The sequence below is a fragment of the Rhyacophila brunnea genome, unplaced genomic scaffold (genome assembly GCF_057557595.1).
Source record: "Rhyacophila brunnea isolate RB1 unplaced genomic scaffold, BYU_Rbru_1.0 scaffold_9, whole genome shotgun sequence".
NCBI lineage: Eukaryota > Metazoa > Arthropoda > Insecta > Trichoptera > Rhyacophilidae > Rhyacophila > Rhyacophila brunnea.
The window spans coordinates 14725969-15257721 of record NW_028233361.1 but is presented as its reverse complement, the minus strand read 5'-3'; the positions used below and the strand labels follow the sequence as shown (position 1 = coordinate 15257721).

Here is a 531753-nt window from a genome sequence, read left to right as displayed (position 1 = left end):
ATTATGAATGGGAAAATATAATATCAGCAATTTTGATAAATATAGTAATTCATATGACCGACAGAAATTCAAACAACTTAGAGAGGCCTTCATCCACCGGTGGATTGATTCAGGTTCATAATGATAATGGAAATATAAATAGATATAATATATTATCACCGATTTTGATAAATACAGCAATTCAAATGACAGAAAGGAGTAGAATCAGGCATGGGAGGCCTTTATCCAGCAATAGATGGGTTCAGGTCAATGATGATAAGGACGATAGAAATAGGTATAATATAGTAGTAGAATCAGGTTGCGGAACTCTTCATCCAGCAGTGAATTGATCCTGGTTGATGATGATGACGATATGAATATGTAGATAAATGTAATATCACCGATTTTGATAAATACAGAAATTCATATCACAGAAAGGAGTAGAATCAGGCTAAGAAGGTCTTTAAGTAGTGGATTGGTTTAGGTCGATGATGATGATGATGACGATATGAATATGTAAATAAATATAATATCACCGATTTTGATAAATACAGAAATTCATATGACAGAAAAGAGTAGAATCAGGTTAGCGAGGTCTTTATTAAGCAGTGGATTGGTTCAGGTCGATGATGATGATGATGATAATGACGATATGAATATGTAAATAAATATAATACCACCGATTTTGATAAATACAGCAATTCATATGACAGAAAGGAGTAGAATCAAGCTAGGGAGGTCTTTATTAGGCAGTGGATTGGTTTAGGTCGATGATGATGATGATGACGATATGAATATGTAGATAAATATAATATCACCGATTTTGATAAATACAGCAATTCATATGACAAAAAGGAGTAGAATCTGGCTAGGGAGGTCTGTATTAAGCAGTGGATTGGTTCAGGTCAATGATGATGATAATGATAATGATCATATGAATATGTAGATAAATATAATATCACCGATTTTGATAAATACAGCAATGCATATGACAGAAAGGAGTAGAATCAGGCTAAGGAGGTCTTTAAGTAGTGGATTGGTTCAGGTCAATGATGATGATGATGACGATATGAATATGTAAATAAATATAATATCACCGATTTTGATAAATACAGAAATTCATATGACAGAAAGGAGTAGAATCTGGCTAGGGAGGTCTTTATTAAGCAGTGGATTGGTTCAGGTCGATGATGATGATGATGATGATGACGATATGAAAATGTAGATAAATATAATATCACCGATTTTGATAAATACAGAAATTCATATGACAGAAAGGAGGAGAATTAGGCTAAGGGGGTCTTTATTAAGCAGTGGATTGGTTCAGGTATATGATAATGATGATGATGATGATGACGATATGAATGTGTAGATACATATAATATCACAGATTTTGATAAATACATACATTCATATGACAAAAGGAGTAGAATCAGGCTAGGGAGGTCTTTATTAAGCAGTGGATGGATCCTGGTTGATGATGATGATGACGATATGAATATGTTTTTAAATATAATATCACCGATTTTGATAAATACAGCAATTCATATGACAGAAAGGAGTAGAACCGGGCTAGGGAGGCCATTATCCAGCAGTGGATTGGTTCAGGTCGATGATATAAGAATGATAGAAATAGGTATAATATCACAAATTCGTTAAACCGGTAGTAGTAGAATCAGGTTGCGGAACCCTTCATCCAGTAGGGGGATTGATCCTAGTTGATGATGATGATGATGATTATGATGACGATATGAATATGTAGATAAATAACATTAGAAATTCAATACTGTCAAGAATACAATCAACGTAGAGAGGCCTTCATCCAGCAGTGGATTTATTGAGGCTCGTGATAATAATGGCATTATATATAGATAGGTAGATAATAATATTATATCACTGATTTTGATAAATATAACAATTCATGTGTAAGTAAGGAGTAGAATAAGGCTGAGGAGGCCTTCATCCAGCAGTGTATAGGTCAAGATTGATGATGATAGGGACGAAAAAAATAGGTAGATACGAGGGTGGGTCAATAATTCCTTAGAAAAAAGCATTAAAACAGTTTTTATTTTTGTAATTTTTTTTTATTTCTCAACATAATCTCCTTGGAGCTCAATACACTTGGTTAGACGTTTCTGAATTTTTTTTAAACCGTCAGAAAAATAAGTTTTCGGAAGGTCCTCAAAATAAGCATTTGTCCGATCGATGACTTCTTCATTTGAAAAAAAACGTTGTCCACTTAGCCATTTTTTTAAGTTTGGGAAAGGAAAAAGTCACTGGGGGCTAAATCTGGCGAATATGGTGGGTGGTCGACCAATTTGAACTTCAATTCTTCAATTTTAGCCATTGATCGTAAACATGTGTGAACACGGGCACTGTCCTGATGAAAGAGGATTTTTTTTCCTGTTTAAATGAGGCCGTTTTTCTTCAATTTTGTTTTTTAGCTGGTCCAATAAAGATGCATAATAATCCCCTGTTATTGTTTTTCCTTTTTCCAAATAGTCAACGAAAATAATTCCACGTGCATCCCAAAATACAGTAGCCATAACCTTACCAGCTGATTTTACGGTTTTCGCCTTCTTTGGACATGGTTTGCCTTCGCAATCCACTGCTTTGACTGTTCTTTCGTCTCGGGAGTATAGTGGTGTATCCATGTTTCATCTACAGTCACAAAGCGACGAAAAAATTCATCCGGATTGCGTTGCATGAGCGACAACAGGGCTTTAGAGGCCACCACCCTATTGCGTTTATTGTCGACTGTGAGCAAACGCGGCACCCATCTTGCAGAAATTTTTTTCATGCCCAATTTGTCATGTAAAATAGAAATGACGCTACCTTTTGAGATCCCTGTAACCTCAATTATCTCACTCAACTTTAATCTTCGGTCACTTAACACCATATCGTGGATTTTATTGATCATTTCTGGTGTAGTCACCTCTACAGGACGTCCTGAGCGTGGTTCATCCTTTGTTGATGTACGACCACGTTTAAATTCATTTAACCAGTTATAAATAGTTGCAAGTGAAGGAGCAGATGTGCCGTGAACTAAATCCAACTCATTTTTTATTTCCTTTGCTGTTAACCCTTTTATATTAAAATGTTTAATAACAGCTCTAAACTCAATTTTCTCCATTTTTGTAAACAAGCAAATTTTTTTTAAATGTACGAGAAACACACAACAACCCGACCAATCTGATTGAAACTTCGCAGCATACTGAATCGGTAGTGCCGTTGCATGAAAACAAACCGCTTACAGTACTAGTCGCGCCACCTGTCGGCTTTTCTAAGGACTTATTGACCCACCCTCGTATTATACAATATCACACATTCTGATAACTATAACAATTCGTATTAATTTCTTTCATTGTTTGCAATGGCAACTTTTTTAGTATGGGAATTAGTAGCCTAGGTAATTATTCATTAACAAAAATAGTGTGTGAACAGCCACAAAGAAGTATTTAAAAAAATCAAATTTGGAATATCACGTTATCTATGAAATGGCCGTCAGTGGCGTACCCCGCTGTCAAAAGATATTATACGTAGTAAATTGTACCAAAATTATGGTTTTTTCACCGGAAAAAAGTGCGCCAATGCCTACATTACGATATTTGAATAAAAATAATCGAATTTGTTTGTCAAATAAAGGATTAGAAGGTCTTAAGCGACGAAGACGTCATTCTGCTGTACGTTAAATGAAATATGGCGTATCGTATACGGTATGTAAGAAAATATCGGATATAAACGTCAAGTACCTGTAAAATCATTGAAAATTTGTGAAATATGGTCAATTCAAACGGTAGATGAATCGGTAGCGCACATTTTGAAGTGAAGATGTAAAAATAACAATAAAATGTCGCTTAAATGAGCTGTTAGTGAATTTCCCAAAACCTCTTAGGATAATAATATATAGGAGACTAGCTGAGCCAGCTGGCTCTCGCCAGTCTGTCTCGCTAGGTCTTGCAGACAGCTTTTCGTCATAGTCACTTGGTGTTGGATTTTAATATAATAATTGTAAAGTGTGTATAGACGGCGCCATAGTTTTCTCTTCGGGATGGATTTTCATTCACGTCAGACAGTTGAAAATTTAGCTGATTTGTCAGTTTTACGATCTGCATGTCGTCACTGCCAATACAAATTTGGAGTCATGTGCGTGTTCTATTCTGGAGTCTATCCTTCTCAATATCGTCTGACACAATTTCAGGCTGCTAGGTTTAGCAGAACAGCTGGCAATCGCCGATTGCTGCCACTGTTATTTTAATTTTAATACAATATATGTGTAGGTATGTGCATTTAAATATGATAAATAATTATACATCTCAATTGTGATTATCATAAATAGCGATCCAATATAACGCGAATATTAATCTCTTACGGGTCCCATGTACATAATAGAAAAAGGTTAGCAGCATAAAAAATAAATTTAAACATTATTTTGTTTCATTGTCTATAAAAAATAAATGCTTAGAGTCATAGAATAATATTTTAATAATCATATTTTGATTTTAAAATGAACCTTAAACAATATAGTTTCCCGGTGCGGGACATTCATATCGACACAAATGTTTATAAATAATGAAGCAATACATATTATATCTGATAAGAATAGGAATTTATAAGAGCTAAAGATGTGGAATCAGCTTAAAGAGGCCTTCATCCAGCAGTGGATTGATACAGGTTGATGACGATAATGACGATATAAATGGGTAGGTATATAAAATCACAAATTTAAAAAAATATTGCAGTTTATATGACCAAGAAGAGTAGAATTAGGTTGGGATAACCTTCATCCAGCAGTGGATTAATCTCGGTTGATGATGATAATGACGATATTATGAATGGGTAAATATAATATCAGCAATTTTGATAAATATAGCAATTCATATGACCGAAGAAATTTAAACAACTTAAGAGAGGCCTTCATCCACAGGTGGATTGATTCAGGCTCATAATGATAATAGAAATATAAATAGATATAATATAATATCACCGATTTTGATAAATACAGCAATTCAAATGACAGAAAGGAGTAGAATCAGGCATGGGAGGCCTTTATCCAGCAGTAGATGGGTTCAGGTCAATGATGATAAGGAAGATAGAAATAGGTATAATATAGTAGTAGAATCAGGTTGCGGAACCCTCCATCCAGCAGTGGATTGATTCTGGTTGACGATGATGACGATATGAATATGTAGATAAATGTAATATCACCGATTTTGATAAATACAGAAATTCATATCACAGAAAGGAGTAGAATCAGGCTAGCGAGATCTTAATTAAGCAGTGAATTGGTTTAGGTCGATGATGATGATGATGACGTTATGAATATGTAGATAAATATAATATCTCCGATTTTGATAAACACAGCAATTCATATGACAGAAAGGAGTAGAATCAAGCTAGGGAGGTCTTTATTAAGCAGTGGATTGGTTCAGGTCGATGATGGTGATGATGACGATATGAATATGTAGATAAATATAATATCACCGATTTTGAGAAATACAGCAATTCATTTGACAGAAAAGAGTAGAATCAGGCTAGGGAGGTCTTTATTAAGTAGTGGATTAATCCTGGTTGATGATATGAATATGCTCATAAATATAGTATCACCGATTTTTATAAATACAGGGATTCATATGACAGAACGGAGTAAAATCAGGCTAGGGAGGTCTTTATTAAGCAGTGTATTGGTTCAGGTCGGTGTGATGATGATGATGATGACGATATGAATATGTAGATAAATATAATATCACCGGTGGTCAACGGCTGGTCGGCCCCAAGTGGACACATTGACGCCAGTAGATGTGTTCATAGCAAAAGTTGGGAAATGCCAAACTGCCAGCAAGTCCCATCTGCTGGCCTCCCCGTGGCGACCTCCGGGCAATGCAGCGTACGCTGTAGCTAACAGCAGGGGGCGAAGGGCGAGTGACCGGCGCCATAAAACTGGCCTTCTGGCTAAGGGAAGGAAATCCCCGACAGAAAAACCTGGTCGAGCCGACCTTCAGGGCCCTCGTCGCTCAGGCCTCGGGAGCGCTGGGCTAATCACCTTGCCTCCTTAAACGAAACAGATTAACAAAACACCTACACAGCAGCCTCGGACGACAACCGGCTCTGTAAAACGACGACCTTGCATGGAAATGGACAATGAAACAGGTAGAGTAATCCTCTCTAACAACTCGAGTATGCGCATTGGGACATATAATGTTCGCACCCTGCGTACCCCCGGAAAGGACCTGCACGCCACACGCATCATGCACACCTATGGTGTGGACATCCTAGGGCTGAGCGAAGTGCGCTGGAAAGGAGCCGGGAGAAAGTTGATTGAGGGTTACTCTATTGTCTACTCAGGTCAGGAGCAATACCATCGCCAGGGAGTGGCAGTGTTGATGTCAAAGAGAGCGGCCCGTTGCCTCGTGAAATGGGAACCAATCTCGGAGAGACTGATACGTGCCTCCTTCAAGACGCCTGGTAGCTCCTTGACCGTCTTTCAGTGCTACGCCCCCACTGAGGATGCCGACGCGCAGACAAAGGATGCTTTTTACGATTCTCTCCACGCGGCAGTCTCCGCCATCCCCCGAAGAGACCGCGTGATTGTAATGGGGGATTATAATGCGAGAGTAGGAGCAGACCCGGTGCTTGGCCCCACGGTGATGGGACGACACGGCCTCGGTGACCCCAACGATAATGGTGAGTGGCTCGTAGAATTCGCCACTCTGAACGAGCTTGCAATCGGAGGCACTGTTTTTCCCCACAAAGACATTCACAAATATACGTGGACGTCTCCTGATGGACGCACGAGGACGCAGATTGACCACTTCTTATACAGCTTGAAGCACCGAAAGGAACTTCTCGACGTGCGTACTTACAGAGGCGCCGATATCCATAGCGATCATGAGTTACTTATTGGAAACATCCGAGTAAAACTCAGTCGCCAGGTGAGGCCTCCAAAGTGCGAACGAATTGACGTTGAGAAGCTCCGACGCCGAAGAATTCGGACCGACTTCGAAACTGCTGTACGAGATAGTGTAGATCGTATCTACGAGCGGCACAAATCTGAATCCGACCTCATTGAGGCGGACTGGAGCCTCATAAAGAGTGCGATTGTGTCGTCGGCTCGTACCGTCCTTGGTACTAGAAGGAGTGAGCAGCCAAAGTGGATGTCTGACGAAACGTGGGTTGAAATTGGTGAACGAGCCAGGCTGAAAGCCCTGAGAGACGAGGAGAGAGACCCCGACCGAACCGAGGACCGCCGGACTGACTACCAGACCCAAGACAGGGTAGTCAAACGATCCGTGCGGTTGGACAAGCGCAATTTTATGAACCGGCAAATTGAAGCGGCAGAGGAGGCAGCAAGCAGAAATGACACCAGGAAACTCTTCCGAATCACCCGTGAAGTCTGCGGCAGGCGACCACCGACTCCCGGAGCCATTCGTGGTCCCAGTGGAGCAATAGAGTCTGACGCAGAATGCGTCAAGAAGATTTGGAAGAATCATTTCTGCGGAGTGCTGAACCGCCCACCCCCTTGGATCCCTTTGACATATCTGCGGAAGCTTTACTTTTGGACATTCCCCGAGCGACCGACATTTCCGATTGCCCGCCCACGCACACCGAGATAAAATCGGCTGTGAAAAGGCTCAAGAACGGAAAGGCACCGGGGGGAGACGGGATTCATCCTGAATTCCTCAAGTACAGCTTGAGCGCAATCCTGCACCCTATGTTTCATCTGATGACAAAGCTGTGGGAAGAAGAGCGCTGCCCAAGGGACTGGGTGAACGGTGAAATCATCACACTTCTTAAAAAAGGTGACCCTCTAAGCTGCGACAATTACCGAGGCATTACGCTACTCAGTGTTCCGGGAAAGATTTTGGCAAACATCATTTTGATGAGAATAAGGGACCCAATAATGCACGTCCTCAGGAAAAACCAAGCCGGGTTTCTACCTGGTCGAGCGTGTGCAGACCAAATCCACAACCTTCGATGTCTTCTCCAGCAGAGCCATGAGTTGAACAGTCCGATGGCCTGCTGTTTTGTGGATTATGAGAAGGCTTTCGACAGTCCGCACCGCCCCTCCCTCTGGATGATACTGGGAGCATACGGGATCCCTCCCAAGATCATTGCCATAATCAAAAGCCTGCACGAGAATAGCGAATGCTGTGTCAGAATTGGAGACACTGTCACGGAATGGTTCGGGGTCACGACCGGAGTCAGACAGGGTTGTGTCCTTGCACCGTTTCTCTTTATCATTCTCTTTGACTTCATACTACGGAAGTCAATACCACCCGACCGAGGCATACCTGTTACCCCCACGGTGAAGCTATGCGACCTGGAATACGCCGATGATGCTGTCCTATTCGACAACTCAATCGAGGGCATTCAAGAGACAATCGACAGGTTGCATAACAACTCCTCTCGCGTTGGTTTGAAAATCAACGCGAAGAAAACCAACGTCTTGTGCAATAGCACCTGTCCTGATCCAGATTTCCCTCTGATTAGCGATGGACAGAGCATCGAGAGCGTCGACAGCTTCAAGTACCTGGGGGTACACATCACGGGAGATGGCATTTTGCAGAAAGAGCTCGCTATCCGAATGGGAATGGCTGGAGCAACATTCAACTCGATGCGAAATGTCTGGGACTCACGATTGTACTCGGTCAAAACCAAATGCCGCCTATTCGACGCTTGCATTCTGACGGTGCTGCTTTACGGTAGCGAATCATGGCACCTTACGAAGGCTCAGAGCAACCGTATACTGAGCTTCGAAAACAGATGTTTGCGACGAATACTGGGTGTGCGGTGGTATGACTTTAGGAGCAACGAGGAGATAAGAGAACGTACCAAGCAGCCTCTCATCACGCTGAAAGTGAAGAGGCGACGTTGGACCTGGCTCGGCCACGTGCTGCGGATGCCAGAAGAGAACTTTAACCTGGCTTGCCTGTTCTTCAAGCCGACCGGATTCCGGCGTCCTGGAAGGCCGCTAAATACAATCTACAGAGTGTATACGGCGGAGCTACGGGATGCTGGTTTGACCTGGAACGAAGCAAGAAGACTGGCGAGCGACAGGGATTCTTGGAGGCGCCGCGTGGTGTCCATATGCTCCAGTTAAGGGGCGGATATGGGCAAAGAAGAAGAAAAAGATTTTGAGAAATACAGCAATTCATTTGACAGAAAGGAGTAGAATCAGGCTAGGGAGGTCTTTATTAAGTAGTGGATTAATCCTGGTTGATGATGATGATGATGATGATGATGATATGAATATGCTGATAAATATAATATCACTGATTTTTATAAATACAGGGATTCATATGACAGAACGGAGTAAAATCAGGCTAGGGAGGTCTTTATTAAGCAGTGTATTGGTTCAGGTCGGTGTGATGATGATGATGATGACGTTATGAATATGTAGATAAATATAATATCTCCGATTTTGATAAATACAGCAATTCATATGACAGAAAGGAGTAGAATCAAGCTAGGGAGGTCTTTATTAAGCAGTGGATTGGTTCAGGTCGATGATGGTGATGATGACGATATGAATATGTAGATAAATATAATATCACCGATTTTGAGAAATACAGCAATTCATATGACAGAAAGGAGTAGAATCAAGCTAGGGAGGTCTTTATTAAGCAGTGGATTGGTTCAGGTCGATGATGATGATAATGATAATGACGATATGAATATGTAGATAAATATAATATCACCGATTTTGAGAAATACAGCAATTCATTTGACAGAAAGGAGTAGAATCAGGCTAGGGAGGTCTTTATTAAGTAGTGGATTAATCCTGGTTGATGATGATGATGATGATGATGATGATATGAATATGCTGATAAATATAATATCACCGATTTTTATAAATACAGAAATTCATATGACAAAAAGGAGTAGAATCAGTCTATGGAGGTCTTTATTAAGCAGAGGATTGATCCTGGTTGATGATGATGATGATAACAATATGAATTTGTAGATAAATATAGTATCACTGATTTTGATAAATACAGCAATTCATATGACAGAAAGGAGTAGATTCGGGGTAGGGAGGCCATTATCCAGCAGTGGATTGGTTCAAGTCGATGATGATAAGATGGATAGAAATATGTATAATATCACAAATTCGTTAAACCAATAGTAGTGGAAGTTGCGGAACTCTTCATCCAGCAGTGGATTGATCCTGGTTGATGATGATGATGACGATATGATATGTAGATAAATAGCATTAGAAATTCAATACTGTCAAGAATACAATCAACGTAGAGAGGCCATCAACCAGCAGTGGATTTATTGAGGCTCGTGATAATAATGGCATTATATATAGATAGGTAGATAATAATACAATATCACTGATTTTGATAAATATAACAATTCATGTGTAAGTAAGGAGCAGAATAAGGCTGAGGAGGCCTTCATCCAGCAATAGATAGGTCAAGATTGATGATGATAGGGACGATAAAAATAGGTAGATATTATACAATATCACACATTTTGATGACTATAACAATTCGTATTAATTTCCTTTATTGTTTGCAATGGCAACTTTGTTAGTTTAATATGACTATCTGATCTATGGAAATTAGTAGCCTAGGTAATTATTTAATAAAAAAGGATTGAGTGAACAGCCACAAAGTATTTAAAAAAAATCAAATTTGGAATATCACGTTATCTATGAAATGGCCGTCAGTGGCGTACCCCGCTGTCAAAAGATATTATACGTAGTAAATTGTACCAGGATTATGGTTTTTTCACCGGAAAAAGTGCGCCAATGCCTACATTACGATATTTGAATAAAAATAATCGAATCCGTTTGTCAAATAAAGGATTAGAAGGTCTTAAGCGACGAAGACGTCATTCTGACAGGCGTGGACAGTAAATATGGCGATCGTATACGGTGTGTAAGAAAATATCGGATATAAACGTCAAGTACCTGTAAAATCATTGAAAATTTGTGAAATGTGGTCAATTCAAACGGTAGATGAATCGGTAGCGCACATTTTGAAGTGAAGATGTAAAAATAACAATATAATGTCGCTTAAATGAGCCGTTAGTGCGTTTTCCAAAATCTCTTAGGATAATAATAATGAAAGACTAGCTGAGCCAGCTGGCTCTCGCCAGTCTGTCTCGCTAGGTCTTGCAGACGGCTTGGCGGTATTGTATATTAATATAATTGTGAAGTATGCATAAACGGCGCCATAGTTTTCCCTTCGGGATGGATTTTCATTTACGTCAGACATTTTGACACTTCGCTGATTTGTCAGTTTTACAATTTGCATCTCGTCACTGCCAATACAAATTTGGAGTCATATGCGTAGTCTATTCTGGAGTCAGGCCTTCACAATATCACCTGACACCACTTCAGGCTGCTAGGCCTGCTATAGCAGTGGATTGATCCTGGTTGATAATGATTTAAATAATATGTATAACACCAATTATTGTTGAATACCTTTTAAATATTTTTGGGTTATATGAGCCAATTGAATGTATATAAGTTTCATTGGTTTAAAAAAATTATCATTTAACAGCCATAAAAAAATGTTACTTTATTAAATTTTGAAATAATATTCTATGGTTGATCCAGTATTGCCATGTCTACTGAAATTTCAGTAGATCAACTGATATTTTTTGCCAATATACTGAAATTTTGATTTTTTTTCGAAATTCAAGAAATCTACTGATATTTGTGTTTCTCCACAATTGTAAATTAACTGTTGATTCTTTCAATAATAAACTTGAAATGATTTACGTACGCATGACCTTTTTTGATGTTATACACTTCTAAATTGACATAAAAAGCATTGTAACTCTACCCAAGAGCGCTATTTTACCCATTAATATCATCATTGTTTACAGTAAATTAACATTATTAGTTATTGTTATTCTTATTAGTTTTAAATCATATCTAATAAACCACATTTTTCAAAATCTACTGATATTTTATGAAATCTACTGAATATTTTGTCAAAATCTACTGAAATTTTAAATTTTGACTTGGCAACACTGGGTTGATCGCATAGTCAGTGTCGCCATGTCTATCTACTGATTTTTTTTAAATTTTGGCTTGGCAACACTGGGTTGATCGCATAGTCAGTGTCGCCATGTCTATCTACTGATTTTTTTAAATTTTGACTTGGCAACACTGGGTTGATCGCATAGTCAGTGTTGCCATGTCTATCTACTGATTTTTTTTTAAATTTTGACTTGGCAACACTGGGTTGATCGCATTAGTCAGTGTTGCCATGTCTATCTACTGAATTTTTAAATTTCAGAAGATTTTGAAAAATGTGGTTTATTAGATATGATTTAAAACTAATAAGAATAACAATAACTAATTATATTAATTTACTGTAAACAATGATGATATTAATGGGTAAAATGGCGCTCTTGGGTAGAGTTACAATGCTTTTTATGTCAATTTAGAAGTGTATAACATCAAAAAAGGTCATGCGTACGTAAATCATTTCAAGTTTATTATTGAAAGAATCATCAGTTAATTTACAATTATGGAGAAACACAAATATCAGTAGATTTCTTGAATTTCGAAAAAAAAATCAAAAATTCAGTATATTGGCAAATTTCAGTAGACATGGCAACACTGCTGGGTTGATCGCATAGTCAGTGTTGCCATGTCTATCTACTGAATTTTTAAATTTTGACTTGGCAACACTGGGTTGATCGCATAGTCAGTGTTGCCATGTATACTGGAATTTCATTAGATCTACTGAAATTTTTGTCAGGAAAAGAAGAAATTATGATATTTGTGATGAACAAAAGTCACTTTTTACATGATTTTTTAAAAGACACTTGTGAGATTATGTCAATATGCACACTTTCACCAAACACAATCGTTGAATTTCATACATTTTTGTCAATCAATGGTATTTTGAAGAAAAAATCAAAAAATCTACTGAACTTTGAAAATGATAGTTGGCAACACTGGTTGATACCTTTTAAAAAATTTTGGGTTATAATGAGCTAATTAAATGTATATAAGTTTCATTGGTTCAAAATAAAAATTGATTCAACAGCCTTACAAAAAAAAAAAAGTGACATCATATTTTAAAATTTTCCTTGGTATCGTAAAACGCCGATATGTAGTACGCCCGCGTTTCAATGAAATGATCAGTTTTAATCGGAATTCGTATAAATGTTATTGTTTATTTGAATATTTATAGTTATCTATGGGTGCTTGTTATAAATGTGAGTTATTATATAGTGCTGTGCATTTTTAAATCATTAGGAGACGTAAATAATATCACCTGTCGTTTTTTACATAAACAACAAATAATGACAGATGTTACCTTGTTTTTAAAAGTGATTTTTTTGTGACTGTGTTAAGTTATATAAAATTGTGCCACTTCAACTTACAGTCACTCGAATGCATCTCATAAGTAAATATGTGGTCAGTCAATTGAAATACCGTATGTTAGTATACATAGCGTAATAAATTTATAGTGTCAAAAGACTTGATTTCCGTTAGAGGTGTAGAAACTTAACTTAAACAGAGAACTTAATTCATAAAAATTTAAATAAATCAGTTCTAATATGTTTATCGATCAATCTTATTATGATTAGTTTGTGAAAATTGATTGTATATATCGGTTAAAACGCATTTTAAATTTAAAGCGGCCATCTTTGTTTAGTCGGTTCGAGTGTTGCAAACATTGTGAAAAAATAAATTCCCATATTGTCAATAATGTGACGTATGTGCCGGAAAGCTTTAGAGAAACATCAATATTATATCGCAAGATAACTTAAATTCGGAAAACCCTTCCTTTCATACTCTATATGACCTATTTGAATTTCGCACGTTCCATAAGTGTGTTTGGCGTTTTAACCCATCGGACGTGACGAATAAGGCACACAATCGCTCGCAAAAACGGGCAAATCTGTAGGATAATAATAATGAAAGATTATAATGATCACTAATAAATTCCTTGTCGAGAGTAAGGTAAAAAAATATGGGTATCATCGATCTATTTTTTGAGATAATAAAACTTAAATAATGCATTAGTACATCTTTGGCAATGATGTCTGGTGGGAATGGCAGGTCATGCGTTGCATAGAGGCGGCACATTATAAATGGTGGCGAATGAAAGAACGAATACAAATATTACAACTTTTGAAAGCAGCGGCAGTTTCCCATGAAGCAATTAACGCTGTCATTTCGTTATAAAGAACCTATCTAGCTTAGTCTAAATTATAATTGGAGCATAAAAAATCCAGATAACAGAACTATTAATGTAATGGTGGTTTATCGCACTGACAAAATGTTCACAAGGGTGTTTCCAAACCTATCAGCGCCTCAGACATCCACATCCGTAAGTTTCGTGGAATGTATTAGAGTAGAATAGAGTAGAAAGACCTTAGAATTATTTTTTAATACATGGTGTGTCAATTTAAAGATTTTTGGTATACCTATTTGTCTAATTAAGGTAGGTCTATTAAACAGACAAATACACCAAATTTGAAGGAGGAGGAGTATTCAATATTAATTTAATTTTGTACAATATATCGACCGCCGCATTCGATTAAGTGTGATTCGTTGTACTTATATGCATCATGTAAATGCAATTTCTTCTAAACCTAACCTAACCTAACGAATTTGCAGACAATTTGAGACTAAAATAATTATAAGATAAAAAGAACTTTTTATATACCACGTTTTTAAATTTTCTGTTGAATCTTGATTATCTCTTGAGTAAGAATCTTGAGTACTTGATAGAAATACTGAATAAATATTATAGAATACAGATGTGTCATTTTGACATTTCATATTGATTTCCATAGTAACGCACGTATATATTAATAATTTAGTTGCTAGGACCCTTTTAGCAACCAATAATAATAACTTTTTATACAAAACAGAATTAACTGCAAATGAATTCAATTCTGCTTAAAAATGGCTAAAAGTATTAAAAGAATGCATTGTCGTCGTGTTCTGATATATTGTAAAAGTTTCAAATGTCTAGCTAGTCGGGAAGTTAGTTAAAAATCTTCAATCGTCCAATATAAATCTTGGACAAACAAAAAAAAACTGTACCGGACAAACAAGAATACGAGCTAATAAAAACGTGGTAAAAATGAAAGGGGATGACATTCTAAGTCTGCTTATTCATGAAGTTACCAAATCATGACGTGTAGTTTTATCTTTAAATGACATAATATGATGATGCAGTGATGATGAATAAACATCAGTAGCATGCTATCCTGAAATGATTGGGTAACAGATGAACCGACAAATGGCTGCTCAATAATCAATTAAAATCTTAATCGTTCACCTGTTACACTAGTTCACAGAACATTTGCATATATTACCTACCAAGATATTTAGAAAATATTTGGATTAACAGCCATAAATATATCCAATGAATACTTACTGATGTAATTCGCATCGAAAATTTTAAATATAAATAGCGTAAACTATGTTAATGTAATTTTTAAAACAGTAGATGATTTAAGTATTGTTTGATTGGCAACCCTATTGCTAAGGTTGGGGTGTAGTTTTTACACGGTGTCTTCCCAAACGAAGAACGTGCTATGGAAGTGAAAATTGATACGGGGAATGGTAAAACGGCTTAAGTGACTTAGGCCGTTTTGGCAGTGCGGTCAACGGAACCTTTAAGAGGGCAAATCGCTCCATAAGATAACAATGTGACACGGAGTCTTCAGATTGGTCTGGTCTTAGAGAAAGGGATTTATGTTTGCAGAAATGTGGTGGAGCTATGAAGATCTAGTAGATAGGCAAGCATTAGGTTGTCGAACCAGTAGATAAGAAGTGTTTTATTTAGTTTTATTATATTATTTACAAAACCCTAGCAACAAACCTAAGTACATGACAAAATAAAGAAGTATGCTTTTTATAAACATCCGACGATTAGTTTAGTAATTTTCTCTCTATTATTGTGTTGTATCTATTATATCTTCGTCGCTGAGGATCGTGGCAACTTTTAATTGCGGCCATCTTCTGTTCGACCATAACTCTCCACCCTTTCTCATGCCAGGATAAAAGCTGCGCCCCAGTTGACTCCTTAACTCTAGTGACTCTGAAGTAGTGACATCCCGTGGGGATAGGCAGATTGAGCGTCGCTTGGGGGCGGCAGTTACTCGAATGGCGGCAAATCAAGGAAAATCATTTGGAATATATACTATATAGAAATAGCTACCGAAACTTAGTAATAACGAAAATAACTTTAGAAAAATCAGCTCACTAGTTTTGTCGGGTTCGCGATATCTAGTTTACTCCCGTTGCCCTTCGATGTCCTTGGTGACCAGAAACGACACGTGCAGATTTGAGAATAAGTATTCTGATATTTTGTTGGTAATTTATCCAACCAACACATTTTTTAGATATTGGACGCATGAAAGGATGATAAAAATAATGTATAAAATAAGGCGGCATTTTGGCGCTGCCTAGGGGCGGCATTGTATCTAGGGACGTCACTGTAGTCTGTAGACATTCCAAAACTACCAGTCTCTCCTGATTTTAGTAGTGATTTATTACTGATTTTTAAAGAAGCGAAAGTGGGCAAAATCTAGCAACTGCCACTGACCTAACCCTCCCGCACTTTTCCAACCAGGTTCCCCATTCCAATACGCTCCGCACTTTCCATCTAATGATGACAACCTTACAGCAAGGTTGTCATCATGCTATAAATATTCTTATCCACGAGTTATCACCTACTCACCTGAAAAATATTGCATCCATTAATGGTTTTTGAAATCGCGTAGCATAACGGTCGTAATTATTAGGAATCGTTTGTGTCGTGTACGCATTTTTGTCTTTAAAGCCGTGTCCATATTGGCAACAAGTTGCTGGAAACCTCATTAAATTTCGATTAAAATATTTTTTTGTCAAACAAATTTTGATAATCATCGTGAAATTTAATAAGGTTGCCAGCAACTTGTTGCCAGTGTGGACACGGCATTAGACATGCCGTGGTCGAATATTGAAGCATACTCTCAGGTGGATGTACCAATAGATGTCACTACTGACACATGCCTTGCGTGTCGTCGAATACTGATAGGAGAGGGGTCAACCTGTTGAAAACACTATCCGACAACTAAAGCATCCGGGTCACGATCCTTAGCCAGCTCGCACATCACAACTCGCCTCGTGTGCCTGACCGCCATAAATCAAAACTTCCGAGAACGGGCAGCCGGTGTTCCATGATACAACCTCGCACATCTGCCTAGCGATATCGACATTCCACCGCGGCGACAGTCTGGAGAGAAATGGCCGATTGTGCGGCTGTGAGCATGCGCGGAGTCGATATTGGCCGATGTCGACACGCAGGCTCTGGCCAACGCAACTCGACGCGAATCTGCGAAGCTCCATTTGATAACGTTTGTTTCTTGGTTTACGATGACGTCACATCGACGAATTCGTCGTAAGACGCATGCGGCGAGTTCTGATGTGCGAGCCCCTTAAGTTCCTGACGAAGAAGAAGTAATATGACTTTCATTTAAATAATTTGTATTTTTGTTCATGGTGGGGTCCGGACCCGAAACCATCCCCTTGTGTGCGCGCTTGGCCCAGTAACCATATGATAAATCCAGGCATATCCAGTTACTATGACGATTTGTTCGAGAATACTTTTATTGAGAACACATTTATTTATTTTGTTTATTTATTTATTTAAAAAAGACACAATGAGCACATAACAAATCATTAATTCAAGACATTTAGAATAAAAATAAAATAGAAATAAAACATGATAGAGAAAAAAAACAAAGTACAAAATAAAGATGTCGAAGAATTTTTTTCTGAACACGCTTTAAACATCGAATCATAGATGCAATTTAATAATATTTTTGTCTATGAATTTAATTTGAAGATCCACAAAACGAATTCAAAATTTCTTCCATTCACCCCATTTCATAACATTCCATAACACCATTCGAAATTTAAATAAAGCCATCCCAGTTAACAAAACACATATTTTTTATTACGTGGGCTGATGTCTTAAATCTAAAAGAGTCAAAGAAGATTCATTAACAGAATAATTAAAAAGCATTCCGCTCACGCCTGTTTCAATTAATTATGTGATTGGAATTCAAATTCAAATTCAAAAATACCTACACGGGCATTTAAATTAACATCAGCGAAGGATTAATATTATTCTGTGAACTTTTGAATTTATTATGACGATTCAAATATTTTAAGATCTAAATATTTTCGTCAGAGCTGAGATACAGAACCGGAACTAAACCCTGGAACCTCTCGTAATTATGTTGGAATCTGAACCCTTGATTTCGAATTATGAGAATCCCTAACAAGAAAGTATGTTCTACTCGTCTAAAGAATTCTCGAGAAATTAATAATATATAACCGAATCTTGATTCTCAAAAAATTGATTTTCTCAAATTTCAAGAATTCTCATTTCTCGAGAAAGGATTAATGAGATTCTCGAAAGCCGAGAAATTGTTAGTAGGCAAAAATAACAAAGAAAGCTGCCGATCGCAACCGGATTTTTTAAAAATCATCGAAAAAAGTTCTCGAGTAAAGGGAATTAGGTAGGTACTAGGCTATTTAAATTTCCAGATGAAAATTGTTTTGCCCGACAGAGCTAAAAAAATCGACTTTAATTCTGAAAACAAATGTTTTTCGAATCTCGAGGAGTTTAAAAAGTCACATTCCTTAATTTGTTCTATTATTTTTGATTATCAACCACTCATGCGGGAGCCACATATTCGTTTTTTACAATATTGCAGTTACTGTTGAATATAAATGACTTCCATATACTCCACATGACAAGGATATCTTAATAATTAAAATGGTACCTATAGAAACCTACATTTTGTGTTTTCAAATTAAAATTAAACATCTATAATATAGTTATGAGTATAAGTACCTTTTAGTTTTTTAAAGAACCGGAACCGGGTTTCTGATTTTTCATTTTTTTGTTTCGAACCCGGGAATAAATAAAACTACATTATTTTTTTTAGTAGCAACAGAATCCTGAACCGAATTTTCAAAAATACGGGATTCTAACAGCTTTGGTTTTCATGTTCTGACAATATATTGATATAATAAAATAACACGTAGTAAATGTACAATACAATGTTGTAGAAACCTTCTACCTTCCAAAGAGTAAATTATTACAGATATAGTATAACTAGAAGGTGTCATAATATACTTATTATGATTTTTTTTATATATTTCACTTACATTGGCACCCGCACATTGGACCGCTCAATTCAACAATGCGACAAAATTTTCATTAGTATCGGTAATTATCTCGTCTAATTTCGATGACAACTAGAGTAGAATCGTGTGTAGAGTAGATAATGTCCTCAATAATAATGTAAGAAAAATGTTTTTGACCAAGAACTGTTGACAATAATTACCCAACACAGGCAACGTCACAAAGAAATATTCAATGTCCCATACGTTGTGAAAATGTTAAGAGCGTACCTCAGTGAAACGGCAAATAATTTTCAACAGCAAGTGCGACGAAATTTCTCACTAGTTGCCAATCGGAGACCGACAGTCGAGGTGTCCGCTCGTCGATTTGTTTGGTCATGGCGTCGGATGAAAATATTATTAAATCGTGTAAAAATTACTAAAAAACTTTAAGTATGTACTTAAAAAAGAAAACATGCCAATGAATATAAGTACTATTATTATTAGTAATATAACACTAAACATAACATTAAATGGACGCATTTTGGATTTTTATGACAAATTATATTTCGTTCGGCACGCGACATTTGCACAATCCGCGCATCGCCTAGCCACGATCTTTTTAGACCATGCCTCAACTGAAGTATAGCCTTAAGTGTTGGTCTAAAGTTCATTTGGGCACTCATCGTCAAACTATTATCATACTTCCATGATATTAGTGCGCTACGGTAACGATAACTACGCCTCAGTCTAAAGCACGGGGATTCACATATTCTCCTTCCTTCACTCATCCGGTATGCTGTGAGTGATGCAATATGGAACAAGTGATACGACAAGGTCCCGAAGGCTTACGCATGTTTAATTTGAATCTCTTCAGAATATGGTGTGCGAGGAAGTCAAGGAAATAATCGAGGAGATAGTGTAATTGTTCATTGAAATTTTGAAAGAAAGAATATAAAAAAACTAGGTAGATAGTTCCTGATCCCGAATGCTTCCCTTTCAAAATCCATCCGGCAATCGATGCATTGAACAAGTCTGACCTAACCTATAATAGCATTTAGACGAATTGATACTAGAATAGCCACGGTATATTGCTAGTTGAAGAGACAAGACATTCTCGCCAACAAGGAGACCGAAAAGTAAAAAGATCGTACCCACGGCCAACGGTCGACATACAAGTCTCAAGAAGAATAAAGTATTTAAACGAAACCTCAGAACCCCAAACATGGACCCCGATAATTTTGGACGGGACTCAAGTGGGTGTTTTACCGTCAAGCCGCAGCGGACGACAATCGATTTCCTTCTCTTTGTTTAGTCGCAATTAGGTATTGTAAAAGGCAATTATTTCTCCTACATAGGTTTTATTTGTGTGCGTCCAAAAGACAGTGCAGTCGCCATATCTTTCGGCGGAGAGGGCTAATTTGAATAAATCGTATATAAATTATCGGCTCAGTCGACAAAGCAATCAGGAGATGGGGTCGTTTTGCTTTACCTCTTAATAATCAAATCTTGCAATTTCCACAATCGAACATAATTAATTAAATATATTGGTACAGTTCGGTTATGAGGAATACAGCGGCAAACACATTTTGAAAATAGCCGATATACTGGATTATTAGTTAGTTTAACCTAACCAAACCAAACCTAACCTAAACTAACCTAACCCGACCTAACCCGACCTAACCTAACCTAAACCAACCCAAACTAACAAATAATCCAGTATATCGGTTATTTTCAAAATGTGTTTTCCGCTGTATTCCTCATAACCGAACTGTATCAATATATTATATACAATACATACCTACATAACATATATTATATTCTTTGAACTAACTACGGCATTGTGCTTATAAAAATAAAAATTCTACAGTAAGAAGAAACACATAATAAATTAAATAAAAGTTTTCAAAAAATACCATGTTCACTCCTTAGAGCGCCTCTCCGAAAATTCTAATCAGATTTGGAATTGGAAGCATTTGGAATCAAGTAATACCTGAGTTGACGCATGCCAACTGCAGTGTCGAGTGTCCCTGGAAACGTGCATTCAATGTTGGTAATATTTGAACACCACATAAATTCCGGACTGGACTACGAGGACCGCCTTTGTGTTTTATGTGTTGATGGCGCGACCTTCATAAAATAATAAAACGGATCCGGTTTCAACGCCTTGGTCCATGGCAACTGACTTTCACATTTCTGCGTTAATAATCCAAAGTTAATAATACATGATCGCCATTATATATGACAATGGTTACTTTACTATTAAATTTGTAGATGTATACAGTAATACGGTGCTTCTGTATTATATGTTATTTCCGCTGTAAAAATGTGTGGGTATAATATACTATATATAGAATATCCAATTAAATTATACGTACATAGTTTTTTAAAGCTTCATTGAAAAATTCCTAATTAGTTTAATTCTATTCAATAAAAATTATTACAAGATAAAAAGAACTTTTTATATACTTACCACGTTTTTAAATTTTCTGTTGAATCAATTATAAACTTGACAATTCTATGTATTAATAATTTAGGACAAATAAGGGAATTGTCAACAAATCATTTTTTTGCTATTGTGCAACAAACAAATATAGCAACCTGAAATGTCATTTTGATTTCCATAGTAACGCACGTATATATTATTAATACTTTAGTTGCTACGATCACCCCCTTAGCAACCAATAATAGTGGATTGGATTACGGATTTCTTCCGAAATAACTTTTCATACAAAACAGAATTATTAATTGAAAATGAATTCAATTCTACCTAAAGATGGCTAAAAGTATTAAAATAATGCATTGGCATCGTGTTCTGATATATTCCAAAAGTTTAGAATTTCTAGCTAGTCGGCAAGTTCATTAAAAGTTAGTTAAAAATCGATTGCAAGATTTGTACTGGATAAACAGCCACCGGACAAACAAGAATACGAGCTAAGAAAAACGTGGTAAAATTACTATTTTATAAAAAATACGCGATCGAATGTTTTGATGACGTAACGTTGTTTTTTTCGTACAAAAGGTAGATGAGGCATTCGGGAGGCAGGACAACCGACGAGGGAAGGCAAACACCGGACCTAATCATTTTGTATTAAAGAAAATTACGTGTTTTTTCAAACGGCCGCTATGCTAATCTAAATCACACGTCTCCCCCTACGCGAGTATAATTTGTGGTGTGTATGCATACGAACATTTAAAAATGTATAATCTAAAATACATACGAACATGTGAGTGTGTTTTATAAGGTAGATACCTATTTGAAGTTGTGTGAATTAATTGCACGTGTCCACATCGGCCTTAAATTAAAACGCCGAGTCTGTATCTTTTTACCTGTACCTATCTCTTTGTTTGGTACGTGAATATTTGAAAGTTTCGTGTAAACTTGAAGAGTTATTGGCTGGTTTAGAGATATTACACATTATTTATATTACAAGCAAAATATTACTTCATTATAATAGCAGTACATATACTGTTCAGTCAGGGTTTGGTGTGCAGTTGCTGCTTTGTGGATTATGAGAAAGCTTTCGACATTTCGTTCCGCCTTTGCCTCTGGAGGATACTGGGAGTATGCGTGATCTCTCCCAAGATTGCTCTCCCGAGAACAGTAAATGGTACAGGGTCACGACCTGAGAGAGACAATGTTGTATCCTTGCTCCGTTTCTATTCATCATCATCTTTGACTTCATACTACGAAGTAGGGATTGCAATTAATACCGGTATCCCAGTATTTTTTGATACCGAAATACCGATATATTCGGTATTGACAGTGGAAACAAAATGTATTAATTAACATAAAAAGCTTAACAGGACTATTTTTTTTGTCAGGTTACGCGATTTCAGGTTTACTTCCATGGCCCTTCATCGTCATTGGTGACTAGCAATGGCACATGCTATAAAATATTAATATTTTAAAGAGACTCAAAATAAAATACGAATGTTGTAGGTAGGTACCTAGCGCTCGATAATTTTCTGAAAATATAAGTGTGGTCATTTTTTTGTTATAATATAACCTACGTGCCTTAGACGAACCAATGCAATGACAATCTTTGAGCTACTGATATACATACTAATTATTGAAGATATGGGTAGGAAACACTTTTAAAAAAATCAAATGTCTACAAAATACAGTATCAAAAATAGATATATTATATTTTCTTCCTTTATCTGCCGCCCATAAAGCAGTGGACGGTTTGTTTACTCCAACTGGACATAACTACTTTGCATTGGCGAAGGGTGGATGTAGGCTGTTAAGATCCGTCATAAATAGTGCACATTAAACTTTGTCTGTCATGCGTATTTGTTTTTATTGAACTAAGGCTACAATTTACAAATAAAGTTGGTTAATTTTTAAAAATCAATTAAACCCTGCCTAAACCAAGCCATAATAGTTTTGGTATGCTTTGGGCGATTTGACAAAATAGTGCACACTTTTTCATTCATAATTATTTGTTTTCGTTAAATTAAATATTCATATTATTACACACATGTTGTTGGTCAGTTTTTTTAAAATTCATTAAGCCCTATCCATATAAAAATATTATTCTATCTATAACATATCCAAAATTACGTATGATTTAATGTCATAATTATAGATATTTTTTTTATACAAAGACGACTATTTTTTGACTATTATCTATAATGCCTTGGTTTTCGCAGGGTTTTATTGAATAATAGAAACTAACCAACACCATCTATAAATTGTAGTCTTGAAAACAAATACGTATAACTTCAAAGTTTAGTATGTACTATTTATATCAGATCTTAACAGCCTACCTCCACCCTTCGCCACTGCTGCTTTATATTATATAATATAATCGTTGAATTAGTTAAATTAGTAATAAAATACAATATATTCACATACATTTTTTTGTTGTAAGGCGATCTGGATTAATAAACCCAAATCCTATGTAATGTTATGAAACTCTTATTAATTAATTTTTTTTATTATAATTAATTAGGTAAAGGAACTAAGCTGTCGTACATTCGTATGTTTGTCAATAAAAGTAGAAAACACTTTGATTTTAAATTAATGTTATTATTTTACAACGTTTTTCTTAGCTCGTATTCTTATTTGTCCGGTGGTTCTTTGTCTTAAAATTACTTTTAGCCATCTCTAAGTAGAATTGAATTCATTTTCAGTTAATTCTGTTTTGTATGAAATTCGACACCATTATCGGTTGCTAGGGTTCTGGGGTTCTAGCAACTAAATTATTAATATATACGTGCGTTACTATGGAAATCAATATGACATGTCAAGTACAAATTTTTTGATCATTTAAGCTAGTCAAGTCAAGTTTATATGGTTCAACAGATTTTAAAAATGTTGTATATAAAAAGTTCTTTTTATCTTGTAATTATTTATAATTATACCTGAACCGGAACTCTAGTCTCGAGGGTTTTAAGCTCCGGTGCGCTTAGATCCATTTCAAGCGCTGATAGCTGCTGTAAACAGTATTTTCCCGTGATAAAATAATATAATGATCTCATAAAGTACCTAAAGAAAACGATGCACGCAATTCACACAGCTCGCGAGATTTATAAGTCCACTCTAGATGAAGTACGAACGTGTTCATGAACTCGTCGGCAATCTATTTAAATATTAATTTACCATCTTCATAACACTCACAAAACAGTACAGTAATAAGTAGGTACATAGTATAAAGTTGCATGTAGATACAACCAGACAAAGAGTTTACTTGAAAAATGACTAAAGACTTCACTTCCCCTTTGCATGGGAAATAGGGAACCCATACGTTCGTCTGCGGCGACATTTACAAAATGTTAAAAAGTCAGCTGAAGTATTCAAAATAATTATCTCGTTGAGAGCTGATGCTAGATGGCAACGGTGTTTGAATATTAAATTATACAATAATTGGTTACAAATTGTACATAAAACATTTCACCGTGGCACAGAGGTGACCGTAACTACACGGTCTTCAATTTTATTAGATTCAATATGAACATTAATTCAATTTTCATAGCTGATTTTCGCAAAATTCGTGAAATCAAAAATGAAAACCTAACCTAACCTAACCTTACCTAACATAAATAATCCAGTATATTGGCTATTTTCAATATTTGTTTGCTGCTGGCTTCTTGTAAAGTGTAAACCGACAAGAACCGTGTTTTATTTAGACATGAATTTTATGTCAATACTATACGACCCAAAGAGGTTGGCTGGTCTTTAATACTTTGGACGTTGAAGACGCACCTGGCGCGTAATGACCAGGCGGCCGATCGATGTAAATAACGTGCATTTTAAAGATGGTAATTAAAAAGTCATTATCTAGTCACAAGCGAATGAGTTAATATACGGCCATATATTTCCGATACAACATTTCACGGTGAAGTGTGATATGGTAAACTGCATACGTACAAGTTTCCGGACACGACAATAATTAGGTAAGTATCATCAGGCCCGGCTTAAGACTCTGTAGGCAATAATTAAATTATCGAATATTAAATTTGCTTTATATATTTACTATGTAAATAATTAGGTTCTTAAGAACATCTTTTTAATTGATACAAGAGCAAGTCTGCAAATGAATCGTTTTTGTGCTACTGTCAAATAATGTAAAATACACCATTTTTAAAAACCTAATTTAAAGCATGGTGAGATTATAATCGCGGATAATGATGTACTGGTGATATCTATGTAATCGAGAGATTGATTATATTAATGAACTGAACTGAGAGACTGGACTCGAGTGGAATGACGGTTGACTATGTCGAGTTTCACTTTATGAATTAAGAGAATTCACTTTATTTTTATTATTAAAAGTATAATTTAAAAAAAATCAGGATTTCAACCAATGCGTTTTTTATCAATTTAGCCGCCTGCACCATACCTAGTCATCACGAAATACACACGACTATTAATTACCATATACATATAGACGCACAGTTATTATTAAGGTAAGTACATATTATGATTAATACCTTGTTTCAAACCACAAACGCCGATCGCTAATGTCAACGAAATTTGATAACGCTTCAGTCGCATAGCTATTGATAGGTATGAATGGTACATATTACTAAATTGGTAAATTATATTGTTTTGAATCCATTGGATGCGGACTGGACCATACCCCGGTACATTTTTTTTCAAAATATATTTTGTAATAGGTAGGGTATCCTCCACCTAACCTTGCCATTTGGAATAGATTTTTTTGAATTAAAACGTGAGTAAACCAATCAAGTGCTTGGAATTTACTAATACAATTATACGGCTTACGTGAGTAAACCAATCAAGTGTCAGGCTTTTACTAATACTAATATAAACTAATACAATTATACGGTTGCGTATACACACAAATTATTGTCACTGTGTACAATGGCAAGGTTATCTGTAGGATACTCTACCTACTATAGTGTCTGAGGTTTCTGTATTGTGTAATGCAGGGTATCCCAAACTATGTTCCGCCGAATCTGAATAGGTGTTCCGTGACCATTTGGAGAGGTTTTGTACACTGCAACACATTTAAAGATCTTCTACCAAGTACCTAGAAGTAAAATAAGTAAATCTAAAATAATTAAAGAGTCTACTTCATATTGAAAGGCGAGTGATGATCAATCTCCACTGATGTTTATGACGTCAAGTATCTAGATAGGTCATGGCTCCCACAGGGGGGGGCTGACAGGCCTCTAGCCTGGGGGCCTGGGCTTACGGGGGGCCCGGCGTGAGAGATCGACCAGCCAAGTGAGATAAACACACATCACAAACTTGCAGTAATAGTAAAAAAATGTTCAGGCATACTAACATTTAATAATATGTGGTTTTGCCATACTTACAATTTTTGATTATTGTCGATATTTGACATGTCCATAATATTGTGCATATCAACATAAAAGTGGGTATATTAAAAATACAAAAAATCGCTAAAAATACCCTTAATTTTACCTCGAACACATTTGGAATATGCAAATGTAGATCGTCATATTGCCTTTAACCTTAGCGATAAGTAGGGGCCAGCCAAAGATCCTAGCCTGGGGGCCCGCTTCGGGATGTGGGGGCCATGATCTAGGTACAGGCGGAGGACCATCTTTTCTCACACCGTGCGTATGAAAAAGATGGGGTATATTGTTTTTAACTGACCGGCTGACAAGTCTTGTCAGTTTAACGACAGTTGCCAAAATTAGCAGAACGGTTAGCTGCGCTAATAAATAACCTACAAAATAAGCTAAGTGTTCCGTTAAAATTTCCGGGTTTGCGAAGTGTTCCATTCCAGAAAAAGTTTGGGAAACCCTGGTGTAATGCAAAACAATAAAATATTTAGATATTTCGTCTTGAAGAAACTCCCCCCTGCAGTCATATTAGTTATCATTAAGCGGAAGCAAATCCGTAATGTTATTATCACCAAGGGGGTGGGGTTCCAAGATATAGAGTCTGACATACGTAATGAAGCAATATCGAGTCACTTTATGTTGGTAAAAGGGGGGATCTTCATTATTTTTGTAATATTTTGAGCTCTAGTCTTTGACAGTTGATTCATATACTATTTATGTTCACAAACATCGGGGGAAATGTATCAATATACAATTATTAAACCCCCGGCTGGCGGAGGCCCTTGGGCTTGAGCCCGCGTGCATTAATACGGCCCTGCCCCTAGACTGCTCTCGTAAGAGATATGAATGTGAATTATGGATGCAGAAAGGATCCATGTGTCCTGCTAGAGTGAACCAGATTTAGATCGAGATTTCTGGAGGAAGGTTGTGTAGTCAATAGTCACTATGGCGCCATATAACGCTCACGGCGCAGCCATACGCTGTAATATATGGTCAGTGGCGGTTTTAATTGCGTGGAAGCCCGAGGCACTGACTGATTTTAAGATCCCCCGTAATAAAAAATAAAATAAGCACAAATTCTAAATACCAAAGTACCTAGTGAAAATATCAATATAGGTATCTCTTTCCTAGAATTACAAAATGTAACAAAAAATAAATATTAGAGGTAAATAATAAATATTAGAAGATTATTTTTTTGTGTAAAAGTAGGTACGTATCTGTTTTAAATGGTTATGCCATTGGCCCCTTTTATAGCAGTCGCAGAGATTTTGTATGCTTTGCGTAATATTTTATGCAGCAATTTGTGAGAAAGTTAAGAGAAATTAAGTTAATAATTGGTATAATTTAAAAAAATTATAAGTAACTGATTTGAACTATTTCGAGGCCCCTTTTTAAATCTTCTGATGAATCGATTGCATCATCTACGTCAAAGAAAATCGCCGCTGTAACTGGTAGGTACCTGTATAATAAATCATACCTACTTATCTTAATATGTAGTAGGTATATTGTCATCTTATATATTGAGTCTGTATTTTTATGACGTATGTACCTACTTTTATTAAATCTGTCACAATGAATTATTGTTAAATTGATGAAATTATTGATTTTTTTAGAAATCAAAACCTTAAAAAGCTTTCAACTTTTACTTCAAGTTTTGAAATAGTTTTTTTTGGCAAAACTTTTAAGGAAGGCTACACACGACTTTCGTAGTGCAGCGATGACATCCTAATTTAATTTGACGGCGTGAACATAAAGTAGTAATTTGGGGCCAAGCCAGGGTCCAGGAATATGGTGAATGACAAACCAATTATTCAACACGCAAGTCAGACGACTTTTTTTCGCGTGTAGAACCCGACTTTGAAATCTGCAGACCAGTATCGTTGGATTTCAAACACGTTTGATATTTTACTCTCCGTGTTGCCAGAATTCGTCCGTCAATCACTACGTAAATTCGATTTGACATTAATAAGCAATCACTTGAACCGAAAAAAGCATGTAATTGTTCTAAATATTTTTATTGATTATTTTGTTAATTTACACATTATAAAATGAGAGATTTATCAATTTTTCGGACGGTTTATTGTCCTCGGACTTTTGGCTCACCAACTGAGCACCTGCATAAGGCCGATTTTTTAAATCAATATCCTTAATTTTAGTTTTTAAGAATGGCATCCCTACATCTGCGTGAACCGTACAAAGGCGTATACATAATTACTTGCTCAGGTATTATATATTTCATTAGCCTAAGTAATATGAGGTAATTAATTATCCGTGCCAACTCCATGCAAATTATTATGGATAAATGCGAGTGTTTATACACGTTTATCTTTTTACTTGGAGCGGAGTTAAGTTTCCATTCGTAATTTATTTGAGTTCGGTGGAACTCTTGAGACTTTGGAGTTAGTACCTATTAAGTAAGAGATGTTAGACTTCAGAGTTAGGTACTATTTATTTCTGAACTCGTTTGCGGTGAGTACGGAAAATATAATGTGTTTTATTGTTTTCTTCGTCATTAATTAGAAAAGATGACAGACATTGATTTTTAAGTGAAAATATCTGTCTTCACTTATTATATTTGGCGGAGGTGTATTTATATACTTAATCACAGATGTCGCTACTTTCCTTTGCCTTGCTACCAACTACAATATACCTATCTATAACTCTATTATTATTTGCCTTGATTTAGCTGTCTATCTATTCTGTCTATATGTAACGTATGAGAGAAAACATGTAAGTATGTAAATCTTTAGGAGAGAGTAATATAAAATAGGTGGCGAGATAAAAACGGTAACCAGACAAAACAGAACATGAAGAAACAGAACAGCCAGTGGAAAAATAAAACGTTCATTTTTGTCGTATCTATTTATTACTTAAATACTTATTAAACTTAAGTTTATAAAAGAAATATATACATATATAACTATGTTTTATATATTACTAGCTGACCCGGCAAACTTCGTACCGCCTCAGAATCAATAATCTTGTGTTAACTTATTAGCTGAATTAAATTCAGTTTTTTATTAAGTTAAAATGAATACTCAAAATGAATAAGTTCAATAAATGTGCAAAAATCAAATCAAAATGAAAAGTATTTTAATTATATTGAACTGTACACACTGTACACACACGATGACCGCGTGGATTAAGCGCCGGTCTATAGTGTCGAGGGTCCCATGTTCGAATCCTGGGTCTGGTAAGTTCACATATTGTAATTCAATTTCAATTCAATGATGACTACCGAGCCAACCTTCAGTCGTAAATTGTGCGGTGGCAAGCCAAGCAGATCCAATGAGTTTAAAAAGATAGTTGGTTGCTTCGTCTTCGTTTGTTACACAGTCGATAGATTTGAAGGAATGCAGTGGACCAACGATTTGATTTTGAATTGTGAAGCTTAAGTGATCCACATCTTTGGTCTTTACCGCAAGAATGCTCGTTCACTCAACCAATTGTCATGTTTGTGATTAGCAATGATGTTCGGTAACACTTTGTTGATGAGTTCGTCCTTAGTTGAGAAGAAATTGGAAAAATTCAGCGGAAACGAAATCAATCCGCTCGATTCATCGACAGGAACACGGCCGTTACCGATAGTCAGCAATTGCTTAGAGAAATCTTCGGCAGATGGATCGTTTAGCAATGCAACTCGCATGTTTGTCGTCAGCTGAAGTGTCTTCACATAGTACCACAGAGTCGATGATTTGAGGCAAGCATTTAATTCATCAGCAGCGGTCGATCCTGGAAGTGGAGTGTTTGGCAAAAATCGCCAGATAGTAGAATCATTGCGCCTCCAAAACTTCTTTGAGCGCAGATCTTTCATAGTTCGATTGAGTGCTGTCAATGCGCGGTTGTGCGCCATTGTGCATCCATCCCAGGTGATGATTTTACTTGCTAACAAAACTTTGACCATTGTTGAGTATTTCGCAATGTTGCATGTCAGTTTTTCAGTCGGCAATTCCAACGTTGAATGAGGCGTTCGGCATCCTTCTAACAACGTGGCCGCTATCCCAGAAGAAGCAACTGCTACAGCATTTTCGGATCTCGCACGAACAGTAGCCAAAATCAATGACATGAGGAATGTCTTCCCCGTTCCATCGGGCGCGTCGAGGAAAAATAAGCCACCATTTCCACCATCAATTGCCTTCATTAACGTATCGTACACTTCTTTCTGTTGATGGTTCAACAGTGGTACATTCGTTCGAACTGATTGGTTCAATGCATCTCGATCATATTCACGATCACGTTCCAATTCTCGATTGAAAGCGTCGTTCATTCCACGATGTGGCGTTGGCATTCCTAACTTGACTAAAAAACTGCCGCACACGAGGTAACACATGTATTCGATCAAAAGCAAAGCCTGGTTATGTATCTCCTCATTCACCTCGAGATCGGGATTCCCTGAACTGACACAAATTCGATGTAAAATGTCTTCTGACATGTCATCCTTTCACTTGTTCCACAGTTCAGGTGGATTCGATGGGAAGCATGTCGAAATAATGATATCAAATAATGTGCGTATCTGACTTGGAGATTGAATCTGAATTGAGCTGTTGACATGAAGCACGAAATGTTGGGCACACTACACCATTGATAGTTAGACATTTCCACTATCATTCTTTCTTTTGTTTGTTTGTTTCTTCTTTATTGTTTCTGTCATGTATCAGAGATGGCGTTGTATACGGATTTAATTTTTTGCGATTTTCTTTTATTTTCGAATGCGCGAGGTTTTCATCGTTCAAATTTATCGATGTCAGTCAAAAGCCTTTCCATACAAAATGTATGAGAAAATTAATTTTCTTCATAATTTATTTTTTCCGTGATTTATCCAATGTTTTAATAGTTATTCTGCTATTCGGAGCGAAGACAAATCCAACAAATCAAAGATTATAAAAATCGGTCCAGCCGTTCTTGAGTTATAAATGGTGTAACTAACCCGACTTTGTTTTATATATATAGATGACCACTGCACGTTGGCCATTTGGCGTAAAAACCTCAATGTATCTGCTTGATTCTGATAATCATGCACAACCTATTGCCACTAAACTTGATTACTAAGGATTTCATAGCTTTTCTTCAGGGTGTCCTATATGGGCATTGACTAATAATAATCGCTGGCAAGCTCGCCTTCATCCATCTAATAGATTGCAAATGCTTGGGTGACTACAATGAAACAATGAGTTTAAGTTTAAGGCGTTGTGAAAACATTCACAACAATTTGTTGTCTTAGGACATCTCTCAGCAGCAGCCTCAATTATTGGAATGAGAGGTAACCTTCCGGTTTTTTTTATCTCCACAGAATTATTAAACTCATTGTTTCAATTTCAATTTCAATTTATTTATTTTACATATTGTGGACATTACAAATTATAAGTTTAAGACGTTCACAGCATGACATTTAGAAACAAAAAAATATTATTAAAACAGTTTTATGTACATAACACAAGAAAGATCAGTATTAAGTTATTCTACAGTATAAATGTGTAAATACAAAAAATATTAAGTATATAGGTACAAGGAAGTACACCGGATGAGTTAAGCAGACCCTATTTTAAGAATTTAAAAAACAACGTCCACCTAAATTCACCGTCACGTAAGTGGAATATATCAATATCCGAAGCGATTTCATTAAACATGGTTATTGCCCTCCCAATTAGCATTACTAATGGCAGGTTAGTTCTGCACCGTGGGATAACAAACAACGGATGCCCTCGATTCCTAAGGTAATTATCAGAGACACACAAGCCAACACCACCAAGAATGACAGAGTTCACATTTACGCAGCGTATAAGTCTGAAAAAATATGTAGCTAAATAAAGATCCCTTCTAAATTTTAAGCTACAGTATGTAAGCATCCCTAAGAGAAAATCAGTCGGATAGAGCCACGGATAATATCCATACAGCCGAAAGTAAAGGAGTCTTAAAAAATTCTTTTGGACTATCTCCACTATAAGGCCGTACTTCAACTGATGCGGGGCCCAAACGACAGACCCACTCTCAAATCTGCTTCTAACTAAGGAGTTATAGAGAATTTTTAGTACCGTAACATCCGAAAAGACCCGGGAAGTACGCAAGACAAAGCCCAACATCTTTAGCGCCTTTTTACAAATGGTATCTATATGACCACTAAACGTCAGTTTACCGTCAAACGTAATTCCAAGATCTCTTACAGATGATATTCGCGAGAGAACTCTGCCATGCATCGAGTACTGGAAAAACAATACTCATGAGACTTTAGTAAACGATAAAACATTGCATTTATCAATATTGAAGTCCAGTTTGTTACGCCTGCCCCAATCTAATATATTATCTATATCAAGTTGGAGTTGACGACAATCGTCCAAAGTGACAACTTCCATGAAGAGTTTCAAGTCGTCAGCAAACAACAAAAACATAGCATTTTTAATTACCAATGCTATGCCATTTATGAAAATCGTGAACAGCAATGGCCCTAAGATTGAGCCCTGGGGGACACCAGAAAATGTGTAAAAGGTCTGTGACTGATAAAGGCCGTACGAAACGTATTGTTGACGGTTCCTAAAATAACTCCCGAATAGCTTCAAAAATCGACCCGACAATCCAATAAGTTGGAGCTTTTCCATTAGAATACCGTGATCGACTTTGTCAAATGCCTTCGAGAAATCATTGTAAGAACAGTCAACCTGGCTGCCTCTATCTAGTACTGACGACACATAATCAGTGAATACCATCAGGTTGGTTTCCGTTGATCGGCCTAGTCTAAATCCATGCTGTTCATTCATTATAAATGACTCAATTTTTGGAGAAATCATGCTGTGCATGATCATCTCCAGAACTTTTGCTGGTGCAGAGAGAATAGCTACCGGCCTGTAGTTTTCTACTGAGGACTCTGTACCACTCTTATAAATTGGAGTCACCTTCGACATCTTCCATATTTCCGGAAAGATACCTGTCTCCATTGTGAGATTATATATATATGCAAGTGGGCCTTTGACAAAATCAACACACCCCTTTAAAAAAAATGTAGGGACGTTATCCGGTCCCAAAGAGCGCGTATTCTTAAGTTTTTTTAATAAATCTTAACACGTCACCTTCATCAATTGGGAAGATGTCAACGGATTGGGCACCGCACGATCGTTTTCTTGACGTTGAGGCGACATCCAGATTCGGAGTACTACTTGCGTAGACGGACCTGAAATGACCAGCAAATGCTTCTGCCATTCTATGTCCAGTCACCTCTTCGCCCTTCCAAGTCATCGAATTGGCAAATCCACCATCCTTTCTTAATGATTTTATATAATCCCAAAACGATTTAGGATTTTCGCGAATGCAATCCTTTACCGATTCCATATATGTTCGATAGGCCAGCCGAACAGCTTGTCTCACTCTCATACGATAAAGGCCAAACATTTCATAGTCATGCTGACCATGCTTAGCCTTCCAGGCTGTATGATAGTAGTGTTTGACTCTAATGTCTCTAATAATCTCCCGAGAAAACCACTTCGGATATCGTCTTCCACCTCGACATAGTGACTTCCTTGAAAAACATTTCTTAAACACATTATATACAACATTATAAAAGTATTGTACCGCCTCATTCACATAAAAAAATCTCACGCAACTCACTCCAATCTACTTCACTCATTAAAGAGTAAAGCAGCTTGAAATTTCCATCATCAAACTTCCATCCCCCACACCAATTAGCTTCATGTGAGGGAATTTCTGTTCGCAGCGGGCGAATCGCATTAAATACGTGTAAAAAAACCAATGTATGGTGGTACACATCCTCTCGTATCAAAGGTAATGTACATCGCGAAATTGATAAAATAGCGTTACTAAAAATCCTATCCAGAAGTCCACCTTTAGAGTTAAGAATATCATTGTACTGGGAAAATCCAAAAACAGCACACAGAAATTCCAGTTCACTCTTGACCCTTTCACCGCTGCGTGCTGAGTTTAGGTTAAAATCTCCCATCACAATAACCCTCTTATCCCCAAATACGACGCTACTAGATAACATTTTTTCAACTAAAAGTTTATACGCCTCCACTTCACTTGCTGGAGGAAAATACACTACACAAACGTAGACAATTTCTCCGTTACAGGTTAGTTTAACCCAAAAGTCCTCGTTAGAAGTCTCCAAAATACGAAAACGTTCGGCCTGCAACCCTTCCATATTTCTAACTCCCAGGAGGCAGCCTCCTCCCTGCCTGAGGCCTGTTCCGGAGTCTCGATCCCTTCTAAAGACAGCATCTGATCACCCAAGCATTTTGAACATTAGATTGATTAAGACGAGATTAGTTTGCCAGAAACACCGATTTGAGTATTGTTTAATTTAGGCTTTCCAGCGATTAGGAATGTATAGAAATATTATATTTTTTTTTTCTTTAAGCGTATTGAAAACCAGTTCCTGAAAATGTCATAGTTTTGTTTTTCGCTGTTCTGTTTTGCCACCGTTCTGTTTCTTCATATATTCTGTTTATTTATGTTCTGTTTATTCACGGAACCAGAGAAAACATACCCATAAACGCAAATTCTAAATTTGAAAAACAAATTGACAATTGACACGCAAATAAAGGAATCGTTTATTTTAATCTATATATAACCCATAAGTGTAGACACAATTTTGACGACAATGAATATCTTGTAGAATATTCACATTATGACTTGTCAATAATCTTTGATTTCATTCAATAATCAAGCCAGAATAATATAATAATAGTCTTTTACATGTCTCATTGTGATTGAGTCCGATTGAAAAGTGTCAGATGTATGTCCAATAAAATGTGATTGTATTCAAATGAGTCGGCACACTACGAGTCATTCTCTTGTCATTTTGAGTCTTCAGATCAAATATTTAAGATCGCAGCATCGTGATAATCTTAGAATCATGCAGGCCCGGTTCGTTCATACGCGCAAAATGTGTATTTTCACCTTAATTCATATATTTTTCTTTGTTGTTTCAAAATTCATCAGGAATAGCGAGCGGCATTACAATGATATCCTCATAGTCCTCATCCTCATAGACCAAAAATGAATAAGCACTGTCATTAACTATGCATATAAATATTATAATAAATGAATACACCGAACGTAAAATATCCTATAACTTGACACTACTAAATATAACATTACTTAGACATTTAAAACTAATATTTTTAGATACCTACCCAGTGATGTCCCTACGCAGTGACTTCCTGTGAGGGTAGGCAGGTCATATTGCGTTGATAAAAAAGTCCAATTGGAGATTTCAATCGGAAGCATTTTGGAATCAAGTAAGACGCAGTGCGGTGTGTTAAAAATAATGAATTATTATTGTAGATAATCACCATGTTTATGGAAAATTTCTCCGAGTGATATCCGTATTATTTTGGGCCAACAAAAATAATGGAAACGTGATACCGTTTAAAATAGTCCTGCAGAGATGACGAATCTTTTTACGTTTTCCGTCTCATCCGGTTACTCCAAAAATAAGCCTTCCAGAATCCAAGCTGAGAATTTTTTTTAGCTTTTCTATAATTTTTTTCAGTTTTCCTCGCAAACAAAAATCCGTTCAAAATCTGACTCGTTACATATTTCCCACATATACCGGGTACTGCACGTGTATCATCGTGAGCTTATGTGTATCTATAAAAATACGAGATATTTTGCATTCTTGATGAGGTCACCAGTGGTGAAGTAGAGTGAAGGAGGTAGACTGTTAAGAAACGACATAAATAGTGTACACTTTGTCAGTCAATGGCAATAGTTTTCACTGAACTAAGATAACAATGTGTATAAGTAAAAATTCAATTAAAACCTGCCTTATCCGAGCCGTGGTAGCTAATAGTCAAAAAATATTCGTTTATCTATAAAATATCTAAAAGTATGCTATTAAACCATACATAATTTTAGATATGTATAGATAAAAGAATACTTTTTATAGATTATTGTTTGGTTTGGGCAGGGCTTATTGAATTAAAAAAAAAAAAACCAACACCATCTGTAATATGTATTATTGATTCAAAGCCAATAAGTATGACTGACAAAGTTTACTGTCCACTATCTATGGCGAATCTTAATAGCCTGCCTCCAACCCTCACCATTGATGGTCACTGATTCGCCTTCACTGCCTTAGAGTAAATTCCTTTTATTGCAAATAAATATAGCCAGCGACGACACTTTTATATGACCTCAGTATAGATAGCAATGAAAATGTAATAGTTTTAGCAACAATTTTGGTACCAACGTCATAACTTTCAACCGAATATGAGAACTGATTTCAAAACAACGTAGGTAATAATTATTTGTCGATGACTATTCGTGGAAGTTTACTCGAAAACCAACTTCAGGAAAACACTAGTAATGTCCGCATATTTTATGATAATTCTTGCCATTTTCGAGCGTACGAACATAATTGCAGCCATAAAACGGCTTGTAGACTAAACAAGTCATCTTTATTACAGAGATTGAGATCGCTACATGACAAGAACAAGATATTTTGAATTTCTAATTCGGATACAAACTTGAATTTGGAACATAAACAAATAATACAGAAATAATTCGTCAAGGGTTCATCTTTTATCAAGCTATTCACAATAATTCAAATGTTGAAAGGAAAAAGAACGTAACCCTCAGTTTTTTCAAAGTAGGTTTTGTTGGATAACAACGTTGTACGCGACTAAATACATATTAATTGTGTCCAAAAGATGTAAGCTGCAAATGTCGATTTATTAGCTTAGTTTAGCTGACCAATTAAAAAAAAGAAGGAGTGAAGTGGGAAAAACGACTTAACCATCATATTTGTTGGTTTTTCTTTAATTAACTCAATAATATTATAAGATTAGGAATATAAAACCAAATTAATAATTATCGTGCACTTCAAGGTTATGTCTATTTTGCATTTTAACTTTGGCCGAAAACCATAATAAAAACGTTTTTGTGCCTCCTGTAAAATTTGATTAGTGTGGATTATGTCCTTTTTCCTTTCTACAGTCGATATCATTTTTCTACCTGTATATTACGGGTTCCTAGGTAAAAATATAATTTAAATGCCAATCTGGAAGCTATTTAAACAGAAGAATAATGCCGAACTTTTATTTGCGCCTGCGGTGGCCTAAATGTTAAACCGTCTGCCTTTGAAGCCGTGGGACGTCGCTCGATCCTGCGACGGAGAAAAAATGCGTGTTATTTTTACAAATTAATTGTGTTTGATCCAGTATGAAAGTATGAACAAATAAATGATTTGTAAGAAAGGCATACAACATACAACCATTCCTCCTAAAAAATACTGTGTAGGCCCATATTATAAGGGACGTTTTAACTTCAAAATGATAATACCTATCCTTTTTAAAGCGTTTATGTAGTTTATTTTCCCAGCCTTATAATATTAATACCTACTTACCTTATTATTGGTCTGCATCCGCTTTGGCCTAGTCGCCCTAGTTCGTAGAGCGACCATCTTTGTATAAATACGAAGCCGTATTGGGGTCGAACCTGCAGCTTAGTCGTCAAAAATAATATTCCTGTCTCGCGCTCTCCTACTCATTTACAAATGGTTTCGCTCATGCGTTACAGATAAGTTAAGACAAATATAATACTGTAATTACAATATTATTCATATATTTTTATTTAACCATACACCTTCTCGGTTACATATAAATTGTACGTATTACATTTCACCGTAGCACAGTTCGCCGTGAGCTTTTTTATCGGAAAGAGATGACCGTATGCTATACGGTCATTTCTATACCACCGAGATGAAAAAATTACGCGTTGTTCGTGGAGCATTGCAGACGATAATGTTCATATTTTATTAGATTCAATATGAACATTAATTTTATATTGATTGGTTTCAAATATCTGATAATACCGCTATCATTATTTGAATTCAAGAATGAAAACCGAACCGAACCTAACCTAACCTAACTTAACCTAAAAAATACTCCAGTATATCGACTATTTCAAAAATTGTTTGCCGCTGACTTCCTTGCCTAAGCCGACAAGAGCCGTGTTTATTTAGACATGAATTTTATCTCAGTACTATACGACCCAAAGAGTTTGGACGGTCTTTAATATACGACCATATTATATTTCTGTTACAACATTGCACGATGAAGTCTGATACGGCGAACTGCATACGTACAAATTTCCGGACATGCACTTTGTCAAGTCTAGTCTATCACATAAATCAAAAATATTGGAATACAAGTTTAAAACAAAGAACGAGTAGATAGACATCTAGGAATACTATTTTACATATCCTGGAAACGATGTAAATCCTTGAAATTCTTGACACTTTGAGTCTTGATTCATCTTTATTTTTTTGATTCATACATTCATACAAAGTGACTACATATATTATATTGCTTTGTGAAATATCTAACTAGGTAGGTACCTACTTACTATGTTACAGAACCGATTTTCTTTGAAATTAAATTCGTTCGTGAAGCGATCGTAATACTATATTAGTAATGGAGTGGAAAATGACGCGATATTGGTCCAGTGGAAGTAATAACTACCTACTAATCTCTTACACTGAATACCATGCACGTATCACGTATCTACAACCAGGTGTGCGACCTAACTCATAATACGAGGCATTAAATCCCGACATATTATTATTATTACAGCGCTTTTCAAGCTTTCGTAGAATGCGGACCTGGGACTATTATAATATTAAAATTAAACACAATGATTTTGGTTAAGTAGGTAACTACATATCCTTATCTGAAAGAGTTTGATAACTTGAAAAATTCAATGTGTTCTCCGCTTGTTATAAAATGGTAGAGTCACATGGCTAAGAAACGTACTCGTCCCTAGGCAAAGTTTCGCCCTTAGGGTAGGCAGATACACGGGAACGCTAAAACCGTTAGGTCGACGTAGGTCTTACTTGATTCCAAATGTATTCAATTGGAATCATTCCAATTGCAAACAAAAATTTCAATTGGTACCTAATAACGCAATGGCTTCTGCGCTGCCATGTGTCGTGGCTGAGTCAGACTTAGAATGCCGTCACCTTTTGTTTTTAGACTCAAACTGTATGCAATTCTTTTAGATACATACTATTTTATAATCTACCTACCTTTTATTTTGGGCTATAGGTAAAAAAGGCGAATGCAACAAAAATGTTGAAAACATTATTTCTGAGTTCCCTGTTGAAAACATTTCAATATAGGTCCATCATCTTCTGAGGTTTAGAGCATTTCCACGAAACCTACTCTCAAACAGCGGTAGTTTTAAGTACCTACCTACGCAGAGGTCTGAGGCTCTGGGAAACCGCCTTGTGATTTAAAAAAAAAACTTAAGATGTCGGTTCTTTCTAAAGAAGCGACTGCATCGGCCGCTTGATGGAAAACTGCCACATCTTTCAAATGTTGTAGTGCTCGTATTCGTCTCTTCACTCACCGCATTTTATAATGTGCCGCCCCTATGCAGCGCATGACCTGCCTACCCCCACGGGATGTCACTGTACAGCAGTGGCGAAGGGTGGAGGTAGGCTCGATCCGCCATAAACAGTGCACACTAAACTTTATCAGTCATACGTATTTGTTTTCATTTAACTAAGACGACAATTTATAGATGGTGTTGATTGGTTTTTAAAATTTAAATAAACCCTGCGTTGTCCCGCTTGACTGTCCCGATAAAAATTGTCGGGATGAATAATTTTGTATTGAAAAACGAATTTCAACTGAAGAAGACAGCGTAATATTACGGTTTTTGAATTCCTAATTCCACATTTTAAAATCACCAATTTTTTGGTGTGCACTTTGCAACAGATTTTTTAAAATCCTGATTCCACAATATTATAATAAAATAATAAATCTTGTGCTATGACAAAAACAACATCCCTAATAAACATACCTATTGGGTTCCGTTTTATTTTAAAAAAATCGCGTCCGCTAAGTTTTTTTCTTGTTAAGATCATTTCAACAATTTACTCAAATCATGTTATCTGTATTTTTCAACTATCTGTCATATTTTCATGCTACGACCAGTGACGTCCCGTGGGGGTGGGCAGATTGAGAGTCGCTTGGGGGCGGCAGTTACCCAAACGGCGGCAAATCGAGGAGAATCATTAGGTATACATAGAAAGCTACCTAAACTTAGTAATAACGGAAATACCTTTCCATTAAAAAATTCAGCGGACTGGTTGGGAAAAAAATATTAATTAGGTAGATACTTACTATAAAAGTTTTAACAGGGCTATATTTTTTGTCGCGTTTGCGATGTATAGCTTACTCCCGTTGTCCTTGGACGTCACGTTCTTGGTGAACAGCAATGACACGTGCATACCTAATTTAAAATTTTCCAAATATGTTTGCCAGTCACTCGCGAGTTTTGGAAGTTCTTTCTGAAACCGTAGACTCGCAATATTGTCTATTGAAGCAGAGATGGCATTTAAATTATATTTAGTGGTATACCGATATGTTGTTAGTAATGTATCCATACAACATATTTCTTGGTTATTGGAGTCATGAAAGGATGATAAAAAGAACTGTATAAAAAAATGTGGCGGCATTTTGTCTAGGGACGTCACTGGCTATGACCACACTATTACGTATATTATTTTTTTATTATACAACATCAAGAAATGATGAGATAGAGGAATAGATAGTCGATCCTTAGGACTTCACGAATTATTTGTATAAATAATATTTTTCTTCTTCTTTTATTTTGTTAACTTTACTGTCAATTCATGGTGGAACTGCATTGTATTGTTGTTTGATTTAATAAAACGCATTTTTTTTTGTAGTAATTATTCCACTTTAATAAATAAATTTGGACCGGTTTCGTCCGCCTCAGAGGGACATTTTCATTGAGTTGAGTTTTATTAAATCAAACAACAATAATAAATTATTGTTTTATTGCTACTGATATATTTGATAATATAAACAAAAGATAGGTAGTCATTACGGTAATTGTGACACATTTACCAGTGAAGTTGAAATGCTAATAAGTAATAAAATATTTCTTAGATGTTTTTGAACAAAGCAAACCTAAGTACTTACCAATTATGTTGAAAAAAATAAAATATGTATGTACGTCTTGAAATCCTTTTTATTTATATCGAATCTTATTTCGATAAAGTAACCATATTATTGAAGCTCGATTTGGTATAAATAAAAAGGATTTCAAGTTATACCTACTTACATATTTTTTTTTATACAACTTAAATAGAATATACTTAGGTACCTATTTTTTCAACATAAATCTACTTAAAAATAAAATACATTAAAACTATAAATTAGTCAAAGAAGTAGTTTTATATTAGTGAAACTTAATAAACCAAATTTTAAAAATAAACACGATCTTAATGTTATGTCATAATAAGATGGGAGTCACATTTTATAACGTTTTTTATCTTTGACTTTAAATAAATATTTTTTTAATGTTTTTATTATTCATTCATTAAAAATGTACATTATCAAAATATGTGTATGCAAATTTGAGACGACAGAGCTTCGTATCTTTCCATTAGGTTTCCTAGGCGGAGCAACTGTTTCTACATATTAGAATAATTAATGTTCTGATACAGTAATAATATCCATGTTTTTTTATTCCGTCGCAGATGCAAAACAATATTCACGTACTATGTACCTAACTACAATAATATTATTATTATTATAATTTATTTCCATATACCGACATCTAACGTTTTCAGGTCTACAAAATAATATACCACAAACCGCAATAAACAGAACCATATTACTATTATTTTTATCACAGAAAGTTGTTCGTTTGTATTATTTATAATTTAGTTTATTATAAATTCTATGTTTTTATCGTCATTTTGATACATAACTGAATTGCTGTAAACCATCGCACATATTTTTACATCCGAAAAATAAAATTAACTCGAAGACAATTTATTTCTTGAAGACAACGCTCAAAATATATTTATTGTCTATTATATTATTTTATCTATGATATTATTAGTCTATGTTGTCTATGGACCGAGCTGTCAAAAGAAAAAAATGATAGTTGCTCAGGTTATGATTTTCTGAGATTATTCAAAAAATAGAAAAATGGCAGTGTCATTTTGCGGAAAACGTCTGTTACTCAAAAGAAATAATTTTCTTTTAAACAAAAGACAATATGGATACATCGTTCTGTAAGTTGAAAATCTATTTTACAAAAAATCAACATCGAATTGCCGGAACTAAACACACGTAATTTTTATAACTGGACAGGCGTAAAGACAACATTTTTGACGGGTTGTTTATCCCGTTGATTTCATACAAAAAAAAATCGTTACGCTTTTCTCATTTATCACTAATAATTAATATGTACCTATATCCTTTAAAATGGGTACTTACGTATATCATTTTCTAGTTCGTCAGCATACTTGATGAAAATTCGACTGTATTCATCAATAGCTCATAATATACCATTGATAAATAAATATAGTGTATGTAATGATTATTTAAATGATAATTGTTATGTATAATTAATATCGTCCAGCAGAAACATTCATCATAATCTATTTCTCTGAATTAAAAGCGTTTGATACATTAACAAGCATTTGTTATTCTAATATTCTCCGAGTAACTGCTGGTTCAAAATTGATAATCATTCTGAAGGTGACCGACAATTTTTTGTTTTTTTATTTCGTCACAAATCACAAGCCAAAAACAAAAATCTGTTGATACAAACCTCCACTCTGTGGAGGCCAATATGATCTTATTAAGATCAGACATGGTTTAATGAATGAATGTATGTGGCAGGTCCCTCATGTATTTCGATTTTGATTTGTAAAAAATGTCCTTCAGTTGCAAATATAATTTCGTTGATACCTATTTCGGAAAAAATACAGTTTTAATTGAGGACGTCTTACTTCAAGCTCTTCTAGTCGAGTGACACGTAACTAAATAGGGCAGTTTCCTCTTAATGTTTAAAAAAATCAATCGAATGTCATTACCGATTATAATATTTTTTTCAGAGTTCCTGAAATAGGCGAAGATTTACCGGCGAAGAATCCACTTCTCGGAGCTGATGGCCTTCCTGTCTTTAATAACCGGACCATTGAAACATGCATGGGAGCGATTAGCAATCAGTCAATACAATATGAAACCACTGTGAAAAACCTTGAGGAAACAATTCTCAAATCTCAAAATGTCATCGCTGATCTATTTACTCCACTCGAACACCTCGATTCGTCGCTAGAATTGACATGGGGGCTGGCAAAAACTCTCTATTTGGGAAACAGTGCCTTGATGCCCACGAAATCTTACATGCATATTCACGAACGAGCTTATAGAGCCCGGACAAGTAAATTCCGAAGCGTTCCTATTTATGCGGCAGTCACTAAAGCAAAACTCGATGAAAAGTCTTTGACGGAAGAAGAGTCCAGATTACTGTCCAAATATTCTCTAGAGAGCCATCTCAATGGGCTGAATTTAGAAGAACGTAAAACCGAGCGCTTCAGTAGTGTTTTATTCGATCTACAAAATGAACGCAAAATATTCCAAGAGAAAAATGATCTCTGCTTAAAGCAATTCAGTCACACCATCAAAAACCCAACTATAGTGCAAGGTTTTCCTGATAGTTTATTGAAAGCCATGTCGTCCGATCCTAATGAACCTTCGAGGGGTCCGTGGAAAGTTACTCTGCAATCTCCTATGTACGAATCGTTCATGGAATACTGCCCTGATAAAGTGTTGAGATGGAATGCCTGGCAGGCTCACATTCGTCGTGCTTCGGGTTACGGGGACAAGTCATTAGAGACCAGCATTAATTTGGAAACCATCAGAAGACTGCGACATGAACAGGCTCAAATTTTAGGCTACGAAACGTTCGCACACATGAGTATGGAAACAAAAATGGCCGGCTCGGTCGACAATGTTAAAAATATGCTATCTAATTTACTGCAAAGAGCTAGACCCTTCCAGGACCTTCAATTAGAACAGCTGGAAAGTTTTGCTCGAGAGAGAGGTTTCGATAGTAATATCGAGCAAGCGGATGTCGCTTACTGGAAAAGAAAGCAACAAAAATCGTTATTCGATTTCGACGAAGAAAGAATTCGAGACTATTTCCCTCTTCCTGTCGTTCTTGAAGGTCTCTTTGATTTATGCAGTAAGCTTTTTGATATTAAAATAGTCGAGAGGCCCAAGGTCAGCACATGGCACGAAGATGTAAAGTTCTACGACATATTCGATTCTGACAGCCGATCACCGATTGCAGGATTCTATTTGGATCCGTATGCTAGAGAAAATGAAAAAATTCGAGTTCAAGATGACGCCGGTTGGATGGTGGGAATCCAAAACCGCAGCACCATTGCTGAAACGCAACCACTAGCAGCTATCATTTTCAATTTCCAAGTCCCTATCTATGGTAAACCCTCTCTTCTCACTTTCAATGATGTCAAAATTCTTTTCCATAAATTTGGACATTCACTACGACATCTCTTGACTGAAGCCAACTATTCGGACGTCGCCGGCTTGTCCAATATCGAATGGGATGCGGCGGAAGTATGTGGACATGTGATGACTCACTGGCTCTACGAACCGTCGACGATGAAATCGATCAGCAAGCATTACGCCACGCAGGAAGTTCTTCCAGACGATGTCATTAAAAATCTGCAAAGCGTAAGGCAGCACATGTCAGCATACGAACTGTGCAATGAGTTATATCTTTCGTCACTAGATCTGCAATTGCACACGACGAAAACATTCTGGCGAGATATTATCAGAGAACTATGGCCTAAATACCACACGCTTCCATTTGAAAAATATGACTCGCTTCCGTGTCACTTCACCAAAATTATCTCTGGCGACTGGGCTGCGGCCTATTATTCCAACATTTGGTCAAGAATTATAGCTGCCGATATCTTCAGTGCTTTTTACGAAGCTAGACATGACGAAAAAGATATATTAGATATAGGTCAGCGATACAGAGATACGTTTTTAGCGTCCGGTGGTAGCTGCCATCCCAGTGAAACATTTAGAAGATTCCGAGGTAGGGATCCGTCACACAAAGCTCTTCTTTACACTTTGGGATTGAAGAAGTCTACTAACACTGAGACGACACAATAATGATAATAAAGAATTCATAAACCTAATACATATTTACCATGCAATTCTAATTTGAATTTGTCATATTAATATTTTTTATTAAATAAATACATTATGTTATGATCATTATATTTGTATTAAACACTGCTTATATGTTAAAATATTATATTCAAGTTTGGGTTGTATGGTAAATGTATAATTCGGCATAATTGTGGTATTTTGATTGAATAACATAGTTAAAATGTTTGAATGTCTCTTAGACCGTGTCTCATTTATACAGAAGCATTTCTATGAAGAATTTGCAGAGCCAGCTCGTTATACTAATTATATAGTCTGTTATTTTATTTTGATACTGTACGGGCTGACCCTGATAAAAAAAATATTTAAAAGATAAATATTGTTTGTTCTACAGATTATTTAAAAAACATTGTAGATGTAACACATAGTAAGGATGTAGGTATTTCTTGTAAATAAATTTTTTGAAAAATATAATATATAACATTATTTTCATTTTCTTTCCTAATCAATTACAATTTTTCTTCTGTGATCCTTCCTATCAAATGGTTATATCGGTGCAAGTATTTCATCAAGGTTTCTTTGGTCACATATCTCGGGAATGTTCTCATATGACCCTATCTAGATCTGGCTTAAATCCTTTCTCTTTACCTTACAGATTACAAATTTTTGTTGTCTAGAACATTTGATTGTAATAAATAATACAACTGCTGTCGAATCCCGCGAAAGATATCTGGAATTTATTAATTTGTCACCATTAACACCACTTTTAGTAATCAGCGCATCTATTCTATACACAAGACTGCTATCGAGGGTGGTTTAGCATATTTATGTATTGAGGTATTATTATCTTTACAATAAGTTAGCCGTATAAACAGTCAAAACTGTCTGTCTCGCTCTAAAAGTTAGCACAGCCAAGAGAGGTGCTGTTAAAACATAACACTTATTGTAACAATTTTAATATTTCAATACAAAAATATGAAAAAACCACAAAGCTGATAGATAGCAGTCTTGTGTATAGAATAGCTGTGGACGTCAACTAGAATAAAGACATTGATCACTGATCACTGATGTATTTTTGTGGCGCTACAGTCCACGGTGGGCCATAGCCACCTCATCCATTCCGTTCTACTTGGAGCGATTTCAAAATTGTGATGCTTCTGTGGTCAGTAGTGCATGGTGATATTAGATGTTATCAGACTTTAAATAGAAACATACTTACGAGTAATAAGACCGTTTTGTTCGATAAGAAAATCTCTCTGTTGCTTTGTAGTTTCTAGTTCACATTGCGTGTTGATCAACTCAGTTTGGGTCATGGATAATTTTTCTCGAAGCTTCTCATACATTTGTACAATTATTTCCAATTGCTGCTGGATTGAATCATTTAAGTATTCACTATCATCGGTGAAATAATCATCACTCGAATTGGTCTTCACAATTTGTAAATCTACCACCTAGAAAAGATAGAATTATCACCAAAATCCAAAGATAACATCACTATAGTGCCTCTCAAAAGATCCGAATGACCTCCAAAATTTGCTGAAAGTACTAGTAGAAAAAAGTCACCAACTAGGTTTGATGATAAATGTCTCTTATGCGCCGACTAACCTAGTATAGCGACTAGCCTGTGCGGTATGGTTTGTGCAAAAAATACAGAACACTTTTACAGCGCTTTTCGGCTTGCGCGAGCTACAGTTTTCTCGTCCATACACACGGGCTTCTCGATACAAACCAGTTTGTGTAGGTAAGCTTGTGGTAAAGCATGAGCGTCTAGCTGGCGCTATAGACAAAAGTCACGATGAACCATCATCATTCATCGAAAAACTATATTATTGCAATCAATGGTGTCAAGTACATAGAAGCAAATCTACAAATACATATCTATCGCAGATGACAGGTATCTATTAGATGGTGATATGCATGACAACATGTTGGCATAGAGTACATTCAGACGTCTGAACCCTCAAGCACAGTGTTTTACCAATGTATGGTATCACCGGCCTTCTGCGCGCTCTGAAGCGGAGATAGCAGGCCGTGATAACGTCAAGGCCAAAGCGGGGGTGGGAGACAGAAACGCACGGTGTATGGTGTTGAGACTGGTATATTTTATATTGTCGCAGATACAGAGTATTGTCGTTGGCGGTCGGTTGGTAATTGGCGCTTTGGCGGGCTGCAAACGTGGTGTCGCGGCTGGGCTGCTGATGCTTGGCATCCGAGGCGAGAGTCAGTGCTTGCTGGTCGACATCTGATAGGAGAGAGAGCTTTTGCGGTCGATGCTGTTGGTTCGGCGTCTGATGTAAGAGAGAGAGATTTTTTGCGCGCGTCCAACTGTCAGGCGGCGTCATGTTCGTCCGTCGGTCGGGAACCTCCCTGTTTTACCGACGGATTGACTAGTGGCGGCGCGAGCGGCCGTTTTCGATAGACCGCGTCTGTTTTGGCGGGAGCGCTGATGAATTTGAATTTCCGGTTCTTTGAGGCGGGCTTCGCTCGGCCGAGGGTTGCGAGAACCGCGAAGAGTGGACGTAGGCTGTGGGGTATGGGAAAGTTGATGGTTCGGTCCGTCCTTTGAGGTGGTCTCCTGTGGGAGACTTCCATATGGTATCAATGGTTCCAGTGCTCATGTAAGCATGCGAAAGTTGGTCTCTTAATAACAGAAATCCTGAAATTAAGAGTTGCACAACTTATCATGGAGACGACAAATAGGATCGAATGGACAAAAGAGCATATTACGTAAGTATTGTAAAATTGGTAACCTCCATGTTCCACCATTTTGACATAAACGCAAAAAACTATCAAGCATATTTAGGACTACAAATAGAATATTTTCTTTTCGCAAACATATTAGTAAATAATTATAAAAAACAAATACTTAGTGAAATAAAATGTCATTAAAACCAATCAAAAATCATGTTTCAAGTCAGTCGTAGAATATAGAAAATGGCGGCTGATAAATATAATCAACATTGCAATCAACCTCCGGTTACTCTCTATTTAACTGATAACAGAGCTGGATTTGATATTTTATGAATATATACACGATTGAGAAGTACTTACAGAATTGGATTCAAGAAAAATATCAAAAAAAGTGGAAATGGAGGTTATATACTGACATTGAAAATCATAGCCACCAATGGAGATGGGCCAGACACATAGCTAGTACACAGGATGGCCACTGCACGAACGCAATAATCCAGCTGCCGGTCATGATGATAATAAGCCCATTGTAAACAAACAAATATATACATACCCATGAGAGTGGGGTGGGGTCAAAAAAATGTTTAGCCAAGTCGCCAATGAGTCATGGGCCAACCTCGCTCAATGCATGATCATAGTGAGTTTATCTACGAACTTACTCTTACCTCAATGGAAGAATGATTTTGTACACTATCAGTAATTTGTAGAGAAGTCGATGAAAACTTGACTAGTTTGTATTTCGATTCATTGATATTTTGCATATTGTCCTAAAACAAATTCATTAAATTAATGATACAGAGATCAGCAATATTACGAAATTGGTTTGCAGCTAATTTAATAATTAGTAACCGTTTTTCAGTTTCACAGCTTCATCTATTCACGGGTTTATCAGCACTTTTGAGTGCGCGAATACAGAAGTAGGGCAAGGGTGACAGAAGCACCCAAATTCAAAATTATCAAGCAAAAGTATCATTCCATAAAATTTCTTTCTTAACTTAACTCATTGAAAGGCTACATAATTCAACGTAGCAAGGACATAGAGAAAGGATGAATTATTAGAAAAAAATCTACCAGTTTCTTACATTAAGTTATATTTTGAATAGTATTTTTTATTTATGCATGTAGTTAATCATTGTTTAAAATATACAATTATATTTTTTTCTATGGGAGGAACCAATTACTGCTGTGAGTAGAACACCCAATGACATTTCACTAATTGTGGACGTGTAAGGTGACAACTACTATAACTTGAGGATAGTTGTGATTTAAATATTAAATTTTTAAATCATCGCATCTCAATTTATAATCGTTAGCACGACTAATTCGTTAAGAAACATTACCTACTTTTGACAGTTCATATCTCAAGACACCTAGTTAACTCACTATTAGAATAGGTACGTCATAGCATTTTTATGACGTTTTTATTGATTTTGTGGCTACTTGTTATGTTGGAATAGTGTTACTGGTATTTACAATAGAAGGTGTTCTTCAATGGCATTGTAGGTACCTATTCAATATTATAACTAGCTCACAACTGTCATTTTTTAGCATGCAGAATCTATAGAATAAAAGACATATTAACCAATCCATTCCTTGTAAATTTTATAAGTAAATCTTCACATAGTGATAATGATAACCCTGTATCACTAATTTTCTCACATTTGCTCACAGTACCTGAAACAGCTTCAGAACATTTTTGCTTATTATTCAGAATGAAACAATGATAATTTATTATTATGATGGTAGTATTTGAATTTGAATGGTAATAAATACCTATTACTACCATAATATATTATGTAGTTAATAATAAGATACTTTTTATTTAAGTATATACCTATATTTATTTTACAATTAATTCACAATTCAGTAATCACCAACTTAAAATATCTTCTGTCTTGTCGTCTGAAACCCAAGACGTTGATGCATCATTCATATGATTCTGACATTCAGATGATAAAGTTTTTTCACCACATTTCAGATCCGTGCAGTTGTTATTTGAATCAACAATATTTTCCTTAAATTTTTTTTGAAATAGGATTTTGAGATCCCCGGGGTTCCAGCGGCTAGCTCGGGTGTACATCGAACCCCGGATTCACAAAAAACAGAATTCAAACGGTTGGAGTATAAATAAAACACGGTCTTTCGTGCTCGTAACGTGGTCTTCTTATATTTTACATTTTCTTTAAACGTTTACATATTTTGTTTTAACAATAAGTTTCGCAGGTCCTATCCTATCGGAAAGGGGACGCTTACTAATTACTTTTTTCTTTTTCAAACTTCGCGTACCCACGCCATTCCAGCAAAAAGGACTCTCGTGATTGGCCAAATTTTATCGCGTGATCTTTGATTCGGCGAATCACGAGCCTGACCCTGGCGCAGGCGCGTCGAAATTTGGACGTTGCCGACAAGCGCGGCAAAATTTATTATATTTAAATACTTATTTTTAGTCTTAAAATTAGCGCTTTCATCCATCATCATTTATACTTTTTAAATTAAATTAAGTTTATCTTAATTACACCTCCGCCCAATATGCGATTTTCACACACCGGACGAAGGCCTTTACTTATGATTAAAAAATACTTACGTGGTTGAGCAAGGAATCAGATTAGATGTTTTATGAAGCCGTTTCTAGAGGTCAGGGTTACGTTTCGACTTGAGCTACTAAATGATTATTTTACACCGGGAGAAGCCCGCCTGTAACAGGGGTGTATCAATTTATTATTAATATTTTATATTGAACTAATGGAAAAGTGTGTCAAATACTAATATTTTTCAAAAAAACATGTTTAAGACTTTTTCAATTCAATCATTTTTTAAAAGCAGTATATTTGTACATTTACTCTCCAATTTGTCATACAAGGAAAGAATAGATCAACGATAAGCGTTGCAGAGGTCAACACCGCATTTCGGGGCTTAAGAACATCCATGATTAGTACTAATGCAGCTCAACTAAACTATACTGGGTAACAGATGGTAATGCAAAGATAACCCTGACGGTGGCCGATCTCCACTACGGGATGGTATGATAAAAAGAATTAGCAGGTAATTGTGCCGCAGAGGTGGCCATGAGCTTTTATTTTTTACGAATTTTCCATGTAGACAATTATAATAAATACCTTTTTCTGTCGGTGCATAGGCTTTTCGATCCAATAATCGTTAATTGAAAATTTAAAATTTTCATACATTTTTTTACCATTATCACAAACTAAGATTATATGAGGTAATATTAGGTTGAGGTAGGTTAGATTAGGTTAGGTTAGGTTTGGTTTGGTCTAAAAAGAAAGTTGTAAAATCTCATGGCCACCTCTGCGGCATATTTATACCTTTAAATGCTACTCATCCAATTTTTAAAGGTTTTTTTTTCAATTTTAGTGATATTTTGTATTGATAACTAAATTCATCCAGCAGCACTGTCAATATATTAGTCTATGGTCTCTGTTGTCATTCACCATCAATCGAAATGAATAATCGTTTAAAGGCATTGTAGCTATAATTTTGGCACTACCAATTTCGAATAAACTAATTAATCGTAGAAAATGGGTGAAAAGCAGGCATCTTAAAATGAGAAAATTATTATCATTTCAAATAACATTCAAATATTCATCAATTTATTCCACCCAGTATGTATACGATCAATATTTTATGCTAAATAGTTTATTCTTGTGTATGGGTAGCTTTAGATGAGCGTTCTATGCTATTGAAACAATGTACAATTTGGAGTGGAATAGCGCCAAAAGTGAACACAGTAAATATTAAATAGTCTGCAGAAGGTTATTACCAAGCTCTTTTCTTTCTTTAATGGTTGCCATTCATTTTGAATATTTAATATTTTTTTAATTTTGTCCCAAATATTAATATATCCATAATAATAAAACTTGTCACTTGTAACCACGTCATGAAGATAGTTACTCCGTACATCATCGTCTAACGACCAAGCTCTTACATCTGTACACGATTCATAAGATGCTATATTACCATTATTAAATGAAACTATACAACAACTTTTTGGGTAACTTAACAATTGCTTTTGTGACAGCAGCATTTTATCTGTATAGGTATCTACGGAGTAACTAAAATTTACAAAACAATCTTCAATTTTATATTACTCAACATTATATTTTTGACATCTAAATAATTTTAGAAAGAAAACAAAAGAATGTTTTAAAAGCATAGATAATGAAGAATAATTTTATTAAATAAAAGTATGGTTGAGTAGAGCATGGTAAAACATTTTTTTATCGGCAATGTCTATGGTACTTCTTGTTCCTTCACAATGGCCCAGCGAAGGCGATTGTACACGCTCACCATTGTGAAGAGCAACATTTCCGTTGTCGTGCCCAGCAAATGGTTGCCGTACTTCATCACAGTGTCGGTGATTCAACATGTATCAAAAAATTCACCTTGCTCGGATCATTGTGAAGGGGAGCATTAGAATAGTTTTACAAATGCTTTGTTACATAAAATTTTATTTATAGAAAGATTACAGAGAATGCTCTTGTATTTAATTTTACATTTTCCAATAAATAAAGCCTTAAATGCGAACTAGTCTATTGTGCAGTTCCAATTTTAAAAACATTATTTTAAAATTAATGACAAATAAACAAAATAAACAAAATAAACGAAAATATCATTATTTACTGTCATTTTCACTACTGACCTACTAACTGAAAAAAATAGTTTTTAATTCAATGTTGTTTGCATATTATGAGGCATGTAATTACAGAAACCGATAAGTCCGCAATTATTCAATTGGTATTAATGGTAAATGACATTTTTGTAACTAGTTGATTTAAATGTTAGTTTCTTTTTCCTATTGTCGATATTTTATTTTCAATATAGAACAATCTACCATTTGCAATAAACATAATATGAAAAATAAAATTAAACATTTCTGGTTTTTGTAAAACATTAGATTTTCAAACATTTTTTGTGTATGATTTTGGCGCATTTAAAAGTAATTAGATGCCTCATATTATTATACATTGTGTTTGTGGTGGTTCCTTTAAATAATGTGGAACATTTTCCAAAACATGAAATAGATTTATTAGAAGTCATTTTCCTTCGCAGTGGTAAAAAAATAATCATGGGATTATGTCCCAACTTTAAAGGAGGATTTTAAACAACCCTTTTCTATTATTTTACATGAGGCATGTTTCTAAATTATAGATGCCATCATCAGCGGCGGCTCCTCTAATACCATCCAAGTGCTACGCACCGCCTGCATCTTTGAAGACATCGCTCAACTTTTCATTGTTATTCATACGTGTATCACTCACTTCGCGAACTATGAACAATACTCCGTTCGTGCGCAAAGCGATTACGATCCAAACAGATTTTCAGTTTGCACAGGATTACAATGAGGTCATTATATACTTCTTAAACCGTGGTCGAATGTTCCCGTAATGACGTTTGTGTAGAATTTTTTACACACTTTTAGATCGGCGCACGAAATTAGGACTCTAGAAACAAAAACGCCAGTTTCTGTTTTATAACAATGTTGGCGAGTTAATTTTTAACAATTTCACATTTAAGATTTAATGAATCGCCAAACTTTTATGAAAATACAAACTACCGCATTTATTTCTAAACCACTCAAATACATTCAATAAACAAAAAAACACATCAGCGGTTATTTGTTTGGCTGAAGCATTGTTTGCCCAGAGCGTAAAGTCGTAAACCGTGACATTTATTTTTCTTTATTGATATTAAATCATTTGAACTGTTTAAAAACTCTTTTTAAGAAATATAATAAATAAACAAAGACATATTTAATTTACCTTCTGAGAAGTTCAACGTTTCGGTCTTTTTACACTAAGATATTATCTTAGCTTATTGACACGGCAGCCTTCGGTGATTAAGGTAATCATGGAGAGACGCTTTACGACCTTAACGTGGCTAGGAAAAGTGTTCCTGATGCCGCCAAAGAGTGTGACACTGTGTACCCTCACCCTGCAGCGGTGCTACAAAAGCGACCTACGTGCTGCAGGTCTGACATGGCGGGAGGCGCAAGAGTTGGCGTTGAACCGAGGGAAGTGGCGTGAACTTGTGCTTGCCCTATGCTCCAATGCTGGGTATAGAAGGTAAACCATTGCGCACTACCAGAAAATGCTATTCTGAAGACCACCGGCCGCCACTGGCCATCATAAAGTTCCTAATGATTAAAAAGAATTTAGTTAATTTTTGATCCTTGGACGAGTATCCACCTAAAAATATTATTATCTAATAAGAAATGGGTGTCTACTCCTTCTTTTAGTACTTATAACCTACAGGAGGTTCTCGTTATCCAAGGGTAATTGGGACTGAAAAAATACCTCTTAAAACGAATCTGCTTAAAACGGGGACCAAAATTACTTAGTAAGTGGGTTTAATTGGGGCACGTTTAGAAAAGAAAAAGACATGTGAGCAAGACAGGAATAGCGTAGGAGTGTGGAATTGAAGGATTGAAAGTGATAGTAAGTTAATGACTGTGAGCTATTGCGCTTGTGTTTCTTATTTGTTTTTATATGTTTTTTGCATTTTTGCGCCTGCAAATTTGTAGCAGCGGTGACTCGGATAACGAATACTCGGATAATGAGGACACCTGTATTTACATAATATAACTTGTGTATGAGTAGTGATTTTTCAAAAGGGCTAATATCCATGTTGAAAATATTTTTAATAATCACAAAAATGTGGAATGCATAATTTTTATTAGTTTTTTTTTATATTTCAAGTAAAAATCTTATCTGATAAAGACATGACAATAAGAATGAAGAATATTTTGTAATGTTTTGTCCACAGGGATATGCTTTTCAATATATCATATATCCGACGCCATCAAAATATGTCTCAAGGTTAAAAATTGAAATAAACCCTTTTGAAAAATGACAATACTTAATATATAGTTACATAATTGCAACATAATCAAAATCAATGTATTTCTCAAAATGCACATTGACTCAAATATAAACTCAATCTGAATCTGGATTTTGCTCCCACGCCCTCTCCATGTCGTATAAATCCTGTTTTAACATTTCGTTATCTGGCTGCAGCTTGATGGCAGCCTTCATTTCCTGGATAGCTTTACTCAGCATTCCAATCCTGGTGAGGGCCGCCGCCCTCCGCGTAATACATTTTACTCGACTACCTAAATTTCCTTCACAGGCAGGTTTCATCAGCTCCAAGGCTTCGGAACAGTCTTCCACCTGCAATGACAGAAAACAAAGTTACTTTGTAGATAATAGATGAAAACTTCCTTATTAGTAGTGATATCTCACCTCCCCAGCACTCTTTGAAGAGGTCGGAAGAGTACACAATTACCAGGAAGGTAAGCACATGTTGAAGATGAGATGTTTAGAACATGTCAGGAAAGTCAAAACACAGTATTTGAAAACGCCACCTTGGCTTATTCAGACATATTGTATTACAAATTCAAATTCGACAAACAATTTTACTACAATATAGTCCAAACCACAGTACGGGGTACATTCCAATGACGGAAAAGTGAAAGTCCTTATATAATTTACACTTCTTACACACAAAATAGGTATTATGTCTCAGGAAAGATACAGGTGGGTCATTATAATAAAGAGGGAAAGTACGTCAAAGTCATGACCTCAGTTAGGCACTTTTAAACTGGATAAGACTTAATTTTTTCAGTGGCGGTAAACTGTTCTGGTTACATTAGGTGGAAAAACATAGATTTGACATTTCGTTACTAAAGCAAGAATGAAGAATTTAACTGAATTTATAGAATTATATAAATAATAAATTGACTCAATGTTAATATGAACACTTCTAATAAAATCTTTTACTCTCTCGTAACTTTGATGTTACTCACACATTTGTTAAAATTCCCCATGGCAAATTGTGCTGCAGCTCGATTGGAAAAAAGACTGGGCAGCTTATTGGAAAGCTTGATGCCGTGTGAGTATGCGCTGACTGCTCCCAGGTAGTTTCCGATCCGGAAGAATTCATCTCCTTTATCTTTACACCATTGAGGATCTTGTTCTTCCGGCCGTAAGTCTTCAGATACAAATCCTGAAAATTAAAAAAATATACCTATATAACTTATCGAAAACAACTTTTGCCTGCTGAGCGAGTATGATCTTGCTTCCTGCCATCAATAGACAGCAGCCATCTTTGTAATTTAAATCAAAACAATAATGTTATTAAATTTGATTCATAGATGGCATCTGGATTGTTATAAAGCACTCACAGTGAAGATGTAAAATTCCACTTGTTCCAAGATTTTTCGTGTGATTTTTTTAACAGTTATTTGCCTTTACAAGTTAATAAGGAATGTCTCATTCTTAAATATTAATATACTCAGTAGTGAACAAAAAAATAGGAAAGTATTCAAATTTAAATAATTATAGTTCTAACAATTAATAAGTTTAGTACCTATGACATACTGTCAAACTGTTAAGAAAAGGTTTGAAATGTCGACCTCCACATTAAAACGAAGACGTGTAAAGAAGGTAAATACCTCGGTTGTCATTTACATGAAAACTGGAGCCATAACTAAGAGATCCAAGATTAGAATTGAGATGAAAAAGAAGCATTTTTGAAGTAAATGCTCAGGCCAATAAAACACACTAAGTAAATGATATATCTCTTCAACAATCAAAACATAGGTCTCGGTATTAGATAGAGGGTGCAACATCATAACTGGTCTACAGTTGAACCCCAAACGTTAAAGAAACAGACCATAAGAAGACTGGAAGCTTTCGTAATGTGACTGCATCAGCACCTACGATGAAGATTTCCTGGGCTGATCACATTACTAATGCGAATGTTTTAACTGGAGCCAATAAGCCAAAAGAAGTTATAGGTACCTAATTACTATCAAGTGCAGAAAATATGCATACTTCACCATATTTTCCACAGAAGTAGTTTTACTCCAGTTCAAAATGGAGGGAAAAGTAGAGGGCACCAGAAGCGTAAATTTAATAGAAAGACATAGGTCCAATGTCCAATGTGTAATCTAATACAACTTGCCCAAGATAGTGAAATTTAGTGCAATGATGAAATAAGTTTTTAAAGTTACGGTGAAATACTAGTTATTAATGAAGAATTAATATGTGATGCCACGATAGCCGGGCGGCTAACGCATTGGCTTATAATGTCATGGGTCCCAGGTCAAAACACTACCTACGTATTGGTTTTTAATGTGGTGTTTGAAGTCAAAGTTTCGACCTAATGAGATGTGTTATTTTGCATACACTGTTAATAATATACACATAAAAATATGTTTGAATCTTTGCATAAAATAGTCAAATACATGTAAAAAATGATCTATAGATCGAAATAAATTGTTAAAATATTTATTAATTTTCCTCACCAGATGCCCTTCTGGCTTCATTTACTTTTTTCAGCCATATTTCCTCATCATGTGCTGATGATTCTCTGCTTGGAGTAGGAAATATTCTTTCCGTGAATGATACATTCAAAACCCCGGACTCCCTAAGCGGAGGAATTATCCTTTTATCAATATCCAATGTGACTTTTTGATAGAACTGAGATTTTTTGGAGACCAACGGCTTATGGGGCTCACTTTTTACATGGACATTATTTTTTTGATTTATTCCCTTCTTTTTATCGACATTATTTTTGTATTCTAAAATCTCAGATTCTTCATTAGATATTTCTCGTATCTGAACTTTACTTTCTTTTTTGTAATAATTATAATCGTCACATCTCATTTTATTTTGATCATTGACAGATTTGGTTTGTCTCCATTCCTCAAAGTCTTGCATAGCCTTTGTTCTTTCTGTTTCTCGAAGACTGTCAATTTTTTCTCTACGTTTCGTGTCAAACACAATGGCTTGATTTATAGAAAATTTATTCAGGTCTGACCTGTGTTGAATTTTTTCATCTAGTTGTTTTCTGGTTTTTACTTGCATTTCTGCAATAATTTTCTCTCTCATTTTTATTTTATCTCCTCTACTAATATCGGCTTCAAGATTGTCCCAATGCACATTTTCTACCTTTACTAAATCAATCAATGCTTCCTTATCAGTAAAGCTGCAGACTCCTTCGGAATCTTTTATGGAATAACACAAGAAAACTTCAAACAAAAATGGTGGGTAGTGTAACTTTATAAAGTTTTCAGACAAGAAAACATCCACTTTACTATTGTGCACTCCATTTAATGGTACGCGAATAGAAATAAGTTCAGCTGACTGTCTCCAAGTATAATTTTTCACCTGGATTGGCATTTTGATGAAAGTAATGTCTGTCCTCAGAAAATTATTACATTTATTTTAGATTCAAATTATCTCTGCTTATGCACTATATTATGTTTATTAGTAAGTATTCGGTATATAATTAGTTTCCGTAATGGTAAACACCTAGTACCTATGACAATCACAATAATTATTATATTGTTTGTTCGTTTCCATAGAAATCAAACTTGGCGCATATTATCTTTTTGACATCTGTAGCCAGAGACAATAATGATTCAAAGTACGTCAATTTCCGTCGTGAAAATAATAAATATATTCCAAATAAAATAATTCAATTATATTTTTTTGCATTTCGCGTTTATTGGTTGTTTTCTTCTTTTCTGTCGTTATAAAATATCTATTTTTATTAAATCTCTGATATAGTTTTATAATAAAATATTTAGAACGCTAAATAACTGGCAACTTCAATTTTTTTTTGTGTCAAATTAATAGTCAAATCGCCGCGTGCATTTGTTTTATTGATTTCGTTGGTTCTGTCATTATCGGGAAAACGTAATAAATCTTCAACATGTATCTACGCTACTATATTAACGAAAAAGGCGAAAGAGTCTACACTCTACAGGTACAAAATTAATCATTGGCTCGGTATAATTTAAATGATTCAATTTTGTTTAGTATACATACAATTAACCTATAAATTTATCTTGGTTAAGTTGTTTCAAGCATTGTTTTCATTTTGTAGATGATTAAAATGCTGGGCCTGTTTACAAATTGTGATCCATGCACTAATTCTATTCTCGTTAAAGCGGCAGTTTACGTAAAATATGCTGATTTTTCTTTTATCCATGCCATGCGATTCACTTCAAGTATGTTGTATTTGTTTTAGTAAAAATGTTTCAATTATATTTTTCAGCGTGTGGACCCATCCAACAACCCAACATTATCAGCACATCCAGGTACTTGTCCTGTTTATACCTACTTTATAATATAATTATGGCCGATCACTATTTATGAAGAGGAAGTGACAACTGGGCGCCAGGACAATTAAGTGCCGCACTGTCAGATTAAATAAATATACATTCGTTACTATTTTATACAGAAAGAAGACGATGAGTAGTTTTAATTCATTTTGCTCTTAACATAATGTTTTTATTGCGGGTTGAAAATTTTCATACCTGAGGCTTTATATAAAAATAAAAGAACTCTCTTCTTGTTGGCACATAAACATATGCACCATCAACTCATTATTTAAATGTGCATATTTGAGTTCTCACCAAGTGTTAAATAATAATTTTAATGTAAATAATATTAAATTTATACATTTATATTATAAATTAATATATTTGCGGCTCTCGTGGTGCAGTGCGCAAGGCGCTGGCCTTCCATCACATAATTCTGGGTTCGATTCCCAATGAGGTCAACATTTATTTACATAATCTAATATGTAAATTCCTCAAGCCTGGGAGTTTTACCACTATTATTGGGCTTCACAGCCTGTTGTGGTGTTTAATGAAGAATGAAATAAAAAAAGTAAGGTAAGTCTGGGCAAGATCGTCAACGGGTCTAGTTCGTCCAGTGCCTTTATTTTCTTATTGCAGCGATGTGGGTGAGTGCCGCTTAGTATCCGTTTTACCAACATTTATACTCAACGTCCTCTACATTTGCAATGAAGTTAGCTTAAGTCTAGCTTAAGTTGTGTCGTGATTCAGCTTTTATATTGTAAATGGGGTTAGATCGTCAAATGGTAAAATATCTCGATAATCCAATGCTCAAATCAACTGATTTTTGGTATGTACCTAATTTGCCTACACCGCTTTCTATTTTTTATTTTTACATGTGCCTTCAATTATTTTTGACTGCTGACGGACTAACCCCACTAGCTTGGTTAACAGCAGATAAGTTCGTCACAAGTATGATGATTGATACCCGTATTTTTTTTAATATGGGGTTAGTTCGTATGAGTATACCTACTTAGATGAAATATATTTATTTTTACCAATAAAAACTCAGTTTTAAAAACCTAATAACAATGTCTGGTTTGTTACAGATAAAAAAGCCGTGATAATGCCTCGAACCTACAAAAGAAAGTCAAACAGAGCCACGTCTTACACAAAAGAGCAATTGAATCATGCTGTTGATGAAGTGTTATCAAAAAGAATGAGTGGATATCAAGCATCCAAACTATTTAAAATTCCACGAATGACACTCATGGACCACATCAATGGAACACATGGGCATATATCCTCATCGATGGGCAAACCAAAACTGCTTTATCCTTTGATCTAGAACGGAATTTGGCAGAAAATCTACACGTAATGGAGCGAAATGGTTCTGGATTATCGAGGAAGGAAGTTATGGAGTTAGTTGGGCATTATGTTCAAATAAATAAAATAAAAACTGCATTTAAAAATGGCATTCCAAAGAGTGATTGGTTTACAGCCTTTGCCAAGCGAAACCGTTTATCTAATAAGAAACCGCAAGCAGTAGAACTTGCAAGAAAACAGGCGTGCAATCCATTTGTAATCAAAGGATATTTCAAACTTCTAAAATCAACGCTGGACCATCTTAATTTAACAGACAAACCAGCACAGATTTGGAATTTGGACGAGTCAAGTTTTTCTGAAGACTCATCTAAAACAAAAATTGTTGGCCGCCTAGGCTACCAGTGCACTCGTACAACAAGCTCTTCTGGAAGACAGAACACAACAGTATTGGTAGCCTGTAATGCTGCAACTGGAAAAATACCTCCGTTAATTATTATTAAGGGTAAAAACGTTTGGGACCAGTGGACAACAAATATATCTGGTGACAAGACCGCATATGCAGCCACAAAGAATGGTTGGATGGAGAAGGAAGTTTTTAAAAACTCTTGAATTTCAACATTTGATAACTACAGTATAACCCCTATTTTACGTTTTTTAAGGGACTGAAGAAAAAAAACCTAATTGGAGGGAAAATGTAAAAAGGGGGTATTGAAAAAAAGAACATTTAAATTTTATGTTTCTAAAAAAATAATGTTTTATTAAAAAACAACATTCAATTAAAATTTTTATTGAAAAATCATTCGAATGTCACGACCCAATCATTGTCAAGTGCGCGTAACTCGCATATTTTGAATATTTCCGACGTAAATCGCGGGAAAGAAAAACGTAAATGCGGGTATTAAATGTACTGAAATACATCGGGACTGAAAAAAATACACGCAATTGCCGGGAAAACGTGAATTCCGGGCACGTAAAAACGAGGTACGAACAAATGATTGATGATATTGAAAAGGATAATCTTGACCGATTTGAACCAAACTTCGACACTAATGAACAAGATATATTTTCGTCTATACATGAAATAGTCCCGATATTTACTCTATCACCGCCTGAAATCAAGTTAACCAATAATGAAATTCCTCCTCCTGTAGGTGATGAACAAAATAATTTGTTTGATGATTCGAGATCTATGGATGTCATGGAAGAGGTCAGTCCAATACCATCATCAGAAATCGTCTCATTCAATTCCTCCTGTCAGCATGCTTCAATTTCTACCGATAACATCCAATATGTTCAACAAAACGTTTCAACTCTAGATATTGGTCTCTCATCTGTGGAAAACTTCCCTCAAACATTTGAACAAATTTTATTGAGAGGTAATAATCAGATTGGCGCTCCCAAGGTTAAAAAAATAAGAATTGCAAATGGTGCTGAAGTGATCACACATGATGATGTGGTAAAACGTTTGACTGAAATTGAGAAATAGGAAAATATAAAAAAAAAGAAAGACAATATCAACTCATCGTAAAAAATACAAATCAGACAAAGTGAAAAAAAATAATTCAGAAGCAAAATTGAACGTAGTTATGCAGTATGTAGCCAGTCCACAATAATGTCGAGCTGAGATAATGGCACTTTAGTAACAACATGATTATCAAAAATGTATGTAAAATTGTAAATAGTATTTTATTTCAAGAATAATTTTTTTGCAGCTTCCCTATTTTCATCAGAACGTAGAGGAAACCTTCTCGCATCTGATCTATATCATATCTCATTTTTTATTTTTTGTGGACTGGCTACTTTCTGCATAACTATGTCCAATTAAGCCTATAAAGGCAAAAAAAAACCATATTCAACGTCAAGCTCTGAAGATGACGAATACTTCACTTCAGCATCATCTGATACTGGAAATATATCTGACTTGTTGCCAGACACCAATGAAGAGAATTTTAATGACCCTTTAGAAATAGAGGATGCAATTGTGGTACAAGTTGTAAATGATCCTCAAGAAAAAAAAAATATTGAAGACTAGATTTTAGTCGTTTGAAACCAAAAAGACCATCAAACACTTTGTTGGTAAAATTTTGAGTTTCAATGAAGAAGACAAACCCGTGGTCAAGTTTACCAAGAGAAAGATTTTATTAAAAAATATGGTCTCGAAAAAGCAAACAGTTTTTATATTTCCAGTTATTGACGACATTTCTGATGTTCTCAATGAAGACATAATTTGTACTTTTCCGCAACCTTTAATTTTAAGGAGCGGTGAAATTATGTTTAATTTTAATCATCAACAATTCAATTTTCAATAAAAATTCCATTTACTTATTCATTTATCGAAAATAATATTTTTATATATATGTACTTTGCTTTCTTAATTAATTTTCTACGTAGTATATGATGAGAATAATAAACATTATATTTTAAACAATCTTTTAATACTAGATCCGTTTACTATGCCTAAACATTTGTGATGGGGTTACATCGGCATACATTTAATATGCCGAAATAACCCCATGGTTGTGAAATATGATCATAAATGACTTTTCTCTACCAATAACCATATTTTGACAGTCTAAACCTGTGTGGTTCTCAAGCGTGTTATAATGAAAATAATTCTTCCTGACGAACTAGCCCCCCCCCGGTGAAGGGGTAAGATCGTAATAAGGGTCGTTTTTACGTTTTTTGTCAAAATAATGTCATTTAAGCCATACGATACTTTTGTAACAAACACTACTATTATCAAATAGTATGTTTCATTCAACAAATGTAACAACGTATGCCGATCTTGCCCCGACTGACCTTACCTATAATTCACAAAATGTCTATTTTCGAATATCATTCGATTGCGTGGCGCCCACTTGTCCTGGCGCTGAATCGTCCAAGACCCTTATGAAGTTAACGGTTTATATATACTTGATGTCATCTTTTCTTTTAACGATTTAAACACCCATAATTATTATTTGATATCAAACTTTAATTAGTAGTAATGCAATGATGGATTAACCACAGATCACTACTTTTTAACTAAAATAATAAAATTTGAATGTAAAAATACAGTAAGTACTCCATATCGTCGTAAAAAACACTTGAAAAACGGTGCGTAATTCATATTTTTAAATATAGAAATCGCAATGAATGTAGGTATACCAGTTTATCTAATGTAAAATCGTTAAAATATGTTTAATTACGTACCAACATTATAAACACGATTCAATTCAATCTATCTGTTGACATCTTCTAATCGAGATCTAAAACCTAACGTAACCCAAAAAGAAATGAAAACCCACGGCGCAAAGCCTACTGCAAGTGCTCCCCTACGTGTTGTGTTAACTGTTAAGCCCCTACAAATCGTAAAATTGGGGTCTTTGTACATTATTACATCTAGGTACATTAAAAAGTAACATTATGAAAAAGTATTGGTTTCAACTTTATTAAGGGCAACAAGTTCAATGAAACAGTCAATTTTTAGTAAGTTGGTCAATTATTTATCCTACTGAATTTTAAACTCATGTTTTATTTTATTTTCTTCCAGCACGATTCTCCCCTCAAGACGCTTATTCAAAACAAAGAATAATCATTAAGAAGAGATTTGGATTGCTGATCACCCAAACACCAGAACCTATTTGTTAATTTTATAATTCCACTTCAATTAACTTTATTTTTCTTCGTCTAATTTTTATGTAATAAACTACAACTAAATCACTTTGCTGTGTTTGACTACTGACTACCTACATACATATTTACCCATACCGTGTGATCCTCGTGATATGGCGAAGAATGCCTGTTTAATGTTTCGTCTACATATTAGATCACTTCATCTTCACTTCACTTCAACTTTTTAATTCTGATTTTAACATCGAAAGGCGCATGCTTTAGGTTAAAAGTTATCTTCTGCACTGCATTAACTATTTACACTTGATCGTCAAATAGTTTTAAATTTTTGACGGGAAGCAGTGTCGTCATCTTTTTATTATACTGACTTTAATACAAAGATGCAAAAATTATAGTATTTTGAAAAAACTAAAGTACACAGAACATTCTTTAACGTTATCTCTGCGTCACGATGTTACTATGGCTGTATCTGACAGGCCGCAAATTTTTAGAAACACTGAATGTAGAGCAAAGCTCTTACTAAAATCGCTGTAATATCAATAGTTTATGGCTTAGTATTTCATAATTATTCGAACAGATGTCACAGTGTGTTTCATTTTTTAGATTATGCAAATCAATCGACAGTGGCTAGTAATTTGAGTTTAAAGTCGGACGAGATAACTCTCATAGAGAACCGGTTAAACTTTATATGAATAAACATTAAGATGCAGTAACAAATGTATGTACGTTTGTTTATGTACCTACCTATCTATAATTCAACCCACAGGACGTAGTAAAGGAACATGTTATAGATAAAATGATGTATATACCAGGGAAGGAAAAGCAGAGGAAGATCGTTGGTGCACCGGAGCGCCCAAGTGAAGGAGCTAATTGGGGGTAGCATTCACTCTGCCCTGAGAGAAGAAGAGGATCAAGCGGGATGGAAAGTCTTGGTCACTCAAAAGATGAAAAAAGACAAAGGTGGTTACGATCCTCAGTCATGAGGAAGCGATACACAAGCATTTGAAGAAATTTTGATCCGCAGGCGAATTTTTTTAATCTCCACGAAATCTACTCTCAAAAGTTTTATCGTTCACATTCCTTCCTCAATTTAGTGTCGCCTTATAATGTGCAGCTTTACAATAAAGCATAAATTATTACCATAATTAGTACCTGCTCTGAATGTCTTGGGTAGCAGCGCTCGAAATACAAAAGTTTATGAACCGGAGCATTCGATAATTTTCCGAAAATATTAGTATGCGAGTTATTTTGTTATATATCTTTTATATCTATACCTACCTACTTTAGATGGACAAAAATGCAATAGCAGTCTTTAGACATCTAATATGCACTAACAACTACTAAAAATTTGGGACGGTGACATTTTTCAGCGCTGCTGATGAAAAAAAAACTATTTTTTACGAAAATCACTACCATATTGTTTATTATAGTTTTATAAAATGTGTAAAATTTTGGAAACGTTTTTGCTGAAATTAAAATGCATTTTGTGTGTTTATTTAGAAAATATAGTAAATATCACTACGAACAACACGTGGGACATGTGCCTATAAAGTTGCGTATCCACAATTATTAGCGTTCAGCAAATCTGTAACCGCTTAAAAGGAGACGTGCTTTGCGAACACGGTCGCTCCGTAGTGTATATCTGAATATTAAGCGAACATGTCGTCCGAATTAGTGGCAAGTGCTGCTTTCATATTCATTCAATATTTGATAGAAGATAAATGGCCTTGTTTTTGGGGAGCCGATTTCCACAAAAACTGGAATAAAGATCAGAGATGAGTTGCGCGCGCCGCTCAACGTTCCGCTGGACGGGGCCTAAGAACAATCGCGGAGCGCTGCTGCTCGAGAACATACCTAGTGGATACACAGCTTATCAGTTTTTTTCCCAAAATGTTTTATTTTTTGAGTTACGGCCAACGGCAGAGCACAGATTTTAGCATGGATACATGCATTTGTCTTGACCTCCCGGGTGAATTCGTTATGAAAAATTGCACAGACGTAACGAAAAATAAAGTTACAAAAGTAGTGCGGCCGCGAGCGGTGCTTTGGGAATGATGTGTAAGCCCGCGTTCTGCCATTTATTTTATTTTCTTTCGAGTTTGGACAACCAGCATTCAGTGAATCAGTAGGCAAAGCATGTTCCATGTTTAATTATTGTAGCTGTCAGGGTTTAAGTATTGAGTTATCTCGACAGGCGCTAATATAAGGTGTACTATCCAGTGGCGCACCCAGGGGGGGGGGGCAAGGGGCCCTGGCATCCCCAAACATGAAAATTATCAGAATGATTTTCAACATTGAAACTGAAAGCCAATAAACTCTACCTTTGGGCTTAGACGAATAAAAACACGGCAAAAAAATGATTTGTAATTCTCCAGCACCCTTTTTAGAAAAATTTCTTAGGTTTTAATTTCTAACACAAAAATTTCGGAACACTAATGTCAAGTTTTTTTAGAAACCCAATCCCTAATGGAACTGTCAAAAAATTCTTGGTGTCCACCCGAATTCCGGAGTGGCGTAGGTCATGGCTGGGGAGGGCTGACAGGGCTCGGCGTGTCGGGTTGACCAGATAAGTGAGATAAACACACATCATAAATTAGTTTGAATAGTGAAAAAAGTCGCCTGCGGCGCTATTATACTTCATGACCATGAAAATTTTCAATTTTATAATTGTGCAATATATTTTTTGATTATTATGTGTCGATACTCGACAGCTCCATTATGAAAGTAGATGTATTAAAAATCGCCAATAATTCACTGTATAAGTACCCTTAATTTGAACTAAAACTAAACTAAGTGTTTCACACTGCCTTAGCGGTAGGTAGGGGGCCCGCCAAATATCCTAGCCTGTGGGCCCGTTTCAGGATGTGGGGACCATGGTGTTGGTACACCGAGTGCAACAGACAAAAGACCGATAAACGAGAAATTAGGCTGTGAAGAAGAATAAGAGCGTATGGGACTAACTTATATTCTCCTCCTTGGGCCCCCCCCCCAATACTAAATCCTGGGTGCGCCACTGGTACTATCAATAAGAGCTAACAGTTTTATATTGTGTAGGTACTCTTGAATGAATTTGTTGGTGGTCCAATCTCTGTATTCAGTTAATAGTGATGTAAAGAAGCCTCTGTAAATAACTAATGAATCGTCACGTGATAACACACTTTATTACATTCTTCACAGCAAGATAAGTCGAAAATTCCAACAGATTTTATAAATAAACGTCACTCGAATAACGACTTCCAGTTTCGGTAGAAAGATTTAGGTCACAGCAAAGCCGACATCTTTAAATAGAGTAAGCTGTGCATTTTATGGCGACAAGAATTTGCTCCAGAAAGAGAAGTTTTCACATACATATCTTATAATATTTTAATTTTTCCATATTCCATCTAACAAGATATTATAGACTACTCCCATTTTCTTTGACCAGCGTTTGCAATGGAAAATTTTACGAACTAAAGTTCGAACCGAACAGTATCGAAAATATTAAACCATTTATGTAATTTTATGTAGCCTATATTAATTTCTTTTATTGCGTCACTGTCAACAGTGACTTCCCTAGACAAAATGCCGCCCCATATTTTGTATCATCATTTCATGACTCAAATATCTAAGAAATGTGTTGTGTCGATACATTACTAACAAAATATATACCTACCACTAAAACATATACTTAAAATTAAATTTAGAAGTAAAAAGCGAATAAATAGGTATAATATCGGTAATTAAGTTAGACTCCCAAATCACCAGTCTGAGGCCTTATTTGGCTGATATTTCTGACACATTTTGTTTGCACCATTTATCAATACACAGAGTTATTATTTTCATACCATTTTTACTATTCTATTATTGTACAAGGTAAACAAAATAATTTTAGCTATTTCTATATAAGTATCATATTTCTATGTATTCCAAATGATTCTTCTCGATTTACCGCCCTTCAAGTAACTGCCGCCCCCATGCGACGCTCAATCTGCCTACCCCCACGGGACATCACTGACTGTCAATTATTCATGGTGGAACTGCATTGTATTGTTGTTTGATTTAATAAAACGCATTTTTTTATTATGTGTTTTATTAAATCAAACAACAATAGCCTATATTATATAAAATAAGTGTGTTAGATATATAGGTACATATATTATACCAGGGATGGGCATAAATGAGGTCAACAATAGCCTGATTCTGGTTTTTCATATTATTATAAAGAGCCACACCATCGTCAAATTTAGAAAGGAAAACTCGCGAAAATACACGTATAATGGGGAAAGAAAATACCTATATTTTTATCAAGAGATATTGGGAGCCGCACTTAACACAACAAAGTACATGGCCCTCGCATCTTGACATGGTCCCCTCTGTCTTCTGTTTATAACACGTAGCAGGCCCGCCTGCCATGCCGGACCCCCAGGCAGTCTTGCCATGTCTACTGAAATTTCAGTAGATCTACTGAAATTTTGGTCAGGAAAAGAAGAAATTATGATATTTGTGATGAATAAAAGTCACTTTTATATGATATTTTAAAAGTCACTTGTGAGATTATGTCAATATGCACGCTTTCACCAAACACAATCGTTGCATTTCATACATTTTTGTAAATATACTGATATTTTGAAGAAAAAATCAAAAAATCTACTGAATTTTGAAAATTTTAGTTGGCAACACTGCCCCCAGGACCCAGGCTAAAGCCCTGTTAGCTGGAAAATGGCGGCATTAGATCGTCCAGGATGGAGAAATGTTTTCTAAAAACCCACTACCCACCAAGGGTTGATTAGATAATGAATAACAATGAAGCAATATCTAATCTTTTCATGGTTTATTAATTTGTGGTAATAAAATTCGTGATAATAAATTTATAAACACTTGGCCATTACTCATTACGTCATTACACATAAAATTTGTTTACGCATTTCGTTTGCATAGTGAGGTTTTAATTAAAGCTATCTAAAACATAATTTTATGTGGTAAATGCCAAATGTGTGTAATACACCACTATTAAATGAGCGTCAAGGCATAAAAACCAAGAGCAGTTGTCAGTATTCTACGTATGACGTATTCTTGACACGTGTTTAAATTGATCCCGTATTCTTCCTTACTCGGGATCGGTTGCCTGCGTCTCCTTACCCGTTAGGTATTTCAGTTCCTATTATTTCTGAGTTCCCTGAGTGTTGTCGATTTAAAATCGTCTAATGTGAAAGTGTGTATTAGATCAGGTCACGTACAACACTGAGTCATCGGTGGCCGTCCGAGCATCGTGAATACAGTGGAAATGGACGGCTGCTATACGGCCCGTTTCGGTTTTTAACCGTCGCCGTGTAATGTGAAAAGCCAATCGCCCTAAAACCGGGTCTGCTGGCAGTGATCTCCCACTGACACTATGAAACTAGAACAGACGTGTTATATTAAACAAATTAAACAACAACATTAATACTAGTGTTTTCACAGTCATAATGAAATACTCAATTTCCCATTCGTCGTGAAAATGATAAGTTTTGATCTTTTTTGTGCTCTCATTGGAATCATCGTCAGACTATTCTCATACTGTGCAAAAGTCTACTGCGTGGCGGTAAGAGTAAACCACGTCTCAGTTTAAAGCGTGGGGATTCGCATCTTCGTTTTCTCTCACTCCTGCAGAAGGTATAGGAATATGGTGCGATCGACCAAAATTCATCCCAAGATCAACCAGCGCGATGGCCATGCCTGCTCTAATAATCCTTATAATGTAATAATATTACAATCAATTATTTAGTCTAAAATAGATAGCTACACACGTGGCCTACTGTAAGGTTATCAGTATCATACTCAATTACTAAGTGTAAATAATGCGTGGTTCATATTCGTAGGACACTCGCACATTCAAAACCCTGCGTCAAAATTTACTGTATTGGTAAATACCCTATCGGAATTCTCTTCATTATTTGTTCTGTGACGACAATCAACCACAAACTGAGCTTGTGACGGGGAAAAACTGTGCATAAACCGTATAGTGTGACATAACGGTAACTCTTCAGTACAAAAATAAACAAAAAATAATTACAAGATAAAAAGAACTTTGTATATAAGTACAACGTTTTTAAATTTTCTATTGAATCATATAAACTTGACTTGACTAGCTTAAACGATCAAAAAAAATGTAGGTAATTGATAGAAATAATACTGAAATGTCATTTTGACATGTCATATTGATTTCCATAGTAACGCACGTATATATTAATAATTTAATTGCTAGGACCCCAGACCCCTCCCCTAGCAACCAATAATGGTGTCGAAATAACTTTTCATACAAAACAGAATTAACTGAAAATGTATTCAATTCTACTTAAAGATGGATAAAAGTATTAAAAAATGCATTGGCATCGTGTTCTGGTATATTCTAAAAGTTTCAAATGTCTAACTAGTCGGGAAGTTAAAAAAAGTTAAAAATCGATTGCATGGTTTGTACCGGACAAATAAGAATACGAGCTAAGAAAAAAGTTGTAAAAAAAACGTTGTAAAAAATATAAAGTAACAAAGTTAATGTTGGTTTTTCATTGCTACAAAATATTTGAATAAGTATTTAAAACGCGAGGCCCTTATGCAATAGAATCATAGAGTTATTGGGAAAAATCATGTACGACGTATTGTCATGTAGTGTTATTCCATTCTAATGTATTTTCTAATTCAGTTGCTGAGTAACGCCATAATCGTAATTTATTTTTCGACGAAGAATTTTCCAAGTGGATGAAAACGAGAAGGAAAAACTACCAGTGACTCATTCCACACCACGCTCTTGACTGAGTTAACTTACCTGACTCACGGAAGTATACCAACTAACTTGCGTAGCCAGTGATGTCCCGGGGTAAAATGCCGCCCTTAATCAGATTTAAAATAGGTACCGCCCCTTTCATTTATAGTTGAAAATTTTCTGACAATTCGTTAGGTACCTATTTACCTATTTTACAACGTTTTTATTAGGTCGTATTCTTATTTGTCCGGTAGTTGTTTATCCAGTACAAATCTTGCAATCGATTTTTAACTAACTTCCCGACTAGCTGGAAATTTGAAACTTTTATCAGAACACGATACCAATGCATTTTTTAATACTTTTAGCCATATTTAAGTAGAATTCAATTGAATTTATTTTCAGTTAATTTTGTTTTGTATGAAAAGTTATTTCGGAAGAAATCCGTAAAAAGTAAAATACAATTATTGGTTGCTAAGGAGATGGTCCTAGCAACTAAATTATTAATATCTACGTGCGTAACTATGGAAATCAATATGAAATGTCAAAATGACATTTCAGTATTCTATAATATTTATTCAGTACCTATTTCTATCAAGTACAAAAAAAAGTATTTATTAATACATAGAATTGTCAAGTTTACATGATTCAACAGAAAATTTAAAAACGTGGTATATAAAAAGTTCTTTTTATCTTGTAATTATTAATATTTATTTTCGGCTATCTTAAACAGACAAATAACATACAAAAAAAATGACGAACACACCATGTACTGAAAATTAGAGCATTTTCACGAAACCTAAACTCAAAAAGCGGTGGTTTTGTGTATATGGAAGTCTCTGGTGCTGACAGGTTTGGAGGCACCCTTTTTGAAAATATTGTATGTGCTACTAACAGTGATTACAATACAATAACAGTTATCAGGACTTTTTATACTTTGATTATTTTTTAAACTAAGATGTCTAATGAACCAATCGCATTCATTGAAAACTACCGTGTTTCTCATATCTCTATATGATTTGATGGGGTCCTTTTCAAAAAAAAAATATCGATAATTCTATTATCGATTTTAAAGGCGGTTCGAGGGGAGTGTAAAATCTTACAGGTGCCACTGATTTCCGCATTTACCCCGACTATTTCTTAGCACAGTCGCACATTGAAAATTGTCTCGACTGGGATAATAGTCATAAATCAAAACTGAACTTAACATGCAACTTTCTATGTGCGTATAGCCAGGCCGTGCGAGGACAGTGACGTCACTAATCTCGCCAAAATGAATGATGAAGTGCGGCATTTCGGGATTATACCTGCGCTGCATGTCAGTTGAAAATAGTTGCATTTGCCTCTAGATGTTTTTTTTTCAAATTAAAATGTTTTATTCCAGTAGTGTGCGAAGGTCTATCAAATAACGTGGTTTTTTTTAAAACGATGACGTCACATCGACGTATTCGACACGTTGCAGACGAGACGAATTTAGATGTGAGAACCGGCTTATAGTTTCACCCTCCGTACTTTTCCGGACTCACTCCCTATAACCAGACACTCCACACCTTAAGTCGAACGATGAACATCTGGCCTGCATCTATAACTACGTAAGCTCACCTACAAGTTATCACATACTCATCTGCGACCTGTCGCATCCACAAGTGAGTATCGAATACGTTATGGCCAAACGATATTAGGATCGTTAGTGTATGTTTGGCGCTGTTTTGCCTGGTGTGACATGTCGCATCAAAATGTAAAAGCAAACATTGGATGCAGTGGCGATTTTCTTTGACGCAGACGACGCACTCGATTCGTCAGAAGATATATAACGATGCCTCGAAACAGTTCAAACCACTCGTGCAATTATTAAATTATTCTAAAATCTTAAGAGGTTTTCACAAATCGAGACTAAAATATTTGCCAAAATATTATTATTTTATTTTATATCGTGGGGGCCCTCAAAATCAGACATTGCATCACGCTTCCACGTCATCCTGCCACTGAATGGATGCCACAGATGGTTGCATCAGTTCATGAGTGGCTCGGGTCATCCAGTAGTTCTTGCGTACCGTATAATGCTGAGAGGAGTGGCGAAATCTGCTGAGAAGGCTGTTGCGTTACATTTAACTAAATAATTTATACTTATTTTCGTTCCTCGGACCCCCCCCCACCGTGTGCGCACCTGTACTTAGGGCCCTATACATAGTCATACGTAATGTAAATAAGTATGCGTGTGCGTAACATATTTTTATAAGAATGCGTCTCGTTACCCAGTATTTTTTAAGCACAAGTATTTACGTAAGTGTGATTAGATTATGCATAAGGCCCTTAACCGATAAGGAAGTAGTTAAGACGTTCCTACCTCCTTTTTTCAGGAATACAAAATATCCACACCTCTTTAAATCCGTATATAATTATTATATTATACCTATTCTATTTTATCTATATAATACATAATACGTATACTTGTTTTAAAAAACACTGTAGGCCACCGATTTCCAAACTGGGAGGCGCGGACTGTGGCAAATGGAGGCGCGAAAAGTTTAACACAATTAATGTAGCCACAGGTTCGCAGTTTGCAAATGCATAGTTTATAAAATGGTCGCTAGTTATAAAATACACAAAAAACAGTCCTATAAAAGGTTGTTTGCAAATTTGTCTGAAACTATGGAGACTAATTTTATAATACCCCACTTTTATACTATAATGAAGCGCGCTGGCTATCTCGTGAAAAAATGAAATAAAAGGGTCAAATCATAATGTTGAAATTTGAGGCAAATTTGTTTAGGAACGATTATTTTGTTGTTAAACTTGTCTATTTGGTTGAACTTAAAAAAAAATAATGAATAAATCAATGCAAGGGCTACTGATGCATTCACTAATTTAAAAAGACAAATTGAAGGCATTCATGAAAAATTGGAGCTTTGAAAATCAACATTACAAAAAAAAAATTTCGCCATGTTCCCACTTTTAAATGATTTCTACTCCAGATATTATATTGAATCAAACAAAAATCTATTCACTGAGTCCTTAGTTAGTTTGCTAATGCACTTTTTATATTATTTTATTAATAGTAAAAAAAAAGTCGCTGCTTTGTTTCAGGGCTATTAAATATTTGAAATATGTGGTTGTGTGTTGCAATTTGATGTAATACCTATAATGATGATATACTTAAATGATAACTCCTGTGTATAATTTAGGAAACCACATTAGAGCACCACAGTGCCCTTAACCTCAGCGATAGGTAGGTGGGCCCGCCAAAAATCCTGGCCTGGGAGCCTGTTTCAGGATGTGGGGCCCATGATAGAATCCATTTGTCAATGAACGATGATGAATTTGGATTGACTACTATTGAAATTGATTGTGCTAATAAACAAGCACATTCGTCGCATGAAAAACAAATTAATTAAAAAATGAATATACTATATATATATATTTAAGTAAGTAGGTACTAAAGCATTGTTTATTTTTATATTTTTTTTGTCATTTTTGTATTAGTACATTATTGAGTATTTAAAAAGGTGTCTGTATTAGTTTATTATATTGAAATATAGGGAGGGAGGCGCCAAGATTAGATTTTTTTTAAAGGGAGGCGTAGTAACATAAAGTTTGGAAACCACTGCTGTAGGCATAGCAACCTTATAATATCGTCACCTCGATACTACAACTAGATAACTTAATTGTCACTGTTTTTGAGATAGCTATTGAATATGATTCTACATTTTTCTTTCTCTACGAAATGATAAAAATAGGTAAGTCAGAAGTTAATGGGAACTGTATTAAATTTGTGTTTGAAAATATTAAATAACTTTAAAACCATAAATGCTTAAATAAAAAGTATCTACAATATTTTTTCATACATTTGAACATTATTTAATTGTTCCCAATTAAACAAGCACAATTTTCCATTTTTATTTAAATAATAATTTTAGCCTATATTTATGTTAAGTAAAGTTTAAATTTCATTTTCCCAACAATGACCAAATTAGAGTTATCAAGTTGTAGTATTGATGTGACAATATAGAAAAGAGCACTTTAAATAACCACATATAAATAATAATAATAAAATTCCATCGAATGATTATTTATTGCTAGTGGAAAAGATACATAAGTAAAACGTAACTTATCATATTATTATTCGTTCCTTAGCAGACTATAATATTATGGACCCCTACAGAGTGGAAGGTATATTTTATACAGTTTTTTTACGAGAAACTGTTGTTAGCTATTCGCCCAACCCACAGGGTCCTAGCACTGGCGTAAACAAACATTGAAACGCTACATATTTTTTTAACCAGCAGCGAGATCAAATCGGCGCTCCCACGGTTTCAGGAACGGCCGCTTTACTAACCGGGCCACCGCGGGAGCAGTGTGTTATATTACAATATTTTTTATCGAAGATTGTATATAAATTGGAGCTGATTTGGAGGTTATCAAAACTAATGATTAAATTAGATTGTAGATTCATTTGTAGCAAAAACACATTTGGTACAAGTCAGTAAACAGACAGGAAGCCAGGCAGCAATTTCCATAGCCGATTTCGGATCTTACCTAACATAACCTAACCTAACAAATATTCCACTAACTAGACAGGCAATAACCACACATTTTTGTGGTGTGTGGAGACTTTTTTTGCTAGCCTTGCCATTATATCTTGGCTACGGACGTCGTAACGATGATCTCGGTAACTACGAACCCCCCGCACTTTCAGGTATTAATCCACACCCTCGACCCCTGCTCCTGCTATAGTTCGTAACTCAGCATACAGCGTTATACAACCGTAGCCAAGATCGCTCGATTGACGAATCGTATCCTTTTATGAAGTTGTCGAACCAGAGCACATACAAATCTGTTGAGAAACCTCTTATAAATCAAAAATGTGGTACAATACTGCAAAATATTCTTTAACCAAACAATCAAAGTATGAAGATTATATGAAAAAGTACAGTAAATTACAAATATCACTACCCATGTATCTACGTGGGTCGTAATTTTCTTTTTTATTTACAACCAATGCTGCTAACGCATAGAATATTACTTATGTATAATTTCCAATTTAAACATACTAAAAACGTTTTTCGTTATGTAGTGTTGACAATTCATGACCCCCACATCCTGAAGCGGGCCCTTAGGCTAGAATTTTTAGCGGGCCCCCCTACCTATCGCTAAAGTTAAAGGCAGTGTGACTATCTACAATTGTGTTTTCCAAATAGTGTTCGAGCTAAAATTTTCGGTATTTTTAGCGGATTTTTTTGTATTTCTAATACACCCACTTGAATTATGGAGTTTTATCGAATATTGACAGACAATAATTAAAAATTGCATCGTACAACCATTTGATTTTAATTTTGCTTTAAGTGAAGTAGCGCCGCAGGCGACATTTTTTTACTATTAGTGCAATTTTTGATGTGTGTTTATCTCATTTGGCTGGTCAATTTGCCAGGCCGGGCTCCCCTTAGCTAGAACCCCAAGGCTAGAGTCCTGTCAGTGGGGGCCATGGTTGACATACAAAAGTTCATAATATTACTCTCATCAAATTCCTTTGGTTAGTTTCACACATTTAGTAGGTAGGTGGTACCTACAATAAATTACACAATTTTCCAGACAGCAATCTATTTTCAATTAAGTACCTAGCTAACATTGCTAGAAGAAGGTAAAAAATAACAAGATTAATAATATTCAATATTAAAATATATTATTATATTTTTTTTTCTCATTAGCATCTTACGTCGATACAATTATTATTATCCCCATAAAACTTTTGTCATCACATAAGACGCATGCGTCGTATCCATGACAACCGTTCAAAGTGCATTTCGATTTTGAACGCACATGGCGCGATTTTATTGTGTGAATCATAAAAAATATATCTCGCTAGTTGGTTCATTCAAGTCCGATCGTCCGAGCGAGCGCGACCTCGCATCGAACGCTAACTTTGAAAAATAACCACAAAACGCGAACCGGCGAAACATTGGATGGATCTAATAATAAAACCAACTTGTTTACTAGTCGAAGTCGATTTTACGAAAGCTCGTAGCGTCGCGCTCTTCTATTCGCAGTCTATTTCAGTAAAACAGACACTTTGCGCGAAGCTTTTTCGTACTAAATTTATACACAAAAAGACTACATAGCTTCCCTCCATTAAAACTCTTTTTAAAATATACAAAATGAACCCTAAAATCATGGAGAAAGTATTACTTAAATATTATATTATACGAGTTAACAATAATCGTATTAGAAATGTGGATACTTCTTTGTATTGCTGTGATTTTAAGAAGCAGTGATTGAAAGTTCGCGCTGGAAAAACACCATCTGTGAATTTTATTCGTGAGAGTGGATTATTTTCCAAGAGAAATTTTCCCATTACATGCAGGTTCTTGTGCGCAGAATCCAAAGGCGCGCCCGATCGTTCTATCGACTCACTCTTCGGTAAGTCAAAATATTTTGATTTTATTAAAACAATCACAATTTTCATATTGTAATGTCACCTTAAAATGTCCACTATAATCGCTTTGTATGATTCGTGTAAATATCTTTGGAATGCTATCTTTTGGGATGGCTGTTCGCCGTATGCTACTTTTTGGCTAAACCATTTTTAATATTTTCCGCGACGTGATATTTATTTACATACAATCTTCTATCAATTCGTGCAACGAAGTCTGATTCATTTGTTTGTTGAAAAAGCTCTTTCTTCGAAAAAGCTTTTGAAATTTTCAATACGTGTTTTTAAATAACAGCTTTACGCTTGTCTCGTTCAGATTACCGTAACTGTCATAGCATAATGTTATTATTTTCCTTATCAGCTGATTCATTTCACGCAGTAGCTGAAAATAACAATCATTCAAATTGTGATACACTAATATACATATTAATTCATAATTAATGGGTATCTCTTTAAATAACATGATTCAAACGCGTAACTGTTTTATAATATGAAAAGATGTAAGTAACAATTTTCATGGCCAGTTTTCCGTTAGATATGGGGTGAGAATATTATTTTCCTGTTCTAAAATTGTTGACGAGATGATGGTGGGGGTTGATTAAGCATCATTATCTGAAAAAAACTGTTTTTTCAATCTTTATTATTATAACATGCTGAAGTAGTAGTAAATGGGTACTGAATGTATTTATTAGAATAAGTCAAAGATGTGCTTGAATTAAGGGAGTTGAATTTTCTCATTGTATGATTCTCGTATGTATTACAATTAAATAACGTTAAAATACCGTTTGTCAAAACCAGGTAACACAAAATGAGCGGGAACTGGCTTACCCTACCGGGTGTGGAAGCAGTTTTGAAGTAGGGTTCGTTTTATTTAATAGGCCATAAAATCAAGAAACAGAAAGCGCGCCGATTGTCTTAAAATATTGAATGAGCACTATATTTACATGAGAAACTTTCCTAATTTTATTAAATTATATGTGGCGACACTACTATGATAAAAATTGTCTTTTATTTTAATTATCATTCTGCTTTATTCATTAAAAATCTTTTTTTGACATTCGGAGGTAATGGACAAGTGGTATAGTTTATGACAGACGGAAAAAATACGACAGTGTAAATCTGTAGGTATTTGTTGAACTAACGATTGCCACGACTTCGTTCGTGTGAAATACGGAGAGAAAAGGGTACTTACGTAAAAAAGTAAAATATATATACGCAGTGACGTCCCGTGGGGGTAGGCAGATTGAGCGTCGCTTGGGGGCGGCAGTTACCCGAAGGGTGGCAAATCAAGTAGAATCATTAGGTATATGTAGAAATAGCCATCTAAACTAAGTAATAACGGAAATATCTTTCCATTAAAAAGTTCATCTCACTTGTTGGAAACAAAATGTATTAATTACTATAAAAGTTGTAATAGGACAATAATGTTTCGTTGGGTTCGCGATGTCTAGTTTACTTCCGTTTTCCTTGGACCTCATGTAATTGGTGAACAGCAATACCACGTGCAGATTTGCGAATTATATTTGAATTATAGGCAGGTACATAATTACTCAATTTTGTGTAAAATGTTTGCTAGTCACTCGCGAGTTTTGGAAGTTGCCAGGCGTATTTTTAAATGTATCGAAAATCGTGGACTCGCAATACCTATTAATTGTATATTGAAGAAAGGATGGCATTTAGTGGTATACATCTTGTTAGTACCTAATGTATTCATACAACACATTTTTTAGATATTGGAGTCATGAAAGGATGATAAAAATATTATATAAAGAAATGTGGCGGCATTTTGGCGCTGCCTAGGGGCGCCATTTTGTCTAGGGACGTCACTGGATATACGTAATGAAGAATTATTATACTGATTGGTTTTCAATTTAGACATTCGTTCAATACCTACACCATAATTACTATTGCTGTATTTTTACACAGTGGGTAAAATTTCCGGCAAACCTATCAATGCACCTGGCACCGCCGCTGGTAACGCAGATTTAATACAATGTAGCAGGCGATATATTTACATACAATTTCATACTAAAAATGCTAAAGGGTTGCATTTTAGTCTGGTTAAATGCGGCACATTGCCTAGTTAGGTTACTACAATTATAATGTTTTATTTGTCTATTCTTTAATATACCTACTCCTCCGGTGCATCTCAGTGCCAAGTAGGGTTCCCTGAGGTTTTTTTTAATGTTTCAAGTAATCACTGACCTAGATACATGGATGCGTGGGCACTTGTGATTATTACACACATCTACTACATTAACTTTGTAAATAATATGTAATCTAGTGTTATTATATAAAAGGTCGTTAGTTACGTTATAGCGAAAAATAGTTATTTATACTCTTAACTTATTTACAACGCCATTTTCAGCGTACCAAAACATTGTCAGCAAAAGTTTTTCCGTGACGAAATTAGGTTTCGTAGCCAAGTAAATCTCTTTCTATCTACGCTTCTGCTGCTCTTCACATTTCCTTGCATTATGAGCTGGAGTAAATTATAGTTATTATTGCCGAAAGTATGCAGTTTTTCTGCGCTTGATAGTAAGTTATTTTGGCTTATTGGGTCGACTTAAAACCTTACTGGTTATGTGATCAGCCCAGTATATCTATATGGTATAACGCTTCATTCACATCTCGAAAGCCTCCAGTTTTCTAACGGTCCGTTTTCCAGGCTTCGGCTCTGTATCCTGTAACGTTACAAATTATCTCTAACGCCGTTTTGACTCAAGTTAACCTCAAGTTATGTTTTTTTATTAAATAAAAGTAAAACATTAATCAATTCTTATAAATACTACGAATAGATAAAATTACGGCCATTTTATTTATATTGAAATATAAGCTCTGCAAGATATTAAAAATATTGTTTATATTTTACATCAGGCTCGTGTTTGTTAATCAAGTGATGATACTTTTATAATGTGTTTGCTACTAAACCAACTTCCGTTGAATATGAACTTGTTTTGTTGCCAGCGAATTTGATTGGTTGTTTTGATTATGATTGCAATGCTTTATTTTAGGAACATTACTCGGACTTTGCAGAAACCTATTGGCAGTGTTTTGAGAATATTCCGAAAAAAATAATTAAAATTCGTCTAGGTTGTACAATGTCAATGTTGACTCACTTATTGATTTACTTTCTAGCTTTCTATAGTCTATTCCAACTTTCATTTCAACATTCAAGTTCTATAGTCTATTATTATTATAACAAATAATATTTTAAGAGCATACATAATTTTTAAAACAATTCTGAGACAATATATTAAAACCAATAGAAAAAAATCTTTTTTTGAAAAAAGTAAGACACCCCGCAGGAATCGGACCTGCATCTCTCGGGTTTCGCCCTCACGCACATAGACCACTATGCTAAAGGTACCATGCTTAATTACGACAAAATTTTAACTAATGGCTCTTAATACTCTCTGAAGCGTTTTCTAAATTGATTTACTATTGGCTATCGGCTATTGTATTTTAAATCAAAGTAGATATTATGTACTTTAATTACTAACCAACATCACGGATCACTCCGTACAAAATCCGAGAGATGCAGGTTCGATTCCTGCGGGGTATTTTAATTTTTTCAATAAAAGATTTTTTAATATTAAATTAATATATTTTCTCAGAGGTGTTTTCAAAAAGTATGTATGTTCAATGATTAGAATGATACATTCTTAAATCTTGCGAATTATTCGTTGAATAAAAAAAGTGATTAATTATTTAATATTGTAAGACTTGTAACCGTGGCCCCCATGATGTTTGGTGCCCCCCCCCCTACCTATCGCTACGGTGAAAAGCAGTGCGATTTTTTACATTAGGGTTCCCCAAATGGTATTCCGCGGAACCCCAGGGTTTTTTGTCGCCAAATTGAGAGGGTTTCGTGTATTTTTAGGTATTTTTGTATTTTTAAATAAATCCAGTTGATTTATTGAGTTATCGGCACTCAGCTAGTCATATATTATTACGAAGCATTAATCTCGATACCCTTTGTGATGGCCAATAGCATGCGACCCTTTGACATATTGGATAAATAGCCATTTTCATAGTCAGGAAACACACTAAACATAATTATAATAATTACATTTTTTTTGATCGTTTAAGCTAGTCAAATCAAGTTTATATGATTCAACAGAAAATTTAAAAACGTTGTATATAAACAGTTCTTTTTATCTTGTAATTATTTTATTTATATTTCAAATATTGAGTAACAGGATTTTTCACAATACAACAGGAGTAGGTATTAAATATAATATAATAGGCAGATAAGCGTAAATAATATTATAATTAAAAGAGATTTTTTCATCGTCTTCATTCGATCGATTGCTTATATTCGCTTATTATTAATTTCCCTTCTTCGATTTACCCCTTGCTTTCTTTACGCGTTGATTAATTCTTTAACGCGGATCCTGATCCTGAAATACCTGGTCCACCCCTTTCTCCTTTCTTCTTTTTTCCGCCCGTCTTTGCCTGCATGATTTTTCTTCCTATCTTTTCAATCACCTGATTTTCCTCGGTTCTGGTTTCTGATATAGCCTCATTCGGTCCATATTTTTGGTTGTTCACATCGCGAAATTCCCGTTCCACCATTGTCTTTGATATAATTATAATTTCATATAACAGATTGATAAATATAATTATTGTAAAAGCTATCGCCATGGATCAAAGTTCTGAAGCAGGGTAGTTTATGGCCTGACCGCCATAAAACCCAAGTAAAAAAAAACCGCGTCGACTTTTCTCAATGATTGAAAGCACGTGACAAACTAAAATGCATATTATGATACATTACTATGTAACTATTGAAAATAGCATATTCTTTAACACGTCGTGTTTAAGTTTATCTCATATTTTTCAACACTCGAGATCTCTAGCCTGTTATACCACCCATTAATGTTGGGTTCCCTGTATAATTCATTTAGTTTGTAATAATTTCTCATTTATACTATTAAAAATCACAATTATTTTTTATCCAAATAACCGTTTCGTGCTCAAGAGATGATTATGATTGAGATATTTACTTAATATAAAATATGCCAAATAAACAATATAAAATATGGCAACAGATTAAATTAATGTTTGGATTAAAGTTATTGGCTCTTTGACGAATTTATAACCATTTGCACAAATATTTGCCAAACATAATAATTCGGAACAGTTGACGTGATGAATATAATATGTATGTATACATTTTTTTAATATTTGACGATGCGATATCTGAGTGAAGCTTGTCTCACAAATATTATTGATTCGAAGTGTAAGTTGCTACAAATAAACGGAATTCAATATCACATTGACACATTCCCGTAATTACGAAAAAATAACAAATCAAATTCCAATTAATTTATAATATAATACCTAGATCATACTCATGTTCCCCACAAGTTGGGCTGACATGTCTCTATCCTGGGGGTCCAGGCTTAGAAGGTGCCCAGCATGGTGGGTAGACCAGTTAAGTGAGATAAAGACACACCACAAATTGACTATACTAAAAAAAATACTTAAAAAATATATCATTTAAAATAATATGTGGTTTTGCGATACAATTCACTTGTAGAATTTTATTTTATAATTATTTTTCCTGACTAAAAATGTTTATTTATCCAATATGGCGGAGGTTCTTATGTTACTTGGCTGCCGCAAAAGAGTTGCAACGAGTAATTCATTATAATTATTATGATACTGAGAAACTGAGTGCCGACAACTGAACAAAAAATCTCTAATAATATACGGAATATTCTTAAGTTTACTTCGCGGAACCCTGGTGATCCTGGCCTGGGGTTCTGCTTTAGATGTGTGGACCATGATCATACTATTTAGTTATATGATCTCTAAAATACAGGTTCCCAACTCGTGGCTAGCAACTAGTTGTCGCCAATAAATTCCTCTTAATTCTGAAGAAAACAAACATTTTCATACACTTTTCTTGAAAAATTTATTCCATGAACAGTGAATATCAAATTTTAATACGTTTTGTTTTTTATTATTATGTGTTAATAGTTAATCAATTTAAAATAAATAAATACCGCATGCAGTCGTGATTCTTGTGGTGATATATGCGGTGATTTGTCAGATAGATAATATTGATAAATGTATCATGTACGAATTTTCTTTTCCAACAATTTTCTTAATCGCGTTTATTATTTATATTGCACCTTAGTTTTTGCTTTTTGTTATTTAAATCGCGCATTTAATAATTTAAAGTCAAAAATAAATAAACAATAGTATTTGTTCATTTATCTTGGATTGGATTAAATTAACAGTCATTTCTCTGATTTAATTTCATTTTATGACACCAATATCTTTTCGTCTATGGTTGTCATAAACCCATTCCATAAGATTCCTACCTACTAAATATACTGAATATTTACATCCATCGACACGCTATAAATAAAAGACAACGATATTATTACTTATCAGTTCCATTGTTTATGGAAAAATACAAATAAAATATTGATGCGCGAAAATATTAAGATAAAATTTTTATAATGTAAACAGAAAAATCTCTCTTGGTGAGTCATGAATATATACATTATACAACGATTAAAAAATACTTATCGCAAGAAGGTCAGTCGTTTGATATTTTGGCACGTTTACATATTACTTTATAAGGAAACTTTCGATGAGTTCCAAATTTAAAATGAGGAATCTGATTCAGTGTTACGATTAGTAAAAATATAAAAATTGTTTCTTACTCATGTTAAACAACGCAAAATCAATAAATATTATATATTATAGGTAGGTATAATAGTCTGGTAAAACAGCCCAGTCATGGCATTATTCACCATTATCGTGTGATAATTAAATTAAATTGCTAATTGTTAGAAAGGAATTGTGGTAGGAATATCGAGCGCTAATATTTTATGGATTGTTTGTATTTATAATACTATTAATGAATCAGACCAGACTGCGATACATATGTTCGCATACAACTTATACGACACCCGTAAACTTTTATAGCTGCACAAAATGAATGTCGGCTGTCGTGGTCCAGATTCTACTGCGTGCCTAATGCGCTAGCCTCTCATCCGGGGGCTCCGGGTTCGCCCAGTGAAGTCACAATATATTTATGTGATTTTTTTTAAATCTGTTGATTTTGATTTTAATTGTCTCACTTATATTATTTACTACACCACTGTCATTTTTTAAAACGTAAATTTTAAAGTTGAAAAATAAACTGTCATGCAAATAAAGGAATTTGTTTTTTTTAATCGGGTCGTGAAAGAAAACAAATGATATCATACTTTCATAATAGTTTGACAGATGCTTACAGTGCAGTACTAGCTTATCAAGTATATAAAGTATTAAACGACATTACAATTCATTTGTGGGAGATTGACGAAAAGGTATAAAAAAGTATGATGTCGGATAAGAAACACGATTTTTAAAATGACACGTTTATCTCTGAAAATGTAAATTTTATTTTATTTTCAATTAACATTGAAGAGATTTCGGAAAAGGATAAATCAAAGTGAATGTGTTAAAAAATCAACAAATTGGCGTTTATTTAAGAAATTAGTGTGTTATCCAATACACAATCAATAAAAAATAGAAACATTACGGATAAGGAAGAACCATCGTCTACTTGTCGTCGACATTAACGATGGCATGCTCGGCATCAGAGACTTCACAAAGAATCCTCCAAGCTGCTCACAGACAAAATTATCTAACAAATAATATGGCACTACCTCCTGGTATTTTTCCAGTTTATAATAAACATAATATATTATAATACACACACATTGAATTTACCATGTTATTTTGATACTTGGATTTTGTGTTAAATTCTCGTAATTAGTACGTATGTATTTACACCCACGATAGCTGCGCGGCTTAAGAGCGTACTTCAGTGAAATGGCAAATAATTTTCAACTATAGGTGCGACGAAATTTCGGACTGGCTGCCAATCGGAGAGCGAAAGTCGAGGTGTGAACAAGTCAATTTGTTTTGTGATGGCGTCGGGGAATTAATTCTTAAATCGTGTAAAGATTACTAAAAAACGTTATCCATTTACTTAACGAAAACATGTCAATGAATATATTATTATTTTGATTACAAATAGAACAATAAACATAACACTAAGAGGACGCACGTTGAATTTGTATGACAAATTATGTTTTGTTCTGCACGCGTCGTTTGCACATTATTCGCGTCGCGCAGTCACGATCGTTTTAGACCGTGCACCAGCTGAAGTATAGCCTTAAGCGTCGACCTATAACGTCGTGGGTCCCAGGTTCGAATTCTGGGTCTGGCAAGTATAATAATCAACACAGTCAATTTGTTTATGAGTCAGAGTATGAACCTAATAGGTTGACCAAGTGGCTAACAGCTATTTCGCGTAAAAACAAAACCCGTTAATACAAACCTCCACTCTATGGAGGGCCCATATGATCTTAGGGACGGACATGGTCAAAAAAATAGTACTATTTATTTTTCAAATGGGTGATCATTTAGGTGATATTCACCACTGATAAAATAGTGTATACTATACCTAATAAGATTACTGTCATAAGGTGAATTAGAAATTATTGTAATCCTATTAGTAGAGAAAAATGCGCACGTGAGTTAAAAATCAATATGTCATTCGCCTCGTTCTAATGTCAAGGATCTTTGTAAAAAAAATGCAATTATAAATTCAACCACAATAATAATATTATGTACTATTCATCAAAAATCTTATGATTTCCTGTCATCCACATCCTAGCCATTCTTTTAATTAATAATTGACCTGATAGAAAAAAGAGTACCTACAAAATATATTATGGCGATAGGGAAACAATAACAATTAATAAACATTTTGTTCAAAACGAAGAATACCTACATTGTAAAACAAAATCACATAACTAGTAATTTAGATTACGTCATGTAAATTGTACGTAAAATATTTCACCGTGGCACAGTTCGCCGTGAGCTTTCTTATCGGAAAGAGATGATCGTATACTATACGGTTCCAATTTTATTAGATTCAATATGAACTTTAATTTAATTTTCATAGCTGATTTTGGCAAAATTGACTAATGCAAGAATGAAAACCTAAACTAAAAATATATCGAGTAAGTATATCGGTTATTCTTGAAATTTGTTTGCTACTGGCTTCCTGTAAAGTATAAACCGACAAGATTCGTGTTTTATTTAGACATGAATTTTATGTCAGTACTAAACGATCTTTAATATACGGCCATTTATTTCCGATAAAACATTTCACGGTGAAGGGTGATACTTCGAACTGCATACGTACCTACAAGTTTCCGGATATGTACAAAAATATGATAAATTACCGTTGATAACCGCCGATAGCAGTCTTGTGTATAGAATAGATGCGCTGGAATGACCACACTGGTTTGGGAGAATTAAAGAAGAAAAAAATGTGATATATACAGGGGCGCACCAAACAGGGGTGTTAGGGATGCGAAATACCTGATCGGCAAAAGTCAGAAAAACCTTTTTAATGATGTTATTAAAATATAAATTATATTGTTATCTATTCAATTAAGTACATAAAATTATTATTATGTTGGAAAAAATCAACTGCGGCGTAATTTTTTTACGTGTGATGAAATATTCTTGCACAAATTGTTCTTTCATGCTCCGTTGATACAAATCTGTTGATTTAAAACGCTTAATATTATAATTCAGAATATTTATAAGTATTATTTAATGGTAGGTAAAATGTGTCGTTTCAACTTTTCTTTGACTTCTGTCATATTTTGACTAGAAATATATGTTTTTATTTGGGGGGGGGCGGCAATTTTGGGCTGGCACCCGGGCGGGAACTATTCTTGGCGCGTCACTGGATATATAAAGGTTAAAAAAAGGAGATAAGAGCAGTTTTCACAGCATCACATAGGTATGCGTGAAGGATTCAAATAACTTTGTATGAATAATTATAAGAATTCTATTCTCTAAACACTACATATAATATGGATTTGAACCAGTGACGTCCTGTGGGGGTAGGCAGATTGAGTGTCGCTTGGGGGCGGCAGTTACTCGAAGGGCGGGAAATCGAGGAGAATTATTTGGTATATATAGAAATAACTACCTAAACTTAGTAATAACGAAATTATCTTTCCATTAAAAAACATATCACTGGTTGGAAACAAAATGTATTAATTAAACATACAAAGTTTAACAGGACCGTATTTTTTTTGTCGATTTCGCAATGTCTAGTTTACTTCCGTTCCCTTTCGACGTCCATGGTGACGAAAAATGACACGTACACGGATGATAAAAAAATACTGTATAAAAAAAATGGGGCAGCTTTTTGGCGCTGCCCAGGGGCGGCATTTTGTCTAGGGACGTCACTGATTTGAACATACAATGACCGCTTTACATGTTAAAAAAAACAGTGATCTAAACTGCAAAAAATCATATATTGCACCATAGGTTGGGGCAGGGTGACCCGGCGGGACACCAAAAAACATCCCAATAGGCCGACAAACCCAAAAAATGCAAAACGTGTTTGCTGTTTGCAAAATTTTCATTTGCAATTCGTAACAGTTTCCAAATACGATATCACATACATTTTATACTTTTAAATGAGATCATAAGCAAAAATTATTTACGTATTTTCGTTTTGTATAGTTATCACATTTATATGACAGTCAGAATATGCCATCTTTAGAAGACAAGAAAATTGATCAACTTTAAAAAAAAAATCGGTAAAAACAAAATACTTGTAGGTATCTTATTATGTATATTCTGGCTGATTCAAATAACGTAGTTTCTACTAATGGACTTTGTTGCTTTCAATGTAATGTTGCCGTAATTATGATTTCAGGAACAATAATTATTTCTCTACTTCACTGGCTCCCAATCTTTTTCGTATCGCGACCCCCTTTTGTAGTAGCTAAATAACCTGGGATCCCCTAGTGACCCTACAATATATGTATATTAAATTATGTATTATCGGTAAAATAGGGTAATTTTTTGTCTGTGATAAAATATTATTGCATTATCGAAGGTCGATCCACTGGCTAATGACTCCATAGTCCTTTTCAATGAAAATAATCAGTTTGCTGATCGAGTTGCTTCAACGGCGGCTATACCGTGGAAGGATCACATGTGAAATCAATTATCAAGGAAGCATACAATGTAATAAAATAAGTATATTAAAATACTAGATGTGAAATTAGTTTTTTTTAGATAAGATTAATTACAGAATTGCCCACAGAACGACCTAAAATGTCCCGCTTAGATCGAAAATTACAGTAATTAACAATAACGTGCTTTTTCAGCATAAAATATTACCGTTGATACAAAATTAAAAAATCGTATTACCTATTGCGTAGCCAAGTTCGCGTCTTTAAATATTTATAAATGTGAAACAATCTAGTTGTTTCTATTCACGAAACAGAATTAGTGGGCGATCCCCGGGAGGGTACTGTTGTATAAATTCTCCCTTTTTTGTATACCTATAAATAACCATGTCCTTGCTTTTTCGTACAAGGTGGTTAGGAGGGTTAGTTGCATTGATATGTAGTTAATTATGTTCCTCCATTTGTATCTTTAATTTTCTTTATGGCCAGAATTAAATATTTTATGTCGTGTTCTTGTGTTGTTTTGTTGTTTAGTATTTCGTGAGGTTTTTGGAGGTCAATTTCGTGGTGATGCTGTCTACATAGAGACGTGAGAGTCCATCGCTCCTTTTTTAGTATGGGGTAGTCGTTGATGACGTGCCACACAGTTTGAGATGTGTAGCCTATTAACAATCGTATTGTCAGGCAACACAGAATTTGTTTTGTGTATTATGGTATTTGTTGCACCTAACTCACGTATAAATAATTAAAAGAAACATTTTTCTACTTTGCACTTTCTGCAGTACGATGACTCAGACAATGGTGGTATTATGATAATGTATGTCAAAATAAGTGCACTTTATTAAATAATATCTAATATATATGTAACTGAATATTCATAAACTGTTATTTTACGGCCAAGTGTTGTCCTCACCTTGAAACAATTTCCTCTTCCTTTCGTAAAACAAAGACCTCCGAAGAACGAGCGCTGGGTAGGTAAGTAATTTTTCGCCTCGCACCTTACCGTATTCACGGAGCCACCACTCTGGCCGATAATTATTTCCTTTCGCATGTCAATACGGCTAGTTTCGCTAAGGAAATATTAATAAATGAAATATTGATAAGCGATGGCCAACATTTGACATGCTTTCCGCCTCAGAAAACTGCCATTAAATTTGTTATTGTGTTGACATTGCATTCTTACACCATTTCATAGAAACCAAGCACTTATTCCAAATTCAATTTTATTTCTCTATATATCTCTATATATATAAAAATCTCGTTATATTATAAAAATCTCGTGTCACGATGTTTGTGGTCGAACTCCTCTGAAATGGCTCAACCGATTTTTATGAATTATTTTATGTATATTTTTTAGGTATGAGAATAGGTCAACAAGTATATTTCATACCGCTAGGTGATTAGGGTATCTCTATCCAGAAAAATTTTCTTTTATTTTTTTGACAATTTTTTTTGTATTTTTTATTATTATTTGGCATAAAAAATATCTATAACCCCAAATTTTCACCCTCCTACCCCCACCCTCCCATTTTTAATCGCGATTTTATTATTTTTGTATGAACAAATTTAACCGTCGTTCGTATTTCAAACAGAACGAAATTATTTATGTTATTGAATGACAGATGGCGCTACGTCCGAGAAGAATTCAAGAGAAGCGTCGCGTCATTTTGACATTTCATTCGGCATATCACAACGCAGTGCGTGCAAAATTTTGTACGATTTATTTTAATTTATCTATTTTTTTTATGTGCGTGTAACAAAGTCACAATGCCAGCAAGACGCAAGGGGGGCCATTTGGGCCGTCGAACGAATAAAGCAACAAACATGCAAAATAGTAGAGCAGAAAGAACAGACGAACAAATCCAACAAGATAACAAAAATGTGCGTGTAAGCATGTCGCAATTGCGTGCATCTCAATCACAAGAGGCACGAGCTGAACGAAATCAACAACGACAATTGGAACGGAGCCAAGCGCGCCGGTTCGTAGTTAACACACGCAGAGCAAATGACCGACAACGCCAACAAGTACATAGAACATTTACATCCGCTTCGTTCCTTCGTCTCGCATTCGAGTACGAGCCAGATATTGAATATTCCGCTCATCCGAAGGTGCTGATTGGTGCTATGGACAAAGAATGTCCCCATTGTCATGCGCTCAAATTCAAATATGAGTCAGCCGGGATATGTTGCGCATCAGGAAAAGTGCAACTACCAGAAATTGAGATACCACCAGAACCATTGAACGGCTTGCTCATCGGCACGGTTTCAGATTCAAACCTGTTCCTGAAGTCCATTCGCATATTCAATTCATGCTTCCAAATGACTTCGTTCGGAGCAACAGAAATAGTTCACAATACTGCGGCAAATGGTCAACAATTCCATTCTACGTTCAAAATCAAAGGCCAAGTATACCACAAAGTAGGCTCATTGCTGCCAATGCCAAACGAACCACATCCATTTTTACAAATCTACTTCATGGGCGGTGAGGACATCAATCATGTGGATGCACGTTGCGGCTACAATAGCCTCAATTCGCCTAATGCCAGGCGCATCGTCGGCAAACTAGACGCCCTTTTGAATGAGCACAATGAATTATTGAAATTCTTCAAAGCACACATGCACGGATTGCAAAGTGACAATCACGCTATTGTCATCAATAATGATAAAACACCAGCTGGAGAGCACGTGCGTTGATTCAATGTGCCTGTTGTTGACGACATTGCTGGAATCATGGTTGCACATCGACGCGAGAAATCGTGATTCGAAGAAGAAACAATAATCTGGAGTTCATCGCTGACACACACCATTCATACGACGCTCTCAAATATCCGCTAATTTTCTGGAAGGGACAAGACGGATATTGCATAAACATTAAACAACGAGATCCTGTCACAGGTAATTCATTCATTATGAACATCATTACTCATTTTGAATTGAGAAAATGAATGGTTGATGTTTTTTTGTTTTTATCGGCGGTCATCGTCTACAGCGCTCTATTCCTCTTTCTGTCATAGATCCCATCCCCACACACTTACGATACATTCGTTATTTTTTATTTAACAACCAAAATATTCACTAGAAATAATTTATATGGCAGAACAACGTTTGCCGGGTCAGCTAGTAATTATATAAGTAATAAATTAGCTGAAATTGAAATTACCTACCCAGCTTCGCATGAAGTCGCTTTATTAATCGATCCTACATTTATCTTACTTATTATTCTTTTATTCTTGGTCGTTTCCTCGTGGCTGAAGATCGTGACCACCTTGAAATCTTCAAGTCAACACATTTAGTACTGATAACGCGACTGGCTCGTTTGCATTATATGGCCATTAGATATAATTAACATGATATTTAAATGTGGTAATTAAATATTAATTAACAGGTCAGCTGTGATTGTGATCCGTGATAAAGTCACAAAATCTAAATTGCGAACAGATTTTTACGGAAAAGTAGATGTAATATTTTTGTCACGGAAACTCTTAACCGGCTCGCGCATTGAAAATCGTCCCGATTGTGATATGGTCATAACTTAAAACCAGGCGTAATGTTGCAAAACTCTCTTTGGTGCGCACATGCAAGGCCATTCCGGGATATTGACGTCACGCGGCTAGCCGAAACACAGCTTCTACACATCCGTCGATGGCCCTATATTAAATGAAATTTGTTACACGCGACAAGCAGATATTTTTTCCATCAAAAATATCATGCCGACGCTATGCGCTGCTGTACATTAAGTTACATGTGTTTTGTGAATGACAACAAAATCGACGTATTAGAGTCGAAATGAGTTATTCTGTGTGACTGAGCTTACTTTTCGGACGCTGGAGATAGCCTACTCCTCGTGAAAACTCATTTTCACCAAAACGTTCTTTAACTCCTAAGGGGCTTGGAAACATCTATGAACATGTTATTTAAATCGCAATATTATTATATCATTGATTTGGCAATACGGTTCTTTACGGGTTTCACATCGCTGATGAATGGATGCACATAGGAATTGAGTTGATTTTAATCAGACATTTTTACAAGAACGCTTGTTTTTAATTGGCGGATAACGCACGATAAAACTCATAGTGTTATTTTACTAATATCTATTTTGAGATGCATAATATATAGTATTTTAATTAATTGATGCTTTTTTGCTTATTATTATTGTTGCAAAAATGTAATGTGGTCATTATATTGTGAGATGAAATCGCATAATTCTAATCCAGATAAAATGCATCCTAAAACTAATTGCACTATTATACAAAATCATGTCTCTCTATAGATAAATCAATAGAATGCGCGAAATTGATAGTATTTTAAGAATTTATAGAACAGCGTACATCTAAACTCACCTACGCAAGTGGAATAAATCGATATCATAATCAATATAATTGATTTGAGAGTTATTACCCAATGTTCTCCCAATTAGTATCACCAATAGTAGATTGTTGTGCACCATGGATTAAGAAACAATTATTGATTGTATTGATTTCTTAAATAATTATCAGTTTCTTTTAGGTTTATAACATAAATTTAAGATTTGTTTATCTCAATGCCGTCCTGGAAAATAAGTCTCAACGCATCTATTCTATACACAAGGTTGCTATCGGCCGATATCGGCGGTTATCAAGGGTAGTTTATCATGTATGTATTGAGGTATTATAATTGAGTGTTTCACAAGCATAGTGAACCAAGTCCATTCTGGTTATTTTTGAGTAAGCTAGGTTCAAGCATAGTATTTGAGTATTTCTTATTATGTAAGGGTATGCTTTCATTTAAATAATAACTTAAATGTACTCAAAATAACACTTCAGAATTGCAATCATACCCTTACAGAATTATAAATACTCAAATATTATGTTTGAACCTAGCTTACTCAAAAATAACCAGAATGGACTAGGTTCACTATGATTGTGAAACACTCAATTGTTACAATAAGTCAATTGTAATTGTTACAATAAGTTCTATGTTTTAACAGCACCTCTCTTGACTTTGTTAACTTTTAGAGCGAGATAAACAGTTTAGACGGCTAACTTATTGTAGCAATGTTAATAACTCAATACATAAATATGATAAGCCACCCTCGATAGCCGCCGACAGCGGCTGATAGTAGTCTTTTGTATAAAATAGATGCGCAGGAGTACTTTTGACCTTTTGACTAATGTCATGTAAGCTCAAATTGTCGCGAATTTTGTGATTATGGATAATATACACTGTTGAACACTGCATTAGTATTATAATTGTTCCAATAAGTTAGCCGTAAATACTGTCAAAACTGTCTATCTCGCTGTAAAAGTTAACACAGCCAAGAGAGGTGCTGTTAAAACATAGCACTTATTGTAACAATTACAACTAACTTATTGTAACAATTATAAAACCTCAATACATAAATATGATAAGCTACCCTCGATAGCCGCCGATAGCATCCTTATGTATATAATAGATGCCCAAAGTGATACAAATGGACCGGAAATACGAAATCACTTGCAGTTAATTGAACATTGCATTAACCTTGATAACATTTTCAGCCTCACTTAGATAATATTTAAAACTGTTGTCACGATGCACGAGTGGTAATGTAGATTCTGAATGGAATTTTAAATTTTGGTATTTGAATGAGGTAAAAAAGATATACCTACGCCCACGGTGGCCGCGCGGCTTAAACTTTGGACTATCACGCCGTGGGTCCCAGGTTCGAATCCTGGGTCTGGCAAGTACACATATTGTTTTTCAATTTGTGTGTGAGTCAGGGTATGGACCTAATAGATTGAGCAAGTGGCTGACATCCATTTCTAGTAAAAAAAAAACAGAATCTGTTAATATAACCTCTACTCTGTGGAGGCCCATATGATCCTATTAGGATCGGACATGGTCGAAAAAAAAGCACTGGGTTTGAATTTTAGACGGAAAACAATTTGACAGGAAATGCTTAAATTTACTACTATTTTTCCAGCAGAGCCAAAATGTTGAAGACCAATGGTTTAAAAAATATTGTATATTGTAGAATTATTAAAAAAAAAAAAATGTCTCACCAAATTGGATCCATTTATAAAAAAAATCCAGTCATTTCATGTATATTTTAATTCATATTGTAATACGTATTGTGTGATAATTTAGTAGTTACAATATTAATTTGCAAATAAAAACATAATCCAACCTTGAGAACGGTTAATTGAATAAATTAAGTTAATTTTTTGAACTTATTACAGTCAAAATTACGATTTACGAGTGTTTAACTAGGAAAATGATTTTGGGCCAGACGTATCATTATTTTTATCACGGAATAATAAATTTAACAAGCTACTTGTTATTTTATCGTTAATGCACATTTAATAAACCACAAATCAAATCGTCGGACACTATGTCACCGTTTAGTTGAGGTTATCCATATTATATCATATACCAAAGTTTTCAAATGAATTTTAGTCACGGGGTTATATCTAAATTATATGTATGGTATGGAGTTCACCGCAAGCTATCGTACCGGAAACAGATTATCATAAATACCATTAAGATCATAAAATAACGCACTAGTCGTGGAGCATTTCACATGAACTTAATAGTTGCTCCCCCACTTTTGAATTACCAATTTTCATCTGTCTTTCCCTTATATTCTGGTGATTTTTGTTACATATTAGTGTTTTATTTAGATTTGATGTCAATGCTATACGGCTATCTTTCCGATACAACATCTAACGACTAGCTAGTCTAGTTTAATATTGCGGTTTTTTTATTTTATTTCTTTTGCTATGAAATTTTACTAAACTAAACTAAAGCTAAACTACTTTTTATTCTAAATGTCATGTTGTCAACATCTTGAATTAATAATTTAATTGAAGACGTTCACATTTATTTAATTAATGATTATTAGAATTAATAATATTTGAATTAATAAAATTAGAATTAATAATAACTCAATGCGTCTTTTTTAGATAAATAAATAAATATTTTATTCCGAAACTTACATTCAAACAACCTTCGCGGAACCTCTAATTTTAGTTCGCGGAAACCATTTTGAGAAATGCTTTCTTGTAGGGTACCTATGAGAAACTAATTATATTTTTTTAAATTACCAGTGACTGGCTTTCAAATTCGGAAGTAAAAAACACAGCTTTTAATTATTAATCTCTCAATAATCTTTCAAAAAAACTGTTAGGTATGAGAAAAGTATTAAAACCCTGCAATTTTCTGCGTTTAACTGAAGCCTCCACTTAATAGCAAAGCTTTGTTTTTCTATATTTTACACTATCATTCTAGTCATAATCTTTATTCTAGTTATAAGGAATGTAAATTAATTACAAGTCTTTAAAGCTTAAGGATGCGTGACCTACACAGAGGGTGGCCGCAATATTGTCGACATTCCCCCTTAAAATACTAAAAAAGAGTAAGCAATCAATTATATTATTTAGTTTGTGACTCATTCTTACAGAGGGGAGTTAAACTAGGGATTTCAATACCGAATGAATATATCAACACCGGTATGTCGGTATTTCTTATTGAATACCGGTTTTAATACCGGTACTCGTCAAAACATGTCATACAAAAAGAAGTAAATATTAATAGATATAACTATTAAAATGTATTTAAAACACTATTTGTAGCAACCTAAATTACCTACCTACATTTACTATGTTGACTTTTATCAACATGTAGGTATAGATCATAATATTTTAAAACTGCTAATTTTTACAAAATACTATAAGTCTGGGTACAGGAAAATCTCGCTCAAATTCAACTTTTTTTGGATTATATTATCAAGTTGGATCAATAGTAAAGTTAAAGAATTATTGAAAAAAATTACCACGAATGTTTTCTTCTTCGTTATGTTAATTCATCGCGACAATTCTATAAGTACATCATATGAGGGATTTTGTTTTAATATTATTTAACTTTTATTGGTTTCAGTCAATATTATATTAACTGTGTTTTGGCGGGATAAAACTTATACACTAAATTTAATATACAATAGGGTTAATAGTAAGTAATGAAAAAAAATGAAATTAAATTCATTTTTGAAAAACATAAATGTGTATGCTTCCTTAATACCGAGAATACCGGTATTTTTTTATTTTTGAAACGGGTATTTCGGTATCGATTAATAATTGAATACCGGTATTGCAATCCCTGATTTAAACACACATACTAGAGCAATTTAAAGCATTGTATGAACAAATTATACAAGTTGGTGCTTTCAATATTCAAAATGTCATTAAACCTTTTATTATTTCAATAGATTGTAATTCTCAATTACTTCTTTGCCAATTTGATAGTCGAGTAGCCCCTATGTCTGAGTTTTTATTAAATTAATTTATTGCACGTTTTTTGTAGCCCGTTTTATTAAACGCCGCTGGAAAGATGTAATTAAAAATATAATAGATCGTATTAGTATGAAAATAAAGCGAATATTAATATATAATATTGATAATTTAAATTTATCGTAATGCCCAATAAAAGCATTGATAGGCTTTTTAACATAATGGTGTAGATATTTCAATGTATGGTTTACCTCATCCAGAGCTGAACCTAGGAAATGCGAGGCCGGATTGGAGTATATTTACGACTTGCCCTATAAAATAAAAAAAAACTCTTTTTTAACGAACTTTTTTGCGATTAACTGTAGAATTTCATATAATCTGTAATATCATTTTGTTAAATGGAATCTGACTGTGTACATTTAATACTAACGTAATTAATTATTCATTCTAGTCAGGAAAAGGTGATTAATTCAACACGATTGGTCGCAAAAATCAATATAAGATTATTTGTGTTATCAACGTCAGCTGTCTTTTCATTTCGTTTCTGTTTGTTTCCTTATCAGGCGCGAAGCCTGATCGTCTCATAAAACCCGCAAAGCCTAGATTTGACATCGACGTTAGCGAAGGATGCAATAATGTATAGGTAAATCGTTTTACAGTGGCACCATGGGTACGGCAAATGCGGCTTGCAGTTGTAGTGGTATTGTTTGCTAGCATTGAAACAGGCATTGTCGCAAGCAATTCAATACATGCGCGAATCGCCTATGGTGCCACTGCAGAATGATTTACCTATATTATATTATCAAGAATAATAGATTCGATAAATTGAATGTGAATATTCTAATAAGTAGAGAAAATATCCATAATATGTGATTTTATCAACGTGTGTTCCACTATTCAGAGCTTTACGCGGTGGGTTAAAAATTATTCCTCATTCGTTAATATACATCCACTCTATGGAAGTCTGTTTTCTCTGCTTGGAGTGGAAATGATAATAATGTATGTTCTTTTACACAAGGGAAAACTTGTAAGTAAAATTATTGTGATATATCGATATAGATAAGTAGAGGTCTTCAGGTTTAAACTCCCAATTCGTAGGTAGTTCAAAAAATGATTTTTTGGCAGATAAAAAAACAAATACTAATAAAAGATAAGTACCTACTTCATTCCGTGTTAAAATTAACAACATAGTCAACTAAATATATCTACCATGATTTCTGTTTTTAAAGGGTAAACCAGAGAGAAAAATTAAAAGTGTGTTCCCTGTGCTGGACTTTTAATTTTAAGCAAAGAACGCAAAGATGTGAAACATATTATAAGAGAAACAAGTTTATAATATTTGAAAATGGAAAGCCTCTATGGAACGAACATTACACGATTTTAGAATAGACATGCATAGAGAAAATATATATTGTACCTACATTACAATTTAATGTAATTTCATTATGCCGACTTACTGGCACGCATATAGGGTAAATAATTGACTTTTTTCATAAGTGGGTCATCCCTTGCCGACTCATTCATGACAGTGTGCACTATCGTGTCATCAATTTCATAATCTTTTATTAAAATTGCAGTATTAATAATGAGTAAACTTTATTGACATATCTAATATTATTTATTACTTACATTACATTATTATATCTATAGAAATAGATAATAATATAATACCAATCAGACTATAGATAAATAAATTCATTCATTTGCGAACGCCATTCTGCCATTTTGTATTTTTGGCGGAATAGACATGTGGTTTTGTAATATTTATTATAAATTTGAAAAATAAATATATTGCTAGAAAGATCACGTGGATAACACCGAATAATAAACGAATAAACAGTCATTTAACTTCATCTATCTGGATTCTCTCTTTACAGCCAAAAGATGATAATAATATGATTAATAGAATTTTTTCGATTCTCCAGATTTGAGATTTACGAAATATTTAATTCTCGAGTTATCTGAGGATGGTTTAATGGTTTATCGAGTTTCCCAATAATTCGATTTTGATATCTGTGAGATTTTGTTGATATATTTGGAAAACAGAAAATTTAAAAGAATACCTACTGAGAAAAATTATAACGTCTGATAATAGACAAATAATAGAAGAGCTAATAAAAAGCTGTCGAACCTGATTCTGAAGAAAATATTAGAATTTGCTGATCAGAAGATTATTTATGAAGATAGTACAAAATAACCTGGTAACACTAAAGTGGGTTGCCTTCTTTGTAATGTTTGTGGAAAATTATATGATATTAATAGTTAATAAGTAAGTCTTTATCATAATATGCATTATAGTTGTTTATTACGTTGGGAAATGAAACGCTATTCGATATTGGTAATATTCAAGGATACTCGACGCCCTTTGTATTTCTTAAGTGTTATGGTCTGACCGTCATTAAGTATTAACAGAAGCCGTCTTCAAAGCTTTGGTCTATGTTGACTGGTTTTCACATTTCAATCTTATTAATCCGTTCTGTGAAAGTAACATTTAATTTGACGCAGAGAAAAAGCCGGAAAACGGTCTGCTGATGTTAAATTTGAAAGAAAATTTTTGACAGCAATATTTGGAGCCAAAAATGAAGAGTGTGGTCCATACAACATACGAGGGTGGGTCAATAATTCCTTAGAAAAAAGCATTAAAACAGTTTTTATTTTTGTATTTTTTTTTATTTCTCAACATAATCTCCTTGGAGCTCAATACACTTGGTTAGACGTTTCTCAATTTTTTTTAAACCGTCAGAAAAATAAGTTTTCGGAAGGTCCTCAAAATAAGCATTTGTCCGATCGATGACTTCTTCATTTGAAAAAAAACGTTGTCCACTTAGCCATTTTTTTAAGTTTGGGAAAAGGAAAAAGTCACTGGGGGCTAAATCTGGCGAATACGGTGGGTGGTCGACCAATTCGAACTTCAATTCTTCAATTTTAGCCATTGATCGTAAACATGTGTGAACACGGGCATTGTCCTGATGAAAGAGGATTTTTTTCCTGTTTAAATGAGGCCGTTTTTCTTCAATTTCGTTTTTTAGCTGGTCCAATAAAGATGCATAATAATCCCCTGTTATTGTTTTTCCTTTTTCCAAATAGTCAACGAAAATAATTCCACGTGCATCCCAAAATACAGTAGCCATAACCTTACCAGCTGATTTTACGGTTTTCGCCTTCTTTGGACATGGTTCGCCTTTCGCAATCCACTGCTTTGACTGTTCTTTCGTCTCGGGAGTATAGTGGTGTATCCATGTTTCATCTACAGTCACAAAGCGACGAAAAAATTCATCCAGATTGCGTTGCATGAGCGACAACAGGGCTTTAGAGGCCACCACCTTATTGCGTTTATTGTCGACTGTGAGCAAACGCGGCACCCATCTTGCAGAAACTTTTTTCATGCCCAATTTGTCATGTAAAATAGAAATGACGCTACCTTTTGAGATCCCTGTAACCTCAATTATCTCACTCAACTTTAATCTTCGGTCACTTAACACCATATCGTGGATTTTATTGATCATTTCTGGTGTAGTCACCTCTACAGGACGTCCTGACCGTGGTTCATCCTTTGTTGATGTACGACCACGTTTAAATTCATTTAACCAGTTATAAATAGTTGCAAGTGAAGGAACAGATATGCCGTGAACTAAATCCAACTCATTTTTTATTTCCTTTGCTGTTAACCCTTTTATATTAAAATGTTTAATAACAGCTCTAACCTCAATTTTCTCCATTTTCCATTTTTCCATTTTCCACAAGCAAATTTTTTTTTTAAATGTACGAGAAACACACAACAACCCGACCAATCTGATTGAAACTTCGCAGCATACTGAATCGGTAGTGCCACTGCATGAAAACAAACCGCTTACAGTACTAGTCGCGCCACCTGTCGGCTTTTTTAAGGACTTATTGACCCACCCTCGTACATAAACAAACGAACATACATTTGTTACTGCATCTTAATGTTTATTCATATAAAGTTTAACCGGTTCTCTATGAGAGTTATCTCGTCCGACTTTAAACTCAAATTACTAGCCACTGTCGATTGATTTGCATAATTTAAAAAATGAAACACACTGTGACATCTGTTCGAATAATTATGAAATACTAAGCCATAAACTATCGATATTACAGCGATTTTAGTAACACCATATCGTGGATTTTATTGATCATTTCTGGTGTAGTCACCTCTACAGGACGTCCTGAGCGTGGTTCATCCTTTGTTGATGTACGACCACGGTTAAATTCATTTAACCAGTTATAAATAGTTGCAAGTGAAGGAGCAGATATGCCGTGAACTAAATCCAACTCATTATTATTTCCTTTGCTGTTAACCCTTTTATATTAAAATGTTTAATAACAGCTCTAAACTCAATTCTCTCCATTTTTGTAAACAAGCAATTTTTTTTTTAAATGTACGAAAATAAAAAACAACAACCCGACCAATCTGATTGAAACTTCGCAGCATACTGAATCGGTAGTGCCGCTGCATGAAAACAAACCGCTTACAGTACTAGTCGCGCCACCTGTCGGCTTTTCTAAGGACTTATTGACCCACCCTCGTAACCCAAGGTATCAATTCCACGACAAAGATGGACTGGTCATGTCCAACGAATGGACCTGTATCGACCAACCCGAAAAGTTTTTTATGCGAAATCGTCTGATGTTGGGCAACAATTAAGTATGACTGAAAAAATGTACACTATCTTTATCGGATCTCCACAGCATGCCTCCACTATGTTTTTTTTTCCCCCGACCATGTCCGATCCTAATAAGATCATATTATGGGCCTCCACATAGTGGAGATTTGTATTAACAGATTTTGCTTTTACGATAAATGGATGTCAGCCACTTGCTCAACCGATTAGGTCCATACTCTGACTCATACACAAATTGAAAAATATTACTATGTGTATTTGCCAGTTTAATTGAATTTTAAAAACTAACCAGCACTATCTGCGATTTGTAGTCTGATTTTAATGACATCAAATACGTATGACTGACTATCGGATCTGATCTTAACAGTCTAGGAATCTGCGGTAGGTAAAACTCTATGTTTATGAATGAATGGGATAGATCTTAGTAGTACCTATTTTTTTGATGAGTTACAAAAGTGTCCTGCCATTATTAATAATTAATTCGTTGCTAATTTGATAATATGAATGACATAAAACGTCGCATTAGAAATGTGGTTTATGATAAGCTGTGATAAAATTAAACACACTTGACATAAGTAATAAATACTTTCACCAAAAGAACCGAGTGAATCATTTTGATTAATAAACAATAATGGTATATTTTTATTTGTTTATAATTAATTAATTTAAATGATTAGCAACGGATACACTTACGACTAAGCCATAGCAGTATTTTAATAATAAAAAATAGCTGTATTTCAAGGTCTGAACAAAAACGACACATAAGTGCAAGTGAGAAAGCATTAGGCACGTTTATATCTTTACAATATGCGTTAGAGTAAGATAGAATTTCTACGGCTGAATTAAATATTGTTGTACACGTCGCCGGTAAATATTAATTTGAATGACTACATTCATTCAAAAACTGCGAGCACGCATTGCTAAAATTTATTGTTTTTGTGTTAAATATAAAGTGAGTGGTAATTATATTTAGTTGATTTAGTAGAAAATATAGTTAACTATATTGTGTTTAAGTTTTGTAGCCGTACTGAGAAGCAACATGATGGTATAACGTTTCATAGCTAAGTGAATAATAATAAAATTGAGGTTATACTATGCGTTATACCACTGCCATCTTAAGATTAATAAAGCCTGAGCATAACTTTTTGCACAAGCAACGAGTGGTCCAATGCCATACTATTTATTGATAACGTACTTGCAAGCGGAGTTTGGTATTCTATAATGACTGAAGAGTATAAATAAGTTATTAGTTATTGTCGTTTAGAATCGACTGTCACATTGACAAACGTCCTAGTGTATTATGATATTATTATACACAGAAGAAGTTTACTTACTTTGATCGTCACTTCCAATTATCAATAACACATAACCACTAAATTAGATGAACTCCAAGGTCTTCAAGATACGTTAAAATAATCTGAAATTAAGAAGACTCCGACAAGTGAACACGACAGACGCGTCAGTATGAGCACTCTATAGACAATAACAGGTCAACCATAGACAACGGGAGGGGCGAAAAGTGGAACCAGTCGTGTAATATATCGGCTTTCTTCTTCAGTGGGCAATGGTTATACGCAAGAAACACGGCTTCATATAGCTGAACAATACACACTGTCTTTATATTATTACTCTAAGGGTCCAACCCCCGTATGTTGTGCGACAAATGGTGTAATAATTTAAATTACTCCTGCTTTCATATTAATTAGTGTCTGTATAAATTCTTCCAATATTTAAGCAATATCAATGTTGTATTATCGTCGTAACTAAAACAAGATACGTATTAGATTAGGTAAAATAATTAGATACTACGCGATAAGTAAATTTTGCAAATGTCTTTATCAATTTACATAATTTAGTAATCTATGCGTTCGTTGTGTAATTAACAGATAATGTTTTTTGTTGAAAGGAAGCGCTATTGTGATAACGATAAAAGATTACAGATCAATAAAAAAATAGTATAATATTAATTAGTATTTATGCGAAAATGTTAGTTGCGAATAGCTTAACAGACGATTTAGTGGTAACGCGGGCTTTCCATAGACAATATAAATAATTGTGAAATATATCATTTTCTTCGGCGTGCTTATATATTTGTGTTTTTCAGTGCTTTTGTGCATTAAAATTTTATAAAAATAATAGTGTCACAAAAAATTATCATAGCATCTCATGCAAAAGTGAATCAATAAACAGATAATTTTATAAAAATATTATGATGAGGCCAGAGCTTGGAAGTGGATTGTTCAACCGGATTATAAAGAAGATTCATTATTCGACGTCACATATTTGAAAGTGGTAAATATTATAATCATTAAGAGCGTACATAAGTGAAACGGCAAATAATTTTCAACACTATGTGGAACGAAATTTTGGCCGCGTTGCCATTCGGAGAGGGATAGTCGACCTGTTCGCACGTCAATTTCTTTTGTGATGGAGTCGGATGAATATATTCTTAAATCGTATAAAGATAACTAAAAAACGTTCCGCATGTATTTAAAAAAGAAAACATGTCAATGAATATACTATTATTATTACGAATATAATAATAAACATAACATTAAAAGGACGCATGTTGAATTTTTATGACAAATTATATTTCATTCGGCTCGCGTCATTTGCACCCGCGACCCGCAATCTGCGCATCGCCTAGTCATGATCTTTTTAGACCATGCCTCAGCTGAGGTATAGCCTTAATATATATTAAAATTCGTTTATATATATTTTACAATAAACTGGAGTGATTATAAACAAGTAAGTGTTTCGTTTCATTTTAAAAAAAAAATACTTTTAATAGTATACATGTTTAATTCAGCTGAGTAAAAAATGCATATATTATCCAGGACATATTAGAAGGCCGTGAGCAAGAGTGGCAGTTTTCCCGAGCCTCAATTCTGCTTTTATTGAGCTTCAGTACATCGGTAATCCATGTGAAACGATGAAACAGAGCTAATATTATTTTTTTTAATTCGCGCCATTTTTATAGGCGCGTCCGAATTCGTACACCTGAGAATATCGGTTGACCGTCGCCATTGCTAACACGAATAAGACTACATACCGTCAATAACTGAAATTCATGTATATAACCGCGAATAATTACAATATAAATATGCTTTGATATATAATATAAATGTCTGTTTGGTCAGACCCATAAATGAAGTACCTATTCTACCACATAAGCAAAAAGGCAGCTAAAGACCGATAAGTTTAACGTGAGGCTCCGCTGAATAGCTGCCACGTTGCCGCTGGGCCTCACGTTCGGTCTCTATTTGCCAGTATAATAAAACATTCACGTTTTTTTAACTTTTCATGTGTTTTTGCTTATGAATCTCGTTATACTGTCTGCTTGTTTAGAATAACTACCGTTTTCATGAAAAAAAACGAAAAATAATATGTCGATTTTTATACTGCATTTGACTTTATGTCAAATGGTTCAGAATTTCACATAGAGCAGTATCTGTACACTCACTCAATTTGTGATGTATGTCGAAAAGCTGCTTTTTCCGTACGGGGGGCAGTATTCTTAATTACCTATCCCTCAAATTGAAATCATAAGCATAGTGTCACAATAGGTAAGTAATGTAAAGTTTTGGTCGAGTTCATAATCTTTCAGCACGCAAATAACAGTGGTTAAATTAAAAGGAAAATTGGTTAAAAGTATTTTTTGCTGAATAATACGCACACGTGAATTTTATAAAGGATTTCCCCACATCAAGCAATAATTAATTTTAACAGTCCTTATTGTCCTTATGCTTATATTATTATTATCATTATTACAGTAGTTGAATTATGATTATTAGTTAGATTAGTAAATGGAGTGCAAAATAAGTTCAAGTTTTACGTATATGATTTGCTAATAACGCAAGTGCAAACTTGTGAGTGAAAAAACGTCATTTCCTCTTGACCATATTAATAAAAATAGTAGTAGAAATGTAGCAGTACGTATGAATATAATATAATGATGGCTAATCATTCCACGTGACTATTTCGAGACAGTAAAATAATTAATACCATATTTTAAAATATTATGTTTTTATAAATAATTATAAATGTGGCTTAGATCGGACGTCGCTTGACTGATATATCAGACGGGTGCCATTCAACTGAGTGCCTACCTGAGACATCAAATAATCATAAATATCCAAAGAGGTAATGCAGTCGCTGTTTTAGTTACTGTTGAGGTATCCAAGGAACTGCAGTGGCGCACCCAGGATTTAATATTGGGGGGGCCAAGGAGGAGATTGTAAATTAGTCCCATAGGCTCTTTTTCTTTTTTACAGCCTAATTTCTCGTTGTATATTGCACTCGGTGTACCTACACCATGGTCCCCACATCCTGAAATGGGCCCTCAGGCTAGGATATTTGGCGGTCCCCCTAACTACCGCTAAGATTAAAGGCAGTGTGAAACACTACATTAACGTTTTTCAAATTGTGTTTTAGTTCTAATTAAGGGTACTTATACAGTGAATTATTGGCGATTTTCAATACATCCACGTTAATAATGGAGCTGTCGAGTATCGACACATAATACTCAGAAAATATATTGCACACTTATATAAGTAATTGAAAATGTTCATGGCCATGAAGTATAATAGCACCGCAGGCGACTTTTTTACTATTAAAGCTAATTTATGATGTTATGATGTGTGTTTATCTCACTTATCTCGTCAACCCGACATGCCGGGCCCCCCACAGCCCGGGCCCCCAGGCTAGAGCCCTGTCAGCCCTCCCCAGTTATGACCTACACCACTCCGGGATTCGGGTGGACACCGAGAATTTTTTGATAGTTCCATTAGGGATTGGGTTTCTAAAAAACCTGACATTGGTGTTTCGAAATTTTTTTGTTAGAAATTAAAATCTAAGAAATTGTTCTAAAAAGGGTGCTGGAGAATTACAAATCATTTTTTTGCCAGTGTTTTTATTTGTCTAAGCCCAAAGGTTTATTGGCTTTCAATTTCAATGGTTAAAATCATTCTGATAATTTTCATGTTTGGGGGGTGTCAGGGCCCCTTGTAGTATAGCGCCACATGCGATTTTTTTTATAATATAACAAATTTCTGGTATGTGTTTATCTCACAATTAGACGAGCCGCCACGCCGGGCCCACTTAAGCCCGGGCCCCCAGGCTGTAGCCCTGTCAGCCCATGGTGGTGGGTGTAGTCGTACTTTTGCCGAATTTTTATCGTCGATTTTGGGTTTTTTAACCAAAATATTAATTGAAAATGGAAAAAAAGTATTATCGCATTTAACTTATAGGTACACAAACCTACCTAACAGAACCTAGCCTAATTTCTCGTTTTTCGGACTTTTTTCTATTGCACTCGGTGTACACCACTCCGGAATTCGGGTGGACACCGAGAATTTTTTGACATTTCCATTAAGATTGAGTTTCTAAAAAAACCCGAAATTTTTGTGTTAGAAATTAAAATCTAAGAAATTTTTCTAGAGGGTGCATTTTTTTGCCGTGTTTTTATTTGTCTAATCTATTGGCTTTCAATTTCAATGTTTTGGGGGGGGCAAGGCCCCTTGCCCCCCCCCCCCCCTGGGTGCGCCACTGAGGAACTGTATGAAGTATTTTACATAATTAAGTACTATGTACAACTTGGTACATATTATAATAGTCTTAGAGTAAAATCCTATGAAAATATCGCAGTTTGGTGGAAAACAAATATGCCAATCGATTCCTAATCGTGCATACTTAACTCGTATTCGTCATTTTTGGAAATAGTCCTTTTTCATTAAAGCCCCACAATTATTATATTATAATATATACTGATATCGTTTAATTTTACACCTTTTTTAAGTTATTTTGTTGTACTATTTTATTATTATTATTTTTTCTCTGTATAATTTATTAATTTTCTATAGAATTCTCAATGTAATTATATATTATGTAACTGAGTTTAATAAATTCCCGTATTTATTATAAAATAAATGGTTGATATATTTCAAAGCTTTGTCTAATAATCATTATCTTCAGCCGGTGTCGACCGACCATCGGTTTAATTAAGTTTAAAATCGTCGTAATTAAGTAGGATGCCCGTTGCCTAATTGGAAAAGCGAAGAGTTTTTATAGTTTATTTATGCATGGGATGTATAAAAACTACGTATGTTCAATATAATATAGATTACATTCTCAAATTTTGTGAATTATTCGTTGAATAAAAAGAAAATAGTTTATTAAACAGTTGGGATATTCTGAAATATATATTTATATCATCTTCATGTGACTACGACTGCCTGTTGGATGATGTTAATGATTTATAAATAATAAACAAAAAGAATAACAATACACACTTAGCCAGTGATTAATGTGTGTTGATAAAATTAATATTATGCTTGTAGAATATTGTAAAGCCAAGTAACGCGGGGCAATTTTTATTCGTTTGGTAGGCAAACAATCATATTCAACGTAAACATATTCAACCAGATTTTTTATATTTTCTTTTTTTGTGTCTTTCGTATGTTATCTTATAAGATATAAATGTATGGTATGATTCAGATCTCGCTTTTTGCACTTCGTAATTTCATTTTTTTTACATACGGTTGGGAGTTGCAATGATAATAATTCAATTCGCACTATTCGTAGAAATGTATTGGCTTAGCTAGAGTTAGAGTATGGAACCTAATAGGTTGAGCAAGTGGCTGACATCCATTTCTCATAAACACAAAATCTGTCAATACAAACCTTCACTCTGTGGAGGTTCATATGATCCTATTAGGATCGGACATGGTCGGAAGAAGAGTATCAAATGCAGTGATCGACCGGTTAGAGATGTGGCTTGCTATGATAGGTCAGAACAAGCTAATTATTGGAGTTTTAATTAAATAAATATTGTTTTAGTATTTTAAAATCATATACCTACTTTTATTATTTCCTTTGTATTCAGCGCTCGAAATAGAAAATTTAAGAACCGGAACGCTCGATAATTTCCCGATAATATTAGTGTGCAAGTTTTTTTGTCATATACCTACCTAATTACGATAGACAAATGCAACGATAAATTGACGACAAAAGATTTGGTTACGAAATGATTTTCAGCGCAACAGCAACAGAAAACGACTTTTTTTTACGAAATATGGTGTCAAAAATGGCAGGTATCATTATTTATATAAACAGTGCATGGTTTGTTTTCTCCCACGGGATTACTTTGTACTTATAAATAATTTCTTATATTCCATCGTTCAATTATTAGTAATATCATCCAGTATCCATAGACAAAGACTGAACTCAAATCCTACGGAATGGTACAAAACTGTCATTATTCAGAATTTTTGTCATATTAAGATGGCATATAATGTTTGTAAGAAAACTTCACAAATTCTCTTCAATAAACTTTATTAAAAAATGTGAATTATACAATGTAATGATTGTCATAATAATTTCTAAACCGGAGCGCCATTTTTTTTACGAAACGGAGCGGAAAGAAATCAACTTTACCAAATAAATCACTGCTGCATTTCTGTGAGATTAAAAAGGGTCACCACAGATTCACCACTGAAACATTTTCATTAAATGAACAACAGATGATTCCGCATTAAATGCTATATTTTCTTCGTAATATACCTAAAGAAAAAAAACCACATATTAAAAAATACAAATGTGAAGCCTGTCGCCATAGTAGACCAAGAATTTGAAGCGAGATTTACGTAAAACAAAGCCACCGGAATGTCCACAAATATAAATGCCAAAATCAATATTGAATGCGCGCTTTACGTGAAACATTTTAATTCAATTTGGTATGATACAAAAAACGTAACTATCGAGACGTAACTCGAGAATTAAACTCTGTTTCTACCTTACCCAGAGGGTTACCCACTTTCCATATCATTTATTTATATTATATGAATATTTTTATGATAATAAAATAATCATTTCTAATTTTCTTTAATTTCTTTCACATTTTCACAAACCCCAATTCGGCGGCCTTCCTTGGTACTGGTCCTAGCCTGTAGAGCCAAAAATATGATTGTGCTATCTGAATAATACTACATCTAATAAAAATAACCTATTTCTAATAAATAAATAAAAAATATTGGTACAAAAACGTCACAATTAATGAGCAAATAACATTTGCACCGGAAATATTCTGATAGCGGATTTGCACTGCGGTTTTGGCAACACAGATAACGCTCGAAGTCGAGAAATAATATTTTAATTATTCGGCTCGTTCGGCTAAATGTCGGCCATCATGTGACTTTCAATGACGGAAAATAGAAACTTACGCACAATTTCTTGTTGTCGTATTGTTGTTTTGTTATCCTTATGTAAACCTTATGTAGGTATTTGTTAAATGTCAAAATTCATGGCTCACTATATTCAGGACACGACAATAAACGGGGAATTTCTATCGTAGTGTTAGTTATTGCTTATTATTCAGATGCAGTATGATAAACTATTTGTACAAAATGGTGATAGTTGTATAATGGGAATAGATTAATTAATTTAACGAAATATTCATTCGAAAATCTTTTTTTACTGCATTGTAAAAGTGGCAATACGTTAATTAATACTAGGCAGGTCATCCACTCCTTAGGGGAGGCATATTTCACCCCAGTCAGAAAATAACTGAAGGAGATTGAATAATACAACATTTATGAGAGTAAATTTTGTGAATAAGAGATACCTGCCTACTAGGGAATCCAATCCCAAGTCAAAATTCTGATTCCGGGATTTCGGGATTACAATTTGACAATCCCGGGACTGACAATTTTTCCATAGTTAATATTATTTTTTTTATATTTTCAAATAACATTGATAAAATCGGTCAAAAATAAATCTAGTATAATTTATACTATTTAAGACATTTTTATTGTTAATATTGCGTACGTTCAATCTTGAAAATACATAAGTTTAATGGAGTAAATAATATTGTAATATAAATAATAATGTGACTTTAATATGAGATTGCTGTTTCTGATACTAAAGATTAATGCATGGGTTAGCGAGATTTAAAATAGTAAAGCAAATCGTGGTGTATGGCCTTTCCGCTTCATATATCTAATTAGTCAGCCAAATATGAAACTGCTGTAAAACGTATGAGATCATGGTGGAATTACTTTGTTAAAAGTGCAAAGCATTGTTTTTTCCAATCTTTCTCATTTTTATTAATTTATGTGAAAAAATAAAATGTATCGGCAACTTACATATGGGTATAAATCAAACTTCATTCAAACTCAGTGTATTTCTAATTTAGTAATTTGTTATTAAAAGTATTTTTTTCTGATATATTTTTGTTTTTATTTTATTTTTCATAAAAATTGATAAAAAATCAATCCCGAAATCTTCGGGATTATGTTTACCAATCCCGGGATTCATAGGTATCGAAAATAGCTCGGGTTCCCGGGATTGTAATCCCTACTGCCTACTAACAATAAACGTCAACGCATAATACGCATATCAGCAGATCTATTCCCTACGTAACTCCATAACACCCAATAATACAGTTAGAGTGTATATTATTATAGTATGTATACAGGGAACTCTTTTCTGTGTATGTATATAACGATAGCCCGCCAATATTATATCGATTGCTCGGGCCGATACGTCTTTGGTAGGTACTGGTTATTTTAATATAGCTATTAGGAATCCGGAAGATACTACGAATGTTTGTGTGAAAAAAGAAATAATACAGATGCTTAGATTATAGATTACATATGTTATTCTACTATGTAAATGACACTTCATTAAATTGCACCGAAACAGTACTGAAATGGACAATTCAGAATATTATTTTTAGAAACGGTTTGTTTATGATTATGTTGCTAAAACAGTTAATAATGTAATAAGTTTCAACTCAACGGCCATTCTACAATAGTGGTTCTCACGTGAAATTTAACTGTGGCCGCACAATTGAAATTGACAGTAATCTATAGAAACGTCTGGTGGCCGCACTAAATTTCACTTTTGTTATGATAGAAGAAATCAAATCTAAATTTTATTTACTAAAAAATGGATCGATTTATTTATAGATAAGTCCATTAAATGAAAGACATTTGAACATTTTAGTACATACCTATCTATTTATTTAAAAATAATGCAAATAGAAATTCCTCAATACTTACTTCTTTTTCCAATGCAAGCCGCATGGCTGTTTCTAAGTTTACATCTGTCAACTGGCTTCGATATTTGTTTTTTATGAAGTGCATTACACTGAATGATTTTTCAAAGTATACAATAGTAGGAAAAATCGTCAATATTAGTAAAGCAATTGTTTCATATTCTTTGAATTGACTTCTTCTTCTACTTCTTGGTCAACGTATAACTTCGACAAAAAAAATTTTGCCGTGGTATTATTAAAATGGTTTTTAATTACTTGGCCACGACTCATTTTCAATAACGCATATTTAACGTTAGCCCAGTTAATTAAATTAAATACTGAAAATGAAGTTAATGTCGTTTGTAGTCCTATGAAATTTTCATTTGTCATCATCTGAAAAGGCGAAGTTACGAAAGAAAGAGTTTAAAAAAATTCAATTCTCTGTTCATTTCAAGTTCCAGATTTAGAGATTGAAGACACTCTATTATTTTAAGCTTTAATTTAAATTTATAAGTTGTGTTCGTAATTTTATCTATTAAATAAATAAATGAAGATAAAATAGAAAAATTGTTATTTTCAACTTCTGACACGAGAATAAATAATAAATATTTTTTTGAAATATTATTCTGTAAAGCGCTGGTGGGCGCACATGAGAACCACTGCTCTACAATGTAAGCCAAGTAGAACTCGGTTGAGGAAAGCTATGAATCACTAGGAGGTACATACAAGCTAATAATAACTGCGGATACAGGCTTTTCTGAAAGATAAACAACATTATTATTTTGTACGTAAACTCACTTTGAGCTCTATAATTATGTACACAGAAGGAGTAGGTACATAAATTGAAACCTGTCGTACGTAGACCACTGCTTATATTTTAAATTTATTACAATTAATAAGACCATTGTCAGATACGGAAATATAATCCACTGAAAAGCACACAATCCTTTTAATTAAGGATAATATACTTACAAAAGTAAAAAATTAATAATTCTTACAAATGTATACGTATGTAGAGATTTATAAATAAAATAATAAATTAAATTAGTCAATTTTCATATTATTGCTCTGATATCTGACAGTTAGTAATAATATCAATTGATATGAAATATTTCCAATGAAACACAAAAAAGGTTACAATATACACCAACAGAAAAGTGTCATTTGCCATTGCTTTTTCGTAAAAGGTGGTGGGGGGGGGGGGGTTAGAATTATTAATAACCATGTCCTTGCTTTTTCGTACAAGGTGGTTGTTAGTAATTTTGAACAATCACAAACACCCAGGCTTTGAGAAAAACACATAAATGTTTTTGTCATGACCGGGAATCGAAGCCAGGAACTCTCGGGTGGAAGGCGAGCGCCTTACCCACTGCACCACGAGAGCCGCCGGGGGGGGAGGGGTTAGTTACATTGATGTTCAGATAATTATGTTCCTCTATATATCTTTAATTTTCTTTATGGCCAGAATTAAATATTTTGAGTTACATTGATGTTCAGATAATTATGTTCCTCTATATATCTTTAATTTTCTTTATGGCCAGAATTAAATATTTTGTGTAGGTAGTATTCTTGTGTTGTTTTGTTGTTTAGTATTTCGTAAGGTTTTTGGAGGTAAATTTCATGGTTATGTTGTCTACATAGCGTTCTGAGATTTAATCACTCCTTTTCTAGTATAAGGCAGTCGTTGATAACATGCCACACAGTTTGAGATGTGTAGCGATCACAAAGATACAAGTCATCGTCCCTCAATTTAAATCTTTTTAGATAGGCTCGCACTGCACCGTGGCCTGTTAGTATCTGTGTGAGTTCGTGTGATATTTGTATGTTCCTGATGAAAAATAATCGTAAATAATACATTATGTTATATTGGGATTTGTGCAGTTGTGGTAGTATTGGATAGGTATAGGTCGACAGGTTCTGAAAATTTTCAGTTTAGTTACGTAAAACTTACCATATGATAGCACAATAGATAAAGATGTAACGTCATTTGATAGTATTTTATCGATTATTTCTTGGGATGGTCTTCGTTTAATTTATAGCACGTAAATACGTACTGTACGCCGCGTCATTTAGAGTATCCTCCACGTAACCTTGCCATTGTACATAGTGACAAGAATTTGTGTGTATACGTAACCGTATAATTGTATTAGTAAAAGCCAGGCACTTGATTGGTTTATTCACGTTTGCCGTATAATTGCAGACACAAGTGGATGAAGGTGTTATGTACCCATCTTTCATATGAATGTATCAAACATCTTAAAATGTTCATTGGTCTGGCAAGGGATGAAGGGACTATGTTACTTTATTTTTTTTTAGTTTTAGTTTTATTTTGTTATTTTTTTTAGTGGATGTAGGTGTCGTGAACACGTTTTTATAAATAAATTACACATTTGTAGATTTTAACAAACTATTTCTGACGTTAGTAAAATTGTGTGATCTTTAGTTACCACTTGAATACCCTTATACCTCTTAAATTATCCTCAAATGAAAAAAAATCAAAAAAACTTTGACCTCAATTTACTCAAAACTTTGATTTTGTAACATAACTCTTTCATCCACTTGTGTCTTCAATTGTATTAGTAAATTTCAAGCACTCGATTGGTTTACTCACGTTTTAATTTAAAAAAAATATATTTGTAATGGTAAGGTTAGGTGGCGGCCACTCTACGAGTATATCTGCGTATAATAATGTTTCTTTAATAGCAAAAAAAATATTGGACGCCACTGCTGCCTTAAGATTTTGATTAAAATTTCTAAATGACTTTACAAAGTTGTTTTCAAAGGATCGAACTGTATAGAAAAACCGTTTATTTAAATGCAGTAAGTATATGATATTCTATGTAAAGCTCATACAAAAATGTTAAAATGGGAAACAGTCCACAAATTGGTCTTTACGCGTGAAAGTAGAATGCGTAATTTTTTTAGCGTACTAGTAATATTCGCTATAAATTATTAAATGTATCAAAAAGTTATATCATAGTAGGTGTAGCCAGTGGCAGATTAAAATGGCGGTTGTTCATATCGAGTTATTTCATTAATAAAATAACTGTTACTGTCGTGAACACACCTTACTTTCGCATTTTTATATCCAGAGCCACTCCTCGCTAATAAACTGTCCTTTGTCTGGGTCACCTCATGCGTTCATTTCTCTTTCCCTCTGACATATCTGTAGTTACGATCATAATCGACAAACCATTATAGGGGACTTACTGCATTTTGAGAAATTAATATTACCAATATTACTTTACCATTTTACTGTCCAAAAAGAAATTCTCGTCAACGAATATCTCAAACAAACTTGTGAATAATTACACACCTGGAATAACAAATGTCTACAGATTGATGAAGTGACTTCTCTAGGTAATGTCTCACCCGTGAGTTGAATTAAAATGCCGCCCCTTTCGATTACAGAGTCAAAATTCAATTCAACAAATAAGACGCAAGATTTGAGAATGTAACATTCTATATATTGAACATACAAAATTTAAAAACATCTCATGCATATACCCACTAGAAAAAAATACGACACCCGACCTGTAACCGCTTGATTCGCGCCAGTGTGCTTTTACAATTAAACTACGAGCATCCTACTTAATTACGACAATTTTAACTAGGTAGTAGTTCTTATATGAAATGCTTATCAAATCGCATTGCATTGTTGGCTATGTTTTCTATCTTAACATACTATTCAAAAACCGAATGAAATTTGTTAAGCATTTCATATAAGAACTACTAGTTATTTTTTTCGTAATTAAGTAGGAGCACACTGGTGCGAATTCAACGGTTACAGGTCCTGTCGGGTGTCGTATTTTTACCACGTTTTTCTTAGCTCGTATTCTTGTTTGTCCGGTGGTTGTATATCCAGTACAAATCTTGCAATCGATCTTAAGCAGAATTGAATTCATTTTCAGTTAATTCTGTTTTGTAGGAAAAGTTATTTCGAAAGAAATCCGTAATCCAATTTACTATTATTGGTTGCTAAGGGGGTGGTCCTAGCAACTAAATTATTAATATATACGTCCGTTACTTTGGAAATCAAAAGGACATTTCAGTATTCTATGTTTGTTGCATAATAGCAAAAAATGATGGTTGACAATTGCCTTATTTGTCCTAAATTATTAATACATAGAATTGTCAAGTTTATATGATTCAAACAGAAAATTTAAAAACGTGGTATATAAAAAGTTCTTTTTATCTTGTAATTATTTACAAAATATTTTTGAGATGTTTTCAAATTATGTATGTAAATTATAATATTTTTTATTGTAAGTAAATAAATATGACTCAATAAGTGTAAAATCAATGTTTAATTATGAAAAATATTAGCACTTCTACAACCTTTAACGGTATTAATTATCTTAATTCCTTTTACCTTACAATATAATGCGAATAGTGTTATCAGTATATTTTTACGATCGTAAGAGCATTTTTCTAAATCTATTGCTAATCGAATTCAATGGAAACGTACTATAACATAACCAACCATTCTACTAGGTAAATGGTTGTTACTGACCAACAATAATAAAATTGGTACATAGGTATTTTTATACATACGACGCAGACGTGGTAAATAAACTTTAACCAGAGAACTCAGAAATAATGGTAACTGGAATACCCAACGGGTGTGGAAGAGTATGGGATAAAACACGTGTAAAGAATACGCGTATTGTTCGTTCTGACAACTGCTCTCGGTTTATGCATTGACGCTGATTCAATATTGATGTATTTAAAGGTTGCAATACACACACTATTAATTGAATGTCTATTTAATTTTCACGCCGATTTTCGTAGGACACTCACACATTCAAAATACTGTCAAAATGTAGTGTATTGGGGAATAGCCTATCGGAATTATATTTCTTAATATGATCTGTGGCCTTAACTTATGTTGGATAATCCATGTTGTATTAAATAGTCTTGTTTACATTCGGGCATTTTTTCAGATGCTAGATGAACGCATCGCAGTGCATGCACAGCCTGTGCATTACCTGCCTAAAACCGGTTTCGTAATGAAAGTGCTAGGGTACGTAGATCTATCGCCCATGGACATTTTTTCAACATCACGTCAGTGTTACCAACTGAATGCAAAAAATATATAATTATTGTATATTAGATATACTATAATTTTACGCCAAATAAGCCAAAAATAAAATAATATGGAAGGATTCAAAAGTGTACTAAATCTCGCGAAACCCCTTCTCGGATGACACATATTAAGCTCATACTATTCTAACATATCGCTTTACTCAAAAATCAATAAAAATTTGATAAATATGATATATCGTATGCAGGCAGTTAATTAACCCGGGAAGTTAACGTGAGCGTGATGTTTTTTTAACACACCCGGTTTTAACGCAGCCTTGTTAACGGTGAGCTGTCAAATGTCGTTGATTACCACAGTTAACACGTTTCACTTAATTACAAATGCATCCGATTAGAATCAAGTAAGACGTGTTAACTGTGCTAATAATTAATGTAGATAACCGCCTTGTCTATGGAATTGCTCCGAGTGATATCCGTGTTATTTTTGAGCAATAAAATAACGGAAACGTGTTACCGTGTTAACTATTTAGAATAACCCTGCAATACAGATAAATATTACAAGCAGGTGAAAATTTTGTAATCTACTAACAATAGTTATATTCTAATGGATTTAAGTTTTGTACTATTCCATTTGAGTCGTTATTGCGACCCGGTTTTCGCCATTCGGCAGCTTCAAGCACTGTGTAGACTGGAAGATGCCGAAAGGCGAAACCTGGGTCGCAAAAAATGACTCAAAAGAAATAGTACAAAACTTAAATCCATTAGATTTTAAATTCAAATTCCATGCAGTACCTTCGGTCGATAGTGTTTATAGTTCTATTATTCGTATTCCTTATTTAATCTACCGTCCTCTAGAATGTGTTGCTAGTAAAAAAAAAAAACATATATTATTATAAACTATAACAGTTTCTCAATTTCTGTTTTTTCATAATACAGCTGTTAGAAAAATACTCTTCCCAAGTAGAATTCGCAATGGTTTTAATAAGCTCTATTTATTAGGGGCTATGCGAGAATTCGGAAAAGCTCATTTATTCATTCACAGTTAAATAATTCAAAGTAAAATAACTATACTTAATGTGATATCTGAATCTAAATAAGCTCAACTTTCCAAATAAGCACTCCACTGCTTAAAAGCAGGTCTAGCCTTTCCCACCTTTTGGGTGAGCTCTTCCGAATTTCCGCTTGGGAATCACATATGACACATAGGTAGTAGGTAATATAGATAGTATATGATTATTATTATATGTCGATCCGGGGGGCATGTGTTTCTGCGATGCAAGATAAAATCTTCTGATGGTGTTTGTTGATGATCGTAATATATTGCAATGTTGTACGCTTTTAAACATTCATTCCGGATGAAAATAATTGACTCCTGACCTCTTCAACTCGAAGAGTTAAAAGTCAAGTGTCATGGCGGCCGCGAAACGCTAAAATAATTAATTATATATATGAAATATTATCACAAATTATAATATCGCTACATTTACGTCATTTATATTGTCTGAACTTTCATCGTTACGTATTAAAAAAATTAATACGTCATAATAATATTATCATTTATCGTGCATTTTTGTGTTAACTTTCATTAGCTACTCGTACATAAATAAATCAACTCTTTAAATAGATTTTGTAAATTCTTTAAATAGAATTCTCGCACGTAATAGTTTATGACAAGATGTCCTATCTACTTGCTTATCTACGTCACTAAATTTGTGATTATTAAGGGGCCGGATAAACGTCATGTTGAACTGTTTAAAACAGACGCCGTTTGATGTCATAACAAACTCACTTTCAATAAAAAATAAATTGTAGCAGTTCTTCGCTTTTTGGTTCCTTATGCCGGGTCCACATTGGCAACATGTCGCGCGACAACCTCGTTAAATTTTACGATAAGTATTATAATTATCATAAAATTTCTTAAGCAATTATGATAATTATCGTAAAATTTAACGAGGTTGTCGCGCGACATGTTGCCAATGTGGACCCGGCATTACGTACCTAATACTCACCAGAGTGACATTTGGCTATGTGAACGAGCAGTGGCGGCGCACTCAGGATTTAATATTGGGGGGAGTCCAAGGAGGAGAATGTAAATTAGTCCCATAGGCTCTTTTTTTCTTCATATATTTTTTATATATTTTTATAAATTTTTATATATTTTCACAATACACGGCGGCATATTTGTACAGTTTCTCCTAGTTTTTATTAAATTGGAGACATAGTGGCGGTAACCGTTGAGCGTGTCATCAGCGACTGGCGGATTGGAGGTGACTACCAGCGACCATGCTAGACATGTGCGCCTAGTAGGCTAAAACATTACTCAAATAATATCGGCTGTGCCACCTGCTTGGTCTAGAGAGCTACAATATGTATGCCGAATTCCACTGAAAAAAATGTTCTTTTGATTTTTGGTTTTTTAATGTTGAGGTTCCAAAATATCAATTGAAAATGGACAAAAAAGGATTATTGCATTTAACTTATATACATACCAAAACTTATATACATTAACGTTATTCAAAATGTGTTTTAGTCCAAATTAAGGGTACTTATACAGTGAATTATTAGCGATTTTTAATACATCTACTTAAATAATGGAGCTGTCGAGTATCGACACATAATAACCAGAAAATATATTACACAACTATATAATTTAAAATGTTTATGGCTATGAAGTATAATAGCGCCTTTTTTATTATTAAAGCTAATTTATGATGTATGTTTATTTTACTTATCAGTGGGTCTATTCTATACTTATCGAACACTAAAGTGATAAATAGTATCAAACTTAGGGTAGGTTTGTATCAAAATATTAGCACTTATTGTAACAATTACACGAAGCTGGATTTTATTGTTGCAATAAGTGCTATATTTTAACAGCACCTGTCTTGCTGCTGTTAAAATATCGCACTTATTGCAACAATAAAAACCAGCTTCGTGTAATTGTTACAATAAGTGCTAATATTTTGATACAAACCTACCCTAAGTTTGATAATATTTATCACTTTATCACTTTAGCGGTCGATAAGTGTAGAATAGACCCACAGGTCAACCCAACACGCCGGGGCCCCCACAGCCCGGGCCCCTAGTCCTGTCAGTCTTCCCCAGCCATGACCTACACCACTCCGGAATTCGGGTGGACACCGAGATTTTTTTGACAGTTCCATTAGGGATTGGGTTTCTAAAAAAACCTGACATTAGTGTTTCGAAATTTTTGTGTTAGAAATTAAAATCTAAGAAATTTTTCTAAAAAGGGTGCTGGAGAATATTACAAATAATTTTTTTCAGGGTTTTTATTTGTTTAAGCCCAAGGTATAGTTTATTAGCTTTCAATTTCAATGTTTAAAATCATTCTGATAATTTTTATGTTTGGGGGGGTGCCAGGGCCCCTTAACCCCCCCCCCCCCTGGGTACGTCACTGTAGAATTAGGTGCTCGTTACATCAGAAAGTTCCAGAATCGTAAATGAATAGGTTGCGATGTCTTTAGAGATCGGACATGCTCTTCAAAAGGCAAAACACATAGGTTGAAATCATATGGGTATTTCGAGATTTTTTGTCATGGCTAATTTTCCAACTTTTAATATAGTATTTCTACCAAAGACTCCATAACAGGTTTTCAAAACAAATTCATGTACGTATTGTTGCAGGCTATTAATTTGGCCAAAGCATAAAATTTTCTCATGTTTTTGTTATAGGGGTTTAACACATACATTGTAGCACTAAAACTAGTATAAGACCAAAGAGATCCTTATTATAAAATGAGTTAGGTACCGTTGTAGTAAAGTAATTTTTATCCTACCAACAAGATAAACAATAGACCCTAACATATTTTGAAACGAAATCTTATAAATCAATTTGATGTTGTAAGGATAACTAAATTAGTCTGGTCTAGGATAGTTGTACGAAAAAAAAATTCTTGCAAACGTTTGGTTTATTTTAATGAGGATGTATTTTGCCAGAATGATGCGCTGAGAATTACGTGCAGTGCGCAATAATACTTAATTGAGAGAGCACCCAATTGAATGTCTATGTAATTGGCAAAAATGCAGGAAAATCATCTACTCATTTTTTTTGTATTTTTAGTCCAAAGAGAAAAACAAGCTTGAACAGTATTCTTTAAATAGTTTAAACACTTTTCATTAGGTACCTACATACTATCAGGGCTCGAAATGGACCGGAGTTCACCGAAGCACAACTCCAGTTCATGGAATCCCCGAGATTATCGCTCCATCTCGTGGAAAAAATAATATGATCGCCTAAGTACTCTAAGTTAGGTAGAATATATAACAAAACCTCTAACACACTTATTTTTATAAAATACACATAAAATTAATGTTTTTTTTTTCCATTTCGAGCGCTACCTGAATTATCTTTTGGTCGTTTAAACCTTCTATGTGACAATTATGTCAAAATATTTATTAAATATTTTTTATGTTTATTTATATTATAGGCACTGCATAGTTCCCCTCAATGTTTTACATAACACAAACGTTTGAACATACATAATTTTGAAAAACACTTTTGAGAAAATATATTATAACCAATAAAAAAAATCTTTTTTTTTTTTTAAGTAAGCCACCCGGCTGGAATCGAACCAGCATCTCTTGGGTTTACGCCCCGTCCGCACATTATCACAGCATACTACAAGGTGAAGTACTAATTGCGACAAATTTTAACTATTGTCCTTTTTAATACCTACTCATCAGCGCTCTTCGAAATCAAGATCAATCGGTTTTTGTTTATTAAATCAAAGCAGGACCTACTACTTCAATTATCAACCGACGTCACGGATTTCACAAACGTTTGAATCTATTTTAGCATGTCTAATTTTGATAAGACTGTTACATGACGTATCTCATGTAGTCATCACATCAGAGCTATCAGGCTATCACAAATACTCAATGATAACAAGCCCGTCACTACCTATTTTATATAAAAAAATATTGTGCTAATAAATTTTAATTTTGTCACATCGGAGGTTTAAACAGATAAACGGAGATGTAAAATTTCGGTATTTAATATAAAGCTACTGCAATTAGGGGGGAAATAATTAGTCAAGATTTATTCCACCTTGCGCGTTTGACCAAGAGAATAATATTATATAATAATTCGTGAAATGTAAGTCAATGGGTAAAAATGCCATTATCGCACTGCTGTATCGGTCACGGTTGGAGAACTCTATAGGTAGGTACTTCCTCTATCAACATTGCATGATCTTAGATTATATTTTTCCATATACTAAATTGGAAAAATCGGAAATAACTATTATAAATTTTAATCTTATTGTCGATTCAATCAGGTCACATGAATAATATATTGATGGAAAAATATATTATTTTTATTTGTAGTACCTACACAGGTATATTATATATCCTACCTGTATGTCATTACTTAAAATTAAATGTTTTTATGCGGCTAGAAATATTTAATAAGAATTATTACTTCGATACTATACATTACGTATATTATCCTAGGGATTGCAATACTACCGGTATTTAATTATTATTCGATACCGAAATATCTGTTTCAAAAATCTCAAATACCGGTTTTTTCGGTATTAAGAAAACATACACGATTATGTTTTTCGAAAATGAATTAAATGTAATTTTTTCATCACTTACTGTCATATCAATTTAGTGTATAAGTTTTATGCTGCCAAAACGCAAATAATATATTGACTGAAACCAACAAAACTTAAATAATATTAAAACAAAATCCCTCAAATATATAAAATTGTCGCGATGAATTAAAACATTTCAAAATAGAAAACATTCTTGGCAAGTATTCCCAATTATTCTATAACTATTGATCCAACGTTGATAGTACATACTGCAAACGTTGAATTTGAGAGAGATTTCCTATACCCGGGACTCATAGTATTAATTGTAAAAATGAGCAGTATTAAAATATTATAATCTATACATATTAATAAAGGTTAACATAATAAATATTGGTAGGTACTTTAGATTGCTATTAAATAGTGATTTAAATACATTTGAATAGTTATATTGATTAATATGTACTTTCCTACTTCTTTTTTCTATACTTAATATTTAGTTTCTGTAATTTAATTTAATTACCGGTATTGATACCGGTATTCAATAATAAATACCGAGATACCGGTATTGATATATTCATTCGGTATTGCAATCCCTAAATGGTCCCATAGACACTAAAAGACAAACCCCGCGACGAAATACTCTTTTCTACGTTGATTATGATTATTCTCTATTAATTAGAATAAAATATTGACGGCAATGAAAGGGCGGATGATCTGGCAAAGGAAGCTGGCCAATCAGGGATGACATATCAGTGGGTACCAGAACACCTGGACTGGAATGGGGCCATAAAGAAAATGTGCCAAAGCATGTGGAAAGATTTTCACCATGGGGCATCCCTAGAAAAGGGGAAATGGAGTAAGTCCATTTTACCATCCCCACGTTCGGTGCTCTGGTTTGTAGAGTCTCATTTGAAGAGAAATGAGCTTAAGCTGGTACTGAGGCTAAGAACAGGACACACAATGGGTAAAAGATTTGATGTCCTCATGGAAAAAAGCGATTCACAGCTCTGCGGTGAATGTGATGTTTTGGAAGACGTTGTACGTATAGCAGTACAATGCCCTAAATATGAACGACACAGAGTACAGCTGCGAATTGTGGATTTCTTTGAGAATATCGACGAATTGAAGGAACTGAAATTACCTAACGGGTGTGGAGTAATAAGCAACTGATCTCGAGTGTGGAAAAATATGCGATTAACTTAAACACGTGTCAAGAATACGTCATTATAAGCATGTCCTTCGTTTTGACAACTGCTCTCGGTTTATGAACTGACGCTCATTCAATATTGGCGTATTTGAAGGTTGCAATACACAACATTGCACGTCTACATTGTGTGTTTAAGTTTCGTGGGACACTCACACATTCAAAACTCTGCTTCAAAATGTAGTGTATTGAGATATAGCCTGTCTGAATTATATTTATTAATCTGGTCTGTGGATGTCATCGTTAAACAGCCGTTAGGTATATTTATTTTATGCATCAATAACACAATATGAATTGTTATTTCTAATATATCATATTATGACGAAAAAAAAATTAATGAAGCCAGATGAATAAAATCGATTTATATAATATGTAAATTAAATAAATTGGTTCGGCGAATTTTGACAAAACGAATTTATCCTTGCCCTTAATCTGAAATAATTGTATTTTTGGTTTTATCAAAAGAGATTGCTCGATCGAGAAGTCAATTTACAGATAGCCTTTCAAATTTTTAAAAAAATCCTCCAATAGTATTGTGCACAATGAAGTTGTTTATAATAATTCAAAATGGTAATAATTGAAATCGTACGATCGTGCCTCATCAGCGTTACAATAGTGGTAATAATTTATGTCTTTACCCCAGGTAACTCACTTTCCAAGGATTTCCAACCAATATTCGATTAGGTGAATCGTAAATGTTTTGAAGCAATATTGTTTTACTTAAAATAGAGTATTTTAGAATGTTTACCAATGACACATTTTAATTCTATTCACATATTTTATTTTCGATCAAAATCAACGTAGGGAATTCATTTTTTATATGCGTTATAAACAGTGATTGAAGACAGTGACGTCCCGTGGGGGTACTGGGGGGGGCTTGGGGGCGGCAGTCACTCACTTAAGTACTTAGTAATAACGAGAATATCTTTCCATTAAAAATTTCAGCTCACTGGTTGGAAGCAAAATGTATTAATTGGCATAAAAGGTTTATATCTAGTTTACTTCGGTTGCTTTTCGGCTTTTAGTGCGCACGAAAGTTGCGTTATCGAAGAGTCGCTCCGTCATTATGTCGATTATCGATTTAATAATGGCTAAACCTCTTAGATCTCAGGCTAAAAATATCATTACAAATATTGCCGAGTATGAAGATGGCAGCCATTGTATTACCAATAACGTCAAAAAAATCCTTACACTTGGGGAAAAAAATATTTATAAATTTAATTTTGTATATTTTTTTGTGGTAAGTATATATTTTGTTAGTAATGTATCCATAAAACACATTTCTTAGATATTGGAATACTGAAAGTATAAAACAATGGGGCGGCATTTAGTCTCTGCCTAGGGGCGGCATTTTGTCTAGGGACGTCACTGATTGAAGAAATTGATAATAATGCAAACCGGAAGAACATCTAATCGTATAATAATTAATAATATGTGGGTTTATTTTTTTCAATTTTAATTTCGTCATACAGAGAAAATAAAATATGGAAGTGCAGTGACATTATAATCAGTGATGTAGTAGTGCCCCAGCACTTCTTCAAAGAATTCTAATCAGTGACGGATTTAGGGACAGCTCGAGTCAGATTTTGAGGCCCCTATGATAATGAACATAAGTTTAAACTACCAACGTACCTAGCTAAAATTACAATGTAGGTACCTCTAGCTAGATTCACATCTGTACCTAACTGAAAATAATAATTATTGAAGGATGATCAATGAGAAAAATATTAGCGATTTATTTTATTGTGTACAAATACGTATTTGTTTCAGTGGTTATGTTATAGGGCGGTTTGATGTTAGTTGTAGGGATTTTGTTATGCTTTGGGTAATATCAAATGTGTGGGAAATACTTACGCATCTTTTGAAGATTTTGGTACAATTGGATTATTGCATGACTGGTTTGAGCTGTATCGAGGCCCCCTTTTATTTTTTTCCGACGAAATGATTGCATTATCTGCGTCAAAGAAAATCGCCGCTGGTTCTAATAATTAATATTATGTTGATATACTTAACAGTGTTTTAAAAATCCTAAAACACAACATTTTAACATAATCTCCACGTCTCGCACCTCCCGCCATGTGAGACATGTAGCGCGTAGATCGCTTTTGTAGCACCGCTGCAGGGTGAGAGAGGATTGGACACGGCTACAGAAGCCTTGAGGTTGTGAAAAAGGATAGGTACGGTGTGTCGCAATCTCTAGCCGCATCCGGAACACGTCGTGTCCCAGCCACGTGAAGCGTCCCTTCGTGACTACTTTACCGAGGGCTGCTCATGAGCTCGAGTGTTTGTAACGCGGTCGTATTAAATTCCTCCTAAAATTCGGCGGCGACATCGATTTTCATAGCTCAAAACAAGTGTACCGATAATAATTTTGCAAGTGAAATATTCGTGCTTAGGTCATGGAATTATTCGCCGTCCTCTGATTTGCGACAACGTTTAACAAAGTTGAAACAAAATAGTTGTTCCGTTATAAGCAGTGTATAATTATGTACAATTTTACAATACCCACTTACATTTACTGGTTACTATAATGCATACATCGTAGTATTTTAAATAGTAATTTTAATTTAGGTTACTATGTTCCAGTTTTCTTTATTTTTTCTGTTATTCATGGTTCACCGCCTCTTAATTATTTTAAACCCTTCCAAAGCCACCAAATATACGCTTTTATTGAGATAGAAAGAGAGAGAGAGAATATAAAAAAACGTGTGAGAATGTCTCTTTACTCAGTAGACCGAGTTTTAATACTTGAACAAGAGATAAATTTAACTTTTCACATTCCGAGCGACAACGCAATACATTTTGGGTGGGCCTGAGTGATGCGAATTTTATCACAGTTTATCGATATAATCGCAACATTGTTAGACATACAGTAGTTAGCAATGAAAAATAATATATCACAAGGCTACTATATTTTTTGTATAATCGTGAGTGCTTGTTAAACTTAGGTTCGCGAGGTCATTATAAAATGAAAATATAAATCCTACTATAGGGTAAATATATATCAATAGACAAATAATAATGTCTTATCATTTCTCGACTATTTTCGATTCTTGAATTGAAGAATATTTTGATTCTCGATATTGGTTTACTTATTGATTTCTCAAGATCTCGAGAATCCTCGAGATAATTTCAATAAAGAGTATTTTTGTGAAAGGATTTTTAGTTCCATATATCACTATTCTCTGCTACGCTTACCGTTGATCTTTCCTTGGATGACAAGGATGATGTATGTATGCCCTCCCATAATATGGCCAGGGTACTTACTACACCGCATTTCATGGCTTAAGAACCTCTGTGATTAATACGACTGCAGTTTCACCGAACAGTTTCGGGTAGAGACCGATAAGTTTAACGTGAGGCTCCGCGGCGTAGCTGCCGCGCAATAGATAATCCTGTCGGTCTCTAGCAGATAATAATTCAAAGATCTCCCTGATGATGGCCAAGCGGCGACCTCCATTAAACGATGGCACGATAAGAAGAATATCACTGATAATATGTATTCTGTATCATGTCATAATTATTGGTAAACAGATCAATACAATGGTCAAAAATCCAATATCAGAGACTACTCCATCATTTAGATTGATTTAAAATAATAATAATAATATATTCTTTTTAGAACTACAACATGTTACGAGGCCGAATGACAGAAGTGTAGCAAAACAGTAGTGTTGTAGTAGAAATGAAACAATCACATAATCTATTTAGTCTAATATATATTTCTTTATGACCATGAAATGAAGATACTTAGATGATATTTTTTGATTAACAATTGGCCGGTTCAAAATTATTTATGGATCAAGTCCATCAAAATGAATCCTGAGATATTTGGACCTAAAATTAAAACTCCTTTTGTAAAATTCAGGAATGTTTTCCGCTGTATATTCTTACCATATTTTGACAGTACATGGATCAATTAAAATAAAATAGTCGAAACATAAAGTATAGTCAGACTTTATTAATATTATCAAATTCGTGTTAGCAAATTTATACTGCTGAAGGAACTGTCAAAATGGACACGATTCACATTCAATTTGATGTCTTATCAATACTAGTATGTATGCGGAAAATTGTACAGCTACAATTATTGTGATATTAACACACAATATAGAAATCTGTTTTATCTAGTCACTGAAACAAAAAAAAACGAATTTTATGAAAATTGGACTTGATCCATAATTGTTGTGAACCACCCAATTCGTACTTGGTGTCGTAAATGAACCCCCTCATGTTTAATACTATCTTTATGTATTTGGTAGTCAACTTAGAAATAATATAATATATCATTGAAGGTACCCAATAACAATACAATAATTAGGTACCTACGTAATGATTTATGGATGCTTTTAGAATATAATATATACCTACAAAATAATATAAGTCAGCCAACCTAAACATTTTATATTTTAAAAATATTCAAGGATCAAAAATGAGTCGAAATAAAATAAATATTCTAAGCAAAATAAATATCGATGCATGCCTAAAAGTTTGAGAACCATTACTTGGATTTGGTTTGCATTGTAAATTATTTACAAATTCTTATAAGATCGTTGCTGTGATGAATCATTTAATAGATATAAAATTATTTACGTGACAATATTTGATTGATATTTATTTAAAATTTAAACTAAACTATTTACTAATTTGCACATAAATTAAAGGTTTTACGTGATATGATGCACGCATAACATGTAAGACAAGGCAAAAATACATTTCAAACGATTTTTATTCAGACACTGACTTTTTAATTGGCTCTACAATCCGATGTAGGCAGACGCGCACACAAAGGGTGGGTTTTCCGGTCCAAGCCCCCCGAAAATATACTAATTCGTCAAGACCTCATGACTGAGGATCGTAACCTGATTGGCTGTTAAACAGCTTATGAACGGATCGGCCCCACTCTTAGACTATAGATACATCTAGACGCCACCCGTTGCATTGCTAAATGAAGCCGCGTGCCTTGCTTTGGTTTGTGAGCGAGCGAACGCATTCGTCTACAAATGTTCGAGACCATAGACCATTTCGCTAGTGCTCGCCCAAAGTGCTCGCACTAGACGCTCAGAATTAAAATATAATTTTCTATTTTTTTTACGTTATATAGTATTTTTAAGCGGTCAAAATGCAACCATTAGATAAAGATATCCATAATTTAAGTTATTTTAAAGAAACACTAGGTCACTGATATTAAAATATATAATAAAATACAAATAAATTATCACGAACATGTATCAACTTACTTATGAAACGTAAACCATCTTCTTGCTTATCAGTACGGCTACCACATTTTAAGACAAGACACAGAACCATCTTTTCTACTTAATTAACCAAAAATATTTACCACTGACTTTATGTTTAACACAAAAAATATCAATTTTAGCAACACGAGCTCGCAAGTTATCGACGCTATGTGAAGCGTTTCGCCCCAATTTGATGGCGATACTTTTGGAAACTGGCTTGTAGCTAGTAGACCTTTTATCTTACTCTAGCGCGTGTCGCAGAGATTGTAAGGGTGCCGAATACTTTCTCACTCGCACTCATGCATCGTTTTTGTTCAGGCCTTGGCCCCACTCCTTTCGGCATTCTTTTACACGCAAGACCCGTGGAACCTACTCATAAAATTGGTGCATATTAGGGGCATCCAATGTTAGCTTTAATATTCTAATGCGGCATGTCTCAAAGACAAGACAGCGCGGACGACACAAACGGACACTAATTATTATTATGGCCTTTAAGCCAGGCACATTCGGATGTGACAACCAGCAATAACTCCTAGATAACACCATTAGTTATGATCTGCAGGCCAGGTGTGTATCGCTAGACTCCCAGTGCTGAGTGTCCGGACATGGGGAATGTAGCTGGCAAAGTGCGGTATTCCGCGGATACTGCGGATGATGAGAATCTTGGTCGCCTCACGAAAAATATACCATAAACCGCCATTGACTGTTAAAAACGGCAGAAGTTATGTTGCCAGGATTTTTTAATACTTCGATTGTATTTTTGCAATCAGATTGCGAAAAATACGCGTCTTTTTAAGGTAATAAATACTTCTTGGCGAAACAACTACATCATCTACTTTACTGGCAATCATAGACAATATTCAGTAGATACGACGTGCTAGTAATGACCTATAGTCTAATCGTTGTACATAGAGTCGACACGGTGACGACTTTCTTTGTCGCACATGACGTAAACAATTCGTCAGAAGTTTTAAAACGGTCCTCGAAACGGTTCAAACGTGTCATGTAATTATTATATTTTCAGATATAATATATAATATTATCTACTTACTATAAATTCTTAGTTATTAAACATTCTAATTATTGTACATCCATAATTTTGAAAACACTTCTGAGAAAATAATATATTATAACCAAAAAAAAAATCTTTTTGAAAAAAGCAAGACTCAGACTAAGGAAGGAATCGAACCTGCATCTTTCGGGTATCGCGCCCATGCACATAGAACCACTATGCTAAATGAGTCAAACTTAATTGTGACAAATTTTAGCTGATGGCTTTTAATACTCACTGAAGCGCTTTCCAAATTGAGCTACTATTGGCGATCGGCTTTTGTATTTTTTGAAATCAAAGTAGTTATTACTTTAATTATTAACCGACGTCACGGATCACTCCAATGTGTTATCATGGTCATCTTCAATAGTTGTTATTTTTAATTATGTACAGTATGTGTTTCTAGGGAAGAGAGACATTGATAATCATTTTACTAAATACCTACCCGCCTAATACGTTTATGTTCATAGTAGTGAAGGTAGCTCAAAATCAGTCAGTGTCTCGGGCTTACACTTCCCTAAGCCCAACACCGAGTCTGGAGATGTAAAATACGAAATTAGAGTCACTAAAAACAATTTTCTTTAAAAAAAAAAAAAAAAAAAAAACAATTAATAATAGAACAAGTATGCAATCAATAAGAATTCGCCCACATTCGAATCCTGGGTCTGGCAAGTACCCAGCTACACACAGTGGCGCACCCAGGAATTATTATTGGGGGGGGCCCAAGAAGTAGAATGTAAATTAGTCCCATAGGCTCTTTTTCTTCTTCATATAAATATTTTTACATATTTTCACAATACATGGCGATATACATAGGGACATTTTCAACTAGTTGAAAATGTCCCTCTGAGGCGGACGAAACCGGTCCTAATCTATTTAATAAAAGTAGAATAAGTACTAAAAAAAAAATTACGTTTTATTAAATTAAAACAACAATACAATATTTATTCCGAATTTCACCGAAAAAAATGTTCTTTTGATTTACACCACCACCGTAGTGGGTGTAGTCGTTCTTTTCGCAGAATGTTGCAGATTTTTGGTATTTTAATATTTAGGTTCCAACATATTAATTGAAAATGGACAAAAAAGTATTATTGCCTTTAAATTATACACAACCTACTCAATACAACACAGCCTTATATCTCGTTTATCGGTCTTTTGTCTATTGCACTCGGTGTACCTACACCATGGCCCCCACATCCTGAAACGGGCCCTCAGGCTAAGGCAGTGGTCGGCAAACTGCGACTCTTTGGCCCTTTGAGTGCGGCTCTGCCACAGATGCTCTCTGTCAAAGAAAATGGAAGAGGATAACCATAAATGTAATGTTGAGTAGACCGAGACTTCGCGTTTATTCAAAACTTAAATGGCTTCCCGACCTGTATTTATGTGTAGGGAAAAATTGACGCATTCAAATTTAGAGAGATACTACAACTAAAAACTAGTAATTTTGCGCTAAATATTCTGTCGATGATGCAAGGAAGAAAGCAGCTGAGGAGAAGAGTCAAGAAAAATAAAGTTCTGTATTTAATTAGGTACTGAATAAAATCTTTCAACAATGTTAATATTGCAAGTTTTGTGGTTAGTAAAAAGATTTCCAAGAGAGGAAATCAAGAGTAAATTGAGAAATCGATTTATTGATGAGAACCTGGAATCGTGCTTAAAATTAAATCAACAACATACGAACCTGACTTACCCAAACTTTACAAGGAGATGCAAGGCCATTATTCATATTGAAATTGTCAGTCATTGTCATGATTCAATTGTATGGATACCTTACTTACAATTTAATTTTTATTAATAAATAAGATCATTATTACGTATGATATTCAGTTTTATTCAGTGTACCTACCTATAATTTAATTAGGACTTTAACTAAACTACCTACGTATATAATTTAAGTTTAAGAAATTTGGCTCTCAAAAGAAATGTCAATCGTTGTACTGTTGATATTTGGCTCTATTGACTAATGAGTTTGCCGACCACTGGGCTAGGGTATTTGACGGGCCCCCTATCCACCGCTTAGATTAAAGGCAGTGTGAAACACTACATTAACGTTTTTCAAATTGTGTTTTAGTTCAAATTGAGGGTACTTATACAGTGAATTATTGGCGATTTTCAGTACGTCATCTACTTTAATAATGGAGCTGTCAACACATAATAATCAGAAAATATATTGGATATTTATGTAAATTAAAATGTTCATAGTCATGAAGTATATTAGCGCCGCAGGCGACATTTTTTACTATTAAAGCTAATTTATGATATGTGTTTATCTCACTTATCTGGTCAACCCGACACGCCGGGCCCCCCACAGCCCGGGCCCCCAGGCTAGACCTGTCAACCCTCCCCAGCCATGACATATACCACTCCGGAATTCGGGTGGACACCGAGAATTTCATTAGGGAGCGGGTTTCTAAAAAAACCTGATATTAGTGTTTCAAAATTTTTGTATTAGAAATTAAAATCTAAGAAATATTACTAAAAAGGGTGCTGGAGAATTACAAAACATTTTTTGCAGTGTTGTTTGTCTAAGCCCAAGGTATAGTTTATTGGCTTTCGATTTCAATATGTAAAATCATTCTGATGATTTTCATATTTTGGGGGGGGCCAAGGCCCCCTGCCCCCCCCCCCCTGGGTGCGCTACTGGCTACACATATTGTTTTTCAATTTGTACATGAGTTAGAGTATGGACCTAATAGGTTGAGCAAGTGGCTAACATCAATTTCTCGTAAAAACGAAATCTAGGCAAATCGAAGCCCATATCATCATATTAGGATCGTACATCATAAAAAAAATACATTTACTAACTAACAGTGTTAAGTACAGTATGACGCCATTTCCCAAGCGTCCTTCCATGCCACTGCAGTGCGTAGATAAATCTTTTTTTAGCATCTTTGTAGAAACAGTGTACCTACACTACGTCATAATATTATATGAATATATCGGTAAAAAAATACTGACACATCGCTCTGTTTGTGTATATGGTGTATCGAAGTCATCAGTGTTTACACAATAATAAAAAAATCTATCTGTAACACCATTATCTGTTAGTAAGTAAGTATACAATTCATAATCGGAATCTGTGTTAACTGTATTGCAAACAATGAAAATAGATCGTTGTTATGTCGTTCTCATTTAGTTAGCAGGCAGGGTCAGTTTAATAATATTTTTAATTTAATGACATAATAATACAATATGGATAATAGTGACTTTTTTGAAATCGCAAATTTATATTATGAAAAGAATAAAATAATAAGAATATCTCAGATTTAACAAGATATTTAAAAGGAATCAATCATTATATTATATTCCAAAAGCTTCTCGTCTTACATTGCCTGGCAAAACTGATGAGATATCGTGGGTCTACGACGATTCAGCGACGGGACAACTGGGCGCTACGCAATCGAATGAAATTCAAAAATAATTACAAGATAAAATGAACTTTTTATATACCACGTTTTTAAATTTTATGTTGAATCATATAAACTTGACAATTCTATGTATTAATAATTACTTTTTTTGTACTTGATAGAAGTACTGAATAAATATAGAATACTGAAATGTCATTTTGAAATTTCATATTGATTTCCATAGTAACGCACGTATATATTAATAATTTAGTTGCTAGGACCCCATTAGCAACCAATAATAGTGTTTTACTTTTTACGATTTTTTTCCGAAATAACTTTCCATACAAAACAGAATTAATTGAAAATGAATTCAATTCTGCTTAAAGATGACTAAAAGTATTAAAAGAATGCATTGTCATCGTGTTCTGATATATTCTAAAAGTTTCAAATGTCTAGCTAGTCGGGAAGTTAGTTAAAAATCAATCGATTGCCAGATTTGAATTGGACAAACAAGAAAAATATTGTACTGGACAAACAAAAATACGAGCTAATAAAAACGTGGTAATAAATAGACGTTCGTGAACTATGTATAGGTGCTTTTAAAATATATATTTAATACTTGGTGAGAATTTAAATTTGCACACGTAAATTATGATTTCAATTGTCCAATGTTTAAGTTCCAACGAGAGGAGAGCAAATTTATTTATTAACAAACCAGTTAAGACAAAAATGAGCTTCATAAGCTGGACGCAATATTACAATATAATATTATGACAGTTCGACGACTGATTTTCAAGGTAAATTTGGATAATCTGGTAGCGTTGTTCAAGCGTTGCTCTGTTCATGATGATTTTCCAGACTATACAGATCACAGCTTGGTTTGACAACACAAACATAGACCACACTCGATATTGATCGTGTGAAGCATCAGTGGTTTTTGACGCTTGGGAATGTATCAGGAGAAGATACCCAAGACTGAGGTCACCACACATTTAAGTATGATTTGACTGATTTTACTGAGTTTCTTATAAAAAAGTGCTCGTGGGAGAGAGAAGCACGATGAACTAACAAAAAAGAATGATTCTAGTTAATAAATTTATTAAGTAGGTACCTATACAAAACAAAGCTAAAACAATACTGACATACAAAACTATGTGAAGAGATTATTACGTCCGCAACGTCTCGGTTTGACAGTTTAACCTTTCGAAAGTTCTATCTAAGCAAAAATAAAAATTCATTCTATGGATAGCCACCCAATATGTCTCCAATTTATTCCGCCTACTTCTCAAAATACGGACGGCGCTCTATGATGGACTTACAGCTAGTCAACCGTCTGCTGCTGGAATGATGCGATGGGCCGCGATAGTTTTAGGAACGGTTCTGTTGGGAAAAATACATCTTTTCCCATTACAGATTAAGTCAATCCGCAAACAGAAGTAGATTCAAAACCAATTTACACAATGTATGTATTGTGATAAGAAGACAATCTACTCGCTAATCAAACAACTAAGTAGCTCTGCATAGTCAATGGAACGTAGTATTAGACCTTGTTATAATAATCAACTCTGCCTAAATCAGGAGATATTACTATATTCGGTTCTATTTTGCCGGCAAAATCACTGGATAATTATAATATTAATTCAAGACACCGCCGCGCCGTACAACATTATTGTTTGACGCACCACATTATAGTGGAATAATTACATTTATATAATATAATATATTATATTAGTAACGAAGGGTAGAGCTAGGCTGTTAAGATCAGACATAAATGTGTACACTAAACTTTGTCACTCATGCGTATTTATTTTCACTGAACTAAGACTACAAAGTCCAAATAGTGTTGGTTAGTATTTTTTAACACTGCCTAAAAAATATTCTTCTATCTACAAAATATCTAAAATTATGCTATTAAAATAAATTAAATCATACGAGTATAATAATTTTAGATATTTAATAGATAGAAGAATATTTTTTTATCGATTATGGTTCGGTTAGGCAGAGTTTAATGAATTTTAAAACACTAACCAACACCATATCTGTAATATGTGTTCTTAATTCAGCGAAAACAAATAAGTATGACTAGAAAAAATAAGACTATTTTTGTTGGATCTCCACAGCTTACCTCCATAATGGTGGTTTGGTTAGGCAGGGTTTAATTGAAATTTAAAAACTAATAAGCACTATCTGCAATAATTTGTAGTCTAATTTCAATGACAACAAATACGTATGACTGTATCTTAACAGTCTAGGAATCTGTTATTCGACCCAGTTTTAATGAATGAACGGGATAGATCTTAGTAGTATTTTGTTGTAGAGTTACACAAGTTTCTTACCATTGTTAATAATTGATTCGTTGCTAATTTTGATAACATGAATGACATAAAACGTGACCTTAGAAATGTGGTTTATGATAAGCTGTGATAAAATCAAACACACTTGACATAATAAATACTTTCACCAAAACACACGAGTGAATCATTTTTATTAATAAACAATATTTTTATTTGTTTATAATTAATTAATTTAAATAATGATTAGCAGCGGACACACTTACGACTGAACCATAGCATTATTTTAATAATAAAAAATAGCTGTATATCAAGGCCTGAACAAGACTACAAGTACAATGTGTAGATAGTGTTTAATTACTTCTTAAAATTCAATTAAACCCTGCATAATCTAAACCATAGTAGATAATAGAAAATTATGCCATTAAACTTTACATAATTTTAGATATTTTATAGATAGAATAATTAGTAATGTTTTTTTATCGATTATGGTTTGGTTGGGCAGGGCTTAATGAAATTTATAAATTTTAAAAATTTACAAGCACCATCTGTAATAATATGTATTCATATATTCTTAATTCAACGAAAATAAATAAGTATGACTGCTGAAAAAGTGTGCACTAGTTTTGTCGAATCGCCCATAGCATACCTACCTAAACTATTGTGGTTTGGTTAGGCAGGATTTAATTGATTTTAAAAAAAACTAACCAACACTATATTATGCAATTTATAGTCTTAGTTCAGTGCAGTGACGTCCCGTGGGGGTAGGCAGATTGAGCGTCGCTTGAGGGCGGCAGTTACTCAAAGGGCGGCAAATCGAGGAGAATCATTAGGTATATATAGAAAGCTACCTAAAATTAGTAATAACGGAAATATCTTCCCATTAAAAAAATCAGCTCACTGGTTGGAAACAATTAATTAATTAGGTAAGTACTATATAATTTTCAACAGGACTTTATTTTTTTGTCAGGTTCGCAATGTCTAGTTTACTTCCGTTGTCCTTGAACGTCACGTTCTTCACAGTCACTCGCGAGTTATGGAAGTTGTCAGGTGTATTTTTAAATGTACATATCTGAAACCGTAGACTCGCAATATTGTCTATTGAAGCAGATATGGCATTTAAGTTAGATTTAGTAGTATAGGTAGATACCTATATCTTGTTAGTTATGTATCCATACAACACAATTCTTAGATATTGGAGTCATGACAGAATGATAAAAAGTACTGTATAAAAAAATGTGGCGGCATTTTGGCACTGCCTAGGGGCGGCATTTTGTCTAGGGACGTCACTGGTTCAGTGACAACAAATATGTATTATGTACTGCCAAAGTTTAGTGTACGTCGTGCACGTACACTATTTATGATTGGTTGATCTTGATTTTTAAAAATAACCAGCACTATCTCCTAATTGTATTCTTAGTTCAATTAAAACAAATAAATACGACTGACAATGTTTGGTTTGCATTATTTATGTCGAATCTTAATAGGTACTTTACCTCCATCTCTCGCTACTGCTCTATAATAGGTATGTCGAATCTCCACAGTCTACCTCCACCCTTCGCCACTATTGTTTAGCTAAGAGCAAATGTTGCTAAGATTAAAAGGGGGTAATAGTGTAACTGTACTGTATCAGCTGATCAGAGATACCAGATGGAATATATAAGTTATGACGTTTTTAAACGTAGCCCATTTAAAATTTTCACATTTACTCGAATCAAAACATAACCCTTGTTCCGGCTCAATACCTTGGTGTCAAGTAAAGATTTTGTTTTAAAAAAGTCTAATTCATTTTAAAATATATTTTATTTTGTCAAATATTTTTTTGTTGTGTCTATGAAAATTGTAGGTTTTTAAAAGTAAAGGGTATTTTAAATATGGGGCTGATGACGGGTGGGTCTTGTCCTGTTACCATATATGTATAGGTTCCATCAGATTTTACAGAATATGTCAACGGTGGATCGTTTGTTTAAAAAAATGGTTGGGATTTACAACACTAAAGATTCATTTTCAATCTGGTGAAAAGTTTATGCACCTGACTTCAAATTTGTCGGAAAATTAGGAATGTTAAATACTTCAACACGCGCCATCTTGCCATTTACTGAATATTTGTTTCTTTTTTGTTTTCAGCTGTCGAGATTGGGCAAGGCGCCAGAATACTGGAAACACTGGAATCCGGCAAAATACAACGCATCAACGGATAACCAATCTCTAAATAAACCTGTTGTAGCCAATATTTCAAATATTTTTCAAATACAACTTATCTTAATCAAAATTAAACTATGGAACAAACATAAAAAAAAATAACTAATTTATAAATATATAAATCCTTAATTTTTCATAAACTTTCATATTTAAAATGTGAAAAAGTGAATAATGCCGTAATTGGCTAAAAATCGATCTTACTTTTACCAAATCCTAAATTAATCGACTATAAAATAGTTACCTACTGCCTTTTTTTAAATCTACTTTATTTACAAAAGTTTTTAATAATTTTATTTTATTATAAATAATACGCATAACGAAATAATTTTATTTAAATTACATTGTTTTAAACAAAATATTGTCTTTTAGATAAATAATTTAAATATTATATAATTACTTAGTTCAAAAAAATAGTAGAATTTAAATTGTGTTGATTGTTAAAAAAATGTGAGTGCATTGAGAGAAACTCTTTCTTTAGTAATTTATTAGGCTGAATCAATAAAATCTTTGATCAGAGCTGGGATGAAAATCGGTATTATCAACGGTACGTGAAAGCTCCTCGACTGAAGCTTCCAAAGCTGTGCAGATCACCTCTGCACCATTCGATTCGTGATAAAGCTTTTGGGGCTGATCAATGTGCAAAGATACGGCGATGGCAATCGTCAGTACGCCCCTATCCGAGGATCAAGAGACGCTGTACGAGAGTGAGCAGAATAGTGATGTTACATTCGTGGCTGGATTGGGGTGCGATACATGGCGGTTTCCCGGGCACAGGTCTGTCCTGGCCTCGGCTAACCAAGTCTTCTATGCTATGCTGTATGGGCCAATTGCGCATAGTGAGGATGTCATATACATCAAGGACGTTGACAAAAGGGCATTCGAGCAGTTATTGAGGTAGGTAATTAATTATTTATGTTTGTGTATTAATACATATATGAATAGGTGCTACGCCACTGTTGTGGACGAGAAGAAAATTAGATATTAACAAAATTCTACTCTCTCGCTCTACTGTGACTGTCTTCTTGACGTCTGAATCTCAAATATCAGTTATCTTTGAAGATGGTTTTTAAGCCTGAAACTGCTCGTCAGTTTAATGAAGAACTATTTTAACTCGCATTTGAAATATTTTACAGAAGTAATTTTTGAAACAGCCTTCTTAAGTTATTTATTACTTATATTATTATTATTTATTTCTTTTATATTATCATTTTTTTCAGCAAATCTACTAACTTCTGATATATATTGTATACATTTATTTATATAAATAATAAATAATAGAAGTAGGTTGTTTCAAAGACCCTTCTTCTAAAAAAATCAAATGTGAGTTAGAGTTTTGCATTCATCTGACGAGCTGTCAATATAAATGATTCAAATTTAGAATTTAAAAAAATATATATTCTAAACTCTCTCTCCCCTTTCACTGTCATATCCCAGCATTGGGGCATAGGCCAAGCACAAGTTCGCGCCACTTCCCTCGGCCCACTGCCAACTCTTTGTTTAAAAAATATTCATAAGACAAAAATGATGTTCTCAAAAGTAAATTAAGTACCTGCATACGTACATACGTATTGTTTTCACTATAATCTCACTTTTAAACTAAAAATAATATCTGATATTTTAAGTTTTATATTTTTTTCCAGGTATTTGTACGGGCAACGAGTAGAATTTAAATCCGTGGCCACAGCTCGTGCGACCCTGGATGTGGCGCACAAGTACATCTGTCCTGGGCTGGTGAAGGAGTGCGTGTCCTACTTAGACTTACACCTCACCCCCTCCACCGTGCTGGAGGTCTTCCAGGACCTACGCCTCTTCTGCTCTCACGTACCGCCACCGGGAACAGCGCCGTGCGCCCCCACCCTCAACTCTATCACGTCGACCCCCATGACGGAATTCTGCGACTCCCTAATGCACAATTGCCTACTATTCATCGACGAAAACGCCGATGAAGTCCTGGAACAAGAGATCATAGAAGAATTAGGATACGAAGACGTGGCGATAATTGCACCAAGAGACAGCTTAAAAGTCAACTGCGAAATGAAACTATTTCTTGCTTTGAGTAAATGGTGCAACAGTGAATGTAAAAAGCGACAGAAAGTACTTACTTCAGAAAATCGACGCCAGGTTTTGGGAGCTCTTAGTTATTCTGTACGATACTTATTAATGACAGAACAAGAATTTACAACAGGACCACAGGCTAGCGAGTTATTAAAACTGGACGAATGCAATTTAATCATCAACCATATGAGAGGCAATCAAAATTTTCAACTTACATATAAGCAACAGGAAATGCTAGACAGATTTGGAACTTCTCGTGTGGGTAATTCTCAAATTAAGCCAGTACATCTGAGTGAAAGATCAATTTCGAAGGAACCAGTTGAGGTCGACAGTGGAGCAGTTTCTGATGGAAAATCAAAAAAGAAGAAAACTAAAAAGAAGAAAGAATCTAAGAAAGGAAAAAAAATTGAGGCAGAGTCTGACGTAAACTCTGGTGGTTGCAGTTGTGCTTGTTTTGGAAACGGTTTAGTGCGAGCACTTCTTTGTGTCTTTGATTAAATTCGTATTAATAATATATTATAAATGTAAATAAATATAACTATGCCCAAATATTTAAAAAAATATTAGAAAGTTGATAGTCATAATATTTAAGTGTGCACTTTTATTCCGTTCCAAATTATCGAATTATTGAATTCTGATATATGTATGACAAGAGCTTTCGCGCTTAACTTTTCAATCAAATTGGCTTTTCAGAAAATTATTCAAAATTAAATTTATTGTCTCCGAGAGCTATTTTGTCGCGAAGACGTTAAACGGTTAATTTATTAAAACTTTTTGCACTGTGTTGAATTTATTAGATTAATTATTTAATCAAATTGTAGTTATCAAAAATCGGAAACCGGTCGTTGGCACCTATATAATATGTATTGTATTAGTATATTATATACTTTAAGACTTACTAGCTATAAACACTTTTGATTGTTATTACTTACTCCATAATTATCAAAAATGATAAAAAAAAAACACTTTATTATAGATCTTACAGACCCAAATCGGCGTTTATCTTGCCAGATTTAGTATGTTTTTAATAGCATCTAGCTTGAAAAAAATATTCATTTGATGTAAGGCGGTAAATCTATTGTTTTCCGATACCTACCGAAAATAGTTTACAACCTAGTACGCCAAATTTGCTTGTAAATCAACATCCTGGCCTTTTTGTTTTAAGTTTGTTCAACCAGCTGTTCGGACTATCCAACCTGGTCGCCACAAATGCTAATTGTGTGGCATTTAGAAAATTTGCGGCGTCATACTGCCAAGATGAAGATCTCTTCACTTGTATTAGATTTTGTTACATACTACAATTTTTAAATATTGCCTCTACGTGGTCATTTCTCCCACATAAACTCAGTCAAAGCACATTTGAGTGCATGACGACCCCACTCTTAGGTCCTGAGACATTCCTAGTCATAAAAAAATGGTTCACATTCTAACATAGGATCCCGTGATACGCCCGATTAAAACCGGGTGTAGTGCGGGGCGGTGTGGTTTAGTGGGGACATTAACTTCAATGCTGACATTTTTTCCCTTATAATATAAGCGATGACCAAATTCCATACACAAAATTTTATTTGATAATAATTGTAAATTATTCTTCAATCTTTCACGTGAAAGCAAAGTTCAAAAAAACAGCTTATTTAAAAAAAAACTGGTTTCAAAAATCTTATTTTCTTGTAATCGTCAGTGATATTGTAATCACATAGTTTCATTGATATTTATTTTAATTTCAAACCTTCCAAAAATATGTACATAATGTTATTGGTCTAAACCAGCTACAAAGGCTGTCTTTTAAATCCACAATAGCGAACAAATCCCGTACCTACCCATTCAATTTCACAACGATGTGAGTTACGATGTATCTATAGTCTAAGGAGTTACGCTTTTTAATTTAGACATGGATGGCACATAAAAAGCATGTAGGACTTACTGACAATATTTTAAAGAATATTTTAACGTTTATCTCCATATATTATGTATTAATAATATAATGAATTTTATTGTGAATATAACAAAATAATATTGCTTTGCAGTATAATCAGTGATTTCTCGGGTATAATATTATTATGTATGAAGGTCCCTGGATTAGTGTTACTCATATTTCCCTCTGAGCCCAGTACGATATCCTTTAATCCGACGGCTCCGGGTTCGACCCGGTGAGGTCACAGTACATTTATGTGATTTTCTTAGCCTAGGTGTTTATAATTGTTTCACTTCAATTACTAACTACACTACCTACTCTCATTGGACAGCATGGCCTGTTGTAGTGTTAAAAAGAATATAATATGTAGAATATATTTTATGTTTTCTTTTATCTTTGATTTTTAATATCGTAATCAGGTTTAATCAAAACATATAAAATTCGATTAGGTATAATATAAAAATAATCTTTTTGTCGAAATTTAATCGCCTGTACTCATTATCAACGATTGTTTCGTCTGTTTACATTATTATGTTTAAATAATATTTCCCCTCAAGTTATTTATCGAAATATTTTCAATTCAAACCATTTGAACACACATTTTTATCGTTATACCTACATACGTTGTAATCTGCTAATCATTATTTAAATTATTAAGTTAACAAAAAAAATTAAAAAATATTTATAACTGTGGAAATCACTGATTATATGATTAAGTATACATGACTATACCCTGTAGTAAAAAAATAGGCATTCAATTATAATCGTTGTTAGGTTGTTAATTAATGTAAATGAGTCATTAATATATAAAATGGACTGATAGTTCATTGTAAAAATAATAAAGGCTTGAATCATAAAATCAGTCGCACAAAAAAATATGTGTGATACATTTTGTCAAGAAAAATGTAGAATGTTCATTAGGCGTAAGTACTTAGTGCATAAATTAATACATGTTGTATGCATATTTGAACTGTCATGTTTGATGTAGATATTATACCTATAATTATAACCATTCGGTACTCTAAAGTCTAGATAAAGGATGCATTTATAAATATATGCAACTATGTTTTCACACACACGTAAGGTTAATTACTTACGGTTTTAATTTTAAAGTTAAGATCCTATTAAAATTTTCATTTTCACATTCCCTATTGGAATACCACCAGAGGCGCACAGAAAAAATGTTTATTTTTATTGATTTTTAAAACGACTAGAAGGGACGGGTTAACAAATTCAAACGGGACTGCCACTGACTTCCACATCTTCTATTAGATTCTAGTCGCTTCAACCGCGGAATACCTCACTTTTCTATGTCCATTCTCCATACCCAGACACTCCGCACTAGATTGAAACAATAACTACCTGGTCTGGAGATATACTTAACTAAGTGTTTTCACCTGCGAGTTATTACGAGCTGTCGCATCCATAATTGATAAATAGATTGCGCGTGGCTTAATGGTCATAATTATTAGTATCGTTAGTGTCCGTTTGTGTCGTACGCACTGTTTTGGATGGCTCAGATAGTTGCACCAATTTATGAGTGCCGCGAGTCTTGCGTAATCGTCAGTCATGATGTCCTGACGAAGAAGTAATATTCCATGGTACCTACTTTTTACTACCTAATTTTTATTTTTCCGTTTCTCCCCCCTATCTTGTGTGCGCGCCTGCATACTATGCATAGGTACATAAAACAATAACAATACAGTAAAACACTCATTCGTTTTATGTTATTTTGTTTAGTTTTTACCCTTTTTTCTATCAGATATTACGTAATTTTGATTCCTTTATCTAGACTAGCCGAAATGTTAATTGTTAACCTGACAAATGATAAACACTTTCACTAACCATTTTCAATGTTTTATAAATACGCATTAGGCTATAATATATTCCAAGCACAATAGTAATTATATATTACCTACCTACTAAGAAAATATTTTTATAACGGAAAAATATACTCTTATATCTGTTTTAAAAATAGCAATTTTCAATATAATATGCGATTGACATAACTGTATATTACCCGCTTAGCGTCAAGACAAGGATCTCCAATTGAAATCCTGTTGGCTGGATGAAAAACAGTTATTTTTCAATCAATATTTTCAGATTCATTATTCTCAATTCATTCTAGTAAAATTTGTAATATTTAAATCATTCTTATCAATTCAAATCATACAACCAGCTCTTATGAATTATAACCCAGTGATTAGCTATGTCTGTGACCACGTCTTCATCTTCCACTTCACTTCAATTTTTAAAATTCTGGTTTTAACACGAGTACATTTGCGCGAGCTTTAGGTGGAAAGCGTGTTACGTATCGCGTCAACTGTCTACAAATTGTGCGTTAAATATTTTTCACCGGAAGCAGTGTTGTCATATTTTAAACTACACAGAACAAATTTGTTTTGAATTCTCCAAAATTATAGTATGTTTGGCTTATTTGACGTAAAATTATAGTGTAATAATATACTATTATACATTCGGTTAGCAATACAGACGTGATGTTGAAAAGATGTCGATGGGTGATGGATTTACGTGCACCGAAAAACGGCCATTTTGCCAGACAAGCGCAAACTACGCATATATTATTGCGAGGTTGCATGTAAATTGTACGTACCTATTACATTAAATTTCACCGAAGCACAGTTCACAGAGAGCTTTCTTATCGGAAATAGATGACCGTATACTATACGCTCATCTCTATAGCACCGAGATGAAAAAATACGCGTTGTTCATGGAGCATTGCAGACAATAATGTTCCAATTTTACCCAACCTAACCTCTTTTATTTTGTTAACTGTCAATTCATGGTGGAACTGCATTGTAGGTATTGTTGCTTTAATTTAATAAAACGCAAATTGTTTTAAAAAAAATGTATTCAGTTGAAAATGTCCCTCTGAGGCGGACGAAACCGGTCCTAATATATTGATTAAAAGTGGAATAAGTAATACAAAAAAATGCGTTTTATTAAATTAAAACAACAATACCAACCTAACCTAACAAAAAATCCAGTGTATCGGCTATTTTCAAAATTTGTTGTCGCTGGATTCCTGTAACCGACAAGAATCGTGTTTTATTTAGACATGAATTTTATCTTAGTACTATACGACCCAAAAAGGTTTGACGGTCTTTAATATACGACCATATATTTCCGATACAACATTTCACGGTGAAGTGTGATACGGCGAACTGCATACGTACACATTTCCAGACACGGTATTGCGATGCCGTGTCCGAATGTGGAAAGGGCCAATGCGTTACTTTGAATATTGAATGAATATGTTATATAACTTCAACAATTTTATTTATTAGAACAGTTGAGTGCTTTATCTAGCGAAATATTATTTTTATTAAAAATCTCAAAAAGGTGAATTATTGTAAAACTTTTCTTGACTTATGTACCAACTGATTACTAAACATTTGCATATTATATTATATAAATCCGACTTATTTCACAGCACTATACCAAACTCATTATTGTTTTTTTTTATACAATACCTATCAATATTTGATACTTAACAAAGACTTAGCTTATTTATATAATTTTTAATGAATTTTCAATGTTATAATATTAAGTTTATTTTCTAGGCACTACTATGTTATTATAGAATATTGAATTATTATTCATACTAGTCGTTCGTGTTAATTATTTGGTCTAACCAAAATATCTCATAGAATTAAACCAATGATGTTATGTTACCTTTACCTGCCTGCCTATTATTATTATTAATAATAGGTATAGGTATAAACATGATCCTTAAAGATTGTTTTATTATTATATTTGCATTGTGATAAAGTTATGTTTTGCCATAATAGTATGTTACCGCATTAGTAATAATTATTATCTATTAGGGTTCGGATATATAGATATTTTTAAATATAATACAACCTGTTGAGAATTTTCGAAAACATTTTTGTTAATTTATACACTGACATTACAAATATCTTGAAATTTCTTGAAAACATATTGCGTCAATATTATTAAAGGCCCTTTTTATATTTTCTCGTCAATTAATTTTCTTGACAGAGAAAAGTTTCTATATTAGAATCAGATGTAAGGAATTTTCCGGTACAATATATAATACTTTTCAATGAATAAATAATTACAAGATAAAAAGAACTTTTTATATACCTACCACGTTTTTAAATTTTCTGTTGAATCATATAAACTTGACAATTATATGTATTAATAATTAAGGACAAATAAGGCAATTGTCAACAAATCATTTGTTTGCTATTTTGCAACAAACAAACAAATATAGAATTCTGAAATGTCATTTTGATTTCCATAGTAACGCGCGTATATATTAATAATTTAGTTGCTTGGACCACCTCCTTAGCGACCAATAATAGTGGATTGGATTACGGATTTCTTCCAAAATAACTTTTCATACAAAACAGAATTAACTGAAAATGAATTCAATTCTACCTAAAGATGGCTAAAAGTATTAAAAGAATGCATTGGCATCGTGTTCTGATATATTCTGAAAGTTTAAAATGTGTAGCTAGTCGGGAAGTTAGTTAAAAATCGATTGCAAGAAAAAACATAGTACTGAAATAACAGACTGTTCTTTAAAATAAGACGGATAATCACCTATAGGAAGTCAGTTAAATTTGTATGACATTTTACAATTCATATATTAATTTGTATATAATTTATTCATCACTTAGCTATAATTAAATTATTTTCATAATTTTTTCCATTAAATTCACTTGCATTGAAACTTTGATTGGCGTTGTATGAACGATTTATGATGAACTGATAATGTTCTGAACCCTAACTATTATTATTATCAATTTATGTAGGTACCCTTAATCATAAACATTAAGTGTGCTTCATTTATTATACCCAACTATTTATTTTATGTGAGACTTAATAAAAAATCATTATTAACTGACATATTTTTTTATTTCCTACTTTATATTATAGTAAATGTTTTAAATTATGTAGGTAATGTAGGTATACGCAGGGAACACAAATTTGTACTGTGAATATACGTATGTATATAAGCAGTGCTCGAAATGCACCGGAACCCACCGGAGTGCAGCTCCGCTTCGTAGAATCCTCAAAACTACCGTAATCTTCTGAAAAAAATGCCATCCAGTTTGCGAATTATTATTAAAATAATTACACTAATTTACATTTTTTAATAAAATTTAATAAGAAACTTGACATATCGTACGCCCATATTTCTACAAACAATAATAAGACTTTGTGTTGTTTTGCAAGTAAAGATTTTTAGGCGATCTTCGTAATTTATTTATCTATTCAATTTCGGCCTGCAAATAAACTTTTTGTATTCCACATAAAAATAAATTCTGTTAAAGCAACACGTAGGTGCTAACCAAAGTATTACCCACACTAATAATAATATTCAATGGTTGAAATACATACACACGAATGCATCTTTAGTTGCCTCAAAATGGTTCACGAAATCTCCGCGATTACCGCGCTCCGTCTAGTGGAAAAATTAAGTTAACCATTAGAACCAAGTAGGCCATTTGATAAAAAAATCTAACTGACTTATTTTTATAAAATATACATCAAATTATTGGAAAAACATTGTTAATATTTTCGGAAAATTATCGGGTGCTCCGGTTCGTAAAAAATCCATTACGAGCGCTGGCTATAGCTTAACTAATTAATCATATAAATTCTGATTGACGTGAGTTTTGTACCATTCCATAGGATTTGGGGTTAGTATTCTCGGATTCGCCTTCCGACATCTTCAATGTATGTGGATATTGTATGATAAAATTAATTTAACTAATTAAACGATTGTAAATAATACGTCATTATTTTATAAGTACACGGCGGTGACATCCCGTGGGGGCAGACAAACCACGCTAGCTACCAACTTATGTATAAGGGTTTGAGAGTTTTTAGGTAATAACTGGGTTCTGTCGCTGGATACCGAGAAGAGTGGTGTAATGCCGTGGAGAAGTTTGCCAGACCGCCAAATCATCTCAACCCTGTCACGAGGACATGGGGTCTCAACGAAGATGGGAGAATTGAGTTCTATGCGCAAAACTATGGGCATTTAAATTGTTAGCGATATGACGTCATAACCTGTAGGTGTAAGTACATAGCTGCGCAATCTCGTCCAACAACAGTGTACCGCCACATTCGTATTAGATTCTGATGGGTGGACTATGCAATCAGAATTGAAAGCACGCTTCCTAGTGGCAGGTCAGACAGTCGAAAGTCGACTCTTAACTTTAAGGCCCATTCATACTTCGACAGTTGGATGGTGTCAGGTATGCCAAAGCAACCGGTACAGATACTTGCGTCTGTATTCCATTGTAACCACCGCGGTTGCACTGTATCGCGATGGGATTATTTAGTTGTTTTTACCTCTATTAGGTACCTACTCTAGGCAATAGCGATACATTCCAATCGCGGTGGGTACAATGGAATATAAGCGCTACAGAATATTGGTCCAGGATAGGGAGATATGGAGGAAGGAGGAAGTTCTTGGAGGACACTAGGACACTGGGACACGATGAAGAAAAACACTGATACATAAACATAATACAAGTCAACATCAGGTTAGGGACTAATAATATTACTATTATTAAACATACCTAGCTCAATTTTCTCAAATCTTAAGTGTTGCCAACTGTACTATAGGTTTTAGTACCAAACTATGTATCTGTACTATAATTTTAGTCCACGCAGTGATAGGCATGGCCCCCACAAGGGGGGCTGACGGGCTCTAGCCTGGGGGCCCGGACTCAACGGGGTCCCGACGTGACGGGTTGACTAGATAACTGAGATAAACACACACCACAAATTTACTCCAATAGTAAAGAAAAAATCGCCTGTGGCGCTATTTTATTGCATCTTGACGTGATTGTACGATGCAACTTTTGATTATTGTGTGTCAATACTCAATAACTCTTTAATTCAATTATCCACTTTTTATTAGATCTGTATTGAAAAAATACAATAAAATCGTTAAAATAAATTGAATACCTACCCTTCATTTTATATCGAACACCATGTTGGAAAACGCTACAATAGAGCGTAACACTGTCTTTAATCTTAGTGATAGGTAGAGAATAGGGAATCCAATCCCGGGATCCCGAGCTATTTTCGATACCTATGAATCCCGGGATTGGTAAACATAATCCCGGGATTTCGGGATTGATTTTTTATCAATTTTTATGGAAAATAAAATAAAAACTAAAATAACAGAAAAAATACTTTTAATAACAAATAACTAAATTAGAAATAAACTGAGTTTGATAAAGTTGTATTTATACCCATATGTAAGTTGCCGATTCATTTTATTTTTTCACATAAATCAATAAAAATGAGAAAGATTGGAGTAAAACAATTCTTCGCACTTTTAACAAAGTAATTCCACCATGATCTTATAAGTTTTACAGCAGTTTCATATTTGGCTGATTAATTAGATTTATGAAGCAGAAAGGCCATACACCAACCACGATATGCTTTACTATTTTAAATGTAGCTAACTTAATTAATGAGTTTTTACTACCAGAAACAGCAATCTCATATTAAATTCACATTATTATTTATATCACAATATTATTTCAAGATTTAACAATTAACATAATTAACAATAATAATTACAAGATAAAAAAAAATTTATATACAACGTTTTTAAATTTTCTGTTGAATTATTATACTGAATATGCTCAAACTTGTACTTGTATGAATTAAATAAAAAACAAACAAACAAACAAATATAAAATACTGAAATGTCATTTTGACATTTCATTTTGATTTCCATAGTAACGCACGTATATATTAATAATTTAGTTGCTAGGACCACCGCCTTAGTAACCAATAATAGTCTTTAACTTTTTACGGATTTTTCTGAAATAACTTTCTATACAAAACAGAATTAATTGAAAATGAATTCGATTCTGCTTAAAAGATGGCTAAAGGTATTAAATGTATGCATTGGCATCGTGTTCTGGTATATTCTAAAAGTTTCAAATACACTAGCTAGCCGGGAAGTTAGTTAAAAATCGATTATAAGATTTGTACCGGACAAACAACCACCGGACAAATAAGAATACGAGCTAATGAAAACATTGTATAAAAATGTCTTAAATAGTATAAATTATACTAGATTTATTTTTGACCGATTTTATTAATGTTATTTGTAAATATAAAAAAAAATGTATTACCATGGAAAAAATGCCATGAAATGAAAAAATGAAATGAAAAAATTATCAAATTGTAATCCCGAAATCCCGGGATCAGAATTTTGGCTCGGGATTGGATTCCCTAGTAGAGAAGTCCGCTTCAAGATGTGGGGGCCATGGTGATAGGTATTGGTAATAATATGTACAACATAAAAATATATGGTACGACAGTGGTACCTATTCAAACTGTGCGCCGCGGCACTCTGGCACTGGTAGAGCGCCGCAAACTGTTTAATAATTGAATAAACCATAATGAGTTAAAAATTATTCTGAACGGAATTCGACCGGATTAATTTTGATAGGAAAACAAAAATATGTTTTCCAAAAAATAGTAAGTTTACCGAAGATAATGCGCACTTTATTTTTTGCAGAAATTTAACGTTTTAAAAAATATCCTGTTGAGTGACAAAATCATGGCAGTACTGCACAGCCATAAAAAGAAAAAGAAGACTCTGATAGGATATGTCAAATTAAAATTGAACGTCAGACGTTCTGTCGGATACTCCTTTATGTATATTATTTTCTAAACAAAATATAAATAAAAGCGGTTCTCATTTACCGGTTTGTTCGATTGAATAGTTCATAAACGTCAGAGCTCATGCTGACAATGACAACCTTCGAAGATAGACAGAAGGCATTATTCAATAAATTGAATGCAGCAGAAAAGGAAGCCAATTTCGTTGGAAAATTGAGCAGTAGCATAATTGCTTACGACGATGGTCCAACGGCAAACAGGCAAGTCATTCGCAAAACGAAATCAGAGTTAAAACAATTCAGAGGAAAAGAGAGTATTTTCAAACGACCCGAAGCACCGCTGTCGGATTGCTTGAGAGCACGAAATGTACCCGGGTATAAAAAGAATCCAAACAAATGGACCTGTTACAGTTTGCAAAACGTTCCAGACATGACGGACAGAAATAACGCTGAGGCTGCTGCCATTTTCCATAAAGAAACAATAATTTCGTACGAAAAGACAAACAATGAAGATATGAAACTTGACACACCAAAAAAATTAATTTATCGAACACCTGTAAAAGACACTCAAGGAAATATTCTTGCGATAGAAAGTCAACCAGAAAGCAATAGCATCAAAGAAATAACCTACAAAGATTCCAAAATCATTTTACCACAGTATGTTGTCGGGAAATCAGAAAAATCATCCAGACCGATTAAGAAACAAAAAACTACAAACGATGATGCAAAGACTACCCAATTAAAACTTCAGCATTTACATGACGACGATGATGATGAAGTTGATTGATTGCACGTATTATGTGAAAAGTTTTTAACACTAGATCAACATCTCAAATCAGTTTATTGGAACTGAATGAAAACACAAACAAATGTATTTGCCACCTGTCTACTTTTTATGTATCCAAATCTAAATACATATTACTTAATTCAAAAACCTTTCTACTTTATTTTGAATCCTAAATATGTTTTTTGTGACAATAATAATTATTTAAATCAGTCACATGGAATAGAAACTCACAATCTTTAATATAGCAAAAAATCAAGTTAAATAATATACATCTATCGATTAAGAATAAATTCCTTATAGGTATGCACATAAAGATCGGACCCCTCCCAGGAACAGAAAAAATACCAATAATTTAGGTAAATGGAATATTACTTCTTATTCTTTGTTACAAACTCATGGCTTGGATGATTTAGCTATCAAACAGCCTATGAAGGGGTTGGCTCCACTCTAGGCATTCTACGACACGAAAGATGTGTGGCCACTAGAAGGTTCGTAGCACTCATAAATTGATGCAACGATCTGAGTCATCTAATATTTGCTTTAATATGCCGGAACACGCGCAGACGACACAAATAGACACTAACGACCCTAATAGTTAAGACCGTTACACCACACATTCGATAATTATGAGTGTAACGGGTCTTCAAGTGATCACAGGTCTTGCATGTCATCGAATGCTGAAATGAGTGGGGCCAACCCATTAAAAAGCTGTTCCACAGCCAATCCGTGTCACGATACTCAGTCATGAGGTACTGATGAAGATTAAGAAGAAATAATATTCCTTTTACGTACATATTTTGTATTTTTTCCGGTTCTGGGGGGTCTGGACCAGAAGCCACCTCCCTAATTACTAAGATAAGACATTAAATTTATACACTTCTTATTATATTAGTACCTACCTGCTTATATTTTATTTATTTGTTAAATAAGATAACCAAGTACCTATTTTAATATTTAAAATAATTCTTTTGTTAACAAAAACCATTATTCTATTCTAACTATAATGAAGTTCTGCCACTTAAACACTAGGTTTCTTAGAAAATAAATTATATATTTCCTTCTTTCATAACAACATAAGTAATATTATTATAAAGACCAACGTGTGTGTTTTATTCATGTAAATTTAAAATTCGTAGAAAAAGATTTAAATTTTTGATAGAGTTTTCATTGAAACCTGGTTTTCAATGTATTTTTCGTTTGGCAACATCACTTGCATGTGAATTTCGGCTGGATTTCTATCTACATGTAGATATTTTCTACATGAATCTATTCGTTGACTTAACATAATCACAGAAGTTAATCAGTAAATACATCACATTGTAACTGTGCCAACAAATATTTTTTAAGTCATTAGAAGACATAAAATTCTTTCAAAAGGTGAGTCAATTTAAGAGGTTATCTCCGGAGCCCTTTGCCCCTTGCGTCTCCAATATGGCGTAGACACACTTGGCAGCGGATTTGATTGTGATTATTTAGCAAGTCCATGCCAAAGCTACGCTAGTGCTATGCAGTACGCGATGAGAACATCCGCAGAAGTTACACGTATATATTAATAAGAAAATGCAAGAACTCGTACTGACTGTGTTCTCCATAATTTCGTTCCTGTTTGTGTTGATTTTGCTAGTGTCACTCGGTAGGTCAATAGGCAGCGTTTAGTTTGATAAGATCGATTTACCGTAAAAAAATATATATTGTTGTAGTTCTTTTAATAAACGTTCTATTCTTACTTCCGTATTTTAGGTTGGTTTCTGGTTTGGAAGTGTTTTCTGTCCCGATTTCGCTTTGTCCGCGAACTTTTGGGCGGTTCGTCAGAATCTCAAACTGTCACTGACTTGAAAGACGGCAGAAATCGTGTGAAAAAAGTTCGCCGGGAGTAACCTGCGAAGGAAATGTCATTAGAATAAATTAAGCTAAATGTAAGTATAACGATATCCGTTAAAAATACATTCATTCTACGTTCTTTCAGATTGTATTTTGGTACCTACATCAAAGTAGCATTCTGCCAAACTGTCATAATATAATATGAAGTGCACGTATCAATATCTTTCATTTGCAAGCCAAAGAGTTGCAGTGCATACCTACATACTGTAATGTAATTTATTATAAAAATACAATAAATATAAAAACAGTATGGTTTCCACATTATACTAATAACAAAGTCAGGATTAATTATTAGTACCTAATTGTATTGCATAGACTTATAGCATTTATACACGTGCATAGATTTACTTACACCAATAGTGTGTATTTAAAACTATTAGCGCCTGTACACATGCATGGAATTACTGTCGGAAATAGTGCTTTTTTAAACTATCGTGACAATAACTGTTTACATGTAAAAGTGCTGACTGTCTCTCCAATCTCATTCTTCAAGAGTAAGCGAGATGCGATGTTGTCATTTTATACTACTATTTGACAGGACGTATTGAAAATCGGTTAACATCAAAATGAGTAGTTCGTTTTTTTACCGGCAGGTTCGCCATTATCGTTCTACTACGTAGGCTCAGATCTTACATGCGCATAAAAAATCAGCACAGTTGAAAAGCTTCCAAACTTGTTTGATTCATGCACGCAATCTTGCCAACTTCAGGATAATACATGTTTCCCCATACAATTTCTTACTGTACACAGTAAATCCATGCCTGGTAAACGGGGTATATTGCTATATTAACTGTCTACACGTAGGTAAAAGTTCTGACTGTCTCCCCAATCTCATTCTTCATGAGTAAGATGAAGAATGAGAAGACACAATATTGTCATTGTGGTACTATTTGACAGTTCATCGATGGCCGCGCAGCTTAAGCGTTGGATTATAGCGTCGTGGGTTCCAGGTTCGAATCTTGGTCTGGCAAGTATACATATTGTTTTTCAATTTGTGTATGAGTCAGAGTATGGACCTAATAGGTTGAGCAAGTGGCTGACATCCATTTCTTGTAAAAACAAAAATCTGTCAATACAAACCTCCACTCTGTGGAGGCCCATATGAGCTTATTCAGATCGGACATAGTAAAAAAAAAAAAAAATGACAGGTCATGAAAATCGGTTAACCTCAAAGTGAGTGCGCGATGTAGTTCATTTTTTTACCGGCAGGTTCACCACTATCGTCCAGTCCAATTGTCGTGTGAAAATTCAAAAGCCTCTGAACTTTTTTGGTTCATTCTTGCAATTTACATGATAATATGTGTACACGTGCATTTATCTGTTATGGCCGCGATAATAATATGTAATGTCAGCAGTAAATCCATGCACGTGTAAACGGGGTATTAAACTCAGTCACACTACCCATGCGGCGTGCACCTATGGTATCCATTAGCATACCGAGGATGGTGCGTCTGTTTGATATTTTTAAACGGTATTAGAATTCCCACGAAGCTCAATCGGAATCACATATTAACATATTATGAAACCCAACTTTTTGAAGGAAGTATGAGATATCGTCAATAGGATTGATTAACCTAAACACTACTAAACTGACATGAGGCGTCTGCATTTCAATTTTATCTTGTATGACACTACATCTAAAATATAAGTCATCATTATCATCACCAGCATTTCAACCTGGTATGTGCCCCCACAGCCTAGATCTCCCGACTATCTTTTTTCCTTCCAGTCTACTGAAATGAGGCCTCTTAGATGATTGAGTTCTTATTATCCTTGAGATATTCTTCTCTCTTTCAATTCTAAAGCATCAGAGGGTTGTACAGCACATAAATCATGTCTTCCTCGCCATGTGTCGTGTATATAATGGCTCCATAGACCATTCTTAATTCCGTCCTATTAAAGATATATAATTGCCTCTCATGATCCGTATGTCAATGTGGGCACGGTGAGGATTTTGTAAAGCTTTATTTTAGTATTCTTTAAGATAAGTTTTGATCTGAAGTGTATGAAAACAGAGTAGTGGTAGAGGCGCGACTTGAAGACGTCTTTGAGAACGTTGAGAAACTGAAATATACCCTGGCATTGGAGAATACAGATGGGCTCAGTAAAATAGTAAAGTTTTTCAACAGAATTGGACAATGGGTCTTCCCTCATAGAAGAAATGGCGATATAACAGTGGTTGCGGTCGCTTCAATAATATTATTTTTAACAGTTTTAAGACAATAATTGTCTTGAATTATTCAAATAATATTGTATTCATTTATATAAACATTCCAGTGAGTGAACGTAAAATACTTTAAACTAAATGTCCAACCTATTGTATTTTGGATTGGTTACGTAAGATTATTGTAAACAGACAGATGTCTGCAGGACAACTTTGGAACTTCATTTTCCAATAGCAACAAAATGAGTTAGCTGGTGTTTATTCAATACTAATTTTTGGTTGCAACTACCACGTAATTTTGTGAAAATCTCCGCAAAGCAATATTATTTATTTATCGATGACCCTTATTTGACGATAATGTATTGGCTATAATATCAAATTTAAATTATTAACATAATTATTACTATTCAAACAGATCGACTCATTTAATTTTATATATTTTAATGACACGGCCAATACTTGCATTGTAAAAATGTATGAATTTTCAACCTCTTTCGAATCGAGATTAATTTTTACAAGCAATGAGTTGTTCAAGTCTATCACTATAATACTAACATGGGAATATCTAAATCTTTGCAAACTATAGGGTAGGGTAGTTTAATCTGATACTGCCATTGAAAATGTTGAGGTTTTCATGAGATTTGAGATTCGTTATTATACTGATTTTCAGTTTTCTAGACTTAAGAACTATTGGACCGAGACATCTGAGCAGACACGAATTTTGTATTATAAAAGAGGTTATTTTATTCCAGATAACGAAAATATATAAACATGAATATCCGGTGTGCGCGTCCGGGTGACCTGATGAATATGCAACATTGCAATCTTCTCTGCCTTCCCGAAAACTATCAGATGAAATATTATTTCTACCATGGACTGTCGTGGCCGCAGCTAAGTTATGTAGCAGAGGACGAAAAGGGACACATCGTTGGTAAGAGTCTACAATAACTGATTCTACTCCAATGGTTGTGTACACAGTGAATCGAAACAAGCTACAATGATCGAACGCCAAGGTTCATATTGAAATATAACATTTATGAACAAGAGGGAAAACCATTATTTTTACGCGTTGTTATTTGAGTTCGACTTTTAATCTTACGCAGTGGAGTAAACATATTTAGGTACAGTACGGAAATGAGGAATACACCCGGGATGTAGCCGTCAACTTCTCAAGAAAGCCAGCAATGGGCGGTGCGTGTCGTTGGCGTAGTGACAAAATCATTGAACTCGGTTATTGAGAATACAGCGCCAAACACATTTTGAAAATAGCCGTTATACTGGATTATTTGTTAGGCTAACCTAACTTAAACTAACCCAAATAATCCAGTATATTGCCGCTGTATTCCCAATAACCGAGTTAAATGATTTTGTCACTACGCCAACGAAACGCCCCGCCCACGACATGCCCTGCCCTTTGCTGGTTTTCTTGAGAAGTTGAGGGCTACATCCCGCGTGTATTACACCTACTGTCTTTATTTTTTATTGGCTCTGCAATCCGGTGTGGATCTTGGCTGTCTCACGACGAGGTTTCGTAGCAGATATCAGCCACATGTTCTCTAAACTCTTTCTTTAAGCACCAAGGTGCATGGTTGTTACATCAGTCCCGTGCAGCTTCGTTTCGGGACAAGGAAGTGTGAATCTTGCGTAAATCTTTTAATTCTGATACGTTTATAGCATCATGGAAGGCGGCCGCGCACAAATCGCGGCTGCACATACATGACCGGTGGAGATGGAGTAACTGAAATCGTTGTTCAACCTATTAGATTTTTGCTATAGATCCAAAACTATTAAAAACGTATTAAGTATTGCACCTTGAGAAATCATTGAAAATTGCAACCATATCATCTAACAAGCCTTACATTATTAATTAAATTAGTTTCACAAAAACAAGGTTAAATATCGCACTAGTTTTATGTGCTCTCCAAGACGATTGCTTTTCACTCAATTTTGGCCTAAAGAAACCGAAAGGTTTGATACACATATTTTAATTGAATCTGATTTTTGTGGCCATAAAATAGAAGATGCTATATTTAAAAAAGTAACAGAGGACTCAATAATATGTACTTATTACATATACATACAAAAAATTATTTTACATTTACTGTGATTAAAAAAAATAATAACGTTGCCGTGCATGTGTCTTCCATGCTCGCCTCGCCTAATGTTTGCGGTGTGTATGGGGCACAATGGTAACAATTTTACCAAAAGCAACGTAATACACTGCACCCTATCAATTTGTAAGGCATCGCACAAATAAAAACTTACAATGTTATGTTGAATCTCAGTACAATATATAATTAACGGAAATAAAAGTAAATAATACATAAATGTGACAGATGAGGTTATATTATATAACATTTATATTATTGTCATTTTTCAGGTTACGTCCTAGCAAAAATGGAAGAGGATGGTGAGGACAATAAACACGGTCATATCACATCTTTAGCCGTAAAGCGGTCACACCGTAGGCTTGGTCTTGCGCAAAAACTCATGAACCAAGCTTCTCAGGCTATGGTCGAGTGCTTTCAGGTCAGTACTCTAATTTTACTTAGCTACCCTCGTTTCCTATAACCCATCTCGAAGATGTTGGATAAAACATTCTCCGACTGATGGAGCCAAAATATACATTTGAAGAGCTGCTAGAGGGATTCATGGACTCACATCCATATGTGCTTGTGTGTATAATGCATATGTAAAGAGTGATATCATGTCCGTTTCTGAAGTAATTGGTCTCGGGGTTCAAATGCTGGGTCTAGGAAATTCATATTTTGGTTTTTAATATTTGTTTGGGTACCTAATGTTTTGAGCAAGTGGCTAACATTTCTTGTAAAAAAAATATGTAAAGCAACCTTCATGAAATGACTAAGATCAATATAGGATTGTAGTCGATGATAAAAAAATTATTCAAGAAGACATTTAAATTAGTTAATTAAGTCATTTCGTATTGTGTATAATATGTAGCAAATTTCTAAACTAATATCGCCATCGACTGTGGAAAGGAAAAAGGACGTAATCCACACAAATCAAACGTTTTTGTTATGGTTTTGGTCAAAGTTAAAATACAAAATAGACGTAACTTTGAAGTGCATGATAATTAATTAATAGTTTGGTTTTTATATCCCTAATCTGATATTAATCATTGAATTAATTCAAAAAAATACCCACAAAAATGATGGTTAGTCGTTTTTCCCACGTCATTTCCTCCCTTTTTTAATATTACTAGCTAAATTTAGATAATAAATCGACATTTGCATCTTACATCCTTTGAATACAACGTGTATATAGCCGTGTACAACATTATTATACAATAAAACCTATTTTATAATAATAAAAGTGTAAGTGTTAAGTTAAGCAGAAAATCAGAAATCTAATGCCCCCCCCCCCCATTTGGATGTTATTTTTATTCCATTGCAAACGTTTTCCAATAGGTGTATTAATAAAGATATGTAGGCAATTTTACTGAACTTCCTATGGTGGCATGCCAAGTGATTAAGGACACGATTAAACAACTTGGTAAATTCAAACGTAATTATTAATTACGTTTTATACTAAGCTCAATAGAATAATTCTATAAAGTAAAACTTTTCTTACTAAAAAGTTTTTTTATTTATATTTATTTTATGTTTTTGTCTCCTGAACATTTTGATGAATGTACTTACGAGATACTGCATTTTCGACGTTTCAATATATATAATATGTCCATTTCAACAAAGTTTTAGATTCACTTAAGTGTTATTCCAGTATTATGATACATACATACTATTTTATTGTTATATGTCTAATTTATTTTTGAACACCTTTCATTTCCAGGCTAGGTATGTGTCTCTTCACGTAAGGAAAAGCAACAGGGCAGCTTTAAATCTATACACAAATTCATTACATTTTAAGATCTTAGACATCGAACCGAAATATTACGCGGACGGCGAGGATGCCTACTCCATGCAGAGGGACCTCACCACGTTTGATGACACCAGCGACGACGAACAGCTCATGGAAATCAAATCCCAATCGGCTATTATTTCGCAGTGTTGAATATTCACAATAGAATAACGATTCATTAAAATTACACATTATGAATATTACGTCTGTTTTACATTAATAAAAAAATATTTATACCAAATTTTTGAAATTATTTTCCCATTTAAACCCTGTGATTAAGTGGACAATAGACCAGCCATCTCTAAGTCCGCACAGATTTAAATCCTGCTTCTGCCAATGTTATTTCAATGAGTTTGATCAAAAATGTCGGAATTGCATTTTTTACTATTTTCACTTAATTGCATGTAAAATGATGAAATCGAAAAAAAAAACAAAAACTCAATCAATATTATATTAAATAAGGCGTAACTAAAAGAATATGATTCCAGCATTTAAATTAATGTGTCATTAAATTTTATTGAAATTGTACTATCGTAAAACCCCCTAACTTCGCCAAGTGTCCCTAACTTCACGTAAATCAATTAAACACTAGAAACTCGTGTTTTTACTATTGTACCACTTTAAGCCATTTAGGCGGTTTTAAAGATAATATTCGTCCTGTCACCACAAAATTTTCAAACCACCATTATTTTCGTAGTGTTTGTGTTAGTACCGTTTTTTCGAGTCCAGTTTGAAGAGATTTTTTCGGAATACCTCTGAACTTTTGCTGATTTCTATAAATCTTGTAGAGGTAGGTTCTTCATATTTTTAATATAATTATAGTGATATAGTCTGCTTGCCAAATGTAACGTGTGATTTCCGATATTTATAATAAAACATCAATCATTTGAGTATGCAATATCAGGTATTTTTATGGTTTTTAGACTAAAAACTATTCATCACCAGTTAACAATTTTTCTCATATTTCCTTTACTAAAAATTTACTATCTAAATCAATACATAAAAATGATTCTATAATGCTTTGGGTTTTGGCAGCCCTAGCGTAAATTGGTAGGTTGTATGAAACAGTCATTGAAGTGATTCCTATATTCGCCAAAGTAGATATTTTTCTTTAAAAAATGTCAAATTGTCTCTACCATAAGACCTAAATTTGCATAACGTCATTTTCTAATATATTTCGTGAATATCCATAGACAATAATTTTGTACTGGACCTACTAAAACACATTAGGCGAAGTTAGGGAATCGCATCTATACAAAAAATTGTGATTTATTGTATTATTTAGTATGAAAAGAGTGTTACTTCAATAAAAATAAACACTATCATTGTGCATTACATAAGGTCTATAAAACTTCATATTGGTGGCAAAACGACTTTCTGTTAAAAAACCGGGCAAAGTTAGGGGGTTTGACGGTACTGAAAATTTACCATTTTGCAGTTCCGACTAGGAGGTGTAATGGTGTAATCTCAATAACAAACTCTAAATGTGGGATTGTAGAAATCAGGTATGTTTGTACGGCTGACAATTTAGTCAAAAGTTGATTGAAATTTGAATTGTTTTTCATGGGAATTATTTTTTGTTAGTCATTTTCAAAACATGCTATTTTCTCAATGTGCTTACGTGCCAGTTTATAATGTCGAGTCTCAGGTCTGGCAAATACACATTTTGTTTTTAAATTTGCCTTTGGTGTCAAGAGTATGGACCTGTTCTAAAAATAATAATTTGTTAATACAAACCTCCACTCTGCTGAGGCCCATATCATTCCTATTAGGATTGGACATGGTCAAAAAAAAAAGGAGTTTGGGTCCATAGCATGGACCTAATAGAATGAGCAAGTGGCTGACATTCGTTTGTTGTAAAAATACTTAACTTACTTAAATACAATACTTTCTTTAGCTACGATATCAGGTACATATAGATATTTTTCCTTTCGATATGATGGCTCTACAATCAAGACTGCATGTTCCCAACCCCCCTACTAATGAATAGATTTTGTATAGATACTTTTCTTTTGATATTTCATGATTATTTTTCTGACTGATTTCTTTTCCAGCTTTCATGGTGGGCGGTAGGTGTTTTCAAAACATTTTCATTATGTTTTCATAAAATTCCCCGTGACATTTCCAACAAATATATTCAACAAATATACAGCATCTGCCTCAGGGATCTCATTAATAATTTATTTAATTAATTAAATGTAATTTCATCAGACTTCATGCTTTTATGTATGCAAAGTATAAATAAAAAGATGATTTAACTATAGTAAGATGTTTTATAAAGATTTATTCTGCCAAAAGTCTGACATTAAATATTTGGTAAGTAATTATTATTATATACTCTAACTACTTTATAAAGTAAAGTTCCTTCCCTACATTATAAATCACCATTACAGTGGAACCGGTGGGCGGTTAGAAAATTTTACTACTAACAGAGATACAAAAATGGGCAGTAGGTATAAAAAGGTTGACTACCCCTGCTAAGCTATACAAGCACTTTCCTCCAATTTTGCATGATAAATTTTATTTCTGCTTCAATTCATATAACTCCATGTAAGAGCCGCGGAGGTTTTTGATTTCCACACTTCTCCGGTAGAGGCGCTAGTTTATCGAAAGATCGAAAATAAATTGGGTCTTACTTTGTTTCAAAATGAATATGTTGCTGTTTTAGAGACAAATAAATAATTATTGAATTAATTTTACCTACTGGCAACACTAACAATTAACTTCTCAAAAATCGTATACTGCAAAATTTCTGTAAAAAACAGGAAACAATCCGATCATCATCATAACGAACTAAGTTGAATGATTGGACCAGTTCGGTTGGAAATCATGGAACGAACATTTAGGCTACATCTATTATCTAGAAAAAGGTTTTTCACAATATCTTTGGGAATAAGGGCTAAATAATCGGAAAAGACAGGCTATATTCATATAAGTAATTTAATAAGCTCAATCATTCATTATAGCTAAAATAAATACATTCATTTTGTATTGATTAATTATTGAGAAACAAAAATTAGCACTCTTCATAATAATAAAATGTCGTACAATATTGATTGATTAATGGATTACGCACACATAAATAAAGATAATTAACATGTCACACTGGTAAATAATCTCAGCTACCCAAGATTTAAAGTAAAGTTCCACAGTATTCAAAACAACTATCTACTTTCTATTCTCCCTGTTGCATAATTAAATCTATATCATAGACATCGGAATCACTGAAGAATATAATATTAAATACATTAGATGGACATTTAATTAAAATTACTGAGAAGCTCCGGTCAGACAGTATGATACTTTTATTATATGTCTACCAAAACATAAGAATAACAATATAAAACAAAGCATGAAGGAAAGGTATTATAAATGTCTTACTAAAAAACAAAGCGAAGGAATATGTAATATAAAATCATACAAAAATGTAATCTAAAATCTAAAATATAATTACATAAAAAGAATGATTATGATACATATCTCAATTTTTTTAGAATAAATAATTATAATTTATGTGGGTAGGTTCAGCTAAGGATTGCAATACCGAATGAAAATACTAATACCAGTATTTCGATATTTCCTATTGAAATATATGGAGAAAAACAGAATATCCACATTAATTAAATATTTTTTTTTTATTCAAACGAATCATTCACAAGATTTAAGAATGTAACATTCTTTTTATTGAACATACATAATTTGAAAACAACCAATAGAAAAAATCTTTTTTTGAAAAAAAATCCAAACCCAACAGGATTTAATATATCTATTATATTATAAAAAGCTTTTTCAAATATTAATATTTTATAGTATGTGGTATTGCTGGTCTCCAAGGGCCTTGAAGGGTAACGGAAGTAAACCAGACATCGCGTAACGCAACAAAGTCATGTTAAACCTTTTATGTTAGTTAATACACTTTCACTACCGAATATATCGGTATTGTCCAATTTATAAAACCGGTATGTCGGTATCGAAAAATACTGGGATACCGGTATTGCAACCCCTAGGTTTAGCCACTGTATTATAATGAAAACTTAATTACTATTAATGCAGTCTGTAAAATAATCATTTCACCAATTTGAAATGACACTAAATGGTCTTTGCACTCATAGAATTTGTTCTATGTGACGTCATACAGATGTCAAACAATAATAAATTGTACAAATCATACAAATCTGGCAGATAACAGGAAAATGTCGAACTGTGGAAAGTAAAATACATAGTCACCGCAAACAAATCATACTTTTGACAAAACTGTAAATCGAGAAGTGTCAAAATTCAGCTCTAGGACACACCTAATTAATACACAATATGGACCCATGAATGCGGTGAGGTTATAGTGAATAGTGAGTTATAACAGGAAACTGGTAAAAGTTAATTTTTCTCAATATGACTTTAGCCGAGCTATGGCATGAAACTAGTGCTAGTTATTGCTCATACTTGGAATGCAATATGGTAAACTGTTTGAAGAGAATGATGATTGTTGCATATAATATCAATATAAATATTAAAATAAATATTATTCATTCACTGCTGACCAGCTATTTACCACAACTTGGTCAGTGCTAAAGACACGCCTGGCGTGTAGAAATTAGCAAGATAATTAAATGTGGTAATTAACTGGTCAGCAGTGAAAGTATATATATCTAATGGCCACACGCCAGGCGTGTTTTGAGCACTGACTGTGTTAAATAAATAGTAATGCATAATTTGAACGAAATATGCAATCGAAAATCTTTATTTATAAGAACAGGTTACAGCATTGCAGATAATCAATAACTAGCCCTACTAACGTAATTCGCAATTCAGTGCCACGGTCTGTATATAGCAGTGGCGAAGGGTGGAGGTAGGCTGTTAAGATCCGCTATAAAAATTGCACATTAAACTTTTTCAGACATACATATTTGTTTTCATTGAAATAAGACTACAATTTACAGATAGTGTTGGTTAGTTTTTAAAATTCAATTAAACCCTGATAAACCAAGCCATAATAGATAATAGTCAAAAAATACATGCCTATCTATAAAATATCTAAAACTTTGCAATTAAATCATACATAACTTTCAATATTTTATAAATAGAATATTTTTTTTTATTTATTATAGTTTGTTTTAGTCAGGGCTTAATGAATTAAAAAAAATAACCAACAATATGTGTTATATGTATATTTAATCCAACGAAAACAAATAACTATCAATGAAAAAGTGTGCACAATTTTGTCGTATTGCCCAAATTAGACCAAAGCTATTATGGTTTCGTTTAGGCATGGTTTAATTGATTTTTAAAAACTAACTAACACCATCTGTAAATTGTAGTCGTAGTTCAATAAAAACAAATACATATGACTAAAAAAGTTTAGTGTGCACTATTTATAGCGAATCTTAACAGCTTACCTCCACCCTTCGCCACTGGTATATAGTCAGCTTCGGCTGGAGGTCACGTCTTGACCGGAGTTGTAGCACTATTGTCGAAAAAGTGAACAATACAAAACAATAAATTGGCACTCGATTTTGAAAAGATATTGATAAAATAAAGCATACAAGAAAAATAACAATATTCATTCTTAAATGAAACACACTTAATACTAAAGGGTTTCATATATTTTTATAGACGATCATACATATTTTAATATAATAAATATGTTAGTTGATAATTATTGGAATCACTCGGAAAATTCAAAGTCTCACTTGTTTGGTATACCTATTGAGACGCACCTGACAAGTCACACATTTTTCTTTTTATTTATCCTATATTATGAATAAACTGCTTTGTGGCAACGCAGTATCTATGATGACAACTAAACTTAATTGAAACCCTCTTTTTGTTTCGCTCTGGTCTCTATGCACTTTGGACTGTATGAATCCCTAGCTGCTCTCACTTATCATAAACCTCGCTTATTGAAGTTTAAAAGCAAAAACTATCACATATTAAATAAATATTGACTAATCATAAATACATACTTAAATACTACAGTTATGAGATATTTTGTCGCATCATTACTTTGAGCCAATGAAATTATACAACATTTAGGAACACAACTAATAAAAAACTCATAACACATTATATACTGTGATTTCTCAAATTGAAAAAAGATGTACATGTTTTTGTTTTATCTCAAGATTTTAAATTCAGTCCATGCCAAATACATTATTAAAGTTGTGTAACCTTTCGTTAGCTGTTTTGCATATCGCGTGTACTCATAAATCCGGAATATGTCTGTACGCAAAACTCATGCTATTATGAATAACGATCGAAGCGGAAGTGAACAAACAGCTTTTCAACCCTAGACGCCAGTTGATAATTTTTAATAGCTACAAACTAAGGAGGCCAGATATCTTGTGATTACGGGACATGTTTAATTTTTTTAAACATTTTGTCCCAATATTACAAACGTACGCGATTATCAACAAAAATCTATATTTAATATTTTTCAACATTGCAACACTGTTGCATTTAATAAATGTTTGTGGAATCTATTACTGAGTTAGGAATAGAAATAGATACGAGACAAATTACCTCTTCTGTTCTAAACAAATAGAAATATAAATTCGGTAGCCACTTACTCGCATTATCTATGCATATTTCTTTTGTTGTTTATGGTAAATTCACAATAGACAAATGGTCGGAAAAGACCTGATATTATTAAAATGGAAAAAAAAAATATTTATATTGCACGTACATAACTAGATCAATGTAATATACATAATTTTCAAACCACCAGAAACATACCTATTACAAAAAAAATATATTAATGTAAACATATTCAATAAACTACTATTACTGCAACATTTTAAAAACATGTGTATTATTTGAATTTAAAAAAAATAGGAATGTAAATCGTGAAACAAAAGAAATTATAAATCAGATCTGTTTTATTTATGAATGTGAAAATTTTCCGTGTTCACATATCCTAAATCTGGCCACCTTATCCATACACATCATCACATTTCATTTAAGTTTGTTCAGAGTTCAGGCCACATGTAGATCTACTAATATTAGACCATTTAATGGACACATGACAAGGAGTATTATCGTGATGGTCCTAGAATAGACAGCAAATTAAATAACCACCTTCGCCTACAGTGATCGATCAAGTATTCATTTCAAATTACCCCATGACAGTATAACCATCACAGAGGAATACTGATAGAACAGCTCGTGCTTTCGCAGTTTTTCCACCCGAGGTCTCTTGGGTGTTTTCTTTGTGGGCGTGTCGACTTTTGTCTCTTCATCGGGTTCATTGGATGAAATAGGGCACGGCAGATGATCGACTCCGATTTCCCCCAAGCCGAAGCAGCCGATAGTTTTGGTGTGCGGAAAGTATTTAGTGAATGAGGTTTCTTCGTAACTGTGTGAACCACTGCGACCGACACACGACAACTTGAGTGCTACGCTGTATTCCCTTCGTGGAATTAACTCGGACATCTTAAAAAAATATATATTTACATTATAATCTACGATGGGTTATGTAAAAGCAGAGCTGTGGAAACGTGGAACGCTGATAACCCAATAATTATTTTAGAGCCCCAAACTGGAACCGTAACCCCTAAAAAATAAGAAATAGAAGTTCTATTGTTTTAATAAAAATCTAGTATTTTTGGGGATTTGTCCAGTACCGAGTTGTTCCGAGAAAAAATATTAATATGCTACATTCCAACATAAATGATGTTTTATAAAAGTTTTTTTACTAATTGTGGGATTCATAATTTGCTTCACCTGCTAAGGATATCTAAAAAAAAATAGAATAAACAAACTTTTCAAGTTTTTAAAATTGTAAAAAAATATTTGTATTATACTACTGCCCCACCCTGCTTTGTTGGCACCCATGTCAGACGATTTAGTCTTTAGACTTTTTTTTTATGCGGTGTACCCCAAATCTGCAGACTTTAAGTGTTATGTATTTTACTTGTCGAATTGCCAGAATTCATCCATCAACCACTACACGAGTTTAATCTGACATTAATATGCAATCAATCAAACCGAAAAAACCTATTGTTGTTCTAAGCTTTTTTATTTATTAATTTGTTATTTTACCCATTAGAAAATGAAATATTTAGTAATAATTTTATTTGAATTTATAAAATTCTTAAAAAAAAAATGTTTAATGTTTGTTGTTTTCACCCCAATATTATTTTATGTAAATCTAAATATGTAACATGAAAATTCAGAATCATCGGAAAACGATGGAAGAATATATTTATAACCATCACAACTGTCAAAGCTCGACTTTTTCACCCCTTCGTTGATCGTCCGTTGGTCAGTAGCAGAGCATAGACAAATTGGACAACTTACTGTCCTCGGACTTTTGGCTCGTCAATGGGGAGCGCCTGTACGAAGTGGGTAGTTAAGTGAGTTTGTATAAGATTTTTTTTAAAAACCAGAATCGAACCCGAGAAACAGAATTCAGATTTTTGACTTTCGACCTTTAAAAAACTGGGACTTCCAACAGTTCTGTGTACAAGGCGACCATTTTTTACATCCTTAGGTATTCTGAGGTGGTAAGTAGAAATTGTTTTAACATCTTGTGTAAAGTAAACTGGTAAAGGGCTTGTAAATTACTACTTTACTTTTTGAGGATCAGAAGAGCCTTCCGGAAGAGGTTTGGACGATGCTTTTATATCATTGAAAAACAGCTTTAAATTTTTAAGGTTTTCAAGTGACCTATTATAGTCAAATTTTTATAGCATGTCACTTACCGAAATGAACCGTTCACAATGAGAGCATCAATAAATAATAAAACACTATAGGTGCTTTCAAATAATATAATAGCCTATTTTGTATGTCCATAAAATGTAATGTCGAACAATCCGTGCAGGTCAGCGACAATGATATTCATGTTCGCGTAGTGACAAGCTATGTTGTGGGTACTATGATGAAATGATGAAGAATTTCAAAAACACATCTTCATCAGAAACAACAAAACCCATTAAAAATCACAAAGTATGTTTGTATTCAAGTAAGCCAGATGTAAAATGAATATAAATTTTTATTACTCTTAAACCTAAAAATATGTATGTGTTAGGTAGGTGGGCATTCTTCGAGATTCTAAAAAACGGTTTCTCAAAACAAAAAATGTTAGGAATCATTCCGCTGGTTTCAAACACTTACCTATTGATAAAATGGTACATATTTTATAATACAAATTACAACATACCTGAACAATATTGGCGAGTATCTTTTCTTTGCTGTCTTTCTTTAGAGCGATAATTTTCGAGAAGGCATCAAAGTTGATAAGATTCTCAGGAATAGACCTTTCGGTTGTTATAACAATAAAGTTTAAATATCCCCTGTCTGGTACACTGTCGAATTCATCAAATTGAGTACCGTACACCATACATCCTCCAATGGCGAACGGACACTGCTTCCCTTGTCTAAAATAAATATGAAACACTTACAATTCAATTTCAATTGTCGTAATGCAGAAATCATACAAGGTATTGTTTATTCTGCACATAGAGAATCTTTTTCTTCTTTGCGCTACTACTCTGCGTGAAACCGATGAAAGTGTCACTTGTTCTGTTCTGTCCAGCCCTCTGCATACAACTGTACATTAGGTTTTTTCTACATTAACAATGTGTTTACTGTACTGACATTTTCCTCAAGGTCGACAACTATTTTTCGAACAGTTCCCTACTATGATACAGTATGGTGGAAGAGAACTGGATAAAATTCAATCTTTATAATATGTAGCCGGATAATTGCATGGGCACACGGTTATTGCTACGAAAAGCTATCGGTAGTAGGCGGGCTAAATGTGGAAGTGAGTGACACCTGCTACATTTTATTAGCCCCGCCCACTTCCGTCGCCTTAAAAATCGATGATAAATTATTACGGATAATTTTTTCAAAACGGTCTGATTAGTACTGACTATATAAGAAGTACTCATTGGAGGAACAAACGGAATCTAAAAATTTCTAAACTCATTGCACATGCTTTCTTCCTGAAGGACTAAGATGAAGTAATGTATTTTGGCATGCAAACAACAAACTTACGTGAGTTCGATCACCCCTATAATATCATCGATTAGGGCGTTATATAGATGGCAAAATGTTGCAGAGGGAAAAATCAGGAGACATTTGACATATTCCGATTCCATTAATGTTAAAATCTTTTCCCTCACAAAGTCACCGCGGGATCCGCACGTCCGTATAGTTTGCTGACGGAACTTGTGCACTTTTACACCAGCAACTTGCGGGATGTAAAGACCTCCGACTACACTTTCTTTGCCTGCAAAAAAAGGTTTACTATTGACATAACTGTGAAAGAGTTATTTCATTGCAACAATCTATGTTTATCCCATTCTCTTTGATTGAAATGTTGAATGAAACAACAATGTTTGGTTGCCATGGACACTATATACTAAATATCGTTACTACTTTGTTAATGAATTAAAAAAAAAAAAACTAACCAACGCCATCTGTAATATTATGTATTCTTAATTTAACAAAAACAAATAGGTATGATTGAAATTGTGTGCACTATTTTTTCCAGATCGCTCATAGCATACCTAAACTATTATGGTTGTTTGGCTTAGGCAGGGTTTAACCGAGTTTTAAAGCTAACCAGCACCATCTGCAAATTGTATTCTTAGTTCAATGAAAACAATTAAGTAAGTATGACTGAAAAAGTTTGGTGTGCACTGTTTATGTTGAATCTTAACACCCTACCTCCAACCCTCGCCGCTGACATAATATAAAAGATAAATAAGACATTTTTATTGATTGGCCAATATTTAAAAAAAATGGAAACTGCCGTTTTTGTTTCTAGATCCCTCATATTATTTTTTTTCTTTTTCTTTCGACCATTCTCTCGCTTTTTGTTGAGCGAGCATAAGAATTTCGCTAGAGTGGGGGAAGAACAAACATTCGCTCGCCTGGTCTAAATGCGGCTTAAGCTGCTGTCGTTTCAGTTGAGAAGGTTGGTAAACTTACTCATTGCGGGAAGACATGCTTTGCTCGCAGGAAAAATAGGCTCATCGCACGTCACTCCTACCAAGACATTTGAAGGATGAGATAGTTTGACGTGAAGGTAATTCAGCACTGGAAATAAAAACATACTCATGTAAAAGTGGATTGGTTAGGTTAGTAGATACAGGTTAAAGTCCTGTCAGGTGTCGTATTTTTTTCTAGTTCATATGCATGAGATGTTTTCAAAATATCGTCACCGTTTTAGCAAAACCATCTATGTGCACTTTCTCAAATTGTGCAGGAGAAGGATAAAACTGAATAAAAAAATAATGTTACATTTAAACATTAAAATTATGAAGAATGCTTTATTATAATCAGAAAATGGTCTAACATTATTATTTTGTTTACAAAAATCTTTTATTTTTAATACAAAAATAATAAAAATACAGTTTGTGATGTCACATAAGTTGTTTTGACCGTTTTGTAAATACACATAGTTTAATTTATTCATCAAAATGTGAATAATAATAAATTCATGAAAAACTGTTACATAAATAATAGTTGAAATATACATAGTGCGTTAGTGATAAATTGCAATATCATTTTATTAATTATTAATGCAATAGTGAGATGATATTATATTTATAAGTTCGTTTACTTTCTATTAGCAGGTTTAAATGTTAGGTTATCGTAGAAATAGTGGTGATCTTTCTCTATTACACTTTTTAATTCCTGAAGATGTATGTATTTCGACTGCGATATTGGCAATGATTCATTATATATATTACAAAGGCAGTCAAACGGTTGCACTGATAAAGTTGAGTTTGTAAAAGATTGTTCCATCTGGTAGATACTGTAACATTTTAATATCATATACAACAGGATCTCCGATTCGTTTTCCTGGTCTGATTGAACTTAATCCAGATTTAATCTTATCCATAATTCTTAAAAATTAAAAATCAATGACATTAATTTTAAAGGTTGTGTTGGTCTTGCTAGCCGCATACGTGCTATATAATCAGATGGTGAATATATTGGAGGTTTAAAATACTTTTCTTAGGTGGCATGTGCACTATCGGCCTCTATCATGGTGTGGCCTTTTTCCAGAAAAAGCTGTTGAATCTCGATGTTTTTTCTCTCTAATGATATAACTTAGAGCAGTAGCGAATAATTTATTTCGGTTTTGATATCTACACCCATCCGATTTTAGAATTATTTCATTGTATTGTCCTGCTTTCGATGAGATGAGACAAATTCATTAGAAGATACATTATGAAGAATGTATATGGTGAAATTGTGTAGTTGCAGCTTTTGTTTATAATACATTTGTGCCTGTGTTTTGGACATAGCAGCACACTTTGGAGATCCATTGTGATTACTAACCGTCCACGTTCTGGTACTCTCCTTCATTTCATTTTTGGTCTTCTAGCATCTTTTTTTTTTTTTTTAAATAATGTGGCTATTGTATTCCATTTCTGAAACATTCTTCATTTTATAACTACAGCAGATGGCAGTGATGGCACACTGATCATTACGTGGTTGGTGGATACTTTTTTTTTGGTGGTAAATATACTGGAGTATATTCTGCTGCTTTATGACCATTTTACAGAGACCATTTTTTATATTCATCATGCATTTGTATTTTGGATCGGAAACACGATTCCACATACACCCTGGAGGTATTTTCTCTGCAATAATGGCTGGGAACTTTGGAATTAGATCCAACCATAATGTAACATTTTTTCCACAAATCTCTCCGTTTTGATTTTTGGTTGCACTACCAATTATTTATCTTCAGTCAGATTCTTATTACCTGTCATTGTTGCTTTCAATTGGCCACTGTCATCGAGACGTTTGTAGTTGTTTATCCAACTTTTAAATTAATTCTCGCCTATACCCTATTGACCATGTAGGCATCTTCCAGAAATTATTGAATATTTCCTGTCTCTCTTTTTGAGAAAGCATCTTTCAAACCGTCGTGCAAGACCATAATGCATAGCATATAACATAGAAACAAACTGTAAAAAAACATTACACTCTCGATATCAAAATACCATCTATATGTTACTATAATATACACATAGTTGTTTTTGTGAACCGTGGTTTTTGAACCTTACACATAGCTGTTTTTTATTTTTTGAAATAACTTCGGAGCGAGTTTACCCAACACATAGATCATTTTACTGGCCTATAGAGAAAAAAATAAGGAATGACTTGGTATTTAAAAGTCATTTTTGATAAAAGTGACACATAGATGGTTTTGCTAAAACGGTGACGATATGTAATAACGAGTTCTCAAGTTTCAGGAATCAGTTCCATTTTCAACTCTGGCAAATATGATATGAAGTATGGAGCCCTCGTTGTCCAGTAAAGGCGCTGACCTTTCATCCGGGAGTTCCAGGTTCGAACCCGGTGGTGTCACAATATATTTATGTGATTTTCTGAAAGTCAGGGTGTTTGTGATTGTCATTGGGCCTCATGGCCTGTATAAGAATATATCATATTACCTATACCTATAAATTCCATCACGCTTAATCTTAACAAGAAAATTTTTTTTTAATGTACATAATATAAACTCATTTAGTGCTAACACCGACTGCGACTGGCGCGTTTGAAGTCGTTGGCCATTAGATATAATTAACGTGTTATTTAACTCTGGTAATTAAAAGGTTAGCAGTGATTGTGTTAACTTACTTTTATATTTTTGAGAACATGTTTCGTCACACCGATATCCCGAATAACAGTGACATGGCAAAAATTTTAACATAGCCTTCTTTTCAAGAAAGGTCAATATTAGCATAGGCTCACTTTTAGGTTCTTTATCAATCTTGTATGAGATGGTTTTATTAGCAGATGGATTTATCAAACAGAAATGTTGAGGATCCAAATTCAGTTTATTAATATTTGTTGCAACCTCGTGCCATAATTTGCAGACTGACGATGTCGTTCTGATGCCTTGCCAATTTAGATTCTCCATTATTTTTTTTACTATAATGTAGTTTGACATCACGGACCTGACTGTTTCGTCATTTTTGTTATCCAAATTTACTTGTGATGTTTCCGATGTCGGACAGGTTTCATTTGAATGGCACAGATATATTTTTCGCGTTTTTTCTTTTTCCGAAATCGAATCTTTTCCTCTGGCCCTCGTATTAACGTGGTGTTCCATTTTCAAAATAAAAGTAATGGACTTATCCTTGGGTAAAATTTTAATTAAAAAATCAGTATTTGCAGTATGTTGGAGTCTCTCTTATAATTCAGTGATGATCGTGTCCTCGTGATGTCTCTGGATCGGATCACCTTTGAGCAATGCAATTATCAAGCAGTATAAATAAACAAAAAAGAATAACAGATAATATCCCAAATAAATCAAAACATCCCTGAGATGTTTCCACAACTGATCTCGGTTATGTATTTCGGTTGGATCGTAGACGCCCAAGTTTCCCTTTGGCACACTGAAGTATTCGTAAAGCAACCAGATTAATAGAGGTAATGATAGTAAAGTGAGCAGCCACTGTCCGTCAATTAAGAGTAAAAGTGACAGCAACGCATGAGCACTTATCTTCGCTATTACCCAAAAGTTCAATTTGGAACAACACTCGAGAGCATTTAAATAATCGCACTCCAAATCGGAGAGAGTGACCACAAAGTACACTAACAGAAACAATAAAGCACCACTATCAACGAGGGCAAAAGAGAATAAGAATCCCTCCGACAGCATACTGTACGGTTGACCGGTGGTTTAATCCTCCGCCGAATGATTCTTCATTTACCGGTGTAATTTAACGAACGATAAGTAATTACAGCTTTCGTCTACCAGCGGAACATTCCAAATACGTTATTACGATTATGCCGACTTGACAAAATGATTTTTAGGAAGCAAAATAATAAGTTTACAAAATCTTAATCTCATAAAAAAGTTGTATTCTGTCTACTGACAAAAGAGTTGCCAGCTCTTCTGTCCATAGACATTTTTTTTGAAATTATCGCACATTGCAATACTTAATCAAAATTCACAAAAAAACTTTTTTTCTACATTTTCACATACCTACCTACCTATATTAGATGATTTCACAGATAAATATCTAAATGAAATCACATTAAAAACCTGGTATGTTTCACACATAGAGGTATTAAATTATTTATTAGGCCTACCGCGCATGGACGATTACATAACCGGCCGGTAGCATTCGGACAATCGTTGGCTTGTTCGCGCATGATCCAATTTATTACCGGCCAGTATGTTTGAGCGCGCATGGCGTGATATACATCGGAGGCAATGCGAGCGCACTGAAGAAATGCTTATGCGCGCGTATTGAAGATGGCGCACGCGATATGATAAGAAACGTTAAAATGGATTTTGTAGAGCTTATATAACATATATTGATGATTGAAAAACATCAATTTAGATCTTCTGGTGAACACAGAGGTGGAATATGCTATAATGTGCATGAAGAGTGGGAAAGCCCCAGGAGAACCTGGGCTGACAATCGATGTTCTCAAACGGGCCGGGAGGACGGCGAGCGAAGTGCTCGCACGTCTGTTCACGGCTTGTCTGCACGAAGAGAACATCCCAGAGTCATGAAAAAATGCCTCCATTATTATTCTCCATAAGAAAGGAGACACTGAAGATCTGAAAAACTATCGACCAATTAGTCTACTGCCAATTATGTATAAGGTTTTCACGAAAATATTCTCAGACCGTCTCGAAACAGTTCTAGACGAGAACCAACCAAGAGAGCAAGCCAGATTCAGAAGAGGCTACAGTACTATGGATCATATACAGGTCGTCAGGGAAATCATAGAGCGCTACCAGGAATACAAACTGCCATTATATATTGGTTTTATAGACTATGAAAAGGCGTTTGGTTCCATCAAAAAAATCTCAATTATAGACGCCCTTAGCAACCAAGGAATTTCCAGACGCTACATAAACATATTGAACAGTATATACAGTGATGCCACAGCTTGCGTGAAACTCCACAAACGGTCGTGTAAATTTCCCATAAACAAAGGTGTCCGGCAAGGTGATACCATTTCACCTAAACTATTCACCGCTACTCTTGAGGACTTATTTAGGAAACTTGATTGGGAGGAAAAGGTGTTCCAATTAATGGGGAGCACCTCAGTCACCTGCGCTTTGCAGATGATATTGTTATACTCTCACAAGACCCGAAAGACCTCCAAGGTAGAATGCAAGAACTTGCGGATGTCAGTCAAACGGTCGGCCTAAAGATAAACGTCTCAAAGACAAAGGTGATGAGGAACTGTTTTTCGGACCCTGCGATTATCTGTATTAATGGCACCCAACTCAAGCAAGTCAGCAGCTACGTCTATCTTGTACAGCAGGTGTCCATAGACGGAAGCATGCACGATGAAATTGCTCGAATAACAAAGCTGGGATGGAGTGCTTTCGGACGTCTGAATAGTATCTTCAAGAGTGACCTACCATTATGTCTTAAGCGTAGGGTGTTCAACCAATGTATGCTACCCGTGCTCACATATGGCTGCGATACGTGGACCCTCAACACGAGAGATGTCCAAAGGCTAAGAGTCACACAGCGAGGCATGGAGAGGTGTATGTTGGGCATCACGCGAAAGGACCGTAAGAGAAATGAATGGGTTAGGAAGCAGACAGGAGTACGCGATGTAATAGACGTTGCCAAACAGCTGAAATGGAGATGGGCGGGGCACATTGCTCGCCGAAGGGACGGCCGCTGGACAAATCCAGTGGTACCCAAGGGGCACGAAACGGCCACAGGGTCGCCCTAAAAGCTGCTGAATTGACGAACTGGTAAAGTTTGGCAGAAATACGCCGCAGCGAACGACACAGGACCGAGAGAGTTGGGGAAAGCTTGGGGAGGCCTTCATCCAGCAGTGGATTGACCCCGGCTGATGATGATGATATAATATATATAGAGGTTTTGTATAGATTATCAAACTGTTTTAAAACGTGGGTGTATATATTATTTATTTATAAAGAAAGAAACTGTAAAAATGGGACGGGTACGCGCATGCAAAACCAAATGGTACGCATCGATGAACTGTCAAATGTGGATCTCGTAACGGTTCGATGTATGCGTGCGCTCCATACGATCGCGTCACTTGTGCAGTTGTGCATGCTTGTGTGCACTCTCGGCCGGCTATGACGTGTCATACGCGGGCTCTCATTTAAAAGCATTGCCAATGGGGCCCCGGCCGGTTCGAATCGATGTAAAATTTTGTGTCTGAAGACAGATTTTCAACTCGGCCGTTCGCTCGATCGTCCATGCGCAGGGTTGCATTGCAATACGATGGTTACAACTCCTCGATTGTTGACCGCACGATAGTAAATCGTTCATGCGCGGTAGGCCTTAGTGTATTAAATGTTAGTTGTTATTAGTGTATTAAATTATGTATTAGGTTTCACAGAACAAAAACCATACATCACTCATTGTAAAATATAAGCATACATATTAGTAAAAATGTTTTCACCGATAAATTTAATATTAAGGTAGGTAGGTAGGTATATCGCACAATGAAAAGGTATAAATTCACAAATGACAAAGTAATAATTGTACTAATTGTACCATTTATATACTGGCAACAATGATAACGTTACTAATTTCATGGCGTATTCTACTGTCATTTTTTTGTTGATTATTCGTGTTTACGTACATTATCTATGGATTCGTGTTCCAACTTCCAACCTCGTTCCGCATTCGGCATTCGGCTCATTCATAACATAACATAACATCATGAATACTCCGCCGTCACTTCTTTATTCTAAATAAAGCGTCGTACAAAACGTCTGAATGGGGTAAGGAATGCTATCGCTGCACAGCCGGTTTATACCGAAAAGAAGAATGTCCTGCTGGAATTCAGCTATTATTTCATGCGGAAAGTCTAAAAACATGTCAATGCATAAAACAATAAGTGAGCATGACAACCACGCGGACGTTCCTCGAGGTCTTACAGCGTCAACCTAAAATATTGTACGGCAGTTATTTGATGACGGTGCTAGGAAACCGAATGCTATTTTGAGTCAGAAATAACCAAATTGAAGTTCATTTTGACGAAGAAAAGTTTGGCCCGCCAACTATATCATTAGCGGAATTAGTTGAATGGTGTGCCAGTAAAAAAGGTTTTCCTGATGACTATGACACGCCATTTATGATAAGTGAAAATATTGAGGTGGATGAGGTTGATTATACGAAACAAGACCTCTAAATTGTCTTATCAAAAAAACGGTTACTTCGACTTGCCCTAGACAGTGAAGGTGTACAAGCAGACGCAAGATACAAATTGGTTTGGTAGGGTAATCCTGTACTGATTATAGGAACGCCAGATTGCAACCGAGTATTCCACCCATTTGCCATTGCTGTTTGTAGTAATGCATGTGAAGCTGATTTCACATTCATATTTCAAACTATAAGGGAAACTTTGTTTCTCATTTTTAAAACCACATGAAAGCCAAAAATTTTATTGGTTGATGCCAGTGATGCCTTACAAATGGATACAAAAATGTTTTTGGCCCAACGGAACGACCGTTAATGTGCTACTTCCATGTCATTAAAAACATTGGTGCATTAACTGTCTAATGTCATTTTTTAAGAGTATTCAACGCAAGCTGTCTTCATGTTAATACGATTTGCTGTGATTTAAGTATGAACATTTTTACGGAACTTTTAACATCGTCTGCACCTAATTGCCCCACGTACAGTACGACTACCACGTGGGTATGTGCGTCACATAAAATGTACTACTGGAGATGTCCCTCGCACCAAGGGTTCCTAATGTCTCCCAAGAAGTGTACATTTTGGGAACATTCGAACCTTCCGTTCACGAAATTGTGGTATTGCGCGTCTAACAAATTTTCATCGCAGGTTACGATTACAATGGCCGAGTTATCCAGGCGAGTTGCCATTCAGTGCTTCGCATATTTTAGAGATTTGTGCTCACATCATCTCCTCACTCATCCTTACCTGATTGGTGGGCCTGATGAAATCGTTAAAATAAACGAATACTTATTTGGAAAGCGGAAGAATCACTGCGGACGGCAAGTGAAACAGAGATGAGTCTTCGGTGGTGTTTGCCGGTCCACCAATGTTGGTTTCCTTACGAGGGTCCCCAACCGGCAGAAACTCTGCTGCCGTTGATTAAATTAAATATTGCACCAGGCTCCATCATTTATTCTCATGAATGGCGGGCTTATGCCCTTGTCATCACCATATCAGCACCTGATTGTCAACTACAGTCAGAATTTCGTAAACCCTGAAAATGGTGTATGTACTGATCGAATCGAGGATTATTGGAGAATTACCAAACTGAAAATCCATGCCATATATGCAGCGCTCGGAATGGACCAGAACGCACCGGAGCGCCGCTGCGGTTCATGAAATTAAAAATACCGTTCCGGCTTGTGGATTTATTTAAAATTGCAACCCGTTTCGTTACATTTACATATTTATGCATGAATGTTTCTTTAAAAGTTTTTGTCAAAATTAAATATTAACGAAGTTACGTTGTGCCGAGCGCACAAGGGTTAAAAATAAAATTTATGGCATCCCTAAATTTCTTTCAATCTTCTTATTTTGTGTCGATATGTCCATGCCTAAATGCATTGTCTAAATAATAAGAAACAACCAGCTGCAAGCGTAAATTACTTTCTTACCCAAAAAAATGTGCCTTGCTGACATTTGAAAACTCTTAAAAAATAAACTATATTTTCTTTAATAATTTCTAAAGGATGAAACATTTCAAATCTCAATATAGTCTTGCCTTTGACTATTACGCATTGTTAATTTACTTACCTACTAATTCATTATATTATTTTATTTTATTCGGAGTGACAAAAATTATTACCTAAAAAATTGTTCTCTTAAAAGTTGGTTAAAAATCTCATCATCACCGAAACTATTGAAAAATATTTTGTCGCTGGTAACATAACGCTGGCCACATACCTACACAATTTGATCATTTTAAAAATGATATTGAGTGGTTATTTATAAAAATAATGAAGGTATAATAAAGTAGTAGGTACTCTACAAATCTGTTAAAACCACGTTACATTAGGAATTCACTCCAATAACCATTTAAGTGGCAACAGATGATATTCATCTCATGACTTGTGTTAAAAAAAGTTTATATTGTGTCATAACCCCTATTTTTACAATGTTTACATTTGTTTACGTTTACGTTTATTGTTGAATTGCGAATTGTTGGTTAAAATTCTCAGCAGGCGATACGAATACCTTTATATCGTCGGTGTTTTGTAAAAAGGGCAAATTAACCAAAATACTATTTTATAGGAGGATTTTTAACTTTTGACATATATTTATTTATTACCTGTGGATGATTATAAATGTCTAACAAGTTTATAATAAAGCTTAGCAAGAATACTGTTCTTATAATATGATATTTTAAAAAGCCTATTATGTTAAATTCGCTTTTTACTCATAACACTAAGTGGATATTCACCCTTCCAATTTATCATTTCTAAGTACTTTCCTGTGGAGATACAAATTCGCCGTTACATAATTATATTAATACATATATATATATAATATATATACACCCCGCTATCATTACTGCGTCATCTAATAGGACACTTTAATTCAATCTTGTGTCCAACTGTAATTCGGCGTCCGGTATACGGACGCAGAATTGAATTCATGTAATTTTACGTTTTCTCATCTCCCAACCGCTCATAGAGTCTAAAAACGAAAATAGCCCAGACGCAGTTTTGTTACCTCAGGAATAAAATATGTATTTGTAGTTTGCAGTTTTGTCGCTGACGGCACTACTAGCCATGATTGAATATTTGTGCACGTATCTTTTGTTTACAATGTGTCCCGTGTCGTACGTCCCGTGGATTGCAACGCTGTATTCCAGTGTTTTAATCTCCACCAGAACAGATGATGCAATAATACATATTCATTGACAATTATTCATTAGTATAACGTGACCTTCAGGACAGTCGCGACGTATCGTAAAGTAGGTACCTAAAAGTTAACGAAGGACTACTTTGGGAACAAAATGAAGAAAAGTTTAAGAAACCGGAAGTGTTTTGATACGTATGATTATTTTGAATATCATTTGATATAATTTAGTAATAAAATCGAACTAATATCAATATCAATATGATTAAATAGAATTCTTTATTTATTGTATAAACGCAATAAATAATAAATTGCGTAACACAAGTGTGGTAAGTATTCTACATAATATGCGAAAATAAAACTTGAGACAGAAAAAATTATATTTGAAAAAAGATCTATTATTTACCTTTAAGATTTATTTATTATTTTTTACTCATATTTTTTCAATCATTTCTTTACAGGCGAAGATACTATATCAAATATAATAAACCCTGAAGTGCCAGTGATAGAATCTGATCAGGTATATTTGCAATAGATTATTTTATTAGTATTCTTATCGAACAATAACTAATAATTAACCACTACTACTTTATTAAAATAAATTCGGTAATCTTCATTTGTCCGCAAATTACATTTAGTTTTTTGTCAAGTCTATTTTCGGAAAGACTGTAATTCGTATGATGCTAGTGTTCATTTTTTTTACCATATCAATCGTCTTAAAAACTATTATATTGTTAGGCTACATACCTCTCACATATTAAAACAGAAATGTGCCGCATTTTATATCTATTTCCTCCGGAATTGCGGCAATATACTATTATAATGAAGTCAAAACCCATTGGAGACAATTATTGGTGCAAATTCAATGCTGAAATAATCGATCGCAGTAAATAGTAAAAAAAATACTGTATAATATGTATTAACTAAAGATGTCTCTTGAAATTGCAATTAATAATTGTATCTATCATTTAAAAGTATTGGTAATATAGGGATCGATTTATTTTTTGACTTATATTTAATTTATTTCTCTATTGACTTACATCAGTTGTAATAAAATAGTGCCCTTTTTGTCAGGTTCAAGTGTCAACAAATTGTTTCGTAAAAACATCTGAAAGTCATTTACAATAAACAAAGTTTTACATATTTGGAATATTGAGGAAAATTCACACCAAATTGCATTGCTACTAATAGTAATAATATAATTTTCGTCTTTTGATTTACTTAAAATTAATTTTGGAACTTCTTTGTCACATTGTTTTGAAAACTTTTTGTGACGTTTAAAATAGGTAATTTAATTTTACATGCTTCACAAAACGATATCTTCTAATATATAAAAATCAATGTTTGTTTGTTTGTTCGTATGTTATGCGCTGCCATACCGTTCATCCGATTGCGATAAAACTTTGTCAACTTATTGCTTGCACTTGCGCGAAGAGTATAGGCCATATCTTATATATAAAAATGAATGTCTATCTTTCTGTCCCGTATGCGTTCCTAAACCATTCATCCGATTGCGATGAAATTTTGGTAAATAGTTGTATGCACTCCCGCGAAGGTTTCTGAATAAGAAAAATCATCATCTTCTTCTTCATTCTATTTTCTTTTATTCGTATGGTACCTATACCATTAATCCGATTGCGACGAAACTTTCGTCAGTTATTGTACGCACACCCGCAAAGGTTTCTAAATTAGAAAAACCATCTTCTTCTTCTTCCATATATCTTCTTTTATTCGTATGGTTCCTATACCATTCATCCGATTGCGATGAAACCTTCGTCAGTTGTTGTGGTAACACCCGCAAAGGTTTCTGAATTAGTACAACCATCTTCTTCTTCATTCCATCTTATTTTATTCGTATGGTCCCTATACCATTCATCCGATTGCGATGAAACTTTCGTCAGTGGTTGTGCGAACACCCGCGAAAGTTTCTGAATTAGTACAACCATCTTCTTCTCTTTCATTAAATCTTCTTTTATTCGTATGGTTTCTATACCATTCATCTAATTGCGATGAAACCTTCGTCAGTTGTTGTGGTAACACCCGCAAAGGTTTCTGAATTAGTACAACCATCTTCTTCTATTCGTATACGTTCCTATACTATTCATCCAATTGCAATGAAACTTTTGTCAGTTGTTGTGCGCACACATGCGAAGGTTTCTAAATTAGTATTATATAAAATACAAAGTTTGTTGTTTGTTTTTTCTATCCAATTTTTTTTTTTTTTACTATATAGGTATTAATAACAATAATAACGTTTGCATATTTTGGATTCGATTTTAATTTAGTGTTCTTTTGTTTGAGCTTTACTCCTATTAGAATTATTTTCATATTGCCATATTGTATTTATATTATATTAATATTAAAAAAATAATAACCTCTTATTATTTTTTAAATATCTAAGATAAATATAACCACGAAGCGACCCTGTGCGAAGCCGGGTACTTCAGCTAGTTTTATATAAATTCTTATTTAAAATGCAATCACAGTATTGAATGATTAAACAATATTTGAAAATTATGAATTAGACTCCGGCAACTCAGAACAAAATTAACTTACACGTAAAATTTATTTTTAAGATTTCAGGAAATGAGTCTAATAATGACAAAATGATATTATTGAACGCATCTTCGTCGCTTGTATGTCTTCGCAATTCTGAGCCCATAGTTTCATCAGCCAAGACAGAAATCAGCATTTCAAATGATACAATTATACGAAGCCATCCATCTAAAAATGCGTCTCAGAGTCTGCATTCCGTCAATGCGGTTAGTAGTTTATTATAAATATGAAATTATGCGTAGGTACATTATTAATACTTTTATACCAATATATTTTTTTTTCAGAATAAAATGAAAGCTGCACCAAAAAGAAAAAGATAGAATTACTTCTGTAATCGACCTTTGTCACCAGTATTACCCATAAACCCTAATATGGATTTTGAAATGAGTACGATGATTTTGAAGCTGAAATCAGGGACGATTCCATACATAATCCCAGACAACACAGAACTACCCACTACACAGAAAACCGTAACGGAAACAAAGGGACCAATACCAGACGATACGGAAGGACCGAGCTATTTTTCTCACGATGAGAAATTAATGCTTCCTCGTATTAAAATAACATTATTATATAACTCGTTTTTTGTTTTAGATGGTTCAATCTTCCACATCATTTATTGGTGGCTCAGATGTCGATTCAGAGTATTTTCCAGATATCAATGAAACAGATGTAAGAATTTATTATAATACTTTAACTGTGACAGATCTGCATAGGCTAGGTGCTTCCCACCTTCTTCTTTTCAATCACTTTTCTCTCACCAAAAATTCTTTTAGCCTCACAATATTTCCCAAATTGAGAGTGCCATACTTATGGAAGTCCTGTATGATACTACATAATTTAAAAAAATACTTTCAAAAATTCTTATCTGTATATGAGAAAACCGGAAAAACAGTGGAACGGTCTGGTTCAGTTCCCCATAATTTCCAAGTTATATTTTTAAATGAATCACTGTCTAATAGAGTAACAATATTTTTTGAATGAGCCACTGCTTCCAGAAGATGAACATTGCAGTAATGACAGCATGGTGGGAATTGCTACACACTACAATCAGAGATCACCACAAGAAATGTCGAGTACGGAGCTTTCTGTATTTATGGCGACACCACCAGACCACAACATTGCTTCTTCTTCTGTGTCCAAAAAATCAACAGCATTTTGCCAAAAAGATTTTTGCTACTTTTGCGAAAATTTTGTGCTAAATTTTGCAAGGCACCTTAATAGAAACCACTCCTCAGAAACAGAAGTAATGAAAATTTCTTCAAAACCTGTAAAAAGCAAAGAAAGGAAAGAACTCATAACATTACTAAGGAAAAAGGGAAACTACTTCACAAATTTTGAAAATTGCATTAAGCCTATGAAAAAAGCAAATATACCAGTGTCTCCGGATAAATATTTACCTTGTATTCACTGCCTTGGCTTCTATTCTTCCAAACAACTATGGAGGCACAGAAAAATATGTACATCAAACCCCAATACTACATCATCTAAATCTCAAAGTGATGCCCATAATTTCTTGGTCCGACACTTGAAAATCGACCAACAATTAAAAGAAAAGGTATTTCCTCACATGGGCGCCGATAAAATTTCTATGGTGGCTAAAAAAGACACACTTATCTGTGCTTTTGGTGCACGTTACTTAAAAATCCACCGGGAAAAACACTACATAAATGTTACATCAAGGAAAATGCGCGAATTATCAAATTTATTGATACAGATTAAAACAATGGATCCAAGTATAAAAAATCTGTTTCAAGCACTGACTCCTAAAAATTTTGATTTATTTGTCGAAGCGACAAAAGTTGTCGCCCAATATGACTCTAATAAAGACGCATTTTTAAGTCCAACATATGCGATGAATATCGCAACATCGCTAAAACAATGTTGTGATATCGCCATTGTTTATGCGTTAAAAAAAAAAAATTATTTTGCTGATATTCAATCTGCCGATGCTGAAAGTAATCTGAAAACCATGATTTTACTTTTTACATCAAATTGGAGATTTGAAATTTCGAGCCAGGCGGCAGATGATTTAAATGTACAGAAGTGGAATAAAGTAACTCTGGTACCACTTGCAAGTGATTTAAAATTGTTAAAAGACTATTTAATAAACAGAGCAAGTAATGCTGCCTCTAGGCTTATTTCCAATAATAACGACGAAATCGCCTATACCGATTTACTAGAAGTGGTGTTTTGCCAAGTTCTTCTGCTAAACCGAAAACGCCCAGGAGAACTTCAGAGACTACCGTTACATATTTATGAAATGTCAGAGTTAGACTACCAAAAAAACTACGATGAATTCGGAGATGTTATAACACCAACCGAAAAAATACTAATGCAAAAATTTAAACGCGTGGTGATCAGAAGGAAAAGAAGCCGAGGTGTCCCTGTTTTGTTTAGACGTCCAAGAAAATCTTAAATTGCTCTTGAAAGTCAGAAATAATTACATGGGAATTGAAAACCGTTATTTATTCGGACGACCACATCTAAATACCCCAATATGTGGATACAAAATTTTACAAAAGCATGCAAAAGCATGTAATGCTAAAAACCCTCACTCCATTACATCGACCAAGCTAAGAAAACACTTAGCTACGATATCTCAGCTACTCAACATGACAGAAAATGATATTGAGCAGTTGGCCAATTTTATGGGCCATAGCGGACGTTAGCCATATCGGATTATGGGTCATAGCGGACAGCGGAGTTCATAGACAATCGTATAGGCTACCTGACGACGTCTATCAAACTACAAAAATATCGAAAATATTATTGTTGATGGAGAAGGGCACGGCTGCGCAATACAAAGGGAAAAGTTTGAAAGAAATTGAGATTGATTTAGATTGATATAGATTTATTAATTGAGAGCCCTAATGACCTTCAACTTTATGAAGACAGAGTTGATAATTGCGAAAACGAAATTAATGATGAAATTAATGAAAACCTGGCAAGTAATTGTACTCCGTCTACTTCTAAAAATATTAATAGCATCGATATTGAAAATCCAACAAAAAAAAAAGAGTTCTCGTACCATGGACGGAGTCACAGAAAAATGTGGTAATATCGTTTTTCAAAACTCACATTGCCAAAAATAAACCCCCAAAACGCAATGAGTGTGAAACACTCATTGCAAAACACCCACAGTTACTTAGTAATAAATCGTGGTAGAAAATAAAGGTTTTTGTCCAAAATAAATAAAATGTTCACCAGTGGATCCATTCTATACTTATCGACCGCTAATGCGTCAATTACATTGAGCTTCTTTACGAGCTGTTTGTTGGCGAATTTAAAAGCGGGCGATTCAGCTACTGCGATTTGAAGATTACACACAAAACTTTCCATTCGCTGAGAAGCCACAAGCCAGCGACTATTTTGACAGAACGTAGTTCGTTTTTTTACCGGGAGGTTGCTACTGCGCAGATGCAGTAGGCCCACTTCTTTCCGGGAAGAGAAATAGTTGTTGATGAATCTGTCGTGAATTTTAAAGGGAAAATTTGTTTCATGACGTATAACCCAAATAAGCCGACTAAATGAGGTTTTCGTTTATATGTATTGGCTGATTCGAGTTGTGGTTATATTTATTCTTTTATTCCATATTACGGGTCACTTACAACGGAGAAACTAATTAGACCTGATCTTCAATTTACATCCAGAATAGTTTTACAATTGTATACAAATCTATTGGAAACTATTCCGGAAGCAGAAGGCTATCACATGTATACCGATCGGTTTTATACCAGCCTACCGCTTTCAGATGAACTATTAAAGTTGAAAACACATTTAACAGGGACGATAATGACGAATAGGAAAAATTTGCCGACAGCCATAAAAAAACCAAAATTAAAACAAAGTATGTTAATGTTAAAACATGATAATGGCCTCTGCAATGAGCCCGAAACGTCGAGTAAAGAAGGAAGAAGGAGACACGGTGAAAACCCAAGAATATACTACGATAAAAAACAACCATGAAAGCCTCAAACATCAAATTTACATTGGTTTAAAGTTTAACATATAAAAAATTAATACAAGACGACATCTTGAATATTACAGCCAATTAATAGTTTGCATGCGTAAGAAATCGCAATGAGTCACAGGATGATTAAAAAGAAACTGCTGCAAGAATTTAAGTAGCATTTACGGTTATATTACTTGTGTTCTGAACTATTCACATAATATATTGATAATTAATATATGACTATACAACATATTAAAAGCATATGTATTACTTTTAGTAAATTTAAGTCCCATAAAGCATTTTTTTTTTGCAAACCGTAGCAAAAACCAATAGCATCGGTAATGGTCATATGAATCGTCAAACACGGTGTCCTAAATCTGATGAAGTTTTTTTTTTAAATATCAAATTTAGAAAAAATAGTTTTTCTTGTATATTCAGGTACTACAGACAAATTTATTGACATTTTTCACTCGCTGGATCAGTATTAAGTTATTATTTAATATAAACATACTTTAAACTTCTACAAGAAAGTCCCGAATTTAGATCAGAGTAGCTAATACGTTTTGAAAAAAAATGATCAGAGTGGAAAAGGTTAATGTCATGCCTTCATGTTAATTTTTTAGATCATACATATTTTGTGTAGTTCATATTATATGTTTCATGAGATTGTCGGAATTTTTATTATTTTTAAACTTATTTGTAAGATTTTGTTTTAAGCGTTTATATTTTAATGTACAGTGAATTTGGCGAATCTTACCAATATTATTTTAAAAGTGTTATATTAAATTTATTAATTATATAATATGTTGGATTAAGAATTTATTTTTAATTTCATTTGAAATAATAATCGTTTGTTTTTAGTATTATTTATCGTATACACGGACAGGTCCGTTCATCAACGAATTTTGTTTTACCATCGCATTCCAGTTACTGTTTCGGATACTGTTTTTGTAAGTTTTTATAACCTACTAGTATTAGGTTTTGTACAGTATTCTATATCTTTATTTTTATTGTTGGTAGAAAAAGTCACTTTATTGAGTTTAGGATTTTTTTGTCAAAGTTTATTACCAACTATTATATTGATACCTACTCGTATGTTTTTATCAACCACCTTAACTTTATTTTGGTATAGGTAATTTTTGTTAAACTATTTTCCATTATACTTTGGGTAACTTTTTTCTTATGCAATGTCAAAATTGTGTTTCTATGAAAAACCTAACTTTATTTAGGTATAGTTCGTGTTTTTTTTTAAATTATTAATTGTGTAACTATTCAGAAGTACGTATTGTTTGCCTATTATTTTTATCCACTAATGTTTCTACTAAATACCTAACTTTATTTAGGTATAGTTCTTTTTTATTATTAATTTGTATAATTGTAAGATTTTATCAACACCCTAATTTTATTAAGATATTACATCCCAATTAAATGAAAATACTTTTTATGTGTATCGCTCCACCCAATTATTATTGATGAAAAATAAATAATATTTCATTAAAATAACTGTGTTTTTTTTTGTTTCATTACATTTTATGCCTTCCCTTTAAGATAAGGTAGTGGCGTAGCTAGGGCGTTTGCCATCCAAGACAATCCTTGAATTTGCCACCCTCTAATTTTCTCTTAAAAATTATAATTTAAAAGCTAAAATAGTAGACAGTAGACTGGGATATTTTATTAAATACCCACTAATTCTATTTTTAACTAATTTTGTATCTTATACTTTCACAAAGTTTAAAGGGGTTATTAATAGACAATAACATGCCACAGAAACATTGTTTTGATATATAAGCATTTTAATGTTTACAAAAATTATAAGAAGTAACTATAATACTATAGCCGTTTTGCGTCCCATGTTGATTTGTGTATACTATTGTTATTCTACACATCACACGGAAAAAAACATATAATTTATCCATTGGCTATTAAAAATCAATGTATTAAAATTAATTTTGTGGCTTATGACTATTTTTCTTTCACCCAGCATCGGATAGATCCTGGAAATTGATAATGACATTATATAAACTAAATAAATATCTAATTTTTTGTGTCCATTCGAATGTACCTATATAAGTATTATACCGCAAAGTATAGTTTCACTTATCACAGTAAACAATATCACAGGGTTACATCTTTTTATTACATTATATTTTATGGTCATATTTATTATGAAAATTTAGTTTATTAAGTTTTCATATTTTTTATATTTATTTTAAAAAACATCGATTTTTACAAACAATATAAATGTGTAAAACTTGAAATCTTTTTTATTTATATGAAATCTTATTTAGGTATGGTCCCAATATTGAAGCTCGATTCAGTTTGTGTCCCAGACACACAAACTGAAGCTTTCGGTCATAGGGAAAGCCAGGAATACTATGCCATTCAAGAATATCTGCCTCACTGAACAATTGGTTGTGTTAATTGATTTACTGTTTAAAATTTAGTTAATAAACTTGGTTTATAAATATGTATAATATAGTAAATACTTGATTTTTATTATAAATAAAACTGTAATTTGCTAGTACAAATTTCTCAAAAAAAAATAAATATTTTTACGAAATACCTGTTTTAATTTTTACCATATTTTGTATGTATACCTACACTATAATCCGCCGCTTTCACTAATTGGACACTTGTCTGGTTTTTGGGGTGGCGGATTACGGAGAGAGTACTGTATGTGGATAATTATTTTTAAAAAGAAATAGGCGATAAATGATCTTGTAATATTGTTTTATCTCAAACTAAGAGTAATATAGTAAAAAATAAACAATTTGTAATTGTGGAATATTAATAGAAGAAATGGAAAAATTATTCATAATACGGATAGAAGATAATATGCAGCAACAACAAATTTCAATACCTACGCCTTATGCTAATACAGGAGACAGCCCTTGGTCTTTTTGAAGACCCGAAGTGTAAATAATTACAAGATAAAAAGAACTTTTTAAATACAATGTTTTAAAATTTTCTGTTGAATCATATAAACTTGACTTGACACTTCATATTGATTTCCATAGTAACGCATGTATATATTAATAATTTAGTTGCTAGAACTATCTGCTTAGCAACCAATAATAGTTTTACTTTTTACGGATTTCTTCTGAAATAACTTTTCATACAAAACAGAATTAACTGAAAATGAAATCAATTCTACTTAAAGATGGCTAAAAGTATTAAAAAAATGCATTGGCATCGTGTTCTGATATATTCTAAAAGTTTCAAATGTCTAGCTAGTCAGTTAGTTAAAAATCGATTGCAAGATTTGTACCGGACAAACAACCACCGGACAAATAAGAATATGACCTAAAAAAAACCTTGTAAAATGGTGATTGTCTTACATACATTCACTCCAAGCCACGGATGGTTTCAAAAAGGCCATAATAAACAACACAACATCAAAGTAACAGGTGAGGCTATCAGTGCAGATACAGAGGTAGCTATGAATTTTTGTCAAGTCTAACAGGAATCAAGAAAAATGAGAATAGTTTTCAGATAGAGGATAATGTGTAAGTATATAGTATAAACGAACACGATCAGATGCTTATAATATTATACTTTGTGAACATATATTTCCATGAATAGAAATCATATGTTTAGTGCACACGGCTCTAAACCGCATACGGTTTCAGTCTGTGGATGGCCTCATAAATGTATGTACTTATGTAGATCCGTTTTATTTTCACCTATCCATTTAAACCATCACATATTTTTTAAAAATTGTATTTTATGTTTTATTTGACTTATGTGATTTTTCGACATACATGAAAATTTTCAGAACGAATTAATCACGTAAATCAAGGACTTATTGTCGAACAAGAACTTGTCCACATGTTAAAATTGTGAACTCACAATCCTTTCCAGTACAGATAATCGCACTTCCGTTTCCAAATGAATAACGCCCCATATTTATCATTTCACTTTACGCTCCCATGATATACGGATCTGTAAATTCACGAAATTTTAAGCTTTTTTTAATAAAATTATGTCTACAACAATCAGGAGTGATGTCAAAATTATTATTAGTAAACTTTTTGTTTATTGCGAAGAAGAAAAGAAGTCGCATCTAAAGAGAGCCGATACATTATTTAAACATCTCTTCTTGCCGAAGTCTTCTATATGTGACTGCAGTGACTTCCTATTATCAGCAATTTCTTGTTATTGGACTATATTGTATAAAAATTTTCAGTCAAACTAGGTCGCTGAATTCGACATCGTAAGTTAGACATCTATCATTTGTTTTTGCATTTCGCTCTTATTAAATTTTCTACAGGGAGGGTAAAAATTCTACCAAAATAAAACATGTTATTTGATTACTAACACATAATAATATAAAACTTTATTGGGTAAAACTCCATTCTCCATCATAGCATAATTCAACAATATGATAACCAAGTGTATAAACATTACCTATTTACATCTATATAAATCTAGCACATCATATACCTATGTTACACTTTAAATCTAGTAGGTAGATACTATGTTATAATATTTTCAGTACGGAATAAGCATTTTATTACAATATATCAATAAACAGATATTTCATACATAATATATTATTTTATTTTCCAAGGAACAATTACTTTGTGTTCATTTATAAATACATTCTATGAATTATTTTGAATGCAAAATAAGGCAAAACTAAAATTCATAAGTACATAATATTATGTAGTACAATATTATTATTAATTTTTGTATAAAAAAATTTTAGCTCATTCTTGTTCATTTAATATTTTTATGTACATAATTATCATCATTGAACTGTTAAAACCTCTTAAAGTGTCAAAATTTAAATTTTACAGAAAAGACAAATAATTGCTACACAGGGGGTCCTCATTATCGGAGGGTAATTGGGACTGAAAACATACGAATTAAAGTGAATCCGCTTAAATCGTTGACCAAAATTACTTAGTAAATGGGTTTAATTGGGATATGTTTAGAAAAGAAAAAGACACGTGAGCAAGACAGAAGTAGCGTAGGAGTGTGGGATTGAAAGATTAAAGTGACAGTTGACGACTGTCAGCTATTGCACTTGTGTTTTTATATTTTTTTTGCATGTTCCTACAAATTCCGATAATGAGGATCCCCTGTACATATAAACACAAAAATGAAGGTATGTATCATTAAATGTTTGTGATAACTCCGATGTAATGATTATGTACATTGGAGGTATTAAAGTCTTATTAAAATGGGTCAAATAGTACACTGATATATAGAATATTGAGAGTTTCACTTTATATACGGAGGATAATGATCACTGAAATGACAGGCATTGCCAATAATCTACTTCTGTCTAGAGTGTTCCTGCGCTGATCTTCTTGTTTCAGTTATTGTAGATTCAGTCGCTTTCTAAGTAACCTCGTCCCTTTACTAAACTATCAGGACTATTATTATAAATGAAGAGGAAATATAAAAAAAACCATTTTGACAAAATTGTCACATCCGAGGTTTTAATAGCTCGACGACAACAAGTAGACTATAAAACGGTTTTCAACATTTAGTGCTTACTATTTTCATTGAGGTATTAATGTAATTATGTTATAATTTGACATATCTGAGAAGAATGCATATAAGACAATTTTAATCGGATAGCTACGAGTATACTAATACCAATCAGTAACATGATCTTGTTATAAATGCACCACGTTGTAAATAAGGTTATCGGGCAATTAACTAGAAAATGTGGGAAAGGGAACCGAGAGAGACTAAACCCTGTATAACAAGAGTGGCGATGTAAAAACTGTCAACGACAGCGACTGTAGGCAATATTAAAATTATCCCCGCTTGAGCATGGGAAGTAATGATATCTACATACCTCATTATTATTATCTTCTATGGTGAAGCTTCATGAAAATATTTCACCAGTCAGTGTTCAATTATTACAGTTTTCACTTAGACACACATCGGCGAAAAAAATATTATGAACAATGAGGTATGTTTGACAACAAGAATAGGAGTCGGTTTTGTGAAATACTGCTCAAAGATTGTCATTTACAATTAATGAAAAGTGTCCATCAAAGAAGTCCACATTTTCAGTGTAATAAATCAACAAAATTTTCTTTTGCTGAGTTCTCACATGTCAATTTTGGTTGATCAACTATCTGTTGAATAATATAATAATCGCACAATTGAATAGCAATTTTTCTAAAATAATATCAGCTTAGACTGAATGGATAGTCTTAAACAAGATGGCGTCAAGTGACTTTGTTATTTCGTACATCTCCATTATTTCTATTCCCATGTGTCAATGCATCATCGACTTAATACGAATAATGCCTCTCAATGGAATCGATCAAAGAAGAAAGGATCTTAACTTCACTCAATTCAATTTACAGTGCAACCTCGGTTATCCGGTACTCGATTATCTGGATTTATTGTTATCCGAACTTCATTCTTGATTTGAAGTTGACCAACTTTGTTGAAGTGTGTTTTAACTATAATTCAATAGACAGTTGTTCAACAAAAATTGAGATGCACAACGAGGCTTTAAGCTCATATCTTCAGAGTATGTTAGCCACTCATTTAATATATTAGATCAATGCTGTAGGTGCAAACACACACAAAAAAAATATATGTAAATTAATCTAAACCATTGGTCATTGCAGACTAATCCAGGTTATGTTAAGTTTAAAAGAAACATTCCCAGTTTTTGATTTTAGAGATAAATAATAATCAATAATAATACTTGTCAAAACTCTTCTTTTAGCCCACATCTAATCATTAAGAAATATTATTCTAAAATCATCAATGTTTGGAAGAGTGCTTTTAAGATCTAGGATTACAGTAGAACCTTGATATAACGGACAAAATATCTGGTCAAATGTGAAAATTGTAACATCCTCTTAATGTTATACATGTTAAAATCCAAGTGTCATCACTTGTAAACAATGTTCTGAGCATGATAAATACGCATACCTCACGCACTTGAATTCGAGTCATAATGCCGTTCCGCTCGTAGACTGAACGTAGCAATGACGTTTGCAATGCTGGCTGCTAATCCACATAGCTGCACAGTAGTTTAATTTGTTTACTCAAAGTGAATGTATGCATTTATTATTCTATTCAATAAGTTTACAATGGTTAGAAGTAGATGAAGGTGACCCTGAGTATCACATGACTGGAAAGTGAAATTGCAGCTGATGAAGTTATGATCTTGGAAAATGAGAATGGAAGTGAAGATAGCGAGGAAGAAGAAACAACATGTCCAAAAACATAGTTAACAGTGATAAGATCGCATCTCGACGATCTAATATCATTTATTGACTAACTATATTACACACATTTTTGTAATTTTTTTGGAGTTGATTATTAAAAAAAAACAGCAGGCTTCAAAAGTGTAGACAAAACTTGATTCTTTTTTCAAAGCAGGATTACCGGAAGCAAGTGCGTCGATATCGAACATTAACGTCACTCCACAGCGGGTGTGTCTGGATATATTATCCGAAGACGATAAACAGGATATTGTTTGTGTTTTTATATAACGGACTTTCAGATTTAAAGGACACCTCCTCACCCGCATTAGTCCGTTATATCTAGATTCTACTATACTTGTCAATTAGGTTCATTGTATTGTTTGTGGAACATGAAGATGTATTAAAAATTGTGATTTTACATACATGTTATCGCAAAACTATATATAAAAAAGATTATAAGATTTCGAGTTATCAATGTATCGCTGTTACACATGGGAATAATGATGCAATTCAAATAATAAACAAGCACACGGAGAATGGTTGATTAAATTAATATAAATGGTATCTGGAACTAATAACAGTAGCATACCATACAAATTACATAATATTATATTGATAAGTACCTACTTACATAATATTTAAATTAAAAATACATTCTTTACAATAATATGTATGATTATTTCATAATGCTTTGTGTCGAACTAACTCCTATAAATGTATAAGAATCTATTATGTATACTAATTCATTACAATCAATATTGATTTAAAGCATTTATTTAAATTTAATATGGTGTTTTCATAAATTTCAATTTCACAATTCGTTGTTTGCAAATAATTAAATAAAATATTTGAATGCTGATATTTGATTGAAGATTGTTCGTTTAAATAATAAAAAAATGAATATTAGATCACCACAGGACCTCCATTTAAAGGTTCAAATACATTATAATGCACGTCGCGTACTGTCATGCTGTCACGGTGACAAATTTAGTCTATGGTTTTGTCATTCTGCAGAATATTTTGATTGATCACTATCTCTATAAATTCAATGATGGAGAGTGCCAGCTCTAATGTATTAGTATTTTGAATTATTATTCATTATTCATGCTAATTTCAATTAATTTTAACAGTTTCTACTTGTGCGTAAGTTAAAATTACTTGCGATATTGCATCCATATAGATAATATTTTGAACAGAACCCAACCTACAGACCATAGACTATAGACAACATTCTTATAGAAAATACATTGTGCCAACTGCTAAAAACAAAAAACACGCGATTTTGACATGAGTTGAAATTGTATAGGCATGTAGAAAATGATAAAAAACCTTCGTAGAGTCATGCGGGTGTCAATGCAGTGCGGTACGTGTGAGGTGACCTCATTGTTGTTCTGGTGATTTCGGCACATTTTGCTAACTGACAATGTTCATTTAAATGTTCTAAATGTGTAAACACCAAGAAAAATGGCATTACACACTTTTTCCCGTAGCGGCAGCTTACTGTGACAGTATACTACGTGCATCATAATGTAATCACAGCATAAGTAACACTATTCTACATGGTATACAAGTGTCATTAATTTTAATATTGATTTAAAGAATGTTCACAAGCTGCCAAATGAAATAATTTATGAACACATTTTGAAAGAAACTGCCTAGGTATATGATCTGATTTTTTTCAATATAGATACCGTATACCTAATTAACTAAAAATAAATAAAATATCATTTTATTTACATAATAAAAACATGCTAAATATAAGCTTTGGCATTCCGGTCAGAACTTTTTTCATAATATGGCGGTTATGTTAATATTTTTGAACGTAAATCATGGCAGATTATTGACTTTTGCATGTCAAGTAAAAGACGATTTTAAAACCAAATTGCTGTATCTGGTTATTTTATGACTCATGACTTAAAACTACATAAAACATAATTATTATGCCTTTATAAGTAGTGTTTAGAGCAAAAGTTACATACAGTTTTTCTAGTCATAAAAACATTAAATACGTAATAGACTCGATATACCCATTTTATTTTGAGGAATACTTTTCATTTTATTTATTTTGAATTATCAACATTGCTTACCAAATTGATGTATAATTAAAACACTCTTTAGTTCATGAACATTGTAAAGCAGGAGATTACGGTATCATGAGAGCTTCGTCACTCCATACCGTATGAAATCATTTCGAATGATATACGTTTATTGAAATTTTGTCTAGATGTTGCATTAATTCACCATGTGTCATGCCAGGATGTCAAGAGGTATTCCTGTTTCTGATATAGAGTTTACGTTAAAACAAATGGTGCCTTTCCAAATAATTATGTAAGTTATAAAAAACCTTCTACCTTAGAGATGGAGCCGAAATTTATGAAATTGAAGCAAAAAAAGGATCACTGCTCCACTGATTAAGTTAGCTATAAGTGAATTCGCATTGCTGGTTCATTTGCACAGAACTTCACACTGCTGCTATGACATTTATTTGACAATTTGTAGGGCATGTAAAAAGACAATCTGTCACGATGAATAGGTAAGCAACTAATCTACACATCGACATTATCATTTAGTTGAAGTAATCTGTCAAATGTGTGTAAAACCGTTCATAACTACAGTTGTGTAAGTAATCATAATGAATATAAAAAATAACAGCCATTGCGTGTGTCATAAAATTGGAGAAAAATCAGACAACTTAGCGATATTAATATTTGTGGAGCTTAGCATGCCTCATGCGTTTGCTAAATAATTTTAAATGTCATAACAGATAATAAGGTTCCTTCAATTTATAATCCAAGTTTTTTGTGCCTTTCACACAGAGACACTACCACAATACGACATTGTCATACATAATTTGAGTCACTTAAGAACTTCTGCCACCTGAAAGTATCAGGTATTCGGAAGGTGGACCAAACACAGCAAGCAATCGCGCTATTTACACAGGAGATAACTTCTATGAGACACTGTTTATCTTCCAATAATACCAGCTGTTGACAACAAATTTATTTGTGGCGTGCAAAATTAAATGTAGGCTTCACTGAATGTAAATTTGGCTTAGTCAGCTTATAAATACGGCGAGTCTATTACGTAAATAACATATTATAATATTAATAATATAAATCAAAGCTAAGATTTACTGGCAACTTCAATTATATAACGCTTTAAATCTCTCGCCAGATGTGAGACATCGACGACGGAGTCTACCATATCTTGAACTTCCCCTACACTGGGATAATGCAAAGCCGCATTCTTGGTTTTGGCCACGGTCGCAGCTAATCCGTCAGATAAAACATTGGAACAGCCGAGAATCCTGGCCTTCACTTCTGTATTGTCAATATTTCTGTGAACCGAGTCGCCTATATAAACTAATCTATGAGCACTTAACACTAAAAACTTTCCGTGGGCCAAGAACACGGCCGGCGGTTGGTTGCATTCCACTGTCTTCAAAAATGCGTCTATGGCGTTCGTCAAGTACGTAAAATACGTAACCGTCTGCGCAGCATAGAACGTGATGAGTTGTTTATCGTTAGGGGCCATGTTGTAAGATTGCAAAGTCGTCGGGCAGTAATCAGCATCTTTTATAACATTGTCAAAAGACTTCTTCATGTCTTTCGGTAACGATTCTCGTATTTCAGCATGCTTCTTATTCACGGATTCCCTCGACTCTAGCTTGACGTAATCGTATTCTTCAACCCATTCCCCGACTCCAGTCGTCTCTTTGATTTGGAGAGAGACGGTCTTCTTGAATAGTAATGTAGAATTTCCTTGAATGAATGATGCGGTCTGTCTGACGTCTTCGGTCAGTGCCCTAGCGCACGCAATCAACTGGTCTAAGTTATCCGGCGGCAGGTGGGTGGATGTACTCTTTCCGTGTTCTTCTGACCGGGACAATATCTCGACGGACCAATTCAAAGAGTCTAAGTTCGCAATTACTTCATTCACGAGTCTATCGGCGTCTCTTAATGCTTTCACCAGAGGTCGAAGTTTCACAGTCAGACCTGAAACAGAATTGATAATAAAAGATCAATTTTCATATTAGGTAATGTATTTTACAACCTTCAAACAATCAGGCAAGATCGTACATTAAACCACTACTGCCCGCACCACATTTAATATAGGGGAATGTATAAGACATAATAAGATGAACTGGGTTGATGAACCACAAGTGATTCTCATTAATGGCACTCAAATTGAATGAGTCAACAACTATGTCAGCATTGCCAGACGTCCAGCAAAGTAAGCAGAAATAGATTGTCTTAACCTAACTGTAAACAATAAGAAAGTAAAGGTCATTGATAATGATCGACAAGTACGGTTTACATAACTGCAATAAAGACAATAATATCAAATTTAATATAAAAACAAGTGAGATATATAACCCGAGGCTTAGGTGACTGTTACATAATCAAGATAAAAGCGCAGTGAGATATTCATTCAACCATTTATTGAACCCCTCATGATTGAATAATGCTAACGCTGAGTATCCCATGCCTTCAGTGAGAAATGCATTTTAATATAATAAATATTAATACATATTACTGAAGTAAAAGTTCTTATTTACAATTGGTAATCAGATATGTATGAAATTTGTATGCTAAAAATGTACATACTAAACAGTCTTATTTTCATCACATTTCTCACCTACCGATACGCTGACAGCCTGTGAAAAAAATGTATATAAAAATAATTAAATAATATTTCGATCGATTTGTATGTCACGGATTTTGCTGACAATATTTATTCTTACAGGACTTGTTGATCGCTACAATTTTTTAAGGTGGTTTAATTTAATATACCTTTGTCATGTGCACTGGCAGCATTTCCTAAAGTGCCTTCAGTAAATTCTGTAAGCTCATGGAGGGAGGCTCGCAAACGAAGAGCTCCCAATCTCACATCCAGGATCTGTATTGACAGAGAAGCGTGTGTGCGCCAATCGGGCCGAACGAAACCTGAAAGAAAATGAAATAAATTATTGTAATAATCCAAAGATGTTGAAAAAGACCTTCTATACAGGTCGATCCTAAATATATGAAAATGAAGCTGAAACAAAGGTTACAAAAGCCAAGAATTAAATTACTTTCAAGTCATATCATATTACAAGTTCATCAGTAAAAAATTTCATCGCTTGCTTCTGTCATAAACCACAGGAATTTTAATAGAATTTTAGATTAACTCAAACACTCAATTTCATAAATTATTAGCCGATTCGCACATCTAAACTTGCCTCGTCTGCCGCAAAGTCATAAATCAAACCTTCTAGGAATGTTGCACCGATATTGCATAGGCGCCTAGCAACAGTCACGTGTAACCTCTTACAACATGGATATGTATAGGATGCGGCAACCGGTGAGCTGGTATAGGAATGACCAATTTGCAGCGCGTATGCATACTCACGGCTTTGACTCGCAGCCCAAGACGCATGCAATTTGTTGCTAGCAGCATTAGATGTTTTTTTCAAACTAAAAAGTCGCATTCCACCAATATGCAGAGCTCCATTTGGCAACGTGTGTTTTGTGAATAACGATGACGTCACATCGACGTATTCATCACGTTGCAGACGAGACAAGTTTAGATGTGCAAGCCCGCTTAAGTATCCTGTCTGCCAAAAAATACATTATTTTTTCAGTGGCTAATAACCATTGTTAGTGAAAAGTCTGTTAATATAACCTCCACTCTGTAGTCGGTAAGTTATATTGGAAACTTACCCAATAGTCTTGCAATGGCAGACGTGGCTTCGTTCTGTAGCCTTTCAAGCATATCCAGGGCTTCACTCCATTCCAGTGGGAGCTCCTTGGGTTGTGGGTTGGATGGTGGTACATCATAAGTCTGGTTCTGCTGCTCTTGGAGAGAATGCAGTAGAAGGTTTGGCCCCCTCGTCTTGGGTATATCATAGTCTTGCATATTCGCAAGTGAAGACCTGGGGTATCAAAGTAATAGTAAATAAACATTTAGGTTCAAATTTTTCCACAACAGTAGGTACCTACGTACAAAGTCTTTATATAAAGTAAAGATGTTAAAGAAAAACCGTCCACCATTGGAGGTGGGGCTTTTACAAATGATGGTGAAGCTGATAATAAGGCTACTAAGGTGAATGATTAAATTAGCTGCAAGTCATCTCGCATTGCAGGTTTTGTAGCAGAGTTCACCCTTGCTCTGAGGTTTATTTTCCAGGTTCTGAATTTAATTAAAATCTCGATTTTTTAATGATAATATTATATTATGTACATTACTAGAATTCAAGTAGGTAGGTACTGATACCACTCGTCCCCGGTATTCCTTGAAGAAGGCAGATGGGGGCAACGTGACAGCACCTCTTTGTCAAGACAGTAGGTAGGTACACGTTAGAAGACTTTTTGGAGATACGAGTTATTATAAAGAAAATACGGTATTTAGCAGTGCATGGGGTATTATGATAAAATGAGAAAGCACGTCAAGACCTCAGCGTTATGCACCTTTTTGGATATATTCGAAATACGTTAAAAAAGATCACTGTTTAAACAAGAGGTTGGAGAGGACCCTTTTTTGAGTTGTTCTGCTCCAGCTGCACTCCGGGACCGAATACTTGCTCCAGGGTCTGCTCCGCTCGGGGTAAAATGTTTTAATAGGTAGGTATTATTTAATTTTTTTTTTTTTTTTTTAACATATTGTGGACATTACAAATTATAAGTTTAAGACGTATATTATTATATGTATCACTCGACAGTGTTGCCGTATTTCAAATAATTCCAATTTTGCAATGTGTCATGTTTGCATTAGGACGAAAATTTAATAACAATAAAAAAAAACATCCGGAGCAATGGAGCACTACAAATTTTCGGTGCTCAGAGTAAAGCCCCATTGCTCTGTGTTCCTACTCCGAACTCCGCTCTAATGCTCTGGTTTAAACTGGGTAAAATTGAAATATTGTCCCGTGGCAGTAAAATGATATTTATCTTCATCCGGTGATCGGGTGATGGAAATCTCTACTTACTAGTATGGTGGCTAGGCTATACAAGACTTTTAACTATCAAGTCAATCGAATCAAATAAATTTGTGATCTCACCTATTACTGGAAGAAACAGATTCCGCAGTGAGAGAACTGGCGCTACTCGACGGTGTCAAAAGATGACGGTTCATAAAAGCGACATGGGGCGGTGCGATCGCTCGGGGGACATCATACCACTCTCCGGGCTGGTCGGGCCTCCTCGCTGGAGACACCGGACAAACCGGCGTCAGCTGCGCGGAGACCGGAGAAGATCTGGTCCAGGAACGCGGAGAGTCGTAAGTGAGGGAGGCTGCGGAGGCGACGGACGTGGCAGACCTCGGCACGTCGTACGTTGACTGCTGGTGGAGCATGGGGCTGGAACAGGGAGCGCACGACGGCTGCTCGTACAGGTACACGTCTCCGACGCGCTGCGGGACTACCACCTGGAAAAGTGGAAAAATAACATTACATTTAAAGCGTAAAAACATTATTAGTATTGAATTTGTGTGATATGATTAAACTGTAAAAAGGAAGAGAGAAAAAAAGCGACAAGAGCCATTTGAAATATTGTGCTGGAGGCGTATTTTGTGACACTTGTCTTATGTGTGGATAAATTAGTCCTAGATATTCTAGACAGCCTCACACCGGTTAACGATAACGGTTTTTGGAAACATAGGAAAAACTTTGTTTTGGCAAATTAATGATCGGGAAGAATAAGAAAAAGCTCTCTCAAAGTCTAGATCAGTGTTTCCCAAACCTTCGACATCTGTCTACCCCTTCTATAATTTTCGTAACACTGAGTTACCCCTCGTCAAAAAAAATTGCATATACCTAGGTACTTTAATAACAATCAAAATATATTTATTTTTTGCTTTTTAGTACATAAACAAAATAATAATAAACGAAAAATAAAATTCATTCATAATAAAATATAAATAAAAGTAATATTATAAATAACATTCATTATAATCAATGAGAAGAATGAAATTGTTTATGTTGAGACAGATCATCATAATTTGGTTCCCTGGTTGTTAATTTTGATCTGAGATGCGGTTCCACATCCAAAAGCCTATTCCTTTTAATGACTTAATGGCTGAAAAAAAATTGCAGCTTCACATATGCAGATATGAAGTTGGAAAAGGGAAGATGTATTTCACGACTTTCGCTGTTAAAACTGGATACACATGTTGCATTTGCAACCAGAATGATGTTAAAGTACATTCCTTATATTTATTTTTCAAGAATCCGTTTAAAGCTAATTCCAACAATTGCTCTTCTTCCGCATGCGATAAACTTTCTAGAATGGATGTTGTAGTGATGTCATATTAATGCTTGTTGCACCAGGCGTAGCCAAAGCCCAGTGCAGCGCGTTCCCTCACCAAACTCTCCCCGTACCCCAGGGGGTATGCGTACCACACTTTGGAAAACACTGCTAGATGAACGGCTCTAATCTATAGCGCCTTTGTGTGGTTGGAGACGAGCAGTGGAGAACGAACGCTGATGAGGTGGAACTATCGATGAATTAATTAACTCATAGCATCCGCCAAGACTTGTGGAAAATATTGAAAGATAAAGAAAACTGATTCAGAATTCACCAGCATTGCAGAGTAATCAGTCATGAGCGTAACAACACGAGAATAAGATGTATGTGTGTACCTTATTCTCACTGTGGTATCAATATATATAAAAAAAATCTATGGGGGAACTTTGAAGCATTTTATAAAATCTAGGGGAACCCCTACCTAACTGAAGAAATATTAAGATGGGGTAAGTTACAAAAGAAATACGTGAACGTAGTGACATGTTATGATTCTCGCGGATTCCGGTTGGGAATCTCTGAACTAGCATAATAAAGGTGGTGACGTATTAAATTATTATGAATTATAAACTTATCATTATACATGGGACTACATATATTTACCGGGGACATGTGAATTAATAATAACGACTGAACTAAAAATAAAATAAAATTCATTATAAAACCACAAAATTACTGTGTAAAGTGCGTGTCATGGAAAATACAATATTATACAACTCAAGAGTTTGAAAGAAAACAGTAAAATTTCATTAGTCATTCATAGGCTACAATGCGTATTGAACAGATATAATATGTACCTCTGATATTATACAGTGTTGCATTTTAGTACTACGAATACTACACGGCTTATAGAAAGGTATCTAGTTACTGTTGAAAGTGCTCCGGAATAGGGTTGCACTCACACTGTGGCATATGAAAACAGCAGGCTCTACAAACAGTCGAGATTTCATAGCCTATTCAGAATTATGTTTTAATAAACTATTGTTAAACATCTATACGTCATAGTATGAAAAATTAAATAGAGCAGTTAAAAAACTAAACATAGCTGTATCAAGACAATTTTCAATACAATTTATTTAGCCCCGTGTACTATCAAAGATCTAATACGGTTTTAATATGTTATTTAAAAAAACACAGTTTTTTGTACTGAATCCACTTTTTTTATATTAAATAATTGTACGGGTTTCGTCCACCTCAGAGGAACGTCAGTTGAAAATTTTCAAAACAATGCATTTCTCACAATGAATTGACAGTTAACACAATTAAAGAGATCAGCGCATCTATTCTATACACAATACTGCTATAGGCCGCTATCGGCAGCTATCGAGGATAGTTTCACAATTACAATAAGTTAGCCGACTAAACAGTGAAAACTGTCTATCTCGTTCTAAACTTTAACACAGCCAAGAGGTGCTGTTAAAACATAGCACTCATTGTAACAATTACAACTAACTTATTGTAATTGTGACAATGATTAGTGCTAATACTTCGATACAAAAAAAAATGAAAAACTACCCTCGATAGCTGCCGATAGCAGTCGTGTTTATAAAATAGATGCGCTGATACAGATTAAGATACAAGAGCTGTCTGAAAATTTCGTGACCTCCAAAAAAACACATTGGGCAAGACATAATATATCTATCTCCATATCATTAATTCGGCTATCTTGTGAGATCAAGCCGATGATGTGTGACCAAGTGATGTCTCGTGGGGGTAGGCAGGTCATGTGTTGCATAAGGGCGGAAAATGAAACAAGCGATGCGGTCGCTTCATTAAAAAATATCGACACCTTAGTTTAAAAATGATCGAAGCATACAATATCCAGACGATATATTATAATAGACATAGGCGGTTAATCGCACAGGTAACATTAATCAATACAAGAATACATCCAAACCTGGATTTTTACGAACGAATTTTCAGGTTGACCGATTTTTACTACCTGTCAAATAGTACGAAATAGTACCATACAATGACAACATTGCGTCTCGCTCATTCTTACGAATGAATTATTCGAGAGACAGTCAGCACTTTTACATATAAACAGTTATTGTCACGATTTCGTAAAAACGCGACTTAACAATTTTTACCTGCAACGACAGTATTATGTCGGATTCAGATAATTTTACGATATACCTTCAAAGATCTGTTTTGATGCAAAACTTTAATAAAATGTATATTGCGATGGTATAGAAAGGTATAAAATGTGAATTGATTTGATGTCAGTTTTGCTTTGATGATGACGTATTATTTATCCGTTAAAGATGCTTTAGTAGTGAATTATGGACGACATGTTGTACAACGTATGATTGAAAATGATTGATGGTTGCCAAGCCGTATCTTCACAGACATGTCAAAGCAGTGGCGGTATTAGGGAGTTTGAGACTCGAAGCACTGACTGATTTTGAGGCATCCATGATATAAAAAAAAACAAATAAAAACCATAAATTCCAAATACCAACGTACCTAGTAGGTAAATAACAATGTAGGTACTTATATCTTTCCTATCCAATGAATTGAAGATGGCACATAATATTATTAGTGGTATTATAGTACAAGTATGTATATTCTGTTATTGAGTGATCATGTTATAGGTTTGCGTAATATTGTGAAAAATACGGATTTTTTTAAAAATATTTTGGGGTAATTTTATAATTATTGTATGACTAGTTTGATCTGTTTCGAGGCACCCTTTTGAATTTTCTGATGAGCAGGCTGCGTCATCTTGCGTCAAAGACAGTCGCCTCTGTGTCAAATTATCTTTCCAAATAGCTTCCTATTACAGTGCACTGTCAGTGACCCTAAACCACGATACATTATTGACAATCAGGGAATCTAAAAAGAATGTTTGATGTCCTCATGGGGAGAAACGATTCGCAGCTCTGCAGTGAATGTGGTATTCAAAAGAACATTGCACACAATATAGTGGTAGGTACAATACCCTAATTTTGAACGACACAAAGTAGAATTGCGACTAGCAGATGAGACGGTCAGAGCAGAAGTAGCGTAACCCACAAAAATGTCTAGATTGGAAGAAGTTCCCTATTACCTCTGGAACCTCTTCCAATGGTTAAGTCCGTTTAGACATTTTTGTGGGTTATGCCACTTCTGCTCTGACCGTCTCAGATGTTCTGGAGTAGGTACTTCGAGGAATACAAACGTGCCTTGAGATTGAGGAAAACGGAAGAGCTCGGTAAGATTATAGTAAATTTTTAAATAGAATAGAGGGGGCCAGAATAACGGCTTCTCATTCAGAGGAGAAGTGACGATTAATTGACAGCGGGTCGCTATCAAAACCTTGGTAACATTATAAAAAAATGTCTTAAGATCATAATTGCGATAATATCGGTAATGGCCTCGCAATGGTGTTGTGAAGCCAATTTTCGCTTCCAATTTATTTGTTTCATAAGTAAAATTACGTGAGAAAACGCACTCTACAACTGAATAGAGTAGTGTAGGCGTGGCGAATGAGTACCGCAGTCAGATGAGTGAAAAACGTGGAGTATCTACAGACTACAAGTAGGTGCGCATCTCGATTCAGAAACTGGGCTCTACGGTGCTACGCTTCTACGGCTTACGCTGCCTTACTACGGATCGATGCCACCGCCGGGTGCCGTGTCTGATATAATAGTAGTCCGCAATATAAATATCTACGTTTCGTGCCGTTCAGTATGCGTATAGAACGTTTATGGTTAAGGGAAATTGCACGTTTTGCTGTATCTAGTTCTGAAACAGAAAGTTATTGCGCTTGAAGGGTTTCAGTTTATTGTCTATCGTTCGAAAATGGAATTGTAATATAATACGTTCATATAAATTGTAAACGAGAGGGAATATTCAGTTTGAATTTAAAATTAGTGTTCCATTTGTACAAGAATTTATCACTATGGCAACCATAGAGAAAAATAAATTAATAGGTTTAATTTACTTCGAATTTATAGGTAGGTAGGTAGGAACTACAATTAAATAATGCCGTGTTTTATAAATAGGCGAAGATTATACAACTTATATTTGAATATTTTGTTCAGTGTAAAACCATTGTTAAGAGACAAATAACCTACTTAACATACTTTCAATTATTGAATCCCCTTTTAGATGACAACCTATAGTCCTATGCCTAACAAATATAATATATACAGTCGAACTTGGTTATTACGATCACGAAAATAGCGAGATCTCTGATGTGTAATGACGAAACATTCATTGACATTTAAAGTTTATGATTTTCTCCTTGGTTTTATTCACTTTTATAACGAGCTACTTCTCGGGTATAGCGAGCAAAACTGTTAATGTGTCGATCGTTTAAAAACAACATCAGCAATAAAATCCGACCGAGCAGTTAGCTAGACTGATGCCGCCGGGATCGGATTACGTTTATGACACTAGTTAAGTGTCTAAGTACCTAATTGGTTTTTTCGCCGACAACATTGAAAAAGTATCCACGCATATGGTTGAAATTGCATGTAAAAAATCCAACCTTTGTGAAGTCAGTACGTACCTACCAGCGCTGGCGGCACAGCACTTCATTACAATAAACAACTTCTTTTGTAGTTTATGAATGCCATGCTTGTTTCGGGGATTTTTACGATGGTTTTCAGATTTTTTTAATGTTCTATGCTTAAATAGAACGTGGCGCCAAAAATGTTAAAAACTATATTACGAGTAATGCTTATAACGAGCAAATTCAGACGGTCCCATCTTCCTTGTAAAAACCATGTTCGACTGTAGGTACTTATATTAATTTTATTGGACATAGATAATTATTTCACACTTCAAAACCATTAATATGTGTGATATATTACTTATTATTATATTAATTATAACTTTCCTGGGAAGACTAAATACTGCGTGGAGAAAATTCTAGAACAGGAAAAAAATGTCTGAAAAAGTATAAAACTACCCGCTTTAAACATCGCTACGAAACGGAAACATAAAGATTTTTATATTCTACTTTTTCAAATATAATGCGGTACTTACATAGTCTTTGCTCCGTGCGAAGTCATGCTGAAAAATTTTCTTATATGTATTTGGCGAAGCATCAACAAGACTGTTCGAGAAAGCTCCCGTTTTTTTTCACGCGCAGGGGTGAGAAATAATGTTATTCATCAATCAGCGGATTTCGCGGGCAGGCTTATTTAGAGTATACATACGACAGGTCTAATATACGAATTTATGCCTGAGACGCTGAACAAATGGATGGAATAATTTGTGAGACTTTGAAGCAATGTTGTTTGTACACTTAGGTATGTATTCCCAGCCGAAAACGGAATGATTTTACCGCTAAAAAGCATAATTGAAATAAGTTTTAACAAAATACTGTTACGGAGTGTTTAACCAGTGTATGTTTTCAGCGCGGACGTACGGATGTGAATCTTGCTCTCAGTAATATAACGTGGCATGTAGAGAATAATGTATGTTGGAAACCACGTGTAAAGGCAGAGGATCAAATAGAGAAGGGAACAAACGAAATTATACGACGTAATTAAGTATGTCACAAGTCTTAAATGAGAGATGGGCTGGATAAATGCTCGTAGACGGAATTGTTACTGGACGAATACTGAGATAATACAGTGATACCCAACTCCAAGGGATATAAAACGACCGAATACGCTGGTTTGACGAAATATGAATGTTCAAAGGAATTGCGTGACAAGAAACCGGCTCTCGTGGTGCAGTGCTAAGACGTTGACTTTTCTTCGGGCTCGATCCCGGTGAGGATACAATATTTATGTGATTTTCTCAAAGCCTGGGTGTTTGTGATTGTTTCACATTACTAAATACACTACAGTTAAACTACACTACTGTATTTGGGCCTCTAGGTCTGTTGTAGTGTTAAGAATATATGATGAAACTTTAAAAAAAAGGCGGAGATAGCTTTATGAGGCCTTCATCCAGCAGAGGATTTAAACAGATTAATTATGAACGAAATCAAAGCCTGGACGTTAAAAGTACAAACCATCAGAAGACTGGAGGCTTTCGATATGTGGCTGTATCGGTGTACGATAAGGATTTCTTGGACTGACAAGTCACTGATGAAAAGGTTTAAGCCTGGCCATTATTAAATTATGTGGACTAAGAATACCTAAGTAGGTACTTATAGATTTTGTTGAAAGTTAATTAATATAATGTCATGATAATAATTTATAGGTATATTAGCACACAGTGGGGAAGGGTGGAGGTAGGCTGTTAAGATCCTACATAAATAGTGCACATAAAACTATGTCAGTCATACGTATTTGTTTTTATTGAACCAAGACTACAATTTACAAGATGGTGTTGGTTAGTTTTTAAAAATCAATTAAACCCTGCCTAACCAAACCATAATAGTTTTGGTATGTTATGGGCGAACCGACAAGATAGTGCACATTTTTTCATTCATACTTGCCTATACCAAACCATAATCGATAACAAATATTCTTCGATCTATAAAATATCCAAAATGATGTATGATTCAATGGCATAATTTAAAATATTTTATAGTTGGACAAGTATTTTTTGACTATTATCTATTATAACTTGGCTTTTGCAGGGTTTGATTGATTTTTAAAAACTAACCAACAGCATCCGTCAATTGTAGTTTAATTCAATGAAAACAATAATACGTATGACTGACAAAGTGTAGTGTGCACTATTTATCTCGGATCTTATCAGCCTACCTCCACCCTTCGCCACCGTAAAATGGTACATGCCTACCATTGTTATTATAAAGACGAGGGGGAAGTAAGCAAATTTAATTTTCAACTGCTCCAGCGTATCTAGAAAACCCAAGAAGCGAGTGATGCGTTGATCCGATAATAATATAATTTGAGGGAGGCTAAACAAGCGTCTCTGGATTCTCCAAAAATGCAAATGATATGTAAATACAGGATTTGGAAAACTAAACCATTACGAAAGGCCTTCTAAAGAAGATCCTGGCAAAAGCAGGGAAGACGAAAAGTTCTATAATGCATTCATACCACTGTGTTCCCTAATTCGTACCTAATATTAAATAATGAATAGTTAGTTGGGTTAGGTTAGGTTTGGCTTAATATCTTATATGTATATATTGCAGGATTGCCAACTTTGTAATATTTGAGATAATATGTATATGCAAACGTCAGATACGTATAACAATGTTTGCTGAGTAAACTCATTATACTGTTCCGCGACCATAAGCAATAAAAGTGAATAATTAATAGTACCAACCTACCCCTCCAAATTTAGCTTCGTGTCCAACCGACGACCCCTCCACGGTCGTGACTCGCAATAATAATTTAACCCCTTAATCGCTCCCCGCAGGAGTCGTAACGGATGATATTTCACCAGAAAAGAATGGCATGAGGAGTGTGAAAAGTAATTAAAAATCCAACGACCGGCGGATGTGTCCGGAATACGGATTTAATACCAGCGCTTGAAAATCGCCATTTTATTAATTACAACAGCTGCCCGACTATGTACCTATGCATGTTTACTTAATAAAGTATGATTATTATTTATACCACACGACACACACTGCTGACAGCATTTCGCCTATTATTTGTATGGGATACTTGTACACAACACGGATAATGTACGGATACGACTCGATGTGGAGTGCAGAAAGTCCACCTATCGTACACTACCTTGATGCGATTTGTCGCTTTCATTTCCCTTAGTAGATACATTCCCTTCGCATTTTGACAATGAACACGTGGCGCTAAGAACCGTGAAACGTTGTATCGGAAATATATGGCCGTATATTAAATACCAACCAACCTCTTTGGGTCGTATAGTACTGACATAAAATTCATGTCTAAATAAAGTACGGTTCTCGTCGGTTTACACTATACAAGAAGCCAGCAGCAAGTTTTTTTTGAAAATAGCCGATATACTAGATTATTTGTTAGGCTAGGTTAGGTTTTCATTCTTGAATTCATGAACTTTGCCAAAATCAGCTATGAAAATTGAATTAATGTTCATATTCAACCAAATAAAATTGGAGACCGAATAGTATACGGTCATCTCTTTCCGACAAGACAGCTCACGGCGAACTGTGCCACGGTGAAATGTTGGATTACATGCAAATTTTACGTTTCGCCGTGAGCTTTCTATCGGAAAGAGATGACCTATAATATACGGTCTACAATTTTATTAGATTATATGAACATTAATTCAATTTTATTTCCATTAGCTGATTTTGGCAAAATTCAAGAATGACAACCTAACCTAAACTAAAAAATACTCCAGTATATCGGCTATTTTCAAAATTTGTTTGCTGCTGGCTTCCTGTAAACCAACAAAAACCGTGTTTTATTTAGACACTACTATACGACCCAAAGAGGTTGGACGGTGTTTAATTTACGGCCATATATTTCCAATACAACATTTACGGTGAAGTATAATACGACGAACTGCATACGTACAAGTTTCCGGACACGTAAATGTTGTATGTACTATTTAACCACTAAGTGCGTGTAATTTACAACTACAGTCTTGAAAAGTTCTCCCTGCACAACTTCGAAGAGAGCTTCTTATTCTTTACACTAACGCATACGACCGAAAGAATGTGCACCGTGCTTAGAGTTGGGTTTCGGGATTTTCCCGACGGGAATTCTCGAGAAATTTTCGAGATTTTCCATCCCGAATCTCGAGAATTGAAATTTTTAACATTTTGGGAAATCCCGGATGTCGAGAATCTTTTCTCGGGATTTCTTTATTATCAAATATTAAGTGAAGATTTTCTATATGAAAAAAGTGGATAGAAAACACAAAACGTTCAAAGACTGATCGGGGCATTTAACACAATTAAGCCAACGGCGACTCAAAATGAGCGCAATTTTTGCAACATCAGGGAATTTTGTATCTCAAAAGCGTACGCGATTGACAGTCTGTGTTTTTTGAAATTCTATTTTAATAAGAAATTTTTTGAATTATTTTTGTTTTCCTACTTCTATTTTGTTTCTCTTCTTACAAAAAATAAAAAAAATCATATTCTTTTGGAATTTGTCTGTTTTTACACTGATTTTAGGATTTTTAGTTTTTTTTTTAATTTCCCGATATCTCGAGAATTCTTTTCTCGAAATCACGAATCTCGAGAATTCAAAATTTCATAATTTAGGGAAATCCCGAATCTCGGGGTTGAGATTTTCTCGGGAATTTCCCAACTCTAACCGTGCTGACGTGGAAATTTGTGGATGAAAAGCAAAAATATTTAAAAATGTATAGGTATATGAGATAGTGCATATAGATAATAAAAGTAGTGCACCTTCATAACGTTCACATAATCTAAAATATGATATAAACAAAGATAATATCACGTACATTCAGAGACTTGAAACTCATCAGTCACACATATTGGGCTAAGCGCAGTTACAATTAATTTTATTAAAAATTGGCGGCGGTCCCATAGTCCAAGCATGGCGACCAGACGTTAAAGCCTCCTATTATTTTAATCCACTATGACTAGGTTATAACATAATATAAACATACTAATATTATAAGTAAGCACTAAAAAAATGCACTTTGAATGTTTGAAATGAAGTTTGATTACAATATAACAGTTGCTGCTTTGGCGTCCAATACAAGGGTGGGTGATTTGGGCAGATGTACACGTCTGGTTCTGATAGATAAAGATCCAATCACTTCCTTCTGGCGAAAGTCGATAGTGTGATATGAACAAAATAATTTCGACTGCTTCCTGCCGGTGAGAATCAAAGATTAATTGATAAGCTATTCACTTGACAATGGTAGTATGTACGTAACAAATAAAAGTTTAAATTAACTATGTAGGTACCTACCATATATTTTCTCATTTTATTGTTATGGTATGGTAGGTATTAGTGGCGAAGGGTGGAAGTAGGCTGTTAAGATCTGACATAAATAGTGCACTCTTAGCATTGTCAGTCAAACGTAGTTATTTGTTTTCATTGAACAAAGACTACAATGTGTAGTATAATGTTTGTTAGTTTTTTTTTAAATTAAACTAAGCCCTGCTTAATCCAAGCCATAATATATACCTAATAGACAAAAAATATTTCTTTATAAGTATATAAAATATTTAAAATTATGCCATTAACCAATCGACAATTTTAGATATTTTTTTAGAAGAATATTTTTTATCGATCATGGTTTGATTCGATAATAATATGTATTCTTAATTCAACGAAAACAAATAAGTATGACTGAAAAAGTGTGCACTATTTTTGCCGGATCGCTCATAGCATGCAATTAATTATTAAGGTTTGGGTTAGGCAGGGTTTATTTGAATTTAAAAACTAACCAGCATCGTTTGCAAATTGTAGTCTTAGTTCAATGAAAAGAATTAAGTATGACTGCCAAAGTTTAGTGTACACTATTTATATCGAATTAAGAGCCTACCGCCACCCCTCGCCGATGGTAGGTATAGTATAGTTATATTATATAGAAACAGTCTAAATTTAAAAATACTGCCGGTCAATATGACATCTTCATAAAACAAGATTGCCATAAAAAAGTTTTACGTACGTACGTCTCGCGCTAAAATTGGCACTAAAACTTCTGCTACATTCGTACCTTCAATTATTCTTTATTGCTCCGAGTAAAACTTTCACAATTTATTTACTTATGTGCCCCTTTCCCCGCGACTCGCGCGTATTTCAGGCCGCTCTGTTGGCCCGATAAAAAGCTTTCGAAAGGTAAAATAAAAGATAGGTAGGTAACTTACCAGAGAAGAGTTTGAGAACTTTAGCCCCGGGAAATAAAGTGGCTCCATACAATGGTAATAAAACAATTTTTTTAACATCATGTCTATAAAATTATATGAAAAGTACTCGCCCGGGTGAATTTTGTCAGGTAAGTCAGTCTAGGGATTGCAATACCGGTATTTCATAACCGGTATTCAATTATTTATCGATACCGAAATATCGGTTTCAAAAAGCTATAATACCGATATTTTCGATATTAAAAAAGCACACACGTTCAGTGGCGCACCCAGGATTTAATATTGGGGGGGCCCAAGGAGGAAAATGTAAATTAGTCCCATAGGCTCTTTTTCTTCTTCACAGCCTAACTTCTCGTTTATCGGCCTTTTGTCTATTGCACTTGGTGTACCTAAACCATGGTCCCCACATCCTGAAACGGGCCCTCAGGCTAGGGTATTTGGTGGGCCCCCTACCTACCGCTAAGATTAAAGGCAGTGTGAAACACTACATTAACGTTTTTCAAATTGTCTTTTAGTTCAAATTAAGGATACTTATACAGTGAATTATTGGCGATTTTTAATATATCTACTTTAATAATGGATCTGTCGAGTATCGACACATAATAATCAAAAAGTATATTGCACAATTATATAATTAAAAATGTTCATGGCCATGAAGTATAATAGCGATAGATTTTTTTTTACTATTAAAGCTAATTTATGATGGGTGTTTATTTCACTTATCTGGTCAACCCGACACGCCGGGCCCCCTCCCGCCAGCCCTCCCCAGCCATAACCTACACCACTATTTTATTTGTCTAAGCCCAAAGGTATAGTTTATTGGCTTTCAATTTCAATGTTTAAAATCATTCTGATAATTTTCATGTTTGGGGGGTGCCAGGGCCCCTTGTACATCCAACAAACGTTGATTGTGAGAGAGATTTTCGTGTACCTAGACTTATAGTATTTTTGTAAAAATTAGCAGTTCTAAAATATTATGATCTATACATATTTATAACTGTCAACATAATAAATGCAGGTAGGTAGGTAGTTTAGGTTCCTATAAAATAGTGTTTTAAATAGATTATACTAGTTATATTTATTGATAAGTAATTCTTTTTTTCTATAATATATTTTGATGTAGATATATCCGTAGTAATACCGGTATGTATATATATATTCGGTATTGCAATTCCTACGTCAGTCATGTCATGCTACATCTAGCTAAGAGGTTCAAAATGTTATGTTGTTGTGCGTTTGATTTAAACTGTACATATCCCGACCCTAAAACTCTCCAACCCCTTGTATGCAAGCCTGGTTTGATTAACTAAAATTACATAAAATGGTTTTAATTAAACGAGTTTATTCAAAAAGTAAAATAATAACAAGGTCAAGTCAGGAAGCTGCGATTAGTTTGAATTTGGTGGACGAAACATTATAACGAAGGAACAATATGATATCGTGCTTTTTTTACATTCTTACATTTGCGTCGCAAGGGGATTACGTATTATTTCATATTCAACATAATGTATCCGGAAAGTTGTTTATAAGTTTCCGTCGAGATGTGAATCGAGTACCTAGGGCAGACGAGACGAGTTGAGTATGTAGCAACTACTTTAAGTTCCATTTTAAGAAAATGTACTTGAACAAAATACAGTACACTCTAGCCCTATAAGGCGAAATTTCTTGAACCGGTGCCCTCTGCAGTGACGTGCAATAAAAATCTTACAAATAGGTCTAGATAGGTACATACCTACTAAGGAAGACGACAAATATAATATTATAAACTATTATTTTTTTTTTCAACGAATAATTCACAAGGTATGAGAATTTAATATCCTTTATTAGACACACATATATTTTTAAAACACCTCAGAAACATACATACTAAGGAAAAAAAGTAGCTGTGGACATGAATTTTAATTTGTGTCTCTATTAGTACCTACATACTATTTACGGGTGTCGTGGTTCTGTACTTAAGGCGCTGACCTTTCATCCGAGAGTTCCGGGTTCGATCCGGTGAAGTCACAATATATTTATGTGATTTTCTCAAAGTCTGGGTACCTATTTGTGATTATTTCACTTCTTTTACTAAATACTACTACAGCTGTCATTGGGCATCTTGGCTTGTTGTAGTGTTTGTTGTAAAGAATATTTATATACGTACCTATATATATTTTTGAAGTTATACTTTTGGCGCGTTTGGGAAATCAGATCAGAGTGTATTTTTGCCGTGTGACATGTAACACATAATTTATTTTTTCACACGAAAAAAAACGCACTCGATTGGATTCGAACCACCGATTGTTCGGTTATCAGCCGAACGCACTACCTTTACGCCACATTATGATACTGCACTCGTGACGATTACACAGTATAATATTATAGTTTAGAATTGTTCCGTTGCCTAGGCAGCGAATTTATTATTGTCGGCCATTTGCAATTCCTTACGTAAACAAACTACTAAATGACAGGTTGACATTTGGTACTTTAAAAATAAAAACAACGAGAAACCATTATATAATTTAGTAAAATAAGTTAAAGTGTATAGATATAAACCAACGGCCTTCTCCAATAAGCGGTCCTTTTTCTTGAGTGTGTTATTTTTTAACAAGATAATTAAGAGCTAGTCAAATAATCTAGTTTATCACAAGTTTTGTTTTTGTTTTGTTATGCCAAGAAGTATAACTTCTAACGCGGGTACATAAGTACTCATACCGATTTTTTTAAAATTTATTATTAGTTACTAAAAACTAGAATTGAAATTGCAAGGAGTGCCATTCTTAAAATCAGACGCCTCCTTAGCAATCGAAACCTTAACCTAGGTTTGAGACTGCGCATGGTTCGTGGTTATGTTCTCTGAATTATTTTCCATGGTATGGAGCCATGGAGGTTTTCAAGGCTGAATGAATGAATTAAGGACTGACCAGGTGATTAATGTTTAAGTTTTCAATCGGATAGGAAAGGACCAAGAAGTTCTGCGTAGTGTCAAAATCAGAAAACTACAGTACCTACCTCAGCCACATTGTGAGAGGACAGATATACAGCATTCTCCAACTTAATCCAGTAGCAGAGGACGACACCACATTTCATGACTTAAAAACCTCCGAAGTGTTCCTGGTAGTAGATGATAAAATAAAAATTACGAAGATGTTGCCAATCTCTTAATAGGAGATGGCACGATACAAAGAAGACAAATTATTTATAAATGCTTATAAATATTATTTCTGGTGAATTTCAGCTATCTTATAGTGCCTTTAAATTACCATCCATTGATTATTGTTACTTGGCTCTGAGTGGAAAACGCATGGCAACATGCTATATTTAGTTTTATAATTATTACCAGTGTTAATCACAGAAAACTCCTGCATTGTCTGTGCATAAAATACGGCGCTACTGAATCTCGTAGAAGCCAAATACCTCTGCGCTGCGCTAAGGAGGCCAAGAGTAATGCCAATAATTCTGACAAATATAATATAATGAAATTTTTAAATATATATTACAATATGCATTACATTCAAATGCAATCTCTCTGTGTCAGTTGTGCACACATTAATGATAATCTTGACTAATCCGAAATACATCCATATTCTGACCGATGGAGACTATCCACTCCTCGCGGTCTTAACAACAAAGTGAACGCTCTCCAGTAAGCTCCTTAACTCGACTACCGAAATCCACCGAAGTGGCGAAGAGTGACTTTTGGAAAGAGGTAGGCTGTGGAGAAAGCACAATTGTCAGGTATACTTACGGGAAATAAGAAGATAATCCGATATTACTACTGATGAATATGTACCATGGCCCCCACATCCTGAAGCGGGCCCCCAGGGTAGGATGTTTGGTGGGCCCCCATACATATCGTATTGACAACGTGATGTTCTACACTAGTGTTCCCTAAATGGTAGTCTCCAATGGAACCCCAGGGTTCCGAAAGGTAAAATTACGGGCGTTGCGTGTATTTTTAGCGATTTTTAGTATTCTTAAATACATCTACTTGAATTATCGAATTGTTGGCACTCGGCATTCTATTATAAAGCACTGATCGCGATCCCTTTTTGTGGTAGTCAAGTAACATGCGACCCTTCAATATATTCGATAAATAGCAATTTTTATTAATCTGGAAACACACTAAAAATACTTAAAATAAATTTCTGCGCATGATTTATCATTTAATTATATCAATCATCATATCACATAGATACATATTTGTAAATATTTATAGTTGTCACGTAAAATAGCGCCGCAGGCGACTTTTTTCCTATTGGAGAAAATTTGTGATGTGTGTTTATGTCACTTAACTAAGCAGCCACACCGGGCCCCTCTTAGCCCGGGCCCCTAGGCTAGAGCCTTATCAGCCCCCCCCCCCCTTGTGGGGGCCATTATATGTACACACTAATGATAACGACACACTATGAAATGAAAAATTATTTTTCTTAAGAAGGTAGGCTTAAAAATTTTAAATAATCGCCTAGTATGGAGTCTTCGCCACTGTCCACCAGTCACCACCGTATAGAGCAGAGGGGGGCAAACTGCGGCCCGCGGGCCGCATGTGGCCCGCCGGGTATTTTTTTGCGGCCCGATATCATTAATTGTACTTCTGATAACGAATAACTTTTTTTATATATTTTTTAAAAAATATTGACAATAGATTAAAATTTGTTTAGCAATAGTACGTGATCCATTTTCAATAGATATTGATAGTGTACCAACAGAGATACAACTTCAGATTATTGATCTGCAGTGTGACACTGATTTAAGAGAATTGCATCGTCGTGAAGAAATCTCCAAATTTTACAATGCTCTTAATTCAGACAAATTCGACCAACTTAAAGATTATGCAAGAAAAATGTTCGTTATTTTTGGATCAATCTATATATGTGAACAAACATTTTCGATCATGAACCTCAATAAAAATTCTTTACGATCAAATATCTCCGATGCCCATTTACAAGCAGTTTTGATAATTTCTACAAAATTAACACCTGAATTTGAAAAAAATATTCAAAAATGTACAACAGTTTCATTCTTCTCATTATTTTTTTTATAATGTTTATTTTTCATGATAATAAATAGTGTATATCTAAAAATGGTATTTTACTTGCGGCCCGCCACTCATTTTGAATTCTTGAATTTGGCCCTTTAGCCAAAAACTTTGCCCTCCCCTGGTATAGAGCGTACTGCTCCTAATTATACCTCGACCTCCAAATGCAATCTTCTTTAGCAGACCCCAAAGATTCTTCCCGGGACTCTAAAATATATCCATATCTCTCTCACCCTGTTTCAATACTGGGTGTAGCAGGAGAATTTTACAGATAATTGTTTTTGCATCCTTTGGATAGTGAGCACACTAAACACGCTTCAATAAAAAAACATGTCACAAAATATGAACAGTACTACCTACCTAATCATGAATTCCTAAAAAAATAATCACAAGTGGTTCAATTATTCCCTTTATTATTTCGTAATAAATCTCAACGAAAGATTCTCAATCTCAATTCTAGTATAATTTTCTCTAGAGCAAATTGTAATACCCCGTGTAAGTAAATACATATTCTACTGAAAGAGAAATGCATGCACCAAGAGAACAATTTTCCCACAAACTCTTTTAAAGCTAGAATAGCTCCTCCAATTTCCCCGGAGGCTCCGTCGCTTATCCATCCCTCAAACCCCTCGTCATTTTCCCTTGTCGTTCATCTTTGTAGACCGGCATAATATTTTCATTTCATTTTTATTGTGATACGAAAAATAAAACATCTCCATTCTTTGAGATCGTCTGCTCATTCTATCTAGCAAAATTCTAGCCAGACTGTTTTATTTGAAATTTGCATAGAAAGATGCCTCCGTTTAGTTATATAAACCGAATCTGTGGTTTAATGACAATTGTATTTTTTTCGCTCTGCAATCTGGTGTAGATCTCCCCTTCACTGTACAGTTTTTGTATTTATAAGTATGCCAGGAAAAATTACTATTTTATGTAGGAACATATTATGTTTCTCTACATTTTCTCGTTTTTTTATTGGAGTACGTAAGAAGCAAAAGGGTTTTTATCCATTTTTGAAATGCAAAACTCAGTCACTCTTTCAAATTTTAAAATTAGACCAAATAACTTCATTATTTTATATTTAAACATTTTAAGCAATAGTAATAGTAGCAGAAGGCGAAGCATATGAAGAGCGTCTGCGCGCTGGAGCGACCAAGTGAAAGAGCTGACTGGGGGCACCATCCATTCTGCCCTGAGAGAAGCGGAAGATCGAGAAGGATGGAAAGTCTTGGTCGCTTAAAGGATGGCGAAATTCAAATGTGGTCACGATCCTCAGCCATGAGTGCACGACCAAGAAGAAGAGAATAGTAGCAAAATGACTCCATTTTTTATATCGTGTAAGTACTATAAGTCAGCGATTTCCAAACTGGGAGGCGCAGACTATTGCAAAGGGAGGTGCGAACAGGATGATGAATTTGGATTGACTACTAACTGTTGAAAAGTGAAAGTTGATAGAAATATCATGCGATACTTGGATGAAATAAAAATGTCGAAGTTTTCACTGTTTTCACTAGTTCAATTTTGGTTGAATCGAAGTGTCATTCATAACATCATATTAATTATTAAGCGAAACGGGATTTTCTGCATTAGCTGCAATGAAATCCAAATATCGAGCCCGTTTAGTTGTAGACAAAGAGCTACGAGTAGCACTCTCCTCAATGACACCTAGATGTGATAAACTTTGTGCTAACAAACAAACACATCCATCGCATTAAAATTCATTTAATTTAAATATGAATATATTATATAGATACCTATATTATAATTAAACGTTGGTATTATTCTGTTCATTTTTTTTATTGATACATTTTTTACCATTTAAAAATGGCCCTGTATTGTTTATTTTTAAATAAAGGGTGGGGGAGGCGCCAAATTTTTTTTAAAGGGGGGCGTAGTAACATAAAGTTTGGAGAGCACTATTGTAAGTGATGGAGAGAAGCCCGTTTGCTTTTGACCTACTCATTTATTAAAATTTTAAAAATCAAGAAGTCAATTTTATCACTTGGTATTCAAAATATTTAAAAATGATGTAGCACAATCCCCAGTCTGTTACGCAACTATTTATAAATAAAGTGAATAATTTGTACTTAAATCCTAACCGACGAAACCGGTATTAATTTATATAATAATAAAACTTGGAAGAAGTAGGCACCAATCCTTATTTAAGAAATTATGTATTTAATTTAATATAATATCCACCTTATCTACCTACCTAAAACATATTATTTCGATATTTTTTACAACTTATAAAAAAGTGTCCCCTCCATACTTACTACCAGTTTTCCCCTACAATAATTTCATTCTAGTTGGGGAAAGTTTCCATTTGAATCCCTGTAGGTATATTATATTCGTCACTTGTGGAGGCGAGTAATGTTTTGAATGTGATTTTTCGAGAGCGTTTAGGTATGTACTGAAGACGTGTGCGATATAAGCGTTAATTCCGCGTCATTTACCTTGGTGGGGTGGACATTCCACGAGCGCCGACGGGCGTGAGGCTGGTGCGTCTGGTGGTGGGCTGCGCGATGGCTCAGGGGGGCGGGAGACGGCGTCAGGGTGGGCGTGGGCGGCGGCGACGGCGGTGGCCCGCCCGTATCGAAGACTCCGGCCACTAGCCTCAGGCGATTGCCGGGGCATATTCCCTGGAAACGAAACCGCCACAGTTAAATTTCTACTATTGTACGTTGGAAGATATAAATAATTCTTTCTTGGCACAGATAAATAAAAACAATATTATAGGCCATCCATGGACTGAAACTATATGCGGTTTAGAACCGTGTGCCATACTAAGCTTATCTTTTCTGTTCATGGAAATATATTTTCACAAACTATATTATAAGCATCTGATCGTATCCGTTTATACTATACACTTACAAATTTAGTGAAAATATATTTTCATGAACAAAAATCATAGTATGGCACACGGAGCTAAACCGCATACGGTTTCAGTCTATGGATGGCCTATTATTCTGTATGTATATAGTTCTGCAGGGCTATCCTTGTTTCCGTTATTTTTATTGCTCCAAAATAACACGGATATCACTCGGACCAATTCCATAAACAAGGCGGTTATCTACAATAATTGTTAACATACAGCACTGCGTCTTACTTGATTCCAAATGCATCCGAATAGAATCAAGTAAGACGTGTTAACTTTGCTATTCAACGTATTTATTTTGACAGCTCGCGGTTGACGCAGTCATGGGCGGCAGTGTTAATAAATATCACGCCCAACAGTAATTTCCCGGGATAATTAACTCCCTGAATATGAAATATATGTACCACTATTTTATTGATTTTGGAGTTAAGTGATACGTTAGAATAGCCCTGCTGGTATAAAATAGAGACGGTGTATTGACAGGATTTATGTATGTATTTGTATTCTTTGCTTGTGTGTGTGAACTTTTATCATAACACCCTAAGGGCTTGCGAAGACAGAGAGCGGTCGGAGTTCTGCGTTCAACCGACCGTTGACCGCTAACGTTCAGGGACAGCAGACAGGTGGCGGTCAACAATAAGCGTTCAATTTGTTTACAAACGTTGTACTGACACAAGCGCTGCATAATGCGAGACCGCTATATTCCGACTGCGAGTGGAAGTGAGAAAGCACTGCTGTTGCGTACTCACTCCCCCGTGTGGTTTCGCTCTATGTTGTGTGACTGCTCAAATTCCTATGACGGGACTTGAAGTTAATCCCTCCAAACCAAAACCCGCCACGCACCACACCCGGTCTTAATCGGGCGTATCACGTGACCCTACATTGGCGATGTGAAGCATCTAGTTAAGTTTTAGACCGGGAATGCCCTAGGAGGAGATACCCAGGACTAAGGTTGCTACGCTCAGAGTGAGCTCTGACTGAGTTTAAAGTTGCTTTCTAATGCAAAGTGCCGGGGAGAGAAGAGCACAGGGAAATTATCAAAATAAAAATGATTCTAGTGTATATAAAACAAAATAATGAAGCTAATCATACGGACAGCAAAAATTATGTGAAGAGATCTTCACGCCCGCAGTAAGACGCCGCAATTTTTTTAAATGCAAGATAATTGGCCTTAGTAGCAACCAAGTCGGACGGCCCGATGGGCCCAACAGCTGGTTGGACCGACCTGAGCATCTCCTCCCGTTCGGAGCACATTCTAAGACATTCCCAGAGGATGTGGTTGGCATCCTGAATCTCCCCTCCGCATGGACATGTCGGACGGCTTACAAGTCCAAGCTCAAAGAGCTTGCCAGCGAACCCACCGTGTCCAGTCACAAATTGACTGGTGTGATGGTCAGGAGTCAGATATTTGGTTATCTCCAATCGCCATTTAATATTTGGAAAAAACATATATGTGTGCCGGCCCTTGGTTGATTCATCCCACCGTCGCTGCCAGGTCTTCCACGCCGCGTCAAGCGTCATGAGACGTATTGTCCGCTTCAACGAGGTTACTTTTTCAGCAACAAGCCGAGGAGGCGGGGCTAAGTGAAAGTCACCAACAACGGCCTCCTCGCCTTTGAAGAGCATCGTTGACGCGCCGCTGACCTGTATGTGCAGATCTAGTGGGAGAATGCCGGCCAGGACCGGGAGCGCGGCCGTAGAAGTTGTTCGGTAGGCCTTGGTTATGGAAAGCAGCGCGCTGCGCTGTCCGCTGAAAAGAGTGCTTCTAAGTTTGACACTTTTCGGGATACGCAAGCACCACGCACTAGCAGCGTAGGCGGCAATCCCCATATAAATGGCGCCATAGGCAATCTTAAGCGCCCTTACTTTTAAGCCCCATCCATCACCAGCCATACGGCCCACCCTCTGGAAGGCCCTCCCAGCCTTATAGACTTGGGTAAAAGCATGGTGATGGAAATTTAACATAGTGTCCATTTGGACGCCCAGGTAGGTGACGATCTTTGACACTTTCACTCTCGTATCACCGAAGCGGACTGTGGGTGGCCGCTTACAGTTTAGTCGTCCCGGTCCTTTCAGGACAATGGCTTCTGTCTTGGAAGGTGCGAAAGATAGTCTGCTTACTTTACCCCACGCCTCAATTGACTTTAAGGCTTCGCCGACGGCACTCTCAATCTTCGCCCTGCTGTCGGCCTCCACCAACAGCAGCGCATCGTCAGCGTAGGCGATGACAGTGCAATCGGTTGGAAGCGGGATCCTAAGGAGATCGTCGAAGAGCACGTTCCAGAGGAGGGGCCCGAGGACAGAGCCCTGGGGGCAGCCCATGCTGGTGCGCCTCTCTATTGTGGTAGAACCAACACGAAACTCGATCGATCTATTCGTGAAATAACTCTGAATCGACGCGAACAAATTTCCTGGTAGTCTCTTGAGCCGAAGCTTTTGAAGTATAAGAGGCCAGGATGCACTATCAAACGCACCTGCAATGTCCAGGAAAACTCCTAGGACGTATTTACAGCGAGAATTTTCAGCGATGGCAATCACGTTTCTTATGGCGTCTGTCGTTGATTTGCCTCTTCTGAATCCAAATTGCTTTTCAGAAAGCGGCGCATGCTCTTCCAGGTGGGCTTCAATCCTGTAGCACAGAAGTTTCTCCAGCACCTTACCGAGAGCCGGCAAGAGTGTTAGAGGACGGTAGGCTTTGGGGCTTGACGGTTCTCGACCGCCGGCTTTGGGGATTACCTTCAGTAAGCCCCGCTTCCAGCAGTCGGGGAACGTGCCGCTCTTGATGCAGTCACTGAAAAGTTTGGTAATTTCTGGCGCGGCGATGGCCCATGTGCGTTTGACAAGTATATTGTCAATGCAATCCGGGCCTGGGGCCTTGCCAACAATCAACGTTCTAATGATGCGATTGATCTCCTGTTCAGAGGGCAACGATGAATGGTCCGTGTCGATAGGAAGAGAAGCCTCAAAGCGGACCATACTCATGGTGGCATCGTCCCTGGACTCGTCATCCAGGGGGATGAGTGCCTCGAGCAGGACCGCAGCCGTTTCAGACTCGGTACTGGTGTATCCGCCACCCGGTTTCTCGATACCGCACAAGAGGCTCGTCGGTCTGAGACCAAGCTTTAATGCACGGTATGGAGGACCCCAAGGGTCCGAACCCCCCTCGATGGTGACGAAGTTCCTCCAGTAGTCCTTCTTGGCTTGAGTAATTGCTTTCTTGTAGTCGTATCGGGCGGACTTAGCCATGGATGCAAGAAGATCAATAGAGGCAGGTGGTTGCTTGAGTCGGCGCGCACGTTGATGGACCTTGCGTGCTTTCCTGAAAAAGTCGCGCAGGTTCGAAACTTGCTGCGTCCACCACGGCGACTGGCTGGGTGGCTTGGGCTTGCAGCGTCCGAGTGAAGCTTCGGCTGCTCCGGTGATATCTGCAGTCAGTCGTGAAGCGGCCGAGTGCAGGTCCGGAAAACGGTATCTCGAAGTCCTATCAAGCTTTTTGGAGAGCGCCTTTTCAAACTTTTCCCAATTCCCGTCACGCGTTCTGAAACGCGTGGGCGGGGAAGGGGATACGTCAGAGACGCCATCGTGCGAGGAGTCAGCGGCCAGCTCAAAAGTGATCAACCGATGATCACTCATGGAGGCGCTCGCATGGACCCTCCAGCCCCTGATACGTCTCGCGACGGACTCAGTGGCAAGAGTGATGTCGATGTGAGTGCTTCCGGAGTTTGCATGCGACGTGAAAGTCGGCATGCTATTCGGATCGTTGAGGACGACCAGGTTGTGCTGGTGCACCAGCTCCTCGATGACGTCCGCGTCGCACAAGGGGAGATCCACGGGCGCCCAGAGGGGGGACTGCGAGTTGGCGTCCGCACAGATGATGACATCCCTGCCAGCAACTGCGCGGAGGATGCCGTCAAGCAGCGATACCACGTGTTCCTTTGTACTCTTAAAGCTGAAATAGGCGGAAATAACCACCACGCTGCCTCCTCCGGGTAAGCTGATGTCTGCACACGCGACCAGCTCAGTCGACAGATGCGAGAGCGACAGCACGCCAAGGCGAGGGTCAAGAGCGAATATACAGGCCTTTGGCTCTGTACAACTGGCGCTGACAACGAGGCCCGCGCACCTAAGTACCTTTTCAGCGAGCCTGGGGCCCTTTTCAGAACCCCAGTGGTACGGTTCCTGCACCAGCGCCAGCGACATGCCGGCGGCCTGCATAACCTCAATCAACTCCGCAGAGCCGGCGTCGCTCAAGTTCACGTTCAACTGGGCGAAGGTGATCATCGAGCGGCAGTGTAGTCCACCATAGCCCTTTCGCGCAACTCGGCGTGGAGTCTTGCAGGGCATTCGAGGCTATTGGTGGGATGGTCATGCGGCTGTTTGTGCTTGTAGCAGGCTACGCACTTGGGTGGGATCTCCTTGTGAGGGCAGTCGTGGCCGGAAGCAGTGCAGTGGCTGCATGTGGGAGTCTTTGAATTGCATCCCTTTGCCATATGGCCGTAAAGGTGGCACATGTTGCACTTCACTACCCCCACAAAGTCCTTCAATGGGAAGGATTCCCATCCCATATACAGCCTGTCCTCCACCAAAAGGGCAGACCAAATTGCACCAGGGACGAAAACCACGAAGTGACATCTGCCGGTCTTCGGGCCAGCTTTGTGGCTGAGTCGAATATCCCTGTACGCCGATTCCGGCAGACCAGTCTGCTCCTTGGTGGAGGTGTAGATGGCTTCCCGGAGCTGGGGTTCTGTAAGGGTTGAAGGGAGATTAAAAATAATAACCCGAGGCTGTTTTTTCCCGGCGAGCTCAGCTCTTAGGGCAGCCTCCGAGGTCTCCATGGCCTTAACGAGGGCCATGGCCTCGACTTCGGAGCGGGGGTGAACAATAATTCCTCCGTTTCTCACGTTTCGGATCCCTGTAATTTGGACCCCGATTGATCTGGGGTCAAATGCCTTCTTCAGGAGGTCCTTTGTGGCTTCCGATGTTTTTTCCCCAGAGCCGGTCGGGAAAAATAGGACGCCCGGTCTGGGGGCTAAAGGCAGGGACGGGAAATGGCTGTTGACGGTGGCCGGAGGTGGAGCGAGTATTGTGGAGGTTGCAGTGGGAGGGCGGCTTCTTCTGCCGAGGGCTGTGGCCCACGATGTGGGCGCTGGCATCGTTGCGGCGATGGTGGTGTGGAAGTTTGCCGATGCTGTCGGTTTTGGTGAATGAAGCGTCTTAAGGGTTTTGGTTTGCGTGTGCAGGTCTTTGATAGCCTTCTTTTGCATATTGAGGCCAATTGTCCTGTCCTTTAGTAGCCCCTCTAGGTGTTTAATATTGGCTTCTTGGGCAATGGTCTTTTTTTCTAGTTTTGCCATGGTCATGTTCTGCCTGCCTTGTGCTTCTGAGAGGCTCAATAGGGCGTTATTGATGCGTTCCTTGGCTCCTGCTTGCTTGCCGCGGAAGGCCGCAATTACTTCATTCATATAGGTGGACACGTCTTGATAGACGGATTCATATAAGTCCGTGTCGACGGCAGTGTATTCCCCAGTTTCCTCGTATTCGCTGCCGGAAGACGATGAAGAAACGTCGTTGTCAGCATGCCGAGGGGCTGGTTGGTGGTTCTTGGATTTTGGTTTTTTGGCTTCAGGTTCGGTGATAGTGTCCGGAGATGTGGCTTTTGATGATGATTTCTTCCCAGGTGACTTAGGCGAGCGCGTCTTGTTTTTTGACGATCGTATAGTCGTTAATGGGGCGTGGCCAGATGTGGATGCCGCAAGGGATGGTGAGTTGTGAGGATCAGGACCTTCCCGAGGAGGTGGAGTACGCTTCATGTTAGGCATTTGGGTTAGATAGCAGAATCAAAAGTAATTAGTAATAATTTATAAGTTGAGGGTCTTAATACACTAACATAATAATATTGTCTTTCGATCGAAGCACTGGTCGTCCCTGCATATAATATATAGCAGTTCCTACACTAAAACAATGTCAAAAATAGTTCCAGCAAAAACAATTTATCACGCAATAAATATTATATTATTACAATAATTAATTATTATTACAATACTATTATTAAATGAAGGAATGGAAATACTTATTTTAAAACACCAAATCTAACAACAACAACGCTAATTACATCTGTTTATAACTTGTAATGATAATTAAACTAATTAATTTAATGGTTATCAATTACACGGGAGCAATAAATTTATACAGAAATATGATTGTTCGCGAGTTCATTGCTGGTTGGCAAGGAAAAAGGCACATTTACCGGGAAAGTCCTAGGGGAAAACACACAAAAGTTTCACAAATCCTATTCCATGGGCAGGCAAAGGTATTAGGTAAAAAACGGGATCAAAAACTTGTGAATAGCAGGGTCAAAATTGAAAATAACGAAAGCGAAATGATAACGATGCAAAAACACGTCAGAACGGCTCAATATGCGTTGGACTATGACGGGACTGGACGGGAGGTACGGCGTTCTTTGTAATTCCGGGCATAGAACTCCAGAACTCTAGCGTTCCAATTGACCGGCGCGGTCTGACCGCCGGCTGTGTACCCATACAGTATGAAGTCCATACAGTACAAAGAACGCCGAACTCCGAACGCGGAACGCAGGCCGCCTGACCGCGCTCTGTCTGCGCAAGCCCTAATATTAGTTCAGTTGATAATCAGCAATTTATTTGACAGTAAGAAGGGGGGGGACGAATCTTGCGTTGAAAGGCGTTGAATGACTTGTTTTGTGCTCTCTTTTGGGCTCTCACCCGGGAGTTCCAGGATAGACCGGTGAGGTTACAATATATTAGTTTATGTGGTTTTCTTAAATCATGTGTTGTGTTTGTTTGATAATTTCGTTTCGACTGCCACAATGCTATTTAATTACACAACTGCCAGTGGGCCTCATTGAATGTTGTAGTCTTAAAAAGAATCTATATTATGTATATATATTACATAATCTTAATTAAAAAATAATCGGCCAGGCTTCCTATTGTTTGCAAATTTGTTCTGTGCTTTCAAGCGTATTCCACTTAAGAAAAGCGCTGTAATTGTTTCGTATTTTTTGCACAACCTATACCACGCAGGCAAATCGCCGCCATCTAGCCGGCGCATTAGTGTACTAGTAAGTTGGTATTAAATTCTAGATAATAGAAATCGGGCAGATATAATTAATATTATAACCAAACAAGTTTAACATGATAACATTGATAACATTGAGATATGTAGCTATTTTTATAGTTTACTGATATAACTGATTAAATAATTTTCAATTAAAGTTCCTAACAAATAAATCCGTCAGTTATCTTTGTACCTGTCTTCCTCGGAGCGAGCATAGCCACCAGCCTTCGCAGCCTGCCGTGTTCTGCTCCAGTACCGTCAAAAGGTCTCCTTTCCGGAAGGCCAGCTCGTCAGGCGCGTCCGCCATATTGTCGTACAAACCCATCGCTATGCATCTCTGCAACAAATAGAAAAACACATAATAAGTAAAGCCATTTAATCACCACAACAGTATGACTTAATCGACATCAGCTTGCATTCAACATATCCAAAAATCCAGTTTCTGCTTTTTTGTAGATTTTATTTTAACAGGATCAATAACAGAAGGTTAGAATAACATGGTGAGTATAGTAGGTATACTAGAAAATATTACCAGCTAGCAATGCCCAGTGACGTCCCTAGACAAAACGCCGCCCATGGGCAGCGCCAAAATGCCATCCCATTTTTATACAGTATTTTTTATCATCCGTGTCGATTATGTTCACAATGGACGTCGAAGGGCGACGGACGTGAACTAGACGTCGCGAACCCGACAAAAAATACAGTCTTGTTAAACCTTTTATGTTAATTAATACGTCATTTTGTTTCCAACTAGTGAGTTGAATTTTTTTATGGAAAGATATTTTCGTAATTACTAAGTTTAGGTAGCTATTTCTCTATGTACCAAATGATTCTTCTCGATTTGCCGCCCCCAAGCGACGCTCAATCTGCCTACCCCCACGGGACGTCACTGGCAATGCGAACGCTGTCAACATTCTTGCCGATGCGCTTAATAATAGATACTATGTATTTGTATACCATAAGCAAAGCAACAAGTAAAGGTATTCATAGCTAAAGAATGCGTAGATTTTAATGCCAATATATTGGTACCTATGTATCTATTTCGATAAAGCCGGTGTATTCAACGTGACTATCATTGGTAGTGTATATGTTACGCCGAATGTGCGAAATTGAATATTACATGAAATGGGCAAAATTTTGCCTAAATCATGAAAAATGCAAGCCCGTTGCCTTATTCATGAATTAGACAAAATATCTGGAGAGTGCGTGAAATCGGCAGTAATTTTTCTGCCTACTTCATGTCTAGGACAAATTAGATAGTAGCGCTACGGTGGTATTTTTTGCAACTAAACTAAATGTATCAAATGCTCATGGATTGGTCAAAATGTACATTTATATTATCTATGGTCAAAATAGATGATCGCGCTCCGTGGTGTTTTTTGCAACTAAACAAATGTGTCAAATGTCATTGATTTGAATGACGTTCATATCCATTTACTATGCGCAAAAAAATCTAGAACTATAATATGATAACGGAAGAATTTTATTGAAAAGTATTTTCGCGATTTGATTTGTGCTTGGGTATCAATTGTGCAATGGTCGATAGAATGTTTGTGATAGTTTGTTGACACTTTTTCTTCTGTCATGTTGACAGTTCAAGAATTCCATACCGTGGTGAATTCATGTACTCAGCAGAAAAATTACCTAATTCATGAATAAGGCAACAGGCTTGACTATTACATGAATTAGCCAAAATTTTGCCCATTTCATGTAATAGTCAATTTCGCACATTCGGTGTAACATATATAAACATATATTTTTAATATAATTATAAAGTAACGAAACTTTAATACGGTGAATAAGTTAAGAAGCGTGTGAGCGAAATGCATATAGGTATACGTGACTAAGCGATTAAGTAATGATTATACGATCGCGCAACAAAGATGCAAGCTCTTTCGTATGGGGTCTAGGACGATTTGGCACCGGACAACTGGATGCCACGGAATTCGAAAATAAATAGACGTTAGGTACTTATAGGTACTTTTTAAAAATATATTCAATATTATTATTTATATTTCAATGATTATATTATGATTTAATATTCGGTGAGAATGTAAATATGCAGACGTAAACAATGATTTAATCGTGAATATGTTTAAGTTCCAACGAAAAAAGAGTTTTTTATTTTATATAAAGCCTTAGGCATGGTAATTCTCAATCCGCGATAAAAAAAATACATTATGTTAAGAGTAAAATTAATTCAAACTACTAAGTAGTAGATAGAAACTGATTAAAATACCTCGTCTACACGTGTCTACGATAGTGCGGCGTCCAATTGTCCGGAGGCCAGTCGTCCCATTCCCTTCGTATGCAAATTTACTGATAGAATTTGAAAGTTCTTTAAGCTCAGTCAGAGCTCACTTAGAGCGCAGCAACCTTCGTCTTGGGTATCTGCTCCCAGAACATTCCCATTCATATATTAAATAATGTTTCACAGCGCCACTGTCGGGTCCCGTGATATGCTCGATTAATACCGAGTGTGGTGCGGGGCGGTTTAGTATGGAGGGATTAACTTCAATGATAGAATTTGAAGTATGTACCTCAGGTTAAGCGTATATACAATATATTAAGAAATAATTCGCAGGCATACGGCGGATCGATAGCTTAGAGGCGAAAGCACTCACCCGGAAAGTGAAAGACGTGAGTTCTAGTCCCACTCGGTCCAACTTTTTTATAGATTTTTTTCTAATACATATAGATATATCTATGTTTCTGAGGTTTATCCAGATTGTTTTTTTAATTGTGTCTAATAAAGAATCTAAAAATCGTAAACCTTTCATTATATATTCAGTATTGAATATAAAATAATAAAGGTATGCAAGTACGTAAGTATGTATTCCTAGTCCGTGTTTTTATTATTATTATTCTTGTTTTTTTGCATTTCCCTCACACTTTAATTCAATTGCCAAAGCGAAGATTGCCGAGCATAACCGATGGCTAATGACTTTTTTTATGTATTATATTATTTTAATGCATACAATACTTATCGGTAGAATACACAGTGTATCTTATTAATTAGGTGTTGGTTACAGTTAAGCTTATACTTCAGCTGAGGCATGGTCAAAAAGATCGTGACTAGGCGATGCGCGGATTGTGCAAATGACGCGAGCTGAACGAAATATAATTTGACATAAAAATTCAACATGCGTCCTTTTAATGTTATGTTTATTATTATATTTGTAAATGGCCGTGCGGCTTACGCGTTGGACTATCACGCCGTGGGTCTCAGGTTCGAATCCTCGGTCTGGCAAGTACACATATTGTTTTTCAATTTGTGTGTGAGTCAGGTTATGGACCTAATAGGTTGAACAAGTGGCTGACATCCATTTCTCGTAAAAAACAAGATCTGTTAATACAAACCTCTACTCTGTGGAGGCCCATATGATCCTATTAGGATCGAACATGGTCGGAAAAATAATAATAGTATATTCATTGACATGTTTTCTTTTTCAAGTACATGCGGAACGTTTTTTAGTCATCTTTACACAATTTAATAATATATTCCTCCGACGCCATCATAAAACAAATTGACGTGCTCACACCTCGACTATCAGTCTCCGATTGGCGACGACTGCGAAATTTCGTTCCACCTACTGTTGAAAATTATTTGCCGTTTCACGTATGTATGGTCTTAATCATAATTCACAGATTGAAATTCCTGCACGCAACAAACTCACGACCTTCAGGTGATGAATAGTAATTGGCCTACAATCCCGTGATAGGTACGTGTACCCTCCGCAAAGGTTGCGCGCTTCAAATCACCGGAGAATCCCGCTAATTTGCGGTCACAGGTGATTCGCCCGATCGACCGTGAATATTTTTGGTGATTCATGTTTTTATGTGTTTAAAATACCGCAAAGCCTCATAGCGCGAAGGGTCGGTCAGCCAATGGGTGCCTACTAGAAAAATAATGGATACAGCAATGCTCGCACCGCTGAATCATGTTGCTTATTTTCGAGTACTATATTATATTCATAGAGGTAGATAAAATGGATAGGTAGGTATATTTTATGTTACATATTATATGGTGCATATTAAATTCGAATAGCAGTTTTAACAGAATTATTTTAGAGGACTGTCCTTTATCTCATATCCGGAAATTTGTACGTAAACAGTTCACCACAGGACACTATTATTCGTGCGCCGCACTAAGTGAAACATGAGTTCGTGTAACATTTAATCAAATGATGAGTTCTTCGTTGAACATTTCACCGTGGAGTATATTTGTACGTATGCTACAACATGTGGAGATGTCTTTACTAGGTTAGGTTAGGGTTAATCTAATTGGAACAGTACTATTTGCAAACTATCGCCGCATTTTATAAGATACGTACAAATGTATTCCACGGTGAAATGTTCAACGAAGAACTCATCATTTGATAAAATGTTATACGAACTCATGTTTCATGTACTGCGGCGCACGAATAAGTGTCCCACGATGAACTGCATACGTAAAACTTACATGTAACCCCTTTATCTTGGGGTTGTTGTTTGGAATTATTTTTCTTCAGTCAATGCTTGCACCGCTGAATCATGTTGCTTATTTTCGAGTAAGTACCTACATATAGGTATTAAATATATATTTTTTACGTTACATATTATATTGTATGCTGGGAGAGCAGTTTTAGTACAATCCTTTATTTTAGAGGACTGTCCTTTTTATTGGTGTTGTTATTTGGAATTATTTTTCTTTTTGAAAACTGAAAAACAGAAAAGTGATCATCATCGGGAAAACGACAACCCAGGATGTACCCTGGCTACCCTTACTACAACCTTCTACACCTGCCCCTACCCATAGTGGTTGCTTTCATGTTCGGGAAAACTGGAAAAGTACCTAATAGATTTTAAATAAAATGCAAATATAAGTGGTACCTATAAATTCTTTTTAACTTTTCCAACAGACCATGACGTCCAATGGCAGTAGTATAGTGAAACAATGATCAATAATGAAACACCCAAGTTTTGATAAAATCGCAAAGTAATAATATAATATATTGTGACCTTACCGGAATCGAACTCGGAGCCCCCGGATGAAAAGACGGTGCCATACGCACAAGGAAGAATACTGCGCATAAAACCCCTTACGCAATGTCGACTGTTCTCCAGCAACCAGGGTTCCAGAAACCACGAGGCAGATGAATCGAAATCAGTTTTCATCCACGTGGTTTTTTTTTTTTATAGAATTATTAATAACCATGTCCTTGCTTTTTCGTACAAGGTGGTTGTTAGTAATTTTGAACAATCACAAACACCCAGGCTTTGAGAAAAACACATAAATGTTTTTGTCATGACCGGGAATCGAACCCAGGAACTCTCGGGTGGAAGGCGAGCGCCTTACCCACTGCACCACGAGAGCCGCCCATCCACGTGGTTACAGCAACTAGCCACACTTTCTGGTTGCCGGAGACCAGTCGACAGTGCGTGAAAGGCCTAATTAGCCTTTAAGTATTTTAGTCAAACAAAAAAAAAAAGTTGGAAAACTACTGGCTCAACCTATCTCAGCCGAGCTATCGACCCACATACACATTGACAAGCAACATGTTATTTTGCCAGATGCAAGATTCAAATCAAATGACCCACGGCTTCTTACGGACTTCTTCGGACTTGCTTTTATTATCTATAATTCTGCTTACATTAATGCGAACTATCAGTCTAAAAAATATTCTATAAGTTTGGCTCCCCGCAAAAATAAATCAATAAATAAATCATATTATATGGCAGATATTGTATTCCAATTTAATGGCAACATAAAACTAAAATTCAAATTGTCCTTGTAATGGCAATACTGGCATGTTATATTGTCATTCATCATAACAATCATGCATGATGCATGATACATGATTGTCAAATATTTATCCTTGTTGTAGCAGCATGCCATGTTTGAAAAATATATGATGATATTTAAAATTTACCAATACTTACGTATGACTTATTTCTTTATTGAATCTCAGTGGCGGGTGGTAAACAAATTTTCCTTGGAACCACTGTCGTATAAGCTAGAATGGACTACTTACTTATCCTACAATGGCCTAGCCCCTACAATATAGGTAAATGTATTAGGTATATCTGAGTTAGGTGACGCTACATTTCAAACTCAGCCATGTCCATAATGGATGAAAAGGAGAAAAACAGCTTTTTTGTTTCTTCGTGTACACGGTCATGAAGGTGAAAGTTTATATTATTGTGATTATAGAATGTTTTAAATTAATAAGATCCACATTATAAGTTTTCATGTAATTTTCATAGATTCTTCAAAAAATGGATTTTTTATATGGACATGGCTTATTTTGATATTTCCGTGGCAGCCATTTTACTAGCTATGATTGTGTCATTCTTCTGGGCTGGACTTAGGAAATGAAAAAGGGCAAAATTATAAATAAATGTTGATAATAACATAAATTTATTATTAGAAATTTTCTCAATATAATATTATTAACTTAATCCTTAGACTGCTACGCAACGATATATCGTTGTTTTTGATATTGGCCACAACGATCATCGTTTTGCATTTGATGCCTGAAATGTTAAGTTAATTTTGGAACATACTACTGCTTCAGCGGTATGAAACATTTTTCATATATTATTTAGTTTTATTGTTGTGTAATATAACTTGATTTATATATGTTTTGTGACTGGGTAGGGTTAGAACTTATAACTATTGTATTTTTTTTCATCGCATCAGCATTTTTATAATAAAAGCATTAATTTCAAATACAAATTTCAGTTTACAATATAAACAAATTTCGTTTTTTATTTGTTTACAGTCAAATTCTGGGTGGAATGACAATTTTTTATTTAATATTATACATTTGAAACAGTGGGAAAAGTATTTTAGAACAGTGTTTCCCTAAAAATACTAACGATTATACTAACTTACTTATTTCTAATTTACTAAAGTAAAATACACGGATCGTGACTCCCTGAAGGGACCGTAGATTTTCTATTAAATTAAAGTGGATTTATACTATATAAAAACAATTTCATTTATTAAAAAAATAATGAAATAAAAATCATTTGCAATATTTTAAATGTTCCGATAAGCAAACACCATGAAGACCTTTTTCACAACTCAAGCATATTGTACGCGATCTTTTAACGGAGCCACCATTTTTCCTACTGCAAACAATGCAAACTTTTTCTTTTCGGCCGGGTAATTGCCATTATTTCGCTATCACTTTCGCTGTCCGTAATCATTTTGCAGGAATTCAAATTATAATCCAAATGAGGAATTATTTTCTCAATAAGATGTTATGGGGAGTACGTGTCGTTAGCTAACGCAATCGAATGGAATTAAAGTATTATTTTGAAGTAACCAACTGTTTTCAATAGCTGTTAAAAATAAAAACTCGATAGTTCGTTTCGCTCGCACACGTGGTCGTCAGTATGATAGAGCGAGAAAGAGAATTTTAAATAATTTTAAAGGCAGACGAAGCGGGGAAAATCTAATAGCCTCATTATCTATTCAAAACGATAAACTAATTACAAAACGTGTTTTCATAATATTCCGATTTCGCAGAATCAATTATAGTGGTAAGGTGTATAAAAATAATACAATACTTTAATTTATTGGTAGCAATCTTCGACCGGATTTTGCACAACATCGTAGCAGCCAAAGGGTTAAGAGGCGTATGCATAGAACAGCAAACTATATTTAAGGGTATACTTCAGTTGAGGCATGGTCTAAAAAATCATGGCTAGGCGATGCGCGGATTGTGTAAATGACGCGCGCCGAACGAAATATAATTTGTTGTAAAAATCCAACATGCGTCCATTTAATGTTATGTTTATTGTTATATTACTAATAATAATAGTATATTCACTGACATGTTTTCTTTTTTAAGTACACACGTAAAGTTTTTTAGTCATCTTTACACGATTTAAGAATATTTTCATCCGACGCCATGACAAAACAAATCGAGGTGCGGACACCTCAACTGTCCGTCTGCGATTGGCGACTAGTGAGAAATTTCGTCGCACCTACTGTTGAAAATTATTTGCCGTTTCACTGAGTACGCTCTTAAATAAACATGCACGAATAATTATTATTAAAATCTTTAAATTAATTAAGGAGTAGGTTCGATATATGTGTTTTCTCATAAATTAGAATTGTATAAAACCAAATTTATATTCTCAGTACTAAAAATGTCAAATGCGACCCTGCTTGACACCGGACGCTTTTTAGGATGCAGGTTAGACAGAATAAAACTTACCGATTATCCCTATCTTTGGCGCGTTTTGTCGATTCTGCCTTAATTATTCGTTTTCTCGCGTTAGCGGGGGTCACTTCTGATATTTGAAACATTATTTTTATTAATTATTTCTATTAAAAAATGTCGAAAAATACACTATTGACACTCACTCACTCAACGGTTCGTAAACAACTGACGGCCATGTTGTTGTAATCGCCTTCACTGATTGGCCTGAATGGACATGGTTGAGTGTGATAAAATGACTTCAGTGGATATGTGTGAGTTTGAAAAAACTGTTCATCTTTAGCTTCCATTTATTTATTATACAGACGGATTTGGATGGTTTTGATAATGCAGAAATGTTAGAAGGCATTAGTTCTTCCGCAAATCACAAAAAAGTCAAAAATACCTAAAGGTGGACTTGGCTGGTTTTGAAATGTAGCGACACAGATTGATTTAAAAATAAACTCATATATTATTATATCATATTGTTTGACATAACAATGACTGTCCAGTAAAAAATATGATGTAAGAATAATATTGATATCATGTTGAAAAAAATCTTCAACTGTATTTTCGAAAGTCGGCTCGTGTCATTGTCATTCTCAATCTTAATGGTAAGTTTTTTTCTAAATATTAATACCTAACTAGGTACCTACCAAACTGTCCAAATATTCAATTAAATATTATTTAACGTCATAAATATTAAAGTATAATAAAGGTGTCCCACGGATGGAACAATAATATAATAGGTATATAACATTTCAAAATCACCAAGGACACATAGATAGATATCGTGTTTATTAGACCGATTAAAAGCTTAAAAATATGTAGTAAGTATCCCGCAAGCGCAGTAATTTCAAATGTACACAATAATTACCGAAATAAATTGCGCTGCAGGCGACTTTTTTTACTGTCAACGGAAAAAATTTATAAGAAAACAGTGCCTATCAGAAGTTACAAGATTTAAAAGAACTTTAGCATTCTCCATGTCAAATAACGTCTTAAGTGTGTAGCATGATAGGTATCATTTATATTTCGTACCCTAACCCAAACTAATGAATTTAAAACGGTTGTTTCATGAGATGCTACATCAAAATAAAACGAAGCGACAATGACATTGAGCTACTGTACAAGCTGTTTGTTGGCGAATTTAAAAGCGGGCGATTCAGCTACTGCGATTGTGATGATGACACACAAAACTTTCCATTCGCCGAGAAGCCACAAGCCAGCGACTATTTTGACAGATCGTAGTTGCAGATCATAGACAATAGATAATATACGTAAAAAAGCATAGATCATATACACAAGCTAGCGAGTTGAAATCATAATAATATTATGTTGTTGTTTACTTTTATCGGGCTCTAGCGCTATAAAGTGGAACGTAAAATGCTTGCCGAATGATGTTTCCATTTTAAAACGTCAAAACAGTAAATGTCAAAATGAGTAGTTCGTTTTTTTACCGGGAGGTCGCTACCATCGCTCTACTGGCCCACACGCCAGCGTGCAAGCGCGTAAAGTTGACCGGCTTTCAACTTTTCTCGGTAGATGATTGTTTATAATCTGCTTGTTAGCTTGTTCGATGATGACACTCGGCGAGCTTACAAGCAGATTGTAAATTCGCCAGCAAGCAGCTCGTAAAGTAGCTCAATGTCATTGACGCTTAAGCTAATTGCTTTAATTAGGTATGACAGTTATAGGTAGTACCTAGTACCTATCAAAATAATTTTATTAAATCTAACGTTGTACCTACCTACTAAAAGAATATTCATGAATGTTGAATAGGCAGTTGGACGTTGAAATAACTAGAACGAAACCATGTTTAGTTATGCTGGATAAGTAATAAAATAAATGTCGTGTCATTAGTAAAGGGCATCTGATTTGGAGCACAAACGATTAGAAAGACCATATTTTTTGGAAAGGGCATAAACTTTCGTAATGGCGCGAGAAATTTCTCAACGTGGCTTGAAAAATATGTTACATAGAATAGATTCGTGGAATACCGTTGTGAATAATAAAAAAAATATCTCTTTTCTCTATTTATGTAATCTATAACTAATAAGACAGATATAAAACATTTGTCGTTTCTTTTTTACATAAATGGGACGCATTGAATTTTGACTTAATCACTCACAAAAATAATTAATAATCGATGATCGTTAAAAAAACCTCCACGTTCGAATAATAGATAGGTAGAATGTGTTAGTGTTTTCGATATTGTAATAAATTATATGGAGCGGTTTAATAAAAAAAAGTGCAATGGACAAATCTTGAACCTGGACCGGTCGGCCTCGGAAGGTCGCGAGGCGAGACGGTGGCGGTACATCCCTCTCCCTTCCCTCACTGTGAACAGCGAGAGCCCCCTCCGGCCTGTTGTCAAGTGGTTGGACTACCAGCAGATAATCGCCCACGCATATTTGAGATAACAACATAATCTCTACGTGTTTATAAAAAGATATCTATTTAATTTTACTATAAAGAAGGGATTTTTTATATTTGAAAATAGACTAATACTCGTATTATGCCAACGATAAAAATAATATAAAATTCAGACATTGAACAAAACATCCTGGACTATTAACCTTATTAGCCTAAAAACCTATTATGACGAAAGAAAAAAGGACTCATGTTTTACCTATTGTTTAATTAAATTAGTAGTAATTTATTTGCATTTCGGATACATTTTGTAGCCAGTTTATGAAATACCCGAATCCTTGTAACTAGGTTTAACTTTGAACGGCATGGCGACGATGAGTGAAAATGCGAAAAAGACTACCCTGAAATGATTGGATAAGATATGAATTGTGAAATAGAATCTCTATATGGAATTAAATCATAATTATACAGGCATTATTTATTTTTATTTATTAAATAAAAACATTGTGGACATAACAAATCACAATTCAGGATGTTCACAACATGAGATTTAAATTGAAAAAAAAACTGGTTCTTAGATACTTATCGAATATAGTAAATTTTACTCTCACCAGAAAGAAGAAAAATAAATAAAAACGTAAACAATGTGATACAACAAAATTTTATAAACAAAACACAGCACATCACTGAAAATGTATATGTGTTTTGGGAGCGCATTGACTGGTTTTGCACCCCTCGCTAATGGTGCCTGATAAGCTTGATATGAGGAAACGGTTCTGAGTGTTCTGACCAGAAGAGGTCATGGGTGCGAACATTATACTTAGGTAATTGACGAGTGCATATAAATTTTAATTCTTTGAGACATCAGGATTGAAAACCATCACCTGCAGAAGTGACCTACGAGATGAGAGTAAAAAACGAACATGCCTTGCTAAATATAATCGTTGGACGAATTAACGAAGGGAAAATAGTTATATAATGTCATAAAATATACGCATCGAAGCAATCTCTTCTTTACGAGCTCTGAAAATTTAATAACAGAAAATTAATTTATAAATATTTAAAGAGTATTCACAACAGAAATATGTCAAACGCGAATATCATTATTATGGAAAGACCAAAACAAATAGCGTGGTTATAAATAAACTTATACGTTCCAATTACAATCTGACAACTAACAAAATATATACCTAATTTGCCCTGGCTAACAATTTTGTCACACTAAAAACGATCCAGAATTGCCATCATTTGTTTGAATAATATCAGGCTCCCTTCGTTCATTCTGTCAGTATCGTATCTACATGTAAATTGTAGAATCTACAATGTAAGTAGATTAATATGTAAGATTAAAATACAATGATAACTTTGTTTGCACAACCTGTTTTTGTTAATGAAAATCGACATTAATATTACAAGCGCCTCAATTACCTACATATTACATGATCAATAACATGTTTTGAGATAACATTATGTAGGTCATTTATCTAATATTACAACTTGATATTTTTTGACTGACCAAAATGGAAAATTTGATACTTTTTTTTAACAAAACGAAACGGATATTGATTACAGAAATGGAAACATTTCAACTGCATAATTTGTGTGCTGAAATATCGAATATCGACACAATTAAATGTATTTCATATGATGTATTATTATTACAATCATTTGCTATTATAATTATGTGGGGTTAAATTGCTTAAAATTCCTAAAAGAACTGTCATCAAAAATTTTGTCCCATGACAATTTATTGACGAAATCCTATTTTTTTGGTAGGGTATTCGTTAAAAGTACATGAGCGAAACCGTTAAATTATTATGTCATTTTTATCTCCTCGAAACGGGTCAAATGGTTCCGGACACCCTTTTGACATAACAACCTTAATATCGTAACAACTTTTTAAATGTATTAAGACATACGTGTGTACGTCATCCTTCTTGGTTATTATACCTACTACTAAATATGGACACCGTTATACATGTTCTTTTTTTAAAACATCAAAAATACGAATTGATTAAGAATTTATAATTTTAAAGTTTAACCTTAACAATAACGATACGTAACTTAATTATTGCATACATAAATGGTACTGTATATAAATGTTGCAAAACACCTTTTTCTGTGAATACGGATCCTAAATATAATAATTGAACATTTAAAAAGGGTTACAAATGATAAAGCTGCGCTGTGCTCTTGTAAAATGACAAAAATCTCTTGTCAAAATGACTGAAATTAAATTAAATCAATTATTTTTTCTGCAGTTATTAATTAATGAATTATACAATAACTTGTGCGCATCGAAAGGATTAAATTAGTTGCATTGAAAGATGTTGACGAAAACCTTCCTCTACATAGACAAAGCATATATTCACATTAAAATAATATTATTATTATAAAAGTAAAGTAAAAAATCACATCAGTTGGTCTATTCTATACACAAGGCGGCTATCGGCGGGTATCGATAGTAGTTTATCATATTTATGTATTGAGCCGGTTAATTGTTACAATAAGTTAACCGTCTAAACTGTTTGAAAGTGGCTGTGTTCACTTTTAGAGCTAGATGGATAGTTTTGACAGTTTAGTTAGACGGCTAACTTAACTGTACTTATTGTAACAATTATAATACCTCACATACATATGATAAATTACCGTTGATAACCGTCTTGTGTATAGAATAGACCCACTGCTACTGATTAGTGATAAGACTGATAAGTGACTTCGCGCTGTAGGTTCATTTGAAGAAAACAGTTCTAATATGACATTTATTTGCCATTTTGCAGGGCGTATGAAAAGACAATGCGTAACAACGAATAGATAAGCAGCCAACAATACAACACTTCGATATTATTATTTATTATAGTTGAAAAATTCTGTAGAATCGTATTTCGCTGAAAAGTATAAAAACCATAGACTAATATACTATAATATACTAATAAAAACAATGAATATCAAGCAGCCATTGCTTTAACTGTGTAGTTTACCAACATAACCATGCTTGATTCGTTCGGCAATAATTAATGTCATAATATAAATAATAGTATAAAAGACTTTTACATTTAGAAATATTTTTTTTGTACTTACGTCATTTTACTTTGCAATATATATTTGCAGCATTAAAAAAACGTAATTATAATATTAATAATATAGGTAATATACTCACCCACAATATGGTAACTATGTAGATACTAATTATAAAAGTGAAGAATTTAGATGACAGGGGGATATGAGAAAGTAGTCTGAGTCAGTCATATAATGTTTTTGACATAATAGATAATGCCTACACCAAATAATTCATTTAGCCCGAGGGGCGAAATTAATAAAAAAAAACTTTATTAACCCTTCCGTTTTAATGTAAGTTAATGGCATCTAGGGTCAATACCCACTATGAGTAGATGCCGGACATTGTATAATTATCATTGGCGTGCTTGTTAATGCTAGTGAAAACATTTTAAAACCATAAGTATGTTATTAATAAATATTTTTCATTATACATTGTTATTAAATACCTAATAGTAAATAGTATTTCCAGTACGAAATCCATATTTTAATTAAGATAGCCGTTACGAATTGCCATGTCCGGGACTTATTTGGGAAAGTAACGGCTGAAGATATAAATTTCAGGTCTATATTATATGGTTATATATAGATACTCCGTATACATATTGAATGAAATTGTAGTCATATCATTTCTTTAAATATTCTCTCTCTGTATACCTACCTATGGAGTAATCAAATTGCTAATTAAACAATTATCAGGTAGTGAATAACTGATTTCTTTTACTGTATTAACTAAACTTAAAAGTGGAATAAGTAAAAAAAAAATGCGTTTTATTAAATTAAATTAATAATAGTGAAAAGCTGGATGGCCGAAACTGAAATAACTGGACTGCGTCACGAGAAATTTAAGAATGTTAAGTCAGAGGAGTCCAAGACCCACGAAGGGTTGTAGTGCCATATGCGATGATGGTTATTGTTTGTATGTTTCTTTTTTATCACATTTTGTAATAATATGTTTCTTCATTTGTATGTTTTTTTTTATTTTGTGTATAATAATATAATGTGTAGAAACTATATTTTTTTTGTATTTTACACTGTTAAAAAACCATAAATTACAGAAAAAATAAAAACAACGATTGAAAAGAATAGTTAGGTACACCAATGGATCTTTGAAATTCGGATGAAGTTATTCATTGAATGCATTCTAACGTGAATCATAATTCCACGGAAGGTATGTGACCATGCTGATTCATATTAATGTCAATCATAAAGTTGAAAGTTAGTAGGTAAGCAAATATTTAATTCAGCTTCTGTTAACAATATTATTATTTATTATTATTTGCATAATGATTTTCTTCCGAATGCCAATGGCGAATGATTAACATTAAAATTACTAATGAAATTGTGAACAAGTCAATATAAACTAGTTATTAATGGATTATTTGACTTCTATATAATAAAAGTAATATTGTGTCTGTAATAATAATAATAATAAACCAAGTGAAATTAATCAGCACATAGAATAGATACACACCAGCTACCAATATGAAATTGATTTTTTTAAAACTTTCTTTTTTCCGAATTATAATTTTGCAATGACCGTTAAAATATTATTATGAATACTCGCATATCTCTCTGAGCCTTGTGCAAATTTTTTTTAGCAAATATTTTGTATGTCATTTATTATTTAATTTACTTTCATCAATGATTTTTTTGTCGTTTTCGTTCATGTCTGTTTCGTGGAAGCTAGCAGCAAAAAATAATTAAAATAGCCGATATACTGGATTATTTCTTGGGTTAGGTTAGGTTAGGTTAGGTTAGGTTAGGTTATCATTCTTCAGTTCATGAATTTAGTAGGTATCTACCGTTGTTTTAAATAAACTGTCTCAAATTGCGTGGGATGGGTAAGATGGGATTCCTTTTACTGCTTTATAGGATTGAATTTAAAAAATGATTTTTTTAAATCATTTTTTGATCATCTGAAATGTAAATTATCAGAAAAATGTATTAAATTGTATGCTTCTGTTGCTAAAATCCGCTAACGTAATTAGCGTAACATCGCTTATGTTTTTTTTTACATACGAATATTTCTCTTGATAAAGCACTGATAATAAATGTAATTTTATTATTATGCACCTACACATCCATTTGATTTTTCAAATTAGATTTTTTTTCAATTTTGAATTTGGAATTTGATTTTTGAAATTTGAATTTGGAAATTAGTATTTACGTGGGATATGTAAATATTTTTAATCACTAGAATGATATAAACAAAACTCGTGGACTATATAGGAACCAGAATTAAACATGTCAAACATCAAGCCAACATTTTCAGCGCTGACAGATTACAAGCTGTCAGTCAGTCACGTTCGCTGGGGAGATATTACATTTGAAATGTTTCCAAACACCCCACACCAAACTTTAACAGTACATACTATAACACTTTCAATTTATCGAGCATAGAGGTGGAATTAAATTTCCTGTGCCCCAAATAGATTTTATTTTAGAGTATTTCAGGCATCCCCCTTTTAGGGGTTCGTTTTTGTGAAATATTTTACGCTGTAGAAAACTAGAGATTGATTTCGCAGAAGAGAATAATTTAGCAAACATTTAAAGCTGATGTTAATTAATTGAATGTGAATCAATAACTCCGGTATTTTTGTGAGGAATAAATTGGTTTCCAATCTGAAAACTTCCTGACAAAACATTCTTGAGATATAAATATAGCAACACTGATATCAAATTTATATTCGTACGTGGGTGTTATGAAGGCATTTTTCACACGTGATGAAAAAAAATACCTAATCTATCAGACTCCGTGTTGGCAAATAACTGTTAATCGACAAAAATAATATGTCATTTGCAAAAGAGCGATTTGACAGGCGAGAAAATGTAAGATTTCCTGAAAAATAAAAACATATCTGTGACTAGGTGTACATGCAATTACTATGAACAGCCCGAATTGATTTTTTTTATAAATCCACCGGTAAGTAAGGATTAAATGACTATGTAGGTACCTACGTGAGAGATAAGCAACTAAAAAATACTATGTAATTATTGGGTCTGTAATCGTAAATAACATTTTTTAAATCTGAACATTTTCAGTTTATTCTGATTTTTTAGATTTATTAGAAGGTTACTAGAAATTGCCGCGAGTTACTGCATGTATATTATAGAATATGGGTTATAAAACATTATTATCACTGAATAACAATTTGCTTTCGTTCATCATTTACCTCCGTCCAGTAAGCTGTATGTGTAACTGGTATAATCAATGACAGACTATTATTAATATAACTGGGTATTTACCTATAGAAAAATCTGAAAATAATTACCATACAACTATTTATAATATTATTAAATTGTGAACGTCTTCACAGAGTCTGCAGTCCATGCATATCATTATTACGAGTATCAAATTAAGCGTTGTTTCATCTTGAGTATACAATAATTTATACTACAAACGTTAAACAAGTTGAAACTGGACAATTGCTTTTGTAAATTTAATGTATTGCAGTTTTGTAAGTGCACTATGTGGCGTGCAACTCGAAAACATCAACAGTCAACCTTTGACTTGCGAGCAACATAATATACAAAATAATAAACCAAGATTTGGAAGTTAAAAAATCATAATATGAAAACATATTATTATAATAAATAGTTTAATGTACCCCTTGTTTTATGCGATGATTACAGTGATATCCCTAGCTAAAGTGTCAGAATGCAGTACTTACTCTAGTATTTTTAATTTCAAATTTTCTGTGAGTTAGTCAGGTACCTATTAATAATCTCATTATTTATTTATTTGTTTTCATAAAATTGAAAAAACACACTATATACAGAAAATCGGACTATTTCCATGAAACTTACTCTTAAACAGTGTTGGTTTTAAATACATGTAGGTCTGTTGTAGCGCATACGGGTTTGGAGGCACCCTTGTTAAAAATCCTGCCTGTGCGATAAACCTTCGTAACAACATGTATTACATTTTTTTCTACCATGTCCAATCCTAATAAGATCATTAGACGGACCTCCACTGAGTGGAGATTTGTATTAACAGATTTTTGTTTTTACGAGAAATGGATGTTAGCCACTTTATCAATATATTAGATCAATACTCTGACTCCAAATACAACTTGAAAAGCACTATGTATTTGCTAGACCTAGGATTCGAACTTGGGACACATGATATTGTAAGCCACTCGACCATCGTGGGGATTATATTATATAATTTAAAATTCAATAATTTTGTTACGAAAGCTACAAGTTAGCTTATCGTAAAACATTAAACTAAGCATTACCCACGAAAGCTTTCACGTGTAATAATGAAATCAGTTAGCTGCCAGAATGTGTTTTCGTTGTAATACGCACCGAATTAATGAAAGATTTGTGGCAATTGGCACGCATACGGGACGTTATGCATCCCTATCAAAAAGCCATAATTTCCCACAAGTCCCCTAGGGCCTCGGCAACGGTGAAGAGAACACACCGATGTGGACCGGAGGAAGCGCGGCATAAGGATTATTCAATTACGGAGGAAATTGAAAAGATCATTTTCACCGAGGCGACAGTTGGCTTCCTCTTTAGTCAATCAATTGGAAAATGGGACATAAAATTTGAGCTGATAGATACTTTGTATCCACTCTAGTCGTACGTATGCGAAGATAATTTTCAAAGGTGTTTTTATTTTTAAAATTCGAAAATAAGTGAGTGAAAGTAAAAAATAAGTTTGGAGTAGTTTTCACATTATCACATTCTTCCACTAAAATGATCCTCCTTTGGTTTTAGACCGGAACTGGCTTCCGACGGTCTTACCAGGAGTTTGCTGCAATTTATTTTAGCTAACACTAATATTATTTATATTTTATGTTTCTGTAGAATATATTTAATTACCTTACAGAGACTTATAAATAAAAATTATAATAAAATAGGTTGAATTTACATAACAATGAATCTATTACGGAATGGCTTTCCAATCAGCGACGGATTACGAGTTTCCGATACATTTATCAATAAAACAACACAATAACTATCTAACGGTCACGAATGAGCGCTCTATTGCAGCGATTGCCGTTCGAAAACAATAATGTTGCGATTGGTATCTTTTCCGGTAATGTATCACATCACACATTACATTGCACTCCAGCGGGGGGACACTGCAGAAAACTTTGATATGCATCAGACATTACTTACTCCTGCACCACATTTAGTTTTGCGAAGGGGATGCTGCATTTGGAAGCAGAGCCTGAATGAGGGGTTATTTTGCCACTCATTATATTATATTGATAAAAGATTTATTAAAAAATATCAAGTTAGTAAAAATTGTTTTGATCAAATTTAATAACATAATCACTGCGTACCTTTTAATTAATTTTTAATTAGCACATTTAAATAACATGCTAATTGCATCTAATGACGGTTTACACGCTGAGAGACGTCAAATAGCTAAACAGGACATGCAGATCCTGTCTTTTGACGTATGTAACATACATAAATTAATCAATCAAGTAGTTTAATTATGAATTCAAGATACTGTTCTCTAATACATAACTTGTGTTTTATTTCTTAATTGATGTCATAATCAATACACAGCACAAAAATACTACACATCATTTTTTTTTAAATTGGAATGGCACCGACGCTTGTAAAATATTACATCGTGTTGACAATTATTATTGTTGATACAGGCAGACCTCGACTTACGAACGTTCGACTTTCGCATAATTCGCTATTTCACACATTTCAAAAAAATCGTTTTTTTTAAACGTCGCGCTGTGGGCCGTGGGGTTAAGATATCGCCTTCTCGCTCGCTCACAAGCAAGTGCATTTTTTGCGTCACTTGCATCCTGCTCGCACCCGTCACTTTGCTTGTGAGCTAGCTAGGATAGGTTTAGTCTTGATAGATTTAGTTCTGATAGCGGCGAATCTTTTGTTTCAATCGGACGTTCGTATTATACTAACAGGTCTACGATATGTTCAATTTTGAAAAATAAAATTAAGGATTACGTTCAAAACTGTGGAAATATATATTTAAAGATTGTTTCCAAAAGACACGGCATAGTTATGGATGAAATCGAAAAATCTTTGTCATCATGGATCGATGACCAACGTCAAAAAGATGTCCCTCTGAGTATTTAAATTATTCAAGCGAAGGCTCTTACTTTGCACAAAGATTGGAAGGCTAGATTAAAAGAAGATTCTAACACGATTTTTCAAGCAAGTAACGGTTGGTTTAACACAAATGAGGTATTATTTTCATAATATTAAATTCACTGGAGAATCGGCTGACGAAAATGAAATATATAATGAAAGTGAGGAAGAAGAAGCTGATAAAATCATCAAGACTTTAACAATGAAAAATATGAATGAAGCCTTCATGCGTCTTGACAAATTTTGAAATAATATGGAAGATTGTGATCCCAATGGAGAACGCATATCTCAAGTGCGTAGGGCGATCAATAAAGACATAGCATGTATAAAATACTATACGAAGAAAAGAAAAAGAAGAGTGGCAAACAGTTAGCTCTTGATAACTTTTTAATGGAAACACCCGCAAACCCCACTTAAACATGTCTCTTAAACGCCTTTTAAACATGTTATATTTACTTGATAAATACATATTTTAAAATACACACAATTAAAAAAAAAATTTACTTCCCTCTACTTTCGAACATTCAACATTCGCACACATTTTCAGGAACCAATTATGTGCGAAAGTCGAGATCCTCCTGTATTAGATATCACGTGGTACTGCATTAAATTCTATTGGCCACTGTGCAAATATTAACGCGGGACGGTATGTATATTCCAGGTGTATGCCATCCTAATTCGAGTAAAGTATGATAGATATCCTAATATTAGAAAGAATACCGAGATGGGGAGCCGTACTAAATACCTGGCAGCCGATGAGCGCCTATTCGTAGGTATTATTTTATTGAACCGAATCATTGTTTTGTTTTTACTGTACGTTAGATTTCAATTGGTTTGCCCTATTTATTGCTTGCTAGTTGAATACAAATTTTAAACTTTGGCTTGTAATACTTACTATATTTGAAATTGTCTGTCTTTACAATAACTTCACGATGGCATCTCTTGTAATGCAATAATTTATTGAAAAAAACCAACATACATAATCGAAGCCTTACGAGATAGCTATGATGATTTTTATGTAGTATGTTTCTAAAATAACTGAATAGAAATAGATCATTATAGAGACAAATGAAATAACCCGTATCTTTACAATGTAAAAAAACTTGTCTTGCAAATAACAAAAACTCAGCACGTAAAATCGATAGGCATCTCCTGAACAGGCTGAGCTAGTTGTCAATCTATCCACGACAGAATAACCCGCTCCTCCAGGTATATTGACATGAGGGACGTGCTCCGGTTACTGAAACCTTGCTACGGCACTGCTCCAGCAGGGCATGTCCCTTGCGGAGTCATAATAAGCAAGCTTCTCTTCTGTTCATTGATTTTTTATAAGCCAACTGTTACGTCGAGCAGAAGTGAACTTGTGCCGTCGCCCGCTTGCAACTTGCGATACAACATGGGTTTGCAACTAGTAAGTACACGGTGCAGATTTAATATGTACAAAGAATTTGATAATTCCGTATGTTGCTACTATCAAGTTTGGACTATGAAAAGAGAATTTAATATTAAATTTGACAGCAATTGGTTTGACTATTCATAACTATAGCAAAGGTGTTGTTTCGTGTTGGCAATATTTACAAAATGGTGAATTGCTTCTGATATTTCGTTGTGGTTACTTATTATTTATTAAAGTCAGTTCATTGTGTAAAAAAATATTTTAGGATTATACCCATCGTTGCCAGTTGTCGACAATTCACAAAAATTTGATGTTAGAAAATAAGCTAGATGGCAGAAAAAAATGATAGATTTTGTCAAAATTAAAAATGGCCGAGAAAATAGCATTTCAAAATAATTATTTTCACAAGAACAAATATTATTATTATTTATATTAATTTATAGTTTCGGAAATAACAGGCCCGAACCCCTCTGCCCCTCTTGTCTGCACGCCTGAGAAGGGTTTTTTCGAGATCTTGGTATTATATATACCTATATCATTATTAATCTTCCAGTCACAGAACAGATTAATAAATATAATTCCGATAGGCTATAACCAAATACAGTACTTTTTGACGCAAGGTTTTGAATGTGTGAGTATCCTACGAAAATGAACCACACATTATAGACGTGCAATCACAGAAACGAAAAATAAGTTCCCTGCGTGCAATAGTTTGTGTTGCAACCGTCAATACACCAATATTAAATAAGCGTCATTCCATAAACCGAGAGCAGTTGTCAGTATTCGACGTATGACGTATTCTTGACACATGATTAAGTTTAACCCGTAATCATCCGCACTGATCGGTTGTCTGCTTCTCCACACCCGTTAGGTATTTCAGTTCCCATTATTTCTGAGTTCCCTGCTTCCAGCAATGCATACTATTATTATCTTATTACGGCTATTGATAAAGCACAAACATGTGATACTCAAAAGTATAAAGAAAATATGTATTATCTGAATTAGAGCCGCAGATGAAAATAAATTGAAAATTGTGCGTATTTTGTATTTTTTTTTTTAAATACCGTTAATCTTCCTTTTTTATAGTTGAGAAAGTAGTAGAATTTTGGTTTTGGGTAATCTAGCAGCCTAAACCTGACAACGGTGAACTTTCCCACAGTTTTTGCAATTCTTTCGAAATGTAAATTATGGAAATCCTCACTTCACCTGTACACCACCCCTTGCCCAACGCTCTTTACACGAAATGAACTGAACTTTAGGAAGTAATGAATTATTCATTTGACTTGACAATGGTTGGGTTGTTTTAATGTTTCTATGGTGAAACAAAAATCTACCCTTATATAATTTTGGTAGTTATCTACTCACAAAATTATTTTTATTGGATTTTTTTCTAAAGATACTACTAAACAGATTTTTTGAGCGAACTTCAATAATATGCAATTAGTAAAGTATCATTTTCACTCCCTAGCGCCTAGCGGACAATATAGGCCCCCCATAGTGAAAGTTAAATTAATAGACCGTTGTAAACGAGGAATACCTACATCATTGTAAACTATTCGCTCAATCTATTAAATCCTTGCTTTTGATCAAACACACGTTGAAGTGTGAATATTTACAGACGAGGGATTTGAACATGTAACCCACGTCTTTATAGTAAGACAATCCACCTCTACCACTGGCGAAGAGTGGAGTTAGGCTGTTAATATCCGACATACATAGTGCACACTAAATTTTGTCATTCATACATATTTGTTTTCACCCGACTAAGACTGCACTGTGTAGATAGTGTTTTTTAGTTTTAAAATTCAATTAAACTCTGCCTAAAGCCGCGTTGACACGGTCCAAGTACGATCCAAGTACACTTGGACCGAGTGCCATCCAAGTGACAGCTTCATACTAATTATTCCTATCCAAGCTAACTTGGATGAGTAGAACGCGGTCCAAGTAGCTTGGATATGAATAATTAGTATGAAGATGTCTCATACGAGTGAACTTGGATGGCACTTGGTCCAAATGTACTTGGATCGTACTTGGACCGTGCCAACGCGCTTTAATCCAATCCATAATAGTCAAAAAATATTCGTTTATCTTATCTATAGAGTATCTAAAATTATGCCATTAAACCATAATTAATTTTAGATATTGTATAGATAGAAGAATATTGTTTATCGATTATGGTTTGATGTAAACAGGGCCTAATGAATTTTAAAAATGTATTCTTAATTCAACAAAAACAAATAAGTATGACTGAAAAGGTGTGCACTATTTTTGTCGGATCCCCATAACATATCTAAATTATTATAGATTAGTTTAGGCAGGGTTTAATTGAATTTTAAAAACTAACCAGCACCATCTGCAAATTGTATTCTTAAACTCGATGAAAACAAATAAGTATGATTGACAATTTTGTGACATGATTCGCTAACATAAAGCAGTACCGTCAGAATTCAAGCGTCGAATAGGCGGCATTTGCTTTTAACCGAGTACAGTCGTGAGTCCCAGCTACTCCGTATCGATTTTAATATTGCTACTGCCATTCCTATTCGGATAGCGAGATCTCTTTGTAATTTGTCATCTCCCGTGTTGTGTAACCCTAGGTATTTGAAGCTGTCAACACTCTTGATGTTTTGACCGTCGCTAATCAAGGGGAAATCAGGTACTATTGCAGAAAACTTTGGCTTTCTTCCCGTTGATTTTTAAATCAAAACGAGACCACCTGTTATAGTGTATAATATTATGATAGTTTATTAGAAATGATAAAATAATTATATCGGGAGAAATAGCAGTCAATAATATTTACGCGTATGAAACAATAGCGAAACTGAGTCACGAGCTTTACGAGTCAACCGCAGTGGGGTTATGTAATATTGAATTCCTCCAAAAGTCAGATGGGGTTAGCCTCTTCTTTGCACCCCAACCGGCAGTTACCCTGGTGATGTACGGAGGACATTAAAATCCCATGGGGAAGAAGATCCACACTTAGAAATTGTTGCGCCGAGACGAAGGTACACTACGTTTGCTATTTGCGAGGTCTCTTGAATTAGGTACATACATATATTAAATACGATATGGAAGTATTATTTGTAAAACACATGACTTTTTATTAAAAAAAAACGGTTTATTTAAGATTTAGTGATTTTATAATAGAGGATTATTTTTTAGCTGTTAAATGGTTATTCTTCTTCTTATTGTGCCATCCCCTAGCGGAGGTCGGCCACCATCAAGGCGATCTTACCTTTGTGGTCTGCTACCCGGAACAGTTCAGTGGAACTGCACTCGTACCAATCACGGAGGTTCTTAAGCCACGAAATGCACTGCTACGCTTACCTTAATGGTTATTATTTAATCTAAATGTGTTACTAGGAGACACATTCAACCAGGAACAATATTATTTACGATATACGTATTGGAATTGTACTTATTTTCTCTCAAAATCTGGTGGAGAAATGTATTTTCATTCGATTCTCTCATAAAGTTATCATTCCATACCCAAAATGTTGCCTGCGGTGCAATTTTATAATATTTTGAATTCATCTAGAATATTATAAAAAAAACTACACTAGCGCAATGTTTCAACTTTTATATAATATACTTGGTATATTTTAGGGGGTTAGAATGAAGGGAATGTAAAATATGATTTAGTCTAACTAGCTCTTGACGCCAAAATAGTTTGGACATGTTACATCCGTACCATAGAGTCTGAAAATTTAAGATATTGTTTTTTTTTGTTAAATACGTTTTTAAAGTGACACATTATTACTATTAATATATTTGTTAGGTTTGTTCAATTTGTGAAAAATAAAAAACAGATAATTTTTCTTGTAATGATACTACAAGGGTAAAATTTCAAAAACTCACTACACGCCATACATACACAAAATCAATGTTTTGAATCAAAACAAATAAAAAGCTTACAATACTATACACAGCATATGTATAATGAAATCGAGTAGCAGATTTTACAAATAAAACTGTTAAAATTTTGACAATCATTTCAAAATAATCGTGGTGCGTTTCGCAAGTATGATAATTATAATTATTTTGAAATGTCACCAAGCACGATTGCTCGCGGATTTTGGTGTAATTAACAAAATTTGTGGGGCAAAAAATATATTTAGCTACAATTTACTAGATTGAAGGGGAAAATCTGATTTAAGAAGTCCAAGATTTGTTCTTTTCAGGACGAAACTTCCCCTTCCTACCACGGCGAGTCAGAAGCTTTTCGTCAGATCTAAAATTGTATAAATCCAACGTTTTTCTTACACGAAACACAGCTTAAAATTTATCATATTTTTAATAAAATATTGTTTTACGACACGTGTTTCGCTGACACGTTTTCAAAAAGATCACCATATGAACGAAACGGAAATCACAAAAGAGAAACTACAGTCAAAAGAACGGTATTTTAAAATCGCGAGATAAACATTTACAATTTATATTGCTGGGAAGCGTGTGTAGCAGACTGTAAATTTGACTTCAATGTGAACAATTCAATTCAATGGACTGTACCAAATTGAAATTGCAGACATGTTGTATTACCGTATGTTACATATAGATAGATACAACCAACAACCAATTTCCAACAAAACTATTACTAGCCGAAGCACATATTAATAGTACAGATCAGCTGCTCGCAGTTGCTGGAATTCTCTAGTTATTTTACTCGAATGTCAGCGTGAATGAGGGGTAGTATATTAGTATATGAATTTACTCCAATAAAATAACACAGCGATTGACAGTAGGTATTAAACTGGTAATAATATAATATCTTAGCGATTCTTAAATAAATCTTACGTTAATCTTAAGTATTTGACTGCTTAATAATATCATGGATTATTGCGATAAGACAATTGAATCGGAATATATTATAAACGAAGAGATTGAATCAATAACATATATTTCAGTTTTTTGTGATTGTGTATATAATAAGTAAAGTAGTGATACCGTTAGATTTAGGTTTATCTTATAACAGGAGGCAGAATACCATGATGTGAGATTTTAATGTGAGGTTTGGTGTATTTTATATAAAAACAAAAGTTATCGCGTTGTCTCTGTGTTTTTTACATTACAGGCATGGATTTACATAATATATTTCATTTTAGAATGCTATATTAGTCCACTCAATGAGTGCTCAAAAGATTGGTGTAAAGTGCATGGAATATGTTACAATTTTTGACTTCAGGACTTTATTAGGAATAGTTAGTAGGTAAACATACTATAAGTCCCCGCCCCAAATTTGCCCATTTGCTCGTTGGCTGCCAATTATCGTTGAAAATTGACGATTTTCAATAACGTATATCTCGGAAACCGTTGGGAATTCAACAAATATGTATAGAAATAATTTTATATGAGATTTAATTTGCTTTAATTTTTATTTGAAACATTTTTTTTCTTAATGCACCGTTTCCGAGATATAAGTGAAAAACCAAAAAATGGGACCTTTCGACCCCCTCCCGCCATTAGCTCACTTCGTAGGGGCGGGGACTTTTAGTATGTTTACCTACTAACTACTCCTAACAAAGTCCTGAAGTCAAAAATCGTGACATATTCAATTCACTCTATAATATATTCATTGACTAATAGTCGAATAATAATTATGTTAAGGCTATACCTCAGTTGAGGCATGGTCTAAAAAGATCGTCGCTAGGCGATGTGCGGATTGCGGGTCGCGGGTGCAAATGACGCATGCCGACCGAAAAATAATTTGTCATATAAATCCAACATGCGTCCATTTAATGTTCTGTCTGTTGTTCTATTAGTAACAATAATAATATATTCATTTACATGTTTTCTTATTAAAGTAAATGGGTAACGTTTTTAGTCATCTTTACACGATTTAAGAATTAATACCACCGTCGCCATCACGAAACCAAATGACGTATTGACACCTCGACGTTCGCTGTCAGACTGCCAGCGAGTCCAAAATTACGTCGCGCCTATAGTTGAAAATTATTTGCCGTTTCACTGAAGTATCGCCTTAAAAGTGTGTATGAATCCCACTTTCTCTAGTGCAAACTTTGTACCTAAATACAATATTGATTTCAAAGCTTATTAAGTACTATTGTGATAACAAAATATTTCACTGTACACACGACCCTGCCATTACCATTGAAGCGAGAGGGTTGTACGGGGGCGTAAGAGACGCACTACTACAGCTGGGTCGCAAATTAAGGAAGGGGATGGTTGTGCAACGTCCCAGGTGTCATATCAAATTATAATTGTATGTAAGACCAAGTTCATGACGTTTCGATGTGTCTAAATTGGTTTCAGAGTTGTTTCTTAACCCATACTACCGATAGAATGTGATTATTTTACTGGTGCGATATGTGTTTATAATGTTTTATTTTGAAAACAAGCAATCAATTAAATTCAATATTTTTTTTTGTTTTTATAACAATTTTCAGAACGAATGAATAAAAAAAAACACTACAAACATCGTCTGGCAACTTATTATACAAAAAACTGGTAAATTAGTATGAATGTATTTTTTGATAATTTAGTTTCTTAATTAAATCTTTAATTGTGAATAATTTAGTTTCAAAAGATAATAAAATTACATTTAAAACGTTAATTTAAAAAAGTATATTTTCAATCGATTATAGTTTGGGTAGGCAGGGGTTGTTAATGAGTTAAAAAAACTAACCAATACCATTATATACATATGATGTATTCTTAATTCAACGAAAACAAAATAAGTATGACTGAAAAGGTGTGCACTAGTTTTGTCGGATCGTCCAAACTAACCAGCACCGTCTGCAGCTTGTAATCTTAACGCATTCGCTGCTGAGTAGGTAATGATTTTTTTAATTAGCACCTTTAAAATGCACGTTAATTACATCGATCGGCCGCCTGGTCATTACGCGCGTATGCGTCTTCAGCGTCCAAAGTATTAATGAATGATGAAAACAAATAGGAATGACTGACAAAGTTCATACTGCACTATTTATGTCGAATCTTAACAGCCTACCTCCACCCTTCGCTACTGGTAGTTAAGCGTTGTCTATGGAAGCATGATTCGTTTCGTATAATGAAGCAGATAGTGCTGAGATCTCAATGACAAGTGGCATCAAACTATATTTTCTTTTATTGTGTTAACTGTGTATGTGGATACTAAATTCAATTCTTAGAGACAGAATAATATGGTTCTGTTTGTATTTTTTTAAACTTTGAAATATCTTTAGGTTATTATTTTATGAAGGTAGGTTTTAAATGTTTAAAATAATCGTTTTATAGTATGGAGTCTTTGCGACTGCAATTTCTCAAAAAATTCTATTTAATAACCGTTTCAATTACATGAAGGGAAGATAATAAAAGGACGACGAGATTTAACAACCCTAATAAATACTTACATACCGACTCTTGACAATATGATACACTATTACTGCGTACTATTATATAATTATTACAATAAGCCATACACCGTGATGCCGTGATGCGGATGACAGTAATCGATATAAACGTAATCATACGACGTGAATCGTCGCGATTAGTTCCGGTTCCGACTCAACAAAGCACGACACGCTAAGCCTTCGACCGAAATGAAAAGATTACTATCGTTATAATTTATAATAATGTGGACACAATTTTCCGGCTAATCGTAACGCAACATAATAAATCGGTAGCTCAGAAGCGAAATGATTGATATCCACACATCGCGGCAGTCAATAAAGTTCCTTATTATTAATGAAAAGGGTATCATAATTTAGGTTAATTGAATTATGACAAGTATAACACATGATTGAATAAAAAAATGCGAAGAAGGGTTAAATTATTGGTGATCGAATCAATGCTGATTTTAGGCAGGCTAGGACACGAAAAAACGTCATCAATTACGTCACATAGCTACCTAGTCTGATATTTTAAAAATTTATATTATCTGTCGTCTTTTATTAATTAGGTCACCAAAAAGATTTGAGTCTAGATAGAGAATCTGATGAGCATTTTGTGTTAGAAAATTTGAAGGCAATTCGATTTACGAATCGAACAATAATACTTATATTGGTAACAAGTTCATTATTTTTGTCTTTTAGTGGCAATCGCAAAAACAAAATGGTGGCTCACGTTTAGGTTGACATAACCTACGTTAGTATACGTCTGTGTTTTACGTAATTATTCATATTAAAAATAATGGTGAATGCATTGCTTTTGAGTATCTACAGAACATTGATGAGGAAGTATTAATTGTATCTAAATTTATATTTGATCCTGCAATATCTGAGATGCATGAAATGTCAAATTGAAGTAGTATTTAATTAGAGTTTAGACACTATCTAAACCTATAAATTTAAGTATTTAAGATTTATTTTGACAATATCTGCACGTAAAATTATGTACTTAAGTATATAATTAACGAATCGGATGAATCTGAAATTATAATCGAAGGTCCTTAGTAGAAGTGTGAAGTTTTCTTTTTGTGCTATAATTTATGGTATCTTATGAAGATGGCTTCAGGACGAAACCACACATCCCGGTTGAGGAACATTTAAGACCGGACTTGAACACGAAGAGTCGAGAAACTGTTCCACATAGCGCAGAAAAAAGATGCATGAGCCAAAGTAATCGTGTTTGTGCAGCAATTTGCGGTACGCGTGGGTGCGAACCTTATAATTCTCTAAAAAACTAAAATCCTTTTGAATTCGTTAACTCCATAGATAAGAACATGCAACCAGAATACCGATGTTAACGATACAATTTATCGTTTGTATTACACTTGAGTGGATTTATAAGTACCTATATATAAAATAAAACTTTACAATGTAATCCATTGCGTTGAAACGCTATAAGCTTTTAGGATAAGCAGATGTCAACACGGAAACTCCATAACTCAAAAGTATTTAGACCAAAGCAGAGACGCATTGGGGATATAATTGCGCCGATTATGATTTTAATACGAATTAGCAAAAAATTTTAACCTACACAACACACAATGAATGGAAAATTGCTTACTCTACCACGGGTGTGGGAAAATAAGGGAAAAAATTAAATACGTGATAATGAATATATTATTTTCAATAGTTACAACTGCATCATAATATTATTTATATAATAAGTTACTTGGGTTTTATGGCTTTTAAAGTAATAAAGCGAACCCACCTTCAAAACTTTCGTCAATGGCGACTGACTTTTATATTTCGTAATCTGTTGTGTGTTAAGAGCCAATCTGGGATAGTTTGGTAATTATTCGGAATGAGGAACTGAAACACTTCATCGAATGATTCTGCTAGCCGCAAATACTTTGCGATAGGCGTATCATGTTGAGTGTTATCAGTGTACCTGATAATAGAGAACCAAAAATAATAACTTTGAGGAAGATTGGAGCTGTATGTGAAGGTTTATAGAGACACTATAGAATAGGATGAACGTATTAATATTATTGAAAAGCAGCAGTGGTAACATAACACACTGATAAATTTGATTAATTTAGGGTTGGTAGTCATTGTCAACCGCTATGTCAAAACATTGGTGTGTCGCCGTTAGTTAGTAGGTGTGTCACCAAATACTTGACATGCAATAATTTTCTAAACCACAGATGTTATCAATATAATTTGGTATTTCTCCATTGTTTTTTAATGCTGCATAATATGCAGGTGTGCCACAATGACAAATGTCATATCTCTGGTGTGTCGCTGTTAAATAAGGGTTGAATACATTTACCGGCGTACCCCACTTTTATTGACGAATTATAACACATTTTTACACAGTTACAGATTGAAAATCTTCAGTCAGATTAGAAACCTTTTATTATTTTTTGTTTAACGGTTAAATGGTTCTTGAGAGTTACCAGCCTAGTTTATAGTTTCTTTTCTGTATACAGTATTAATACCCCCATCCTACTTAATTTAACTTACCATTTATTCTTACACATACGTTAATTACTATTCGATTCTCCTTCCGTAGCGTATCAGTCTTCTGATATCAGATGAAAATAATTTCACACCATAGATATACAACGGGTACGTATACTATTATAGCCTAGAAAATACTGGTTTGGAGAATACAAGATGAGATAAGTAATAAATTTAATTTAATTAATAATTACAATTCATTATTATATTAGATCCAATGTAGGTAAAATGAAAACCTCCGGTTCCTGAGATTTTTCTAATTCATAGCATGGGTAACATTAATTACCAGAGTACCCATAATATTATACCTGTATATATATTGATCCGACCCTGGAACCATAGACTGCCCACTCTACCCCCTACAAATAAAATAATTGTTGTTTTGAAAGTTCTAGAATCCAGCGGGTGGTAACACTGGTATCTAAACCGGCATAATGTTTATATATCTACAATTTCAAATAAAGGCGCCTAAAAGCACTTCGATTCAATTCGGTGTTGTTTAATTTTTAATACGACTATAAAATAAATTATGACATCCATAAATTTTAATAAATAATTTTATTACAATCATTATTAACGAGTTGATTATTAAATTAAGACTTCATAGGGGGTTTTTTATATAAAGAATGGGATGGATATGATAGTATTGTTAATTTTAATGTCATAATATAGTTTGTAGTCCCAACACAAGAAACAGAGAAAATGAATAATAGCAATGTTGCCCATAATTTCATGTTTGCATTATAGCAAATTTAATATTTGCATCTCAAAGACGAAGCTAAAGAAGGATAACCAAGGCTAATCATATCGCGTTGCAAATTCATTTATACCAAACGCTTTTATGCTCTAGGATACTTCACTGGACTCTTAAGAGCTACATGGATTAGAACTAATAACTAAAAATAGTAAAAAAAAAATAATAAACGATGAAAAATAAAAATGATTCAAGCCTTTCAGATCCAGTGATTGAAGTCATATGAGTTAGAATAATAATTAGTATTATTAACTCTTAATTCTACCTACAGCATCGGATGTTCAGAAGTTTAATCCTATGCGACATTTCTTTCTCTGGAAAACTACAAACAATACGGCTTTAAATCGCAGTTAGAGAAAACAATTCTCATTTTCCAATGAATACGATCAAATATTCATTAGAATCACCACCGTCTTACGCTATAAAGAATTTTCCAGGGGGGCTTCATATGTAATTCATATATATTATATATAACAGATGAAATATATATTTTTTATGTTTTATGGACGGGGCGAGGTTAACAAAATCTAGCATGTGCCACTGACTTCCACATTTACCTCGCCTGTTATTTATAGGTTATCGTCACTTCAATTGAGAATACCGCATTTTTTCGGGTACATTTTCCATACACTCCACAGATTATTAATTTACCACCCTCATTTGTTACAAAATCGTCAATTAAATCGTAACTCGTGAGAATAAGCAAAACCCTACTAAACGAGTTTGTGTATCAAAATTAACACATTAGTCTAAAGTTATGCGGGTCAGTTTATTTTTAGTGATACTTAAATTATGGGCGTCCTCCGAAAATATCCAGAACCGGTGTTTGGAAACCAAATAGAGTAGCCGCAAATTTCTAATATGTAATGTAAATATTAGCTAGTAAATAACACTTAAGTAGCATTAATGTCCCGTTCCAGACCATGTCCTGACTATGTCCCATGTGCTAGACTGGTTGAATCTTGAAATCATCATGCTGTAATCATTTGATCCAAATAAACAACATTTACCTACTATTGATTATTGGAGAGATACGTCATATAAATTGTACGTGATACATTTCGCTGTATCACATTTCACCGTGAGCTGTAGTACCGGAAAGAGATGGCCGTATTGCATTGATATAAAAAATGACACGTTGTTTGTGGATCATTGCAGACAAAAACGTTATAAAATATTGCATCCAATAAGAATATTAATTTAATTTTGATTCGTATTAAATATCTGATAATAACACTGTCATTAATCATTATTATAAGCGAGCATCTACTACAATTGTATATAAATAATATATACGATACGATATGATTGTGTTTCTAATTTATTTGCCTACCTATTTTCTTCTGTCTTTCCTTTATATTTCATTGTTTTATATCGACATGAATTTTATCTCAATACTACAGCCAATTGCAATATGTAATATGTATAATTTTCCGGATACGCATTTGAGGAACTCGCTTTGACCAAGGTACGCCCTCGAATAGGGCCCATTTTTATCAGTACCTACCTAAACCTAAAATAAGCCGATAGTGATATATACTTTGATCGAAATCATATTAAATTATGAAATATTTTATTTGCACTGTGTTATCTATCAGAAATAATAATCCTATCGTCAAATTATCAATATTTAGACAATTTATCAAACAGGGCTTTGATGATAGTTACACACATATCAAGAAAAGTAAATAATTAAGATTACAAGTACTAATACTTTAGTTTATATCTTTGTAATATATAAATAACAATAACATGCTTCTTTCTTCTTTTATATTTTTTTTTCATTCTCAGAATAGAACTTACTATAAAGAAGATAATATTATTATGTCTGAAATGTATAAATAACAAACGAATTTCATGGAATTCAGACAAGATTTTTAAAAAAAACACACACAATATATTCGAATATCAAATATGATTAATGATGATTTCGTTGATACGATAAAATAAAGACATGTTCCTGATAAAGAAAACGCGTAATTTGGAACATCTCAGAAACATACACATTAGAAAATTATTATTGAAAAATATAGAAATGTATCGAGCGGGACTCGAACGGCATCCATCGGATTCTAGCCAATGTGTTTCGCCAATAATTCAGAAAACCGAAATTTACTAACAACCAGGCGTTCGGTGTGTTATCTGAAATTCCGTTAATATCGGCGGTCATCTTTTGAGATTCTACCTTGATTGCGATTTTCTTTGACGGCAGATGACGCAATCGATTCATAAGAAGATTACAAAAGGGGCCTCGAAACAGTTAACCAAAGCATACCAAAATGTCTGCATTAAAAGAGCCTATAATACATGTACACACCAACCGGTACGTATTTGTACATACAAAGTAAACCACTAATATTGTTATGTGACATCATCACTGTCATTTTAAATAATAATTGAATAAGGAATAGGTATACTATAAATTGTTGTTTTGACTAGGTGCGTTTGTACTTGGAATTTATGTTTTTTTTTAATCAAGGATCCCTCAAAATCCGTCAGTGCCTCGAGCCTTCATGTCTCTAAACCCCCACTGATGTTGATAGATTCTGAGAGATTCTGATTTTCATTACGCATGAGTATCAGTAAAGTTGTTAATTCTCTCAGTTCGTATAACTAATACCTAATTGATTGCGCTGACTGGAATGGCAATAACTGGATATAGATATATTTCAATTGAGTGAGTGTGAGTTTGAGTAGACGCTCTTTTACAAAATCTTAACCCAATGCTTACGGGCCGCACAAAATTGTGTTTTTGCTAATTACTTTTCAAATGCAAATTAACACGTTAATTACAAAATTAATTAAAAGGGCCCGAAAGCATTGTATTAGATAGGCTCTATATAATATTATATATATCACTCGATGTAATTGCTTGTCATTCATGTTTATTTCTGACACCCCGTGGGAGGGTCGCTGCCTCGTCAAAAAACTTTTTCATTCTGGATGATCCAGCGCTGATGTTTTCCAGTTGCTTAGGCCGAGCATTCCTAAATCCACCGTGGAGCAATTTAGACATCTTAGTTTCAGTCGTCCAGATCGTTTCTTGCTTTCAGGGGATGTGTACATAACCCGTCTTATTGATAACTCTTCCGGTATTCTATGCATATCAATGTTTATCACTATATATTTTTAATATTTATTTTGATTTAAATGTATCATACACACCTATTGTGTTTTAATAATGTTACTGGTTTTTAGTATACCCCTGCTTCGCACAAGGTCATTTAATTGAACAATTATACATTTACACTTAAAAAACAATAATGCTTTCTTCGATAGTAAAATATCTATACCTAGATATACAGCAATATACAGCTTGTTAAAATGAAAATAATTCTGACAGCTATGTCAAACAAAAGAACATCAAATTAAAATCGAATCCAAAATATGCGAACTTTATCTATCGAAATTAAAAAAAATGGAATTGGGAGGAAAGGTTATTTGAACAAACAAACATTCTATTTCTTATAATAATTATGTAGTTGTCAGTTGGGTTCAAGTAGAGAAAAGTAATCATACAAAAATATTATTTTGACTTTCGTATATTAAGATGGAATATTTTTCTCATCAGTTGAAGTAGTTTACCAATAATAAGTAAGTACTTACTAATGTCTGATGTAGGCTCCAAATAAAAAATAAAATGAAAAAATTGTGAATGACAAATCGAAGCGATAAATTGTTGAATGAAGAAATTCGTCGGCTGACGAGAGCAAACTGAAGATGTTTGCGCGAGGGATTTGCGGACGGAATTTTCGGGAAAAGGGGGAGGACACGCTCCCCAAAAAACGGGGAAAGTCCCTCTCGCAGCGGCCGGGGATGCTTATTGATCCAGTCGGGGAGGGAGGGAGGAGATCTGGATGGGGAGGCTAGAGGGAGTGGCTCATTCAGTCTAGGACAGAGTTCCTTAATCCGAGGACTTACGACGCGAATGAATAATAATAATATAATATGAAAGGCAGGCAATGATAATTGGCTGTAGATTAGCGTGAACCATTGCTACGAATAGGCAATATCTGAGATTATAATAATATATAACCTTTAATAAATTTAGAAATCCAATATTTAGGATCTGTGATCGATCATTAATGGAAAAGATGCAAAAAATGCGGTGTCACGTTTTATCACTCACTATATTATTATAGAAGCATCGGGGAATTTTAATTGTCACTAAATGTTTAATTGGTCGGAATCAGGGATATTTCTCACGATTGGTAAAGGAGGCCATCGGAATCCATAGAAACCCTGAAAATATTAATAGAGATGATGGTTTACGGTTAAAAACGTCATGGCTTCCGGCACTGTCTCGACCAGTATCTCTGGTCGTAACGAGTGACACATTACTCTGAGCAACGTTTGCACTCAGCTAATCGGATTCCTTTTGGCATTCTTCGAGCGACGTTTGCATTCATACACCTACACTACACATCATAACTCATATCTCTTGATAATGGCCTCTGCAACGAGCCTGAAACGTCGAGGAAAGAAAAGTGAAGTGAAAGTCTCATTAGTGTTCTTCATATTTGTGTACAGTGCCGAGTCATTTCAGTCAGACAATTGATGCCTACAAAATGTGGCATTGGTTCCGAATGCTTCTAACTTCTTAAGCAAAGGACGACCCAGTCAATCATCCAGAGACTACAGATAAAGGAACGGCACCCGACAATATGTCTGAGACGCATTCTGCAGTTTTTTGTACAAACTATTCGGCGAGGACCGGATAACCTAGACTGATTGGTGGTTTTTGTAGCCGCCTGAGAGGACCGAGAGGGGTGGAAAATATTGGTCACGATCCTTAGAAATGAGGGAACGACCAAGAAGAAGATATCTAGTATATTATTTATTCAAAAACAGATCGATGTATATAATTAAATAAATAATCGTCTTCATCAGTCTAAATTTATACACTGCTGGATGAAAGTACCTTCAAGCTGAAGATGACTGTACTTCTCTAGGTCCTATCCATCGCGTAGTCACGTACCTAGTTCCGCTGGGATTTATCCAGCGTTTAGCAGATTTATCCAGCGTGTGTCAAACCCATTTTAGTTTAAGATTTTTAGCGTAGTCTATTATATTACATCGCGTGCCCTTATTTCTTCCTTTATATACAATAATTCTGTTTTTTGTTCATTCAAAAAATATATTTTTTTGAATATTACTCTCCTTGCTTTTTTGTTTGAAAAATTACGAAGGTATTTTTTAATTAAAATCAAATAAATTGAACATTTTATACTCTCTTGACATTATATTAAGTAATTAAATGAACATAAACTATATTGACCTATGGTGCAGTTGCATAATGATTTTTTATTCAAAGAATAATTCACAAGAATTAAGAATGTGACATTATTTTATTGAACATACATAATTCGAAAACACTTCTGAGAAATATAAAAAATACGACACCCAGCATGATATTACGATCCTCGGGATTCAGATGGCCACTATGCTACAATGCTGGTTTTTACAATACTCTCTGAAGAGCTTTCTAAATTGCGCTACTTATTGGCGTTCTGTATTTTAAACTAAAGTATTGAATTACCTTAATTACTAACCGGTGTCAGGATCACTCCAATTTTTCCTGCTGGGTGTCGTATTTTTTCCAGTTAGGTATATTACATTTCTCAGAAGTGTGTGTTCAATTTAATATTAATTTAAAAGTTTTCGAGTAGACATCTGAAAGATAATTATTTGATTATAAACTGTATAGTATTCATGCTTGTAAGCAAGACAAAATGATTACAATATTATACATAATATTGTCGATAAAAATGTTAATTTGCTGTCACTCACGTCCATGATTACGTATATTAAAACATTTGAATAAATAGACAAGTTATCACTTTTAGCACATTATTTATTTATTGAGACAGGGTAAAAACATACAGATAACATTAGTGGCAAAAACATGCAAATAAAAAAGTGACCGCACGGTATTTATTGTGTGATGTAAATTTCTGCATTTCAATAATGTAATCGTAATGCATTCTTTATCATGGTTTCACACCGGTTTGCTGGCGCCATAAGTGTTTTTTTTTATAAATTACTTATATGTTTTAAATCAATACTCGTTTATTTTGCACTTTGATCTGTCATTGTTTATTATTAACTAAGTGTGCATGAAGTACGAAATAAACCGTAGCAGACAAAGGTATTTTTGTCGGATAATATCTATTCCTACACATAGATAGATTTATCATAGTTCTTGATCTGCGTTTTACCTACATTTTTATACATCAAGCTACGTTTTCGCGAATAAATAATATTGTATTTGTGTGCACAATGGCGATTTTCCCTTAATAATAATGATACTCTTATTTTGTTCGTCTATTTTTAGTTATGTGTGGGACAGATAGACTGGTAAGTATGTTTAAATTTGGTAAAAAATAGTTAATTATTACTATGTTCAAATTAAATTTTTGTTTTCTATAACATTTTAAATAGCAGTAATTTTTAATAATGTCTTTATTGACAAAGAAAAAATAAAATGTCTTTCTTTGGAGGTTAACCTACGTCTTACACAAACCCGTTTTGGCCATTAAAAAAATTAAAAATGTATTTTAAAACCAGAAAAAAAACAAAACAAATAATATATATTAGAAAAAATGAAGGTAACCTTAAAACTTATCATTAAATAATTACAAGATAAAAAGAACTTTTTAAACGTTTTTAAATTTTCTGTTGAATCATATAAACTTGGCTTGACTAGCTTAAACGATCAAAAAAATGTACTTGATAGAAATGTCATTTTGATTTCCATAGTAACGGACGTATATATTAATAATTTAGTTGTTATGACCCCAGACCCCTAGCAACCAATAATAGTGGATTGGATTACGGATTTCTTCCGAAATAACTTTTCATACAAAACAGAATTAACTGAAAATGAATTCAATTCTACTTAAAGATGGCGAAAATATGCATTGGCATCGTTTTCTGATATATTCTAAATGTTTCAAATGTCTAGCTAGTCGGGAAGTTAGTTAAAAATCGATTGCAAGATTTGTACCCGATAAACAACCACCGGACAAATAAGAATACGACCTAATAAAAACGTTGTACAATAGCAGATATTCAATGCACGAGAAAAAACAAATTTTTGTTGTTTATGAAGTTTTTAACCTGTCTCATACAGAGTTTGTTTGAGGTTTTGTTATATTAGTAAAAGACCTACGTATTATAGGTACTCTGGTACTAAATTCCTTTTGTATAAATGTCGTTTTGTCTGTTTTTACATATACGGCGAAGTCCAACTCATCTCATCAACGCTAATTTACTAAGCCAACAATCAGCCAGAAGCTATAATTCTACCATATAGTCTTATTTTCTTAGTTTAGACTTTCGTCTTTTACTATCTCCTATCAGATGTCAGCCACCATTAGGACAATCTTCACTCCATTGACAGATATTTGGAACAGTTCTGTAAAATTCGTAAACCATGAGTTTTTCCGCAAATCTTTCAATGTACCTATAATGAGCTGGTAATATTATTTTGTCCTTTCACACTATGGATAGATAATACTAATATTAATCAATACTTTCACCTTCATTCCAGAACATCACATACTTATCACTATTTTTATTCTTATTTAATTATGTTGATATCGCTCTCATAGACTTCTATTTACGTTTATAACGTAAAAGTTTATAATCCCTGTGCATGCATAAGTATGACACTATACACTCGAGTGCGTCTATGAAACAACGTAGAGAAAGCTTGCAGCTAATGCCATAGGCATAGACTCCATAGTATTATTATGATTAAGGATCAACGATAAAAAGGGACGACAAAGAATAATATCAATCCTTCAAAGGGAAAAGCGAGTTTTTAATCTGGCAAAACCGAATTCATTCTACTGAAAACATTGCGATAAAGAAAAAAGTTTCATAGAGAATATCGACGAGTTCCTTTTTTGAAATTATTTAGGTTTTTAGATATTATAGAAATGTCAAAAAAAATAATGAAGAAATGAATCCGAACATTGAACATGTTAATGGAAAATAATAAAACGTCGCAAAATTACCAAGAATTTCAAACGATTTACTTAGATTAGTAGAGAGTATTAGAAAATAGCGATTTGTTTTGACGTCTTGTTTTGGTTACTTATCTGCTTATAATATACTGTTATTTGTAATTTTGTGTGATTACTCATCTAAATAATTACGGTTTATTGAATAAAACTATAATAATAATATCTCATAGTGACCCTCAAAAATATGACATTATATAATATATAAAGCTCTCTCTCTCTTTCTGTCAAGATAGAGGATTTTTTTTCTTCATCATTGACTGTTACAAGCTTTCATTTAATATTAATTTGCGTCTAGTATGTAATTAATTCATTGGAAGCTCCAGTATAACGGTTTAACGACATTTCTGATTTTGTATATGATTGCAATTATTTCGAGATGATAATTATGATCTTTATCCCTCTAAAATGTTTTCTAATCAGATTTTATTTTATAAGAAATAGATGTTGACCCCAAACATCCTTGATCATTGTATAGGCTTGCCACCTAGTGAAATGAGCTAATATTAATTAATATTAACATTCTAAATGTGAAAGACCCGTTTTAAATCTAAAATAAAAATTATTCTAAAGAGCCACACTACAATATTTGAATAGCAAAGGGTTCAAAACGAAAACCTCGCCTAATTGAATTAAAGCAAAGGGGACTAAATTGAATTTGAATTTGCAGAGCTGGGAGACTGCAGAAAAAAGACGACAGGAGACTAAGAAAGTGGCCATCTACTTATACGAAACTTCAGATTATTTAATCTATGTTCTGGAAGGCAGCCAAACAAAGCGAGATTTGAAGAAAATCGCCTCTGGAATAGTATATGATTGACTTTTGGTAGACGCAGTCTAGTCTCGTTTGGAAACAACAACGTAATCTATTCTTGATATTTAGAAAGACAACATAGTTAGAGTGGTTAGAAAAATAACTGCAGAGCTGCAGTGATATTAGATATTATATACCAATACCTACACGTATTAGTAAATATGGCCGCTATGTCGGAATTTAAGGGGCTCCTAGGTAAATGTTGAAGTGGCTCAATATCTTAAAAATCACCGTTAGGATATGCGTATTCATGATATTATCAAACTTCATGATTTTATACAAACGTGCATGATTCGTTGGACATTCCAAGCTATGCCGCTGGAAGTGGCGAAGGGTGGAGGTAGGCTGTTAAGATCCGACATAAATAGTGCATACTAAACTGTGTCCGTCAATCGTATTTATTTTCATTCAACTAAGACTACAATGTGCACATGGTGTTTATTAGTATTTACATTGCAATTAAACCCTGCCTACTCAAGCCATAGTAGATTAACCTAGACAACAAAATATTCGTCAATCTACAAAATATCTAAAGTTATGCCATTAAGGTGATGTCTCTAGGTAAAGTTGTTATCGAAAAATAGCTAGAAAAGTTTATTAATCGGTAAATATATATTCAAAAGTAATGAGAAAAATAAAATAAAAAATTAAGATGTATCGTGGAGTTCTATATACCAAAAATACATGTCAAATTCGGTACAATTCTATCGGGTGGTAAGAATGAATGACATAAGATTTATTATCAAAATTACGATAAAAATGTACGTAAATCTATTACCTAGGGAAACGCTAAACGTTAATTGGAATTTATTATATCCTTATATCTTTTTTTTTAAATTTAAAAAACATAGATTTAGAGGTTAGAAAGCATGCAATTAAAATCGAAACATCTCGGTTCAGACGTAATTTATCGCAAAAAACGCTTAGCGTTTCTATTAAAAATATTATTTAATAATTTTTAGGCTAGTTATTTAAATTTAATCTTGTATTTTTGTATATTAACGAATCGATTGTAAATAAAATGAATATTTGACAAGACTTTATCGACATATGCTGCTAACGCGGAAATAAATCGAACTATTTTTGAAACAGTACTTGCATAGATTAAAAAATACATACACACACACATACATTGAAAATAAAGGTTCGCCAGGTACGAAGACAAAAACTGTTTTAATTCTGCTGTCAATAATTTTTGTTTGCGATATTGGAGCATAGGTCAATGAACTACATATATCAACCTCCACTTTCTGAAATAGTGTTGTGTAATTATTTCAGATATTTATTACTGTTTTGACGTACCTACCTTTTATAAAGCGATTTTAAAATAAATATAGTTTCATAATAATATAAAGAAAGCATACGAGCGAAAATGCCTAAGATACTTCTGACACACATCAAATTTAATCTTTGTCTAGTAACTGTACAATTTATCCATATTTATGTTAAGTGTTTAAAATGTTATAAGTAAAAAAAAATCGTCTATTCACGTGGTAGTCGCGAAAATTATGAACAATATACAATGTTAAAAATAATAAGAATTGTTAAAATTTCTAGTCACAATATTATTCAAAGACAAATTAACCCGATCAAAACAGCCTCGACAAACTTCCACTTCACTAACTTTTGTTCTACATGTTTATCCTGGATACAGCGGCAAACACATTTTGAAAATAGCCGATATACTGGATTATTTGTTAGTTTGGGTTAGTTTAAGTTAGATTAGGTAATCCTAACAAATAATCCAGTATATAGGCTATTTTCAAAATGTCTTTGCCGCTGTATCCAGGATAACCGACTTGTACCCTAACTTTAATTACATACACACTATTGTACTATATTTGGGCCATCAAACGTTCATTCCTGTCTACGGCCTTAAAATTATTATCTACGTGCCTATATAACTGTATGCCGTCCTGTCAAAAAGTGGAGGTTGATAATTTAGTATGTAGAAAATAGAAGTTATTATTAGTCTCCATAAAATATAGGGTAAACAATTCAGTGAATGAACACATAAGAGGTGAATTTGAAAATAAATTAAATTAAAAACGATTAAATGAACTAAGAAAATTATAACAATAGGTAGGTACAATAAATTGTGTATAACCGTGGTATTACTAATTTTATGCCGTGATGCTTTGATAGTTGAACTTTTCATAATATTTGGATCACTATTTAGTTGCTCATTTATCTGCTACATCATAAAGTCGTAAATATTGTTTTTTTATGAAGCAATCATAAATACAAAAAATTAAGATCTACTTTTCAATCATAGTAGATACCTAGGAATATGGTATAGGTGTTGATAATTTTTAATTATTTATTCGAGATCTTCAGGGAATTACAAAAGTCCACACCTAGAAACCACTGGGCCAATAAAGTTTCTTTTTATATCTCCAAATCCATTTCACTTACACATTTATAGGTAAAATAAATAAAACTATCTTTTATTTTATCTTGCACTGTTCTTTAAAATCGACATTAGATTTTTTCAAAGAAATAACGTTCTGTCTTTTTCTTAGAATATTGTGTAATCAGTGGTGCACTTACTTCAAATTCTAATTTTTTTTCTTACGTTTTACAATTTTTTTTTTAATTTGTCACTTATTTTGTCCTTGGGTTTGCTTATCAAGATTTGTTCGCATGTTTATTTACGTTTTTTCTTACCTCCAACTTCTTTTTTATTCAATTCGTTGCGTGTCTTACTTTATTCTTATCTCAGATATAGTTAGTTAGTTAATACAAACCGTCCACTCTGTGGAGGCCCATATGAACCCATTAGGATCGGACATGGTTGAAACGAAATGAATTGGGATGTCTATATAATATCGACATTGTCATAATTATAACTACAGTCGAACTCGGTTATTACAATCTCGGACATAGCGAGATCTCGGATGTAATGAGGAAACAGTCGTTGACATTTGGTATATGATTTTCTCCGTACATTTTTATTCACTGTTATAACGAGATACTTATCGGATATACCGAGCTAAAATACTGGTAATGTGTTGATCGTTTAAAGACATTTCGACCCTAAGCAATAAAATCCGATCGGACAGGATGCCGCCGGGGACAGATTACGTTTATGACACTAGTTAAGTGTCTAATTGTTGTTTTCGCCGACAATAAAAATACCTATTCTCTGATATAACGAGTACCGCTTATAACGAGCACATTCAGCCGGTCCAACCTTCCTAGTAATAACCAAGTACAACTGTATATTCCTTATTTTGTTTAATAATAATTCGAATGGCATTTGTTTTGCTATTCATTTCATATCATTCTTTTATTCCACCTCTAGTAGAAATTCGATGTAATTGTCAATTGTACAAGATAAAACTCAATCTTATAAACATTTGTACTTAAATGTTCATTTACTACTATAAATGAATACTGTAGAAAAATATTTATATTAATTCGTATTGACAACGTAAAAACATCTGGTTCATTGACTGGACAGGATACCCTTGTATTGCCACTGTAAAAAAAACTACGGTAAACAAAATGTAAAAATCATAAACACTTTAAATCAAATCAAATAGACATGTTAGAATTGTAAATATTTTATGGGGAAAATATTAATTGTAAATATTTTTACATAGGTAAGTAAATATATAATAAATTTAAATGCATTTTTATCAAGCTTATGATTTTTAATATGTGGCGACACACAATATTTTATTTTATATTTTATTGCCATCTGGTTGCGATCGACGAAAGTTTTTAGTAACACATTTTTAGAAATTCATGGTAGATGCCTGTAGATGCCTTTAAATGGCGTTGAAGTCACATTTGATCGTAAATTGAGGCAAAGAATTCGCCTTAAACCATACATAATGAGCTAAATGAATTTTAACAAACTAACCATATCATCTGTAATATGTATTATTAATTTAACGAAAACAATAATAAGATTACTGAAAAAGTGTGCACTATTTTGTCGGATCGGCCATAACATATCGAAACTATTATGGTTTGGTTAGGCACGGTTTAATTCAATTTAAAAAAAAAACTAACCAGCACCATCTGCAAATTGTCATCTTAGTTCAGGGGGAGGCAAACTTTTTGGATGGAGGGCCAAATTCAAGAATTCAAAATGAGCGGCGGGCCGCAAGCAAAATACCATTTTTAGATATACACTATTTATTATCACGAAAAATAAACATTACAAAAAAAATAATGAGAAGAATGAAACTGTTGTACATTTTTTTAAATTCAGGTGTTAATTTTGTAGTTGATATTTTCAAAACTGCTTGCAAATGGGCATCGGATATATTTGATCGTAAAGAATTTTTATTGAGGTTCATGATCGAAAATGCCTGTTCACATATATAGGTTCATCCAAAAATAACGAACATTTTTCTTGCATAATCATTAAGTTGGTCGAATTTGTCTGAATTAAGGGCATTGTAAAATTTGGAGATTTCTTCACGACGACGCAATTCTCAGTAACAGTGACACACTGCAGTTAAATAATCTCAAGTTGTAGCTCTGTCTGTACACTATCAATATCTATTGAAAATGGATCGCCGATATCTGTCAATATTTTATTTAAAAATTATAAAAAAGTTATGCGTAATCAGAAGTACAATTAATGATGGCGGGCCGCAAAAAAATACCCGGCGGGCCACATGCGGCCCGCGGGCCGCAGTTTGCCCCCCTCTGTCTTAGTTCAATGAAAACAAATAAGTATGACTGACAAAGTTTAGTGTGCATAATTTATAATCGAATCTTAATAGCCTACATACACCCCTCGCCACTGCTGGACATTATGGTATTTCAATGTTACAATGATAAATATGATAATATATTTAATTTGTTTTTAAATACAGTTAATATTTTTCACCAGTTGGATGGAGGGGGATGACAATGCATGATTATTGAATGCACCGTGGGCAGTCGTGCATCAAATTAATATTCCAAATGTCAATAAAAGTGCCATGCTGTCATTAATCGAAATTAGTTTAAGAGATGACTTGGCAAAATTAAAGAGAAATTTTATTACACAGTATAATTTCATCTTTATGTGGATGTCTTGTGTTGAGCACGTACATACATAATATTAATTATTATACAAGAACAATACAAGCAATCAAATTATTACGTATCGTATTATGTTCGGAGAATAAGATTTTTTATTTTAAAACAGAGGGAGAAACAATCATAATATATATGTCAAGCGGCCATTTTGTTTCACTATTGAATTATTATTTTAAATCTAAGATCTATTTGGTAAATTTTATATTTATAGCTTGTTAATTAACGAGAAATCTAGACTAAAGTAAAACAGATTAGGCTTCATTTTTTAATTATATTATGACTTATCTAGGGCATCACATTTTTTGCCTTCTGTCTTTCAACGTTATCATCTTTCTATATTACTGAACATACTTACATAATTTTGAAGATTTCTGAGAAAATATATTATAACCAATAGAAAAAATCTTTTTGAAAAAAGTAAGACACCGGTGAGCAGGTGGTAAGGGCCAATAGTTAAAATTTGTCGTAATTAGTATGTAACGTTGTAGCATAGTGGCGTAAAGGTAAACCCAAGAGATGCAGGTTCGATTCCTGTCTGGTGTCTTACTTTTTTCAAAAAGATTTTTTCTATTGGTTATAATATATTTTCTTAGAAATGTTTTTCAAAATTATGTATGTTCAATAATTACTTAAAGATTCTTAAATCTTGTGAAATATCCGTTGAATAAAATAAATAGTTTCTGTATTATGTTCGAATATGGAACATGAACTTCTGCAAAGTTCATAACTACGGATAGGCAATGTTACCCATTAGATTAATTAATTAATGTCAGTGAAGGTATACTTAATTCGAATTCAAAGATACAATAAAAGTACCTATGCTAAATCGAACAAGGCAATATGAAATAAGTTTGAGATATTTTAACATAAACCGTGAGTGAAAATTGTATTTAAATAATATTTAATAAATAATATGAAATACGCGGTTTCACACATCAAAAGGTTTATTGAACTCGTGTCAAAAATTTGTCAAATCTACATCATGCAAATAAAAATATTGACTAGATACATATGTTTATACTAACATAGCAATATGCCTATTAGACTGTTAAACTATGTATTAGCTACATTACAAGTGGCAATGTAACGGTTTAGCGAATTATAATGCTATTCAGTAAAGGTACTCAATTTGATACAAACAAAAAAATATATCTCAGTATCCCATCTGTTGCCAGTGTTGCCACATTTTAGCGAACAAAATAATAATAAATAATCGTAATTGTGTACACAATGGATTGCATAACAAATCAGCGTAGGTACTTACGTAATAAACGAAATGATAAATACGCGGTAGTATGTCGCCACCGTTTCCGATTCTAGATCTTGTCAATTTAAATATATCAATTTATTGTTTTGAAAGTATTTCTTTGCGCACGCGCGAGCGGTCAATTCCAGTTAACCTCCATTTTGAAGAATCAATTGATCATAAAATGGCGGAATTGATGTCACATAGCTAAAAAAATATTATATTGCTAACATGCATGCACGCAAATATATCTAAGAAGTGGTATTCAAGTAGGAAACATTGTCAGACTTGTTCGACGGAATATTCAGTTCAGAAACCAGTTTAGAAATCACCTGTATAATCTGGATTTACTAAAATTATTTCAGAGCATAACAACGTTAACCTTTATGTCATACAGCAATATTAATTCATAGACATTCTTTTGATTTTGGAAATAGGTAGGTACCAAGGTAGGCAATATTCTTAAATATTATAAAGCCGCATTTAGACCTAGCGAGCAAATGTTTGTTCTTCCTCCACTCCAACGAAATTCTCTCGACTTGAACGCTTTTTGTTGAGCGAGCATAAGAATTTCGCTGAAGTGTGGGAAGAACAAACGTTCGCTCGCTTGGTCTAAATGCGGCCTAAGACGTACCCTTATTTTTAAATCACTACCATTAGGATGAAGGCCTCGTGGATATACTACGTGGCAGCGAAGAACTAGGACCCGAGAAGAATGGAAAGTGCTAGGGTATGATTTTATAGTGGATCGACCTTGGCTGATGGTGATTATAAAAACATGTCAGATTTTGTGCATTTATAGCAATTTAGTGCATTTTAGACTTTCGATACTTTGAAGGAAAACAACTTGATCCGTTTGACACACAGAAAAAGAGTTCAGCACTGTATATTGTAAAAAATTCTTCATTAATTAAAAAAAAAAAACTAATGGACAATAAACGCTTTTACATTAATAGTAATAATCATAAAACTGTGTACCTATAAATATATTTCAATTACCATTAATATGGTTGTCAAGAAGTGAAAATAGAGACAATCTGACAGTGCGTCAAAGTTATAGAGTTACATTATTATTTATGGTTCGCATTTTGACTTCAGTAGGCTACGCGAGTATGACATAAGATGCTGTTAATTATTGATAGGCGCCTCCTTAATTTATTATGTTGCATAACTGAACACATAAATTATAATATTCTCGGAAACAGATATACGAAAATGACACTTACTAGACTAATTAATGAGAGCGAAATTAAACAAATTTATGTGGCTTAGTGGCTTGCAAGAGTACAGGGGTGATAAGACAGATTGAAAGCAAAATACGCGAGCGCTGGAAATGCTGCTTAGGGACATGATTTAGTAATTAGATCCCATTTAAAAATATATATAAAATAATAATATATGGTACACTTGTGCATAGCATAGGCATCTTCAGTGTGTTAATCTAACTGTCATGTTTGGTAAACATTAAACTAGTAACATGTAATACATTGCATAGTTTTCTTTTTTTTAACTTTTGGGCAACCTACTCGAAAGTTTATTTTCTCTTCTCCTCCACGTTTCAGGCTCGTTGCAGAGGCTATAATATTTTGACAGATGACAGATCCCGACCATAACAAAATTAGCAAATGTGTTAACGTTAGTGTTACAGATTTTCTCAACTGATACTGCCGAATTTGGGCTCAAAATTTTCGTATGAACAGTCTGAATAACATGACATCGGATGGAGGAGATGGAGTTCACCTCTTTCAATCACATAACATCGAACATATTCACATCAAGATGCATCAAATGATGTCAACACGGAGAAAATTGATTGTTCGATACAATTACCAATTTAACCATCTTCTTCTTACCGTGTCAACCCCTAGGGGAGTGACGGGGCCTCCACTGCCGCGGCTAGTTCCAAGGGTATGGAAGTGAAGGTTGTCAATGCTAGGAGTCACAGGCCAAGGTCTTGTAGTAGTTGGTACCAGAATAAAACTCATAGTCGGAATCAGAAGGTCCATATATTGTTCACGTTCACAAAAGTTCACAATGGTTCATCATATCATAATTATTATTGTTCAAAAGTTACTATTATTCACATAATTGTTCGAAGTACAGTATACGGTCATCCGTCAAATGATAAAGTACATTAACACTCGTAACAAAAAAAAATATTAATTCGAGAAGAAAATTTCACAATTTGTTCCAAAAATATTAAAGTACCGGATAGGTATTTATGTCGAAAATTATTCGCGAAATTTTTATAAGTCCCGGTTAGGTATTTATAAATGATTTCTCGCGTCGAAACGCTAGAGTCCAATGACACGAACAAAAACGCCGACCTTCAGTTAGTGTTTGTGGCAGAGTATGGTTTAACGACATAACTATACAAATCTAGCCTTGTAGTCAATTCTACTTCTCAATAGCCTTGCGACAACCTCACGACACGGTTCAGACAGGATATATAAGTCCCATGGTTCTAAACTATGGAAGAATCAAGAATGAAATGGTCAAAAAGACCATGAACAGGTAACCACTAGCGTAATCGTTTAGTATTAGGAAGTAAAATGTATGTTGTTAACCTTTTCTTTGTGAATATAATAAAAATTTTACGTAAATTTTCGCCTCATAAAATCGAGACTGCTAAAGTGTAATCGGAGCGCTGTGACCACAGGCCTCGAGATGACACGTCGCGTAGATTAGCGCGATGTATTTTTTGAAAATAATTTCCGGGAAATCTCCATTAAACTTAGAAAATAAGTTATGGAAGAGATTATTTACGTAAAATTTAGCAAGTACATGCTTCAATAACTTTTATAGCAATAATGGAAGTGTATGAAAATTGGAAAAGAAAATTGAATATTTATGAATTTATATATTGTATAATTGTGAATAAAGAATTTTTATACTAATTTTATCAATACAAGATAGAAGCTAACTACCGTTATAAAAATACTGTAAACGCGTATCTATGTTTATAGACGCGTAATTATAATTATAGATTTTGTTAATGCTATAACTTGCTGACTGTAATGAATATTGTAAAAGTAGCCATTGGGAAAACTTAAGATTCTGGTATAGATGGGTTTCTACCCATAAACAATAATAAATCTTAATCACATCCTGAGTAATAAAAGAATCAAATATTACAACTAAAATTACGAATTATCGCTCAACCTTGAACTTTAAAGAAAATCTATTTCAGTCAAAAGTACCGACCAGCTGGTTCACGTCGCGAGACAAAAATAGATTCAAGGTTACATCCATATTACTATATAAAAGTCACTATGCAAGATTAAATAAGTTAGTAACTACTCGTGTATAACATCTTGTTAGGATTAAGCATTTATATATTTAAGTTGAAATGTTAAGTATAATATTATAGTATTTTCTCGTAATAATATTCGTCTGAAAAGTAAATATCGAATGAGAAAGTTTCTGCGGCTCCAAACAGTTTTATTAAAACTTAGTAAAATTCTATTGGCCTAAAAAGGCCAAGAGTGGTGGAAAAGACGAGTACATGGGTGTCAACCTTTCGTTTTGACATTTTAAATTTAAAGACTGCCATTCCCTTATTTAGCACCCGAATACTTATTCCGATACCTCGTTGGAAAGCTAGAAACTTTCCCCTTCGTTTGAACACGAAAAATCATATAAAATCAACTATTTTGCTTACGTCATCCCAACTGCGCATTTAAGGGACATGTTCTAGAGGGTGCTTAAAACACCCCTATTAAGTCTTAATTTTGCGAAAATAAAGTAGAGTAAATTTAACCCGACTAAATTAGAAGATATCTCTATTAGAAAGTTGCCAGGAACGGGAGATATACGTAAATTCATCCCGTGAGAGAAAGATATACATCTGCTATCCCTTACGGACTGTTTCCTGTTAAACCTCTATCCGAAGGGTATAAAAGGCGACCACTTTTCCCGTAAAATCATTAGTTTCTACACTCTTCACCAGCGATCTTCAACAAAGCAGCAGTCCTACCGCGGATATGAGACATGGTTCTCAGTAGTTTTCGTGAATTTTACATACAGTAAGTCCCCATCGACGGGCAAAAAGTAACGCGAATAACTCGTATCTGCCGGTAGTGACGAGCTCGCGGAGTAATCACTTTTTCATTACGCATCGTACGAGGTGACGTAATCGGGATAAATTACGTGATCGGATTTGTTTTATAAAAACAAATTAATAAATTCAGATTATAATAATAAATTTTACAAATCATTTCGGAATTTTAAAATAAACTTTTGAAACTTTATTAAGTAAACATAATTATAAAAACAAATTTTAGTAAATAAATTTGTAAACATAAAAATAAATTTTAGTAAATAAATTTGTAAACATTAACAAACCTTTTGTAAACAAGTTTGTAAACACAAATAAATATTTGTAAACATACTGTGAACATAAATAAACGTTATAAACAACAATAAAATAAATTTTATTCTTTTATAAACCCGATACTATGTGACCGAAGAATAAATTATAATTTTTCTTACAAAAAAAAATATTTTGTGAAATAAAAATATTCAAAGAATATTTACGTATACATTCTCTGAATTAGGTGTGACTTTTTGGGAACTTGTGGAAGATTTCACAGAGATCCTATAGTGAACAAATAAATAGTTTGCTGATACTTTAATGAGATTTAATTACGGGAACAATGACAGTTAACCTTATTGTGTGACCGTGAACTCTAGTACCTGAATAAATTCGGCACCACACCAGCTGAGAGTTTTATTCGGGAATTCAAAAGTTGTGATACTACAAAGGAGATCCACCTCTCCTAGTTCATCACTAGTCTCCTCAGTGACGGCCCGGTAGCATTATTGAGCTAGCCGTGAGCCGGGTCATGTCATTATGGCGCCCAAATGCGTGCGGCATCTTCAGGTTGCGAAAACCTGAACGATCCTACAACTAAGATCTACTAAAAGATTTTAAAAACAATATATTGTGAAGTGTATCAATCAATTGTGGTTACCTGAGAGGTTTTAAGAACCTTATACCGGAGCTACAAGAGCGATCTACCTCAACTTTATAAATGTGAGTACAATGAAATAAAGTGTAACTCGCATTAACGAGGAACCAGTGATGAATACTTTTGAAAAATATAATTTGGAGAAGAATATATACGTAAAGGCAACTATATATAGAATACTTTTCTTGATATACTTGGAAAAGGAAAGAATAAATAAAATAAATACGTTTGGTAATTTATTAGAGTCGGATACCGACATTAAGCAAAAGTATGTCGATGAGACTATCCAAAGGATCTCTCTGACCCTTTTAAACCATAAAGAAAGTATAAAAATAAATTGTGTTACTCACCGTAACAGAAATAATAGAATTAAGAATAAAATGCACAATAAAAATTTCGTGTGAATTTTTAAGCTTTTTTCTAAATTAAAGTTGAGTACCATACAAGTATAGGTACAAGAACCTAGACAAAGAAAAAAAAATTTGAAAAAAATAAATTTATACTACTTTGTACATTAAAATCTCGATAATTATCATAATTACCGTGACGTCATGGGTATAGGTACATGAAGGCCTGTACCTATTACAATATAAGATTTTAAACGGAGAAGATTGGACGCTTGTAACAGGAGTTGCAAGCCTTCAGGGTTATCAGCGACAAGCAGCGCATGCCCTCCAAAAACTTTAAACGTCGATTGCGGACGAACGGGTGGTCGTAGGAAGCTGAAAATTGGCGCAATCGATAGCTGAATTTTTATATGAATTTACGGTCGAAGGTCCGCTTCTTCCAACTTCAGGGGACGGAGGAATTCGAAGAAATTATGCCGAACCCTGTTCCGGGTCCGAGTGTAGAAGAAGACTTTATATTGGAAGAAGGCTTGCAAAACGCGCAAGTATTCCCCGAAGAGGATTCATTTTTGCAAGTAAGCACGTCGGCTCCCAAACAAAAAATGGCACCACCAGAACCAGCCGTATGTACCCCGTGCCATGTTAAGCCGGAACTCCATTCCACCTATGAGGGTAGCCCAAAGCAGAGCGTTGAGCTTTTTCTCCGACGCTGCAAAGAATATTGCGAAGCTGTGAAGTACCCAGCTGAGAATTGGACAGAGTTGGCTATACGTCAGCTCAGAGGAGAGGCCAAGACTTGGGCCAAAAATATTGACACATCGGACAGTTGGCGGTCGTTTAGTAACGACCTGAAAGAGCACTTCGAATCGCCTTCAAGACGTCGTGCTCAACGAACGGAGCTCGAACATAAAGAGCAAGGACCTCAAGAGGGAGCTTATGGTTTCCTCCTGAAGAAGATGGAATTAGCCGAGGTACTCCTTCCGGAGATGAAGTCGGAAACCCTGGCTTCAACCTTTTATGACCTACTCACTGTGAGCGATCAGATAAGGGTTAATCAAGAGAAATGGAAGACGATGGACGAGCTGCTTGAAGTAGCTCATACACTTCGACCATTGAAATCGGCATTGGCTTCCGTGCCATCTCCAGCAAATGCCGTCAAGGCGAACAATGAAAAGAGGCCCGCTCAGCAGAGAACTTGGCGCGAAAAGCCGCGCTCAGCACAAGAGCCCGGTACTCGATCTGATGAAGCCCTAGAGGTTACCGATAAAAGGCCTCCACGGCAATCAGACCAGCAAAACGATTCAGAAAGACCTGCGTACCGCCCACGTCCTCGCATTGAAGAGCGAGGCGGTGCCAGACAAAGGCGCTGTCAACATTGTCCTGGCTTCCATGAAAACAAGGATTGCCCAGACAGGCAAGCAGCTCAGCAGACCAGAAAGGAGCCATGAAGACGGCTCGCGGACCGGGTTGATCGTCGATGGCTTCAAGACGACGAACACTGGCGGACCGCCGAAGAGAAGACTCAAGAAGGTGACACGAACGTTCCTCGAACGCCGTTCAGCCGAGTTCTAGCTAGTGACATAGACGCTCTTCTGGCGAATAGGGTTAACTGTGAAAGTGAACTGAAGGACACCCTTCCGGTGAAATCATTTAACCCTAAGGTTCACTGTGAGGTCGAAGCTGGCCCCAGTAACCAAGTTAATCTTTGTACAGGTCCCCTTGTAAAGGATAATAGCGTAAGACCGGAGGAACATCGCAAACATGATATTAAGAATTCTGCTAGTAAAATAGTAGAAAATTTTAATCCTTTTACCGGCGGCGAAATAGAATATAAAAAGTTTTTAGATAAATTAGAATTAGGAAGTTATGAAATAAATGTTGGCGGCAAGGAAGAAGGTTATCAAGATATGCAGTTAACGACAGCTAGCAGTGGATGCGGCGAAGGCGTAAGCAGTGGCGCTCTTGGTGTGCTGAGAACATCGGCAAACGTAAGTAACTGTAGTCTCGTCGATACTGACGACAGATCTCTTGTAACAAATAATTTAACGAATTATCGTGCTTCCGCTAACCATTTGTGTAAAAATATTAATAGTACTAATTATACTAAAGCCGAAGCTGGCAGTTTACTTGAAATTAATAGCGATGTATGTAGTTTAGATAGTCGATCGTCGTTGCAATCGAGCAACGAAACTTTAGGAAGGGACTTACCTTTTAAATTAGCGAACAGACCCCACGAGGCTGACGTTAAGAATATTATTAGGAAAAGTCGAACTAATCGTCGACTACAAAACATTAATACCTTCGGTAAATTAAGGCGAAATAAACTTAATGAAGAAGAGCTCATAGCATTAGATGACTATAATCGTTATCTTAAACAAAAATCAAGTAAATGTAAGTCCTTTAGTATTAAGAATGTTAAAAATAAGTTATGTAAGCTTAATAAGATTAATTTTGATAGTGTTAAGTTTGAATTAAGAAATATGAACTTAATGTATATAGATAAAGCTAGATATAGTGACGAAAGAGTTGTTGTGTATGATCATCGTCTCAAAGGCGGTGATATACTCAATAACGGAGAACAAGAGTTATGGGACTCAGCTACGGCTGCCCATAACCAACAAAGCAAAATTTCTACGGATTTTCTCGGTTCTGTAAATATTTTAGATCCTAGGGACAGGTGTAGTCGGGGACAGAATTTTGCGGCGTGTCAAAAGACACTACCATCTGTAACGACTACAGACCGTCCAAATAGCGTAGTCAGAAGTACGTGGACAATTGTAGGTAGTACGTCGGATGCGCCGGGTGAAGAGAAATTACCAACTACTGCAATTGCACGTAATAAAAATAGTTTACCTCATAAAGACTTAAATATTAAATTTGATAAAAATGTTAGTGTTAAAAGTGTTTTAAATACTAGTGTTAAATTGATATATATGATTGTGATAAGTGTGATATATTTTAAATTAATAGCGAAGAGAGTGTTGCTAGTTAAGGCATGGGGAAGCGCATGGCTTCCACGCTAAGTCCTTTACTAGTATTCGGAGCTGCGGTGCGAAATAGTTTGAGAAGAATCTGGCTAATGAAAGAGCAGACGACCCGGTGGTATCACCTACGCCGCTTTCCGAAGCTACCAACAACAGAGACGAGGGAGTGCACGCCCTGTCAGAACGTCGTATGGATGCGCAGGAATGTGCGCGGGAAGAACTACTGGCGAGTTCAGGAACGGATTCCGAACTTAGCGATGGAGAAGCTGAAGTGGAAAGAATTGTTGACTCGACAATATCTAATGAAGAGAGGACCCTTGGCGAGAGGCTGGATGCGTTGGACGCAGTCTTACAAGACGCCCCCATCAAGATAGCGCCCCCCAAGAGAGAATTTAGGAGGATGGGACGATTGGGAGGGCGGCGCCCTGCGCGGACCGACCTCCCAACGTCCAGGAGCAAAGATCAAGGTACCACCTTTGGCGAGTGGCGGGATGCGTTGGACGCTGTCTTACGAGGCGCCCCCATCCGGAATGCGCCCCCCAAACGTCAGTATCAGCGTATAGGCCGATCAGGTAAGCGTCGCTCCAAGCGATCGCTACCGCCATCGCCTGTAAGCTAAGTCTCTAACTAAAGCGAGCTATAAGTCTTCGAGAGGAGCGATAAAGAAATAAGTCTATTATCGAAGCAAACAACAAGACCTCGAGAGGAGCGATAAAGAAATAAGTCTATTATCGAGGCGAACAACAAGTCTTCGAGAGGAGCGATAAAGAAATAAGTCTATTATCGAAGCAAACAACAAGACCTCGAGAGGAGCGATAAAGAAATAAGTCTATTATCGAGGCGAACAACAAGTCTTCGAGAGGAGCGATAAAGAAATAAGTCTATTATCGAAGCAAACAACAAGTCTTCGAGAGGAGCGATAAAGAAATAAGTCTATTATCGGAGCAAACCACAAGTCTTCGAGAGGAGCGATAAAGAAATAAGTCTATTATCGGAGCAAACCACAAGTCTTCGAGAGGAGCGATAAAGAAATAAGTCTATTATCGAAGCAAACAAGTCTTTTCTCGAAGCGAGAAAGAAATAAGTCTTCGGGGAGAGCGAAACGAAGAAAGTGTTGCTAATTAGGGCATGGGGAAGTCCATGACTTCCACGCTAAGCCCCTAATAGTATTCGGAGCTGCGAAATGAAGACGTGTTGCTAATCTAGGCGTGGGGAAGTTCGTAACTTTCACGCTAAGTCCTTATTAGTATTCGGAGCTGCGAAATGAAGACGTGTTGCTAATCTAGGCGTGGGGAAGTTCGTAACTTTCACGCTAAGTCCTTATTAGTATTCGGAGCTGCGAAATGAAGAGAGCGTTGCTAATCTAGGCGTGGGGAAGTTCGTAACTTTCACGCTAAGTCCTTATTGGTATTCGGAGCTGCGAAAAATAAGTCTCTTGATTGGGATTGATTTTAAATTCTTGTAGAATGTAATATATAGCTAGGAGTATTGGGCGTTAGATTAAATAGGTTTAAATGACCCTATGTAATTTAATATTAAAGGTATTGTCAGGGGAGTCTCCCTGGCATATCATAGTACTATGCCGTATTTTCTAGTAAGCGGGAACGTGATTCGCGACGGGAAGTCGAACTCTACTTCTGTCCATGGGTCGTAAAGGGAGCGTCTCCGTGAGCCCTCTTCCTTGCAGTTGTCCCTCGGCAGGAAAAGCAGTAGTCGTCCCATACAGCACTCACCGTCCTCAAAATAAAATTTTTAACTTCAGAATTATTACAATGTATAATTTTCTTTTATTAATTAGAATTTTAAGACCTGAATCTGGGCGAATATTAATTACAAAAAGTAAAAGAAAAACTTTGTGTGCATGCGCAGATTTTGTGTATTTTATTTTGAATATGCTTTACTGTTGCTTTATCGCTTTGCATTTTTACGGTGTCCTGAGGTGTTGCAATGGTGAATTGAGACTAGACATATACAGTTATGTCTTTATTAAGGGTGGGCATTTGACACGAACAAAAACGCCGACCTTCAGTTAGTGTTTGTGGCAGAGTATGGTTTAACGACATAACTATACAAATCTAGCCTTGTAGTCAATTCTACTTCTCAATAGCCTTGCGACAACCTCACGACACGGTTCAGACAGGATATATAAGTCCCATGGTTCTAAACTATGGAAGAATCAAGAATGAAATGGTCAAAAAGACCATGAACAGGTAACCACTAGCGTAATCGTTTAGTATTAGGAAGTAAAATGTATGTTGTTAACCTTTTCTTTGTGAATATAATAAAAATTTTACGTAAATTTTCGCCTCATAAAATCGAGACTGCTAAAGTGTAATCGGAGCGCTGTGACCACAGGCCTCGAGATGACACGTCGCGTAGATTAGCGCGATGTATTTTTTGAAAATAATTTCCGGGAAATCTCCATTAAACTTAGAAAATAAGTTATGGAAGAGATTATTTACGTAAAATTTAGCAAGTACATGCTTCAATAACTTTTATAGCAATAATGGAAGTGTATGAAAATTGGAAAAGAAAATTGAATATTTATGAATTTATATATTGTATAATTGTGAATAAAGAATTTTTATACTAATTTTATCAATACAAGATAGAAGCTAACTACCGTTATAAAAATACTGTAAACGCGTATCTATGTTTATAGACGCGTAATTATAATTATAGATTTTGTTAATGCTATAACTTGCTGACTGTAATGAATATTGTAAAAGTAGCCATTGGGAAAACTTAAGATTCTGGTATAGATGGGTTTCTACCCATAAACAATAATAAATCTTAATCACATCCTGAGTAATAAAAGAATCAAATATTACAACTAAAATTACGAATTATCGCTCAACCTTGAACTTTAAAGAAAATCTATTTCAGTCAAAAGTACCGACCAGCTGGTTCACGTCGCGAGACAAAAATAGATTCAAGGTTACATCCATATTACTATATAAAAGTCACTATGCAAGATTAAATAAGTTAGTAACTACTCGTGTATAACATCTTGTTAGGATTAAGCATTTATATATTTAAGTTGAAATGTTAAGTATAATATTATAGTATTTTCTCGTAATAATATTCGTCTGAAAAGTAAATATCGAATGAGAAAGTTTCTGCGGCTCCAAACAGTTTTATTAAAACTTAGTAAAATTCTATTGGCCTAAAAAGGCCAAGAGTGGTGGAAAAGACGAGTACATGGGTGTCAACCTTTCGTTTTGACATTTTAAATTTAAAGACTGCCATTCCCTTATTTAGCACCCGAATACTTATTCCGATACCTCGTTGGAAAGCTAGAAACTTTCCCCTTCGTTTGAACACGAAAAATCATATAAAATCAACTATTTTGCTTACGTCATCCCAACTGCGCATTTAAGGGACATGTTCTAGAGGGTGCTTAAAACACCCCTATTAAGTCTTAATTTTGCGAAAATAAAGTAGAGTAAATTTAACCCGACTAAATTAGAAGATATCTCTATTAGAAAGTTGCCAGGAACGGGAGATATACGTAAATTCATCCCGTGAGAGAAAGATATACATCTGCTATCCCTTACGGACTGTTTCCTGTTAAACCTCTATCCGAAGGGTATAAAAGGCGACCACTTTTCCCGTAAAATCATTAGTTTCTACACTCTTCACCAGCGATCTTCAACAAAGCAGCAGTCCTACCGCGGATATGAGACATGGTTCTCAGTAGTTTTCGTGAATTTTACATACAGTAAGTCCCCATCGACGGGCAAAAAGTAACGCGAATAACTCGTATCTGCCGGTAGTGACGAGCTCGCGGAGTAATCACTTTTTCATTACGCATCGTACGAGGTGACGTAATCGGGATAAATTACGTGATCGGATTTGTTTTATAAAAACAAATTAATAAATTCAGATTATAATAATAAATTTTACAAATCATTTCGGAATTTTAAAATAAACTTTTGAAACTTTATTAAGTAAACATAATTATAAAAACAAATTTTAGTAAATAAATTTGTAAACATAAAAATAAATTTTAGTAAATAAATTTGTAAACATTAACAAACCTTTTGTAAACAAGTTTGTAAACACAAATAAATATTTGTAAACATACTGTGAACATAAATAAACGTTATAAACAACAATAAAATAAATTTTATTCTTTTATAAACCCGATACTATGTGACCGAAGAATAAATTATAATTTTTCTTACAAAAAAAAATATTTTGTGAAATAAAAATATTCAAAGAATATTTACGTATACATTCTCTGAATTAGGTGTGACTTTTTGGGAACTTGTGGAAGATTTCACAGAGATCCTATAGTGAACAAATAAATAGTTTGCTGATACTTTAATGAGATTTAATTACGGGAACAATGACAGTTAACCTTATTGTGTGACCGTGAACTCTAGTACCTGAATAAATTCGGCACCACACCAGCTGAGAGTTTTATTCGGGAATTCAAAAGTTGTGATACTACAAAGGAGATCCACCTCTCCTAGTTCATCACTAGTCTCCTCAGTGACGGCCCGGTAGCATTATTGAGCTAGCCGTGAGCCGGGTCATGTCACCAACTGTAGGTATTCAGCCCGCAGGAGGAAAGGGGGAGTTGGGTGGACCCAACTCCTGTGCGAACTTGCACAAATATATGAGATATTAGACCGACGTCCAGCGTGGACCCGGTCCTGGAGGCAGTGAAAAACTGGATACAGAATTCGAAAATCCTGGGTTTTTATTCGAATCGGGAGATTTCATCCCCTCGGGCGAGCGTTCTACGGGTCAAAAATCCACATATCATTTTCACTATGAGATTTGGACTTAATTGATTGCCCCGCGAAACCGCAAGTCGCGAGAGAGCTGAAATCAACGGTATTTGATAGGCGCGGGCCGCCGGCATAAATCCTCCTTCGCGGCATCCCGCTGAGAGCGATATTTCACTTAGCTCTCCCTACAATGAATGCGTTTTTTAGCTTGTATTGTACTTTTAGTTTTTAATTAACCAAGCGAAAACTCAACGCATCGAAGAGTGTGATACCTCAATCTGCTCGTCACCGTTCAGGCTAGCATATGAGTATACACCCTGCGATGTAAGCCTCTCCCTGGCTGAGTGGCGGGAGCCACAAGTTCGGACCTATGAGTGGGCCGCCCACGCGCTACGTGTACATTTATGACAAAAATTAAAATTATTAAAATACTAGGTCTTATTCTCTATGTATACATATAAATGTTATATCTAATTAACTTATATTTAAGGCGCTAAAATTAATCTTGTCCTGAGCTCTATATCTCGCGAACCTTTATGGTTACGCGTACTATGGAATAACTGAAGTCTCCGCGGCCCGTAGACGCGTACGTCATTTCAAATTTTACGTTGATCGGACACGCGCAGCTCTAGCTATCATTAATAATGTGTTTGTATGGAGATCTCGCGGCTGTCATGAATTGCGCAAAAGGGACGGAGCTCCACACATGAGCCGGTCGGCTGCGGTCGCGGTCGGGATAGGGAATTGATCCAGTTGTGCAAGGGAGACAACTGTCCGGTTACCGACTGGCGAACGCAGCGCCAAGGCCGCTCATATGTTATATAATATGAATCGCGATAAAAACCGCGGGGCAATCGCGCGCGGGATGCGTGGATTACGCGTATGGTATTAATATGGGAGTGATGAAAATTAGAAGTCAGAGGTATACAGTACCTCGTGAGTGGTTTGGATGCTATGTAGATGCTATGTACGGAGCCCAGGTCTAGATCGTTTCTCGTCTAATTAAATTAATCAAAATATTGATTAATTATTATCTAGCTTAATTTCGCGGATCGAATTATGTTAACATTATACTCTAATTATGGGTACAGATTTATATACTAATGTCGGTTTACAATTACACACGCTGACAATACCTAATCATTGCAATTATACAATACTAGATCCATTTATCTTAATTACATTATTACATTTACTCGAAGTCCAATGCAGTATTATGCTATTTTAATATTTATATACCTATCAAATATTTATTTGACATGGCAAAATACCTATTACTAATATTATATACCTATTGCTACCATCTTAATTAGGACACATAATCTTCGTACTGCATCTTATTAATTGGATTTTAATTACTACTTTATTATTACTCCGTCGTTATTTACATTCTTACCATCACTCTTCATGGTCCTTATGACCGACTTATCTCATCTACAGTTCACCCTGAGGAGCAGTGGGACCTGCTGGGGCAACTGTAGGACTCCCTCATACATCATATATGGCTCGTCTTTGTCGGGGGTCGTAAGCCTATTACTTTATAACCGGTGGTACATTGACTATTTTGATCAGATCGAGCGATTGGATGGTACCACTCCTTATGGGAGTGTCCTCTCAGGAGCACACTAAACGTGTTCGTGACAGGAGGTCAGTCACCATCAGGGCGAACTTTGTCTTATTATCTGTTATCCATAACAGTTCGGTGAAGCTGCACTCGTACCAATCACGGAGGTTATTAAGCCACGAAATGCAGCGTCGTCTTCTGCTACGCTCACCGTTAATCTATCCTTGGATAAGATGTTGAGGAATCTGAACTTTTTTCCTCTCATATTGCGGCCGACATTTTACGCCATATTATAACCATATTTTAACCATACACAGTCTCAGACCTTGGTTGCTATTGAGGCGTCTCATTTTGCGAAAGACCCTCATTGCGATCTCAATTCTAGTTTTTATTTTCTGGGAGTTGTCCCATTTCTCATTAACCCATGTTCCTAATAATTATAGAGGGTGACACTAAACTTAAGTGCTGGTGTTTGGTGTAGCTATTTTTCATTTTTAAACTACCTATATGAATTGCTGAACTCATTAAGTATGTAATATTATAGAACCGTTATTGAATTGGGTGAGATTAAACATTCGCAATAGTTATTGGAACATTAATTTACTTCATCGAGTGATATGAAAGCTTTGGGGCCATTAAGAGGTCTAGTTGTTGGTAATAAAAACTATTGAACATCCGCTGACTATAATTATTGAACGCTAAAAATAACTCAAAAGAAATTAAATTTCAGTTATAAATAACTATCCACCTTTATGGTTGCTATGTGTATAATACAATGTTATAGGTGTGTTTACAAACATCCTTGTTTCAGCACAGCGGGCACAGCCGCGACAAGAGTGTTGGAGCCTGCTTCAATTTAAAGGTCCTCATACAATAATGAGTTCAAAACGGCATGTTGTGTACAAGAGGTCTATTGCAGAGGTTTAAAACTTTTAATGGCATCGTTTTATAAAAGTTTTATTTAGGTAATGAAAATGTTACATCTTGGGTGATTTTTTTTCCCTTTTTAATGCTGGTTAACTGAAAGTAATTTTAAGTAAAAAGAGACGTATCTTTCTTCTTCTTATGTGTCTGTGGCAGTTTTTTAGGTACACAGAGCGAAAGAGAAAACAACATGTAATATCTCACATTGATTTGATTTTTACGAAAATCCTATTTACTTCAGTAAAAGCTTACTATTTTTATACAAATAAAGCATTTTATGGGGTTAAGTAATTTAAATTGACAAGATATTCTTTCTTTTAACAGATCGGTTTTCAATCATAACTAATGCCATTCATTTTATAATTATTAATTAGATACCTAGTTATAGAATAAACTATTTTTTATTCAACGATAATTCATAAGATTTGAGAATGTAACAATATTTATTGAACATAATTTGAAAAGAACACCAAAAAATATTCTATAACTCGAACCCGCGTCCACTGGATTTGTGCAAATGTGGCCGACCAACCTGTGCGTCATCAAACATCTTCTTGGCTACGTGTTAAAACTGTGAACTAACATGCTCCGCCCATTTTAACCGCACTTCCATTATAAAATAACAAGCTCCTCCCATTGAGTAAACAACAGCGCCTAGAAGCGTAGCCAAGAAGATGTTTTCGCACAGTAGTTATGACGAAATTAGCTGGTAGTTTTTTTACGTTTTTGAAGCGCTTCACTGATTGCGTTAATTTTCGCAGTCGGATTTTAATATTTTAAATCGAAGTATCAATAATTACGTGAATGATGTCTGAACCCATAGACTATAGATAGATCTGAACATATTACATTAGAGGGATAGTTGACACAATACAACAACTATGTACACCCTCAATCCCCATAGTCTACCTATTTCTAAAAGTCACTCTTCACCACGGCTACTTACGTCATGGCGTCATATAATAATACTTCGAACGGTAAGCCGACTTTTTAATTGACTTAACAATCAATCATAATGTAGACGAGAAAGTTGGCAACCAATGGTTACCAACGCGACCATCACAAATCCACACAACGAGACCTCTCACATACGAAGCGTGATGTGATGAAGCGAACATGACTTCGTAAATTTTTCAAGAGAGTGGCCGTGCTACATGGTAATGTAATAATATAATAAATAATAAGGGGGGAACGCCGTGACTGTATGGGGCGACCCATAAGCGAAAGCGACCCACAGCCAGCCGCGTGCCGAGGGGAGCGAACCCATTGTTAGAGATCCTGTTCTGAACACACCCCATCCCTAAAATAAAATCCATTCAATACGAGACTTTGTTTACACTATTTATTTATACCACGGCTTTTACTAGAGGGTTACCTACGTTTTTTTTATTATTTAAACCGGTTCTAATTTCCGTGGCAATTTACTACCGTACACAGGTGAATTTAATTACTTGATATTAAAGATACGATCCACTTCATAATGTGATGTTGATGCCATGGCCCCTAAGGGGGGGGCTAACAGGGCTCTAGCCTGGAGGCCCGGCGTGGCGGGTCGACCACTTAAGTGAAAATAATACACACCATAAATTTGCTCTAATAGTAAAAAAAAGTCGCCTGCGGCGCTATTTTCATTAATAGTTATTAACATTTAAAATTATGTGGCTCGTGACTGTGTGATATGATATAATGATTGATATAATTAAATGATAATTCACGTGTAAAATTTTATTTTATAAATAATTTAAGTGTGTTTCCTGACTTACAAAATGTTTTTTTTATCCAATATGGCGAAGGGTTGCATGTTACTTGGTTACCACAAAAAGAGGTCGCGATCAATGAATGCTTCATAATATTATGCAGAGTGCCAACAACTCAATAAATCAACGGGATTTATTTAAAAATCGCTAAAAATACACGGAATACTCTTAGTCCTGGGGTTCCGTGGAAACCACTTGGGGAACAATACTGTAGAAAATCACACTGCCCTTAACGTTAGCGATAGGTAGTGGGGCACGCCATAGATCCTGTTTTAAGGTTGTGGGCCATGGTTGATGTATATTCACGATGGTGGGAATGGTGAGATATTACTCCAAATAGAACACCATTTTTTGATCATGGATGCGCTCATTATCAAACCGGAATCTATTATTCTATCGATCTGCAATAAAGATTATATTTCAACAAATGCATAAAAAATCTATATATCATATATAAATATATATATATTACTAGCCAACTATAACATTTTGCCTATTCCCACTCCATTGACTGCAAAGGTGTACTGGTAGAAAAAGATAAGTCACCATTTTATTTACAAATTCAAAAAACCAATAATTACTTATTACAAAAAATACTTGCTTATACTTAAATCGAATTCTTAAATGATTAATGCATTTCATAGAGTGGTTGGTTTAATCAATAATGATTTAGGTGAAAAAATAGAGAGCTCCAAACTTCTTGATTTTAGAAAAAGTCGATTTTTTCAAAACAAGGATTTTTGACTTATAGCTTTCTGCCATTATATCGGCGAAATATTCAACTTTATAAGACGGGTGATGAGTATATTGTGAAGAAATTTACCTAAAAATAATCAAAAAAATGCATAATACTCGTAGTATCCACAATCAATAAATTTATTATTATGACTTCCGGAATACTGTAATAGTTTATCAGTAACAACGATTCATTCTAAATTAAGAAAGAATAAAAAACGTGTCAAAATGATGTTTTGCATAAAGCTTTGAGATAAAATATATATCGGGTCGGCAAGAGGCCGCGACTTTTGGCCCAATGATAAAAGAACAAATATTATTAATTTGGTTTCTTAAAAATTTTGTTTAAATTTATTGGCCCGCAGACAGGAACCGTCAAGGACGTTTTAATTATTCTCAAAGACGAGTTTTTTGGAGAGCCAACAATTTAATTGGTAGATAATTTATTCGTGTTCACTTTAAACGTTTATTAAACAATTGATTTTTTCCGAACGTTGGCAGAATTGAATTGAATTGACAGAATGCTGTCTTCTAATTTGTATTAATGACTGATATTATAAATAGTAAAATAATATTTTGTGGTGCACTACTCAGGCGCGTAGACAAGGGGAGGGGGGTTTTGGTTCAGAGTGTTTGTCATGCGGTCGTACCAATGTACCCCTGAGATTCGGCGATTCGGCGAATCGATTCTCAAAGCTATAGGTAGGTACCATAATGTCCTTTAAATATTTCGCTAAAATCATCATATTGTACTTAATCATTTTTTTTATTTTGTTTGCTACACACCAATTGAAATTTACAGAAGCCTAATGCCGGGTCCACACTGGCAACATGTCGCGCGACAACCTCGTTAAATTTTACGATAAGTATGATAATTATCGTAAAAATTCTAAAGCAATTATGATAATTATCGTAAAATTTAACGAGGTTGTCGCGCGACATGTTGCCAATGTGGACCCGGCATAATGAGTATAAAAAACAGAATAATATCCAAGTTTGGCTTTTAAACGGTCCCATGGATTTAGAGATACATAGAAGAATAATTATTATTTAATTATATTATACACAATATGCAAAGTAACATAGTATGTATATGCGATGACAGATTTTATGGTTCAAGTTCATTTATGAACATGGCAAGCTAATAAATGTAGAATGTTTATGAAACACCAAAACACATGGCTGGGGTCGTATGATGCAGCCAATAACCATTATCTCTGATATGTATAAAAATATCTTAAGTGTCAAAAACACTTGAGTTTTACTGACAAGATTGCAAGAGCGGCTTTCCAGCGTGAATGGCTGCTGAGTAAAGCGGAATCGAAGAGATATTATTTTTTATTAAGCACTTTAAGATTCATTTTAGAGCATGTGTAAAACAACAAGGAACCCACTTACTATTCCTGGATCTGGTATGGTAGGTATTAGAAGAAGGTTTATTCCTAAAAAAATATAATTTATTTAATTGTATTTGTAGATTTTAGCAAATAGGTACCATTACAACTGAGATCTACTTTATTATGATCTATATGTTAATATGAATACAATCGATGGAGTGTACTTGATGAAATTTGAATTTAAATTCTAACGGATTTAAGTTTTGTACTATTCGCCTTTCGGCATCTTCAAGCACTATGTGCACTCTCCAAAAGGTAAATACACACTGACAACGAATACAGTTAATTCTATATAACAAATTAATATAATAAAGTAGGTAAAAACTTTATCACCTACCCATTAAGTCAAGGATCACAATAAAAAAAGTATAACAAACAAATTATGTGATAGTTGAAATGTTTGTAAAAAACCTTTATCACTAATAATAATAATAATGCAAACAATAGGCGTATACATCGTCAAAACCCTAATAATGGATCATTTATTAGATACATGCAAGAGGTGTAAAGTATGACGATTTTGAAGTATAGGGCATAGGCGAATCCCGGGTCGCAAAAACGACTCAAATGGAATGGTACAAAACTTAAATCCATTAGAATTATCTATTTTATATTAGTTTCTTACTGTTATAAAAGAATAGCAAAAATACTAATTAAGAAGAGTGAAAACAACAAAAAATACGAGTTGAGAACTAGAGCAAAAACCTCATTAATTTTATTCTAGTTGCCTCAGTATAGAACGTGTCAATAGACGAACCATTAAAGAGACAATGAATCCCTAACGTATAATGTCATCAATCAATTGTCACAAGATAAGCAATTTTGCGATACAGTTGATATAATATGTTAATATTCTCTCATTTTAATTACAGATTTTAAAAATATTAGGGGTGAAACCGAAAACAATATTATTCCACCGCAACTTTAAGGTTTTTAAGGTTGTGTTCCAGCTAGCATTGTGGATGGTCTACTCACATTTTAGGGCCATGACATACGTAGCTACAAATGCAAGTCTTGCTGGATTCCAAAAAATATAATCAAGCAAGAACCATCACAGCTCGCGTCAATTTATTACAAATTGCAGCCCGTGTGTCTAATGTACATTTTCGTTGGGGTCTATATCTCGACAGTTTTAATTCTGTTTCCGCTGCCGAAAATGAACCTATGGTTTGTAGACCATTAGAGATTAATCCATGATATTTGAACGGTTTTTAGATACTAATAAAGATTGTTTCCAACTAAACGTAAAACTGACAGAATATGACGATATAGCCAAAACTATTTAATGATGGTCAGCGGTGATTTTGATTGACGCAGACGACACAATTGATTCGTCAGAAGATTTAAGTAAAAGGGTTAAACAATAAAATAAATTATAAGTACCAAAATCTTATATATTATATATACCTATATACGTATTTAGCACAAATTGAGTTCCTAAGCACGTACATTGATATTTTTACTAGATACTTATTATTAAATGGGTTTGTACTTTGTTTTATTGTACGTATTGAAGCAAGTTATAAGTAGGTACAAACAATATGTAGGTACTTTTAATTTGTAGTGTTTTTAAATTTAAAATCATTCCAGGCATTTTGCATAGGTATGTCATCGTGCAGCTGTGCCTAGTTTGATTCCAAGATTTGAATGATTTCTTGGTTCGTTCATACCATGTAACTTGTATTTTGAATTTGAATATATGTACAATACAATTAAGGCATCGTAAAACAAATTTTGAAAAGCACTGATTTTATTGGATATTATTTATTGTTAATCCCACATTGTTTTCCAAAAGCAAGCAGTCGGTTTCGTAAAGTGACAACATGGAAAAAAACCCAAAAAAAACAGTTAAGTATTACAAAATTTTTGTGGGAGTATGGGACGATGCCAAAATCAGGAAGTTGGTCCATTATTATGTCAATATAAGTGTCCAAAATCTTGTTGTTTTTATCCTACTAGATCCTCTCACGCATTTCGCACGTTGTAAATTTGATATCTGCGTTTTGCGTTGGACGAAAATTGCACCAAGCAGCTGTTCAGGTTAGCAGTTAAAGAAGTTGTGAGTCAAAAGTAAACCGGTGACAAAATAATAATGGAGAAGGCGTATTATCTACCAGAAAGTGTGATTAAGCGGAAACTCGAAGAAGTGGGTAGGTGTTGGAAACGCCCAATCCTTCCTTGCAGTAAACGCATTCACATTAAGTGGGATTTAAACTCATATTTGCTGTTTAACTGAATGAAACTTTATGCATTCTGTTTTATTGAAAATCATACACGGGTTGAAGAAAAAATATAAGTAATTTAATGCAAGATCGCATGACACATTGTAGACAGGGCCGGGCCCTGACTCTTTTGCGTCCTGGGCAAACGTTATTTTGACGCAAGTAATAAATAATTAATTAGTGTTTAACTGTGAAATAATGCACCTAATAGTCTCACTATAATTATAAATGATGGTGATATGTATGAATATAGCTAGATAACTCGCAGAACCAAACTGGCAAAGTGACCTCCGATTGTGTCTTAAGCGTTAAGTGTGTAATCAATGTGTGCTGCCAGTGCTCACGTATGCATGTAAAATATGGATTCCCTTAATGTAAGGGAAATCACAAAATTATGTGTCGCGCAACGTGGCATGGAAAGGTGCACGTTGGGCATAACGCAGAAATACCACAAAATAAACTAATTAATAAGGTGACAGACAAGAGTACACAATGTGATAGAAGTCGCAGACCAGATGATATGGCAATAGACTGGACATGTCACTTAGCGAGTGGACAATCGTTGGACTAAACTCACTAAACAAATGAACACAAGTATGCCCTAAAGCCTAAAACCTGCTGAATCGCCGAACTAAAAAAAATGGTGGATGTACGTGGCAGCAAAGAAAGGACTGACAATATTGGAAAGAGATAGAGGAGGTCTTTATCCAGCGGTGAATGGAACCCAACTGATGATGATGAAATACTCTGAAAAGTGACAATAGGTACCAAAATGTGGCACCCTTAAATTTCGGAAATCTCCAGCCCTCCAATCTCCAAACTCACGGACTGGTCCTAATTCTGTTACCGAATTCCAATTCTGTACTTGGATAAAAACGCGTTTGTAATTAATAATGTTTCATGACTAAAATAAGTTATTTATACAATGACTGGTTATTTAGAATTTCGATGAACAATCATGTATAATCGCAAATAGTAGTACAGTCCTACAAACTTATCTAAAGAACGGTCACAAATGGAACTACGGACTATCATATGGAGTCATTTTGAAAACGTCATTCAAATGTCAGATTCTGTCCAGTTGCGAGTCTTGCTTTGGTAGTTTTCGACTGTGGCTCCCCCATCCATTCTTTAGGTAAGTTTGTAGGTCTGTACGCAAGTAAATAATCAACGGAAAACACAAGCCCAGGCCTCTATTTTGATTTCATTTAGAAAGACTTGCCAACACTGAGAATTTGAAGTTACCAATTCCACCATACTGAAATCGTTCAACCATTACTGTCGAATGTTGTAGGACTGTAAATAACAGGTAAGTACTACAAGTTAATATAAATCCCTTTTCTACACATAACATAGTCTAAACTCTTTAATCGATTATGTAAATAATATCACCAAATGGCGACACATGATATCATTTTTACTTTAGACAGTTACACAATCAAATATTGACACAGCTTGTGTCAAAAACAAATACACAATAGCGTCTGAAAGAAAATTATTACAAAAACATTCATGCTGTTTTAAATTTCAAATAATATATTGTGACGTCTACGGTAATGGGATTCGAATGATATTGGAGAATTGACGCCTACATGTCTAGTACCTACCGTGTATCCCCACACCACTTGGAAGTAACTTCAATCGAGAGTGTTGCTATGGCAAGGAAGTTCCAGAATCAGAAGGCAGACGTCTAGCCGCCCCACCCTCCGTAAGAAATAATCGACTGACAACGCCTCCCTTTATTTTTATTCAAAGATAATAATATATGACGTTAAAGAAAACCATTATATTATGGCAGTAATAACGCGTCAAAGTCAAGCTTTAAAATTGTATTAAGATTATTGATTTAATTTAACAAAAGTGAATGAGCGTTGTAGATTCAATTTGCAGTAAACTCACTTTATTATCACCATTAATGTCAAAAATTTCAAGCTTTTCAACGCAATTTTAGATTCAGTCAATCAATAAATTTTGTCAATCAATCAATCAGTCAATGTTCAGATATTACCAAAATAAACACTGAAGCTTTAATGGTTTTGCAACATTTTTTTTTGTTGTTGTTCCTTTGCTTTTTGTTGTTCGAAAGAATTAGGTACTTACCTTTGTTTTATAACTATTATAATAGAGTTTTGCCACGTAAACGCCAGTTCAATTAATAAACTGAAACTTTAATTTTTCGCAAACCGTTTATTATTAAGTAATAATTTATAGAATATAGATGACCACACTGCTTCCCGTGAAAATTGAAAACTATTTTACGTACTTACCTAGAGTTAGTTGTAGATAGGTAGTTGACGCGGTGCGTAAGACACTTTCCATTTAAAGCATGCGCTAAACTACTCAGTGTTAAAACCAGGATTAACAAGTTGAAGTGTAGTGGAAGATGAAGTGATCGAATGTAGACATAGTTATATGTACATAATTATTACAAAACGTCAAAACAGGCACCCGTTTTTAAATGCCCACACGGACATATTATATTGTATTTTAAATGGCTACCATTTTATCAACTTAGTCTAAAAACTGAATTGTTATGAAGTAGTGTAATACTAAAATTCTAGTTGTAGTCCAAGCTCTTTGGAATCAATACAGTTTACGAAGCGAAACGAAATAATGCCATTCCAATATCAAATGTAGAGGAATATAATCGTAACTATAGCTTCCGATCCTCATATTCCCGGGATCGAAGTTAAGTGTTGGATGTTGGATTCCAGTTCATTGGGAAAATGCAATTTTTTATATGCCATTTAGATATTCGATTCTGCGAGAATGGTGGAATGGGATAACTGGCGAGAAATAACGCTTATGGGGTTCAATTATGGGGCGGTCGTTACATGGGTTGATAGGATGGTGATTTAGAAATAACACCAAAATAAATCCAAGCGTAAATATTTTATCGCATTTTCAGCAAAGGCAAGAATATCTTTAACATCTTACGATAACGATTGAACATGATTCATGGATTTTGACCAGTTGAAAACTAATTAATATGAATGTCGATTTTACTTTTTGAATGATACTGTGAATAATTGTGAGACTGATTAAACCTTTAGTTTAATAGAAAGAAAAATAGAAGAACAGGCCTAAACTTCAAAGATGTTGCATAATAAAGCCTCCAATTTCACGCAAATGGCATATTTCTTTCCATACAACATTTCAAACTCCTGAGCCGGCTCGCACATTAAAACTCGTCCGTCTGCAACGTGTCGAATACGTCGTTGGACGTCATCGTTATTCACGAAACACACGTTGCCAAATGGAGCTTCGCAGATTGGTCAAATGCGACTTTTTAGTTTGAAAAAAAACATCTAGTGCTGCTATCAACAAATAGCATGCGTTTCGGACTGCGAGTTGAAGACCCAGAACGCATACACACCTATGAATTGGTCATTCCTAGAAAGTTTGATGTATGGCTGTGCGGCAGACGGGCGAGTTTAGATGTGAGAGCCGGCTTAGGTATTCAGTACGAATGAAAATTAGTAGACCAGGCAGGCTCGCCGCACATAGAAAAATGGTATGGGAGTCCATCTCAAAAAAATAGCAATAATAATAATTTAGCAATGATACTTTAAGGCGGCGGGGTTAGCAAAATCTAGCAAGTGCCATTTACTCGCATTTACCCCGCCTTCAACCGCGGACCCGCGCACTTTTCCGTGTACATTCACCATACCAAGACAATCCGTAATTGGAGTGTGGAAATGAGCACCTAGCCTGCACAGCTATAACTACGAGAGCTTATCTACGAGATATAGCGACTTGTCACATTCATAAGTGGTTATCGAATACGCGTGGCCCAGCGGTCATAATTCTTAGAATCGTTGTCTTATCTTTTAGACATGCCGCATCAGAATGCAAAAGAAAACATCGAATGCTTCAGATTGCTACACCAATTCATGAGTGCCACAAATCGTCCACTGACACACCCCTTGCGTGTCTTAGAATGCCGAGAGTAGAAGGGCCATCCCATTGAGAAAGCTGTACGAAAGCCAAATCATCTGGATCACAATCCTTAATCACGAGGTCCTGACGAAGAAGAAGTACTTCCCTAATATTGTAATATTTCATTTACCTAAATAATTTGTATTTTTTTCGTTCCGGGGGGGGTCTCCGGACCAGAAACGCAACCCCCCCCCTTTATTGTGTGCGCGCCTATCTTTGCATATTTAAATTAAAAAACAGAATACAATAATCGATTACACAATTTTAACTTGTGATGTTTTCTTGTCATAATAATATGAATAAACATTTAATATTATCATTTTAAACCTCTTTGCACAAAATTTTAGATAGATACCTATATCAGTATTCTTTGAAACATTTTAAAAAGAGAATAATATTATATTCTCGTCTTAATCAGTGGGGTGTTTGGTGTACATTTCAAATGAGTTGTTTTTCTCGGAGAAAAATGAACAATCGATTGTTTGAACTTGAATACCAAACTCGTCGGACGTTACATACAGCAATGAATAAATATTTGCGAGATGCCGCATTTGTTTTTCAAAGGAAAAAAAACAAAAGTTGACAAGTCAAGTGACAACATTGCATACATTTCCGGCTGAGTATAGACAGACATCCTAAACAGGATAAGCGTGTATGTTTTTATTACCCATAACATCATAATATCGTCCATACTGAGTAAAAGCATTGTAAATGTTATCATAAATATTATTAATATAGGATTATTAACAGAACCAAACTGGCAAAGAGCGCAATTGGACGCCTGAATAGTATCTTCAAAAATGATCTCACAATGTGAAAACCAAAAATGACATAAAAAAATGCATTTTCCCAATACGATACTTAACTCCGCCAGATCCCGGGAATATGAGAATCAGAAGATAGGTATAGGTAGGAATAGGTATATTCATCGATAGTTGATATTGGAATGGCATTCACTCGTTTCATTACATGAACAATAATATGTATTCCACAGAGCTTGGACTATAACTAGACTTTTAGTATTATAGTATGTATGTAATTCATAAACATCCAGTTTGTAGTGTTGATGAATTGGTAGCCATATAATTATTAATACAATATTATCTATGTGTTCATAATATTTAAAGACGGTTCCTGTTTTGACATTTTATTATAATTTATAATAATGTACGTACCTATAGCTATGTCTACATTCGATCACTTCTATCTTCAACTTTTTAATTCTGGTTTAATACGGGGTAATTATTTAGGTTGAAAGCGTGTCACGCACCGCGTAACTGTCTACACATGTACGTCAAATAGTTTTCAATTTTCACGGAAAGCAGTGTTGTCATATAATTTTATAAAGCTAATTTTAATGCAAAGATGTAAAAATTATAGTAAGTAAGTACCTACCTACACAGAATAGTTTCCGTTTTGAATCCTTCAAAATAATAGTATTTTTGGCTCATTTGGCGTAAAATTATTGCATCATTCAGTTGAAAACACTGACGTGATGTTGAACAGAAGTCCATCGACGATGGAGATACGCGCGTTTGCACTTTCAACAAACCGGTTTGAGGCAGGCAATGCGCAGGCTACGCATGTACTACAATATAGTTTTTATCTTGCAAACGAAAACAATGTCATAATGTAGACATGGCTATAATAGAGAAAGATCCATGTGGATTGTGGACCATACACAAAACGGAAATATGTAAATCACGAGTTAATGCGGGTGAAAGATATCAGATATTAAATTTTGGTGATGTAATTTTTTTGTAGCGGTATTATTACACGAAAAACGTAATTGAAATTAAAAAAAATACCGCACAGCTTCGGTTATATTATTCAGATATTGCGGCAACAAATTGAAACCGTAAATGGGGAAAAAAATCGTGTTTTTTGGCTCCCGTAAGTGGAATGCGAAACGAAGAGGTGCCCATCAAAACTGGAGTAGTTAGTACCTACTCCGCGGAGCCAACTACCATACATCGTATTTAGTTTGAGAAATCAGAGCCATACCTAGTTATTCACGTGCCCTGTTATCGAAATTATAAATTAAATGATTCTTAATTAATTTTAACTTAGTTAGGTAGGTACTAAAACTTCTTTCTCGAAATGGGAAAGATGAAAAACATTGATATCCGGACATGACTCAATTAATCCAAAGTCATGCGGAGTTGCATTATTCATGTTACGTACAGTATAATATTACGTTTTATAACTTTTTTGCACTTTGCCTGATTACCTCACATAAAATTAGATCAAATGATATTCATTTGTATTAATATAATATTTCATCATCATCATCATCAGCCTGAATCTATCCACTGCTGGATGAAGACCTCTCCAAACTGATTACACTTATCTCGGTCGTATGCGTTGCGTTGCTACGTACTTCCACAAAACTTTATCTTTTCATCGATCCAGCGGCCTCTAGGTCTACCTTGCGGACGTTTTGTACCTCTTGGATACCACTAGATGACTAAATTTGTCCAACGATTGTCCCTTCCTCGAGCTATGTGTCCAGCCCATTTCCATTTGAGGTTTTTGCGAACTCTATTACATCGCAAACCCTTGTCTGTCTTCTTGACCACTAATTCCTCTTTCTTTCGCGTTAAGCCCAGCATGCACCCCTCCATACCACGCTGAAGGTATGTACACCACGTTGTATGTGTGCACCTACCACAATATGTAGTAATAAATACATATGTTATGTAAAAACAATATTTTTATCCTAGAGCCGGAGTGCTTAGTTATGAGGCGTATAGACGAGGTTTTCATAACTTTGAATTTGACATAATATTTACATAAATCTTTTTCTATTTCTATTTTTATAAATCAGTTGGTAAACGTAAACACGTCTTGTCGATCCTCAAAATTCTCAATTTGTATCGTGAAGTAATGATAATATATTAAATTTGTCATTTTTTTTCAATTTCTTTTAAATTCCCTTTTCATCCTGAGCCCCTGTATCTGTGCACCTCTCTCGTTGCGGTACTGTATTAACGTATCCGTAACACAGCGGAAAACTCAACCACGAAAACAAACTTGCGGTGTCTGTTGATTTTACAGAAATATTTTAAAAATTATGTTTTTTTTTTAAATCAGAATGAACCAGGGAAACAGAAAAATCAATTCGTGGTTTTTAGACCACTCCACTTTTGGTGGCCATCTCTTATTCCGTAAACAGTTTCAGAAACGGGGTAGCGGTATATTATGTCGGTAAAACAGACCGCTGGATTGGCGAATAAAATGATAATCACGATGATTACGCGATTCAAAAACGAAGCTTATTTAAATTAACAGAAACAAATTACGCGAAACAAGAATTTTTATTGCTTATTCAAAATTATTCTGAGATTCAAAACAAGTTATTTAAAACAGTAAGATACTGACCATTATTATTGGCATAAGTTTGTAGGAATTTTCCAATGTTAATTTTAATTTCAAGGCAGTAAAAATAAGTACGAACTTGATCGTATTGAAACCAATTTTATAGTTAATTTTGCAATTTTCGAGTTGTTGATGGTGACAGCGTTTTAAGGCTATACCAGGGAACTGAAATACCTTACAGGTGTGGAAAACAGACAACCGACTCGAGTGTGGAAGAATATGGGATAAACTTAAACACGTGTAAAGAATACGCTTGCTCCATTCTGACAATTGCTCTGACGCTCATTTAATATTGGTATATTTGAAGGTTGCAATACACACTGTTACACGTCTATATAACGTGTGGTTCATTTTCATTTTGTGGGCTACACATAATTTAACCACGGGAATTGAGATGATTTTAGAGTGTGAGTAATACCATATACTAGTCCAATTCAATTTCAAACAGTCGATGCAGCCGCAAGTAAGTCCTTGTTAGTACCTATAACCAAATATTTTATACAAATCAACGTTTGTTCAATTGGAGATGTTCTGCATTGGAATTACGGTCATGGTAGAGTTTGTAGTCGACACGACCGCAAATTGCGGTTCATGTTGCTCATTCCTAATGGAGAGATACATACAACGAATTATTATAGTGCACTATTACGATGGCGAATCGTACCTAATACCTGTTTATATGAGAGGAATCAGAAGAGGATGCCGTATTGAAACATTTGAAACGCGATTTATAAAAATAACTAAACGGCCAACGTCCTATATAGATCGATGCCATCGTACAAACATGTCGCCTTGTCCAGTTTATGCGATTTCAATACAACTGAGAGTAATCACTATTCACCAGTAAAGCCAATGGTGAGTGCAGAGAGGAAGATAGTGATCGCCGAGGCAAAAAGCTTCAACAGTAAAGTGGTTGTCGCGCCTGCGTCCTTCTATGGCAGCAGCAGGCCGCTGACGTCACTCGCGACTCGCGACCGCAACAATCCCATCGTATTGTTCGCGGCATTTTTACGAATCTTAAATCCCCATCTAGATTCTAGAATACACGGACTGCACAATCTCGCAACGACATGGTTTTCTTTTTGTAACACAGTAAATAACACACGACCACATTTTCGAACATTTATATTTATAGAAATACAATACTTATATTCATTCTAATTGTGATACCTATGTTTTAGCTAGAACAGAGCCATTCTTTAGTATACAAGCCAAGCACAAAATTTGGCGCCAAAACTCGGTGGTCCTATTTTGTACCTGTCAACGTCAAAATGCACTTAGATAATTTAAATTGGGTCAGGACGATTTGGCACCGGGACAACTGGCCGCCACGGAATTCAAAAATAAATAGACGTTAGGTACTTATAGGTACTTTAAAAAAAATATTTAATATTATTATTTATGTTTAAATAATTATATTATGATTTAATAGTTGGTGAGAATGTAAATATGCAGACGTAAATAATGATTTAATCGTGCATATGTTTAAGTTCCAACGAAAAAAGAGTTTTTTATTTTATATAAAGCCTTAGGCATGGTAATTCTCAATCCGCAATAAAGAATACATTATGTTAAGAGTAAAATGAATTAAAACTACTAAGTAGTAGATAGAAACTGATTAAAATACCTCGTCTACGTTCTGTATACGTGTCTACGACAGTGCGGCGTCCAATTGTCCGAAGTCCAGTCGTCCCATTCCCTTTAAATTGAATGCAAATAACTGAACCATTTTTGAATTATTATCAAATCAATGGAATACAATAAATTTATTGTGGTTCACATTTTTCATACGGATATTACTGAAAAACGCATTTCAGTTTAGTAGTTCTATTCAAGCAATCACGTTTACTGCTAAAGCAGAATTTAGCATCTGTTTTACTATGCACCTACCATTCAATTTTGTGCATACACGGACGTGGTAAATTCCGTTTCGGTCGTAAACTCACCACTGATATTATTTTTCTAAATCAAATTGCCAGTGCAATAAAGCCATTTTAATAAACACCTAACTTTTAAAAAAAACTAATTTTGTATAAAAAAAAATAAAGCATAATATAGTGTATTTGGTTAATTTAGTAGGTATATCACCTCAATAAATAACTACATGTCTATTAGCAGTGCTTCCCAAACATTTAAGCGCCACGGTACACTTTTACACACACTAATATTATACATGGAAGTGCGTTATCTTCTGGGTGTGGTTATAAGAAGGTACGATTCTCGACTGTGTAGAAACACGTGAGTTGGCCGTATCACAGTTTCCTCTGGACGACTTGATACTTATGAGCATCAACTAGAATTTTATACATGTACATAAATTATATAAGTATATATAAAATTCTATTAGATGCTCATAACTCATAACATAAGGATCAAGTCGTACTTATCGAATTAATGTTATTATTGAATCCATTAAAACTGGAACATTACTGTCTGCAATGCACCACGAACAACGCGTTATTTTTTGATCCTAATGGAACATGGCCACCTTTTTCCGGACAACCCGCAGTAAACTGTAAACTCTCAGTAAATTTACATGTAACCATTTTCACTATTGACGTTTGTATCATAATATTATGTTTATAACGTAAATGTAACACACATTCAATATTGATGATATTTGAGGACATTCTTGGGGTTTGTATGTATTTGTCGCATTTAATTGCTTGTCCAAAACGAAGCTGACAACGATTGGCTTTCGCATTGCTATCTTATTATACTGTTCTCTGTGTAGCTCACTACACATTCTTGGCATACAGATTGGGAAGTTCCGTATTAGGTATATGCCAGTATTATGCTATATAAAATATAATACGAAAGGAAAACCAAATGTCAAGGCTAAGAAATAATTAAATCCCATATAATTATTATATTTATTATTACTTTGAATCAGCTGTGACTTGATCATAAATCATAATCACAAGTATTCATAATTGAATAAATATTTCGTATTTTTTACAATTCAACGACGAAACGAATACTTATATAAAATCATCGCAAAAACAATAATAAACAACACAACAGATATGTACAAGGAAGTAACGGTTATTTTACTTAATGATAAAAATAAATGATTCAATACTTCGTGTATTATGTTATAGCAGACATGTCTTATGGGTCCATCGTGATCGTACTGAATGAAGGCCACCCATAGCTCCCACCACTCCCAGTCCTCGGATCTTAACTGCCACGCACGTTTACCGACATTAAGTTGTCTATCGAGCAAGCAGATTTTAGGGCATCTCTGTGGTTGTTTGTGTCCCTTGGGTACTACTGTATGACGGCATTTGTCCAGTGGTTGTCCACTCGACGAGCGACATGTCTAGCCCTTTGCTATTTTATATGATTAGCGACCTCTGTCACATCGCGTACTATTGTTTGAGTCTGTATCCATTGGTTAAGAGTCCTAATTCTTTGGTAGGTACCGAAAACTTAATTTATTGATCACTCTGCTTCACCCCGATTTTCGTGTACTAATACAGATGGGATTGTTTTCTTTAGAATTTTCAATAATTCAAGTTTCCATCTAAAATAAACTACTTAATTTACTTAATGAGTTACATCGAAAAGAAACTAAAATTCCAGCCAGTATCTAGCAGCTAGCTAATGTATTTCAATAGTGGCTTGCTCACTGAAAAACTGGAATCTCTCTCATAAAACAGTGGTGCCAATATCAATAGATTCGATGAAAAAAATCATATTTTCTTACCAAAATTGGTAGCACTGAACTGAAATGAACAAGCAATAACAAGTCAAGACGTCAAAAGTTAAAAATGGGCGAACCGATTTTTAATTTAAAATTTGTGGCAGAAGTTGAGAAATACCGCCTGTATAATTACAGGCTACCAGAATATTCCCGTAAAGATATTACTTAGGGGAAAAACTTAGAATAAAGTAGGCAATACAGTGGGTTTTTGACAGTTTGAGGGTATGAAATTATTGTTTCAAGTGGGTTTCAGTAGCGCCGTGAGCGAAGCATCGGTCATTGTCCAGTTTATGAGTTCCATCAGCAACCAGTTCGTCGGATTTTTGTTTCTCCATGATCGAAAGGTGTATTATAGTTTGAGCACAAGATATAAGACATATATTATTTTGATGGATAAAAACATAGGTGAATGTTTATGTCACAGGCACTCTGTCATTGATTATTAGGGATGAAACATAATTTTATTTAGTTTATGCACTGTCTTTCGTCGGGGCTATTTTTTTTAAATTAATGTCGGTTGGTGGAAACGCGCACTTTGGAGCGAAATTGGTGGGGTATTTAGGTTTTGGGACGTGTTTAGCTAGGCGACGTCTAGGAGCTCAACCACAACTTAACTCCCCTCTATCTCTTAATGCCACGCAGGAGTGAAACAACGGTATTCACTATGCCACGATTCGTGGATTTTTTTGTTCTTGTTGTGTTGTGGTAGAGGTAGGCAAATATGTACTTACTGATTCGGCATTCCACAATCGTTTAGTTTGAAACATACAAATAATATTATTAACCCCAGTCGCACAATGATAATCGTATCAGTGGGATATAGTCATAAATCAAAACTGGGCGCAAATTTGCATCTTTCGTACCGTGTGCATACGCGTTACCATGCCGGGACAGTGACGATACGCGGATAGCCAAAAATCATTCGAGTTATGTGTGGAGGTTATACCTACATTAAATTTTAATTCCATGTGTTGTGTGAATACCACAAAATACATCGACATATTCGACGTGTTGCAGTTGAGGCGAGTTTAGGTATGTGCGATCCAGCTAAGAGTTAAATATTTATTTCCGTAATTCTGTCTAATAAATGATTTCTTATGGGAGATTTATGCATTTATTATGTTAATTGGTGTCACCGTATTATAAATGCATAATACGGTCAACTATTTGACAAATATATTTTAATTAAGCTTTTAAGTCGTATTTTTATAGTTTTGCTGACAGAAATATATTGAATAATTATTAATATATGTGAATAATGATATCTCATGCGAGGAAAACAACTGAGTGCCAGTGTGCCACACTTCGCGAACAGCATTCCAATAAGAGGTGTTAATCAGTTATTCCTGCCGAAGGCCGCCGAGACGATCAGGCTGCTGATAACACGATGCTGCGAATTGCGAGACCAGCACTAATTGGAGAAACTACCCAACGAAACATGTGATTAGGAATACGCTAATAAAAGGACATCGTGTATGCACTGTTACCAAATCTTTACCACAGAATTAATCTCAGACTTATTCTCCATTACCTTGCCAAGCACTAGTTAAAAAATATCTATAATACAAAATAAGAGATTATTCCTTCTTATTTAGACTGCTGGCAAACGTAGATCGCGTTTCGCATCCCTTACTTATATTCAAAATAATTACAAGAAAAAAAGAACTTTTTATATACTAACCACGTTTTCTTTTTTTAATTTTTTGTTGAATCATATAAACTTGACGATTCTATGTATTAATAAATACTTTTTTGTACTTGATAGAAATACTGAATAAATAATATAGAATACCGAAATGTCATTTTGACCTTTCATATTGATTTCCATAGTAACGCACGTATATATTAATAATTTAGTTGCTAGGACCCCCTTAGCAACCAATAATAGTGTTTTAATTTATACGAATTTTTTCAGAAATAATTTTCCATACAAAATAGAATTAACTGAAAATTAAATCAATTATGCTTAAAGATGGCTAAAAGTATTAAAAGAATGCATTGTCGTAGTGTTCTGATATATTCTAAAAGTTTCAAATGTCTAGCTAGTCGGGAAGTTAGTTAAAAATCTTCAATCGTCCAATACAAATCTTGGACAAAAAAGAAAAAAAATACTGGACAAACAAGAATACGAGCTAATAAAAACGTGGTAAAATATGCTTGACCAAAATGCGTCAGGCGAAATTTTGAAACCGTAAATATATACCTACTTAATAGTTCCCTCCAAACCAATCCACCCTGCAACACACTCGGTCTTAATCAAGCGTATCACAATGCCCTGCGTTTTGTGTGAAGCATATACAGTTGTTTACGCTTGAGAGTGTCTCAGGAGCAGAGCCCGAGACTGAAGACACCATCCACTCAAGTGTGCTTTGACTGAGTTTACTGAGACTTAATTTAATAAAAAAGCGACCATTGAGAGAGGAGCACTAAGAATTTACAAACATAAAATAATTGCAATTAATTTATATATAATAATATAATGCTGTAATAAGATGCCGCAATTTGTGGCGATCAAGTTGGACGGCCGGATGGGGCCAACAGATAGTTGGACTGACTTGAGCATCTCTTCCCTTTCGAAGCACATTCTCGGACATTCCCAGAGGATGTGATTTGCATCCTGTAATTCTCCGCCACATGCTAATGTCGGTCTCAATTACAAAAAGCCGTATACGAGAGACAGGGAAGATTATTTTTAAATATTTGTCAGTTGCAAATTCACCCTGAAACACACGAGGTGGCCACCACCCAAGTGGTTATCCTGCTCAAAATAGGGTTTGGTACAATGGTTTGTTATAATTTGCAAGCAATATTAAATTCATAATAAATTGTCTCAACCAATATTGCAACACAATCATGTTTTGTAGGGTTAATTTTTTTTCATTAACGCGAAGCATTTGGCCACAAGAATTTAATTTGTCCTATGTTATAATGGAGAAAATCATAAACTAAAATGTCAACGAATGTTTCTTCATTACATCCGAGATCTCGCTATTTCCGTGATCGTATTAACCAAGTTCGACTGTATGAACATAGTTGTTAGCCATTTTAACAACATGATCGAACACATCACAAAAAGCCAAGCATGTCAATAAAGAACAATAATATATATTTTTAAATATCATAATATTGTGATATAAAATATTACATTCAGCTGGGATTAAAGCCCAGGGCATTTCACACACTAATCTGATGCTTTATTATGGAGGTGGATACTAGGTAGTGCAGAAACAACCAATAATAACACAATTAACAACCTGGCAATAGTAATAAATAAACTAGTCTCAGACGTGCAGATAAACATGCAATATTTCTCGAACATGCTCATATAAAATATTTTTTTAGTGTACAACATTGACAACGTGTAATTTTATTATTCATAATATCTGTACCTCGGAGGCAGACGAATGCAACTCCATTTTTGGGGAAAATGAGTTTTTTTAAGAATCGTCATGCTAAAGGCTTTATTTATTAGAGGCAGAGAGATGGAAGTCCTAGTCCAAGATACGCATAGCATAAAGATGCAAATGCCATACCTACCTTAGAAGCAGAAGGATGCAAATCCAATAATCCACTAAGATAAAACTCTCTCAAACCGTCTGCAATATGTACTAGACGAGAACCAGCCAGGAGAACGAGCTTTAAAGGAGGATACAGCACTATGGACCATATCCAAGTCATCAGAGAAATCAGAGTGGTAACAAGAATACAAGCTGCCGCTATCCATGGGTTTTATAAGACCATGAGAAAGCGTTCGATTCCATAAAGAAATTTTCAATACTCGATGCACTCAGAAATCATGGAATCCCCGGGCGCTATATAAATATTTTCAATAATATATACAGTAGCGCAACAACATCTCCATAAACCATCGCGCATTTCCTATCAGCAAAAGAGTCCGACAAGGTGATACAATCTCACCTAAACTGTTTACAGCTACACTTGAAGACTAATTTAGGCAACTTGACTGGAATGAGACGGGTCCCCATAAATGGAGAATACGTGAGTCATCTGCGCTTTGCCAATGATAATAAATAGTAGTTTGCAAGACTCAGAAGACCTCCAAAGCAGAATGCAGGAACTCGCTGGAGTAAGCAACAAAATAGGCATGAAAATAAGTGTATCAAAGAAGAAAGTCATGTTCAACTGCTTTGCGGGCCAAAAAGAGATCCTCATCAATGGCATTAAGCTTGAACAGGTGAAAAACTACATCTATCTGGCACAACAAGTGTCTATAGATGGATGTATATTTGATGAAATTTTTCGCAGAGTAAAGCTAGGCTAGAGTGCTTTTGGCCACCTGAATAATTTCTCCAAAAATGACCTCCCACTGTGCCAAAGGTGCAAAGTATTCAACCAGTGTGTACTTCCCGTAATCACATGCGTGTGAAACATTGACCCTAAGTAAAAGAGAGATCCAGAAACTTAGAGTAGCACAACGTGGTATGGAAAGGTGCATGCTGGGCATAACGCAAAAGAACAAAAAGAGAAATGAGTGGATAAGGAAACAGACAAGGATTAATGATATGATAGAGTTTGTTAAAAACCTCAAATGGAAATGGGCCGGACACATAGCTCGAAGAAAGGACAATCGTTGGACAAATTTAGTCATCAAGTGGTATCCAAGAAGTACAAAACATCCGCAAGGTAGACCTAGAGGCCGCTGGATCGATGAAATGATAAAGTTCTGCGGAAAAACTTGGCAACGCAACGCACAGGAACGAGAGAAGTGGAATCAGCTTGGAGATTAGCGAGGCCTTCATCCAGCAGTGAATAGATTCAGACTGGTGATGATGACGATGACATAATACAATTTAAAAAAAAATGTGTTTTGCTTTGTTATATTTATAGATACCTATAAATTTTTTAACTTATAAATTGTTTTATTTTGGCTAGGTAAATAAAATACAAATCCACATTAACAAAATATCTTTAGAGGCAGATGGATGCAAATCCACACTACGTTTATTATTTTATTTTTTTTAGATATAAAATTGTATTATATTTATTCCTTTCTTACATATTCCAGAAGTACTTTAATTGAATTAGAATAAAAGAAATAATGATCATTCTATGTATATTTTCTTGGAAGTTATGAGTATTCGTTTAAAATAAAAATTGTTTTTTGGCTCTCCTGAACAATTGGGTATTTGGCACTTGCATCCGTCCGCCTCTGAGGTACAGATATATGTATTAAAGTCAACGTCGAAATACCTCATATCACGTAGAACCTTATTTTCAATATTACTATTACAACTGACAGGGAAGTAAAAACGTACATATTCAATTTAAATTTAATAACATAACGTAGCAGATGTTATTTAGAAAATAATTTACTGACTATTATGTATAAACAATATTTGGTAAACATTTCTCTTTAGTAGGATATCTCGTCCGACACACATGCGAGGTATTGCTCCGTAGATGATTCTCATGTTGCCTCCGGTCATACAAGTTCTTGGCCGTCTGTAGTCGAAGATGAACAAATCAAATTACAGATAATAATGTGCATCAGCTGTCTATGGTCCATATTATATTGTGTAAGTAATAGTGCCAACATTAGAGAAAAAAATGGCCTCTATTATCCGAACAGGTATTTTGCTATTCTAAATTTAAAACCGACCCAATGACAACTGTATATTATCGATGATTGGTGTTACGTGAACGCATCTACACATTATATTTATCTATGGACTCGTAATAAATAGTTGTAATATAAAAATGATACCATTTGAAACGCATTGGATAATCCATGATGGCAGTATTCACTTATTTTGAATGATATAAGTAGGTACGTGATCGATTGAAAATACGTTTTCTTGCTAGACGAATCAGGAGTTTTTTTTTTGCACTGTATAATTTGTCGGCTGTCACTATGCTATAGTAACAGGTGATAATGGATGTTTACTGAATATGAGTTTGAAATCATAGAGCGGAGCATGCAGTATTTTGTCATGAAGATGCGTTGGATCCAAATGCCGCTGTATATCATCCAAATAGGTGGAGCTATGAAATTCTTCTATAGTCTGGGAAGACGAAAAAAGACTGGCGATTGAGTGATTCTTGGAGGCACCACGCGGTGCCCATGTGATCTACATGACGATCATAAAGAGTGAACAAAGACCAAGAAGATTAAGTTTATTCACTGTGCACCTTATTCAGTCCCTGAGTCACATTTAGGTGTGCACTGTTACACCAGAAATCTGGATTTGGGTCGAAATCCCGAAGGCCGGAATCCCGAAGGCCGAAATCCCGAATGCTGAAATCCCGAATGGCCGAAATCCCAAAAGCCTAAACCCCGAAAGCCGAAATCTCGAAAGCCAAAATCCCGAATACCGAAATCCCGAACGCTGAAATCCCGAATGGCCGGAATCCCGAAGGCCGAAATCCCGAAAAATAAAAAAATACAAACAGCAATAATTGCATAATTGTAGTAACGCAGATTCGCATGCTGGTGGTAAGCATGGCTAACACGACAACTGGAATAAACTTAGATTTACACCAAAAGTAGCAGTTAGGTTAGATTTATATCCTATCCCGAATAGTCCGTATAACTTTTAGGAGAATTGGAGAATACGAATAACACATGGCATGAAATTTCTAATGATTAAATTTATGACGTATCTAATGTTGGTGGCCTCTATCGGAACAACGTGGTTGACGTCATTACAGCAGATGTATTTTGATTAACAGTTAGTTACTGACGGTAACAAAAAAATCACTTCTTCATACTACACAATGAGAAAAAAGTCGTCAATATGCAAAGATTAGACAGGTTAGATATGGCGCTCTGACCTTCAGATGTCAATAAAATCTTGATAATCAGATAATCTATGGACATGTTCTGATAATGACCTGGGTATATTATACGTAGGTACAGACTTCTTGTATGGCAATGGTACAAATATTATACGAGTATTGATCGAATATAATTATTAGATACCAGTAATCTGATAGTAGGATATTAATATTAACTAGCTGAGCCAGCTGGCTCTCGCCAGTCTGTCTCGCTAGGTCTTGCAGACAGCTTAGCGTCCTAATGTATGGTATTGGATTTTAATAAAATTGTGAAGTATGCAGAGACGGCGCCGTTTGACATTTCGCTGATTTTTCACTTTTACAATTTGCAAGTCGTTACTTTCGATATAAATTTGGCGTCATATACAGATTCTATTCTAGATTCACCATCCCAGGCTGCTAGACCTAGCAGAATAGCAGGTAATTTGATTGCGATTCAATAATATAACGTTAATATTAATCTCACGCGTATCCCCTTGTGGTAATAGAAGAAGATTAGCCATATAAAAAATAAATTTTAACTATTAAATTATTTTGTTTCATTATCTAAAAAAATGCTTGCAGCTATAGAATAATTTTTAAAAAATCAAATTTTGAATTAACATTTTATATAATGTTTCCCGGTGCGGGACGTTCATATCGAATATGTATCGGTATGTGCATTTAAATATGATAAATAATTATACATCTCATTCGTTCGAATATACAGCAATAATATGTGATTATCTTAAAAAGCGATCCATTATATCAAAATATTAATCTCTTTCGGGTCCCATTTACATATTAAAAAAAGGTTAGCAGCATAAAAAACAAATTTAAACATTGTTTTATTTCATTGTCTATAAAAAATAAATGCCAGCAGCCATAGAATAATATTTACAAAATCAAATTTTGAATTCAAAATTAACCTTAACCAATATAGTTTCCCAGTGCGGGACATTCATATTGAGACAAATGTTAATAAATAATAAAACAATACATATTATATCTGAGAGGAATAGACCAATTCTGATAAAAACAGGAATTTATAAAACCTAAAAATGTGGAATCAGCTTAAAGAGGCCTTCATCCAGCAGTGGATTGATACAGGTTGATGACGATAATGACGATATAAATGGGTAGGTATATAAAATCACAAATTTAAAAAAATATAGCAGTTTATATGACTAAGAAGAATAGAATTAGGTTGGGCAGTGGATTGATCTTGGTTGATGATGATAATGACAATAATTATTATGAATGGGTGAATATAATATCAGCAATTTTGATAAATATAGCAATTCATATGACCGTATGACTGACAGAAATACAAACAAATTAGAAAGGCCTTCATCCATCAGTGCATTGATTCAGGCTCATGATATAATATAAATAGATATAATATAATATCACCAATTTTGATAAATACAGTAATTTAAATGACATAAAGGAGTAGAATCAGGCTAGGGAGGCCTTTATCCAGAAGTGGATTGGTTCAGGTCGATGATGATAAGGACGATAGAAATAGGTATAATATCACAAATTCGTTAAACCTATAGTAGTAGAATCAGGTTGCGGAACCCTTCATCCATCAGTGGATTAATTCAGGCTCATGATATAATATAAATAGATATAATATAATATCACCAATTTTGATAAATACAGCAATTCATATGACAGAAAGGAGTATAATCAGGCTATGGGAGGCCTTTATCCAGCAGTAGATTGGTTCAGGTCGATGATGATAAGGATGATAGAAATAAGTATAATATCACAAATTCGTTAAAACAAACCCTTCAACCAGCAGTGGATTGATGATGATGATGAAATTCAAGACTATCAAGAATACAATCAACGTAGAGAGGCCATCATCCAGCAGTGGATTTATTAAGGCTCGTGATAATAATGGCATTATAAATATAGATAGGTAGATAGTATAATATCACTGATTTTGATCAATATAATAATTCATGTGTAAGTAAGGAGTATAATAAGGCTGAGGAGGCCTTCATCCAGCAGTGGATAGGTCCAGATTGATGATGATAAGGATGGTAAAAATAGGTAGATATTATACAATATCACAAATTTTGTTAACTATAACAATTCGTATTAATTTATTTCATTGTTTGCAATGGCAACTTAATATGACTATATTGTAATCTATCGAAATTAGTAGCCTAATTATTCAATAAAAAAGAGTTCGTGAACAGCCACAAAGAAGTATTTAAAAAAATCAAATTTGTTATTAATTAATAGAAAACTCATCTTACAATAAAAATGTCTTGATTGCAATTGATTATTTAACATGCTAATAGAAATGTCACATTTTTCGATTGTTTCTGCAAATTCTAAATTTGAATTCTGACACGTCAAATGAACTTGTTATAGGCGAAAACAATTGAAAATCAATCATATATTTCAGTTTGACAGATAAGTGGCAGTGAAGTAGTTTTAGATTATATTTTCGTAATAATTAGTGAGGAAATATGTATTTATTTTGTGTTAAAACTCAAGAATACGCCAATGTGCTACTTACAGATTTGAATAATTTTGTGGAATATTAATTTAGATATTTTGCAATATTGATTATATAGAAAGTATTAAACGACATTATAATCAATTTGAGGTACACGGACAGCAAGATGCGAAAATGTATGGTGACGGATGTAAAACGCGATTTAAAAACGATAGTATCTATGATTGTGTCGAGTTTTATCAGATTGTGCCCGATTCAAATGGAAGTAGATTCGGGACTCCAAAAATTTAAGTGAATTCCTTTAATAATCAACAAATTGGTATTTAAATAAAAAAGTTGACGTATTTTCCAAAATCTCTTAGGATAATAATATATAGGAGATTCTATTTACAATCATCAATATTACTTATTAATAAAAACATACGAGTATTTCACGTAAAATACATTGTTTGATGAAAGATATTATTAAAAATATTAAACAAAATGACAGTCGCTATCAAAATTGAGAGAGATCGAAATTCAAATAACATAGTAGAAATTTCGCGAACACGTGCGTAATTACTGTAAAGAAACCTTTGAAAATATTCAATTTCGCTCAATTAACTACGTAAAATCAGTGTTGCCAACTGTCGTTGACAAAAACATGCCCAACGGGGTATGAAAACAACCTATTTGGCAGGAAATAACGCTAGATTTTGTGAAAATAAAATTTCAAAATCTTTTTTTGCCTATCGAAAAAAGTGCAAAAATTGAACAAATATGGGTATACGGGTAAAAATCACACCACATTTTCCCAGAAACTTTGAAAGAAGAAAGAAAATTGACAAAAAATAATACTAGAGAGTGGAATCCCCGATAACCGTCAATCCGATGCTACATGACATGACAAGCCTAAGCACACGTTAAAAAATATAATATCTGATACCATTATAGCAATATAACGCCAAGAATGCTCATATTGTTTCATTGTGTTGTTTTATTTTTCAAGTACCGACCTACCTTCATTAAATACCTATCTGATGGTCAGAAGTTTGATGTGCAAGAGGCAAGTCAGTAAACAAACTAAATATCTAGCTTATTTTCAGCACATTTAAAGCAGGCTGTTGAGGGCATCAAAAAACGTCATAAGCTAGATGCATGCCTATCGAAAAAAATCTAGACTGACAAAGGAAACGCAAAGTTGGCAACGCTGCATACAATCCATATTTAGATTTTAAAATCAAAACAATTAACGTTTGTACATAATGCATTTTCTATTAACACAATCGCGTGTAACATAATCATATTAGGTACGTCAGTGGCCCACCCAGGATTTAATATTGGGGGAGGCCCAAGGAGGAGAATGTAAATTAGTCACATAGGCTCTTTTTCTTCTTCACAGCTTAATTTCTCGTTTATCTGTCTTTTGTCTATTGCACTCGGTGTACCTATACCATGGTCCCCACCTCCTGAAACGGGCCCTCAGGCTAGGATATTTGGCGGGCCCCCTACCTACCGCTAAGATTAAATGTAGTGTGAAACACTACATTAACGTTTTTCAAATTGTGTTTTAGTTCAAATTAAGGGTACTTATACAGTAAATTATTGGCGATTTTTAATACATCTACTTTAATAATGGAGCTTTCGAGTATCGATACGTAATAATCAAAAAATATATTGCACAATTATATAAGTAATTGAAAATGTTCATGCCCATGAAGTGTAATAGCGCCGCAGTCGACTTTTTTACTATTAAAGCTAATTTATGATGTGTGTTTATCTCACTTATCTGGTCAACCCGAAACGCCGGGGCCCCCACAGCCCGGGCGCCCAGGCTAAAGCCCTGTCAGCCCTCCCCAGCCATGACCTAACCACTCCGGAATTCGGGTGTACTTTGACAGTTCCCTTAGGTATTGGGTTTCTAAAAAAACCTGACATAAGTGTTTCGAAATTTTTGTGTTAGAAATTAAAATCTAAGAAATTTTTCTAAAAAGGGTGCTGGAGAATTATTACAAATATTTTTTTTGCCGTGTTTTTATTTGTCTAAGCCCAAAGGTATAGTTTATTGGCTTTCAATGTCAATGTTTAAAATCATTCTGATAATTTTCATGTTTGGGGGGTGCCAGGGCCCCTTGCCCCCCCCCCCTGGCTGCGCCACTGGTGTACACCACTCCGGAATTCGGGTGGACACCGAGAATTTTTTGATATTTCCATTAGATATTGCGTTTCCAAAAAAACCCGACATTAGTGTTTCGAAATTTTTGTGTTGAAAGAGGGTGTTGGAGAATTTCAAATCATTTTTTTGCCGTGTTGTTATTTGTCTAATCTATTGGTTTTCAATTCCAATGTTTTCACCCCCCTGGGTGCGCCACTGAGGTACGTTAAAGTCCTTCCATCGAATGTTTCTAAATCACACACGTCATGTTTCAAATCGTGTCCGGAAATTTATACGTATGCAGTTGACCGTAATACAGTTCGCCGTGAACTGTTGTATTTGAAATATATGGCAATATAGTATTAAGATCAAATTCATGGCGAATTAAAACAATAATACGTAATAAAACCCACCGGAATGCAGTGGAAAGAGAAAAGAAAATATGGAGGTAAGTAAATTAGAAATACAATCATATATTGTAAAATTTATATAAATTCTATTCTATTTTGATGGGTGCTCGTTAGTATCAAGTCGAAACTATCAAATTAATGTTGTTGAATCTAATACGTTTGGAACATTGCTGTCTGTAATGCTCCGCGAACAATGCGTAATTTTTTGATCGCAATGATATAAGGCCATTTCTTTCCGATACGACAGCTCACAGTTAACTGTGATACGGCAAAATGTAATACGTATAATTTACTTACATATAGGTACTTAACCATTTCAAATGCATGTGCAATGTTTAAGATTACAAAGATTTTCGTATGAGCCTTGATGAAAAAAACGTGGCCTTCGTAATGACCTACCTATGTTTCCTACAAGCTTATTTTAGAGAGCGTCAAGACGAAATTTCTTCGATGTCTTTATTTTAAGACATATATAACTATTTTCCTTTCGGTAATTCGTCAAACGATTATTTTCCGACTGCCTTTCTACAGGGCATGCTCGCTTTTCTCTCCCTTGACTCTCGTAGGTCACTTCTGCTATTGAGACATTTTTACTTGCTATCACGAGGGATGCTTTCCGATCCTGGCGTCCTAAAGAATTTGAATTTATATGTATCCATCAATTACCTACGTGGTCGCAGCCATGGCGTATTCTGGGGGTCATACCGCTTCCTCGTGTCAAGCTTATCAGGCACCATTAGCGAGGGGTGCAAGACTTGTAAAGGCGCTCCCCAAAGACATATATATTTTCAGCGTCGTGCTGTAGGTAAGTATATTTTAATTCTCTCTTGTGAGGGTAATATTTGCAATACAATTAGTAGGTATATTCTTTGTTTGATTAGAACCTGCTTTTTTTCAATTTAAATCTCGTGTTGTGACGTCATGCATTTCGCTTTGTTATGTCTACAATGTTTTGTTTTTATATATATATATATAAATAAATATCAATGAACGAGATGTTTCTCTGATTCTGATAGGACATCCATTCGCCGAGCAGTATGCTCCGATTTCTAAGATAGTTATCTTATCAAGGACACTCAGGTCCTCAGAGTAATAATATAAAGAGAGTGGATATTGTCCGGCTATATAAAGCCGTTTTTCTTGCGTATAACGCACACTAGAACCTAAATTTTATTATTATTATCTTAACTATTAAAATACCATCATGTTGCTTCTCAGTACGGCCACCAAATTTAAACACAGCACAGTTAACCATATAAAATAATTACCACTAACTTTATAATTATCACAAAAATAATAAATTTCAGCAACACGTGCTCGCAATTTTTAAATGACTTTATTCATCCAAACCAATATTTACAAGCGACGTGTACAAAAAAATATTTAATTTAGCCGTAGAGATTCTATCTTACTACCTATAACGTATATTGCGGAGAACATAAGCGTGCCGATTGCTTTCTTACTCGCACTTATGGTTCGTTTTTGTTCAGGCCTTGCTCAGGTCAATACTACCAGGAATGACAGTTTCTATTTTAAACCACGTATACGAAAGGAATAATTATGAAACCAGAGTTCGTAATAAATATTGCCAGAACTCGAATTACCGGTATGTGAAAAAATACTCAGCTGTTTTAATCGAATGCAAAAAATAATACGTCAACGAAAAAAACAATACCTACTAATTTTGTATGCATACTGCACTCGTAACTCACCGTTTTTACCTCACATGTTGTCAGAGCAGACAGGAATGATAAAAAATGGAGTTGATAACGATAACGTCACCTATATTAGTATGCGAACAGGTAAGCAACAAACAAACTTGTTTATTATACGATAAGGGTACCTTCTACGAGAGAACGAGAGAGAACAGAGAACTCATACTGAACACACGGCAGTATATTTCACCGTGTACGATAATAATAATTAATTGTACGAATATGTATGTACATTTCAGACGAAATCATGACGTATTCGTTGTATATGGCATAATAGCATTGACGTCGAATGATATGTTAAAAAATATTTTATCAGTACTTTAGTCACTTTGGTATATTAACTATTGAACATACATAATTCTGAAAACACTCATGAGAAAATATAGCGAATAGAAATTTTTTTTTTCGAAAAAAGCACTCGGCAGGAATCGAACCTACGTCTCTTGGGTTTCGCGCCCTGTGCATTACCACTATGCTACGATTGCCATGCTTAATTGCGACGAACTTTAACCATTGGCCTTATTAATACCTGCTCATAAGCGCTCTCTAAATTCATTATTAGAATGGTACATTCTTAAATCTTGTGAATTATTCGTTTAATAAAAGAAATAGTTAATTAAAAATGTTGCATAACTATGTTCAAGCAAATTGCTTCGGGTGTTGATATATTCCACTTGCGTGAGGTGAGTGTAGGACGTACGTGGACGCTATTTTATAAATTCTTAAAATAGGGTCTCCTTATCAAACTCGGTGTACTTCTTTGAACCTATAGATGTATAATAATTCTATTTTCAATGCTTTTGTATGTTTATATTATGTTCTCTTTTTATATTTAAATTTTTATCGTTTTTATTGCTTTTTTTTCTTTATAATAATGTTTCATGTCATGTTGTGAACGTCTTAAACTTACAATTTGTAGTGTCCACAATATGTTAAAAAATAAATTGAAATTAAATCCAAAAGTGTAGTTTTGAGATATCAGCGTTTGAAGTTACAAATTTATTTATTAAATTGATTTTGAATTAATTGTTTTAGAATTTTTATTTCACAAGGATTTGGGTTGTCTCACACGCAAAAATGTATTTCAAACGTTCACTTGATCTGCCATTGTTTCCGATGATAAATTTATTCAATAGTCAAAAAAATATCAGTTCGGGAGGCTTACCGATCAAAATTAACCTCAAGTTGAAATCACCATAACGCTCTCTTCTACCGAGACCATTACCTAGGTACCTTGCATACCATAGTATATTTGGCTGATAAGGTTTTTCAGTAAATATGATTCATTAGTAATTTTCAAATTTCCAAGTACATACAATTCTAGATACAATTTTATCTAATCTAAGTCTTATATTCACTTACGATAAGCGTGGTTTCTGCGGAACGTCGTACTTTGTCAAAGTGTGATGTTTTTGGACTTACCTGTAAAATAAAACAAAGAAAATGGTTAGAACAATATAAGTATTATAAATATTTTTTTAAATCTGAACCGAGTTCATGGTAATTATATAGGTAAGTACTTAATGCTGATCAGTTGTATACACCACGTCATTTTGGTAAGTTGGTAAGTCTCGAAATCATGTTATGAAGTAATTTGCTATCTGAAGTTTGACTTGCCCTATAAAATCAGGCATAATACTATTTTCATTGTGCTTTATGTGCATGTTCTATATGTCGGATGACCTTGATTATTTTCAAGCATATATATTTTTTTATGTATAGACACATAATCCGTTGATAACTCTAAATAGGTACCATTAGTACATTTTGCCAGCAACTAAGATTTAAAATGTAACGTATTTTTTTTTAATTTAAATATATAACTTACAAAATTAGAATGTCAAGACACTTTTATCTAACGCTCAAAATTGAAAACTAAACATTCGGCATTTAGCGAATCAATTTTAAATACGGTAGCTAAATCAGGACGAATTTTGAAACATTCCCAGTAATCGTATGTGTATTCATATTTGGAAGTATATTGAAAACCCTAGTCGGCAGCTTAAGGCTATAATGTGATGGTTTTGAGGCATGTGGAGACCCGAGAGCTTGACAGATTTTTGAGACCCCCTACAAAACAGGCATGAAGAATTAAAAATAGAGCAATGTTAAACTCAGATAGTGGAAAATATGCATCTTTTTAAAAATGTTGGTGCTTTCTAACGAAGCAATACCTCTTATTATGGTTTATGAAAAATTGCCACTGCTACGCGAAAGACGTGTGTTCATATTCCATATAATATACATATAGGTACATATTATTATCAATGTTAATAGAAGCGAAAATTTATATAAATAAAATATAACAAAAAAATCTTTGAATATATTTCACTATAAATATCATACCAAAGTATTATTTATACTGATAAAATATGTATAATTAAAAAAATATATATATTCAAAAGATTATACCTACTAATTACTAAGTCCATGCTCTTATTCTGAGATATTTACAAAGAAAACCGGCTGCCATATTACTTGCAAGCAAAATATTTGCTTTACGAACATATTATTATTATTAAATATTTACTTATAAAAGCGAATAGCGATATAGAATGATATTAGAAACATATTATATTGCTGTTTACCAAATAATTACATTATATTTTATTACTACATTTATCTATATGTCTGTCTGTAACGCATGTGAGAAAACGTGTAGGTGAGAGCGAGACGGGAAGAAGACGTTTTAAAAGGGGTAAGGTGAGAGAAAACATAGGCGTAATCGCTAATTCTAAATTTGAAAATTAAAATGACACGGATTTAAAGAATCGTTTTTTCTTATCGCCTAGTCAAAGAAAACAAATTATAGAGTACTCTCGTAATAGTTTGACATAATGCTTACAGCGCGGTGCTAGCATATCGATTATAGGTATATACAGTATTAAAGGACATTACAATTAATTTGTGACAGATTGACGAAAAAGGTATATAAATAAGTCCCTATGGTATCGGATAAGAAACACGATTTTTAAAATAATATATCTCTGAAAATGTCAAATTCTATAAGAATATGCTCGATTCAAATTTAAGAGACTTCGATAGTGAATAAATTGAAGTAATCAACAAAGTGGCGTTCAGATATGAAATTAGTGTGTTGAAAAACACCAGCTAAGTGTCACGCCGGCAGTTGACAAATGAATGAGTTTAGCGATGGCGTGCTTGGCCACAACCAAGAATTTTGACAGGTGGCACTGCCACGTGGTATTTTTATAGTACTATTTCAATATTGGTCGTTGCTAACGAAATTCCGATGTTAACCCGATTTTACTAGCAAAACGATACACAAGGTAAAAAAATACTATAAGTACCTAATTCAAAAATGTAAAAATTAAAATAGCGGTAAATTCAGTGTGCAAGTAATACCTAACATCAGATGCATGTCAATATCTGGAGAGGTATGTTCATATCAAGAGACAATATTTACACAGTTGTCGACATTTCGTCATAATAAATATTTCATATTATTTGAACGACCATTTTTAAGCCGGCTTCTACGAAGGTATGTACATAGTCATTAAATTTAATATATGCATAAGCATAGGATACTTTATTTCATGAAAACAAAATAATGATATTTAAATTTAAATGTAATGCCAATTTAAAATTCTATCGTATCTACATATTCGGATAGTTAGCTAGGTATATCGAAATTTCGTCACTGTTCTGGCAGAAGACACTAATTCGAAAAAATGACATATTGAGTTAGTTATACCAAAATGTTCCTTATTTCAAACTTTACCATCTGGAAACCATCTTAATAAATAAAGTCTTTATTTTCAAGTCATCCTTTTTACGATTACTTAATAAACTCACATGATAGACCATTTCAAACATTTTAATAACTTCAAAGTCAAATTACTCAAAACTAGTATTCTCCAGTTAGTGAGTTCTGCCAGAACAGAGACGATTTGTTTAAAATCAATTAGGCACAAATTTGCAATATGTACTTGTAAATTTAGGTCGCACTCAAGTGTGCTTTGACTGAGGTAACAGAGACTTTCTAATAAAAGTGCCCATGTGAGAGAAGAGCACAGAAAATTAATAAAAATAAATGAATCTAATTAATTTGCATATTTATGTAAAAAGTGAAAACTTTGAGTTAATACAATACGGACATACTGAACTATGGAAGCGATCTTCACTTCCGCAATAAGACGCCGCATTTTTTTAAACATTATAGTTGGCTGTTCAGTGGTTGGCCTTTATGGCGAACAACTGGTTGGACCGAATTGAGCATCTCTTCCCTTTTGGAGCACATTTTCGGACATTCCCAGAGGATGTTGAGACATGTTGGTCGGGTGACAAGTTCAAACACAAAGAGCTTGGCAGCGAATCCATCATACCCAGTGAAACCTGCCAGTCATTACAAATCGCACACAAAAAGATACAATCGATTTATGCTACGGACTTGCTCAAACTCAAGTGGAAATCTCATCACACGTGGTTATCTATCAGCCGGAGCAAAGACCGGAGAAAGTGGAAGGTTTCCCCATAATATATTATGAAAACTTAACTGGACAAAGCTAATAATCTGATATAGCCCAAATATTGATTTTGACATTACTAGTCGCGTTATCTGAAGTGACTGCCTTAATAACTGGTTTAAATTAATATTCATACAGGGTCCACAATCCATGCTCGAATAACACGCAGACGTGGCATGACTTTTGAGGACTCACGCGTGTAGTACAATAGTTCACACGGCATGTAATATAAAACTAATGACAACAAACACACCAAAATAATAATATATGCGAGGAATTCTTCAGAAGACGATATTCATCAAAACACGATATAATAAATTATATAATATACAATATACAACTAAAACAAAGACTCAAAATACATATTATGAGTTATTACATACCTTGTACTAGTTTCAACAAGGGTAAGGCTATACTAGCCTATACATCCACAGTTGAGGCATGGTCTAAAAAGATCGTGGCTAGGCGATGCGCGGATTGTGCAAATGACGCGTGCCGAACGAAATATAATTTGTCATAAAAATCCAACATGCGTCCATTCAATGTTATGTTTATTGTTATATTACTAATAATAATAGTATATTCATTGACATGTTTTCTTTTTTAAGTACATACGTAAAATTTTTTAGTCATCTTTACACGATTTAAGAATATTTTCATCCGACGCCATGACAAAGCAAATCGACATGCAGACACCAGCACTGTCGGTCTCCGATTGGCGACTAGTGAGAAATTTCGTCGCACACTGTTCAAAATTATTTGCCGTTTCACTGAAGTACTATAGCACCATAAAAGAAAAAACTCTACAGGCAGAAATTGAGTCAATGGCTGTTCTAATTTTATCATATTCCACAGTGGAGGAAAAATAACATTCATATTTGACAAATTCGCGACTACTTGTCAGGCAGAAACGGAAACCTGGAAACAGAACTCTGGATTGTGACCCAGATGATTTGAAGACAAGACGACGCAGACGATACAAACGGACACAACGATCCTAATAATTATTACCGTTAAGCTACGCGCATGTAATTCCCACCTGTGCATGTGACATTATAGCTGGACTATAGTACGGAGTGTCTGCGTATGGTGAATGTATCTGTAAAGGTGTGTTATTCCGCGGTTGAAGCGACGAGAAGCTATAAGTAATAGACGGAGTAAATTTGGAAGTCTGGCTAGTTTTTAATTTTTTAACATTTTTCAATACTTACGATGCAACACTTTACAAGCGTCAGTGGTATTTTGATTTTAACATTTTATATGTTTGATTTTTAGTATTTTGAGCTGTGATCTGATCTCTTCACATTATTTGCCTCATTACTGAGGATGATGATTAATGAAATTACAGACGTTGCCGACAATCTATAATTGGGTAGCACCCAGCGAATAAAATGTAATACTTACGTAAAAAATAGTTACTTTATAAATGTGTAAATCACATGAATATTATGATAAAATTGATAACATTCCTTCAATGATGCATTATTTATTCAATATTAGTTGCTTGTTCCTACAAAGCTTAGTAGTAATATACCAGCGATTTAGATCTCTCTATTACATCGATGTCACAACTCACAGTGTCGGAAACCAAATAAGTCGGCTTATCCAACCCGGAGGCCAGATCAGAGTTCAAGTGGAAGCAGTACCCGCATTATAAAATGCCGTCGTAAAGGTATGCACACACCGCAGTGACTACACATTGACAATAATGTCGCGACGAACGTCACGAGGATTAAATTGCAGTGCTTTGTGGTGACATTGTTTTGCGACAGGTGAAATGTCAACAGCAGGTTAATGTCTGATCATTTTGAATGTCGATCGTAAAACAAAACTATGACTGCATTGATGGCAGGGCCGCCGCGAGGAGAACAGTCACCAGTAGGAACACAGTTTTCGCGGTACGCACATTAACAAAACCACAGCTGTGAATCTGTAGATATGTATCGTTCGCGAACGAAGGACTCAAAATCATACTTTATATTATATTATGATTATTGATTATATATAGTGGCTTCAAAACCAATCGTTTGTTCGTCATCTAAATTTTTGAGATTAAACTGATTACGTATTATATGTACACAAGTACGGTTAAGGATCGGTAGTTGGGTATGTGATGGTGGAGAGATTAAATTTCATTTGAGAATATATCCGTTGCGCACCTAAAGCTCAAATTACATTGGTAGATTGCGTCTGGCCCGATCGTCTGCCACGACTGTCAAACTCTATTCTCTATGGTTTTCAAGGATCGTGAACGATCGGGATAAAAGTGGGAAATTTTATATTATTCCGTCGTGCGATCCATTCATTAGCAAGCGAAGATTGCCGAAAGCGTACGAAAATAGCCGAATACGCGCCCGCTCGCGAGCCACGCAAATGGTCGTTCATTCTACTGCTCGATTTCAACAACTACAAGATGGCGAAATCTCAAAAAAATGTATGGACTAGCGCTGAGGACACAGACCTCGTCGAAAAATGTCAAACGGCCGCGCAAATTTCAACAGATGCTCGCTAGGTTTGACAGCTCAGTTTTTTTGACGTAAAATTGCGCGGCAATACGTTCAGTGTAGTCACCAATCTATGAAATATCTAGTTTTCGGTGAACCTATATTTTTAATAATAGCAACACTATGTTTATTTTAAACCAATCAAAAGCAAGGACCAACGCGATTGAATCGTTGCGTGTAATTGCAAATAGTGTTAAAACGTTGGCTACGACGGCTATTGGATCGGGTTGGATCTGCGCGTCTGCCAATGTAATTAAGCCTTTATTAAGTGAAATGTCTTTTGGCGCGATAGGAAGTAAATCCAAATTGACTGCGTCACGAAAATGTGTAACGGTTTCATTCGGTTGTAACTGATAAAAACTGGACTGATATTGATGAAACTTAGACATTACCTACTTGCGACTACATCGTTGGTACCACAGACAATTGACAATATTATACAAATGTGAAAGCCAGTCGCCATGGACCAAAGGTTTGAAGCCAGATAAGGTTTATTATTTTACGACAGGCAGGCCATAAAACCCAAGACAACACAAAATGACACTCACTTTTTTGTCGGGTCTGCCGAATGGCATATTCTGTTCTAACGCCATTACAATAGAGGTGATATTGTTATAAATTCCCGATTCTTTTTGTCGGTCTGCCGAATGGTTCGGTTCGAACGAGTTCGCTCAAATGAACATTGACACTAGAAACACTGTACTAACGCCATTACAATAAAGGTGATATTGCTATAAATTCCCGATGCGTGATATCGCAAAATGGAAATTGCGTGACATCTACCTATACAAGTGCGAATGTCACTATGCGCGAATTTACTTGCTAGCTACTGTACTGAGTGCATTGTCTATTAATAATGTCATTGGCTGACTGTAATCTAATTCTAAAAATGTTTTGAATGAGTGTTTCGTTTACGTGAAAATAACATATTCTTTAAGACATGTTTAAGTTTATCACATACTTCACTCCTTGCTTACTCCACACCCATTATTTTTGTGTTTCCTGGTTAGTACCATAATATTTTGTGTGTGATAACCATTTATTCTGCCTTATGATATTATATCAACATCAGTATAATATAGCAGATGATATTGTCAAATATGTGTCATTTATGCATGCAGGGTATTGATCGATGCTGAATCTTCTTCCAGGTTCATTATTCTGTGGTATCCCTATACAAATCTCTGTATGCACGTTTAATAATTTTAAATAGGTAATACGTTTTATTTTACAAATTCTTTTTATTTAAATTAAACTGTAGGTATATTTGAAACTAAAAAATAAAGAGTTTATAATTTTCTTATGATTTTTCTCTTATATGTGTGTGTGTGTGTGTGTTTTATAATAATTTATTAAATTTAAATTTTTGGAAGAGACTACAATTATTTTATTAATAAGTGTCTAATGATCGCTAAATGTTTTTTTTATTATTTCGAAAAAAATGAGACAATTTCTTAAAAAGGGGCACGCAAATAAACGTTACCTAGGGCACCAAATAACTTCGCGCCGGCGCTGAATGTTCCTCTTTTGCCATTACTTTCTTAGCTTCATGCTTCATCTCTAGACAAGAAAGATTTTTTCGACATCTTTGATTGGTATTTATTGTTTTCAATGAAAAATGCCGTATAGAGAAAAATGCCTTATGCGTCAATTACATTGAGCTTCTTTACGAGTTGTTTGTTGGCGAATTTATAATCTGCCTGTAAAGTCGCCCAGTGTAATCATCGAACAAGCTAACATTTCGATGATTACACTGGGCGACTTTACAGGCAGATTATAGATTCGCCAACAAACAGCTCGTAAAGAAGCTCAATGTAATTGACGCTTTAGACAGAAAGTTCTAGCTCTAGCTTTTATGTGTATCCAATCCTTCTGATGACTATATAGATACCAACCTGAGGTCAAATAATAATAAGTAAAATCACTCGACAAGGATAAAGTAATAACGCAAAGATGTGGAGGAATTTTACAATGTTAAAGTGAAGGTAAAAAAAAAGATTTTCTTCCATATTCGTTGATAGAGATACCTGAGTACCTACCGGTAATAAAAATGGCAGCTCAGGCACAACATTTACGACTTGTGTTACCTGTAATAGTTTAATTATATACGAGTGTAACAGAAAAAATTACAGGAAAATATTATTATTTATTATAGGTATTATAAATAGAGGTAAGCTATAAAAACATGAGAAAACGAGTCAGAGAAAGAAAAACATAAATTTAATATTAAATTTTAGATATTAAAATACGCTTTCTCCGTTCATAAGTAGGTACACTCAAGTGGCATTGGATAAAATGATTTCTGATTATGAAGTTAAATGAGATACGTAGGTACTTGAAATAAGCTGTAAAATGTACGTATATAATATTATTATATACGTATCAATATGTTTCAATATGGTTTAAATATAAGTATATTATAATTTTATTTATAATAATACAAAATAGGTACCTACATAGTGTCATTTTCGTTTGGGCATTTATATTCATTGGGTCGGACTTTTTTCCGAGAAAAATGGATACCTACAAGATCTAAAAGTGCATTCACGATGTTCACGTTTATTTTTTTTGTTCATTCTCAAAACTGGCTGCAATCCTGAGACAAAAAGGCCATTCAAAATTATTTATGAATGAATAAGTATTATTATTAGTAATATGCTTACGCCGTAAACCAGCGATCGAGAATCTTTTCATAATCGGAAAATTAAATTTACATACAAGGCATAATAAATTAAAAAGATTAATATAATATTATTATTTAACTCAATTTGTCTTTTAAGACAATTTTTGATTTGTCTCTGATGTAATTCATCAGACGTTTTGGTAAATATTTTAAATACACATTCAAAATAATATTAGGTATATGATACCTGTCCAATCTGTATGTGTGTAGGTATTACAATGTATTACAATACGTGTAGGTATAAATTTGTGTAGTAGCTTAGCGTCGAATGCAGTATTGTCGATGTTAAATTAAATTATGTAAGTGGCGCCGCCACCAAATAGTGGCAGACTTGAGCAACGCATGTGGCATCTGTCAAAACAATCAAGTATACCGTACACAATCATCAAGTGAATATAGTATCTATTGTATTTCGATTTATTTGTCCACAAGATAAATTTAAACAGATTTTTTTGGACTCAAACGGAATATAATAAATACTACATATATTACTTTGTTTGAATTATGTATACGATAATAATATTCTTTATTAAGTATTCGGCACCCTTACAATCTCTGCGACACGCGCTAGAGTAAAATAAAAGGTCTACATATGTGTGAGCTAGTTTCCAAAAGCATCGCCGGCAAATCGTGACGAAACGCTTCACATAGCGTCGATAACCTGCCAGCTCGTGTTGCTAAAATTGCTATTTTTTGTGTTAAACATAAAGTCAGTGGTAAATATTTTTAGTTAATTAAGTAGAAAATATGGTTCTGTGTGTTGTCTTAAAATGTGGTAGCCGTACTGATAAGCAAGAATATGGTATTACGTTTCATAGGTAAGTTGATACATGTTCGTGATAATTTATTTGTATATTATTATATATTTTAATATCAGTGACCTAGTGTTTCTTTAAAATAACTTAAATTATGGATATCTTTATCCAATGGTTGCATTTTGACTGCTTAAAATACTATATAACGTAAAAAAAATAGAAAATTATATTTTAATTCTGAGCGTCTAGTGCGAGCACTTTGGGCGAGCACTAGCGAAATGGTGTATGGTCTCGAACATTTTGTAGACGAATGCGTTCGCTCGCCCACAAACCAAACGCAAGGCACGCGGCTTCATTTAGCAATGCAACGGGTGGCGTCTAGATCAGGGGGGGGCAAACTTTTTGGATGGAGGGCCAGATTCAACAATTCAAAATGAGCGGCGGGCCGCAAGTAAAATACCATTTTTAGATATACACTATTTATTATCACGAAAAATAAACATTACAAAAAAATTAATGAGAAGAATGAAACTGTTGTACATTTTTTTTTAAATTCAGGTGTTAATTTTGTAGTTGATATTCTCAAAACTGCTTCTAAATGGGTATCGGAGATATTTGATCGTAAAGAATTTTTATTGAGGTTCATGATCGAAAATGTTTGTTCACATATATTATAGGTTGATCCAAAAATAACGAACATTTTTCTTGCATAATCTTTGAGTTGGTCGAATTTGTCTGAATTAAGGGCATTGTAAAATTGGGAGATTTCTTCACGACGCGTCGCGATGATGCAATTTTCTTAAATCAGTGTCACACTGCAGATCAATAATCTCAAGTTGTAGCTCTGTCGGTATACTATCAATATCTATTGATCTACATACAATATCTACATCCAGAGCGAGATTACAATCCGAAATTTCTTTCTATTCATTCCCAATCGATGTTCAACGCAGAAAATAATGGTTACATAATGTGAGACGAGACGCAAGGAAGACGTACTGAGATAATACATTTACGAAACAACAAATTCTTCAAATTTTAATCTATTGTCAATATTTTTTAAAAAATTATAAAAAAATTATTCGTATTAAAGTATAATTAATGATGGCGGGCCGCAAAAAAATACCCGGCGGGCCAAATGCGGCCCGCGGGCCGCAGTTTGCCCCCCCCCCCTGGTCTAGATGTATCTATAGTCTATGGGTCCATAGAGTATAAACACTGGTGCCAAATTACAGAAAAAGCAACCTCATCAGAATTATACACGCCGCTGGTTAGCGATCTCTGCACAAAGACTATATTTTTCAATGACAATAAAAAAAACAATAAACAAAAAAGCCTTAAGAGCAAAGAGTTATTTATTATAGGATAATATTTTTTATTCTACTCATTCATAATGCACCTTTGGCGGCATTCTCATAACAGTAAATGGAGGAAAAGTCATAATTAGAATAAGTCATAATTATAACAGAAATCTTTTGTAAGCAATTATTGTTAACTAGACTGCACTATACATTTGCACACTTAGTCATAGATTTAATATAACTCATTAAAGTGATATTTTATTTTATAAACTGCTAGGAAAACATTGAATTGAAATAATACCAATTTTCAAGTCAAAATATAGTGTTGGTTTTTTTGGAAATGTTTTAAATGGCGTACCATTCCAGTAATTGACTATTCGTATAATAATGCACATGCATGGATTTACTTGCACCAATAGTGAGTATTTTAAACTATCGCGATAATAACTGTTTACACGTAAAAGTACTGACTGTCTCGCTAATCTCATTCTTCAAGGTCGTGAAAATCGGTTTACCTCAAAATGAGTCTGCGCAGTGTAGTTCGGTTTTTTACCGGCAGTTTCGCTATTACCGTTATACTGTGCAGGCGCAGATATTGCACGGTCCAATTGTCGCGTGAAAATTCAAAAGCTTCTGAACTTTTTTGATTCATGCATGCAATCTTGCAATTTGCATGTTAATACGTGTTTACACGTGCATTTTTATGGCCGCGATAATACATACTGTCAGCAGTAAATCCATGCACATGTAAACGGAGTATAACTCAAATAATTAAGTTTATATTTATAATATAGAAATACATAAGTTATATTTTCAATAAGTACTTACTTGATTTTGTTAAAACCTAGGGGCGGCAGGTTATATGAAAGTATGGTGAAGCAGGCTAGTATGGCGAAATAGTATGGTGGGGCGGGCTGGTAATCAATTTGTGGCAAAATTTGAACGTTAACATTATATTATATAGGTACATTATAATGAACAAAGTAAATCCTCTGTGATGCCCTGAATTTTTTTTATCGCGTCACTATTTATCGGCTATTGTTGGCCTGCTTCATTCAGCTGTATGAGAAAGCCGATTCCTTGCCCCTCTTTTAATTTAATACCTCTATGGTTAAAACGTTGAAGATCTGCCAAATGTAATATCTTGTCTGTTGGATTCATTTCTCTAAATCTGATCTTTAAGCGTTTATCATATAAATAATTACAAGATAAAAATAACTTTTTATATACTTACAACGTTTTTAAATTTTCTGTTGAATCATATAAACTTGACTTCACTAGCTTAAACGATCAAAAAAAATTGTATTTGATAGACATAATACTGAAATGTCATTTTGACACTCATATTGATTTCCATAGTAACGCACGTATATCTTAATAATTTAGTTGCTAGGACCCCAGACCCCTAGCAACCAATAATAGTGGATTGGATTACGGATTTCTTCCGAAATAACTTTTCATACAAAACAGAATTAACTCCAAATGAATTTAATTCTACTTAAAGATGGCTAAAAGTATTTAAAGAAATGCATTGGCATCGTGTTCTGATATATTATAAGAGTTTCAAATGTCTAGCTAGTCGGGAAGTTAGTTAAACATCGATTTCAAGATTTGTACTGGATAAACAACCACCGGGCAAACAAGAATATGATCTAATAAAATCGTTGTAATAAAATAGGTGTATCTGAACACCATATCTATGACCATTCCATTCTGTCAAAATACTATTATAGATTATACCTATGTAGACGTCAGTTATTTACTATTTTGTTTTAATCAGTTAATACGGATAATCGTAAGATAAGTTGACACTTGAACGTCGGCACAATTTCACAATAGAAATGTTAAAAAATAGATATAATATATCGATAAGTAATACGGTGTTAAGAAACCATACAAATTTATATTTCAGTGATCAAATACATTTATATGGATTCGAGAATCCGGATCTTGATTATGTATGCCATTGACGTGGTATGTACATATGCAAATCTATGTAGGTATGTAGCAGTGGCAAATGGTGGAGGTAGGCTGTTAAGATCCGCCATAAATAGTGCACACTAAACTTGCCAGTCATACGTATTTGTTTTCATTGAAATAAGACTACAATTTAGGTACAGATGGTGTGAGATAGTTTTTAAAATTCAACGAAATGCGACGAAAACCAAGCCATAATAAATAATAGTCAAAAAATACTCGTCTATCTATATCTATAACATATCTAAAATTATGCAATTAAATCATACATTACTTTGGATATTTTAAAGATAGAATAATATTTTTTTATCTATTAAGTACCTATATTTCGGTACAGGGCTTAATGGATTTGAAAAGATAAATCAACAATAATATGATGTGTAATATGTATTCTTAATCCAACGAAAACAAATAAGTATGAATGAAAAGGTCTGCACAATATTGTCGTATCGCCCAAAGAAGGTATACCAAAACTATTATGGTTTGGTTTAGGCAGAGTTTAATTGATTTTTAAAAACTAACTAACACCATCTGTAAAATTGTAGTCATATGTCATTAAAAACAAATACGTATGTCTAAAAAAGTTCAATGCGCACTATTTATGACGGATGTTTACAGCCTACCTCAACCCTTCGCTACCGGTACGTAGGAGGTAGGTATAAGATGACTAAAAAATAAACAAGTAAACAAGATCGTTTAGTAACAGAAAATGTAAACAACAGATAGTCGGAATATAATCAACATCCATCAGTGACGTCCCTAGACAAAATGCCGCCCCTGGACATAGCCAAAATGCCGCCACATTTTTTTATACAATATTTTTCATCATCCGCGAACGTGTCGTTTTTGGTCGCCAAGGACATCGAAGGGCAACGGAAGTAAACTAGACATCGCGAACAAAAAAAATACAGTCCTGTTAAACCTTTTATGTTAATTAATACATTTTGTTTCCAACCAGTGAGCTGAATTTTTAATGGAAAGATATTTTCGTTATTACTAAGTTTAATCAGGTAGCTATTTCTATATATACCAAATGATTATCCTCGATTTGCCGCCCTTCGAGTAACTGCCGCCCCCAAGCGGCACTCAATCTGCCTACCCCCACGGGACGTCACTGACATCCATTCAACTTTTATGATAGATGCAGTCATATTTGACGAAGCAGGGGGGATTATTATGAAAAATAATGAATGACTAAATTAGTCAATTTTTACGCAGGGGGCATCCAAAAACTGACATCTGTCGTGGTGTAGGTAGACGTGGTCCATGGCTGACATTATTATTAATGCGTCATAATTTGCAACCACTATGAATGGCTTATGCAATGTTTATTATTCATTCCATAATATCAAGACATACCTATGAACATTATTGAATTTTTTGTGCACCGAATTAAGTCTCTTTTTTATATAAACCTTCCGATGTTTTGAGCGGTCTACCCACATATTGAACATTTATTTCTACTTTAGAATCAAATTTCTTTTCTTTATTGTTTCTTTACAGTCTTTTAATTGAGAAATACTCATTGAAAAGATAGAGCAAAATGGTCACCATACCAATCAATAAAATGTAATAGAACCTATCTTAAATTTCATAATACATTTTTATAAATTTAAATACATTGATTATTTTTTTAGGTTACATACATATTCGAATTAACTACTCTAATTACACATATTACCTAGTCCTAGAATCTAGATTATACTTAAGTACCTACTTATTTAATTAAAATGAAATAACATTTTAAAGTAATTTATAAATCTAAATTTTATGAAAACGCCCAAGTAAATAAAATAAGAAATATTCCTAACTTATTAAAAAAAATCAATTATCAAAAAGGAATCTAAGTTTATTTTGTTAAGTGTATAAAAAACAATTATTATTAAATTTAATGTTTTTAGATATATTGTAATGGGTACGTAGGTATTGATTAATTAATACAATTTAAATTGTATATTTACAATACATTGTAATTAATTACCATAATATGGTATTAATAATATTATTATTAAATGGTAGCAGTGTTTGAACACTAAAAGGGCTCTCATAAACGATCATGATATATTGTTATATTGTTATCCGGTTGAATCCGTAAACAGGTAAATTAAAAGGGTTAACAAATAATTAACTACATTGTAAATTGTAATAGGGATCAATATTTGCATATCTGCGTTAATTTGTAGACAGCCTCACACCGCGTCTATAAATAGCTGTAGGTACCTCGTAAAATAACGAACTTGAACCTTACATTGCAAGACGAGTGATTATTTACAGATTTTCATAGATGCCTTCAAGGTGTTTTGCAAAACATCTTCACTTTAGTGTTCGGTTGTATGGGAATTTGTTTCCATTATAATAATTATTATCTATGGTTGAACTGCATTTTTCTTAATTCCGTCACTAGATGTCCCTGGTAGCAGTGCACTCCACCAAACCACGAGCGGTAAGACTATTAGGCCCGTTTCAGACGGGACACCGGTGTCGCGCTCGATATAATATAGGAGGCCTTTGTATTCGAATAAAGGCCCTTTGTATTATGTCTATGAACGCCCCAGAGCTAATGAGTCAACGCATAATTTCGCGTTATAAATTAGAACATAAAACTGGCTGCGGTAATAAAAACAGGTGTAGGTATCAGGTGTATCGGCGGCTTGAGAATGTAGCGGCCGACGGAAGTGTACCGGACACGCGTTAACTCATTAATTCTGGGGCGTTCATAAACATAATACAAAGGCCCCTTTATTCGAATACAAAGGTCTCCTATATTATATCGAGCTCGACACCGGTGTCCCGTCTGAAACGGGCCTTATACTAAACCAATAATTTACTTCAATCATTAAGCAGAGGAAAACGCCCTATAGTAGCGCTTTGGTTTTCATATTCTCGTTTTGGCGCGTAAAATAATAACAGGATGCAAAAAGCTCGCATTGGTCGCGCGAGATGATTATTAAAGCCGAGCGCATCCGGTTGAAAAAGCTCGCAGTACCAAAAGAAATAATATGACAGGTCGAGATCTATGAACTTTACTCGCAAGTCGCAACAGCTGTTGATGATTTTGTCAAGCAGATAAAGTACGTATCCATCCTTTATCCATCTTTATTTACGTACCTAGTTATATTTAATCTATGAATTAGGTATTTACCGTATATATTATGTACTGCCATGAAGATATTATTCATAATAATTACCTCTTGCTTCATTGAATTTTTGTAATAATGTCTTTTTTTGCAGCATAAATACAATGCACCAATAAACAAGTGGCCTAATAGGTATTATGGATTATAAGTCAGTGCTGCGTTTTGGACTAATCAATTTTTTTCTAAATAAATAAACAAAAATGTTTCGAGTCTGCAATATTCTTAATAATTTTGATAATATCAAAAGTATATCTATACCTCGTAGATTTTAATAATAATACAGATTGAGTGAGGTTATGTACCTAAACCACACAATAATATATAAAAATATTCTTCTATTTCTAAAATATCTATAATTTTGAATTGAAAACAAAATAAATAAGTATGATTGAGAAATTTTATTGTGCACTACTGCACTACTTATGTTGGATCTTAACAGCCTACCTCCACCCCTCGCCACTAATATGTACCTATTTATTTATAAAGTATTTACTCAAAACGCTTGTTATGTTACAATACGAATGGATGTAGGTATCTCACTGCATCGATAACTGACTTCACATAATGTAAAATCAAAGGCACATTAGACATGTTGTAGCCAATCTATATTCTTGTTGTTCTATGGTGCATATAAATATTAATTGTAAATTGCTAAAAATACTTAGGTAAGTACCTATACTGTTTTTTTTATTGTTGGTTGTTATATCTGACTTAAGTTTAATTTTTCCATGAGACTTGCAGACTTGTCGAATCAGTATAATGCACCTACCTGTGGGTTAGGTTTCTCCTAAGTTAATTCTCAGAAGACGACAATGCATTTTACATTCTACTAAGCAAAATGTAATAAATATAATTTAATAGCTAAGCAAGCGAGTACCTACCCATTTTATTTTAACGTAGAGAACATCAGCTGAATGTTCCTTTCTACTAATAATAATTATAATTTATAAAAGAATGAATTCGGTGAATTGTCTTAATTATTGTTGATTAATAGAATAAAATTATAGCTATAATAGAAAATGCTACCTCACGACATATTGTAATAATAGGTATTATAACTGTTTAATAATTATTATAAAACCTTACTTAATATTATTATATGCTCTACTGAACGGTTATATTTATAAGTTGTACGTAATACATTTTACCGTGGCACAGTTCACGCGTGAGCTTTCTTTTCGGAAAGAGATGACGGTTACTATACGGTCTCCAACTTTAATAGATTCAATATGAACATTAATGCAATATTCATAGCTGATTTTGGCAAAATTCATGAATTCAAAACCTTACCTAACAAATAATCCAGTATATCGGCTATTTTCAAAATTGGTTTGCTGCTGGCTTCCTGTTAAGTGTAAAGTGTAAACACTGTAAACCGACAAGAACAGAGTTTTATTTAGACATGAATTTTATATCAGTACTATACGACCCAAAGAGGTTGGACGGTCTTTAATATACGGCCATATTTCCGATACAATATTTCACGGTGAAGTGTGATACGGCGAACTGCATACGTACAAGTTTCCGGACACGTTAATGAACAAGACATCGTAGCGTGGCGGGTCGACCACATAATTATTGAGATAAACACACATCTTAAAATATGCTCTAAAAGTAAAAAAAAGTCGCCTGCGTCGCTATTTTTTTACTTCGGGGTTGTTACCATTTTAAAATATATGGTTGTGCGATGCAATTTTTGGTTATTGTGTTTTGATACTCGACAACTCCATAAATCGATGTGTTAAAAATCGCTAAAAATATAAGTACTGAATCTTTATTGACCTCGAACACCATTTATAAAACGTCACTGTAAAGCGCCAGACTGCCGTTAACCTTAGTGATAGGTAGGGGGCCCGCTTCATGATGTGGGGGCCATGCATGGTAGTGACTGAATTTCAAACAAAATGGCGGAAGTTTGTTTCTCACTATTGTAATGTGGCTCATCTGTTTAAGTATCGATAAAATAATCTGATAAAATCTCAATGAGAAATAAAATACAGCTGCAAAAAATATTTTGAAAATCATAGATTAATGAAAATATTAGAAGAAATTTTGACTTGATTTTTCAGATTCAAGTGTCAAATATTATCATCAGATTTTTTCAGGCAGGTCGGAATTTGTTTTATCTATGAATATGAAAAAAACAGGCTTTCGGCCCGGCGCTTTCCTTTGGCCTATTGACTTGCGTAACGGTTCACGCCATAATCGCTAATAGGGGAAGGCAAACCATGCGTTCCCATGGGCGGAGCGGGCGGCAGCACATGCGCCGGTGTAATCTCTTTGTAGGGCAGGGCGCTCATAAATCTATCAGAATGTCAAGAGGGTCAAAAGCTTTACCGTCGCCAAGAAACGAATTCTAATAAACTTCCAGGAACGATAAATTGCCTACCTGTTTTTGTTATCTTCTTGAAACTTAAGTGAAAGCCTTGAGATGAATCCATATTCTACATAAGTTATCTCTATTACCTACACAGCATTCCGCTGAAATATAATAAAATAATAATAATATAATAGGTAATAATAAATAAATTAACAAATAAATAATAATAATAAATAACTCATACCAAGTATTTTAAATGCATTTAGTTAAATTAATTTAAAATAAAGTACTTATGTTAAAAATATATTTAATTTTTAAATGTCATATTTGTCATATAGGTATGCAAATGTTTTATTTTTACATAAGGCTATACTTCAGCTGACGTGACTACGCGACGCGAAGATTGTGCAAATGACGCGTGCAGAACTAAACATAATTTGTCATAAAAAGTCAACATTCGTCCATTTAATGTTATGTTTATTGTTCTATTACTAATAATAATAATATATTCATTGACATGTTTTCTTTTTCAAGTAAATGGGCAACGTATTTTAGTCATCTTTACACGATTTAAGAATTAATCCCCCGTCGCCATCACATTCACTTCCAGTACCGTCTTAAATTCAATGTGACATGGAAAAGTGTGCTTGAGACAACGCGGAAAGATCACAAAAGAATCTAAAGTACAAAAGGAGGCAGATGAGAATACGCGATGTGATAGGATAGACTCAGGGGTAATCAAACTTTTTATACCTACCGCCCACTTTTGTATCTCTGTTAGTAGTAAAATTTTCTAATCGACCACCGGTTCCATGGTAATGGTGATTTATAATATAGGGGAGTAATTTTACTTTATAAAATTTATAAAGCAGAGTTACAGCAAGTTTAAGCATATAATAATATTTACTTACCAACATTGATATACTACATCGTCTATACTATATACTACACTACATTTCATACTATAGTACATCAATGCTTACCAAATACTTTATGTCAGACTTTCGCTAAGTTTGGCAGAATAAATCTCAATAAAACAACTTACTGAAGTTACATCTATCGTTCTATTTATATTTTGCATACATAGAAGCATGAAGCATGCGAGGGAGATACAAATAGTATATTTTCTGAAATTTAAATTGTCACGGGGAATTTTATGAAAACATAATGAAAATGTTTTTAAAACCCCTTCCGCCCACCATGAAAGCTGGAACCCCCACTAGTGGGCGGTAGGGACCAGGTTGACTTCCCCTGGGATAGAGGTTACCAAGCTGATGAAATGGCACGTCGCTCGTGCGAGTGGACAACCGCTGGATGCAGTCATACAATCGTACCCAATGTGTGGAGAAATGGATGTTAGCCCCTTGCTCAAACCATTAGGTCCATACTCTGCGTCCAAACACACACTGAAAAACAATAATTATGTGAATTTTGTCAGACCCAGGATTCGAACCCGGGACCCTCGACATTGTAAGCCATAGTGGGCACCTAAACCTGCATTAAAACAAACAAAGGATTAAAAATTATTCTGAAGGTGCTGTTTATTGTAAGGGATGCTTTTTATATAAGTCGTAAATTTTATTGTGGGCAGTTTTATTCAGATAAGACGTGCAATAAAAATAGATAAAAAATATAATAATAATTTGTCAATTTATAAGCCATTATACTCACAAGTTTATCGTTTTTATTTAACTTTATCATAGAGTATAATATATATACTTAAATAAATAATTCAAGCAAGTGAATATAACCAAATATTTTTTTAGCCAAAAATTAAAATTGTAAATCCTCTCAAATAGTAATTCTTTCAAAATTCGGCGTAAACTCGAATTAAGTATACAAAACTAGGAGAGACAGCATCCGTCCGCATGGACAACCATTTAATAAATCATAATGGGTTAAAATCCCACAAGATAATTTCGTTTCTATCTTGCTTCGATTGAAAAATGTACGTTTCAAGATTAACATAGTTTCCGGGCCCAGATTCTGGATAATCTCGGTGTTTGACACTTGTCACTTATGTAATATGTACGTCGATGAAAAATGTAATATGTACTTCGTTCATAATACTTACGGTGGCTACTTGCATTTTAAAACGACTTTCTTAATAATAAGTCGTAGATTTAGTCATCACCACCTTTACTATCAACTCCAAACTGATTTTACTCTCACCGGACCTGTGCATTACGTTGCCACGTACTTCCATATTATATACCACTGGATGACTACATTTTTTCCAGCGATTCGTCATCATTTAGTACTCATCGTAAGTCTTCTTATTATCGTGCCATCCCTTATCATGGCGATCTTTGCTCTATCATCTACTACCCGGAACAGTTCGGCGGAACTGATATCACGGAGACACAAATGCAGCGTAGTTTTCTGCTACGGATAATAAGTTGGGGAATGCTGTACTTTTGTCCTCACATAATGTGCTGAATTTGAGAACTTCTCAGTCTTTTCCCATTCGTTTGAGAATGTCAACATTTGTCACACGGTCAATCCAAGGAATACCTCGACCAGATAAGTGAGATACACACGACACAAAATTGTTCTAATGGGAAAAAAGACGCCTGCGACGCTATTTTCCTTGACGAATATTAACATTCTAAAATTAGTCGTGCGATGCAATTTTTGTTTATTATTTGTCGATATTCCGACAACCTCCATAATTCATGTGGACAAATCGCTAAAAATACACCGAATACCCTTGATTTTACCCGAAATATTTAGAAAACGATTCTGTAGTGTAGAGCGTCCCACTGCCTTTAACCCTAGTGATCGGTAGGGGGGCCCGCGGCTGCGCTAGATCCTGGCCTGGGGGCCAGTTTCAAGATGTGGGAGCCATGGTCCATACCACATAAAAGAATTGAGAACATAACAGCGAGCCATATGCAGTCTGAGATCTAAGTTAATGCATTGAGTACTAAGGCGTTTCATTTTGAGAAAGGCACTCCATGGTATCCCAATTCTTGTTTTTATATCTTGAGACTGGTCTGTATGTAGACATGTATCATCAAATAATTATTTCAAATCAACGTCAAATACCCTATGTGGAAAATCATTACTTTCAAATAAAATTCGAACAAAATCACTTCGGCAAAACGATGATAAATAAAAAACTTCATACGCAATGAATAGTGTTCTGCCATTTGTTAATCGGCCTAATGGTTTCGTCATTTTTCGTTCGTACAAATTATTGTATACAAAATACTTCTACCAGTAAAAAAAACTAAAAACTACACGAAACAAGATATTACATATTTACAAGAGGGTTCTTTTCTGTTACCTACATTTATTATACTCTCCGTTACGCTATCACGCATAATGACGGATTCGTCAGACGCGATTAAAATATTAAAATTGTCCACTATTCTTCGTGTCAGTGTTTCGTGCAAAAAAATAAGGGCAATAAATCATAAATATTATCCTGCTGGCAATCTCGTGCGTTACGGTTTTCGCATAATATATGGAAAAGTATCTTGTTACAGGGATTTTGTTAAAAAATAACTTGATACTGTTACGAAATGTAACCAAATAATCGTGAGAAAATGATATGATTATTAAATATTACACGTCATGATGCAGTGTTGAACAGTAAAAGAACTTCAGTGGTCAATAAATTTCTCAGCCTTCATCGGTGACGTATTAAGGCTATACCTCAGTTGAGGCATGGTCTAAAAACTCTAAAAAGATCGTGGCTTGGCGATGCGCGGATTGCGGGTCGCGGGTGCAAATGACGCATGCCGACCGAAATATAATTTGTCATATAAATTCAACATTCGTCCATTTAATGATCTGTTTATTGTTCTATTAGTAAAAGTTGCGACTGAACTGTCGAGCCGTGCGGACGTGTTTTTGCATCGCTATTATTTCGCTTTCGTTATCTTCAATTTTGACCCTGCTATTCACAAGTTTTTGATCCCGTTTCTATACTAATACCTTTGCCTGCCCTTGGAATACGATTTGTGAAACTTTTGTGTGTTTTCCCCTTGGACTTTCCCGGGAATTGTGACTTTTAATTCGTTTAATAATAGTTACGTAATTATTGTAACAATAATATTTATTGTGCGATAAATTGTGGTTGAGTGAGTGACGTGTGACGAGTGTTACCTAGCGCCATGGTCAACCACAAAGGGGACCCCATGCAAGTGGAAGGAATGTCCACTAGGAAGCGGAAGTCGGACGTGGCTGAGGGTATTGGTGACCCAAAGCAGGCCCCCAAGGTCAAGGATAAAAGGCCTGAGAAAGAAAAAGAGAAAGACAAGCAGAGCGCTTCCACCACTTCAAAGGGCAAGGGCGTTAAGTCAAGGGCTGGTTCAACCTCAGCATCTTGCGAGGAGATCAGTCCCGTGGCTTTGAGTATTCTCTCTGAGTCTCAGGAGAGTGCGTCCAGGGCGACGATTGCCATCAAAAAGCGCTTGCCACCCTCGAGAAGGACAGTCGTATTGCCAGAGCAACCGTGAACGCAGTTGCCGAGGAGCTTGAGATGGCAATCACTGAAACGTGGGCCATGGCGATAGAGCTGGAGGCACACAAGGCAATTGTGAAGGATCGTGCCTCCTTAACGAGAGCCATCATCCAGGCTCCTTCTAATGCTCCTCCCAGGGCTCTTTGGAGTGACGTAACCCGTAGAGAGGCTCAACCAACTAGAGTCTCCGAGTGGCCACCAGTTCCTCCGAAAACTGTCGCCAGGCCGGGGGTGATGTTTTATCCGACTAAGGAGGGCCAAGAATCGACTGCCACAAAGGAAGCGGTCATGAAAACTATTGTGCCTGAAACTTTGGGAGTGCACATCACCGGGGTACGCAAGATCCGGGGAGGCGGGATCATCGTGCATCCCAAAAGTGACGACGAGGCTAAGCGGCTCATGGCTGCCCCTGGGCTGACTGAGGCCGGCTTAAAGGCCCAAGTCGCGGGGAGAAAGCTTCCCCGCGTCATAATTTTTAATGTACCCATTGAGACGACAGAAGAGCAGCTCAAGGAGGCAATCATAAACAATACCCAGGAGGCGTCTGGCCTTGCATCTGAGGGTTACGCTGGAACTAAACTGAGCCACAAGGCGGGACCGAAGACCGAACGTTGTCATATGATAATGTCGATCCCTGGAAAGGCTCGAGAGGCGCTGCTTAATGATGGCAGACTTTTCATGGGGTGGAATTCGTTCCCTGTGCGTGACTTTTGCGGAGTTGTCAAGTGTGCAAAGTGCCACTTATACGGACACATGGCTAAGGGTTGCAACGCTAAGATTACAACGTGCGGCCACTGCACTAAAGAAGGGCATGACAGAGCAGACTGCCCCACCGCTGACGAACCGGGCAAGTGCCCTGCGTGCACGCGCTACAAGAAGCCGAACGGCCACTTGGCCACCGATCCTGACTGTCCCGCGCGCCTACACGCTATTGAGGAGGAAAGAAGCCGCACTGATTACTGTCCGCAATGATCTCCTTCGCTCAGATAAACGTGGGCAGAGGTCGAGCCACATCTGCCGAGCTGCTTGAGGTTGCTCGGGATCAGAATACGGACATAATTATGATACAAGAGCCATACGCCTTTGGTCCCAATCGGGGCCTAAGCGGTGGCCGTATCATACAAGCTACCTCGAAATTTCTAGCTTGCATATTTGTAATTGACACCGCACTGACTGTGTTGCATCTCTCGCATCTATCCAATGAGCTCTTCGCGGTGGCGGAGATTGCTAATAACAGGGGGCTCTCCATTGTAGTTATATCTGCGTATTTTCAGTACAGTTCTTCTACCCTGTATTGCACAAAACAACTGGAGAAAATCTTATATGCTTGCAGAGGCAAGCAGATAATTGTTGGGGCGGACGTTAACGTCCAGTCCTTGCTCTGGGCCCCCTCTGGGCCCAGACGTAACAAGGACAAACCTGAGCCACTCGAGGAGCTCTTGGCCGCCTTTGATTTGACGGTGCTAAATGACCCTAACGGGCCGGCCACTTTCTCCACCAGAAATGGTGAGTCACATATTGATGTCACTCTGACATCCAGTGGCGTTGCCAGACGCGCCGTGGACTGGCAGGTCCACACGGACGCAGTGGCTAGCGATCACCGTCTGATCACATTTTCGTTCAGAGTTGCGGGAGATGCGGCCCCATTGAGCCAAACCGAGAGCCTACTACTTCCCAGGCGCTTTCGGACGAGCGGTGTCAATTGGGATGCTTTTGACGTCAAAATTGGTGGACTGGCCTCTGCCATGTCGGCTGACGATCTCCACCAAAGAGCCAATGACTTGACTGCGTTCATTACTCAAACTGCGGAGTCCACGCTGGGTAGAACCTCTCTGAGGCCACCCAACCTTGCGCCATGGTGGATACCAAAATTGACGTCTTTGAGAAGGACCATGAGACTTGCCCAAAGAAAATTGCAAAGAGCTAGAAGATCTCAGAACGATTTACCCAGAAATGACGAACCTACGGAGATTGCTTATAAATCCGCAAGGGCAAAATTCAAAAAAGAGTTAAATAAAGCCAAGAAAAAGCACTGGCGGGATTTTGTCTCTGAAATGGGGGGCTATGATCCGTGGGGACCGCCTTTCCGCGTGATAAAGCTGGGCTCAAGGCCTGGTAAAGTCATGGCGGCTATGCGGCACCCCGATGGCACCTTTGCGATGGACAGCGCAGAGTCTGCATCCATACTGCTGGAAGCTCTAATTCCACAGGACATACCTACGGCACATGAAGATGACAGAACCTGTCAACTAAGACTATCTGCAATCTTGCCGTTGGAAACTCACCATTCTCCTGAGCTTACCCAGTCGGAGGTGGGATTAATTTTTGATGGCCTCAGGGCGGGCAAAGCCCCCGGACCTGATGGGATCAGCAATGTGATTGCCAGAAGGGCGTGGCTTCGAGCACCTCATGAGATAGTCGGGCTGTATGCTGACTGCATGAGCAGGGGCATCTTCCCGGACTGTTGGAAGAAGGGTCTCCTTAGGATTATACCTAAGATGAGCACACGACCACCGCATGACCCAAAAGCGTACCGTCCAATCACTCTTCTGCCAGTGCTGGGTAAGATATTGGAGCGGTTAATCAGCAGAAGACTGGAGGACCACCTTGAGAGAACCTACCCTATCTCGGAGAGGCAATTTGGCTTTAGACCCGGCAAGTCTACTGAGGACGCTATCAGATTTGCACAGAAATTTGTTGAGGACTCAGAAGGAGTTATTGTGGCAGGCTTCTTTTTGGACATAGCCGGTGCCTTCGACACCGCATGGTGGCCATTAATTCTATCTAAGCTTCGGCTCCGACAGATCCCGGGGGACCTCTTTGCCCTAGTGCAAAGCTATTTTAATAAAAGGGAAGTTATATACGACTCTAGCACTGAATTGATTTACAGGGAGACCACCATGGGGTGTCCGCAGGGTTCCGTGCTTGGCCCCTTGCTATGGAATATACTTTTTGACGATGTTTTGACGTTACCTCTGCCACCGGGCTGCGCGCTCGTCGCGTACGCTGATGACCTTCTTTTACTAGTTGGCTCGTCGAGCCGTCCGACACTCGAGCGCGTAGCTAAGGACGCATTATCGAGAATCCTTAACTGGGGTAAGCTTAATAAGCTTGCATTTGCACCTGGCAAAACGGAAGCTATCCTCCTAAAGGGCAGCTCAAGGATAAACATAAATAAGCGATCACCCGCAGTGCGCTTCGGCGACTCTGCTATAAGGTTTTCTCGAGAGGTGACCTACTTGGGGGTCGTTCTGGACGAGAAGCAGACCTTTTTGAAGCATGCTAAAGTAATTGTGGCTAAGGCCAACTCAGCCTATCAGAAGGTTGCTCGCCTGGCGGGCAACAATTGGGGCCTAAAGCCTCGGGCCCTGAGAATCGCCTACGAGGCTATATTCATGGGCATCGCTGGCTATGCCTCCAGCGTGTGGCACACCAAAGCCTCGCTGACAATTGTGAAGAAGGCTCTGCTTAGCGGACAGAGGGCTGCTCTGATTGGCCTTACTAAGGCCTATAGGACCACATCTTCGGATGCCCTGGCGGTCCTTGCGGGGGTCTTTCCCCTCGACTTGCACGTTCAAATTAGAGGATCGATCACTCTCCTTATGAGGAGGATCAATACAACTCTCGCCGGTGTCCCTCTGACACCGCCATCGAGAGTGGAGGGCGTGAGCTACAGAAAAACTGTATCTGAGCTGGTCTACAAGACCGCATATGCGGCATGGCAGGCGAGATGGGTGGCCTCCTCTAAGGGCCGCCAGACTTTTCTATACTTTCCAGATGTCTCGGTGAGACATATGACGAGGAGACTGGTGCCTACCCACTGGACTAGTCAATTCATGACTGGCCATGGAAACTTTGCGGCCAAACTGCAGGGGTTTGGTTTGGCAGGACATGGGTCGGGTTGCTCATGTGGACACGACCAGCAGGACGCAGAGCACGTCCTGTGGGACTGTCCACTTATGGGCCCCGAACGAGCGGAGTTGTTTGCCCGGGTCCGACCCCATTCGGGCCCAATAGGACACGCGGACATGGTGGCAACCGAGGCCAATTTTGCGGCCTTTACTAAATTCGCCAGAGCGTACGGGGGGCGGGACACTCTCGACTCCCCTTGCGACTCTTCAAACTAAAGTCACTCTGATAGTTGCCATATAAATTAACATCATGCATTCGCACAAGGTTGCATCACCAGTCCCGTGCGGCTCTGCTCGGGACAAAATGAGGGCTTAAATTCTTTGATCTGGCACACGTAAGGGTTATGTTAGCCGGCCGCGTATGACGTGGCTGCATATACATAACGGGAGCGGAGGTGGGAATTTTACACACCATGTTCTATTAGTAACTTTCTTCTTTAAGCACTACGGTCCATGGTTGCAGCATCAGTCCCGTGCGGCTCCGTCTCGGGACGGAATGAGCACTTAAAATCACTTCTTTCAGACACGTTTAAAGCGTCATAGAAAGCGGCCGTGCATATCCACGGTTGTGCATATATGACGGGTGGTGGTGGGCACATATATGTTCTATTAGTAACAATAATAATAATATTATATTATATTCATTGACATGTTTTCTTTTTCGAGTAAATGGGTAAAGTTTTTAGTCATCTTTACACAATTTAAGAGTTAATACCCCCGTCGTCATCACGAAACAAATTGACGTATTCACACCTCGACGTTCGTTCTCCGAATGCCAGCGAGTCCAAAATTTCGTCGCGCTTATAGTTGAAAATTATTTGCCGTTTCACTAATGTAACGTCTTAACATGAACTAGATCTGTTCTCATGAAGGGTTAATGAAAATCACGGAACATTAAAAAAATGAGAAATGGGTTACCTTCTGCATGATGCTATATAATGATATAACAAAATTTAATTCCCGAGTGTCGCAAAATACGGGATACACTTAAATACATATTAAAGAATAAGTTATTTTTAATAGCCATACTTTTAATACATCTCTAGTCATACTCATTTCTGTATCATAATAGTTTGTCTTTCTCGATTTTTGTCGTTTCTAAAATTCTGGAGTCCGAACCCTAACAGCATGGCCCCCACAAGGGGGAGGGGGCTGACTGGGCTCTAGCCTAGGGGCCCGGCGTGGCGGGTCAATCAGATATTTAAGATAAACACACATCACAAATTTGCTCTAATAGTAGGTAAAAAAAGTCGCCTGTGGTGCTATTTCACGAAAGAGATTTTTACATTTTAAAAATGAGGTCGTTAGATGCATTTTGATTGTTTTGTGTTGATACTTGACAACTACATAATTCAAGTAAATGTATTAAAACTACAAAAATCCCCAAAGCAAAAATAAACCGAAGGCCCTTACTTTTCTTACCTCTAACACAATTTTGAAAATGCTTCTGTTGTGCATCACACAAGCCATTAAACTTAGCGATAGGTAAGGGGCCCCGCCAAATATCCTGGCAGGGGGGCCGTTTTGGGATGTGGGGGCCATGGTTTATACACAATATATTAAATTTGCTCTAATAATAAAAAAAAGTCGCTTGAAGCCTGTTTTACATAGAGATTATTACTATTTCAAAATAGTATATGGTTGGGCGATGCAATTTTTGGTTGTTGAATGATACTCAACAACTATATAATTCGATGTGTTAGAAATCGCTAAAAATACACTGAATTTTATTTGACGTCGAACACCTTTCGGAAAACGCCACTGTAGAGCGTCAGACTGCCTTTAGCCAAAGATCCTGGCCTGGGGCCCCGCTTCAGGATGTGTGGTCCATGCCTAACAGCTGACAGTTTGGCGACGAAGCCATATTGGCTGATTACATATTGAGAAGCCCAATGGTGTACCTATTAATAAAATAATTTAAAAAATCTATGGGATTCAATCACATATAAATATTGATTGTTTTTAAAAATAATTTATCTCGTGATTTTTATTTATTCAGTCATGTCAGTTGAGATATTGATGAACGTTATTATGATTTGTGTGCTCTAAATTCAGCGTATTGTTGTGTTTTCTGAGTGCGAGTAAATTATCTGATATTGTACCTAAGTTATTCGTCAGTGTTTTAAATTGTCTAGTTTTACAGTTAAAATTGTAAATTACTGGAACAGATACACAAAAACGGAGTTTTTCAAAGATGCCATAATTTGAACGTTATACCTGACAAGTGTGCTTTTTTCTCTGATTTCCACAGCCTACCTCTTTCCAAAAGTCACATATCGCCACTGCCACATAATATTATAAATTGTTATATAAGTTATGCGGTTTACTACTGTAGAACCTAACGTTTGTTGCATTACGATATGCGCCTACCTAATGGGCATGGAGACGAAACGAGTGGTCAAGCTTTTGTCTTTATTTTTCAGACAAGAAATAAAACAAGGCGACTCCTTGTTTCTTATTAACTTCACCGCAACATATCCTACAAGCAGTGACGTCCCTAGACAAAATGCCGCCCCTAGGCAGCGTCAAAATGCCGCCCCATTTTTTTTATCATCCTTTCATTACTCCAATATCTAAGAAATGTGTTGTATGAAGCATGGCCCCCGCATCCTGAAGCGGGCCCCCAGGCTAGGATCTTTGGCAGCCCCCCTACCTATCGCTAAGGATAAAGGCAGTGTGACGCTCTACAGTAATGTTTTCCAAATGGTGTACGCGTTAAAATTGATGTGTATATTTAGTGTTGTTTTGTATATTTTAATACACCCATTTGAATTGTACAACCACATAATTTTAAATATTAATATCATTGAAGAAAATAGCGCCGCAGGCGAATTTTTTGCTATTAGAGAAAATTTGTGATATGTGTTTATTTCACTTATCGAGCCCGGGACCCAGGCTAGAGCCCTGTCAGCCTCCCCTTGTGGGGGGGCATGGTATGGATGGATACATTACTAACAAAATATATACCTACCACTAAGCTGAATCATAAAAAAAAAATTTAGATATTAATAAATAAATAAGCGAATAAATATAATATTAGTTAAACACTTACCCAAATCACCAGAGTCTGAGATCCCATTTGGTTGATATGTCGGACACATTTGGTCTGTACCATTTAGTAATATCTACGCAGACGTAATATTTTTACACCATTTTTTCTATGCTATTATTGTACCCTACAATATGTAAACATAATAATTTTCCTCTTTAATATAAACCTATTTTTAATCATAAATACACTATTAATTAATAGTCTCAACACTCAACCGTTGATGATTGAAATAAAATACCCAAATCCACACTATTATCAGCACAAAATATGTTTACAAAAAAATGACTTAAAAGAAGGTATTGTTATTCACAGCACGATAAATACGATATAATCTAGGTAGGTACCTACTAGTGTACATTTTTATTACAATTAGCTGGTACTTAATGTAAATACTATTATATGCACGAATACTAATTGATTATGACAAATGTCAATGGATTAATAATCATTATGAATATCTATTTTGCAATAGGTACATCCGTCAACTTTTAAATCTCGGGAGAGACTGGCAAAACTATTTGGATAAATTAAAAAATACGGAAGCATGTACCTACATAATATAAATCTCTACCATAATTTTCCTTGTTTCGTCACCAACGTTAAAATCTATATAGGTAATATTATTTTGTTTCAATACCTACCTACGTCGCTTGTTCGGCGCCTCCTATGGCGCGACGGCTTTTGCGCGTATACCTACATAATATCACTGTTATGAAAGTAACTCTTTAATCTGAGTAAATGACATTATATTATTATATTATGACTGATTTATTATGGGTTTTTGGTGTTTTACATTTATCATTCATAATGTGTCTACGTGCCAAGAGTAGTAAAAATATTTTTTATTGGCATTTGTATACGAAACCGAGCAGTCAAAAATAAAACAAAAATTCCTCGCGAAGCGTGGTGACATCATACTAAAATATGTACTCTAGTAAGTACTGGATAAAAAAAACATCTCCAACGCTCTGGTTATAATATAACTAATATAGGTAGCTATTTCTATATAATACCAAATAATTCTCCTCGCTTTGCCGCCCTTCGAGTATCTGCCGCCCCCAAGCGACGCTCAATCTGCCTACCCCCACGGGACGTCACTGCCTACAAGAGAAATAATATTAGACATCTTTACCCGGCAGATTGTACCTACTGTCACACGTACCTTCACCTTATCTTGAAGTCATGTTTGGACAAAGTTGTAACTGCATTAGGTATGCAGGTATTGTCGGCACTGCACTAAGAGCATTATACCATGCAGTTGATAGGTACATTGTACATTCAAATAGGCCGACTACGCTCTCTTTTAAGCGACACGCGTATTTACATGTGGATCCAACGGTGGAATAACACGAGATCTGAGCTGACAGGATTCTTTCCAATACTCCTGATATATTGACATGCAAATCAGCGGGTTTAAGATAATCGGATTTATTTGTGGGCGGAACACCTGGGGACTAAAACTCTTGACGAACCATGTTTGATATTTTACTCAACGAGCTGCTGAAGTTTGTCCGTTCGCCCCTACCGCGAGTCTACACAATGTTATGCTTATGGTGGAGATCGATTGTATTAATTAAATACTTCTAGAATCTATCCTAAAGTAAAACAATACTTTTTAAAATTAGACAATGTATTTTATATTGAATGTTTCGGCATATCCGGAAATTTGTACGTATGCAGTCGGCCGTGAGATGTTATATCGGTAATATTGCCATATAGTATTGAGATCATATTCAAATCTAAATAAAATAAAACACTTAAATATGTAATAAAACCACCGGAATACAAGGAAAATACAGAAAAAACTAGGTATGTACTATGTATATAAAATCCTGGTAGCTATAGGTGCTCGTAAATTATGATCAAATATTTGATAATAATGACATACCTACATAGTTGGTATCAGATATTCGATACCAATCAAAATTCATGTTTTTATTGAATCTAATAAACATTACTGTCGGCAATGCTCCACAAGAACGCGTTTGTTTATCTTAATGCTATACACATATACAGCCATTTTTCTTCGGTAAGACAGCTCGCGGTGAACTGTGCTACAGTGACATGTAATACGTAACAATCGTATTAGTTTCTCTTTAATATGATGTAAATTGTAAATCTACATCTTAAAATACAGAATGTATAACTATCGTAAGTTTACTCTCAAAATTTCGTCTGTTCGTTCGTCGGTCAATAGCAGTCGTGGGCAAAACTGGGCTTAGAACCGTTAGTATCTTTCGTTCCGGTCGTAAAAAAATATAAGTAGGTATATCGGTTCGATTCCGGTTTTTCCGATTTTCGGTTTTCGGTTCTGCTTCGAGTGATTAATTTTTAAATGTTTATATTTGCATTAGAAACATATTTTCAACCATAATTTAGAACATTTTTATTTGCATTAGAAACATATTTTCAACCATAATTTAGAACATTTTATGGTACTTGTATGATAGCCCGGCGCCACGCTCCGAAACCAATGGTTATACTGCACCGCACGACCGTAGCCATAATTTTTTTAACTATCGTAAGTTTACTCTCAAAATTTCGTCTGTTCGTTCGTCGGTCAATAGCAGTCGTGGGCAAAACTGGGCTTAGAACCGTTAGTATCTTTCGTTCCGGTCGTAAAAAAATATAAGTAGGTATATCGGTTCGATTCCGGTTTTTCCGATTTTCGGTTTAGCTTCGAGTGATTAATTTTTAAATGTTTATATTTGCATTAGAAACATATTTTCAACCATAATTTAGAACATTTTATGGTACTTGTATGATAGCCCGGCGCCACGCTCCGAAACCAATGGTTATACTGCACCGCACGACCGTAGCCATAATTTTTTTAAATTTTTTTTTGAGATGCGCCACGACAACTAAACGACAACTGAAGTAGGGAATAAGATCATCTTGAAGCGCGTGTTTGAACATGTACCGAACCGATTTTTTTTCGGTTCGACTCAGGGTTTCGTTCCAACAAAAATATCCGGTTCGAAGCCTTGCCAAAAACTACGTATTTTTAACTCGACAATGGATCACCCGATTAAGATGTGAATTACTTGCAAAAATATAGATAAATACGTGCTATCGCATTCCACAAACGACTATCAAGAAAAAATATTATATCACAATTAAATGTTTAATGTGTACATCAGTGTTGCCATCTTTTTCTATGCTGATTATAGTACAAAGGCGTAAAAAATATAGTATTTCCAAAAAATATATAGTACAGGAACCTTTTTCGTCTTGAATCCTTTAAAATTATAGTATTTTGGTATATTTGGCGTAAGACTAAAGTATTTTACATTTTTGGCAGAATTAAAATTATAGTATTGTACTATAATTATAGTACGGTTGGCATCACTGGTGTACATAAATCGACTGCATTCATACCTACACATTGAATCTCCTGTCTCTAATGATAACAGGTAATCTTGATCAAACATTAACGGCTTCACACTGACGACGGACAGATGACGAAAATTCTAGATATAGTTTATGACCTTATTACGGAATTCCAGTGATTGATAACGATGTCAACCACAGAACAGTAATAGAATAGAATGGTAATTGTATAGTGTGGTTATCACTTATAAGTCTCAATACACATATTTGCGATATATAATTATTTTTTATCTCTTTCCGATATAACAGATCACGGTAAACTGTTCTGCGGCAAACTCCATACGTACAATTTACATATAACCATCCTATTATTATATCTAGAAAGGAAAAAGGGCGTAATCCTCAGTTTTTTCAAAATGGGTTTTATTGCATAATAGCGTTGTACGCGACTAAATACACGTTGTGTCCAAAGGATGTAAGCTGCAAATGCTGATTTATTATCTAAATTTAGCTGGTATTCAAAAAAATGAAGTAACGTGGAATAAAACAAATTAACCATAATTGTTGTTGTTTTTTTTATACTCAATAATTAATATCAGATAAGTGATATAAAAACCACAGTATTAATTAAAGCATTTCAACGTTATGACTATTTTATATTTTAACTTTGACCGAAATCCTCATCAAAAAGTGGATTACGCCCTTTTTCCTTTCCAGAGTCAATATTTATGTATACCGTATCTATTATCTTTGCTAAGTAGCATCACAGATCTTAACAAATCCTTGAAAATGTTTTTTTTTGTAAGTTAAGATAGACGTGAAATAATCGTTTAATATCAACTCTTCTCCACTGGCGGCTCTCGTGGTGCAGTGCGTAAGTTGCTTTCCTTTCACCCGAGAGTTTCTGGGTTCGATTCCCGGTCAGGACACAATATAATATATGTGTTTTTCTCAAAGCCTGGATGTTTGTGATTGTTCAAAATTACTAACAACCACATTGTACGAAAAAACAAGGACATGGTTATTAATAATTCTAAAAAAAAAACTCTTCTCCACTGCGGCCTACGTTGTATAATGTCAAAGGGTCCCTATAACGTAATAACGATTTAAACAGCGTTTAATAATATGTAACTAACGCCGGTACATATATATCGCTATGAATTTCTAACGATATTAAAAGTCATTCATGCCATAAAAAATGCGTAAGCTTGTTCAAAAACGCATCAATCAAACCTTTACTATGTATAACCGTGGTTGTCCTACCGGCATCTACCTGTAGAACTAACATAATAATAATATTGTATAACATCATAGCGATGAATGCAAACATTATGAAGTTAGTCTATGGGCAGCTGCCCGACAAAAGCTCGATAAAAGCTGTGCAAGACTTTCAAAGTTTAGTGTAGTTTAACATTTTATTTTACGTTGCTCGTAATATTTCAAAACTACTCTGTATGTTAAGTACAATCTGTTATTTTACGTTTCTCTATCGTCGGTTTATGTTGATTTGCGATAATCAGACTTGTAGCGGTGAACGGTTTTTATTTGAACGAGTACAGACAGTGCAATGAGCTTACAGTATTATTCATACAGATTTAAACGGGACAAGCGATAATGTTCAATCGTCCACGGGTGCAGGCCGAATCCGATTGCATCCGCATGTTTTAACGTATCGAAAGTAACAATGTGGAAATCGCCCCGCTAGTACCTGCGGCATGCCTTCTTGGAATTTGGTCAGCTCAGTTTCGACATGTAAAACGTTTGTTAGAAAATCTTACTGCTAATTGGTATATATAAAAACATATAAAAATAATACAACTTAATATATTAACTAATTAGTTGAAGAAATGAGACTGCCAGAACCCGGTTCCAGCCTAATAACCCAACGTTTACTTCGTATTCGTCGTCGATGGCGCTGTAACTCAAACCGAGACATTGCTTACTCAATTTCGCGCTTCCATGACACACAGTTCCCCGCTGTATTCCTCCATTTGTCTACCAGCAACGGCTTCCTGGCGTTTCCCCAGCGAAGTCTCGGATCTCTTCCACCCTGGGAATCCATCTAACTCTAACACATTCTTCCTTAGTACTCATTTACTTACTAATAGACGTGGCATCCAAAATACAAAAAAAGTGTTTGTAAAAGACTTAGTTGTAGTATTAAGTACATATCATTATATTATATCAGTTGAATCGTCAGGTTCAGCAGCTCTTTTAGATGAGTCTAACAAGGCCAAAAGATACGACTGTCTGTCACTAAATTTTGTCTGTCCCCCGGGTATCGAAACATTTGAACCCTGGGGATTCTCTGCTCTGAAGACGATGGCTGAGATCGGCCGTCGTTTGACTAATAAAACAGGTGAGTGTCGTTCATCTAGGCTCACTAGAGTACCTATCTGAAATAGCGAATAGCATAGAGATCCAAAAGGTAATGCAGTCGCGTACTCTTTTATTATTAGTATTGTTTATCTATATATCATTATTAAATCCCCGTGTAATTTTCTATGTAATCTATGACTTTAAATGTATCTTTAACTTACTATACAAAAACTGAAAATAGGTAACAGTAAATTATATTTTGAAAAGAAGACTTCGTAGCGGCAGGCAGATTGACATTCTTTGGTATTATACCTATAAAATGAATAGAGAAAGCTTCTTTCGTGAATATGCCTCACGCCCGAAATAGGTTGGTTGGTGCAACCACAATGCAACAAAGCATGGGCAATCCGGGAGTAGAGAAACACCACTTTGTATAGAAAAGAAATACTTTATACACAAATTCTTCAAATAATTGTGTTCACTAAACGATTTTAACAATGCGCGCCACGGCAACGGCTCAATATAACATAGGGACCTATAGTATGATAGAAAATTAATTAAGTGTTGCTACTTTGTGCAAATATTATGACACAATAAAAACATTTTATTATCACAAAAATGAAACCTCTATATAATGAAATCTTTTTTCTACCTACCTAAATATCATTAGATATGATATTTTATTTTCGAACTCATTACTACAGACGAGGTAATTGAGTTTAATAGATTGTGGTTGTTATAAAACATTACATTTTTGGTTAAATTTTATTTTTACGCCATATCATTTTCGAGCCGGTTGTGACTGGAATAGTGAAGTAAATAACTCAATTACAGTAGAATTAACAAAAATAACTTTGTTTCAAAACCATTAGTCTAATAACTTTCAATGAAATAATACATATAAATTTAAAAAAATATATAATAATATTAAATTCCTCATTTATAAAATAAGATGTGGATAGTATGTAGGTGACAGAAGCAAAATTCATTTGTTTCTTTTTTTTAATCTTGTATAGGTACAGACACAGAAAAGAAAAAAAAAAAAAAAATAAAAAAAAAAAATATTTCTGAGTTCCCTGGGTACAGACCTACAAACTGATCTGTAGAATGGCCAAAAATGGAACTACGAACTACCATAGGATGCCATTTTGAAAATTTCATTCGAATGTAGGTTTTGTCCAATTACGAGTCTTGATTGGGTAGTATTCGATATTGGCTACCTATCACATTATTCAGATAAGTTTGTAGGTCTGTACAATAAATGGATAGAATAATGCCTTTTGAATTTGGAATGGTTACATAATAATAAATAAAGAAACATAATATCTGTACCTCAGAGGCAGACGGATGCAACTCCGTTTTTGGGGAAAATGAGTTTTTGTAAGAATCGTCATGCTAAAGGCTTTATCTATTAGTGGCAGAGAGATGAAAGTCCTAGTCCAAGATATGCATAGAATAAAGATGCAAGTGCCATACCTACCTTAGAGGCAGAAGGATGCAAATCCAATAATCCACTAAGATAAAATTCTCTCAAACCGTCTGCAATATGTACTAGACGAGAACCAGCCAGGAGAACGAGCTTTAGAGGAGGATACAGCACTATGGACCATATTATCCAAGTCATCAGAGAAATCAGAGCGGTAACAGGAATACAAGCTGCCGCTATCCATGGGTTTTATAGACTATGAGAAAGCGTTCGATTCCATAAAGAAATTTTCAATACTCGATGCACTCAGAAATCGAGGAATCCCCGGGGGCTATATAAATATTTTCAATAATATATACAGTAGCGCAACAACATCTCTATAAATCATCGCGCATTTCCTATCAGCAAAGGAGTCCGACAAGGTGATACAATCTCACCTAAACTATTTACAGCTACATTTGAAGACTTATTTAGACAACTTGACTGGAATGACACGGGTCCCCATAAATGGAGAATACGTGAATCATCTACGCTTTGCCGATAACAATAAATAGTCGTTTTCAAGACTCAGAAGGCCTCCAAAGCAGAATGCAGTAACTCGCTGGAGTAAGCAACAAAGTAGGCTTGAAAATAAATGTATCAAAGAATAAAGTCATGTTAAACTGCTTTGCGGGCCAAAAAGAGATCCTCATCGATGGCATTCAGCTCGAACAGGTGAAAAACTACATCTATCTGGCACAATAAGTGTCTATAGATGGATGTATATTTGATGAAATTGTTCGCAGAGTAAAACTAGGCTGGAGTGCTTTTGGCCGCCTGAATCATTTCTTCGAAAATGCCTAAAGTGCAAAATGTTCAACCAGTGTGTACTTCCCGTAACTACATGCGTGTGAAACATTGAGCCTAAGTAGAAGAGAGATCCAGAAACTTAGAGTAGCACAACGTGGTATGGAATGGTGCATACTGGGCATAACGCAAAAGGACCAAAAAAGGAATGAGTGGATAAGAGAACAGACAAGGATTAATGATGTGATAGAGTTTGCTAAAAACCTCAAATGGAAATGGCCTGGAACATGGCTCGAAGAAAGGACAATCGTTGGACAAATTTAGTCATCCAGTGGTATATCCAAGAGGTAAAAAACATCCGCAAGGTAGACCTAGAGGCCGCTGGATCGATGAAATGATAAAGTTCTGCGGAAAAACTTGGCAACGCAATGCACAGGAACGAGAGAAGTGGAATCAGCTTGGAGATTAGCGAGGCCTTCATCCAGCAGTGAATAGATTCAGGCTGGTGATGATGATGATGACATAATAAAAATTTAAAAAAAATGTGTTTTGCTTTGTTATATTTATACCTATAATTTTTTTTAACTTATAAAAATTATTTTATTTTGGCTAGGTAAATAAGATACAAATCCACATTAACAAAATATCTTTAGAGGCAGAAGGATGCAAATCCACACTACGTTTTTTATTTTATTTTTTTTAGATATAAAATTGTATTATATTTATTCCTTTCTTACATATTCCAGAAGTACTTTAATTGAATTAGAATAAAAAAAATAATGATTATTCTATGTATATTTTCTTAGAAGTTATGAGTATTCGTTTAAAATAAAAATTGTTTTTTGGCTCTCCTGAACAATTGGGTATTTGGATTTGCATCCGTCTGCCTCTGAGGTACAGATATTATGTCGGAAAATACCCTTTACACGTTTAATATAATATAAATTATATATAATTATAATGTGATTGTCGACAATCAATCCTAAAAAAATCGGCTTTGATTATAGGGACATTCCGGCATAATTATTGTTATTATTTCCCCATAGAAGTGCGATGCGCAGGTATATAAACCAATAATCTCACACCCACACTAATGAAAACAATCGGTAAACATGACTATCAAAATAAATAAGACCACCATGGGTGAGCTGAAACAGGTAAATAGGATTACCTGACAATACTGCCAGCGATAGCGAATCATCGGGATTAGTTAGTAGCAGCTACATCGTGACAAACTGAGAATTCGTTTGTGGTCATATTATTATTATTTCTCCAGCGTATTATTAATCGAAAGGTGAATTTTTTGCTAGAATACTTTTCCACTAAAGCAGGAAAATGTCTGCCAAGTTGTTTGTACTAGATGAGTAAATTCATGGAGTGTTATATGACATGCCATTTTTGGGTTAGACCTCTTGATAGCCATTCCTCAACCTCTTTCAGTATATTAATTGAGTTAGTATTTACTTGGTAGAATTCCATTTTACAAGAAATGAAAATATAATTAATATTAAATTATACATGAACAATTATTCTGAAACCTGTAGAATTTAATAATAATTATATTCTCTTTCAGTATGATTAAATGTGTAGTCATTATAAAAAATCAGTGAAGGATCCTGAATTCCGTTCGATGTCGTTAGCCCGAAATCACGCGATTGACAACGTTGGAACTCCAGAACTTCTGTATGATATTCGACAAAAAAGACACGGTTTGACAACTAGAGAAGTGCTATTCAAATAAAACGTTTGTTTTATGAATAATATGTTTACTTATTAGTAATAATAATTAGTGACGTACAGAATTAAAAAAAATTAAAGTATATATTTGTGTGTAATCAATCATATATGCGTGTGAAACATGGACCCTACAGAGAGATCCAGAAATTAAAGTAGCACAACGTGGTATGGAGAGGTGCATGCTGGGCATAACGCAAAACGACAAAATGAGGAATGAGTGGACAAGGAAGCAGACAAGGGTTTGTGATGTAATCGAGTTCACTAAAAACCTCAAATGGAAATGGGCTGGACACATAGCTCGAAGAAGGGACAATCGGTGGACAAATCTAGTCATCTAGTGGTACCCAAGAGGTGGGAAACGTCCGCAAGGTAGACCTAGAGGTCGCTGGATCGATGAAATACTTTAGTTCTGCGGAATTACGTGGACAGGACCGAGATTAAGGCTGATGATGATGATAATTATGTATTAGATTAAATGCAGAGCATGTCAATTTTTTGAAACTGACTGTAATTAAAACAACACCAGACAGATACAATCAATAAAATTGATTTTCTTATATGTCCTATGTTTCTTAATTTTATATTAGCATGTTTTACAAAATTAATAAAATCAATTTGTCATTACATTTTTATTGTGTTCCCGATCTTAAGGTGATGTCTCTATGTAAAGTTGTTATCGAAAAATAGCTAGAAAAGTTTATTAATCGGTAAATATATATTCAAAAGTAATGAGAAAAATAAAATAAAAAATTAAGATGTATCGTGGAGTTCTATATACCAAAAATACGTGTCAAATTCGGTACATTTCTATCGGGTGGTAAGAATGAATGACATAAGATTTATTATCAAAATTACGATAAAAATGTACGTAAATCTATTACCTAGGGAAACGCTAAACGTTAATTGGAATTTATTATATCCTTATATCTTTTTTTTCAAATTTAAAAAACATCGATTTAGAGGTTAGAAAGCATGCAATTAAAATCGAAACATCTCGGTTCAGACATAATTTATCGCAAAAAACGCTTAGCGTTTCTATTAAAAATATTATTTATTAATTTTTAGGCTAGTTATTTAAATTTAATCTTGTATTTTTGTATATTAACGAATCGATTGTAAATAAAATGAATATTTGACAAGACTTTATCGACATATGCTGCTAACGCGGAAATAAATCGAACAATTTTTGAAACAGTACTTGCATAGATTAAAAAATACATACACACACACATACATTGAAAATAAAGGTTCGCCAGGTACGAAGACAAAAACTGTGTTAATTCTGCTGTCAATAATTTTTGTTTGCGATATTGGAGCATATGTCAATGGACTACATATATCAACCTCCACTTTCTGAAATAGTGTTGTGTAATTATTTCAGATATTTATTACTGTTTTGACGTACCTACCTTTTATAAAGCGATTTTAAAATAAATATAGTTTCATAATAATATAAAGAAAGCATACGAGCGAAAATGCCTAAGATACTTCTGACACACATCAAATTTAATCTTTGTCTAGTAACTGTACAATTTATCCATATTTATGTTAAGTGTTTAAAATGTTATAAGTAAAAAAAAAATCGTCTATTCACGTGGTAGTCGCGAAAATTATGAACAATATACAATGTTAAAAATAATAAGAATTGTTAAAATTTCTAGTCACAATATTTTTCAAAGACAAATTAACCCGATCAAAACAGCCTCGACAAACTTCCACTTCACTAACTTTTGTTCTATATGTTTATCCTGGATACAGCGGCAAACACATTTTGAAAATAGCCGATATACTGGATTATTTATTAGTTTGGGTTAGTTTAAGTTAGATTAGGTAATCCTAACAAATAATCCAGTATATAGGCTATTTTCAAAATGTCTTTGCCGCTGTATCCAGGATAACCGACTTGTACCCTAACTTTAATTACATACATACTATTGTACTATATTTGGGCCATCAAACGTTCATTCCTGTCTACGGCCTTAAAATTATTATCTACGTGCCTATATAACTGTATGCCGTCCTGTCAAAAAGTGGAGGTTGATAATTTAGTATGTAGAAAATAGAAGTTATTATTATTCTCCATAAAATATAGGGTAAACAATTCAGTGAATGAACACATAAGAGGTGAATTTGAAAATAAATTAAATTAAAAACGATTAAATGAACTAAGAAAATTATAACAATAGGTAGGTACAATAAATTGTGTATAACCGTGGTATTACTAATTTTATGCCGTGATGCTTTGATAGTTCAACTTTTCATAATATTTGGATCACTATTTAGTTGCTCATTTATCTGCTACATCATAAAGTCGTAAATATTGTTTTTTTATGAAGCAATCATAAATACAAAAAATTAAGATCTACTTTTCAATCATAGTAGATACCTAGGAATATGGTATAGGTGTTGATAATTTTTAATTATTTATTCGAGATCTTCAGGGAATTACCTAGAAATCACTGGGCCAATAAGGTTTCTTTTTATATCTCCAAATCCATTTCACTTACACATTTATAGGTAAAATAAATAAAACTATCTTTTATTTTATCTTGCACTGTTCTTTAAAATCGACATTAGATTTTTTCAAAGAAATAAGGTTCTGTCTTTTTATTAGAATATTATGTAATCAGTGGTGCACTTACTTCAAATTCTAAATTTTTTTCTTACGTTTTACAATTTTTTTTTTAATTTGTCACTTATTTTGTCCTTGGGTTTGCTTATCAAGATTTGTTCGCATGTTTATTTACGTTTTTTCTTACCTCCAACTTCTTTTTTATTCAATTCGTTGCGTGTCTTACTTTATTCTTATCTCAGATATAGTTAGTTAGTTAATACAAACCGTCCACTCTGTGGAGGCCCATATGAACCCATAAGGATCGGACATGGTTGAAACGAAATGAATTGGGATGTCTATATAATATCGACATTGTCATAATTATAACTACAGTCGAACTCGGTTATTACAATCTCGGACATAGCGAGATCTCGGATGTAATGAGGAAACAGTCGTTGACATTTGGTATATGATTTTCTCCATACATTTTTATTCACTGTTATAACGAGATACTTATCGGATATACCGAGCTAAAATACTGGTAATGTGTTGATCGTTTAAAGACATTTAAACCCTAAGCAATAAAATCCGATCGGACAGGATGCCGCCGGGGACAGATTACGTTTATGACACTAGTTAAGTGTCTAATTGTTGTTTTCGCCGACAATAAAAATACCTATTCTCTGATATAACGAGTACCGCTTATAACGAGCAAATTCAGCCGGTCCAACCTTCCTAGTAATAACCAAGTACAACTGTATATTCCTTATTTTGTTTAATAATAATTCGAATGGCATTTGTTTTGCTATTCATTTCATATCATTCTTTTATTCCACCTCTAGTAGAAATTCGATGTAATTGTCAATTGTACAAGATTAAACTCAATCTTATAAACATTTGTACTTAAATGTTAAATTACTACTATAAATGAATTTTACTGTAGAAAAATATTTATATTAATTCGTATTGACAACGTAAAAAAATCTGGTTCATTGACTGGACAGGATACCCTTGTATTGCCACTGTAAAAATAACTACGGTAAACAAAATGTAAAAATCATAAACACTTTAAATCAAATCGACATGTTAGAATTGTAAATATTTTATGGGGCAATATTAAGTGTAAATATTTTTACATAGGTAAGTAAATATATAATAAATTTAAATGCATTTTTATCAAACTTATGATTTTTAATATGTGGCGACACACAATATTTTATTTTATATTTTATTGCCATCTGGTTGCGATCGACGAAAGTTTTTAGTAACACATTTTTAGAAATTCATGGTAGATGCCTGTAGATGCCTTTAGATGGCGTTGAAGTCACATTTGATCGTAAATTGAGGCAAAGAATTCGCCTTAACATTGCTTGTGAAATACCATATTATTAGCGTAACACACCAACGACCGCCGAACGGCTAAAATACACCTCTACTCAATTCAATTTAACCGCTCACATTCGAAAGAAGAATCACACCAAGAAAAATACTACACGCCATAAAGGTTGTCCGTCTGTTCTCATATAACGTTATCTTCGATATAATAAATATTCTATATCCTAACAGTTAAGTCAATAAAATAATCGATAAGTAAAAAGGCGTAAAATAAATTAAGGCTTGCGTGAGGTAAATAGATAGTAAGTAACGTTTTCTATTTTCCCAAATAGAAAAGATATTTGAAACCTTATACAAAAGTAAAAAAGAAATGAAACTTCAAAAACTCACTGACATTTATGCTCAAACAATTATGTTCAAGCACGCGCGTTAACATCATTTTACTCCCTACTTCAATTATAGTTTGTCAATTTATGGCTACGGCCGTAAGTTGTAGCTTAACCACTGGGGAATGCCAAAAGAAATGGCGTATTTAAAAAAAACACTACCTTATTCTTAGGTAAATAATTATTATAAAGCAATCATTATTCTTAGGATGTTTATCACACTTGAATGGTCAAAGACATAGCTTATAATGAGTATCTTTAGAATTGTCTTCAAATGTGTTAATCTTGCCCATTTTTTGAATAATAAAATGCCTAATTCTTGTCAAATTTGGGATCACAGATATTATCAATATATTTTTTTCTTGTAAATATTTCACTATAATAATGTCGATATAAATTATACTGATGTTTTTATAAATGCGTTTAAAAATTAATAAATGTAAAAAATCTTAACACCACTGCACATGCATCTACTGAAATATGACTATATTCTAAAACGTTAGAGCGAGTGGTTTAAAAGAATACTATTTTATGTAATAAAAATACTTTATGCAGTCATCAAATGTTTAAAATAAATATAAAGGATAATAAGACTTCAAAATTATATAAATAGATTATCTACAACGTTTAAGGAATGTCCAGGATCATGCTTTGAAAGTGCAATAAAAGCTCCATTTTGACCTACGCTGAGCATGTCCCCCCTCGGTTTTAGGCTATGCGATCGGAGCTTACCTTAGTTCGTACAACTCGATAGACTGAGCGGGGCTACGTGACGTAAAGTCTATATGAAAAAAATTGAGAAATATTTGAAATATAATCCGACCTTTATTTACGTCAAGACAGATGGCTCGCTGTGGTATAATTTTTTTAAACCTTTGCAGATTGTTTTGTAATTATTGTGTAATACATTCCTATACATACGGCATCTCTCGTTGGGAAAATAAATTATTTTATACAATATAATAATCAAGTGATTATATAAATAAGTCAATATGCAATTAAAAAATATTTTTCTTAAAAAGATAGGCTTCAAATAACCAAATTGAACAGATTGAGACGATCATTAATTATATTGTTATCATTTTCATAGTTGGATATAATTAGTGTAATACCCATACCAAACAAAAATCTTTTTTGGCACTTATCCCATTATTCAATAGGTTTTTTTTATATGTGACATTATGGCCATTATGCAAAAGGCACAAATCCATTGATTGTGAGATAAGTTGTGAAACGTCACAAATAAATCATACGTTTTATTCCACGTGATTAAACGCGTTCGTAATAACTAATAATTCATTGCGGGGATGATACTTACTGTCAGAAATAACGCGAGAAAATTGTTTTATCGATGATTTATTGACGAAGGTCTAAAAAATGGATGATTTCGAACAAAGTTCAGCGACAAGAAGAATCGAAACATTGCTTTTATAAAAACAAAACGCGTGCACGGTGTATAGAAATATTTTTATTAACTGTTTGTGATTTCTTGACTTTTTCGATTCTCGAAAATTCGCGATTGATTTATTGATTTCTCGAAATAAATTTCTAATTATTTTTTATTCAATTCGAGATCTTTTTTGCTAAAAAAAAGTTTTTCAACGACGAATTTAGAAAATTCTGTTCAGGAAATTGAACAGTACTTAGATACTTCTCTATTTCAGATCAAAGTCAGCGGCTTTTCCCCCGTTTCGAATTCTCATTGTTTTTTTTCTCACTTATATATTTACCAAACAATTTTCTGATTATTGTTCGAGAATTCTCATTACTTACAAGTTTTCTCGATTATTATCCCACGTAATTAGTACCTACCGACAAATAAAATACCACTACAAGCAAGTATCAATCGTTGTCTGAATTTTAAACTAAAATCACCACTAAACAAAAGTGCAAATGAGCTATTAAAGTATGACTTTATTTTGGATCCTCACTAATTCTAGTAGGTTTTTATATTATAAATATATGCTCTATTTAATGTTGCAATGACATTATACATAGCAAATTGGTTCTGTTTGGTCAAGGACTGATAAAAATAGCTCCAACCGCCAACGTTTGATATCCAAGAAATCCCAGGAGGCTTTATTAACATCCTCTGGGATCGATCTTAAGTAAAGACAATTATTTTAAAACATTCAAAAAACTTGGCAACATCGTGTGAAAATTAAATTAGTAATTAGGTATAACAAATTGTTGCACTTTACCCCCGTTTTTAAACATCCGCAGCCGTCCTGTGACGGAGTATCACGATGACCGCAGAGTTGACTATACCATATTAATTTATAAATATTTAAAACTAATATATTATTATATGGCAATAAACATACCTAATCGTAATCCTAATACCTACATCATTTGGGTCCACCCCTTTTTTACATGCACACATTTCATATAAAAATATAGATCCAACGTATATATACAATGAATAAATCTTACAACCTTTAAATAATATAATATTATTATGTAGAGTTCATTTTAAGGGTTCAAAGAATCGGGCATTGACCGCAACAACAAATGCAAGGATCACTCCATATTATTATTATTGAGAATGTAAACACAGTCATTCTGTTATAGAGGTCTAACGTAACAATTTGTGTATCATTATTCATCATGTATTATAAATTATAATATTTATAATATTTGCAAGTTGGTACTATTGCTAACGTTAAACAAAGGGCATTCAAATTTCGAATCTCTCTCTCTCTGAAACAAACGCAAAATGGAAGCGTGATTTGAATTCGTAATGTTTTTTTCGCGACATGCTTAGAATAAGCTACGTCGATCTACAAAAAGATTATGAATAATTTGCTCTCATAATTTTAAACGACATAAAATTCATAATGGATTATCTTTAATAACATGTACATAATAATTTATGTAATACATACACCACCTACATGTGGAACAAAGTCTTCCAATCTCTTTGATGTGGAAGGTTTTTGAAAAAATATTCTGCGGTTGGTTAAATAATTAAATTTAATTGTAATAAATAAAACAATGTCATACGATAGTTGTATTTTTTATACGTGGGAAGATTAAAACCCTTTTATCCTTAACCGTGACACCAATATAATGATGTTAAATTTCTATTTTTTTTAATAATTCTAATTTCATTAACCGTTGGTACTAGTGCTACAGCATGAATATAGGCACTTAAAAATTCGGTTGGTACGATTGAATACAGGTATATTGAACCATAAACAAACAATATGTTGTGTTGATAGGTAAACAGTCGTAGTGAAACTTAATCAAGCCAAGGAACACTGCCCAAAAGACCAAAGACAAACCCTAGGAAACTAATCAAAGTAAATGGTGTCTGCGCTATCGCCTCACTTTCGCCGACCCGTAAATGGGCAATAAAATCTACAGCCAGGCTGGCAAAATGTGATAACGTTTGTGTAGCCAGTGCTTCTTATGACCAAGTAACCCCTCCGTACTCAGTTCGATTTTCTTGGAGACGTCAAGGCCTATTGTATTGTCTTTGAACGTAGTATGTATGTGAAAATGTGGTTAATAATTATTTATAATCGGAACAATCTGAAATAATCAAAATATAAAATGTATGTAAAGATCTCGAATTATCTCATATTAACACATCATCCAGAACCAATAGATATCACCGCATATATTCTATACACAAGGCTGATATCGAGGGTAGTTTATAATATGTATGCATTGAGGCGGTTAATTATTATAGTAAGTACACACGCACGTTCTTGCTCGACGGTTTTACGCTCATTCCAACATGTCTCGAGCAGTTTGCAAAGATTCAATGTCCGTAATTCTTGCTCGATGCAGTTTGAGTGAGGGAGTGAGTGTTGTCGAAGTCGTGGCTGTGCGACGGTGGCCTCACAGCGTCTTGTGTCGAGTTGCTCGACTGTGTGGGCGCAACGACGAGCATGCTTCCAAGTCAACATGCTCGATTGAGCAAAACCGTCGAGCACGTGCGTGGGTACTAGTCTTTACATTAAGTTTACCGTCTGAACTGTCAAAGAGTCCTATTCAGACAGCACCTCTCTTGGTTGTGTTAACTTTTAGAACGATATAGACAGTAGTTTAGACTTTAGAGTTTAGACTAACTTATTGTGACAATTATAATACCTCAGTACATACATATGATAAACTACCCTCGATAGCCGCCGATAGCAGCCGTGTGTATAGAATAGATGCGAAGGGGTCAACCATAATTAACATCACACGTGTTTTGTATTATTTTTATCCTCTCTCCCCATATATAGAATTACGTCACACTTTTAATTATCCCCCCCCCCCAATTCTTTAAAACAAGAATCTTGAAAATATATTTACTACTTGGTTTTATGACGTCACTTTATATCAGACACCCCTGTAATTTGTTACGTCATATATGGACGACCCCTAAAAAACCTAAAGAACTATCAAAACCCGCATGATCGATGAGATAATCTAGTTTAGCGGAAGTAGGTATGTGCATAATAATGAAACACTGTGTACCGAGAAGCATAGAAATACTAAGGATCGGCCTTCATCCAGCGAAGCATAAGCATACGACCCTAAACGGAGTTGAAGGTTGCCTACCTGAACATGCTAAATTTTCTAGGAATTGCATCCACTAGGTAATAGTCATTGGTCCTTACTATAAGATCATACTAATTAAAAAAATGTGAATTTGACAAATAGTGCTCGAATCTGTATCTACTCCATGGCTTCTAATTGTCAATACCCTACGGCAACGGCAGGCATTAATTCACAAACAAACAAAAAAATAGCTTAATAATTCAAGTAATGATAAATTGATCATCGCCAGGTCCGATTTCTCCCGTTTCACAGGGAGAACCATTGTCGACTGAGAGCTGTTTATAAAATTATGAATGATACAAAAAAATCACAAATTCAACACAAAAACTAATTAAAAACAATATTCTAAGAATGCAATGAGTGACACCATTGCTTATCTATAACGGTAACGTATTTATAACGGGTTTGTCATTATTTAATAACATTTAATTTGTGTATTAAACTAAATTCCACCTATATCCAATCTTAATCATTCACATTTAGTTCAGTAGGCAGAGATTTTACAAATTTATTTTATATACCTAAGTAAAAAGGGCACAAGGAACATTTTTGCGAATGTGAGTTATTTATGGGGTTAGAATGTCACCTTTAGTGTCCCAAAAGTTCGTCAGCAAGAGTTATGTTTTGCCAACATACAACTATTTTTGGTAAGGTATTTTTCGAAAAGTTTATGACGAAACCAATAAAATTCGTGTTTAAAATTACTTTCCTGTAAAGTCTTGATGTATTTACGTTATGATAACTTTATTTTAATAATTTCTAACACAACGTCAATCACAGATTCGTGAAAGTGTAGAAGGCCTGCTGTAGTACAGAATACTCCCTTCTTATTGGTTCGCAGCGCCTAGGGCCGTCCTAAATCCTAACCCAACACATTTTCCCTACGCGTTAGCTAAAAGGAAAAACGCATTTTCGAACTAGGTCCTAACGACCGACCCAACTTTAATAAAAATCAATGGCAACATGTCGTCGCAACCATGCTAAACCATACGGCAGAACTTTTTTACTTTACCTCCGATAGGGTTACCGTACGCCCTCTTTCCCCCGGACATTCCCTCTTTATATTTTCCGGTCTGGTTTTTGAAACATGTAAAAATCTTCAAGTTTTCAAATTTCGCTTTTTATTTGAATTTTATAATTTCAGTTTGACGCGAGGCCTGAACAAAAACGATGCATGAGTGCGAGTGAGAAAGTATTCGGCACCCTTACAATCTCTGCGACACGTGCTAGAGTAAGATAAAAGGTCTACTAGCTACAAGCTAGTTTCCAAAAGTATCGCCATCAAATCGGGGCGAAACGCTTCACATAGCGTCGATAACTTGCGAGCTCGTGTTGCTAAAATTGATATTTTTTGTTTTAAACATAAAGTCAGTGGTAAATATTGTTGGTTAATTAAGTAGAAAAAATGGTTCTGTGTGTTGTCTTAAAATATGGTAGCCGTACTGATAAGCAAGAAGATGGTATTACGTTTCATAAGTAAGTTGATACATGTTCGTGATAATTTATTTGTATTTTATTATATATTTTAATGTCAGTGACCTAGTGTTTCTTTAAAATAACTTAAATTATGGACATCTTTATCAAATGGTTGCATTCTGACCGCTTAAAAATACTATATAAAGTAAAAAATAGAAAATTATATTTTAATTCTGAGCGTCTAGTGCGAGCACTTTGGGCGAGCACTAGCGAAATGGTCTATGGTCTCGAACATTTGTAGACGAATGCGTTCGTTCGCTCACAAACCAAACGCAAGGCACGCGGCTTCATTTAGCAATGCAACGGGTGGCGTCTAGATGTATCTATAGTCTAAGGTTTGACGTCAACCAGTGAATTTATACGTGCGTGTGCAGTACATAATTATTTGGTTAGACTTTAGAGTCAGGAGTGTGGAAACGGTTAGTTGGCTAGTACAATGATACCGGAGTTTATATTTTTGAACGTCAAACGATGGACTGTACATCTCTGCTAATCGTGCGTTTGCTTGCGAATGCTTGGACAGAAATGAGCACAGAACGAGCACCCTAGTTTGCAAGAAGCTTGTGAGCAGAAATGAGTTCGAACTGGTATTGTAACTAAAATCAGACCGTACAATGAATGAGTAGGTAAAAGATTTTATGTTCTCAAAGAAAGAAGTAAATCACAGGTCTGCGAATAATGTGAGGTTCAGTATGCGTTACAATGCCTCAAATTCGAGCGATACCTACAGAGTAAAGCTGCAACTTGAGAACGTCGAGGAACTAAAAGGTGTCCTGGTATTGGGGAAGACGGAAGAGCTCGGTAAAATTGTGAAGTTTTTTAAGATAATTTGAGGGATGGTCTGTACTTCGGATCCTCATTCGGAGGAGAAGAGGCGAAATTACAGCGGCGCAGTCAAGTGACGATGTGAAGTGTTTTGACTAATTTAGTTGGGTAGGTATCTGAAGTCATTCACGGAAAACTACATTAATGATAAAGAGTTGTTGTCACATCGAAAGTTGACCAAATATTTTGAAAGTGTAATGAGTGTTATTCATAATATTATTCAAATGTATTCAATATGATTTCAAAGACAAGTAATACTGTCAAAGGTTTATTTACTAATCTACTATAAATACGATCTTCAAAGATGCAGGTATAAATGGAAACAGGAAGATACATAACAATAATATAATCATCTGATGTCGATCCATTGCTGGATGAAGAAATCTCCAGGCGTTATAATATAAACACCCTAAATAACGTCCACAGCGATACAAAAGCAAGATTAAAACGTTATTAACTATCTTGCGACCATCATCAATGGCATTCTAATCTAGCAGGCCAACAACTTTATGTCTCTACCTATAATTAATACACTAGTATTACAATCAGCGCTCGAAATAGAAAAATGTATGTATGAACCGGAAAGCTCGCTGAAGGCGAACATCAAAATAGAAACTGAAACTGACTAAAAAATCATTGTACCTACCATATAAAATGGACTTCACGACATGTCATAATATTATTGGTAATATTACTGGAAGCCAGAAATTTTTATAGCCGATTTCGCCAAAATTCATGAATTCAAGAATGATAACCTAACCTAAGACCAGTAAGACCTAACATATAATCCAGTATATCGGCTATTTTCAAAATTTGATTGCTGCTGACTTCCACTAAATAGACAAGAACCATATTATTTTCTACCACGCGCCCTACAAGTTTAAAAAAAACATAAAGTAGGTACATAAATTAATTCAATTATTTTTTAATAATTCTCGAGGATTCCACGAAACGGAGCTGCACTCCGAGTCATTTCGAGACCCGATTACCATATACTTATATAATATATTTGTGTATTATATATTAAAACCTAGCCTAACACTAACCATGTTAAGTGTCCTCCTCTCTAATGGTAAGGGTATGGTGACCCTACCTGTACAATAAAACACCCCTTTTTTGCTAGCTTTGAATTTTGTCCCCGTTTCTTATAAATTGGCAAAATCGATTTTCTTTTATGTTTAAAATATAGCGCGGTTCCGTCGATTCGATATGATTCGAAAACAATGATTTTGGACTGAGTACTGATATGTAAGTGTATGTTCAGTGACGCTGTGACATGTCAATGAAATGATTATGCCTCCTTTTCCATTTTTTATATGAAAACAATTCACTAGAGATTGAACAGTTAAGGTTTGTTTGTCATATATATTATAATATGTCTAAAATATAAACTAACCTTTTTGTTAATGAGGCTATTGACATCAATCTGAAACCCTCGGTAGAAGAAAAATTCCTCGTGGTCGGTTTACGAGAAGTCAGACGGGAACCGCGCCAATTTTCATAGCCGATTTTGGCAAATCATGAATTCAAGAACGAAAACCTAACCTAAACCAACAAATAATCGAGTAGGTATATCGACTATTTTAAAATTTTGTTTGCCTCTAACTTCCCTAAACGCTTAAACCGAGAAGAACCGAGAATTTTTATCATTAGCTCTACAAGGATGGATTTACTGGCAGACATTTACGGCCGTATGTATGAGATTCCCCAATTCTTTATAAGCTATTTAACCGATGTTCCATCATATAACGTATAACACTGTTTGTGACGTAAGCAATCTGACGTCACGCGAAATTCAAAATGGCTGCTTCAATCTGTCACTTTCACGTCAAGCTTTACCGGCAAAAACTGTATGTATTGCCATATGGAAATGTTTACTGGTAAAACTGTAACCTTTCGTACAGTAGAATTATAAAATAAATGTGATAAAATAACTGATAAATTATTTAAAGTTCATAATAATTATTCATTTATAATTATTAAATTTTATATGGTACCGTTCGCACACTTTCAGACACATTTACAATTTCAAAATATTGAATAATTTATCGGGGAATGAAATTTTATAAGATTGCCAAAATACGAACACCATGACACATGAGATGTCATATTCGTGACGTCACTTAACAGCTAATTATGTTTGTACTCATGCATACAAACGTGCAGTATATAGCCTATAAGGTTTTTGGGAATCTCATGCATACGACCCTTAGTCTAGAGTAGTCTTAAACACCACACCTCAAAAGCATTGATCAATTTGACAGTGACGGTAGAAAAAAAGTGATGGGTTTTAGTCAATACCCTTTTAATTAGTGGCTACGAATTTGCTGTTGCGCCGTGTTGTTTGTATGCGTAAATGTATCTGAGGCGTGACTATAATATTATGACCACAGAGTTGAATGACGTGAATATAACCTGGCATGCAAAAATTTAACAATGAACTTTGCGAGGACTCGGTTTACGCACGCAATGTGCATTAAAACCCTCGTAAAAATAACATCGTCTCTAAAAATTGCAATGCCAGACAGACAGATAGATAGACAGGCAGACAGACGCTTTTGTATTATTTACACCACCATAAAGAGTGGAAAAAAACAATCAGCACCATCCGAGATTGAAGGAGAAACGGGGTCATTGTCATGAAAGTCGTGACATGAAAATATCGACGTTGAATTCACTCTTGTATGTACGACGGCACTAGAGGTTGTGATTCGAAAAATCTCATCTCGAGAATTCTCGAGAGCTGAATTTCGAATCATGTGAAATTATTTTTTCGGAATTTCAAGAATTCTCATTTCTCGAGAAATCGTCAATGAAAATTTCGAGAATAATTACAGAAATTATACTAAACAGAAATAACAAAGGGATATAAATTGAAACAGAAAAAGAAAGTTGTAGACAAAATAATTACAAGATAAAAAGAACTTTTTATATACAACGCTTTTAAATTTTCTGTTGAATCATATAAACTTGACTTGACTAGCTTAAGCGATCAAAAAAAATTGTACTTGATAGAAATACTGAATAAATATAAAATACTGACATGTCATTTTGACATTTCATATTGATTTCTATAGTAACGCACGTGTGTATTAATAATTTAGTTGCTAGGACCCCAGACCCCTAGCAACCAATACTAGTGTTTTACTTTTTACGCATTCCTTCCGAAATAACTTTTCATACAAAACAGAAATAACTGGAAATAAATTCAATTCTACTTAAATATGGCTAAAAGTATTAAAAGAATGCATTGGCATCGCGTACTGATATATTCTAAAAGTTTCAAATGTCTAGCTAGTCAGGAAGTTAGTCAAAAATCGATTGCAAGATTTGTACTGGATAAACAACCACCGGACAAACAAGAATACGACCTAATAAAAACGTTGTAAAAATCAATAAAATATAAACCCATTTTTTACAAGATAAGATAATATCGTCACCTCAATACTACAACTAGATAGCTCTGATTTGGTCATTGTTGGGAAAATGAAATTTAAATTTTACTCGATTAACATACATCTAGGCTATAATTATTATTTAAAATAAAAATAGAAAATTGTGCTTATCTAATTGGGAACAATTAAATAATGTTCATTTGTATGAAAAAATATTGTAGATATATTATTTTATTTATTTAATGCATTTATGGTTTTAAAGTTATCTAATATGTTAAAAGCACAAAATTAAAACAGTTCCCATTAACTTCTGACTTACCTAGTTTTGTCATGTTGTGGACAAGGACAAAACGGTGAAAATCAAGTTATCTAATTGTAGTATTGAGGTGATGATATTATTATGGAGTAAGAACAGATTACAATGAACTTAATAAAATAATATATAACTAGTTATAACTGTTAAAAGATATAATCAAGTAATTATTAACTATTTATAACCCAAGTTATTACAATAGGCTTGCGATCATTATGGTTAATGGAGTATGTACAGCTAGTTAATCAAATACAATGCCCACGAAAGGCCATCACCTTTCATCTTTTATCTATCACAAAAAACCTTATACAATACAAAGAAAAACAGGAATTTTCTCTAACTTGTATTTCATTGTTATTTAAGATTGGCAGTTGCACGCATCTATGTTAGATTGTTAGAATGACCTATTAGTAATGTGCCGAACGAAAATTTAATCTTTTAATGCTAACCCAGATAGGTACTTTCTAGTTATAGGATTTCTTGGCAAGACTATGCACAGCATTAGACCACAAATGTCATAATAACAATATATGCACCGGATATTCTAATTTCAAAATACATTATTTGTACGTACACCATCCACCATAGATAACAGACATAAATATATATATGCTGTCCACGTTTGACAGTTACCAGTGACAGATATTCAATGCAAATGCATTTAGTATTAAAGTCAGAAAGTTATCTGTCGATGATGGCTACGAACTATGTATTTCCAATCAGTGATATAACTAGCTCACTTTTATTATGAGATTTAGCCAAAATGCGAGTTTCTTTTTTTCATTCGTATATGTACGTGGATGATTTGTTTTTTTTAACAATAAAAATAATGTAAATAGTACAAGACAGTTAGTATGAATTAAAAATAAAAGTCATCCAAGAATTTAAATTAAAAATCATTAAAAATATTACAGTAAAATATGTATTAGGCATACAAACAAGAAACGACATTATTGCTATAGTCCCCATTGTATATAAAGGTGTATCTTCAACGCAGATTAAGGCGAAGTGCGGTGCAATGATAATAGTTTACTAGCGATATCTAGCGGCATAATACGAATTCATTTTAAAGTGTTTTAATTAATCATTATGCAAATATCTAAAAACATCAAAAACAAAAGATGTATGTGCTTAGAAATTAAAATAAAACGTTTTAAAATGTGCGTGCATTGACCAGTCTTCGCTTATTAGTAGGTACATCGTATTTTATGGATAATATTATTATCATTAAACTGTTGTTAGATAAATTCTTTGAAGATCAGAAAGAGATTTTTGGGGATGATTCTCGGCTTAAACGTTGGCCTATTGCGTCGTGGGTCCCAGGTTCGAATCCTGGGTCTGGCAAGTACACAGATTGTTTTTCAATTTGTGTATGAGTCAGAGTATGGACCTAATAGGTTGAGCAAGTGGCTGACATCCATTTCTCGTAAAAACAAAATCTGTCAATACAAACCTCCACTCTGTGGAGGCCCATATGGTCATATTAGGGTCGGACATGGTCGAAAGAAAAAAGAAAAGAACTGTAGGTATGTACTTACAAATTTTATATATATTTTTTAAAAGATTGTTTCTGAAAAATAAAAATGTGTATAAATCGAAATCTGTTTTAGTTATATGGAATTAAGTTTCAGTTTTGTGACAGCTCGATTGTTTCTTAAATTAAAAAAAATATCCTTTTCAAATATTTATATTCTTAAAGACCTTGGAATATTTTCTTTAGGTCCTTTGCATTTACAATTAATTTGGTGTTATTTTTACTCATCCTTACTATCACCACTATACCTATTGAATTCTCGCCCGGGACTCATGGCGGTGGCTCATTCAGCCCGAATGATTAATGTAACCCAGCATGTTATAACATTGTTGGTAAACCCTCACTCATCATCAGGCTTAATGGCGAATGGAGAACAAAGGCTGACGTCTTTTTGGCGAATGAATAGCTCGGAGAAAGGCACGACGGGCTCGTTTGCCCATCCTATGAACGGGAAAGCACAATAAATCACAATAGGTCAAACTTGCGCCGGACGCGAGAGAGAAAACACAATAAGCAATAATACTGTTAGTTATATGTAACACACACAGGTAGAGGTAAAATATATTGAAATAATGATAAGAAAACACGAAATACTGGAGTAATATAATAATGTCGTTTTGGGACTTTGGGAGTCTGAAAGGATTACGAAACGCAAACGTAGGCCCCAAGGAATACCCGCTTTCGTGCAAAATCCCAAAAATACCGCCCTATATATTTTTAAATGCCAATAAACTCTCTATGGTCCGACTATAATCTGTAAAATTAAAGAGTTTAGAGCAGTGACGACCAACCTTTCTTTTTACTAGCCTTACATATTACGCATTTATTTATACACATATTTACATTTCCGAAAACTTATCCAAATTGATTATTTTACAAAACAATAAAATTTTGCTCAATCATCGACATATAATTTAAACAAATCTGTATAAGTCTGTTTACTGGAAGCCAGGCGGGAACTGCGGCAATTTTCATAGGCGATTTCGGAAAAATTCATGAATTCAAGAATAATAGTTATGTTACCTAACAAATAATTCAGTGTATCGGCTATTTTCAAAATTTGTTTGCCGCTGGCTATCACTAATGACTAAACAGACAAGAACTAAAAAATCTTTTTAGGTTGCTGTACGTGTAAATCATCCCCTGGGCTTGCCCATCGCCGGTTTAGAGTTTAATTGAAAACCATACTATGAAGATTTTGTACTGCAACATTAATTGATTAATCGATTCCAGAAACCTTCTGTTTCAAAAAACGTTATTATTGACTCCTAACATTAATACAAGGTACAGCCCTTGCAGAGAAATTGAATACACAATGAATATTCAATACGAAATCTCTGATAGTTAATTTAATCATTACGCACAGTAATCGTTTTTCAGGTTAACTTAAACTTATTTAGGCTCCATTTTGTCACCATATGTGGTAGAAGAATGGTTTCTCTAACAACATTGTGTGAAATAAATATTTACTATTGAAACATTTTACGGTTCAAACTGATTACTAATAATAATAAACCTAGGACATAAAATAATAATTTATTAACCGTTTAATAATTTAATGCATCCATTCATTTTAAGACAATGTGTCATCTGCTGACACAATTGAATGATTTGCAATAAAACATTATGGAGTAGCATCACTAAAATTGTAAAGAAAGAAAAATAAAAATCATCACGTTTTTGGAGACGTGATTTTCATTGGATTATTTAACAACGAATTGCATTTTCAGCAGTTTTTATTTCGCCTACGTGAAAATTCGTGGAAACCTTATGAGTTAATAATACAAAATTTGTGTTAATAATTAGACGCTATACCTACATGAGTAATATTTTTGTAAAATGTTTTAGTGAGTACTTATAGCGTTTAGGGGGAAAAAAAACTTATGAAAAGACAGAAATTATGTACCTTTGTTTAGTTTGATGTTTTGATTTTTCCTGCTTTAGTCTAGGAATTTATACAATGAGTCAATAGTTAGGCTGGATACTTAGTCACTAATTCTTCGTTCGATGTACGTCAACTAAATTTTAGAAGAATTTTGAAGAAGATGAAAGAAAGAAGTAGAAGAAAAATCCTTTGGGTACCACCATTGTGTAACTGTAACAGCATAATATCCAGCAGTCCTCCATTCGCCTCGTGACATGCTAGCGGGCTAGCCCATTGCCATTTCACCTGCTTGGCGACCTCTATCCCACCGTTTACCCGTGTCTGCCTCCTTATCACTTTTTGCGGTCTTTACACGTTATGCCCGACATATTCATTATGTTCATACTAATATGTGCATTTCTCTTACATTAACTATCCATGTTTCACATGCTTACGTGATCACTGGTAAAACACATTGTTTGCACACTTTACGCTTAAGAAGTAGATAACTTTTGAAGATACTATTCAGATTTTATTAATTTTGATTTGCGTGGAAATGTAAGATAATCGCAATGTCGCAAAACCCTATAATCTATCCAGGGGTAGTCAACCTGGTCCCTACCGCTCACTAGTGGGCGTCCCAGCTTTCATGATGGGCGGTAGGGGTTTTAATTTAGGGGCTTAATTTCATCAGACTTCATGCTTCTATGTATGCAAAGTACCTATAAATAAAAAGATAGATTTGACTATAGCAAGTTGTTTTATAAAGATTTAATTCTGCCAAACTTAGCGAAAGTATTTGGTAAGTAAGTATTTTTTTACTTGCTGTAACTCTGCTTTATAAATTTTATAAAGTAAAGTTACTTCCCTACCTTATAAATCATCATTACTGTGGAACCGGTGGGCAGTTAGAAAATGTTACTACTAGAGATACAAAAGTGGGCGGTAGGTATAAAAAGGTTGAATACTCCTGATCTATACAATCGCTCCATGTCGTTTATAATATGCAGAAATTGGGGGCGCGTAATATATATTATCAAATATAATAATAATATTAATTACGATACAATTCTGATTACTGGAAGCCAGACGGGAACTGCGGCAATTTTCATAGCCGATTTCAGGGAAATTCATAAATTCAAGAATGATAACCTAACCCCTAACCTAACCTAACAAATATACCAGTAAGTATATATCGGTTATTTCCAAAATTTGTTTGCCGCTGACTTCCACCAAATAGACAAGAAACCAAGAACCATAAATTCAAATTGTAACTATAGACCTACGTCTTGAAATGGAATTGATGATTAAATTTATAAATTGGGCACGACAATATATATTGTAAACAATAACCTATTAATAAGTAAAAATTACCCAGGTAATATAATATTTTACTGGTACCTGTGGATATTTTCAACAGGTACGGAAGTAAGGTAACTAGGTAACTGTATCTGACACATTATTATGTAGGTATCGGAAACAGGTTTGATTTGTTCTGCGGTTCCACATGAGTGATATCAGTACTGTTGCATATAGCAAAAACATTATCAATAATAGCCAATGATAAAATGTATTGCGAACAATGGTCATAAAGTTAGTGAATGTCTGTTACTAGAACAACGTAGTGAGACGATAATAAAAGATACGAGTAATACACAATTTTGAACATAAAAGATTGGAAGTTCCTATTCAATTTAAAATGTGTCGACAACCTTACATAATTCGTGGGGTTACTGCCAAAAGTTTATAAGTCTAATAAACATGTTATAAAGTTATACCCATTATAGAGTTTGAAATCTTCTTTGCATAAACCTGATTGAATTTATGTTTTTTTAAAAGATTGGAATATAATATCGTCACTGTTCTAGCAGAAGACACTAATTCGAAAAAATGACATATCGAGTTAGTTATACCAAAATGTTCCTTATTTCAAACTTTACCGTCTGGAAACCTTCTTAATAAATAAACAGTCTTTATTTTAAAGTCATCCTTTTTACGATTACTTAATAAACTCACATGATAGACCATTTCAAACATTTTAACAACTTCAAAGTCAAATTACTCAAAATTAGTATTCTCCAGTTAGTGTGTTCTATCAGAACAGAGACGATATTCCATTACATCCGTATGCTAAATAAGTTATATGATCTAATCTAAGATATTCTAAGAAATATACCGTGGGGTTGCTGGCAAAAGTTGGTAAGTTGATATTATGGGTATTTAGAGGTAACAACGGATTATGTGTCTATATAAAAATATAAGATCATCTGATATATTTATAGAACATGCACATAAAGCACAAATAAATTAGCATTATGCCTGATTTTAGAGGGCAAGTCAAACTTTCAAATTGCAATTACTCCATAGCCGCACGGCGAATCATAACATGATTTCACAACTTTAGGCAGAAACACCACGATTACACAAACGGTAGCCCTAATGTACGAAAGCCTACCCGCCAAATTCTGGCCGATGCGCACTGAAAACTTATCAACCTCCACTAGCTGCCGTCAGGACCCCATGAGTGTGGATCGTGACCACTGAAAGACCCATGGCATTCATGAATTGGTGCAACCATCTGGGGTATCCAACGTTTGCTTGAATATTCTTATGCAGCATGTATGATGTATAAAAGACAAAAGAGCGCGGACGACACATACGGGCCTTAACAATCTTTATAATTATAACATTTATAACCATTAGGCCACACGCATTCAATAACTACTTGTGAGTTGCGGATGCGATAGTTCGCAATAACTTGTAGGTGTAAGTTATACCTACTTGCAGTCCAGGTGTTAATCGTTAGACTAAACGTATCTGGGTATGTAGAATGCAGTGGCGAAGACTCCATACTAGGCGATTATTATGAAGCCTACCTTCTTAAGAAAAATATTTTTAAATTGCAAATTGACTTATTTATATACTTAATCACTTGTTTATATTATATTCTATAAAATAATTTATTTTGCCAACGAGAGATGCTGTATGTGTAGGAATGTATTACACAGATAATTACAAAACAATCTGCAAAGGTTTTAAAAAATATACCACAGCGCGCCATCTGTCTTGACGTAAATAAAGGTCGGATTATGTTTCAAAAAATTTTCATATGGACTTAACGTCACGTAGCCCCGCCCAGTCTATCAAATTGTATGAATTAAGGTAAGCTCCGATCGCAGAGCCTATAACTAAATAATTAATAATTAGATAATTAAAAAATAATAATTTCTATGGTGTTTAATCGAATATTAATAAATATAGACTGTTTTAAAAATTAAAAAAAACTGTTATCTAATGATTTTTGATGTGTATAAATGTTTTGAAAAAATACGTAATTTAAAATGATCGCTTAATTATTTTAATATGTTGTCAGTGAGTTTTTGATGATTCATTAAATTAATGTGTCGTTGTCATTCGTTTGTACCTATTCATTAGTAGTCATATCGAATTATCTTCTTATTTCTCGTAAGTGTACCTGACAATAGTGTGTTCTTTTTATCAGATCTCCACAGCCTACCTCTTTCCAAAAGTCACCCTTCGCCACTGGTAGAATGTATCCGGAGAAGCGCAGGGTCCTCGGTTGAAACGGCGGAAAACTATAAGTAGTCGGCGGAGTAAATATCGTTACCCCCACTCTCTCCCGCCGCCATAAAATCAATAATAAATTACGGATATTTTTTTGTAAATGAGTTCCCCATACTATTTGCCGCCTGTTATATACGTAAGTATAGTAAAACAACAAACTAATAAAAGAAAGTTTTAACAAATCAACAGTTATTATTAATGTATTTACAATAATAATATATTGAAAACGGCATATATTTATATCTCGGCGTCTTAAAATGTTAAATTTCTTATCAGTGTCTTGCTGGGTGTTTAATATGTTAATTAAAATATTGCTTGCGAAACGTATTATCCACTTAGGTAGGTACTCATTTAATACTCTTTCTGAAAATGGCACTTTGCGACTTTCTAAAGTTCGGCATCAATGGCAGCGAGTCGTAATTTAACCGCGCAGTTACTTGGATTGAAACCCATATTAAAATGAACCACTTTTATGTTATTAAGTAGATTGTATATTATCATGAATTTAATTGCAACGTCGAAATTAATTTATTGTACGGAGGGTAACAGGATTATTCTTAACACTTCAAATTAACTCATCACAATCCATAGTAATTAATTAAACAAAAATCTTATTAATTGAGACAGTAAAAATATAAGCTATGATAACATTTATATTTCAAAATATAGGATATTTTGGTACAAGTCGGTTTACGGGAAGCCAGGCGGGAACCGCGCTAATTTTTATAGCCGATTTTTGCAAAATTCAAGAATTTAAGAATGCAAACTTAACCTAACCTAACAAACAATCCAGTATATAGTATATCGGCTATTTTCAAAATTGCCGCTGGCTTCCCGTAAAGTAAACCGACAAGAACCGATACTTAGGTAAGTTCTGAGAGTGAAGAGGTAACATTGGACGTAACTCGCGTGTCCGGAAATTTGTACGTCTGAAGTTGACCGTATCGCAGTTCACCGAGAGCTATTGTATCGGAAATAGATGAAGGTATAGTATTGAGATCAAATTCATATCTAAATAAAACACTCCAACCTGTGATTTTTTATTTCAATGCTATACGGCCATATATGTCCAATACCATAGCTCACGGGGGAATGTAATACGCTAGCTCGGCACACGAGCCGCGGATTCCAAAAGAGACCTGGTATGACCTGGGAAGGTGGAAGAAAACTGGCGAGCGACAGGGATATTGAAGGTGCCGTGTGGTGTCCACACACTCCAACTAAGGGGTGGACATGGCCAAAGAAGAAGAATATACAAGATATAGCACTCGTTATTGAACATTAATAATACGTTTAATTAAAAATTATCAACAAGTGCAAGTCCTAGAAGCTAATTTATGGAAATACCTTGATTCAAAATGGCAACAGATGGTCGCCAATATTAACAAGATTAGGAGGCCATCCATAGACTGAAACCGTATGCGGTTTAGAACCGTGTGCCATAGTAAACTTATGATTTCTGATCACGGAAATATATTTTCACAAATTATATTATAAGCATCTGATCGTATTCGTTTATACCCATACGCTTACACTTACAAGCTTAGTGAAAATATATTTTCATCAACAGAAGTTTAGTATGGCATACGGTTCTAAGCCGCATACTGTTTCAGTCTATGGATGGCCTCTAGGAATTATACATCAGACACATAGTGCCTACTTAGTTAATTTCAGTGTGATTACTGATTAGGTATGACACTGTTGACTAAATTAGTAAAGCACATTAGCCGGAATGGATGCGGATTCGAGTCCCGTTCGGTACATCCATTTCAATTATGGAGTTGTTGAGTATCAGCACACAGTTAAAAATTGTAACGTACAACCAAATTTTTTAATTATTAATATTACTGTTAGTGAAATTTGTGATCCGTGTTAATCTCACTTATCTAGGCGGCTCTTGTGGTGCAGTGGGTAAGGCGCTGGCCTTCCACCCGAGAGTTCTGGGTTCGATTCCCGGTCATGACAAAAACATTTATGTGTTTTTCTCAAAGCGTGGGTGTTTGTGATTGTTCAAAATTACTAACAACCACCTTGTACGAAAAAGCAAGAACATGGTTATAAATACAAAAAAAAAAAATCTCACTTATCTGGTCAACTCGTCACGCCGGGCCCTTCATGAGCCCGGGCCCCCAGGCTAGAGCCCTGTCAGCCCCCCCCTTATTCCAGCTTGTGGGGGCCATGGTCAAAGGGTTGTAATTCGTATAGTCCCCATAAGTTTTAAAAAATTCAACCCATGCATTAAAAATCGTTGCGAGCAACCCAATATCACGGTCATTGATTTTCGATACCGCAAAGATATAAATAACTAATTTATTTCAATACAAAACGCATCGTGGAAAATGCTCGGCAATTTACTTGTATCGCATGAACGATTATTCGCATAAAATATGCGTAGGGAATCTCACAAACGATACGTCGCGAATTCCACGATCCCGCCGTGTATTTTTTTTATCATGTCGAAGCAAAGCACACTTCCCATAAAAGATCATAGCTCGGACGAAACAATGGCCATGGTTTGTTTATTTAATTCGATGGCAAAAAGCTCGCGATTCCGAATAAGGATGTTTCAGGCAGAAGGAATTCCTGCCCTGTCGCATCTGGAGGTGTTATTACACGGTGTGATTTGGAAGATAGCTAACTTATCATTCTTCTGATTAGATTAGAAAATATTATATTGATGATTTAACTAATTTTTTGGTAATTTCACTATAAGTATGCACGCAAAGCACTACAAATAAGACAAATATAAGAAAACTTCTGTGGTAGGTACTCAGCAGTGGCGAAGGGTGGATGTAGGCTGTTAAGAGCAGGCATAAATAGTGAACACTAAACTTTGTCAGTCATACGTATTTCTTTTCAATTAAATATAAACTATAAAATTCAATTAAACCCTGCGAAACTAAGCCATAATAAATAATAGTAAAAAAATACTCGTCTATCTATCTAAAATTATGCAATTAAATCATACATAGCTTTGGATAGTTTATAGATAGAATAATATTTTTATCTATTAGGTATAGTTTGGTTTTGGAAGTTTAGGAAGGTTTATGAATTTAAAAAAAAAGAACCAACAATATGTGTAATATCTATTCTTAATCCAACGAAAACAAATAACTATGGATGAAAAAGTGTACATAATTTTGTCGTATCGGCCAAAGTATACCAAAACTATTATGGTTGTTTGGTCAGACAGGGTTTAATTGATTTTTAAGTAATGTGACATCAATGCACCATCAACTGGCAACATTCATATTACGGATGCGCTGTTTAATATTGTATAGGTACCTACCTGTTTTCCAAATTTCTCTTTTACGTCATGTAAATTAGTACTATATAAGATGCATATTTGTCCATTATCAAATCAGTTAATAAACTACATATTATCACCCAGTTGGTTGAGTTTGTTTATTTATTCACGATAGGGGAATAATTCCATAACAACGAAATCAAAACGATAATTTTCATGTCGATCTTTCCGCACGATTCCACGTTGTAATACATCTTTCGACCGCAAAAGCTTGCGGTGACTCATGCGCGGGTCGCACCAAAACAATCGCGAATTTAATCGCCCCTTCCGCGAAAGTCCTACACGCTTCGATGCGTAAAAAAAAGCTTTTTGTTTGCGGTAAAAAAGCTCTGCTTCGCATGACCGTAAGTGCTTACCTATGGACAATAAAAATAAAGTATATTGTGATACCAAATACCTAACATAATTCCAGCAATTCTTTCCAGAGTGATATATTTAGTTACATATATGAAAATCGTATATACATACAATCATTTGAAAAATTGTCCGACTACTACACTAACTACACTTCTAGACACACAAGGAAAAATCTGCAACCTTTTTCTATCCCGTTCAAAAGTCTTTTCGTCTATAAGTTCATATTGTGTACTAAAATACTTTAAATTCGTTACACATGTGCCAATGCGGTGACTATAATATATTGTATTTCAATTTGGGGGCGGTCTGGTACGCTGAACAGAAGGTTTCCATACAATTTTCTTCAATGAATATATTTTACCACTTTTTTATTAGCTCGTATCCTTGTTTGTCCGGTACAGATTTTTTCTTGTGCAGTACAAATTTTTTTCTTGTTTGTCCAAGATTTTTAACTAACTTCCCGACTAGCTAGACATTTGAAACTTTTAGAATATATCAGAACACGACGACAATCCATTATTTTAATACTTTTGGCCATCTTTAGGCAGAATTGAATTCATTTTCAGTTAATTCTGTTTTGTATGTTTCGAAAAAATTCTTTAAAAGTAATATTTACAACTAACTCACTATTATTGGTTGCTAAGGGGGTACTAGCAACTAAATTATTAATATATACATGCGTTACTTTGGAAATCAATATGAAATGTCAAAATGACATTTCTGTATTCTATATTATTTATTCAGTATTTCTATCAAGTACAATAAAAAGTTTTTATTAATACATAGAATTGTCAAGTATATATGATTCAAGAGAAAATTTAAAAACGTGTTATATAGAAAGTTCTTTTTATCTTGTAATTATTTTTTATGTATGATGCTATCGTTCTTTCACTGGGTAATAAATTCCACATGTACTGTTTCCAGATAAAAATGTAAGAAAAAACATGGATATCATTGATGTACTTTTCGAAATAATGGAACTTAAACATTGTATTCTCGTCGTTTATTTTGCACGTGTTTCTAATGGGGATAGGGGTTCTGGCAGGTGGTAAGGCCGGGCGGAGCACCATTAGTATTATATTTTATAAATAATGGAAAACGATTAGAAAATAGGTATAGACGTAGATTCAAATGTTATACTTAGACTATTCCTGATTGAGATTAGTGGGAAATGTAACGGATAAATGATTCGCGAACCCAACAGAAGACTTTTGATGGAAAAATCTGTTGAAAGACCAAAACTTCGCTTGGTAAATAAATAGTGTGAGGATCAAGGCCTGAACAAAAACGATGCATAAGTGCGAGTGAGAAAGTATTCGGCACCCTTATAATCTCTGCGACACGCGCTAGAGTAAGATAAAAGGTTTACAGATGTGGGAGATGGTTTGCTACAGTGTCGCCGCCATATCTTAGTTTGTTGCTTAACTAAGCGTCGATAACCATGTTGCTAAAATTGCTATTTTTGTGTTAAACATATAAAGTCAGTGGTAAATATTTTTAGTTAATTAAGTAGAAAAGATGGTTCTGTGTGTTGTATTAAAATATGGTAGCCGTACTGATCAGCAAGAAGGTGGTATTACGTTTCATAGGTAAGTTAATACATGTTCGTGATAATTTATTTGTATATTATTATGTATTTTAATATCAAGTGACCTAGTGTTTCTTTAAAATAACTTAAATTATAGATATCTTTCTTCTTCTTATCGTAGAAGATTTTTAGATGATATCATCTCTTGATAATGGCCTCTGCAACGAGCCCGAAACGTCGATTAAAGAAGGAAGAAGGACACACGGTGGAAACCCAAAAATCTTTTACGATAAAAAATAACCGTGAAAGCCTCAAACATTATATTTCTTCTTCTTCTTTGGGCGAGCACTAGCGAAATAGTCTATGGGCTCAAACATTTGTATACGAATGCGTTCGCTCGCCCACAAACCAAACGCACGGCACGCAGCTTCATTTAGCAATGCATTGGGTGGCGTCTAGATGTATCTATAGTCTAAGGCAGGGGTGGGCAAACTGCGGCCCGCAGGCCGCATTTGGCCCGCCATCATTAATTGTACTTCTGATTACGAATAACTTTTTTATAATTTTTTAAAAAATATTGACAATAGATTAAAATTTGAAGAATTTGTTGTTTCGTAAATGTATTATCTCAGTACGTCTACCTTACGTCTCGTCTCACACTATGTAACCACTATTTTCTACGTTGAACATCGTGACACATTTAAATACTTTTAACTCCGCGTTGAAAGGAAAAAAAATATATGCCCATGATATGGTAAAAAATTTGAATGGATTTCAATTGAAACTCTAGTTATTCCTTCGACAAATATCGAATAACAACGTCGACCACTTTCCAACTTTGAAGTTGCTGAATATATCAGAATATAAATTTGAAGAATATGGTAAAATTATTAAAGCTCTGAATGACGATTTTTCATAAAGATTTGGTGACTTCCGAAAAATTGAGACAAGTTTAGCAATAGTACGCGATCCATTTTCAATAGATATTTATAGTGTACCGACAGAGCTATAACTTGATAATATTGATCTGCAGTGTGACACCGATTTAAGAGAATTGCATCGTCGTGAAGAAATCTCCAAATTTTTCAATGCCCTTAATTCAGACAAATTCGACCAACTTAAAGATTATGCAAGAAAAATGTTCATTATTTTTGGATCAACCTATATAAATGTGAACAAAAGTTTTCGATCATGAACCTCAATAAAAATTCTTTACGATAAAATATCTCCGATGCCCATTTACAAGCAGTTTTGAGAATATCAACTACAAAATTAACACCTGAATTTAAAAAAATGTTTAAAAATGTACAACAGTTTCATTCTTCTCATAATTTTTTTGTAATGTTTATTTTTCGTGATAATAAATAGTGTATATCTAAAAACGGTATTTTACTTGCGGCCCGCCGCTCATTTTGAATTCTTGAATTTGGCCCTCCATCTAAAAAGTTTGCCCTCCCCTGGTCTAAGGTGAGGATGGATCCTAAGAACTTGCTGTTGGTGAACTGAATAAGAGCGGCAGAAAACAGAGTAGCTACAGCGGGAGACAAAATGTTAAGGAGGAAGAAGAAGAATAACATGTGACAAAATAAGAAAAATGTTATGAACAATTGGTTGAAGTAGGTTGTGTTAAAAACAAATCTTTAAATACTGACATAACTATGTGCTGTTTTTAATGCCGATTAAAAATAGAAATTCCGCGTCGATCGAAGCGGTATTTTGGCGATGCCCAAATATGTCATCAATCCGTATTATTGCTGCCTGGCAAAGAAGCCGACGCTGAAAGCTTTGTAGAGGAGCGCCGCGATGAAAAAGCTCTCAACCGCATTTTATTCCACAAAGCCTATTATTCCAAGGACGGCGATAAAGAAAGCTTTGATCTTTTTATACGTAGTATTTATAATATTATACGGTGGAATTTCTATACATGATATCGTATCTAGGTCTACTAGACAGGTATAGTATCCGTACAGATATTAAATTACCAAAAATCCTGCTTCAGTAGGGTCAATAAAAATATAATTGTTGATACCTGTAGTGTTAACCGTTATTATTATTACCGATTATCGAATCAAATAGTGTGTTCTCACTGTAATATGTATCGAAATGGCAAACCAGGGAACACAGAATTAAAGGGAACTGAAATACCTAACGGGTGTGAAGTAACAGGCAACCGATCCAGGGTATGGAAGAATATGGGATAATTTATTCTGACTAATGCTCTCATTTTATGCACTGACGCTCATTTAATGTTGGTGTATTTGAAGGTTGGAATACACACTATTGCACGTCTATAATGTGCGTTTCATTTTCGTCGGACACTTACACATTCAAAACCCTGCTTCAAAATGTAATGTATTTGGGTAAAGCCTATCTGAATTCTATTTATTTATCTGATCTGTGTGGTACACCAACTGGCAACTGCACACTATAAGTAAGTACTATATCAAAACTCAATATAAGTATGTTTTACAGGAGATAAAAACCTTCCCAGTGTCTCATTAAGTATATTTTCTGCTTCTTATTATGTAACATTATTTTCATTAACATTTTATAAACATTGATCAGTGATAGACGGGAGAACTTTTGGCACATGATGGACTTATAACCAGTGTTTCCAATTGTCAGCATATAAAAATATGGCAACATTGATTGAAACAATGTTTCATTATAAGCATATTGTGTTAGTTCACGTTCGATACAATATTATTATATGTCAGTTTTATAATTCTATACAATTGTGTGTTTAGTAATAAAATAAGTAATCAGAAATGTTGAATGCATTATTTAGTGCAGTGAGAGAAATAGAAGATATTGTGACCCATGCTATAAACGACGTATCACACCTATTCTCCTTACCATCACGCAGTAAGCTCTTTGCACAGCAAGATAATAGTTTATATAAAATAGTATTAATAAAAAATTAAATTAATTTACGTATCTAGTAAAAATATTAATGTACCTTTCCTAAAATCACATATTGTAAATAAAAATAAATATTATTAAAGACGATAGAGACGTTTCCGTCATATGAGTTCTTTGTAACCAACAATGTCGACTGCAAAACGCTGGTGACTGAGGTATTCCCAGTTACACTGTTCTTTCCACAGAAAAGAAAATAAATAGAACTCCGATCTCCTATTCTACAAACGTTTGAAAGTGAAGCAGGATTTTAGTAGTGTGAGTAAATGTGTGAACGCAAAAAAAATGACCTTCGTAGCACGCACAGAGCCGCATTATTGATGACTACTTTCAGTAGAAAGACTTAATACGAAACATATTTTAAATACTTACATATTACTAATATTAGTGTTTTAACGCGTTTTTAAATTAACATACATACTTATTAATTTCACACACAATTAGGAATATACTTTCTAGAAATTAAAAAAAGGATATTAATTTGGTTTTTTAGAAAGTATATTTATATGAAATGAATGAACATAAATAACACATTGTACAGAATAATTATGAAAAATATTAAATATAATTATAAAAATCCCATTCAACTTATACGTCACATAATATATAAGATTAAGTAATAACAAGATAAGTACAGCAATATTTACATACAACAGGTAATTCTATATAGGTATAACATTAATCGCATTTATAATAATATATTAACAGAAAGCATACATTTTGTCTTATACCTAACTTACTGTCATCCATCAAACACACATTTTATTAATGGTGTGGGTTGAAAAAATCAATCTAATAAACAATAATGATGGGACCCATGTAGGGCTTCCAATTATTATTAACCAGAGGAAAATTACTTACTATCCAGTTAGCGGTTAGTTTGCTTATTTACATTATTTACAATATATTTGTATACAAACAAAATTATTTACGGGCAAGACAAGACGTGTACCTACTCAATTTAGGGGATTAAGCAAAAAACCCAAAGCAGTTGTCGATATCCCACAGCTCTATAGATTTGCCGTGGATATCTAAGCCACGCGTAATCCTTAAAGACCGCCGCGCTATTATTTATTCTATGGAATTTGTCTCACACTATATCAATAACAATAAAAGTAAGCCATTTAAAGGGTAAGTAAGTAATAAAGTAATTTAGGCAGGCGATTTTATTACTTGAGTGAAGACTGAGTTGTTGATTATTTGTTACGACGCGACGTTTTTGAAAAAGCTTTCACATGTTATTTTCGCGGTTTGTCTCTTTAGTTCATATACCTACTAATAATTATATAATAATAACCCGGTTTTCGGTTAGTTTACATATCCGCGGTTACCCAGTTAGCAGGTTTCAGTAAAAACAGGGTTGGAAGCTCTAGATCTATTAACACGCTATTCATTTTTCGTATACAAATATGAAAAACGACGGTACGGACGTAAATAAGAAAATATTATACACGATTTATTCAATCGAGACAGGGAGAAAAACCAAATATCAACTTTTTTGACTTTTCTGTCGCATGTATAATGGAAGATCTCTCTAAACATGGCATTATCACTTCCCTTCCGACTAAATATAGGTAGGTACACAATACATCTACGGTGAGCAATAATACATAACTGAAACATTTAATGACTTCAAAATAAAGTGATAGTCAGCAATTACAAGGTTTTGTGTCTGCTTATGGTAGTCGAGATGGATATCCAAAACAAGGTACCTATTTGGAATGATAAAAAGATCATGGCTATGTCAAAATGCCGACGGAGATTAGGTATGTCGACGTAGTTTTAAAATTTGAAATAATATAGCTAGCCATGTGTTTTTTTTTAATTCATAATCGGCGGCAGTGCGTAAGGTACTGGCCTTCCATCCCAGATGATGAGTTCTGGGTTCGATCCCGGTGAAGTCAAAATATATTTACATAATCTAATATGTAAATTCCTTAAGCCTGGGAGTTTTACCACTATTATTGGGCTTCACGGCCTGTTATGGTGTTTAATAAAGAAACAAATAATAATTATAAAAAATAATACAGCCCCTTTATAAACATTATATATGTATACAATACTTATGTGTTTACGTTATTTCTTGATAATAGAAAGTAACATTCAGACCATCGACATCTAATTCAAATATAATTTTCTACAGTAAATATTTTACTATATAACTATAACAATACTAACCTAACATGATCTTGATCTTGATCCCGTGGAAATCTGTTATGCCAAAAGTCAATTCTTAGTATAATATCATTAATTATTCATAAAATATTTGAAATCGTTAAACTTTGTAATTTGTGTGTTTATCTCTTCATTTTGTGATTAAAATGAATATTGACAGTAAATAAATGCACATTTACCTATGCATATTGCATACGCAACTGTATAAATCATTATTATAAACAAAACAGTTATAATTGATTATAATAAATATTATCTAATATTCCCTGTCTGAAATGCGGCCCTGTTATTCAAACAAAACACACGTATTATATGCATACAATGGTGTGCGTCGCACTTTCCAAATACACCCAATATTGTTTGTGCGTCGTCAAATACCACGCGTAAAATTAATTTTAATTCATGTTAAGATATTGACATATATATTCAAAATAACAACAAAAATATGCTTTCTTGTGAAATGTAGTTGCGCTATTTGTTTTATTTTTCATATTTGTATCGCTACTACAACCTTTTACTGAACATATTGCCATTTTCAATTTTAAATTAACATAAAACCGAGAGCACTGAGGCAGTTGTCAGACCGACGCACAAGTTTAGAGTGACGTTTTCTGAACACGCGGTTTAAGTTTACCTTACTCGAGATCGGTTGCTTGCGTAGCCTTACCGGTTGGGTATTTCAGTTCCCTATATTTCTGAGTTCCCTGGTTCTTTCAGTCAAATCGTCTGAATAAATCTTCCAGAGTATCGGTAAATAATTTGGGTGAGATTGTCTCACCTTGCCTTGTGGATAAGGAGGCAGAAAGGTCACTAAGCAGATGAAATGACAATGGGATGGACAACAATGGACAAATGCCGTCATTTAGTGGTACCCAAGGGGCACTAAACGACCAGAAGGATACACGAAAACCCGCTGGATAGTAGAGATGGGAAAACTGGTCGATGTTGAAGACTAAGTATACTTACTACCAGTATAAAAAATACTTAGTAAGTATATAAACTTGTTCCAAAATACTTACTAGTATTTGGAATACTATATAGATCGTTTGGCGTGCGTATGCGACAAAAGTTTCATACTCAACTGAAACTGAAACCAACTCCATATTATTAGTATTTTAAAATACGTATCGGCTCAGGGAACTCAGACTGTGTATCGGCTTCAATATAATCGCTAAAAATACGCTGAGCTCCGCTTGTCGAAAAGTCCCATTTATTATAAAATTTGTGTATGTGAGTATGAGTTGTTTTTCTGTTAGGTTACAATATCATTGTTAACAAAAATGAATAGCAGTGATTTTTTTTAATTTTAAACATGTTTTGAGCGGTATATAACAAGCCTAAGCATGTGCGTCATCCCACCACTGTGCTGCGACACAAAATTTATGACCTATTATTATTTATACATTCGAACGCAATTGATTAATAAATTAAAATATACCTAGGTATATTCAAGTGCTATTTCGTTCGTGCGCATTTAATGTCAATAGTGTTGAAAGTCTACCAACTGGCGAGTGCACAGAACAGCGACTCGCGATGATATCATCACACGTTTTTTGGAATAAGTTTATTGGGCCACAAATACTTAGTATGGGTAGTTTCATCCGAAACTTGAGTACACAAACTGGTGACAGTATTTCCAACTCACCTCTACTGGATAGACGAACTCATAAAGTTCGATAGAGGTGCGTGGCAGCGATAAACTAGGAACCGAAAAGAATGGAAGGAGTTAGAAGAGGCCTTCATCCAGCAGTGGATCGACATCGACTGATGATTTAATCAAAATAAAATTGGACGTAACATCAAGTATTCGAATCATTTTATTTAAATGGTTTCTGTATGTCTAGTTTAAATAAGTTTTAGCGAGTTTTGGAAATTCTAGAGCAGATATGATGGTCAAGAAACGATTGCATAGCAATATTTTGGTCGTGCGCGGCCCTTCTAAGAATTTTACAACATCGTTCTGGAATAAGTTCTATGATCCAGGTTTATAGATTATAGCAGATTAACATGTATTGTATTGAACGTCTTGAATTTTAAAAAAAGCAACGAAGAAATAAGGCTATTTAGTAGTGTAAGCTTTAAAAGTCAATATTAAATCAGAGTACATATTTCATACGAAGCAATTTATCAGCAGATATAAAGTTCACGTCTAGTTGTACATTTAATAACGAGGCAGCAAATCACTAGATAATTAACTCTCTATGTTATGCATACTTAAATTCGACGTTAATGTCAGTTATGAAGAAGTTGTTAAAGTCAGGAAGCCCATCGCTGGAAAATATCGTACAGAATAATAAAGAAAAAAAGTGACGGGACTTCCAACCGGTACGAGGGAGCAGGTTGTTGTTATTCTTCAATTTTACGTGAACATACTCTAAAGGTCAAATTACACCGTGTTATCAAATCGATCAATCGTCAGATTGATATGTCCATGTGAATACATCATTACAAAACCCTACGTCAGCATAGGATAGAAAATATAATTAGATTCATAGATGTTGTGTTTCTATACTTACAGAAATACTACACACTAAATATTTTGCAGGGAAATTTAATCTAATTTTCAAGAATCGACCATAATGAACACATCGAGTAGAACTAACTTTTTTTTTTCATAGGGGTCGACCCCGTCTTTAATGTCAATCAATATATCTTTAGCATTCCAATGTTCTGGACTTCTTGAGATAAGTCGATGAGTGAGGTAGATAGGGACCATACACAGCCAATATTGCCAGGATTATAAAAGTTATAATATTAAATCGATCTATCCGTGTATAATTAGGTACTACATCGAAATGATAATAACACTGCAATGTTGCCATTGTTGTATCATTGACTTAAACAAGTTACATAAAAAACTCAAAATTAAATAAAACAGCAGAATAGATTTTATAGCAGAATAGTTATGTATGAATTAATGGCATAATTTTAGATATTTTATAGATAAAAGGGTCCTATTTCTATCTAATATGATTTGCTTTAGAGTTAAATTGAATTTAAAAAAAAAAGTGAACAATTAGTACTCAATACAATCAATGAAAAAAAATAAGTAGAACTGACAAAGTTTAGTGTGCACTATTTATGTCAGATCTCCAGTAGTAATGGGTACACGTTTCTTTATATTGTAATTTGGTAGTTATAAAGGGGGCGAAGGCGAACCGGTTGTTGAAATTTCCAAAACGAAATTCGCAACACCAATGCAAATTTATGAATATCGAACAACAGTTATCGTATGACATTATGGTGGCTATTTAAGACGTTAAGAATCAAGACAGGTATGTCTACGATATTATCAATATAGGGGAAATGTTTAATTATCTTAGCACACCAATGTTTACGGTTAAATACAGTTAACTATTAAATTATTAAGTATGAAATTACCCCGTTAAAAGAGTACCTACATTCATGTAGTTAGAGATAATTAGAATCGCCAACAGTTAGAATCTGTAAGAGAATTAAGTTTGCGATCTTAGACGTCTGTTATATTATATACCTATGTAACATTTGACATTAACTTCAAACTGATGGTAGAAGCGCCACTTGCTCTCTTGGCCCAAATATTTTCAGAGCTTTCATAGTTTTCGTGTCCGAAAATTTGTGCATATGCAGTTGTATCGGAAATGTTATGGTCGTATATTAAAGACCGTCCAACCTCTTTGGGTCGTTTCGCACTGAGATAAAATTCATGTCTAAATAAAACATAGTCCTTTGTCTGTTTACAAGAAGCCAGCGGCAAACAAAATTTGAAAATAGCCGATATACCTACTGGATTATATTTTGTTAGGTTAGGTTTTCATTCTTGAATTCATGAATTTTGAAAATTGTATTAATGTTCATATTGAAACAAAATTGGAGACCGTATGGCGTATGTATAGTATACGCCACACGGTCATCTCTTTCCGATAAGAAAGCTCACGGCGAACTGTGTGACGGTGAAATGTAGTAGGTACGTACAATTTACATGTAACCCATAGTTTTAAAGTAATTCTAGAACAAACAGTAGATGTTACATAATAATAATTATAAGCGACATATCTAAATAAATATAGTATAAATGATCATGATGACTGCCATAATATGCCTCTATACACTAGACACGAAATGATCCGTAATCCACCGACGATCCAAACGCAAGATCGTAAAATACACGATATAATAAAATATTTTTTCATATACTAAATTAATATCTCGCCCACGATGGCCGAGTGGTCACATGTCGGATTATAATGTCGTGGGTCCTGAGTTCAAATACCGGGTTTGGAAAATTCATATTTTGTTTTCCAATGTATGTTTGGACCCATAGTATGGGACCTATAGATTTAACATCCATTTCTCGTAAAAAAATCTGTTAACTCTGTGGATTCCCATGTTATGATTGAACATGGTGACGTATTATAATGTAAAATTAATAGTAATCGCTGTTTGTTATGATTATTTTCGTGCTGGGATAAACATTTAGTGAAATGTTTGTGAAGTGAAATGAGAGTTTAGAAGTCACGTTCTTTTTATATTTAATATTACAATTATTATCGAAATCATGACCAAATATGATACGGATTTATGTTTTGGGTTTTTGCAACACCTAGGGTCACTACCGAATATTGGCGAAAACTCGAGGAGCTAATTTCCCATAAAATTGTAATAATTTCTATTTAAATAAAAAAGCAAAGTAGCTACCATCATATATAATATTATATAGAACGAAATATTAATTTAACTGACCGTTTTATTCAGAAAATGTTTGTTATGTGAACTAGTGTCTCGAAACCATGGCCCCCACATCCTGAAGCGGGCCCCATGGCCAGGATCTTTGCCGGGCCCCCTTACCTATCGCTAGGGTTAAAAGTAGCGTGACGCTCTACACTACATAAATGTTTTCCTAATGGTGTTCCTAGTAAAATGAAGGGTATTCAGTGTATTTTTAGCGATTTTTTTCTTTTTTTTTCAATAAATCTACTTGATTATGAAGTTTTCGAATATTAACACAATAATCAAAATTTTGCATCATACAATCACATATTTTATGTTTATAATCTAAAAGAAAAATAGCGCCGCAGGCGACTTTTTACCATTAGAGCGTATCTGTGATGTGTGTTTATCTCACTTATATAAGGTAGACGCGCCACGCGGCCCCCAGGCTAGAGCCCTGTCAGCCCCCCCGTTGTGGGGGCCATGCTAGAAACCCTGCAATTACTTGCGTTTCACTCAAGCTTACATTAAAGTAAGTATGAATTGTAGCTACCTATCAAATAAATATATAGGTGTGTCATATTCACCCTTCGAAATGAGCACATGCTACTGGCAAGTAACAAAAACCCCATGACGGCGACGGGTGAACGTCTCTATGATACCTATAATAATTAACTGTAAATGTGTAAATTTATTTAGTGCATGCCTCCTATCTCTTAAAAATATATCAGTTGATGATCTGACCCGTCCGCTTACAGAACCAACTGACAAAATAATATGTTGTGTTTTGCTGCTACAGTTGTAGTGGACTGCACTTCCACGAGAGGATGACGACTGGCTTCTAGGAAGTAGTAAGTTATCAATGTACATTGTAGTTTATTTCACTCTTGTTTATCGTACCAGACAATTCGCATTAAAATACATTTTAGGCCATTAAACTTAATGTGAGTCCAAAATGAATTGCTTCCCTAGGGTAGGGTTTCGCTCAAATATTTTTCCTACCCGCCACGGCCAGTGCAAATTCAACTTGGCGACTTTGCTTTGCAGTAATATTTCAAGGGTTTTTCAAACACATTTTAAACGATTATTAATGTCATTGCGCCAATTAAAACAATTTAATTATTAAGAATAGACAAAACTTTGAAACCAATTTTCTTGGGATTACTTAAAACCAATGTTCCCTATATTTTATAAAAAAAAAGATCGGTACAAGTCTGTTTCCTAGAAGCCATGCGGGAACAGCGGCAATTTCGATAGCCGATTTCGGCAAAATTCATGAATTCAAATATGATAGCCTATCGTAACCTAACAAAAAATCCAGTATATCAGCTATTTTCAAATTTTATTTGCCGCTGGCTTCCACTAAACAGACAATAACCAAAATAATAATCTTATAGGTTTGTTCTTGTGTCCCTTCGATTTTCAATCGAATCGAATTTTAAAATTCAATTTTCACACAATACACAAAAACTAGTCATACAAAATCTGTGCACTAGTGGCAAAGAGTGACTTTTGGAACTAGGTAGGTGCATAGGTACGTACACGTCAGTCATACGCATGGGACTTAAAAAGCATTCAACTTAAGTCCATATTATGCCGGTAGATGTCACGATATTGTACACAAAAACATGATACATTTACGTACGGATTATTACATCCTTTGAGTATTTGTGGCAAATATACGCCGCAAAGTATACATATGGAGATATATTTCGATAACTACCTACTATTAAATTAGGTAGATACATTACGTATCGATGCCCTCTGTTGATCCACCAGTATAAGTTGTCTGCTGAGTGAGGGCGCTACATGTTGACATTTGACATATCATCATTCAATACTACTTTTTATACTGTGATGATGAGCTTAGTTCTAAATTCGAACACTGGACGATTTATATTGGTAGGATATCTATATAGTATGTTACTAATATACATTTATTTTGTTGAGTTTAAATAATTGCCTAGTAAGGAGTCTTCGCTACTGACTAACCAATTATTGATATAATGATGAGAGAGTTAATAATAGTTTCCCCGAGTCCAGTGGTATGATAACACAGGTAATTAATTATACACACCTGTAGCATGTAACGTGTCATGTGATTGTAATCAATATTATTTTGAAATATATTATAAATAAAGTTACAGTAGTATGTAAAGAAGTTTGTTTTTTGTTCCATTATTTTAACAAGAAAAACACGAGCTTAATAATCCCAAAAAGCTCGTGAGAATGTGGTAATAGTCCGTGTAATGAAACGATTATCTTAATTTAAAATCAAATACTAACACACTGTGCGTGTTTCGGCTGCATGAAGGTGCTGTTTTTTTTCGTACAAAAGGTAACATAAACGCATATTGAATAAATTAAGTGCCTAGACGGGGCGTAACGATATCACTTCTTTCCGAAACAAAATATTGCCTGGCAAGTGTGGCAATATTTTCGGCACCGACAAATTGAGTTACTTTCACCCAGTATTGATTGAATTGGATTTAAGTGAGTCGTGGATTTTGTGGAATTTAAGTACAGTCTCACAAGCTTATCTGTAAAGCGGACAAAAGTGAAATTACAACGCCATATTGAATGTCAGATTCTGTTCAGTTGTGAGTCTTGATTGGGTAGTTTTTGACAGTGTACCCATAAATTCCCATAAGTACCCATAAATTCCATAATATTCCCATTCCCATAATTCCCAAAGACCCATAAATTCTATAGATAAATTTGTCGCACTGTAGTCTTATAGCGCCTGTACACGTGCATGTAATTACTGTCGGCAATAGTGCTTATTGTAAACTATCATGACAATAACTGTTTACACGTAAAAGTGCTGACTGTCTCTCCAATCTCATTCTTCAAGAGTAAGCGAGACGCGACGTTGTCACTTGTTTTTTTTATCTAACTACTTTTATAAAAGTGAATCACACAATGGAAACTCTTACATTGTAACGGAATATTAAAAATGTACGAATTTGACAGATTAGACTAAAATGCATAATTTACTCACTGCTTTACAGTTATTATTTTTTGTGCATTAAGATACGACAAGCTTCGGCAATTTGACATTTTACGTATTTACAACATTTACCATTTACAGCCATTCGCTGGGAAGAGGTCTAGTAAAATATTTTAAGACTATTCCAATTTGATGTACCAAAATACAAACGGTTCATAAACTACAAAATGTCAAAGTTAGCTATTATCTATGTCGGGTATTTGCAACTTACAGTCAATAATAACAGTAATTTGTTCGTTAACGTTCGATAACGAACGATTCGTCCAGATGGCGCGTTAAAACTCGCGCGTATTCCAGGTACATTTGACCTCATTTAACCGTCCATATGCACACGCGGCGTGTCATCTATCGCGTGAGAAGCGCAACCACTCGCTACATTCTCTATTACGCGACGTTTTTATCGCCATTACAAAATGAATTACGTACAAAACGAATACACAGCCAATAATACATTTTGCCAGTTATCGCAGCATATAAAATCTCAAAAGAACCGAGATGTTAGTCTTTATTCTCGCACTAACAATTGTTTTTATGCCCATTCAAAAATGAATTACGTTACCTCTACTACCTATGTTCACTGCCAAATGAAACGCGTTATATGGGCGCAACACATTTTTGGTTCTCACATCTAAAGCGCGATGAGACACGTGCTATAGTGAGATATGAGCACAAGACCATATAGGTACTCGCGGGTCTAATAGAATTTGTAATAAATAGTTACTGTATTTATAAACAAGCATACTATTGATAATTTATTTGTCGAACCACAAAACAGAATGATAATAAATAGAATTCCGATAGGTTATATACCAATACAGTAAATTTTGACGCAGGGTTTTGAATGTGAGTGTCCTACGAAAATGAACCACGCATTATAGACGTGCATACACCAATACTAAATGCGCGTTAATGCATAAACCGAGAGCAGTTGTCAATATTCGACGAATGGCGTATTATTGACACGTGTTTAAATTTATCCCGTATTCTTCCTTATTCGAGATCGGTTGCCTGCTTCTCCTAACTCGTTAGGTATTTCATTTCCCATTATTTCTGAGTTCCCTGGTCGAAACTATAAAATTTGAACTGTCCCGATATGACCGGTGTTAATAATGAACGAATACCGGGACTTCTACCAATATCGGCAAATATGTCAATGTGGCAACCCTACATTCGAGGACTAATGATTACCACTTAACAACAAAAAGACAATGTATCACAGCTCAAAACGAATATGACAAGGGGCAAGCAGAATGCATCCATTATTTTTTCTTCTCAATTTATTTAATGGATGTCCAGATAGGCCGGCAAGTTAGCGCCAATCGAACCCGACAGCCTCTAATTCATCACAATAACACAGAAGCGAGAAGTTTCAATCGAAAATAATTATTTTATTAGACAAGACGTGAATGAATGTAGGACAGCTTATTATTACAAATGTCAGGAGTACCAACCCTGCTTTACGGACGCCACGTGCTTGCCAAACTGTGAAGGTAGGTACTTACTGTTTATTGTTATACCTACAACAAATTGTGGTTAATCTTTTCAGTTAAAATTCTACAATGCACCCGAACATTGCCCACTGAAGAAGGATACAATGATACATTACACGACTGGTCCTACTTTTCGCCCCTCCCGTTGACTATGGATGACCTGGCATTGTCTATAGAGTGCTCATACTGACGCGTCTGTCGTGCTCACTTGTTGGAGTATTCTTAGTTTCAGATTTCTTTCAGATTATTTTAACGTATCTTGGAGACCTTGGAGTTCATCTGATTTAGTGGTTTTGTGTTATTAATAATTGGAAGTGACGATCAAAGTAAGTAAACTTCTTCTGTGTATAATAATATCATGATACACTAGGACGTTTGTCAATGTGACAGTCGAATCTAAACGACAATAACTAACAACTTATTTATACTCTTCAGTCATTATAGAATACCAAACTCTGCTTGCAAGTATGTTATCAATAAATAGTATGGCAGTGGACCACTCGTTGCTTGTGCAAAAAGTTATGCTCAGGCTTTATTAATCTAAAGATGGCGGTGACCCGAAACATTCCACATAGATATATGAATCAATGAATCACTTTCCAGGCAAAAGCAATTGTCATAATTGACAATATTTACATATTACACGAGGTGCGACCTTCTAGTCTCAACAGACGTGTCATTGGTAAATGTTCCTCGTACGAGTATTTAGCCAGGTGATTCTGAGTGCTGTGTTATTACTACGACATTTTAGTTATTAATTTGTCTCATTCTTTCGCTGTAAAACGAAAACGTATAGCTTTTCACACACGATTAAAACTAAATGACACAAATTAATCAATTTATTTAAAGCAAGTTGTAATTTTAACTTCAATATCTTGTTTGGTTGGAGGTATTTTTACCACGTTTTTATTAGCTCGTATTCTTATTTGTCCGGTACAGATAAAATGATAAATCGATCTACTTTTTGTTTACTTATTTACTTGTATTAGTAATACCTATCACTTTATCTATCACGACATATTTCTTTATCAATCGTAACTTGGAAATTTTATCAGTTAATCCTATCACACGTACACTCGGCGCCCATTTCTTCTATACCCCGCGCGGGTATACCGCGCAGACCGGCTTCGAAGTTGCCTGCGGCGGAAGGGTTTACAGGCGAAGGTGTGATATAACAGGCTACGGATCTTCAGTGTGGAAAAATATAGGATAAACTTAAACATGCGTTAAAGAATATGTTATCTTCAACTGTATCACAATTTGCATTAAAGTTTGTCACGTAAATGAAACGCGCATTCCATATTTGAGGACAGTTGTTTTACTTGGGTTTTATGGCCTGACCGTCATAAAGTACCTTGCTTCAAAGCCTTGGTACATGGCGTTGGCTTTTATATTTCTATAATCTGTTCTTTAGTGGTAATCTTTATATAGCTATTAATTTATATATATTCCTTGGCCTCACAATAATAATTATATAATAATTAATATTATTACATAAACTCAAACGTAAAATGTTAGTTGCGGTTAATGTGAGAGATAATAATAATAATATTGTAGATAAAAAAGAATGTTATAAATTACCACAGAATCTCTCGATAAGATTAGATTAGGTAATTAAAATTATTAGTGTTCCTGGCGAAAATATTTGAGAACCACTCAAAGAGTTGAATAAATACCTCTGCTTAACAATGACTTTAATGAAATGTTTTGTCATTTGCATTCAAATATACAGTGGTAGTAGTGGTATCAAACTAATTTATGTATCCATACATTGTTGTTACTGGCATACAGTGAGTAGTTTCGTAACCTAATTACAAAAATCTACATCATTTACAATGTTATCAGCGTTATGCAACTAAGTAAGCATCTAAGTCAATATAACTTTTGTCTTAATAAGGTGATTCATCAGTGAAACGGCAAATAATTTTCAACCATAGGCGCGACGAAATTTTGCACTCGCTCCCATTCGGAGAGAGAATGTAGAGCTGGAAACACGTCATTTTGCTTCGTGATGGCGATGGCCGTAATAATTCTTAAATCGTGTAAAGATGACTTAAAACGTTACCCATTTACTTTAAAAAAACATGTCAATGAATATATTATTATTGTTACTGATAAAACAATAAACAGAACATTAAATGGACACATGTTGGATTTATAAGACAAATTATATTTGGTTTGACATGCCTCATTTTCACCCGGGACCCGCAATCCGCGCATCGCCTAGCGACGATCTTTTTAGACCGTGTCTCAACTATGGTATGGCCTTAACCAAAGAACTTGGACTAATAAAGAGGGAGCTATCAGAGTTATCGGGGTTCACCTTAATTTACTGACTAAGATTATAATGATTAAAATATCAGTAGCGAAGGGTGCACGTTGAAGATAGATATGTAGAATAAAAGTTATACCCAAACGCGATTCGAGCTCGTGCTAGAAAATGTGCTATCACGGTAGTCGAGACCGCAAAAACGCGCCAAAGTGTATGTATATTTCTGCAAAATTACATAGCTGTAAGAATCGGAGGGCCCGTTAGGCTTAATCACCTATAGCCTCAGGTCATGCGATAATATGCCATCAGTTTTGACGTCATGTGTGTAGGTATGTTTTTTTTTAAATGAGTGTGTAATCATATATAGGTACGTGTAGTATAGTGGAATGTACAAAATTAGTCGAAGTTGGTGACTTTGGTGTAATAGCTGGTTACGTATTAGTGGCAATAGCTACATGTCCGTCTTCAATTTATAATATATACCTACAGACAGTTGTCGTTGGCAAATTACCTACATTTATTATATATCATTTTTGTCGAATATAAAAAATAAGATATTATTTAAGTACTTACTTACGTTAATAGGCATTTTAAAATTATTATTCTTAAGAAAGTAGGCTTTAAAGTTTAAATAATCGCTGTATAATAATAATATAATAAGTACTGACTCTTCACGACTGGTAAATATAATATCTTTAGTCTACTTGAAATTATGTGAAAGTTACTCAACCTATTTCGGAGTTTGATGGATCGGTGGGATGATCTCAAGATGAATGCAAATATAAAATGTTTTATAAAAAACGAACTAAGTAATCGAGCAAAGCCGAGATAGTACACATGTTATACAGAGATATTGTAAGCTTATTGTATAACATTGGGGCTATTATTGTCTATACTCTATTGAATAGCATTCGTAGTTTTACTTCGCAGAACCCTGGAGCTACGCGGAATACCATTTGGGAAACGCTGCCCTTAATCTTAACGATAGGTAACGGGGCTTGCCATAGATCATGGCCTGAGGAACCGCTTTAACAAGTGGGAGCCATGGCATGATGTCGAACCTTTAATTTTATATTTAAAGAAAAACCGTTTCCATTAATGCAATGTTTTTATTTTATTTAAAAAATCGCACTGCACAAAATGACTTGCAGTCTTGCCACTAATGTAAAACGCTATTACCTTACAATTTTTATTATCAGGTATCGATAAAAAATTTAATCTCTGTACTATTTTAAACATTCCTAAATAGCTTCTCATACATAATCATCAAGGTAAGGTGTTGTTTATATCGATTTGTAGTTAATTGGTTACGGTTGTTAGGCACTACCTTGTTTAGAAGTTGATTAATAATTGTTCAATGAAATATTATCTAATTTTCCGACCGAGAAATAATTACGACCGATTAGGTATAGTATCGGTAGAAAGTATAGTAGGTATAGTTACTTAAGTCTCTTTTTGAAAGATTTCTGCCGGAGACACAGAGATTTTGTCATCAATTTTGAGATCAATACTAACTTCTTACCGGTTCGTGTCGAAAGAATAGTATGTATACTTAACCCGTTTGTAAAGATAGACCTGAGGGAGCCACGGTGTGGTGGATGAAGAGGTCGAGATGTCGGGGTCACCACTGTGGGAGTCATGGTGTGGTGGATGAAGAAGTCTAGATTTGGTGGTTGCTCCGACGGATGGAGGACCGAGTTTTATTTGCAGAGTAAACAGTCGGTACAAGAGTATATATGTTACAGTAGTTATGTTACAATACTTATGATACTGTTCCGAGGTCCGAGTCTCGGTAGAATGAGATGGTGTGCGGAGCGATACAGAGACTGAGATACTAACAGACCGGGAACTTATATTCGAGTGACATTATTTATTGACGTAGTCACAATCAAAATAATATCTTGAAAAGAATATTTTTAGGAAATAATTTTTATAATTGAGTCAGCTACTTCATATGGAGTTTACGTCATTGGATATGGCTGACTATGTAGAAAAATGGATATTGCGGAAATTATAATTGCAGTAAGCTATTTACTGAGTTTTCCATAATTGGACACTACGGGAAATGGCCATTAAGGAATTTATCAGTTATTTAATACCGCCGATCCATATGCTGACACGGATTGCGTTGTTTATCTCCATAGATAGACCTATAAAAATGAATTTACATTTCGGAAGGTGATGAATGGTTTTAATAAATACATATTTCCAGAAGGTATAATTAACATATAATTTTAATGTTTTACAAAGATCCGGACCCCCCCTCCAGTATCGGGTATATTATCCAGTATATTTACCTGGAAAATTAGAACTGCGCAGAAGACCGGTGCGCACAGGGCACTCAGAAATAATGGGAACTGAAATACCTAACGGGTAAGGAGAAGCAGGCAACTGATCTCGAGTAAGGAAGAATACGGGATAAATTTAAACACGTGTCAAGAATACGTCATACGTCCAATACTGACACTGCTCTCGGTTTATGCATTGGCGCTCATTAAATATTGGTGTATTACGCATGCTATTGCACGTCTGTGTATAATGCGTGGTTCATTTTCGTAGGTATCATACTCACACATTCAAAACCCTGCATCAAAGTGTACCTACTGTATTGGTATATAGCCTATCGGAATTCTATTATTATCTGTTCTGTGGGTGCGCAGGCTATTTTTTTTATAAAATGTAAAATTATGTATAATACTTAAATATAGGATTGTTTAAAATATTTGGGGCGTCATGTCGCAGGTGATATCTGAACAATCAGTTTAAACACACACCTCTATATTGTGAGCGTTGACTTGTTGAGCGTAAAAAAACCGGTTTTAGCTAAAAACATTTCGATGACATTTGATTGTGGATTGCGGTACCATAGTATCTAATGTGGGGTGATATAGATAGATACTTCACATCGTATAATAGTCACTTGTGAACAAACAAATAAAAAAACCAAAAAAACTCTATTTATAAGTATTATGAGTAGTTTTAATTTGGTACATATAATAGTTAAGTAGTGACTGAAGAATTTAGAATTGATTATATTATACGTATCCTTTTAATGTAAGTATTATTTTAATCTATTTGATGTTTTAAAACACATCATAAAAGATGCATGATAAATAATTACGATATTATAAAATACACATGCAAATTTAGATAAAGAATACAGTCATAATAAAATAACTAAGTAATAACAATAATAATATACCTAATAGTATGTCAGTCATGGTCAGAAAGATGAGAAAATAATTACAAGATAAAAAGAACTTTTTATATATACAACGTTTTGAAATTTTCTGTTGAACCCTATAAACTTGACTTGGCTAGCTTAAACGATCAAAAAAAATTGTACTTGACATGTCATATTGATTTTCATAGTAACTTACGTATATATTAATAATTTAGTTGCTAGGACCCCAGACCCCCTAGCAACCAATAATGGTGTCGAAATAACTTTTCATACAAAACAGAATTAACTGAAAATGAATTCAATTCTACTTAAAGATGGCTAAAAGTATTAAAAAAATGCATTGGCATCGTGTTCTGATATATTCTAAAAGTTTCAAATGTCTAGCTAACCGGGAAGTTAGTTAAAAATCGATTGCAAGATTTGTACCGGACAAAGAACCACCGGACAAAATAAATAAGAATACGAGCTAAGAAAAACGTTGTAATAAAATATGAAAATATAGTGTTCTTACAGCCATCGAAATGGGTAATAAATAAGTATTTTAACCTTAATTTTATTTTATTATTACTCTATTTTCCAACTGAAAGTAGAAGTTTTTTCCATCTTTAAAAAGAGATAATTCAAAATTGATAATCTATTTTGGAAATAATTTTAAAAATATATGTTCGCATTTTCAATGCTTTTTGTAATAGCTAAATAAAAATCGATCGAGCGAGATAAAAGCATGCAAACAGAAGTTTGTCGTGTTTGTTTGTTTGTTAGTTTTTAGTGATACTTTAAAAATATTGACTTGATTTTAAAGAAGTATGTACCAACCCTGTAAGTAAGTTAACCGATCCAAATGAATATACCTACTTAATATTACCAAAACAATAAAATAAAAAAAATATATTACTTATATGAACACATTTTCTTTATATTGTGCATAGGTATAAATATTTATTATTTAAATCATAAATTACGATCCTTTCGGCTAAAGACAGAGTAATAATGAGAAGTGGGTTTCTTTCGGTGTGAGGCTGAAGGTTGAATCCTCGAGTTTGGAGACATGTGGGATTTACTTAAAACGTCTTAAAGAATATGTTATTTTCAATATGTAGTTACGTCTGTTAAAACATTAAATGTTTGTCGCATAAACGAAACGCGCATTCAATATTGGTGATATTTGAGGATATTCTGGAGGTTTTGTATTTCTTGGATTTTATGGACAGACGTCATTAAGTCATAAACCAAATCTTGGTTCGAATGCTTGATCTATAATCTAGGTATATTCTACGGCAACTGTCTTCACGTTTATATTTATTCATCTTTTCTTTTATTGTGTTAACTGTAAATTCATGGTGGAAATGCGTTGTATTGTATTAATTTAATAAAACGCAAATTTTTATCGTACCTACTAATTCCACTTTTATTAATTAATATCTGGACCGGTTTCGTCCGTCTCAGAGAGACATTTTCAACTAAAAAACTTTAAAATAAAAATGTCCCTCTGATTTTAATATTGATAAAAGTGGAATAAGTACCTACAATAAAAATTTGCGTTTTATTAAATTAAATTGATGATTTATTAATGTACTTATTCTCTTTTCTGTGAATGCTAGTGTAAAAACACTACAACTAAAAATTCTCATTCATTATCTTTATCATATTATCATCCCTTTCGCTCGACTTGCTAAATTGTATGTACATCCCTACCGCACCACCCTCCCACTTAACGTCAGTACCTATTCGAATTTAAACCCCTTGATAAAAGTATTAAAATGTGGTCTTGTAGATATTAAATTAATTTTGAAATCGCAAAGTATCCACAATGTAGATTTTTCCACTGTCTGGTTTTTATATCAAATTCATTTATTTACGATACTTATCTAAAAATCGATAAGGCCACTTACCGGGCTGATTTTAGGTGTCACGGTTTCCCTTGAAATTGGCATCGTCATTTTTCAAATCCAACTGTCAAATACTTAAAAAATCACTTTTTACACTACGTATTAATTTAGTACATTTCTACCATACATAATAAATATACTACAAAGAAAATAATGCACAATATTTTGGTTATCCATAGATTCTAATCCACTGTTTTTTATTTATATTAATGTCTGGAAGCACTTCACGATACTAACAACTAATGTATTTTAAATATTCAATACTATCCGAGCACATCACTAACTATTTTTTGCCGACGAAAACAGACGAAGATTAATAATTTAGAAACATCAAAATAAGGGATGATAGAGTGAAGGATGGTAAAAAAAATTAACACAACCTCTCCATGACACTCTCTGACTCATACTAAAGAGTAAAGTAAAAATCAAACAAATTCAAAAACACAGCTCTCTACCGCGTTGTGATGCAGGGTTATCGCGTTATCCGGCAAGAAATATTCCAAATTATGTAGTTATAAACAGCTTCATCTTATCTTTCAGTATCATTCATCAGCTGTGGTTTTTAGTTACGCGGAGGTCCGCGGTACTGACAGGCTTGGGGGTCCCTTGCATTATTACTCAGATATACAAATCCCACTTTTTTACATGTTCAGTAGGTACATGATTATTATTTTATTTACGTTTTGTTGTTTTTTGCACTCAAATATAATATGTCAAAAAATATAGTTATATTTTTAGGGTATTAATACTTTTTGGCGAAGCGACCACTGGTTCTAGTCGGTTATGTGGAATACAGCGGCAAACACATTTTGAAAATACCCTATATACTGGATTATTTGTTAGGTTAGGTTAATACTCTTATGCCTCGTATGCCTCCAGTATTTCTAACCGTACTATAATTATTATATTATATAATCATGTCCGATCCTAATAGGATCATATGGGCCTCCACAGATTGGAAGTTTGTATTGAAAGATGTTTATTTTTACGAGAAATGAATGTCAGCCATTTGCTCAACCTATTAAGTCCATACTCTGACTCCAAACACCAATTGCAAATCAATATGCGTATTTGCCAGACCTAGGATTCGAACCTGGGACCCCGCGACATTATAAGCCGACGCTTAAGCCGCTCTCCCATCGTGGGCGTTTAATTATAATACAATACCATAATTTTGATTCCGCGAAAATACATGGAAATCCGCTAGTGATTGAAATATAATATTACTAAAGATAATATCATGTGGGTGTGAACTGTGAACAATGCCAGGAGCGGATTAGTGGCCTGAGATCAGCACCAATTTTATTTCAGTCAATCGGTCCATAATTTTATTATACATATAACATGCCAAACGGAATATTTTTTCAAAATGAAACATTCATAATATGTAAATTAATGAGTTATATTTTCGACTATTGAACGACTCAGATGGCGGTAAAAATGTAGTATTACACAACACGATAAGGCTGGAGGCATTCATCAGTTTCAAATTTCAGTGATATTTTATTTTGAATCTATAAATGTATTGTTCGCGAATTACAATAAACATGTTTAGAAAAAAATATTTGACACTCATCAATCTTAGATCAGATTTATCTTTTTTTCCCTGTACCGTGTTTGATAAAATATTAATATTAATATTAAAAGAAGTTGTGACAAATTGATTGATGTTTCCGTCAAATTTTAGAATAATGTATTGTGTAAATAAGAGCAAAACGAATTAATGACCAAACATTTTATTTTGCCCCTCTTTAATATTAGAGGTCTCGCACATCAGAACTCGCCGCATGCGTCTTACGACGAATTCGTCGATGTGACGTCATCGTAAACCAAGAAACAAACGTTATCAAATGGAGCTTCGCAGATTGGCCGATGCAACTGCGACGCTGCGACGCTGCCGTATGCGTCGAGTTGCGTTGGCCAGAGCCTGCATGTCGACATCGGCCAATATCGACTCCGCGCATGCGCACAGCCGCACAATCATCCATTTCTCTCCAGACTGCACCGCGTTCGGAGCAGCTGCGATGCGGCGAATGTCGATATCGCTAGGCAGATGTGCGAGTTTGTATCATGGAACACCGGCTGCCCGTTCTCGGAAGTTTTGATTTATGGCGGTGAGGCACACAAGGCGAGTTGTGATGTGCGAGCCGGCTTAAAGACATATTATTCCATTTTCAATAATTGTTAGGTATCTTCGTACAATGACTTATCCAATAAAAAAAATATTTGCATACAAACAATACTACTCAGTTGAAAATGTCCCACTGAGGCGGACGAAACCGGTCCTAATATATTAATTAAAAGTGGAATAAGTACTATAAAAAATTGCGTTTTATTAAATAAAAACAACAATACAATGCAGTTCCACCATGAATTGACAGTTAACAAAATAAAAGAAATTATTCCATATTTCTCAACTCTCGAGATTTTAGCCCTGTGACAGCCTAATCCTTATTTTTGTGTTCCCTCGGTGGCACCTATCGCATTTGCTAAAAAAATACATTGAATTTGGAATAAGATGGTACCAACGAAAAAATAACCAAATATAACCAACGTTTTGTGCAATAGCACCTGTCGTGAACCAGATTTCCACGATAGGTAACGCTAGCGTTCTAACGGTGCTGGTTTTCGGTAGCACGTCATGGCACCTTACGAAGGCTCAGAGTAACCACAAACTGAACTTCAAGAACAGATGTTTGCGACGAATACTGGTGCGGTGATATGACTTTAAGACTAACGAGAAGATAAGATAGCTAACCAAGTAGCCTCTCATTACGTTGAAGGAGAATAGGAGATGGGCGGACATGGTCACCATTAGGAATTCATCTGATATCCAAAGAACCTACTGCACGACGGTGCAAAAAACAATACTACATCAAACAATGTGGAGAAAATAAGTAAAATTAATAATATGTCATAATAATATACAATAATAATAATATTATAATATTGACTACTAAAGCGATAATATGAATTCGTGAAGCGCAGCCCTGCCCACAACAAGCAGTGCGCTGGCGCCGTAACGTGTGGAGTTGCCATGCATAAAACTGTTTATCCTGCATCGATGTTAGGGAAATTTTGAGAAATATCCGTTTACAAAAAAGTTCATATATTTTGGCGAGTACCAAGTGATATAGTTTTTAAATATATTGTCATGAAAACCATCAAACACTTAAACATTGAATCGCCTGTCAAGATAATTAGGTTCCCTTCATGTTTTTAATTTGTTTTACCACCATAATAAAATATACTTAGTTATCATTGGATACTAACGTACCTACTCATTCACGAAATTGCGAAACAACAGTGAAGATTATTTACCAGTTGAAATCGAGTTAATACTACATTAATTAACGGATTAAAATGGCATTCGTTCATACACAACTAAAATTTATCAACCAGTCGATTTCATACAATGACCAAATCTGAACGTCACATCAAGAACTAAGGATTGTAACAAGTGGAAGGAGATATCGTCGCTGTAGGATTGGTTTGTCGAATAGACCAAATGTCAAATGCTCAGGAGACGAAAAGCAAATTTGATTATCCTATATTTAAATACATGAAGGTATGTAAATTGTTGTTTTTACTGCATATGAATGCTGTTTTCATTACAAAGCAATTTAAAGAAAATGATGGTTTGGTCCATTTAGATACAAAAAATCATTCTGCATTCAAAGGTCTATTTCAACAAAAACGGATATTCGACAAACCAATCCTATAGCGACGATATGGCGAGCCCTCGATCCAGCAGTAGATCAACCCCATTTGATTATGATGTTGTTAAATATGCCCTATTTTACGGTGACACATATGTACAAATTAAGAAAGCTATGGCGCTTATTTTACGCTGAACCACTCGGCCCATCACGTCGCCGTGGTACAAACCTCGTTCTACAAAAGATGTGAATGCATTAGCGTTAGTATACGCACACTGGGGAGCGAATCTATTAACAATAACCCCTAAGTGAGTTACGCTCGCTGTATGTCGTTGTTCAAAACTGATAATGGTACCTAAGTCTATAATAATTATTATTAATTTATTATTTTTAACCTTGCTTTTTAGATGTGATTAAGTAACAATTCAGATAATAATATTATTTATTCTGAAAAATTAATCATTTACCCATTAATGGAATCATATTATTACAAGTAACTTGATACATAATGCATAGTATGAGAATGTATGTAGGTATGTAAATATATTAAATATATAATTAATGGCTAAACCCCACCACCTAGAAAGCCGCCACTGTCCATAATGATACAAATAATATAATAATTAAATAGGTAAATATATATTTATTTATATATGTGTGCACACCTGTCTCACTATTTAATAATATCATTACAAACTTCTAAAGTAGGTATATTGGTGGTAGTAATTTTGTGTTCCCTGATTATATCTTTTAAAATTTAAATGATAATAATATGGAAAAGGAAATCAGTGATGTCTCTTCTTGGCAACACCGATTCCAGTGGCTCTCAATTAATGAAACAAAATCTAAATATTATTATGACCTTCCATTGGTAATTTATTAAGTATATATTATAATATAATGATAATTTATTAGCAACTGTTTTACAAATCAATAAGTAGGTACCTATCCAGGATTAATATTTGGAGATTATTTTTTGTACTTAATTAGAAAATAATACAAAGATACCTACTTCTAGCTAGATGAAAACTCTGTTTCTCAAATAAATGGCATGTGTTTATGAAATTCATACAGATTACCACTCGCGAAATTCCGGGTGATGAAGATTCCTTTCATTCTCAATAGGTACCTACTCTCTGTTAAATATTTTCGGCCGTTTTTTGTAGTCGTACAAACTACATTTATTATTGTAACCATTAAGACTACACTTCAGTTGAGGCATGGTCTAAAAAGATCGTGGCTCGGCGATGCGCGGATTGTGCAACATGCGTCCATTTAATGTTATGTTTATTGTTATATAACTTATAATAATAGTATATTCATAGACATGATTTCTTTTTTAATTACATAATATGTAAAGTTTTTTAGTCATCTTTACACGATTTAAGAATATTTTCATCCGACACCATGACAAAACAAATCGACGTGCGGACACCTCGACTGTCGGTCTCCAATTGGCAACTAGTGAGAAATTTCGTCGCACGTGCTGTTAAAAATTATTTGCCGTTTCACTGAAGTACGCAAGTTTTGAAACTCAGCGCACAGCCCCACTTGCAAATATTGCTATCAAATGAAATGTAGTTTTGGATAGTTTACGTAGTAAAAACTTGCGCACTTTTATCAAAACAACATTCCACTAGACCTCGCGCCGCTACTTCATAAAAAACAATATTATGCCGGATCGCACATCACAACTCGCCTTGTGTGCATGACGGCCATAAATCAAAACTTCTGAGACCGTCGACGAATGTTGCATGCTACAACCTCGCACATCTGCCTGGCGGCAAACGTCAAACGTCTCTCGTCTGCCATTTTTATTGTGTTGATTGTATGAACAAACGTCAAACGCGGTGACCAGCGATGAGCGAGCAATGACAGTGTAGACAGAGACAGAGACAGAAATGGCCGATGGCCGCAGGCTGTGCGCATGCGCGAAGTCGACATTTTTCGAGATCGACATGCAGGCGTTGGCCAATGCAACTCGAGGCATGTCGCAGGGTCGCAGAGTCGCAGTTGCATCGGCCAATCTGCGAAGCTCCATTTGATAACGTTTGTTTCTTGGTTTACGATGACGTCACATCGACGAATTCATCGTAAGACGCATGCGGCGAGTTCTGATGTGCGAGCCCACTATGTTTTACCCCCGACATGGTTCCTAACATGGCATATTTTGTATCAAATTTCAAAACATATAATTTTAAATGTACCAACCACGTACCAGGTAGGCACAGCTCATGTTCATAAACAGTTTTTCATGCAATGTTATTTTTTTCAAGCACAGATGTAGGCAGGGACGAGCTAAGCAGGGGTGAGGGGCGGCAGTATCCAGGTGGCGGCAAAATTGTTAGAAAATAGATTTAATAATAACGAATATTTATTTTTTAATTCTTTAATGTTGGGGCCATACTTAAATAAGATTTCATATAAATAAAAAGGATTTCAAGTTATACACGTTTATATTTTTATAGAAATCGACGTTTTTTTAAATAAATATAAAAATATTAAAATTATGAATTAGTCAAAAATCAAAAAAGGGTCAGCATAGAAAACTTAATAAACTACATTTTAATATTAAATACGACCATAAAACATAAGTAATATTAAGATGGGGTACTCTAACAAATTCACATTTTATAACACTTATTTACAATTATTGCAAGTTTATCTTTAACTTGAAATAAAAAATATTTTTCTTTTTATTGTTTTCAGATACATAGGTACCTATTTATTAATTAATACTTGAAATTGTAAATTATCAAAATAATGTAGGTATTTTTATTTAAAATATTTATTTTTAAATTGTTAGGCTATACCTCAGTTGAGGCAAAAAAGATCGTGGCTAGCGATGCGCGGATTGCGGGTCGCGGGTGCAAATGACGCATGCCGAACGAAATATAATTTGTCATATAAATCCAACATGCGTCCATTTAATGTTCTGTTTATTGCTCTATTAGTAACAATAATAATCCCTTCATTGACATGTTTTCTTTTTCAAGTAAATGGGTAATGTTTTAATCGTCTTTACACGATTTAAGAATTAATACCCCCGTCGCCATCACGAAACAAATTGACGTATTCACACTTCGACGTTCGCTCTCCGATTGCCAGCGAGTCCAAAGTTTGGTCGCACTTATAGTTGAAAATTAATTGCCGTTTCACTGAAGTATCGTCTTAAACATATTTTTCCGCTCAGTGCCTCTGGTAGGTAAAGACATCGCAATCTAAGCGCCTTATTTATATTTGTTGAATAATCATGAATTTTCCCGCGTTTTTGCTTAAAAAGCGGGACGTCTGGCAACGCTGTTAAGTACCCTGTTTCAAAACCTTGGTCCATAGAGAAGCTTTTACAGTTATATTTATTAGTTAATTATGTAGTTGCACCAAATCATGAGTGTCGCGGATCTTCCAGTGACCACATACATGCCTTGGGTCACTTGGGTGTCGTAGAATAAGAAGTTATTCCATTTACCTAAACAATTTATATTTTTCCGTTCCTGGAGGCACACTAGTGTGCTCACCTGCACGTATGGACTAGCTAAAACATAATTGACACTAGCAGAAACATACTTAATATTGTGCAAGATTTCTCGCATCTTGATCTCGATTGACTTGTTTTATAACACCCTAGTATGCTTTCAGGCGTGGGATTCGATCGGGTTTCCTCTTTCCGAGAGATAGCTACCTCCAGAAATATTGTTGCGAATCGCCTACGCGCAGTGGCGATACTAAGAATTTGACGCTCGTCAACCCACACACGCAGTGATAGACACCCTCGAGAAAAACGATCTAAATCAAAATGCTTGTCAATGATATTAATTTTAAATGATTTATTGTTTTTCTTTATCAAGTAAATATTTTAATTATACCAACAAGCCTTCCGCATGAGCCGATTTTAGTGAGTAATGTTTTACCAAGTGCATAGCCAACACGCCAATGTTACCATAATATAATTTCGTCTCTTGGCACAACACACTAGAATAGAGAATACTAGTTTTGAGTAGTTTGACTTTGAAGATGTTAAAAAGTTTGAAATAATGGTCTATCAAGTGAGTTTATTAAGTAATCGTAAAAAGGATGACTTTAAAATAAAGACTGTTTGTTTATTAAGAAGGTTTCCAGACGGTAAAGTTTGAAATATGGAACATTTTGGTACTAACTCAATATGTCATTTTTTCGAATTAGTGTCTTCTGCCAGAACAGTGACGATTTATAAAAAACATCGCTTGTAAAATTATAACATTGGAATAAATATTCGATTTCTACACTACGACACGCACACTGTCACACATATTTTCGAATAACCCAAGAAAGGGCCGCGGAGGAAGCGTGAAGGGGCGAGGCAAGTGCGTGAAAAAGTTCTTCATGTTTTGAAGGACAAACACATGCAATAGCTCTATCTATATTTTTCTATAATCTAAGTATACCAACAAAGCGATGTTAATAATATGCTTGAACCCGGGACCTGCAAATATATTACATAATTATTATAGAAATATACCTACTGACACCTACATTTCGGACGACCTCAGAAAACAAGGCAGAAGAGATAACGGTACAACTCGGTTTACAGGAAGCCAGACTGGAACCGCGCCAATTTTCATAGCCGATTTTGGCTAAATTCATGAATTCAAGAATGAGAACCTAACCTAACCTAACAAATAATTCAGTATATCGGAATCTTGCCTCATCCCTGTCTCGCTTGGGTATAATAAATGACCATAGGTGGCAGTGCAGAAGTGAGATTGAAGATGTTAATCACGTTGTTTGGCAATGTCATCTGTATGATACCTAGAGACAGCGGCTTCTTGAAGATCTAACTAAACAGAAGTACCAATAATTGCCACTGGATGTTGCGATATTTTTGGCTCGGCCTAATATCAAGTCGTTCCAGTGTGTGCAAGTGTTTCTGAGTGACTGTGGCCTACAAGTGTAAATTCTTTTAGTTTTTTTTGTCTCCTGTAAATTTGTATTGTAATACCTGTATGAGTAATTATTGTAATAATATGTATTAACAGTATATGTTTAAACGTAAAGCTAAATAAGACTGAATTGAGACTTCGCAACTTGATAAATAAAAATAAAAAAAATCGGCTATTTTCAAAATTACAATAATAATTGTAAACTGTAAACTTTACTGTAATATTTCTAATATTAAGTTTTTTTTTTGTAAGTTAAAATTAGTTTTAACACAATCACTGCTGACCTTTTAATTACCAAATTTAAATAACATGTTAATTATATCTAATGACCAACTGCTCCAAACGCGCCAGTCGCGGTGTTAGCACTAAATGAGTTAATAATTGTACGAAATATTGCATACTTAGTATTAATATCCTATTTCTACTAGTTACTATTCAATTAAATCAAGCGAAACCGCAAAAAAAATCTTGAAAATGATTTTTTTCAATAAGTATTAAATACTAAATGATGACATTCGTACATTCATTTGCCGCCTCTAAGCAATGCATGACCCGCCTACCCCCACGGGACGTCACTGTCTTCTGTGTCTGCCATTCGCTGGAAAGACGCCCAATTGGCACAAACCAATCATATTATCAAAGATGCACATATATCTTAATACCAGATATTAATTATTATTAACAGATAGTGTATTTTACAACGTTTTTATTAGGTCTTATTCTTATTTGTCCGGTGGTTGTTTATGCGGTACAAATCTTGCAATCGATTTTTAACTAACTTCCCGACTAGCTAGACATTTGAAACTTTTAGAATATATCAGAACACGATGCCAATGCATTTTTTTAATACTTTTAGCCATCTTTAAACAGAATTGAATTCATTTTCAGTTAATTCTGTTTTGTATGAAAAGTTATTTCGGAAGAAATCCGTAAAAAGTAAAACTATTATTGGTTGCTCAGCAGATAGTCCTAGCAACTAAATTATTAATATTAATATATACGTGCGTTACTATGGAAATCAATATGAAGTGTCAAAATGACATTTCAGTATTATTTCTATCAAGTACAATTTTTTTTTATCGTTTAAGCTAGTCAAGTTTCAAGTTTATATGATTCAAAAGAAAATTTAAAAACGTTGTATATATAAAAAGTTCTTTTTATCTTGTAATTATTTTAACTGAGAGACAACTCTAGTTTTGAAAAATTAAGTGTAAGGAAAAACTTATTTTTAAGTACTAAAAATTATTCTTAAACTAGTTGACATTTAAAAAACATGATATTTCAACAGATACAGACTATCTTTATCTATCAGAAATCTTGATATAATCGCGAGTTCTTTCTAATTAAAAATCTATGAATAAAAATAATCTTCAATAATTATTATGTAAAGCCTATTGACTATTCAAGAGATTCCTCGCTAAGATAATTTAATACTTACATATCTGATTCTGAGTAGCATTGCATTGGCCAGTAAGTACCTAACATACTGAGGTCTTTCAGCGTGTTAATTATAGTGCCTTTGTCGGAGTTATTTATGTATATTTTGGTGAAATAGCCTCCAATAGCTTTCTTAACAACTAACAGGACGTTCGCGTGACTGATCTAGTCTAGTGAGTGCTAGTAACGCCACTCGCCCAATGCACCTACGCCTGAAAGCTCAATGCAGTTGCAGCGATGTCGTCATGCAGTCTGTTGGCAAATTTCACAGGACCTACCTTACATTATTACAACCTAGCTATCTACATAAATGATTTAGTAGAAAACACCTCCCACGTATTAACATTAAATTTACAAACATGCAGTTCTAGTTCTCATTACAGATTTAGTTTGCTTTTACAACCCACCTACCGTTCTTTGACCACTCCATTCAGTGACGTCCCAAGACAAAATGCCGCCCCATTTTTTATACTTACCGTATTTTTTTATCATCCTTTCATGACACCAATATCTAAGAAATGGATACATTACTAACAAGACCTATATTTTAATTTAAATACCATCACTTGCTTTTCCCTCCACCAGCCGCCACGTCTCCACACCCGTTATGCAGGCGTATACCGTGGCGTACGATAGGTGCTGTTCAAATTTGTGCCGAAAGTGTCCCAGGAGCAACTCCCCAAGACCTTGGTTGGCGTGCACTAGAGTGTGCGTGATCCATACTTCCATATAATGTATTACGGTCAATTATCGATGAGAAAAGACCTTCTCGCTCGCCGTATAATGCCGCAAACTTTTTAAATGCTGAGAAATTTTCCCTCGTAGATACCAAGTCGCAATGGCCGACCGGTCCAACTGAGGGTCGGACCGACTTGAGAAGCTCTTCCCTTTCAACCGATATATTGGGACACTCCCAGAGGATGTGATCGGCATCCTTCAATTCGACACATAAGCAAGTCGGTGATTCTATTAGGCCAAGCTGACAGAGCTTGGAGGCAAAACCACCGTGTCCAGTTAAGAACTGAGAAGTCCAATGGTCTGGAGTCAATCTGGTTATTTCGATGCGCCACTTTATATTAGGAAAAAACAAATCCGTTTGTCTGCCCTTGGAAGAAGTGGTCCATCGCCCCTGCCACGCACGCAGCGCCGTGTCATACGCCAGGTCGCGTACAATAACTTTTCGAGCGCACCGGCTCATGGATCCAAGACCTAAAGGCGGCGATATAAAGATACCGCCAACCTCCGCCCCCAGACCTCCGAGCAAGGCGGTCGTGGCACCACGGATTTGAATGTGCAGGTCTAACGGAAGCACTCCAGCAAGGACAGGCAACGCGTCGTAGAAGTCGTCTTATAAGCCTTAGTGAGGGCAAGTAATGCTGAGCGTTGACCGCTAAGAAGAGTTTTCCGGATGGACAATAACTTACATCTATGATACCACGTGCTGGCGACTTATCCAGCGATACTCATAAAGATTGCATCGTAAGCTATTTTAAGAGATCTGAACTTAAGACCCCAATTACTTCCAGTAAGCCAAGAGACCCGATGGTAAGCTGCTTTGGCTTTAGCCACCGATGTTTTGGCGTGGTGCAGAAATCATAATTTGTCATCCAGTAAAAATCCTAGATATGTAACCTTATCTTTGACTTTAACTAAAGTACTACCCATACGGATGGTGGGCTACCTTGAAGTGAGGTTGGCTGCTCCCTTGAGAAGGATGGATTCTGTTTTATGCGGAGCAAAAGTGAGTTTGTTAGTAAAATCCCAGGTCATAATGGTTTCCAAAGCCTCGTTAGCAGCTAGCTCAAGACCATTGCGGCTGTTCTCACTCACAAGAAGAAGCGCGTCATCCGCATAGGCAATAATACTGCAGTCGTTTGGAAGCGGGATCGACAGAAGGTCATCAAAAAGGATATTCCATAGAAGGGGTCCAAGAACTGATCCCTGGGGACACCCCATTGTAGATTTCCTAAATATTATTGTATTGGCGGTATCATATAATATAGATCTGCCGCTGAAATAATTTTGGATTAGTACATATATGTCTCCCGGAACAGGTTTTAATCAAAGTTTACACAATATTAATGGCCAGGAGGTACTGTCGAAAGCACCCGCTATGTCTGAAAGAATGCCTAGTACGTATTTACTTGTAGCTGTTTCAGTGTAGTTAATAACTTTTCGAATCGCATCCTCAGTGAATTTATCCGGCCTGAAGCCAAATTGGTTCGGGGAGAGTGGTGCAGTCTCTGCGAGGTTAGTCTCAAGTCGTGTGCGCATAAGACGCTCTAGCACCTTGCTGAATGTAGGCAAGAGTGTCAGAGGGCGCTTGGCCTTAGGGTCAGAGGGAGGGTGGCTGCCGACTTTAGGGATTATCCTAAGTATTCCTTTTTTCCAGCAATCCGGAAAAATACCACTGGAAAAGCATTCGGAGAAAAGATACGTTGTTTCTGGCGCTGCAACAGCCCAAACATGCTTGGCCATCAAATTGTCAATATAATCATGGCCAGGTGCTTTCCCAGCCTGAAGGCTTTGAAAAATTCCACCGATTTCATGCTCGGATGGTGATGGCGAAGAGGTGACTTGGTATGGGAGCGCTGCCACAATACGGGCCTGCTGAAGAATCGTATCATCCGTGGAAGGATCATCCTGTGGTATGAGGGCATCAAGTAGAATCGTGGCTGTTTCAAGCTGCGTAATGGTGAATCCACGACCTAGAGGTCGCTCAATGCCACTGACGATCTTGGTTGGGCGAAGTCCAATCTTAATCGCGCGATACGGTGGACCCCAGGGGTCCGAGCCACCCTCAGTAGTAACAAAGTCGCGCCAGTGATCCTTTTTTGCTTGGAGAATGGCGTCCTTGTATTTACGTCTGGTACATCCGTGTGCTGAAGCCAGCAGTTCAGTGGTGTGCGGTGGTAGTCTGGAGCGGTGCGCAGATTGGAGTGACCGTCTAGCTTTTTTGTTGAGTGCTCGGAGATCAGAGATGTGTTCTGTCCACCAGGCTGGTAGTCCTGGAGGTTTGGGGTTGCAACGACCCAAAGAGGATTCTGCAGCATTAATAATGATATCAGACAGTCGTGAAGCGGAAGAGTGAGCATTGGGAAGAGGTTGCCATCACAAGAGAGTGCCATCACTGCTTCAACAGACAAATATAGCGAGTCCACGGTTTCAGATAGGTGAATTTTAGAATACATGTAACAACTTCCAAAACTAGCGAGTGACCGGAAAAATATTTGGATAAATTTTGAATTACATAAGTATGTACATACCAATAATTCAAATGTAATTCGCGAATCTGCGCATTTCATTGCTGATCACCAAGGACGCACCGCACCGTCCAAGGACAACGGAAGTAAACTAGACATCGCAAACCCGACAAAAAATAGAGTCCTGTTAAGCCTGTTATAGTAATTAATACACTTTGTTTCCAACCAGTGAGCTGATTTTTTTAATGGAAAGATATTTCCGTTATTACTAAGTTTACGTAGCTATTTCTATATATACCTAATGATTCTCCTCGATTTGCCGCCTTTTGGGTAACTGCCGCCCCCAAGCGACGCTCAATCTGCCTACCCCCACGGGACGTCACTGACTCCATTCATATTTGGCGATGTTTTATTACGTTGTGTCATAATATTTTAGTAAATTTGTTACAAATGCTTCAGTGTCGAATAAAGGTATAAAATTATAGCAGATAGGGTAAAATAATTACAAGATAAAAATAACTTTTTATATACCTACCACGTTTTTAAATTTTCTGTTGAATCATATAAACTTGACAATTCTATGTATTAATAAAAACTTTTTATTGTACTTGATAAAAATACTGAATAAATAAAATAGAATACTAAAATCAAAATGTCATTTTGACATTTCATATTGATTTCCATAGTAACGCACGTATATATTAATAATTTAGTTGTTAGGACCCCCTTCGCAACCAACAATAATAACTTTCCATACAAAACAGAATTAACTGAAAATGAATTCAATTCTGCATAAAAATGGCTCTTAAAAGAATGCATTGTCGTCGTGTTCTGTTATATTCTAAAAGTTTCAAATGTCTAGCTAGTTGGGAAGTTAGTTAAAAATCTTCAATCGTCCAATACAAATCTTGGACAAACAAGAAAAAACTTGTACTGGACAAACAAGAATACGAGCTAATAAAAACGTGGTAATAAGCTAGTTGGCAATAAAAAAATGATATTTTCTCCAAATTCAAAAACGTGAACAGTTCACCGCAGGACAGTTATTCGTGCGCCGCAGTACGTGAAACATGAGTTCGTGTAACATATTTAATCAAATGACGAGTTCTTCGTTGAACATTTCACCGTGGAGTATATTTGTACGTATGCTACAACATATGGCGAATTTTATGAGATGTTTAAGTTAGGGTTAATGTAATTGGAACTGTACTATTTGCAAACTATCGCCGCATTTTGTAAGATACGTACAAATATATTCTACGGTGAAATGTTCAACGAAGAACTAGTCAGTGACGTCCCGTGGGGGTAGGCAGGTTGAGCGTCGCTTGGGGGCGGCAGTTACTCGAAGGGCGGCAAATCGAGGAAAATCATTTGGAATATATAGAAATATGTAAGTACCTTAACTTAGTAACAACGAAAATATCTTTCCATTAAAAAAAATCAGCTCACTGGTTTTGTCGGGTTCGCTAGTCTTCGATATCTAGTTTACTTCCGTTGTTCTTCGACGTCCTTGGTGACCAGAAACGACACGTGCAGATTTGCGAATAATAAAATTACTCTGATATTTGGTTAGTAATGTATCCATACAACGCATTTCTTAGATATTGGACTCATGAAAGGATGATAAAAATAATGTATGAACAAATGAGGCGGCATTTTGGCGCTGCTTAGGGGCGGCATTTTATCTAGGGACGTCACTGGAACTAGTCATTTGAATTTGATAAAATGTTATACGAACTCACGTTTCATGTACTCGGCACACGAATAAGTGTCCCACGATGAACTGCATACGTACTTACATATTTGTAACCCTGAACGGTTTGAACATTTACCGTAGGTACCGGAAAAAATGTTATTTTTTTGTTCCGGCTTTCGTTCCGGTAACGGTTTCAGTTTCGGTACGAAGCCGGTAGGTATTACATTTTTTTTATATATGATACAACCATGTTCTACGAACAGAATTATAAGAAATTTCTAATACCTACTACCTACTGTTAAAATTCACAGTTTAATACCGCGGCATGAATACAATGAGCTTTTCAAATCTCCAAAGCAGGTAGTTTTGAAAAATACAATAACATAATATTGTTTAATTTTCCTTACCCATTTGCTAGTTTTCCTATCCGTTGTCATCTTTTCAAATAGGTAAGATGGAAACATTCAGACGTATATGGGTAGGTGCACGTAGTTATTATTAATGCTTTTCCATGAGTTTTTTTTCACATTTCTTCACTTTTCAGAATCACTCGTAAGTATTACGTAAAGTATAGACACTGTTTTTACCCCTTTTTAACGTACAATATTATTTATTATTATATAATAATTATTATTCAGTAACCAAATTTAATAACAAAATTATCGTTCATAAACAAATTTGCCTCAAATTTCAACATTATGATTTGACCTTTTTATTTCATTTTTTCACGAGAGCCATAATAAATTGTGTTACTATCAGCCAAGATGAACAGACATAATAATACTGTATAAAATAAAGAAGAAAAAACAGTTTTTACTACCTACTAAGAGCCGTGCAAATAAATGACGTCACACGATTTTTGCTATTTTTTAATCCCCTCCCCATCATCACATCCTGTCTATATTACGTCACATTTTTGATACCCCCCCCCCCCCCAAAACGTTATAAAACAATTTTTTTAAAGTATATTTATTTTTAAATCCCCGATCTTCAATCTTGTGATTTCAGATCCTTTTAATATATTTTTTGTTTACTTTGTGACGTCATATTTTCTCTACTCTTCCCATCCCTCCTCCTCAAAAAATCATCACATTATAATATCAGACTCCACCCTAGAGCTTGACATCATATAATACGGACGGCCCTTACGTAGAAAACCTTAATCCACGTAATTTAATTCCTATCCCAATACGATTTTCAACTGTCTAAAATTACTTACTAATTAATTTATTATTATTTTTCAAACAATTTTTTTGAATAAATTAACTACGCACTATTATTTTGTATTTTTGTTTCCCACAACGCACACTGGAGTATATCCACTGTATTAAAAAAACCGCCCCAAATTTATACATTGGTTTCTGAGATGTTCCCGGAAAGAAGTTAATCAACATCTGACCAGGTTTACTAGTTATTTATGAATATTACGTCATATTACTATAGCATACGTAACATGGACCCTCAATTTAAGATAAATGCATAAACTAAGAGTAGTGAAAAATGAAATGGGTATCCGAAAAATCCATGTTGGGCAGGGGGGATTTTCTTTTAATTTTTGTAATTTTTCAAATATTATATTATATGCAAGTAAAATAAATATATTTTTTAAATTTTAATCTAAAATGCAACCACAAGACAGCGTCGTTAATGGGCGGGCAGCCTTACGCATTATATTATAATATTATCTACTTATAATCTAGAGCTAGATGTTCCTCAAGCTAAAAATAACAACAATATCATTTTCCATATTCACGTACTTAATTGAAAATTATTGTGTGTAATATAATATTAATGAGAACTGTCTGTAGAAGTCCCGTGGCACCCACTACACAACTGCAGTCTGCAGATACTAATGATCAAGGCTGATGACGATGACTTCAACCACCGATTTACGTAAGAACGGAAAATATTTATTATTCTTTTTTTCGAATTTTAAAAATGTTTTTTTTTTATTTACGTTTTCGCGGCACTTAATTTTTAAATTACTGTAATATCATGCGTACACAATATATTTTTTTGTCAAATAACAACGCTAAACACCGATTTAGGAATGCAGTTTTGCTACGTGAAGGAATAAAGAACATTATGTAAATATTGTAAATACTTCGCGCTTAGAACAAAATATTTCGCACACATCCGCCGATCGACTAATGCCAACTGTTACATATTATAAAATACTAAACAGCCTTCGCTGAATTACCCATACCGAATAAAATACATAATGTAAATATGTATGCATGAACACAGAGGCGTATTAATTGGCTTCGGCAGAATCCGGATTTCGTAAATAGGTACATAATAATAAGTTGTTTTATATTAAAATATTGACTTCGTCAATCTATTGAGTAAACACATGCTTGTACAGATCGGGGGTTATCGGGTCCGTACCCCCCCCCCCTTAAAATACAAATTATTTAGGTAATGGAATATTATTTTTTCTTCGTCAGGACCTAATGACTCGGATAATTTGGCTGCCGAACAGCTTTCTCAAGGAGTTGGCTCCTCTTCTTTAGCATTCTACGACACGCAAGGCTTGTACCTATCCTATCAGTGAAACATCCGTAGTCATAAAATAACCAACATGATCAATGTTAGTTATATCTTATTATTATCATTCAATGTTTTGGTTTATTACAACGTTTTTATTAGGTCGTATTCTTATTTGTCCAGTGGTTGTTTATCCGGTACATCTTGCAATAGATTTTTAACTAACTTCGCGACTAACTAGACATTTGAAACTTTTAGAATATATCAGAACACGACGCCAATGCATTTTTTAATACTTTTAGCCATCTTTAAGTAGAATTGAATTCACTTTCAGTTTATTCTGTTTTGTATGAAAAGTTATTTCGGAATAAATCCGTAATCCAATCTACTATTATTGGTTGCTAGGGGTCTGGGGTCCTAGCAACTATATTATTAATATATACGTGCGTTACTATGGAAATCAATATGAATGTCAAAATGACATTTCAGTATTATTTCTATAAGTACAAATTTTTTTGATCGTTTAAGCTAGTCAAGTCAAGTTTATATGATGCAACAGAAAATTTTAAAACGTTGTATATAAAAAGTTCTTTTTATCTTGTAATTATTTTTTAATTTAATCGAAGCCACATTAACAGTACTGGAGGGATGCTGTGGAGTTTTGCTTGTAGGTATGCTGTTGAAAAATATATATTTACCGTTATATAATAATATTATCTACTCAGGGGTTTATAAGTAATACCTAGTATAGTTTAAGACGTTGTATAATGTGTGATATGGAGCAGTAAAATGCTAACGTCGCAATAATAATACAGAATCTTTAGAAAAGATACCAGCTATAATATTGTTAATTTATTACATAGTAAGTATTATCAATTATCTCTAGGGATGTTCTGTATCCACAGCATCCAGACGCACACACAAGGGGGGGTCAGGACAGCGCTCGAAATGGAAAATTTTACGAACCGGAGCGCTCGATAATTTTATGAAAATATTAACGTTGTTATCTAATTGTATATGTATTTTATAAAAATAATTATATTAGATTTTTTATTATATGACATATCTAGCTCAAGCGGTCAAATTAATATTTCCACGAGACGGAGCGATAATTTTGGAGATTCTATGAATCGGAACAGCGCTCCGGTGCGTTCCAGTCCATTTCGAGCGCTGGGTCAGGACCTCATGACTGATGATCGTGACCCGGATAATGTGGCTGTCGAACAGCCTTCTACGGCATCTGGCATTCTACGACACACAAGACCTGTGGCTACCGGAAGACCCGCGACACCCATAAATTGGTGCAACTATCTGAACCAACCAATGTTTGCTTTAATATTCCGAAGCTTCGTGGTAAAGACAGCGCGAACGACACAAACGGACACTAACGATTATGGCCCCCACAAGGGGGGGGGGGCTGACAGGGCTCTAGCCTGGGGGCCCGGGCTCTGAGGGGGCCTGTTATACTTGAGGGGCTGTTATACTTTAAGAATATTAGCATTTCAAATATGTGATTGTGTGCAAATTTTTTATTATTGTATGCATTGGCGGCTTAATCCGGAAAAACCTAGCAGGTCAATTTTGAATATATTATTTTAATTTGCCTTTTCGTTGTATACTGAAAAGACGTATTGCAAATTGACTTTTTATACATTATAGAATAAGTGCTAGAAATTGTTATAGGTCGGTACCTACTAACCCTTCAAAAAATGTCCGTTTTTCATAACGCCAACCCATCGTTAACCGAAATTGCACACAACGCGTTATAATTTTTTGTAAATCAGGTCCACTTTTCTTTCTTTGCTTTTTGAAAAATCATCAATCACACGATTATAAAAATTGTCTATTTTTCCCACATATTTTTTTTCAATACTGAGCATTGCAAGAGCGGTCAGTCTATCCTGGCCCTATTGCGTAGAAAGGTTTTTATTCTTTTGAGAGTGGAAAAACATCTTTCACTTTCAACTGTTGTCATTGGTATGACGCAAATAAATTGGAGAACTTTGATCGACTCGGAAAATGTTTCGTTGAAATTATTGCTGAGTAAAAAATGTAGAAGAGAAACTGCACTAATAGCGCCATGCAAATCATCTCGTTGATAAAACACCAATAATTCATTTTTTAACTTGATTATGTTTATTTCTTCTAACAGTTTTACCAAATTTACTTGACGTGTGGGAAAATTATTTTTAAAATCAGTGTAATTTTCTTTATTGAACAAATCGGATATAATGAGATGATCGTTGGATGCAAATCGTGCTTCCATTTCCATTATAATTGTATCACAGACTTCAATTGCTACTGCGTGCGTACTAACTGCTTCACAAAAATGTTATAAATCACCAAAAACTCCTTATATATTATTAAAATAACCAAAGGCATTCGTCAAAACCTGTCAACGAATCCGAACCGCATACACAGTTGCGTCTTGAGACCAATTATCTAGTCAGTGTTATCATTCTGTTTCATTTAATTAGGTGAAAAAATCTTTTGTCTCACACTCGGGCATTGCCGATATTACAGTAATTCACGCACCGTTACAAGCTTCGATCTCGTATTTTGTGTTATATCGATCTCTGTCTTATGTATGAGAAACGAGAGAGAAAATTTTATAAAAATATTCAATTTGGGTCAATTTTCAGACTGCCGGCGAACACAATATTTTTGTTCGGGGAATTATCGCCCAAACAAAAAAAGCCCAATAGACTGGGTTGACACAATATCGCGCGCCCTATAATTTCAAATCCACCGATTATTATTAATATTATTATATATGACATTGCACATATTATTAATATTATTATGTCGATTGTAATGCCGGGTCCACACCGAAAACAAGTCGCGCGACAACTCGTTAAATTTTACGATAAGCATGATAATTATCGTAAAATTTCTTAAGCAATTATGATAATTATCGTAAAATTTAACGAGTTGTCGCGCGACTTGTTGCCGGTGTGGCCGCACTTTTAGGTATTTATTTTGGCAGGTCAATGACCGAATGACCTATAGAGGGAGCCGCCAGTGATTGTATGTCAATATTCGAAAATTTCAAAACTCAAGTGGATTTATTGAAAAATACAAAAAATCGCTAAAAATACACTGAAAAATACCCTTAATTTTACCTGGAACACCATTTGGAAAAAGTTTCTGTAGAGCGTCACACTGCTTTTAACCTTAGCGATAGGTAGGGGGACATGCCAACATTGCTAACGATCCTAATAATTATTATGACTGTCAGACCGCGCGCATTCGATAACCACTTGTGGATGCGACAGCTTGCGATATTATTTCATTAGTGAAGATCTGTAGTTATACCTGCAGGGCAGGTGTTTATTGATTGAATCTAAGTGCGGAGTGTGGGTAATGTAGGTACATGTAAAAGTGAGATATTCCACTAGATGTGTAGATGTGGAAGTCAGTGGTACGTGCTATATCAAGATAGCCCCCTCCGACGACCTGACTAAAACGACCCCACCAAACTATTTTTCTGGGTCCGCGCCTGACAGCATCTATGAACCGCACGCTACTGCTACTGACATGCCCCCCACAGGAGGCTGGTAGCTCTAGCCTGGGGGCCTGAGCTTAGGGCGCGCGGCGTGGCAGGTCGACCACTTAAGTGAAATAAACACACCACAAATTTTCCCTGTGGCTGTGCAATGCAATTTGATTGGCGTGTACCTATAAATTTATTTTATAAGTAATTATTTTTAATGCGTTTCCTGACTAATAGAGTGGTACTTTAGCCAATATGGTGAATGGTCGCATGTTTCTTGGCTACCACAAAAGGGGGTCGCGATCAGTGATGCCGAGTGCCGACAACTCAATAATTCATTTAAAAATCGCTAAAAATACCTACACGAAATAGACTTAATTTTACCTTGTGGAATCCTAGGGTTCCGCGGAATACCACACTGCCCTTAATCTTTTCGATAGGTAGGGTGCACTCCAAAACATCCTTGCCTGGGGGGCCGCTTCAGGATGTGAGGGACATGGCTACTGACATTTTGATTATTGAATTCACTGTTCAATTGTCAGGTTTTTACCTAGGGACGGCAGGTTATATGAAAGTATGGTGAAAAAGTATGGTAAGGCAGGCTGGTAATGAATTTGCGGCAAAATTTCCACGTTATGGGTACGTTAAAATTACTGAAGTAAATCCTCCGTGATGCCCTGCATTTTTTTAATCGCGTCGCTATTTCTCATAAGTTGTCGGCTATTGTTGGCCTGCTTCATTCAGTTGTATGAGAAAGCCGATTCCTTGCCCCTCTTTTATTTATTACCTCTATGGTTTTTACCATTTCATAAAATATCCAAATTAAGTAACCTTAGGCAATAATGTGTTCAGACGGCCCTGCATTTAGACAATAAAACCTAAATAGAATATTACTGTTAGCACCTAGTACTTACCATGGCTCTTGTCATGTTTGTTTTACGTCATGAGATGCTAATATTATAATGAATGATAACGAAGAATGCGGTTTTGTCACAGAATGGCATCAATTTTCCTTATCCACGTCGGATTCTAGGTGAAGCATTCCAATGCGGGTAAAAAAGGATACGTCATATTGTATCCTGTGTACACTAGATCATGGCCCCCACAAGGGGGGGCTGACAGGGCTCTAGCCTGGGGGCCCGGCGTGACGAGTCAACCAGATAAGTGAGATAAACATAGATCACAAATTTATGCTCTAATAGTAAAAAAAGTCGCCTGCGGCGCTATATTACTACATTCATATTATTAATTAAAAATATTTAGTTGTACAATGCAATTTTTAACTGTATTTTAATGGATGTACATATTAAAAATACAGAAAATCACTAAAAATACACCTTAATTTTAAAACCACGTACACCATTTGGAAAACGCTACTGCAGCGCGTCACACTGCCTTTACCCTTAGCGATAGGTAGGGGGGCCCGACAAACATCTTCACCTGGGGGCCCGCTTCAGGATGTTGGGGCCATGCACTAGATAGTACCAATTTAGCGGCCTTCTAGAAATCTGATTGAGTTAAATTGCATCTCAGATTGGCTCTTTTCAGGCATCACCTATTTATTCTTCAATACCAAGAATTCATTATCTTTCAAATAGTTCGTCTATTGACATGTTCGATACCTCAGGCAATCAAGCATTGCAATAAATGCTTTTTGAACTTTTTTCATTATTTTATATAATTACGGTTTCTATGTCATTGTATTTTTACTTCTATTTTATTTCAAATATAATGATACCTATTTATTATTATTTTGTGTGCTCTGTTTTAATAGTACGGTGCAGTAGTGAGGGGTGGAGGTAGGCTCGATTCGAGATAAACAGTACATACTAAACATTGTCAGTCAAACTTATTTGTTTTCAATGGACCAATAATACAATTTGCAGATGGTACTGGTTAGTTTTTAAAATTCAGTTGAACCCTGCATAAACCAAACCATAATAGTTTAGGTATGTTATGGGCGATATGACAAAAATAGTGCACACTTTTTCAGTCATACTTATTTGTTTTCGTTGAATTAAGAATACATAGGTATTACAGATGTTGATCAGTTTTTTTTAATTCATTCAGCCCCAAAGTCTACCCAAACCATAATAAATAATGGCATAAGTACTTTTAGATATTTTGTAGATAAAACCAATATTTATTGAATATAATCTATTATGGCTTAATAATTTTAAAAACTAACAAATATATATGTAATTTGTAGTCTTAGTTCAATGAAAACAAATAAGTATGACTGACAAAGTTTAGTATGCACTATTTACGTCGAATCTTAACAGCCTACCTCCACCCCTCGCCACTGATACGGTGTTGTTTTGGGCATAACCTGTTAACCGCAAAATGTTGAAATTACAGGAGTAGTTTTAATCTTGGAATTTTCCCCTTAAATCTGTTAAATTTTTTGTCTAACATTGAGAATACATTTTAAAATAAATAAATGAAGAATGATTAAATTTTCAATTTTTCCCAAACTAGGAAAAAATAACACCTACCTATTAGTAGCCAAAATCTGACAAGTTATTTGGTCAAATTTCACCAAACTACCTACCTGCTGTGTTTTTCTCACATAACATCACAATATTACCGTAGTGTTGAGTATTTTTAAGTGAAATACAGATCATTACTAAATGGAAGACAATACTAAAATGGCCCAAAAAGCAGTTATCAAGTTATGCTCAAACCATAGACTAATAATATTAGTTATATGCCCAAACACCAGTGTTGAATTTTATATATATTGTTTAATATGTGCAGATGTTTACAAATAAATAAAAATATAGTGTGTTATCGAGCCAGGTCCAATGTCGTATCTCCACCTTAGACATGACGAGGCCGCTCCATTTCCTTATCTCTCGATTTCTGTCAGTCATAGCAACCCTAATCCAGTGGCTGACAAAAACTAAAAAGAATCTCCTTCTTTCTACACTTCTGCTACCATCCACCTTCCCCTGTATTGTGAGTTGAAGTGAATCATACTTCTCATTGCAGAAGATATGGTCAAAGTATACAGCTTCTCTGCGCTTGATAATTAATAACCGGTTCTATGCCTTCAGCGAGTATTCTTGCTCTGAGGCCGTACATACAAATTTCACGAGTTACCTCATCCGACTTCAAACTCAAATTACTAGCCACTGTCGATCGATTTGCATAATCTAAAAGATTAAACACACAGTGACATCTGTTTGAATAATTATGAAATACTAAGCCAGAAATTATCAGTATTACACCTATTGAAGTAAGCGTCAATACTCTATATTCAATGTGTTTTTAAAAATCTGCAGCCTGTCAGATACTGCCATAGTAATATTGTGAGGCATAGAAAAGGTCAATAGCCACCAACCATTAGGACAGTCGGTTGGTGCAATTTAGGTTAGCATAACCACACGCAGTCCATGTAGATTGCGTACTGTCGAAGAGAGAGAGTACCGCTGTAGGAGTGATAGGTGTGGTAAGTTGGAGATGAAATGGGATTACTGCACGTCAAGTCACCGACCGGCCATCATCATGGATGGTGACTCTGAAATAGTAACAGAAAACCACAATACAAACCTATCCCTTCAGTTGATAAAAATCAAGATTAAGAAATCGCCAATATCCTGCATTTTTAGTCTGTATGTCGGTTACATGTAAATTGTACGTAAAACATTTCACAATGGCACAGTTCACCGTGAGTTTTCTTACCGGAAAGAGATAACCATAAACGGTCTCCAATTTTATAAGATTCAATATGAACATTAATTCAATTTTTATAGCTGATTTTGTCAAAATTCATGAATTCAAGAATGAAAACATAACCGAACCCAACAAATAATCCAGTATGTCGGCTATTTTCGAAAGATGTTTGCTGATGGCTTCCTGTAAAGTGTAAACCGTCAAGAAGTGTTTTATTTAAACATAAATTTTATCTCAGTACCATACGACCCAAAGAGGTTGGACAATCTTTAATATATTTCCATATATTTCCGATACAACATTTCACGGTGAAGTGTGATACGGCGAACTGCATATGTACAAGTTTATGGACACGCTCTATATGTCTACATGATTAATAATTATTGGAAAATAATAAAACAACAGTGTTATGTTGGTATTTATTTATTACATTAATAAATTAATAATATGTGCCAGATGGAATTAACGATATTATGGCTACATTTTAACACTTGCCATATTTTAATTCTTATCACCGAAAAAGTAGATAGGTTATTTTTAGAATAATGTTATAAACAAGTGAGTGGCATAATGTTATGGATGTATTTAGGTTGTTATCCATTGATAATTTTCTAAAATATTACTAATACAAAATGGTAATCAGTTTTTTTGTCCATAGAAAAATGTTCTTTCATTGAAACTGAATAATAATATATGTAAAACGTTGTATTTTAATACTTATGTAAAGTTTTTGCATTCTTTTCACTGATACCCTTCAGAAGTATCACATTCTATCTCATCTATCAAGATAAGTCTCGAACTGAAGATAGTTTGAAAATTGCGATGGAATTCGTACATCTAACAGTTTTAATCATCTCTCGGTTAAGGAATATTGCGAATAGTTACTACGATATGAATAAATTGAACTATCTCTTCGTACGCTTATTTGCTCTAAGATTCTTTTCAAGCTCAAATTGTCGATGGTCCGTTCGCTCCAAGAAGTCTTGCCGTTCCAAATACCTTAAAGAATGACAATAAAAATTATATTAGTTAAGCCAATAAACCAGCAACCAAGTTGAGTAAATCGGCTTCAAAGTTAAATACAGTGAAATCCGGATTATACGTTTTTGAAAGAACAAAAAAAAACATAAATACAGGGACACACAAATTAGTACCGAACATACTCTTTCCTATTTTCGAGAATGTTCTTTTCACATTACTAGAACGGGTGTAAACAAGGCCCACTATTATAGTCAGACATGAAACTGTAGACTTCGATGGTAGTGCTAGTTATTGCTCATACTTCGAATGCAACATGGTAAACTGTTTATAGAAAATGATAATAATTTGAACAAAATATGCAATTAACAATCTTCATTTATTGCGAGTGGGTTAGCGCATTGTATTCGAAGACCGTAATTATCAATACAGTGCCACAGCCTGAATATAGTCGGCCTCGGGGTGAAACAAAAAAACTTATAGAATTGAGTGTGTTACTTTGATATGGTGTACTGCAGACATGTCTTCAAATATAAATGCATACATGCATTTCGAATTAATTTCGATGACTGGCATGCATTGAATTGAATATGTTCAAATACATTGAATTTTGAATATTCCAGACGTAAACTCCAGGAAATAAAAATGTAAAACCAGGATTTTTGATTTACTATAATAAAACAAGATTCCAGAAATGTGCGAATAGCGGTAAAATGTGAATTCTGGGCACATAAAATCAGGGTCCCCTGTATGAGATTGTAAATTCTAGATCAGGGATAGCCAACCTTTTTACGTACTCGTGCCAAAATTTCCCAAATAATATTTTTCAACTGTCCAACGTGCCAAGCAGTTTTTATTATGGCGAATTTTTTTTTCAAGTTTTCTAAAAAAATAGTTAAGAATTCTATTAAAAAAGTTTAAAAATTACAATTGAGTTATTGATATTCCATCTTTCATCGTATTTATAGCCGAAGGCATATCTTTTATTCTTTCAATATTTTTTCCTTGTTTTAAAATCACTCAAAGAGATCGTGGAAGCATTTAAACCACTCTTTTTTCATATCATATTCTCCATCACTAAGCGGTTTTCCATTTTTAGAGATTATGTTTGAGGCAAAATAACAAGCAGTTATTATATTTGAATGACTGCCGATAATTAATTTCATAAAGTTTGTTGATTGTATATTTTTTTCATTTTTAATTCCCCAATCCTAAGGACCGACCCACGCAATCGTATATTTACATTACACGTAATGATTACAATGCGATTTGTCATTATTTATGCATGTCGTTTCCGTTTGCGCATCGATTGGTACCTAAACATAATATGAAAAACAGAAGAAACAACGCATGACTATGTCGTTAATTCTATATATAAGTATGTACTTAAGTATATATTAATTTGTAAAACTTTTTAATAAAAAAAACATAAAAATAATATATAAAATAGTAATATTTCTTTTCTCTTCAAAATGAAACATTCGCATGCCATGCAAAATCATCTCGCGTGTCATAGGTTGGCCATCTCTCTTCTAGATAATAATTGTTTTTATACTAAATGTCCAATTCTATTGGTTTAATCATCAATCGATAACTCAATTATTCCCAGCAGAGTAGCAGATGGAAATTTAAACAGACAATAATATAATACATTACTAAAAAGTCCAAAGATGGTATGTAGATGTTAACCTGTGTAATAGGCCTCTCTTTAAACTGTTTTAATACTTAGATTTTTTAAATCAGTAGAAAGAAATATTCCTAGTATCTTCTTCTTAAATATAAAATTTAAATAAACGAAACTACGCCACTGCAGTGTGCAAGGAGTGGTGCAGGTATAAACAGAATACACTGTCTCTTAGAGCCGTTTTACACAGGACACCTGTGGCAAGCCGCCCGTGTGTCGAGATTCCGCATTTATATAATATAAATGAACGCGACACTCGTGTGTCCCTGTCTGAACAAGCCCATTCATTTATGTGTAAATGCAGCCACTCACCACGCCGGTGGCTTGCCACAGGTGTCCCGTGTGAAACGGCTCTTACTGTCATGGCTTTCGGATCATGAGCATTTGCTGTCTGAATTTTTACAATTAAACACCTTAGATCAGTGTTTCCCAACCGCCGGTCCGCAAATAGTTTTAAAATGCATATCGATGGCTTAATTCGCAAATTTGCTAACTCCACTTTTTGCTGAAAATGACTTAATGATGCAATTTTGTTGTATTATGCTTTGAGCATGTCCTGTATAAATTTGACAACTCCAAGTTATTTAAATATATCGAAAAAACGTTACAAGAAAATTTGTCAACTCCATCGGGCTCCAAAACCTACACTGCAAAATGTATAACTCCGCCATGTTGTATCCAGATCTATCATAAGCGTGTCATTAGTCAGCAACTCTACAAATAAATCGTCTAAAAGGTGGTTTATTTCTGTCGATAATACAAACAAAACATTCCCAACTTGTAATTTTGAGTACAAACCATATTTTCCATAAATATGTACACGCTTTTTATAGATATGTGTTAGATAATATCCATGCTAAATCAACTAAAAGAGTTACTCTTTTTTTGTTGCGTTCAAATAAAATTCCTCAAACCTCAAAAACTGCACTTTTTAATTTGTATAAGATTGATTGGTGTGTAACAAAAAATTTTAAAGCATTGTCAACCGGTTCATTCCATAAATACTTAGATATAGAGAACATTATAACTATTCTAGCCTAAGAAAGATATGTGTGAAAAATGTGCAGCTTTCAAAGTCTGCCATGTGTTGGATATTAAGCATCAGCTACACTCGGCAAATAAAGAAGACGCAAGAGATGGAAAAAATAAAGAAAAAGAAACAGAACAATATGTCTTTACAATGGACCTTCGGTCCGTTCTTTCTAAATCTAATGTCTCAAGTTTATATTACAAAACTAAATTATGTGTACACAATTTTTGTTTCTTCAATTTAAAATCCAAAGGATACTGCTATTTATGGAATGAGGCTGAAGGTGGCCTCAACGCAGAGGATTTCACCAGTATCATATCAAGTTTTATTGTAGACAATATTTTATGCCAAATAGAAGTTGGATGCACCTACCAAAACCGGAATTCTGTGCTGGCTAATGCTCTGTTAAATATTGCGATGGTGCATGGAATCACCATAGAGCAGAAATACCTAGAAGTAGTTCACACCCAAATGGAAGCCGATTCAATGCATGCATGCATCGAAAGAGAACTAAAAAAGAAAGATATATCTGTTCCTGCAGAATATTACAACATCTGTAAAGCAGCAAAAAAACATCCAGCATATTATCAAGTAAAATATTTGAATCACACATTTTTCAAAACTTTCGATGAAGTACAGTATCACTCAACCATAAGACCAGGAAAGAAGAAAGGCGACTCAAAGGTACAAAGTGCATTAGAATTGTTATATTTCCATCTTACTTTACGTGTGCAATATTACGTCATATTGTAATGATATTACCATTTTATTTTTAATAATTTTCTGTATCATTTAAAGTTACTGACATACGTGGTCTTTAATATAAATCCAGCGGTGATATTATATTATAAATTACGATTTAACGAGGCCTGGAAAATTTTATCCCAAAGGAGGAATACCAACATACTATCAAAACCTATTGATACTTTGGCCTGTTTACACATGACACGATTGAAAATTAAAAATAGAAAATTCAATGACCTGCAAGACTTAAAAATGACGATTCATGGGGACAACCACGAGTTCTATGATAATCTTCCACATGAATAATTTGTGAAATTATCCCTTGTAATAAATACCTAATGTTTAATTTAATTCTTTTTAATATTGTGTTAATCTTAAGTTATATTGTTAAATTTATAATAGATTACGTATTCAAAATATCTCATGAATAACTTAAAAAAAAATTAAGATTTTAATGTGTTACTTACCTATAGGTTATGTTAAGTTATTATTTGTAATTAGTTAAGTACATATTATTTAAAATACTCATTATGTTGTTTAGAATTACAATAGAATTTAAGAATAAAAGTTGATAACTCCATTGAACATAATTATTTTTAAAAATTTTTAACCTGCAATTTTGGTAACTCCTAAATTCGTCCATATAAAATAAACGAATGGTTATATTTTTAATTTTATGAGTCAGTAATGTCCGTTTTGATAAAATAAACAATCTGTCATTTAACATTTTCTTAATAGGTTAAAAAGTAACAAAATAACATGTTTTTACTCTCTCCTGAAAAGTTTTCAAAAGTGGAGTTAGCAAATTTGCGAATTAAGCCATCGATATGCCAAAAATTCCAAGCAGATCATCATTCAAAAAATGTAATCCTTTATGGAAGACGTCAATTGATAGACGAGAATAAGGAAAACTAATTGAGTGGTGTTTTGATACCACTTTGCTATTGAGACATAAAATACAAACATTTTCGTCACAGTTTTGGCTGTCAGTAACAAAAATACAAAACAAGGAAACTGAATGAATGTCAATGCAGAGCTTCATCTCTCTCAAACATATAAATAGGTTGTCAACTATTCTAGCAGCAGATTTCGCTATATTTTTAAAACTAACATTCTCAAATTTCCAGAAGCACTATTTCAACAATTTATTTACCTATCTTTTTCTGATTATTTCAATTAACAATAGAATTTTCATGTTAACTTATGTATAATATCTGTTATAATATAAGATTTAAAAACTAATAAACAAAATACTACATTAATAATAATTTTCTTCTGCAGTCAGGTTCCCCGAACTATCTGATATTTTTACCGGTCCACAGGTGTAAAAAGTTTGAGGAACACTGTCTCAAATTGTTCTGAGGTTGGGTTTGTAGCTCGAAACAGCTGCCAAATATTGTAAAATTGACAAAAAAAACATTCTTTCAAAACCATCATCTCCAGTTCAATTAATAAATTTTTTTACCCGTTTCTCCCTCGATTGTGAACAACAATTTCATCTTCTATCCCTTCATTCTTCTTGAACGAATTCCAATCGAGTTTCGACTTTTCTAGCGTCGACACTTTGCTGTTCTTTCCAATTTTACTCAATATTGATGACAGGCCGCCACCTGAATTTCGCATTTTAGGACCGGCAGGAATCGGGGTATTAACTTTTTCTGGAAAACAAATTAAGGGAATAATTCAAATTCATTTATATTATTCCAGCGCACAGCATATGAACTTACAAAGCAATACACCATTCTGCCTTTATATAATGAATAGCCTTAACTCATATTATTGTCAAAGTGGAGTAAACATTGTTGCGATTTTTTATAAACCTATTTGTATAAATAGCTGCTAGCAATGCCCTTATAATATGATCATTATTAAATTGTATGAATTAAGTGGGTACTATAATATATCATTATAATGGCTTAAGCGTCGGTCTATAACGGTGTGGGTCCCCAGTTCGAATCCTGGGTCTGGCAAGTACACACACAAATTGTTTTTCAATTTTTGTTTGATTCAGAGTATGGACCTAATACGTTGAGCAAGTGGCTAACATCCATTTCTCGTAAAAACAAAAATCTGTTAATACAAACCTCCACCCAGTGGAGGCCCATATCTTGTTTGGACCTTAATAGAATCTAATGGGAAGTAATTTTTGTTTATCCATAACATAGGACAGTACGACTCCATTTTAGCTTAAAACTTATAGTTGCACAAGTTGCAAACAGCCATTTTTTTAATCATCGTAGGTGACTGAAGCAAGATTTTAGCCAGATCACGTGAACGAACTCGTTTTAACTGCTGCAATATGTGGAATTTATCGATGTGATTTTGTTCGCATTCACAAAATACATGTAAGTTAGTGTATTGCCGCACAAGATTTTTGGTTGAAAAAAACATGTGCTGTCACATGGAACAGCACAACATGAATGTTTTTCGTATATAGTTTAAAAAAGCACTGCTGTCAATTTCAAGTTTCATAACATTTCAAGTTAGTAAATATGCACAAGATCTCTATGCATCCATGGTGGCATGGCGGTGTCAGATCTTGAGAACAAAAATGCGGTGATCATAATGAAATAACATTCCAGGTAAAGTAATAATCCTTCCAACAATTTGTAACAGTGTGGCTTGGTATAATTTTAATTGATAATTAATTTAGGTATCCAATATTTTGGCCGATATCTTATTTTTTTAAATATCAATACATCTTTGTCGGATGTACAATGACAATAATCAGTTTTTACTGTAGTTTTTGCCCTGTTGACTAGTCACACTTAAGAGAATGGAACATTGCTTGGCAGTTGTGATTTACGACTGTTGGTGTCGAGACGAATTTTAGAGTGCATAGCGACTTACAACTTACAAAATTGAAAACAAAATATAAAAAAAAATTACCTTCGGAAGTACTGCTGTTAGCTACATGGTTAGGTTTATTTGTGGTATTAAGGTCACCAATATCAAAAATGTTGGTACTCTTCAATGGGGTGTCATTATTAGTTGTCGTAATACCAAACCGATCATTGTTTTCAATATTTTCAATCTGATCAGACTTATTTAAATCGGTTTCCGTCTTTTCGGCTGCCTTTTTAGCTGTAGTCGGAGCATCTAGAAACGATGCCCACAAGTCGTCTTCATATTTTTTTTGAACTACAGGATCTTTATTGATTGCTGCATCGGGTTGTTTGGAGTCTTCGTTCTCCGAGCACTTTTTGATACGTTTGCTTTTCTTCTTTCGTGATGAGGATTCTGATAATCTCTTCTTATCTTTCTTTATCTGAACTTCTTTATCATACTGAGCATCGGTTTCTTTGTCTACGTCTGATTCGGCTTCTGACAGAGACTGTTCGGCCTCCGGTACGAAATCGACATCGCTCTCGTCGCTATCTGACGGCAAGTCCATATCTGGAAACTAAACGAAACATCAAACATAAATAACTAGGAACTCTGAATTCAGTTAACTGAAATTAGTACAAAACATTGTCATGGTTGAAGGGTAAATTATCTGTTTATTATATTGTTTACTCTTATGGTCTGTCAAATCAGCATGAAAATGTCACCTATGCTTTTACATGATTTTAAATTCAGATTGCATCGGGAATTCATTATTTTTGCTCTATTAAAAAGTTAGTAATAGTCAGTAGTGTGGTTTAATTTTTCAAAAGTCATACTAAGTAATATCAAATTACATGAATATCAAGAATTTCAGTAATTCGACCTGGTGGATACATGAATAAAGTAAACATATTTCTTTGGTCATTCAAGTCTCATAACCTGAGCACCAAGATAATATACAAGAAGTCCTGATTGGAGTATTTCAAATGTGTGATTAGTTGTGTAATTAAATACTAGTTATTGTATAATATATGGGTGACATCATGGCCCCCACAAGGGAGGGGGCTGACAGGGCTCTAGCCTGGGGGCCAGGACTCAGGAGGAGCCCGGTGTGGCGAGTCGACCAGATAAGTGAGATAAACACACATCACAAATTTGCTCTAAACTACACAAGAAAAAGAAACGTGATTATTTAAAAAAGGAAATGATCCTACTCCAAGAACACTAAAGCCCAAGAAAACCGGTTGTTCTATAGAAAGATAAATAATGTTAGGAAGGGTTTCAATCCTCGTATCACAATGTGCAAAGATGACGATGGCATGATACTCACAGCAAAGCACCGTATTCTTGCACGGTGGGTGGGTTTCTTAGATCAACATTTAAATACCCCCTATAATGATGCCAGCAACACTAACATTAATACTCATGACCAGGAATCAGTACAAAGTGGCATGGATGATAACGATGAACCACCGACATTAAATGAGGTAAAAGGTGCCATGTCGAGGTTAAAAACAAACAAATCGCCTGGAATAGATAACCTACAGAGTGAATTAATAAAATGTGGGTGGGAAAGCCTGCTCAAACATATGCATAGCCTAATCCACCAAGTATGGACTTCAGAAAAGATGCCAGAGGAGTGGAAGGATGGGCTGATTTGCCCCTGCACAAGGAGACCAACTAGAATGTAGTAACTACAGAGGGGTGACACTTCTTAACTCTGCATATAAACTGTTGTCGATTCTGATATTCCAGCGGCTGGAACCCATTGTAGAAGGAATACTCGGGCACTACCAAGGAGGCTTTCGACGAGGGAGATCATGTGTTACTCAAATATTCACTCTAGATTCTAGAAAAGACCACTGAATTCAATATAAACATGTATCACCTGTTCATAGATTTTAAGGCAGCTTATGATAGCATTAATTGAAACTGGTTATACGAAGCAATGCTAGAATTTGAAATTCCGACGAAAATAATTAAACTTGTAGAGATGACAATGACACCAGTACAATGCCGGGTGAAGCTTCAAGCGGAAATATCCGAGCCATTTATATCACTGAATGGCCTCAGGCAAGGTGACACTCTGGCATGCCTTCTATTCAATATTGCGCTAGAAAAGGCGATACGGGATGCAAAGATTGATGCCCGTGGCAGCGGCACGATATTTACTAAGCCTGTGCAGCTGCTGGCGTATGCCGATGATTGCTATATCAGAATTGGCGCTGAAAAAGGCATTCACAGCACTAGAAGCCTCTGCCAAAAGAATGGGCTTACAAATAAACGAGCCAAAAACTAAATACATGCCTGTCTATGTCACACCACGAGAAGGCGCACCAAAGTTAGATATTGGTGCATACAAGTTTGATACGGTCGACAGTTTCATTACCTTGGATCTCTTCTCTTGTAACTCGACATAATGATATTACAGAAGAAATCAACAAGAGAATCATGTCTGTGAATAAATGCTACTTTGGCCTGTTAAGACATTTTAAGTCCCGCTTACTATCTCGCCGAACTAAAAGCACTCTTTACAAGACACTTGTAAAGCCAGTGCTCACCTACGCATCGGAAACCTGGACATTAACTCTGCGAAATGAACGAGCCCTGAACATCTTTGAAAGAAAAATTCTCCACCGTATATATGGACCGAACAGAGACAGGCAGCAATTGGAGAAGATAATATAATGCTGAGCTCTACGGGCTGTACGAAGATTGCAGCGCAGTTCAATCAATTAAGATTGGGAGACTGCGATGGCTAGGTCATGTGCACCGTATGAATGACAATGAACTGGAAAGAGAGTGATGTCCAGCAATCCAATAGGGCGTAGAAGAAGAGGTAGGCCAAAGATTCGCTGGTTGGATAGAGCTGCCAGTGACTGCCGTATTCTGGGGGTACCGAATTGGAATGCGGCCACACTGGATAGGGACACGTGGAGGGAGCTGTTGGAGGAGGCCAGGACCCACACCGGGTTGTTGCGCCCCTGATGATGACAAATTTGCTCTAATAGTCAGAAAAAGTCACATGCGGTGCTATTTTCCTTCAATAATATTATTTAAAATTATGTGGTCGTACAATACAATTTTTAATTGTATATCGATACTCGACAACTTCATAATTCAAAAGGATGTATTAAAATATACAAAAAACACTAACACGCGTACACCATTTGGAAAACGCTACTGTAGAGCGTCACACAGCTTTTATCCTTAGCGATAGGTAGGGGGCCCTGCCAAAGATCCTAGCCTGGGGGCCCGCTTCAAGATGTGGGGACCATGGGTGACATTCTCCCTTTCCTCCATCCATTCCCATACCCCGAATGGAGGCTGAGTGAATGCCTACGATACTTACATATTTAAGGAGTCTATATGCTTTGGTCTGTATTAGTCATGTTGACTATTGAGCAATACATAATTTAATGATTATTTGAAAATATTCTCTGATGCATAAGAAGGAAATATTTTTGAGCACTGAAACCAACAACATTGGGATGTATGAATACAAGAGTACGAACCCTTTAATTTAATTGAAGGCTGGCAGTCTTTGACTATTATTTCAGTGTATTCAAGAAAATCAATAACACATGAAAGGGAGTAATATCGTTTTAGCAAAGTAAATTACCATGTGAGATCCTAAGCAGACCACAGATTTCTTTAATGAAGAATAGGTCTGTCTGCGAAAAAAAAATAGCGATATGTTTAAAAATGAGTTGCATATACCAAATAAATATAAATGACAAGGATGAGTTGAATCGACGCCTCTGAATTACTTAATTCCAAACAAAAACATTGAAGTTCCCATACAAAGTGGTCCGAAAACCAATCTTCGTTTGGCTCTCTTGAAAAGTAGTGATTTTAGACATCATATTTTTCCTTTCGCATTCAGAGCAGTTAGCTATTCACTCGATCCATTGGGACCTTCACTAGATCAAATACAGATTGAAAAAAGAATTATGATGACCAGTTGTGGGTTCATACTCTCGACCCACGGCTCCATATTTATATAAAAAACAAAGCTGCTCTACTCACTAGTGGGTGTTATGGTTTTAGAGGTAAAGTAAAAATGAATAAAAACAGTATGTAAAAATAGAGTCAATTTTATTTCGCAAATTAAGAATACATAACATTACTATTCTTTTCCGAACATGTCCGATCCTAATAAGATCATATTGTCGGCCTACTATGCAAACCCTCTATGTTTGTTTTATGTAAATGTTCAGGAGAGAGTTAAAACACATTATTTATTACATTTCTTTTAAAAATAAAAATGTTTTAAATTTATGATATCAAAAAAGAGTGAACTTTAAATAACATCGTAGAAAATATTTTTTTATTAATAAAAGAAATATGTTAAACAATACTCTCTCCTGAACATTTACATAAAACAAACATAGAAGGTTTGCATAGTAAGTCGACAATATGGGCCTCCAGAGAGCGGAGGTTTGTATTAACAGATTTTGTTTTCACGAGAAATGGATGTCAGCCACTTGCTCAATCTATTTGGTCCATACCCTGACTCAATACACAAATTGATAAACAATATGTGTACTTACCAGACCCAAGATTCGAACCTGGGACCCATGACTCTATAGGCCGACACTTAAGCCGTGCGGCCATTGTGTATTTTTACAATAGTGAAAACGAACATATTTTAATAATAATATTAATTAAAAATTACTCAAAAAATAAAATACATAAGATGAAAGTTAATTTTTTTTCTTATTCCTATTTCTATTTTTGACATTGGTAACTTCATAGAAGTTACTTCCGACAGTTTTTCTCTTATGAACACGATCGAGTGCTCGCCGTTGCTTGCTGGTTAACTTCTTCGCCACTTTCGGGGATTCTTGCATTCGCTTTAACTCGTCAACGCTTCTAGAATTAACACCGGATACTGTAAACAATCCACTGGAGGTGGCCAACTCTTTCATAGATTCGTCTTGAGGTCCGGCCAGATTATCTTCAATCTCACTGAATTCTTCTTCACTGTGACTGTAAAAGTCGCTGAAATCTGAAGAATCTTCATCTTCTTCTTTCTTTGCTTTCGGAGTCGCCTCACTTTCACTTTTGTCCGCCGTCGGCACATCATCTAATGGCTTAACATCTTCAACATTATCATACTGCAGTCCGACGCGGATCTTAGCAAAGTCTTGCATAACTTTGAAAGACTTTCCTTGCTCTACTTTAGGATTGACAACCTCTGCATCTTGCATATTTTGGTCATCAGGTGTATCAGAAGTGCCGGTTTCTGCAGGAAGAGCTGTTTGTTCAGTAGTTGTGGTCTGTTTTTTTGAAACTGCATTACTTTGTTCTGTAACAATTTGACTTGCCGGGGTCTCGAATCCCGGAGGTGCAACATAAAAAGGCAATTTACCTCTTTGCCAATCGTTAAGCACGATTTTCGCAACCGAACTGATATCAGGTTCTCCTTTCTTCAATAATTTTCCAGTCCTGGCAGCGAGCTTTTCCAAAAACTCCGTGGGCGTCTCCCAGTGGTCGCATTTGTATGTTTTCACCAGATATTCTTTTTTGACTCGCTCGATGACGGTATCGATGTAATCTTCAGGATTCTGAACTAACTCAATTCTGACGACGCCCTTCAAAACCTTTTCAGTATCTGTTTCAGCGGAAGGGTAAACGACTCCTGGACAATCTATGAGGAAAATACGCTTCATCAAAGTAATATATTGCCAGACTTTAGTTTCGCCAGCTATAGGAGCGACTTTGCAAACTTTTTTCGATCGGAGCGTATTAATAACTGAAGACTTTCCGGTGTTAGGATATCCGATGAATCCGACGCTGATTTGTTTCTTGTCGATGTGGAGCTTTCCGAATTGTCTGAGGAGATTGATCAACGATCCTTTACCGAAAGGATGCGTCAAGGAAGCGTGGAAGGCGACGGTGGGATATTCAGAACTGAGTATGGCCACCCATCTTTGTGTGACCCAAGCCGGCACCAGATCCACTTTATTTAATATGAATATCAAATGTTTGTGCGGTTTTTCGGTACGTAAAAACTTCTCTATGTGAGGACAGCGAGTGCCCATCGGGTCTCTGGCATCCAAGACTTGAAGCAGCACATCGGAAGAATCGATAACTTTATATAATTCATTCCATATTCTTCTACTTTGACCGGCTCCAAAGATCCACTCTCTCTGTCCATCCTTCATTCCCGTGTCTTCCTTAATCAAGTCAACGTCTTTATCTTTGTCGTATTTGTCAGAATCGACATCGGCAGCTTGGGACAAAAGCTCCAAATCTGTGAATTTCATGTTCACTCTCTTTCTGTTCTTGTTGGGACCAAACGTTTTTTGAAAGCTCTCTGTATCAAGTAAATGCACTCTTGCGTTTTTAGCAGTTTCGTTTAATAAAGTAATGGGCAATTTCGTAGGTTTCATAACAACTTGGTAAGGGCTTTTGACAGCGACACCTAGTTCAGACTGGAATTTCTGTAAAGCATTTTGTGAAATAACTCTTGAATTTCCGAACCATTTTTGATTTGGTTCAACCCTAGCTCTCGTTCCGGATGGAAGTCTTCCTTGAAAAGGGGCAGGAGTAATTATGTGGCCAGTTCTATCTCTTTTCGCTTTGAAATTCCGGTACATTTGTAACCTCTTTATGGTAGATCTGGTTCGCACATTTCCTACACCTTTTAATCCTTCCGTAGGCCTGTCTGGATTCATCGAATGGCATGATTTGTTCAGCCCCTGTCTCCGAGGGGGCCCGGTGGTCGATCGGACTTTACCCATGTTTAATTTTTGCACAATACACTTATTTAAAATAAATATTTTCACCGAGACGACACGTGCGAACAGAACAAATCGAAAACGTCAGATTTTTCACATTCACAAGTTTGGTGTCATTCTGTTTTTTTCCGTAAGGTTGCATGTTTGGACTTCAGCAAGAAAAGTAAGATGATCAAAATACGCAAGAAACAAGTAGAAAGTTTAGAGGCAAGGCAAGTAAATAAATGAAATTATACGCACCGGTACGAGGTAACGCCTCTGTTCTCGGATATTAAAGTTTCCAGAAGGATTCGTATCACTTCAAAATGAAATAATTTCATAAAACACTAGTCGCCGGCTCATCTGCGACAGCCATAGACATAGACAGCTAGTCGAACTTCAGATCAATCAATTTATTATTATCTATGAATTTATTTTTACTGGCAATCTTGGCATACTGCAAGGAATATAAAAACATAATTAATTTAAATTATCTCGTATTTATAATTGGAAGAAAAATAATCTATAAATTTGAAAATATTTAGTTATTTAGGAAACAATACATTTATTCTTATGAAACAAATTAATGTTAATTAACTTTAAAGTCATTGAATATTCACAAAATGTGTTTATCGCGTAATAAAAGACATTTTTAATAACGAATTAAAAATTATACCCAGAAAAATATGATGATCGTCTTAATCTGAGGGATGGACCAGTTATTTTCTACTTTCTTTTTCAATTCATAAAAATAATTTTCAATCAGCTGTTTTGTAAAGTTGACATATTTGATAAGTATGCAGTAAACGCGAAAACGAAGATTGTATTGTGTCAAAGGCAGGCGAAGACCGTCACTGCGATGTATAATAATATGTGTTGAATATTTAGACAAAAATATGATTGTTTCCATAATATACCATCATAAAGCATATTCTAACACCAACAGTAAGAATCTCAGTTATTTTGTGAAGTAAACACGAAGCACGGTTGAACCATATTTCACTTGTACAAATTCCGTACTTCCCTGATGCCAAAGTGATTATATATTTTTAAATATATGTTGTTTACTTTCCAGATTATACGAAATGTAATCCAGGAATTGATTTAGTATGGTTGTGGCATCAATAATACCCACCGTCGACAAAGGAATACATTCAAATCGCGCATCGCTCTGTATATGGGCATGCAAGGATATCACCTAGTCAACACTTGAAACATGTATAGCATGTTTTCCGAGTTCCACCCGTCGGAGTTGGATACGATCGCGAACGTGATAAGCCTGACGCCGGCGGACCCGCTGAACACGTTCGCGGAGATGTGGTACCAGGTGTTTCTGTGGTCGCTGTTTTCTTCGATATTTGTGCACACCTGCGCGGCCCTCATATCGTTCGCCACGCTGCGTAAACACAAGTTCGGCAAGTTCTTTCCGATTTTCATACTAGTGATGGGGATTGTCGCTCCGAGTACGTCCGGTGTTCTGAGCAGTGCCGCAATAGCTTTCGTCTACCGAGCGTCCTCATTCCAGATGTCCGCCGTGCACGCCATGCTCTGGGGCATCGGGCAGACTGCCACCTCCGCCTGCTTGGGCTTCACCAGAATACTGGCCACACTTTAAAGTGGGACAATTCACGGTGTTATATTTTGAGGGAGTAAAATGTTGACTATGTTTACGATGGTGTAAATAAATTGCAGTGTCCGTATTCCGATAGTGAATTAGTATATTTTTTGTTTTGTTTCTTAATAATATAATTTTTTTTACCCCCCCAGCCATTTTTGTAAGAATATATTTTGGACTGTTATGCACTCGTGGATTAAAATTAGGCCCCATCTATTAGGTCTGCTAAATCCTTCAAAAGGAATAAGAAAATTAAAAAAATATTTGGTCAATATTTGTTTTGCTATAATAGTCTAGTTTAAGAAATACGAATATTAAACTATTCTCTTTTAGAATCTATTTGTGAGAGACAAGACAGAGTCATTCAGCTCATTGTTTTCATTGATTTCAATTTGCTATAGCACCCTCATGATTGAAGAAACCAATTTTAAAACAACATACATTATTTCCAATGATATAGTGCATAGATTTACTGTGCACAGTACGAAAATGTATAGGGAAACATGTATTATCCTGTAGTGGGCAAGATGCGTGGATGTATTAAACAAGTTTGGAAGGTTCTGAATTATGCTGATTTTTAACGTGCAAGTAAGATCTGCGCCTGCGCAGTAGAACGATAATGGCGAACCTGCCGGTAAAAAAATGAACTACTCATTTTGACGTAAACCTATTTTCAATACGCCCTGTCAAATAGTACCAAAAATGACAACATCGCGCCTCGCGTACTCTTGAAAAATGAGATTGGACAGTCAGCACTTTTACGTATAAACAGTTATTGTCATGATAGTTTAAAATAAGCACTATTGCCGACAGTAATTCCATGCACGTGTACAGGCGCTATTGAGCATCTTGTTTTTATTGATTGCAAATTGATGATGTTTTCTCACAGTTTATTTAATATCAACACCATTTTCTAGATGTTGAAATTTATTGGATCAGTCATTTTCTGATCTTATGTTTATTTTCTAGTTGGAATACTGACCCAAGATATAGAATGACAAAATTATGGTTACCAATATTATAATATGACATACTTTTGGATGTCTAAAATATAATATGCCATGTTAATTTATAAGTCATGAGGTTAATTTGTAATATCTCAGAAAAATGCAATCGAACTATTTGTCTTTTTCTATTTAAAGTTGGCTACAGAATTAACCGTATATTTGACCAATATACTTGTGCATTTTTTTTGCACACGTGTGTGTATTATAATATTGTACAAATCTGTACGAGCGACATGAAAATGTTTGAATTTCTGTAATGTAACAGGCACTGTTCAAGTATACTTATGCAGAGTGAAGGTTATATGGCTGTCATATAATACCTGTGCAACAAAAAATGTACAAGTATACAGCTAAATTTTGTAGCGTAACAAATCATTTTCATAGTAGAGACCGAAAAGTTTAACGTGAGGCCTGGCGGCGGCGCTCGTGTTGTATCTTATCTATGGTTTTCGATTTTGAAGTATTGTGAGTATTGCCAGGATTGGAAGATATTATTTCACACTTCCTTAAATAGGTATTTAACATTTTCGCAAATTTCAAATAATGATATACATTTATTTTTTTCCCAATAACTGAGGATAAATTTTATATGGCAACATTAAAATTTGAAGTGTGTTTTGTAGCTGTCATCGCGGCGACTCTTTCGATAACGTTGTTGAAGAGCCAAATGAGGTTATTTTGTCGTTTTTCTTCTTCACAGGAGATAAGATGACTTATAAACTTCCTGCTGTCACTTTTCAAAACTTTTGCCATTATTAATACGTCTAAATGACTGATACCGCACACTTATCAGAAACGTCAAATGCGTTCAAGGTGAGGGGAATGAATACTGAAACGCAAGAGGAGGGGATCTAGTTCTCCAAGCCACCGCCCATCACCGTAAACTTTTCGCACTCTAAAGAAGTTTTTTTTGTTTGTTGAAATTAACTAATTGAGACTGTTTGGTATCTCTATGTCACGTCAATTCTGACACTGCAATAAATAGTTTAACATTATCAATAATATTGAATTGATAATATAACATATTATTTAAACAGGGTGGAAATCTTGATCTCAAAAACATAATTTTATTTAAATACCACAGGAAATCTTTGGTTATTTATTTAAAAACATATTATGAACAAAAACTTTTTACTTTAGTGTACCTATTGTATCTATACCTTAATTTATATTCATAGGTAGTTGTATATTTTGGTGACCTCATCTCTGACTAGGCGTATTCACCAATAGTATTGTATTATTAGTTTTTCAAATAATATAGATATTTTTTTTTAATAAAATAGTAATCTTAATTGAACAAAATTACATTCATTCTATAATACAAGGAAATATAATTTTAATGTAATATTTAATCATCATTCTGTAATGAATGAAATTTTTTAATATCCAATGTGCAAGTATATTATTAATATTGAATGATTTTTTCTTTTTAATGCTGTTAATAATTTTTTTTATCCAATACTGCTCTGAAAAGTGATTTTGGTCAAACCACTGACGTAAGTTCTTCAGCTGAGAAATGCGTCTTCTTTTACCGTCTATCGTTCCCTCTATGGCTATGATGTTCTGGAGCAGTGCGTATTTGTCATTAAGAAAACTGCGGCGGGAGAATTCAACGTTTCATTTCCTCACAACGAATAAGATTCCTGAACATTTCAAACCCATTCTTTCGAGTACCTACCATTTGAGAATATGAGAATATTTAATAATATGTAGATGAAAAATAATTCTTTTTACTTACCTAGTACAATATGTATTGTACATTTTAAAATTACTTTGTCTGTGATAAGAAATATTTTTTTTTGTAGAATGGAGATATGTATATCTATAATCAATTATGTTAATATCTTCACATTTTCTTATTCTTTCAATATAATTACATTGTATCATTTATTATGTCATTGTAAATACTGACTATAATAATATACCCGTTATGGTTCATCATTTTGTTTTTATACAATATTTAAATGAATGTATGTTTTTTTCTATAATTGCGTAGTACCTATATATTATTTCCATTTAAAAATCAAGGTCGCGTATAGTTTCTATTTGGCTCCTCAATTTCAAGATACGATTAATTATTAATCTTGGACTTTGAAGATGTCAAATAGAATTCAGTATACTCACCTACGTGTGTGTATACATAGATAATTGAAATAATAATAATATGTATTTTTGTATGAATGAAATATGTTTAAGCTTGCCTTGAGTGTTATTATACATAGCACAAAATTACCTAGCTTAAACTTGATTGTGTGAGTTTTTAATAATATTATATATCCAGACTATAATGTTTCTATATAAACAAAAATAAAACCATAGATTATTTTAGAATAATAGTATCCCCAATTATAATGTATCATGATATCTAAAATTCAATCTAAAATAGGCCATTTTGTCAATTTAAAATTTTCTCATGATGAATGAGTGTATAGTTTTGAAAGTCACGTAGATTTTTCAATACATTGATAACATAAGAAATATATTTTGTACTTTCTTAGCAATTAAATTCTTTTATTCAACGTATTGATAACAATAAAATTTTCAAATAATGTTTTGTGTTAATATTTTTCTAAGCTGTGTTCCACGTTGTGATTGTATAATCCACGACACAGCTGCAAATTGTTACGTCCATTGTAGATGTGTGAAAAGCATCACTCTCCGTTTTATACAGATCGACTAAGATAGCAAGATGCAAATAAAATGTATGTTATAACGATTGAGATTTTTGGGAGCTAGAGAATATTAACTTAAATTGAAAAGAAGAAGTATTTAGTCATTCCGTCAGGCAATTTTTGCAAGTAAGTTACCTACCCACTCTCTTACTTCTAAAATATTTACCCTTGTCATTATTTCGCTTGATGAAAATTAGATTATAACAATTATACAATAATATTTTATAATAAATGATTAATATTTTAATTATGAAAATTTCTCTGGTATAACTGAAAACTTTTATCAATGTAAATCGTGTTGCCTTTATTGTCGATTCTTATTTTGTTAATTGTAGGTTATCTTCTTTTGTGAATCACGATTTTTGCTACAAGATAATGCATCAAGCCGTGTCCACATTGGCAACAAGTTGCTGGCAACCTCATTAAATTTCGATTAAAATAATTTTTGGTCAAACAAATTTTGATAATAAATTATTGTGCAATTCAATGAGGTTGCCGGTGTAGACACGGCATAATATAAACCTCGTGGAAAACATTGTGGAGGTGAACAGTGTTCAATCGTGCGACTCACAATCTAACCTCAGTGGGTGATATGATACTTAAAACATTAATAACAGAATAGGTTAAAAATTTGAATATACATACAATTAAACAATTAATAGTTTCTTGTACTGTATTTGTATATGTATTGATATATAGTTCTTAAATTATTCCATGATTATGTTTCGTTTTTGAAAAAAACATTGTGTTCTCGACAGTGTTGCCATCTTTTTCTATACTGATTATAGTATGAAGGTCAAAAAAATATAGTATTTCTGAAAGAAACTATAGTAATATTTTTCATTTTCAATTCTACAAAATTATAGTATTTTTGGCATACTTGGCGTGAAATTATAGTATAACTTATCATTTCACATTTTTAGTGTAATAATTGCACTATTTAGTACGGTTGGCAATACTGGTTGTTGAATAAAATTACGTAGGAATTTACGATTTATCAAAATGAGAATTGACAGTATTATAGATTGGCGGTTCTTAATTAGTAGTCTGTCTAAATTATGTTTGTGATTGTAAATAAAAAAATATTATGCATCTTTTAATTTCAAATAAATGATAACTGCTGGTTTAGTTTGATCTGGGAGCACTACACCTATTGATACGAAAAAAAAATTTTAATGTAATTTTTTAAAACTTTACCGTTGTGTTCGAAAACGAAAATTTCATTGAAATATTTTATATTGATTAATTTTATACACATTTATAATTAAGGTAAATTTTAAATATGCATTTAATATCACTCTAATATTTTTAAAGGCTTGTAAATAAAAGGCAGCTTATGTAGCTGATATCACACTTAACACTGTCAATTTTTTAACTGTACATATGTAATTATGATGGCAGAATGTGTTGGTTTAAGTAGTGAGCAATGATTAGCAAACTGACCAAAAATAACTTCATGTTGTCACGTCTTTTGGCTATTATTCATAAGAAACTTATTCAGCTCACTAACAATATTATTTATTTTTATTGTAATGTTAAATCGAATTACCTTATGTAGTATAAAATTCATGGCATTCCCTTTATTTTTATTAAATCCAATATGTAGTATATTATTTTTCTTTTTCGTAAAAGTCTGTTATATTCTTGTCACTTATTGAACTTTCCCGGTCAAATAAAAATATAACAAAAAAAGTCCCAGGAGCACTGGTTAATTTTAATATTCTTAATAAACTAAAAACACATTTCTAGAAAATCCATCAGAAGTAAGCCATGTGGTCAGTAAATCGACACAACGGAAGCGTAAATGATTGAGTTGGGTAAAGCTAAAAATTACTAATTTATTTCTGTTGAAAATATTTAGTGCCAACCCTACACGCTGTTACCCCTCGCCTATCACTGGTTGTTAACCATTTTTTTAATCTTTACCTTAGACACCAACGCAAAGATTGATTGAAAAAAATGTGAATTTGAACTTCTGATATAGTCCAATTAAATAGAGATTACATTATAAAATGTAATTAACAATCACTAAGTGACAAATGTTCAACAGGCATCTATTATGATCTTTAAATGTACCTATATTAATACTTCACCTCTATATTCTTAATCGATTTCCACTGCCTAATCAAGTAAATATAAAACAAAAATGATTTTGTATATTATAAAATAATACTATTCACTTTTGCCAAATTTCAATTTACATATTGTTATATTAACATAAATAAATACTTAAAAGTCACATGTATGTATACTAGTTAGTTCGAAAGATTATATTTTTAACATGATTTATGACATTTGTTGTCTAGTAAAAATAAATGACTGAAATTCTAATAATAATAAATTTTAACGCCGACGTCAGTTTTAAAATTTCATATTTATTAATCTTTTATTACAAATTTTCTGAGAATATTCAGCAGTTTATTTTACATTGCAGCTATAGAATTCAAAAGAAAGTTTTTTTGGGATAGTATTGTGTATTTATTTCATGACGGCTCACCCCCACTTTGATAGGCAACATACACTGTAATTCAAATAAGAAACAAGTATACCGTTATGACGGTCTGGCCTTCATTAGGTGAATATACTATAACTACATACCTATATTAAACTCAATAAGAAATTCTATTCAAAACAGTATAATATATTATACTGTAAATTTTGTAATTGTTACTGACCATTTAAAGAAAATACTGGCCATCACTTCGAAATACTGATCTAATAATTAGTAGTTTTATTTTGTCACAATATAGTATTGATTAATATTTTATTGCTATACCTATGAATTAAAAGTTTCAATTCGATATTCATGTCGATCAAAAATGAGTCCTCATTTTGCTTTAGGTGAATTAATTCCAAAATCTTTACTATTTTTCCAACTGAATATGAATATGATGACAAATAATACTTACATACTCCCATTTCTAATTGTATTTTATATGAAAATTATGTTTTCATTTTAACTAGATTTATAATCACTTAAAAATATTTAATTAATTAGGTTTAAACATGAGACTAGCTTCTTGTTTTAAGACCTTGTTAATAAAATTAGTAATTATGTAATATTTCCAAAGAAACGTAGAAAATTAAGTTAGTTATTCAACTATTTCACATTGTATGATATTATGGTTATATTATAAATACGTGTTTCATAAAAATGTAATGGTGTTTTATAATAATAGGGTACTGAATCGTCGCTGTAGGATTGGTTTGTCGAATAGACCAAAAGTCAAATGTTCAGGAGACGAAAAGCAAATTTGATTATCCTATATTTAGATACATGAGGGTATTTAAATTGTTGTTTTTACAGCATATGAATGCTGTTTTCATTACAAAGCGATATAAAGAAAAGGATGGCTCTGGTCCATTTAGATACAAAAAATCATTCTGCATTAAAAGGTCGATTTCGACGAAAACGGATATTCGACAAACTAATCCTATGGCGACGGAATGTCTTTGAACAGGATTCACAATTTAATTATATTAATACTAAAAACAGCTGTTGGGGATTATTTATGGTAGAAAAAAGTCTCGAGTAGAAGCACAGAAAGATACCATTAAAACAAAAACAGCCAAGATAAAACTTGTGAGTTTTATTTCATCTACTACAAAACACCATGTCACAAAGATGTCATTTTTTTGCTGTATGATTGGTTGTTATCCTTTCCTTCAATTATTATTTTAGGGTTTCGGTAAATATATCATACGCTTGATAACAATAATATGATAATTGCAAGAAGTAGCATGTTAACTCGTATGAGTAGGGTTGGGTTACCATAATTTTTCAAAGCCAAATCCGGACACTCAGCTGCCTTGAAAAGTGTTCGTTGGAATAGTTGGAAATAAACCGAAATCCCTTCGCCCAAAGCTGTTCCATGAATGTATTTTGTTTATTAGTAAAATACTATTCACATCAATCTCATAATGACACTTTTAAGTTATTTTGCTATAAGTTTAATTTCTGTAACTGCTTCATCAAAATTTTGGCATTCACATATAAATTTAAACCAATGTTGCTTTGCTAAAAATGGGATAAATAATTTTTAAAAGTCCGGATGACTATGGATAAAAAGCGTCCAGACAAAACATTCCAGACAAATGACAAGCCTACTTATGAAAGATTTACGCTAGACTTTCAGTTTGCCAACAATACCACTCAGTTACGGCCAAAAAAATTATATTATTTGTGCTATCTATGAGTGTACATATTTCGATAGTTTGAAGTCGAGGAATGTTATCTACAAATAATATTTTTCTCTCGTTTCGTTTCAATATTAATTTTCTAACCATCTGGATAGGTTATTGACAAAATATATTGTTTCTGTATTTTTGATAACCAAAATAATACCAATGGAAAATGTTTTTGATGACTATTCTCTAAATTATTTAGTGTTTCCCAAACTATGGTATGCAGAAGATTTAAAGGCGTAAAAATATCAGTGATTTGTGGAGTATTGCCAACCATACTATAATTATATTATTTGGATTATAATGTTGGTCCGCATACTATGTATGTACTATTAGTACGCAAAAAATAATATAATATTTCATTTCCGTGTAAAAATCATAATCAATGTAAACAAAAAGTGATATTGTGTATAAATTTCATTGACACGACAAAAAAATTTTACAAACGATTCTGAAATTTTTCGATCCCGTAAAATGGAATATGCTGGTGTTGTCGGTTTGGGATTTTGATTGATTTTGTTGATAGTGTTATTTGACATCAAAGTGCTAAGACACATCACTGCAAGTTACAGCATTGACGTAATTAAAAATATGTATTCAGAAGGCCCAATGACAGTAGTGTAGTGAAATAACTGGGTGCCACACGGATGAATAAAATGCACAAATAAATACAAGTATCTTCCTTTTATAAAACAAGGAATAAAATGCAAACTCATATCGATGGCATGTTTTCAAATTCCAATCTTGCACTGAACCTGCACCAAGGTTATAGCAAGGTCTATGTGTTGAAAAGACTCATGTTGATGGTGTGTTTTCATATTTACATTGAACTGCGGTGATATGCAATAATATTTACAAATTCTGCAATACATTTTAATTAACTTTCGATTAGCATAATATATGCAAAAATCTTAAACAAAATCCGCTGGTTTGAACAATCTGTTTGATGCAACATTGATCAATATAAAGTATTGCGTAATCTTATTTCGTATATTCCGCCATTTGCGCAGCATCAACCAAATTTTAAACATTATTGCGTAACATTGCTGCAGTTAAGCTTAAGTTTGGAATATTGAAACACACCACCGATATGGGTATTTGTAACACATAACCCTCGTTTTATTATAGGTAGATAATTTTATACTAGACTTGCTCATTCAAATCATAACATAAGAGTATTTCTTCACATATTTCATTCATCTGTGGTGTCCGGATCTCCTGGTGTCCATTCAAATAGTCATATCCCCATCAGCTTAAAGCTCAGCTCTGTACAAATCAATACTAGATGTTGTGTACAACTTTCTGATTTAAAAGTATGTTTCAACGAATATGGGCCCATATTAACGCATTCGCTGCTGAAGAGATAATGAGATTTTAATTGCCCCCTTTAAAATGCACGTTAATTACATCGATCGGCCGCCTGGTCATTACGCGCCGTGTGCGTCTTCCGCGTCCAAAGTATTAATAAAACAAAGTTTACGATTATAAAATCTATTATTTAAAATCAGTGCAGTGAGAGTCATTAATAAATAATCCAAAACAAATAAGACTTCTTAGCTAATCATACTGCAGCCCTGTAAATAGAAGATACTTTTGGAAATCTGATTAGTGTTAACATCGAAGTATTGATTTCTGGCATGTTGACTTGTGTATTTTGATATGAATGATAAAAAGCGTCAGTTGTCCAAAGTACCATCTTATCTTATGCTTTCAATAATCCGTTATAATCCACACCTTGCAGTATTTTGTTTGAATTGTACATAATAATATAATTGTTAGGGATTTTCTTAAACCTTGTAAATTTATTATTATTATATTGTAATAAAAATACACATATTATTATTCTAGCAATATTGTTATTATTTAGTAAGGTATTTGTAGGTATTTTAGTTTAGTATAGAATTGTGGTAAAGTTACTTTAAAAGTCCCTGCGCTTTTATTGTTAATCACAAGAAATAAAAATATTTAAAAAAGAATTTCTCTTCTATTATTCAACTTTAATCTTACTACACTGCCCACCCCGTTGCAACGATCATTTCTGAAACTGAAAGATCATGATACTCTGTCTACTAAACATTCATCGTTCATGACTGACTTGAAACATGAGTCTGAGGCTGTCCGTGAAAGGTTTTATGTGCACTGATTCAGATGTCATGGCTGAAAACTTTCGTTTTCTTTCTTGAACACTTTCAAGATAAGAGTGAGTCATTGGATACTCTGTGAAAGCAGGAGCGAATTAGTCAGTATATAATGAACACTGAAGACAGAAGTAAGTCTGAGCAATTCCCATGAATGCGTTCAATGAGAATTTTTATTTTTTATAATATTGTTTATTTCTGATTGAGAATCTGTTTAAATTCACTGTGTAATATCGGACGAGTAACTTGTTCACTTTTCTAGTAAGTAACAGCTATGTAATGGAATTGTGATCTTGTCTATAAAAGCTAATTCTTTACATTTTATTAGTCATAATATCATATTATTATGTATGTGTCAAAAATTTTGAGAAAATTCAATAGGTTGGTTATTATTTTTATCAATATGTATATAATTTTGTCACTCAGCCACTTTTCGTACAGGAACGATTAGGACACGAGTTACCAACTTATTAGTCATGACCCCAAGTGGGTTCACCGGCTAAAACAGTAAACATAAAAAAATATTGATTTTTAACCAAATCGCACCCCCAGTAGGTATGACAAGGTTCAACCAACCAAATTGACATTTGAATACGTGTATTAATTAAGGCGCTAAGTACCAAAAAGTAGTTTTGCTTGTGGCTACAAAATACTGATTTGTCAAATAAAATTGTATGAAGTAGACATTTTGAAAAATGTAGTTTCACAGTATGAAGCAATCTTGGAAGCTTCTATAATTTTAAAACTTAAATTTATTTTGAATTTCCACAGTACATAGCTTTGAAATTGACATTTCCGGTCACGGTATAAGTACCACGCAAAGAATCTTATTTTAAGCTCTAAGTACTAGCTCAGGGACGCTGGTGGGATCTAAGTACACAATGATGACATTTTCAATAGAGATGGGTAAAATATTATAAATTAAAAAAATAAGGTTTTTCGATACTTTTGTTTTAATAATTCAATTATGTATTTACCTAGTCCTAATACAATCATTCTGCGTTTTATTTCGGCGATGTGCATATCGTCGGTGTTTTGTAAAAAGGGCGAATCCACCAAAATGCTATTTTAGAGGAGGAGGATTTTTAACTTTTGACATTTAATTATTAATTACCTATGGATGATTATAAATTTCTAACAAATACATAATAAAGCTTAGAGGAACTACTGTCTTGATAATATAAAAAAAATGTATAAACTTGTATAAAAAGGTCGGAAAAATCATTTTAAATGGATATTCGCCCTTTATGTGTGATAAAAAATACGGAACAGTTGCACGTTCGCCCTTAGATATGTGGGTTTCTTAGGGAATAATTATAAGGAAAGTAATTTTATTATGTTTATAATATTTTATTTAAACTTTTACAAGACAAAACAATATATTAGTGAAAGTTAAATTAAATCAAAACCATATTCTAGTAAACATTAAGAGTGTTTTTGTCCTTAAAAGGCATATTATACCTAATCAAAATAGTAATGGAACATCAGATTATTTTTTATTAAGTAAGGACAAATTAACTGGACTGGAGATACAAAATGAATAAAATTGTGTGAAATATTGTTTCCACGCTGCCTTTTGGGGTTTTCAATAGTTATACTATCTGAAATATATTGTCTCCGTTTATCTTGGTTGCCATCGTTTTCACCGAGTTTCCAAAATTCCCCAAAAATCTATCATTGCATTTATAATATGTACATTTTCTGCAGAAAAAATTAAATCGTTTCCTTTGTTGAACAACATTTCCCGCCGCAGTTTTATACTCTTTTCCAGCGGCTCTCAGCTGTTTTTTTTCTTTCCATAGCCTGATTTCCGGTATTTTATCTTAATGTATATTACATATCGAAACCAAAATTGCTTAACAACTGTACAACACGAAAAATTAAACAAGAAAACTTACATCTCGCTCATCTTGAGGTAAAGTATGTTGTATCACTCGATGAATACTTAATATTGAATACAAATGCTGTTCAATTACGCATCAGTGACATTGAGCTACTTTATGAGTTGCTTGTTGGCGAATTTACAATCTGCCTATAACGTCGCTCAGTGTCATCATCGAACAAGTTAACAAGCAGATTGTAAACAATCTACCGAGAAAAGTTGAAAGCCGGTCAACTTTACACGCTACACGCCGGCGTGTGGCCAGTAGAGCGTAGTAGCGACCTCCCGGTAAAAAACGAACTACGTTCTGTCAAAATAGTCGCTAGCTTGTTGGCTTCTCAGCGAATGGAAAGTTTTGCGTGTCATCATCACAATCGCAGTAGCTGAATCGCCCGCTTTTAAATTCGCCAACAAATAGCTCGTAAAGTAGCTCAATGTAATTGACGTATTAGTAGAAAAAGCAAATAACTATATTTTAAACGATTGTTTAACAAATTGTCAACTAAAACATTCTTTTATCACTAATGGCTCGATGACATTGAGCTACTTTACAAGCTGCTTGTTGGCGAATTTACAATCTGCCTGTAAAGTCGCCCAGTGTCATCATCGAACAAGTTAACAAGCAGATTGTAAACAATCTACCGATAAAAGTTGACTGCCGGGCAACTTTACACGCTACACGCTGGCGTGTGGGCCGATCTGCGTCTGCGCAGTAGAGCGATAGTGGCAAACCAGCCGGTTAAAAAACGAACTACTCAATACGTCCTGTCAAAATAGTACCAAAAATGATGGTATCAAATCAATAGCTTGCTGGCTTCTAAGCGAGTGGAAAGTTTTGTGTGTCATCATCACAATCGCACTAGCTGACTCGCCCATTTTTAAACTCGCCGTACAAGCAGCTTGTAAAGTAGCTCAATGTCATCGAGCCATAAATTACACTGAGGAAACTTCTAAAAACAATCCCGCCAATAAGCTTTGTCATTACTGTCATTAGTAAAATGACACGAATGATAGTGACGTTGGGCGAACTCGACAATTTTGATTTAACAATAGTCACATTGATATGTAGGTGGATATGCAGGGAGGGCGAATATCGTATATTCGCCCGTACATCATAACACTTACCATTACTTTAGGACAGTTTTATTTTAAAAGGCCCAATATGTCATATTCGCCCTTTATTCATAACACAATGTGGATATTCGCCCTTACGATTATCGTTTTTAAGTACTTTCCCGTAGAGATACAGGTTTGCCGTTTTTACATAACAAGGCTAGTGAGGTACATATTGTGTTTTCATTAAAATCTCAATTTCGCCAAAATGGTTGGTTCGCCCTTTTTACAAAACACCGACGATATGACCCTAGAGACTTTAGAGCAGTGGTTTCCAAACTTTATGTTACTACGCCTCCCTTTTAAAAATAAACTAATCTTGGCGCTTCCCCCCCCCCTTTATTTCATTAAATAATACAGACACCTTTTTAAATAGTCAACAATGTACTAACACAAAATGAAAAAAAATAAACAATGTTTTACTAAGTACTTATTTATTAATTTTTAAATTAATTTGTTTTTCATGCGATGAATGTGCTTGTTTATTAGCACAATCAATTTCAATAGTAATCAATCCAAATTTATCATGTTAATTGACAAATGGATTCTATCATGGGCCCCACATCCTGAAGTGGGCCCCGAGATCAGGATTTTACAATTAATAAAATAATGTTAAAAGTGCATTATCAACTCGAGTGCTTAAAGTCAGACAACGTTATCTACAAAAAAGGGTTTTTTTTTTTTTTTTGAGATAACGTTATTTTACATTTATGGCTACATGATAGTCAAACAACGTTATGTCAATCTTTTCTAATTTCTTATTAAATCGTCAGTAAAGTTTAACGCTAACTACATAGTTACCCTTGTTTTCATATTTTTTTAAAACTATCCCTATAAATTTTATCATCATCATAAGCAAGATAAATGTACAATACACAATAAATTATAAAATATTAACATTAGGTTTTAAATAAACATTTCCCTTATTGAGTTACAAGAATCTAAAATAACGATTTTTGGCTCTCCTGTAAAGTTGCACTTTTGTAGATAGTGTTGTTTGACACTAAGCCCTCGAACTATTCTAGAACTCAGTAAATAGATTTTTGTACGTTTCAATATATATCTGGCGTAATAAATAATTTAAATGTGGATACATGGCGAACTTATTTTTTTGTAATTTTGATTTCCATAGCTCCAAATTTTTATGAATGCCATCACTTTGTCTTTTAAAATCAGTGAATGCATTAGTGGTCCTTGCATTGATTTATTCATAATATGCTTATTTTAATTTCAACCAACTACAACAAAATCATCGTTCCTAAACAAACTTGCGTCAAATTTCAACATTATGATTTGACCCTTTTATTCAGACTTAATTTTTTCACGAGATACCCAGTGCGCTACACAATAGTGTAGAAGTGACGTATTATAAAATTTGTCTCCATATTTTCAGAGAGGTTTGCAAACAACCTTTTATAGGACTGTTTTTTTGTATAGTTTATAACTAGCGACCGTTTTATAAACTATGCATTTGCAAACTTCAAACTTATGGTTACATTATTTTTTTCTTAAATTTTAAATAAATTCAACATCTACATATTCAAATAAATATATGTCACGTCACTTTCACTGTATGAAAATATGGATTCTGGTTTTAAGTGAATTGTGTTAAAGTTTGGAAAACGCTACTATAGAGTATCATAAATCAAGTACGTACAACTTTACTCAAATGTCCGCCTTTTTCCTTATGTGGTATAAGAGATAACATTATTATTATTATAATATAGTGCAGGATCCCATAGACTTTTTGTATACATAATATGCGGAACGCATTCTGACAATTGGAATAGGTTCTAGGGGTCACAAAGATATATAATGTCGATGTTGTCAGGCGATATTAGTGGTCAATTTTTTTTATTGAGGTTTTAATTTTTTTTCTTATAACCCACCAAAAATTGTTCTGAGTTCTTCAATAAAACCAAGACCGAATCAGAGATTGATTGAAAATGCAATAATTGTCTAATAGTCTAATAGAAGAAGAAGATGGTTGTACTAATTCAGAAACCTTTGCTGGTGTTACCACAACAACTAACGAAAATTTCATCGCAATCGGATGAATGGTATAGGAACCATACGAATAAAAGAGAATAGAATGAAGAAGAAGAAGAAGATGATGATTTTTATAATTCAGAAACCTTTGCGGGTGTGCATATAACCATTTACCAAAGTGTCATCGCAATCGGATGAATGGTATAGGAACGCATACGGGACAGACAGACAGACAAACAGACAGACAAACAAACATTCGTTTTTATATATAAGATGTAGCCTATACTCTTCGCGCAAGTGCAAGCAATAAGTTGACAAAGTTTTATCGCAATCGGATGAACGGTATGGCAGCGCATAAAATACGAACAAACAAACAAACAAATATTGATTTTTATATATTAGATATACTTAATATTCTGAATTTCAATCCAAGAAGAATAATGTATTTAAAAAAAAATGTTTAATATCGATATTATAACATTTATATCGATACACATTGATCATCACTAGCGCTTTCTTGACAAATTAGCGGATTGTGTGAAACAATTATAAAAATGTACTTACCTCAGAAGTTCAAGGTTTTTTGGCTAGAATCGCTTTACTATTAATTGTGGAGTACTTCTGGCCACTAGTTTTTAGTTTTTTTTTTACATTTTGGACACTTCCATCATCTTTTTGGCGACGTTTTTTAACAGAACTCGTGAGTATCAACACACCGTTTTCAGCCATTTTATATGGAATGCCGTTAAACACTGCAGTGGTACTTACACCCTTACAAATAAAACACGCCAATGGACTTACATCGTCGCCGGATTTAAATATTTTATTGTATTTTTTTGACTTGCTTAATGCACTTAGACCATAGTTAACAGTATTGGCGTTGGTACGTAGAACAGTTTTCTATAAAAATGTCAGTTTTTAAAATTTTGGTACTTAGCGCCTTAATTAATACACGTATTCATTTTGTCTTAGTGTTAGGAGAGTATTTACTAATTACGACATATTTTATTTTCAGATTTATCTGCTGATAATTATTGACAGAGACACTAATCTTACACGGTTCCATCTGCATTGGTTTATTTTAAAAGTTGTTACACGTCCAATGCACACACATTAGTATGAATTCTGGTGTGCTATGTATCAAGAATGGTTGTCTTTCGAGTTTTATTACCATTTTCAACAGTGACATCCCGTGGTGGTAAGCAGATTGAGCGTCCCTTGGGAGCGGCAGTTACTCGAAGGGCGGCAAATCGAGGAGAATCATTAATTGGTATAATATAGAATTAGCTAAACTGTTCCATTAAAAAATCAGCTCACTGGTTGGAAATAAAATATGTTAGGTATGTAATTAACATTAAAGGTTTGACAAGACGGTATTTTTTTGTCTGGTTCACGATGTTTAGTTTACTTTCGTTGCCCTTCGACGTCCTTGGTGACCAGAAACTATATGTGCAGATTTGTGAATAATTATTCGTTGTTCGATGTTGCGTTGGCCGTCGAAACTAAAAAGGGGTGCAATTTTTTTCTTACAGAGACTCCCATCTACCGCTCCTGGTCCGCGATAGTAGTCTGTATCGAAGGTTGCGCCGTCATTATACCGATTATCAATTTAATAATGCCTAAACCTTTGCGATCTCAGACTAAAAATATCATTACAAGTGTTGCTAATTTTTGTGAAGAAGAAAAGAGACACGGATCGTCCTTAATTCTTCAAGACAGAGCAAATCAATGTATCGCAAAAATGCATGTAAGAGTCAAAAAATCCCTACTTTTGGGGAAAAAATATTTATAAATTTTAATTTTGTATGTTTTAGTGGTATATATTGTGTTGGTAATTCGTCGATATTGGATTCATGAAAGGATGATAAAAAATACTGTATAATAAATGGGGTGACATTTGGTAATGACTAGGGGCGGCATTTTTTCTAGGGACATCACTGGTTTTCAAAACCAAAACATGAAACAATGTTGAGGTTGGCATTAATGAAAACTCAACCGAGAATTTTAAAGTTGGTTTACGAGTTACAATTTCAACCATCGCATTAAATTTGTATTATAATTAGTCCCACGATGGCCGCGCGACTAAAGCGTCGAAGGTCCCAGGTTCGAAACCTGGGTCTGGCAAGTACACATATTATTTTTCAATTTGTACTAATAGGTTGAGCAAGTGGTTGACTTGACATCCATTTATCGTAAAAACAAAATCAGTTTATACAAAACCTCGACTCTTTGGAGGCCCATATAAGATCAGACATGGTTGGAAGAAGATAATATATTGAAAATATATTTTCTTTGCTCTATTAAAATGGCTTTTTATAATTTATCGGAGTCGCGGGCTTTAATAAAATGGGGTCACAACTCGAAAAAGGTTGGGAATGTGTGGATTAGGATATTAATAAAGAAAAAAATAATAAATAAATGCTTTAATTTTGATAAAATCGATTAGGTACATTAAAATAAATTATATACTATTCAACAGTCCAGTCCATTTAAATATTAATATTACATAACTTTCGAAATATAGTGAGTAGTTTGTTTAGAAAAACCGTGAGAACAATTAATTCAGGTAGGTATTGTACTTACTATTCTAGAGACTATACGAAAATATTTTTTATTATGAGATTATTAAAGTCAGATATTCAGTTGATATGCAAGCAGTTATCACAGACTAATTAAATATTAGCGGCAAAGGTCGAGGTAAGTTGAGAAAATTCAACATAAATAGAGCACACTACACTTTGTCAGTCATACTTATTTGTTTTCATTGAACTAATACAAATTGCATATGGAATTGGTAAGTTTTCAAAATTCAATTAAACCTTGCCTAGATGAACCCATAATAGTAGAGGTAAACTGTGGAGATCTGACAAAAATAATACACACGTTTGCTTTAGGCATGGTTTAATTGGATTTTAAAAACTAACTGACCCATTTGTATTCTTAGTTTAATGAAAACAAATAAGTACCTATGTGTTTAGTATGCACTATTTATGTCAGAGTTCCACAGCGCCTACCTTCACCCTTTGCCACTGTTAAATATGATAAACCTTTAACGGTACTAAAATTAAAGGGTTCCAGATGGGAAATATTTGTGAGATATTTGAGTTTCATTTGTCCTGGCTCTTTGGAACCTTTCGTCGTTGATCTGGAACTGCAGTTCTTGAAGCTGTTTAACGGCAACTTCAGAGCGTTGTCTGGTACTCTGTCCTTCCCCTTCGGCTATCTCCAATCGCTTCCGAAGCAGCTCGACCTTGTCTTTCAAAAGTCGACCCTCATCCATCGCGTCCTGTAAGAGTATCTTTAATTCCACAACCTCTCGCCTGCTTTCGTTGATCAAGGATTCCAATGATTCGATTGTCGCTCTATCCTTAGCGGTGATTTCCGTGAGTCTACTATTTTCATCATTCAATCTCCGCAAGTTAAACTCTGCATTTTTCTTTTCCTTTTCTGTTTCGCCTACACCAATAAGAATACTTTTTTTCTGATTCTCAAGAGTTGCGTACATTTCCCGAACGTGCACAAGATTTTTTTCAGTCACAGTGACCGTCTCCTTCTGGCTCGCTAGATCCATTTCTAATTTTGAGATATTGTAGAGTAAATTTGAAATCTTCTCTTCTTGCATTTGGACAACGGATTCCCGTGACTCCAGTCTCATTTCCAGATCGCTCAATTTACTCGCCGTGGCTTGCAATTGAGCCGTTTTATTGGCGGCTTCACTTTCGAGGGTGTGATTGTTGGTCTCCAACACGGTGGCCTCGTGAGACAGGCTGGCGAAGTGATCCAGCATTTCTGTTCTTTCAGCTTCCTTCCTCGACAAAATTTCTTCAATTCTCCGTACTTCATCTACGTAATGCTGGAGCTGCTGTTTCATCTCTTCGACTTCTTTCCTCGAATTCTCATACTCTTTATTTACTGATCGCAAATCATTACTCATGGTAGCTAAATCGCTCTGTAATCTTCTATTTTCAATTAAAGCGCTGTCCCGTTGCTTTTTAAAGCAGTCCATCTCTAGAGACATTGCGTCGTTACGCATCTGGGAATCGCGACTTTTATGTTCTAATGATGAATTTTCACTGGTCAAGAGATCTAATTTTCTTTTTAATTCTGTAGTTTTATTTTCTAACATTTCAAGAGCGGTGTCTTTTCCTCTGAGCTGGTGTTGCAAAGATGAAATTCGTTCAGTTTTCTCATCGATATCCATTATCAATTTGTCACGGTCTTGATCGATGCGACTCAAATTCTCTCGGAGAGAAGTCCTTTCCGACCTCAAAGCTTTAATTTCTTGTTCATTTTCTATCTTATTTCGCTCGAGAGCGTTCAGCGTGTCTCTCATTTCTCTCATCTCCTTTTTACTATTGTAAATTTGTGTTTGAGAGTCACCAATGTTTTTATCGGTCTCCAAATGTAAAGTTTTAAGTTGATTGTGTAAGGTTTTGGTGTGCATCAGCTCGGTCTCAGCTATTTTCAATTTTTCACGCAGATTGTTGCATTCCCTCTGCATATTGTCAAATGTTGACGTTTTACCTCGCGCAGTGTCAAGAGTCTCCCGCAATAACAGTTCATACCTGGAATCTCGTTCGGTCAAATCCAATTGAATTTCAGCAGCAGCTTTCAATCGGTCTCTCAGCGAAGAACGATCTTCTTCAAGATTTTTAATATCAACGTGAGCTCGTTTAAGTTCTTTCTCCATTTTGTTCAAAGACATTTCGAGATAACTTTCCGATTCCTGCGAAACACTCAAAGCGTGTTTCCTTTGATTGAGTTTACCTTCTTCTATTTTCAAGCCGAGGGTGTGATTTTCGCTGACTAATGATTCGTTTTGTTTTTTCAATAAATTAATACGATGTTCCATTTCGCATATTTTGTTTTGTAACTCTGCAGTGTATTGTTCACTAGGTAGCGACATTTTTAACTTGGAATTTTCTTTCATATAAAAATCTCGTTCCTCCATTAATTTTAGATTCGAGAACCTGTCTGTGTTGCCATCATTGACATATTTACATTCTAAATTACATTTATTTTTCAATTGTTTCTTTATATCATCAATTTGACTGGCATAAAGCTGCCTTTCTTCTTCTAATAGAGACATCAATTCTTTCTTTGATAATGTTTCACTGTTTAAAAATGGAGGATTATAATCGGCAAAAGTGGTTTTCTTCGGATTGCTGCCTGAGCAGCGACATTGTAAATCTACTTCCGATTTATGCAACTTAACTGCGACTGTTTCTAACTGTCTATTCGCATCCAACAGGTTTTTATTTTCTTTCAAGAGGTTCTGTTTAATTTGTGACATAGATTTGTGTGCCGACTTCAAAGCTTTTATTTCGTTTGCATTCATTTCCAGATTCGCTGCACACTTTAGATGTACATCCATTACAGATTGAAGTTCAGCTTCCAGCCGTTTTATCTTGATACATTTTGACTCAGACTGATTCTGGAGACTAGATATTAAACGAGATTTCTCATTAAGTTGGTGGTTACATTCCATTTCCATCTTCAAAGCGATTTGATCGATTTCGTTGCGCTCTTTTTCTAGAACAGAATTATGATTGGCCAACTGAACGGCCCGCGCCATCGCTTCGTGTTGCTTATCCATGGATTCTTTAAGCTGAGAATTCAGACTGGCATTGTTTATTTCCAGCTCACGAATCTCCTCATTGAGCGCAACAAACTTTTGGCTTTTTTCTTGATAGCAACAGTCGTTACTCAACGCGGAGAAGGGTCTCCCTCCTTCCATGAGATTGTGTAACCGGGTGATTTCTTTATCCCTGTCCGCCAATTGCCCCTTCAAGAACATGAGATCCTGCGATAGATTTACATTTTTGTCTTTATATCTCTGCAAGTCTTGAGATATTTCATTGAGGATATCTTCTATGTCGGTGCAAGAAGAGCATTGCTTATTAGTACACATGCAAGAACTGCCATTGTTGTTAAAAGGTTTTTGCTTTTGACAGAAGTGAGATCGGTTGGTTTGGCCAGTCAAAGATCTATTCCTGGAACATACAGTATCGGCAGATATACTTTTAAGTTCATACTCAGTGCATCTAGATTTTAAACGTGAATTCTCTTGATGCAAATGCCCCAACTCAGTTTCTAATTTTTTGATTTCGACTTTGGTCTCCTTCAATTTCGATCCATAGTCTTCTTTTGTATGCAAAAGCTCCAGATGTAACTTATTATTTTCTTTTATTAACTTGGCGTTATCGCATTTATAGGGTTCAGCAGCACATTTTAACGAATCTCTTTGTTGAAGAGCTTCTTTAGATAATTTCATGTAATGTTGAAGGCTACGGGTCGTCTGAAGTAGGTCAGCTGTTAAATTTGCTACAAGAGGCTTGGAGTCTGCTGAATACGATTGTGTATAGCCTAATTCGTCCAACTGATTCCGAAGAATCGCGCTTTCGTCCATGTTACAGCCGGACAACTTTACCATAAATAAATTCCTTCACCAGTCTTATCTTTCAAGTATATATACATTCCATTGTGATTCTAAAATCGATATATTTTATACGCCATAATGTACTACAATTATGTAATAGTTATCATCCACAAAAAGTTCATTATGCTAGTTACTATTTATTATTTTAATTACACACTGATGACTGAACCACAAAAATTTTCCGAAGTATTTAGAAATATAGAATTCATATTATTTTTGAAGTTTTCAACGGAATGTTGCTGAGTTTGATGAACTGTCAAAGATTCAAAAATTGATAATCAGTACTACCAACTATAACTTTTTTTGAATTTTCTGTGATAAAATAATTTATTTCTCTACTCTAAAATAAATTTATACTATTTCCATAGCTGAATAAAGTAATTCTAGTTAATGAAGTTAAAAAATATTTCTTTCGGGTACTTATTATAATCAAATAAATTATTAATTGGAAGCAAATTTTCACGTACTGGTAATAAAATAGGTTGAAAAACTTAAAAAATATTTAAGAATATTGTACTAAAGTCAAAATAAAAGTATACAAATGTCAGTGTCATGACGAGTTTACGTGACATTTTTGACTTTAAACATTTTAATTTGAAATAAATCGCATTGAACATGGCAGATTATAGGGAAGACGGCAGTGAGGAATCCAAGTACAATGTTTCGCGGCTAACCTACAGCGATGTAGCCGCAAGATTACTTCAGGATAATTTTTTACTAACTGCTCTAGAGTTGCACACCGAGTTGGTGGAATCCGGAAGGGAGGTCCCTCAGTTGAAAGAGTTCTTCTCAAATCCTGGAAACTTTGAGCGACCGTCGATCGACGTGTCTTTACCCATCGGTATACAACTGAATTTGAACCTTTGTGCAATTAAGTAGTTATTTAGTCAACAATTTCCGATGACCCATATTATTTTAGGAACTGTTTTCAGTATCTGAATAAACGTTGTTGAATTATTTTCCAATACTACACTATTAAGAAATCCATGAACTACAATTATTATTCTTTGAAAAAATGTCCAACTGTATTTACCAGATAGTATGTTATGCCATTCATTGTCATGTGTAATGTTTTTGTTCTGTTTTCAGCACGGTCTCCTAGCCAAGCCACATTAGATTCATTGGATCTGGCGAGGTTGTCTGAAGATGGCGAAAGGAATAGTGATGTTGCTGTGCTTGAGTTTGAACTGAGGAAAGCGAGAGAAACCATTAACTCCCTAAGAGCAAATTTAACCCAAGCCGCAGGTAAATTGAACAAAAACAACATCTTTAAAACCAATTTAAACCAAGCGTAGAGCAACGGTTGCACTACTGATACAGTGGGTGTGTGCAACTAATTTCAAACTTCATGTAACTTTATATATGAATTCCGGTACATCCATTTTAAACGTACGACAAACAAATCAGTCTCACTTATTTCCAAAACATTGCAGCTTAGATTGCCTTGTCATTTGCCTTCAGAAGGTCCTCTTTGCGTATGACTCCAATACAAGGTCAGACCAGTATATGACTGGTGTCCTGCACCTAACAACACACATGAGATTTTATCACTACATCTTCAGGTTTGTCTAACATCTTGAGACACTTACTAAGCTTATTCAATGCTTTCCAGACATCGAAAGGCAATATATATTCCATTGAGATTTCCTCTATTGGCGCAATTCAGGCGTTAATGAGTCTAAAGGCTTAATTATGTCTTTGGACGTACCGTTTTAAACGGGATAATGTAAAACAATTATTTTAAAGATACAAATCATAAACATTTTAATTTTGTTATTATGGATAAATGGCGGCACAATCGTCGCACTCTTCATTTATTTGGTAAGTTTTTTAAGTAAACTTAATTTTTTATTTTTGCAATAAAATTCGCAGCGTGCAAGGTACCGCCATACATACACCTACCGGCAGTTAAATGGTTAACCTTGTAGCGTTGTGATTGTTATACTGATGAATAACTGCATGGTGAATTCTATATTTCTTTGTTACAATTAAATTCGACATAACCTTTTTATGTATTATTTCAAATGATGTCTATATTGTTCAGTTAATATTGTCAGATAAACATGTCCACGCTGGACATGTAAATTGTACGTATTACATTTCACCGTAGCACATTTCGCCGTGAGCTTTCTTATCAGATAGAGATGACCATAATTATACTATACGGTCATTTCTATAGCACCAAGATAAAAATATTATTCGTTGTTCGTGGAGAATTACAGACAATAATGTACCTAACCTAACCTAACCTAACAAAATAATCCAGTATATCGGCTATTTTCAAAATTCGAAAAGAACTGTTTTATTTAGACATGAATTTTATCTCAGTACTATACGACCCAAAGAAGTTGGACGGTCTTTAATATACGACCATATATTTCCGATACAACATTTCACAGTGAAGTGTGATACGGCGAACTGCATACGTACAAATTTCCGGACACAGTCCTCGCCATAGTTAAGAAAAGGACCAATTAATCTTGGCAACAAAATAAAGTAATAATAAGAGTCTTCAGGTCTCAGGTATAAATTTGCACAACCTAAGAGATGTTAAATGCTCGAAAATGTAGATAATTATTATTGGGCACATCGAAACATTTATAAAATATTAATTCTTTATATGGCAACAATAAGTATATATGGATTGTTATTTTTTTTCAGAATTCGAATCGAACACAGTGGACATAGGCTCTGAAAGACTAATCCGGGAAGATCCCATCAAACCTCACGAAAAACGGGCACTAAACTTTTTGATCAACGAATACATGATGCAGCAGGATTACAAACTGACTTCCATCACCTTCTCTGATGAGAATCCTGAACAGGTCAATGAATATGAATGACATGCATAATTTGAAAACTTAGATATATACCTACTTGTAAAAAAATTTGAAAAAAATATGACACCGGGCGGAACCCAAACCTACATCCATTGGATTCCAGCCAATATGCTTTACCAATTATTGAGCCACATGTGTCCTACCCAGTTTTATCAGACAAAATTATCTGGTATTCATGAAATTGGAATATAGTAAAATTTGAATAATATCGTACCTCAGAGCCAGTGTGAAGTATGTACAAATTTTTTACCTAAAATATATCATTCACGGCCGATTCACTTTTTGTGTCTATAACAGATACCTGAGATTCCTAAAGCCAAAAAGCCAAAAGTCCATAGCCACCAAGCGGTTAAAAATTTCAAATTGTGTTTTCCCTAAAATTTTCATTTTGGACATACATACAATACACTGCCTCTCAGTTACGTTAATTGAATTTTTGTCAACAGGATTTTGAAGACTGGGACGATATCGGCCTGAATATTTCTCGACCTGCGGGACTTGTGTCCTTGTACAGAGGAGAAGTTAACATATGCGATTCAAAGAAGACTTGTCACGCGGAAACACAAATTGATTATTTACATGTAGGTATCTAAAATAAAACCCACAATTTAAGACTCATGTTGTAGTACTGTAACCTAAGACTTTGGGTTACCTTTCACTAGACCATGGTTTCCCAAACTATTGGGGGCCACGATGTAGGCCTCCGAATCCTCGGCTAGCTCCGGGCCTGGAGTGGAGGTACATTCAAATGTCGGAAGAACAGGTAGGCACTTATTATAGTCCAGTAAAAGAAATTTCACTATATTAAAACAATTTATTAAGTCCCACAAACACATAAAAGTAAACAAAAGTTCAAATTACGGAAGTTCAGAACCACAAATTATTATAAGCGAAACTAAGTTATTATGTAGTACTAATTATAGAAATTAATTATTTATTTATTTAAGGATTATTTATTATAAGTCGCGAGCGAGATTGCGCGAGCGCGGGTCACTGTCCGAAAAAGGTTGGGGACCGGGTCCAGTAATGAGAAATGAAAATTATGCGCAAAACGACTAAGTCGCTGACTGACACTTCGCGTAGGTACCGACGTACGAGTATCGACCAATAGGTATTTCTACCCTGGCGAATACTTCCACACAAGTCTCAGCGACTTGTATATATAAAAATCCGGATAAAATTACGCCGCTGACCTTCGCAGGTTCAGGGTCGTAAACGAGAGCGAAGACTGATATTGAAATTAAAAATAGTGGGTTTATATGCAAATCTGGCCGATTTCATCCCTTAGCTCAACGTTTTTCGGGGGACAAAATTAATTAACGGTTTCCTTACGAGAGTGGCGGAAATTGTACAATGACTAATTACCCGCTACATCTACGTAAGGGCCGACTAAGTAAAATTATGGGCGCGAGTCGACGCTCGCCGGTGGGCGGCGTCGCTCACTCGTCACATACATCCTTCGAGTACCTAGGAGTACCGAGAGTGTGTAATTGATGTAGCAGTACCGCAGTGTTTCTGGGCCAGCCCCACGAAAAACGCACCTACGAAGGCGTGCGAGGCATCGACGGATTCGTGGTTGAATTACCTATCGATACAGCACACCCCCCGCGTGGTGGCGCTCTTCATGGCTGAGGGAGGGGCGTTCCCGCGGCGGCCGGCTTTACGGGCCCTAGCGGCGCGAAGGTACCTCTCACCCAGAAACAAGAGTACTACAAAGTTAGCCTGGATGATAAGGCGTCATATGCCAGTGGTTAACTTGACATATTTGTGGCACCAGGCCTTCGACAGCGCATACCAATCCTTCGGCCAACTACCGTTGGGGGGCTCAACTTTGAGGCGCCCCGACGGCCTGAATACCTACTTGACGTTGGTCTAAGAATATGAACTCGGTAGATTGGTAATTTAACTACAAAATAAAAGCTTAATATAAAACAATATCAAGCGGGGAAGTTACTTGATTCTAATATATAAATGTATCGGTCGTGCAATCTTTCTCACATTAACAACTAATATAGCTCGGTGTCGCCACAGGCACATACTTACGACTGGTTGACGGATGTCATTCCGTCAACCAACCATATAGGCAGTAATAATTGCTTAGTACATACTCATACCTAGCCGATCAAAGATTTCCCGCACTTTATTCCAGTACGTGGTCTCCTTGATCGACCAAAATCATTGATCCGATTCTCCCGTCGCGCGTGAGCGTGATGCCGTCATACACGCGAGCGAGAGGGGCTCTGTCACTGCAAAGCGAGCAAATTTGTATCGCGAAATCGGTTTCTACACATACGACAGAGACGCCGTCGTATGTGCGAGCAGGAAAGCTGCCAGAATACCGATTCGGAAACGCCGCGCGCGGAATGACCGCGGATATTAATGATCGGAATTGATATGCAAATTAATTACGCGGGATTGTGATTATAATCGGATCGATGATTGCCTAAGTGTTGCTATGCTTTGTGATTGCACATACGTGCAAATGGGAGCCTTCGCAACAGGCCTATGAGCATATGTTAACAATTACTGTGCCGTGTACGTGCGACGCGTAGCGACATCGATCTATATACCCTTATCATTACGTACATCTTAACTATCATATATTACATACCATCAACGCCCATCCATAAGTCCCCCTTTATTACTATTTAATCCTTTGCCTTACATATGAATATTATATTACAATTTACACTATACATTATCATTACAAACAAATCATATTTAATTTAATTACCCTTTACCATATTATATTCGTCAAACAAAACAAAATTCAATCTTATACTATATTACCTATTACCTATTATTTACATGGTCTGTGGCGACCGACTTAACCATCCACAGTTCACTCTGAGAAGCCGTGGGGCTTGTCAGAGCAAACTGCGGGACTCAACATGTGAAATATTTTGTTCAGCTTTGCCAAGGATCATCATCATTTCATCGGTGGCGCATTGACTACCAGGGTCAGACCGAGCGGCTGGGTGGCACTACTCCTTATGGGAGCGCCCCCCACAGGGGCGGAAAAACCTGTCGGTGACAAATCCCCCCAACCAAAGCAAAACCACCGCCAGGATCTGACCTCAATTAGCCACCGGCCCCCTTGGCTCCGCCTCACAAAACAAAACAAAACAAAACAGTGCATGCACAATACAAAAAAACGAAATAATTATCAAACATACAAAAAAAGAAGATATCTAAAATAATTATAACCGCTACGGCATGCACATGACAAGAAAAGGGTAATTATTATTTATTTATTGGCCCAGAGTCGGGTACAAGAATATAAGAAAAAACAAAATTTTATACAAGGCAAAAATAGGATTTTAAGTAATTCATTCCCGGGCTGCTGGTGACGAAATAGTCTGCCTGTCACCCTCCTGACGTGGAGTGTTTACTAGGACAAGATCTTAAGAAAGTATCTTTCCACCAGTCCATCGTCAGGGGTGGGTGTACAGGTTTCCCGGTGTGAGCCAGGCAGCCCGTTCTGGGACTTGCAGAATCATACGCCAGGGAGATTCCCCCGGTCGTATACTCGACGTCGCTGGTACATACATGGTTTTTATATACAACAAGGAAGACAAAATGTACATGCGCAATAGATATTAGTAAAGAAACAAAAAAAACAAAAAATATCGCCGTTCCGCTTACTCCATTTCGACGCGGTGGAACCCAACTCATACCCGTGTGAGTACTCCGCTACCCTGGGCCTCTGTCCCCTTTATGCGCGCTGTGTCTTTCCCGTCACGCCACGCAAGGGCCTTCTGTTTGAGAGCTTTATTGGGCTAAGGCGTGCACTCCTTTGACCCACAACTAGTTGCCTTACGTGCGTGACTCTTCTTGCGCGCATCCGGATAGCGGTAGTAAACAACGACGTATAGTTCTGGTAAGTATCGTATGCCCATCCCGAGCGAACGCGGCCGGCGAGACTCCAGCACTACACGAGCCAACCAGGGCTCGACCGGAACGGCAAGTAGCTCGGGTCGCGTCAAAGTTGACGACGGCCCCTTTGTGTTGTTTAACCCCAGTAATCGTAGCGCCGATTCTGGCACCCCTTGTTTAACCCGCACTAAAATTTACAAGGCTGAGGCTGGCCAACTAAAAACTAAAATCAGTAGCCATAACATTGTATATAATAACCCCATGCATAGTAGTCGAATAAACGCCGAACCATCCGTTACTGCCTCCACACCGCTCGATCCGGACATCGCGACACCCATCGGTAGGTGTGCGAATGACGACGAAAAGTGTGGAATAAATTGTGTTAAATGTGTTGTAATTAATGATGTGTGTTATAATAAGTGTGAATTAACTAGTGTAAACGTAAATAAGGTGAAGGTGATGAATAGTGTTAGTGTTAAAAATAATATAAATAGTGTTAATAATGTACATATCCCTACCGACGTGGAAGTGGAGCTATTCGATGGCGAGTCAGCAGTGCGGAACGCCACCGTAGTCGACGACGAGGCTTCAGCGGGGGTATATAGTGTCTGGGGGGCCACTCCTGAATTAAAGGGAGGGCACCTCCTCACACTACCCTTCCGCATAGGAGAGAACGAACAGGAGTATGAAGCCGTCATTGACACGGGAGCTACGCACACTTTGCTGCGTAGCGATCTGTATCCCCATAAAATAGTGCCGTGCGGGAAACCGCAAACTTTAGTAACGGCCGGGGGCGGATCGCTGCGTACCGAAGGGGTCGTTACCGTAAAGGGCTACCTTAGGGATAGCCCGATAGTGGTGCAGGCCCTTCTGGTCAGAAACCTACATGTCCCATTTTTGATGGGACTGGACTGGCTGGAGGCGCAGCAGGCGGTGGTAGATATGAAGCGCCGCTGCATCCACTATGGTGACGACCTGCGACAGACGCTGTATAGCAGGACGCTTCGGAAGCCCTTACCGGGAGGTCCGATCCAGACCGCGGAACTAGCGCCCGGAATTCCCGATTCGGCCCGCATCGCCTTGACGAAAGTCTTGGAGGACTTCGCGGACCGTTTCGCAGAGACCGGTCCCTTGTGTCGTACAACGGAAGTGAGGGTTTTCCTGAAGAACCCTACTCCGTTCCGTCTCGGTCCCTTCCGACAGTCGGAGCAAAAGAAGCGTCAGATTCAGGAGGACGTTGAGCAGATGATGGCAGACGGGGTCATTGAACCGAGCTCCAGTCCATATCTGAGTCCAGTGGTACTGGTACCGAAGAAGGACGGGTCCACAAGGTTTTGTGTGGATTATCGGCGGCTGAATTCGCAGACGGAGGATGAAGCGACCACGCTACCGTTAATCCTAGAGACCTTGAAGGACCTAGGAACCGCTAAGGTATTCAGTTCACTGGATCTCCGCCATGGTTACTGGCAGCTCAAGTTACACCCGGAAACCAAACCTTTGACGGCCTTTGCGACAGCTGATGGAGGTTGCTACCAGTTTCGTGTTCTCCCTTTTGGGTTGAAGCAGGCTGTGGGAGCTTTTCAGCGGTTGATGTCGCAAGAGGTCCTGATCGGTTTGGTCAACAAGATCTGTCTCGTCTACCTCGACGATATAATTGTCTATAGTCGCAACTGGGAAGAACACGCGCAGCATTTGAGGCTCGTGTTCGAAAGACTGCAATTCCACGAATTGCGAGTCGCCCCAAAGAAATGCCAGATTGGGAGGCAGGCTGTGGATTACCTGGGACACCATATCACGGAGACGGGTAATGAGCCCCAGGAACACCACCTTGCCGAAGTGGAATCGGCTGCGGTGCCAAAAACGAGGCGAGATGTGCGCGCTTTTCTGGGCCTGTGTAACTGGCTCAGAGAATACGTGCCGCATTTTGCTGAGATGGCGGTGCCTCTGACGAAACTACTTCGCTCAACTGTGCGATTTCAATGGGGAGACGAAGCGGAGGTCGCCTTTCGTCGAATAAAGGACGCTTTAAAGCAGCCTTTGAGATTGGCTAGACCCGATTTTGAGAGGCCCTTCTGCCTCCAGACGGACGCCAGTGGGCATGGCATCGCGGCCGTATTGTTCCAACCACGGGACGATGGCGGGCGCGATGTCATCTCCTACGCGAGCAAGCGCGTCAACGAAACGGAAGCTCGTTATCATATTAACGAACTGGAAGCCATGGCCGCCGTATGGGGTATAACCAAATACCGCGGCTACTTGGAAGACAGGAAGTTCAAATTGATAACGGACAACCAGGCGTTGACGTGGTTGAACACCGCCAAGAACCAGAAGGGTAAACTCGCTAGGTGGGCGATTCTGCTCTCGGAATACAATTTCGAGACAGAACACTGCCCCGGCAGTGAGAACCACTTAGCGGATCACCTCTCGAGATTTCCGCAAGGACCAGCGGGTGCAACTCTTAGTCCGGAAGAGGAATGCGCCCGTATTGAAGCACCGACGAGACGACCGGAAGCTACGGCGATGTTGCTTATCATGGTAAACATCCGGGAGGAAGTAATTGAGAAGCAGAAGACCGACCCACGCATTATGGCGACAGTCGCGCTTTTCAATTCTCCCGACAATGCGGGAAGACGACCCGCCGGACTAGCCGTAAGGGACGGAATGCTGGTAAGGATTAGCAGTCGGATGGATCCGCAGCTAGTCGTACCAGCCGGCACAAGGGAGGATGTAATGAGAGTATACCACGACCAGAGCGGGCATCCAGGTGCCGCGGAAACCGACCGCTCTATCAAGGAGTGGTATCACTGGAAGAAGAGACGGCGTGACGTCGAAAGACACGTCCGTAGTTGCGAGGTGTGCGCCACTCGGAAGAGGGCTGCCCCGCAACCCCCGGCACCTCAGACGTCGCATATGGAAGCAGTGAGGCCATGGGAGATCCTGGCGTTAGATTTGATGGGACCATACCCAACGACCAGTCGTCGCAACAAGTATTTACTTGTGATGACTGACATGTTCTCCCGATGGGTGGAAGCCTTCGTGATGCGATCCGCGACGGTGTCGGCGATCTTACCATATGTGGAAAATCAGATCCTGAAACGTTATGGTTATCCGCGAGCGATTCTGACGGATAACGGGACTCAATTTGATCATCCTAGGTGGCGTATGGCTTTGGAAAAATGGGGAATAAAACATTGGACAACGGCGATTTATATGCCGCGCTGTAACCCCACCGAACGCCGAAACCAGGAGATCAAAAAGGGTCTCCGTGTCCGTCTAGCGAGCGATGACCATGACAAATGGGATCTGCACGTTCCAGACATTATGTACGATCTCCGATGCCGGAGGAACGCCGCGACTGGGTTTTCGCCCGCGGAAGTGCTATGGGGGTTCCCGATCTGCCGACCGGGACACTTCAGCAACCCACTGCGGACAGAACTCGACGATGAGGTCCGGTTAGATAGGGAAGAGATGAACGCGGCGGTATCGGCCAACCAAGCGGCGTACTTCAGAAGGCGAGGTACCGAGCCGACCACCGGTCCGCTGACGTTCGAGACAGGTGACCAGGTGTACACGAAAGAACACCCGAAGAAGAGGCCAGGCGCATGCGCCGGCCTAGATGCAAAGTGGAGTGGTCCTCACACTATATTGATGAAAGTCGGACGAACTCAATACTTTGTAAATCGACGTGGCAGGCCCTATAAATTCCACGTCGATCAACTCCGACGTTACCTACCTCCTGTGGCCACGGGAGCCGAGGTAACTGACGAGGGGGCAGACGATTCGGTGACGCCCCCAGCGCCACCGGACGTCACTTCCGCGAGCTTGGGTGACGGTACCGAACCGGTCGGACCGTCAAGCATCCCAACGGCGGAAGAAGGAGTCAACTATAACTCCGATACGGACGACGAGATTGGGGAAACCCAAGGAGTGGATGGCGTGGTTCATACAATCGACCCCGCGCCATCAGGGGAGTATCGCCCGTGGGAGATGGAGGACGATACGGGGGGACGCACGTCACCAGGACCGGCGTCTCCAGAAAACCCCGAGACTGACGGCCGCACTACGGTGCCCGGCGTCAGAGGGGGCCTTGAAGACCGGAAGAGTGTGTTAGATGACGTCCTAGACGACACACCTTTCAGGTCAAGGCCTCCCAGACGAGAGTTCCGTTTGGCGGGACGCACGGGAAAACGGCGCCAAAAAGGGTCCGTTCTACCGGCGTCCGAAGACGTACGGTAGGAGCCCAGAACTATACGTCGTTGTTTACTACCGCTATCCGGATGCGCGCAAGAAGAGTCACGCACGTGAGGCAACTAGTTGTGGGTCAAAGGAGTGCACGCCTTAGCCCAATAAAGCTCTCAAACAGAAGGCCCTTACGTGGCGTGACAGCAAAGACACCGCGCGCATAGATGGGACAGAGGCCCAGGGTAGCGGAGTACTCACACGGGTATGAGTTGGGTTCCACCACGTCGAAATGGAGTAAGCGGAACGGCGATATTTTTGTTTTTTTTTGTTTCTTTACTAATATCTATTGCGCATGTACATTCTGTCTTCTTTATTTGTAAATAAAAACCATGTATGTACCAGCGACGTCGAGCATACGACCGGGGGAATCTCCCTGGCGTATGATTCTGCAAGTCCCAGAACGGGCTGCCTGGCTCACACCGGGAAACCTGTACACCCACCCCTGACGATGGACTGGTGGAAAGATACTTTCTTAAGATCTTGTCCTAGTAAACACTCCACGTCAGGAGGGTGACAGGCAGACTATTTCGTCACCAGCAGCCCGGGAATGAATTACTTAAAATCCTATTTTGCCTTGTATAAAAAAAATTTCGTTTTTCTTATATTCTTGTACCCGACTCTGGGCCAATAAATAAATAATAATTACCCTTTTTCTTGTCATGTGCATGCCGTAGCGGTTATAATTATTTTAGATATCTTTTTTTGTACGTTTGCTAATTATTTCGTTTTCTGTCTTGTGCATGTATTGTTTTGTTTTGTGAGGCGGAGCCAAGGGGGCCGGTGGCTAATTGAGGTCAGATCCTGGCGGTGGTTTTGCTTTGGTTGGGGGGATTTGTCACCGACAGGTTTTTTCCGCCCCTGTGGGGGGCGCTCCCATAAGGAGTAGTGCCACCCAGCCGCTCGGTCTGACCCTGGTAGTCAATGCGCCACCGATGAAATGATGATGACCCTTGGCAAAGCTGAACAAAATATTTCATATGTCAAGTCCCGCAGTTTGCTCTGACAGGCCCCACGGCTTCTCAGAGTGAACTGTGGATGGTTAAGTCGGTCGCCACAGACCATGTAAATAATAGGTAATAGGTAATATAGTATAAGATTGAATTTTTGTTTTGTTTGTCGAATATAATATGGTAAAGGGTAATTAAATTAAATATGATTTGTTTGTAACGATAATGTATAGTGTAAATTGTAATATAATATTCATATGTAAGGCAAAGGATTAAAACAGTAATAAAGGGGGACTTATGGATGGGCGTTGATGGTATGTAATATAAGATAGTTAAGATGTACGTAGTGATAAGAGCATATAGATCGATGTCGCTACGCGTCGCACGTACACGGCACAGTAATTGTTAACATATGCTCATAGGCCTGTTGCGAAGGCTCCCATTTGCACGTATGTGCAATCACAAAGCATAGCAACACTTAGGCAATCATCGATCCGATTATAATCACGATCCCGCGTAATTAATTTGCATATCAATTCCGATCATTAATATCCGCGGTCATTCCGCGCGCGGCGTTTCCGAATCGGTATTCTGGCAGCTTTCCTGCTCTCACATACGACGGCGTCTCTGTCGTATGTGTAGAAACCGATTTCGCGATACAAATTTGCTCGCTTTGCAGTGACAGAGCCCCTCTCGCTCGCGTGTATGACGGCATCACGCTCACGCGCGACGGGAGAATCGGATCAATGATTTTGGTCGATCAAGGAGACCACGTACTGGAATAAAGTGCGGGAAATCTTTGATCGGCTAGGTATGAGTATGTACTAAGCAATTATTACTGCCTATATGTTTGGTTGACGGAATGACATCCGTCAACTAGTCGTAAGTATGTGCCTGTGGCGACACCGAGCTATATTAGTTGTTAATGTGAGAAAGATTGCGCGACCAGTACATTTATATATTAGAATCAAGTAACTTCCCCGCTTGGTATTGTTTTATATTAAGCTTTTATTTTGTAGTTAAATTACCAATCTACCGAGTTCATATTCTTAGACCAACGTCAAGTAGGTATTCAGGCCGTCGGGGCGCCTCAAAGTTGAGCCCCCCAACGGTAGTTGGCCGAAGGATTGGTATGCGCTGTCGAAGGCCTGGTGCCACAAATATGTCAAGTTAACCACTGGCATATGACGCCTTATCATCCAGGCTAACTTTGTAGTACTCTTGTTTCTGGGTGAGAGGTACCTTCGCGCCGCTAGGGCCCGTAAAGCCGGCCGCCGCGGGAACGCCCCTCCCTCAGCCATGAAGAGCGCCACCACGCGGGGGGTGTGCTGTATCGATAGGTAATTCAACCACGAATCCGTCGATGCCTCGCACGCCTTCGTAGGTGCGTTTTTCGTGGGGCTGGCCCAGAAACACTGCGGTACTGCTACATCAATTACACACTCTCGGTACTCCTAGGTACTCGAAGGATGTATGTGACGAGTGAGCGACGCCGCCCACCGGCGAGCGTCGACTCGCGCCCATAATTTTACTTAGTCGGCCCTTACGTAGATGTCGCGGGTAATTAGTCATTGTACAATTTCCGCCACTCTCGTAAGGAAACCGTTAATTAATTTTGTCCCCCGAAAAACGTTGAGCTAAGGGATGAAATCGGCCAGATTTGCATATAAACCCACTATTTTTAATTTCAATATCAGTCTTCGCTCTCGTTTACGACCCTGAACCTGCGAAGGTCAGCGGCGTAATTTTATCCGGATTTTTATACATACAAGTCGCTGAGACTTGTGTGGAAGTATTCGCCAGGGTAGAAATACCTATTGGTCGGTACTCGTACGTCGGTACCTACGCGAAGTGTCAGTCAGCGACTTAGTCGTTTTGCGCATAATTTTCATTTCTCATTACCGGACCCGGTCCCCAACCTTTTCCGGACAGTGACCCGCGCTCGCGCAATCTCGCTCGCAACTTATAATAAATAATTCTTAAATAAATAAATAATTAATTTCTATAATTAGTACTACATAATAACTTAGTTTCTCTTATAATGATTTGTGGTTTTGAGTGGGCCCTCGCCACCGTATATATGAATTAAAAAAAATAGGAAGTGATAAATTTGATATTTTCAGCTATTTATAATTCCTAAAAAAATTTTCAAGACGACTTACCAACTAGTATGTCAACAAAAGCAAGTGAGGAACTCATTGATTTATCAGAAGATACGTCACTGAAAAATAGTTTCAATCGTAAACAGTTAACGAAATTCTGGCTCTCAGTTGCTGATAATTATCCTTGCCTGTTCGATGAAGCTATGAAAGTCCTCATCCTCTTAACTACCTCATATCTACGTGAGGTCGGATTTTCGGCTATGGTTAACATTAAAACTAAATACCGAAATAAATTGGATAAATCAAACTCACTGCGATTAAAAGTAACTAAAGTTGAAGTTGATGCTAAACTGTAATGAAGAAAAATAAGAAACAAATACATCCTTCCCATTGAAATAACTTAACCTTGCAGGTATAGGTATTTTAGTAATATTTTTTTTTATTTAAGTTGTGTTTCTTATTTCAACAGTCTTTCATTCATATTGGTAACACTTATAAAAAATATTTTTTTATTTCAATTAGAACAAATAAGACGGCATTAAGTAGTTCCACGACTCGCCACTGGGAAATCTGAGCATTACCAATATGTATGCCCTCTTTTCTCTAAGACAGCTAAGAGGTGGGTCCCAAGATTGGAAATTTTTGTTAGATGGGTCAGAGCCCAGTCAACTTTGGGAACCACTGCGCTAGACAAAGAGCCAAGAAGTGAGATCATAAAGAAATCATAATGTTTGCTACTACTATAAACCTCACTTTATTATAGGTACAGCAGTAGCGAAAGGTGGAGGTAGGCTGTTAAGATCCACCATAAATAGTGCACAATAAACTTTGTTACTCATACGTATTTGTTTTTATTGAACTAAGACTACAATTTACAGATGGTATTGGTTAGTTTTTAAAAATCAATTAAACCCTGCCTAAACTAAGCCATAATAGTTTTGGTATATTTTGGGCGATACGACAAAATTGTGCACACTTTTTCATCCATACTTATTTGTTTTCGTTGGATTAAAAATACTCATATTACACATATTGTTGGTTAATTTTTTTAAATTCATTAAGCCCTGCCTAAACCAAACTATAGTAGATAAAACATATTATTCTATCTATAAAATATTCAAAGTTATGTATGATTTAATTGCATAATTTATAGATAGACGAGTATTTTTTTTGACTATTATCTATTATCACTTAGTTTTCGCAGGGTTTAATTGATTTTAAAAACTAACCAACACCATCTGTAAATTGTAGTCTTATTTCAATGAAAACAGATACGTATGACTGACAAAGTTAAGTGTGCACTATTCATGGCGGATCTTAACAGCCTACCTTCAACCCTCGCCACTGAGATACAGTAAGCATTCGACTTATGTGATTAACGCGTTCCGAAGATTTTCATTTAAGTCGAATAAAACTTAAAACCACGCAATTTTTTAAATAATATATATTAGTTTCAAAGGATAGGTGAAAATAAAATGGACCTATATACATATATTATTTAAGAAAACAATCCTCTAATCCTCTTTTTTGTTATTTCTGCGAGACTCTTGATAAAATTCATAGCTCCTCTGTATCTGCACTGGCAGCCTCGCCTGTTACGTTAATGTTGTGTAGCTTATTTATTATCCATCCCTGACTTGCAGGAAATGTCTGAGTATCAACACTTATCACCATTTTTACACTACAGTCAAACCCCGATTCTACGATTCTCAAGGGACCCTAGAAAAAAACGATAAATGCGGGATATATAATTTAAATAAAAAAAAACTCATTTTTCTCCTGGATTTTTTCAACGTCTTGAATTATTTTCAGTTTCTCAGCTAGAGTTCTAGTTTAGTTGCGATAATGCGCGAAAATTCGTGATACGAGATGCGAGGCAAGCCTGAGCGTCGACCGACCTATGCAAACAAAACGACGTGACTGAAAAGTCTGTAATAGTCTGTAAACAAACAATTCTACAAAAGCGAAATGAAAAATAGGTATTCAACAAAAACGGTGAATCGGGATAATATTTGTGATGGGACCATAATATTTAGACGATAGATCGAGGAAAACGATAAATCGGGGAACGGTCAATGCGGGATTATTTAACATTGTTCTTATGGGTGTTTGACGGGACTTTCAAAAATGTACGATCCGTGCTGGAAAACGATTTATCCGAGAACGTAAATTCATGCATGTATAAACGGGCTATTAGTCTTATTGGAATTTGTTGTTGCTGCATACCTTCTATCCATATAGCCAAAAATTATTCCATTTCTTCTATTAATATTCCTCATTTCTTGGTAATTATCCCAGATTGCATTGGTACTGATTTTTTTACTTGATCCATTGATTTGAATTTTATCGAGTATGACACAAAATAAATATTTTTTTAAATCGCGTAAGTACAAATTCACGTAAGTCAAATTCGCATAAGTCGATGACTTATTATATATATATTTTATATTGGACTTTCCAAGTCGTAATGTACATCTATTTCTTCGCGCATTTCATTCACCTGTGCGCCACCTAGATGTTCATTGTTCAGTAATACTGGTATTTAGTCGATGGCGCTGAATGGTCCTATTCCCACAATATTAGTGTAATACGTAAGTAATATTAGGTGATGAAAGTAGACCGGCTATAGATAAATCCAGATAATTGAAAACCATGAACTTTTTTATTTCCAGAATAAACTGTTTTCCTACCATTGTTTGATAATTGTAGTATTTATCCATGTATAGTAGTATCCAATATGCATCCATCATAATAATTACAGTGGTGTCAAATCGACAAAAAAAAAGATCATTGAACTAAAATCTATGCATTTGCAATGTCATTTGGACTTGAATTTATACAAAATTAGAGAAAAAACCTATCACTGGTGTTGTCTTATGTTTTCATCTCCTTGTCTCTTTCGCATTTTAATATTAATTCTGATAAAAATAAAGTAATTTTACAAAATCATTCTTAATTGAAAATTCAGGGGTACTTACTTCAGGGCGATTGAGTTTCTGTTAATTTACCCAGCAGGATGACGAGATAGCGTTTCTCCAAGAGCAAATCCTCATCCTGGAAACCGAGAAAGCAAACTTTCAAAAGCTATATGACGCGGCGCTGGCCAGCCTCAACTCGCTATCCAGCCCCACGTCCGACATGCCTAGCTCGGAGACTACCCTATACGCTGTGCAGGCGCACCTCAAAGAGGAGACTGCACCACACCCGCCGCTGCTTCCTCCTAATGACAGCATTTCAGAGGGCGATCTAGTGCCACTGCCTCAGACTGCCACTCAAAATTACTACGGAAGCAGCATATCCACTAATAGCCTTACTCCTGATCAGTTTGAAATGATTGACAGTGACAAGAATGGCGGCAGGTAATCTTTTCCATTATTCAGACTAATTTAGTAGTTCGAAGAGTACGGGTTGCTAGGTTTACGAGTGAATAATGATAGTTAATTTTAGTTAAGTACATTGAAACCCTGATTTTACGCTTTTGAAGGGACTGACAAAAACCAAAATAGAGGGATAGTGTAAATGGGAGGTAAAAAATTACATTTGCAACAAGTCAGATATCAGAAAACCTATTGGTGCCGCTTTTGGCAGTGGACTGTAATTTGAGGGTGATGATGCTGGTGGTTGGTGGATTACGGATCTAGGGGGAGCGGTTTACACAGGATGCCAGACGCTGACCTTTATATTGAGAGAGCTGGGGCCAGTTCAGTCTTCACGCACTCACGCACCGGTAAACGGACGGTACACTTTTGATGGATGATATATGAGGTTGATATGTGATGATGATAAGTTCAGGATGGATGATATAAACACGACGTTCACTCAAACCGTAACAGATTTAGTGCAACGAAGGTCGAACATATACGTTTTAAGACACTCTATAGTTAGCAACGGCTAAGCTATAATAACAAGCCCGTACACGTCCGCTTTCTTGATATCACTCGAGCTAACTGAATGTTATTCAATCACGGTCGATTGATGACCCGTAATTGTTCGTCGTCTGGTCTTGAGACAATAATAAATAAGGATGTGAGGGTAGATGGGGAAATAACGGATGACTGCCACCATATGTTGCTCAACCACCTATAATGACGAATTTAAATACTTTCATCAAACAAATATCTAAAAACTTCCACACATCATTTTTGATATTAATTTAGAAGGAAAACATAATGAACATATTATGTACCTATTCTTTTATAATACAGTTAATTTAAAAATCCATGAAAAATAGTTCACAGAAAGACGGTTCCAACACCAGTTCGTTCGAACCAGCTTCGATGGCCGATGACCAGTTACAGCACTCCCCAAAGCTCATCACGGAGCACATCTCCAAGAGGAAGGACAGCATCACCACAATCGAGGACACCTTCAGCTTAAATGCCGACGAGAACGCCGAGAGTGACTGGGGCCGGGGTCAGTTTTTGGAGAACATCAAGCCATCGCATGAAGACAGTGTCACAGCTGGTGGAAAGAATGAAGCTTGGATCAATAGGTGCCTATGATTATTATAACAAAAGTTTGATTCATAAACTTTTGATTATATTGATGTAAATTAGAATATGGTTTTATTTATTGTCTGATTGTGTTTACCAAGTTCTGAAGTAGAGTGTTGTTAGTTATTACAGCAATAAATGAATCTCTGTGGCTGTTTCCATCCCTTTTATATTTATTTGGCGATGGATATTACATGAATAATTGTTATAGACAAATTATGAATATCCAATAATGACGAATGGTTTTTAAATAAGATAAATTAATTTTCTGATTTGACTGAAAATGTTACATTTTTCACCTACTACATGGTTGCAGAATAATCCTCAAAATGCTTAAGGGGGGACATGCTCGTCGAAGGTCAAAATTGAGTTTTTATTGTATTTTCAAACCATGATCCTGGACACTCCTTAAACGTTGTAGATAATCTATTTATATAATTTTGAAGCCTTATTATCCTTTATAGTTATTTTAAACATTTGATGACTGCATAAAGTATTTTTGTTACATAAAATAGTATTCTTTTAAAACTCTCGCTCTAATGTTTTAGAATATAGTCATATTTCGGTACATAACTGTGCAGTGGTGTTAAGATTTTTTACATTTATTAATTTTTAAGCGCATTTATAAAACCATTAGTATAATTTATTACGAGATAATTTTTGTAAAATATTAACGATAAAAAATTATATTGATAATCTCTGTGATCCCAAATTTGACAAGAATTAGGCATTTTATTATTCAAAAAATCGGCAAGATTAACACATTTAAAGATGTTTCTAAAGATACTTATTATAAGCTATGTCTTTGACCATTCAAGTGTGATAAACATCTTATGAATAATGATTGCTTTATAATAATTATTGACCTTAGAATAAGGTAGTGTTTTTTTGAAATACGCCATTTCTTTTGTCATTCCCCAGTAGTTAAGCTACAACATACGGCCGTAGCCATAAATTCACAAACTATAATTGAAGTAGGGAGTAAAATGATATTAACGCGCGTGTTTGAACATGTACCGTTTAAAAAAAAATAAAAAAAAATTCGGTTAGGTACATGTTCAAACACGCGCGTTAACATAATTTTACTCCCTAATTTAATTATAGTTTGTCAATTTATGGCTACGGCCGTATGTTGTAGCTTAACCACTGGGGAATGACAAAAGAAATGGCGTATTTCAAAAAAACACTACCTTATTCTTAGGTCAATAATTATTATAAAGCAATCATTATTCATAAGATGTTTATCACACTTGAATGGTCAAAGACATAGCTTATAATAAGTATCTTTAGAATCATCTTCAAATGTATTAATCTTGCCGATTTTTTGAATAATAAAATGCCTAATTCTTGTCAAATTTGGGATCACAGAGATTATCAATATAATTTTTTATCGTGAATATTTTACAAAAATTATCTCGTAATAAATTATACGAATGGTTTTATAAATGCGTTTAAAAATTAATAAATGTAAAAAATCTTAACACCACTGCACAGTTATGTACTGAAATATGACTATATTATGAAACATTAGAGCGAGAGGTTTAAAAGAATACTATTTTATGTAATAAAAATACTTCATGCAGTCATCAAATGTTTAAAATAACTATAAAGAATAATAAGGCTTCAAAATTATATAAATAGATTATCTACAACGTTTAAGGAGTGTCCAGGATCATGGTTTGAAAATACAATAAAAACTCAATTTTGACCTACGACGAGCACGTGGGCCGTTAATGGAATTTCTATATAAGGATTGGAGTGATAAATGTCAATAATGAATAATTTCTCTAAAGTAACTAGTTAATTGCAAACTTCAATACTTTTATATCAATGAAATTTTAAACGTCTATTGTTACTAATCTATCAAATATTATATACAATACTGCAATATAATAAAACAAAACACAACAATGATTTCAAAACACAAGTCTATTCATGGAAAGAATGACAGTTTTAGTACAATTTAACACCCATTTCACTGCTGCACTTTAAAATGTTATGTACGACCGTGCTAAAAAATTATTACATCTGACATACCTACATATAAATAAACAATGGACCCAATGACGCTCCACTTGCTAGCGAGATTTTACGGATAAAAATATGTATGGATAAATGAAACTTATGCGAGTAAAACCAAATAAAACTAATTTCTAAAATGACTGGCATCTGTGAAAAAAAATGCAAAACATATATATATTCTATTGCAAATTTATATTTCGAGTGTATCTTCAAATTTAAAGTTGTACATGTGCATGGATTTACTTGAAGCAATAGTGTGTATTTTAAACTATCGCAATAATAACAATTACACGTAAAAGTGCTGACTGTCTCACCAATCTCATTCTTCAAGAGTAAGTGAGACGCGATGTTGTCATTTTATAGTACTATTTGACAGTGAAATTTGGTTAACCTCAAAATGAGTCTCTGCGCGGCGTAATTCGTTTTTTTACCTGCCACCACTATCGCAGGCGTAGATATCGCTTCAATAAAGCTTCCGAACTATTTTGATTCATTCATGCAATCTTGCAACTTGCATGATAATACATGTTTACGCGTGCATTTACTTGTTATAAGGCCGCGATAATGCGTACTGTCAGTAGTAAATCCAAGCATGTGTAAATGGGGTATTATATCGAATTTATTTTGTACGCCAATGTTACACATGTTTATGGGTCGAAAATATTTAATGTTTATAAAATATTTATGGTACAGTTCGGTTATGAGGAATACAGCGGAAAACACATTTTAAAAATACCCAATATACTGGATTATTTGTTAGTTTGGGTTAGTTTAGGTTAGGTTAGGTTGGGTTAGGTTTGGTTAGGTTAGGTTAACCTAACAAATAATCCAGTATATCGGCTATTTTCAAAATGTGTTTGCCGCTGTATTCCTCATAACCGAACTGTACCATATTTATTTATGTGATGAGGAAAGATAAGGTATCATAATGACAGAAATAAATTACTACCTATAAAGTGTACAAATCCATCAGGCTTAACTATTCTGAAATTTTTCATTTTTACTTTTACCCTTAATTTGAATTAATCATTTGACAAATTCCTCAAACAGTAAAAGCTACAATAGCCCTATAATTCTGGAGGTAAACTTTCAGTTGGTATCACAAATCTGATGAACATTATGCTGTTATTTCTTTTTGCAGCAATCTTCCCAACGAATATAAAGCGGCCCTTATGAAGTATTGCAATCTACCGTTCACCAATGAAAATGAATTATTGAATGACATAGCCGGGACAAGTCAAGCCATCACTCTGCATCGCCTTGTTTATGTTGTCTCCGCAACGTTACCTAAGGTGAGTTATCTCACAAATCAACAATTTCTTCCGACATGAAACATGATCCAGTAATGTGTAATATATTTTGATGTTTAACCGGTTCTCTGCCTTCAGCGAGTTTTCTCGCTCTATGAGGCCGTGATCGACAGGCCGCACATACAAATTTCGCGAGTTATCTCGTCCGACTTTAAACTCAAATTACTAGCCACTGTTGATTGATTTGCATAATCTAAATCTGTTTGAATAATTCATAGACTTTTTAAGTTTTCTTTCATAATGTGATCCAAATTGTACATTCTTTGATGTGACAAGATATTAGAGCTGTAACTTTATTGGTTACAAAGTAGTGTTAAACAATATTTGCATCTGACCAAATGTGAAAAAAAGTCGATATGGCAAAAGATATACATATCTGCTTAAAATGCAAGATAACAATAAACTTCAATCTTTTTAAACCAAATGATTAAAGGTTTGTGTTGGGATGCGAATTTCATATAAAATACTTAAAAATATCTTATAAACTAACTTGTCAGACTGGTTTGAAAACTTTGTTATTGCTCTCCTGTAAAAATGTGTAAACAGCTACTATTGGCGATCGGCTTTTGTATTTTAAATCAAAGTAGGTATTATTTTAATTACTATCCGACGTCACGGATCACTCCAAGATTTTTTGTTGTAACTTATTTGAACTTGCTAATCATTTTTAATTAACTATTTTTTTTTATTCACGAATAATAGCAAAATACTAAAGTAATAGGTACGTTGATTTTAAATGCAAAAGTCGATCGCCAATAGTAGCTCAATTTGGAAAGTGCTTCAGAGAGTATTAAGAGCCATTAGTTAAAATTTGTCACAATTAAGTATGACTCAGTTAGCATAGTGGGCTATGTGTGTGGGCGCGATACCCGAGAGATGCAGGTTCGATTCCTGTGTGGTGGGGGGGGTGTCTTACTTTTTTCAAAAAGATTTTTTCTATTGGTTATAATATATTTTCTCAGAAGTATTTTCAAAATTAGGTATGTTAAGTATTATGTATAATTATTATGTTCAATAATTAGAATGTTACATTCTTAAATCTTGTGAATTATTTGTTGAGTAAAAAAAAAATAGGTAACTAAAAATATAATATTATAATAATATGTTTTCTTTTTAGATTGTACCGAACCTCTTATTGGTTAAAAGAGATGAAGTGATAAGTCTGTTGATTTGCACGATATTTTTACACCCTGACCAATCGCAGAGAGATAAATTACTTCAGCTACTGTTGAACTTAAAGAAAAAGATGGAGAAAAATGACAGGGCCGTCATTATATCGGGTACGTATAATATTTATGACTTGTGATTTTCCCTCATTCTATGCCATGCCACAGTAGACTTACTCATGGCCCCCACAAGGAGGGGGGCTGACAGGGCTCTAGACTAGGGGCCCGGTGTGGCGGGTCAATCAGATATTTAAGATAAACACACATCACAAATTTGCTCTAATAGTAGGTAAAAAAAATCGCCTGCAGCGTTATTTCACGAAAGAGAATTTTACATTTAAAAAATCAGGTCATTAGATGCATTTTGATTGTTTTGTGTTGATACTTGACAACTACATAATTCAAGTAGATGTATTAAAACTACAAAAATCCCTAAAAATAAACCGAAGGTCGTTACTTTTACCTCTAACACAATTTTGAAAATGCTTCTGCTGTGCGTCACACATGCCATTAAACTTAGCGATAGGTAGGGGGGCCGCCAAAGATCCTGACCGGGGGGGGCCCGTTTTAGGATGTGGGGGCCATGGACTTACTACTAGATGAGAATATCTCCTAACCCTTCATCCTAAGCTTTTCACTGCCATATCTACCCGCTAAACATAATCAATTCGCCACTCCAGCGAGTTTTAGGATGGCTCTGGGATAGTTTATGTACTATTGAAGTTGCACCCTTAGGATGGTCTTTATTAATGTGTTAAAGATTAAAATGTCTAAAAATAAAAAATAAATTTACATATGCATAACATGACTGTTTCCTTCAGGTTTGGTGCTGTTATTGCAATGGAATATAGAAACGAACTGTGGTCTGGACAGTGATCTTCTGGGAATGTGCTGGGAGATGCTGACTAGTAAATCAATTGAGAAGCGACTGCTCGGTGCTGAAGCCTCAATAGCCTTAGCTCCTTACATCTCTGTGAGTATCATTTGCTTATTATTATGTATAGACTGAGTGCTACAGGGAACCGAGCATGCATAATATTGGGATGCAGTTATTTTGTGTTTCATTTACCTGAGACGATAATTAATAATACACTCCTCACCTCTGTAACTGTGTTCTTCGTTTCTTTTGTAATTCATCTATTTACGACAATAGTATACATGACAAGTCATGGTGCCAGACTCCTTATCCTCCTGACTTTGATATGTAAAAAGCATAAGCTTAGCCTCGCTTTCATATGTGTAATATTATACTATTTTAGTGCATTTGTGATATACGCACGTTGACTTCCGTTATGTGTTAAGTAGGCACCTATTGTTTGATAGCATCATTTTTCTTCTTCTGCGTTGGGAAATGACACATCCAATTTTGCCAGAGTAAAAAATTAACAAACATTCATAAAATACGTTAATCTTCCATGAAATCGGTCCATGTTTTATTACTATGAAAAAGAAAATTCTCAAAGAATAATTTTTTGGAGATTATTCTCGACACACATCACTAGATAAACAAATAAATAAACACAATGAGAGAGTTTTCACATTGTAATATTTTACATTTTCAGTTGGACTTGGTGAATTCACTACTCCTCAGTATAGTGGTGTCAATGTGTGACTCGTGTGATAGTTTAATTAGACGGCAAGGTCTGTCAGGACTTCTACTGGTGTGCCCCAGTGCTGCCACCATGAAATACTCCCAACTCGAGGCGCTCATGTTTAGATTTGTTCAAGACAGCGATGAATCCATTCAGGAAATGTGCATACACACGTTGGCGCCCATTTTGGCACGCAGCGCTTTGTTGAATGGTGAGATATTTAAATTATTTTAGTCAAGTATAATAATTATTGTATTATATGAAACAGTTTTCACTAATGCAGATATGTGGAATATAGTTATGTAATGTGTTCTGTATTTCAGGTGTTTTCCACACTGATCTAATCGCGAACATATTAAAAAAGATGGCTAACACATCAGCGAGCGGCAATCAGAACTGCGGCCCCGAAATATACATTCAATTACTTAATTCCATCATCTCCGCGGCACTGATGTACGTTATCAATTGCGCCGCGCTCAGAGACAAGATGCCGATGGATGACCCATCGTGCGATGAGATCTGTGATAGTGAGAAAGGTGCGGCGGATATCTTTGATCAGAGCCCCTTCTGCCATCCCAAGTTTCTGGTGGATGACGGCATATCTAATCCTTACCAGCTTATCAATACGTTTTATTCTGTGGCGACAGAAGAGTCCGAATTTACTTGGAATGAAAGGGATTGGTTTATAAATAATTGGTGAGTTATTGACACTCTAATTTTTGCTTGCCAATATATGTAAATAAACTTGTGATTATATTGAGATGTACATCGCGTACTGTCACAGTGACAAATTTAGTCTATGGTTTTATCATTCTGCAGAATATTTTGAACGAACACGATCTCTGTAAATTCAATAATATTTTGAACAGAACCCAACCTGCAGACCACAGATAATAGACAACATTCTTATAGAAAATACATATAGCCAACTGCTAAAAACAAAAAAACCCGCGATTTTGACATGAGTCGAAAATGTGTAGGAAAATTACAAAAAACGTTCATTGAGTCATGTAGGTGTTGATGCAGTGCGGTACAATGTGAGGTAACCTCATTTTTGTTCTGGTGATTTCGGCAGATTTTGCTAACTGACAATGTTCGTTTAAAGGTTCAAAATGTGCTACATGATGGGAGCATCAGTCTGATAACATTTTAAACACCAAGAAAAACGACATTACACACTTTTTTCCCATAGCGGCAGCTTACTGTGACGTCACGCGACGTCAAGCATAATATAATCAAAACTTTATTGTTTCAGTAATATAATGCATGAACAGTGTGTCAATCATGTTTGGTCCAACAATTCCTGCTTCTTACCAATCTTCTTACTTCTTACCAGATCACACCAGCAAGTACTTTCACTAATAATATACCTCTAGGCCAGCATCTCCGAAATAGGTTCCACGGAACCCTGGGTTAAATTAAGGCTTCCACAACGGTTGTAAGATGCGATTTTACAATTTTAACAAAGAGATTAAAGAAGACAAGCTAAAAATATCACACTGAAAGCTGTGCTGGCCGAATCGACCGAGGTTATTAATTTTATTTAAAGTAGATCATAATACCCCATTTACACGTGCATAGATTTACTACTGACAGTACGTATTATAGTGGTCATAACAAGAAAATACACGTGTAAAGATGTATTATCATAAAAATTCAAAGGTTACATGCATGGATCAGAAAAGTTTGTGAGTTTTCATGCAACAGTTGTAATTTTTTCAATATCTGCGCGTGCTCAGTAGAATGATAGTGGCGAATCTGCCGGAAAAAATACGAACTCCACCACGCAAAGCATTTTGACGTTTACAATTTTTCACAACCAGTCAAACACAACTAAATAACACCATAAAATGACAACAATGCGTCTCACTTACGCTAGAAGAATGATATTGGCAAGACAGTCAGCACTTTTACGTGTAAACAGTTATTATCGCGATAGTTTAATTTACACACAATTGGTACCGGTAAATCCATGCACTATAACTTCTTTCTTCGTAGCCCATGTCTACTTCCTAGTTGGAGCATATGAATACGACATGGCGCCTATATGAATCTCTGTCGATCGCCAGTCTTCTTGCACCTTCCCAGGTTATGTCAGTGTCTTGTAGTTCTACTGTATACACTGACACCGGTTCAGTTCACATCCGGTTGACTTGAAGAACAGGCATGCCAGATTGAAACTCTCTTGTGGCATGTGTAGCATGTCACTGAGCCAGATCCAACATCCTTTCTTCACTTACAATGTGACGAGAATTATAATATATTTGCCTGTTCAAATCACTGACAATATTTGTTTTTTTCCAGCTTGAAGACTTTGTTAGACTTTTTAATAAGCAGCGTGAGGCCAACGGACATAGCGATAATCACGGCGTACACGGTGCTGTTCGAATCGATCTGTGTGATATTCGGCGCCAGCTTCAGCGAACGAGTGGTGAGGCCTATGATGGAAGCCGAGCTCGGCAGGGTGGAGCAGCGGATGGCTCGCCTCGAGTCGCAGAAGGGCACCGACGCCGCTATCGTCAGCGTCTATCTCGGGGCCGTGTTGACTACCGTTCACAATCAGCATCAGAATATAGCTAACATTATAAAAAGGTCAGTTTAAACTTTATGAATATTTTGTCTTCGACTATTAAATTCTTCTATTAAAGACTTCTTATACCACGGTATTTACTCAGGACAGAGTATAATATAATATGGACATAATATGCCAATAAGTATATTTTAAGCATGTGGAATTCATGTGACAGCCCTAGTATATGATTAAGTGGGTATTTAGTTACTTGTATATTGTTTTTCTAAATACTCACCATTTAATATTTTAAGATTAAGGAATGTAATCTATTAGTGAACATACATAATTTGAAAACGCGTCTGAGAAATATATAACCGATAGAAAAAATCTTTTTGAAATTAGTAATTGAAGAGTGGCATTCCAAACCGGCCTTAGTCCAAAATTACAAATTTTCATGTTTTGATGGAATCCGATAGAGTGTGCTGAGATGTATATTCTCAATAAAACTTATATTTTACAAAAATTCCTAAGTCTCTTAAATTTGATGTCGAAATGTGCCTTTTTTTCTCAAAACAGCACTAAGGTAACGGTTGATTCTTTCCAAACTCGCCTAAGGATATATGCGCATGCGCAGTTCAACTCTTTTTGCTACATTTACGCTCCAAGCGGCCATAATATAATATTGTAACACGTCAGATTAGAAAATATGTCATACAAAATATTAGAGAATTTGTGTTTTATAAGTTTTTATTGAAAATGATCCTACATTGTAGTATTATTATATAATATATTATTATGCTGTAAAAGTTGCAATGTTTACCTTTTTATCAAAAAAAGTGAAAGAAATTTTATATTATTTTTATTCATTAATCATCCCAACAGAACTGTCCATGACCACATTCTATTACACAATCATAATTGTATACACAAAAGACACTCAGCTTTACTTTATTGTGTCCCAAACTGTACTTAGTACAGACTTAGGGCCGTTTTGCTATACTTTTTAATGTTATTTATATATTATGTTTTCGAGTCTTTGAATTTTCTATGAAATTGCCAAATATTATAGTACTGAAAAATTAAGAGGTAAATTGCAAATCACAAAAATATGATTATCTCAAAATCAGATTTTTAGACTTAGGCCGGTTTGGAATGTCGCCCTTCAATTAGTAACGCAATTTAGAAAGCCCTTCAGTGCATATTGTAAGAACCATTAGTTTAAAATTAGTCATCGCAAATAGATATGATACCTATAGCATAGTGGTCAGAGCACATGGGCGCGATTCTCGAGAGATGCAGATTCAAACCTGCGGGGTGTCATATTTTTTTCAAAAAAACTTATTTCCAAATTATGTATATTACAGTACTCTCTCAGTAATCCGCCACCCCAAAAACCAGACAAGTGTCCAATTAGTGAAAGCGGCGGATTATAGTGCATACATACAAAATATGGTGAAAATTAAAACAGGTATTTCGTAAACATAGTTTTTTTGAGAAATTTGTACTAGCAAATTATGGTTTTATTTATAATTAAAATCAAGTATTTACTAAATTATACATATTTATTAACTATATATTAAACAGTAAATCACTTGACACAACCAGTTGTTCAGCGAGACAGATATTCTTGAATGGCTTAAGATTACTGGCTTTCCCCTTGACCAAAGGCTTCAGTTTGTGTGTCCCGGTTGCATTTGAGCACGGCATAATTGTGATGCGGTCCTTGGGCACTTTCCTCCCTGGTACATTACTTTCTTCGCGATGATCGGAGAAGTTTCCAAAATAAACCCGTCTCATCTGCGTTGTATACTTGTACGCGGCGGACTAGGTACTGAATTAGACAATCGAATACCGGCGAATTATAGAGCTTGATTTTGTGCTTTTAACTAGTAAAAATAACGGCAGATTATAGTAGTTGTCGGATAATCGAGCGGTGGATTACTGAGAGTGTACTGTATGAAATACATACTTGCCATTATAGCACCAAAATACTTCCCTTTATTAATGAAATCTTGCCAATTAGTTATTACATTTTTACCAAATAATTAAAAGCTATATTTTTTCTGTGCGATGAAACCTGTTACAATCAAGAAGGCTTTATAAAATTTGAAATAATTTCAGATGGTCAATATGCAGCGGGATGTGTTCTGTTCCGTGCTCAATACTCGGTGTTCCCATTGTACGCTACTCCAAAATGGATAATGATCTCTTAGATGTCGCACTCTCAGCTTTATGGGAAAGTATGCCAATTTGATTTACTTCATTTTGCAATAGTGTTTCCAACTGTACACAACTGAAATACTCACTGAGAAGACTTTTTATTTAAGTGCCATTGTGCGATTTGAATACAATTGTGTTCAGGCCCTCGACTTTCAAACGTTTTATTTTCACGCAATTCGTTATTTCGTACATTTCTTAGAATTTAGATTTTTCTTGATAGTGCAAAAACTGTGAGCTTCCATGCAGTCGCTCCTCTTTCCTCCGCTCGCCATCACTTCTCAAATACGTAAAGGGGTGTTATTCAACTAGCTCTTGACAACTTTATAAAGAAAACACCTGATTGCTAATACGCCTCGTTAACTTTATTATATCCATTGTTAAATAAATATTTTAAAGTACACTTTTGATGTTTTTTTTTACTTCCCTCTACTTCTGACCTTGGGACCAATTATGTGCGAAAGTCAAGGGCTGCCTGTATTAGAAACTATTACTGATATTATTGAAATATGGATTGTAACACCAGCTGTATTTCTTTAAGGCGTTGTTCACACGAGCGAACAAGTCCGTGCGTTTGTTGCCGGCCTGTTCAGTTATCTGGTGGAGCATGCTGCCTTGACTGATCAGGTGCTAAATACAAGAGTTGTTCCTGCCATCGTTACTTTAGTCAGTGACTCCACAGTGTAAGTCCTTGATTACAAATTCATAATTACCATTTAAACATTTTAATTCATATTTTCTCAACTTTGTATGTTGTTTATCAAAATATATACTTAGATATCTTTAAATACTTTCAATTATTGTAATTATTTTTTTTCCATTATTGTAAATTAATACTTGCTCTTTACTGATGAAATACTTGCCATTTTACTAATATACTTACCATGTTATTCCTATTAGTGAATTCTATACATACTAGTACTCTAGTACGAACATAATATGCTCCTAGCATAACAATTTATTATTTCAATCTTTAGGCAAATTTATATCAAAATGTGATGGCTGTTGTGTTGAAAAATGTTTTTGTTTTTCCGTTTGTTAGATTGGTAAAGTGTGAAGCGATGGGAGCTTTGGGTGCCGTAGCGGGTCGAGGCGAGCTTTCAGCTTCCGCTAGAGATAAATGTTGGCTATCGCTGGAAGGACTGGCGCGGGAAGAACAGAACGGGGTCTTAGGAGGTCGAGCTGCGTCTCGACTCACGCACACTCTCTTAGTATTGCTACGATGCGGCGACGCGTCCATCAACGGCAAAGGTAAATGGTATCTTTCTGTCAATTTTACTTCTTGCATGCTATATTGTCATATCGTTATGGCATTAAAATCGTGTCCAATGCCCAAGATAGCCAAGCGGTTACCGCATGCAAATTCATATGTTGTCTTTCAAAATGTGTTTGGACCAGAATATAGACCTATTAGGTTAGGTTAGATTACGTCTATTAGGTTAGGTTACATTTGAGATTTCTCGTAAAAAAAGATATCTGTTGATACAACAGAAGAAGAAGGAGAAGAGTATCTTCTCCAGAACAGCGAGGTCGTCTTCGTACGAAACCATGTCTTTAGGTGCTACAGATCCTTCTTCATTAGTCTACTGCCCGGACCTCTTTTACTGGAGTTCTCCTTTGTCTGATAAGTTGTAGGAGGTGATATTAACTTACCATGTTTCACATGTCCAATATTAATTTATGTGTTTATAATCAGGTGCTTTATTATTCTCTGAAATACCATGTCATATCAAATCTTGTCCTTCCACGGTATTTTCAGCATACTTTGCACCCAAAACTGGATCCTTAAACAGTTAACTCTAACAGAGCTAACTCTTACAGCGCTGACGCCACAGCTGTTGTGTCGGCATTAGGTGGCGATTAGATATAATTAGCATGTTATTTAAATGCGGTAATTAAATAGTAATTAAATGTTCAGCGGTGAAGCGGTTCTGTAATGTTTCTTCTAATTTAACATTATTTTTATCTTAACTTCAGAGTATATGTTTTTTAAACTAGTTTATTTTTCTTTTTAGTACTTCCATACTTGGCAATGCTGTGTTTTTCTCCGGTATTTGCATCAGACAATGCGGCTGCGGCAGGCGATCTACTCAATGAACTTCTTCCAGCCCTGCAGTTGAGTACGCAGGGAGATCTGTCGGAGCATTTTGTACAAAATGTGTTATTCCCTGCTCTTAGGTAAGCGTTTTGCATTTGATTTATGAAGAACTGTTTAAATGTTTGACAAAATTTGATTATACGAAATATATCCACTTACTTTTAAAAAAGGGTAAATTATCATTTCTGCGCGCCAAGATAGAGCATTTAGACTCTCACCGTGTGGAGGTATCAAACTTTGGACAGAGGAACGGTTGTTGAATCATTTGGTTAACCCAGTGGTCGGCAAACCACGGCTCGCGAGCCACACGTGGCTCTTTGGCCCCTTGAGTGTGGCTCTACCACAAATGACCACGTACGGACTAAAATAGTGAAAGATAGAACAGTCAAAATAACCAACCAGCAAGTCGACGATCTTAAATTGGTTTCATCTTTATTAATAGTAGTTGAAGAGTTTTGTGACATAAATGATACAGGTCAAATTCGTACGATTTATTTCATCTACAGGTAATAAAGAAGAACTTTTAGGATTATTGCCACTCTGTGGAGAGGATATTGCAAATGCTGTAATTGAGTGGATGGAAAAACATCATATTGCACTCGATAAAATTGTGCCAATTTCAACAGATAGGGCGAAAAGTATAACCGGTGTAGGAAAAGGGTTTGTTACTATTTTGAAAGAAAAAATAAGCACATTACATCATTCGTCAAAAAGTGCTTTGTGCGCAGACATTTCCAAAAGAAATTTGCAAAGTTAGCTCTTAATCATCGCCATTTTTTTTTTAGTTAGTTTAGTACGCAGATCTTCTGCTGCATAACAGGGTACGTTGGTTATCAAGAGTAAACGTTTTAAAATGTTTCGCTTCCTTATTAACAGAAATTAAAGCATTTCTTCTTGAGAAGGGTGTTCACTATCCAGAAATAGGTAACGGACAATCAGTTGATCCAAAATTTTTATTTCATGGGAGACGTTACGTCTCATCTAAATCAGCTTAATCGTAAACTGCAGGGAGAAGGAAACACATTTTTTTTCGATGTTAGAAGAAGTTATTTCATTCGAAAACAAATTATCCCTTTTTGCTTAAGATTTCAAAAGAGAATCTTCGATTCACTTTCAAAGCCTGCTGAACATCGCTACGAAAATAATTCTGATATTGACATTTGCCATTTCAAAACAACAATTTTAAATGTGAGGGAAGCTTTTCTCAGTGACGTCCCTAGACAAAATGCCGCCACATTTTTTTATACAGTACTTTTATCATCTTTTCATGACTCCAATCTAAGAAATGTGTTGTATGGATACATTACTAACAATATATAGGTATACCACTACATCTACTTTAAATGCCATCTCTGATTCTATAGACAATATTGCGAGTCTACGATTTCAGATAGGTACATTTAAAAATACACCTGACAACTTCCAAAACTCACGAGTGACTGGCAAACATATTTGGATAAATTTTAAATTAGGTATGCACGTGTCATTGCTGTTCACCAAGAACGTGACGTCCAAGGACAACGGAAGTAAACTAGACATCGCGAACCCTACAAAAAATAAATAACTGTTAAAACTTTTATTGTAGGTACCTAATTAATATATTTTGTTTCCAACCAGTGAGCTGAATTTTTTAATGGAAAGATATTTTCGTTATTACTAAGTTTAGGTAGCTTTCTATGTAGGTATACCTAATGATTCTCCTCGATTTGCCGCCCTTTGAATAACTCCCCCCCCTAAGCGACGCTCAATCTGCCTACCCCCACGGGACGTCACTGGCTTTTCTCAACATGTGTCAGGAATTCAGAAATAGCAAAGCGACATTAGTCTTTGTTAAAAAAAAAAACCTCTTAATGCTACGGTAACAGAATTATTTTTGCTCCCTTTAATGTTGACATTGGCAACTTTGAAATGCAATTGCTGGATTTAAAAAATGAAGAATTATGAAGCTCTAAATTTCAACGTCTCAACGGAGAAAAACAAATATGAATGTGGTTCATAGCACAAGTAGTCTACTTTTAAAGACCTGGAGAAGGAAGACATTATGATTTTTAACACCTGGAATAGTATTCCTGACTCATAATAGGATCAATTGAAAAAACTAGCGTTTGCTGTTCTTTCCCTTTCCAGTTCTACATATTTATGCGAACAATCTTTTGCAAGCATGAACCTTATCAAGAGTAAATTGAGAAGTCGTCTTATTGATGAAAACCTGGAATCGTACCTAATATTAAAAACAACAACATACAATCCTGACTTACCCAAACTTTTCAAGGAGATGGAAGGCAATTTTTAATTTAAAGAGAATTGATGTAATTTATATCTCTATAGACTTTTATATACTTATTGATTTATGTTATGGATACCTTACTTACAATTTAATTTTTATCAATAAATAATATCATTATTAAGTAAGACATCAAGTTTTTTTAGTGTACCTACCTATAGTTTAATTAAGACTTAAAACTTTAATTAAAGTTTGTTAAGTTAATAATCAGTGTACTATGTCATCTATAGTTTAAGTTTAAGAAATTTGGCTCTTCAAAGAAATCGCAATCGTTGTACTGTTAACCCATTGTGTCAATATTGTGTTGAAAGCAAACATACATATTGATTGAAAAAAATTACATTCAAATGTTATCCTGGTGTCGGCCATTAAAGACATCTGGATCTTGTCGGCGAATTTATCCAAATAATATTTGAAAATAACAACTAGCTCACATTTAAAGAGGGATTTTTGTTCCTCAAGAAGTCGTTTGTTAATCAAAATATAAATTGCATTGTGTGTTCCACTAGTGAATAAGTATAATGAAAAAAAAGTTGTTTATTTGATAAATTAACAAAATAATATTTCGAACATCATCTTGCCTGTTTCAGAAACTTGGAACATTTCGACAATCTCTTAGCGACCGAACACAAATCTGCAATCGAAGCTATCATCCACAAAGTGACACTAAACAAGGAGCACAACACGTCGTCGAGTTCTTACAGTAATGCCTCTTCACCTGTAGCCTCGCTGCCGGGCATCCTCGGCACTCCGGAATCAATGGGGAGACGCGTCACGCAAATGTTTCAGCACTCCAAGCCCGCTATGAACCTGCAAAATATTTTTAAGAAAAAGACGTAGTGTATCGTTGGTCACATGTAATGGTAAAGATGTTACGAAGCTAAATATTTATTCACCAGAGATGCCGTCTTGGATTATGCCCAGTTTCCATGACACTTACAATAGACTTTGATGTCCATATGTAAACCCACCATGCGTAAAAAATTTGCAATGTACTTAATCTTAACCAAGACAGCATGTCAGGTAATAGATTCTTTTTATCTAATAACCATTACCCATGTAAATAATGTTGATATTGTATTAATAATGTATCTATCTATTTTGAATGCACTTTAATGTCTTTTAAAAATTCTGTATAAAAGAATAATATTATATTGTTATTGTGTATATTTTCTCTATGGGAAAGAATGTATTTTATGGTTGTAAGTATATTTTATTATCTATGGTATTTTACCTTGTTATTTGTATATTATTGTTCGTGCTAAAACCGTCAAGAATAATGGCCAACACCAATTGTTTAATATAACTTCTATCTGTTGACGATGCATAAATAAATGAGGCTGTGAATGCAACAGTGGCCTAAATAGCTACTTTGGAGATGTATAATTGAGGCGCTTAGTCACCAAACCCGTGAGAATGAGACACACTCGTCAATTTTACATATTGAGAATTGAGATACAAGATGTTTCAAAAAATAATTACGTCAACATGTCCGTGTCCAGCTGACATGACTGGCAAAATTGTGGGTTATGTTGACTGTTTTGAGGTTTAAAGGTTTAATGTTTATTGAAAAAACTTCGCGCATTTTGACATTCGGGAATCAAAACCATATTGTGACATAATTAATAATAAAATTGTAGGTTATGTTGATATGTCGGACGTGTCAATACAAAATTCTTGTGTTCGGAGCATTACCAATTAGATGGCGCTGGTTAGGCTTTATCCGCTCATGTTCGGTCTTATCCGCTTGGGTTCAGCCGCATGAACATATCCGAATTTGACTGACATTTTTACAAAGAATTAAAGGTAGCCGCCGATAACTGTTTAATCACATTTAGTGTAAATAATTCCTAACTTGCTAATTTTGACCAATGATAATAACGGAAACGTGCTAAAGTGATAACTGTTAAGAATAGACCTACAGCTGATAGGCCACTGTAGCATGTATATACAGCCTCTTCTTTGTTTTGATTCAATTTCGTTCAACAGAATGTCGTTTTTAAGCCTATTTATATATATATTGTGTAAAATTGTATCATTAAAATGTGAAAAATTATTTCCAAAAATTAATTTGGTCTATTATGTGAGATTAAATTTAAGCAATAATTGTATAAAAAAAGATAATATTTATTTTGATATTATTATCGTCGGCAAAGGGAGCTTTGCAATAATTTCACTTTAATTTAAAATTATTTATTTTTAATTGAAGACTCATGCATCCTGAATTGATCTGTTTTTTTTTTAAATTTTAAAATTGTATGTATGTATATTTTCTTTCTGAACATTTTAAGGCAGGTTGCGCATTAACAAGACAGCAAAATATTGATTTTGTTAACATTCAAAATACACATGTAACTTAATGCACTGTCACACACAGCTTTGATCTGACATTTTTGATTGGAAAAAGTATCTTTCGGAAACGTTCATTATGAATGTCGCTGAAGTATGTATTTCAAAAAACCACCGCACGGGATCTATACTTTTCGTAGCACGTGAATCATTTCTCAAGTTAGTTCAATCAACTGCCACAATGGTCCTCGTCCGATTGTGAACAGAGAGAATGAAATTGACAATTGTAGCAATCATAATGAAATGACATTTCGGGTTAGGTCAAGTCATCCTTCCAACAATAGAAACACTGCATTGGTTTATTTCTAATTTGATTAATGTATACAATATTTCCATCTATATCTTATTTTCCTAAGCTCTGATGCAAAGTTACTGTTTCTTTGTCTTTGTTTAAACGGGTTGAATATTTCGACGGTTAGTTTCTGAAGTTTTGATCACATGGCATCTGTATGCATGAGAATGAATGCTAATTTATTGGCATTATTGATTTGGTATTATGTTGGTGTTGAGTTGAATATCGGTGTGCATTGCGCTTTACCATACTAATTTGAAGTATTTATTGCTTGGCCTACAGACAAAAGGAATTTAACTAAATGCGTATTTTTCTTTTGGTGTCATTTGCTTTGAGTCGGCGGGCGATTATTCCATCTGTGACATTATCGTCTGGAGCCGGTGTACTTTGATTGAACTAATCTGTCAGATTTCTAAGCAGGATAGTAGTCAGTCTCAAGCCTAGTCCAGACCAAGAACATCTGTATATGAACAATGTTTTCCATCCCCGTCGGAAAATAAAAATACATAGACAATTGTATCAGAATATATCGTCACCTCAATACTACAACTTTACTAGATAACTTCGTTTTTGCTGTTTGTGAGTTGGCTATTGAATATGATTCTAAATTTTCGTCTCTACAAAATGATAAAACTAGTTAAGTCAGAAGTTAATGGGAACTGTATTAATTTTGTGCATGAAAATATTAGATAACTTTAAAACAATGACATTATTAATGGACAACTTACTCAACACAGTAGCTAGCAAGTAAATTCGCGCATAGCGACATGTATAGGTAGACGTCACGCAATTTCCATTATGCTATATCACGCATCGGGAATTTATAGCAATATCACCTTTATTGTAATAGCGTTAGAACAGATTATGCCATTCGGCAGACCGGTGACAAAAAAGTGAGTGTCATTTTTTTTCCAGATGCTTCCTCCATATTAATGTCATTGCTTTGAAACCATAAATGCATTAAATAAATAAGATAATATATCTCCAATATCTTTTCATACAATTGAACATTATTTAATTGTTCCTAATTAGACAAGCACAATTTTCCATTTTTATTATAAATAATAATTATAGCCTAGATTTATGTTGATCAAGTAAAGTTTAAATTTTTATTTTCCCAACAATGACCAAATCATAGTTATCTAGTTGTAGTATTGAGGTGACGATAAATGGACACTATTCAATGTTCATCAAACCTGTATATTGGTTTGAACTAGGCATTGGAAACGCACTGGAAATTTATCTTTGAATTATAAGATGGCGCGTTGATTAATCTGAATTAATCTGCCCTTCACCCTAATTTTTTAAATGATACCGTTGAATTATTAGTGAATTCAGTATGTGAACAATAAAAAAGGGCCTTGTAAATGACACTGCTCATATATTCTGGATCTGCGCATAAAAATACATTCTGTATGTCATTGAAAAATGAATTCTATCTACATTGCAAAAAGGGTGCATATTGACAATTTGCATTCATGTCTTTGACATGTTCTACTAATGTACCACTTAATTATTGAGATTTTATAATATGTGAGTTCTAATTATAGTGAAACATATTATTTTATATTTCACTATGGAAAATGTTCAATTTTCGTGATGGACCGAGAAGACAGATTTAGGTAGTAAGAATTGCAAGATTTTTTTCTCTTTAATCTGTAAAATTTCATCAAGACATTATTTTTGTATATCTACTTAATTAATTGTGTATGTATTAATTTTTTGATCATAAATTTACATGATATTATGCAAGTCATAAATGCATGCAAACTTCAGAGCTTAATGTTTCACAAACTGTTACATAGATGTCTTTTGTGTTATATAATTCTAATATTAATATAAAATCCATCTGACCCAGTCTTATTTCAACATTCCTGACAATTCAAATGTGTTTTGTTTCTGTTACAACTAAAATCAACAACCTATTGATCAAACAAATCTCTTATGCATATTTATGATTCTTAACCTGATTTTAATGATAGTGATTAACCTTATTTTTGGATGTCCTATTTTCTTTTGGTGCAAAGTTCAGTCAAAATAATTATCAATAATTTGTAATATTGCCTCAGTACAATAGTAGACTATCCATTATAAAAAAGCTTTTGAATAATATCGACAGAGTTGTGAATTTGGTGCACATATGCAATACAGCGATATATTATCAATCAGAATAGACGTTTATATATTTTAAGTGCAGTGCTACTACATTATGTGAAATGGTGTAGTATTGCACTGATAAAATGAATGTATTAAATCAAAAGATGTTGAAAAAAACCTTCTTCTATAGAGATGGAGCCTAAATGTATGAAATTGAAACAAAAAAAAAGACCAGTTGTCCACTGATTAAGAGGCCATCCATAGACTGAAACCGTATGCGGTTTAGAACCATGTGCCATACTAAACTTATGATTTCTGTTCATTGAAATATATTTTCACAAAGTATATTATAAGCATCTGATCATATCCGTTTATACCGTACACTTACAAACTTAGTGAAAATATATTTCCATGAACAGAAATCATTAGTTTAGTATTATAGCACACAGTTTTAAACCGCATACGGTTTCAGTCTATGGATAGCCTCTAAGTTAGCTATAAGTGACTCAAGTTGTTAGTTAATATACTTCTCAATAGTTAATATACTTCGACGTTATTATTTAATTGAAAAATTCATGTAAAATTTATGTTAACCTGTTTATAACTGCACTCAAGTAAGTAATCAAAACAAACATAAAAAATAAGATTGAAAGAAAATCTGAATGACAACTTCAGCGATCTTAATATTTGTGGAGTATACCAACTTAATCATGCTTCATGTGCTTGCAAAATAATTTCAAATAACGTATAAGACTCCTTTTATTTATAGTCCAAATTTTTTAATCAAATCGTGTGTGTACACTATTTCATCTGAATTATATAATAGTTTTTTTTTTTTTATATAATATAATAGTACAAATTAACAAGTACCTCTTCTTCTTCGGCCATATCCGCCCCTTAGTTGGAGCATATGGACACTGCGAGGCGCCTCCAAGAACCTCTGTCGCTCGTTCCAGGTCAAACCAGCATCCCGTAGCTCCACCGTATACACTCTATAGAAAGTAGTTAGCGGCCTTCCAGGACGCCAGAATCCAGTCAGCTTGAAGAACAGGCAAGCCAGGTTGAAATTCTCTTCTGGCATCCGCAGCACGTGGCCGAGCCAGGTTCAACGTCCCCTCTTCACTCTCAGCGTGATGAGAGGCTGCTTTTTACATTCTCTTATCTCCTAAAGTCATACCACCGCACACCCAGTATCCGTAGCAAACATCTGTTTTCGAAGCTCAGTATACGGTTGCTCTCAGCCTTCGTAAGGTGCCATGATTCGCTACCGTAAAGCAGCACCGTCAGAATACAAGCGTCGAATAGGCGGCATTTGGTTTTGACCAAGTACAATCGTGAGTCCCAGACACTCTGCATCGAGTTGAATGTTGCTTCAGCCATTCGGATAGCGAGCTCTCTCTGCAAAATGCCATCTCCCGTGATGTGTACCCCCAGGTATTTAAAGCTGTCGACACTCTCGATGTTTTTCCCCTCGCTAATTAGAGGAAAATCTGGATCAGGACAAGTGCAGTTGTATAAAACATTTTTTCTTTACGTTGATTTTTAAACCAACGCGAGACGAGTTGTCATGCAACCTGTTGATTGTCTCCTGAATGCCCTCAATTGAGTTGTCGAATAGGACAAGTGCCTACTTAAAATAGATAGTGTACTCTTTCACTAATTCTACATACTCTATAGCTTGTCTAATTAGAACTTTTTGTCACGTGATGTATTGCACTCAGGAAGACTTACACTGCTGGATGAAGGTCTCCTAAAGCTCTCTCTACTCTCCTCTGCCACCGAATCTTAATATTCCGTCAATTTAACTTACCTTGATCTTTTGGTCGTCTTATAACCCTCGGGTACTATCGGATTATCACATTCGTCCAGTGGTCATCCTTTCTGCGAGCTATATGTCAGGCCCATCTTCATTTAAGGGTTTTGACATTACTCAATTATGTCGCATACTATTACTTCCTTATCCATTCCATCTGTCTTTAGTCGTGAATTTATGTACTTTCAAACATATAAAACATTTTTTATCATTAGTGACTTTACTACTTTATTTCACAATGTCGACAATCACGCTTATTCCATTATATTTTAAACATAATATATTTAATGATTAATAAATTATTGTATTTTATGTGTTAATATTTTTATATACATACTTAAGTTAATAATTATTATATTTTAATTTGTCCGTCCCATTAAAATAGTGAAAAATTATAATATTATGATGTAGCTCTCTTTCTAGATCTGATAAAAAATATTTTAATAATCAGTTTGTTAATTAATTTCTCATAAGTAGTATTTATTAATATTAATTGCGCTCCATTCAACAACCGCTTTGGCCAAACTATGTGTAAAGTGTAAGGGCTTAAGACACATGGCGCTGATACAGCAAATTGACACAAACTATGGTGGTTCTCGGTTGATACAAATTGGACCCATTTGGAATCAAGCAAAACCTGCAATTGGAGCACCGTAGTCTGCAACTTTGCAGTTTTGCAACACCGTGTGTCTTCGTCTTCGCCCTAAATGTATAAATAAATACATCCATTGGTTTGTACTTACTGCAATACCATTTTTCTGCATGGATAGTACATACTTGAGACAATAGTTTAATAACTAAATGCATTCGTCCAAATTCCGATAGATATGGGTTCAAAACCTGCTCTGTCCCCAACATTTCATTTCAATGATGTTTTTATGGCCAGACCAAATTGTACAATGGTTTGCAAACTTTTACCGCTACAATCATTTGTTTTAATCTCAACGCTTTATTGACTGGCAAATGTACGTTTTTCTGGATTAAACTTTTAAGTACGTCAGGCACTGACTTCTCATCCGGGGCCTCCGGGTTTGATTCACACTATATGTGATTTTCTCAAAACATAAGTTTCTGTGATTGTTTCAGTACCTACTAATGTCATTGGGCCCCATGATATGCTGTATTGTTAAAAAGAAAAAGAAAAACAGACACTAGATAATATAGAAAAATGTTTAATTTATTTATTAAAACTTTGATCATTCCTTTCTATACAACATGGAAAAATTTCGATTGTAAGTAATATTTCAAACTTCAGTACATTTCAATGATTGCATTTGGGGCACATGACTAGATGATTTCCCTTTTAAATAATGTTAATTTTAAGTTAACATTATTGCATTTTTTTAAGTTGCAATGGTGCATCGATTTATATATCTAGTTTATTATTATATTTGTCATGTATGCGCCTACAATATTTTACAGTGTCCCTTCTGACTACTTAAAACGAACTGAGGCGCTACCGTAGTGCTACCTACAACTGTCATTTTGGTAATGGAATTATAAAACATGCAATTTTATACAATCTACATTCAAACGTATTTGAATTAATTATTATATCATAAAACATTAAAAAACAGATGAATATTTAAAAAAATTAAATAATAATTCACAATTTAAAAAGAATTTTTTTTTAAAAGGGTAATCAATTTTTTTTTTAAATAGGTACCTTTTGAAATGTAGTTATTTCAAAGATGTAGGAGAGATTTTTTATTAAAATTTTTTTTTTCGCAATACCACCACCAGATGTCGCTATCAGCACTACACCCCTCTTTAAAAAAATGTATACTATAAGGGTACTTTCGAGGACTTCCTTAACATAATTCGACTGTGCCTAGGAAAAAGGGCGTAACCCTCGATTTTTCGAAAAGTACTTTTATTAGATATTAACAATGTATACAACTAAATACACGTTCTATAAAAAGGAAGTAAGCCGCAAATGCCGAATTATCTAAATTCAGGTTTTAATTGAGATTAATTAATTTTTAATTTATGGAAAAAAGCATTTATCCTCAATTTTAATGTTTTTTCTGTAATAACTTCTTTAATTATTATTAAATCGAAAATATATTACACCAAATCATCAATCATCATGCACCTAATGTCTGTGCCTATTTTTTAAAAAATTTTTAACTAAAATCTTTCAAAAAACGTTTTTTGCTTCTCCTGTAAAATTTGTTTTGTGAGTGTTACGCCCTTTTTCCTAAACACGGTCGATATGTAAAATAGGTTCGATGTACTTGTGCTTGTGCCTGGCTCACTACAATAGCTCACTGTACTCTGATAGGGTGACGGCTAACCGTGTATACCGTTGTCAAGGCAAGCAAGACTACTGTGCTGAGCTGGGTGAGCAGGAATAGCTCATTGTACTCTGATAGGGTCACGGCTAACCGTGTATACCGTTGTCAGAGCAAGCAAGACTACTGTGCTAAACTGGGTCAGGGCCAAGTCCGGCCCAATGTTAACTGATTGTTCAAGGCCGAGCATCGCCTTATATAGTGAACTAGGCGGCCCCTTCCTTGCTGTCCAGGTGAACACGCCGGTGCGCTTCGGTGGGGGACACCCGCGATGACTGTAGGTGACGTCCGATGTGCGAGCGAGAAAGTATTTGAAGGCCGCGCGCTATAATACTTATTATTATCTTATTAAAAATGATGTCATAATATTGGTAGCATGTATCTACAAAAACGCAATCTTTAAAAATTATTTAAAAACATATTTTGTAATACGAGGGTGGGTCAATAATTCCTTAGAAAAAAGCATTAAAACAGTTTTTTTTTTTGTATTTTTTTTTTATTTCTCAACATAATCTCCTTGGAGCTCAATACACTTGGTTAGACGTTTCTCAATTTTTTTTAAACCGTCAGAAAAATAAGTTTTCGGAAGGTCCTCAAAATAAGCATTTGTCCGATCGATGACTTCTTCATTTGAAAAAAAACATTGTCCACTTAGCCATTTTTTTAAGTTTGGGAAAAGGAAAAAGTCACTGGGGGCTAAATCTGGCGAATACGGTGGGTGGTCGACCAATTCGAACTTCAATTCTTCAATTTTAGCCATTGATCGTAAACATGTGTGAACACGGGCATTGTCCTGATGAAAGAGGATTTTTTTCCTGTTACAATGAGGCCGTTTTTCTTCAATTTTGTTTTTTAGCTGGTTCAATAAAGATGCATAATAATCCCCTGTTATTGTTTTTCCTTTTTCCAAATAGTCAACGAAAATAATTCCACGTGCATCCCAAAATACAGTAGCCATAACCTTACCAGCTGATTTTACGGTTTTCGCCTTCTTTGGACATGGTTCGCCTTTCGCAATCCACTGCTTTGACTGTTCTTTCGTCTCGGGAGTATAGTGGTGTATCCATGTTTCATCTACAGTCACAAAGCGATGAAAAAATTCATCCGGATTGCGTTGCATGAGCGACAACAGGGCTTTAGAGGCCACCACCCTATTGCGTTTATTGTCGACTGTGAGCAAACGCGGCACCCATCTTGCAGAAATTTTTTTCATGCCCAATTTGTCATGTGAAATAGAAATGACGCTACTTTTTGAGATCCCTGTAACCTCAATTATCTCACTCAACTTTAATCTTCGGTCACTTAACACCATATCGTGGATTTTATTGATCATTTCTGGTGTAGTCACCTCTACAGGACGTCCTGAGCGTGGTTCATCCTTTGTTGATGTACGACCACGTTTAAATTCATTTAACCAGTTATAAATAGTTGCAAGTGAAAGAGCAGATGTGCCGTGAACTAAATCCAACTCATTTTTTATTTCCTTTGCTGTTAACCCTTTTATATTAAAATGTTTAATAACAGCTCTAAACTCAATTTTCTCCATTTTTTGTAAACAAGCAATTTTTTTTTTAAATGTACGAGAAACACACAACAACCCGACCAAGCTGATTGAAACTTCGCAGCATACTGAATCGGTAGTGCCGCTGCATGAAAACAAACCGCTTACAGTACTAGTCGCGCCACCTGTCGGCTTTTCTAAGGACTTATTGACCCACCCTCGTATTACAGACGTATTATTATGTTAAATTAATAATCATGCAACTGAATAATATTTTTATACCGGTTAGTCACAATGGTGTATGTATTAGTTTTATTGTTATGACTGAAATGTTGAGAATTTGGATAATAATGCATTTAATTTTTGTCTGCCAATGTCTGTACTATGATACATTCTCATTCATCTTACTTAAAAATCAATGTCGTTATGGCCTTGTGGCCCAGATAAAAAAATAAATAATTTTGTAGGTACAGTAGAACCTCGATATAACAGACTAATGCGCATGAGAGGGTGTCCGTTAACGCTGAAAGTCCATTATATAAAAACACAAACAAAAATCTGTTTATTTTGTCTTCGGATAATATATCCAGACACACCCGTTGTGGAATGACGTTAATGTTCGATGTCGACGCACTTGCTTTCGGTAATCCTGCTTTATAAAAAAGTCAAGTTTTGTCTGCTGTTTATTTATAACCAACAAATTAAACTGCTGTGTAGCTGTGTGAATTAGCGGCCAGCGTTGCAAACGTCAGTGCCACGTTCAGTCTACGAGCAGGACAGCATTATGATTAAAATTCGAGTGCGAGAGGTCTGTCATGATTATCATGCGCAGAACATTGTTTACAAGCGGTGACACTTGGATTTAAACGTGTATAACATCAACAGTATGTTTTTAAAAAATTTTCATATTTGACCGGATATTTTGTTTGTTATATCAAGGTTTGTAGTTCATGGGTATTTCATTATGACTGGACAATTTGTGCCTAATGAACCGAAGTTGTGTTTTTGCAGATACATACAGTATTCTTTCGCTACTAAGGCGAGAATATACTATTTTAGTTCACTATAACAATTTACCTACCCAATTTAATATCATTAATGAAATTTTTATATTTAAAATTAAATTGAATTTGTCATGAGAATATTTTTTTGATTACAATAAATGTATATTTATCACAAATTATAAAATTATTTGTTCTTCATTTATACATGTAACTGTTGATGTATAAATGGTACGTGGTGCATGTCAAAACAATAGCAGGAAAAAAACCATTTTTTAAAATCGATATAACGATTTCACACTCGCCCGGAACGAGCATACATATTGGGCCAAACTGATATTTTTCTTATTGAGTAATTTAATAAAACACAATTTTATTTTTAGTGTTTATTCCATTTCTAATAAATAAATCTGGACCGGTTTCGTTCGCCTCAGTGGACATTTTCAACTGAATAATATTTATAAAACAGGTATTTACCGAAACAAATTCAAAAGGCGACACATATAATCTACCAATACATTGCATTATCCGTCCAATAATGCCTTGTGAAATTGGATATTAATAATTCACTAGCAGAGCCAGCTGGCGGTCACCAGTCTGTCTTGCTAGGTCTTGCAGATGGCTTGGCGGTGTTGGATATTAATATAATTGTGAAGTATGCATAGACGGCGCCATAGTTTTCCCTTCGGGATGGATTTTCATTCACCTCAGACAATTTGACATTTTGCTGATTTGTCAGTTTTACGATTTGCATGTCGTCACTGCCAATTAGGGATTCCGGGATTCGGGATCCCGAGCTATTTTCGATACCTATAAATCCCGGGATTGATAAACATAATCCCGAAACTTTCGGGATTGATTTTATTATCAATTTTTAAGGAAAATAAAATAAAAACGAAAATATAACAAAAAATACTTTTAATAACAAATAACTACAATAGAAATAAACTGAGTTTGAATGAAGTTTGATTTATACCCATGTGTAAGTTGCCGATTCATTTTATTTTTTCACATAAATTAATAAAAATGAAAAAGATTGGTAAAAAAACAATGCTTCGCACCATTAACAAAGTAATTCCACCATGATCTCATACATTTTACGGCAGTTTCATATTTGGCTAACTAATTAGATTTATGAAGCGGAAAGGCCATAAGTATATTATATTTCACTTAGAAGTTTAGTGATCAAAGAACAAACACATGCATAATGTCATTATTAAAAGAAACATTATGGGAATTTAATTTTTATTGAGTATTAATACTTACTAATGATATAAAAGAAGAAGAAAGGTTACTGTAATTTTATATATAATTATTATTATAAAATATATATCTAAACATCATTAATGTTTAATTACTTGTATTAAACGTCACATGAATTTCATTTACCTACCGAAATGTAAAAAAAATATAATTATTACTGAATCACGATAACTACCTATCTATTTTATATGGAAGTATGTGATACTTACTATAATATTGAGAAGAACGTAATATGTATAATTTAATGTAGGTAGTTTCTTATATTACTCGTAAGTCTGAAATTATTCAATTTATTGATAGCAGTATTAAAATTATCTTCATCTTACAATAAATGTCTTGATTGAAATTGATTATTTATGGGTGCTAATAGAAATGTCACATTTTTTCGATTATTCCTGCAAATTCTATATTGGAATTCTGACACTTCAAATGAAATTGTTATAGGCGGTTCGCGAAAGAAAACAAATGACAATCATTAGTCTATTAGTTTGACAGATAAAAAACAGTGACCTGGTTTTAGATTATATTTTCGTAGTTATTAGTGAGGAAATATGCATTTATTTCTTGTTATACGTCATACATCATAGTACGCCAATGTGCCGCTTACAGATTTGAATAGTTATGTGGAATTATCATTGTGATTTGTGAAATATCGATTATATAGACAGTATTAAGCGTCATTATAATCAATTTGCGGTAGATGGACAGCAAGACGCGCAAATGTATGGTGACGGATATAAAACGTGATTTAAAAATGATATTATCTGTGATTGTGTCGAGTTTTATCAGATTGTGCCCGATTCAAATTGAAGTAAATTCGGGACTCTAAAAAATGAATTGAAATAGTTTAAAAATCAACAAAATGGTATTTAAATAAAAAAATTGGCACGTTTTCCAAAATCTCTTAGGATAATAATATATAGGAGATACTACATCATACTAAACAAAATATTCTAAAATTATTAACATAAAACAAAACATGGAGCAATATTGATATTATGACAGCAATATATGATATTTTTCATTAGAAGAGTTTGCTCCTAACCAAAAATGTTGAAGAAATTCTTCTTGTATACAGATGGAACCTCTGGGACCTCTAATTCACATAAAAACTATCAATGCTTTCCATAGAGTATACAAAAATAAAGGAAGCGGGTTACTTTCTGAGTGTGGAGAAATATGGGATAAAAATATGTTATTTTCAATAGTTACGTCTGTATCGATTGATGCGCATTCAATATTGATAATATTCCAGAGGCCTGTCAATAAATCATAAACTGAAACGGCATTCAAAGACTTGGTCTAACGTGACTGGCTTTCGCAATACTATCTTATTAATTCGATCTGTGGTGTTACTAGTTACAAGATGTTGGTGTGTAAGATATACTTGAGGAAACCAACGAAGTCTCAAACCACAAGAAGATTCATAACGTTTGCTCCTAACTCATTTTTTAATTATATGTTTCTTGTACATGTTTAATCCCCAGCTCCTCAATTATTATTCTATTTCACTGATGTGCATAAGATATTTCTGACTATTATGATTTTACAATTTGCTGCCGACACTGGACTTCATGAATTGCTTCACAATGTTGACCGCATGCATTGCGGTGCCCGGGGCGCATGTCACACCATACCCTCCGTGCCCGTAGCAGTGCACCACCTTCGCTTTCTTCCCGCCAAACTGCATCACCTCGCCTTCCACTCGCACTGGTGACCTGTGAGGTCTGAGACCTACGGCATGCCTTATAACTTCTGCATTTTTCAACGCTGCAAATAAACAGATGAATATTTTACAATAAATAAACATTGAGCAAACATAAGTATGGATGTGTTGTCAAATAGATACAGGGTTGCCTACTGTATCTTGTGACAGGGATGAATTCTCCATCTTTCCGATTAAAAAACAAATTTTTATATACTTTATACAGTTATATGTAAATTGTACGTATTACATTTCACAGTAGCACAGTCCACCGTGAGCTTTATTATCGGAAAGAGATGGCCATATACTATATACTGCCATCTCTGATTTTGGCAAAATTCAAGAATGAAAACCTAACTTAAACTCCTAACCTAACAAATAATCCAGTATATCGGCTATTTTCAAAATATGTTTACCGTGGTTTTCTGTAAACCGACAAGATCCGTGTTTTATTTAGAAATGAATTTTATCTCAGTACTATACGACCCAAAGAGGTTAATATACGACCATATATTTCCGATACAACATTTCACAGTGAAGTGTGGTACGGAGAACTGCATACATACAAATTTCAGGACACGACTTTAGTTAGGGTTATTATCATTTATTTTAATAATTTTTTGTCACAAATTGCATTATTTGGAATTCAAAAATTGCCTGTGGCTGAAAATTGTACATCCCATTTTATTAAATATAAATTATTATGTATTGAATAATTTCATCATTTAGCAATTTAACTAAGACGAAATATAAATGTTTTGTGATGAAATAATAAAGTTTAACAATCCTTGATCCACACTGTTGTGACCATATGATTATTATAATATATTATGTAATGTTGTCTTTTCCTTATAAATATCTATTTTTAATACCCATATCAATAGGGTGGTCATATTTTTTTGAGTTAACTCTGGACACTCACTCGGCCAGCTTGGAAATAAAATTGTCTGTGTTGGAATTAGAAATACAAAATTTATCTTTGTCTATGTGTGTGTTTTTTCATTATTCTCCAGATCTTCCTATTTTTTTGAGGATTTATTGCCATGAAGCTAAATACTGTAATACTATATTTAAAAACTACCTCATTAGAAATGGAATAAATAATCTTTAAAAGTGCAGACGAAAGTGCGAATCAAAAATCCAGATAATCTCAAAATAATTGACAATGTTACTTATGTAAGATTTTTGAAGTATTAAAAATGCATTCCATTTTAAATGAAGGCTTACACGGCAATGACTGCAGACTTCTTTCCATAATAGCGGCCGCATCATATTTGCACACGTCCAAATTGAAGCTATCGTATTGCCTCGTTCCTCCCAATGTCACTCCTTCAAATCCGGGAATGACATATGTGTCAAAGTCAAAGGAAAAAGCTGTTTTTATCCACGGCGCCTTCACCTATTTCAACAGATTAAACATAGCTAAGTGAAGTATTGATGGCGTCGAGTCTTGGTCACAGTTTATTTATTTGATCATTCATCGTAAAACAAACCTGTAGGGAAATTACAGTTTATCGTTAAATTATTCAGAAGATTGTTTTGAAACCCAAAACAGTTGTCAGCATAAATAATTAGAAAATAATGGAATTTGTAAACACCACAGAGAAATATAACTGCTTACTAGAAAAAAGTCTGTTAGGATAACTCCCACTGGTGTTAGGCATATGTTTACACTTTGGTTTGTATATGAATGGATCAGGGGTATAAGCATTTGTGTATAACAAGTATGTATTAGCAGTTGACAATATTAGAGACTTGCTTACAAGTCTGCACTAAGGAATTAAAAATCCTTCCAGTGTTGACCATTTTAAAAGATTCTTGTAAAACATCTGTTTAACACAATGCAGTATTATAATACTAAAAGTATTTTACTGGCAAATCAAAAGTATTAAATCTATTATTTCATTTAAAATATAATCGGTATTCACCTTAATAATTTGCCCCCTGATTGGAACAAGTTTTAAATCATTGCACAGTTCGCGAGCACCCAATCCCGTGCAATTCAGGATGATGTCATAATCATCACAAATATCTGAGAAACTGTTTATCTCACGCCTCTTGATAATTCCACCTCCAGATAAAAATCTGCAAGATAAACGGCCAATATAATAAAATTAGTCACAATTGACAGACTCTATCTTTACTACAAGTAAATGTGAAGAAAACCTCTTGACTAATTTTGTATACAAAAGGTTTAGAAATTTAGTTATTTTATGTTTATATATAATAACAAATTTTAAAAGCAAAATTATTTTGAAAATATGAATATTCAAAATTTAATTAAAATTATGTATCTATTAAACTTAAAAACCTAATTTATTTAAATGTGTGTATGCATTTCTATTTATAGACAGACATGTCTGCAGTGCAGACCAAGGTTACAAAACATATATTAAGTTTTTTATTGATTACACCCATTTAAATAATGTCTCGGCAAAACAAAACATTCTCGAAAAGGTGAGTTGGCATAATATGCTCCAAATCAATTTATATGATTTTTTTTAATAAAAAAATTGATTTTCCCTTTACGTTTTTTTGTCCCTTGAAATGTAAAATCACTGTGGAAATGGAAAATATCGTGGGACTGCTCCCAAAAATTGATATGTCGATAATTTATGTATTTAGAGTTAACAACGGATTATAATTATCTCTATATATAACTATGGCACGCGAGATGATTTTGTATGGCACGCCAATGTTTTATTTTGAAGAGAAAAAAAATGACCTATAAACTACAAATAAATTTAAAAATAATGACGACATGCGTATTTTCTTCGGTTTTTAATATTTTTACGAATAATATTTACCTATCGATGCGCAAACGGAAACAACGAAATGCGTAAATGACAGATCGCATTGTATAAAAAATAGCATGCAAATACTACAAATTTCAAGAATAAGCATTAAGTATGTTCTTTATAAAATTAATGTAAATATATAATTTTATAGGTCGGTCCTTAGGATTTATGCGTCACATATAATATTATCGCACTGACCTCTTCAGGCGGCGGGAGAAGGCGTCTCGTGAACCTCTGATTTTGATCGATTTACAATGCTTGGAACCAGGCATTAAAAATGAAAATATTCAATTATCAAACCTGATGAAATTTATTGACATTCGTTCAAATACAAACAGCTGATTGCTATTTTGTTTTAAATATTATCGCATAAATGGGAGAATATATTATGAAATAAGCATGGTTAAAATGCTTCCACGATCTCTTTGAACATGGAAAATTTATTTAACGAATAAAAGATATAAAAAGGCTAGAAACACGGCGAACGATAGAATCTCAAGAACTCAATATTGTAATTTTCCAACTTTCTTAACAGAATTCTTAAAAATATGTTTTTTTAATTTTTTCCCTTATGAAAAACTGCTCGGCACGTCAGATGGTCGAAAAATAGTATTTGGGAAATTTTGGCACGCGTAGGTAAAAAGATTTGCCATCCCTGTTGTAGGACATGCACATAAAGTACAAAGAAATTAGCATTACGCCTGATTTTATATGGCATGTCAAACTTTCAAATTGCAATAAACTCCATAACATAATTTTGAGACTTACCAACTTTTGGCAGCACCCCACGATATATCTTTTTTTTACACAAGATGTTATGAGATCATTCGATTATGCATGGCAAAACAGAATAATATACTACTTACTATATTGAATTTTAATTGCCGAATGCTACTACACTTTGCCTGGTAGTACTATATGAATTTAACAATTACCTCTCTCTGTCACTACTTATAGTCGACGCATTTTTAAGAATCAGTATGTTGAAGATATACAACATCCCTTATTACCTTTTCGTGGCCCATGGAAGATATAGTTTGCACTCAACAAGCAGAGTTGAATAAAATGACCCGTATTTCCAGTCTCCTTTGCACAGTTGCAGTTCCTCTTCTGTCGTCCTCCGGTACATAGGGAGTATGTCTTCGATAAGGTGATTCTAAAATTAAAAAACCCACAATAACCAACGACCATCGTCATAAACAATTCTGTAGTAATATAAGTTTCAAAAATTTTTTGAAATCATAAAATTATAGTATTTTTGGCTTATTTGGTATAATATAGTTGTATAAAAAACATTTTTTGTGGAATCATTGAGTTGGCAACACGTTTCATGGAATCTTGAACAGAAATAATATACTGATGGTACATGCATGTGTAAATGGTAACCTTGAACTGGTTTGAGGCATATTTTTTTTATACACAATAATATATTCTTTTTAACACTACAACAGGCCTAGAGGCCCAATGATAGTAGTGTATTTAATAATAGAAGTGAAACAAAACCACATAAATATAATATTGTCCTCACCGGAAATCGAAACCGGAGTTCCTGGATGAAAGGCCAGCGCCTTACGTACAGCACCACGAGAGCCACTTTTGGCAATGTATCACGCATCCACAATTAATAAAAATGGCACTTATGACAAATTGGAACTCACTTCAGCAAATCTGACCACAGAAGATTCCATCTGGAGGCATCAATATCTTTGGTATATATTCTATTGGTAATTTCACAAGAAATCTATAATCTCTGAATCCCATAAAAAAGGAACTGATAAATTAAATACAGTCAAACTTGGTTATTACGAGGAAGATGGGACCGACTGAATTTGCTCGTTATAAGCATTACTCGTTATATAACATTTTTCGCGCCACGTTCTATTTAAGCATAGAACATAAAAAAATCTGAAAACTATCGTAAAAATCCTCGAAACAAGCATGGCATTCATAATCTACAAAAGAAGTTGTTTATTGTAATGAAGCGCTGGTAGGTACCTATTGACTTAACAAAGCTTGGATTTTTTACATGCAATTTCAATATGCGTTGATACTTTTTCAATGTTGTCGTGTTGTCGGCGAAAATACCAATTAGGTACCTACTTAGACACTTTACTAGTGTCATAATCGTAATCCGATCCCGGCGGCATCGGTCTAGTTAACTGCCTGGTCGGATTTTATTGCTTAGGGTCGAAAATGTTGTTTTTAAACGATCGACACATTCACAGTTTTGCTCGCTATACCCGAGAAGTAGCTCGTTATAAAAGTGAATAAATGTATGGAGAAAATCATAAACTAAAATGTCAACGAATATTTCCTCATTACATCCGAGATCTCGCAATTTCCGTAATCGTAATAACCAAGTTCGACTGTAGATACAAATCATCATCATCAGCCGGGGTCAATCCACTGCTGGATGAAGGCCTCCCCAAGCTTTCTCCAACTCTCTCGGTCCTATGTCGTTCGCTGCCACGTATTTCCGCCGAACTTTACCAGTTCGTCAATCCAGCGGCTTTTAGGGCGACCCTGTGGCCGTTTCGTGCCTCTTGGGTACCACTGGATGACGGCATTTGTCCAGCGGCCGTCCCTTCGGCGAGCAATGTGACCCGCCGCTTCAGCTGTTTGGCAACGTCTATTACATCGCGTACTCCGGTCTGCTTCCTAACCCATTCGTTTCTCTTACGGTCCTTTCGCGTGATGCCCAACATACACTTCTCCATGCCTCGCTGTGTGACTCTTAGCCTTTGGACATCTCTCGTGTTGAGGGTCCACGTCTCGCAGCCATACGTGAGCACACATTGGTTGAACACCCTACGCTCAAGACATAATGGTAGGTCACTCTTGAAGATACTATTCAGACGTCCGAAAGCACTCCATCCCAGCTTTGTTCATCGAGCAATGTCATCGTGCATGCTTCCGTCTATGGACACCTGCTGTCCGAGATAGACGTAGCTGCTGACTTGCTTGAGTTCAGTGCCATAAATACAGATAATCGCAGGCTCCGAAAAACAGTTCCTCATCACTTTTGTCTTTGAGACATTTATCTTTAGACCGACCGTTTGACTGACATCCGCGAGTTCTTGCATTCTACCTTGGAGGTCTTTCGGGTCTTGTGAGAGTATAACAATATCATCTGCAAAGCGCAGGTGACTGAGGTGCTCCCCATTAATTGGAACACCTTTTTCCTCCCAATCAAGTTTCCTAAATAAGTCTTCAAGAGTAGCGGTGAATAGTTTAGGTGAAATGGTATCACCTTGCCGGACACCTTTGTTAATGGGGAATTTACACGACCGTTTGTGGAGTTTCACGCATGCTGTGGCATCACTGTATATTAGTTCAATATATTTATGTAGCGTCTGGAAATTCCTTGGTTACTAAGGGCGTCTATAATTGAGAATTTTTTGATGGAATCAAACGCCTTTTCATAGTCTATAAAACCAAGATATAATGGCGGTTTGTATTCCTGGTAGCGCTCTATGATTTCCCTGACGACCTGTATATGATCCATAGTACTGTAGCCTCTTCTGAAACCGGCTTGCTCTCTTGGTTGGTTCTCGTCTAGAACTGTTTCGAGACGGTTTGAGAGTATTTTCGTGAAAACCTTATACAGAATTGGCAGTAGACTAATTGGTCGATAGTTTTTCAGATCTTCAGTGTCTCCTTTCTTATGGAGAATAATAATGGAGGCATTTTTCCATGAGAGGATGTTCTCTTCGTGCAGACAAGCCGTGAACAGACGTGCGAGCACTTCGCTCACCGTCCTCCCGGCCCGTTTGAGAACATCGATAGTCAGCCCATCTTCTCCCGGGGCTTTCCCACTCTTCATGCACATTATAGCATATTCCACCTCGGTGGTAGTAACCTCGGGAAGAGGATCTCCTTATTCTCCGTTCACCAGAAGATCTGAATTGATGTCAGTGTCATCTTTGTATAGAGCGCTGTAAAACTCTACAACAGTGTCCAGTAGATGATCCCAGTTACGCACGATACTTCCATCTTGCGCTTTTAGTGTCGTGATCTGCCGTCTCCCTATTGACAGATGCTGCTTGTTCTTATGTAAGCTCCTTCCTGACGCAACAATTGATTCTACAAGGTTCATATTGAACTTAGGAAGATCTTCTCGTATGTTTTTACGTAGAGTTTTGCACAGCGTGGAGTACTCGAGATCATTTGCAACTTGTTGCTCGCTTTTCGTACTCCTACGCAACTTCATAAGATCCAACGTTTCCTTTGAAAGTTTGCTTACTCGTTCAACCACAGCAGCAACTGTCTCTTCCGATTCTCTTATGTAGGAATTATTTCAATTCGGTCACGACTTCAATGAACGACTCAAGTGACTTTTCACGATCGGGCCAGATGGTTGGCCTGAGAATCTACCAATGTAATTTGTGCTTTACATAAAAACCAATCATTTAAGCTTGAAACACAAGAACAATGAAAACAAATATTGAATCATATCTCATATATAGAGAATACTTACTCTAACATTGCCCGGATTAGTTTTGGAGAATATGTATCCTGACAGGTGAGTGACACCGGCGAGGGGCGCTTCAGAAGTTTTTAACAAATCGCTCCAATGATTCCAAGAGTCATTCACCCATTGCCTTATTGAAACCAAACCAAAATCAATTCAGCATTCGAAGATTGCTTGATGCATCTTAATAACAATAGGGGACAATGAACTTACTGTAATCATCGTATTTAATAACTTAGTTCTTGTGAAGGCATTCACCTCAGCGTTTCCTTAATAATTTCATAATTCAATAAAATTAATCGAAACTATATAATTTTTCATACACATAGAAGCATACATATTAGAAAAATATTGAAAACATTTGCACCAAATAACCCATAACTATCGCGTTACAGATACTGTGCTTTGTGCCATTTAAACTATTTTAAACTACCGATGCACTCACTAATCACAATAAAATTTCCTAACAATATGCAACTAACCAATAACCAGCTAACGATCCAAGTGTTGTCCTTGCAGAAACATCCTAATAACATCACTATCTGAGGTGTTTCAAATTCCTTTAATAAATGGCTACAATCTATATTCACCGTAATAAACGCTACTGACTTTGTTTCATAGATGGCGTCAGAATTGCTGCAAATTTTAGTTTTGATATCCTGCTAATAATTATTTTAACTAAATATTTTTTTTACTAGCGATCGCCTACGACTACATCCACATGACACACAGAACGAAAAAGTAAACAAACATATTCAATGAAGAAAAAGACTGATTTGTATTATTATTTGTACAATTTCTAGGGACTCGCTTCTCTACCCGCGCCTCACCTCATATTGTTGTATGTGCATCTTTGAGAAGTTTCTTCAAGAGTCAAGATAAAAGTCTACTCTATTGGTACCAACAAGATAGTCTATAACAGTGATGGCGAACCTATGATTTTGCATGGCACGCGAATGTTTTATTTCGAAAAGAAAAAATACTTATAATAACTAATTGTAATTTTTTTTCACAAAAATGTTCTACAAATACATATATTATATAATATTAACTGTGGGTGTTTAGTGCCCCTCAGATACCACTGTATGACGGCATCTGTCCAGAGGTTGTCCACTCACCGAGCGACATATCTAGCCCATTGCCATTTCATCTGCTTAGCGCCCTCCATCACGTCACATACTCTTGTCTGCTTCCTTATACATTGGTTTCTTTTGTGATCTTTACGCCTTATGCCCAACATGCACCTTTCCATGCCACGTTGTGCTAGTTGTAATTTTTGGATTTCTGTTACATTAAGAGTCCATTTTTCAAACGCATATGTGAGTGTCGGTAACATACATTGGTTGAACACTCTTAAGACCCAATGGGAGGTCACTTTTGAAGATACTATTCAGGTACCGAAATGCACTCCATGCCAGTTTGGTTAAAATTATATATAAGATTACTGTCGAACAAGAACTTCTTGTCCACGTGTTAAAGCTGTGAACTAACAAGCCCCTCCTGTTTAGTCGAATACAGTGACTTCCGGTTATCGACGAGATCTTGTTGTTGGACAGTAGTCAATGTGCCTGATTGAAAAGTATCCGTGATCCGTATTTTAATAATTTTATGAGTAAATTTATAGGCTCTTCTGACAGTTGGCATTCATAATATTATTTTTTTAAATGTAGCTTGGTCCGCTCAAAGCATCTATTATTAGTCAATAAAGAAATATTTCGATTACCATAATTTTTAGGCAGGATAATGTGCACTGATTACACAATGAATGTCAGAAATCAACTTTAACATATTTTGGTCTGAGCAAGAGAAAACGGTTCTAATTTATTCAATACATGAATGAATGAATAAATACTCAACCTATATGTATGTAAAAAATAAGTAATACATATTATGTTTGTTCCTTCCAATGCTGAATTTTTACCACAGATTAAGATAATATTTGCCTATTATGGATTCGATTTTAATTTGGTATTGTTTTATTTGGCTTGCTTACTTGTTTGTTTACTAATGATATTGACACAAGGCAATGACTGGATATTTGTATAAATGTAACAGCTGCTTAGATTCAATTGTCTAACAGTCAGGGTTTCCCAAACTATGTTCTGCGAAAACTATATAAAATCTCGATTTTTTTTTGTGCGTTGAAATGCGTAGTGAACATAATGCAATATAGCTATCCAGAGAATATAGCTATACATGATATAGCTATCCAGAGAATATAGCTATACATGATATAGCTATCCAGAGAAAAAGTACTATTGAGACTTTATGAATGGCCTTCTTGAAGGCATAAAATTTTATTAAGGTTAATTATCATGGTTCATCAATCTTGCGTTTCTGGCAAACCTTTCTACAAAGTGCAATGAAATTAATTTATTGTTAATATGAAATAGTGCAATTTTTAATACAAGAAATTTAATACAATCGATAAAAAAGTTACAATTTTGGATTTCTACAGTTGAACAGAATAATTTTGATTGGTTTCCCGCCTTACATGAATATTTGACTGAATTAAATAATTTTAAAGTAGAAATTTCAGAAGTATTGTTAGAACACTTCCATAACTTAAAAACAACTCTTATTATTTTCCGAAAACTAGTATGGGCGATTCCTGCATTTGAAATCCATTTTCCGTGACAGCTAAGCTAAGCCAGACAGGGTTAATAATTGCAAGTAATTATGAAAATTCAATTGATTTACTCAGTGACTCTGTTTTAAATTAATTATGATTTTATTATGCTGCAACGAAATCAAAATCCAGGAACAGGCTCGATGGCACACCAGACTTTATAAGAATTCAACTTTCTAATATTGTGCCTGATATTAAGAAGATTTGCAATTCATGGACCTAAAATCATCAAAGTCATGGAGAACTTCATTCACTTATATTTTTATGTTATAATTATTGTTTTTACTCATTGTTATAAATTTTATTGATTCTGTATTATTTACCTACCATACGCATGTACCATCGCAGTAAAAGTTTTGGAAACCCTGCACTCACTCTAATTCATTGATTTGAAAAAAATCAAATCGAATCAGTCTATTTCTTCATTCTGTATATCTGTCCACTATTTATTTCCGTATTTCACACGGACAATGTCACGGTCACGGCTGTCGTTAGTAATATGCATATAAATAATTTGGAACCTTCGAAATATAAAATATACCTACTTATATTTCTATTTTTCATTCTACCATGATTACTAATGTGTTTTTCTTTTTTAATCATTTTCAATAACTCTCCAATACATTCTTTATAACTGTATTTAATATTTGAATTATTATGATTTTTGTGTGCGCCTGCTATTGGGCATATCACATATTCTTTTATTTTATATTCTGTGATTGATCCTGTTGTTCGACCTAAATAAATAAAAAAATATGTGCATATAATATACAGTACCATTCTTCGGTATGGGCAAATGACCTCAGATAAGAAAGGTACTAGAAGATAAATTTCATGGTCAGGTCTAGGCTGATTCGACACTGCCAGACTTCAGAACAAAACAGACATTTGGGCACCACACGGATGAATGAAATGCACAATGAAATACTACAGCTTACACTACTACAGTATTGTGCAATATCATTTAAAAATTGGATGATATTCTATAGATTGCGCCAATAGTTTTCAACTAATTTTCAGTCACCACAATATATTGCACAAATCTTTCAACATAGCAACCGAATGATCAACATAATTGCGCAACATCGGTCAATCTTATTGATCATTTGGTTATTTTCAAGCTTCACGCAATATCAAACCAATCAAAATTAAATAATATATTGCACAATTTAGGAATATTTATTCATTCCTAAAAATTATTGCAAAATAGTGTTGGGTTCAGTGTAATACTGAAATGTGGACGGACACAATCAACATAATATATAAGTTATTTTAAAAACCATAAGCCTCACTCTATCATAAGTAGATATTTAATATTACACTTCCCGGTCTAATTCATAATGTACACGCATTTCATTTGTCTATATTGGCGCCCAGATGTCCATCACCCTGTTATTCTTTCAAAATCCATTCATCACATATACTCTTGTCTTTAGTTAATCTCGCACTCGGATGTTATACTCAGTATCAACCGTTAAAAAACGAATTACGATCTGCACCTCTGTTAGGGCCAGGGTTCGATTTAAATAATAAACATTATTTCTGTATCAACCGGGAAGAAGTAGGTAACTACACGAGAAGTAACCTGTCCTGTGAAGGGAACGATTTTAAACATTATTACCAGAGAACACAAAATTAATGGAAACTGGCTTCCCTACTGGGTGTGGTATAACTGGCTAATGTCAAGTGTGGAAAAATATGGGATAAACTTAAACACGTGTTAAAGAATATGCAATTTTCAATAGTTACATAGTATGAATTTTAGTTTGTCACGTTAACGTAACATCCTTTCAATCTTCGGGAACAGTGGACACGGTTTTTTAACTTGGGTTTTATGACAGTCAGGCCATAAACTACCCTGCTTCAGAACATTGGTCCATGCCGATGGCTTTTACATTTCTATTTAAATATATATCTGTTTTGTGCTTATTACTTTTATTTAATTATGCAATAATTTATTTATTTAATTATAGAAACAAATCAAATGATTTAGTTTTATAAATTAGTTGAATTTTACCTATTTTTCGTAAATAATTAAATAACTTGTTTAATTTAGAAGTTATATTATGACTTAACTAATCTAAAAACAAGATTTCCCTACTTCTTCCCGTTTGATACGGATTTGTAATGAACTTTTCGATGAATAAATACAGAGGTTCTCCAAGAATATCGTAATTATCTCAGATGAATCCTTCCACAGTAATATTATCACATTATAAGTACTTACTACTTTACGAAATATAACCAATTGATGATTGAGGATGATTGAACAGGATCATGTAAATGTATTCTCGTCTACAATAGAAAACATTCTATACATAGGTTTTTAATAATTAGACTATTTTAAATATGACTAAATATTTAAATAGACAATTTTAAATAATTAGACAAGAAGACCGTTAACAACGTTCATAGCCCAAAAAATATGGAAAAAGAATACCTATAACCTTCACTGATCGAAGACCAACGAAAAGAATGAGATTTCGATATACATACTTGGTTACTGCATCGTCAGAGGCACTGAAACTCGTACCGGGTCTAAAAATACCTGCTGCAACATTGCTCGTTGTCTCAGTTTCAAATTTATCAGCCATCACTGTTACGGAGACGCCTCTCAGTTGGTCACACAGCGACAGAGCGGCAGTCATACCCACCACTCCGCCACCCACAATCCCAATTCTTGGACAGTTACTCATTTTCAGATTAGCAAAAATTGTTGATACACACTTGTCAAGAATAACAATGTAATGTAGTCACAATGTGGTTTTTTATACAATAAAATTGCACTTTTGATCAGATTATGTTATTGTTTTTTATATTTGAGCACTTCAAGACACTTTTATCATTCTGACATTTGCTATTGAACAGTGAACTCACAATAATGGTATCTTCTGACAGATAACACACAATTTTATTATCATATAGACCAGGACATAAGCGGATTGGGCGGATGTATGCAAGCTTATAATATTACTTTACATCTGTGTTAATAAATATATTACATAATTCTGAGAATATCCTTATTCCTCATGTTAGTAGGTATCTGATCAATATTATAAAAG

At 34.9% G+C, this 531753-nt stretch overlaps 16 protein-coding genes and 2 long non-coding RNA genes across 25 annotated transcripts; 10 read left to right on the top strand and 8 right to left on the bottom strand.

The window, feature by feature from the left end:
- Positions 1–42774: 42774 nt before the first annotated feature.
- Positions 42775–46332, top strand: LOC147063327 (uncharacterized). The gene is made up of 2 exons (XM_085959742.1): positions 42775–42941; positions 43770–46332. The coding sequence occupies exons 1-2, from the start codon at positions 42856–42858 to the stop codon at positions 45859–45861; spliced, it is 2178 nt and encodes a 725-aa protein (XP_085815868.1). The 5' UTR covers positions 42775–42855; the 3' UTR covers positions 45862–46332.
- Positions 46333–55222: 8890 nt separating this feature from the next.
- Positions 55223–58748, bottom strand: LOC147063326 (dynein axonemal assembly factor 4-like). Of its 2 annotated transcripts, XM_085959388.1 has the most exons (4): positions 58134–58748; positions 57872–58046; positions 56369–56568; positions 55223–55733 (listed from the first exon to the last, which is right to left on the bottom strand). In XM_085959388.1, the coding sequence occupies exons 1-4, from the start codon at positions 58746–58748 to the stop codon at positions 55500–55502; spliced, it is 1224 nt and encodes a 407-aa protein (XP_085815514.1). In that variant the 3' UTR covers positions 55223–55499. The 2 variants fall into 2 exon arrangements, with proteins under 2 accessions (XP_085815514.1, XP_085815513.1); XM_085959387.1 differs by having other exon boundaries at positions 57872–58748.
- Positions 58749–59191: 443 nt separating this feature from the next.
- Positions 59192–64682, top strand: Nop10 (Nop10 ribonucleoprotein). Its single transcript, XM_085959936.1, has 3 exons — positions 59192–59337; positions 59629–59671; positions 64512–64682. Exons 1-3 carry the CDS (start codon positions 59284–59286, stop codon positions 64607–64609), a joined length of 195 nt encoding a protein of 64 aa, XP_085816062.1. The 5' UTR covers positions 59192–59283; the 3' UTR covers positions 64610–64682.
- A 12494-nt stretch (positions 64683–77176) lies between these two features.
- On the top strand, positions 77177–137732 carry LOC147063324 (uncharacterized). Of its 2 annotated transcripts, XR_015072051.1 has the most exons (3): positions 77177–77720; positions 121289–121365; positions 137541–137732. It is a non-coding gene; the product is annotated as an uncharacterized LOC147063324 (long non-coding RNA). The 2 variants fall into 2 exon arrangements; XR_015072052.1 differs by lacking the exon at positions 121289–121365 and having other exon boundaries at positions 137541–137696.
- Positions 137733–138004: 272 nt separating this feature from the next.
- Positions 138005–140608, top strand: LOC147063323 (BTB/POZ domain-containing protein 6-like). Its single transcript, XM_085959380.1, has 2 exons — positions 138005–138509; positions 139256–140608. The coding sequence occupies exons 1-2, from the start codon at positions 138250–138252 to the stop codon at positions 140166–140168; spliced, it is 1173 nt and encodes a 390-aa protein (XP_085815506.1). The 5' UTR covers positions 138005–138249; the 3' UTR covers positions 140169–140608.
- A 9623-nt stretch (positions 140609–150231) lies between these two features.
- LOC147063322 (uncharacterized) lies at positions 150232–151170 on the top strand. The gene has a single exon (XM_085959382.1). The coding sequence runs from the start codon at positions 150361–150363 to the stop codon at positions 151021–151023; it is 663 nt and encodes a 220-aa protein (XP_085815508.1). The 5' UTR covers positions 150232–150360; the 3' UTR covers positions 151024–151170.
- A 1061-nt stretch (positions 151171–152231) lies between these two features.
- vnc (GNAT family N-acetyltransferase vnc) lies at positions 152232–159188 on the top strand. Of its 3 annotated transcripts, none has more exons than XM_085959384.1 (5): positions 152232–152400; positions 152764–152939; positions 155821–155999; positions 157449–157597; positions 158879–159188. In XM_085959384.1, exons 3-5 carry the CDS (start codon positions 155840–155842, stop codon positions 159098–159100), a joined length of 531 nt encoding a protein of 176 aa, XP_085815510.1. In that variant the 5' UTR covers positions 152232–152400; positions 152764–152939; positions 155821–155839; the 3' UTR covers positions 159101–159188. The 3 variants fall into 3 exon arrangements, with proteins under 3 accessions (XP_085815510.1, XP_085815511.1, XP_085815509.1); XM_085959383.1 differs by lacking the exon at positions 152232–152400 and adding an exon at positions 152437–152656; XM_085959385.1 differs by lacking the exon at positions 152764–152939.
- Positions 159189–165735: 6547 nt separating this feature from the next.
- On the bottom strand, positions 165736–173791 carry LOC147063319 (uncharacterized). The gene is made up of 5 exons (XM_085959379.1): positions 172550–173791; positions 169880–169987; positions 168941–169175; positions 168102–168318; positions 165736–166372 (listed from the first exon to the last, which is right to left on the bottom strand). Exons 1-5 carry the CDS (start codon positions 173022–173024, stop codon positions 166046–166048), a joined length of 1362 nt encoding a protein of 453 aa, XP_085815505.1. The 5' UTR covers positions 173025–173791; the 3' UTR covers positions 165736–166045.
- On the bottom strand, positions 173106–173576 carry cnir (cornichon-like protein). Its single transcript, XM_085959386.1, has one exon. The coding sequence runs from the start codon at positions 173574–173576 to the stop codon at positions 173106–173108; it is 471 nt and encodes a 156-aa protein (XP_085815512.1).
- Positions 173792–176578: 2787 nt separating the features above from the next.
- Positions 176579–182685, top strand: LOC147063318 (uncharacterized). Of its 2 annotated transcripts, XR_015072069.1 has the most exons (4): positions 176579–176654; positions 180177–180235; positions 182292–182477; positions 182556–182685. It is a non-coding gene; the product is annotated as an uncharacterized LOC147063318 (long non-coding RNA). The 2 variants fall into 2 exon arrangements; XR_015072068.1 differs by lacking the exon at positions 176579–176654 and having other exon boundaries at positions 179439–180235.
- Positions 182686–195489: 12804 nt separating this feature from the next.
- Positions 195490–424639, bottom strand: p130CAS (Serine_rich_CAS and FAT-like_CAS_C domain-containing protein p130CAS). Of its 2 annotated transcripts, none has more exons than XM_085959378.1 (7): positions 424503–424639; positions 227530–227673; positions 219823–220008; positions 200456–200820; positions 199119–199330; positions 198210–198362; positions 195490–197411 (listed from the first exon to the last, which is right to left on the bottom strand). In XM_085959378.1, exons 1-7 carry the CDS (start codon positions 424557–424559, stop codon positions 196540–196542), a joined length of 1989 nt encoding a protein of 662 aa, XP_085815504.1. In that variant the 5' UTR covers positions 424560–424639; the 3' UTR covers positions 195490–196539. The 2 variants fall into 2 exon arrangements, with proteins under 2 accessions (XP_085815504.1, XP_085815503.1); XM_085959377.1 differs by lacking the exon at positions 424503–424639 and adding an exon at positions 409185–409589.
- LOC147063317 (uncharacterized) lies at positions 282416–284308 on the top strand. Its single transcript, XM_085959943.1, has 2 exons — positions 282416–283585; positions 283664–284308. Exon 1 carries the CDS (start codon positions 282665–282667, stop codon positions 283091–283093), a length of 429 nt encoding a protein of 142 aa, XP_085816069.1. The 5' UTR covers positions 282416–282664; the 3' UTR covers positions 283094–283585; positions 283664–284308.
- Positions 424640–434156: 9517 nt separating the features above from the next.
- On the bottom strand, positions 434157–448138 carry Yeti (yeti). 2 transcript variants are annotated; one of them, XM_085959448.1, is made up of 5 exons: positions 447999–448138; positions 441076–441589; positions 439652–439844; positions 435514–435611; positions 434161–434749 (listed from the first exon to the last, which is right to left on the bottom strand). In XM_085959448.1, the coding sequence occupies exons 2-4, from the start codon at positions 441578–441580 to the stop codon at positions 435518–435520; spliced, it is 792 nt and encodes a 263-aa protein (XP_085815574.1). In that variant the 5' UTR covers positions 441581–441589; positions 447999–448138; the 3' UTR covers positions 434161–434749; positions 435514–435517. The 2 variants fall into 2 exon arrangements, with proteins under 2 accessions (XP_085815571.1, XP_085815574.1); XM_085959445.1 differs by lacking the exon at positions 435514–435611 and having other exon boundaries at positions 434157–434749.
- Positions 445094–447990, bottom strand: Ns2 (nucleostemin 2). Its single transcript, XM_085959444.1, has one exon. It carries the CDS (start codon positions 447759–447761, stop codon positions 445719–445721), a length of 2043 nt encoding a protein of 680 aa, XP_085815570.1. The 5' UTR covers positions 447762–447990; the 3' UTR covers positions 445094–445718.
- Positions 448139–448556: 418 nt separating the features above from the next.
- LOC147063313 (transmembrane protein 170A) lies at positions 448557–449597 on the top strand. The gene is made up of 2 exons (XM_085959873.1): positions 448557–448682; positions 448813–449597. Exon 2 carries the CDS (start codon positions 448954–448956, stop codon positions 449350–449352), a length of 399 nt encoding a protein of 132 aa, XP_085815999.1. The 5' UTR covers positions 448557–448682; positions 448813–448953; the 3' UTR covers positions 449353–449597.
- A 17149-nt stretch (positions 449598–466746) lies between these two features.
- On the bottom strand, positions 466747–471051 carry LOC147063312 (uncharacterized). The gene has a single exon (XM_085959375.1). It carries the CDS (start codon positions 470769–470771, stop codon positions 467403–467405), a length of 3369 nt encoding a protein of 1122 aa, XP_085815501.1. The 5' UTR covers positions 470772–471051; the 3' UTR covers positions 466747–467402.
- Positions 471052–471295: 244 nt separating this feature from the next.
- Positions 471296–505615, top strand: LOC147063311 (RAB11-binding protein RELCH homolog). The gene is made up of 17 exons (XM_085959374.1): positions 471296–471618; positions 471867–472022; positions 473439–473602; positions 474064–474198; positions 487800–488143; positions 489016–489276; positions 492441–492591; positions 493727–493889; positions 494597–494748; positions 495338–495578; positions 495691–496063; positions 497672–497959; positions 500001–500119; positions 500638–500779; positions 501139–501347; positions 502112–502274; positions 505069–505615. Exons 1-17 carry the CDS (start codon positions 471393–471395, stop codon positions 505316–505318), a joined length of 3537 nt encoding a protein of 1178 aa, XP_085815500.1. The 5' UTR covers positions 471296–471392; the 3' UTR covers positions 505319–505615.
- An 11983-nt stretch (positions 505616–517598) lies between these two features.
- Daao1 (D-amino acid oxidase 1) lies at positions 517599–531547 on the bottom strand. The gene is made up of 6 exons (XM_085959381.1): positions 531188–531547; positions 526069–526192; positions 522602–522747; positions 520722–520878; positions 520021–520192; positions 517599–518858 (listed from the first exon to the last, which is right to left on the bottom strand). Exons 1-6 carry the CDS (start codon positions 531385–531387, stop codon positions 518635–518637), a joined length of 1023 nt encoding a protein of 340 aa, XP_085815507.1. The 5' UTR covers positions 531388–531547; the 3' UTR covers positions 517599–518634.
- Between the last annotated feature and the right edge of the window lie 206 nt (positions 531548–531753).

Bases quoted from the DNA above. Each gene is read 5' to 3' on its own strand.
- LOC147063327 (XM_085959742.1), top strand. From the start codon at position 42,856: ATGGCAGTGTCATTTTGCGGAAAACGTCTGTTACTCAAAAGAAATAAT. The intron at 42,942-43,769 runs GTAAGTTGAAAA...TATTTTTTTCAG, and splicing joins CAATATGGATACATCGTTCT to AGTTCCTGAAATAGGCGAAG.
- LOC147063326 (XM_085959387.1), bottom strand. From the start codon at position 58,748: ATGCCAATCCAGGTGAAAAATTATACTTGGAGACAGTCAGCTGAACTT. The intron at 56,569-57,871 runs GTGAGGAAAATT...TTTAATTTTCAG, and splicing joins TGAAGCCAGAAGGGCATCTG to GATTTGTATCTGAAGACTTA. The intron at 55,734-56,368 runs GTGAGTAACATC...CTGTCATTGCAG, and splicing joins TGGGGAATTTTAACAAATGT to GTGGAAGACTGTTCCGAAGC.
- Nop10 (XM_085959936.1), top strand. From the start codon at position 59,284: ATGTATCTACGCTACTATATTAACGAAAAAGGCGAAAGAGTCTACACT. The intron at 59,338-59,628 runs GTACAAAATTAA...TATATTTTTCAG, and splicing joins AAAGAGTCTACACTCTACAG to CGTGTGGACCCATCCAACAA. The intron at 59,672-64,511 runs GTACTTGTCCTG...ATTTTCTTCCAG, and splicing joins AACATTATCAGCACATCCAG to CACGATTCTCCCCTCAAGAC.
- LOC147063323 (XM_085959380.1), top strand. From the start codon at position 138,250: ATGTGCAAAGATACGGCGATGGCAATCGTCAGTACGCCCCTATCCGAG. The intron at 138,510-139,255 runs GTAGGTAATTAA...ATTTTTTTCCAG, and splicing joins GCATTCGAGCAGTTATTGAG to GTATTTGTACGGGCAACGAG.
- LOC147063322 (XM_085959382.1), top strand. From the start codon at position 150,361: ATGCTGACAATGACAACCTTCGAAGATAGACAGAAGGCATTATTCAAT.
- vnc (XM_085959385.1), top strand. From the start codon at position 155,840: ATGAATATCCGGTGTGCGCGTCCGGGTGACCTGATGAATATGCAACAT. The intron at 156,000-157,448 runs GTAAGAGTCTAC...GTCATTTTTCAG, and splicing joins CGAAAAGGGACACATCGTTG to GTTACGTCCTAGCAAAAATG. The intron at 157,598-158,878 runs GTCAGTACTCTA...TTTCATTTCCAG, and splicing joins CTATGGTCGAGTGCTTTCAG to GCTAGGTATGTGTCTCTTCA.
- LOC147063319 (XM_085959379.1), bottom strand. From the start codon at position 173,024: ATGGAACACCACGTTAATACGAGGGCCAGAGGAAAAGATTCGATTTCG. The intron at 169,176-169,879 runs GTAAGTTTACCA...CTTTTTTTGCAG, and splicing joins AGCATGTCTTCCCGCAATGA to GCAAAGAAAGTGTAGTCGGA. The intron at 168,319-168,940 runs GTAAGTTTGTTG...TATTTATTTTAG, and splicing joins ATAGGGGTGATCGAACTCAC to ACAAGGGAAGCAGTGTCCGT.
- cnir (XM_085959386.1), bottom strand. From the start codon at position 173,576: ATGCTGTCGGAGGGATTCTTATTCTCTTTTGCCCTCGTTGATAGTGGT.
- LOC147063317 (XM_085959943.1), top strand. From the start codon at position 282,665: ATGGATGCGCAGGAATGTGCGCGGGAAGAACTACTGGCGAGTTCAGGA.
- p130CAS (XM_085959378.1), bottom strand. From the start codon at position 424,559: ATGTTTCCATCTTACCTATTTGAAAAGATGACAACGGATAGGAAAACT. The intron at 220,009-227,529 runs GTACAAAGATAA...TTTCGTTTCCAG, and splicing joins GCTCGCTCCGAGGAAGACAG to GGAATATGCCCCGGCAATCG. The intron at 198,363-199,118 runs GTAAGTTTCCAA...ATTTTCTTTCAG, and splicing joins TGCCATTGCAAGACTATTGG to GTTTCGTTCGGCCCGATTGG.
- Yeti (XM_085959445.1), bottom strand. From the start codon at position 441,580: ATGGACTTGCCGTCAGATAGCGACGAGAGCGATGTCGATTTCGTACCG. The intron at 439,845-441,075 runs GTAATTTTTTTT...TTTGTTTTCCAG, and splicing joins TAACAGCAGTACTTCCGAAG to AAAAAGTTAATACCCCGATT. The intron at 434,750-439,651 runs GTAAAAAAATTT...TCATTCTTTAAG, and splicing joins CACAATCGAGGGAGAAACGG to GTATTTGGAACGGCAAGACT.
- Ns2 (XM_085959444.1), bottom strand. From the start codon at position 447,761: ATGGGTAAAGTCCGATCGACCACCGGGCCCCCTCGGAGACAGGGGCTG.
- LOC147063313 (XM_085959873.1), top strand. From the start codon at position 448,954: ATGTATAGCATGTTTTCCGAGTTCCACCCGTCGGAGTTGGATACGATC.
- LOC147063312 (XM_085959375.1), bottom strand. From the start codon at position 470,771: ATGGTAAAGTTGTCCGGCTGTAACATGGACGAAAGCGCGATTCTTCGG.
- LOC147063311 (XM_085959374.1), top strand. From the start codon at position 471,393: ATGGCAGATTATAGGGAAGACGGCAGTGAGGAATCCAAGTACAATGTT. The intron at 488,144-489,015 runs GTAATCTTTTCC...CATGAAAAATAG, and splicing joins AGTGACAAGAATGGCGGCAG to TTCACAGAAAGACGGTTCCA. The intron at 502,275-505,068 runs GTAAGCGTTTTG...TGCCTGTTTCAG, and splicing joins GTGTTATTCCCTGCTCTTAG to AAACTTGGAACATTTCGACA.
- Daao1 (XM_085959381.1), bottom strand. From the start codon at position 531,387: ATGAGTAACTGTCCAAGAATTGGGATTGTGGGTGGCGGAGTGGTGGGT. The intron at 522,748-526,068 runs GTAAGTATTCTC...TTTTAATTTTAG, and splicing joins CTAATCCGGGCAATGTTAGA to AATCACCTTATCGAAGACAT. The intron at 518,859-520,020 runs GTAAGCCTTCAT...GTTTATTTGCAG, and splicing joins AAGTCTGCAGTCATTGCCGT to CGTTGAAAAATGCAGAAGTT.